This window comes from Dendropsophus ebraccatus, chromosome 9 (assembly GCF_027789765.1).
Source record: "Dendropsophus ebraccatus isolate aDenEbr1 chromosome 9, aDenEbr1.pat, whole genome shotgun sequence".
Classification (NCBI taxonomy): Eukaryota; Metazoa; Chordata; class Amphibia; order Anura; family Hylidae; genus Dendropsophus; species Dendropsophus ebraccatus.
In genome coordinates this window covers 120926658-121435163 of record NC_091462.1, presented here as the reverse complement: position 1 = coordinate 121435163, position 508506 = coordinate 120926658, and the positions used below count along the sequence as shown (strand labels likewise).

General features: G+C 49.8%; 10 protein-coding genes across 21 annotated transcripts in view; 5 read left to right on the top strand and 5 right to left on the bottom strand.

Annotated features, from left to right (window-relative positions):
* The window catches only part of STK36 (serine/threonine kinase 36), a 146743-nt gene extending 145779 nt beyond the window's left edge, over nt 1-964 (top strand). For both annotated transcript variants that reach the window (XM_069984782.1, XM_069984783.1), the window contains exon 27: nt 660-964. In XM_069984782.1, coding sequence (XP_069840883.1) covers nt 660-788 — 129 coding nt within the window. In that variant the 3' untranslated portion in view covers nt 789-964. The remainder of the gene's footprint in view (nt 1-659) is intronic.
* Nucleotides 965-3111: 2147 nt separating this feature from the next.
* LOC138801950 (myb-like protein D) lies at nt 3112-4114 on the bottom strand. Its single transcript, XM_069985046.1, has 3 exons — nt 4050-4114; nt 3410-3921; nt 3112-3119 (listed from the first exon to the last, which is right to left on the bottom strand). Exons 1-3 carry the CDS (start codon nt 4112-4114, stop codon nt 3112-3114), a joined length of 585 nt encoding a protein of 194 aa, XP_069841147.1.
* A 39261-nt stretch (nt 4115-43375) lies between these two features.
* Nucleotides 43376-240123, top strand: SLC5A2 (solute carrier family 5 member 2). The gene is made up of 15 exons (XM_069984784.1): nt 43376-43433; nt 94761-94832; nt 99361-99465; nt 100305-100364; nt 100462-100566; nt 159978-160083; nt 161032-161112; nt 161351-161559; nt 176217-176352; nt 193944-194051; nt 204741-204891; nt 204969-205137; nt 238229-238444; nt 239154-239214; nt 239943-240123. The coding sequence occupies exons 2-15, from the start codon at nt 94764-94766 to the stop codon at nt 240083-240085; spliced, it is 1719 nt and encodes a 572-aa protein (XP_069840885.1). The 5' UTR covers nt 43376-43433; nt 94761-94763; the 3' UTR covers nt 240086-240123.
* RPUSD4 (RNA pseudouridine synthase D4) lies at nt 239880-247048 on the bottom strand. 2 transcript variants are annotated; one of them, XM_069984786.1, is made up of 7 exons: nt 246886-247048; nt 244551-244653; nt 244257-244458; nt 243890-243983; nt 241387-241534; nt 240412-240509; nt 239880-240331 (listed from the first exon to the last, which is right to left on the bottom strand). In XM_069984786.1, the coding sequence occupies exons 1-7, from the start codon at nt 246967-246969 to the stop codon at nt 240113-240115; spliced, it is 948 nt and encodes a 315-aa protein (XP_069840887.1). In that variant the 5' UTR covers nt 246970-247048; the 3' UTR covers nt 239880-240112. The 2 variants fall into 2 exon arrangements, with proteins under 2 accessions (XP_069840887.1, XP_069840888.1); XM_069984787.1 differs by lacking the exon at nt 246886-247048 and adding an exon at nt 246773-246877.
* Nucleotides 247049-249669: 2621 nt separating this feature from the next.
* PUS3 (pseudouridine synthase 3) lies at nt 249670-264667 on the bottom strand. Of its 2 annotated transcripts, none has more exons than XM_069984775.1 (5): nt 264390-264667; nt 263215-263563; nt 259098-259606; nt 254531-254715; nt 249670-250256 (listed from the first exon to the last, which is right to left on the bottom strand). In XM_069984775.1, coding segments are annotated over exons 1-5 (1368 nt in total). In that variant the 5' UTR covers nt 264392-264667; the 3' UTR covers nt 249670-249933. The 2 variants fall into 2 exon arrangements, with proteins under 2 accessions (XP_069840876.1, XP_069840877.1); XM_069984776.1 differs by having other exon boundaries at nt 264413-264667.
* Nucleotides 264529-271860, top strand: HYLS1 (HYLS1 centriolar and ciliogenesis associated). Of its 2 annotated transcripts, none has more exons than XM_069984781.1 (2): nt 264529-264625; nt 270617-271860. In XM_069984781.1, exon 2 carries the CDS (start codon nt 270623-270625, stop codon nt 271511-271513), a length of 891 nt encoding a protein of 296 aa, XP_069840882.1. In that variant the 5' UTR covers nt 264529-264625; nt 270617-270622; the 3' UTR covers nt 271514-271860. The 2 variants fall into 2 exon arrangements, with proteins under 2 accessions (XP_069840882.1, XP_069840881.1); XM_069984780.1 differs by lacking the exon at nt 264529-264625 and adding an exon at nt 264630-264669.
* A 7-nt stretch (nt 271861-271867) lies between these two features.
* Nucleotides 271868-384720, bottom strand: LOC138801701 (phosphatidylserine decarboxylase proenzyme, mitochondrial-like). Of its 2 annotated transcripts, none has more exons than XM_069984779.1 (8): nt 384620-384720; nt 353435-353505; nt 314345-314477; nt 310464-310694; nt 309739-309871; nt 304200-304337; nt 287967-288127; nt 271868-272188 (listed from the first exon to the last, which is right to left on the bottom strand). In XM_069984779.1, exons 2-8 carry the CDS (start codon nt 353485-353487, stop codon nt 271964-271966), a joined length of 1074 nt encoding a protein of 357 aa, XP_069840880.1. In that variant the 5' UTR covers nt 353488-353505; nt 384620-384720; the 3' UTR covers nt 271868-271963. The 2 variants fall into 2 exon arrangements, with proteins under 2 accessions (XP_069840880.1, XP_069840879.1); XM_069984778.1 differs by having other exon boundaries at nt 384523-384699.
* A 4227-nt stretch (nt 384721-388947) lies between these two features.
* On the bottom strand, nt 388948-437090 carry RUSF1 (RUS family member 1). 2 transcript variants are annotated; one of them, XM_069984773.1, is made up of 15 exons: nt 436968-437087; nt 432805-432954; nt 423264-423341; nt 423035-423149; nt 422528-422573; nt 422424-422456; nt 422152-422257; nt 421964-422065; nt 420459-420529; nt 399219-399403; nt 393073-393130; nt 392930-393000; nt 392755-392853; nt 390173-390244; nt 388948-389043 (listed from the first exon to the last, which is right to left on the bottom strand). In XM_069984773.1, the coding sequence occupies exons 1-15, from the start codon at nt 437040-437042 to the stop codon at nt 388955-388957; spliced, it is 1350 nt and encodes a 449-aa protein (XP_069840874.1). In that variant the 5' UTR covers nt 437043-437087; the 3' UTR covers nt 388948-388954. The 2 variants fall into 2 exon arrangements, with proteins under 2 accessions (XP_069840874.1, XP_069840875.1); XM_069984774.1 differs by lacking the exon at nt 422424-422456 and having other exon boundaries at nt 436968-437090.
* PRR14 (proline rich 14) lies at nt 436834-452638 on the top strand. 4 transcript variants are annotated; one of them, XM_069984772.1, is made up of 10 exons: nt 436834-436991; nt 437118-437293; nt 448133-448334; nt 448552-448586; nt 450071-450138; nt 450216-450933; nt 451204-451315; nt 451393-451508; nt 452139-452203; nt 452287-452402. In XM_069984772.1, the coding sequence occupies exons 2-10, from the start codon at nt 437235-437237 to the stop codon at nt 452316-452318; spliced, it is 1407 nt and encodes a 468-aa protein (XP_069840873.1). In that variant the 5' UTR covers nt 436834-436991; nt 437118-437234; the 3' UTR covers nt 452319-452402. The 4 variants fall into 4 exon arrangements, with proteins under 4 accessions (XP_069840873.1, XP_069840872.1, XP_069840870.1 ...); XM_069984771.1 differs by having other exon boundaries at nt 436840-436991; nt 451216-451315; nt 452132-452203; nt 452287-452638; XM_069984769.1 differs by having other exon boundaries at nt 436842-436991; nt 452132-452203; nt 452287-452638.
* Nucleotides 452639-464886: 12248 nt separating this feature from the next.
* On the top strand, nt 464887-492343 carry FBRS (fibrosin). 3 transcript variants are annotated; one of them, XM_069984767.1, is made up of 19 exons: nt 464887-465457; nt 466908-467051; nt 475066-475140; nt 475222-475257; nt 475805-475834; nt 476145-476187; nt 481841-482069; nt 482150-482385; nt 482473-482636; nt 482769-482822; nt 483346-483441; nt 484262-484327; nt 486329-486352; nt 486674-486745; nt 487243-487360; nt 487444-487521; nt 490811-490894; nt 491042-491222; nt 491300-492343. In XM_069984767.1, exons 1-19 carry the CDS (start codon nt 465200-465202, stop codon nt 491943-491945), a joined length of 2634 nt encoding a protein of 877 aa, XP_069840868.1. In that variant the 5' UTR covers nt 464887-465199; the 3' UTR covers nt 491946-492343. The 3 variants fall into 3 exon arrangements, with proteins under 3 accessions (XP_069840868.1, XP_069840867.1, XP_069840869.1); XM_069984766.1 differs by having other exon boundaries at nt 476145-476193; XM_069984768.1 differs by lacking the exon at nt 464887-465457 and adding an exon at nt 465601-465616 and having other exon boundaries at nt 476145-476193.
* The last annotated feature ends 16163 nt before the right edge of the window (nt 492344-508506 follow it).

Below are 508506 nucleotides of genomic sequence, written 5' to 3'. Positions count from 1 at the left end.
TCCTGTATTATATATAGCGTGTACCCTCCTGTCTTATATATATCATGTACCCTCCTGTATTATATATATAGTGTGTACCCTCCTGTATTATATATAGTGTGTACCCTCCTGTATTATATATATATATAGTGTGTACCCTCCTGTATTATATATAGCGTGTACCCTCCTGTATTATATATAGCACGCCAGCTCCTTTCTTGTATATAGCGTGTACCCTCCTGTATTATATATATAGTGTGTACCCTCCTGTATTATATATAGCACGCCAGCTCCTTTCTTGTATATAGCGTGTACCCTCCTGTATTATATATATAGCGTGTACCCTCCTGTATTATATATAGCGTGTACCCTCCTGTCTTATATATATCATGTACCCTCCTGTATTATATATATAGTGTGTACCCTCCTGTATTATATATAGTGTGTACCCTCCTGTATTATATATATATATAGTGTGTACCCTCCTGTATTATATATAGCGTGTACCCTCCTGTATTATATATAGCACGCCAGCTCCTTTCTTGTATATAGCGTGTACCCTCCTGTATTATATATATAGCGTGTACCCTCCTGTATTATATATAGCACGTCAGCTCCTTTCTTGTATATAGCGCGTCCCCTCCTGTCTTATAATGTTTATGCCTCTCTCTCTTCTGCAGCAGCTACGCACCCTCAGTGCCGGTGACAGACTATCAGCATCTCTGACGGACAGCAGGCGGTTGTCACCCCAGACGCCCTCGCTCGCTCACCACTGTCATAGACTGCTGCAGCAGCTGGACGCCATGTGACACACTGTAGCCTCCTACAACTCCACTAATTCACAACACCCACGATTCACTGGGCTACCTGTACCCCAAATGTATTACCCTAACAAGGTGTGCACCCTGGGTTACGTATGCTGATGGAGGCCCCATTATCACAGCAAGTGTATGTATATGGTTGTGCAAGTATACAATAAATAAGTGTAACATTATGGTTGTGAATGCAGTGACAGGCAGCGGCAGGTGTGCTGCAGTCTATCTTACTCTGCCAGATTGTCTATCCTACTTATTTACTGAGTCCAGTTGTTTGAGGACACTTGTGAATCAATTTCAGACAAGGCTTTGGAGAAGGTGCTGATAAAGGGTTGTGGGTAACTAAAACCTTGTGACCCTGTATTGAGCCAGGTAAGAAACTTAAAGAGGACCTGTCACCCCCTGTGCCGGGGTGACAGGCTCCCGACCCCCTGTTAGATCCCCCTATACTTACGTGATCCCGCCGGGTCCCGCTTCCTGAGCCGGTGGGGTCACGGAGATATCAGCGCCCGAAGCCCCGCGCGCGCGCGCTGAGAGATGAGTCCAATGCCCATAGAGAATGACGGAGCATCGGACTCCCCATTCATTCTCTATGGGCGTCTGACTCTGCTGTCAGCGCGCGCGCCGGGCTTCGGGAGCTGATATCTCCGTGACCCGACCGGCTCAGGAAGCGAGACCCGGCGGGATCACGTAAGTATAGGGGGATCTGACAGGGGGTCGGGAGCCTGTCACCCCGGCACGGGGGGGTGACAGGTGTCCTTTAAGCCAATCTGCCCTAAAAATGTCCTTATCACAAGTGGTGATAAATCAACATTTAGCATAAGAATTAGTATATACTGGGGTGGTCAGCTGAAAAGTTCTATTCCACAGGCTCACTGCTCTCTGTTCCAGAGATGGCTGTCATTCAGATTTACAGCTCTTACAGTAAAGAACCAGCCCAAGAGATGGCTACTGTACAGATTTACAGCTCTTACAGAGGAGAACCAGCTCCAGAGATGGCTACTGTACAGATTTACAGCTCTTACAGAGAAGAACCAGCTCCAGAGATTGCTATTGTCCAGATTTACAGCTCTTACAGAGAAGAACCAGCTCCAGAGATGGCTATTGTACAGATTTACAGCTCTTACAGAGGAGAACCATCTCCAGAGATGGCTATTGTACAGATTTACAGCTCTTAAAGAGAAGAACCAGCTCCAGAGATGGCTATTGTACAGATTTGCAGCTCTTACGGAGGAGAACCATCTCCAGAGATGGCTATTGTACAGATTTACAGCTCTTACAGAAAGGAACCTGCCCCAGAGATGGCTATTGTACAGATTTACAGCTCTTACAGAGAAGAACCAGCTCCAGAGATGGCTATTGTACAGATTTACAGCTCTTACAGAGAAGAACCTTCCCCTAGAGATGGCTATTGTACACATTTACAGCTCTTACAGAGAAGAACCATCTCCAGAGATGGCTATTGTACACATTTACAGCTCTTACAGAGAAGAACCAGCTCCAGAGATGGCTACTGTACAGATTTACAGCTCTTACAGAGAAGAACCAGCTCCAGAGATGGCTACTGTACAGATTTACAGCTCTTACAGAGAAGAACCAGCTCCAGAGATGGATATTGTACAAATTTACAGCATTTACAGTAAAGAACCAGCTCCAGAGATGGCTACTGTACAGATTTACAGCTCTTACAGAGAAGAACCAGCTCCAGAGATGGCTATTGTACAGATTTACAGCTCTTACAGAAAGGAACCTGCCCCAGAGATGGCTATTGTACAGATTTACAGCTCTTACAGAGAAGAACCAGCTCCAAAGATGGCTATTGTACAGATTTACAGCTCTTACAGAGAAGAACCTTCCCCTAGAGATGGCTATTGTACACATTTACAGCTCTTACAGAGAAGAACCATCTCCAGAGATGGCTATTGTACACATTTACAGCTCTTACAGAGAAGAACCAGCTCCAGAGATGGCTACTGTACAGATTTACAGCTCTTACAGAGAAGAACCAGCTCCAGAGATGGCTACTGTACAGATTTTCAGCTCTTACAGAGAAGAACCAGCTCCAGAGACGGATATTGTACAAATTTACAGCATTTACAGTAAAGAACCAGCTCCAGAGATGGCTACTGTACAGATTTACAGCTCTTACAGAGAAGAACCAGCTCCAGAGATGGTTATTGTACAGTTTTACAGCTCTTACAGAGAAGAACCAGCTCCAGAGATGGATATTGTACAAATTTACAGCATTTACAGTAAATAACCAGGAGGTGAGAAGGTCACAAAAAAGTGAACCACAAGTGTGTTCTTTGGTAAGTCTTCAGAGTCCTGCCAGAGTTAGACAATTGTTTTGACCACAACATGAAAGAAGCCAGAAAGAAGGGACATGGCCGCCATGCTGATATTGCTGCTGCTGCTGTTGCTGATATTGCTGTTGCTGATATTGCTGCTGCTGTTGCTGATATTGCTGTTGCTGATATTGCTGCTGCTGTTGCTGATATTGCTGCTGTTGCTGATATTGCTGTTGCTTATATTGCTGCTGCTGTTGCTTATATTGCTGCTGATGCTGTTGCTGATATTGCTGCTGCTGTTGCTGATATTGCTGCTGCTGCTGTTGCTTATATTGCTGCTGCTGTTGCTTATATTGCTGCTGATGCTGTTGCTGATATTGCTGCTGCTGTTGCTTATATTGCTGCTGATGCTGTTGCTGATATTGCTGCTGATGCTGTTGCTGATATTGCTGCTGTTGCTGATATTGCTGTTGCTGATATTGCTGCTGCTGTTGCTTATATTGCTGTTGCTGATATTGCTGCTGTTGCTGATATTGCTGTTGCTTATATTTCTGCTGCTGTTGCTTATATTGCTGCTGCTGTTGCTTATATTGCTGCTGCTGTTGCTTATATTGCTGCTGCTGTTGCTGATATTGCTGCTGAGGCTGTTGCTGATATTGCTGCTGCTGTTGCTTATATTGCTGCTGCTGTTGCTTATATTGCTGCTGCTGTTGCTGATATTGCTGCTGCTGTTGCTGATATTGCTGCTGATGCTGTTGCTAAAATTGCTGCTGATGCTGTTGCTGATATTGCTGCTGCTGTTGCTTATATTGCTGCTGCTGTTGCTGATATTGCTGCTGCTGTAGGGAGCAGACAGGGGAGATCTGGGCCTCCCTCTAGTGCAAGCAGGTGGCAGAGTAACTTACTGGGCCTCAATATCAGACAGCAAATGATCAGTCAAGATCTAGTGGAGGCTTTAGCTGCTTACAGGGCACAGAGCGCCTCCAGTTCCATGGCTTTGTCTTCCACCCGCTCCTCTGATGCTGAAACCATCAACCCCCCCCCACACACACACACACACACACACACACACACCTCACCCCCTTGCAGGTCTTCTAAGTGCTATGAGCCCCAGGTGATGGTGTAGTTGGTAAGGCTCTTTGAGGATTCTACTCCCATGGATTTAGTGGTCCGTCCCCCTGACCCAGTGTAACACCTGCAATGCACTGATGCCCAGCCACTGATGATGGAGGATGAGGATGTGGGAAGCGTGGATCAAATGGTCGGGGGACCGGCACCTGACATGTCAGACCATGATCAAACCCAACGGCCAATCAAAGACATGTTCAGTGTGGAGGCAGTCCTAGAGGGCAGCGTTGAGTATTGGGTGGAAGATGATGTGAGGGGTGATAACACTGGAGGAAGAGGTGTTGGTCAGCCAGTCCCAGACAAGATGCAGGTGGTTTGCCAGCAGGCCCTCAGCCGAGGTGTTAATGTCCATAACCTCAGCACCACAAGCATGCGCTGCCGCGGATCAGACACCAGAGACGCCGGCTCCCTCCTCTGCTTCTCCAGTCTCGGCCTCTATGTCAGTGAGTGACAGGCCCACCAATCTGCCCTCAAACAGAAGATGTGGCAGCATCACCAGCACTACGACCAGCATTCCTGGTCATGTCCACAACTTCATGGGGAAGTCAACAGCTTTACATCACACAAACCTTTACAAGAAAGAGAAAATACAGCCCCACGCACCCACCAGCCGATGGCGGCGGCTGTCCCCCAGTATGTCATTCCTGGCCGCCACTACTTCTCTAGAGGGGTCATCCCTCACCTGCACCAAGTTAGAAAGAAGATACAGTATATTGTGCAACACCATCAGTGCCGAGATCCACATTACCACCCATACGTTACCCAGTTACTCTCCCTAACTGCCCACTGGGTGGATGGACTAGCGGCAGAGCTTGACAAGGGAAAGGTCCTGCCACCTCCTCCTCGGCATCTACTATCCACGCTACCTCCTCCTCCTCAGCCTCTACCATTCACCACTCCCTTCACCTACTCCTCCTCCTCAGCCTCTACCATACCACCACTACCTCCACCTACTCCTCCTCCTCAGCCTCTACCATTCCACCACTACCTCCACCTACTCCGTCTCCTCCTCCTCAGCCTCTACCATTCACCACTACCTCCACCTACTCCGTCTCCTCCTCAGCCTCTACCATTCCACCACTACCTCCACCTACTCCGTCTCCTCCTCCTCAGCCTCTAACATTCACCACTACCTCCACCTACTCCGTCTCCTCCTCCTCAGCCTCTACCATTCCACCACTACCTCCACCTACTCCGTCTCCTCCTCCTCAGCCTCTACCATTCCACCACTACCTCCACCTACTCCGTCTCCTCCTCCTCAGCCTCTAACATTCACCACTACCTCCACCTACTCCTCCTCCTCAGCCTCTACCATTCCACCACTACCTCCACCTCCTCCTCCTCAGCCTCTACCATTCCACCACTACCTCCACCTACTCCTCCTCCTCAGCCTCTACCATTCCACCACTACCTCCACCTACTCCTCAGCCTCTACCATTCCACCACTACCTCCACCTACTCCGTCTCCTCCTCCTCAGCCTCTACCATTCCACCACTACCTCCACCTACTCCGTCTCCTCCTCCTCAGCCTCTACCATTCACCACTACCTCCACCTACTCCGTCTCCTCCTCCTCAGCCTCTACCATTCCACCACTACCTCCACCTACTCCGTCTCCTCCTCCTCAGCCTCTACCATTCACCACTACCTCCACCTACTTCTCCTCCTCAGCCTCTACCATTTCACCACTACCTCCACCTCCTCCTCCTCAGCCTCTACCATTCCACCACTACCTCCACCTACTCCTCCTCCTCAGCCTCTACCATTCCACCACTACCTCCACCTACTCCTCCTCAGCCTCTACCATTCCACCATTACCTCCACCTACTCCCTCTCCTCCTCCTCAGCCTCTACCATTCCACCACTACCTCCACCTACTCCCTCTCCTTCTCAGCCTCTACCATTCCACCACTACCTCCACCTACTCCTCCTCCTCAGCCTCTACCATTCCACCACTACCTCCACCTACTCCTCCTCAGCCTCTACCATTCCACCATTACCTCCACCTACTCCCTCTCCTCCTCCTCAGCCTCTACCATTCCACCACTACCTCCACCTACTCCCTCTCCTTCTCAGCCTCTACCATTCCACCACTACCTCCACCTACTCCCTCTCCTCAGCCTCTACCATTCCACCACTACCTCCACCTACTCCTCAGCCTCTACCATTCCACCACTACCTCCACCTACTCCGTCTCCTCCTCCTCAGCCTCTACCATTCCACCATTACCTCCACCTACTCCGTCTCCTCCTCCTCAGCCTCTACCATTCACCACTACCTCCACCTACTCCGTCTCCTCCTCCTCAGCCTCTACCATTCCACCACTACCTCCACCTACTCCGTCTCCTCCTCCTCAGCCTCTAACATTCACCACTACCTCCACCTACTCCTCCTCCTCAGCCTCTACCATTCCACCACTACCTCCACCTACTCCGTCTCCTCCTCCTCAGCCTCTACCATTCACCACTACCTCCACCTACTTCTCCTCCTCAGCCTCTACCATTTCACCACTACCTCCACCTCCTCCTCCTCAGCCTCTACCATTCCACCACTACCTCCACCTACTCCTCCTCCTCAGCCTCTACCATTCCACCACTACCTCCACCTACTCCTCCTCAGCCTCTACCATTCCACCATTACCTCCACCTACTCCCTCTCCTCCTCCTCAGCCTCTACCATTCCACCACTACCTCCACCTACTCCCTCTCCTTCTCAGCCTCTACCATTCCACCACTACCTCCACCTACTCCCTCTCCTCAGCCTCTACCATTCCACCACTACCTCCACCTACTCCTCAGCCTCTACCATTCCACCACTACCTCCACCTACTCCGTCTCCTCCTCCTCAGCCTCTACCATTCCACCATTACCTCCACCTACTCCGTCTCCTCCTCCTCAGCCTCTACCATTCACCACTACCTCCACCTACTCCGTCTCCTCCTCCTCAGCCTCTACCATTCCACCACTACCTCCACCTACTCCGTCTCCTCCTCCTCAGCCTCTAACATTCACCACTACCTCCACCTACTCCTCCTCCTCAGCCTCTACCATTCCACCACTACCTCCACCTCCTCCTCCTCAGCCTCTACCATTCCACCACTACCTCCACCTACTCCTCCTCCTCATCCTCTACCATTCCACCACTACCTACTCCTCCTCCTCAGCCTCTACCATTCCACCATTACCTCCACCTACTCCGTCTCCTCCTCCTCAGCCTCTACCATTCCACCACTACCTCCACCTACTCCTCCTCCTCAGCCTCTACCATTCCACCATTACCTCCACCTACTCCGTCTCCTCCTCCTCAGCCTCTTCCATTCCACCACTACCTCCACCTACTCCCTCTCCTCCTCAGCCTCTACCATTCCACCACTACCTCCACCTACTCCTCCTCCTCCTTCTCAGCCTCTACCATTCCACCATTACCTCCACCTACTCCGTCTCCTCCTCAGCCTCTACCATTCCACCACTACCTCCACCTCCTCCTCAGCCTCTACCATTCCACCACTACCTCCACCTACTCCTCCTCCTCAGCCTCTACCATTCCACCACTACCTCCTTTCCCTTCTTCCTCCTGTAACATATATAAAGGTTTCCATCATGTCCCCCCTTTCCCTTCTTCCTCCTGTAACATATATAAAGGTTTCCATCATGTCCTCCCTTTCCCTTCTTCCCTCCTGTAACATATATAAAGGTTTCCATCATGTCCTCCCTTTCCCTTCTTCCTCCTGTAACATATATAAAGGTTTCCATCATGTCCCCCCTTTCCCTTCTTCCTCCTGTAACATATATAAAGGTTTCCATCATGTCCTCCCTTTCCCTTCTTCCTCCTGTAACATATATAAAGGTTTCCATCATATCCTCCCTTTCCCTTCTTCCTCCTGTAACATATATAAAGGTTTCCATCATGTCCCTCCTTTCCCTTCTTCTTCCTGTAACATATATAAAGGTTTCCATCATGTCCTCCCTTTCCCTTCTTCCCTCCTGTAACATATATAAAGGTTTCCATCATGTCCTCCCTTTCCCTTCTTCCCCCTGTAACATATATAAAGGTTTCCATCATGTCCTCCTTTCCCTTCTTCCTCCTGTAACATATATAAAGGTTTCCATCATGTCCTCCCTTTCCCTTCTTCCTCCTGTAACATATATAAAGGTTTCCATCATGTCCCTCCTTTCCCTTCTTCCTCCTGTAACAAATATAAAGGTTTCCATCATGTCCTCCTTTCCCTTCTTCCTCCTGTAACATATATAAAGGTTTCCATCATGTCCTCCCTTTCCCTTCTTCCCCCTGTAACATATATAAAGGTTTCCATCATGTCCTCCCTTTCCCTTCTTCCTCCTGTAACATATATAAAGGTTTCCATCATGTCCCCTCCTTTCCCCCCTTCCCCCTGTAACATATATAAAGGTTTCCATCATGTCCCTTCTTCCTCCTGTAACATATATAAAGGTTTCCATCATGTCCTCCCTTTCCCTTCTTCCTCCTGTAACATATATAAAGGTTTCCATCATGTCCTCCTTTCCCTTCTTTCCTCCAGACTATGCAGATTCAGATGCTTAGTCTCTCCAGATGCCCCTTGTCTTTCCGGATGGAGGCAGCGCCCCCTTGTCTCTCCGGGCAGAGGCAGCGCCCCCTTATCTCTCCGGGCGGAGGCAGTGCCCCATTGTCTCTCCAGGTGGAGGCAGTGCCCCTTGTCTCTCTGGATGGAGGCAGTGCCCCATTGTCTCTCCAGGTGGAGGCAGTGCCCCTTGTCTTTCCGGATGGAGGCAGCGCCCCCTTGTCTCTCCGGGCAGAGGCAGCGCCCCTTTGTCTCTCCAGGTGGAGGCAGTGCCCCCTTGTCTCTCCGGGCAGAGGCAGCGCCCCTTTGTCTCTCCAGTTGGAGGCAGCGCTCCTTGTCTCTCTGGTTGGAGGCAGCGCTCCTTGTCTCTCTGGGTGGAGGCAGCGCCCCCTTGTCTCTCAGGTGGAGGCAGCGCTCCTTGTCTCTCCGCTTGGAGGCAGTGCCCCTTGTCTCTCCGGGCGGAGTCAGCGCTTCTTTTCTCTCCAGGCGGAGGCAGTGCCCCATTGTCTCTCCAGGTGGAGGCAGTGCCCCTTGTCTCTCTGGATGGAGGCAGTGCCCCATTGTCTCTCCAGGTGGAGGCAGTGCCCCTTGTCTTTCCGGATGGAGGCAGCGCCCCCTTGTCTCTCCGGGCAGAGGCAGCGCCCCTTTGTCTCTCCAGGTGGAGGCAGCGCCCCCTTGTCTCTCCGGGCAGAGGCAGCGCCCCTTTGTCTCTCCAGTTGGAGGCAGCGCTCCTTGTCTCTCTGGTTGGAGGCAGCGCTCCTTGTCTCTCTGGGTGGAGGCAGCGCCCCCTTGTCTCTCAGGTGGAGGCAGCGCTCCTTGTCTCTCCGCTTGGAGGCAGTGCCCCTTGTCTCTCCGGGCGGAGTCAGCGCTTCTTTTCTCTCCAGGCGGAGGCAGTGACCCCTTGTCTCTCCGCTTGGAGGCAGTGCCCCTTGTCTCTCCGGGCGGAGTCAGCGCTTCTTTTCTCTCCAGGCGGAGGCAGCGCCCCCTTGTCTCTCCGGGCGGAGGCAGTGCCCCCTTGTCTCTCCGGGCGGAGGCAGCGCCCCCTTGTCTCTCTGGATGGAAGCAGTGCCCCCTTGTCTTTTCAGGCGGAGGTAGTGCCCCTTGTCTCTCCTGACGGAGGCAGCGCCCCCTTATCCCTCCGGGCGGAGGCAGCCCCCCATTGTCTCTCCAGGCGGAGGCAGTGCCCCTTGTCTCTCTGGATGGAGGCAGTGCCCCCTTGTCTCCAGCGCCCCCTTGTCTCTCCGGGCGGAGGCAGCCCCCATTGTCTCTCCAGGCGGAGGCAGTGCCCCTTGTCTCTCTGGATGGAGGCAGCGTTCCTTGTCTCTCTGGGTGGAGGCGCGGAGGCAGCGCCCCCTTGTCTCTCCGGGCGGAGGCAGCGCCCCCTTGTCTCTCCGGTTGGAGGCAGCGCCCCCTTGTCTCTCCGGTTGGAGGCAGCGCCCCCTTGTCTCTCCGGTTGGAGGCAGCGCTCCTTGTCTCTCTGGATGGAGGCAGCGCCCCCTTGGGACATAGGATGCTGCAGGTTATTACTCCCCCCAGGAGATAGGATGCTGCAGGTTATTACTCCCCCCAGGACATAGGATGCTGCAGGTTATTACTCCCACCAGGACATAGGATGCTGCAGGTTATTACTCCCCCCAGGAGATAGGATGCTGCAGGTTATTACTCCCCCCAGGACATAGGATGCTGCAGGTTATTACTCCCCCTAGGACATAGGATGCTGCAGGCTATTACTCCCCCCAGGACATAGGATGCTGAAGGTTATTACTCCCCCTAAGACATAGGATGCTGCAGGTTATTGAACCTCATTTGCTAAGTGGCCGCCCAAACACTCAGTGTGTCTAAGTCATCCTGTAACATCTGCACATCCTCCATAGACTGTACTACAAAGCCTGTAACATCTGCCCATCCTCCATAGACTGTACTACAAAGCCTGTAACATCTGCACATCCTCCATAGACTGTACTGTACTACAAAGCCTGTAACATCTGCACATCCTCCATAGACTGTACTATACTACAAAGCCTGTAACATCTGCACATCCTCCACAGACTGTACTGTACTACAAAGCCTGTAACATCTGCACATCCTCCATAGACTGTACTATACTACAAAGCCTGTAACATCTGCACATCCTCCATAGACTGTACTGTACTACAAAGCCTGTAACATCTGCACATCCTCCATAGACTGTACTATACTACAAAGCCTGTAACATCTGCACATCCTCCATAGACTGTACTGTACTACAAAGCCTGTAACATCTGCACATCCTCCATAGACTGTAATGTACTACAAAGCCTGTAACATCTGCACATCCTCCATAGACTGTACTGTACTACAAAGCCTGTAACATCTGCACATCCTCCATAGACTGTAATGTACTACAAAGCCTGTAACATCTGCACATCCTCCATAGACTGTACTGTACTACAAAGCCTGTAACATCTGCACATCTTCCATAGACTGTACTATAAAGCCTGTAACATCTGCACATCCTCCATAGACTGTACTATACTACAAAGCCTGTAACATCTGCACATCCTCCATAGACTGTACTGTACTACAAAGCCTGTAACATCTGCACATCCTCCATAGACTGTACTGTAGAGATGAGCAAATACGGTTGCGGTAATCGAAAGATTCGAATTCAATCGAATAGTGTGGCAATGCGGAAAACATTGGAAATCCCTCCCATTGCAGTGGGTGCTTTTTTTAATCCAATCACCATGCAGGGAGGCCTTGAGGGACCCTGGGAGTACGCACGCAGCGCGAGAACGGCGTCTACCCTCATTGGATGGCTGAACCACATGACCTCGAATCTTAAATACTTGGCTCCCTCTTCTCGACCGCAGATGTGCTTTCCACCTAGTCAGGGAGAGATCCTGGAGCAGGGAGAGATGGGTGTTAGTAGGTTTGGTCAGGCAGGATTACTACACAACCCAGAAGTCCTTCTCAGGGCGAAGATCCAGCGAAAAAGTCATCTCTGCATCCAAAGCTTCTCAGTGCTAAGAAATAGATGATATAACAGCAGCATCAGGTGTATTCATCCCAGTACCCTGTGTGTACAGTGACTTATAGTGTCCCTGGTGTAGCCCACTAAGGGCACCTGATATATACTGTTCCAGTAGCCCACTAAGGGCACCTGATATATACTGTTCCAGTAGCCCACTAAGGGCACGTTATACATACTGTTCCAGTAGCCCAGTAAGGACACCTGATATATACTGTTCCAGTAGCCCACTAAGGGCACGTTATACATACTGTTCCAGTAGCCCACTAAGGGCACCTGATATATACTGTTCCAGTAGCCCACTAAGGGCACGTTATACATACTGTTCCAGTAGCCCAGTAAGGACACCTGATATATACTGTTCCAGTAGCCCACTAAGGGCACGTTATACATACTGTTCCAGTAGCCCACTAAGGGCACCTGATATATACTGTTCCAGTAGCCCACTAAGGGCACCTGATATATACTGTTCCAGTAGCCCACTAAGGGCACGTTATACATACTGTTCCAGTAGCCCACTAAGGGCACGTTATACATACTGTTCCAGTAGCCCACTAAGGGGCACCTGATATATACTGCTCCAGTAGCCCAGTAAGGGCACCTGATATATACTGTTCCATTAGCCCAGTAAAGGGCACCTGATATGCACTGTTCCAGTAGCCCACTAAGGGCACCTGATATATACTGTTTCAGTAGCCCACTAAGGGCACCTGATATATACTCCGGGTGCCGCCAGGCGGAGGGATCCAGTCTGTGAAAGCCCAGGCGATGCCTAGACATGTGGCGAGCCCCAAAGGCGTCGGAGGGAGAAGGGGGGCTCGTGAAGGAAAGGGACTCGGGCCTGGATGCGGTATCTCGGGCTCTCCCCGCCATGAATCGGGGGGAGACCCCAGGACTAGATAAATAGGTCCGGCCGGCGAGTTGAATCCATACGCCCATCCGGAGGAGAAAATGAGATCTGGTGCCTTAGTGAAACAACAGAGCCATTACAGAGCAGGGAGGAGGATGCCGGCGTCCCAGGTGCAGGGGATAAGCGGTGCTCCTCGTATGCCAGACACAGGCAGGGAGGGGGTAAGAAATATAGACATTAATATCTGAAAGATTTTTGTGGACTGAGGAGTAAAAAGAGACGGTGGACTCCAGATGTAACTGATAGAATTTGTGTTCTTAACCCTCAGACATACAATACCTCACCTTATAACGTGAACTACCAGTGATTAGCAGTGAAGGGGAGATCTGATATATGGTCTAGACCTGTGATAACAAGCATCATCTGTGTACAGTGGATGTTATTCAGTAGCAGCGGTGGTGTTAGTCATTATGTGGTGGTATTAGTCAGTAGCAGCGGTGGTGTAAGTATGTGGTGGTGTTATTTAGTAGCGGCGGTGGTGTTAGGGTATGTTCACATGATGTTTTTGGCCGCACGTCGGGCTACACGGCCCGAAGTGCGGCCGGCAGCCACATTGACTTAAATGAGCAGGAAGGAGTCATTATGTGACTGTGTTCTGCTCATTTGCGGGACGTACACGGCTTTTGTGCAGGACTCAAAAGCGTAGCCGATGTGCGGCCAAAAACGTCATGGGAACATACCCTTAGTCAGTATGTGATGGTGTTAGTCAGTATGTGGTGGTAATATTTGTTACTTTTATCTGGCATCAGGGCCCAGGAAACATTAGCTACGCCCCTGTCCTCATGAATATCAATACTCCTGTTATAGTGCGACATATATATCCAGGGCCGGACTGGGACTGAAAATCAGCCCTGGCATTTCTGAGCACACAGGCCCACTCGCCGTACGGTGAAAATTATGAAAGCTTGTGTGAGTGCAGCACAGCTACATGTTGTATCATCACGGCCATGACTGGAATTACAGATAATAACACAGTAAATGGGGTCAGAAGCTTTTGTCTCTGTACTATGTCGTGGTGCTGCAGGTACAGATCGTCACCACTACACAGTATACAGAGACAGACTGCTTCCGGCCCCGGTCACCGTGCTGAGATTAACACCACTGCATGCTGACTAATACAACCGCATACTGACAAATACAACCGCATACTGACTAATACCACCACATGCTGACTAATACCACCGCATACTGATTAATATGATTAGCTAGTATGTGGTGACATTAGTCAGTATGCGATGGTATTAGTGTGCAGTGATGTTGGTCAGTGTGTGGTGACATTAGTCAGTGTGTGGTGACGTTAGTCAGTGTGTGGTGGTATTAATGTCACCACATACTGACTTATACCACCAGATACTGTATAATACCACCGCTGCTACTGAATAACATCCACTGTACACAGATCACTATTACCTCATACAGTCATATAGAGGTGGACACAGCTCTACACAGGTTATGTACACCATATACATTACAGTGCAGTTATATCAGCTGACTCACAGGGGACGTCTTCTCTGATCAGAGTTCTTACCTTTTCATTTTCTTCTCCATCTGCCCTGGGCCATTATGAGAACTTCTCCGAGCCACGAATCAACAGAATCTGCGAGAGAAACATATTAGGTTCCTCACTCTGGCACCATCCTCATCTCTCTACACACTGCACATCTGTATTGGCCCTTGTACGCCCTAGGCTGACTCTATGTGATCCCATTTTAGTATATGGCCCTCCTCTCTGTAGCCCCTCCTTATAGATAGCCCCCTTATGTTGCCCCCCTTATAGAAGGCCCCCCATGTTGTCCCCTTATAGATGCCCCCCCTTTCAGATGGCCTCTCCTATGTTGTCCTCTTATAGATGGACCCCTCTCCCCCTATATTGTCCCCTTATAGATGTCCCCCTCTCCCCCAATGTTGTCCCCTTATAACCCCCCTCTCCCCCTATGTTGTCCCCTTATAGATGGCCCCCTCTCCCCCTATGTTGTCCTCCCATATAGATGGCCCTCTCTTCCCCTATGTTGTCCCCCCTTAAAGATGGCCCCCTCTCCCCCCCCTTCCCTTATAGATGCCCCCTCTCCCCACTTTATATTCCCCCCTTTCTTATGGATGGCCTCTTCCCCCCTCCCCCCTATATAGATGCCCCCTTCTCCCCCCCCCCCATATAGATGGCCCCCTCTCCCCTCCTTCCTTATAGATGCCCCCCTCCCCCCTTCCTTATAGTTGGCCTTTTCTCCCCCCCTCCCTCCTCATAGATGCCCCCTTCTCCCCTTCTCCCCCTACCCCCTGTGCAAAGCAGGTTTAAAAAAAAAAAAAACACCTAACAACATGCTCCCCCATCGAGACTTTCTTCTCCAGCAGCCTCCGTCTGATGCACGGCTGCCGAGGGTGTAGCGACCTATCCCCGGCAGCATATCATAGAGCTCTCTGTGTGCCAGTGGCCGCGACTTCCGGCACAGTGAACATCTCTGTGCCGGAAGTAGCGGCCACAGCACACGCCCACAGAGAACTCTATAGTACGTGCGCTGCCGGGGATAGGGCGCTACACCCCTGGCAGCCGCGCATCAGATGGGGGCCGGACGGAGCGCTGTGGGCCGGTCCCGTTCTCCTCCTGGCCCAGTGACTCGTTTTCCCTACGCTTAGGGAAAGGAGTTGCCGGGTCAGGAGGAGCACGGAACCGGCCCTTCTGGCATTTGCCAGAAGTGCCCTATGGCCAGTCCGGCCCTGTATATATCTGCCTCAAGAATAGATTTGATTTTATGTAATAAAGAAGCTTTTGGCAAAATACATAATAATAAATATGAGGTTAAATCTTTGTCTGACCATACACCAATGGTACTAGATTAAGCGGTGGGTAAACCAAGAGTGAATAAACTATATAAAATGAATGCACCCTGGCTAACAATTATAGACCAGGAGGGTACTAAAATAGCAAAGGAAATAGAGCAGTTCTGGACAATTTAATAAGGGCTCCGCCACCGTGCACGTGGTCTGGGACACTTTAAAAGCTTATATCAGAGGGGTGGTTTTTAAAGAGATTTGTATTAGCAAAAAGAAATTTAGAGAAGAAGTGCAATCTTTAACTGAAATAGTAAGAAACAAAGAGGCTGCGTTCCATACCACGCGCACAGAAACATGCCTGAATAAACTAAAAAATGCACAGGAAAAACTTGCTCGGTTTCAGACTGAAAAAGCCCAGCAAAAACTTTTTTCAAGGGCAGAATTTTTTTTGTGAAACCGGGCAGCTAAATAAAATACTGGCAGAGGTAGTAAAGGCACAAGAGGAAAGAAAGGGCATATATGTGATTAAGGACGCGCATGGGAAACTGAAGAGAACAGACAGGGATAGAGCAGGTTTTTGTAACTTATTATGAGAAATTGAAATACTTAAACTAACAGATCTGGGAGCTAATGATATGGAACATAAGATAAAGAGAGAAGAACTTAAGCAAGCCATAATGAGATTTAAAAAAAAAACACAGCCCCAGGTGCAGATGGTATTCCAATGGATTTCTATTGTAAATATTAAGAGGCCCTCCTGCCAATTTTGTTAGACCTCTATGATGAATCCTGTACTCTTGGTTATCTCCCTCAGTCAATGCAAGAAGCTGTTATTGTAGTGTTTCTGAAAAAGGGTAAAGACCCGCTATTACCAGACTCCTACCGACCAATGTCCCTATTAAATTCCGATTATAAAATCTTCGCGAAGATAATGGCAACAAGGCTACGTGATAAGATGGTGGAATTGGTCGGCCAGGACCAAAATGGATTTATCCCGGGACGCTCAACATTCCAAAATATTGACTTTATGCAAATAGAAGGACAGAGTCCTTGCTCCATCCTGTCCATAGATGCTGTAAAGGCGTTCGACAGGGTGGAGTGGTGATTCCTATGGAGGGTACTAGAGCATTGTAATCTGGGTCCCCGGCTTTTTAAGTGGATTAAAATGCTGTATAAATCACCGATGGCCCGCCTGTCCATAAATGGACAGCTGACAAAATCGTTTGCGTTGACGAGGGGTACCCGACAAGGGTGCCCCTTGTCACCACTTTTATTTGAGCTCTATATTGAGCTGTTGGCGGTCGCAATTAACCAAGATTCGGCCCAAGCCCTAAACAGCCACATCTCAAAAATGCTGGCCCTTGAGATGTCGTTTAGGCTTGTAGAGACCCAGTCCTTCCGTGACCTGAAGACTGCTGCCGTGCCACGGTATTCGATCCCCAGCCGCCACTATTTTTCCCAGCGTGCCGTCCCCGACCTGCACCAGCACGTGTCAAGCGGGCCTTCAGATACTCTGTGAGCGCAAAGGTCCACCTCACCACGGACTCGTGGACAAGCGCCTGCGTTCAGGGACGATTCATATCCATCACGGCACATTTGGTCAATGTAGTGGAAGATGGGACCGCGTCTCAAACTGGGAGGGACTACCTCCGACCCCCCAAGGTAATTGCCGGAACAGGTTCTGCCAACCCCAGCACCTCCTCCTCTTTGTCTTTCGCCTTACCATCTTCCTCAGCCACCGGATGGAGGTGCTTCAGCACTTGTGTGGGGATACGGCAGTAGGCCGTGCTTAAGCTCTTCAGCTTGGGCGATAGACAGCACAGTGCCCGAGAGGTGCTGAACGGCCTATTTCAGGAGATGAAAGGTGGCTGTTGCCGCTGCAGCTCGGACCAGGCATGGTCGTGTGTGATAACAGCCGTAATCTGGTAGCGGCTCTGGAGCTTGGAGAACTCCACACGTACCATGCCTGGCCCACGTTTTTAATTTGGTGGTTCAACGTCTCCTGAAAACATACCCCGACCTCCCCGAGCTACTGGTGAAAGTGTGGCGCTTGTGCGCCCACTTTCGTAAGTCCCACATACCCGCTGCTAGTCTGAGGAAGATCCAGCCTCAATTTGCCTTAACACCAGCTAATCTGTGACCTCACCACTCGTTGGAATTCCACCCATTACATGTTGGCCCGGGTGTACCAGCTCAAAATCCCTGCGTGCCTACCACTCAGCTACTGGGCATGGATGGCAGACATATGCGAAGTTTTGCGCATATTCGAGGGCTCCACCAAGAGGGTCAGCAGGATGATGCTATAGTGAGCCTAAGCATCCCTCTCCTATGCGTCATCAAAGAAATGTAATAGGGAAAGGAGGCTTCAGCTCACCCCGTTTGGCAATACGTGGTATATAATATCATGTAGTTCCCCAGGAAGCAGGAGCGCGTGGAAAATAGTGTTGCGGGCCGTCACCCGTATGAATGGCATCAAAAAAACAGGGAATGTTCACAGCTCCTTAAAACGTATATTCGTTTTTATTGGTACAACTTAAAAAAAAGGGCAAAAAACATTAAAATTGCGCCGACGCGTTGCGGAGGAGACCCTCCTTAGCCATGACTAAGGAGGGTCTCCTCCGCAACGCGTCGGCGCAATTTTAATGTTTTTGCCCTTTTTTTTTAAGTTGTACCAATAAAAACGAATATACGTTTTAAGGAGCTGTGAACATTCCCTGTTTTTTTTATGCCAGTCATCAAAGAAACCCTGCTCTCTACAAAGCAGAACAACCTGTGTAGGGAGGAGGCCGGAATGGCAGGAGACATTTTGCAGCGTGACACTGAGAGCACACTGTTGTCAGCTTTTCAGCAGCAAGGCCAGGAGGAAGAACAGGATGACGAGATGGAGGAGGATGTGGAAGAGGAGGGTGCCCATACTTTGGAGGGTAGCACTTACGTTGGGTGTGTACCGTCGGTTAGGCAGGGATAGGGAGAGGAGAAGGAATGGGAGAGTCATCCGTCTGGTGGGGATAGCCTGTTGGTTGTTCAGACTCTGGCACACATGGCAGACTTCATGTTGGACTGCATGGAATGGGACCAACGCGTTGTCCGTTTAATGGACAGTAGCCGATACTGGATCTTTGCACTCCTGGACCCCCGTTATAGAGACCAGGTTTGCTCTCCTATTTCCCTACAGGACAGCATCCTTCGGCTACAGCAATAGAAGTTAGAACTCCTGCAGACGATGATGGAGATCTTCCCACCCACCATCGCTAGCAGAAGAGAGGAGAGTTCATGCGGGAATGTTACAACATCTGCGAGGTCCACAGGCAATAAGCCAATACTGGACAAAATGCGGGACAATTCAATGGCACCCCAGCGCAAAACATCCAGCACTGAGGTGCTTCCTACCAGCAGGAGGGACAAGTATCAGCGGATGTTAAGGAAGTACATGGCAGACTGTGACCCTGTCCTCCCTGATCCCTCGGCGCCATACACCTATTGGGTGAACAAGCTGGACACATGGCTGGAGCTGTCTCTCTATTCTTTGGAGGTGCTGGCCTGCCCTGCCACCAGTGTGCTGTCAGAGAGGGTCTTCAGCGCAGCCGGCGGAATTCTAACTGATAAGCGCAGCCGGTTGTCCACGGACAGTGCTGACTGCCTGACGCTTATGAAGATGAACAATAGAGAGGAGCGAACCAGGTTCGGGTTCGAGTCCATCCGAACCCCGAACGATCGGCATTCGATTAGCTGGGGCTGCTGAACGTGGATAAAGCTCTAAGGTTGTCTGGAAAACATGGATACAGCCAATGACTATATCCATGTTTTCCAAATAGCCTTAGGGCTTTATTCAAGTTCAGCAGCCACCGCAAATCAAATGCTGATCGTTCGGGTTCTGATGGACTCGAACCCGAACCCGGTTCGCTCGTCTCTAATGAACAACAACTGGATAGACCCAGAGTTCCGAACTTGTCCACCACAGCAAAGTAGCCAACAATGAAGTGCCTTGTGCACTTCCCTCTCACATTACCTCCTACTCCTCCTTAACCACCTACTTCCTCCTTAACCACTGACTGCACCTGTATGGCCTACTAGACACAATTTTTCCAGGGGCTCGCTTCAAGGGCCCCCAAGTGATTTTCAAAAGGAAAAACCCTTTGGGCCTACTATGATCAATGTTTTCGGGGGCTCAACTCAAGGGCCCCCCATCTAATTTTTCAAGGGCTCAACTAATGGGAATGAACCTAATTTTTCCAGGGCTTATCTGATAGGCTTCAACATAATTTTTCTAGGGCTCACCTGATGGGCCTCAACCTAATTTTTCCAGGGCTCACCTGATGGGACTGAACCTAATTTTTCAAGGGCTCACCCAATGGGCTTTAACCTAATTTTTCCAGGGCTTGCTTGATGGGCCTCAACCTAATTTTTGGAAGGCTGAGCTGAAGTGCCTGCCTTTGAGCATAGTGTATTCAAAAACCAATGGAAGAAATCAATACATACACTGCATAGAGATCCAAATAACATATTTTACTTATAAAATTAGGAAAACAAATAACGAAAAACATTAAACAACATAATAAAAAAAAAATCAACGCCTTGTCGATCTGGCCCTTCAGATTTCTCAGCCTCAGCTGCACATCCCTTAAGGTGCGCATTGCCCCATATGCCCTCCTAGAGAGGTGGTCTGTCTCCTCCGCCAGCTGGTTAAGGGTCTCTTATTACTGTTGAGGTAGAAAAGAGTTATGTGATGATTTGAAAAACGATCATTTCCATCCTGTAGTTTCTCAAGTTTCTACCCTTACTATATGCTAGAGGAGTTTGGAGGATTAGGGGAGGATTCTTACCACTCGCTGGTAAGGGCCGTGCTTTCTTGGCACTGGGGAAAAACGCCCGGACAGTCCCCGAGGGTCGGAGCTAAAAAATAAAAGCGCAAATTAGCCGATGTTTTTCTAGAAAGAAATTCCAGCTGTATCACATATTATTTTACCGACCATTTGAAGAGGAGCTCGATGCTGGAGGCGTCCTCTGGGGAGATGGGGTCCTTGCTGGCGATGGTGTCAGAGGGGCTGGGCTTCTCAGTGATGGCGGTGTGGGAGGGTCTGTCCTCGGTGGTGTATGAACTATCCAAAATAAATAAAAACACAGATCTGCCACACGCTCCCCCGTATCGGCGGCTCTCCTCTTCTCCCTTCGAGCACATGTGGTGTGTAACGCACTCGGCCTGCACCGCAGGCAGGCTTAGACTGGCCCACAGGGGAGCAGGGGAATCCCCCGGTGGGCCCTACCCATTGGTGGGCTCCTGAGCAGAAGGTCTGTATCCCTGTTTAGCAGCTTTAGGATGACATATAATCCCCCAGTTAGTTTAATTGGACGTCACCTGTCAAGAAACCTAAGTGGACGGCTGTGCTGTGTGCATAGAGCAGGGTTGGGGAACCTTCAACCCTCCAGCTCTTGCAAAACTACAACTCCCATCGGCTGTCCAGGTCCCCATCCCTGGAGTGTCTGACCAGTTAGTAACAGTGAGCAAGAATTGCCGGTTACATACACAGCACTGTGCAAAGTCCCTATAGTAATGTGACAGGTTTGGCGCTGGGTATATCTGGTGTATGTAGGGTGGGCCCCTAGAATAAAATATTTCCTGGTGGGCCCAAGGTTCCCCAGTCCGACACCGGCTGCAAGTCCTGTTACATTGTGTGAACATAGCCTATATATACATGCAAATGTTTACACTTACAAGACGGTCCCAACTCTAACTTTCATCCGCTGTGGGCCGAACAGCTGCCATTCTGCAGTGCCACCATCTTTGTTCTTCCATTAGATCTTTAAAAAAAAAAAAAGGGATAAACGTCATCAGCAGCATCATCCTAAGCAGTTTTGTTCCTAAAAAGCTCAATCCTTCTATTATGAGAGGAGGGCCATATGCTGTGGGCTGCACATGACAGGTGGCGGGAACATATGATATATGTGGGCCTATGTGCTGGCAATAGGGTGGGGGTTCTGCGGGTACAAAGTAAAAGGGTCGTGAAAGTCCACAGTATATTACACACCCCAATAGCAGATCCCAGTATATTGCACATTCCAGTCTCAGGAATCCAGTATATTACACATCCCAGTATCACGACTCCAGTATATTACACATCCCAGTATCACTACTCCAGTATATTACACATCCCAGCATCACAACTCCAGTATATTACACATCCCAGTATCACGACTCCAGTATATTACACATCCCAGTATCACGACTCCAGTATATTACACATCCCAGTATCACGACTCCAGTATATTACACATCCCAGTATCACAACTCCAGTATATTACACATCCCAGTATCACGACTCCAGTATATTACACACCCCAGTATCACAACTCCAGTATATTACACATCCCCCGATCAGACTCACAGCTTATTACTCACCTTGCCGTATCTCTGCAAGTTTCCGGGGACTCTTATATTTCGGGTCCGACCATTTTTTTTGGATTTGGTCGGGGGTCCTCTTGTTGAGATCCTGCTGGAGGGCACGTACCACCTTTCTTATTATCCGCCTTTTATGTGTATTGGGGTTAGTGACAGGGACACGTTCTAGCCCATAATCCATTTCATCCATGATTTTCACCATGAGCTTCAGCTCTTCATCGCCAAAAGGGGACGATCGACTGGACATTTTTCTCTCTCTCCTAATCTCTGCTCTGCTGCGGCCTAGCGTACGTACAGCGCAATGCGTGATACACGAGAATAACATGACGCTCTATGGACACACATTGGAATCATGAAGAGAAAATACACACACAAAATATTATGCTTCAATATTCTTTATCCAACCATACAAACGAGGATACAAATGCACAAAGGTATATTCACCCGAATGAAGTGCTCAAAGTCCAGATGCTGTGAGAGACAAAGTCTTTTCAAAAGCTCAGTTAGAGCGCTGTCATCCTCATGAAGGAGATCGGCCTTGCAGAAGCAGACGCCGGATTCTGCGACGTTTCGTGGAAATGTTCCACTTTGTCAAGCATCACGTGATCAGCCCTGGCTAGAATAAAAGCTAAAAAGCTAGGAAGCATCGGCATTCCCTGGCTACGAATAAAAGGGATGCATTATAACCTTATACAAAAGTATATACAAATCACATATATTATGTTTAAATATGTGCAAATTAGTGCATGAACATCACTATGTAACATTATACATCATAGGCATCTACTTATATTCCCTAACAGTGGCGGATTAAATGTACCCAGGGCCCCGGGCTGTCCACCCAACCTGGGCCCCCCCCCCCCCAGTCAATTCGCCCACATTATAATCTGCTACTGCGTCCCCCCCCCCCCCCCCCACTGTCCCCAAAAAACACTGCCTGCCTCCCCTCCCTGCTGGCTTCAATAAACATAATGTTTGGTCCCTTGCTGCTACCCCCAGTAAGCATTGCCCACCCCACCTCCACTGCCCCCAATAAACATATCGCCACCTCACCTGGTCCCCTGATGTTGCCCCCCCCCCCAAGGTCACAGCAGCACAGAGGATGTCAGGAGAGGAGGGTGCTGATCTTATAGGAGAGGACCGAGCAGCACGGAGGATGTCAGGAGAGGAGGGTGTTGATCTATAGGGGAGGTCCCAGCAGCACAGAGGATGTCAGGAGAGGAGGGTGTTGATCTATAGGGGAGGTCCCAGCAGCACAGAGGATGTCAGGAGAGGAGGGTGCTAATCCTATAGGAGATAGTCCCCCTTTATAGATGGTCTCCCTCTTTCCCCCTCTATAGATGGTCCCCCCTCTTATAGATGGTCCCCCTCTTTCCCCCCTTATAGATGGTCCCCCTCTTTTCCCCCTTATAGATGGTCCCCCTCTTTCCCCCCTTATAGATGGTCCCCCTCTTTCTCCTTTATAGATGGTCCCCCTCTTTCTCCTTTATAGATGGTCCCCCTCTTCCCCCCTTATAGATGGTCCCCCTCTTCCCCCCTTATAGATGGTCCCCCTCTTCCCCCCTCTATAGATGGTCCCCCTCTTTCCCCCCTTATAGATGGTCCCCTTTCCCCCTCTATAGATGGTCCCCCTCTTTCCCCCCTTATAGATGGTCCCCCTCTTTCCCTCTTTATAGCTGGTCCCCCTCTTTCCCCCTCTATAGATGGTCCCCCTCTTTCCCCCTCTATAGATGGTCCCCCTCTTCCCTCTCCCCCCTTATAGCTGGTCCTCCTTTCCCCCCTTATAGATGGTCCCCCTCTTTCCCCCCTTATAGATGGTCCCCCTCTTCCCCCCTTATAGATGGTCCCCCTCTTCCCCCTTATGGATGGTCCCCCTCTCCCCCCTCCCTTATGGATAGTCCCCCTCTCCCCCCTCCCTTTATAGATGGTCCCCCTCTTTCCCCCCTTATAGATGGTCCCCCTCTTCCCTCTCCCCCCCCTTATAGCTGGTCCCCCTCTTCCCTCTCCCCCCCCTTATAGCTGGTCCCCCTCTTCCCTCTCCCCCCTTATAGCTGGTCCTCCTTTCCCCCCTTATAGATGGTCCCCCTCTTTCCCCCCTTATAGATGGTCCCCCTCTTCCCCCCTTATAGATGGTCCCCCTCTTCCCCCTTATGGATAGTCCCCCTCTCCCCCCTCCCTTATGGATAGTCCCCCTCTCCCCCCTCCCTTTATAGATGGTCCCCCTCTTTCCCCCCCTTTATAGCTGCCTCCCCCCCTTTATAGATGCCCCCCAGTGAGTAAATAACACAAAAATAACAAAATATAACTCACCTACCCTGCGTTCCCCCGTCGATCCTCTCTCCGGCTGCCTCCGTCTGATGCGCGGCTGCTGGGGGTGTCCGGTCCTCTCCCCGGCAGCGTGCGCATCACACAGCTCCTAGTGCCGCCTGGGCCCTGACTTCCGGTACGTGCGCTCCCAGTACCGGAAGACAGGGCCCCAGGCGGCACTAGGAGCTGTGTGATACGCGAGCTGCCGGGGAGAGGACCGGACACCCCCGGCAGCCGCGCATCAGACGGAGGCAGCCGGAGACTCGTGTGACCGCAAGCGAAACAATGCTTGCGGTCACAAGAGTGCAGTGGCGAGGGGGCCTCCCGGGCGGCATTATAATGTGGGCGGCAAGGCATGGGCCCCCCCGGAGCCTCGGGCCCCGGGCGGCCGCCCAAACCGCCTACATTATAATCCGCCATTGTTCCCTAAGAATGCTAAGCTACAGAAACGCACTGAAACCGCATACTTCATTCAGACCTCCTGGATTCAGCGTCCCAAGTCGCTGGATCCAGTACGCCTCCTTTTGCAACAACCTAGTCCTAATCTGCATTTTATTATCACCTTCAACCTCTTCTAATACCATCCATCGTAAATCGCTAACCTGATGCCGATGTTCCGCGAAGTGACGCGCAACTCCAGTTTCTCCAAAGTTATTTTCAGGTACAGTACCTTTGTTCAATATACATTTCCTGATCGCAGACTTATGTTCTCCTTGTCTTATCTTAATCATCCTGGATGTTTGGCCCACATAGGCAAATCCACATGGACACTTAAGGAGGTAAATAACCTGTTTGGAACTGCAGGAAAACCAACCTTTAATGTCAATGGCATACCCTTTCTTCGGGTGGTTAACTGTGTTACCCTTAATGATAGAATTACAATGTTGACACTTGTGGCACGTAAAAGTACTCTTCTTTGCGGTTCTCAAAAACCTTTGTCTACCTATCCTCCTCTTTCTAATATCAGCCCTAACTAACTGATTAGCCAGGGTTTTACCTCTTTTGTACACAAACCTTGGGGTATGCTCGAAAAGCCGGCCAAATCTAGGTTCCAGTCTCAGCATGTCCCAGTGTTTGACAGTGCTTTTTGTACCAATTGGGCATGATTGTCATACGTGGATGTAAACAAGAGACGTTCATCTTTTCCCTATCGTCCCATTGGCATCACAACGTATGGGGTATATTCGCCCCTGCGAGCCCCTGGGACGAAGGAATATTTTACTGAATAATAAAGTTTAAGATTTTTATTCCCCTCCCCCAGGAAGTATAAGTAAGTCCCACCTCCCCACACACCTTAGTCTTTTTTTCTTCGTATCTGTAGCCCTGTGGGACTTAGCCCCTCCCCTCTTTTTTCAGGTACCTGTGAGATGCGGCGCAGGAGCCATGCTGGCAGGTATCTCCTTCCTTCGGTGCTGTAATAGCACTATGATATTGCTGTTCAAGTTATCACTCTGTTCGCCGCTTTAATCTCTTAGCTGTATTCTCTGGAGCAGCGGTGGAACGCATTTTGCGTTCCACCACGGTGTTCTACTTCCGGTCTGCCCTCCTGGGCAGATGTGACGCTGTGGAACGCATTTTGCGTTCCACGGCGGATTCGTAATTTCCGGTGAGGCGCTTGGCGTGCGCCGAGCATACAGGTGCGGCCTCAGCATAAAAAGGCTGCAGGTAAGGCACACTTTGCAGATCTTACCTTGGTGGATCTGTTGTGCTGTGGGTATTTGCTTAACTGCTTTGCTAAACAGTGCTAAACTGCTATTTTGGTTCCTATAAGAACTTTTCCTATTGCTGTAAGTACAGGTTCACTGCCATCTAGTGGCAAAAATTGGTACTGCTTCCTATAGACAAGGTCTATTGGATTTAACATGAGGATTTATTTTAGATGTCTGAGATGGATACTAGCCCTGCGGCTAAGAGGACTGCAAAGAGAAAGCATCTGGTCTGCGCAGACTGTGAGACGCCTCTACCAGATGGATATGAATACTGTAGGATCTGCTGAACAGATAAGATTTAAAATGTTCATATTTACACATCTATATATGCATATATATATATATATATATATATATATATATATATATATGTATTACAGTGCGGTGTACAGCATGCCATCCTAAACCTAATGAAGAGCCTGACGTTCAGGACGTTGTAATCTGGGTTAAAGATTATGTACAGAAAACCCTTGCTGAAAAGGATAAGCACCATGCTAGCCCTAAGAAAAAGAGCAAGCGCAGTATATCCCCTTCTACTTCTCAGCCTGTAAGTAGCACTCTATAGCTGAGAAGACACTCTTACTGCAGTTCCTGATATATATATATATATATATATATATATATATATATATATATATATATATATTCATTCTGTCTACCCTAGGGGTCTGAATTGAAGAAAGCTATCCAGAGAAAATAATCTTCCTCTTCTGACTCATCTTCCACTTCGGAAGATGAAAAAGAACAGTTTAAAGGGTATTTTTCGGTGGACAGAATCTATAAGCTTCGCAAGGCTGTTCAAGCGGAAATTCACCCGGAGGATTTAGAAGAAAGCTCCTCCCCTAAAAAGCCTAGGGCTTTTTATGTAGGGGAGACTTCCATGGAAATGTTACAAACTGAGTGGAAGAAGCCTGAAAAGGCTCCTGTATTAAGCAAGAGGTTTAAAACCTTATACGTTCTTAATGAAGAACAGTGTAAGGAGTGGATAGAACCTCCCAAGGTGGATACGGCCATAGCTAAATTGTCCAAACGCACAGTTCTTCCGGTGGAAGATGGGTCAAACCTCAAAGACCCTATGGACAGAAGAGTCGAGGTTGCCCTCAAAAGATCATATACAGAGGGCAGTTTCGATTTCTTCATTTGAGGTCTCTAGGAGCCTCAGAAGGTGGCTGGCCAAAATTCAAGAGAGTCTAGAATCTGGGGTGAGCAGGGACAAGGTCCTTCGCTCCTTCAAAAAGATAAACATGGCGATAGACTTCTCTGTGATGCTGCATCACAGGGGACTAGACTAGCGTCCAAAACGATGGCCCTTTCCACTGCTGGTAGAAGGGTATTGTGGTTAAAACCATGGTTTGGAGATGCAAATTCAAAATTCCAATTATGTAATATGGAATTCCAACCAGGGAGACTGTTTGATGGAGGAGTTGTCTGACAAGAAGGGGAAATCCTTACCTCTCTCCTACAAATCTCCTTTTGGAGAGCAGGATCGCCTCAACGTGGAAGAGGCAGATATCAGTACAGAGGGAGAGGAAGAAATTTCTCCAGAAGAACCTCTGGCAAGCAGCAAAATAAAGATACAAAAAAGCCAGACTTCTGACGCCAGAAGAATCCCAGTGGGAGAGCGATTAGCCCTATTCCTTCCAGCCTGGGAAAGGTTAATAAAAGACAAGTGGATAATAAACATTATAAGCTGTGGTTATGTCCTTCATTTTTCTCTTCTTCCTCCCCCAAGGTTTCTACTATCAAGAAGATTAGCTCTAGAAAAGCAGTTTGTCCTGGAAAAGGAAATCCTTCACCTACTTTCCATAGAGACGTTAGAAGACGTCCCTCTGGCACAGATTGGGCTGGGAGTGTACTCTCCAGTATTTCTCGTGCCAAAGCCATCTGGAAAGTGGAGACTTATTATAGATCTGCGATATCTAAACAAGTTTATGGTAAAAGTGCGATCCGAGTGGAACGGATCCAAGCAGGAGCTCAATTTCTCATTCCTCCACGGCAGGTGTCCATAAGAACGTTGATGAGATTCCTAGGACTTCTTACCTCAGCAGCTAAAGCTGTCCCTTGGGCACTCTGGCACATGAGACTCCTCCAGTCAGAAGTTTTAGCAGTCTGGAATCGAAGACTGGAGGATCTGGATGCCCTACACGTCCTGTCTACACAAACAAGACAGCCCCTAATATGGTGGAGACAGGTAAAACATGGAGCCTTAATTTCAGAGCCAGATTGGATGACCATTACAACGGATGCTTCAGGCACAGGCTGGGGTGCCCACCTTTTGCAGAACACGGTCTCGGGAACTTGGAACCCACAGGAGTCTATCCTTCCCTCCGATGTACGGGAACTCAGAGCAATTTATCTTGCTCTTCTGCACTTCACTTCTGTTATAGTACACAGAGCGGTGAGAATCAGTACAGACAACATAGCCTGTGTAGCCTATCTGAACAAACAGGGAGGTACCAGATCTCTTTTACTTCTCAGGGAAGTAGAAAAGGTATTCAAATGGGCAGAAACCAGGGTGTCTAGGTTATCCGCTATTCATATCAGAGGCATTAACAATACTCTAGCGGATCGATTGAGTCGAGGTCTTACAGTCCCAGGGGAATGGTCACTCTCGAGGAGGGTGTTCATTCAGTTGACGCACCGTTGGGGACTACCTCAAATAGACCTCATGGCGTCAGCAGACAATGCCAAACTGACAGTTTTGCTCCCTGTTCACGTCGGACAACCTGACTGTGGTGGATGCTATGACAATTCCTTGGAATTTTCAACTAGCGTACATATTTCCATCGATTCCCAGGGTTCTGACGAAGATCAGGATGGATCAATCGTTGGTAATTATGATAAGACCCTTCTGGCCGAAGAGGTCATGGTTTGCCCTGCTCATGAACGTGAGCAGGAGGAACTGGTGGAAACTTCCTCTGTATCCAGACCTAATATCTCAGGGGCAACACCTATGCAGGTGCTATGCCCTGGCCCCTAGGGGCCACTCCACACTATAGATGGTGCTAACAGGCAGGAACCGGGGCAGCTGTAGGATAATGTGGTCACGGTGTAGGCACGAGTGTGATACAGCTGGAAACCGGGCTCCTGACCATGCGGGAATACTGGGCATGCGATTCTTCATTGTCCTTAGTCAGGGCACCAATTATCACACCAATGCCAAGGTTCAGAAACAACAGTAGTTGTATATTTATTGTAACGGTGGTAACTAGTAGCAACAGTCTCCGGATGCAACCGGGAATAAGGCAAACTTGGATAAAGCAGAGTAATGGGTGATGCTGCAATAGGCTGTCAGAGTAGCGTGCTGGATGATGGGAGTAGTAGTGATACTGAAGTTGAGATGCTGGGTGGAGTGAGACTTGAATGAGATACTTGCTGTTGATGATTAGAGAAGATAATGATGAGAGGAACTGAAGAATCGACACCCAGATGAGAATCTTGAGACAGGAACACAGCCAGTGGACTGGAGCAGCAGAGCACACGCAGGCCTCTCTCTTAGCAGGGAGAGAGGACAGACACACAACCTATTCCCTATGGGATAGGAGGTAGACTGAGGTAGCACAGGAAGTCACATGGTAACCCCAGCCAAAGCTCGATGACCATTGGAGTTACCATGGAAGCAGGGCACAGTCACGTGACATCCAGCCATTGCATCATCACACCATTAGGCATATACAGAGAAATATACATGAGAAGTACCATACTTGAACACTAGGAGGCAACATAATACCATTAGACACTGATACCCTAATATACATGCAATAAATGAATGGAATAGCAGACCTGAATACTGCAGGGGTGACACAATACACGCAGTTTTCAGTGGACCATAGCTTTCCAGAACAGAACTGGGTATAATAAAAGTATGAGCATAAGAAGGGCTGTTCTGGGACACTGCATACCTCCCTACTAGAAATGAGCCGACCTCGGCGAACCACAAGCTGAGGTAGATGTGGCCGAATGAACATAGAGGACCAGAACAACAAGACAAGAGGAAGGAATGTTAGTGTGAGTGAATATGTAGATGTGTGTTTCCCACGCTCAAGGCACAGGTGACAAGAGATATGAAGAGAAAGAAAACCCTAGTGGCAGGACTTCACCTAGGGGTGCCTAACATACTCTGGTTACAGGTAGTTGCGTGGACCATCTGACATGGAAGTCAGGACAACTTAACTGCTGGCGGGGGACCCTCAATATTCCAGTCAGTTTGACAGTAGGTTTCCAATGGAAATGAGTTACCCTACTGGAAAAAAACTGTGAAGACCTGTGTACTGCCTTGGGTGTCTGTGTGAAGTGTCTTGAACACCTGGAAGAGAAAGAATAAAATAACAAAAGCAAACATACATTTGGGCGCCCCTTACATACCGGTCAATCATACAACACAATTACTCAATAGGCCGAACACACGAAAAGGTATCCAAGGTGCAATATGTATGGACACGTGTGAATGTTAGGTAAGACTATGTGTAGCAACTACTATGTTGGGACAAGACAGAGGTGAACAAACACTGGAGACACAGGGAAGGGAAATACAAAAGACAACAAATACTGCAAGGTCTGGAGGAGGATTGGCTCACATAACTCTGAAGACATCTGAAGAAAACTGGCTCCAATAATCTTTCCAGCTGTAGATACAATAGATACAATAATATTATGCATGGAGAAAATAGAAGATCCTTCTGGAAAATACACTTTTTAGAAAATACTCCTTTAGAAAATAGACTTTCTCTGAGGCTATAGATATAAATATGTAGACTGACTTCTTTACTCAGAGGAGGAGGAAACTGTCTGACTCTGACATGAAAATATACACTGTGAGAAGAAATACTTTTTTTCAAAAGACACACTTTACTCTGAGACTAAATGACTTTTCTGCTTACTCAGAGGTAGGAAAAAAAAAAAAATATATATATATATATATATATATATATATATGACTCTGACAAGAAAATAGACTTTTGACTACTGAAGTGCAATCATGAAATACAATAATAAACCTCTGACAATCACATACTCTGGAAAATGCTTTAGGAAGGAATGGGTTAAGTCTCTCTGTGTGGTAGAGTCTCTTTAGGCAACATAGAACATCGTCCATGTAAAGGCTCTGGGACAGGCACTGAAGAACAGTTTGGTCAATGAGTGTCCATCAGCACATAGCTGGATGATAATAAGGAAACTTGGTCAGGAGGACCAGGCACGAACCTTGAACGTTGCAAAACAGTAAACAAAACTGAAAAGGAAAACAGTTTAAGGACTTTGGTCTCTGTAGCGGATTGGTAGTGTTCCCCGAGTTGAGCGCTCAGACCGTCTCAGCATGAGGTTGGCTTCATGAGTAGCTTGCTCTGGAACAGATTGGGGGTCATTGACAGCAGCTGGTTGAGGAGGAGTAACCGCAGGAGGGGGAGCCGCAGGGGGCAGGACAACTGGGGTGTTCATCGGAATCCCCTGATAGCCAATAGCCATGAGGAATGGTTCAGTTTGGAACATATCTTCAAGAGAGGCCGGTTTAGATGGAGCCTCTGAGGCTGGCGGAAGTGCCTGTACAGGTGCAGGACAGGATGCTGTGAGGCCTTGCAGATCCTCCCTCACACAGCGCTTTATCCTATTCCGGTGTACAGTTTGAGGGGCCAGACCTGGCTTTTTGACCTCATACACGTCAGTCTCTGGATAGGGAATAGCAGAAATGATATAGGGTTCAGGCTCCCATAGACTTTCCAACTTGTGGGTGCGGTGATACTTTTTGGTTATAAGCATCTTCCTGACGCTGGTGGGCCTCTCCCATCTTCTGGTCGACAATCTCTCGGGCGTCTTGAATCCTCCTCTGATGCTCTTGGACCCAGTCGGTATCAGGCAGAGGGTTGACAGTGTCAGTTACTTGAACTCCAAGCGCGCGGTCTTGAGGAAGCTGACCTTGACGCCCGAACATCAGATAGAAAGTAGAGTAGCCTGTAGAGCAATGAGTGGTGTTGTTATAGATTTCCACCAGCTCATCCAACAGGTGAGGCCATTCCACCCGTTTTGCCACCGAAGCTGTTCTTAGCATGTTGATGAAGACCTGGTTTACTTTCTCACAGAGACCATTGCCTTGCGGGTGATAGGCCGTGGTACGAAGCTTTTTGCACTCGTGGTAAGTGCATAGCTCATGGAAGAGTTGAGATTCAAAAGCCGGGCCTCGGTCTGTGAGCATGAACTCAGGACAGCCGTAGTGTTTCACATATTCTTTGTAGAAAGTGATGGCTGTGGTCCTTGCAGTCAAGTCTCGGACGGGTACCACGACTACCCACTTGGAGTAGTGATCGACCATGGTCAGGGCATAGGTGTATCCACATCTCGTCGGGGCCAACTTCACATGGTCCAAGGCAACAAGCTGATTTGGCTGGTGGGACACAATGGAATGCAAGGGAGCTCGGGCCTCTCTTCCTCCTGCCTTGGAGATGTTACAGGCGGGGCATTCAGCACACCAGTTCTCAATGTCAGCCCGCATCCCGATCCAATAGAACCGTTGACGGATGGTCGCCTCAGTCTTATGGACCCCGAAATGGCCGGAACGGTCATGGTAGGCATCTAACACCAATTTGGCGTCTCGCCGGGGAATCAAGATCTGATGGCATCGTTCTCCAGAGACGGGGTCCAACGAATTCCTTAGAAGTAGGCCCCTATGAAGGAAGAGCCGATTCCTCTGTCTCCAGAGACGTCTCAGTTCAACGTCTGGATAGGGCCTCTTGATTCTCATGGGGACTCTCCCAGTAGACAAGTAGTCATAGATTTCCCCCAAGACTCTAGACTCATTCTGGATGGTCTGCCATCTGGACAAATCTTGATAGGGCCCCGGGTCAGGGGACGTCTCGCTCTCTTTGACCGCCGTGGTAGTACTCTGGGTAGCGAATCTCTGATAAAAAGGGGGCATCTCTACATCTTCCCAGCCGTCATCCTCTGGGGCTTCCTCACCTCTAGGCAGTCGAGACAGCAGGTCAGCATTCACATTGGCCTTGCCGCTTCGATACTTGATTTCGAAGTTGAAGTTGGCCAACCTAGAGGCCCAACGCTGTTCCAGAGCGCCCAGTCGCGCGGTATTGAGGTGAGCTAGCGGGTTGTTATCCGTATAGACAGTAAACGGTGTAGCCGCGAGGTAATCTTTGAATTTTTCAGTAACTGCCCACACCAGAGCATGCAACTCCAATTTGAACGAGCTGTAGTTACTATCGTTCTTTTCAGCACCTCTTAAACTTTGGCTGGCATAGGCAATAACCCTTTCCTGATTACCCTGGACTTGAGACAGGACTGCCCCTAGGCCTTGGAAGCTGGCGTCTGTGTAGAGATGGAAAGGCTGACTATAGTCAGGGTAAGCCAGGATGGGAGGCGAGATCAACAGGGCCTTCAGGGTTTGAAACCCCGTCTCCTGACGTTCAGACCACTCTATGGGTAGCCGTCGACTGTAGTTCTCTCGAGGACAGCCACGGAGTAGCTCATTGAGTGGTTCAGCCACCTGGGCGAAGTGGGGTATGAAGCCGCGGTAATAAACCGCAAATCCAAGGAAGCTTCTCACCTCTTTCACCGTCTTGGGAATGCCCCAACTCTCCACAGCCGAGATCTTCTCGGGGTCAGGTTGTATCCCCTCGGCACTCACGACATGCCCCAAATAGTTCACCTGCGGTTTGAGGAGGTGGCACTTCGGTTTGATCTTGAGGCCATGGTCAATAAGGACTTGAAACACTTCGGCTAAGTGATGAATATGGTCCTCATAAGTGCGAGAGTAGACAATGACGTCGTCCAGGTAGAGCAATACACTTTGGAAGTTGACGTGACCGAGGCACCTCTCCATTAACCGCTGAAATGTGGCGGGGGCGTTGCAGAGCCCAAACGGCATACTTGTGAACTCATAGAGTCCCATGGGGGTAGTAAACGCTGTCTTCTCCCGGTCTTCCGGGGCCATGGGCACCTGCCAATACCCACTGGTGAGGTCCAACGTTGAGAAGTAGGCGGCTGAACCCAGAGCAGCGATAGATTCCTCTATACGGGGCAGCGGATAGGCATCCTTGTGAGTAATGGTGTTCAGCTTCCGGTAGTCAACACAGAATCTGATGTTGCCGTCCTTCTTTTTAACGAGGACGATAGGGGCAGCCCACGGACTTTGGCTCTCCTGGATGACGTTGGTGTCCTTCATTTCCTGGAGCAGTTTCTTCACCTGCTGATAGCTGGCAGGCGGAATAGGCCGGTGCTTCTCCTTGATAGGAGGATGATCTTTGGTTTTAATTCGATGTTGGACCAGACCAGTTTTACCAAAGTCAAGTGAATGCTTGCTGAAGGCCTCGTGATGGCGCTTGGCAACTTTGAGTACCCCCTGAATATGCTCGATTGGGGTGTTGGCATCCCCGATGTTGAGGGCATCCCACCAAGGAGCGCGGGACTGTTTGGATTCTCCTGATGATGTCCTAATCGACCTCTGGTGGGCAATAGTCTCTTCACATATGAGATCCTCAGGGTCGAGTTGGTGGAGCATGGCGACCGTAGTAAATTTAGGTAGGTCGACTGGAGATGCACTGAGGTTGACCAGCCGTACTGGAACCTGACCATTGGAGACGGTCACTAGACTTCGGGCAGCCATGACAAGGGGTTGACCCTCAATCTCGATGGAATCTAGTAGAGCCTCGTAGTCGGCGTTGTCTAGGCCCGGTCGAGCCCTGCACCAGATAAGGGTCTCACTGTTAGCTGGGATAGTGATTGGGCGAGCATCTCTAGTACGGACACGACAAATCTCCCCACGGTGATTGACAAACCTCTGCTGAGCGGTGAGTGCTTTGATGGTCTTCTGAACAGCTTGCCTGTAGTGGGGAGAGGCACGAGACAAAGAGGCATGCAGAGCATCTAACAGTTCAGCAAATACATGGCGAATAACATTCATGCCTAGAACAGTAGTACCACTATCCCCCTGAGCTTCAGTAACAATCACACCTTGACGAGGTAACTCCCGGTTACCAATACAAATGGTAGGCTCCCAGTAGCCTAGTTGTGAGATAGGTATGCCATTTAACTTCAAACGGTACTCTTCAACCGGGCCTAACGCCCTCAGGTCCCAATGTTCCTCGAAAATGTACCTGGGTATGGTAGTCACTTGGGAACCTGTGTCTACAAGGGCTTCCAGGGGGACATTGTCTATCCAGAGAGTTACATGCGGGCATTGAGAGAGGAAGCTGGAGAACCACTGTGATTCCTGCCGGCCTGGGGTTTGACCTCCCGGGTGTTGGCCCTCGGACCCAGGGGTAGCCCGTTTGAACTGAAAGCACTGGGACCGGTAGTGTCCATGTCGCCTACAATAGCTGCAGTAAGGCCGTTCAGGGGTCCTGAGTCTTTGGGGCGGAGGCCTATCAGGACTCGGGTACTCAGGGCAAGGGTCCTGGGACAGGGACGTGGAGGAGGCCCCTTGCAGTCCCCTTATAGCTTGGCAGAGGGAGTCAACCACCTGGGTAAGGAGGTCAGGGGTAACCGGAGAGTTAGCAAATGCAGGCTGTTGTGAGGCTTGAATTGCGGAAACAGGTGTAGCCACAGGTGAGACTGGAGGTGCGGGGGTGGCCCCCGCAAGATCTACGGGAGTTGGGCCTGCAATACAGCCAGCACAGGGAGTGTCAATTCCAACCACCCGTAGGGCCAAGGTCTTGAAGTCCAGGAAAGACATGGTAGGATTTTGAGCGGCTAGCATGCGTAGTTGACTCTGGATTAGAGAATACTGGTAGTCGGCACAACGTAGATAAGATCCTGTTCGTGATGCCAAAAATGCTATGCCCTGGCCCCTAGGAGCCACTCCGCACTATAGATGGTGCTAACAGGCAGGAACCGGGGCAGCTGTAGGATAATGTGGTCACGGTGTAGGCACGAGGGTGATACAGCTGGAAACCGGGCTCCTGACCCTGCGGGAATACTGGGCATGCGATTCTTCGTTGTCCTTAGTCAGGGCACCAATTATCACACCAATGCCAAGGTTCAGAAACAACGGTAGTTGTATATTTATTGTAACGGTGGTAACTAGTAGCAACAGTCTCTCCGGATGCAACTGGGTATAAGGCAGACTTGGATAAGGCAGAGTAATGGGTGATGCTGCAATAGGCTGTGAGAGTAGCGTGCTGAATGATGGGAGTAGTAGTGATACTGAGGATGAGATGCTGGGTGGAATGAGACTTGAATGAAATACTTGCTGTTGATGATTAGAGAAGATGATGATGAGAGGAGCTGAAGAATGACTGAAGAATCGACACCCAGATGAGAATCTTGAGACTTGAGACAGGAACACAGCCAGTGGACTGGAGCAGCAGAGCACACGCAGGCCTCTCTCTTAGCAGGGAGAGAGGACAGACACACAACCTATTCCCTATGGGATAGGAGGTAGACTGAGGTAGCACAGGAAGTCACATGGTAACCCCAGCCAAAGCTCGATGACCATTGGAGTTACCATGGAAGCAGGGCACAGTCATGTGACATCCAGCCATTGCATCATCACACCATTAGGCATATACAGAGAAATATACATGAGAAATACCATACTTGAACACTAGGAGGCGACATAATACCATTAGACACTGATACCTGAATATACATGCAATAAATGAATGGAATAGCAGACCTGAATACTGCAGGGGTGACACAATACACGCAGTTTGCAGTGGACCATAGCTTTCCAGAACAGAACTGGTTATAATAAAAGTATGAGCATAAGAAGGGCTGTTCTGGGACACTGCACAGGGACCTAGCCAGTCTAGGCTTGGAGGCTGGAGGGTCCATTCTAGAATCTGGGTTTTCTGAGAGAGTCTTGCAGACTCTCTCTCATGCTCGAAGTGAAGCCACAAATAAGTCCTATCTTAGGATCTGGAAGATTTTCCAGGCTTGGGGTTCTAATAAAGGATTTAATCCATCTAAACCATCTATTCCGCAAATATTAGAATTTTTGCAGGGAGGGTTTGATAGAGGTCTCAAGCCTGGATCTATTAAGGTACAGATAGAAGCGCTTTCAGCCCATTTAAACTCGCGTCTATTTCATAGTATGGAGATTAAGAACTTTGTCAAGGAGGTAACTAGATTAAGACCTAATCTAACAAGGCATGTAGACACTTGGGACCTATCTCTGCTGTTGCGATGGCTATGCCTTCCTCCATTCGAACCCCTGGAGGAAACTGACTATAAATATCTTTCATTTAAAACTTTTTAGTTGTGATCACTTCTGCCAAAAGAGTTGGGGAATTGCAGGCTCTTGGCTCCGCCCCGCCTTATGTCATCTTTTCTCAGGATAAAGTGATTTTACTTTTTCTTCCAGATTTTCTCCCTAAGGTGGCAACTTTTTCTAATATTAACCAGCCCGTTATACTGCCTGTCTTTTCACCTGCTGGATCAGCCCAAGAAGAACTAGATCTCTCTCTACTGGATGTATCAAGATCTGTAAGAATATATCTGGACAGAGTAAATTCATTCCGTAAGGAGGAGAATTTATTTGTGCTTTTTTCAGGACAAAGTAAGGGGAAAAAAGCGTCGAAAGCTACTATTTCCCGTTGGATCTGCGACTCCATAGCCCTTTGCTATTCTAGTGCTGGATTATCTCCACCAGAATTCACTAGAGCGCATTCTACCAGGGCAGTAGCTTCCAGTTGGGCAGAGCGTACCGCTGTGCCTTTAGAGGATATATGCCAAGCGGCGACTTGGACTTCTTTGACAACCTTTGTCAAGCATTACAGGTTGGACTCGATTGGTTCAAGAACAACCTTTGCAAAATCCGTTTTATCAGCGGCAATAATTAGTAACCCACCCGATGAGGAACATTCTTGCTAATTCCCCATACGTTGTGATTCCAATGGGACGATAGGGAAGCGAAAATTATTATGTTAATTTGTTTTCCCTGAGACCCATTGGCATCACAAGACACCCTCCCTTATATTATTCGTTTTAAATTGAGGTGTGTGGGGAGGTGGGACTTACTTATACTTCCTGTGGGAGGGGAATTAACCCCTTAAGGACCGGGCCTGAAATGGCCTTAAGGACCGGAGCAAATTTTATGAATATGACCTGTGTCACTTTATTCATTAATAACTTCGGGATGCTTTTACCTATCTGGCTGATTCTGAGATTGTTTTCTTGTGACATATTGTACTTCACATTTCTTGTACATTGAAGTCGATACTTATAACGAATCTTTATGAAAAACCCCAAAATAACGTGAAAAATTGTGAAAAAATGCATTTTTCCAACTTTAAAACTTTTCTGCTTATACAGAAAATGGTTATACCACATAAATGATATATTAAATAGCATTAGCAACATGTCTACTTTATGTTGGCGGCATTTATTAAACTATATTTCATTTTTTTTAGACAATAGAAAGCGTAAAACATTAGCAGCAAATTTCCAAATTTTCAGTAAAATTTCAAAATCAGATATTTTTAGGGACCTGTTCAGGTTTAAAGTGTATTTGAGGGGCCTGTATGTTAGCCCCACAAAGCATCCCATTTCAGAAACTGCACCCCCCAAGCTCTGCAAAAGCACATCCAGAAAGTTTTTTTTAACCCTTTAGGGGAGTCACAGAAATAAAAGCTAAGTGTGTAAGAAATTTGAAAATTTTAATTTTCTGTGCAGAGATTTTATTGTAATCCAATATCTTTCATAATTGTAAACCTATTACCAGAGAAATGCACCCCAATAATTATTGCCCCGTTTCTGCAGTTTATAGAAATACCCCATATGTGGCCCTAATGCGCTATTTGACGCAACCACAAGCCTCAGATATAAAGGAGCGCCTAGTGAATTTGAACACCTCAGTTATATTTGGTCATTTTTGACTGTACCCCTTCAGGTTGGCAGAGGCTCTGGGGTGCCAAAACCTAAAAAACACCCTTAAATGGACACCATTTAGAAAACTACACCCCTCAAGGAATGTAACAAGGGGTGCGGTGAGCATCTGGACCCCACAGGTGCGCCACAGATTTTCTGAACAATATGGCGTGAAAAAATAAAAATAATTTCTTTATACTGAAATGTTGTTCTAGCCTTCAATTTTTCATTTCCACAAAGGGATAAATGGAAAAAAAACCGCACAAAACATGTAGCGCAGTTTCTCCCGAGTACAGAAATACCCCACATGTGGACATAAAGTGCCAAGCGGGCGCAGGACGAGCCTCCAAAGGGAAGGAGCGCCAATTGGCTTTTGGAAGCTGAATTTCACTGGAATGGATTTCAAGGGCCATGTCGCATTTACAGAGCCCTCGTTCTGCCAAGACACTGGAAACCCCCCACAAGTGACCCCATTCTGGAAACTACACCCCTCAAGGAATCTAACAAGGGGTACAGTGAGCATATGGACCCCACTGGTGACGGGCACAAATGTAGAACAATGTGACGTGAAAGTGAAAAATATCATTTTTTCACTTTCAAGGCACAAATGTGGCCGTCATCAAGGGGTCAATATCCTCACTGCACCCCTTGTTAGATTCCTTGAGGGGTGCAGTTTCCAGAATGGGGTCACTTGTGGGGAATTTCCAGTGTTTTGGCAGCACGAGGGCTCTGTAAATGCGACATGGCGTTCATCATCCATTCTGGCCAAATCCAGCCTCCAAAATCCAAATGGCGCTCCTTCCCTTCGGAGGCTTGCCCTGCGCCCACATGGCGCTTTATGTCCACATGTGGGGTATTTACAGACTCAGGGGAAATTGCTCTACACATTTTATGTGTTTTTTTCTCTTTTAACCCCTTGTGAAAATGAAAAATTCAAGGCTAGACCAACATTACAGTGTAAAAAAAGTAATATTTCATTTTCACGCCACATTGTTCCACATTTGTGCCCATCACCAGTGGGGTCCATATGCTCACTACACCCCTTGTTACATTCATTAAGGGGTGTAGTTTCCATAATGGGGTCACTTGTGGGGGCTTTTACTGCCTTGGCAGCACAGGGAGTTTTTAAATGCAACATGGCCCTCGAAATCCATTCTACCCAAATCCAGCCCCAAAAAGCTAAATGGCGCTCCTTAACTTCAGAGGCCCGTCTTGCAGCTACATAGCGCCTTAAGTCCACATGTGGGGTATTTCTATACTCGGGGGAAATTTCTCTACATGTTTTGTTTTGTTTATTCTCTTTTAACCCCTTGTGCAAATGAGAAACGTCAAAACTAGATCAATGATGTTATGTACAAATTAAATTTTTTACACCTAAACATTGGCCTAGCCGTGAATTTTTCATTTTCACAAGGGTTTAAAAGAGAAAAAAAACACAAAACGTGTAGAGCAGTTTGTCCCGAGTACGGAAATACCCCACATGTGCACATAAAGTGCCATGCGGCCGCAAGACGGGCCTCCGAAGGGAAGGAGCGCCAATTGGCCTTTGGAAGCTGGATGTCACTGGAATGGATTTCAAGGGCAATGTGGCATTTACAAAGACCCTATGCTGCCAAGACAGTGGTAAACCCCCACAAGTGACCCCATTCTGGAAACTGCACCCCTCAAGGAATCTAATAAGGGGTGCAAAGAGCATATGGACCCCACTGGTGATGGGCACAAATGTGGAACAATGTGACGTGAAAGTGAAAAATTTAGTTTTTTCATTTTCACAGCACAAATGTGCCAGTCATTGATGGGTCCATATGCTCACTGCACCCCTTATTAGATTCCTTGAGGGGTGTAGTTTCCAGAATGGGGTCACTTCTGGGAAGTTTTCAATGTCTTGGCAACACAGGGCCTTTGTAAATGCGACATGGCATTCACCATCCATTCTAGCCAAATGGCGCTCCTTCCCTTCGGAGGCTTACCCTGCACCCGCATGGCGCTTTATGTCCACATGTGGGGTATTTCCGTACTCAGGGAAAATTGTTCTACACATTTCATGTTTTTTTTATCTTTTAACCCCTTGTGAACATGAAAAAATAAAGACTAGATCAATGATTTAGTGTAAAAATGTAATTTTTTTTTACACTAAATGTTGGTCTAGCCTTGATTTTTTCATTTCCACAAGGGGTTAAAAGAGAAAATTAACACAAAACGTGTAGGGTAATTTCCCCTGAGTACGAAAATACCCCACATGTGGATATAATGTGCCATATGGGCACAGGGCAAGCCACCAAAGGGACAGAGCGCCATTTAGAGGCTGGAATGGAGGACGAAGGCCATGTCTGGTTCGCAGAGTGCCCGTGCTGCCAAAACATTGGAAACCCCCCACAAGTGACCCCATTATGGAAACTACACCCCTCAAGGAATATAACAAGGGGTATAGTGGGCATATGGACTCCACTGGTGACAGGCACAAATGTGGAACAATGTGCTGTTAAAATGAAAAATTTAATTTTTTACACTAAAACGTTGGTGTAACTTTGAATTTTTAATGTTCACAAGGGGTTAAAAGAAAAAAATAAACGCCTAATCACGTAGCACAATTTCCCCTGATTACAAGAGTACCCCACATGGGGACACAAAGTGCAAAGTCACCGCACGGAAAGCCTCCAAAGGGAAGGAGCGCAATTTGGATTTTGGAAGCTGGATTTGGCCAGAATGGAGGACGAAGGGCTCTCAGAGCCCCTGTGCTGCCAAAACAGAGGAAACTCCCCACAAGTGACCCCAACGAACGCAGGAATCTGTGGTTTGTACGGGGTGGGGTCACTTGTGGGGGCTTGTGGGGCTTCCTGGGGCCTAGTCCTGGGGCAGCGCCTTGGGGGCTTGTCATCACTAAATGGTGACAACGATGAGGAAGAAGAGGAAGGAAGAGGGAACGAGGGATCTTCCTCTTCTCCCTCACTGGTTGTCTCAGTATCGGAGGCAATCCAGGCGAATGCCTCTTCAGCCGAGAACAACCTGTGGGCCATTTTGTTTTTTTTCTTTAGGATGTCTTCACACACACCGGATACGCGGATCCAGCGTCAGTGCATCCCTATGATTGACATCCCTCTGCCTATATGTAAGTTAACGCCCGCTGGCCGGAGCTTACTTTGCCTCCTCCCCGCTCCGGCTTGCTTCGGGGCTCCCGGCATCTGCTCCTCCCGCGCAGCCAATCAGTGAGCTGCCCCGCCGCAGCCACTGATTGGCTGAGCGGGATGTCCTGCTGAGAACCCCCGAAGCAAACCAGAGTGGGGAGGAGGTGATGTATGCTCCGGCCATCGGGGGGTTAACTTACATACACGCAGCGGGATGTCATTCCTGCTGCGTGTATTTATTCTCATAGGGATGCACTGGCGCTGGATCCGCAGCGGATTTCGCTGCGAATCTGCAGCGTGAAATCCCCTGCGGATCCGGTGTGTGTGAAGGCATCCTTAGAGGGGTGTGTAAGTGTTAGTGTTTTATGTACTGTTTTTACATTTTATTCGTGTGTTTTTTAAGAGGGGAGGGTGGCAGCGAAGAGGGTAAGAGGAGAGGGTGGCAGGGGAGGGGAGAGGGGCGGCAGGACGGAGGGGAAAGCAGTGAGGGTAAGAGGAGAGGGTGGCAGCGGAGAGGGTAAGAGGGGCAGCAGGATGGAGGAGAGAGGATAAGAGGAGAGGATGGCAGGATGGAGGGGAGAGGGTAAGAGGAGGGGGTGGCAGGAAAGAGGGGGGGTGGGCTGGCAGGACAGAGGGGGGCTGGCAGGACGGAGGGGGGGCTGACAGTACGGACTGGGCTGGAAGGACTGAGGGGGGCTGGCAGGATGGAGGGGGGGTGGCAGGACGGTAGGGGGTTGACAGTACGGAGGGGGGTGGCAGGACTGAGGGGGGGCTGACAGGACTGAGGGGGGTGTCAGGACGGAGGGGGGCTGGCAGTACGGCGGGGGTGGCAGGACTAAGGGGGTGCTGGCAGGACAGAGTAGGGGGTGCTGGCAGGACAGGGGGGGCTTGCAGGACAGGGGGGGTGCTGGCAAGACAGGGGGGGCTGGCAGGACAGGGGGGGTGCCGGCAGGACAGGGGGGGGGGCTGCCTGGACAGGGAGGGGGGAGCCTGGAGCTGGACAGGGGGGGGGGGAGTCTGGAGCTGGACAGGGGGGAGCTGGCAGAGGACATTGGAGGAGGAGGAGGTATCCGAGGAGGAGGTATCCGGGGGGGGGGGGGGGGGGGGGGGTTGTGGAGGGGGATTGGGGGAGGCATGCAGCACAGGGGAAGGAGGAAGCACCCGATGCGGTCCTGGAGTGTGCCGGGTGCCTCCTCCCCCCGAGCTGCCTCCCCCTCCGGTAACAGGGAGAAACTCCAGGACCGCGCTGGGCGCCGGGCTCAGGACTCGCCATCCCCATCATCACCTTCTCTGCTGCACATTCTTAGCAAGCAGAGAAGGTGATGATGGGGGTAGTAGTGTAGATTGCCCGTAATTGGCCGGCTGCCGGCAGCCGGCCAATCACGGGCGATCGGGGGGCCGGATCTAAGGGCAGGTGATGCCCAGGCACTGCTGTGGTTGGTGCTGTCTCGGACAGCACCAATCACAGCTCTGTGCCGGGGTCCGGTCCCGGAAATACAGCAAATCGCTGTGATTGGCAGATGAAAAGTCATCTGCCAATCACAGCGATCGTCGTCACGGGGGGCAGGGAAATTGCCCCCTATGTGACACATGAAGATGGCTGCTGATACTGTTTAAAGGGCCGGCGTACCGGTACGTCATCGGCGTACGGTTCTCTTTGTCCTCTCATCACTTCTTCTCTAGATAGTTTCCCCACTTCTTCTCCTGTTCTATCTAGTTCTTCTTTCTTGTACACTCTTTCTTCAAATTTATTGATAATTCTCTCTTTATTTTTATGATACTCTTCTGTGCTACAAATTCTTCTAGCTCGTATGAACTGTCCTTTTGGAATCCCTTTAAATGTTTGGGGCGCATGACAACTACTTCTTAATAATGTATTGTTTTTATCAGTTCCAGTCCAGTCTATTCTCAATACAGCGGCCAGGCTCATCTCCATGTCCAGCCGCTACACCCATGCCTCCCCCCTGTGCCAGTCACTATACCGATGCCTCCCCCCTGTGCCAGTCACTATACCGATGCCTCCCCCCTGTGCCAGTCACTATACCGATGCCTCCCCCCCTGTGCCAGTCACTATACCGCTGCCTCCCCCCTGTGCCAGTCACTATACCGATGCCTCCCCCCCTGTGCCAGTCACTATACCGATGCCTCCCCCCTGTGCCAGTCACTATACCGATGCCTCCCCCCCTGTGCCAGTCACTATACTGATGCCTCCCCCCTGTGCCAGTCACTACATTGGCTCCTTACTAAACACAGGATACAATACAAAGTCCTCCTGCTCACCCACAAGGCTCTCCACAGTGCTGCACCTCCCTATATCTCCTCCCTCATCTCTGTCTACCGTCCTACCCGTACCTTACGCTCCTCTAATGACTTACGATTAACATCCACCTTGATCCGCACCTCTCACTCCCGTCTCCAGGACGTCACCCGAGCTGCACCAGTTCTATGGAATCCATTACCCAAGACTGTCAGACTCACCTCCAATACACAAAGCTTTAAACGGGCCCTCAATACTCATCTATTCAAGCAGGCTTACCAGGTTCCCTAATTTTGACTACTACCCTCAACCTCCCCCCCCCCACACACACCTACCTCCACCACGCACACACAGCCACACACACACCTACCTCCACCACACACACACACAAACACACACACCAAGCATTTAAGCACTTAGACCTGTGCATGCAGGCATTGGCTGGTGACAGGTTCACCCCCCTTACCTGCACTGCCTTATTTATAATGATGGCCGGACCATAAGAACAATGAAGCACTTTGCCCCTCTGCCATTTTGTTTTGCACCCCCCCCCCCCTCCCTCCTGATAGTGTATAAGCTCATGCATGCGAGCAGGGACCTCACTCCTCATGTATGGATAATTATATGTATCTCTCTGTAATTTCTATTTTTTGTCTATGTATGTACCCCCAGAATTGTAAAGTGCTGCAGAATCTGTTGGCGCTATATTAACAAAAAAAAAAATATTATTATTATCAGTTGATTTAGAAAACAACGTGGTGGCAATTTTATTCTGCCTCTAGACAGTTCAACGTCCAAATAATGTGCACTATTTTCGTGACAGTCAAGAGAGGGCTGATATTAGAAAGAGGAGGATAGGTAGACAAAGGTTTTTGAGAACCGCAAAGAAGGGTACGTTTCCGTGCCACAAGTGTCAACATTGTAATTCTATCATTAACCCCTTAAGGTCAAAGCCTATTTTCGTTTTTGCGCTTTTGCTTATTCCATTTTAAGTTTAAAAGTCAACAGCGCTTGCATTTTTTCACCTAGAGACATATATGAGCGCTTATTTTTTGCAAAACCAATTGTACTTTGCAATGACCGGCATTATTTTTCCATAACATATGCTGCGAAACCGGAAAAAAATCATTTGCGCTGTCAAATTGAAAAAAAAAAACGAATTTGTTTTGATTTCGGGGAGTTTTGCATTTACGCCGTCCGTCCTATGGTAAAACTGACTTGTTATGCATGTTCCTCAAGTCGTTACGATTAAAACGATATATAACATGTATAACTTATATTGTATCTGATGGCCTGTAAAAAATTCAAACCATTGTTAACAAATATACGTTCCTTAAAACCGCTCCATTCCCCGGCTTATAGCGCTTTTATCCTTTGGTCTATGTGGCTGTGTCAGGTGTCATTTTTTGCGCCATGATGTGATCTTTCTATCGGTACCTTGATTGCGCATATACGACTTTTTGATTGTTTTTTATTACATTTTTGTTCTGGATTTGATGCGACCAAAAATGCGCAATTTTGCACTTTGGAATTTTTTTGCGCTGACGCCGTTTACCGTGTGAGATCAGGAATGTGATTAATTAATAGTTCGGGCGATTACGCACGCGGCGATACTAAATATGTTTATTTATTTTTATTTATTAATTTATATTTATAAAATGGGAAAAGGGGGGTGATTCAGACTTTTATTAGGGGAGGGGATTTTTTATTACTGTAACTAGAAGCCCCCCTGGGGGACTTGTATATACACAGCACTGATCCCCCTGGGGGACTTGTATATACACAGCACTGATCCCCCTGGGGGACTTCTATATACACAGCACTGATCCCCCTGGGGGACTTGTATATACACAGCACTGATCCCCCTGGGGGCTCCTATATACACAGCACTGATCCCCCTGGGGGACTTGTATATACACAGCACTGATCCCCCTGGGGGACTTGTATATACACAGCACTGATCCCCCTGGGGGACTTGTATATACACAGCACTGATCCCCCTGGGGGACTTCTATATACACAGCACTGATCCCCCTGGGGGACTTGTATATACACAGCACTGATCCCCCTGGGGGACTAGTATATAGACAGCACTGATCTCTCATAGAGATCAATGCTGTGTATATACACAGTAGATCGGTCATAGATTACTATGGCCTGCTGCAGGCCATAGCAATCTATTGCCGAGCCGGGATCAGCGTCATTCCGACGCTGAGGCCCGGCACGGGCAAAAGAAGGATCTCCCCCCCGCAATCGCATCACGGGGGGAGATCCGTCCCACTAGACACCAGGGACGTGAGGTCTGAAGCCTCTAAGTGCAGCTGTCAGGTTTGACAGCTGCACTTAGAGGCTTAATTAGCCGGCACGGCAACGGGACCCGCACCGGCTAATAGAGGCACTGCCCCGCGGGACCCCACTCTGAACACCCCGAGCGGCACCATGACGTATCAGATACGTCATGGGTCGCTAAGGGGTTAAGGATAACACAGTTAACCACCCGAAGAGAGGGTATGCCATTGACATTAAAGGTTGGTTTTCCTGCAGTTCCAAACAGGTTATTTACCTCCTTAAGTGTCCATGTGGATTTGCCTATGTGGGCCAAACATCCAGGATGATTAAGATAAGACAAGGAGAACATAAGTCTGCGATCAGGAAATGTATATTGAACAAAGGTACTGTACCTGAAAATAACTTTGGAGAAACTGGAGTTGCGCGTCACTTCGCGGAACATCGGCATCAGGTTAGCGATTTACGATGGATGGTATTAGAAGAGGTAGAAGGTGAGAACGAAATGCAGATTAGGACTAGGTTGTTGCAAAAGGAGGCGTACTGGATCCAGCGACTTGGGACGCTGAATCCAGGAGGTCTGAATGAAGTATGCGGTTTCAGTGCGTTTCTGTAACTTAGCATTCTTAGTGAATACTAGAAAATGTACCCGGCGCTGCCCGGGTATAAAGTGTCAGTGTGTTAATTAGATTTGTTCTAAGGTGCCCAGGAGGCCAAGCTAAAGGTATTGTTTCATCTGAGTTAATCAGTGGAATTAGTGTATACCTGTAGTGCATAGTTGGAGGGGCTCTGTATACCCACAATGTATAGTTTTTAGGGGTCTCGCATATCTGTAGTGCATAGTTGGGGGGCTGTATACCTATAGTGCATAGTTGAGGGAGGTCCTGTATACCTGCAGTGTACAGTTGGTGAAGGTCCTGTATACCTGTACTGTATAGTTTTGGGGTCCTGTATACCTGTAGTATATAGTTGGTGCTGTATACCTGTAATGTATAGTTGGTGGAGGTCTTGTATACCTGTAGTTTATAGTTTGAGGGTCCTGGATACCTGTAGGGTATAATTGGTGGAGGTCTTGTATACCTGTAGCATATAGTTCGGGGGTCCTGTATACCTGTAGTAAATAGTTTGAGGGTCCTGTATAACTATAGTATAGAGTTGGTGGAGGTCCTGTATACCTGTAGTGTATAGTTTGGGGTCCTGTATACCTGTAGTATATAGTTGGTGGAGGTCCTGTATACCTGAAGTATATAGTTGGTGGAGGTCCTGCATACCTGTAGTATATAGTTTTGGGGTCCTGTATACCTGTAGTGTAAAGTTTAGGGTCCTGTATACCTGTAGTATATAGTTTTGTGGAGGTCCCGTGCACTTGTAGTGTATAGTTTTGGGGTCCTGTATACCTGTAGTGTCCTGTATACCTGCAGGGTTGTATTTACCCGTATGGCAGTGTTATTCAGTCACAGTGTGTCGGTATTGGTCATGTCTGGTATGGGGGTGTTATCCAGTCACAGTATGGCGGTATTGGTCAGGTCTGGTGTGGCGGTGTTATCCAGTCACGTTATGGTGGTATTGGTCAGGTCTGGTATAGCAGTGTTATCCAGTCACAGTATGGCAGTATCGGTCAGGTCTGATATGATGGTGTTATCCAGTCACAGTATGGTGGTATTGGTCAGGACTGGTGTGGCGGTGTTACCCATTCACAGTTTGCCGGTATTGGTCAGGTCTGGTATGGCAGTGTTATCCAGTCACAGTATGGCGGTATTGGTCAGGTCTGGTGTGGCAGTGTTATCCAGTCACAGTATGGCGGTATTGGTCAGGTCTTGTGTGGCAGTGTTATCCAGTCACAGTATGGCGGTATTGGTCAGGTCTGGTGTGGCAGTGTTATCCAGTCACAGTATGGCGGTATTGGTCTGGTCTGGTATGACAGTGTTATCCAGCACAGTATGGCGGTATTGGTCAGGTCTGGTGTGGCGGTGTTATCCAGTCACAGTATGGCGGTATTGGTCAGGTCTGGCAGTGTTATCCAGTCACAGTATGGCGGTATTGGTCAGGTCTGGTATGACAGTGTTATCCAGCACAGTATGGCGGTATTGGTCAGGTCTGGTGTAGCAGTGTTACCCAGTCACAGTTTGGTATATCTGTTGTGCCCTGTATATACATGTACTGTATGGATCGAGTAGGGGGTCCTGTATATACATGTACTGTATAGATGGAGTAGGGGGTCCTGTATATACATGTACTGTATAGATGGAGTAGGGGGTCCTGTATATACATGTACTGTATAGATGGAGTAGGAGGCCCTGTATACATATACTGTATAGATGGAGTAGGGGGTCCTGTATATATATATGTCCTGTATAGATGGAGTAGGGGGTCCTGTATATACATGTACTGTATAGATGGAGTAGGGGGTCCTGTATATACATGTACTGTATAGATAGAGTAGGGGGTCCTGTATATACATGTACTGTATAGATGGAGTAGGGGGCCCTGTATATACATGTACTGTATAGATGGAGTAGGGGGTCCTGTATATACATGTACTGTATAGATAGAGTAGGGGGTCCTGTATATGCATGTACTGTATAGATGGAGTAGGGGGCCCTGTGTATACATGTACTGTATAAATGGAGTAGGGGGTCCTGTATACATGTACTGTATAGATGGAGTAGGGGGTCCTGTATATACATGTACTGTATAGATGGAGTAGGGGGTCCTGTATACATGTACTGTATAGTTGGAGTAGGGGGTCCTGTATACATGTACTGTATAGACGGAGTAGGGGGTCCTGTATACATGTACTGTATAGATGGAGTTGGGGGTCCTGTATACATGTACTGTATAGATGGAGTAGGGGGTCCTGTATATACATGTACTGTATAGATGGAGTAGGGGGTCCTGTATATACATGTACTGTATAGATGGAGTAGGGGGTCCTGTATACCTGTACTGTATAGATGGAGTAGGGGGTCCTGTATACATGTACTGTATAGATGGAGTAGGAGTCTACCAGTTATTACTGTGGATGTTGTGAGGCAGCTTCCCTAGCAACCATTGCTCCCTGTGAAAATGAAAGCAGTAATCCTATTGGTTGCTAAGGCTCCAACTGCCGTGTCTGCTGCAGCTAATTATATCACCTGTGTGTGCAGTGAGAAGATTTTCCCATTCATCTCTATGAGGCGCCTCTCTTTCCCCTCCCCTCCTGTACATCTGGCGGGGACAGGACCTTCGCAATAACCTTCCCGGGCACCCAATGTATCTGTGGGCCAAATTTGGGGTCAAACCATTCAGGCGTTTGGAAGTCTATAGAGGACAGACGGACAGACAGACAGACATACAGACAGAAGGAAAGACAGACAGACTTTGATTTTTATGATATAGACTAGAAGATGTACCCGGCGCTGCCCGGGTATAAAGTGTCAGTGTGTTAATTAGATTTGTTCTAAGGTGCCCAGGAGGCCAAGCTAAAGGTATTGTTTCATCTAAGTTAATCAGTGGAATTAGTGTATATCTGTAGTGCATAGTTGGAGGGGTTCTGTATACCCACAATGTATAGTTTTTAGGGGTCTCGCATATCTGTAGTGCATAGTTGGGGGGGCTGTATACCTATAGTGTATAGTTGGGGGTGTCCTGTATACCTGTAGTGTGTAGTTGGGGGGGGGCTGTATACCTGTAGTGTATAGTTGAGGGAGGTCCTTTATACCTGCAGTGTACAGTTGGTGAAGATCCTGTATACCTGTACTGTATAGTTCGGGGGTCCTGTATACCTGTACTATATAGTTGGTGCTGTATACCTGTAATGTATAGTTGGTGGAGGTCTTGTATACCTGTAGTTTATAGTTTGAGGGTCCTGGATACCTGTAGTGTATAATTGGTGGAGGTCTTGTATACCTGTAGTATATAGTTCGGTGGTCCTGTATACCTGTAGTGAATAGTTTGAGGGTCCTGTATAACTATAGTATAGAGTTGGTGGAGGTCCTGTATACCTGTAGTGTATAGTTTGGAGTCCTAAATACCTGTAGTATATAGCTGGTGGAGTTCCTGTATACCTGTAGTATATAGCTTTGGGGTCCTGTATACTTGTAGTATAGAGTTAGTGAAGGTGCTGTATACCTGTATTATAGAGTTTGTGTAGGTCTTGTATACCTGTAGGGTATAGTTTTGAGGTCCTGTATACCTGTAGTTTAAAGTTGGGGTCCTATATACCTGTAGTATATAGTTGGTGGAGTTCCTGTATACCTGTAGTGTATAGTTTTGGGGTCCTGTATACCTGTAGTGTATAGTTTTGGGTCCTGTATACCTGTAGTATATAGTTGGTGGAGGTCCTGTATACCTGAAGTATATAGTTGGTGGAGGTCCTGTATACCTGTAGTGTATAGTGTTGGGGTCCTTTATACCTGTAGTGTAAAGTTTTGGGTCCTGTATACCTGTAGTATATAGTTTTGTGGAGGTCCCGTGCACCTGTAGTGTGTAGTTTTGGGGTCCTGTATACCTGTAGTGTCCTGTATACCTGTAGGGTTATATTTACCCATATGGCAGTGTTATTTAGTCACAGTGTGTCTGTATTGGTCATGTCTGGTATGGCGGTGTTATCCAGTCACAGTATGGCGGTATTGGTCAGGTCTGGTGTGGCGGTTTTATCCAGTCTCGGTAGGGTGGTATTGGTCAGGTCTGGTATAGCGGTGTTATCCAGTCACAGTATGGCAGTACTGGTCAGGTCTGATATGATGGTGTTATCCAGTCACAGTATGGCGATATTGGTCAGGTCTGGTGTGGCGGTGTTACCCAGTCACAGTTTGCCGATATTGGTCAGGTCTGGTATGGCAGTGTTATCCAGTCACAGTTTGGTGGTATTGGTCAGGTCTGGTGTGGCGGTGTTATCCATTCACAGTATGGCGGTATTGGTCAGGTCTGGTATGACAGTGTTATCCAGTCACAGTATGGCGGTATTGGTCAGGTCTGGTATGACAGTGTTATCCAGTCACAGTATGGCGGTATTGGTCTGGTCTGGTACAGCAGTGTTATCCAGTCACAGTATGGCGGTATTGGTCAGGTCTGGTATGGCAGTGTTATCCAGTCACAGTATGGTGGTATTGGTCAGGTCTGGTGTGGCAGTGTTACCCAGTCACAGTTTGGTATACCTGTTGTGCCCTGTATATACATGTACTGTATGGATGGAGTAGGGGGTCCTGTATATACATGTACTGTATAGATGGAGTAGGGGGTCCTGTATATACATGTACTGTATAGATGGAGTAGGGGGTCCTGTATACCTGTACTGTATAGATGGAGTAGGGGGTCCTGTATATACATGTACTGTATAGATGGAGTAGAGGGTCCTGTATACCTGTACTGTATAGATGGAGTAGGGGGTCCCGTATACCTGTACTGTATAGATGGAGTAGGGGGTCCTGTATATACATGTACTGTATAGATGGAGTAGGGGGCCCTGTATATACATGTACTGTATAGATGGAGTAGGGGGCCCTGTATATACATGTACTGTATAGATGGAGTAGGGGGCCCTGTATATACATGTAATGTATAGTTGGAGTAGGGGGTCCTGTATATACATGTACTGTATAGTTGGAGTAGGGGGTCCTGTATATACATGTACTGTATAGATGGAGTAGGGGGTCCTGTATATACATGTACTGTATAGATGGAGTAGGGGGTCCTGTATATATATACTGTATAGATGGAGTAGAGGTCCTGTATACATGTACTGTATAGATGGAGTAGGGGGTCCTGTATACATGTACTGTATAGATGGAGTAGGGGGTCCTGTATATACATGTACTGTATAGATGGAGTAGGGGGCCCTGTATACATGTACTGTATAGATGGAGTAGGGGGTCCTGTATATACATGTACTGTATAGATGGAGTAGGGGGTCCTGTATACATGTACTGTATAGATGGAGTAGGGGGTCCTGTATATACATGTACTGTATAGATGGAGTAGGGGGTCCTGTATACATGTACTGTATAGATGGAGTAGGGGGTCCTGTATACATGTACTGTATAGATGGAGTAGGGGGTCCTGTATACATGTACAGTATAGATGGAGTAGGGGGTCCTGTATACATGTACTGTATAGTTGGAGTAGGGGGTCCTGTATACATGTACTGTATAGTTGGAGTAGGGGGCCCTGTATATACATGTACTGTATAGTTGGAGTAGGGGGTCCTGTATACATGTACAGTATAGATGGAGTAGGGGGTCCTGTATACATGTACTGTATAGTTGGAGTAGGGGGCCCTGTATATACATGTACTGTATAGTTGGAGTAGGGGGTCCTGTATACATGTACTGTATAGATGGAGTAGGGGGTCCTGTATACCTGTACTGTATAGATGGAGTAGGGGGTCTACCAGTTATTACTGTGGATGTTGTGAGGCAGCTTCCCTAGCAACCATTGCTCCCTGTGAAAATGAAAGCAGTAATCCTATTGGTTGCTAAGGCTCCAACTGCCGTGTCTGCTGCAGCTAATTATATCACCTGTGTGCAGTGAGGAGATTTTCCCATTCATCTCTATGGGGCGCCTCTCTTTCCCCTCCCCCTCCCCTCCTGTACATCTGGCAGGGACGGGAATGTTAGTGTAGCGGGGGGGGGGGGGGGGGGGGGGGGGTATGATGTATAGGGAGCCTGTGCTGTATGTTGTACCATGGTATGTGGGAATGTTAGTGTAGCGGGGGGGGGGGGGGGGTATGATGTATAGGAGCCTGTGCTGTATGTTGTACCATGGTATGTGGGAATGTTAGTGTAGCGGGGGGGGGGGGGGGGGTTTGATGTATAGGGAGCCGGTGCTGTATGTTGTACCATGGTATGTGGGAATGTTAGTGTAGCGGGGGGGGGGGGGGGGGGGGGGGTACGATGTATAGGGAGCCTGTGCTGTATGTTGTACCATGGTATGCGAGAATGTTAGTGTAGCGGGGGGGGGGGGGGTGTATGATGTATAGGGAGCCTGTGCTGTATGTTGTACCATGGTATGTGGGAATGTTAGTGTAGCGGGGGGGGGGGGGGGTGGTGGTGGTATGATGTATAGGGAGCCTGTGCTGTATGTTGTACCATGGTATGTGGGAATGTTAGTGTAGCGGGGGGGGGGGGGGGTGGTATGATGTATAGGGAGCCTGTGCTGTATGTTGTACCATGGTATGTGGGAATGTTAGTGTAGCGGGGGGGGGGGGGGGGGGTATGATGTATAGGAGCCTGTGCTGTATGTTGTACCATGGTATGTGGAATGTTAGTGTCGCGGGGGGGGGGGTATGATGTATAGGGAGCCTGTGCTGTATGTTGTATCATGGTATGTGGGAATGTTAGTGTAGCGGGGGGGGGGGGGGTATGATGTATAGGGAGCCTGTGCTGTATGTTGTACCATGGTATGTGGGAATGTTAGTGTAGCGGGGGGGGGGGGGGGGTGGTATGATGTATAGGAGCCTGTGCTGTATGTTGTACCATGGTATGTGGGAATGTTATTGTAGCGGGGGGAGGGGGGGGGGTATGATGTATAGGGAGCCTGTGCTGTATGTTGTACCATGGTATGTGGGAATGTTAGTGTAGGGGGGGGGGGGGGGGGGTATGATGTATAGGGAGCCTGTGCTGTATGTTGTACCATGGTATGTGGGAATGTTAGTGTAGCGGGGGGGGGGGGGGTGGTATGGTGTATAGGAGCCTGTGCTGTATGTTGTACCATGGTATGTGGGAATGTTAGTGTAGCGGGGGGGGGGGGGGGGGTGGTATGGTGTATAGGAGCCTGTGGTGTATGTTGTACCATGGTATGTGGGAATGTTATTGTAGCGGGGGGGGGGGGGGGGGGGGTATGATGTATAGGGAGCCTGTGCTGTATGTTGTACCATGGTATACGGGAATGTTAGTGTAGCGGGGGGGGGGGGGGTACGATGTATAGGGGGCCTGTGCTGTATGTTGTACCATGGTATGTAGGAATGTTAGTGTAGCGGGGGGGGGGGGTATGATGTATAGGGAGCCTGTGCTGTATGTTGTACGATGGTATACGGGAATGTTAGTGTAGCAGGTGGGGGGTGGTATGATGTATAGGGAGCCTGTGCTGTATGTTGTACCATGGTATGTGGGAATGTTAGTGTAGCGGGGGGGGGGGGGGGGGGGGGGTTGTACGATGTATAGGGAGCCTGTGCTGTATGTTGTACCATGGTATGTGGGAATGTTAGTGTAGCGGGGGGGTGGGGGGGGGGTATGATGTATAGGGAGCCTGTGCTGTATGTTGTACCATGGTATGTGGGAATGTTAGTGTAGCGGGGGGGGGGGTATGATGTATAGGGAGCCTGTGCTGTATGTTGTACCATGGTATGTGGGAATGTTAGTGTAGCGGGGGGGGGGTTGTACGATGTATAGGGAGCCTGTGCTGTATGTTGTACCATGGTATGTGGGAATGTTAGTGTAGCGGGGGGGGTGGGGGGGTGGTATGATGTATAGGGGGCCTGTGCTGTATGTTGTACCATGGTATGTGGGAATGTTAGTGTAGCGGGGGGGGGGGGGGGGGTATGATGTATAGGGAGCCTGTGCTGTATGTTGTACCATGGTATACGGGAATGTTAATGTAGCGGGGGGGGGGGGGGGGTATGATGTATAGGGAGCCTGTGCTGTATGTTGTACCATGGTATGTGGGAATGTTAGTGTAGCGGGGGGGGGGGGGGGGGTGTATGATGTATAGGGGGCCTGTGCTGTATGTTGTACCATGGTATGTGGGAATGTTAGTGTAGCGGGGGGGGGGGTATGATGTATAGGGAGCCTGTGCTGTGTGTTGTACCATGGTATACGGGAATGTTAATGTAGCGGGGGGGGGGGGGGGGGTATGATGTATAGGGAGCCTGTGCTGTATGTTGTACCATGGTATGTGGGAATGTTAGTGTAGCGGGGGGGGGGGGGGGGTGGTATGATGTATAGGGGGCCGGTGCTGTATGTTGTACCATGGTATGTGGGAATGTTAGTGTAGCGGGGGGGGGGGGGGGGGGGGTATGATGTATAGGGAGCCTGTGCTGTATGTTGTACCATGGTATGTGGGAATGTTAGTGTAGCGGGGGGGGGGGGGGGGGGATGTACGATGTATAGGGAGCCTGTGCTGTATGTTGTACCATGGTATGTGGGAATGTTAGTGTAGCGGGGGGGGGGGGGGGGGGTATGATGTACAGGGAGCCTGTGCTGTGTGTTGTACCATGGTATACGGGAATGTTAGTGTAGCGGGGGGGGGGGGGGGGTATGATGTATAGGGAGCCTGTGCTGTATGTTGTACCATGGTATGTGGGAATGTTAGTGTAGCGGGGGGGGGGGGGGGGGGTGGTATGATGTATAGGGAGCCTGTGCTGTATGTTGTACCATGGTATGTGGGAATGTTAGTGTAGCGGGGGGGGGGGGGGGTATGATGTATAGGGAGCCTGTGCTGGGTGTTGTACCATGGTATACGGGAATGTTAGTGTAGCGGGGGGGGGGGGGGGGGGGGTATGATGTATAGGGAGCCTGTGCTGTATGTTGTACCATGGTATGTGGGAATGTTAGTGTAGCGGGGGGGGGGGGGGGGGGGTGGTATGATGTATAGGGAGCCTGTGCTGTATGTTGTACCATGGTATGTGGGAATGTTAGTGTAGCGGGGGGGGGGGGTATGATGTATAGGGAGCCTGTGCTGTATGTTGTACCATGGTATGTGGGAATGTTAGTGTAGCGGGGGGGGGGGGGGGGGTTATGATGTACAGGGAGCCTGTGCTGTGTGTTGTACCATGGTATACGGGAATGTTAGTGTAGCGGGGGGGGGGGTGGGGGGGTGGTATGATGTATAGGGGGCCTGTGCTGTATGTTGTACCATGGTATACGGGAATGTTAGTGTAGGGGGGGGGGGGGGTATGATGTACAGGGAGCCTGTGCTGTGTGTTGTACCATGGTATACGGGAATGTTAGTGTAGCGGGGGGGGGGGGGGGTGGTATGATGTATAGGGAGCCTGTGCTGTATGTTGTACCATGGTATATGGGAATGTTAGTGTAGCGGGGGGGGGGGGGGTATGATGTATAGGGAGCCTGTGCTGTATGTTGTACCATGGTATACGGGAATGTTAGTGTAGCGGGGGGGGGGGGGGGGTATGATGTATAGGGAGCCTGTGCTGTATGTTGTACCATGGTATGTGGGAATGTTAGTGTAGCGGGGGGGGGGGGGGGGTACGATGTATAGGGAGCCTGTGCTGTGTGTTGTACCATGGTATGTGGGAATGTTAGTGTAGCGGGGGGGGGGGGGGTATGATGTATAGGGAGCCTGTGCTGTATGTTGTACCATGGTATGTGGGAATGTTAGTGTAGCGGGGGGTGGGGGTATGATGTATAGGGAGCCTGTGCTGTATGTTGTACCATGGTATGTGGGAATGTTAGTGTAGCGGGGGGGGGGGGGGGGGGGGTACGATGTATAGGGGGCCTGTGCTGTGTGTTGTACCATTGCGCTGAGTATGTATTGTCTTATTTATTGGGCTGCGCTGCGTCGCAGTTTATGTATGCCTGACGACGACTGATTGTAATAGATATTTTCAATCAAAAATATGTGACTTAAACATAATATATGTGATTTGTATATACTTTTGTATAAGGTTATAATGCATCCCTTTCATTCGTAGCCAGGGAATACCGATGCTTCCTAGCTTTTTAGCTTTTATTCTAGCCAGGGCTGATCACGTGATGCTTGACAAAGTGGAACATTTCCACGAAACGTCGCAGAATCCGGCGTCTGCTTCTGCAAGGCCGATCTCCTTCATGAGGATGACAGCGCTCTAACTGAGCTTTTGAAAAGACTTTGTCTCTCACAGCATCTGGACTTTGAGCACTTCATTCGGGTGAATATACCTTTGTGCATTTGTATCCTCGTTTGTATGGTTGGATAAAGAATATTGAAGCATAATATTTCGTGTGTGTATTTTCTCTTCATTGGACTGTAATCAGAGGTTGTCAGGCCCTCTGCTATACACATGTGAGAGACTCAGGTGCAGCTCATTTGATTATATTGCACATTGGAATCATGTATGTAACGCTGTGCAAGAAATACGAAGGAAATGTGTGAACATTGCCGTAAAGCGTTCGCAAATATTTTTCCTTCGCAGCTGCGGAGAGTGGAATTATATTGCGATTTTGGGGTGTTGGGTGCCCCCAGGCATGCTCCCCCTGATGTCAGTGTCATTCCGGAGGTGTTCCCATCGTTTAGGGAGGTTTCATGGGGGACTTGGTGACCTCCAAGTGGTCGAATTTGGATTTCCAAGTGCCGCAAATTTTTTCCCCATAGACTATAATGGGATCAAATATTCGTTCGAATAGTCGAATCTCGGTGACTATTCGATTCGAATTCTCAAAAGACGAATATTTCACTACTCGCTCATCTCTAATAGATAGATAGATAGGAGATAGATAGATAGTAGTGATGAGCAAATAGTATTCGATTGTAGACAAATATTGGAGCAAAAAGGCAGTAAAAATTCGGTTCGCCCTCCCACACCCCCTGGTGCTTTATTCAAGCCAATAAACATGCAGGGGGGAGGGACAGATTTTTGTGTTTTTCATTGTTCCCTCCTCCCCTTCTAAGAGCTCTAGCACTTTCAGTTTTCTATCTACAGGGCCATGTGGGGGCTTGTTTTTTACAGGAGTAGTAATGGCTTCTTTCATTTTACCATAACATGTACGATGGGACCCCCCAAAATTTATTTATGCAAATATAAATTGGTGTAATCGTAAAAAAAATGCAATATGGTAACGTTTGGGGGGTTCCTGTGTCTACGTAATGCACTATATGGTAACAGCGACATGACACTATTACTCTATAGGTCCGGACACAACCATATGCAGGTTACACAGATTCTCTAATGTTATATATATAATGGTATGCTGGGCTGTATATATATATATATAATGGTAACGTTTGGGGGGTTCCTGTGTCTACGTAATGCACTATATGGTAACAGCGACATGATACCATTACTCTATAGGTCCGGACACAACCATATGCAGGTTACACAGATTCTCTAATGTTATATATATAATGGTATGCTGGGCTGTATATATATATATATATAATGGTAACGTTTGGGGGGTTCCTGTGTCTACGTAATGCACTATATGGTAACAGCGACATGACACTATTACTCTATAGGTCCGAACACAACCAGATGCAGGTTACACAGATTCTCTAATGTTATATATAATTTTTTAATTAAATCCTTTTTTTTGCAATTAACCCCTTAACGACATAGGGCGTATATTTACGCCCTATTGCCGGTAAGGGAGTTCAGAGCGGGGCCGTGCGGCGACCCCACTCTGAACCGCGGCGGTCCCGGGTGTCGCTTGTAGCCCGGGACCGCAGATATTAGCATTATTATCTTAACAGCATTATGGGCCCCTGGGCAGAGGTGCGAATTGCACCCCCCCCCAACCGCCGCCATCAAATCCCCCACATCTTTGCAATATAGTACCCCCCATAGTAGCCAATCCCCCCCATAGTAGCCAATCCCCCCATATAGTGCCCCCCATAGTAGCCAATCCCCCCATATAGTGCCCCCCATAGTAGCCAATACCCCCATAGCAGCCAGTGCCCCCCATAGTAGCCAGTGCCCCCCATAGTAGCCAGTGCCCCCACATAGTAGCCAGTGCCTCCACATAGTAGCCAGTGCCCCCACATAGTAGCCAGTGCCCCCACATAGTAGCCAGTGCCCCCACATAGTAGCCAGTGCCCCCCATAGTAGCCAGTGCCCCCACATAGTAGCCAGTGCCTCCACATAGTAGCCAGTGCCCCCACATAGTAGCCAGTGCCCCCACATAGTAGCCAGTGCCCCCACATAGTAGCCAGTGCCCCCCATAGTAGCCAGTGCCCCCCATAGTAGCCAGTGCCCCCCCATAGTAGCCAGTGCCCCCACATAGTAGCCAGTGCCCCCACATAGTAGCCAGTGCCCCCACATAGTAGCCAGTGCCCCCACATAGTAGCCAGTGCCCCCCATAGTAGCCAGTGCCCCCCATAGTAGCCAGTGCCCCTCAAAACAACAAACCAGTTACTCACCCATCCGCCGGCCCCAGCAGCTGATGTCTCCCGGCAGCGCGCTCCCATCATCCTCCAGCACAGGCAGCGGGGTACAGAGAGACTGCCTGTGTCCTGGATGTGTCCGACTGCACGACACATCCAGGACACAGGCAGTGTCTCTGTACCCCGCTGCCTGTGCCGGAGGATGTCGGGAGTGCGCGCTGCCGGGAGAGGAGCTGCTGGGGCCGGCGGACGGGTGAGTTCCGGGACCGCCCGCCCCTTCTATCGCCGCTTAGCTGAGTCGATCAGAAGCCCAGGAAAGTGCTGCTCATTGCACTTTCCTGGGCTTCTGATCGGCTGTTAGCTGAGCGGCAATAGAAGGGGCGGGCGGAGGGGGTCGCTCAGGGCCGCTCACTATGCATATGCATAGTGAGTGCCAATAAAGGGGGCGGGCGGGACGGCTTCCTTGCGGTGCTCAGCCCTGCTTGGGAGCCGTCTTCGCTTTATAGGACGCACTTAGTTTTATAAGTGCGTCTTATAAAGCAAAAAATATAGGTCACAGAGGGCAGGGGCCCCCTAGGACGCAAGGGCCCCCGGGCAGCCGCCTACCCTGCCCAATGGGTAAGACGGCCCTGAGTGGCGGAGATCGCTCCCCCGGGACGTTATTCCGGAGGAGCGATCTCTGTTCCTGAAGCCGGCCAGGGACCGCTCCAAGATGGCGCCGTCCCTGGCTCGGCACTCGTTTACTTCCGGCTGCAGCAGCCGGAAGTAAACGAGTGCCGATCTCATGGATCTCTGCAGCATATCTATGCTATATCTATGAGAGATCAGTGCACTTATACTAGAAGTCCCCTAGGGGGAATAACCCTAACCCCAGGGGGGAATAACCCTAACCCCAGGGGAGAAAAGAAAATGAGAAACGGGGGCGCCTCCTGGTGCAATAAATGATGGTAGAAAGTGTCAAACACAAAGGGGGTGTTGCACTCACCTAAAAGAGTTGTGCTGGATTATAGGCACAACTCTATAGCAGACATGGAAGGTAGGACACCGCAGCTCCTGCCGGGGTACGTCCAAGGAAGTCGTACAGTAAAACGTATAGATTGCCAGCTGCTGCGGGCTTTGGGACCATATCAAGTCCCGGCTTGTGTAGGGCGCAGGTGTCCAAGATACCACAGAATGAAGTGGCTATTTCATGGAAAGGATATTTATTTAAAAACGACGCGTTTCGGCCGCCAAATATAAGGTGGCCTTTCTCAAGTTTACACAGAGTGATAGTAAGCATGGGTTTAAATGATGTGTGGTCCGGTCAAATGAATCATCACTTCCGGGTCAATTACATAAATATGGGAAGTGCCCTGAGTATGGACAGATCTATCAATATATCAAGAAAAGTGCAGATCACATTTTAAATAACATATATAAAAAGCAAAGTCCATAACTTACATTTCCCGGAGAGTCCGGAGGACAGCGTCTGCGTCCGGCTAGGTCACGTGAGCGGCCGAGCGTCATGAAAACGCAAAAACGAAAACGCAAAAATCGAAATTGGCTCTGTCCTTAAGGGGTTAATTATTAATAAAATGGGCCTATTGTGACGCTTATAACAGTTTTATTTTTTTACCTACGGGGCTGTATGGGATGAAATTTTTTTGCCATGATCTCTAGTTTTTAATAATACCATATTTATAGATCGGACATTTTGATCACTTTTTATAAATTTTTTATACATATAAAATGTAACAAAAAAAAAAAAATCGGCAATCCGCGCACTTTTCTCCCTCCTTTCGTTTACGATTGTTACAATCGGACAATTATGCACGCTATGGTATATTATATGTTTATTTATTTATTTTTATATGTTTTATTTATATAATGGGAAAGGGGGGTGATTTAAACGTTTATTGGGGGAGGGGCTTTGGGGTGTTTGTAAAAACATTTTTACTTTATTTTTTACACACATTTTAAGTCCCCTTGTTGGACTCTCACATACAATTTTTACATTACGCACACTGATGCTATAGGCTGAGCATTGATCAGTGTGATAGGCGCTCTGCTCATTGAGTCTGCCTGTGGCAGACTTAATCATCAGAGCGCCGAACGGACCGCGCGGAGGAAGGTGAGAGACCTCCGGCAGTCCATTAAAATGATCATGACCACCGCAGTCACACTGCGGGGGTCCCAATCGGTAAGTTACAGGGGACTACCCCTGTCACTAAGGCTGTATTCCCATGGTCCGTGTTCAGTGAGGAATGCCTGTAACGGAGTCTCCTCCACCCGGACAGCATCTGGTAAGATGCTGAGAGCGGGGGAGAACTGTATTGATTACAGTCATTACAGAGCGGCGCATATCAGTACAGTTCTCTCCTGCTCTCAGCATCTTATTAGATGCGGTCCGGGCGGAGGAGACTCCGTTACAGGCATTCCTCGTCCGTGTTCCACGAGGAACACGGAACGCGGGAATACAGCCTTACACTTTAAGGGGTTAATGACACGCTGCAGCCAGCCCCCACCTGCTCCGGAGCACTCTTCATAGCAAAGGAAGTACCGGTACGCCCAGGGTCGTCTGGGACCATACTTCCAGGGCATACCGTTACGTCCTTAGTCGTCTAGGGTTTAAAAAAAACCTCTAACTGTGATTGGCTGGCTAAACCATGTGACTTCCTGAATAGAAGAATAGTCATTTGGGATTCGTGTCACTTGCTGGTTGGAGCTAGAAAGGGACAGGCTGTATACCAGGGAGTGAAAGCTTGTAGGTGAAGTTAGGAAGAAAGGGACCCCCAAAAGCCCTTGTTAGGACTAAAACTATAAAAAACAGATTTAGAAGCTGTTGTGAGACCTGCACTGTGTTCAGACACCCACTGATAGTTTATACGGCTGTATTCTCTGTGTATGTGGGATAATAGCTGTTATCTTGCTACTACTGGTTTGTGCAGACTGCGTCCTGTGAAAGACTTGACCAGCTATTTCATTTTATTATTTTAAAAATTAATACTGTATCCAGTATAGGCTGTATACTCTGTGTGTGGGATAATAGCTATTATACGAACTGGAGAGAATGGAACGGCTGCACATCCCATCTATGGCTGATACTAATGCCGCTTGGCCTATATTAAAAATCAACACCAGAGTGTCTGTATATGAATTGATCAAGCCATATTGCCCCGTGTACCACCGCGCAGGTCCTCTGGTCCACACGGGTCCCTACGCTAACTCCACACCGTGTCGGTCAGCGACCGCCAACCCCGCAAAGCGTGCACGTGCAGGGAAGGGAGGCCATGGAACGGCCCTGCAACCCCAATGTCACAGGACCAGACCCAAAAAGCCCCACCAAAACCCAGCCAGCACCACCGGCGGGGAAGGCTGCCCCCAAATGACACAAGTATGGGTATGGTATTACACTTACCATTGCTGCTCTCACAGAATGGGGAAGACATAGGGTCCAGACATGTGAGCACAGACATATCCTGCTAATTGTGGTCATGTGGGTCTTATAAAGGGGTGCGAGCTGTTCAGAGAGGGAGAACTGTAAAACACGAACTGGAGAGAATGGAACGGCTGCACATCCCATCTATGGCTGATACTAATGCCGCTAGGCCTATATTAAAAATCAACACCAGAGTGTCTGTATATGAATTGATCAAGCCATATTGCCCCGTGTACCACCGCGCAGGTCCTCTGGTCCACACGGGTCCCTACGCTAACTCCACGCCTGCGGGGTTGGTGGCCACTGACTGGCACGGTGTGGACTTAGTGTAGGGACCCATGTGTATCAGATACCGGCACGAGGTACATGGGGCAGTATGGCTTGATCAATTCATACACAAAATTCTGATGTGTTTTTTATTAAGCCTAGCGGCACTAGTATCAGCCATAGGTGTGAGGTGCAGCACTCTGTTTCTTCCCTGAACCGCATAATAGCTCTTATCTTGCTACTACTTATTTGCGCAGTCTGCGTCCTATGAAGGCGTTAACCAGCCCTTTATTTCTATTGTTGTAAAAACAATTCTATATCCTGTATACAGCTGTATACTGTTAGTGTGGAATAAATTAAAAACTATCTGGTACAACTAAATTGTATTGAAAAAAGTTAAACGGCTACTACAATGTGAAGCGCAAAGCGAAGAGGACAGGGAAGCGGAAATGCTGCTGGGGTTTCAAGCCACGGTCAAGTGATTGGGGATACAGCGCATGCTTCAAAGGGACGTCCAGTATCCACCATCTTGCTGTTGTGGACCGGCAACCTGAAGTCGTGAGGACTGACTATGAGGAGACCCAATTGCCGTTAAGCCAAACAGTTGACATGCCCAGTGTGCAGGAGGAGAAGCAGAGTGAGGAGATAGAAGAGGAGTGACTGGACGATTAAGTGAACGACCCGACCTGGCAAGGGGTGATGTCCAGTAGGGAAAGTAGTGGAGGTGTGGACTCCCGTGCCGCACCAAAAAAGGCGCAAAGAGGCATAGGGATGTCCAGAGGTAGAGGACAGATGAGTAATCGAAGGCAGGCAAGAGTCACCAGGGACGAAGCTTTTCCCCGAAGCAGCCAGTCATGCCAAGCTCCCCCCTTGAGGTCACGCAGTTCTTTGGTGAGGAGGATTTTAATGTTTGCGCAGATGACAAGCTGAGCACAGTGTGTACGCTATGTCACTCCAAACTAAGTAGAGGCTCAGAGAAGAGCAACTTGACCACCTCGGCCATGCGGTGTCACCTGGAAGCAAAGCATTGGTCTCAGTGGGAAAGAGCAAACGCAGGACAATTGGGACTCTTCCCCTGTTCTCTCTACTAGCGCTACAGTCCAGACCACCAGCCAGGACATCTCGCCATCTGCCTGTGCTTCGGCCACTTTGGGACCTTCTTCAGCTTCCCCTTTGCCTGCGTCTGCTCGTTCGCCTGCACTGTCATGCGCCTCTTCACAGCAATTGTCCATCACTCAGGCATTTGATTGCAGGCGTAAGTACACCTCTACTCACCCCTCTGCCCAAGCCCCACCCCTCTGCCCTGACAGCCACATCTCCAAATTGCTGTCCATGGAGATGTTGCCGTTAAGGCTTGTGGAGACGTAAGCCTTCTATGACTTGATGGCAGTTACCGCACCTTGGTATTCCGTCCCTAGCCACCACTACTTTTCCAGGTGTGCCGTCCCCGCCTTGCACCAGCACATGTCACGTAACATTGGGCGGTTCCTGAGTTACGCGGTTAGCGCGAAGGTCCACTTGACCACCGACGTGTGGACAAGTGCTTGCGGCCAGGGACGCTATATCTCACTGACTGCACACTGGGTGAATGTTGTGGAGGCGGGTATCGGGTCTTAAGCAGGGACAGCCTCCCTCCTCCCCCTGCCTAAGATTGCAAGCATGGGTTCTGACAACCCCTCCCTCTCCTCCTCCATAAAATCATTCTCAGCAGTTTGCTGAAAACGCTGCAGCACTGGCATGGGGAGATGTCAGCAGGCCGTGCTTAAGCTTATCAGCCTGGGTGATAAGAAGCATAGCGCCCCAGAGGTCAAGGATGCCATCTTGCAGCAGGCAGAAATTTGTCTGTCTCCGCTGCAGCTGGGACCAGGCATGGACGTGTGTGATAATGGCCGTAACTTGGTGGCAGCTCTGGAGCTTGGAGAACTCCAACACGCTCCATGTCTGGCCCACGTTTTTAATTTGGTGGGGCAGCGCTTTTTAAAGACCTACCCTGACCTGCCGTTGCTACTGGTGAAAGTGTGGTATCTGTGTGCCCACTTTTGGAAGTCCACCGTGGCGGCTGCTAGCCTTAAAAAGCTACAAAAACACCTGCATTTGCCCAAACATCGGCTGTTGTGCGATGTCACCACTCGCTGGAATGCTACATATCATATGTTGTCCAGGGTGTGTGAGCAGCAGAGAGCTCTTGTGGAATACCAGCTCCAAAACCCACGGGTGCCTTCAACTCAGCTCCCTTAGTTTGCCAACCATGAGTGGCCATGGATGGCAGACTTATGCAAAGTTTTAAGGATATTCGAGGAGTCCACCAAGAAGGTCATTTCATTCTAGTAGAGGAGAGGACCACCAGATTCCTTGAGTACTGCTGCAGGATATGATGGAGATATTCCCACCTTCCAATGCTGGCGGCAGAGAAGAAAGTTCCTCCCAAAGCCGGACAACATCCATCAGGTCCACAGCCACCAGGGGAACACTCTCCAAAGTATGGGACACGTTCATGGCACCCCCCTCGCCAAAGTTCCATCACTGCAGGGCCTAGTACGAACAGGAGGGACAAGTATCGGCGGATGTTGCGGGAGCACCTTGCCAACCACAACTCTGTCCTCCCCGTTCCCTCGGCGCCCTACATGTATTGAGTCTCCAAGTTAGACACGTGGCTCGAACTCTCATTATATGCCTTGGAGGTGCTGGCCTGCCCTGCCACCAGCGTTCTATCTGAAAAATATTTAGCGCAGCTGGGGGGCATCATCACAGATAAGCGCAGCCGCCTGTCAACTGACAGTGCTGATCGGCTGACGCTCATCAAAATGAACGTCCAGTGAAAGACCCAGACTTTGCTTCTCCACCAGTTGAAAGCCTCGAGGAGTGAAGTCTTATGTTTCAGCTCTAGGTCATTTCCTCCTCCTCCTCGTCCTCCACTACCATAGAAATAGGCCATTAAAAATATATATATATATGTTCACATGTTCTCAATTTTTTAAGGGCTTACCTCATGGGTCTAATTTCATAGGGCTCTATACAATTTTTTTTTCAGGGCTCACCTCATGGGCCTCAAGCTAATTTTTCGAAAGCTCGCCTCATGGGCCTTGTGAGAAGATACTATTTGTCATTTTAGAGGACAGATACGTGTCACCGAGGTGCCTGGCCTTGAAGTGAACGGTAGCTTTAGACAGTAACTGTAGGTTATTGACACTTTTATTAAATGCATCAGCTGTTTCCAAAGCCACGGCTTTACTGGAGCAGTCAAAGTGACGGGTGGGACGACTGCTCCCACATATTCCAGGCTTTTCCATTGCCTCAAAAAATAAAAGGACTGCTGTTGGCTAAACAGCATGGGGAGAGAGACTCTATTGCCGTGTAAAGTAATCCCCACCCCAACTTTGCTTTTTGTGATTTAAATGGCTGCATAATAAATTTTCTTTTGCTCAATATTTCTGTCCACGCTATCGTAGAGGAATTAAGTTGTCTGAGTATTTTTTCCATTATACAAAGTGGTTATATTGTGTTTGAAGTCTATAGTTGAAAAAATGGTGTTTTAGAAGGAAGGCCGTCCTGTCTAATATGTATTCCCTTACTTCACAGCTGTATCTATACAAGTGATGAGCTGTCAGTGCTTGGTCATGGGGGATAGAGGAATCGATTGCTGTAATATCACCACTGAGCAATGGGTTTTCCTCTGACTGCCACTATCTTATACCCAGGCACACCTTGTACTAGTGGCTGTAATAAGCCATTCAAAGAATGAACCTACCCCTGATTTTATGAGGCGAAGGGGTGGGGAAAAAGTCTCCTTGTGCTTCACCCAGATAACCACAACTGGGGCTTGTTGTACCCTGACGGGACGGGTCACTTGACACTGTAGGGCACAAGGTGGTCAGACACAGTCTAAACACAACTACAAGTAAACTTCTCATTATATAGTATAACTCTTCAAGTTCCAGCAGAGCACACAGCTACACTGGGTTGAGACTCCCTCAACAAACTCTTCTCCTCTACTCAACTCTCCAAGCACCGCTACAACTACCTCTCTCCTACTTTTTCAAGCACCTCCTCAAAGACAACGAGTTTAAGCACTACGGGGGACATTTATTAAGTCTGGCGTTTTTCACCCCGCAGCTCCGGAGCTCAGAGGATTTATGTAGTGGTGCACTGCCTCTACATAAATCCCGTGTGCTCAGAGCCCGTCCGTGCGAACGAAGTGAAACCTGCACCAGCTCAGAGCTGGTGTAGATTTCACTATCATTTCTCATGATAAATGCGGCACATGCAGAGGCTGCGCCCCCTGTGCATGCAGCCCCATCCCCGTATGGCCCCCTCTCTGCCCCACTGGCGCATGAGGCGCAGATGGGCCCGATGCGGATAAAATATTTGCAAATAGACTATTTACAAATATTTTTACACCGATCAGGCCCATCTGTGCCTAAAAAGGGCATTTACGGCTTTTAATAAATTTCCCCCTAAGAGTCTGTATCAAAGATTTATCTATTCTGTGAAAGTGTTCTGTATTACTGAAGAGCCTGACAGTAAAGCGGTTCTATTTTTCTATCACTGGGACTCAGTCATCTCTATCCGCACCAGCATACACACTAACTGCACTCCTCGGGCTACTCTCCCCTTTCTGTGGGTGGCGGTACCGATAGTCCGGGTGGATCAATTGCCACTCAGGACTACTATGACAAGAGCCCAAAGGACCCATCACAGCCCGGCAGGTAACCGACCATTGGGGAGTACAGCCAGCCACAAACAAGCACTGGCATCACAACACTATCGTCATTATCACCGGCAGAGCTGACACAGCAAGACCTAGCACGCACCTCCACCACACAGCTACGATGAGGCCCTCCTTGCCCCTGGACATCACACTGGTCGCTTGGCCGCACATTACATTGTCATCTGTTTTCTTAGCCCTCTGCCCAGCAGGGAGGAGGTGGCCGTGTGACTAGTGGGGGGGTCTCTCTGGGTCATCACTTCTGCTGACACTTGTGGTCTCACATCTATTGAGGGGGACATGGTGATGGCCCCTACATCTCCCAGCTCTCCATGGCCGCTTAGATATTAGCACCATGCTCATCACATTCACCTGGACAAGACCCTGCCAGAGAAGTTAATGTTTAGAGGGTTTTTACCAGAAGACTCTTTAAAAGCAGAAGGAGCGAAGGCCGAGTTGTCTGAAGCCATAGGAGACAGAAAAGAGAAGGGCCAGAGAGTCACAATGAGCACCACACCCCCGACCAACAGCTCCACCAGCTATCCCACCATCACTAACCCGGCAGACATCTCCGTCATCATCGCATACTTTGTCACTGTCATCGGTGTCGGCTTGTGGGTAAGTGATCTGCAGCATGGTGGAGGACCCAGCTGGTGGCAGTGAAGGAACGTCTTCTGGGGGTAGTGGACCATGCTGGTGGGGGTTTGAAGACCTGGCTGGTAGAAGTGGAGGACTGACTGGTGGGGGGGTGGAGTACCTGGCTGGTGGGGGTGAGGTGGAGGACCATCTGGTGGGGGGTAAAGGAGTCCTGCACTGTTACGATGTCCACGGCGTGGGTTGAGATGATCCCTGACTTGTCCTCTCTAGTAGTGATCACTGCATAGTGTGTAATAAGGTTGCTTAAGGGAAAACTGTGTATAGGTCTCGTGTATACATGTGTTCTGGCAGGGAGCGGAGCGTCCTACCTTGTGTCCTTCCTCTACAGAACCCAAGACAAGAAGACCTCACACTTTCTCTACCCATGTGACTTCCTTCCTACAGCATGTGTACACTATGCTGAGAGTGGGTGAGATGTAAAGACAAAGGTGATAGGTAAGGTGTACAGACCCATGTGGTACATAAGAAAACAGTAACCCTTTAGTTCCTACTGCTGTGCAATAACTGGACACAAATACTTGTAACAACGACATCTAGTGGTAAAACTTTGGTTCTGCTCCATTACCACTTACTCATAAGTACAGACTTTAGCGAATGTTGTATCCAATAGCAACACCCGTGGGGCAGGTGACGGCCAGAGCATGGTCTCCTCCTTATTGTAGGGACGGTCTGGGGCAGCAGAGGGCACTGGGTTGGCGTGTGGTTGAGCTGGAGGATGCGCTCGGTTGGTTCCCTCACTAATTCTCCACTTTACAAGCTGAAAGAATTTGCTTAATCACCAGGAATTTCGCTGAATGAGAATCTCTGACTCGTATGACTGCACATGGGTGTTACTATATAGAGGTGTATACTGTATACAGAGCCCTCACCTGTGTTACTATATAGAGAAGGTGTATACAGAGCCCTCACCTGTGTTACTATATAGAGAAGGTGTATACAGAGCCCTCACCTGTGTTACTATATAGAGGTGTATACAGAGCCCTCACCTGTGTTACTATATAGAGGTGTATACTGTATACAGAGCCCTCACCTGTGTTACTATATAGAGGTGTATACTGTATACAGAGCCCTCACCTGTGTTACTATATAGAGGTGTATACTGTATACAGAGCCCTCACCTGTGTTACTATATAGAGGTGTATACAGAGCCCTCACCTGTGTTACTATAAAGAGGTGTATACTGTATACAGAGCCCTCACCTGTGTTACTATATAGAGAAGGTGTATCCTGTATACAGAGCCCTCACCTGTGTTACTATATAGAGGTGTATACAGAGCCCTCACCTGTGTTACTATAAAGAGGTGTATACTGTATACAGAGCCCTCACCTGTGTTACTATATAGAGAAGGTGTATACGGTATACAGAGCCCTCACCTGTGTTACTATATAGAGGTGTATACTGTATACAGAGCCCTCACCTGTGTTACTATATAGAGAAGGTGTATACGGTATACAGAGCCCTCACCTGTGTTACTATATAGAGAAGGTGTATCCTGTATACAGAGCCCTCACCTGTGTTACTATATAGAGAAGGTGTATCCTGTATACAGAGCCCTCACCTGTGTTACTATATAGAGAAGGTGTATCCTGTATACAGAGCCCTCACCTGTGTTACTATATAGAGAAGGTGTATCCTGTATACAGAGCCCTCACCTGTGTTATATAGAGAAGGTGTATACTGTATACAGAGCCCTCACCTGTGTTACTATATAGAGAAGGTGTATACGGTATACAGAGCCCTCACCTGTGTTACTATATAGAGAAGGTGTATCCTGTATACAGAGCCCTCACCTGTGTTACTATATAGAGAAGGTGTATCCTGTATACAGAGCTCTCACCTGTGTTATATAGAGAAGGTGTATCCTGTATACAGAGCCCTCACCTGTGTTACTATATAGAGAAGGTGTATACTGTATACAGAGCCCTCACCTGTGTTACTATATAGAGAAGGTGTATCCTGTATACAGAGCCCTCACCTGTGTTACTATATAGAGAAGGTGTATACGGTATACAGAGCCCTCACCTGTGTTATATAGAGAAGGTGTATCCTGTATACAGAGCCCTCACCTGTGTTACTATATAGAGAAGGTGTATACGGTATACAGAGCCCTCACCTGTGTTACTATATAGAGGTGTATACTGTATACAGAGCCCTCACCTGTGTTACTATATAGAGAAGGTGTATACGGTATACAGAGCCCTCACCTGTGTTATATAGAGAAGGTGTATCCTGTATACAGAGCCCTCACCTGTGTTACTATATAGAGGTGTATACTGTATACAGAGCCCTCACCTGTGTTACTATATAGAGAAGGTGTATCCTGTATACAGAGCCCTCACCTGTGTTACTATATAGAGAAGGTGTATCCTGTATACAGAGCCCTCACCTGTGTTATATAGAGAAGGTGTATACTGTATACAGAGCCCTCACCTGTGTTACTATATAGAGAAGGTGTATCCTGTATACAGAGCCCTCACCTGTGTTATATAGAGAAGGTGTATCCTGTATACAGAGCCCTCACCTGTGTTACTATATAGAGAAGGTGTATCCTGTATACAGAGCCCTCACCTGTGTTACTATATAGAGAAGGTGTATCCTGTATACAGAGCCCTCACCTGTGTTACTATATAGAGGTGTATACTGTATACAGAGCCCTCACCTGTGTTATATAGAGAAGGTGTATCCTGTATACAGAGCTCTCACCTGTGTTATATAGAGAAGGTGTATCCTGTATACAGAGCCCTCACCTGTGTTACTATATAGAGGTGTATACTGTATACAGAGCCCTCACCTGTGTTATATAGAGAAGGTGTATCCTGTATACAGAGCCCTCACCTGTGTTACTATATAGAGAAGGTGTATCCTGTATACAGAGCCCTCACCTGTGTTATATAGAGAAGGTGTATCCTGTATACAGAGCCCTCACCTGTGTTACTATATAGAGAAGGTGTATCCTGTATACAGAGCCCTCACCTGTGTTACTATATAGAGGTGTATCCTGTATACAGAGCCCTCACCTGTGTTATATAGAGAAGGTGTATACTGTATACAGAGGCCTCACCTGTGTTACTATATAGAGAAGGTGTATACGGTATACAGAGCCCTCACCTGTGTTACTATATAGAGAAGGTGTATCCTGTATACAGAGCCCTCACTGTGTTTACTATTATAGAGAAGGTGTATCCTGTATACAGAGCCTCACCTGTGTTACTATATAGAGAAGGTGTATACGGTATACAGAGCCCTCACCTGTGTTACTATATAGAGACGGTGTATTCCTGTATACAGAGCCCTCACCGTGTTACTATATAGAGAAGGTGTATCCTGTATACAGAGCCCTCACCTGTGTTACTATATAGGAGAAGGGTGTATCCTGTATACAGAGCCCTCACCTGTGTTATATAGAGAAGGTGTATCCTGTATACAGAGCCCTCACCTGTGTTATATAGAGAAGGGTGTATCCTGTATACAGAGCCCTCACCTGTGTTACTATATAGAGGTGTATACTGTATACAGAGCCCTCACCTGTGTTACTATATAGAGAAGGTGTATCCTGTATACAGAGCCCTCACTGGTTACTATATAGAGAAGGTGTATACGGTATACAGAGCCCTCACCTGTGTTACTATATAGAGAAGGTGTATCCTGTATACAGAGCCCTCACCTGTGTTATATAGAGAAGGTGTATCCTGTATACAGAGCCCTCACCTGTGTTACTATATAGAGAAGGTGTATCCTGTATACAGAGCCCTCACCTGTGTTACTATATAGAGAAGGTGTATCCTGTATACAGAGCCCTCACCTGTGTTATATAGAGAAGGTGTATCCTGTATACAGAGCCCTCACCTGTGTTACTATATAGAGAAGGTGTATCCTGTATACAGAGCCCTCACCTGTGTTATATAGAGAAGGTGTATCCTGTATACAGAGCCCTCACCTGTGTTACTATATAGAGAAGGTGTATCCTGTATACAGAGCCCTCACCTGTGTCTATATAGAGAAGGTGTATCCTGTATACAGAGCCCTCACCTGTGTACATATAGAGAAGGTGTATCCTGTATACAGAGCCCTCACCTGTGTTACTATATAGAGAAGGTGTATCCTGTATACAGAGCCCTCACCTGTGTTACTATATAGAGAAGGTGTATACTGTATACAGAGCCCTCACCTGTGTTACTATATAGAGAAGGTGTATCCTGTATACAGAGCCCTCACCTGTGTTACTATATAGAGGTGTATACTGTATACAGAGCTCTCACCTGTGTTATATAGAGAAGGTGTATCCTGTATACAGAGCCCTCACCTGTGTTACTATATAGAGGTGTATACTGTATACAGAGCCCTCACCTGTGTTATATAGAGAAGGTGTATCCTGTATACAGAGCCCTCACCTGTGTTACTATATAGAGAAGGTGTATCCTGTATACAGAGCCCTCACCTGTGTTACTATATAGAGAAGGTGTATCCTGTATACAGAGCCCTCACCTGTGTTATATAGAGAAGGTGTATCCGGTATACAGAGCCCTCACCTGTGTTACTATATAGAGAAGGTGTATCCTGTATACAGAGCCCTCACCTGTGTTACTATATAGAGAAGGTGTATCCTGTATACAGAGCTCTCACCTGTGTTACTATATAGAGAAGGTGTATCCTGTATACAGAGCCCTCACCTGTGTTACTATATAGAGAAGGTGTATCCTGTATACAGAGCCGTCACCTGTGTTACTATATAGAGAAGGTGTATCCTGTATACAGAGCCCTCACCTGTGTTACTATATAGAGAAGGTGTATCCTGTATACAGAGCCCTCACCTGTGTTATATAGAGAAGGTGTATCCTGTATACAGAGCCCTCACCTGTGTTACTATATAGAGAAGGTGTATCCTGTATACAGAGCCCTCACCTGTGTTATATAGAGAAGGTGTATCCTGTATACAGAGCCCTCACCTGTGTTACTATATAGAGAAGGTGTATCCTGTATACAGAGCCCTCACCTGTGTATATATAGAGAAGGTGTATCCTGTATACAGAGCCCTCCACCTGTGTTACTATATAGAGAAGGTGTATCCTGTATACAGAGCCTCACCTGTGTTAATATATAGAGAAGGTGTATCCTGTATACAGAGCCCTCACCTGTGTTATATAGAGAAGGTGTATCCTGTATACAGAGCCCTCACCTGTGTTACTATATAGAGAAGGTGTATCCTGTATACAGAGCCCCTCACCTGTGTTATATAGAGAAGGTGTATCCTGTATACAGAGCCCTCACCTGTGTTACTATATAGAGAAGGTGTATCCTGTATACAGAGCCCTCACCTGTGTTATATAGAGAAGGTGTATCCTGTATACAGAGCCCTCACCTGTGTTTACTATATAGAGAATGTGTATCCTGTATACAGAGCCCTCACCTGTGTTATATAGAGAAGGTGTATCCTGTATACAGAGCCCTCACCTGTGTACTATATAGAGAAGGTGTATCCTGTATAAGAGCCCTCACTCTGTGTTATATAGAGAAGGTGTATCCTGTATACAGAGCCTCACCTGTTGTATATAGAGAAGGTGTATACTGTATACAGAGCCCTCACCTGTGTTACTATATAGAGAAGGTGTATCCTGTATACAGAGCCCTCACCTGTTTCTATAGAAGAAGGTGTATCCGTTATACCCGAGCCTCATCCCGGTGTATACTATATAGGAGACAGGTGTATCCTGTATACAGCGCCCTCACCTGTTGTTACTATATAGAGAAGTTGTATCCTGTATACCAGAGCCCTCACCGTGTTGTTACTATAGTAGAGCAAGGTGTATACTGTATAACAGAGCCCATCCCACCTGTGTTTACTATATCGAGAAGGGTGTATCCTGTATACAGAGCCCTCAACCTGTTGTTACTATATATAGAGGAAAAGGTGTATCCGGTATATAGAGCCTCACCTGTGTTACACTAGATAGAGAAGGTGTATCCTGTATACAGAGCCCTCACCTGTGTACTATATAGAGCAGGTGTATACGGTCTACAGAGCCCTCTACACTGTGTTACTATAGAGAAGGTGTATACGGTATACAGAGCCCTACTCACCCATGTGTTACTATATGGAGAAGGTGGAGGTATCCTGTACCTACCAGAAGCCCTCACCTGTGTCTACTATATAGAGAACCGGTGTCTACGGTATACAGGAGCCCTCACCCTGTGTTACTCTATGAGAAGGTGTATCCTGTATACAGAGCCCTCACCTGTATTACTATATAGAGAAGGTGTATCCTGTATACAGAGCCCTCACCTGTGTTACTATATAGAGAAGGTGTATCCTGTATACAGAGCCCTCACCTGTGTTACTATATAGAGAAGGTGTATACGGTATACAGAGCCCTCACCTGTGTTACTATATAGAGAAGGTGTATACTGTATACAGAGCCCTCACCTGTGTTACTATATAGAGAAGGTGTATCCTGTATATAGAGCCCTCACCTGTGTTACTATATAGAGAAGGTGTATCCTGTATACAGAGCCCTCACCTGTGTTATATAGAGAAGGTGTATACTGTATACAGAGCCCTCACCTGTGTTACTATATAGAGGTGTATACTGTATACAGAGCCCTCACCTGTGTTACTATATAGAGAAGGTGTATCCTGTATACAGAGCCCTCACCTGTGTTATATAGAGAAGGTGTATACTGTATACAGAGCCCTCACCTGTGTTACTATATAGAGGTGTATACTGTATACAGAGCCCTCACCTGTGTTACTATATAGAGAAGGTGTATCCTGTATATAGAGCCCTCACCTGTGTTACTATATAGAGAAGGTGTATCCTGTATACAGAGCCCTCACCTGTGTTACTATATAGAGAAGGTGTATCCTGTATACAGAGCCCTCACCTGTGTTACTATATAGAGAAGGTGTATCCTGTATACAGAGCTCTCACCTGTGTTACTATATAGAGAAGGTGTATCCTGTATACAGAGCCCTCACCTGTGTTATATAGAGAAGGTGTATCCTGTATACAGAGGCCTCACCTGTGTTACTATATAGAGAAGGTGTATACGGTATACAGAGCCCTCACCTGTGTTACTATATAGAGAAGGTGTATCCTGTATACAGAGCCCTCACCTGTGTTACTATATAGAGAAGGTGTATCCTGTATACAGAGCCCTCACCTGTGTTATATAGAGAAGGTGTATACTGTATACAGAGCCCTCACCTGTGTTACTATATAGAGAAGGTGTATCCTGTATACAGAGCCCTCACCTGTGTTATATAGAGAAGGTGTATCCTGTATACAGAGCCCTCACCTGTGTTACTATATAGAGGTGTATCCTGTATACAGAGCCCTCACCTGTGTTACTATATAGAGAAGGTGTATCCTGTATACAGAGCCCTCACCTGTGTTATATAGAGAAGGTGTATCCTGTATACAGAGCCCTCACCTGTGTTACTATATAGAGAAGGTGTATCCTGTATACAGAGCCCTCACCTGTGTTACTATATAGAGAAGGTGTATCCTGTATACAGAGCCCTCACCTGTGTTATATAGAGAAGGTGTATCCTGTATACAGAGCCCTCACCTGTGTTATATAGAGAAGGTGTATCCTGTATACAGAGCCCTCACCTGTGTTATATAGAGAAGGTGTATCCTGTATACAGAGCCCTCACTTGTGTTATATAGAGAAGGTGTATCCTGTATACAGAGCCCTCACCTGTGTTACTATATAGAGAAGGTGTATCCTGTATACAGCGGCCCTCACCTGTGTTTACTATATAGAGGTGTTTGTTATACTGTATAACAGAGGCCCTCACCTGTGTTCCTATATAGAGAAGGTGTATACGTGTAACAGAGCCCTCACCTGTGTTATATAGAGAAGGTTGTAATCCTGTATACAGCGCCCTCACCTTGTGTTATATAGAGAAGGGCTGTATTCCTGTATACAGAAGCCCTTCACCTGTGTTACTATATAGAGAAGGTGTATCCTGTATACAGAGCCTCACCTGTGTTATATAGAGAAGGTGTATACTGTATACAGAGCCCTCACCCTGTGTTACTATATAGAGAAGGTGTATACGGTATACAGAGCCCTCACCTGTGTTATATAGAGAAGGTGTCATCCTGTATACAGAGCCCTCACCTGGGTCCTATATAGAGAAGGTGTATCCTGTATACAGAGCCCCTCAACCTGTGTTATATAGAGAAGGTGTATCCTGTATACAGAGCCCCTCACCTTGTGTGTATATAGAGAAGGTTGTATCTCATGTATACAGAGCCCTCACCTGTGTTATATAGAGAAGGTGTATACTGTATACAGAGCCCTCACCTGTGTTACTATATAGAGAAGGTGTATCCCTGTATACAGAAGCCCTCACCTGTAGTTACTATATAGAGGTGTATACTGTATACAGAGCCCTCACCTGTGTGTACTATATAGAGAAGGTGTATCCTGTATACAGAGCCCTCACCTGTGTTACTATATAGAGAAGGTGTTATCCTGTTAACAGAGCTCTCACCTGTGTTATATAGAGAAGGTGTAATCCTGTATACAGAGCCCTCACCTGTGTTATATAGAGAAGGTGTATCCTGTATACAGAGCCCTCACCTGTGTTACTATATAGAGAAGGTGTATCCTGTATACAGAGCTCTCACCTGTGTTACTATATAGAGAAGGTGTATCCTGTATACAGAGCCCCTCACCTGTGTTACTTATATAGAGAAGGTGTATCCTGTATACAGAGCCCTCACCTGTGTTATATAGAGAAGGTGTATCCTGTATACAGAGCCCTCACCTGTGTATATAGAGAAGGTGTATACTGTATACAGAGCCCCTCACCTGTGTTACTATATAGAGAAGGTGATCCTGTATACAGCGCCCTCACCTGTTGTTTACTATATAGAGGTGTATACGTATTACAGAGCTCTCACCTGTGTTATATAGAGAAGGTGTATCATGTATACAGAGCCCTCACCTGTGTTACTATATAGAGAAGGTGTATCCTGTATACAGAGCCCTTCACCTGTGTTACTATATAGAGAAGGTGTATCCTGTATACAGAGCCCTCACCTGTGTTACTATATAGAGAAGGTGTATCCTGTATACAGAGCCCTCACCTGTGTTACTATATAGAGAAGGTGTATCCTGTATACAGAGCCCTCACCTGTGTTATATAGAGAAGGTGTATCCTGTATACAGAGCTCTCACCTGTGTTACTATATAGAGGTGTATACTGTATACAGAGCCCTCACCTGTGTTATATAGAGAAGGTGTATACGGTATACAGAGCCCTCACCTGTGTTATATAGAGAAGGTGTATACGGTATACAGAGCCCTCACCTGTGTTATATAGAGAAGGTGTATCCTGTATACAGAGCCCTCACCTGTGTTACTATATAGAGAAGGTGTATCCTGTATACAGAGCCCTCACCTGTGTTACTATATAGAGAAGGTGTATCCTGTATACAGAGCCCTCACCTGTGTTATATAGAGAAGGTGTATCCTGTATACAGAGCCCTCACCTGTGTTATATAGAGAAGGTGTATCCTGTATACAGAGCCCTCACCTGTGTTACTATATAGAGGTGTATCCTGTATACAGAGCCCTCACCTGTGTTACTATATAGAGAAGGTGTATCCTGTATACAGAGCCCTCACCTGTGTTACTATATAGAGAAGGTGTATCCTGTATACAGAGCCCTCACCTGTGTTACTATATAGAGAAGGTGTATCCTGTATACAGAACCCTCACCTGTGTTACTATATAGAGAAGGTGTATCCTGTATACAGAGCCCTCACCTGTGTTACTATATAGAGAAGGTGTATCCTGTATACAGAGCCCTCACCTGTGTTACTATATAGAGGTGTATACTGTATACAGAGCCCTCACCTGTGTTATATAGAGAAGGTGTATCCTGTATACAGAGCCCTCACCTGTGTTACTATATAGAGAAGGTGTATCCTGTATACAGAGCCCTCACCTGTGTTACTATATAGAGGTGTATACTGTATACAGAGCCCTCACCTGTGTTATATAGAGAAGGTGTATCCTGTATACAGAGCCCTCACCTGTGTTACTATATAGAGGTGTATACTGTATACAGAGCCCTCACCTGTGTTATATAGAGAAGGTGTATCCTGTATACAGAGCCCTCACCTGTGTTACTATATAGAGAAGGTGTATCCTGTATACAGAGCCCTCACCTGTGTTACTATATAGAGAAGGTGTATCCTGTATACAGAGCCCTCACCTGTGTTACTATATAGAGAAGGTGTATCCTGTATACAGAGCCCTCACCTGTGTTACTATATAGAGGTGTATACTGTATACAGAGCCCTCACCTGTGTTATATAGAGAAGGTGTATCCTGTATACAGAGCCCTCACCTGTGTTATATAGAGAAGGTGTATCCTGTATACAGAGCCCTCACCTGTGTTATATAGAGAAGGTGTATCCTGTATACAGAGCCCTCACCTGTGTTATATAGAGAAGGTGTATACTGTATACAGAGGCCTCACCTGTGTTACTATATAGAGAAGGTGTATCCTGTATACAGAGCCCTCACCTGTGTTACTATATAGAGAAGGTGTATCCTGTATACAGAGCCCTCACCTGTGTTACTATATAGAGAAGGTGTATCCTGTATACAGAGCCCTCACCTGTGTTACTATATAGAGAAGGTGTATCCTGTATACAGAGCCCTCACCTGTGTTATATAGAGAAGGTGTATCCTGTATACAGAGCCCTCACCTGTGTTACTATATAGAGAAGGTGTATCCTGTATACAGAGCCCTCACCTGTGTTACTATATAGAGAAGGTGTATCCTGTATACAGAGCCCTCACCTGTGTTATATAGAGAAGGTGTATCCTGTATACAGAGCCCTCACCTGTGTTACTATATAGAGAAGGTGTATACTGTATACAGAGCCCTCACCTGTGTTATATAGAGAAGGTGTATCCTGTATACAGAGCCCTCACCTGTGTTACTATATAGAGAAGGTGTATCCTGTATACAGAGCCCTCACCTGTGTTACTATATAGAGAAGGTGTATCCTGTATACAGAGCCCTCACCTCTGTTACTATATAGAGAAGGTGTATCCTGTATACAGAGCCCTCACCTGTGTTATATAGAGAAGGTGTATACTGTATACAGAGCCCTCACCTGTGTTATATAGAGAAGGTGTATCCTGTATACAGTATACACCTGTGTTACTATATAGAGAAGGTGTATACTGTATACAGAGCCCTCACCTGTGTTATATAGAGAAGGTGTATCCTGTATACAGAGCCCTCACCTGTGTTACTATATAGAGAAGGTGTATCCTGTATACAGAGCCCTCACCTGTGTTACTATATAGAGAAGGTGTATCCTGTATACAGAGCCCTCACCTGTGTTATATAGAGAAGGTGTATCCTGTATACAGAGCCCTCACCTGTGTTATATAGAGAAGGTGTATCCTGTATACAGAGCCCTCACCTGTGTTATATAGAGAAGGTGTATCCTGTATACAGAGCCCTCACCTGTGTTACTATATAGAGAAGGTGTATCCTGTATACAGAGCCCTCACCTGTGTTACTATATAGAGAAGGTGTATACGGTATACAGAGCCCTCACCTGTGTTACTATATAGAGGTGTATACTGTATACAGAGCCCTCACCTGTGTTACTATATAGAGAAGGTGTATCCTGTATACAGAGCCCTCACCTGTGTTACTATATAGAGAAGGTGTATCCTGTATACAGAGCCCTCACCTGTGTTACTATATAGAGAAGGTGTATCCTGTATACAGAGCCCTCACCTGTGTTACTATATAGAGAAGGTGTATCCTGTATACAGAGCCCTCACCTGTGTTACTATATAGAGGTGTATACTGTATACAGAGCCCTCACCTGTGTTACTATATAGAGAAGGTGTATACGGTATACAGAGCCCTCACCTGTGTTATATAGAGAAGGTGTATCCTGTATACAGAGCCCTCACCTGTGTTATATAGAGAAGGTGTATCCTGTATACAGAGCCCTCACCTGTGTTACTATATAGAGGTGTATACTGTATACAGAGCCCTCACCTGTGTTACTATATAGAGAAGGTGTATACGGTATACAGAGCCCTCACCTGTGTTATATAGAGAAGGTGTATCCGGTATACAGAGCCCTCACCTGTGTTACTATATAGAGAAGGTGTATCCTGTATACAGAGCCCTCACCTGTGTTACTATATAGAGAAGGTGTATACGGTATACAGAGCCCTCACCTGTGTTACTATATAGAGAAGGTGTATCCTGTATACAGAGCCCTCACCTGTGTTACTATATAGAGAAGGTGTATACGGTATACAGAGCCCTCACCTGTGTTACTATATAGAGAAGGTGTATCCTGTATACAGAGCCCTCACCTGTGTTACCCTATGTTGGTATATTGGCCCAGAATATTATTATAGTGCTTGATAATCCCTATATTGTAATCCGTATTCTTCTTCTTCTTCTGTTTCTTCTTCTTCTTCCAGCTATTTTTATGCGCGTAATACAGCCCGAACCGCGTTTCGAAGCCCTCGGCGGTGTGTGGTGTGCTATGTATTTTTCGTTTCAATCGGATTTTTCGAGACCCAAGTCGCTCTTAAAGGGACGGGACCCAAGTTGCTCTTAAAGGGACGGGACCCAAGTTGCTCTTAAAGGGACGGGACCCAAGTCGCTCTTAAAGAGACCCAAGTTGCTAGAGCGACCTGGGTCCCTTTAAACACGACCCGGGTCCCTTTAAGAGCGACCTGGGTCCTTTTAAGAGCAAAATACGTCCCTTCAAGAGCGAAATATGCCCCTTTAAGAGCAACTGGGTCCCTTTAAGAGCACCTGGGTCCCTTTAAGAGCAAAATGGGTCCCGTTTAGAGCGAAATGGGTCCTTTTAAGAGCGACCTGGGTCCCTTTAAGAGTGAAATATGTCCCTTTAAGAATTAAATTGGTCCCTTTAAGAGCGAAATGGGTCCATATAAGAACGACATGGGTCCCTTTAAGAGCGACCTGGGTCCCTTTAAGAGCAACCTGGGTCTTTTTAAGGGCAAAATATGTCCCTTTAAGAGCAAAATATGTCTCTTTAAGAGCAAAATGGGTCCCTTTAAGAGCGAAATATGTCTCTTTAAGAGCGACCTGGGTCCCTTTAAGAGCGACCTGGGTCCCTTTAAGAGTGAAATATGTCCCTTTCAGAGTGACTCGGGTCCCTTTAAGAGCGAAATGGGTCCCTTAAAGAGCGAAATGGGTCCCTTTAAGAGCGACCTTGGTCCCTTTAAGAGGGAAATGGGTCCCTTTAAGAGCGATCTGGGTCCCTTTATTAGCAACCTGGGTCCCTTTAAGAGCGACCTGGGTCCCTTTATGAGCGAAATGGGTCCGTTAAGAGTGAAGTATGTCCCTTTAAGAGCAAAATTGGTCCTTTTAAGAGCGACCTGGGTCTCTTTAAGAGCTAAATGGGTTGGGTCCCTTTAAGCGTGAAATTGGTCCCTTTAAGCGTGAAATATGTCCCTTTAAGAACGACCTGGGTCCCTTTAAGAGCGAAATATGTCCCTTTAAGAGCGACCTGGGTCCCTTTAAAAGCGAAATATGTCCCTTTAAGAGCGACCTGGGTCCCTTTAAGAGTGAAATATATCCCTTTAAGAGCGACCAGGGTTCCTTTAAGAGTGAAATATGTCCCTTTAAAAGCAAAATGGGTCCCTTTAAGAGCAAAATGGGTCCCTTTAAGAGCGACCTGGGTCCCTTTAAGAGCGATCTGGGTCCCTTTAATAGCAACCTGGGTCCCTTTAAGAGCGATCTGGGTTTATTTAAGAGGAAAATGGGTCCCTTTAAGAGCGACTTGGGTCCCTTTATGAGCAAAATGGGTCTGTTAAGAGCGTAATGGGTCCCTTTAAGAGCGACCTGGGTCCTTTTAAGAGCGACCTGGGTCTCTTTAAGAGCAAAATATGTCCCTTTAAGAGAAAAATGGGTCCTTTTAAGAGCTAAATGGGTTGGGTCCCTTTATGCGTGAAATTAGTCCCTTTAAGAGCGACCTGGGTCCCTTTTAAGAGCGAAATATGTCCCTTTAAGAGCGACCTGGGTCCCTTTAAGAGCGACCTGGGTCCCTTTAAGAGCGACCTGGGTCTCTTTAAGAGTGAAATATGTCCCTTTAAGAGTAAAATGTGTCCCTTTAAGAAGGATATTGGTCCCTTAAAGAGCGACCTTGGTCCCTTTGAGAGCGAAATATGTCCCTTTAAGAGCAAAATCCGTCCCTTTAAGAGCAAAATCGGTCCCTTTAAGAGCAAAATGGGTCCTTTTAAGAGCGACCTGGGTCCCTTTAAGAGCGACCTGGGTCCCTTTAAGAGTGACCTGGGTCCCTTTAAGAGCGACCTGGGTCCCTTTTAAGAGCGACCTGGGTCCCTTTTAAGAGCGACTTGGGTCCCTTTAAGAGCGAAATGGGTCCCTTTAAGAGCAAAATGGGTCCCTAAGAGCGACCTGGGTCCTATTAACCCCTTGCCGCAAAATGACGTTTGGGGAACGTCATGTAAAGCAGGTAGTTAATGCAACATGAGGTTCCCCAAACGTTATGCTTTCCCTGCTTCCCCCCGCTGTCCCTATATGAGATCAGGCAGCGGGAGGAGGCTATGTCACATAGCATCCTCCCTCTGCCTCTGCCCGGAGGGGAGCCGCGCTCCCCCCTGGCAGTTAACCCCATAAACGCTGCGGTCGATGCGACCGCAGCGTCTATGGGGGAGATGTGATGTTTGCCGACGATCGTGCGGCGGGAGGAGGCTGCGACACGTTGCCTCCTCCCGCCACCACCGTTAGAATGTCCCCCGGCCCCCCTGCCCCCGGCTCCCGTACCGGAGATCACCGCTATCAACGTTATAGCAGTCATCTCTGGTCCCGGCCATTACCGGCGCCGCCGATCGCTTTCATCTCCCCCCAATGTGAATCCACGGTGGGGGGAGATGAAAATGTATTCATCAGACCCCAGATCAGCCCCCCTGGTAGGGTGATAACTAACCCGCTCCCCTCCCCGGGCGGTCATCAGATCCAAGATGGCCGCCCCCATCCCTGCGAACAAACGATGTCTGTTCGCAGGGATGGAAATGAATAAATGATCAAAGCCCCATGCTCTCCGCCACCGGAGGTAGCGGAGAGCATGGGGCAGTGATCGGGGACCCCCCTGTGGGGTCCCGGAACAGGCGATCGGCAGTATATACTATATACCGCTGATCGTCTGTTCCCAGTGCAGGGAAACACTTTTTATCCCCTGTCACCATAAATCATTGGTGACAGGGGATAAAAAGTGATAGTAAGTCGCCCCCCCCCCCCCCAGTCACCCCCCGTCCCCCAGTCACCCCCCTTCCCCATATACATTACCTGATCCTGGAGCTCCTTCCTCCTCGGTGTCCAGGCTGATTCTGAAGTGCGCATGCGCTCCAGAATCAGTTATCTCGGAAAATTTAAAGTTACAGAGACCAATTTGGTCTCTTGTCACTGAACTATGATTACTGTGATAGAAAATATCACAGTAATCATAGTAATACAGTGAAAATAAATGTGTAAAAGTACAAAAAGTGACATACAAAAAAATAAAACACACACTTTTTATTATAGTAATAATTGCAGTTTACTCCCAAATTGCACGTACCACCCCCCCATATTACCCGTAACCACCGCAGATTACCCGTAACCGTCCCAGGTTGCCCGTAACCTCCCCAGGTTGCCCGTAATAACACCAGATTACCCGTAACCACCGCACGTTGCCCGTAACCACCGCACGTTGCCCGTAACCACCGCATGTTGCCCGTAACTACCCCAGGTTGCCCAGAATCATGCCAGATTACACGTAACCACAGCATGTTGTCAATGACCACCGCACGTTGCCACTGACCGCCGCACGTTGCCTCTGACCACCACACGCTGCCTTTAACCACCTCGCGTCGCTTCTGACCACCGCACGTCGTCTCTGACACCATACGTCGCCGCTAACCACCTCACGTCGCCTCTGACCACCGCACACTGCCTCTTACCACCCCAAATTGCCAAAGACCCCCTCCAGATTGCCCGTAACCATGCCAGATTGCCGTAACCAACCCAAATTACAAATAAGCACTTCAGTTTATCTGTAACCAACCCAGATTGGCCGTAACCACAGCAGGTTGTCCGCATCCACCCCACGTTGCCCGTATCCACCACACGTTGCCCGGAACCACCCCAGGTTGTCGGTATCCACCCCAGATTGTCTGTAACCACAGCAGGTTGTCCGCATCCACCCCACGTTGCCCGTAACCACCCCACGTTGCCCGTAACCACCCCACGTTGCCCGTAACCACCCCACGTTGACCGTAACCACAGCAGGTTGCCTGTAACCACAGCAGGTTGTCCGAATCCACCCCACGTTGCCCGTAACCACCCCACGTTGCCCGTAACCACCCCAGGTTGTCGGTAACCACCCCAGGTTGTCGGTATCCACCCCAGATTGTCTGTAACCACCCCAGATTGTCCGTAACCACCCCAGGTTGTCGGTATCCACCCCAGGTTGCCCGTAACCACCGCAGGTTGTCAGTATCCACCCCAGATTGTCCGTAATCACCCCAGGTTGTCGGTATCCACCCCAGGTTGCCCATAACCACCCCAGGTTGCCCGTAACCACCCCGCATTACCTGTAATCTAATTTTTTAGTAACTGCGCTATTCTAATAACTATTACTAGCTGCGGTTTTGCTCCAGCAAATTGGCGCTCCTTCCCTTCTGAGCCCTGCTGTGTGCCCATACAGTGGTTTATGCCCACATATGGGGTACCGTTCTACTCAGGAGAACCTGCGTTACAGATTTTGGGGTGAATTTTCTCTCCTGTTCCTTTTTGAAATTTCAAACTAAAAGAACATATTGGAAAAATTCGAGTTTTTCATTTTTAATGGCCAATTTTGAATACTTTCCTCTAATACCTGTGGGGTCAAAATGTTCACCACACCCCAAGATGAATTCTTTGAAGGGTTTAATTTCTAAAATGGGGTGACCCATGGGTTATTTTTTTACTCCGCTTGCATTACAGGGGCTCTGCAAACGCACCTGGCGCTCAGAAACTTCTTCAGCAAAATCTGCACTGAAAATGCTAGTTGGCGCTCCTTCCCTTCGGAGCCCGGCTGTGTGCCCATACAGTGGATTATGCCCTTGTATGGGGTACCGTTCTACTCAGGAGAACCTGCGTTACAGATTTTGGGGTGAATTTTCTCTCCTGTTCCTCGTGAAATTGAGAAATTTCCAACTAAAGGAACATATTATTGGAATAATTTGAGTTTTTCATTTTTACTCTCTACTTTTAAATACTTTGCTCTAATACCTCTGGGGTCAAAATGGTCACCACACCCCGATATGAATTCTTTGAGGGGTGTACTTTCTAAAATGGGGTGACTTATGGGGTTTTTTCTCTCTGCTGGCACTACAGGGGCTCTGCAAACGCACCTGGCGCTCAGAAACGTCTTCAGCAAAATCTGCATTAAAAAAGCTAATTGGCGCTCCTTCCCTTCTGAGACCGGCTGTGTGCCCATGCAGTGGTTTACGCTCCCATATGGGGTACCGTTGTATTCAGGAGAACCTGTGTTAGTAATTTTGGGGTGCTTTTTTCTCATGTTCCTTTTGAAAATAAGAAACTTTAATCTAAACATATATATAATTGGAAAATTTAAATTTTCCATTTTTTTTACGGCCTAATGGTGAACACTTTCCACCAGCCCCCGTAGGGTTAAAATGCTCATTATACCCCTAGATTAATTCTTTAAGGTGTCTAGTTTCCAAAATGGGGTCACTTATGGGGGTTTCCAGTATACAAGCCTCCTAAATCCACTTAAAAAAAAGAACTGGTCCCTAAAAAAAAATCAGTTTTGGAAATTTCCTGAAAATTTGATAATTTGCTGATACATTTCTAAGCCCCGTAACACCCTAAGGGTGCGTTCACACCTACAGGATCTGCAGCAGATTTGATGCTGTGTTCAGTTATTTAAATGAAATCTGCTGCAGAAAATCTGCTGCAGATCCTGTAGGTGTGAACGCACCATAAAAAAGGAAAATATGTTTACCAAATTATGCCAGAATAAAGAGGACATATTGGTAATGTGATTTAGTAAGTAATTTATGTGATACGACTTCCTTTTTTTAGAAGCAGAGAATTTCAAAGTTCATAAAATGCAAATTTTTTAAATTTTTCATGATATTTTGATGTTTTTCACAAAAAACACACAAAGTAGTGACCAAATTTTGCCACTAACATAAAGTACCATATGTGACGAAAAAACAATCTCAGAATCGCTACTATACGTTACAGCATCACTGAGCTATAAGAGCATAAAGTCAGACAGGTCAGATATTAAAAAATTAGCTTGTCATTAACGCCAAAACAGGCTTTAGAGGCAAGGGGTTAAGAGCGACCTGGGTCCCTTTAAGAGTCAAATATGTCCCTTTTAAGAGCGAAATATGTCCCTTTAAGAGCGACCTGGGTCCCTTTAAGAGCGACCTGGGTCCCTTTAAGAGCGACCAGGGTCCCTTTAAGAGCGACCAGGGTCCCTTTAAGAGCGACCAGGGTCCCTTTAAGAGCGACCAGGGTCCCTTTAAGAGGGTAATATGTCCCTTTTAAGAGCAAAATGGGTCCTTTTAAGAGCGACCTGGGTCCATTTAAGAGCGATCTGAGTCCCTTTAAGTCCTTAATGGGTCCCTTTAGACGTGAAATTGGTCCCTTTAAGAGTGACCTGGGTCCCTTTAACCTCTTAATGACGCATGACGGGTATACCCGTCATGCGGCCGTTAAGAGTAAACAGAGAGGGCTCCCGGCGTGAACCCTCTCTGCAGCGCGCGGTCCCCGGTTGCTAAGTGCAGCCAGGGACTGCGTGTATTAGTCGGCGCGGCTGATCGCCGCGGGCGGCTAATTAACTATTCAAATGCCGCTGTCAAAGCTGACAGCTGCATTTGAATAGCAGCTGTGCCCCCTCTCCCTGGTGTCCAGTGGGGGATCTCCCCCCCGCGATGCGATCCGTTCTAATGAGCCGGCCGGGGCTCAGCGTCGGAATGACGCTGATCCCGGCTCAGCAATCTATTCAGATGGTCTGCAGCAGACCATTATAATAGAGCACCGATCTGATGGATCATTGCTCTATTATATACACAGGATTTATCTCAATGGGAGATCAGTTCTGTGTATATAGGAGACCCCCAGGGGGATCAGTGCTGTGTATATAGAAGTCCCCCAGGGGGATCAGTGCTGTGTATATAGGAGTCCCCCAGGGGGATCAGTGCTGTGTATATACAAGTCCCCCAGGGGGATCAGTGCTGTGTATATAGAAGTCCCCCAGGGGGATCAGTGCTGTGTATATAGAAGTCCCCCAGGGGGATCAGTGCTGTGTATATAGAAGTCCCCCAGGGGGATCAGTGCTGTGTATATACAAGTCCCCCAGGGGGATCAGTGCTGTGTATATACAAGTCCCCCAGGGGGATCAGTGCTGTGTATATAGGAGCCCCCAGGGGGATCAGTGCTGTGTATATACAAGTCCCCCAGGGGGATCAGTGCTGTGTATATACAAGTCCCCCAGGGGGATCAGTGCTGTGTATATACAAGTCCCCCAGGGGGATCAGTGCTGTGTATATAGAAGTCCCCCAGGGGGCTTCATATTACTGTAAGGGAAAGTTATAAAAAGTGTTTTTATTAATAAAAAATCCCCTCCACTAATAAAAGTCTGAATCACCCCCCTTTTCCCATTTTACAAATAAAAATAAATAAATAAATAAATAAACATGTTTTTTATCACCGCGTGCGTAATTGCCCGAACTATTAATTAATCACATTCCTGATCTCGCACGGTAAACTGCGTCAGCGCAAAAAAATCCCAAAGTGCAAAATTGCGCATTTTTGGTCGCATCAAATCCAGAAAAAATGGAATAAAAAGCCCCATAGACCAAAGGATAAAAGCGCTATAAGCCGGGAATGGAGCGATTGTAAGGAACGTGTATTCAGGAACAATGGTTTAAATTTCTTACCGGCCATCAGATACAATAAAAGTTATACATGTTATATATCGTTGTAATCGTAACGACTTGAGGAACATATATAACAACTAAGTTTTTCCATAGGACACACGGCGTAAAAATGAAGCCCCCCCAAAGAAAAATAATTGCGTTTTTTTTTTTTCAATTTCACTGCGCATATAATTTTTTTCTGGTTTCGCAGCATATTTTATGGAAAAATTCAGCCTGTCATTGCGAAGTACAATTAGTGACGCAAAAAATAAGGGCTCATGTGGGTCTGTAGGTGTAAAATGCAAGTGCTATGTATGGTCTTATATACACAAGGAGGAAAAAACGAAAACGCAAAAACGAAAGTTAGCACGGTCCTTAAAGGGTTAAAAACAAAATATGTCCCTTTAAGAGCGACCTGGGTCCCTTTAAGAGCGAAATGGGTCCCTTTAAGAGCGAAATATGTCCCTTTAAGAGCGACCTGGGTCCCTTTAACAGCGAAAGCCAAAAAGACAGGAATGGCTGCACATCGCACCCATGGCTGACACGAAAGCCTATTCAGCTACATTTGAAACCAACATCAGAAGTTAGTATATAATTTGGCCAAACCATATTGCCTCATGTACCACGTGCAGGTCTCCTGATACACATGAGTCCCTAACCAAAACACATCACTGGGCCAGTCAGCGACCACAATCCCCGCAAAACGTGCGCAAGCAGAGAAGGGGGGCCACGGAATGGCCCTGCAACCCCATTGTCACAGGACCAGACCCTAAAGGGCCCCCCGAACCCCGCAGGCGCCACCGGCGGAAAAAGTGGACGCCAAGCAACACAAGTGTGAACAACCTCTCTCCATTCCTCTGCAGGTAGAATGGGAGAATACTAGGAGATCCTCCCCTTATGTACACAGGTGCTTCCTGCTAATTTGGATCACATGGGTCTTACAAAGCACGAGTGCTAGCCACAATGAAAAAAGGGACAGAATACATCAAATATGCACAAGCCACAAAGACAGAGATGGCTGCACATCGCACCCATGGCTGACACCAAAGCTTGGGGCGACCTTCTCCGCCGGCGGTGCTGGCCGGGTTCTGGTGTGGTGTCTTTGGGTCTGGTCCTGTGGCATGGGGGTCGCAGGGCCGTCCCATGGCCCCCGTTCCCTGGCTGTGCGCGCCTGCGGGGTTGGTGGCCACTGACTGGCACGGTGTGGACTTAGTGTAGGGACCCATGTGTATCAGATACCGGCACGAGGTACATGGGGCAGTATGGCTTGATCAATTCATACACAAAATTCTGATGTGTTTTTTATTTAGCCAAGCGGCACTAGTATCAGCCATAGGTGTGAGGTGCAGCACTCTGTTTCTTCCCTGAACCTGGTTCCCTTTAAGAGCAAAATATGTCCCTTTAAGAGCAAAATGGGTCCTTTTAAGAGCAACCTGGGTCCCTTTAAGAGCGAAATGGGTCCCTTTAACAGCGAAATATGTCCCTTTAAGAGCGACCTGGTCCCTTTAAGAGCAAAATGGGTCCCTTTAAGAGCGAAATATGTCCCTTTAAGAGTGACCTGGGTCCCTTTAAGAGCGAAATGGGTCCCTTTTAAGAGCGACCTGGGTCCCTTTAAGAGCTTAATGGGTCCCTTTAGGCGTGAAATTGGTCCCTTTAAGAGAGACTTGGGTCCCTTTAAGAGCGACCTGGGTCCCTTTAAGAGCGAAATATGTCCCTTTAAGAGCACCCGGGGTCCCTTTAAGAGCGACCTGGGTCCCTTTAAGAGCGAAATTTGTCCCTTTAAGAGCGACCTGGGTCCCTTTAAGAGCGAAATGGGTCCCTTTAAGCGTGAAATTGGTCCCTTTAAGAGCGACCTGGGTCTCTTTAAGAGCAAAATGGGTCCTTTTAAGAGCAATCTGGGGCCCTTTAAGAGCGACCTGGGTCCCTTTAAGAGCGAAATATGTAACTTTAAGAGCGACCTGGGTCCTTTTAAGAGCGACCTGGGTCCGTTTAAGAGCAAAATGGGTCCCTTTAAGCATGAAATTGGTCCCTTTAAGAGCGACCTGGGTCCCTTTAAGAGCGACCTGGGTCCCTTTAAGAGTGACCTGGGTCCCTTTAAGAGCGAAATATGTCCCTTTAAAAGCAAAATAGATCCCTTTAAGAGCGACCTGGGTCCCTTTAAGAGAGACCTGGGTCCCTTTAAGAGCAAAATGGGTCCCTTTAAGAGCGAAATATGTCCCTTTAAGAGCACCCGGGGTCCCTTTAAGAGCGACCTGGGTCCCTTTAGGCGTGAAATTGGTCCCTTTAAGAGAGACTTGGGTCCCTTTAACCTCTTAAGGACATATGACGTACCGGTACGTCATATGTCCGCACTTGCACTTCAAAGCGGGGCCGCGCGGCGGCCCCGCTTTGAAGTGCCGCGATCCCGGGTGCCGCGAGTAGCCCGGGACCGCTGCTATTAGCGGGCACGGTCTGATCGCCGTGCCCGCTAATTAGCTAATCAGAGGCAGCTGTCAAAATTGACAGCTGCCTCCGATTACCGGAGGCAACGTTTCCCTGGTGTCTAGTGGGGGAGATCACTCCTCCGGGACCTTGTCCCGGAGGAGCGATCTCCGTTACTGATGCCGGCCGGGGACGCGTCCAAGATGGCGCCGTCCTCGGCTCGGCACTCGTTTACTTCCGGCTGCAGCAGCCGAAAGCAAACGAGTGCCGATCTCATGGATCTCTGCAGCATATCTATGCTGCAGAGATCTCAATGAGAGATCACAGTGTATATACTAGAAGTCCCCCAGGGGGAATAACCCTAACCCCAGGGGGGAATAACCCTAACCCCAGGGGGGAATAACCCTAACCCCAGGGGGGAATAACCCTAACCCTAGGGGGGCTTCTAGTATATGTGTAAAAAAAATAAATAAAGTGTTGTTAATAGTAAAAAGCCCCCTCCCCTAATAAAAGTCTGAATCACCCCCCTTTTCCCAGGTTTTAAATAAAAGTAAACAAATAAATAAATAAACATGTTTGCTATCGCCGCGTGCGTAATCGCCCGAACTATTAATTAATCACATTCCTGATCTCGTACGGTAAACGGCGTCAGCGCAAAAAAATCCCAAAGTGCAAAATTGCGCATTTTTGGTCGCATCAAATCCAGAAAAAATGTAATAAAAAGCGATCAAAAAGACGTATATGGGCAATCAAGGTACCGATAGAAAGATCACATCATGGCGCAAAAAATGACACCTCGCACAGCCCCATAGACCAAAGGATAAAAGCGCTATAAGCCGGGAATGGAGCGATTGTAAGGGACGTATATTTGGTAACAACGGTTTGAATTTTTTACAGGCCATCAGATACAATATAAGTTATACATGTTATATATCGTTTTAATCGTAACGACTTGAGGAACATGCATAACAAGTCAGTTTTACCCCAGGGTGAATGGCGTAAAAACACATTTCCCCCAAATAAAAGAAATGCGTTTTTTTTTTCAATTTCACCACACTTCGAATTTTTTTCTGGTTTCGCAGTGACTTTATGCAAAAATTCAGCCTGTCATTGCAAAGTACAATTAGTGACGCAAAAAATAAGGGCTCATGTGGGTTTCTAGGTGGAAAAATGCAAGTGCTATAACCTTTTATGCACAAGGAGGAAAAACCTAAAACGTAAAAACGAAAATGGGCCACGTCCTTAAAGGGTTAAGAGCGACCTGGGTCCCTTTAAGAGCGACCTGGGTCCCTTTAAGAGCGAAATTTGTCCCTTTAAGAGCGACCTGGGTCCCTTTAAGAGCGAAATGGGTCCCTTTAAGCGTGAAATTGGTCCCTTTAAGAGCGACCTGGGTCTCTTTAAGAGCAACCTGGGTCCCTTTAAGAGCGAAATGGGCCCCTTTAAGAGTGACCTGGTTCCCTTTAACAGCGAAATATGTCCCTTTAAGAGCAAAATGAGTCCCTTTAAGAGCAAAATACGTCCCTTTAAGAGCAAAATGGGTCCTTTTAAGAGCAATCTGGGGCCCTTTAAGAGCGACCTGGGTCCCTTTAAGAGCGAAATATGTAACTTTAAGAGCGACCTGGGTCCGTTTAAGAGCAAAATGGGTCCCTTTAAGCATGAAATTGGTCCCTTTAAGAGCGACCTGGGTCCCTTTAAGAGCGACCTGGGTCCCTTTAAGAGTGACCTGGGTCCCTTTAAGAGCGAAATATGTCCCTTTAAAAGCAAAATAGATCCCTTTAAGAGCGACCTGGGTCCCTTTAAGAGCGACCTGGGTCCCTTTAAGAGCAAAATGGGTCCCTTTAAGAGCGAAATATGTCCCTTTAAGAGTGACCTGGGTCCCTTTAAGAGCAAAATACATCCCTTTTAAGAGCAAAATGGGTCCCTTTAAGAGCGAAATAGGTCCCTTTAAAAGCAAAATAGGTCCCTTTAAGAGCAAAATACGTCCCTTTTAAGAGCAAAATGGGTCCCTTTAAAAGCGACCTGGGTCCCTTTAAGAGCGAAGGGACCCAGGTCGCTCTTAAAGGGACCCATTTGGCTCTTAATGGGAGCCAGGTCGCTCTTAAAGGGACATATTTCGCTCTTAAAGGGACCCAGGTTGCTCTTAAAGGGACCCAGGTCGCTCTTAAAGGGACGGGAGCCAAGTTGCTCTTAAAGAGACGGCACCCAGGATTAAAGTTTCTCTTAAAAGGAAGTCACTGGTAAAGGGGCGCTCTGGAGGTCACTGGTAAAGGGGCGCTCTGGAAGTCACTGGTAAAGGGGCGCTCTGGAGGTCACTGGTAAAGGGGCGCTCTGGAAGTCACTGGTAAAGGGGCGCTGTGGGAGGTCACTGGTAAAGGGGCGCTCTGGAGGTCACTGGTAAAGGGGCGCTCTGTAAGTCACTGGTAAAGGGGCGCTCTGGAAGTCACTGGTAAAGGGGCGCTCTGTAAGTCACTGGTAAAGGGGCGCTCTGGAGGTCACTGGTAAAGGGGCGCTCTGGAAGTCACCGGTAAAGGGGCGCTCTGGAGGTCACCGGTAAAGGGGCACTCTGTAGGTCACTGGTAAAGGGGCGCTGTGGAGGTGACTGGTAAAGGGGCGCTCTGGAGGTCACTGGTAAAGGGGCGCTCTGGAAGTCACCGGTAAAGGGGCGCTCTGGAGGTCACCGGTAAAGGGGCACTCTGTAGGTCACTGGTAAAGGGGCGCTGTGGAGGTGACTGGTAAAGGGGCGCTCTGGAGGTCACCGGTAAAGGGGCGCTCTGGAGGTCACTGGTAAAGGGGCGCTCTGGAGGTCACCGGTAAAGGGGCGCTCTGGAGGTGACTGGTAAAGGGGCGCTCTGGAGGTCACTGGTAAAGGGGCGCTCTGGAGGTGACTGGTAAAGGGGCGCTCTGGAAGTCACTGGTAAAGGGGCGCTCTGGAGGTGACTGGTAAAGGGGCGCTCTGGGAGTCACTGGTAAAGGGGCGCTCTGGGAGTCACTGGTAAAGGGGCGCTCTGGAGGTCACTGGTAAAGGGGCGCTCTGGAGGTCACTGGTAAAGGGGCGCTCTGGAGGTCACCGGTAAAGGGGCGCTCTGGAGGTGACTGGTAATGGGGCGCTCTGGAGGTGACTGGTAAAGGGGCGCTCTGGAGGTCACTGGTAATGGGGCGCTCTGGAGGTCACTGGTAAAGGGGAGCTCTGGAGGTCACTGGTAATGGGGCGCTCTGGAGGTCACTGGTAAAGGGGCGCTCTGGAGGTCACTGGTAATGGGGCGCTCTGGAGGTCACTGGTAAAGGGGCGCTCTGGAAGTCACTGGTAAAGCAGCGCTCTGGAGGTCACTGGTAAAGGGGCGCTCTGGAGGTGACTGGTAATGGGGCGCTCTGGAGGTGACTGGTAAAGGGGCGCTCTGGGGGTCACTGGTAAAGGGGCGCTCTGGAGGTCACTGGTAAAGGGGCACTCTGGAAGTCACTGGTAAAGGGGCGCTCTGGAGGTCACTGGTAAAGGAGCGCTCTGGAGGTCACTGGTAAAGGGGCGCTCTGGAGGTCACTGGTAAAGGGGCGCTCTGGAGGTCACCGGTAAAGGGGCGCTCTGGAGGTGACTGGTAATGGGGCGCTCTGGAGGTGACTGGTAAAGGGGCGCTCTGGAGGTCACTGGTAAAGGGGCGCTCTGGAGGTGACTGGTAATGGGGCGCTCTGGAGGTGACTGGTAAAGGGGCGCTCTGGAGGTCACTGGTAAAGGGGCGCTCTGGAGGTCACTGGTAAAGGGGCGCTCTGGAGGTCACTGGTAAAGGGGCGCTCTGGAGGTCACCGGTAATGGGGCGCTCTGGAGGTCACCGGTAAAGGGGCGCTCTGGAGGTCACTGGTAAAGGGGCGCTCTTTTCAAGCACTATGTATTTCCCTGGAAATGCGAATCTAGTTGTAATTGTTATCTCCTATAATGTGACAGAACCTAAAGTTTTGTTATTTCATTTCAGTCTATGCGTCGTGCAAATCGTGATACGGCTGGGGGCTACTTCCTGGCCGGGAGAGACATGTCCTGGTTTCCAGTAAGTTTCATATATGTAACTTCTATATAACAACGTGATTCTGATCCTCATGAGAGAGAGGTGATCCCGATCCTCAGCACAGAGAGGTGATCCCGATCCTCAGGACAGAGAGGTGATCCCAATCCTTATTACAGAGAGGTGATCCCAATCCTCATCACAGAGAGGTGATCCCAATCCTTATTACAGAGAGGTGATCCCGATCCTCATCACAGAGAGGTGATCCCAATCCTCATCACAGAGAGGTGATCCCAATCCTCATCACAGAGAGGTGATCCCGATCCTCAGCACAGAGAGGTGATCCCAATCCTTATTACAGAGAGGTGATCCCAATCCTCATCACAGAGAGGTGATCCCGATCCTCATCACAGAGAGGTGATCCCGATCCTCATCACAGAGAGGTGATCCCAATCCTCAGCACAGAGAGGTGATCCCAATCCTCAGCACAGAGAGGTGATCCCGATCCTCATCACAGAGAGGTGATCCCAATCCTCATCACAGAGAGGTGATCCCAATCCTTATTACAGAGAGGTGATCCCAATCCTCATCACAGAGAGGTGATCCCAATCCTTATTAGAGAGAGGTGATCCCGATCCTCATCACAGAGAGGTGATCCCAATCCTCATCACAGAGAGGTGATCCCAATCCTCATCACAGAGAGGTGATCCCGATCCTCAGCACAGAGAGGTGATCCCGATCCTTATTACAGAGAGGTGATCCCAATCCTCATCACAGAGAGGTGATCCCGATCCTCAGCACAGAGAGGTGATCCCAATCCTTATTACAGAGAGGTGATCCCAATCCTCATCACAGAGAGGTGATCCCAATCCTCATCACAGAGAGGTGATCCCAATCCTCATCACAGAGAGGTGATCCCGATCCTCAGCACAGAGAGGTGATCCCAATCCTCAGCACAGAGAGGTGATCCCAATCCTCAGCACAGAGAGGTGATCCCAATCCTCATCACAGAGAGGTGATCCCAATCCTCAGCACAGAGAGGTGATCCCAATCCTCATCACAGAGAGGTGATCCCAATCCTCAGCACAGAGAGGTGATCCCGATCCTCAGCACAAAGAGGTGATCCCAATCCTCAGCACAGAGAGGTGATCCCAATCCTCATCACAGAGAGGTGATCCCAATCCTCAGCACAGAGAGGTGATCCCGATCCTCAGCACAAAGAGGTGATCCCAATCCTCAGCACAGAGAGGTGATCCCAATCCTCAGCACAGAGAGGTGATCCCAATCCTTATTACAGAGAGGTGATCCCGATCCTTATTACAGAGAGGTGATCCCAATCCTCATCACAGAGAGGTGATCCCAATCTTCAGCACAGAGAGGTGATCCCAATCCTTATTACAGAGAGGTGATCCCAATCCTCAGCACAGAGAGGTGATCCCAATCCTTATTACAGAGAGGTGATCCCAATCCTCAGCACAGATAGGTGATCCCAATCCTCAGCACAGAGAGGTGATCCCAATCCTCAGCACAGAGAGGTGATCCCAATCCTTATTACAGAGAGGTGATCCCAATCCTCATCACAGAGAGGTGATCCCAATCCTCAGCACAGATAGGTGATCCCAATCCTTATTACAGAGAGGTGATCCCGATCCTTATTACAGAGAGGTGATCCCAATCCTTATTACAGAGAGGTGATCCCAATCCTCAGCACAGAGAGGTGATCCCGATCCTTATTACAGAGAGGTGATCCCAATCCTCATCACAGAGAGGTGATCCCAATCCTTATTACAGAGAGGTGATCCCAATCCTCATCACAGAGAGGTGATCCCAATCCTCAGCACAGAGATGTGATCCCGATCCTCAGCACAGTGAGGTGATCCCGATCCTCATCACAGAGAGGTGATCCCAATCCTCATCACAGAGAGGTGATCCCAATCCTTATTACAGAGAGGTGATCCCGATCCTTATTACAGAGAGGTGATCCCGATCCTCATCACAGAGAGGTGATCCCAATCCTCATCACAGAGAGGTGATCCCAATCTTCAGCACAGAGAGGTGATCCCAATCTTCAGCACAGAGAGGTGATCCCAATCCTTATTACAGAGAGGTGATCCCGATCCTTATTACAGAGAGGTGATCCCAATCCTCAGCACAGAGAGGTGATCCCAATCCTTATTACAGAGAGGTGATCCCAATCCTCAGCACAGATAGGTGATCCCAATCCTCAGCACAGATAGGTGATCCCAATCCTCAGCACAGAGAGGTGATCCCAATCCTCATCACAGAGAGGTGATCCCAATCCTTATTACAGAGAGGTGATCCCGATCCTTATTACAGAGAGGTGATCCCAACCCTCGTCACAGAGAGGTGATCCCAATCCTTATTACAGAGAGGTGATCCCAATCCTCATCACAGAGAGGTGATCCCAATCCTTATTACAGAGAGGTGATCCCAATCCTCATCACAGAGAGGTGATCCCAATCTTCAGCACAGAGAGGTGATCCCAATCCTTATTACAGAGAGGTGATCCCAATCCTTATTACAGAGAGGTGATCCCGATCCTTATTACAGAGAGGTGATCCCGATCCTCAGCACAGAGAGGTGATCCCGATCCTCAGCACAGAGAGGTGATCCCAATCCTTATTACAGAGAGGTGATCCCAATCCTCAGCACAGAGAGGTGATCCCAATCCTCATCACAGAGAGGTGATCCCAATCCTTATTACAGAGAGGTGATCCCGATCCTTATTACAGAGAGGTGATCCCAATCCTCAGCACAGAGAGGTGATCCCGATCCTCAGCACAGAGAGGTGATCCCAATCCTCAGCACAGAGAGGTGATCCCAATCCTCAGCACAGAGAGGTGATCCCGAACCTCAGCACAGAGAGGTGATCCCAATCCTCATCACAGAGAGGTGATCCCAATCCTTATTACAGAGAGGTGATCCCGATCCTCAGCACAGAAAGGTGATCCCAATCCTCAGCACAGATAGGTGATCCCAATCCTCAGCACAGAGAGGTGATCCCGAACCTCAGCACAGAGAGGTGATCCCAATCCTTATTACAGAGAGGTGATCCCAACCCTTGTCACAGAGAGGTGATCCCAATCCTTATTACAGAGAGGTGATCCCAATCCTTATTACAGAGAGGTGATCCCAATCCTCAGCACAGAGAGGTGATCCCAATCCTTATTACAGAGAGGTGATCCCAATCCTCAGCACAGAGAGGTGATCCCAATCCTTATTACAGAGAGGTGATCCCAATCCTCATCACAGAGAGGTGATCCCAATCCTTATTACAGAGAGGTGATCCCAATCCTTATTACAGAGAGGTGATCCCAATCCTTATTACAGAGAGGTGATCCCAATCCTCAGCACAGAGAGGTGATCCCGATCCTTATTACAGAGAGGTGATCCCAATCCTTATTACAGAGAGGTGATCCCGATCCTTATTACAGAGACGTGATCCCAATCCTCAGCACAGAGAGGTGATCCCAATCCTTATTACAGAGAGGTGATCCCAATCCTCAGCACAGAGAGGTGATCCCAGTCCTTATTACAGAGAGGTGATCCCAATCCTTATTACAGAGAGGTGATCCCAATCCTCAGCACAGAGAGGTGATCCCAATCCTTATTACAGAGAGGTGATCCCGATCCTCAGCACAGAGAGGTGATCCCGATCCTCAGCACAGAGAGGTGATCCCGATCCTCAGCACAGAGAGGTGATCCCAATCCTCAGCACAGAGAGGTGATCCCGATCCTTATTACAGAGAGGTGATCCCGATCCTTATTACAGAGAGGTGATCCCGATCCTCAGCACAGAGGTGATCCCGATCCTCAGCACAGAGAGGTGATCCCAATCCTCAGCACAGAGAGGTGATCCCGATCCTTATTACAGAGAGGTGATCCCGATCCTCAGCACAGAGAGGTGATCCCGATCCTTATTACAGAGAGGTGATCCCGATCCTCAGCACAGAGAGGTGATCCCGATCCTTATTACAGAGAGGTGATCCCAATCCTCAGCACAGAGAGGTGATCCCAATCCTTATTACAGAGAGGTGATCCCGATCCTCAGCACAGAGAGGTGATCCCAATCCTCAGCACAGAGAGGTGATCCCGATCCTTATTACAGAGAGGTGATCCCAATCCTCAGCACAGAGAGGTGATCCCAATCCTCATCACAGAGAGGTGATCCCAATCCTCAGCACAGAGAGGTGATCCCGATCCTTATTACAGAGAGGTGATCCCGATCCTCAGCACAGAGAGGTGATCCCGATCCTCAGCACAGATAGGTGATCCCAATCCTTATTACAGAGAGGTGATCCCGATCCTCAGCACAGAGAGGTGATCCCAATCCTTATTACAGAGAGGTGATCCCAATCCTCATCACAGAGAGGTGATCCCAATCCTCAGCACAGAGATGTGATCCCGATCCTCAATATGGAGAGTTATGTTCATGGTCAGTGAGTAGGCTACACCTCCCCCACCCTCAGATCCCTGACCTATCAGACATGGAAACATAGCAGGTCTGCTCCACAACATGGCCGCCAATAATGATTCTAAATGTCTTTTGCAGGTTGGAGCCTCTCTGTTTGCCAGTAACATTGGCAGCGGTCACTTTGTCGGACTGGCTGGCACCGGGGCGGCCAGCGGCATCGCTGTTGCTGGATTCGAATGGAACGTAAGCACAGAAAGAGAGCCAGGCTTCACCTAGTAGCAGGCGATAAAATGTAGGGGCACACTTTAGCCTTGAGGGGTCACCAGGGCTCCTTGTCTTCTCTTAATATGGGAGACTCCTAGATAGATGGAGATCCCCTCTATGTTTAACTATCTTTATACTATCCTTCAGAGAGAAACCAAGGATAAAGTCTAGCTGAGGGTCCCTCGATGATATGGTGCTAGGAGAAGCCCCCCTGCCACTGACATAGTCTACATATGGCTCTATATCAATGTTCTGCCTTCTGCCCCATTGCCGGTCCTATCTTACCTCCACAGGGGGCACATATAAGCCTTGGCCCCTGATCCACGCTTCCTCTTTACCCAAGGCCACATTCTTGTCGGCACCCAGAAGAGATGGCTCCATGACATTGGGGGGGCTCACCGGGACTTGGGCTGGGCTCACCGGGACTTGGGCTGGGCTCACCGGGACTTGGGCTGAGCTCACCGGGACTTGGGCTGGGCTCACCGGGACTTGGGCTGGGCTCACCGGGACTTGGGCTGGGCTCACCGGGACTTGGGCTGGGCTCACCGGGACTTGGGCTGGGCTCACCGGGACTTGGGCTGGGCTCACCGGGACTTGGGCTGGGCTCACCGGGACTTGGGCTGGGCTCACCGGGACTTGGGCTGGGCTCACCGGGACTTGGGCTGGGCTCACCGGGACTTGGGCTGGGCTCACCGGGACTTGGGCTGGGCTCACCAGGACTTGGGCTGGGCTCACCGGGACTTGGGCTGGGCTCACCGGGACTTGGGCTGGGCTCACCAGGACTTGGGCTGGGCTCATCACTCTCTTCTTGCTTACAGGCTCTCTTTGTGGTGTTGCTGATGGGATGGATTTTCGTTCCAGTTTATCTGACAGCTGAGGTGAGAAGATCCCATCCATTTGTGGAGTTTCTAAAGGCAACAGGAATCCCCAGGATGGATTAATAACCACAGGATGATGTCTCTGTCTACTCTGCAGGTGATGACCATGCCCGAGTATCTGAAGAAGCGTTTCGGAGGGGAGAGGATCCAGCTCTACCTGTCTGTGCTGTCTCTGGCCATGTACATATTCACTAAAATCTCAGTGAGTCCCCTCAGTGATATTACATAGGTTCCTGCAGTCAGCACCTCCAGAGCTGCACTCTGCTAGGGTACAATAAGCTTATGCTCCTGGGTCTCAGTGATATTACATAGGTTCCTGCAGTCAGCACCTCCAGAGCTGCACTCCGCTAGGGTACAATAAGCTTATGCTCCTGGGTCTCAGTGATATTACATAGGTTCCTGCAGTCAGCACCTCCAGAGCTGCACTCCGCTAGGGTACAATAAGCTTATGCTTCTGGGTCTCAGTGATATTACATAGGTTCCTGCAGTCAGTACCTCCAGAGCTGCACTCTGCTAGGGTACAATAAGCTTATGCTCCTATGGGCAGTGTCCAGGTAGATGAGAGTCCTGTGCAATTAGTACAAAAATAGAAGACTTTACTGAATAACGTTGCAGGTCTTGAAAAACATTAGAGATGAGTGAAATACTCGAATTTTTGAATATCGGGTTGTGTATACAGAAATACTCGACTATTCAATTGAATATTGAATCCCATTAAAGTCTATGGGAGAAAAATGCTTGTTTCTTGGAAACCAAAATCCAACCCCTTGGAGGTCACCAAGTCCACAATGACACTACTGGAAATGATGCCGAGACCTCTGGATGCAACTAGGACAGCAGGGGGCGCATGCCTGGCTGCATCTAACACGCCAAAGTCGCCGCATTACGCCACTATCAAAGCCTCTCAGCTATACACTCCAAACACAATATATCCTCTATGAGACGTGGAAAATACACCAGGAAACCTTCTCTCCTCTACATTATCATTGGACAGAAAGACAGACTGTAAGACAAATCACACTGCCAACCACAGATGGCGGGGGAGGGGAATCACACAGCATCCACGGCTAACTATCAGTGTGTGTGTGTGATGTGGTCGTCGGTGAGCCCTCCAATTTAAATTTATATTTTTTTTCTTATCATGGAGAACACAGCACTTCCTGTTTTCTGACACCTGGATACAGTAAGTATAGCTGTTATATAGCAGGAGACTGGACCTGGATACAGTAAGTATAGCTGTTATATAGCAGGAGACTGGACCTGGATACAGTAAGTATAGCTGGTATATAGCAGGAGACTGGGCCTGGATACAGTAAGTATAGCTGGTATATAGCAGGAGACTGGGCCTGGATACAGTAAGTATAGCTGGTATATAGCAGGAGACTGGGCCTGGATACAGTAAGTATAGCTGGTATATAGCAGGAGACTGGGCCTGGATACAGTAAGTATAGCTGTTATATAGCGGCCTTCAGGAGACTGGACCTGGATACAGTAAGTATAGCTGTTATATAGCGGCCTTCAGGAGACTGGACCTGGATACAGTAAGTATAGCTGTTATATAGCAGTCAGGAGACTGGACCTGGATACAGTAAGTATATAGCTGTTTTATAGCAGCCTTCAGGAGACTGGACCTGGATACAGTAAGTATAGCTGGTATATAGCTGCCTTCAGGAGACTGGACCTGGATACAGTAAGTATAGCTGTTATATAGCTGCCTTCAGGAGACTGGACCTGGATACAGTAAGTATAGCTGTTATATAGCTGCCTTCAGGAGACTGGACCTGGATACAGTAAGTATAGCTGTTATATAGCTGCCTTCAGGAGACTGGACCTGGATACAGTAAGTATAGCCGTTATATAGCAGGAGACTGGACCTGGATACAGTAAGTATAGCTGTTATATAGCAGGAGACTGGACCTGGATACAGTAAGTATAGCCGTTATATAGCAGGAGACTGGACCTGGATACAGTAAGTATAGTTGTTATATAGCGGCCTTCAGGAGACTGGACCTGGAAACAGTAAGTATAGCTGTTATATAGCGGCCTTCAGGAGACTGGACCTGGATACAGTAAGTATAGCTGGTATATAGCTGCCTTAAGGAGACTGGACCTGAATACAGTAAGTAGAGCTGTTATATAGCTGCCTTCAGGAGACTGGACCTGGATACAGTAAGTATAGCTGGTATATAGCAGCCTTCAGGAGACTGGACCTGGATACAGTAAGTATAGCTGTTATATAGCTGCCTTCAGGAGACTGGACCTGGATACAGTAAGTATAGCTGTTATATAGCGGTCTTCAGGAGACTGGACCTGGATACAGTAAGTATAGCTGGTATATAGCAGGAGACTGGACCTGGATACAGTAAGTATAGCTGGTATATAGCAGGAGACTGGACCTGGATACAGTAAGTATAGCTGTTATATAGCTGCCTTCAGGAGACTGGACCTGGATACAGTAAGTATAGCTGTTATATAGCGGCCTTCAGGAGACTGGACCTGGATACAGTAGGTATAGCTGTTATATAGCAGGAGACTGGACCTGGATACAGTAAGTATAGCTGTTATATAGCTGCCTTCAGGAGACTGGACCTGGATACAGTAAGTATAGCTGTTATATAGCTGCCTTCAGGAGACTGGACCTGGATACAGTAAGTATAGCTGTTATATAGCAGCCTTCAGGAGACTGGACCTGGATACAGTAAGTAGAGCTGGTATATAGTAGTCAGGAGACTGGACCTGGATACAGTAAGTATAGCTGTTATATAGCAGCCTTCAGGAGACTGGACCTGGATACAGTAAGTAGAGCTGGTATATAGTAGTCAGGAGACTGGACCTGGATACAGTAAGTATAGCTGTTATATAGCAGGAGACTGGGCCTGGATACAGTAAGTATAGCTGTTATATAGCTGCCTTCAGGAGACTGGACCTGGATACAGTAAGTATAGCTGTTATATAGCAGCCTTCAGGAGACTGGACGTGGATACAGTAAGTATAGCTGTTATATAGCTGCCTTCAGGAGACTGGACCTGGATACAGTAAGTATAGCTGTCATATAGCAGCCTTCAGGAGACTGGACCTGGATACAGTAAGTAGAGCTGTTATATAGCTGCCTTCAGGAGACTGGACCTGGATACAGTAAGTAGAGCTGGTATATAGTAGTCAGGAGACTGGACCTGGATACAGTAAGTATAGCTGTTATATAGCAGGAGACTGGGCCTGGATACAGTAAGTATAGCTGTTATATAGCAGCCTTCAGGAGACTGGACCTGGATACAGTAAGTATAGCTGTTATATAGCTGCCTTCAGGAGACTGGACCTGGATACAGTAAGTATAGCTGTTATATAGCTGCCTTTAAGAGAAACAGATCACTGATCTCAGGGAGACCAGCCAAACGACAACACTGCCGGCTGCTAATGAAAGCGCTCAATGCAGTGAAGTCCTAGGTGCATTGCCCCCTGGGAAACATGATTATGCAAAAGAGGAGCCCGTGGAGCCTCATTGAAGAGTCTCAAACACAGGACTAGCCAGATATCCCTCCGGGAAGGTTTATCCCTTGTCATTACACTGACTTACAGGGCCACTTAATATGGTGGATTTGGTGGTTTCCTAACAGGAGCCGCCCCATGGCGCCCATAAGGGATGAGAAAAAATAAGTGATCCTCGTACTCATGTATAGACTCTAGTCTGACTGCCTTCTGCCCCCTAGTTGCATAGAACCCATACCAGGTGGATAGCACAAGCCCCAGTTGTCTGTTATCTGGGTGTAGTTGTCCTGCGCTGCGCAGTAGGATATGTAGATCTATTCTGGTAGCTTTGTCCTACTGGTGCCGGTTCCTCTTGCTTCAGGAGACTGCCCTGCATGGTTTTAAAAGGTTCCTGGCGTGGGCTAGGGTGATCCTATGTGGCTTCTCTCCCCAAAGTGGAGCTTAGCACTGCATAACTGTGGTAGTGGCTTGCATAAAGAAAATCTCTCTCTACTATCTCTGGTCCCTGTCCCTTCTGCAGGAACTAGTCTCACTCTGAAAACTTGTCTAAGACTGAGTCACTTTCGCCACCAGTGTAACTCCTCCTACAGGGTAAATCTAAACTCTCCTGTGAGTGGTGGGGCTGAGCGTGGGTGAGAGAGAAGAAGGATAGGATAAGCAGAAAGAGCACCTGTGACTAATCAGCATACAACACATCGAATAACACAGTTAACCCTTTTGACTCTACAGCCAGGGCCGGACTGGGACTTAAAATCAGCCCTGGCACTCAAACCTCAGCAGCCCACATATAACTTATCTTCCTTGATATATTACCAGTGGAAGTGTCACCTCCTGCCCCCGCCCCTTCCTGTCTGAATGACATACATGGCTGGTAATGAAAATAATTATTATAAATGTCATAAGTGATAAAGTGCTATTACATCCAGTGACTCACACGAGGTGTCTTCTGTCAGCAGTGGATTCCCAGATCAGAGCCCCCATAACAATGTGACTAATCTGTAGGACCCAGTAATAATGCTCAAGTAATGTCAAATAATAATGCCCCCTTCCTCAATAGCAATGCCCCATGTACTCAGTAATAATGCCCCCTGTAGCCAGATATAGTACCTTCTCTAGTGTTAAACAATGCCCCCTGTAGCCATTAATAATGCTTCTTCTGACCAGATATGCCCCCTGTTGCTAGAGGCAATGCTTCTTGTAGACAAACGTGCCCCATGCAACCAAGTATGCTCCTGTGGTCAGATACAACGGCCCCTGTAGAACGGTATGTCACTTATAGTCAGATATGTCACCTGCAGCCTTGTGTGCCCCTCATAGTGAGGTATATACACTGTAGTCAGATATGTCACCTGCAGCCTTGTGTGCCCCTCATAGTGATATATAACTCCTGGAGCCAAATATGCCCCTTGTAGCCAGGTATGCCCCCCTGCAGACATATGCCACTTGTGATCAGGTATACCGAGATAGATAGATAGATAGATAGATAGGAGATAGATAGATAGATAGGAGATAGATAGATAGATAGATAGATAGATAGATAGATAGATAGATAGGAGATAGATAGATAGATAGATAGGAGATAGATAGGAGATAGATAGGAGATAGATAGGAGATAGATAGATAGGAGATAGATAGATAGATAGATAGATAGATAGATAGATAGGAGATAGATAGGAGATAGATAGATAGGAGATAGATAGATAGGAGATAGATAGATAGGAGATAGATAGATAGATAGGAGATAGATAGATAGGAGATAGATAGGAGATAGATAGATAGATAGGAGATAGATAGGAGATAGATAGATAGATAGATAGATAGATAGATAGGAGATAGATAGATAGATAGATAGATAGGAGATAGATAGATAGATAGATAGATATGAGATAGATAGATAGATAGATAGATAGATAGATAGATAGATAGATAGATAGATAGGAGATAGATAGATAGATAGATAGATAGATAGGAGATAGATAGATAGGAGATAGATAGATAGATAGATAGGAGATAGATAGATAGATAGATAGATAGATAGATAGATAGATAGATAGATAGATAGATAGATAGGAGATGGATAGGAGATAGATAGATAGATAGATAGATAGATAGATAGATAGATAGGAGATAGATAGATAGGAGATAGATAGGAGATAGATAGAAGATAGATAGATAGATAGATAGATAGATAGATAGGAGATAGATAGATAGATAGATAGATAGATAGATAGATAGGAGATAGATAGATAGATAGATAGATAGATAGATAGATAGGAGATAGATAGGAGATATATAGATAGATAGGAGATAGGAGATAGATAGATAAGAGATAGATAGATAGGAGATAGATAGATAGATAGATAGGAGATAGATAGATAGGAGATAGATAGATAGATAGGAGATAGATAGATAGATAGATAGATAGATAGGAGATAGATAGGAGATAGATAGATAGATAGATAGATAGATAGATAGATAGATAGGAGATAGATAGATAGGAGATAGATAGATAGATAGATAGATAGATAGATAGATAGATAGGAGATAGATAGATAGATAGATAGATAGATAGATAGATAGATAGATAGATAGGAGATAGATAGGAGATAGATAGATAGGAGATAGATAGATAGATAGGAGATAGATAGATAGATAGATAGATAGATAGGAGATAGATAGATAGATAGATAGATAGATAGATAGATAGATAGATAGGAGATAGATAGATAGGAGATAGATAGATAGATAGATAGATAGATAGATAGATAGATAGGAGATAGATAGATAGATAGATAGATAGATAGATAGATAGATAGATAGGAGATAGATAGGAGATAGATAGATAGGAGATAGATAGATAGATAGATAGGAGATAGATAGATAGATAGATAGATAGATAGATAGATAGATAGATAGATAGATAGATAGGAGATAGATAGATAGATAGGAGATAGATAGATAGATAGGAGATAGATAGATAGGAGATAGATAGATAGGAGATAGATAGATAGGAGATAGATAGATAGATAGGAGATAGATAGATAGGAGATAGATAGATAGATAGGAGATAGATAGGATAGGAGATAGATAGATAGATAGATAGATAGAAGATAGATAGATAGGAGATAGATAGGAGATAGATAGATAGATAGATAGATAGATAGATAGATAGATAGATAGATAGATAGGAGATAGATAGGAGATAGATAGATAGATAGATAGATAGGAGATAGATAGATAGGAGATAGATAGATAGATAGATAGATAGATAGATAGATAGATAGATAGATAGGAGATAGATAGATAGGAGATAGATAGATAGGAGATAGATAGATAGATAGATAGATAGATAGATAGATAGATAGATAGGAGATAGATAGATAGGAGATAGATAGATAGATAGATAGATAGATAGATAGATAGATAGGAGATAGATAGATAGGAGATAGATAGATAGATAGATAGATAGATAGATAGATAGATAGGAGATAGATAGATAGATAGATAGATAGATAGATAGATAGATAGATAGGAGATAGATAGATAGATAGATAGGAGATAGATAGATAGGAGATAGATAGATAGATAGATAGATAGATAGGAGATAGATAGATAGGAGATAGATAGATAGATAGATAGATAGATAGATAGATAGATAGATAGGAGATAGATAGATAGATAAGAGATAGATAGGAGATAGATAGATAGGAGATAGATAGATAGATAGATAGATAGGAGATAGATAGATAGATAGGAGATAGATAGATAGATAGATAGGAGATAGATAGATAGGAGATAGATAGATAGATAGGAGATAGATAGATAGATAGATAGGAGATAGATAGATAGGAGATAGATAGATAGGAGATAGATAGATAGATAGATAAGAGATAGATAGGAGATAGATAGATAGATAGGAGATAGATAGATAGATAGATAGATAGATAGGAGATAGATAGATAGGAGATAGATAGATAGATAGATAGATAGATAGATAAATAGGAGATAGATAGATAGATAGATAGATAGATAGATAGATAGATAGATAGATAGATAAATAGGAGATAGATAGATAGCAGGGGCTGGCTGGCAAATTTTAGCCTGGGGGGCAAGCACACAGCAGTGGCCCATGAGTAGCCGGCTAGCGGCCCATCATTCAAGGACCACTCTGGCCCTCACTTATTATTACGCTCCCCAAAAGGAAGGTAGATGCCACCCGGACCTGTACTTCCTCCAGCGGCAATGTTCTGACACTTTGGATAACACATTCGGCCCTTCCAGTCATTTGTGACCAGGGATTTCCTCCTGCTCGCTGTGAAGGGGTCGGAAGTCACTTTCCTGTATAAGTCTATGGGACGGCTCAGCACTGACACGGAACCATAGTCCCATAGACTTACATTGACAAGGTGACTTCTGGCCCCTTCACACAGAGCAGTAGGAATTCCCTGTCACAAATGACCAGCAGGGCTGGAGACGTTATCCGAATTGTTGGAACATCGCCGCTGGCAGAAGTACAGGCCGGGGTACCATCTACCCTCCCTGCACTGATGTGAGGAGGGTAGTAAGGGCTGGAGTGCTCCTTAAAGGGAACCAATTGGCACAGTTGTGATGATATGGTTTTCAGCTGCACAGTATAGAGCTACTGTTCAGCTCCCTGAGGCTACCAGTCACTGAGTATAAGATGGTGGGAAAGCTGGGTGACCATATTATACTGAGTACAAGATGCTGGGAAAGCTGGGTGACCTCCATCATTCTGAGTATAAGATGGTGGGAAAGCTGGGTGACCTCCATCATACTGAGTATAAGATGGTGGGAAAGCTGGGTGACCTCCATCATTCTGAGTATAAGATGCTGGGAAAGCTGGGTGACCATATTATACTGAGTATAAGATGCTGGGAAAGCTGGGTGACCATATTATACTGAGTACAAGATCCTGTGAAAGCTGGGTGACCATATTATACTGACTACAAGATGCTGGGAAAGCTGGGTGACCATATTATACTGATTACAAGATCCTGGGAAAGCTGGGTGACCATATTATACTGAGTACAAGATGGTGGGAAAGCTGGGTGACCTCCATTATTCTAAGTATAAGATGGTGGGAAAGCTGGGTGACCTCCATCATACTGAGTATAAGATGGTGGGAAAGCTGGGTGACCTCCATTATTCTGAGTATAAGATGCTGGGAAAGCTGGGTGACCATATTATACTGAGTACAAGATGGTGGGAAAGCTGGGTGACCATATTATACTGAGTACAAGATCCTGGTAAAGCTGGGTGACCTCCATCATTCTGAGTATAAGATGCTGGGAAAGCTGGGTGACCTTCATCATACTAAGTATAAGATAATGGGAAAGCTGGGTGACCATATTATACTGAGTACAAGATCCTGGTAAAGCTGGGTGACCTCCATCATTCTGAGTATAAGATGTTGGGAAAGCTGGGTGACCATATTATACTGAGTACAAGATCCTGGTAAAGCTGGGTGACCTCCATCATTCTGAGTATAAGATGTTGGGAAAGCTGGGTGACCATATTATACTGAGCACAAGATCCTGGTAAAGCTGGGTGACCTCCATCATTCTGAGTATAAGATGCTGGGAAAGCTGGGTGACCATATTATACTGAGTACAAGATCCTGGGAAAGCTGGGTGACCTCCATCTTTCTGAGTATAAGATGGTGGGAAAGCTGGGTGACCATATTATACTGAGTACAAGATGGTGGGAAAGCTGGGTGACCATATTATACTGAGTACAAGATGGTGGGAAAGCTGGGTGACCATATTATACTGGGTACAAGATGGTGGGAAAGCTGGGTGACCTCCATATACTGAGTACAAGATGGTGGGAAAGCTGGGTGACCATATTATACTGAGTAAGAGATGGTGGGAAAGCTGGGTGACCATATTATACTGAGTACAAGATGGTGGGAAAGCTGGGTGACCTCCATTATTCTAAGTATAAGATGGTGGGAAAGCTGGGTGACCATATTATACTGAGTACAAGATGGTGGGAAAGCTGGGTGACCATATTATACTGAGTACAAGATCCTGGTAAAGCTGGGTGACCTCCATCATTCTGAGTATAAGATGTTGGGAAAGCTGGGTGACCATATTATACTGAGCACAAGATCCTGGTAAAGCTGGGTGACCTCCATCATTCTGAGTATAAGATGCTGGGAAAGCTGGGTGACCATATTATACTGAGTACAAGATCCTGGGAAAGCTGGGTGACCTCCATCTTTCTGAGTATAAGATGGTGGGAAAGCTGGGTGACCATATTATACTGAGTACAAGATGGTGGGAAAGCTGGGTGACCATATTATACTGAGTACAAGATGGTGGGAAAGCTGGGTGACCATATTATACTGGGTACAAGATGGTGGGAAAGCTGGGTGACCTCCATATACTGAGTACAAGATGGTGGGAAAGCTGGGTGACCATATTATACTGAGTAAGAGATGGTGGGAAAGCTGGGTGACCATATTATACTGAGTACAAGATGGTGGGAAAGCTGGGTGACCTCCATTATTCTAAGTATAAGATGGTAGGAAAGCTGGGTGACCATATTATACTGAGTACAAGATGGTGGGAAAGCTGGGTGACCATATTATACTGAGTATAAGATCCTGGGAAAGCTGGGTGACCATATTATACTGGGTACAAGATGGTGGGAAAGCTGGGTGACCTCCATATACTGAGTACAAGATGGTGGGAAAGCTGGGTGACCATATTATACTGAGTAAGAGATGGTGGGAAAGCTGGGTGACCATATTATACTGAGTACAAGATGGTGGGAAAGCTGGGTGACCTCCATTATTCTAAGTATAAGATGGTGGGAAAGCTGGGTGACCATATTATACTGAGTACAAGATGGTGGGAAAGCTGGGTGACCATATTATACTGGGTACAAGATGGTGGGAAAGCTGGGTGACCTCCATATACTGAGTACAAGATGGTGGGAAAGCTGGGTGACCATATTATACTGAGTAAGAGATGGTGGGAAAGCTGGGTGACCATATTATACTGAGTACAAGATGGTGGGAAAGCTGGGTGACCTCCATTATTCTAAGTATAAGATGGTGGGAAAGCTGGGTGACCATATTATACTGAGTACAAGATGGTGGGAAAGCTGGGTGACCATATTATACTGAGTACAAGATCCTGGTAAAGCTGGGTGACCTCCATCATTCTGAGTATAAGATGTTGGGAAAGCTGGGTGACCATATTATACTGAGCACAAGATCCTGGGAAAGCTGGGTGACCTCCATCATTCTGAGTATAAGATGCTGGGAAAGCTGGGTGACCATATTATACTGAGTACAAGATCCTGGGAAAGCTGGGTGACCTCCATCTTTCTGAGTATAAGATGGTGGGAAAGCTGGGTGACCATATTATACTGAGTACAAGATGGTGGGAAAGCTGGGTGACCATATTATACTGAGTACAAGATGGTGGGAAAGCTGGGTGACCATATTATACTGGGTACAAGATGGTGGGAAAGCTGGGTGACCTCCATATACTGAGTACAAGATGGTGGGAAAGCTGGGTGACCATATTATACTGAGTAAGAGATGGTGGGAAAGCTGGGTGACCATATTATACTGAGTACAAGATGGTGGGAAAGCTGGGTGACCTCCATTATTCTAAGTATAAGATGGTGGGAAAGCTGGGTGACCATATTATACTGAGTACAAGATGCTGGGAAAGCTGGGTGACCTCCATCATTCTGAGTATAAGATGGTGGGAAAGCTGGGTGACCTCCATCATACTGAGTATAAGATGGTGGGAAAGCTGGGTGACCTCCATCATTCTGAGTATAAGATGCTGGGAAAGCTGGGTGACCATATTATACTGAGTATAAGATGCTGGGAAAGCTGGGTGACCATATTATACTGAGTACAAGATCCTGTGAAAGCTGGGTGACCATATTATACTGACTACAAGATGCTGGGAAAGCTGGGTGACCATATTATACTGATTACAAGATCCTGGGAAAGCTGGGTGACCATATTATACTGAGTACAAGATGGTGGGAAAGCTGGGTGACCTCCATTATTCTAAGTATAAGATGGTGGGAAAGCTGGGTGACCTCCATCATACTGAGTATAAGATGGTGGGAAAGCTGGGTGACCTCCATTATTCTGAGTATAAGATGCTGGGAAAGCTGGGTGACCATATTATACTGAGTACAAGATGGTGGGAAAGCTGGGTGACCATATTATACTGAGTACAAGATCCTGGTAAAGCTGGGTGACCTCCATCATTCTGAGTATAAGATGCTGGGAAAGCTGGGTGACCTTCATCATACTAAGTATAAGATAATGGGAAAGCTGGGTGACCATATTATACTGAGTACAAGATCCTGGTAAAGCTGGGTGACCTCCATCATTCTGAGTATAAGATGTTGGGAAAGCTGGGTGACCATATTATACTGAGTACAAGATCCTGGTAAAGCTGGGTGACCTCCATCATTCTGAGTATAAGATGTTGGGAAAGCTGGGTGACCATATTATACTGAGCACAAGATCCTGGTAAAGCTGGGTGACCTCCATCATTCTGAGTATAAGATGCTGGGAAAGCTGGGTGACCATATTATACTGAGTACAAGATCCTGGGAAAGCTGGGTGACCTCCATCTTTCTGAGTATAAGATGGTGGGAAAGCTGGGTGACCATATTATACTGAGTACAAGATGGTGGGAAAGCTGGGTGACCATATTATACTGAGTACAAGATGGTGGGAAAGCTGGGTGACCATATTATACTGGGTACAAGATGGTGGGAAAGCTGGGTGACCTCCATATACTGAGTACAAGATGGTGGGAAAGCTGGGTGACCATATTATACTGAGTAAGAGATGGTGGGAAAGCTGGGTGACCATATTATACTGAGTACAAGATGGTGGGAAAGCTGGGTGACCTCCATTATTCTAAGTATAAGATGGTGGGAAAGCTGGGTGACCATATTATACTGAGTACAAGATGGTGGGAAAGCTGGGTGACCATATTATACTGAGTACAAGATCCTGGTAAAGCTGGGTGACCTCCATCATTCTGAGTATAAGATGTTGGGAAAGCTGGGTGACCATATTATACTGAGCACAAGATCCTGGTAAAGCTGGGTGACCTCCATCATTCTGAGTATAAGATGCTGGGAAAGCTGGGTGACCATATTATACTGAGTACAAGATCCTGGGAAAGCTGGGTGACCTCCATCTTTCTGAGTATAAGATGGTGGGAAAGCTGGGTGACCATATTATACTGAGTACAAGATGGTGGGAAAGCTGGGTGACCATATTATACTGAGTACAAGATGGTGGGAAAGCTGGGTGACCATATTATACTGGGTACAAGATGGTGGGAAAGCTGGGTGACCTCCATATACTGAGTACAAGATGGTGGGAAAGCTGGGTGACCATATTATACTGAGTAAGAGATGGTGGGAAAGCTGGGTGACCATATTATACTGAGTACAAGATGGTGGGAAAGCTGGGTGACCTCCATTATTCTAAGTATAAGATGGTAGGAAAGCTGGGTGACCATATTATACTGAGTACAAGATGGTGGGAAAGCTGGGTGACCATATTATACTGAGTATAAGATCCTGGGAAAGCTGGGTGACCATATTATACTGGGTACAAGATGGTGGGAAAGCTGGGTGACCTCCATATACTGAGTACAAGATGGTGGGAAAGCTGGGTGACCATATTATACTGAGTAAGAGATGGTGGGAAAGCTGGGTGACCATATTATACTGAGTACAAGATGGTGGGAAAGCTGGGTGACCTCCATTATTCTAAGTATAAGATGGTGGGAAAGCTGGGTGACCATATTATACTGAGTACAAGATGGTGGGAAAGCTGGGTGACCATATTATACTGGGTACAAGATGGTGGGAAAGCTGGGTGACCTCCATATACTGAGTACAAGATGGTGGGAAAGCTGGGTGACCATATTATACTGAGTAAGAGATGGTGGGAAAGCTGGGTGACCATATTATACTGAGTACAAGATGGTGGGAAAGCTGGGTGACCTCCATTATTCTAAGTATAAGATGGTGGGAAAGCTGGGTGACCATATTATACTGAGTACAAGATGGTGGGAAAGCTGGGTGACCATATTATACTGAGTACAAGATCCTGGTAAAGCTGGGTGACCTCCATCATTCTGAGTATAAGATGTTGGGAAAGCTGGGTGACCATATTATACTGAGCACAAGATCCTGGTAAAGCTGGGTGACCTCCATCATTCTGAGTATAAGATGCTGGGAAAGCTGGGTGACCATATTATACTGAGTACAAGATCCTGGGAAAGCTGGGTGACCTCCATCTTTCTGAGTATAAGATGGTGGGAAAGCTGGGTGACCATATTATACTGAGTACAAGATGGTGGGAAAGCTGGGTGACCATATTATACTGAGTACAAGATGGTGGGAAAGCTGGGTGACCATATTATACTGGGTACAAGATGGTGGGAAAGCTGGGTGACCTCCATATACTGAGTACAAGATGGTGGGAAAGCTGGGTGACCATATTATACTGAGTAAGAGATGGTGGGAAAGCTGGGTGACCATATTATACTGAGTACAAGATGGTGGGAAAGCTGGGTGACCTCCATTATTCTAAGTATAAGATGGTAGGAAAGCTGGGTGACCATATTATACTGAGTACAAGATGCTGGGAAAGCTGGGTGACCTCCATCATTCTGAGTATAAGATGGTGGGAAAGCTGGGTGACCTCCATCATACTGAGTATAAGATGGTGGGAAAGCTGGGTGACCTCCATCATTCTGAGTATAAGATGCTGGGAAAGCTGGGTGACCATATTATACTGAGTATAAGATGCTGGGAAAGCTGGGTGACCATATTATACTGAGTACAAGATCCTGTGAAAGCTGGGTGACCATATTATACTGACTACAAGATGCTGGGAAAGCTGGGTGACCATATTATACTGATTACAAGATCCTGGGAAAGCTGGGTGACCATATTATACTGAGTACAAGATGGTGGGAAAGCTGGGTGACCTCCATTATTCTAAGTATAAGATGGTGGGAAAGCTGGGTGACCTCCATCATACTGAGTATAAGATGGTGGGAAAGCTGGGTGACCTCCATTATTCTGAGTATAAGATGCTGGGAAAGCTGGGTGACCATATTATACTGAGTACAAGATGGTGGGAAAGCTGGGTGACCATATTATACTGAGTACAAGATCCTGGTAAAGCTGGGTGACCTCCATCATTCTGAGTATAAGATGCTGGGAAAGCTGGGTGACCTTCATCATACTAAGTATAAGATAATGGGAAAGCTGGGTGACCATATTATACTGAGTACAAGATCCTGGTAAAGCTGGGTGACCTCCATCATTCTGAGTATAAGATGTTGGGAAAGCTGGGTGACCATATTATACTGAGTACAAGATCCTGGTAAAGCTGGGTGACCTCCATCATTCTGAGTATAAGATGTTGGGAAAGCTGGGTGACCATATTATACTGAGCACAAGATCCTGGTAAAGCTGGGTGACCTCCATCATTCTGAGTATAAGATGCTGGGAAAGCTGGGTGACCATATTATACTGAGTACAAGATCCTGGGAAAGCTGGGTGACCTCCATCTTTCTGAGTATAAGATGGTGGGAAAGCTGGGTGACCATATTATACTGAGTACAAGATGGTGGGAAAGCTGGGTGACCATATTATACTGAGTACAAGATGGTGGGAAAGCTGGGTGACCATATTATACTGGGTACAAGATGGTGGGAAAGCTGGGTGACCTCCATATACTGAGTACAAGATGGTGGGAAAGCTGGGTGACCATATTATACTGAGTAAGAGATGGTGGGAAAGCTGGGTGACCATATTATACTGAGTACAAGATGGTGGGAAAGCTGGGTGACCTCCATTATTCTAAGTATAAGATGGTGGGAAAGCTGGGTGACCATATTATACTGAGTACAAGATGGTGGGAAAGCTGGGTGACCATATTATACTGAGTACAAGATCCTGGTAAAGCTGGGTGACCTCCATCATTCTGAGTATAAGATGTTGGGAAAGCTGGGTGACCATATTATACTGAGCACAAGATCCTGGTAAAGCTGGGTGACCTCCATCATTCTGAGTATAAGATGCTGGGAAAGCTGGGTGACCATATTATACTGAGTACAAGATCCTGGGAAAGCTGGGTGACCTCCATCTTTCTGAGTATAAGATGGTGGGAAAGCTGGGTGACCATATTATACTGAGTACAAGATGGTGGGAAAGCTGGGTGACCATATTATACTGAGTACAAGATGGTGGGAAAGCTGGGTGACCATATTATACTGGGTACAAGATGGTGGGAAAGCTGGGTGACCTCCATATACTGAGTACAAGATGGTGGGAAAGCTGGGTGACCATATTATACTGAGTAAGAGATGGTGGGAAAGCTGGGTGACCATATTATACTGAGTACAAGATGGTGGGAAAGCTGGGTGACCTCCATTATTCTAAGTATAAGATGGTAGGAAAGCTGGGTGACCATATTATACTGAGTACAAGATGGTGGGAAAGCTGGGTGACCATATTATACTGAGTATAAGATCCTGGGAAAGCTGGGTGACCATATTATACTGAGTACAAGATGGTCAGAAAGCTGGGTGACCTCCATCATTCTGAGTATAAGATGGTGGGAAAGCTGGGTGACCTTCATCATACTAAATATAAGATAATGGGAAAGCTGGGTGACCATATTATACTGAGTAGAAGATGGTGGGAAAGCTGGGTGACCATATTATACTGAGTAGAAGATGGTGGGAAAGCTGGGTGACCTCCATTATTCTGAGTATAAGATGCTGGGAAAGCTGGGTGACCTCCATCATTCTGAGCACAATATGCTGGGAAAGCTGGGTGACCTTCATCATACTAAATATAAGATAGTGGGGAAAGCTGGGTGACCACATCATACTGACTACAATACAATATGCTGGGAAACTGGGGTTTCTGTATTTTCACTATAGTTTTTATCACTTTTGCTGGAAGTCTAAAATTATATTATCACTGGAGTTTTCCTGTGCAATGTCACCAGAAAAAAATGTTTCATATGTCATAAAAACATATAAAAAAATGTTATTGGTCAGAGTGTGAATGTTCAGACAGCAATTAATCAGAACAAACTGGGAGAGGTCCGTGCTCCGTATGTTCCCTCAGCTCTGTGTCACATGACGGTCACATAATGGAAGTCTTCGGGGACATCTTGCTAAAATGGAGGAGTGGGGAGTGAGGCTCTGGCAGTTCATGTAAAATAGTGCAGCCTGCAGAACCTATTCTTCTGTGTTCTCAGAGTTGTATCTCAGAGCTGGATAAAGGTCAGTGACAGACCGAAACACGTCGCGCTATCAAACAGAACAATTGAGTCCCATCTTTGTGTGATGCTCCTAATGCGATTACACTGGTCTCTTGGACGTCGACCTGTGCTGACCCTCCTACGGGTTTCTCCTTTGGTTCCTGTGATCTTTTCTGAGATACAACTCTGCATGTTTCTACCCACCTTCGGTGGCTGCAACCTGAGGGATAGCGCGGTCCCTGTCTGATTGACATCATATACCTACAGTAGAGTTGTGCCTATCATTTGCACAACTCCACAAGGTGAGTGCCTCCATTTCCCACTGGAATAGACACACTAGCCCACCACATTATTGCACCAGGAGGCCCCCCCCCTCTCCTTTTGTTTCCTATTTGTTCAAATGACACCATGCCAGAACCCAGATGTGCCTTATTAATATCAATGGGGCCCATATAGTTCTGTATGGGTGTATATTGTTCTGTATGGCTCTGTATGGGTGTATATTGTACTGTATAGGTGTATATTGTACTGTATGGCTCTGTATGGGTGTATATTGTGCTGTACGGTTCTGTATGGGTGTATATTGCACTGTATTGTTCTGTATGGGTGTATATTGTACTGTATGGTTCTGTATGGGTGTATATTGTACTGTATGGGTGTATATTGTACTGTACGGTTCTGTATGGGTGTATATTGTACTGTATGGTTCTGTATGGGTGTATATTGTACTGTATGGGTGTATATTGTACTGTATGGTTCTGTAGGGGTGTATATTATACTGTATGGGTGTATATTGTACTGTACGGTTCTGTATGGGTGTATATTGCACTGTATGGTTCTGTATAGGTGTATATTGTACTGTATGGTTCTGTATGGGTGTATATTGTACTGTATGGTACTGTATGGGTGTATATTGCACTGTATGGTTCTGTATGGGTGTATATTGTACTGTATAGGTGTATATTGTACTGTATGGTTCTGTATGGGTGTATATTGTACTGTATGGGTGTATATTGTACTGTATGGGTGTATATTGTACTGTATGGTTCTGTATGGGTGTATATTGTACTGTATGGGTGCATATTGTTCTGTATGGGTGTATATTGTACTGTATCGTTCTGTATGGGTGTATATTGTACTGTATGGTTCTGTATGGGTGTATATTGTACTGTATGGTTCTGTATGGGTGTATATTGTACTGTATGGGTGTATATTGTACTGTATGGGTGTATATTGTACTGTATGGTTCTGTATGGGTGTATATTGTACTGTATGGGTGTATATTGTACTGTATAGTTCTGTATAGGTGTATATTGTACTGTATGGTTCTGTATGGTGTATATTGTACTGTATGGGTGTATATTGCTCTGTATGGGTGTATATTGTACTGTATGGGTGTATATTGTACTGTATGGGTGTATATTGTGCTGTATGGTTCTGTATAGGTGTATATTGTACTGTATGGTTCTGTATGGGTGTATATTGCTCTGTATGGCTCTGTATGGGTGTATATTGTACTGTATGGTTCTGTATAGGTGTATATTGTACTGTATGGGTGTATATTGTACTGTATAGTTCTGTATGGGTGTATATTGTACTGTATGGGTGTATATTGTACTGTATGGTTCTGTATAGGTGTATATTGTACTGTATGGGTGTATATTGTACTGTATGGTTCTGTATAGGTGTATATTGTACTGTATGGTTCTGTATGGGTGTATATTGTACTGTATGGTTCTGTATGGTGTATATTGTACTGTATGGGTGTATATTGTACTGTATGGTTCTGTATGGGTGTATATTGTACTGTAAGGGTGTATATTGTACTGTATGGCTCTGTATAGGTGTATATTGTACTGTATGGGTGTATATTGTACTGTATGTTTCTGTATAGTGTATATTGTACTGTATGGTTCTGTATGGGTGTATATTGTACTGTATGGTTCTGTATGGGTGTATATTGTACTGTATGGCTCAGTATGGGTGTATATTGTACTGTATGGGTGTATATTGTACTGTATAGCTCTGTATGGGTGTATATTGTACTGTATAGCTCTGTATGGGTGTATATTGTACTGTATGGCTCAGTATGGGTGTATATTGTACTGTATGGGTGTATATTGTACTGTATGGTACTGTATGGGTGTATATTGTACTGTATGGGTGTATATTGTACTGTATGGTACTGTATGGGTGTATATTGTACTGTATGGTTCTGTATGGGTGTATATTATACTGTATGGGTGTATATTGTACTGTATGGTTCTGTATGGGTGTATATTGTGCTGTATAGGTGTATATTATACTGTATGGTTCTGTATGGGTGTATATTGTACTGTATGGCTCTGTATAGGTGTATATTGTACTGTATGGTTCTGTATGGGTGTATATTGTACTGTATGGGTGTGTATTGTACTGTATGGGTGTATATTGTACTGTATGGTTCTGTATGGGTGTATATTGCACTGTATGGGTGTATATTGTACTGTATGGGTGTGTATTGTACTGTATGGGTGTATATTGTACTGTATGGTTCTGTATGGGTGTATATTGTACTGTATAGTTCTGTATGGGTATATATTGTACTGTATGGTTCTGTATAGTGTATATTGTACTGTATGGTTCTGTATGGGTGTATATTGTACTGTATGGTTCTGTATGGGTGTATATTGTACTGTATGGGTGTATATTGTACTGTATGGTTCTGTATGGGTGTATATTGTACTGTATGGTTCTGTATGGGTGTATATTGTACTGTATGGGTGTATATTGCACTGTATGGTTCTGTTTGGGTGTATATTGTACTGTATGGTTCTGTATGGGTGTATATTGTACTGTATGGGTGTATATTGTACTGTATGGTTCTGTATAGTGTATATTGTACTGTATGGGTGTATATTGTACTGTATGGGTGTATATTGTACTGTATAGTTCTGTATGGGTGTATATTGTACTGTATGGCTCTGTATAGGTGTATATTGTATTGTATGGTTCTGTATGGGTGTATATTGTACTGTATGGGTGTATATTGTACTGTATGGTTCTGTATGGGTGTATATGGTACTGTATGGCTCTGTATGGGTGTATATTGTACTGTATGGTTCTGTATGGGTGTATATTGTACTGTATAGGTGCATATTGTACTGTATGGTTCTGTATGGGTGCATATTGTTCTGTATGGGTGTATATTGTACTGTATGGTTCTGTATGGGTGTATATTGTACTGTATGGGTGTATATTGTACTGTATGGGTGTGTATTGTACTGTATGGTTCTGTATGGGTGTATATTGTACTGTATGGGTGTATATTGTACTGTATGGGTGTATATTGTACTGTATGGGTGTATATTGTACTGTATGGTTCTGTATGGGTGTATATTGTACTGTATGGGTGTATATTGCTCTGTATGGGTGTATATTGTACTGTATGGGTGTATATTGTACTGTATGGTTCTGTATGGGTGTATATTGTACTGTATGGCTCTGTATGGGTGTATATTGTTCTGTATGGGTGTATATTGTACTGTATGGGTGTATATTGTACTGTATGGGTGTATATTGCTCTGTATGGGTGTATATTGTACTGTATGGGTGTATATTGCACTGTATGGTTCTGTATGGGTGTATATTGTACTGTATGGTTCTGTATGGGTGTATATTGCACTGTATGGTTCTGTATGGGTGTATATTGTACTGTATGGGTGTATGTTGTACTGTATGGTTCTGTATGGGTGTATATTGCACTGTATGGTTCTGTATGGGTGTATATTGCACTGTATGGTTCTGTATGGGTGTATATTGTACTGTATAGGTGTATATTGTACTGTATGGTTCTGTATGGGTGTATATTGTACTGTATGGGTGTATATTGTACTGTATGGGTGTATATTGTACTGTATGGTTCTGTATGGGTGTATATTGTACTGTATGGGTGTATATTGTACTGTATGGTTCTGTATGGGTGTATATTGTACTGTATGGGTGTATATTGTACTGTATAGTTCTGTATAGGTGTATATTGTACTGTATGGTTCTGTATGGTGTATATTGTACTGTATGGGTGTATATTGCTCTGTATGGGTGTATATTGTACTGTATGGGTGTATATTGTACTGTATAGGTGTATATTGTACTGTATGGTTCTGTATGGGTGTATATTGCTCTGTATGGCTCTGTATGGATGTATATTGTACTGTATGGTTCTGTATGGGTGTATATTGTACTGTATGGTTCTGTATGGGTGTATATTGTACTGTATGGCTCTGTATAGGTGTATATTGTACTGTATAGGTGTATATTGTACTGTATGGGTGTATATTGTACTGTATGGGTGTATATTGTACTGTATGTTTCTGTATAGTGTATATTGTACTGTATGGGTGTATATTGTACTGTATGGTACTGTATGGGTGTATATTGTACTGTATGGGTGTATATTGTACTGTATGGTACTGTATGGGTGTATATTGTACTGTATGGTTCTGTATGGGTGTATATTGTACTGTATGGTTCTGTATGGGTGTATATTGTACTGTATGGTTCTGTATGGGTGTATATTATACTGTATGGGTATATATTGTACTGTATAGGTGTATATTATACTGTATGGTTCTGTATGGGTGTATATTGTACTGTATGGCTCTGTATAGGTGTATATTGTACTGTATGGGTGTATATTGTACTGTATGGGTGTATATTGTACTGTATGGTTCTGTATGAGTGTATATTGTACAGTATGGTTCTGTATGGGTGTATATTGTACTGTATGGGTGTATATTGTACTGTATGGTTCTGTATGGGTGTATATTGTACTGTATAGTTCTGTATGGGTATATATTGTACTGTATGGTTCTGTATAGTGTATATTGTACTGTATGGTTCTGTATGGGTGTATATTGTACTGTATGGCTCTGTATGGGTGTATATTGTACTGTATGGTTCTGTATGGGTGTATATTGTACTGTATGGTTCTGTATGGGTGTATATTGTACTGTATGGGTGTATATTGTACTGTATGGTTCTGTATGGGTATATATTGTACTGTATGGGTGTATATTGCACTGTATGGTTCTGTATGGGTGTATATTGTACTGTATGGGTGTATATTGCACTGTATGGTTCTGTATGGGTGTATATTGTACTGTATGGTTCTGTATGGGTGTATATTGTACTGTATGGTTCTGTATGGGTGTATATTGTACTGTATGGGTGTATATTGTACTGTATGGTTCTGTATAGTGTATATTGTACTGTATGGGTGTATATTGTACTGTATGGTTCTGTATGGTGTATATTGTACTGTATGGGTGTATATTGTACTGTATAGTTCTGTATGGGTGTATATTGTACTGTATGGCTCTGTATAGGTGTATATTGTATTGTATGGTTCTGTATGGGTGTATATTGTACTGTATGGTTCTGTATGGGTGTATATGGTACTGTATGGCTCTGTATGGGTGTATATTGTACTGTATGGTTCTGTATGAGTGTATATTGTACTGTATAGGTGCATATTGTACTGTATGGTTCTGTATGGGTGCATATTGTTCTGTATGGGTGTATATTGTACTGTATGGTTCTGTATGGGTGTATATTGTACTGTATGGGTGTATATTGTACTGTATGGGTGTGTATTGTACTGTATGGTTCTGTATAGTGTATATTGTACTGTCTGGTTCGGTATGGGTGTATATTGTACTGTATGGGTGTATATTGTACTGTATGGGTGTATATTGTACTGTATGGTTCTGTATGGGTGTATATTGTACTGTATGGGTGTATATTGCTCTGTATGGGTGTATATTGTACTGTATGGGTGTATATTGTACTGTATGGTTCTGTATGGGTGTATATTGTACTGTATGGTTCTGTATGGGTGTATATTGTACTGTATGGGTGTATATTGTACTGTATGGTTCTGTATGGGTGTATATTGCACTGTATGGTTCTGTATGGGTGTATATTGCACTGTATGGTTCTGTATGGGTGTATATTGTACTGTATAGGTGTATATTGTACTGTATGGTTCTGTATGGGTGTATATTGTACTGTATGGGTGTATATTGTACTGTATGGGTGTATATTGTACTGTATGGTTCTGTATGGGTGTATATTGTACTGTATGGGTGTATATTGTACTGTATGGGTGTATATTGTACTGTATGGTTCTGTATGGGTGTATATTGTACTGTATGGGTGTATATTGTACTGTATAGTTCTGTATAGGTGTATATTGTACTGTATGGTTCTGTATGGTGTATATTGTACTGTATGGGTGTATATTGCTCTGTATGGGTGTATATTGTACTGTATGGGTGTATATTGTACTGTATAGGTGTATATTGTACTGTATGGTTCTGTATGGGTGTATATTGCTCTGTATGGCTCTGTATGGGTGTATATTGTACTGTATGGTTCTGTATGGGTGTATATTGTACTGTATGGTTCTGTATGGGTGTATATTGTACTGTATGGGTGTATATTGTACTGTATGGCTCTGTATGGGTGTATATTGTTCTGTATGGGTGTATATGGTACTGTATGGGTGTATATTGTACTGTATGGTTCTGTATGGGTATATATTGTACTGTATGGTTCTGTATGGGTGTATATTGTACTGTATGGTTCTGTTTAGTGTATATTGTACTGTATGGTTCTGTATGGGTGTATATTGCACTGTATGGTTCTGTATGGGTGTATATTGTACTGTATGGGTGTATATTGTTCTGTATGGGTGTATATTGTACTGTATAGTTCTGTATGGGTGTATATTGTACTGTATGGCTCTGTATAGGTGTATATTGTATTGTATGGTTCTGTATGGGTGTATATTGTACTGTATGGGTGTATATTGTACTGTATGGTTCTGTATGGGTGTATATTGTACTGTATGGTTCTGTATGGGTGTATATGGTACTGTATGGCTCTGTATGGGTGTATATTGTACTGTATGGGTGTATATTGTGCTGTATGGTTCTGTATGGGTGTATATTGTACTGTATGGTTCTGTATGGGTGTATATTGTACTGTATAGGTGCATATTGTACTGTATGGTTCTGTATGGGTGCATATTGTTCTGTATGGGTGTATATTGTACTGTATGGTTCTGTATGGGTGTATATTGTACTGTATGGGTGTATATTGTACTGTATGGGTGTGTATTGTACTGTATGGTTCTGTATAGTGTATATTGTACTGTCTGGTTCTGTATGGGTGTATATTGTACTGTATGGTTCTGTATGGTGTATATTGTACTGTATGGGTGTATATTGCTCTGTATGGGTGTATATTGTACTGTATGGGTGTATATTGTACTGTATAGGTGTATATTGTACTGTATGGTTCTGTATGGGTGTATATTGCTCTGTATGGTTCTGTATGGGTGTATATTGTGCTGTATAGGTGTATATTGTTCTGTATGGGTGCATATTGTACTGTATGGGTGTATATTGTACTGTATGGTTCTGTATGGGTGTATATTGTACTGTATGGGTGTATATTGTACTGTATGGCTCTGTATGGGTGTATATTGTACTGTATGGTTCTGTATGGGTGTATATTGTACTGTATGGTTCTGTATGGGTGTATATTGTACTGTATAGTTCAGTATGGGTGTATATTGTGCTGTATAGGTGTATATTGTACTGTATGGTTCTGTATAGGTGTATATTGTACTGTATGGTTCTGTATGGGTGTATATTGTACTGTATGGTTCTGTATAGGTGTATATTGTACTGTATAGGTGTATATTGTACTGTATGGGTGTATATTGTACTGTATGGGTGTATATTGTACTGTATGTTTCTGTATAGTGTATATTGTACTGTATGGGTGTATATTGTACTGTATGGTACTGTATGGGTGTATATTGTACTGTATGGGTGTATATTGTACTGTATGGTACTGTATGGGTGTATATTGTACTGTATGGTTCTGTATGGGTGTATATTGTACTGTATGGGTGTATATTATACTGTATGGTTCTGTATGGGTGTATATTGTACTGTATGGCTCTGTATAGGTGTATATTGTACTGTATGGGTGTATATTGTACTGTATGGGTGTGTATTGTGCTGTATGGGTGTATATTGCACTGTATGGGTATATATTGTACTGTATGGGTGTGTATTGTACTGTATGGGTGTATATTGTACTGTATGGTTCTGTATGGGTGTATATTGTACTGTATGGTTCTATATGGGTGTATATTGTACTGTATAGTTCTGTATGGGTATATATTGTACTGTATGGTTCTGTATAGTGTATATTGTACTGTATGGTTCTGTATGGGTGTATATTGTACTGTATGGCTCTGTATGGGTGTATATTGTACTGTATGGTTCTGTATGGGTGTATATGGTACTGTATGGGTGTATATTGTACTGTATGGTTCTGTATGGGTGTATATTGTACTGTATGGATGTATATTGTACTGTATGGTTCTGTATGGGTATATATTGTACTGTATGGTTCTGTATGGGTGTATATTGTACTGTATTGGTGTATAATGTACTGTATGGTTCTGTATAGTGTATATTGTACTGTATGGTTCTGTATGGGTGTATATTGTACTGTATGGGTGTATATTGTACTGTATGGGTGTATATTGTTCTGTATGGGTGTATATTGTAATGTATAGTTCTGTATGGGTGTATATTGTACTGTATGGCTCTGTATAGGTGTATATTGTACTGTATGGTTCTGTATGGGTGTATATTGTACTGTATGGTTCTGTATGGGTGTATATGGTACTGTATGGCTCTGTATGGGTGTATATTGTACTGTATGGGTGTATATTGTGCTGTATGGTTCTGTATGGGTGTATATTGTACTGTATGGTTCTGTATGGGTGTATATTGTACTGTATAGGTGCATATTGTACTGTATGGTTCTGTATGGGTGCATATTGTTCTGTATGGGTGTATATTGTACTGTATGGTTCTGTATGGGTGTATATTGTACTGTATGGGTGTATATTGTACTGTATGGGTGTGTATTGTACTGTATGGTTCTGTATAGGTGTATATTGTTCTGTATGGGTGTATATTGTACTGTATGGGTGTATATTGTACTATATGGGTGTATATTGTACTGTATAGTTCTGTATGGGTCTATATTGTACTGTATGGTTCTGTATGGGTGTATATTGTACTGTATGGTTCTGTATGGGTGTATATGGTTCTGTATGGGTGTATATTGTACTGTATGGTACTGTATGGGTGTATATTGTACTGTATGGTTCTGTATGGGTGTATATTGTACTGTATGGGTGTATATTGTACTGTATGGGTGTATATTGTACTGTCTGGTTCTGTATGGGTGTATATTGTACTGTATGGTTCTGTATGGTGTATATTGTACTGTATGGGTGTATATTGCTCTGTATGGGTGTATATTGTACTGTATGGGTGTATATTGTACTGTATAGGTGTATATTGTACTGTATGGTTCTGTATGGGTGTATATTGCTCTGTATGGTTCTGTATGGGTGTATATTGTGCTGTATAGGTGTATATTGTTCTGTATGGGTGCATATTGTACTGTATGGGTGTATATTGTACTGTATGGTTCTGTATGGGTGTATATTGTACTGTATGGGTGTATATTGTACTGTATGGCTCTGTATGGGTGTATATTGTACTGTATGGCTCTGTATGGGTGTATATTGTACTGTATGGTTCTGTATGGGTGTATATTGTACTGTATGGTTCTGTATGGGTGTATATTGTACTGTATAGTTCAGTATGGGTGTATATTGTACTGTATGGCTCTGTATGGGTGTATATTGTACTGTATGGCTCTGTATGGGTGTATATTGTACTGTATGGTTCTGTATGGGTGTATATTGTACTGTATGGTTCTGTATGGGTGTATATTGTACTGTATGGGTGTATATTGTACTGTATAGTTCTGTATGGGTGTATATTGTGCTGTATAGGTGTATATTGTACTGTATGGTTCTGTATAGGTGTATATTGTACTGTATGGTTCTGTATGGGTGTATATTGTACTGTATGGGTGTATATTGTACTTGACATGGGGAAGCTGATCCCTCCATTACCCTTACCCCCTCCCCTCTTCCCACATACCCCCCCCCTTTCCATCCTTCCCACAAAGAAGACAGAGACCTGGTTCTTTGGAAAGTTTTGGCCACAGCAGCCAAATTTTATTAATAAACGTACAAAACATAAAAACATTATGCAACAATGACCTAGAACGGGAAGGAGGTCCTTGAGGCTAAAACTACAACCGGCCACCCATAACTGTGCCACAAAATATCAGGCTATTACCCCTCATATCCGACCCCCAGCCGGTTCCCCCAGGCTCAGGAGCCCTACCACAAGTCCAAAGGCACTGGCCGATTGTCCACAAACCATTACTCCCCGGGACACCCCCCAGTCAGGAGCCCAGCCTCCTCCAAGGCCCCCCCGATAATCCTTAATAAAATGAGGGGGAATGGGGGTGCACCTCACCTCGTGTACCCCCCCTTATACTCCATTTTTCCAACCCCAAGGACCCCCTAACCCGCCAGCCGCTGCTATGACAAAATGACAACCCAACCCCCACCCCGAACTACCCAACGACGACCCGAACAATCCAGCTATCCCCAACTAAGGGAGGGACTCTTCACTGCTGCTCCGCATGTGCTGACCAGATCCAGGAAGAGGCAGTAACCTATATACCCTCCCCTGACTCCCATACCCCTCCCCTTAGCAACTCCCGCTCTTCCCAGCCAGATCACAAGTTAACCCTTCCCGTGCCAGCTCCCCTGTCATGCTGGCCTCCCTTAACTCCGTTGCGTCCGGCCTTTTCTGTATGGTTCTGTATGGATGTATATTGTACTGTATGGTTCTGTATGGGTGTATATTGTACTGTACGGTTCTGTATGGGTGTATATTGTACTGTATGGGTGTATATTGTACTGTATGGTTCTGTATGGGTGTATATTGTACTGTATGGTTCTGTATGGGTGTATATTGTACTGTATGGCTCTGTATGGGTGTATATTGTACTGTATGGCTCTGTATGGGTGTATATTGTACTGTACGGTTCTGTATGGGTGTATATTGTACTGTATGGTTCTGTATGGGTGTATATTGTACTGTATGAGTTTATATTGTAATGTATGGGTGTATATTGTACTGTATGGCTCTGTATGGGTGTATATTGTACTGTATGGCTCTGTATGGGTGTATATTGTACTGTACGGTTCTGTATGGGTGTATATTGTACTGTATGGCTCTGTATGGGTGTATATTGTACTGTATGAGTTTATATTGTAATGTATGGGTGTATATTGTACTGTATGGTTCTGTATGGGTGTATATTGTACTGTATGGTTCTGTATAGGTGTATATTGTACTGTATGGTTCTGTATGAGTGTATATTGTACAGTATGGTTCTGTATGGGTGTATATTGTACTGTATGGGTGTATATTGTACTGTATGTTCTGTATGGGTGTATATTGTACTGTATGGTTCTGTATGAGTGTATATTGTACAGTATGGCTCTGTATGAGTGTATATTGTACTGTATGTTCTGTATGGGTGTATATTGTACTGTATGGGTGTATATTGTACTGTATGGTTCTGTATGGGTGTATATTGTACTGTATGGGTGTATATTGTACTGTATGGTCCTGTATGGGTGTATATTGTACTGTATGGTTCTGTATGGGTGTATATTGTACTGTATGGTTCTGTATGGGTGTATATTGTACTGTATGGGTGTATATTGTACTGTATGGTTCTGTATGGGTGTATATTGTACTGTATGGTTCTGTATGGGTGTATATTGTACTGTATGGGTGTATATTGTACTGTATGGTTCTGTATGGGTGTATATTGTGCTGTATAGGTGTATATTGTACTGTATGGTTCTGTATGGGTGTATATTGTACTGTATGGGTGTATATTGTACTGTATGTGTGTATATTGTACTGTATGGGTGTATATTGCACTGTATGGTTCTGTATGGGTATATATTGTACTGTATGGGTGTATATTGCACTGTATGGTTCTGTATGGGTGTATATTGTACTGTATGGTTCTGTATGGGTGTATATTGTTCTGTATGGCTCTGTATGGGTGTATATTGTACTGTATGGCTCTGTATGGGTGTATATTGTACTGTACGGTTCTGTATGGGTGTATATTGTACTGTATGGCTCTGTATGGGTGTATATTGTACTGTATGGTTCTGTATGGGTGTATATTGTACTGTATGGTTCTGTATGGTGTATATTGTTCTGTATAGGTGTATATTGTACTGTATGGTTCTGTATGGGTGTATATTGTACTGTATGGGAGTATATTGTACTGTATGGTTCTGTATGGGTGTATATTGTACTGTATGGGTGTATATTGTACTGTATGGGTGTATATTGTACTATATGGGTGTATATTGTACTGTATGGTTCTGTATGGGTGTATATTGTACTGTATGGTTCTGTATGAGTGTATATTGTACTGTATGGTTCTGTATGGGTGTATATTGTACTGTATGGCTCTGTATGGGTGTATATTGTACTGTATGGTTCTGTATGAGTGTATATTGTACAGTATGGTTCTGTATGGGTGTATATTGTACTGTATGGGTGTATATTGTACTGTATGTTCTGTATGGGTGTATATTGTACTGTATGGGTGTATATTGTACTGTATGGTTCTGTATGGGTGTATATTGTACTGTATGGCTCTGTATGGGTGTATATTGTACTGTATGGTTCTGTATAGGTGTATATTGCACTGTATGGTTCTGTATAGGTGTATATTGTACTGTATGGTACTGTATGGGTGTATATTGTACAGTATGGTTCTGTATGGGTGTATATTGTACTGTATGGGTGTATATTGTACTGTATGTTCTGTATGGGTGTATATTGTACTGTATGGGTGTATATTGTACTGTATGGTTCTGTATGGGTGTATATTGTACTGTATGGGTGTATATTGTACTGTATGGTCCTGTATGGGTGTATATTGTACTGTATGGTTCTGTATGGGTGTATATGGTACTGTATGGGTGTATATTGTACTGTATGGTTCTGTATGGGTGTATATTGTACTGTATGGGTGTATATTGTACTGTATGGTTCTGTATGGGTGTATATTGTACTGTATGGTTCTGTATGGGTGTATATTGTACTGTATGGGTGTATATTGTACTGTATGGTTCTGTATGGGTGTATATTGTGCTGTATAGGTGTATATTGTACTGTATGGGTGTATATTGTACTGTATGGTTCTGTATGGATGTATATTGTACTGTATGGGTGTATATTGTACTGTATGGTTCTGTATGGGTGTATATTGTACTGTATGGCTCTGTATGGGTGTATATTGTACTGTACGGTTCTGTATGGGTGTATATTGTACTGTATGGCTCTGTATGGGTGTATATTGTACTGTATGGTTCTGTATGGGTGTATATTGTACTGTATGGTTCTGTATGGTGTATATTGTTCTGTATAGGTGTATATTGTACTGTATGGGTGTATATTGTACTGTATGGGTGTATATTGTACTGTATGGGTGTATATTGTACTGTATGGTTCTGTATGGGTGTATATTGTACTGTATGGGTGTATATTGTACTGTATGGTTCTGTATGGGTGTATATTGTACTGTATGGGTGTATATTGTACTGTATGGGTGTATATTGTACTATATGGGTGTATATTGTACTGTATAGTTCTGTATGGGTCTATATTGTACTGTATGGTTCTGTATGGGTGTATATTGTACTGTATGGTTCTGTATGGGTGTATATGGTTCTGTATGGGTGTATATTGTACTGTATGGTACTGTATGGGTGTATATTGTACTGTATGGTTCTGTATGGGTGTATATTGTACTGTATGGGTGTATATTGTACTGTATGGGTGTATATTGTACTGTATGGTTCTGTATGGGTGTATATTGTACTGTATGGTTCTGTATGGTGTATATTGTACTGTATGGGTGTATATTGTACTGTATGGTTCTGTATGGGTGTATATTGTACTGTATGGGTGTATATTGTACTGTATGGGTGTATATTGTACTGTATGGTTCTGTATGGGTGTATATTGTACTGTATAGTTCTGTATGGGTGTTTATTGTACTGTATGGCTCTGTATGGGTATATATTGTACTGTATGGGTGTATATTGTACTGTATGGTTCTGTATGGGTGTATATTGTACTGTATGTGTGTGTGTATATGTTGTGTGTGTGTGTGTGGATATAACTCACATAGGCCAGGTTCACTCTATGTAAAGACAACAGCCATATTTTATAACAATGGTTGTAGTTGTGCAAAAGATGCAGTGTGAACCTGGCCATACATTACAAACACACATACATGTTACAGACACGTATACATACATAGTTCAGTCATACATATAGTCACACCTTTGTGCAGTATAACTGGACGTCTTCTGGTATAATTAGGAATCCGAATGCTAATGCTAACAGCCAGAAGTGTGTGGGGGCCCAGCACCCTGAGGGGGAGAAGACAGCAGTCGGGGGGGGGGGGGGGGATATATATAACAGGTACAGGTGGTGAGAGGCAAAGCAGCCTGGGGGAGAGGGTGCAGCTATAGGGGGAACAGGGCAGCGGCTACAATGCTAGAAGACTGTGGGTGCTCTGCAGACTCCCCCTTCTCTCTGTCCCGACCTCCATCCTATCTACAGCCCAGTACCTGACAGGAAGCAGGAGCCTGTAGCTGGAGGAGGCTGTGTAGCTGGAGGAGGCTGTGTAGCTGGAGGAGGCTGTGTAGCTGGAGGAGGCTGTGTAGCTGGAGGTCCCTGTGTAGCTGGAGGTCCCTGTGTAGCTGGAGGAGGCTGTGTAGCTGGAGGTCCCTGTGTAGCTGGAGGAGGCTGTGTAGCTGGAGGAGGCTGTGTAGCTGGAGGAGGCTGTGTAGCTGGAGGTCCCTGTGTAGCTGGAGGTCCCTGTGTAGCTGGAGGAGGCTGTGTAGCTGGAGGAGGCTGTGTAGCTGGAGGAGGCTGTGTAGCTGGAGGACCCTGTGTAGCTGGAGGAGGCTGTGTAGCTGGAGGAGGCTGTGTAGCTGGAGGAGGCTGTGTAGCTGGAGGAGGCTGTGTAGCTGGAGGTCCCTGTGTAGCTGGAGGAGGCTGTGTAGCTGGAGGAGGCTGTGTAGCTGGAGGAAGCTGTGTAGCTGGAGGAGGCTGTGTAGCTGGAGGTCCCTGTGTAGCTGGAGGAGGCTGTGTAGCTGGAGGAGGCTGTGTAGCTGGAGGAGGCTGTGTAGCTGGAGGTCCCTGTGTAGCTGGAGGTCCCTGTGTAGCTGGAGGAGGCTGTGTAGCTGGAGGTCCCTGTGTAGCTGGAGGAGGCTGTGTAGCTGGAGGAGGCTGTGTAGCTGGAGGAGGCTGTGTAGCTGGAGGAGGCTGTGTAGCTGGAGGAGACTGTGTAGCTGGAGGAGGCTGTGTAGCTGGAGGAGGCTGTGTAGCTGGAGGTCCCTGTGTAGCTGGAGGAGGCTGTGTAGCTGGAGGAGGCTGTGTAGCTGGAGGTCCCTGTGTAGCTGGAGGAGGCTGTGTAGCTGGAGGAGGCTGTGTAGCTGGAGGAGGCTGTGTAGCTGGAGGAGACTGTGTAGCTGGAGGTCCCTGTGTAGCTGGAGGAGGCTGTGTAGCTGGAGGAGGCTGTGTAGCTGGAGGTCCCTGTGTAGCTGGAGGAGGCTGTGTAGCTGGAGGAGGCTGTGTAGCTGGAGGAGGCTGTGTAGCTGGAGGAGGCTGTGTAGCTGGAGGAGGCTGTGTAGCTGGAGGTCCCTGTGTAGCTGGAGGAGGCTGTGTAGCTGGAGGTCCCTGTGTAGCTGGAGGAGGCTGTGTAGCTGGAGGTCCCTGTGTAGCTGGAGGAGGCTGTGTAGCTGGAGGAGGCTGTGTAGCTGGAGGTCCCTGTGTAGCTGGAGGAGGCTGTGTAGCTGGAGGAGGCTGTGTAGCTGGAGGAGGCTGTGTAGCTGGAGGAGGCTGTGTAGCTGGAGGTCCCTGTGTAGCTGGAGGAGGCTGTGTAGCTGGAGGTCCCTGTGTAGCTGGAGGTCCTGTGTAGCTGGAGGAGGCCTGTGTAGCTGGAGGAGCCCTGTAGCTGGAGGAGGCTGTGTAGCTGGAGAGAGGCTGTGTAGCTTGAGGAGGCTGTGTAGGCTGGAGGCCAGCTGTGTAGCTGGAGGAGGCTGTGTAGCTGGAGGGCCTGTGTAGCTGGAGGGCCCTGTGTAGCTGGAGGAGGCTGTGTAGCTGGAGGAGGCTGTGTAGCTGGAGGTCCTGTGTAGCTGGAGGTGCCTGTGTAGCTGGAGGTCCTGTGTAGCTGGAGGAGGCTGTGTAGCTGGAGGAGGCTGTGTAGCTGGAGGAGGCTGTGTAGCTGGAGGTCCCTGTGTAGCTGGAGGAGGCTGTAGTGGAGGCCTGTTGTAGCTGGAGGAGTCCCTGTGTAGCTGGAGGAGGCTGTGTAGCTGGGAGGCGGCTTGTGTAGCTGGAGGTCCCTGTGTAGCTGGAGGAGGCTGTGTAGCTGGAGGAGGCTGTGAAGCTGGAGGTCCTGTGTAGCTGGAGGAGGCTGTGTAGCTTGGAGGAGGCTGTGTAGCTAGAGGGAGCTGTGTAGCTGAAGGAGGCGTGTAGCTGGAGGAGGCTGTGTAGCTTGGAGGTCCCCTGTGTAGATGGAGGAGGCTGTGTAGCTGGAGGCGGCTGTGTAGCTGAGGAGGCTGTGTAGCTGGAGGAGGCTGTGTAGCTGGAGGCCCCTGTGTAGCTGGAGGAGGCTGTGTAGCTGGAGGTGCCTGTGTAGCTGGAGGTCCCTGTGTAGCTGGAGGAGGCTGTGTAGCTGGAGGAGGCTGTGTAGCTGGAGGTGGCTGTGTAGCTGGAGGTCCCTGTGTAGCTGGAGGAGGCTGTGTAGCTGGAGGGAGGCTGTGTAGCTGAGGGAGGCTGTGTAGCTGGAGGTCCTGTGTAGCTGGAGTGAGGCTGTGTAGCTGGAGGAGGCTGTGTAGCATGGAGGTCCCTGTGTACCCTGAGGTCCCTGTATAGCTGGAGGTCCCTGTGTAGCTGGAGGTCCCTGTGTAGCTGGAGGGGGCTGTGTAGCTGGAGGAGGCTGTGTAGCTGGAGGAGGCTGTGTAGCTGGAGGTCCCTGTGTAGCTGGAGGTCCCTGTGTAGCTGGAGGAGGCTGTGTAGCTGGAGGAGGCTGTGTAGCTGGAGGTCCCTGTGTAGCTGGAGGAGGCTGTGTAGCTTGAGGAGGCTGTGTAGCTGGAGGTCCCTGTGTAGCTGGAGGTCCCTGTATAGCTGTAGGAGGCTGTTTAGCTGGAGGAGGCTGTGTAGCTGGAGGAGGCTGTGTAGCTGGAGGAGGCTGTTTAGCTGGAGGAGGCTGTGTAGCTGGAGGAGGCTGTGTAGCTAGAGGTCCCTGTGTAGCTGGAGGAGGCTGTGTAGCTGGAGGTCCCTGTGTAGCTAGAGGTCCCTGTGTAGCTGGAGGCCCCTGTGTAGCTGGAGGAGGCTGTGTAGCTGGAGGAGGCTGTGTAGCTGGAGGAGGCTGTGTAGCTGGAGGTCCCTGTGTAGCTGGAGGTCCCTGTGTAGCTGGAGGAGGCTGTGTAGCTGGAGGAGGCTGTGTAGCTGGAGGTCCCTGTGTAGCTGGAGGAGGCTGTGTAGCTGGAGGAGGCTGTGTAGCTGGAGGTCCCTGTGTAGCTGGAGGAGGCTGTGTAGCTGGAGGTCCCTGTGTAGCTGGAGGAGGCTGTGTAGCTGGAGGAGGCTGTGTAGCTGGAGGAGGCTGTGTAGCTGGAGGAGGCTGTGTAGCTGGAGGTCCCTGTGTAGCTGGAGGAGGCTGTGTAGCTGGAGGAGGCTGTGTAGCTGGAGGTCCCTGTGTAGCTGGAGGAGGCTGTGTAGCTGGAGGTCCCTGTGTAGCTAGAGGTCCCTGTGTAGCTGGAGGAGGCTGTGTAGCTGGAGGAGGCTGTGTAGCTGGAGGAGGCTGTGTAGCTGGAGGAGGCTGTGTAGCTGGAGGCCCCTGTGTAGCTGGAGGAGGCTGTGTAGCTGGAGGCCCCTGTGTAGCTGGAGGAGGCTGTGTAGCTGGAGGAGGCTGTGTAGCTGGAGGTCCCTGTGTAGCTGGAGGAGGCTGTGTAGCTGGAGGAGGCTGTGTAGCTGGAGGAGGCTGTGTAGCTGGAGGTCCCTGTGTAGCTGGAGGTGGCTGTGTAGCTGGAGGAGGCTGTGTAGCTGGAGGTCCCTGTGTAGCTGGAGGTCCCTGTGTAGCTGGAGGAGGCTGTGTAGCTGGAGGTCCCTGTGTAGCTGGAGGAGGCTGTGTAGATGGAGGAGGCTGTGTAGCTGGAGGAGGCTGTGTAGCTGGAGGTCCCTGTGTAGCTGGAGGAGGCTGTGTAGCTGGAGGAGGCTGTGTAGCTGGAGGTCCCTGTGTAGCTGGAGGAGGCTGTGTAGCTGGAGGTCCCTGTGTAGCTGGAGGTCCCTGTGTAGCTGGAGGAAGCTGTGTAGCTGGCGGTCCCTGTGTAGCTGGAGGAGGCTGTGTAGCTGGAGGAGGCTGTGTAGCTGGAGGTCCCTGTGTAGCTGGAGGAGGCTGTGTAGCTGGAGGAGGCTGTGTAGCTGGAGGAGGCTGTGTAGCTGGAGGAGGCTGTGTAGCTGGAGGTCCCTGTGTAGCTGGAGGTCCCTGTGTTGCTGGAGGTCCCTGTGTAGCTGGAGGAGGCTGTGTAGCTGGAGGTCCCTGTGTAGCTGGAGGAGGCTGTGTAGCTGGAGGAGGCTGTGTAGCTGGAGGAGGCTGTGTAGCTGGAGGAGGCTGTGTAGCTGGAGGAGGCTGTGTAGCTGGAGGTCCCTGTGTAGCTGGAGGAGGCTGTGTAGCTGGAGGTCCCTGTGTAGCTGGAGGAGGCTGTGTAGCTGGAGGTCCCTGTGTAGCTGGAGGTCCCTGTGTAGCTGGAGGAGGCTGTGTAGCTGGAGGAGCCTGTGTAGCTGGAGGTCCCTGTGTAGCTGGAGGAGGCTGTGTAGCTGGAGGTCCCTGTGTAGCTGGAGGAGGCTGTGTAGCTGGAGGAGGCTGTGTAGCTGGAGGAGGCTGTGTAGCTGGAGGTCCCTGTGTAGCTGGAGGTCCCTGTGTAGCTGGAGGTCCCTGTGTAGCTGGAGGTCCCTGTGTAGCTGGAGGAAGCTGTGTAGCTGGCGGTCCCTGTGTAGCTGGAGGAGGCTGTGTAGCTGGAGGAGGCTGTGTAGCTGGAGGTCCCTGTGTAGCTGGAGGATGCTGTGTAGCTGGAGGAGCCTGTGTAGCTGGAGGAGCCTGTGTAGCTGGAGGAGGCTGTGTAGCTGGAGGAGGCTGTGTAGCTGGAGGAGGCTGTGTAGCTGGAGGTCCCTGTGTAGCTGGAGGTCCCTGTGTTGCTGGAGGTCCCTGTGTAGCTGGAGGAGGCTGTGTAGCTGGAGGTCCCTGTGTAGCTGGAGGAGGCTGTGTAGCTGGAGGAGGCTGTGTAGCTGGAGGAGGCTGTGTAGCTGGAGGAGGCTGTGTAGCTGGAGGTCCCTGTGTAGCTGGAGGAGGCTGTGTAGCTGGAGGTCCCTGTGTAGCTGGAGGTCCCTGTGTAGCTGGAGGAGGCTGTGTAGCTGGAGGAGGCTGTGTAGCTGGAGGAGGCTGTGTAGCTGGAGGAGGCTGTGTAGCTGGAGGTCCCTGTGTAGCTGGAGGAGGCTGTGTAGCTGGAGGTCCCTGTGTAGCTGGAGGTCCCTGTGTAGCTGGAGGAGGCTGTGTAGCTGGAGGAGGCTGTGTAGCTGGAGGAGCCTGTGTAGCTGGAGGAGCCTGTGTAGCTGGAGGAGGCTGTGTAGCTGGAGGAGGCTGTGTAGCTGGAGGAGGCTGTGTAGCTGGAGGTCCCTGTGTAGCTGGAGGTCCCTGTGTTGCTGGAGGTCCCTGTGTAGCTGGAGGAGGCTGTGTAGCTGGAGGTCCCTGTGTAGCTGGAGGAGGCTGTGTAGCTGGAGGAGGCTGTGTAGCTGGAGGTCCCTGTGTAGCTGGAGGTCCCTGTGTAGCTGGAGGAGGCTGTGTAGCTGGAGGTCCCTGTGTAGCTGGAGGAGGCTGTGTAGCTGGAGGAGGCTGTGTAGCTGGAGGTCCCTGTGTAGCTGGAGGTCCCTGTGTAGCTGGAGGAGGCTGTGTAGCTGGAGGCCCCTGTGTAGCTGGAGGAGGCTGTGTAGCTGGAGGAGGCTGTGTAGCTGGAGGAGGCTGTGTAGCTGGAGAAGGCTGTGTAGCTGGAGGTCCCTGTGTAGCTGGAGGAGGCTGTGTAGCTGGAGGAGGCTGTGTAGCTGGAGGTCCCTGTGTAGCTGGAGGTCCCTGTGTAGCTGGAGGTCCCTGTGTAGCTGGAGGAGGCTGTGTAGCTGGAGGAGGCTGTGTAGCTGGAGGTCCCTGTGTAGCTGGAGGAGGCTGTGTAGCTGGAGGTCCCTGTGTAGCTGGAGGAGGCTGTGTAGCTGGAGGAGGCTGTGTAGCTGGAGGTCCCTGTGTAGCTGGAGGAGGCTGTGTAGCTGGAGGTCCCTGTGTAGCTGGAGGTCCCTGTGTAGCTGGAGGAGGCTGTGTAGCTGGAGGAGGCTGTGTAGCTGGAGGTCCCTGTGTAGCTGGAGGTCCCTGTATAGCTGGAGGAGGCTGTTTAGCTGGAGGAGGCTGTGTAGCTGGAGGAGGCTGTGTAGCTGGAGGTCCCTGTGTAGATGGAGGAGGTTGTGTAGCTGGAGGTCCCTGTGTAGATGGAGGAGGCTGTGTAGCTGGAGGTCCCTGTATAGCTGGAGGAGGCTGTTAAGCTGGAGGAGGCTGTGTAGCTGGAGGAGGCTGTGTAGCTGGAGGTCCCTGTGTAGCTGGAGGAGGCTGTGTAGCTGGAGGAGGCTGTGTAGCTGGAGGTCCCTGTGTAGATGGAGGAGGCTGTGTAGCTGGAGGAGGCTGTTAAGCTGGAGGAGGCTGTGTAGCTGGAGGAGGCTGTGTAGCTGGAGGAGGCTGTGTAGCTGGAGGTCCCTGTGTAGCTGGAGGAGGCTTTGTAGCTGGAGGAGGCTGTGTAGCTGGAGGAGGCTGTGTAGCTGGAGGTCCCTGTGTAGCTGGAGGTCCCTGTGTAGCTGGAGGAGGCTGTGTAGCTGGAGGAGGCTGTGTAGCTGGAGGTCCCTGTGTAGCTAGAGGTCCCTGTGTAGCTGGAGGAGGCTGTGTAGCTGGAGGAGGCTGTGTAGCTGGAGGAGGCTGTGTAGCTGGAGGCCCCTGTGTAGCTGGAGGAGGCTGTGTAGCTGGAGGCCCCTGTGTAGCTGGAGGAGGCTGTGTAGCTGGAGGTCCCTGTGTAGCTGGAGGAGGCTGTGTAGCTGGAGGTCCCTGTGTAGCTGGAGGTCCCTGTGTAGCTGGAGGTCCCTGTGTAGCTGGAGGAGGCTGTGTAGCTGGAGGAGGCTGTGTAGCTGGAGGAGGCTGTGTAGCTGGAGGTCCCTGTGTAGCTGGAGGAGGCTGTGTAGCTGGAGGTCCCTGTGTAGCTGGAGGAGGCTGTGTAGCTGGAGGAGGCTGTGTAGCTGGAGGAGGCTGTGTAGCTGGAGGTCCCTGTGTAGCTGGAGGAGGCTGTGTAGCTGGAGGAGGCTGTGTAGCTGGAGGAGGCTGTGTAGCTGGAGGAGGCTGTGTAGCTGGAGGAGGCTGTGTAGCTGGAGGAGGCTGTGTAGCTGGAGGTCCCTGTGTAGCTGGAGGAGGCTGTGTAGCTGGAGGTCCCTGTGTAGCTGGAGGAGGCTGTGTAGCTGGAGGAGGCTGTGTAGCTGGAGGAGGCTGTGTAGCTGGAGGTCCCTGTGTAGCTGGAGGTCCCTGTGTAGCTGGAGGAGGCTGTGTAGCTGGAGGTCCCTGTGTAGCTGGAGGAGGCTGTGTAGCTGGATGAGGCTGTGTAGCTGGAGGTCCCTGTGTAGCTGGAGGTCCCTGTGTAGCTGGAGGAGGCTGTGTAGCTGGAGGTCCCTGTGTAGCTGGAGGTCCCTGTGTAGCTGGAGGAGGCTGTGTAGCTGGAGGTCCCTGTGTAGCTGGAGGAGGCTGTGTAGCTGGAGGAGGCTGTGTAGCTGGAGGTCCCTGTGTAGCTGGAGGAGGCTGTGTAGCTGGAGGAGGCTGTGTAGCTGGAGGAGGCTGTGTAGCTTGAGGTCCCTGTGTAGCTGGAGGTCCCTGTGTAGCTGGAGGAGGCTGTGTAGCTGGAGGTCCCTGTGTAGCTGGAGGTCCCTGTGTAGCTGGAGGAGGCTGTGTAGCTGGAGGTCCCTGTGTAGCTGGAGGAGGCTGTGTAGCTGGAGGAGGCTGTGTAGCTGGAGGAGGCTGTGTAGCTGGAGGTCCCTGTGTAGCTGGAGGAGGCTGTGTAGCTGGAGGAGGCTGTGTAGCTGGAGGAGGCTGTGTAGCTTGAGGTCCCTGTGTAGCTGGAGGTCCCTGTGTAGCTGGAGGAGGCTGTGTAGCTGGAGGAGGCTGTGTAGCTGGAGGAGGCTGTGTAGCTGGAGGTCCCTGTGTAGCTGGAGGAGGCTGTGTAGCTGGAGGTCCCTGTGTAGCTGGAGGAGGCTGTGTAGCTGGAGGTCCCTGTGTAGCTGGAGGAGGCTGTGTAGCTGGAGGAGGCTGTGTAGCTGGAGGTCCCTGTGTAGCTGGAGGAGGCTGTGTAGCTGGAGGAGGCTGTGTAGCTGGAGGAGGCTGTGTAGCTGGAGGAGGCTGTGTAGCTGGAGGTCCCTGTGTAGCTGGAGGAGGCTGTGTAGCTGGAGGAGGCTGTGTAGCTGGAGGAGGCTGTGTAGCTGGAGGTCCCTGTGTAGCTGGAGGAGGCTGTGTAGCTGGAGTTCCCTGTGTAGCTGGAGGAGGCTGTGTAGCTGGAGGAGGCTGTGTAGCTAGAGGAGGCTGTGTAGCTGGAGGTCCCTGTGTAGCTGGAGGTCCCTGTGTAGCTGGAGGAGGCTGTGTAGCTGGAGGAGGCTGTGTAGCTGGAGGAGGCTGTGTAGCTGGAGGTCCCTGTGTAGCTGGAGGAGGCTGTGTAGCTGGAGGAGGCTGTGTAGCTGGAGGTCCCTGTGTAGCTGGAGGAGGCTGTGTAGCTGGAGGAGGCTGTGTAGCTGGAGGAGGCTGTGTAGCTGGAGGTCCCTGTGTAGCTGGAGGAGGCTGTGTAGCTGGAGGTCCCTGTGTAGCTGGAGGAGGCTGTGTAGCTGGAGGAGGCTGTGTAGCTGGAGGAGGCTGTGTAGCTGGAGGTCCCTGTGTAGCTGGAGGAGGCTGTGTAGCTGGAGGTCCCTGTGTAGCTGGAGGAGGCTGTGTAGCTGGAGGAGGCTGTGTAGCTGGAGGTCCCTGTGTAGCTGGAGGAGGCTGTGTAGCTGGAGGTCCCTGTGTAGCTGGAGGAGGCTGTGTAGCTGGAGGAGGCTGTGTAGCTGGAGGTCCCTGTGTAGCTGGAGGAGGCTGTGTAGCTGGAGGAGGCTGTGTAGCTGGAGGTCCCTGTGTAGCTGGAGGTCCCTGTGTAGCTGGAGGAGGCTGTGTAGCTGGATGAGGCTGTGTAGCTGGAGGTCCCTGTGTAGCTGGAGGAGGCTGTGTAGCTGGAGGAGGCTGTGTAGCTGGAGGTCCCTGTGTAGCTGGAGGTCCCTGTGTAGCTGGAGGAGGCTGTGTAGCTGGAGGTCCCTGTGTAGCTGGAGGAGGCTGTGTAGCTGGAGGAGGCTGTGTAGCTGGAGGAGCCTGTGTAGCTGGAGGAGGCTGTGTAGCTGGAGGAGGCTGTGTAGCTGGAGGAGGCTGTGTAGCTGGAGGAGGCTGTGTAGCTGGAGGTCCCTGTGTAGCTGGAGGAGGCTGTGTAGCTGGAGGTCCCTGTGTAGCTGGAGGTCCCTGTGTAGCTGGAGGAGGCTGTGTAGCTGGAGGAGGCTGTGTAGCTGGAGGTCCCTGTGTAGCTGGAGGAGGCTGTGTAGCTGGAGGTCCCTGTGTAGCTGGAGGAGGCTGTGTAGCTGGAGGTCCCTGTGTAGCTGGAGGTCCCTGTGTAGCTGGAGGAGGCTGTGTAGCTGGAGGTCCCTGTGTAGCTGGAGGAGGCTGTGTAGCTGGAGGAGGCTGTGTAGCTGGAGGAGGCTGTGTAGCTGGAGGTCCCTGTGTAGCTGGAGGAGGCTGTGTAGCTGGAGGTCCCTGTGTAGCTGGAGGTCCCTGTGTAGCTGGAGGAGGCTGTGTAGCTGGAGGAGGCTGTGTAGCTGAAAGTCCCTGTGTAGCTGGAGGAGGCTGTGTAGCTGGAGGAGGCTGTGTAGCTGGAGGAGGCTGTGTAGCTGGAGGAGGCTGTGTAGCTGGAGGTCCCTGTGTAGCTGGAGGTCCCTGTGTAGCTGGAGGAGGCTGTGTAGCTGGAGGAGGCTGTGTAGCTGGAGGAGGCTGTGTAGCTGGAGGTCCCTGTGTAGCTGGAGGTCCCTGTGTAGCTGGAGGAGGCTGTGTAGCTGGGGGTCCCTGTGTAGGTGGAGGAGGCTGTGTAGCTGGAGGAGGCTGTGTAGCTGGAGGAGGCTGTGTAGCTGGAGGTCCCTGTGTAGCTGGAGGAGGCTGTGTAGCTGGAGGTCCCTGTGTAGCTGGAGGAGGCTGTGTAGCTGGAGGAGGCTGTGTAGCTGGAGGTCCCTGTGTAGCTGGAGGAGGCTGTGTAGCTGGAGGAGGCTGTATAGCTGGAGGTCCCTGTGTAGCTGTAGGCCCCTGTGTAGCTGGAGGAGGCTGTGTAGCTGGAGGAGGCTGTGTAGCTGGAGGAGGCTGTGTAGCTGGAGGAGGCTGTGTAGCTGGAGGAGGCTGTGTAGCTGGAGGTCCCTGTGTAGCTGGAGGAGGCTGTGTAGCTGGAGGAGGCTGTGTAGCTGGAGGTCCCTGTGTAGCTGGAGGAGGCTGTGTAGCTAGAGGAGGCTGTGTAGCTGGAGGAGGCTGTGTAGCTGGAGGTGCCTGTGTAGCTGGACGAGGCTGTAGCTGGAGGTCCCTGTGTAGCTGGAGGTCCCTGTGTAGCTGGAGGAGGCTGTAGCTGGAGGTCCCTGTGTAGCTGGAGGAGGCTGTAGCTGGAGGAGGCTGTGTAGCTGGAGGTCCCTGTGTAGCTGGAGGAGGCTGTGTAGCTGCAGGAGGCTGTGTAGCTGGAGGTCCCTGTGTAGCTGGAGGAGGCTGTGTAGCTGGAGGAGGCTGTGTAGCTGGAGGTCCCTGTGTAGCTGGAGGTCCCTGTGTAGCTGGAGGAGGCTGTGTAGCTGGAGGTCCCTGTGTAGCTGGAGGAGGCTGTGTAGCTGGAGGTCCCTGTGTAGCTGGAGGTCCCTGTGTAGCTGGAGGAGGCTGTGTAGCTGGAGGAGGCTTTGTAGCTGGAGGTCCCTGTGTAGCTGGAGGAGGCTGTGTAGCTGGAGGAGGCTGTGTAGCTGGAGGTCCCTGTGTAGCTGGAGGTCCCTCTGTAGCTGGAGGTCCCTGTGTAGCTGGAGGAGGCTGTGTAGCTGGAGGTCCCTGTGTAGCTGGAGGAGGCTGTGTAGCTGGAGGTCCCTGTGTAGCTGGAGGAGGCTGTGTAGCTGGAGGAGGCTGTGTAGCTGGAGGTCCCTGTGTAGCTGGAGGAGGCTGTGTAGCTGGAGGTCCCTGTGTAGCTGGAGGTCCCTGTGTAGCTGGAGGAGGCTGTGTAGCTGGAGGAGGCTGTGTAGCTTGAGGTCCCTGTGTAGCTGGAGGAGGCTGTGTAGCTGGAGGAGGCTGTGTAGCTGGAGGAGGCTGTGTAGCTGGAGGTCCCTGTGTAGCTGGAGGTCCCTGTGTAGCTGGAGGAGGCTGTGTAGCTGGAGGAGGCTGTGTAGCTAGAGGAGGCTGTGTAGCTGGAGGAGGCTGTGTAGCTGGAGGAGGCTGTGTAGCTGGAGGTCCCTGTGTAGCTGGAGGAGGCTGTGTAGCTGGAGGTCCCTGTGTAGCTGGAGGTCCATGTGTAGCTGGAGAAGGCTGTGTAGCTGGAGGAGGCTGTGTAGCTGGAGGTCCCTGTGTAGCTGGAGGAGGCTGTGTAGCTGGAGGTCCCTGTGTAGCTGGAGGTCCCTGTGTAGCTGGAGGAGGCTGTGTAGCTGGAGGAGGCTGTGTAGCTGGCGGTCCCTGTGTAGCTGGAGGAGGCTGTGTAGCTGGAGGAGGCTGTGTAGCTGGAGGTCCCTGTGTAGCTGGAGGAGGCTGTGTAGCTGGAGGAGGCTGTGTAGCTGGAGGAGGCTGTGTAGCTGGAGGTCCTTGTGTAGCTGGAGGAGGCTGTGTAGCTGGAGGAGGCTGTGTAGCTGGAGGTCCCTGTGTAGCTGGAGGAGGCTGTGTAGCTGGAGGAGGCTGTGTAGCTGGAGGAGGCTGTGTAGCTGGAGGAGGCTGTGTAGCTGGAGGTCCCTGTGTAGCTGGAGGAGGCTGTGTAGCTGGAGGAGGCTGTGTAGCTGGAGGTCCCTGTGTAGCTGGAGGTCCCTGTGTAGCTGGAGGTCCCTGTGTAGCTGGAGGAGGCTGTGTAGCTGGAGGAGGCTGTGTAGCTGGAGGTCCCTGTGTAGCTGGAGGTCCCTGTGTAGCTGGAGGAGGCTGTGTAGCTGGAGGTCCCTGTGTAGCTGGAGGAGGCTGTGTAGCTGGAGGAGGCTGTGTAGCTGGAGGAGGCTGTGTAGCTAGAGGAGGCTGTGTAGCTGAAGGAGGCTGTGTAGCTGGAGGAGGCTGTGTAGCTGGAGGAGGCTGTGTAGCTGGAGGTCCCTGTGTAGCTGGAGGAGGCTGTGTAGCTGGAGGAGGCTGTGTAGCTGGAGGTCCCTGTGTAGCTGGAGGAGGCTGTGTAGCTGGAGGAGGCTGTGTAGCTGGAGGTCCCTGTGTAGCTGGAGGAGGCTGTGTAGCTGGAGGAGGCTGTGTAGCTGGAGGAGGCTGTGTAGCTGGAGGAGGCTGTGTAGCTTGAGGTCCCTGTGTAGCTGGAGGTCCCTGTGTAGCTGGAGGTCCCTGTGTAGCTGGAGGAGGCTGTGTAGCTGGAGGAGGCTGTGTAGCTGGAGGAGGCTGTGTAGCTGGAGGAGGCTGTGAAGCTGGAGGTCCCTGTGTAGCTGGAGGTCCCTGTGTAGCTGGAGGAGGCTGTGTAGCTGGAGGTCCCTGTGTAGCTGGAGGAGGCTGTGTAGCTGGAGGAGGCTGTGTAGCTGGAGGAGGCTGTGTAGCTAGAGGAGGCTGTGTAGCTGAAGGAGGCTGTGTAGCTGGAGGAGGCTGTGTAGCTGGAGGAGGCTGTGTAGCTGGAGGTCCCTGTGTAGCTGGAGGAGGCTGTGTAGCTGGAGGAGGCTGTGTAGCTGGAGGAGGCTGTGTAGCTGGAGGTCCCTGTGTAGCTGGAGGAGGCTGTAGCTGGAGGTCCCTGTGTAGCTGGAGGTCCCTGTGTAGCTGGAGGAGGCTGTGTAGCTGGAGGAGGCTGTGTAGCTGGAGGTCCCTGTGTAGCTGGAGGAGGCTGTGTAGCTGGAGGAGGCTGTGTAGCTGGAGGTCCCTGTGTAGCTGGAGGAGGCTGTGTAGCTGGAGGAGGCTTTGTAGCTGGAGGAGGCTGTGTAGCTTGAGGTCCCTGTGTAGCTGGAGATCCCTGTGTAGCTGGAGGTCCCTGTGTAGCTGGAGGTCCCTGTGTAGCTGGAGGAGGCTGTGTAGCTGGAGAAGGCTGTGTAGCTGGAGGAGGCTGTGTAGCTGGAGGTCCCTGTGTAGCTGGAGGAGGCTGTGTAGCTGGAGGAGGCTGTGTAGCTGGAGGAGGCTGTGTAGCTGGAGGTCCCTGTGTAGCTGGAGGAGGCTGTGTAGCTGGAGGTCCCTGTGTAGCTGGAGGAGGCTGTGTAGCTGGAGGTCCCTGTGTAGCTGGAGGTCCCTGTGTAGCTGGAGGTCCCTGTGTAGCTGGAGGAGGCTGTGTAGCTGGAGGTCCCTGTGTAGCTGGAGAAGGCTGTGTAGCTGGATGTCCCTGTGTAGCTGGAGGAGGCTGTGTAGCTGGAGGAGGCTGTGTAGCTGGAGGTCCCTGTGTAGCTGGAGGAGGCTGTGTAGCTGGAGGTCCCTGTGTAGCTGGAGGAGGCTGTAGCTGGAGGTCCCTGTGTAGCTGGAGGTCCCTGTGTAGCTGGAGGTCCCTGTGTAGCTGGAGGAGGCTGTGTAGCTGGAGGTCCCTGTGTAGCTGGAGGAGGCTGTGTAGCTGGAGGAGGCTGTGTAGCTGGAGGAGGCTGTGTAGCTGGAGGTCCCTGTGTAGCTGGAGGAGGCTGTGTAGCTGGAGGTCCCTGTGTAGCTGGAGGAGGCTGTGTAGCTGGAGGTCCCTGTGTAGCTGGAGGAGGCTGTGTAGCTGGAGGAGGCTGTGTAGCTGGAGTTCCCTGTGTAGCTGGAGGATGCTGTGTAGCTGGAGGTCCCTGTGTAGCTGGAGGTCCCTGTGTAGCTGGAGGTCCCTGTGTAGCTGGAGGAGGCTGTGTAGCTGGAGGTCCCTGTGTAGCTGGAGGTCCCTGTGTAGCTGGAGGAGGCTGTGTAGCTGGAGGTCCCTGTGTAGCTGGAGGTCCCTGTGTAGCTGGAGGAGGCTGTGTAGCTGGAGGAGGCTGTGTAGCTGGAGGTCCCTGTGTAGCTGGAGGAGGCTGTGTAGCTGGATGAGGCTGTGTAGCTGGAGGTCCCTGTGTAGCTGGAGGTCCCTGTGTAGCTGGAGGTCCCTGTGTAGCTGGAGGAGGCTGTGTAGCTGGAGGAGGCTGTGTAGCTGGAGGTCCCTGTGTAGCTGGAGGTCCCTGTGTAGCTGGAGGATGCTGTGTAGCTGGAGGTCCCTGTGTAGCTGGAGGAGGCTGTGTAGCTGGAGGAGGCTGTGTAGCTGGAGGTCCCTGTGTAGCTGCAGGAGGCTGTGTAGCTGGAGGAGGCTGTGTAGCTGGAGGAGGCTGTGTAGCTGGAGGAGGCTGTGTAGCTGGAGGTCCCTGTGTAGCTGGAGGAGGCTGTGTAGCTGGAGGAGGCTGTGTAGCTGGAGGTCCCTGTGTAGCTGGAGGAGGCTGTGTAGCTGGAGGTCCCTGTGTAGCTGGAGGAGGCTGTGTAGCTGGAGGTCCCTGTGTAGCTGGAGGAGGCTGTGTAGCTGGAGGAGGCTGTGTAGCTGGAGGTCCCTATGTAGCTGGAGGAGGCTGTGTAGCTGGAGGAGGCTGTGTAGCTGGAGGTCCCTGTGTAGCTGGAGGAGGCTGTGTAGCTGGAGGTCCCTGTGTAGCTGGAGGAGGCTGTGTAGCTGGAGGTCCCTGTGTAGCTGGAGGTCCCTTTGTAGCTGGAGGTCCCTGTGTAGCTGGAGGTCCCTGTGTAGCTGGACGAGGCTGTAGCTGGAGGTCCCTGTGTAGCTGGAGGAGGCTGTGTAGCTGGAGGAGGCTGTGTAGCTGGAGGTCCCTGTGTAGCTGGAGGTCCCTGTGTAGCTGGAGGTCCCTGTGTAGCTGGAGGAGGCTGTAGCTGGAGGTCCCTGTGTAGCTGGAGGTCCCTGTGTAGCTGGAGGAGGCTGTAGCTGGAGGTCCCTGTGTAGCTGGAGGAGGCTGTAGCTGGAGGAGGCTGTGTAGCTGGAGGTCCATGTGTAGCTGGAGGAGGCTGTGTAGCTGGAGGAGGCTGTGTAGCTGGAGGTCCCTGTGTAGCTGGAGGAGGCTGTGTAGCTGGAGGAGGCTGTGTAGCTGGAGGTCCCTGTGTAGCTGGAGGAGGCTGTGTAGCTGGAGGAGGCTGTGTAGCTGGAGGTCCCTGTGTAGCTGGAGGAGGCTGTGTAGCTGGAGGTCCCTGTGTAGCTGGAGGTCCCTGTGTAGCTGGAGGTCCCTGTGTAGCTGGAGGAGGCTGTGTAGCTGGAGGTCCCTGTGTAGCTGGAGGTCCCTGTGTAGCTGGAGGAGGCTGTGTAGCTGGAGGAGGCTGTGTAGCTGGAGGAGGCTGTGTAGCTGGAGGAGGCTGTGTAGCTGGAGGTCCCTGTGTAGCTGGAGGTCCCTGTGTAGCTGGAGGAGGCTGTGTAGCTGGAGGAGGCTGTGTAGCTGGAGGAGGCTGTGTAGCTGGAGGTCCCTGTGTAGCTGGAGGAGGCTGTGTAGCTGGAGGAGGCTGTGTAGCTGGAGGAGGCTGTGTAGCTGGAGGAGGCTGTGTAGCTGGAGGTCCCTGTGTAGCTGGAGGAGGCTGTGTAGCTGGAGGAGGCTGTGTAGCTGGAGGAGGCTGTGTAGCTGGAGGAGGCTGTGTAGCTGGAGGTCCCTGTGTAGCTGGAGGTCCCTGTGTAGCTGGAGGAGGCTGTGTAGCTGGAGGTCCCTGTGTAGCTGGAGGAGGCTGTGTAGCTGGAGGAGGCTGTGTAGCTGGAGGAGGCTGTGTAGCTTGAGGTCCCTGTGTAGCTGGAGGAGGCTGTGTAGCTGGAGGTCCCTGTGTAGCTGGAGGTCCCTGTGTAGCTGGAGGTCCCTGTGTAGCTGGAGGAGGCTGTGTAGCTGGAGGAGGCTGTGTAGCTGGAGGAGGCTGTGTAGCTGGAGGTCCCTGTGTAGCTGGAGGTCCCTGTGTAGCTGGAGGTCCCTGTGTAGCTGGAGGAGGCTGTGTAGCTGGAGGAGGCTGTGTAGCTGGAGGAGGCTGTGTAGCTGGAGGTGCCTGTGTAGCTGGAGGTCCCTGTGTAGCTGGAGGAGGCTGTGTAGCTGGAGGTGGCTGTGTAGCTGGAGGAGGCTGTGTAGCTGGAGGAGGCTGTGTAGCTGGAGGTCCCTGTGTAGCTGGAGGTCCCTGTGTAGCTGGAGGAGGCTGTGTAGCTGGAGGAGGCTGTGTAGCTGGAGGTCCCTGTGTAGCTGGAGGAGGCTGTGTAGCTGGAGGTCCCTGTGTAGCTGGAGGAGGCTGTGTAGCTGGAGGAGGCTGTGTAGCTGGAGGTCCCTGTGTAGCTGGAGGAGGCTGTGTAGCTGGAGGAGGCTGTGTAGCTGGAGGAGGCTGTGTAGCTGGAGGAGGCTGTGTAGCTGGAGGTCCCTGTGTAGCTGGAGGAGGCTGTGTAGCTGGAGGTCCCTGTGTAGCTGGAGGTCCCTGTGTAGCTGGAGGAGGCTGTGTAGCTGGAGGAGGCTGTGTAGCTGGAGGAGGCTGTGTAGCTGGAGGTCCCTGTGTAGCTGGAGGAGGCTGTGTAGCTGGAGGTCCCTGTGTAGCTGGAGGAGGCTGTGTAGCTGGAGGAGGCTGTGTACCTGGAGGAGGCTGTGTAGCTGGAGGTCCCTGTGTAGCTGGAGGAGGCTGTGTAGCTGGAGGAGGCTGTGTAGCTGGAGGAGGCTGTGTAGCTAGAGGAGGCTGTGTAGCTGAAGGAGGCTGTGTAGCTGGAGGAGGCTGTGTAGCTGGAGGAGGCTGTGTAGCTGGAGGTCCCTGTGTAGCTGGAGGAGGCTGTGTAGCTGGAGGTCCCTGTGTAGCTGGAGGTCCCTGTGTAGCTGGAGGAGGCTGTGTAGCTGGAGGAGGCTGTGTAGCTGGAGGTCCCTGTGTAGCTGGAGGTCCCTGTGTAGCTGGAGGAGGCTGTGTAGCTGGAGGAGGCTGTGTAGCTGGAGGTCCCTGTGTAGCTGGAGGAGGCTGTGTAGCTGGAGGAGGCTGTGTAGCTGGAGGAGGCTGTGTAGCTTGAGGTCCCTGTGTAGCTGGAGGTCCCTGTGTAGCTGGAGGTCCCTGTGTAGCTGGAGGAGGCTGTGTAGCTGGAGGAGGCTGTGTAGCTGGAGGAGGCTGTGTAGCTGGAGGAGGCTGTGTAGCTGGAGGTCCCTGTGTAGCTGGAGGAGGCTGTGTAGCTGGAGGTCCCTGTGTAGCTGGAGGAGGCTGTGTAGCTGGAGGTCCCTGTGTAGCTGGAGGTCCCTGTGTAGCTGGAGGAGGCTGTGTAGCTGGAGGTCCCTGTGTAGCTGGAGGAGGCTGTGTAGCTGGAGGAGGCTGTGTAGCTGGAGGTCCCTGTGTAGCTGGAGGTCCCTGTGTAGCTGGAGGAGGCTGTGTAGCTGGAGGAGGCTGTGTAGCTGGAGGTCCCTGTGTAGCTGGAGGTCCCTGTGTAGCTGGAGGAGGCTGTGTAGCTGGAGGAGGCTGTGTAGCTGGAGGTCCCTGTGTAGCTGGAGGTCCCTGTGTAGCTGGAGGTCCCTGTGTAGCTGGAGGAGGCTGTGTAGCTGGAGGAGGCTGTGTAGCTGGAGGAGGCTGTGTAGCTGGAGGAGGCTGTGTAGCTGGAGGTCCCTGTGTAGCTGGAGGAGGCTGTGTAGCTGGAGGTCCCTGTGTAGCTGGAGGAGGCTGTGTAGCTGGAGGTCCCTGTGTAGCTGGAGGTCCCTGTGTAGCTGGAGGAGGCTGTGTAGCTGGAGGAGGCTGTGTAGCTGGAGGAGGCTGTGTAGCTGGAGGAGGCTGTGTAGCTGGAGGTCCCTGTGTAGCTGGAGTTCCCTGTGTAGCTGGAGGATGCTGTGTAGCTGGAGGTCCCTGTGTAGCTGGAGGAGGCTGTGTAGCTGGAGGAGGCTGTGTAGCTGGAGGTCCCTATGTAGCTGGAGGAGGCTGTGTAGCTGGAGGAGGCTGTGTAGCTGGAGGTCCCTGTGTAGCTGGAGGAGGCTGTGTAGCTGAAGGTCCCTGTGTAGCTGGAGGTCCCTGTGTAGCTGGAGGAGGCTGTGTAGCTGGAGGAGGCTGTGTAGCTGGAGGAGGCTGTGTAGCTGGAGGAGGCTGTGTAGCTGGAGGAGGCTGTGTAGCTGGAGGTCCCTGTGAAGCTGGAGGAGGCTGTGTAGCTGGAGGAGGCTGTGTAGCTGGAGGAGGCTGTGTAGCTGGAGGAGGCTGTGTAGCTGGAGGAGGCTGTGTAGCTGGAGGTCCCTGTGTAGCTGGAGGAGGCTGTGTAGCTGGAGGTCCCTGTGTAGCTGGAGGTCCCTGTGTAGCTGGAGGAGGCTGTGTAGCTGGAGGAGGCTGTGTAGCTGGAGGAGGCTGTGTAGCTGGAGGTCCCTGTGTAGCTGGAGGAGGCTGTGTAGCTGGAGGTCCCTGTGTAGCTGGAGGTCCCTGTGTAGCTGGAGGAGGCTGTGTAGCTGGAGGTCCCTGTGTAGCTGGAGGAGGCTGTGTAGCTGGAGGTCCCTGTGTAGCTGGAGGTCCCTGTGTAGCTGGAGGTCCCTGTGTAGCTGGAGGTCCCTGTGTAGCTGGAGGTCCCTGTGTAGCTGGAGGAGCCTGTGTAGCTGGAGGAGGCTGTGTAGCTGGAGGAGGCTGTGTAGCTGGAGGAGGCTGTGTAGCTGGAGGAGGCTGTAGCTGGAGGTCCCTGTGTAGCTGGAGGAGGCTGTGTAGCTGGAGGTCCCTGTGTAGCTGGAGGTCCCTGTGTAGCTGGAGGAGGCTGTGTAGCTGGAGGAGGCTGTGTAGCTGGAGGTCCCTGTGTAGCTGGAGGAGGCTGTGTAGCTGGAGGAGGCTGTGTAGCTGGAGGAGGCTGTGTAGCTGGAGGAGGCTGTAGCTGGAGGTCCCTGTGTAGCTGGAGGAGGCTGTGTAGCTGGAGGAGGCTGTGTAGCTGGAGGTCCCTGTGTAGCTGGAGGTCCCTGTGTAGCTGGAGGAGGCTGTGTAGCTGGAGGTCCCTTTGTAGCTGGAGGAGGCTGTGTAGCTGGAGGAGGCTGTGTAGCTGGAGGAGGCTGTGTAGCTGGAGGTCCCTTTGTAGCTGGAGGAGGCTGTGTAGCTGGAGGAGGCTGTGTAGCTGGAGGTCCCTGTGTAGCTGGAGGAGGCTGTGTAGCTGGAGGAGGCTGTGTAGCTGGAGGTCCCTGTGTAGCTGGAGGAGGCTGTGTAGCTGGAGGTCCCTGTGTAGCTGGAGGAGGCTGTGTAGCTGGAGGAGGCTGTGTAGCTGGAGGTCCCTGTGTAGCTGGAGGAGGCTGTGTAGCTGGAGGAGGCTGTGTAGCTGGAGGAGGCTGTGTAGCTGGAGGTCCCTGTGTAGCTGGAGGTCCCTGTGTAGCTGGAGGAGGCTGTGTAGCTGGAGGAGGCTGTGTAGCTGGAGGAGGCTGTGTAGCTGGAGGTCCCTGTGTAGCTGGAGGAGGCTGTGTAGCTGGAGGTCCCTGTGTAGCTGGAGGTCCCTGTGTAGCTGGAGGTCCCTGTGTAGCTGGAGGAGGCTGTGTAGCTGGAGGAGGCTGTATAGCTGGAGGAGGCTGTGTAGCTGGAGGAGGCTGTGTAGCTGGAGGTCCCTGTGTAGCTGGAGGTCCCTGTGTAGCTGGAGGAGGCTGTGTAGCTGGAGGTCCCTGTGTAGCTGGAGGAGGCTGTGTAGCTGGAGGTCCCTGTGTAGCTGGAGGTCCCTGTGTAGCTGGAGGAGGCTGTGTAGCTGGAGGAGGCTGTGTAGCTGGAGGTCCCTGTGTAGCTGGAGGAGGCTGTGTAGCTGGAGGAGGCTGTGTAGCTGGAGGAGGCTGTGTAGCTGGAGGTCCTTGTGTAGCTGGAGGTCCCTGTGTAGCTGGAGGAGGCTGTGTAGCTGGAGGAGGCTGTGTAGCTGGAGGTCCCTGTGTAGCTGGAGGAGGCTGTGTAGCTGGATGAGGCTGTGTAGCTGGAGGTCCCTGTGTAGCTGGAGGAGGCTGTGTAGCTGGAGGTCCCTGTGTAGCTGGAGGAGGCTGTGTAGCTGGAGGTCCCTGTGTAGCTGGAGGAGGCTGTGTAGCTGGAGGAGGCTGTGTAGCTGGAGGAGGCTGTGTAGCTGGAGGTCCCTGTGTAGCTGGAGGAGGCTGTGTAGCTGGAGGAGGCTGTGTAGCTGGAGGAGGCTGTGTAGCTGGAGGTCCCTGTGTAGCTGGAGGAGGCTGTGTAGCTGGAGGAGGCTGTGTAGCTGGAGGTCCCTGTGTAGCTGGAGGAGGCTGTGTAGCTGGAGGTCCCTGTGTAGCTGGAGGTCCCTGTGTAGCTGGAGGTCCCTGTGTAGCTGGAGGAGGCTGTGTAGCTGGAGGTCCCTGTGTAGCTGGAGGAGGCTGTGTAGCTGGAGGAGGCTGTGTAGCTGGAGGTCCCTGTGTATCTGGAGGAGGCTGTGTAGCTGGATGAGGCTGTGTAGCTGGAGGTCCCTGTGTAGCTGGAGGAGGCTGTGTAGCTGGAGGAGGCTGTGTAGCTGGAGGAGGCTGTGTAGCTGGTGGTCCCTGTGTAGCTGGAGGAGGCTGTGTAGCTGGAGGTCCCTGTGTAGCTGGAGGTCCCTGTGTAGCTGGAGGAGGCTGTGTAGCTGGAGGAGGCTGTGTAGCTGGAGGTCCCTGTGTAGCTGGAGGAGGCTGTGTAGCTGGAGGTCCCTGTGTAGCTGGAGGAGGCTGTGTAGCTGGAGGTCCCTGTGTAGCTGGAGGAGGCTGTGTAGCTGGAGGTCCCTGTGTAGCTGGAGGAGGCTGTGTAGCTGGAGGAGGCTGTGTAGCTGGAGGTCCCTGTGTAGCTGGAGGTCCCTGTGTAGCTAGAGGTCCCTGTGTAGCTGGAGGAGGCTGTGTAGCTGGAGGAGGCTGTGTAGCTGGAGGAGGCTGTGTAGCTGGAGGAGGCTGTGTAGCTGGAGGAGGCTGTGTAGCTGGAGGTCCCTGTGTAGCTGGAGGAGGCTGTGTAGCTGGAGGGCTTGTACGGGAGGCCCTGTGTAGCTGGAGGAGCTGATGTAGCTGGAGTGTCCCTGTGTAAGCTGAGAGGCTGTGTAGCTGGAGGAGGCTGTGTATCTGGAGGTCCCTGTGTAAGCTGGAGGAGCCTGTGTAGCTGGAGGAGGCTGTGTAGCTGGTAGGCTGTTGTAGCTGGAGGTCCCTGTGTAGCTGGAGGTCCCGGTGTAGCGGGAGGAGGGCTGTGTAGCTGGAGGAGGCTGTGTAGCTGGAGGAAGGCTGTGTAGCTGGAGGTCCTCTATGTATCTGGAGGAGGACTGTGTAGCTGGAGGATGGCTTGTGTAGCTGAGGAGGTCCCTGTGTAGCTGGAGGAGGCTGTGTCAGCTGGAAGGTCCCTGTGTAGCTGGAGGTCCCTGTTTAGTCTGTGAGTGAGGCCTGTGTACAGCTGGATGGAGGCGTGGTAGCTTGGAGGAGGCCCTGTGTAGCTGGAGGAGGCTGTGTAGCTGGAGGAGGCCCTGTGTAGCTGGAGGAGTCCTGTGAGCTGGGGAGGCTCGTGTAGCTGGAGGAGCCCGTGGTAGATGGAGGAGGCTGTGTAGCTGGAGGAGGCTGTTGTAGCTGGATGGAGGCTGTGTAGGCTGGAGGAGGCCCTGTGTAGCTGGAGGTCGGCCTGTGTAGCTGGAGGTAGGCCTGTGTCAGATGGATGGTACCTGTGTAGCTGGGAGGAGGCCTGTGTAGTGGAGGAGGCTGTGTGTAGCTGGCAGGATGCTGTGTCAGCTCGGAGGTCCCTGTGTAGCTGGAGGAGGCTGTGTAGCTGGATAGGTCCTTGTGTAGCTGGAGGTCCCTGTGTAGCTGGAGGAGGCTGTGTAGCTGGAGGTCCCTGTGTAGCTGGAGGAGGCTGTGTAGCTGGAGGTCCCTGTGTAGCTGGAGGAGGCTGTGTAGCTGGAGGAGGCTGTGTAGCTGGAGGAGGCTGTGTAGCTGGAGGAGGCTGTGTAGCTGGAGGAGGCTGTGTAGCTGGAGGTCCCTGTGTAGCTGGAGGAGGCTGTGTAGCTGGAGGTCCCTGTGTAGCTGGAGGTCCCTGTGTAGCTGGAGGTCCCTGTGTAGCTGGAGGAGGCTGTGTAGCTGGAGGTCCCTGTGTAGCTGGAGGTCCCTGTGTAGCTGGAGGAGGCTGTGTAGCTGGAGGTCCCTGTGTAGCTGGAGGAGGCTGTGTAGCTGGAGGTCCCTGTGTAGCTGGAGGAGGCTGTGTAGCTGGAGGAGGCTGTGTAGCTGGAGGTCCCTGTGTAGCTGGAGGAGGCTGTGTAGCTGGAGGTCCCTGTGTAGCTGGAGGTCCCTGTGTAGCTGGAGGTCCCTGTGTAGCTGGAGGTCCCTGTGTAGCTGGAGGAGGCTGTGTAGCTGGAGGAGGCTGTGTAGCTGGAGGTCCCTGTGTAGCTGGAGGAGGCTGTGTAGCTGGAGGAGGCTGTGTAGCTGGAGGAGGCTGTGTAGCTTGAGGTCCCTGTGTAGCTGGAGGAGGCTGTATAGCTGGAGGAGGCTGTGTAGCTGGAGAAGGCTGTGTAGCTGGAGGAGGCTGTGTAGCTGGAGGTCCCTGTGTAGCTGGAGGAGGCTGTGTAGCTGGAGGAGGCTGTGTAGCTGGAGGAAGCTGTGTAGCTGGAGGAGGCTGTGTAGCTGGAGGAGGCTGTGTAGCTGGAGGTCCCTGTGTAGCTGGAGGAGGCTGTGTAGCTGGAGGTCCCTGTGTAGCTGGAGGTCCCTGTGTAGCTGGAGGAGGCTGTGTAGCTGGAGGAGGCTGTGTAGCTGGAGGTCCCTGTGTAGCTGGAGGAGGCTGTGTAGCTGGAGGAGGCTGTGTAGCTGGAGGTCCCTGTGTAGCTGGAGGAGGCTGTGTAGCTCGAGGTTCCTGTGTAGCTGGAGGAGGCTGTGTAGCTGGAGGTCCCTGTGTAGCTGGAGGTCCCTGTGTAGCTGGAGGTCCCTGTGTAGCTGGAGGTCCCTGTGTAGCTGGAGGTCCCTGTGTAGCTGGAGGTCCCTGTGTAGCTGGAGGAGGCTGTGTAGCTGGAGGAGGCTGTGTAGCTGGAGGTCCCTGTGTAGCTGGAGGTCCCTGTGTAGCTGGAGGTTAGCAGCCAGCCTCCTCCTCACCACGCTGTATCATACAGGACCTGCTGGGCTAGGGCATCTATGCTCCATTCTGTGAATAATAGGCTGCCCTGCCCTGTCTGCACTACTCCTTCAGAAGAGGCAGGAAGTCCCGGGCCAAGAGGAACATGGTACCAGGGGGCGGGGCTTAATAGGTGGGGGGAGCAGCAGCTTCTTTATGAGGCAGAGAGGAGAGCGCAGATGCCACCCTGCCCCCCGGCCCAGCCCGCCCCTGACCACCAGCATCATACATGGTGGATGGGTATGTGACCCCTGACCTTTATGCCTTAGAGGTGCTGACCTGCCGCAAGGTCGCTGTGTGGAAGGGGACTTAGGGTTACACAGCCATGGGGGTTAATAACATGGAGCCGAATTACGGAGACAATCTACAGATCTAGCACCTTGGCTGCTGCCTCCTCCTTGGCCTCTTGCTCGGCCACCTCCTTCTTCTCCACTTGGCCCTCAGTTTCCTTTCTCAAAATAATTTAATTTATTTCTTAATTTTTTTCATTTCTTTTTTGTTATTACTTGAAATACTTTCCGGCCATTTTTCTTCCCCCCCCCCCCGCCCCCTTTACGCTTTCCATTTTATATCCATTTCTGGGCCCCATTGGCTTCGGGTTTTGATCTGAGTTTTCGAATTTTGTTTTTTTCCTACAGTAAATTCGGCTGAACCTGAGCTGAATTTCAACTTTTGAATTTGCACTCATCACTATTGGTGATATATCAGCCTTGGTGTGAATAGTGACTGGTCGGTGATACATCAGCCTCCGTACAACTAGTGACTGGTCGGTGATACATCAGCCTTGGTGTGAATAGTGACTGGTCGGTGATACATCAGCCTTGGTGTGATTAGTGACTGGTCGGTGATACATCAGCCTTGGTGTGAATAGTGACTGGTCGGTGATACATCAGCCTCCGTACAACTAGTGACTGGTCGGTGATATATCAGCCTTGGTGTGGTTAGTGACTGGTTGGTGATACATCAGCCTTGGTGTGAATAGTGACTGGTCGGTGATACATCAGCCTTGGTGCGGTTAGTGACTGGTTGGTGATACATCAGCCTTGGTGTGATTAGTGACTGGTGATACATCAGCCTTGGTGTGATTAGTGACTGGTGATACATCAGCCTTGGTGTGAATAGTGACTGGTCGGTGATACATCAGCCTTGGTGTGAATAGTGACTGGTCGGTGATACATCAGCCTTGGTGTGATTAGTGACTGGTGATACATCAGCCTTGGTGTGATTAGTGACTGGTTGGTGATACATCAGCCTTGGTGTGAATAGTGACTGGTCGGTGATACATCAGCCTTGGTGCGGTTAGTGACTGGTTGGTGATACATCAGCCTTGGTGTGATTAGTGACTGGTGATACATCAGCCTTGGTGTGAATAGTGACTGGTCGGTGATACATCAGCCTTGGTGCGGTTAGTGACTGGTTGGTGATACATCAGCCTTGGTGTGATTAGTGACTGGTGATACATCAGCCTTGGTGTGATTAGTGACTGGTGATACATCAGCCTTGGTGTGAATAGTGACTGGTCGGTGATACATCAGCCTTGGTGTGAATAGTGACTGGTCGGTGATACATCAGCCTTGGTGTGATTAGTGACTGGTGATACATCAGCCTTGGTGTGATTAGTGACTGGTTGGTGATACATCAGCCTTGGTGTGATTAGTGACTGGTGATACATCAGCCTTGGTGTGAATAGTGACTGGTCGGTGATACATCAGCCTTGGTGTGAATAGTGACTGGTCGGTGATACATCAGCCTTGGTGTGAATAGTGACTGGTCGGTGATACATCAGCCTTGGTGTGATTAGTGACTGGTTGGTGATACATCAGCCTTGGTGTGATTAGTGACTGGTGATACATCAGCCTTGGTGTGAATAGTGACTGGTCGGTGATACATCAGCCTTGGTGTGAATAGTGACTGGTCGGTGATACATCAGCCTTGGTGTGAATAGTGACTGGTCGGTGATACATCAGCCTTGGTGTGATTAGTGACTGGTTGGTGATACATCAGCCTTGGTGTGCAGTGGCGTTCTTTGGCACCAAGCACCCCAAGCGATTGCTTGGGGCCCCCAACATGCAAGGGGGCCCCAATGCCCTGCTCTTGTGCTCTAGACGGCTGGACAGGGCCGCTGCCTCGCTCGCTGCTATCATCTGAACTGTAACTATGAGCACTCGTAATGAGCACTCACAGTTACATGCAGCAGCACTGACAGGGTGGGAGACATTGGCTCCCTTCCTGTCAGTCACTCTTGTGGCTGCAGAAAGTGTTTTCCCTGCGGTCACAAGTGGCAGCTTTGTCCTTGTGGTGCCGGCGCTGTGACATCACTGGAGCATCGGCGCCAGGACAAGGGAAGTGCGGCCTCTTGTGATCGCAGGAAAAACCCTTCCTGCGGCCACAAGAGTGAAGAGAAGAGGAGACGCCCGGACCCGGGTGAGTATAAGTGTTTGTTTTATTGTGTTATATACTATATGGGAGGGGGAGCACACAGGGGTCTGTTTAACTGGGGGAGCGCACATCGGGGGTCTATATAAATGGGGGGAGCACACAGGGGGCTATATAACAGGGGGAGCACACAGGAGGTCTATATCCAAGTGGGGGAGCACACGGGGGGCTATATACTACTAGGGGAGCACACAGGGGGTCTATATACTACTGGGGGAACATACAGGGGGTCTATATACTACTGGGGGAACATACAGGGGGTCTATATATAACCGGGGGAGCACACAGGGGTCTGTATACTACTGGGGCAGCACACAAGGGGTCTATAAAATACTGGTGAGGCACAAAGGGGGTCTATATACTACTGGGGGAACCACATAGAGGGTTTATATACAACTGGAGGAGCACACAGGGGTCTATATCCAAGTGGGGGAGCACACAGGAGGTCTATATCAAAGTGGGGAAGCACACAGGAGGTCTATATCCAAGTGGGGAAGCACACAGGGGGGCTAAATACCCCTGAGGGAGCACACAGGGGGGCTATATACAACTGGGTGCAGCACACAGTGGGTATATATATACGACTGGGGGCAGCACACAGGGGGGCTATATACAACTGGGTGCAGCACACAGTGGGTATATATATACGACTGGGGGAGCACACAGGGGGGCTATATACAACTGGGTGCAGCACACAGTGGGTATATATACGACTGGGGGCAGCACACAGGGGGTCTATATACGACTTGGGGCAGCACACAGGGGGTCTATATACAACTGGGGCAGCACACAGGAGGTCTATATACTTCTAGGGAAGCACACGGGGGGCTATATATAACTGGGGGAACACACAGGGGTCTATATACTACTGGGGGAAGCACACAAGGGGTATATACTATTGGGGGCAGCACATGGGTATATATTACTGGCGGTAGTGCACAAGGGGTATATACTACTGGGGGCAGCACATAGCGGTCTATTGTTGTGGAGCGCGCGTTGAGGGGGGGGGGGCAGACATAACTTCGCTTGGGGCCCCAGAAATGCTAAGACCGCCCCTGTTGGTGTGGTTAGTGGCTGGTTGGTGATTCATCAGCCTTGGTGTGGTTAGTGACTGGTTGGTGATACATCAGCCTTGGTGTGATTAGTGACTGGTTGGTGATACATCAGCCTTGGTGTGATTAGTGACTGGTTGGTGATACATCAGCCTTGGTGTGGTTAGTGACTGGTGATACATCAGCCTTGGTGCGGTTAGTGACTAGTTGGTGATACATCAGCCTTGGTGCGGTTAGTGACTGGTTGGTGATACATCAGCCTTGGTGCGGTTAGTGACTGGTTGGTGATACATCAGCCACCGTACAGTAAGTGACTAGTTGGTGATACATCAGCCTTGGTGTGATTAGTGACTGGTTGGTGATACATCAGCCTTGGTGCGGTTAGTGACTGGTTGGTGATACATCAGCCTTGGTGCGGTTAGTGACTGGTTGGTGATACATCAGCCTCCGTACAGTTAGTGACTGGTTGGTGATACATCAGCCTTGGTGTGAATAGTGACTGGTTGGTGATACATCAGCCTTGGTGTGAATAGTGACTGGTTGGTGATACATCAGCCTTGGTGCGGTTAGTGACTGGTTGGTGATACATCAGCCTCCGTACAGTTAGTGACTGGTTGGTGATACATCAGCCTTGGTGAGGTTAGTGACTGGTTGGTGATACATCAGCCACCGTACAGTTAGTGACTGGTTGGTGATACATCAGCCTTGGTGCGGTTAGTGACTGGTTGGTGATACATCAGCCTTGGTGCGGTTAGTGACTGGTTGGTGATACATCAGCCTTGGTGCGGTTAGTGACTGGTTGGTGATACATCAGCCTTGGTGCGGTTAGTGACTGGTTGGTGATACATCAGCCTCCGTACAGTTAGTGACTGGTTGGTGATACATCAGCCTTGGTGCGGTTAGTGACTGGTTGGTGATACATCAGCCTTGGTGCGGTTAGTGACTGGTTGGTGATACATCAGCCTCCGTACAGTTATTGACTGGTTGGTGATACATCAGCCTTGGTGTGGTTAGTGACTGGTTAGTGATACATCAGCCTTGGTGTGGTTAGTGACTGGTTGGTGATACATCAGCCTTGGTGTGGTTAGTGACTGGTTAGTGATACATCAGCCTTGGTGTGGTTAGTGACTGGTTGGTGATACATCAGCCTTGGTGTGGTTAGTGACTGGTTGGTGATACATCAGCCTTGGTGCGGTTAGTGACTGGTTAATGATACATCAGCCTTGGTGTGATTAGTGACTGGTCGGTGATACATCAGCCTTGGTGTGATTAGTGACTGGTCGGTGATACATCAGCCTTGGTGTGGTTAGTGACTGGTTGGTGATACATCAGCCTCCGTACAGTTAGTGACTGGTTGGTGATACATCAGCCTTGGTGTGATTAGTGACTGGTTGGTGATACATCAGCCTCCGTACAGTTATTGACTGGTTGGTGATACATCAGCCTTGGTGTGGTTAGTGACTGGTTGGTGATACATCAGCCTTGGTGCGGTTAGTGACTGGTTGGTGATACATCAGCCTTGGTGCGGTTAGTGACTGGTTGGTGATACATCAGCCTTGGTGCGGTTAGTGACTGGTTGGTGATACATAAGCCTTGGTGCGGTTAGTGACTGGTTGGTGATACATCAGCCTTGGTGCGGTTAGTGACTGGTTGGTGATACATCAGCCTTGGTGCGGTTAGTGACTGGTTGGTGATACATCAGCCTTGGTGCGGTTAGTGACTGGTTGGTGATACATCAGCCTTGGTGCGGTTAGTGACTGGTTGGTGATACATCAGCCTTGGTGTGATTAGTGACTGGTTGGTGATACATCAGCCTCGGTGTGGTTAGTGACTGGTTGGTGATACATCAGCCTTGGTGCGGTTAGTGACTGGTTGGTGATACATTAGCCTTGGTGTGGTTAGTGACTGGTTGGTGATACATCAGCCTTGGTGGGACATCTGCCTTCAGTGTTCATTGCTCTTCTTTTCTCTCCTCAGGTGGACATGTTCTCTGGAGCAGTGTTTATACAGGTGGCTTTGGGCTGGAACATTTACCTGTCAGTTATAGCCCTCCTGGTCATCACCACCATATACACAGTGACAGGTGAAGTGTTATTTTGTGTAGTGATCACCAACTCTAGTCATTCCAGCAGGTCTTGATGTGCAGAGATCTAGCAGTGCCGATAGACTATAGTGATATGATGACCTGTTGGTGGTCTTTGAGGACTGGAGGTGAGAAGCACTGATGGGAAACTCTGCTCTCTAGTTCTTCCACCTTCATGACATCATGTTTATCTCTGTAGACTGCTCGGTCTCTCTTCTCCTCCTCTATGACATCACATATTTCTATAGACTGCCCAGTCTCTCCTCTTCCTCCTCCTCTATGACATTGCGTATCTCTATAGACTGCCCGGTCCCTCTTCTCCCCCTCTAAGACATCACGTATCTCTATAGGTGGCACTGTCTCTCCTCCTCTATGACACCACGTATCTTTATACACTGCCCGGTCTCTCCTCTATGACATCACGAATCTCTGTAGACTGCCCGGTTTCTCTCCTCTATGACTTTATGTATCTCTGTACATGGCCCGGTCTTTCTCTTCCTCCTCCTCCTATGACATCACGTATCTCTGTAGGTGGCCCGTTCTCTCTCCTCTTTCTCCTCCTCTATGACATAACATATCTCTATAGACGGCCCGGTCTCACTTTTCCTCCTCTATGACACCACGTATCTCTATAGGCTGCGGGTCTCTCTTCTCCTCCTTTATAGACTGCCCGGTCTCTCCTCTTCCTCCTCCTCTATGACACCATGTATCTCTATAGACTCCTGGTCTCTCTTCTGCTCCTCTATGACACCATGTATCTCTATAGACTCCTGGTCTCTCTTCTCCTCCTCTATAGGTGGCCCTGTCTCTCCTCTTCCTCCTCCTTTATGACACCATGTATCTCTATGGACTGCCGGTCTCTCTTCTCCTCTTCTATGACATCACGTATCTCTATATCTGGCCTTGTATGACTTGGCTATAAGATGATCTCTCTCTGCTTCCTTGTAGGAGGTCTTGCCGCACTCATGTACACAGATACAGTTCAGACATTTGTCATCATCGCTGGAGCTTGTGCCTTGACTGGATACGGTGAGTTCTCCGGTGTTTGCAGAGTCTTACTCATAGGTTGCTGTAAGGAATCCATCATCATTCCCACACAATGATCTGAGCTTTTACCATGGCTGGGTCTTCATTATGATCCTGTTCTATTGCTGTTTTGGTGATATTTGGTGAAATGTGTTGGGGTGGTAATGGGGACACAGATAGACCTGGTGCATTGGGACACATTGTATAGTTACCCCTTCTTTCTGCTTTGTTGCCCTTGCAGCCTTTCACGAGGTTGGCGGCTATGATGCCCTCATGGTGAAATATATGGAAGCCAAGCCAAGTATCCTGGGCAATGTGTCTGCTCTGTGCGCAACCCCGCGGCCTGATGCCCTCCACCTGTTACGTCACCCATACTCGGGGGACCTGCCATGGCCAGCTCTCATAGTGGGCTTGACTATTGTCTCCACGTGGTACTGGTGCAGCGACCAGGTGAGTATCAGTCTCCTAGGCCTATAACTATGTTATCCATACTACATGCCGCAGTGTGGGGTGAACCTAGACCTGAGGTGGCGCCTTCCCCTTTCCTATTAGACTCACAATGTGAGAGATTAGGAATGAGCATAAATGGTGCAGGAGCCGCCATACAGCCGCGTTTTCCCCAGACACAGCCATAGTGACACCATCTTACACAAAGAGTCCAAGCCCTCTCTGCGTTACATGACCCTTATATGTATCCACAAATCTTCCTAGCACCAAAAACAGCAGGAACTAGGAGGCACATGGCTTTCCCACAAAATCCTCCAATGAATCTTCGTAAAGAAAAACTATGGGGGACATTTACTAAGGAGTGGAGAACGCAATGAAAATACAGAACATCATCAGGGATGGGGCCTGGAGCAGAGACCAATTGCAGATTCTGCCATGTACAGAGATACGTAAAGTCATAGAGGAGAGAGACAGGATGCAACGTGTGGGCAAACGCTGGGCTCATTGACTCTCTACACTGTGACTGACCCGGCCGGCTTAATGTTCCCTATTATAGCTGCTGCCTAAATACGGACACATTTTGCCTTGGGATCACATACGCTTAGGATCAGTGAGTATGACTGACGCAAGTGGTCTCCGCTTAGGGCACCATCCTTCATGATGTTCTGTATTCTTATTATATACAGTTTATCTTGTCTTTTTATGCCTTGTACCATATAGCTTCCACTTGCTAGCCCCTGATGATATTACCACTACTGGTGACTGAAACACGTAGGGATTGGATGTTGGCACAGTAATAGAGGAATTGATGTGACCATTCGCTAGACTTAATAGCCTTAATTTGGCAGACTTGGTTACACTGACCAGTTACTGATATGATTGACTGTGACTTGACCCCTGACCGTTCAACTGACTGCTTGGCAACAATGGCCTAATAGTTGGTGGTCTCGGGCTGTCTCTTATGTCCAGTGCTTCTTGTTGTATGCTAGAGTGCCATCGCCTGTGACCACTGACCAACCTGATATTGTTTTTTGTTCTTTGCTTGACCGGTGGTGACGCTGACGTTTAGACATCACTGCATTCTTGGTCTATTCCCTAGCACTATCTGGAGACAGGCGGCGTCTCTACTGACAAAAAGAAATAGGCACAAAGCTCTTGATAAATGTCCCATGTTCCCCTAGGACAGCATAAGGCAGCAAAGACCACTATACTCTGTACTTTGTGTCCGGATAGGATGGTGTTGTGTAACACATTGCAGAGACAAGGTGCTCTACCAAGAGTGTGCCACCTGAGGCAAGGTGCTCTACCAAGAGTGTGCCACCTGAGACCAGGTGCTCTAACAAGAGTGTGCCACCTGAGGCAAAGAGCTCTACCAAGAGTGTGCCACCTAATGCAAGGTGCTCTACCAAGAGTGTGCCACCTGAGGCAAGGTGCTCTACCAAGAGTGTGCCACCTGAGGCAAGGTGCTCTACCAAGAGTGTGCCACCTGAGGCAAGGTGCTCTACAACGAGTGTGCCACCTGAGGCAAGGTGCTCTACAACGAGTGTGCCACCTGAGGCAAAGAGCTCTACCAAGAGTGTGCCACCTGAGACCAGGTGCTCTACCAAGAGTGTGCCACCTGAGGCAAGGTGCTCTACAACGAGTGTGCCACCTGAGGCAAGGTGCTCTACCAAGAGTGCGCCACCTGAGGCAAAGAGCTCTACCAAGAGTGTGCCACCTGAGGCAAGGTGCTCTACCAAGAGTGTGCCACCTGAGGCAAAGAGCTCTACCAAGAGTGTGCCACCTGAGGCAAAGAGCTCTACAACGAGTGTGCCACCTGAGGCAAGGTGCTCTACAACGAGTGTGCCACCTGAGGCAAAGAGCTCTACCAAGAGTGTGCCACCTGAGGCAAGGTGCTCTACAACGAGTGTGCCACCTGAGGCAAGGTGCTCTACCAAGAGTGTGCCACCTGAGGCAAGGTGCTCTACAACGAGTGTGCCACCTGAGGCAAGGTGCTCTACCAAGAGTGTGCCACCTGAGGCAAGGTGCTCTACAACGAGTGTGCCACCTGAGGCAAGGTGCTCTACAACGAGTGTGCCACCTGAGGCAAGGTGCTCTACCAAGAGTGTGCCACCTGAGACCAGGTGCTCTACCAAGAGTGTGCCACCTGAGGAAACGTGCTCTACCAAAAGTGTGCCACCTGAGGCAAGCTGCTCTAACAAGAGTGTGCCACCTGAGGCAAGGTGCTCTACAACGAGTGTGCCACCTGAGGCAAGGTGCTCTACAACGAGTGTGCCACCTGAGGCAAGGTGCTCTACAACGAGTGTGCCACCTGAGGCAAGGTGCTCTACCAAGAGTGTGCCACCTGAGGCAAGGTGCTCTACAACGAGTGTGCCACCTGAGGCAAGGTGCTCTACAACGAGTGTGCCACCTGAGGCAAGGTGCTCTACAACGAGTGTGCCACCTGAGGCAATGTGCTCTACCAAGAGTGTGCCACCTGAGGCAAGGTGCTCTACCAAGAGTGTGCCACCTGAGGCAAGGAGCTCTACCAAGAGTGTGCCACCTGAGGCAAGGAGCTCTACCAAGAGTGTGCCACCTGAGGCAAGGTGCTCTACAACGAGTGTGCCACCTGAGGCAAGGTGCTCTACAACGAGTGTGCCACCTGAGGCAAGGTGCTCTACAACGAGTGTGCCACCTGAGGCAAAGAGCTCTACCAAGAGTGTGCCACCTGAGGCAATGAGCTCTACCAAGAGTGTGCCACCTGAGGCAAAGAGCTCTACCAAGAGTGTGCCACCTGAGACAAGCTGCTCTACCAAGAGTGTGCCACCTGAGGCAAAGAGCTCTACCAAGAGTGTGCCACCTGAAGCAAGGTGCTCTACCAAGAGTGTGCCACCTGAGGCAAAGTGCTCTACCAAGAGTGTGCCACCTGAGGCAAGGTGCTCTACCAAGAGTGTGCCACCTGAGACGAGCTGCTCTACCAAGAGTGTGCCACCTGAGGCAAGGTGCTCTACCAAGAGTGTGCCACCTGAGACCAGGTGCTCTACCAAGAGTGTGCCACCTGAGACCAGGTGCTCTACCAAGAGTGTGCCACCTGAGACCAGGTGCTCTACCAAGAGTGTGCCACCTGAGACCAGGTGCTCTAACAAGAGTGTGCCACCTGAGGCAAAGAGCTCTACCAAGAGTGTGCCACCTGAGACAAGCTGCTCTAACAAGAGTGTGCCACCTGAGGCAAGGTGCTCTACCAAGAGTGTGCCACCTGAGGCAAAGAGCTCTACCAAGAGTGTGCCACCTGAGACAAGGTGCTCTAACAAGAGTGTGCCACCTGAGGCAAGGTGCTCTACCAAGAGTGTGCCACCTGAGGCAAAGAGCTCTACCAAGAGTGTGCCACCTGAGACAAGCTGCTCTACCAAGAGTGTGCCACCTGAGACAAGCTGCTCTACCAAGAGTGTGCCACCTGAGGCAAAGAGCTCTACCAAGAGTGTGCCACCTGAGGCAAGGTGCTCTACCAAGAGTGTGCCACCTGAGGCAAAGAGCTCTACCAAGAGTGTGCCACCTGAGACAAGCTGCTCTACCAAGAGTGTGCCACCTGAGGCAAGGTGCTCTACAACGAGTGTGCCACCTGAGGCAAGGTGCTCTACCAAGAGTGTGCCACCTGAGGCAAGGTGCTCTACAGCGAGTGTGCCACCTGAGGCAAGGTGCTCTACAACGAGTGTGCCACCTGAGGAAACGTGCTCTACCAAAAGTGTGCCACCTGAGACAAGCTGCTCTACAACGAGTGTGCCACTTGAGGCAAGGTGCTCTACCAAGAGTGTGCCACCTGAGGCAAGGTGCTCTACCAAGAGTGTGCCACCTGAGGCAAGCTGCTCTAACAAGAGTGTGCCACCTGAGGCAAGGTGCTCTACAACGAGTGTGCCACCTGAGGCAAGGTGCTCTACAACGAGTGTGCCACCTGAGGCAAGGTGCTCTACAACGAGTGTGCCACCTGAGGCAAGGTGCTCTACCACGAGTGTGCCACCTGAGGCAAGGTGCTCTACAACGAGTGTGCCACCTGAGGCAAGGTGCTCTACAACGAGTGTGCCACCTGAGGCAAGGTGCTCTACAACGAGTGTGCCACCTGAGGCAAGGTGCTCTACCAAGAGTGTGCCACCTGAGGCAAAGAGCTCTACCAAGAGTGTGCCACCTGAGGCAAAGAGCTCTACCAAGAGTGTGCCACCTGAGGCAAAGAGCTCTACCAAGAGTGTGCCACCTGAGACAAGCTGCTCTACCAAGAGTGTGCCACCTGAGGCAAAGAGCTCTACCAAGAGTGTGCCACCTGAAGCAAGGTGCTCTACCAAGAGTGTGCCACCTGAGGCAAAGTGCTCTACCAAGAGTGTGCCACCTGAGGCAAGGTGCTCTACCAAGAGTGTGCCACCTGAGACGAGCTGCTCTACCAAGAGTGTGCCACCTGAGGCAAGGTGCTCTACCAAGAGTGTGCCACCTGAGACCAGGTGCTCTACCAAGAGTGTGCCACCTGAGACCAGGTGCTCTACCAAGAGTGTGCCACCTGAGTCCAGGTGCTCTACCAAGAGTGTGCCACCTGAGACCAGGTGCTCTAACAAGAGTGTGCCACCTGAGGCAAAGAGCTCTACCAAGAGTGTGCCACCTGAGGCAAAGAGCTCTACCAAGAGTGTGCCACCTGAGACAAGCTGCTCTAACAAGAGTGTGCCACCTGAGGCAAGGTGCTCTACCAAGAGTGTGCCACCTGAGGCAAAGAGCTCTACCAAGAGTGTGCCACCTGAGACCAGGTGCTCTAACAAGAGTGTGCCACCTGAGGCAAGGTGCTCTACCAAGAGTGTGCCACCTGAGGCAAAGAGCTCTACCAAGAGTGTGCCACCTGAGACAAGCTGCTCTACCAAGAGTGTGCCACCTGAGACAAGCTGCTCTACCAAGAGTGTGCCACCTGAGGCAAAGAGCTCTACCAAGAGTGTGCCACCTGAGGCAAAGAGCTCTACCAAGAGTGTGCCACCTGAGGCAAAGAGCTCTACCAAGAGTGTGCCACCTGAGACAAGCTGCTCTACCAAGAGTGTGCCACCTGAGGCAAGGTGCTCTACAACGAGTGTGCCACCTGAGGCAAGGTGCTCTACCAAGAGTGTGCCACCTGAGGCAAGGTGCTCTACAACGAGTGTGCCACCTGAGGCAAGGTGCTCTACAACGAGTGTGCCACCTGAGGCAAGGTGCTCTACCAAGAGTGTGCCACCTGAGACCAGGTGCTCTACCAAGAGTGTGCCACCTGAGGAAACGTGCTCTACCAAAAGTGTGCCACCTGAGACAAGCTGCTCTACAACGAGTGTGCCACTTGAGGCAAGGTGCTCTACCAAGAGTGTGCCACCTGAGGCAAGGTGCTCTACCAAGAGTGTGCCACCTGAGGCAAGCTGCTCTAACAAGAGTGTGCCACCTGAGGCAAGGTGCTCTACAACGAGTGTGCCACCTGAGGCAAGGTGCTCTACAACGAGTGTGCCACCTGAGGCAAGGTGCTCTACAACGAGTGTGCCACCTGAGGCAAGGTGCTCTACAACGAGTGTGCCACCTGAGGCAAGGTGCTCTACCAAGAGTGTGCCACCTGAGGCAAGGTGCTCTACAACGAGTGTGCCACCTGAGGCAAGGTGCTCTACAACGAGTGTGCCACCTGAGGCAAGGTGCTCTACAACGAGTGTGCCACCTGAGGCAAGGTGCTCTACCAAGAGTGTGCCACCTGAGGCAAGGAGCTCTACCAAGAGTGTGCCACCTGAGGCAAGGAGCTCTACCAAGAGTGTGCCACCTGAGGCAAGGAGCTCTACCAAGAGTGTGCCACCTGAGGCAAGGTGCTCTACAACGAGTGTGCCACCTGAGGCAAGGTGCTCTACAACGAGTGTGCCACCTGAGGCAAGGTGCTCTACAACGAGTGTGCCACCTGAGGCAAAGAGCTCTACCAAGAGTGTGCCACCTGAGGCAAAGAGCTCTACCAAGAGTGTGCCACCTGAGGCAAAGAGCTCTACCAAGAGTGTGCCACCTGAGACAAGCTGCTCTACCAAGAGTGTGCCACCTGAGGCAAAGAGCTCTACCAAGAGTGTGCCACCTGAAGCAAGGTGCTCTACCAAGAGTGTGCCACCTGAGGCAAAGTGCTCTACCAAGAGTGTGCCACCTGAGGCAAGGTGCTCTACCAAGAGTGTGCCACCTGAGACGAGCTGCTCTACCAAGAGTGTGCCACCTGAGGCAAGGTGCTCTACCAAGAGTGTGCCACCTGAGACCAGGTGCTCTACCAAGAGTGTGCCACCTGAGACCAGGTGCTCTACCAAGAGTGTGCCACCTGAGACCAGGTGCTCTACCAAGAGTGTGCCACCTGAGACCAGGTGCTCTAACAAGAGTGTGCCACCTGAGGCAAAGAGCTCTACCAAGAGTGTGCCACCTGAGGCAAAGAGCTCTACCAAGTGTGTGCCACCTGAGACCAGGTGCTCTAACAAGAGTGTGCCACCTGAGGCAAGGTGCTCTACCAAGAGTGTGCCACCTGAGGCAAAGAGCTCTACCAAGAGTGTGCCACCTGAGACAAGCTGCTCTACCAAGAGTGTGCCACCTGAGACAAGCTGCTCTACCAAGAGTGTGCCACCTGAGGCAAAGAGCTCTACCAAGAGTGTGCCACCTGAGGCAAAGAGCTCTACCAAGAGTGTGCCACCTGAGGCAAAGAGCTCTACCAAGAGTGTGCCACCTGAGACAAGCTGCTCTACCAAGAGTGTGCCACCTGAGGCAAAGAGCTCTACCAAGAGTGTGCCACCTGAAGCAAGGTGCTCTACCAAGAGTGTGCCACCTGAGGCAAAGTGCTCTACCAAGAGTGTGCCACCTGAGGCAAGGTGCTCTACCAAGAGTGTGCCACCTGAGACGAGCTGCTCTACCAAGAGTGTGCCACCTGAGGCAAGGTGCTCTACCAAGAGTGTGCCACCTGAGACCAGGTGCTCTACCAAGAGTGTGCCACCTGAGACCAGGTGCTCTACCAAGAGTGTGCCACCTGAGACCAGGTGCTCTACCAAGAGTGTGCCACCTGAGACCAGGTGCTCTAACAAGAGTGTGCCACCTGAGGCAAGGTGCTCTACCAAGAGTGTGCCACCTGAGGCAAAGAGCTCTACCAAGAGTGTGCCACCTGAGACAAGCTGCTCTACCAAGAGTGTGCCACCTGAGACAAGCTGCTCTACCAAGAGTGTGCCACCTGAGGCAAAGAGCTCTACCAAGAGTGTGCCACCTGAGACAAGGTGCTCTACCAAGAGTGTGCCACCTGAGGCAAGGTGCTCTACCAAGAGTGTGCCACCTGAGGCAAGGTGCTCTACCAAGAGTGTGCCACCTGAGGCAAGGAGCTCTATCAAGAGTGTGCCAGCTGAGGAAAGGTGCTCTACCAAGAGTGTGCCACCTGAGGAAAAGAGCTCTACCAAGAGTGTGCCACCTGAGACAAGCTGCGCTACCAAGAGTGTGCCACCTGAGGCAAAGAGCTCTACCAAGAGTGTGCCACCTGAGGCAAGCTGCTCTACCAAGAGTGTGCCACCTGAGGCAAAGTGCTCTACCAAGAGTGTGCCACCTGAGGCAAGGTGCTCTACCAAGAGTGTGCCACCTGAGAACAGGTGCTCTACCAAGAGTGTGCCACCTGAGGCAAGGTGCTCTACCAAGAGTGTGCCACCTGAGGCAAGGTGCTCTACCAAGAGTGTGCCACCTGAGGCAAGGTGCTCTACCAAGAGTGTGCCACCTGAGGCAAGGTGCTCTACCAAGAGTGTGCCACCTGAGGCAAGGTGCTCTACCAAGAGTGTGCCACCTGAGGCAAGGTGCTCTACCAAGAGTGTGCCACCTGAGGCAAGGTGCTCTACCAAGAGTGTGCCACCTGAGACCAGGTGCTCTACCAAGAGTGTGCCACCTGAGGCAAGGTGCTCTACCAAGAGTGTGTCAGCTGAGGCCAGGTGCTCTACCAAGAGTGTGCCACCTGAGGCCAGGTGCTCTAACAAGAGTGTGCCACCTGAGACTAGGTGCTCTACCAAGAGTGTGCGACCTGAGACCAGGTGCTCTACCAAGAGTGTGCCACCTGAGGCCAGGTGCTCTACCAAGAGTGTGCCACCTGAGGCCAGGTGCTCTACCAAGAGTGTGCGACCTGAGACTAGGTGCTCTACCAAGAGTGTGCGACCTGAGACCAGGTGCTCTACCAAGAGTGTGCCACCTGAGACCAGGTGCTCTACCAAGAGTGTGCTACCTGAGGCAAGGTGCTCTACCAAGAGTGTGCCACTAATAGGGTACCATGTGAGACAAGATTCTCAGTGTGCCTCATGGAAGGGGCCCTGGCAGCTTGATGCTGAAGTCAGCTGTAGTCTCCTTAGACTGACATACATCATGGAATATATACTGTGTGTATATATATATATACTACCGTTCAAAAGTGTGGGGTCCCCCAAACAATGTTGTGTTTTCCATGAAAAGTCGCACTTCTTCATCACCGCACGTTGTGAAATGAATAGAAAATAGAGACAAGACATTGACAAGGTTAGAAATACTGATTTGTATGGGAAATAACATTGTTCTTCCATCACACTTTGCTTCCGTCCCAGAATCCTCCTTGTGCAGCAATTCCAGCATTGCGCACCTTTGGCATTCTAGCTATTAATCTGTTGGGGTAAGCTGGAGAAATTGCCCCCCACGCTTCTAGAAGCAGCTCCCACAAGTTGGATTGGTTGGATGGGCACTTCTGGCGTACCATACGGTCCAGCTGCTCCCACAATGGGGTGGTGATCTGGTGACTGCGCTGGCCACTCCATTACCTAGGATAGAATACCAGCTGCTGCTTCTGCTGGAAATAGTTCTTGCACAATTTGGAGGTGTTTAGGGTCATTGTCCTGTTGTAGGATGAAATTGGCTCCAACCAAGCGCTGCCCACTGGGTATGGCATGGCGGTGCAGAGTGATAGCCTTCCTTATTCACAATCCCTTTTACCCTGTACAAATCTCCCACCTTACCAGCACCAACCCCAGACCATCACATGACCTCCACCATGTATAACAGATGGCGTCAGGCATTCTTCCAGCATCTTCTCATTTCTTCTGCGTCTCACAAACCTTCTTCTTTGTCATCCAAACACCTCAAACTTGGATTCATCCATCGTCCACAACACTTTTTTCCAGTCTTCCTCTGTCCAATCTCTGTGTTCTTTTCCCCATCTTAATCTTTTTCTTTTATTGGCCAGTCTCAGATATGGCTTTTTCTTTGCCACTCTGCCCTGAAGCCCAAAATCCGGCAGCCGCCTCTTCCCTGTAGATGGTGACCCTGGTGTTTTGCGGGTACTATGTAATGAAGATGCCAGTTGGGGACCTGTGAGGCGTCTGTTTCTCAAACTAGAGACTCTAATGTGTTTATCTTCTTGCTTAGTTGTGCAACGCGGCCTCCCACTTCTTTTTCTACTCTGGTTAGAGCCTGTTTGTGCTGTCCTCTGAAGGGAGTAGTACACACTGTTGTAGGAAATCTTCAATTTCTTAGCAATTTCTGGCATGGAATAGCCTTCATTTCTAAGAACAAGAGTAGACTGTCGAGTTTCAGATGAAAGTTCTCTTTTTCTGGCTATTTTGAGCGTTTAATTGACCCCACAAATGTGATGCTCCAGGAACACAATCTGCTCAAAGGAAGGTCAGTTTTGTAGCTTCTGTAACCAGCTAGACTGTTTTCAGATGTGTGAACATGATTGCACAAGGGTTTTCTAATCATCTGAGCCAATGAGCAAACACCTTGTCCCATTAGAAGACTGGAGTGATAGTTGCTGGGAATGGGCCTCTATACACCTATGTAGATATTGCACCAAACACCAGACATTTGCAGCTAGAATAGTCACTTACCACATTAGCAATGTATAGAGGGGATTGGTTTAACATTAGGACTAGTTTAACGTTATCTTCATTGAGAAGTACAGCGCTTTTCCTTCAAAAATAAGGACATTTCACTGTGACCCCAAACTTTTGAACGGTAGTGTGTGTGTGTGTGTGTGTGTATGTATATATATATATATATATATATATATATATATATATATATATATATTAGAAAATGTACCCGACGCTGCCCGGGTATAAAGTGTCAGTGTGTTAATTAGATTTATTCTAAGGTGCCCAGGAGGCCAATCTATGCCCTTGTTTTGTTTAAGGGGAAATTGCCAGTAGCCCTATATGCCCCTATATACCTGACAGTTCTGCACTGTTTATGTAAATTGTAGCTTACGCACATTAGAAATAAACTAAAAACTTCAAACATCTGTCCTATATACCTTTAGTGTATATCTGTCTACCTGTAATATATTGTTGTTGGAGGTGCTGTATACCTGTAATGTATAGTCGGTGGAGGTCTTCTATACCTGTAGTTTATATTTGAGGGTCCTTGATACCTGTAGTGTATAGTTGGTGGAGGTCTTGTATACCTGTAGTATATAGTTCGGGCGTCCTGTATACCTGTCGTGTATAGTTTGGGTATCCTGTGTACCTGTAGTTTATAGTTGGTAGAGGTCTTGTATACCTGTAGTGTAAAGTTTGGGGGTCCTATATACCTGTAGTATAAAGTTGGTGGAGGTGCTGTATACCTGTAGTATAGAGTTGGTGGAGGTCCTGTATACCTGTAGTCTTGTATACCTGAAGTATATTGTTCAAGGATCCTGTATACCTGTAGTGTATAGTTTTTGGGGTCCTGTATACCTGTAGTATAGAGTTGGTGGGGGTGCTGTATACCTGTAGTGTATAGATTGGGGTCCTGTATACCTGTATTATATAGTTGATGGAGGTCCTGTATACCTGTAGTGTATACTTTTGGGGTCCTGTATACCTGTAGTGTATAGTTGGTGGAGGTCCTGTATACCTGTAGTGATCTGTAGTATATAGTTCTGGGGTCCTGTATACCTGTACTGTATAGTTTGAGGGACCTGTATACCTGTAGTATAGAGTTGGTGGAGGTGCTGTATACCTGTAATATATAGTTTTGGGTTCTGTATACCTGTAGTATAGAGTTGGTGGGGATGCTGTATACATGTAGTATAGAGTTGGTGGAGGTCCTGTATACTTGTAGTGTATAGTTTTGGATTCCTCTATACCTGTACTGTATAGTTTGAGGGTCCTGTATACCTGTAGTATAGAGTTGTTGGAGGTGCTGTATATCTGTAGTATAGAATTGGTGGAGGTCCTGTATACCTGTAGTGTATAGTTTTGGGGTCCTGTATACCTGTAGTGTATAGTTGGTGGAGTTCCTGTATACCTGTAGTGTATAGTTTTTGGGTCCTGTATACCTGTAGTGTATAGTTTGGGGTCCTGTATACCAGTCGTATATAGTTGGTGGAGGTCCCGTGCACCTGTAGTGTATAGTTTTGGGGTCTTGTATACCTGTAATGTCCTGTATACCTGCAGGGTCGTATTTACCATTAGGCACTCGTGGTCTGCCTAGGGCAGCACCTTGCATGGGCGCAGCACCAGAGAGCAGGGGGAAGGAAACAACTTTTTTTTTTTTTTTCTAGTCTTCCACCTCCTGTTCAGACTTGCCAGAAAATCTAGTGTCTTTTCGAAGGGGGGTATGGTAGTATTGGTCAGGTCTGGTATGGCGGTGTTATCCAGTCACATTATGGCAGTATTGGTCAGGTCTGGTATGGCGGTGTTATCCAGTCACAGTATGTCGGTATTGGTCAGGTGTGGTATGACAGTGTTATCCAGTCACAGTATGGTGGTATTGGTCAGGTCTGGTATGGCGGTGTTATCCAGTCACAGTATGGTGGTATTGGTCAGGTCTGATATGTTGGTGTTAAATGTGACATCTGGAGCTATTACCTACCTATCCTGATGCTAATTGGTGAATGAAGATGGGGTGTCCTCAGGTTTAGTGCTTAGGGCAGCAGCAGCTGGTAATACGGCCCTGTATACATGTACTGTATAGATGGCGTAGGGGGCCCTGTATACATGTACTGTATAGATGGAGTAGGGGGCCCTGTATACATGTACTGTATAGATGGAGTAGGGGGCCCTGTATACATGTACTGTAGAGATGGAGTAGGGGGTCCTGTATACATGTACTGTTTAGATGGAGTAGGGGGTCCTGTATACCTGTACTGTATAGATGGAGTAGGGGGCCCTGTATACATGTACTGTATAGATGGAGTAGGAGGCCCTGTATACATGTACTGTATAAATGGAGTAGGGGATCCTGTATACTTGTACTGTATAGATGGAGTAGAGGGTCCTGCAGTGTCGGACTGGGCCACCGGAGGATCCTCTGGTGGGCCCCTCCCCCACTCCTACTGACTGACAGGCAGCAGCAGTGAGCTGCCTGTCCCCAGTGGGCCCCAGCATCGGACGCTGTCGCTGCGGCCCGCAACTATCAGGCCGGCCCCTGCTGGTGGCGGAGGATCCCTCCCTTGCTTCAGCCCCCACCTCGACTTTGTCCCCGCCGCACACTGGTCGAACTCGGAACTGTATGCGCTCGCACTAATGAGCACATACAGTTCCTATTAGGCCAGGATGTGATTGACACAGCATCAGGAGCCATTGGCTCCTGGCTGTGTCAATCATTCTTGTGGCCGGAGGCAGTATTATGCCTCCAGCCACAAGAGGCAGGGCTACGTCGGCGCACACACGTCACGCATAAGTGACGAGCGGACGTCACTCCAGCGCCGCGCGGGCCTTGCCTAAAAGGAGCGGAAGTGGACTGTCACCGACCACTTAAGGCCTGGACCAGGCACCTCTGCAGCCAGTCAGCATCGTGAGCTGTGAGGAGTGGCATTGTGAGGACTGGCATTTGTTTTTGGAAGGTGAGCTGCTGAGCTGTGTAAACTAACCAACATGGGGGAGTACTAGGGGGTGTATTAAAACCCCCATCACCCCCCTGACAGCTGGTGTGTTTCATGACTATAGCCCCCATCATCCCACTGATAGTTGGTGTGTTACATGACTACAGCCCCCATCATACCCTGGTAGCTGGTGTGTGTTACATGACTACAGCCCCCATCATCCAACTGATAGCTGGTGTGTTACATGACTACAGCCCCCATCATCCCACTGATAGCTGGTGTGTTACATGACTACAGCCCCCATCATCCCACTGATGGCTGATGTGTGTTACATGACTACAGCCCCATCATCCCACTGATAGCTGATGTGTATTACATGACTACAACTCCCATCATCCCACTGATAGCTGATGTGTATTACATGACTACAACCCCATCATCCCCTGATAGCTGGTGTGTTACATGACTACAATCCCATCATCCCCTGATAGCTGGCGTGTTACATGACTACAGCCCCCATGATCCCACTGATAGCTGATGTGTTACATGACTACAACCCCCATCATCCCCCTGAATGGCAAAGGGATTTATATAACACTAAACAGATTTTCTTGTTATGCCATTTCACCCACAGGAACTTCTTTTCTGTCTGGAATTTCTGTTTAAGTTAAAACATGTATTATTTATTTATTTCATTTATTAACGGTTTTGCTCCTAATTTTTGGTGAATAATTGCATGTTTCTCCCATTTTTAGTCTAAGTTCTATTTATTAACCAGTATTCGACAGGTATATATTTTTAGATGCAACTTTTTTTTAATCTCCTGGTTTTTAGTATTCACCCAGAAGTTCACATAATCTGAGATTAGCACCCAATTTATCATTTGCGATTTAAAAAATCGCAAAAACAGGCGCAAGCTTACATCTGGTCAGTACCGGGTGAATAAAACTGCGCAATTTTTTCATATTTGCACCTTTTTCCCCCTTTTATTTAGATGCATTTACTATGGCAGTGCTATATTTTAATTAATCAGCCACAAGATATTAGAACAAAATACACACCAATCCCCATTAGAATAGTTGCACATATTAGACTCCTTAGTAAATCTCCCTCATTGTGTTTTATATTGTGAAGCCATGTAAACACATTCTATTACACAACTGTGGTGGTCATGCATTATTTTAGTATGATGGGCCCCAAGAATTATTTCCTCTGGTGGGCTCCAGGTGCTCCAGTCCGACCCTGGGGCCCTGTATACATGTACTGTATAGATGGAGTAGGGGGCCCTGTATACCTGTACTGTATAGATGGAGTAGCAGGTCCTGTATACATGGACTGTATAGATGGAGTAGGGGGCCCTGTATACATGTACTATATAGATGGAGTAGGGGGCCCTGTATACATGTACTGTATAGATGGAGTAGGGGGTCTACCAGTTATTTCTGTGGATGTTGTGAGGCAGCTTCCCTAGCAACCACAGCTCCCTGTGAAAATTAAAGTAGTCATCCTATTGGTTGCTAAGGCTTCCAACTGCCATTTACTGCTGGGCAGCTGCAGCTAATTATATCATCTGTGTGTGCAGTGTGGAGATTTTCCCATTCATTTCTATGGGGCGCTCTTCCCCCTACCCTTCCTCTCCTGTACATCTGGCGGGGACAGGACCATCGCTCTAACCTTCCCGGGCACCCAATGTATCTGTGGGCCAGATTTGGGGTCAAACAGTTCAGGCGTTTAGAAGTCTATATGGGACAGACAGACGTTTATTTTTATGATATAGATATAAATATATATATTTTACAGTATATCATACTTTTGAGCCCCTATATACGGCAGGATGCAGTGGTCATGCCACGCTCTTGTCGGATGATGATGCTCCAGGTCGCCATTGTTCTTTCAGGTGATTGTTCAGCGCTGTCTGGCTGCTCGTTCTTTGATGCACGTGAAGTTGGGTTGTGTGTTATGTGGGTATCTGAAGATTCTTCCTATGTTCCTCATGGTGATGCCTGGGATGATCAGCAGAGTCTTGTATCCAGGTAAGTAGTGTCACCTTGTGTATAGATTTCCTGAGAGAACAGGTGCTGGAGGGCTTAGGGGCCCCTCAGGTACAGGGGCGGCAATAACTACAACCTTAGCAGGTGCTGCAGGGCTTAGGGCCCCTCAGGTACAAGGGAGGCAATAACTACAACCATAGCGGGTGCTGGAGGGCTTAGGGGCCCCTCAGGTACAGGGGCGGCAATAACTACAACCATAGCGGGTGCTGGAGGGCTTAGGGCCCCTCAGGTACAAGGGCGGCAATAACTACAACCATAGCGGGTGCTGGAGGGCTCAGGGGCCCCTCAGGTACAAGGGCAGCAATAACTACAACCAAAACGGGTGCTGGAGGGCTCAGGGGCCCCTCAGGTACAAGGGCAGCAATAACTACAACCATAGCGGGTGCTGGAGGGCTCAGGGGCCCCTCAGGTACAAGGGCGGCAATAACTACAACCATAGCGGGTGCTGGAGGGCTTAGGGCCCCTCAGGTACAAGGGCGGCAATAACTACAACCATAGCGGGTGCTGGAGGGCTCAGGGGCCCCTCAGGTACAAGGGCAGCAATAACTACAACCAAAACGGGTGCTGGAGGGCTCAGGGGCCCCTCAGGTACAAGGGCAGCAATAACTACAACCATAGCGGGTGCTGGAGGGCTCAGGGGCCCCTCAGGTACAAGGGCAGCAATAACTACAACCATAGCGGGTGCTGGAGGGCTCAGGGGCCCCTCAGGTACAAGGGCGGCAATAACTACAACCATAGCGGGTGCTGGAGGGCTCAGGGGCCCCTCAGGTACAAGGGCGGCAATAACTACAACCATAGCGGGTGCTGGAGGGCTCAGGGGCCCCTCAGGTACAAGGGCGGCAATAACTACAACCATAGCGGGACTGGAGCCGGGAGCCTCACTGCAGCCGCACCGCCGAGCAGGTACTTTATGCTCTAGGCGGCGGGCTACAGGATGCGGCCGGGGATGGGGGCTGCTGGATGAGGTGGGGGATGGGGGGATGCGGCCGAGGATGGGCTAATGTGGCGGCGGGGCTGCGGACAGCGCGGGGTTAAAGCACACACTCACAGCGGGATGTTAATCCCGCTGCCAATATGTGCTATGATAGGGGTGAATGGTACCGGATCCGCAGCGGTTCTCGATTTGAACCCGCATAAGTGAGATCCGCTGTGGATCCAGTAGGTGTGAAGGCTCCCTAAACAAAGAAAAAACAGCAAGAAACAAGACAGAAGAAAACACAGTGTGTCGACCAGCTAGGTCAGGGGAAGCATGAGGGATAAGCTGCCTGCACTAACCCTGACTGTCCTTCCCTCTCAGTCCCTCAGACCTCTCGGACCTCACTGGACCAGGACACTAAGCTGCCCCTCTACTCTCCCTGCCAGATCAGATGACCCCGCCATATAAAAATCTCGGCCGCCAAGGCTCGGCTCACATGTATGCTGGAAGACATCAGGGACAGAGCTGCTGCTGGTCAGGGAGAGCGTTAGGGAGGGAATTAGCGTTCCAGTAGGCAGGGAATATACTAGAGAAAGAACCAAACAGCCCTTGTAATGGCTTCAAATCGTTTTTTATTTGTATTACTTCAGACTGCTGGCTGGGACTTGCAGTGCAGCTACCACGATTTCACTAGCACACTGTGGGTTGGAAGAGGCGTCTGCTGATGACGATGAGACCCGGTTGTCAGACAGTGAGGTTGTTGTCATGGATGTAACTCAAAGTGAGGAGGAGAGTGAGGAGCTGGTGGATGAGGACGAGGTGACTGACCCGAGCTGGGTGGATAAGCCTAGTGAAGACCATGCTTCTGAGGGGAGGCAAGATCACCCGCAGGACCGGTTGGAAGAGGTAGAGGGGTGGGCAGAGGGAGAGGCAGGGGCAGAGCGAGTAGATCAGCAACTGTTTCACGGAGTCAAACTCCCGTGGCCAGGGCTAGATGTTCCCAAGTCTGGAGGTTTTTTTTTAAAGAAAGTGCGGATGACCGACGGACTGTAGTGTGCAATGTGTGCCACGCCAGGATCAGCAGGGGAGCCACCACTACCAGCCCCCGCAGGCATATGAGTGCTAAACACCCCACTTAGTGGAACCAAGGCCGTTCAGTTACTGCAAGTTGCACCCCTGCTCCTTCCCCTGTGTCAGGTGCTGGCTCTGTCAGTCCCCCTATCCAGGCCCCAGGCAGGAGCGCCTCCCACCCTACACACACCCCTTCACCTCCACTATGCTCCACCCCCTCCAGCAAGGTGTCCAAGCGCAGCATTCTACTGTCCCTGCAGCAGACCTTTGAACGGAAGCGCAAATACACGGCCACTCACCCGCATGCACAAGCCCTCAATGTGCACATAGGCAAACTGCTGAGCTTGGAGAAGCTGCCCTATTGGCTGGTTGAGAAAGAGGCTTTTAGGTACCTCATGGCGGTGGCTGTCCCTCGATACTCTGTCCCCAGCCGCCACTACTTTTCACGGTGTGCCGTCCCAGCCCTACACCAGCACGTGTCAGATAACATCATCCGTGCCCTGACCAACGCGGTCAGCGACAAGGTCCACCTAACCACGACACGTGGACAAGTGCTGGTGGGCAGGACACTATATCTCCCTGACTGCACATTGGGTCAACTTGGTGGAGGCTGGGACAGAGTCTGACCCTGGTTCGGCTCATGTCCTGCCCACACTGAGGATTGCGTGACCTACCTCCAGTGCGGTCTCTCATGGGTTGTACACCTCTTTCTCCTCCTCTTCTTCCTCCTCCTCCTCTCTATTTCCCTCCACGAGCATGTCACCTCCATTTCGTAGCATCAGCAGTTTGGTGGGTAAGCGCCAACAGGCGGTGTTGAAACTGCTGAGCTTAGGTGACAAGAGGCACACGGCCCAGGAGCTGTTGCAGGGCATCACTGCGCAAAAAGATCTTTGGCTCGCACTACGGAGCCTCAAACCAGGCATGGTTGTGTGTGACAACGGGTGGAACCTGGTGGCGGCTCTGCAACTCGGCAGCCTCACACATGTACCATGCCTGGCCCATGTGTTCAACCTAGTGGTGCAGCGGTTCCTTAAGACCTACCGCAATTTGGCTGACTTGCTCACCAAGGTGCGGCACATCTTTGCGCATTTCCACAAGTCAACCACGGATGCTGCCACCCTTAGGGCAGTGCAAAGGTCAACTGCCAGCTCACCGACTGCTGTGCGACGTGCCCAGGAGGTGGAATTCCACCTTCCAGATGGTAGCCAGGGTTTAGCAGCAACGCAGAGCCATTGTGGAGTGCCAGATGTCAACCTCTGTAAGAAGCGGTAGTCAGGTCAGTCAGCTACCTTAAATCTACAATGAGGAGTAGACGTGGATGTCTGCTATCTGTCAGGTACTGGGCCCCTTTGAGGAGTCAACATAGATGGTCAGCGGCGATGCCACCATCCTCAGCCTCACCATCCCACCACCTCCCTGCTCAGCCTGAAGTCTGAGACTTTGCCTTCGCCTCAGGAGATGGGGGAAGAACAGCCGCCGCTAGATAGCCCTGACCTGTTCCTGACGTCAGTTTCTCACCGTGGAGTAGATGATGAGGAAAATGAAGAAGAGGAGCAGACTGCTGCCGCCACTGAAGAGGGTACCTATGCTCAATCCTTAGTTGTTGAGCGTGTATGGCCTGAAGAGGAGGAGGCATTGGTGGAGGAGGAGGAGAAAATTGAGCCTATTGAGGAGAGGGAGTCCTTGCGTGTTGGGACCCTGGCGCACATGACTGACTTTATGTCTTCCCCGTGACCCTTGGGTTAAAAAATTTTTTGACAACACAGATTACTGGGTGTTCACCCTCCTGGACCCATGGTACAAACTCGGTAGAACTTTTCCACTCTCATTCCTGCCGAGAAACGCAGTATGAGAGGGAATCAATATGAACAGGCCCTGGTGCAGAAGCTGAAAATGTACTTCCCATCTGACACCAATAGCGCCAGAGGACATACTTCTGTGGGCCAAAGAACGGGGGAGAGGAGCGGTGGAGCAGGCAGCTTGTCATGGGGCAGGGGAACACTCTCCAAGGTCTGTGACAGTTTCATGGCACCCCAGCAAGACTATGTCACCTGTCCCCAGTCTAGCTAGAGTAGGGGGGAAGCCTTCAGGGACATGGTGAATGAGTACCTTGCTGACCATACCAATGTCCTTACTGCAATAAAACACCTCCTCTCCTGGTAGGGGATTTGTAGGGCGCAGGTCCAAGGAAGATCAGTGTCAGGAGATAAAAATGTTTATTAAAATTCCCATAAAAATAGCTAAAAAGCAACACAACGCGTTTCCAAACCGAACTGGTTTCTTTTTCAAGTGTCAATGCCAACGTCCTTACCGATCACTCTGCTTCCTACAACTACTGGGTTTCAAAGCTGGATACGTGGCCCCAACTGGCGCTTTACGCCTTGGAGGTGTTGGCCTGCCACTAGCGTGTTGTCAGAGCGGGTCTTCAGTGCAGCTGGTGCCATCACTGATATGCGCACTCGCTTGTCCACTGACAGCGCTGACGTTTATAAAAATGAACAAAGCCTGGATTTCACCTGAATTCAACTGTCCACCCGGGGAAAGCAGCTCAACATGAAGATTCTTGGTATCTCCTCTCCTCCTCCTCCTCCTCCTTCTCCTCCTCCTTCTTCAATTCTCAGCCAACTGCCAAGTCTTCTTCCGCCATGCAGGGTCTGGCCTAATTATTGGGAGGCTCAATTGTTTCCTCACTCAATTTTAATGGTTCTCTGTGTCCTCACTGCCATACTCTGACGTCACACTCCGTCTGCAGAGGAGCGGGACTGGTTGCCGGGGGCCCGCCGATCACAACCAGCCAGCTGTGTTATATATTTTTTTTGTGTAGCCGCGGCCAGGGCCTCACCACCCCCGGTCGATCGGCATCAGGTGTACCCTTGATGGTGACTGACAGCTGGCCTAGCCAGTTAGCTGTCAGCACCTAGGTTCGTGTCCACTATAAATCCCAGCCCCTGGCCTCACTCCAGTTTTTTGGGATGCTCACTTGCTTCCTCACTCACTTTTAATGGTTCTGTGTCCTCACTGCCATGCCGTGTCTGGCCTAATTTTTGGGAGGCTCACTTGCTTGCCCCTGCTGTTTCCTGTCCATTTCCGTGGTGTTTCCATCATTTTCTGAGGTTGACAGGTTTTCACACGACCTTCCCTCTACCGAACTTGGGTCCCCTGCAAAAATGCTTGAGTTTCCCATTGACTTCAATAGGGTTCGTTACTCGAAACGAGCACTCGAGTATCGGGAGATATTCGTCTCGAGTAATGAGCACCCGAGCATTTTAGTACTCGCTCATCACTAACCAGGACACTAAGCTGCCCTCATACTCTCCCTGCACTAACCCTGCTCTTCCTTCCCTCTCTGTCCCTCATGCTCTCCTAGACCTCACTGGACCAGGACCCTGGTTAAAATGAACCCTTTATTAATGTGAACTAAACTATTGAGAGGTGGCCTTCCCATAGTACACTATAGGGAGAGGCTTCCAGTATAATACAGTCTATGACAGAAGTTCTGTCGCTTCTCAATGTTGTGGAAACCAAAGCTTATAACCTGACTTATAATTCATTCATCGATTTTAGAAATGACTCATATGAAAGCTGAAACCTTCCAAATGAGTTTTTTTTTATGAAAAATAAATTTGCCTCACTGCTGAAATATAGTTGCAGCCTTACCTGTGCTCACTAACTGATCGGAGTACAAGAAGAACTCCAGCCCCCCAGACCTTCACCTCAACTGCAGCCTTACCTCTGACAACAAATTTCCCGTGCCACCAAAGCCTGGATTATCAAGAGGCTGAAGCCTAAATCCCCAGCAAAGGTGGCCGTACCTTTATGTCTCTTAGCATCAACTACAAAGAATTACAAAAAGATTTGAAGAGACTGGAGATGTGTGTGACAATCCCAGGTCTGGCAGACCCCGCAAGACAACTGCTCAGAAGGAACCTTTGTTGGTTCCAAAATCAAAAGCCAACAGGCCTGGTCACCTCAAGTCTCCTGTGTCAGCTAGAAGAGTTTGTAGGATTGTGTCTGGAAATGTCCTCCATGGTGGAATCAGCGCCCAGAAGAACTGAACAAAAGGCAATTATAAACCATGTGGCATCTGCCAAGGCCCACAGCCTGCTAAATGGAAGGATGGTGCTCCATCTCATCTATCCATCTCTACATCAAAGCTCCTCAAGGTAGAGAAGATAAAGGAGCCCCAGGACTGGCCAGCTGCATCACCAGACATGGACATCATTGAGCAGGTGTGGGGTAGGATGCAAGAGGAAGCTTGGAAGACAAAACCAAAAGAGTCTTGATGACCTCTGGGAGGGATGTAAGACGCCATTCTCTGCTATTCCTGATGGGGTCTGGGAGGGATGTAAGACGCCATTCTCTGCTATTCCTGATGACCTCTGGGAGGGATGTAAGACGCCATTCTCTGCTATTCCTGATGGGGTCTGGGAGGGATGTAAGACGCCATTCTCTGCTATTCCTGATGGGGTCTGGGAGGGATGTAAGACGCCATTCTCTGCTATTCCTGATGGGGTCTGGGAGGGATGTAAGACGCCATTCTCTGCTATTCCTGATGGGGTCTGGGAGGGATGTAAGACGCCATTCTCTGCTATTCCTGATGGGGTCTGGGAGGGATGTAAGACGCCATTCTCTGCTATTCCTGATGACCTCTGGGAGGGATGTAAGACGCCATTCTCTGCTATTCCTGATGGGGTCTGGGGGGGATGTAAGACGCCATTCTCTGCTATTCCTGATGGGGTCTGGGAGGGATGTAAGACGCCATTCTCTGCTATTCCTGATGGGGTCTGGGAGGGATGTAAGACGCCATTCTCTGCTATTCCTGATGCCCTCTGGGAGGGATGTAAGACGCCATTCTCTGCTATTCCTGATGACCTCTGGGAGGGATGTAAGACGCCATTCTCTGCTATTCCTGATGGGGTCTGGGAGGGATGTAAGACGCCATTCTCTGCTATTCCTGATGGGGTCTGGGAGGGATGTAAGACGCCATTATCTGCTATTCCTGATGGGGTCTGGGAGGGATGTAAGACGCCATTCTCTGCTATTCCTGATGGGGTCTGGGAGGGATGTAAGACGCCATTCTCTGCTATTCCTGATGGGGTCTGGGAGGGATGTAAGACGCCATTCTCTGCTATTCCTGATGGGGTCTGGGAGGGATGTAAGACGCCATTCTCTGCTATTCCTGATGGGGTCTGGGAGGGATGTAAGACGCCATTCTCTGCTATTCCTGATGACCTCTGGGAGGGATGTAAGACGCCATTCTCTGCTATTCCTGATGGGGTCTGGGAGGGATGTAAGACGCCATTCTCTGCTATTCCTGATGACCTCTGGGAGGGATGTAAGACGCCATTCTCTGCTATTCCTGATGGGGTCTGGGGGGGATGTAAGACGCCATTCTCTGCTATTCCTGATGTGGTCTGGGAGGGATGTAAGACGCCATTCTCTGCTATTCCTGATGGGGTCTGGGAGGGATGTAAGACGCCATTCTCTGCTATTCCTGATGGGGTCTGGGAGGGATGTAAGACGCCATTCTCTGCTATTCCTGATGGGGTCTGGGAGGGATGTAAGACGCCATTCTCTGCTATTCCTGATGACCTCTGGGAGGGATGTAAGACGCCATTCTCTGCTATTCCTGATGGGGTCTGGGAGGGATGTAAGACGCCATTCTCTGCTATTCCTGATGGGGTCTGGGAGGGATGTAAGACGCCATTCTCTGCTATTCCTGATGGGGTCTGGGAGGGATGTAAGACGCCATTCTCTGCTATTCCTGATGACCTCTGGGAGGGATGTAAGACGCCATTCTCTGCTATTCCTGATGGGGTCTGGGGGGGATGTAAGACGCCATTCTCTGCTATTCCGGATGGGGTCTGGGAGGGATGTAAGACGCCATTCTCTGCTATTCCTGATGGGGTCTGGGAGGGATGTAAGACGCCATTCTCTGCTATTCCTGATGGGGTCTGGGAGGGATGTAAGACGCCATTCTCTGCTATTCCTGATGGGGTCTGGGAGGGATGTAAGACGCCATTCTCTGCTATTCCTGATGACCTCTGGGAGGGATGTAAGACGCCATTCTCTGCTATTCCTGATGGGGTCTGGGAGGGATGTAAGACGCCATTCTCTGCTATTCCTGATGGGGTCTGGGAGGGATGTAAGACGCCATTCTCTGCTATTCCTGATGACCTCTGGGAGGGATGTAAGACGCCATTCTCTGCTATTCCTGATGACCTCTGGGAGGGATGTAAGACGCCATTCTCTGCTATTCCTGATGACCTCTGGGAGGGATGTAAGACGCCATTCTCTGCTATTCCTGATGACCTCTGGGAGGGATGTAAGACGCCATTCTCTGCTATTCCTGATGGGGTCTGGGAGGGATGTAAGACGTCATTCTCTGCTATTCCTGATGGGGTCTGGGGGGGATGTAAGACGCCATTCTCTGCTATTCCTGATGACCTCTGGGAGGGATGTAAGACGCCATTCTCTGCTATTCCTGATGGGGTCTGGGAGGGATGTAAGACGCCATTCTCTGCTATTCCTGATGGGGTCTGGGAGGGATGTAAGACGCCATTCTCTGCTATTCCTGATGGGGTCTGGGAGGGATGTAAGACGCCATTCTCTGCTATTCCTGATGGGGTCTGGGAGGGATGTAAGACGCCATTCTCTGCTATTCCTGATGGGTTCTGGGAGGGATGTAAGACGCCATTCTCTGCTATTCCTGATGACCTCTGGGAGGGATGTAAGACGCCATTCTCTGCTATTCCTGATGACCTCTGGGAGGGATCTAAGACGCCATTCTCTCCTATTCCTGATGACTTCTGGGAGGGATGTAAGACGCCATTCTCTGCTATTCCTGATGACCTCTGGGAGGGATGTAAGACGCCATTCTCTGCTATTCCTGATGGGGTCTGGGAGGGATGTAAGACGCCATTCTCTGCTATTCCTGATGACCTCTGGGAGGGATGTAAGACGCCATTCTCTGCTATTCCTGATGACCTCTGGGAGGGATGTAAGACGCCATTCTCTGCTATTCCTGATGGGGTCTGGGAGGGATGTAAGACGCCATTCTCTGCTATTCCTGATGGGGTCTGGGAGGGATGTAAGACGCCATTCTCTGCTATTCCTGATGGGGTCTGGGGGGGATGTAAGATGCCATTCTCTGCTATTCCTGATGGGGTCTGGGAGGGATGTAAGACGCCATTCTCTGCTATTCCTGATGGGGTCTGGGAGGGATGTAAGACGCCATTCTCTGCTATTCCTGATGGGGTCTGGGAGGGATGTAAGACGCCATTCTCTGCTATTCCTGATGGGGTCTGGGAGGGATGTAAGACGCCATTCTCTGCTATTCCTGATGGGGTCTGGGAGGGATGTAAGACGCCATTCTCTGCTATTCCTGATGGGGTCTGGGAGGGATGTAAGACGCCATTCTCTGCTATTCCTGATGGGGTCTGGGGGGGATGTAAGACGCCATTCTCTGCTATTCCTGATGGGGTCTGGGAGGGATGTAAGACGCCATTCTCTGCTATTCCTGATGGGGTCTGGGGGGGATGTAAGACGCCATTCTCTGCTATTCCTGATGACCTCTGGGAGGGATGTAAGACGCCATTCTCTGCTATTCCTGATGGGGTCTGGGAGGGATGTAAGACGCCATTCTCTGCTATTCCTGATGGGGTCTGGGAGGGATGTAAGACGCCATTCTCTGCTATTCCTGATGACCTCTGGGAGGGATGTAAGACGCCATTCTCTGCTATTCCTGATGACCTCTGGGAGGGATGTAAGACGCCATTCTCTGCTATTCCTGATGGGGTCTGGGAGGGATGTAAGACGCCATTCTCTGCTATTCCTGATGGGATCTGGGAGGGATGTAAGACGCCATTCTCTGCTATTCCTGATGGGGTCTGGGAGGGATGTAAGACGCCATTCTCTGCTATTCCTGATGACCTCTGGGAGGGATGTAAGACGCCATTCTCTGCTATTCCTGATGGGGTCTGGGAGGGATGTAAGACGCCATTCTCTGCTATTCCTGATGGGGTCTGGGGGGGATGTAAGACGCCATTCTCTGCTATTCCTGATGACCTCTGGGAGGGATGTAAGACGCCATTCTCTGCTATTCCTGATGGGGTCTGGGCGGGATGTAAGACGCCATTCTCTGCTATTCCTGATGGGGTCTGGGAGGGATGTAAGACGCCATTCTCTGCTATTCCTGATGACCTCTGGGAGGGATGTAAGACGCCATTCTCTGCTATTCCTGATGACCTCTGGGAGGGATGTAAGACGCCATTCTCTGCTATTCCTGATGGGGTCTGGGAGGGATGTAAGACGCCATTCTCTGCTATTCCTGATGGGGTCTGGGAGGGATGTAAGACGCCATTCTCTGCTATTCCTGATGGGGTCTGGGGGGGATGTAAGACGCCATTCTCTGCTATTCCTGATGGGGTCTGGGAGGGATGTAAGACGCCATTCTCTGCTATTCCTGATGGGGTCTGGGAGGGATGTAAGACGCCATTCTCTGCTATTCCTGATGGGGTCTGGGAGGGATGTAAGACGCCATTCTCTGCTATTCCTGATGGGGTCTGGGAGGGATGTAAGACGCCATTCTCTGCTATTCCTGATGGGGTCTGGGAGGGATGTAAGACGCCATTCTCTGCTATTCCTGATGGGGTCTGGGGGGGATGTAAGACGCCATTCTCTGCTATTCCTGATGGGGTCTGGGGGGGATGTAAGACGCCATTCTCTGCTATTCCTGATGGGGTCTGGGGGGGATGTAAGACGCCATTCTCTGCTATTCCTGATGGGGTCTGGGAGGGATGTAAGACGCCATTCTCTGCTATTCCTGATGACCTCTGGGAGGGATGTAAGACGCCATTCTCTGCTATTCCTGATGGGGTCTGGGAGGGATGTAAGACGCCATTCTCTGCTATTCCTGATGGGGTCCTGGGAGGGATGTAAGACGCCATTCTCTGCTATTCCTGATGACCTCTGGGAGGGATGTAAGACGCCATTCTCTGCTATTCCTGATGGGGTCTGGGGGGGATGTAAGACGCCATTCTCTGCTATTCCTGATGGGGTCTGGGAGGGATGTAAGACGCCATTCTCTGCTATTCCTGATGGGGTCTGGGAGGGATGTAAGACGCCATTCTCTGCTATTCCTGATGGGGTCTGGGAGGGATGTAAGACGCCATTCTCTGCTATTCCTGATGACCTCTGGGAGGGATGTAAGACGCCATTCTCTGCTATTCCTGATGGGGTCTGGGGGGGATGTAAGACGCCATTCTCTGCTATTCCTGATGACCTCTGGGAGGGATGTAAGACGCCATTCTCTGCTATTCCTGATGGGGTCTGGGAGGGATGTAAGACGCCATTCTCTGCTATTCCTGATGGGGTCTGGGAGGGATGTAAGACGCCATTCTCTGCTATTCCTGATGACCCCTGGGAGGGATGTAAGACGCCATTCTCTGCTATTCCTGATGGGGTCTGGGGGGGATGTAAGACGCCATTCTCTGCTATTCCTGATGGGGTCTGGGAGGGATGTAAGACGCCATTCTCTGCTATTCCTGATGGGGTCTGGGGGGGATGTAAGACGCCATTCTCTGCTATTCCTGATGACCCCTGGGAGGGATGTAAGACGCCATTCTCTGCTATTCCTGATGACCTCTGGGAGGGATGTAAGACGCCATTCTCTGCTATTCCTGATGGGGTCTGGGAGGGATGTAAGACGCCATTCTCTGCTATTCCTGATGGGGTCTGGGAGGGATGTAAGACGCCATTCTCTGCTATTCCTGATGGGGTCTGGGAGGGATGTAAGACGCCATTCTCTGCTATTCCTGATGGGGTCTGGGAGGGATGTAAGACGCCATTCTCTGCTATTCCTGATGGGGTCTGGGAGGGATGTAAGATGCCATTCTCTGCTATTCCTGATGACCTCTGGGAGGGATGTAAGACGCCATTCTCTGCTATTCCTGATGGGGTCTGGGAGGGATGTAAGACGCCATTCTCTGCTATTCCTGATGGGGTCTGGGAGGGATGTAAGACGCCATTCTCTGCTATTCCTGATGACCTCTGGGAGGGATGTAAGACGCCATTCTCTGCTATTCCTGATGACCTCTGGGAGGGATGTAAGACGCCATTCTCTGCTATTCCTGATGACCTCTGGGAGGGATGTAAGACGCCATTCTCTGCTATTCCTGATGACCTCTGGAGGGATGTAAGACGCCATTCTCTGCTATTCCTGATGGGGTCTGGGAGGGATGTAAGACGCCATTCTCTGCTATTCCTGATGGGGTCTGGGAGGGATGTAAGACGCCATTCTCTGCTATTCCTGATGGGGTCTGGGAGGGATGTAAGACGCCATTCTCTGCTATTCCTGATGGGTCTGGGAGGGATGTAAGACGCCATTCTCTGCTATTCCTGATGGGGTCTGGGAGGGATGTAAGACGCCATTCTCTGCTATTCCTGATGGGGTCTGGGAGGGATGTAAGACGCCATTCTCTGCTATTCCTGATGGGGTCTGGGAGGGATGTAAGACGCCATTCTCTGCTATTCCTGATGGGGTCTGGGAGGGATGTAAGACGCCATTCTCTGCTATTCCTGATGGGGTCTGGAGGGATGTAAGACGCCATTCTCTGCTATTCCTGATGGGGTCTGGGAGGGATGTAAGACGCCATTCTCTGCTATTCCTGATGGGGTCTGGGAGGGATGTAAGACGCCATTCTCTGCTATTCCTGATGGGGTCTGGGGGGGATGTAAGACGCCATTCTCTGCTATTCCTGATGGGGTCTGGGAGGGATGTAAGACGCCATTCTCTGCTATTCCTGATGGGGTCTGGGAGGGATGTAAGACGCCATTCTCTGCTATTCCTGATGACCTCTGGGAGGGATGTAAGACGCCATTCTCTGCTATTCCTGATGGGGTCTGGGAGGGATGTAAGACGCCATTCTCTGCTATTCCTGATGGGGTCTGGGAGGGATGTAAGACGCCATTCTCTGCTATTCCTGATGGGGTCTGGGAGGGATGTAAGACGCCATTCTCTGCTATTCCTGATGACCTCTGGGAGGGATGTAAGACGCCATTCTCTGCTATTCCTGATGACCTCTGGGAGGGATGTAAGACGCCATTCTCTGCTATTCCTGATGGGGTCTGGGAGGGATGTAAGACGCCATTCTCTGCTATTCCTGATGGGGTCTGGGAGGGATGTAAGACGCCATTCTCTGCTATTCCTGATGGGGTCTGGGAGGGATGTAAGACGCCATTCTCTGCTATTCCTGATGGGGTCTGGGAGGGATGTAAGACGCCATTCTCTGCTATTCCTGATGACCTCTGGGAGGGATGTAAGACGCCATTCTCTGCTATTCCTGATGGGGTCTGGGAGGGATGTAAGACGCCATTCTCTGCTATTCCTGATGACCTCTGGGAGGGATGTAAGACGCCATTCTCTGCTATTCCTGATGACCTCTGGGAGGGATGTAAGACGCCATTCTCTGCTATTCCTGATGGGGTCTGGGAGGGATGTAAGACGCCATTCTCTGCTATTCCTGATGACTCTGGGAGGGATGTAAGACGCCATTCTCTGCTATTCCTGATGGGGTCTGGGAGGGATGTAAGACGCCATTCTCTGCTATTCCTGATGGGGTCTGGGAGGGATGTAAGACGCCATTCTCTGCTATTCCTGATGGGGTCTGGGAGGGATGTAAGACGCCATTCTCTGCTATTCCTGATGACCTCTGGGAGGGATGTAAGACGCCATTCTCTGCTATTCCTGATGGGGTCTGGGAGGGATGTAAGACGCCATTCTCTGCTATTCCTGATGGGGTCTGGGGGGGATGTAAGACGCCATTCTCTGCTATTCCTGATGGGGTCTGGGAGGGATGTAAGACGCCATTCTCTGCTATTCCTGATGGGGTCTGGGAGGGATGTAAGACGCCATTCTCTGCTATTCCTGATGGGGTCTGGGGGGGATGTAAGACGCCATTCTCTGCTATTCCTGATGACCTCTGGGAGGGATGTAAGACGCCATTCTCTGCTATTCCTGATGGGGTCCTGGGAGGGATGTAAGACGCCATTCTCTGCTATTCCTGATGGGGTCTGGGAGGGATGTAAGACGCCATTCTCTGCTATTCCTGATGACCTCTGGAGGGATGTAAGACGCCATTCTCTGCTATTCCTGATGGGGTCTGGGAGGGATGTAAGACGCCATTCTCTGCTATTCCTGATGGGGTCTGGGAGGGATGTAAGACGCCATTCTCTGCTATCCTGATGGGGTCTGGGAGGGATGTAAGACGCCATTCTCTGCTATTCCTGATGGGGTCTGGGAGGGATGTAAGACGCCATTCTCTGCTATTCCTGATGGGGTCTGGGAGGGATGTAAGACGCCATTCTCTGCTATTCCTGATGACCTCTGGGAGGGATGTAAGACGCCATTCTCTGCTATTCCTGATGGGGTCTGGGAGGGATGTAAGACGCCATTCTCTGCTATTCCTGATGGGGTCTGGGAGGGATGTAAGACGCCATTCTCTGCTATTCCTGATGGGGTCTGGGAGGGATGTAAGACGCCATTCTCTGCTATTCCTGATGGGGTCTGGGAGGGATGTAAGACGCCATTCTCTGCTATTCCTGATGACCTCTGGGAGGGATGTAAGACGCCATTCTCTGCTATTCCTGATGACCTCTGGGAGGGATGTAAGACGCCATTCTCTGCTATTCCTGATGGGGTCTGGGAGGGATGTAAGACGCCATTCTCTGCTATTCCTGATGGGGTCTGGAGGGATGTAAGACGCCATTCTCTGCTATTCCTGATGGACCTCTGGGAGGGATGTAAGACGCCATTCTCTGCTATTCCTGATGACCTCTGGGAGGGATGTAAGACGCCATTCTCTGCTATTCCTGATGGGGTCTGGGAGGGATGTAAGACGCCATTCTCTGCTATTCCTGATGGGGTCTGGGAGGGATGTAAGACGCCATTCTCTGCTATTCCTGATGGGGTCTGGGAGGGATGTAAGACGCCATTCTCTGCTATTCCTGATGACCTCTGGGAGGGATGTAAGACGCCATTCTCTGCTATTCCTGATGGGGTCTGGGAGGGATGTAAGACGCCATTCTCTGCTATTCCTGATGGGGTCTGGGAGGGATGTAAGACGCCATTCTCTGCTATTCCTGATGGGGTCTGGGAGGGATGTACAATAGTGATGTAACATTGCGGGTATAGAAGAGAAGAGGTATAGTGTTGAATGCTAAATGGTGCTAAATAAATGTTGCCTACAACCGGAGTATAAGTGATACACATAGATAGTGATAGATTGATGGGTTGATGAATTCTGTTACCTGTTAGTAGGCGATGGTTGTTCTTTGTAGTGCTATCCGTAATGCCAATTGTATATGCCGTTATTGCTGCTGGATCCAATCGTTTGAAGACGTTTTTATTCGATATGGATTTCAAAATGAAGATGAAATGTAGATCCCGCTAGAGGCGCCCAGACCGGTGGTGCTACTGCGCAGTGAACGTCGCTAACAGTTCAGTTCAAATTTTCTCGGGAGGTTTAGTGACGTCACTTTTGCTACGGGTGCTTGGTGGAGACAAAATTGATCAACGCGTTTGGCAACAGTTTAGGTTGCCCTCGTCAGGATCCATATCGAAGAAAAACGTCTTCAAAGGATTGGATTCAGCAGCAATAACGGCATATACAATTGGCATTACGGATAGCACTACAAAGAACAACCATGGATCACTTATACTCCGGTTGTAGGCAACATTTATTGAGCACCATTTAACATTCAACACTGTACCTCTTCTCTTCTATACCCGCAATGTTACATCACTATTGTCAGTAGAAATATTGGGGAATCCAATTTTTGCGCTGAACGTCACCCCCTTTTTTGTATCCTCTTGTATTATTACACTGTAGTGACCCTACGGGTGTTTACTTTGGACGTTTAGCAGCATTGCAGTGCAGCGCTAGTGAGGGGTTGGTACAACAGATCACACCCCGTTACATTTTTGGATATCTACAAGCTTTGGTTTCCACAACCTGGAGAAGTGTAAGAACTTGTATTATGGACTATAGATGGCATAGATGGTATAGAGCAGTGCTTCCCAACCTTTTCCACCTCGGGGCACACCTTGGAAAAAAAAATTTCCTCGGTGCACCCCTACTAAATAATGTTCTACAAAATAAGTAAACGGTCATACAGTGACTGACAGGTGACGTCTTATTTGATCTGAGGCGTCACTTTCCCTTTTCCTCTCCATCCGGCCCAGACCGCCATGATGATTTTTTCCAGATACGTTTCATCTTTTCAGAACCTGCGAGACAAACAATTTAGGTTCCGCCCATTTCTAGCAACTTCCTTTTCTTTCTCCCCCCTGTAGGCTCCCATAGTAACTGCGCTATATGGGATGCCCCCTGTATGTAGGATCCCCTGCTGTGCCCCCTGTATGTTGGATCCCCTGCTGTGCCTCCTGTATGTAGGATCCCCCGCTGTGCCCCCTGTATGTAGGATCCCCCGCTGTGCCCCCTGTATGTAGGATCCCCCGCTGTGCCCCCTGTATGTAGGATCCCCCGCTGTGCCCCCTGTATGTAGGATCCCCTGCTGTGCCCCCTGTATGTAGGATCCCCTGCTGTGCCCCCTGTATGTAGGATCCCCTGCTGTGCCCACTGTATGTAGGATCCCCTGCTGTGCCCCCATATAATAATAATGCCCCCAGAGGTGCTACCATATACTAATAATGCCCCCAGAGGTGCCCCCATATACTAATAATGCCCCCAGAGGTGCCCCCCATGAACTAATAATGCCCCCAGAGGTGCCCCCCATGAACTTATAATGCCCCCTGCTCTGCCCCTAAAAAAAACAAACATCCTACTCACCTAATCCGCGCTGTGGCTGCAGGAAGCAGCTCTCCTCCTCCTCTTCTGGCTCAATCTTGCAAGCCACGGGGACGGGGCGTCCCACAGGTGTGATGACGTCACATCATCACGCCTGCTGGAAAGGTCACGTCCCGGCCTCCCATAGGCTGCTGGTATGAAGTGCGGGCAGCCTATGGGAGGGAATGTAGGAGCAGGATGCTGACAGGTCCTGCTCCTACATTATGCTCACTCTAATGTTCCCCCCGATCACAGTGCGGGCAGAACATCAAAGTGATCTGTGCATCCTGAGAATCTCCGCGGGATGCTTAAAGTGATAGCGCACATTTCCCACTGGGATCCCGCGGCACCCCTGGCGGGTTCTCCCGACACGCCAGTGTGCCGCAGCACCCTGGTTGGAAAATGCTGGTATAGAGGCAGCTTATTATATGTTATTAATTATTATTATATATTATTAATCACAATTCTCTGCAGATTGTAAAGTTCACATAAAGGTTTCGTGCTCACGTGGCTCCCCAGAATAGAGCGGCTATTTCCCTCTAGGCCTTCGGGCCTAAGGGTTTGGGTCTTTGTGAAAAAGTGATCAGCAATCTGGAGCCCAGTGCGTGGCATCTTGTGCCTGGCGGATTGTGTCCTGAGCTGGTACAGACGCTGAGCTGCACGTTCTAGTTGTGCCCAGAAATAGATGTCAGAGCTTGGGCCCCTGTCTCCCACATATCACTTACATTTGGTTCTTTCAGATGATGTTGCCTGCGTTGACCCATCCGAGTGCCAGCGGATCTGTGGTGCGGCCATTGGATGCTCAAACATCGCCTATCCGAAGTTGGTGGTGACATTGATGCCAAAAGGTAAGTTAATACTTGGCCAATCTGCATATAATAAAAGAAAAAAATGGCTTAGTTCATGAAAATACAAGCAATTTTTATTATATATAATAGGTACCAATACATAAAAAACTTTTTTCAATACTAAATGAAGTTAAAAAGTATGACCACAGTAAAATCAAATATAAAACGAGTGTCTGCAGTGAAGTGTATTAACCACAACAGTTTATCTATATGGGAATATATAAATCTATAAGGTGCTTTAAATCTCGTAATGCTTTATTACTGCCTCAGTTCCAATAAGCACATAGGCTGCACAGACCAAATGGCCATTATAACATTTTAGAACATATTGCACCTACCCATAATATCAGACACCACACGAGCCGTGGAACTTGTATTTGTACTTGTATTTTCATGAAATAAGCCCATGTTTTTCTTTTATTGTATTCAATCTTAGTTTGGGTAGTTTCAAATGATAGAGTGACATCTGGGGGTGTAGGTTGGTACTACAACCCATATTTTTTAGATCATTTTATTTCACATCTATCACAAACCAATGTGTGTAATTAATTTTCAATCTGCGTATAAGTAGCAACAAAATTATACAGAATCTGCATTCACATCTGTGTAATATGGAGGCATATGCGTGTAGCTCTCTGGAGGAACCGGAGACTCTCCTGATTGTAGCTTGTGGTTTGTCAGGTTCAGGGTCCCCCGGCAGCACTCTCCTGATTGTAGCTTGTCCTTTGTCAGGTTAAAGGTCCCCCGGCAGCACTCTCCTGATTGTAGCTTGTCCTTTGTAAGGTTCAGGGTCCCCCGGCAGCACTCTCCTGATTGTAGCTTGTCCTTTGTCAGGTTCAGGGTCCCCCGGCAGCACTCTCCTGCTTGTAGCTTGTCCTTTGTCAGGTTCAGAGTCCCCTGGCAGCACTCTCCTGCTTGTAGCTTGTGCTTTGGCAGGTTCAGGGTCCCCGGGCAGCACTCTCCTGCTTGTAGCTTGTGCTTTGGCAGGTTCAGGGTCCCCCGGCAGCACTCTCCTGATTGTAGCTTGTCCGTCGGCAGGTTCAGGGTCCCCGGGCAGCACTCTGATTGTAGCTTGTCCTTTCTCAGGTTAAAGGTCCCCCGGCAGCACTCTCGTGGTTGTAGCTTGTCCTTTGGCAGGTTCAGGGTCCCCCGGCAGCACTCTGATTGTAGCTTGTCCTTTGGCAGGTTCAGGGTCCCCTGGCAGCACTCTCCTGCTTGTAGCTTGTCCTTTGTCAGGTTCACGGTCCCCGGGCAGCACTCTCCTGCTTGTAGCTTGTCCGTCGGCAGGTTCAGGGTCCCCGGGCAGCACTCTGATTGTAGCTTGTCCTTTCTCAGGTTAAAGGTCCCCCGGCAGCACTCTCGTGGTTGTAGCTTGTCCTTTGGCAGGTTCAGGGTCCCCCGGCAGCACTCTGATTGTAGCTTGTCCTTTGTCAGGTTCACGGTCCCCGGGCAGCACTCTCCTGCTTGTAGCTTGTGCTTTGGCAGGTTTAGGGTCCCCTGGCAGCACTCTCCTGCTTGTAGCTTGTCCTTTGTCAGGTTCAGGGTCCCCCGGCAGCACTCTCCTGCTTGTAGCTTGTGGTTTGTCAGGTTCAGGGTCCCCGGGCAGCACTCTGATTGTAGCTTGTCCTTTGTCAGGTTCAGGGTCCCCCGGCAGCACTCTCCTGCTTGTAGCTTGTGCATTGGCAGGTTCAGGGTCCCCGGGCAGCACTCTCCTGATTGTAGCTTGTGCTTTGGCAGGTTTAGGGTCCCCTGGCAGCACTCTCCTGATTGTAGCTTGTCCTTTGTAAGGTTCAGGGTCCCCCGGCAGCACTCTCCTGATTGTAGCTTGTCCTTTGTCAGGTTCAGGGTCCCCCGGCAGCACTCTCCTGATTGTAGCTTGTGCTTTGGCAGGTTCAGGGTCCCCGGGCAGCACTCTCCTGCTTGTAGCTTGTGCTTTGGCAGGTTCAGGGTCCCCCGGCAGCACTCTCCTGCTTGTAGATTGTCCTTTGGCAGGTTCAGGGTCCCCCGGCAGCACTCTCCTGCTTGTAGCTTGTCCTTTGGCAGGTTCAGGGCCCCCGGCAGCACTCTGATTGTAGCTTGTCCTTTGTCAGGTTCAGGGTCCCCCGGCAGCACTCTCCTGATTGTAGCTTGTCCTTTGTCAGGTTCAGGGTCCCCCGGCAGCACTCTCCTGATTGTAGCTTGTCCTTTGTCAGGTTCAGGGTCCCCCGGCAGCACTCTCCTGATTGTAGCTTGTCCTTTGTCAGGTTCAGGGTCCCCCGTCAGCACTCTCCTGATTGTAGCTTGTGCTTTGGCAGGTTCAGGGTCCCCGGGCAGCACTCTCCTGATTGTAGCTTGTGCTTTGGCAGGTTCAGGGTCCCCGGGCAGCACTCTCCTGCTTGTAGCTTGTGCATTGGCAGGTTCAGGGTCCCCTGGCAGCGCACTCCTGCTTGTAGCTTGTGCATTGGCAGGTTCAGGGTCCCCGGGCAGCACTCTCCTGCTTGTAGCTTGTCCTTTGTCAGGTTCAGGGTCCCCCGGCAGCACTCTCCTGATTGTAGCTTGTCCTTTGTCAGGTTCAGGGTCCCCCGGCAGCACTCTCCTGCTTGTAGCTTGTGCATTGGCAGGTTCAGGGTCCCCCGGCAGCACTCTCCTGCTTGTAGCTTGTGCATTGGCAGGTTCAGGGTCCCCCGGCAGCACTCTCCTGCTTGTAGCTTGTGCTTTGGCAGGTTTAGGGTCCCCTGGCAGCACTCTCCTGATTGTAGCTTGTCCTTTGTAAGGTTCAGGGTCCCCCGGCAGCACTCTCCTGATTGTAGCTTGTGCTTTGGCAGGTTCAGGGTCCCCGGGCAGCACTCTCCTGCTTGTAGCTTGTCCTTTGGCAGGTTCAGGGTCCCCCGGCAGCACTCTCCTGATTGTAGCTTGTGCTTTGGCAGGTTTAGGGTCCCCTGGCAGCACTCTCCTGATTGTAGCTTGTGCTTTGGCAGGTTCAGGGTCCCCGGGCAGCACTCTCCTGCTTGTAGCTTGTGCTTTGGCAGGTTCAGGGTCCCCGGGCAGCACTCTCCTGCTTGTAGCTTGTGCTTTGGCAGGTTCAGGGTCCCCCGGCAGCACTCTCCTGATTGTAGCTTGTGCTTTGGCAGGTTCAGGGTCCCCCGGCAGCACTCTCCTGATTGTAGCTTGTGCTTTGGCAGGTTTAGGGTCCCCTGGCAGCACTCTCCTGCTTGTAGCTTGTGCTTTGTCAGGTTCAGGGTCCCCCGGCAGCACTCTCCTGATTGCAGCTTGTCCTTTCTCAGGTTAAGGGTCCCCGGCAGCACTCTCGTGGTTGTAGCTTGTCCTTTGTCAGGTTCAGGGTCCCCCGGCAGCGCACTCGTGGTTGTAGCTTGTGGTTTGTCAGGTTCAGGGTCCCCCGGCAGCACTCTCCTGCGTGTAGCTTGTGCTTTGTCAGGTTCAGGGTCCCCCGGCAGCACTCTCCTGCTTGTAGCTTGTGCTTTGTCAGGTTCAGGGTCCCCCGGCAGCACTCTCCTGCTTGTAGCTTGTCCTTTGGCAGGTTCAGAGTCCCCGGGCAGCAATCTCCTGCTTGTAGCTTGTGCTTTGGCAGGTTCAGGGTCCCCGGGCAGCACTCTCCTGATTGTAGCTTGTGCATTGGCAGGTTCAGGGTCCCCGGGCAGAACTCTCGTGGTTGTAGCTTGTCCTTTGGCAGGTTCAGGGTCCCCGGGCAGCACTCTCCTGCTTGTAGCTTGTCCTTTCTCAGGTTTAGGGTCCCCGGGCAGAACTCTCCTGCTTGTAGATTGTCCTTTGGCAGGTTCAGGGTCCCCCGGCAGCACTCTCCTGATTGTAGCTTGTGCATTGGCAGGTTCAGGGGCTCTCTGAGGCAAGGTCTGTTAGTAGCTTCCCCCATAGGTTAGGCTCACACAGAACACAGAGCTATGATTGAGGCAGAAGTTTTCTTCTCCTCTGTTGTCCCCTTCAGGCTGCTGTACTGACACAGTCCACGGGATTCTGAGAACACAGCTGACTAGAGTCAGGGACCAGGCCAACTCCTGCTGACATTTAGGTTTTAGGTCTTTTATTAGTTGGGAGAAACACGTGACCAAGGTTTCTTTCATTCATACATGTTAACCCTTTGCACAGTCAATACAATAAAGTGTTGTTTAGCATGTCTGTGTGATGTATATATGTGTGTATGTGTATGATGTCTGTGTGATGTGTGTGTATATTGTAGGGATCTTCCCGGGGGATGGTGTGTTTTGACACAGTTCACATCAGACTTGTAAAATAACAGCTTGGCGTTTATTTTCAGCATAAACCGTCCAGAAACATAAATACAGCAACACCGCGCTTTTAAGAACAAACAAAACAAAAGGTCCTGCCCGCCTGGGCGCTTACTGACATACAGGTCACCTATCTGACACTTCAAGGCGGTATCGCAGGGTGTGGACAGTCCCCAGCAGCAGTGGTATCCCTCGCTCCCAACAAACACAGCATCCAGGCTGATCACTCCTGTCTGAGAGCCATCACCTGCACACTGAGCCCACCTTTTACCTTCTCAGGCTGATTGGGATCAGAGCTCACCTGATCCCAAAACCCATACTGGATCGAGGGGGAGGGAATGGCAGATCCCACTACCAACCTATCCGCCATTCCATGTAACATCCAGGCCCGGTAATAATAAATAACTCAGCAGCATAGCACTGCCGAGCAACAGATCCCTCCTGGACTTACCATCTGACGTTGTGTAGTAACCTAGGTGAGATGTACCTCCCCTCGAGCACTTTTCCCGTCACATGTCTACATATCCCCCCCCTCTTTTTCAGACCGGAGGGCTGAGCGTTTCGTCCCCACAGACAGTGTAGCCTTGATAGGGCGTCAGCATTCGCCTGTAATTTCCCGGCCTGTGTTCCACAGTGAAATTGAAGTTTTGTAGGGACAGAAACCACCTAGTCACCCTCGCATTTCTCTCCTTGTTAAGCTTCATCCATGTTAGGGGGGCATGGTCGGTCACTAACCTGAATTTCCTGCCTAGTAAGTAATACCTCAGGGATTCGAGGGCCCACTTCACTGCCAGACACTCTTGCTCCACAATGGCGTAGTTTTTCTCGGCCGGGGATAGCTTCCTACTCAAGTACATCACCGGGTGCTCCTCGCCATTCACGACCTGTGAGAGGACGGCACCTAACCCTGTGTTAGAGGCGTCTGTCTGTACCAAAAACTCTCGCCTAAAGTCAGGGGTAACTAGCACAGGTTGTTGGCACAGGGCAGACTTAAGGCTTTGGAAAGCCTTCTCGGCCTCTGGAGTCCATGTCACCATTGCGGACTTCGCACCCTTTGTCAGGTCAGTTAGCGGGGCTGCAACTGAGGCAAAGTTCGGCACAAACCTTCGGTAATAGCCCGTAATACCCAGGAAAGCTCTGACCTGTTTCGTTGTGAGGGGTTGAGGCCAATTCTGTATTGCCTCAATTTTATTTAGTTGTGGTTTCACTAACCCCCTCCCAATAATGTAGCCCAAGTATTTGGCCTCCTCTAAGGCTAGTGCACACTTCTCTGCATTGATGGTTAAACCCGCATCACTTATGGCATCTAACACCGCCTGGACCTTACAGAGGTGACTTTCCCAATCCGGGCTAAAAATGACCACATCATCGAGGTAGGCAGCGGAGTAATCACGATGTGGTCGCAGAATCAAGTCCATCAACCTCTGAAAAGTGGCAGGGGCTCCATGTAACCCGAATGGCATCACTACGTATTGGAAGAGCCCATCAGGGGTGGAGAATGCAGTCTTCTCTCTAGCCTTAGGAGTGAGTGGGATCTGCCAGTAGCCCTTAGTGAGATCGAGAGTGGTTATGTACCTGGCATTACCCATCCTTTCTATCAACTCATCTACCCTGGGCATGGGGTAGGCATCGAACTTGGAGATCTCATTTACCTTTCTAAAGTCATTACAGAACCTCCAAGTTCCATTGGGCTTTGGGATTAACACAATCGGGCTGGACCACTCGCTCTGGGACACCTCAATGACTCCTAGGTCAAGCATACGTTTTACCTCGGATGATACCGCCTCCCTCCGTGCTTCTGGTATCCTATAGGGCTTCAGGTTTACTCTGCTTCTAGGCTCAGTTTCAATGTGATGGTGAATGAGATGCGTACGCCCTGGGAGGTCAGAAAACTTGTCTTTATTTTTCTGCAGGAACTCCTTAGCTTCCTGCTTCTGGGACACTGATAGGGTGTCACCAGTCCTGACCGGAGGGATTGGTGGTGACAGATGACCAACAGGATTTGTCGCCACCAAGGATTCCCTGTCTTTCCAGGGCTTGATCAAGTTTATGTGATAAACTTGGAAAGGCTTCCTTCTACCTGGTTGGTGTACCCTGTAGTTGACCTCACTGACCTTCTCTACAATTTCATAGGGACCCTGCCACTTTGCTAAGAATTTACTTTCTACCGTGGGAACAAGTATGAGGACCCGGTCACCTGGGCTGAATGTCCTGATTCTTGCAGAACGATTGTAAATTCTGCTTTGGCTCTCTTGCGCCCTCTGGAGGTGTTCCCTTACTAGGGGCATTACAGTGGCTATACGGTCCTGCATTTGTGCTACATGCTCTATAACACTCTTGTATGGGGTGGACTCACTTTCCCAGGTCTCTTTCGCTATATCCAACAAACCCCTAGGGTGACGACCATAGACTAATTCGAAGGGAGAGAACCCTGTGGACGCTTGGGGCACTTCCCTAATAGAAAACATCAGGTAAGGTAGTAAGTGATCCCAATCCCGACCATCCTTTTCCACCACTTTCTATAACATATGTTTCAGGGTTTTATTAAACCTCTCCACTAACCCGTCTGTCTGTGGGTGATATACAGAGGTACGGAGGTGGGAGATTCTAAACAGTTTGCACAGATCCTTCATCACCTTTGACACAAACGGGGTACCTTGGTCGGTCAAGATTTCTTTGGGGATCCCCACCCTGGAAAACATATAAAACAACTTGCGCGCAATTGTCTTAGACGCAGTGTTTCTTAGGGGTACAGCCTCAGGATAGCGGGTCGCGTAGTCCAACACAACTAGAATGTACTGGTGTCCCCTAGCCGACTTTACAATGGGACCCACCAAGTCCATTGCGATCCGGTCAAAAGGTTCCTCTATGATGGGGAGCGAAACCAAAGGACTGCGGAAATGCGACACTGGGGCGCTAAGCTGACATATGGGGCACGACTCACAGTATTTTTTTATGTCAGCATAAATCGCAGGCCAATAAAACCTCTGGAGGACTCTCTCCTGTGTTTTATCCGTCCCCAAGTGGCCCCCAAGGACATGATTATGGGCCATGTCCAGTACCTGACGCCGGTACGACTTAGGCACCAGAAGCTGTTCCACAACCTCATCATTAATCTTAGTGACTCTATAGAAGAGATCATTAGTCATAGAAAAATGTGGAAACTTTCTCTCAGCTTCTGGCTCCTGAGGTCCCATTCATAACAGTGACCTGTTCTCTCACATTTTTGAGAGTGGGGTCCTGTAATTGTGCAGTACCAAAATTATCCCTAGACACCTCTAAGTCTGGAACATTCTGCGCAGTGGGAGGAGCCTCTTCCTCACCAGCCAGGACCTGCAAAGGAAAAGCATCATTTTCATCCTGTACATTTTTATCATTTACCGTGGGTAATGCAATAGACTTAGGGGTCTCCTCACTCCTTTCAGGGGATTGTTGTTTTCCCCATAAAGCCCAGAACAATGGAAAATCCCGCCCCAATATCACATGATGCATAAGGTTTTTAACCACACCCACTTCATATTGTACCGTGCCTAGTTCAGTCCCGACATTAGCTAGTACTATAGGGTACACCTTTGTATCGCCATGTATGCACACGACGCTCATATGTTTTCCCATAGTCACCAGGCTGGCATGCACCAAGGTGACAAGGCTTCCCGAGTCCAGCAACGCCTTAATAGGGAAGTCATTGACCGTAATGTTGCAGACTTGTGGTTCAGTCTCTAGTCCAGTGACCGCAACAAAAGACGGCTCCGCAAATAGCGACTGACGCCGGCTAGCGTCACACTCCATGGGCTCAGTGGTAAGAGGGCAATGGGCAGACACATGTCCCGTCTCATGGCATCTCCAGCACTGGATAGGGCCTGGTCTCCTTGGCAGGGAGTCCTTTTTAGGGCCACTTAGCCACCGGGGACCATCACCAGTCTTTTGCCCCTGAGACACCTCCTGAGCGCTCTTCCCTCTATCAGCACCCCTCCACACTCCCCCAATAGATGGAAGTCTCTTACCAGCTGACGGCACAGATCTGGCACTCCGGGGAGGTGACGGTGCTGCAGGAACATCACGGAGGTAGTCCTCGGTCGCCTGGAACCTCTCCACAAGGCTGACAAGTTCATCGGCACTCCTAGGGTCGCCTTGTCCCACCCAGCGTTGCAGATCAGCAGGGAGTGCTCGTAGGTAGCGATCCATCAGTAGTGTCTGGCTCCAACCACTTTCTTGCCAAATGGATCAGGTCGTACATCTGGGACCTCGCTGACTTGTCCAGACTGTAGCTCCAGTTGCGGACCCTCCGGGCACGGACAGCAGCAGTAACTCCTAGTCGGGCGAGTATCTCTGCTCTTAGCCGGGGATAGTCTTTGACCTCTTGCTCACTGAGGTCATAGTAGGCCTTTTGAGGTTCGCCTGTTAAATAGGAAGCAATGACCTCTGCCCACTCAGTGGAGGGTAACTCGCTCAGCCACCCGCTCAAAGACAGTTAAGTAGGCCTCAATATCATCATCAGCCGCCATCTTGTGCAGCGCTCGCTGCACGGCTCTTCTCACAGACAAAGTCTCTGGAGCGGCTGCTGCCACCAGCTGGGGATTAGTACCTGCAGACGCCTCTTGCTTTGCTATCAGGTGCTCAATAAGTCTCTGTTGTTGAGCCATTGCCTGTTCATGGCGCAGGTTAGCGTTTGCCAGAGCCTGTTGTTGCTGCCGATTAGCCTGCTCATGGCGAAGGTTAGCGGCCTCCTGATCCTGTTTAGCATCTGCCTGAGCCTGTTGTTGCAGCCTATTAGCCTGCTGGTGTGCGGCCAATGCCTGTTCATGGCGCAGGTTAGCGTCTGTCAGAGCCTGTTCATGGCGCAGGTTAGCGGCGGTCAGAGCCTGTTGTTGCTGCAAACTCACTTGCATTAGCTGCTTCATCATCTCCTCCATGTTGCTTGTCTGTTTTTGGAGTGAAGCAGCAGCCGTCACCCAGGACATAAGCCGCTGTAGCCAAGTTGATGCACACCGTTGCCCCTAGCAACCGTTTTGCCCGCTCCGCAGCACCAATTGTAGGGATCTTCCCGGGGGATGGTGTGTTTGGACACAGTTCACATCAGACTTGGCTTTGAAAATAATAGCTTGGCGTTTATTTGCAGCATAAACCGTCCTGAAAACATAAATACAGCAACACCGCGCTTATAGGAACCAAACAAACAAAAGGTCCTGCCCGCCTGGGCGCTTACTGACATACAGGTCACCTATCTGACACTTCAAGGCGGTATCGCTGGGTGTGAATAGGCTTCACCAGCGGCTGTATTCCCAGCTCCCAACAAACAGACCACGCAGTCTGATCACCCCTGGCTGAGAGCGAGGACCTGTACACTGAGCTCACCTGATCCCAAAACCCACACTGGATCGGGGGAAGGGAATGGCAGATCCCACTACCAACCTATCCACCATTCCATGTAAGTCCAGGCCCGGTAATAATAAATAAGGACTCAGCAGCATAACACTGCCGAGCAACCGATCCCTCCTGGACTCACCATCTCACACTATGTATCAGCCTAGGTGAGATGTACATCCCCTCGAACACATCTCCAGTGACATGTCTACAATATATATATGTAGTGTATATGTGTATGTTGTCTGTGTGATGTATATATGTGTATATGATGTATATATGTAGTGTATATGTGTATGTTGTCTGTGTGATGTATATATCTTGTCTGTGTGATGTGTGTGTATATATATATATGTAGTGTATATGTGTATGTTGTCTGTGTGATGTATATATGTGTATATGATGTATATATGTAGTGTATGTGTATGATGTCTGTGTGATGTATATATGTGTGTATGATGTATATATGTAGTGTATGTGTATGATGTCTGTGTGATGTATATATGTGTGTATGATGTCTGTGTGATGTGTGTATATATATATATGTAGTGTATATGTGTATGTTGTCTGTGTGATGTATATATCTTGTCTGTGTGATGTGTGTGTATATATATATATGTAGTGTGTATGATGTCTGTGTGATGTGTGTATATATATATGTAGTGTATATGTGTATGTTGTCTGTGTGATGTATATATATGTGTATATGATGTATATATGTAGTGTATATGTGTATGTTGTCTGTGTGATGTATATATGTGTATATGATGTATATATGTAGTGTATGTGTATGATGTCTGTGTGATGTATATATGTGTATATGATGTATATATGTAGTCTATATATGTATGTTGTCTGTGTGATGTATATATCTTGTCTGTGTGATGTATATATGTGTATATGATGTATATATGTAGTGTATATGTGTATGTTGTCTGTGTGATGTATATATCTTGTCTGTGTGATGTGTGTGTATATATATATATGTAGTGTGTATGTTGTCTGTGTGATGTATATATGTAGTCTATATGTTGGAGTCATGTCTGCACATGACTCTCCGATCACCTGTCCCTTGTACCACCAGGTCTAAAAGGTCTGATGCTGGCGGTGATGCTGGCGGCCCTCATGAGCAGTCTTGCCTCCATCTTTAACAGCAGCGGGACCCTGTTTACCATGGATGTGTGGAGGAAGGTGCGGCCGCAGGCGGCTGAGAAGGAGCTGCTCCTGGTGGGACGGTCAGTATCAATTTCTTAGTCCCGGGACATGTGATAAGCGTGGCCCCTGCCTCGTCACGTATCTCCTTCTGTCTCAGGGTGTGGACCGTTTGCCTTGTGGCTTTTAGCATTACATGGATCCCGGTTGTCCAGGCGGCACAAGGAGGCCAGCTGTTTGACTACATTCAGTCCGTGGCAAGTTTCCTGGCTCCACCCATTGCAGCTGTCTTCTTTCTGGCACTTTTCGTGAAAAGGGTCAATGAACCGGTAAGATGGCGATTCCCTATATACCAAAGAGTACCGTACCCCCCAGGCTGTACCCAATTGTCATTGCCATTGGGTAACCCCTACAGCCACCGGATAACCCCTACAGTCATTGGGTAACCCCCGCAGTCGCCTTGTAACCCCTACAACCACCGGATAACCCCTACAGCCACCGGATAACCCCCACAGTCACCGGGTAACCCCTACAGTCATTGGGTAACCCCTACAGTCATTGGGTAACCCCCACAGTCACCTAGTAACCTCTACAGCCACCGGGTAACCCCTACAGCCACCGGATAACCCCCGCAGTCACCTAGTAACCCCTACAGCCACCGGGTAACCCCTACAGTCATTGGGTAACCCCTACAGCCACCGGGTAACCCCTACAGTCATTGGGTAACCCCCGCAGTCACCTAGTAACCCCTACAGCCACCGGGTAACCCCTACAGCCACCGGATAACCCCTACAGTCATTGGGTAACCCCCGCAGTCGCCTAGTAACCTCTACAGCCACCAGGTAACCCCGGCAGTCAGTTTCACAACAGTGGAAACTGCAGCTTAAAGGAGAAGTCCGGCAAAAATCTTTATTAAAGTATTGTATTGCCCCTCCAAAAGTTATACAAATCCCCAATATAGACTTATTACAGGAAATGCTTAGAAAGTGCTTTTTTCCTGCACTTACTACTGCATCAGGGCTTCACTTCCTTTTTTTTTTTAATCAGATATTTTTTATTAAAAGTTTTTTCTGTTATAAACAGTTAACCCCTAGCCGCACCATGCAGTTATAGTACGTCCTGGCAGGAGGTTAGTTTCCGCACCAGGACGTACAATAACTTCCCGGCTCCCGGTGATCACTGTCTATGTAAACACGGATCGGGAGGCGAAACTAAACTGTCAGCTGATAGCAGGGGTCCAGGAAAGGCAATCACTGGCATCAGGGGATCGGTAATGAACCACTGATGCCGGTGCACCCCCGGGTCCCGGTCTCTGCTGAGGTCCGGGACCGGGGGAAGCTGGGGCAGAGATCCCTCTCTCTCCTCCTCCTCTGCCTCTGATGACCCCCCCACGATCGGAGACCGGAGCCCCCTCCCCCCCCACCCGCGGTAGCCACGCCCCCTGGTCCCGGGACTCACCCTGAGCTCAGGGATCCAGGGACGGCCTCCTCCTGGGAAGCATGTGACCAGCGTTTGTCCAATGACGCTGGTCACATTGCTTTTCTGGACTGTGATTGACAGCTCTGTGATCAGAGCTGTCAATCACAGTGTCTGACAGTGAGGACCACAGAAGTTGGATGCAGGGTCTGATCCCCACTAGCTGAATGCTATGTGAGAAGATCAGAGCCTGCATCCACATAGTGTATACACAAAGCACACACACATAATAAATACCCCCTCCCCTGTGAGCTCCCAATGATAAGGGAGATCTTAGTCAGCGTCAGTTAGAAAGCGCCAGTCAGTGTCCGTTAGTAACCGTCATTCAGTGTCCGTTAGTAACCGTCATTCAGTGTCCGTTAGTGTCAGTCAGTGTGCATTAGTAAGCATCAGTCAGTGTCCGTTAGTAATCGTTAGTCAGTGTCCTTTAGTAATCGTCAGTCAGCGTCCTTTAGTAATCGTCAGTCAGCGTCCGTTAGTAAGTGTCAGTCAGTGTCCGTTAGTAAGCGTCAGTCAGTGTCCGTTAGTAAGCATCAGTCAGTGTCCGTTAGTAATCGTTAGTCAGTGTCCTTTAGTAATCGTCAGTCAGCGTCCTTTAGTAATCGTCAGTCAGCGTCCGTTAGTAAGTGTCAGTCAGTGTCCGTTAGTAAGCGTCAGTCAGTGTCCGTTAGTAAGCGTCAGTCAGTGTCCGTTAGTAATCGTTAGTCAGTGTCCATTAGTAATCGTTAGTCAGTGTCCGTTAGTAAGCGTCAGTCAGCGTCCGTTAGTAAGTGTCAGTCAGTGTCCGTTAGTAATCGTTAGTCAGTGTCCGTTAGTAATCGTTAGTCAGTGTCCGTTAGTAATCGTTAGTCAGTGTCCGTTAGTAAGTGTCAGTCAGTGTCCGTTAGTAAGTGTCAGTCAGTGTCCGTTAGTAATCGTTAGTCAGTGTCCGTTAGTAATCGTTAGTCAGTGTTCGTTAGTAAGTGTCAGTCAGTGTCCGTTAGTAAGCGTCAGTCAGTGTCCGTTAGTAAGCGTCAGTCAGTGTCCGTTAGTAAGTGTCAGTCAGTGTCCGTTAGTAATCATTAGTCAGTGTCCGTTAGTAAGTGTCAGTGTCTGTTAGTAAGCATCAACGTCCGTTAGTGTCAGTGTCTGTTAGTGTAATTCAGCGTCCGTTAATAAACATCAGCCCTCGTTAGTGTCAGTAAACGTTGTTGCATTTACTGCTACAGTAGGAGTGCACACACAGACAGAGGTGCTCCTTCTCTTCTGAGCCGTGTTGTGCGCCCGTACAATTTTTTACATTCACAAATTGGGTATTTTCTTACTCAGGAGAAATTGCTTTACAAATATCGGGGGGCTTTTGCTTCTCCAAGCTTTTTGGAATTTGGAAAATTTGGGGTTTCACTAACGTGTAAGTGTGAAAAATGTGATTTTTAATGTTCATGGGCCTCTTTTGCAAAAAACTGTGAAAAACTTGTGGGGTCAAAATGCCCACTGTACCCCTTGTTACGTTCCTTAAGGGGTGTAGTTTTCAAATTGGGGTCACTTGTGGGGGGTTCCCACTGTCTCAGCACTAGGGGGGCTCTGTAACTGTAACATTTATTCCAGCCAAATCCACGCTCCAAAATCCAAAGGGTGCTCCTTCTCTTCTGAGCCGTGTTGTGCGCCCGCACAACACTTAACGTCCACAAATGGGGTATTAATAAAAACTGCAGATTCAGAGGAATAAATGTTTTATTACACTTTACTTTTTATAGCTGTGCGGTATGAAAGAAATAGGATTGAATTGGGATCTCTGCAAAGAAAGTGGAAATTTTTACTTTCCACACTTTCTTTGAAGTTATTCCTGTGAAATGCGTAAAGGGTTAAAAAACTGTATGAATGTCAATTTGAATACTTGAAAGGGTAACGATTTCAAAATGGGGGGAATTATGGGTGTTTTCTAGTATACAGGCCCCTAGAATATGCTTCAAAACTGATCTGGTCCCTAAAAAAATCTGAGTTTAAATTTTCACAAAAATTTTGAAAGTTGCTACTAAACAATTACGGTCTCTAAAATCCCAAAAAAAGTTAAAGCATGTTCACCAGATGCTGCCAATATAAAGTAGACTTGTTATAGATATGAATTAATCAATAATTTATGTGGTAGAACTATCTTCCTTATTGGCAGAAACTTTCAAATTTAGAGAAATGCAATAATTTTTACATTTTTCACAACATTTTGGAGTTTTTCACAAAAAAACGCTAAAGGTATCGATCCAAATTTACCACTAACATAAAGTAGAATAAGTCAGGAAAAAACAATCTTGGAATCACAAGGATTGATAAAAGCATCCAGAGTTACAGAGGCATAAAGTGACACAGGTCATATTAGAAAAATTTGGCTGTGTCCCCTAAAGGGTTAAGCACAAAAAACAAGCAACAAAACACTTAAAAACATTGCCAGGCATTGGAGAAAAAGAAACCAACCAATATTATGTAGGAGGCAACAGTAATAGAAAGAGTTGGTATACATACGACGGTATATATCATAATATGCTGAATCGAAACCGTACGTGTATATATTTTAATCATTAAATTGGAAACAAAAGAGCTCTGCCTCACCATTGTGCGGGGTCTTCGTGGAGAGACTCCATACATATGCATATCACACCTACGACTGTACATACATATTCATTTATGACATTACTGGCAGGAAGTGGGGGCACTCTACAACAGCGCCCTAGACGGGAGGCCCGGGGTGTCCACCCATCTTCCCCATATCTTCTCCCATTTTGGAGAGCACTTCCTTTTGATATACACAGCGCGCTCTAGCCTCAGGGTGTTTATTATTTTCTGTATGTATTCCCGTTTGGTGGGTGGGACACGCTGTATCCAATGGGCCGCTATAACTTTGCTTTATCAAACCCGTATTCTCTGCGCCGCAATACGAGTGTGCTCATCCGCATCTGGGAATTCCAGGATCCCCAGTATACACACCCTGGGATCAAAAGAGAGGCTCCCCGAGTAAGCCCTCCTCCCAATCTCCACAACCCCCTTCCAGAAGGTCTCCAACTGTACACCCCCCCACATCATATGCAATAAGTTTGCCTCCTCAGCACCACAACGGGGGCAATTAGGTTCCGGCCACGAGCCTATCCTATGTAGGAGGATTGGAGTCTTATATACCCTGTGAAGCAGATACAGCTGTGAGAGTCGCTGCGCCTCACTCATGGACACCTTAGTAGTAAGTTCAAGCACATCAGTCCATTGATCATCTGAGATGTCTCCCACATCTGCCTCCCATTTATCTTTAATAGAGAGCGGGGGCTTTTGGAGGTGTTCACATAATAAGTCAGCATATATCGTTGATATAAGACCCTTGGCCGAGTTGTCAGTGGAGACGTAAGCTAGGGTGGTATGTGAGGGGGTGGCCATTGGCCAGTACGTTCTTGGGCTGTGTATGCATGACGTATCTGGAGGTATTGGTAGAACTGTGTGTTAGGGATATTATAATTCTCCTTGGTATAGTCAAAGGATACAAAGTTATCCTCCTGTCTTAGCTGATGCAGATATACTATTCCTCGTCTTTCCCATGGGGAGAATCCCTCCAATTTAAAAAAAAACTCAGGTAAGTGTGGATTCCGCCATATTGGGGTATAAGTTGTGAACCCAGTAATGTTTAGTAATGCCTTGGCCTTGTTCCACACTCTAACCATTAAAGCCAGTGTAGAGGCCTCCCTCCCACCCCATGTAGTGTCTCCCGCCTCCTATGCCATAATAGGCAGACTATGGCCAGCAGCCCAAGTCACCAGCTGCCCTACCTGTCCCACGGATTGGAGCAATCCCCATCTTCTAATCTGCTGTAATTGGGAGGCAAGGAAGTATATGTATGGATTAGGCAAGGCCAATCCTCCCGCCTCTTTACTTCTCTGCAGGGCTCCTAGTTTGTTCGCCACGCTAACTCCCGGAATAGACATTGTATTTTATGAAATATCCTCTGAGGAATCCACACTGGGGAATTATGGATAATATATAATAGTTGCGGCATTAATATCATCTTTAGTAAGTTACCCCGACCAATTACTGAGAGTGGGAGTTTGCACCATGTGTCAATTTTAGTACAGAACTTGAGCAATAATGGGTTCATGTTAACCTTCAGGAAGTCCCTAGCATCTGGCGTTATTATGACTCCAAGGTACCTGAAGGAATTAACTACTTGTAAGCCTGATCGGGCCAAGTGTTCAGTGTCTGGAAGCGGGCGTAGGGGCATGACAACAGACTTAGACCACTTTATTAATAGACCAGATCTACGGCCAAACTGCTCAATAAGCGAGATAATCACTGGTAAGGACCTGTTAACATCATGGGCGTATATCAACAGGCCATCTGCATATAAGGATACGCGCTCCTCCCACGTCCCCCTACGGAAACCCTCAAACTCTGGTGTGGAGCGCAGTAGGCATGCCAAGGGCTCTATCGTGAGTGCGAAGAGGAAGGGCCACAGGGGACAACCCTGCCTGGTGCCTCTCCCCAGCGCAAACCCACCTGATATCCCACCATTTGCCCTCACTCTAGCCCGAGGTTGGGAATAAAGGAGCTGCACCCAACCTATATGTCCTGGACCAAACCCCATTTTCTGCATGACTGCCCACAGGAAGGCCCACTGGACGCTATCGAAAGCTTTGGCAGCTTTGAGTGAGACCACTGCCGGACAGCCACCTTCCCCCGCCCCAAGCTGGATGTTCATATACAGTCTGCGGATGTTATGGGCTGTTGAACGATCCGGCATAAAGCCACATTGGTCTGGGTGGATCAGTGATGTGATGACCTGTGTTAGGCGATTTGCCAATGCCCGTGCGAGGAGCTTAACGTCATTATTTAAAAGGGAGATGGGTCGATAAGACCCAGGGTCTGTTAAATCTTTACCTGGTTTTGGCAAAACCACAACCATAGCCTCCCGCATGGACGGCGGCCAAAGCCCAACCTCCAGTGCCTCTTTATAGACCTTTAGCAGCTGTGGGAGGAGGAGTTCCTGGTGTAGTTTGTAGAACTCGGTGGGAAAGCCATCGCAACCAGGGGCTTTTTCATTGGAAAAAGACTGAAGGGCTTCCTCCAACTCCAACTGCAAAGGTGCCTCAAGTAATTCTATTTGGGCGTCAGACAGACTAGGGAGTAGGATGGAGTGTAGGTATTGCTCCATATTTTCCTCCTATACCTGCAAAGTGGATTTGTAGATCTCAGAATAGTGTTCATATAGGACTCCCAAAATATCCTCATCAGTGTGTACCTTCTGCCCCCCTGAATTAGTTAACTCAACAATATGTGGCGGGCCAGACTGGGATTTTACTATTGTGGCTAGAAGGTGACCTGCGCTTTCCCCCTCCTGGAAGTACCGTTGTTTTTGAAAAAAATCTCTTCTCCTCTGCTATTTTTAGTACATGTTCCCTATAGGCAGTTTGGGCCTCCTCCCAATTGGTCTTATTCCTGGGGGTCGGGTCTGCCACCATTGCACCCTCAGTGTCTCGAACTCTGTTCTGAAGTTTCCTGGACTTAGTTTTATGTGTGCAGATTTTCTGAATATAAACTCCCCTCATGTATGCTTTCATAGTCTCCCAGACACAAAGCGTATATAGAACATTTATACAGAAGAATTCCCGAATAGCTACATCAATAGAGGTATCAATGTCCACGAGTTGCAACCAGAATGGGTGCAGCCTCCAGGGCATGATCTCGTTTCCCCCCCGCACCCCCATATTGAAACACACATACAGTGGGGAATGGTCAGACACGCTCCTTGGTAAATATCCTATCTCAGATACATACGTCAATAGGGCGGGAGAGCCCACCGCCATGTCGATCCAGGACAGGGAGTGATGCGACCCAGAGTAACAAGAGAACTGTTGAAGATCAGGATGGCGAACTCGCCAGAGGTCGCAGAAACCACATTCCCCTAGCAGGCGCGACAGGGCGGTCGGCTGGGATGTACCCTGTGAACTCGTGGACGCCAATCTATCAAGAGAGGTGGACAATACAATATTAAAATCACCAATAAGCAATACAGGCACTGAAGGTAACGATGCAATATAGGTAAGGATATGTTTAAGCACCTCCATTGTGAAAGGTGGCGGTATATAAAGGGCTACCAGAATCATTGGTACATTATACAGGGAACAGTGCAGACACACAAATCTCCCCTCGCTGTCTATCTTAGAAGCATGGCACACAAAAGGGATCTACGGTGTACCAGCACACTGACCCCCCTGGCATGCGTGGAGTAGGTGCGTCTCAGAAAGACAGACTATAGCGGCTGAAGAGGGTGGAGCGAGGAGAAGATTGCACATCTCTTGGTGGAATCCCTTAAACCCCGTATGTTCCAGGCTACGACAGACACTGCAGCTACGGAGGGCGCCATAGTATATGCAGGTAAGTATGTATTAGCATTATGGCTGCAGCCGTAAAGACACTTTCATTGCACATATACCCTTTCAAACCACGTTCAGTCTCTCCACTTGGCACAGACAAAAATTGGATATACAACATTGAAATAAACAATAAAAACATGAACATTATTTTCCCCCCAACGAGAGGAAGAGTGAGACTCCGTGCAGAACTCTTAAGCTTATCAAAATCCCCTCCCCCTACCCTCCCGCACAGGTCAAAATAACATGCTGGTGTATAAGTTCCCGTGACCAAAAATCATAACCAAGACGGTTAGGCACTTATGCTTGAAGAAACGTTGCAACATTCTCAAAACGACTTGCTGAGCTTGCCAAAACCAGGGCAAGGCAAGACAAGACACCAGAACTCCGCACACTCAGTCTTGCTGTCTCAGTGCTCTCTCGTTGTTGTCCAGCCATTGTAGGGCAGCTTTAGGCCATTCAAAAGTGTGGGTGGTACCCAAGGCTACCACACGGAGTTTGGCTGGATATATAGTAGAGTAGGGGACTTGCAGGGACCTCAGGCGTCTGCGAATGTCAGTAAACTGAGCTCTTTTCTTCTGAACTTCGGCAGAAAAGTCTGGATAAATGGAGACTTTGGCGCCATTGATGGATAAGTTGTCATTATCTCTAGCAAGGTGCAATATCGCATCCCTGTCTCTGAAATGCAGAAGACGCATGATCACTGGCCGGGGAGCTCCCCCTGGTGGTGGAGGGCGAGAGGGCACCCTGTGCGCTCTTTCAATTGCAAAGAGATGTGAGAGGTTATTAGTTCCTATTTTCTCCTTCAGCCATCTTTCAAAAAAGACCACTGCATCTTTTCCCTCGGCCCTTTCAGGGATTCCTAAAATCCTCAGATTGTTGCGCCTCAGTCTGTTCTCTAAATCGTCCGATTTGTTGATTAGCAGGGACACATTATGAACTACCCTCTTCAGATCACGTTTCACTGGAGAGAGCTGATCCTCCACCTCACCAATACGTTCATTTACTTTCCTCATGTCTTGTCTGATGAGGTTAATATCTACCTTCAGACCTCCAATATGTGCATGCAAGGAAGCACTGCTCTGCGTTACATCCCTTATAGTGGGATTATCTGTAGGCTGCTCTGTGTCCTGCGATCCCCCTTGTGCACTCACATGTGTCTGGCTGCTGTGTGTCCGCTCCCGGGCTCCGGGTTCTCTCCTCTTAGCCCCCTCCACACTATCAGCCGCCCGCTCCCTCTCCTCGGTACCTGTCTCATATTCTGAGGGATCGTTCTCCTCCTCCACTGAGCTGGTCTCCCAGGCGGTTGAGGAGCGGGCAAGTCGTTGGGGCCGAGGCGCGGTCTCCTTCCCACGCTGCGCTCCCTCGTCGCCATGATGGATCTGCGGGGTGGAGGGGCCGCCGGGCTTCTCCTCTGCGTTTTTCCGCAATGTGCGCACCATCTCCGACCTTTTCACACAGGAGCTGCTCGGGCACACTATATGTCCCCCGGGATGCTGTTTGTGGGGTGTCGGCCACGGGAAGGATGGTGGCAGGAAGGATCACTGTGCGGGGAGCTCGGGCTGCACACGTCCTCCTACATCGGCAGTCAGGCCATGCCCCCCAAGGCTTCACTTCACTGGATAACATGGTGATGTCACGACCTGACTCCCAGAGCTGTGCGGGCTGTGGCTGCTGGAGAGGATGATGGCAGGGGGACACTGAGGGACACAGGGCACTGGGGGGACACAGCATCCCTCTGCCATCATCCTCTCTAGCAGCCCCAACCCGCACAGCTCTGGGAGTCGGGTCGTGACATCCCCATATTATCCAGGAAGGGACATCACCTTGTTATCCAGGAAGTGACGTCCCTGCGTTATCCAGGAAGTGACATCACCATTTTATCCAGGAAGTGAGGCCTTGATGCAGTAGTAAGTGCAGGGAAAAAGCCCTTTATAAGCATTTCCCATAATAAGTCTATATTGGTGATTTGCATAACTTTTACAATACTTTAATAAAATTTTTCACCGGACTTTTCCTTTAATGTTTCCGAATCTAAAATAATTCACTTGGGGAGAAGGGAAAGGGATGACATGATGGACATGATGAGCGAGTACTAAAATGCTCGGGTGCTCGTTACTTGAGACAAGTACTTCCCGATACTGGAGTGCTCGTTTCGAGTAACGAACCCCATTGAAGTCAATGGGAGACTCGAGCATTTTTTGAGGGGACTCAAGTTCGGTAGAGAGAAGGTCATGTGAAAACCTGTCCACCTCAGAAATTGATGGAAACACAACGGAAATGGACAAGAAACAGCAGGGGCAGCATGTATGCATGACTGAGGCTGCCTAATGGCACCATTACGCCAAATTCTGTGCAACAGCCTGGTTAAAACAGAGGTAGGCATATGGACCACCCAAAAACTCAGCCTGACACAGCATGGCGGTGAGAACACCGGGAACCATTAAAACAGAGGTAGCATATCATGAACTACCCAAAAATTCAGCCTGACACAGCATAGCGGTGAGGACAAAGTGAACAAGTTAGAAGCGGTAGCCAGTCAGCCTTCCAAAAATTATACCAGACCTAGCATGGCACTGAGCTCACAGAGAACCATTAAAAGTGAGTGAGGACGAAAGTGAGCCTCCCCAAAATTAAGCCAAACACTGCATGGCATTGAGCACACAGAGAACTGCCGGGATCAGCAGGAGCCAACATGGAGGCCAGGCAGGATCAGCAGTAGCCAACATGGAGGCAAGGGCAGGCACACCAGTAGTTAACATGGATGTCAGTTAAGGCTCAGCAGTAGTCAACATGGATGCCAGTTACGGCCAAACAGTTGCCAAAATGGAGGCAAGGGCAGGTACAGCAGTAGTCAACATGGATGCCAGTTAAGGCCCAGCAGCAGCTAACATGGAGGCAAGGGCAGGCACACCAGTAGTCAGCAGTAGTCAACATGGAGGCAAGGGCAGGCACACCAGTAGTCAGCAGTAGTCAACATGGAGGCAAGGGCAGGCACACCAGTAGTCAACAGTAGTCAACATGGAGGCAAGGGCAGGCACACCAGTAGTCAGCAGTAGTCAACATGGATGCCAGTTAAGGCCCAGCAGTAGCCAACATGGAGGCAAGGGCAGCATGGTAGCTCAGTGGTTAGCACTGTAGCCTTGCAGCGCTGGAGTCCTGGGTTCAAATACGACCAAGGACAACATCTGCAAAAAGTTTGTATGTTCTCTCCATGTTTGCGTGGGTTTCCTCCGGGCATTCTGGTTTGCTCCCACACCCAAAAACATACAGATAGGTGAAGCGTGGAATCTGTGCTATACTGCCAGTAAAGGCCCAGCAGTAGTCAACATGGATGCCAGTTAAGGCCCAGCAAAAAGTAGGCAAGGGCAGTCACACCTAGTGAGGCCAGACACTGCAGGGCCTTGAACACACAGAGAGCCATTACAAGTGAGTGAGGAAGCTAGTGAGGCTCCCCAAAACTAGGTCAGACACTTAATGGCTCTCTGTGTGCTGAATGCCATGCTAAGGGAGTGAGGAATATAGTGAGCCCACCCAAAAATTGGAGTTCAGGGGCTGGGATATGTAGTGGACATGAACCCGGGTGCTGACAGCTAACTGGCTAGGCCTGCTCTCACTCACCACTCACCATCAAGAGTACACTTGATGCCTCTCAATCGGGGGTGGTGAGGCCACGGCTAGACAAAAAAAATAAATAAATAAAACAGCTGGCTGGGCGGGCCCCCGGCAACCAGTCCCGCTCCTCTGCAGACGTAGGGGGACATGTATTAAGGTGTATATCGGCGGAAAGTGCCGATTATTTTATTCGCAAATGGCCGGGTGGCCGGGGTGGGGGTGTGAAGGGGGTGTAAGGGGGGCGGAACAGGGGCGCGGCAAAATATACGCCGAAAACCTACTCCACCTTTCGGGTGGCGTAGGTTTTCTGCACTGCGCACCGACGCGCGCGGGATTTATGTATAGGCAGTCCGCCTCTACGTAGCGCCGGAGATGCGGGGACATTTTTAAGTCTGGCGTAAAAAACTTCGGACTTAATAAATGTTCCCCGTAGTGTGACGGCAGGCAGTAAGGACACATAGAACAATACAGTCTTCTTAAGAGGCCCTGGAATTTGAGAACACGGGGAATAATTAAAATAGAGGTAGCATATCATGAACCACCCAAATATTCAGCCTGACACAGCATGGCGGTGAGAACAGAGCGAACAAAGTAGAAGCGGTAGCCAGTTAGCCTTCCAAAAATTATACCAGACCTAGCATGGCATTGAGCACACAGAGAACCATTACAAGTAAGTAAGGCAGCAAGTGACCCCACCCAAAAATTAGGCCAGACACAGCAGGGCCTTAAACACACAGATAACCATTACAAGTCAGTGAGGAAGCAAGTGAGCCTCCCAAAAATTGGAGTGAGTCCAGGGGCTGGGATATGTAGTGGACATGAACCCGGATGCTGACAGCTAACTGGCTAGGCCAGTTGTCAGTCAGCACTCACCATCAAGGATACACTTGATGCCTCTCGACCGGGGGTGGTGAGGCCCCGGCCACGGCTACACAAAAATAAATAAATAAAACAGCAGGCTGGTTGGCGGGGGTGCGATCAGCGGGCTCCCGGCAACCAGTCCCGCTCCTCTGCAGACGTAGTGTGACATCAGAGCATGGCAGTGAGGACACAGAGAACCATTAGAAGTGAGGAAGCAATTGAGCCTCCCAATAATTAGGTCAGACCCTGCATGCCAAGGCAGTTGGCTGAGAATTGTAGGAAGAGGAGGAGGAGGAAGAGAGGAGATACCAAGAATCTTCATGTTCAGCTGCTTTCCCCGGGTGGACAGTTGAATTCAGGTGAAATCCAGGCTTTATTAATTTTTATAAACGTCAGCCTGTCAGCGGACAGGCGGGTGCGCTTATCAGTGTTGATGGCACCAGCTGCACTGAAGACCCGATCTGACAACACGCTAGCGGCAGGGCAGGCCAGCACCTCCAAGGCATAAAGCGCCAGTTCGGGCCACGTATCCAGCTTTGAAACCCAGTAGTTGTAGGTAGCATAGTGATCGGTAAGGACGTTGGTATGGTCAGCAAGGTATTCCCTCACCATCTTCCTGAAGACTTCCCCACTACTCTGTCTAGACTGGGGACGGTGAACATAGTCTTGCTGGGCTGCCATGAAACTGTCACAGGCCTCGGAGAGTGTTCCCCTGCCCCTTGACAAGCTGCCTGCTCCACCACTCCTCTCCCCCACTCTTTGGCCCACAGAACTACGTCCCCTGGCGCTAGTGGTGTCAGATGGGAAGTACATTTTCAGCTTCTGCACCAGGGCCTGTTGATATTGATTCACTCTCATACTGCGTTCCTCGGCAGGAATGACAGTGGAAAAGTTCGGTTTCTACCAAGGGTCCAGGAGGGTGAACACCCAGCAATCTGTGTTGTCAAAAACCAGTAGTCAACATGGATGCCAGTTAAGGCCCAGCAGTAGTCAACACGGATGTCAGTTAAGGCCCAGCAACAAGGATGCAAGGGCAGGCACACCAGTAGTCAACATGGATGCCAGTTAAGGCCCAGCAGTAGCCAACATGGAGGCATGGGCAAGCACACCAGTAGTCCACATGGGTGCCAGTTAAGGCCCAGCAGTAGCCAACAGGTAGCCTTCTACCCCCAGCACCTTTTCGATTTTCAATTTGACTGCAGCAGTTGGGGTAACATTCCCTGCATAATGTAACTACTTACTTCTACCCCCGCCACCACCCTTTCAATTTTCAATTTGACTGCATTTCCTGCATAATGTGACTCACCACCTCCCCCCACCTTTGTTTTGATTTTGAATTTGACTGATCCTTGAGGATCTGGCAATTGTCTCATGCAAAGGAATCATCCCTTGAGGGGTAGTGTACTACAAATCCCAGCAATACAGTGTAGTACCCACTAGTTTAGGGGGGGCTGTACGGTACAATCTGGCATTGGCAGGAACTATACACACACGCTGTGACACCCCCTTACAATGAGCAGTGAAGTTCTATGCAGGATGTACTACAAATCCCAGCAATACAATGTAGTACACCAGGACCATCAGCCCCAAAATCGAAAAAGAGTAGACTGAGCACTTCTTAGTGGGGTGTATGCAACACCTAATGCCCCCTTTCTGCCAGCAGCCGGTCACCACAGTGTGCTGGTTACATCGCGGTAGCAGCACTGCAAGTCCCAGCCAGCAGTCTGTAGTAATAGTATTAATAAAAGGTCTGTTTGTATTGCTAGTATATACCCTGCCTACTGGAACGCTATATCCTACACTGACACTCTCCCTGACCAGCAGCAGCTCTCTCCCTGATCTCTCACAGCATGCGTCTGAAGCCAGCACTGCCAGCGCCCAGTTTTATATAGCAGGGTCAATAAGTGTAGAGACAGCATCCAAAAATGGTGAATAAAACTATGCTTTTTTTCACTATTTTTGGATGCCGTCTCTACACTTATTGAGGATAACAATATGTATGTTGACTCCACCCTACTCTGGATATTAGGAAACATAAGATATATGCTCCGAGTGCACTACTGTTCCGACACCAAAGAATAATATAGAAAATAAAAATAGTATGTAGGCTCTCTAGGAGTAAATCTTGTATGGCTAGTTTTTTTTATATATAAAACGTTTAAAATTCATACAGTCATAGGAATCATAATCATACACACTAAATCAGTCCAAAATATATAAAAGAAAACTGGAAAAGAACAATATAGTAGAATCCAGTACAAGTTTATAAGAAGTAAATATTCAATACAATAGAAAATAATAAAAAATAAAGAATAATAAAAAATTAGAAGTATTGGAGAGAGTTGATGGACAATGAAGATTAAGGGAACAAAAAGGAAAAAAAGAAGAAAGAAAAAGGAAAAATAAAAATGAATAATAAAAATAAAATAAAAATTTTGAAAAAAGTAAAAATAAAAAATAAAAATAAAAATGAAGAATAAAAAATAAAAATCCAATGTTGTATATTATGATTGAAGGTGTCAGTGCAGGGCCCTTGCGCTGTCTTTTCACAGTTAAAATGGTGATTTACATATAAAATATGTCTCTTAGGGATATTTTATGATCTCTAGCCCCTTATCCTGTACTGATTCCGGACCATGTGACGGTATCGTAATATAGTAATGTTATTCAGATGGTAGCAGTGACGGTATAGCGATATAGATATTATCAGCTGTGCTATAGAGATAAGTTTAGATGGTAGTAATCATTCAATGAATCCCACTTCATGTGTGTCTGTATACAGATAGTATTGGTGGGTAATCCACCTCTCACCCGATATCTAGTAGTCGATAGCCGTATAAGAGATGAGTTGGTCGGGCTTCAAGTTGTATAGTTGTCCGGTCTCTGTTGTTCTCACTTGCCGGCGTGTGTAGAGTCCGTCCAGCAGCAGTCGCTATGTCCGCATGGTGTTTGAATCTCTGATAACGGTCCCGGTGAGTACAGGGTAGAGGCTGCCAGGGTGACTAGAATGTCTTGGTCAATCAGGTTATCCTTATCAGACGCGTTTCTGGAGTATGCTCACTCCTTTCCTCAGTGAAAATGGAGAACTATGTATATGTAATGATCTTACCGTCTTTTATCTCTTTCTTGGTGATTCTTAAGATATGTGCTGGATTTCCTAGGATTCATCTCCATGTTTTCAGATGGACTCAAATGGCTCCTTGTATATACTTCTCCCTCTCTTTATTTTTTTCTTTATCTAAATCATATTATACATATACATTAAGTTCTGTTGTGGGGTTTCATTGTATCTTTACCCACTCACATAGTTGTATTGTGTGCTGATAAAAAATTGAAGTTAGGACAACAAAGTGTGCAGAACAGTTAAGTTCAGAAAATGCGTTTGCATTGGAAACGCATGTGTAGCCTAAAACATAGCCTGTTTATACAATATTACACAAAAAAAAGGGTTAAACAGATCTAGAAAGACCTTTATGGTCAATAGGGGACATATTGCAACATAATTCTTATAAAATGAAAGACGCACCTCTAGTCTGAATTGTGACATAATCCCAATATATTATAAGTAGTATAGAACAGCTGACAAAATGGGTATAATATATAATGTTGAAATAAAATATATAATAATATATAATAATATATATGGGGTCATAGGCGGAACCTAAAAAACAGAACTAGGTATATATATAGTAATAAATTAAAATTTGCAATAAACAGCTGAATTGAGAAAACACGTATGGGTAAAATATAAATATAGTCTGAATTATAACTTGTCTGTACCACGATGTGCAGACTGATATAAATGGGTAATTATGGTTGGTACACATGTTAATAAGGACTTTTTTGTGCCATGGTTCCAAATGATTGGAAAACGCATCCTATGGAATGGAAACTGCACCTCTAGTCTGAATTGTGACATAATTTTAGTGTACTATGATTCGTGTGAACCAACTGAACCAACTTAATCATAGTACACTAAAATTATGTCACAATTCAGACTAGAGGTGCGTCTTTCATTTTATAAGAATTATGTTGCAATATGTCCCCTATTGACCATAAAGGTCTTTCTAGATCTGTTTAACTCTTTTTTGTGTGTAATATTGTATAAACAGGCTATGTTTTAGGCTACACATGCGTTTCCAATGCAAACGCATTTTCTGAACTTAACTGTTCTGCACACTTTGTTGTCCTAACTTCAATCTTTTATCAGCACACAATACAACTATGTGAGTGGGTAAAGATACAATGAAACCCCACAACAGAACTTAATGTATATGTATAATATGATTTAAAAGAAAAAAATAAAGAGAGGGAGGGAGAAGTATATACAAGGAGCCATTTGAGTCCATCTGAAAACATGGAGATGAATCCTAGGAAATCCAGCACATATCTTAAGAATCACCAAGAAAGAGATAAAAGACGGTAAGATCATTACATATACATAGTTCTCCATTTTCACTGAGGAAAGGAGTGAGCATACCCCAGAAACGCGTCTGATAAGGATAACCTGATTGACCAAGACATTTTAGTCACCCTGGCAGCCTCTACCCTGTACTCACCGGGACCGTTATCAGAGATTCAAACACCATGCGGACATAGCGACTGCTGCTGGACGGACTCTACACACGCCGGCAAGTGAGAACAACAGAGACCGGACAACTATACAACTTGAAGCCCGACCAACTCATCTCTTACACGGCCATCGACTACTAGATATCGGGTGAGAGGTGGATTACCCACCAATACTATCTGTATACAGACGCACATGAAGTGGGATTCATTGAATGATTACTACCATCTAAACTTATCTTTATAGCACAGCTGATAATATCTATATCGCTATACCGTCACTGCTACCATCTGAATAACATTACTATATTACGATACCGTCACATGGTCCGGAATCAGTACAGGATAAGGGGCTAGAGATCATAAAATATCCCTAAGAGACATATTTTATATGTAAATCACGATTTTAACTGTTAAAAAGACAGCGCAAGGGCCCTGCACTGACACCTTCAATCATATTATAGAACATTGGATTTTTATTTTTTATTCTTCATTTTTATTTTTATTTTTTATTTTTACTTTTTTCAAAATTTTTATTTTATTTTTATTATTCATTTTTATTTTTCCTTTTTCTTTCTTCTTTTTTTCCTTTTTGTTCCCTTAATCTTCATTGTCCATCAACTCTCTCCAATACTTCAAATTTTTTATTATTCTTTATTTTTTATTATTTTCTATTGTATTGAACCTTTATATATGTTACAGGAGGAAGAAGGGAAAGGGGGGACATGATGGAAACCTTTATATATGTTACAGGAGGAAGAAGGGAAAGGGAGGACATGATGGAAACCTTTATATATGTTACAGGGGGAAGAAGGGAAAGGGAGGACATGATGGAAACCTTTATATATGTTACAGGAGGAAGAAGGGAAAGGGAGGACATGATGGAAACCTTTATATATGTTACAGGAGGAAGAAGGGAAAGGGAGGACATGATGGAAACCTTTATATATGTTACAGGGGGAAGAAGGGAAAGGGAGGACATGATGGAAACCTTTATATATGTTACAGGGGGAAGAAGGGAAAGGGAGGACATGATGGAAACCTTTATATATGTTACAGGGGGAAGAAGGGAAAGGGAGGACATGATGGAAACCTTTATATATGTTACAGGGGGAAGAAGGGAAAGGGAGGACATGATGGAAACCTTTATATATGTTACAGGGGGAAGAAGGGAAAGGAGGACATGATGGAAACCTTTATATATGTTACAGGGGGAAGAAGGGAAAGGGAGGACATGATGGAAACCTTTATATATGTTACAGGAGGAAGAAGGGAAAGGAGGACATGATGGAAACCTATATATATGTTACAGGAGGAAGAAGGGAAAGGAGGACATGATGGAAACCTTTATATATGTTACAGGAGGGAAGAAGGGAAAGGGAGGACATGATGGAAACCTTTATATATGTTACAGGGGGAAGAAGGGAAAGGGGACATGATGGAAACCTTTATATATGTTACAGGAGGAAGAAGGGAAAGGAGGACATGATGGAAACCTTTATATATGTTACAGGAGGAAGAAGGGAAAGAGGGGACATGATGGAAACCTTTATATATGTTACAGGAGGGAAGAAGGGAAAGGGGGGACATGATGGAAACCTTTATATATGTTACCAGAGGAAGAAAGGAAAGGAGGGACATGATGGAAACCTTTATATATGTTACAGGAGGAAGAAGGGAAAGGAGGACATGATGGAAACCTTTATATATGTTACAGGAGGAAGAAGGGAAAGGGGAGGACATGATGGAAGCCTTTATATATGTTACAGGAGGGAAGAAGGGAAAGGAGGGACATGATGGAAACCTTTATATATGTTACAGGAGGAAGAAGGGAAAGGAGGACATGATGGAAACCTTTATATATGTTACAGGAGGAAGAAGGGAAAGGGGGGACATGATGGAAACCTTTATATATGTTACAGGAGGAAGAAGGGAAAGGGGGGACATGATGGAAACCTTTATATATGTTACAGGAGGAAGAAGGGAAAGGGGGGACATGATAGAAACCTTTATATATGTTACAGGAGGAAGAAGGGAAAGGAGGACATGATGGAAACCTATATATATGTTACAGGAGGAAGAAGGGAAAGGGAGGACATGATGGAAACCTTTATATATGTTACAGGAGGGAAGAAGGGAAAGGGAGGACATGATGGAAACCTTTATATATGTTACAGGAGGAAGAAGGGAAAGGGGGGACATGATGGAAACCTTTATATATGTTACAGGAGGAAGAAGGGAAAGGGAGGACATGATGGAAACCTTTATATATGTTACAGGAGGAAGAAGGGAAAGGGAGGACATGATGGAAACCTTTATATATGTTACAGGAGGAAGAAGGGAAAGGGGGGACATGATGGAGACCTTTATATATGTTACAGGAGGAAGAAGGGAAAGGGAGGACATGATGGAAACCTTTATATATGTTACAGGAGGAAGAAGGGAAAGGGGGGACATGATGGAAACCTTTATATATGTTACAGGAGGAAGAAGGGAAAGGGGGGACATGATAGAAACCTTTATATATGTTACAGGAGGAAGAAGGGAAAGGGAGGACATGATGGAAACCTTTATATATGTTACAGGGGGGAAGAAGGGAAAGGGAGGACATGATGGAAACCTTTATATATGTTACAGGGGGAAGAAGGGAAAGGGAGGACATGATGGAAACCTTTATATATGTTACAGGGGGAAGAAGGGAAAGGGAGGACATGATGGAAACCTATATATATGTTACAGGAGGAAGAAGGGAAAGGGAGGACATGATGGAAACCTATATATATGTTACAGGAGGAAGAAGGGAAAGGGAGGACATGATGGAAACCTATATATATGTTACAGGAGGAAGAAGGGAAAGGGAGGACATGATGGAAACCTTTATATATGTTACAGGAGGAAGAAGGGAAAGGGAGGACATGATGGAAACCTATATATATGTTACAGGAGGAAGAAGGGAAAGGGAGGACATGATGGAAACCTATATATATGTTACAGGAGGAAGAAGGGAAAGGGAGGACATGATGGAAACCTTTATATATGTTACAGGAGGAAGAAGGGAAAGGGAGGACATGATGGAAACCTTTATATGTGTTACAGGAGGGAAGAAGGGAAAGGGAGGACATGATGGAAACCTTTATATATGTTACAGGAGGAAGAAGGGAAAGGGGGGACATGATGGAAACCTTTATATATGTTACAGGGGGAAGAAGGGAAAGGGGGGACATGATGGAAACCTTTATATATGTTACAGGAGGAAGAAGGGAAAGGGGGGACATGATGGAAACCTATATATATGTTACAGGAGGAAGAAGGGAAAGGGAGGACATGATGGAAACCTATATATATGTTACAGGAGGAAGAAGGGAAAGGGAGGACATGATGGAAACCTATATATATGTTACAGGAGGAAGAAGGGAAAGGGAGGACATGATGGAAACCTTTATATGTGTTACAGGAGGGAAGAAGGGAAAGGGGACATGATGGAAACCTTTATATATGTTACAGGGGGGAAGAAGGGAAAGGGGACATGATGGAAACCTTTATATATGTTACAGGAGGAAGAAGGGAAAGGAGGACATGATGGAAACCTTTATATATGTTACAGGAGGAAGAAGGGAAAGGGGGGACATGATGGAAACCTATATATATGTTACAGGAGGAAGAAGGGAAAGGGAGGACATGATGGAAACCTATATATATGTTACAGGAGGAAGAAGGGAAAGGAGGACATGATGGAAACCTTTATATATGTTACAGGAGGAAGAAGGGAAAGGGAGGACATGATGGAAACCTTTATATATGTTACAGGAGGGAAGAAGGGAAAGGGAGGACATGATGGAAACCTTTATATATGTTACAGGAGGAAGAAGGGAAAGGGAGGACATGATGGAAACCTTTATATATGTTACAGGAGGAAGAAGGGAAAGGAGGACATGATGGAAACCTTTATATATGTTACAGGAGGGAAGAAGGGAAAGGGGGACATGATGGAAACCTTTATATATGTTACAGGAGGAAGAAGGGAAAGGGGGGACATGATGGAAACCTTTATATATGTTACAGGAGGAAGAAGGGAAAGGGGGGACATGATGGAAACCTTTATATATGTTACAGGAGGAAGAAGGGAAAGGGGGGACATGATGGAAACCTTTATATATGTTACAGGAGGAAGAAGGGAAAGGGGGGACATGATAGAAACCTTTATATATGTTACAGGAGGAAGAAGGGAAAGGAGGACATGATGGAAACCTATATATATGTTACAGGAGGAAGAAGGGAAAGGGAGGACATGATGGAAACCTTTATATATGTTACAGGAGGGAAGAAGGGAAAGGGAGGACATGATGGAAACCTTTATATATGTTACAGGAGGAAGAAGGGAAAGGGGGGACATGATGGAAACCTTTATATATGTTACAGGAGGAAGAAGGGAAAGGGAGGACATGATGGAAACCTTTATATATGTTACAGGAGGAAGAAGGGAAAGGGGGGACATGATGGAAACCTTTATATATGTTACAGGAGGAAGAAGGGAAAGGGGGGACATGATAGAAACCTTTATATATGTTACAGGAGGAAGAAGGGAAAGGGAGGACATGATGGAAACCTTTATATATGTTACAGGGGGGAAGAAGGGAAAGGGAGGACATGATGGAAACCTTTATATATGTTACAGGGGGAAGAAGGGAAAGGGAGGACATGATGGAAACCTTTATATATGTTACAGGGGGAAGAAGGGAAAGGGAGGACATGATGGAAACCTATATATATGTTACAGGAGGAAGAAGGGAAAGGGAGGACATGATGGAAACCTATATATATGTTACAGGAGGAAGAAGGGAAAGGGGGGACATGATGGAAACCTATATATATGTTACAGGAGGAAGAAGGGAAAGGGAGGACATGATGGAAACCTATATATATGTTACAGGAGGAAGAAGGGAAAGGGAGGACATGATGGAAACCTATATATATGTTACAGGAGGAAGAAGGGAAAGGGAGGACATGATGGAAACCTTTATATATGTTACAGGAGGAAGAAGGGAAAGGGGGGACATGATGGAAACCTATATATATGTTACAGGAGGAAGAAGGGAAAGGGAGGACATGATGGAAACCTTTATATGTGTTACAGGAGGGAAGAAGGGAAAGGGAGGACATGATGGAAACCTTTATATATGTTACAGGAGGAAGAAGGGAAAGGGAGGGCATGATGGAAACCTTTATATATGTTACAGGGGGAAGAAGGGAAAGGGGGAACATGATGGAAACCTTTATATATGTTACAGGAGGAAGAAGGGAAAGGAGGACATGATGGAAACCTTTATATATGTTACAGGAGGAAGAAGGGAAAGGGGGGACATGATGGAAACCTATATATATGTTACAGGAGGAAGAAGGGAAAGGGAGGACATGATGGAAACCTATATATATGTTACAGGAGGAAGAAGGGAAAGGAGGACATGATGGAAACCTTTATATATGTTACAGGAGGAAGAAGGGAAAGGGAGGACATGATGGAAACCTTTATATATGTTACAGGAGGGAAGAAGGGAAAGGGAGGACATGATGGAAACCTATATATATGTTACAGGAGGAAGAAGGGAAAGGGAGGACATGATGGAAACCTATATATATGTTACAGGAGGGAAGAAGGGAAAGGGGACATGATGGAAACCTTTATATATGTTACAGGAGGAAGAAGGGAAAGGAGGACATGATGGAAACCTTTATATATGTTACAGGAGGAAGAAGGGAAAGAGGGGGGGGGCATGATGGAAACCTTTATATATGTTACAGGAGGAAGAAGGGAAAGGGAGGACATGATGGAAACCTTTATATATGTTACAGGGGGAAGAAGAGAAAGGGAGGACATGATGGAAACCTTTATATATGTTACAGGAGGAAGAAGGGAAAGGGAGGACATGATGGAAACCTTTATATATGTTACAGGAGGAAGAAGGGAAAGGAGGACATGATGGAAACCTTTATATATGTTACAGGAGGGAAGAAGGGAAAGGGGGACATGATGGAAACCTTTATATATGTTACAGGAGGAAGAAGGGAAAGGGGGGACATGATGGAAACCTTTATATATGTTACAGGAGGAAGAAGGGAAAGGGGGGACATGATGGAAACCTTTATATATGTTACAGGAGGAAGAAGGGAAAGGGGGGACATGATGGAAACCTTTATATATGTTACAGGAGGAAGAAGGGAAAGGGGGGACATGATAGAAACCTTTATATATGTTACAGGAGGAAGAAGGGAAAGGAGGACATGATGGAAACCTATATATATGTTACAGGAGGAAGAAGGGAAAGGGAGGACATGATGGAAACCTTTATATATGTTACAGGAGGGAAGAAGGGAAAGGGAGGACATGATGGAAACCTTTATATATGTTACAGGAGGAAGAAGGGAAAGGGGGGACATGATGGAAACCTTTATATATGTTACAGGAGGAAGAAGGGAAAGGGAGGACATGATGGAAACCTTTATATATGTTACAGGAGGAAGAAGGGAAAGGGGGGACATGATGGAAACCTTTATATATGTTCCAGGAGGAAGAAGGGAAAGGGGGGACATGATAGAAACCTTTATATATGTTACAGGAGGAAGAAGGGAAAGGGAGGACATGATGGAAACCTTTATATATGTTACAGGGGGGAAGAAGGGAAAGGGAGGACATGATGGAAACCTTTATATATGTTACAGGGGGAAGAAGGGAAAGGGAGGACATGATGGAAACCTTTATATATGTTACAGGGGGAAGAAGGGAAAGGGAGGACATGATGGAAACCTATATATATGTTACAGGAGGAAGAAGGGAAAGGGAGGACATGATGGAAACCTATATATATGTTACAGGAGGAAGAAGGGAAAGGGAGGACATGATGGAAACCTATATATATGTTACAGGAGGAAGAAGGGAAAGGGAGGACATGATGGAAACCTATATATATGTTACAGGAGGAAGAAGGGAAAGGGAGGACATGATGGAAACCTATATATATGTTACAGGAGGAAGAAGGGAAAGGGAGGACATGATGGAAACCTTTATATATGTTACAGGAGGAAGAAGGGAAAGGGGGGACATGATGGAAACCTATATATATGTTACAGGAGGAAGAAGGGAAAGGGAGGACATGATGGAAACCTTTATATGTGTTACAGGAGGGAAGAAGGGAAAGGGAGGACATGATGGAAACCTTTATATATGTTACAGGAGGAAGAAGGGAAAGGGAGGGCATGATGGAAACCTTTATATATGTTACAGGGGGAAGAAGGGAAAGGGGGAACATGATGGAAACCTTTATATATGTTACAGGAGGAAGAAGGGAAAGGGAGGGCATGATGGAAACCTTTATATATGTTACAGGGGGAAGAAGGGAAAGGGGGGACATGATGGAAACCTTTATATATGTTACAGGGGGAAGAAGGGAAAGGGAGGACATGATGGAAACCTTTATATATGTTACAGGAGGAAGAAGGGAAAGGAGGACATGATGGAAACCTTTATATATGTTACAGGAGGAAGAAGGGAAAGGGGGGACATGATGGAAACCTTTATATATGTTACAGGAGGAAGAAGGGAAAGGGGGGACATGATGGAAACCTTTATATATGTTACAGGAGGAAGAAGGGAAAGGGGGGACATGATAGAAACCTTTATATATGTTACAGGAGGAAGAAGGGAAAGGGAGGACATGATGGAAACCTTTATATATGTTACAGGGGGGAAGAAGGGAAAGGGAGGACATGATGGAAACCTTTATATATGTTACAGGGGGAAGAAGGGAAAGGGAGGACATGATGGAAACCTTTATATATGTTACAGGGGGAAGAAGGGAAAGGGGGACATGATGGAAACCTTTATATATGTTACAGGAGGAAGAAGGGAAAGGGAGGACATGATGGAAACCTTTATATATGTTACAGGGGGGAAGAAGGGAAAGGGAGGACATGATGGAAACCTTTATATATGTTACAGGGGGAAGAAGGGAAAGGGAGGACATGATGGAAACCTTTATATATGTTACAGGGGGAAGAAGGGAAAGGGGGACATGATGGAAACCTTTATATATGTTACAGGAGGAAGAAGGGAAAGGGAGGACATGATGGAAACCTTTATATATGTTACAGGAGGAAGAAGGGAAAGGGGGGGGACATGATGGAAACCTTTATATATGTTACAGGAGGAAGAAGGGAAAGGGAGGACATGATGGAAACCTTTATATATGTTACAGGAGGAAGAAGGGAAAGGGAGGACATGATGGAAACCTATATATATGTTACAGGAGGAAGAAGGGAAAGGGAGGACATGATGGAAACCTATATATATTTTACAGGAGGAAGAAGGGAAAGGGAGGACATGATGGAAACCTATATATATGTTACAGGAGGAAGAAGGGAAAGGGAGGACATGATGGAAACCTTTATATATGTTACAGGAGGAAGAAGGGAAAGGGAGGACATGATGGAAACCTATATATATGTTACAGGAGGAAGAAGGGAAAGGAGGACATGATGGAAACCTTTATATATGTTACAGGAGGAAGAAGGGAAAGGGGGGACATGATGGAAACCTTTATATATGTTACAGGAGGAAGAAGGGAAAGGAGGACATGATGGAAACCTTTATATATGTTACAGGAGGAAGAAGGGAAAGGAGGACATGATGGAAACCTTTATATATGTTACAGGAGGAAGAAGGGAAAGGGGGGGACATGATGGAAACCTTTATATATGTTACAGGAGGAAGAAGGGAAAGGAGGACATGATGGAAACCTTTATATATGTTACAGGAGGAAGAAGGGAAAGGGGGGACATGATGGAAACCTTTATATATGTTACAGGAGGAAGAAGGGAAAGGAGGACATGATGGAAACCTTTATATATGTTACAGGAGGAAGAAGGGAAAGGGAGGACATGATGGAAACCTTTATATATGTTACAGGAGGAAGAAGGGAAAGGAGGACATGATGGAAACCTTTATATATGTTACAGGAGGAAGAAGGGAAAGGGGGGACATGATGGAAACCTTTATATATGTTACAGGAGGAAGAAGGGAAAGGGGGGACATGATGGAAACCTTTATATATGTTACAGGAGGAAGAAGGGAAAGGAGGACATGATGGAAACCTTTATATATGTTACAGGAGGAAGAAGGGAAAGGGAGGACATGATGGAAACCTTTATATATGTTACAGGAGGAAGAAGGGAAAGGAGGACATGATGGAAACCTTTATATATGTTACAGGAGGAAGAAGGGAAAGGGGGGACATGATGGAAACCTTTATATATGTTACAGGAGGAAGAAGGGAAAGGGGGGACATGATGGAAACCTTTATATATGTTACAGGAGGAAGAAGGGAAAGGAGGACATGATGGAAACCTTTATATATGTTACAGGAGGAAGAAGGGAAAGGGTGGACATGATGGAAACCTTTATATATGTTACAGGAGGAAGAAGGGAAAGGAGGACATGATGGAAACCTTTATATATGTTACAGGAGGAAGAAGGGAAAGGGGGGACATGATGGAAACCTTTATATATGTTACAGGAGGAAGAAGGGAAAGGAGGAACATGGTGGAGTCATGTGACAGCTTGTGGTTGGTCACTGTGAGGTACCGCTCCCCCCTGACACCGCCTACTATTGTCTAGTAGAACCTGATGCAGTCCTCAAACCATATCATAATATTATCAAAAACAGAATTAGTTCTTACCGGTAGTTTGGTTTCTAGGAATCCTCCATGCCCTACACCAGGGGTGGGGAACCTTTTCCCTGCCGAGGGCCGGTCGGGCATTAATAAAATCATTTGAGGGCCGCATACTGTGCAGCACCTGGGGCAAGGCAAAGTATTGCTCCCCTAATTCCCCTGCTATTGTAGTTAACCCCCCCAGTGATGACCTTGTAGTCTACTTATCCCCCCCAGTCATGTCCCCGGTAGCCTAGTCACCCCCCCCCCCAGTCATGTCCCCGGTAGCCTAGTCACCCCCCCCCCCAGTCATGTCCCCGGTAGCCTAGTTAACCCCCCCAGTCATGTCCCCGGTAGCCTAGTTAACCCCCCAGTCATGTCCCCGGTAGCCTAGTTAACCCCCCAGTCATGTCCCCGGTAGCCTAGTTAACCCCCCAGTCATGTCCCCGGTAGCCTAGTTAACCCCCCAGTCATGTCCCTGGTAGCCTAGTTAACCCCCCAGTCATGTCCCCGGTAGCCTAGTCACCCCCCCCCCCCCCAGCCATGTCCCCGGTAGCCTAGTTAACCCCCCAGTCATGTCCCCGGTAGCCTAGTTAACCCCCCAGTCATGTCCCCGGTAGCCTAGTTAACCCCCCAGTCATGTCCCCGGTAGCCTAGTTAACCCCCCCAGTCATGTCCCCGGTAGCCTAGTTAACCCCCCCAGTCATGTCCCCGGTAGCCTAGTTAACCCCCCAGTCATGTCCCCCGTAGCCTAGTTAACCCCCCAGTCATGTCCCCGGTAGCCTAGTTAACCCCCCAGTCATGTCCCTGGTAGCCTAGTTAACCCCCCAGTCATGTCCCCGGTAGCCTAGTTAACCCCCCAGTCATGTCCCCGGTAGCCTAGTTAACCCCCCAGTCATGTCCCCGGTAGCCTAGTTAACCCCCCAGTCATGTCCCCGGTAGCCTAGTTAACCCCCCAGTCATGTCCCCGGTAGCCTAGTTAACCCCCCAGTCATGTCCCCGGTAGCCTAGTTAACCCCCCAGTCATGTCCCCGGTAGCCTAGTTAACCCCCCAGTCATGTCCCTGGTAGCCTAGTTAACCCCCCAGTCATGTCCCCGGTAGCCTAGTTAACCCCCCAGTCATGTCCCCGGTAGCCTAGTCACCCCCCCCCCCCCAGCCATGTCCCCGGTAGCCTAGTTAATCCCCCCAGTCATGTCCCCGGTAGCCTAGTTAACCCCCCAGTCATGTCCCTGGTAGCCTAGTTAACCCCCCAGTCATGTCCCTGGTAGCCTAGTTAACCCCCCAGTCATGTCCCTGGTAGCCTAGTTAACCCCCCAGTCATGTCCCTGGTAGCCTAGTTAACCCCCCCAGTCATGTCCCCGGTAGCCTAGTTAACCCCCCAGTCATGTCCCCGGTAGCCTAGTTAACCCCCCAGTCATGTCCCCGGTAGCCTAGTTAACCCCCAGTCATGTCCCCGGTAGCCTAGTTAATCCCCCCAGTCATGTCCCCGGTAGCCTAGTTAACCCCCCAGTCATGTCCCCGGTAGCCTAGTTAACCCCCCAGTCATGTCCCCGGTAGCCTAGTTAACCCCCCAGTCATGTCCCCGGTAGCCTAGTTAACCCCCCAGTCATGTCCCCGGTAGCCTAGTTAACCCCCCAGTCATGTCCCCGGTAGCCTAGTTAACACCCCAGTCATGTCCCCGGTAGCCTAGTTAACCCCCCAGTCATGTCCCCGGTAGCCTAGTTAATCCCCCCAGTCATGTCCCCGGTAGCCTAGTTAACCCCCCAGTCATGTCCCCGGTAGCCTAGTTAACCCCCCAGTCATGTCCCCGGTAGCCTAGTCACCCCCCCCCAGTCATGTCCCCGGTAGCCTAGTCACCCCCCCCCCAGTCATGTCCCCGGTAGCCTAGTTAACCCCCCAGTCATGTCCCCGGTAGCCTAGTTAACCCCCCAGTCATGTCCCCGGTAGCCTAGTTAACACCCCCATTCACAGAAACAGGAAGATGCTGTGAATGCTGGCTCCTGCCCCACCAGAGGCATCACATCATACGGGAGCCGCGGGCCGCATCGGGAGGTCTCAGGGGCCAGATGCAGCCTGGAGAACCGGACCTTGATGCAGGAGGTCCTGTATTACCATTAGATGAAATGGACCGTCCACCTTGATCTTGTTGATCAGGCCAAACCAACTGCGTTTTGGCCAGTGAGATGCTATCAGAATTAAAGATGACGACCTCTTCTACAGACTCAGAAGGACCTTTGGTAGAAGAGGGATAGGTGACCTACATTACCAATGTCCAAATGCATCAGATAATATATACAACCTACAACGCAAAAGTTGATGCTAGACAATACCTTCAGAAATCAATACTTTATTATTACATACATAGAAGATATATATATTTTTTAAAAAACATTAAAAACAGGGAGATATGAAAAATAGTACAGTAAATGCATCAGATGGCTCACAAGGCAGATGGGATAATGTATGTCTCATATACACACATCAATGGATAAGCAGAGCCATGTACATCGTGTAAAATACTCCAAAATACTATAATCAGTGGGATATAAATATATATATATACATGTGAGTGTGCTGCAAGTGCAGCTACAAAAACAAAAATGTATACAAAAGTATGCAGGGTACAAACTATAATCAGGAAAATAAAGAACTATACTACGAAATATAGCAAGGAGTGTACTTAAGCCTCAGGTTATAGGGAGTTTTTTCTGCCTGGTAAGACCACTCACCCAACGCTGCGTTTCGCTACACAAGCTTTATCAAGGGTAGTTTACCAGCTTCTCTAGCCATAAAAACATTGACCTTGCCACACAGGTAGAAGCCAGACAGGTAGAAACCACACAGGTAGAAGCCAGACAGGTAGAAGCCAGACAGGTAGAAGCCAGACAGGTAGAAGCCAGACAGGTAGAAACCACACAGGTAGAAGCCAGACAGGTAGAAGCCAGACAGGTAGAAGCCAGACAGGTAGAAGCCAGACAGGTAGAAGCCAGACAGGTAGAAACCAGACAGGTAGAAACCACACAGGTAGAAGCCACACAGGTAGAAGCCACACAGGTAGAAGCCACACAGGTAGAAGCCAGACAGGTAGAAGCCAGACAGGTAGAAGCCAGACAGGTAGAAACCACACAGGTAGAAGCCAGACAGGTAGAAGCCAGACAGGTAGAAGCCAGACAGGTAGAAGCCAGACAGGTAGAAACCACACAGGTAGAAGCCAGACAGGTAGAAGCCAGACAGGTAGAAACCAGACAGGTAGAAACCACACAGGTAGAAGCCAGACAGGTAGAAGCCACACAGGTAGAAGCCACACAGGTAGAAGCCACACAGGTAGAAGCCAGACAGGTAGAAACCAGACAGGTAGAAACCAGACAGGTAGAAACCAGACAGGTAGAAACCACACAGGTAGAAGCCAGACAGGTAGAAGCCAGACAGGTAGAAGCCAGACAGGTAGAAGCCACACAGGTAGAAGCCACACAGGTAGAAGCCAGACAGGTAGAAGCCACACAGGTAGAAGCCAGACAGGTAGAAGCCAGACAGGTAGAAGCCAGACAGGTAGAAGCCACACAGGTAAAAGCCACACAGGTAAAAGCCAGACAGGTAGAAACCACACAGGTAGAAACCACACAGGTAGAAACCACACAGGTAGAAGCCAGACAGGTAGAAGCCAGACAGGTAGAAGCCACACAGGTAAAAGCCAGACAGGTAGAAACCACACAGGTAGAAACCACACAGGTAGAAACCACACAGGTAGAAGCCACACAGGTAGAAGCCAGACAGGTAGAAGCCAGACAGGTAGAAGCCAGACAGGTAGAAGCCACACAGGTAAAAGCCAGACAGGTAGAAACCACACAGGTAGAAACCACACAGGTAGAAACCACACAGGTAGAAGCCAGACAGGTAGAAGCCAGACAGGTAGAAGCCAGACAGGTAGAAGCCAGACAGGTAGAAACCACACAGGTAGAAGCCACACAGGTAGAAGCCAGACAGGTAGAAGCCAGACAGGTAGAAGCCAGACAGGTAGAAGCCACACAGGTAGAAGCCAGACAGGTAGAAGCCAGACAGGTAGAAGCCAGACAGGTAGAAGCCAGTCTTATTTTCAGCAGGGCTGATGAAGTCTCCCAGGTTTTACGTAGTAGACTCTCTGCCTTTCGGTCCATTGGATCTTTAAACTGCGACAAATCTTTGAATGGGAGTGACTTCTTTTTTGCTACTCTAGCGCCCTGTACATCAATCTTCAGTATTTCTTCAGAGTTTGACTTTAACTTCTTCAAACGGAAATCTGACCCAAAGTTCTCCTGGCATGGAGAATTTTTTATCTGGATTTTCCCATTCTTCCTTAATTATATTTTTAATGTTTTCATGGACTGGGAAGACCTTCTTCTTTGCACCCAATCCTGCACATATCTAATCTTGGATTGATTTGGACACTTCTTGAATATACATGGTCTATTCCTTACCACTTGTAAATGCTCATCCATAAAAGCTGAAGAAAAACCTCGTCCTCGTCCGTCTCTTCTGGTGTGTATTCAGCCAATAATCGTCCCGTGTAATAGATGAACGATGTCGGCTGATCGTTGCAGTTGTTTGTCTGTGATAGCAGCAATATGCTGCCCTCGCCCCGTGAAATAGGAGGCAGCAGACCACTGCTATCCTCTATGGGCTGCCCGGACGATCTAGTGATCACCCGGGCAGCCCCCCCCCCCACATGTGGCAGCAGCGAGCAGGGAACGAGAAGCAAGTGGGCGCTGACAGTGGTCGTTTGCTCTTCTAGTCGCCGGGTATGATAGGGGCTTTAGAAGGACGGGTCTCTCTTTCTTCCTGTGTATTAGAGAATTACACTTAGGAAGGGCAGAGGTAAAGGAGGAGAAAAACCAGATAGCACTGAGCCAGGGTCAGGGGAGGGCGCCACAGGTTCCGAGCGGGAAGAAGTCTCAGCTCCAGGCATAGCTGCTAGCACTATCAGCACAGCTTAAACAGATGGGTAGGCTGGAGGCTTATTATGAGCGACCAGATCTCCCCCTCCCAGAAAAGACTCCCTCTGATAGGAGGGCCTACCTAATGCACATAACTACTTCATTGGTGAATCCGTGGCTTCCTCAGGCTGCTGTAGAGGCCCCAGCAAATTTTTTTTTTTTCAAATTTGGCTCCACATCCTTGCCGCTGGGCCTCCGCGCATGTGCAGACTAAACTTCTGGCCGAGACCTAACCGTAAGTAAACTGCAGTGACGCACATCCGGCCATCAGAGTGCCTACCATGCCCGGCAGAGAAGCCCGCCCCAAGCCGGACACCCCCTAAGGAGTCGACCATCGCACTCCGGAGCCCTGCGCAGACCAAGAGCCAGGTAGCAGGGCCCGGGTCAGGTAGAATCCCCCCCAGCACTGCCGAAGGGGAGAAAGGCTGATCAGAGAGGGAAGGGGGGGAACCCTGATCAATCCAAGCCAGCCACCGGTTAGACCACATGGAGGCAGCGCCTCTCTGCCCTGTCCTGCAGTATGGGATGGGGAGGGGCCTTTTAACCTCTCTGCTTCTGTTTCCTGTCCCTGTAGGGCATGGGGTCAACCTCCTGTGGTTCTGTCATGGAGGATAACTAGGGAAAGTAGGACTGTGGGAGCCCAGCTCATCAGTTATGGATCTCACCGGGATGTGGTGGTCTCTACTGATCAGTTATGGATCTCACTGGGATGTGGTGGTCCCTACTGATCAGTTATGGATCTCACGGGGATGTGGTGGTCTCTACTGATCAGTTATGGATCTCACCGGGATGTGGTGGTCTCTACTGATCAGTTATGGTTCTCACCGGTTATGTGGTGGTCTCTACTGATCAGTTATGGATCTCACGGGGATGTGGTGGTCTCTACTGATCAGTTATGGTTCTCACCGGTTATGTGGTGGTCTCTACTGATCAGTTATGGATCTCACGGGGATGTGGTGGTCTCTACTGATCAGTTATGGTTCTCACCGGTTATGTGGTGGTCTCTACTAATCAGTTATGGTTCTCACCGGTTATGTGGTGGTCCCTACTGATCAGTTATGGTTCTCACCGGTTATGTGGTGGTCTCTACTGATCAGTTATGGATCTCACCGGGATGTGGTGGTCTCTACTGATCAGTTATGGATCTCACCGGGATGTGATGGTCCCTACTGATCAGTTATGGTTCTCACCGGTTATGTGGTGGTCTCTACTGATCAGTTATGGATCTCACGGGGATGTGGGGGTCTCTACTGATCAGTTATGGTTCTCACCGGGATGTGGTGGTCCCTATTGATCAGTTATGGATCTCACCGGGATGTGGTGATCTCTACTGATCAGTTATGGTTCTCACCGGTTATGTGGTGGTCTCTACTGATCAGTTATGGTTCTCACCGGTTATGTGGTGGTCTCTACTAATCAGTTATGGATCTCACAGGGATGTGGTGGTCTCTACTGATCAGTTATGGTTCTCACCGGTTATGTGGTGGTCTCTACTAATCAGTTATGGATCTCACAGGGATGTGGTGGTCTCTACTGATCAGTTATGGTTCTCACCGGTTATGTGGTGGTCTCTACTAATCAGTTATGGATCTCACAGGGATGTGGTGGTCTCTACTGATCAGTTATGGTTCTCACCGGTTATGTGGTGGTCCCTACTGATCAGTTATGGATCTTACCGGGATGTGGTGGTCTCTACTGATCAGTTATGGTTCTCACCGGTTATGTGGTGGTCCCTACTGATCAGTTATGGATCTTACCGGGATGTGGTGGTCTCTAGGCAGTGATCAGTAAATTCCAGGCATTTTATGGGCCGTCGCTCTCTTCTCACCTTGGTTCTTTCTTCCAGGGGGCGTTCTGGGGTCTGATCGGGGGGCTCGTGTTGGGGCTCTGCCGCATGGTCCCGGAGTTTGTGTTTGGTTCAGGAAGCTGCTCAGCTCCCAGCTCCTGCCCGGCTCTCATCTGCGGGGTGCACTACCTCTACTTCGCCATCATCCTCTTCTGCTGTACAACTCTCATCATCCTGGCCGTGTCCTACTGCACCCCCCCAATTCCAGAGTCACAGGTGAGACCACACGGGGTGATTATACAGCTATAATAGATGGTGACTGCAGTGGTGTATTACACTCCCCTCCCAGCTACAGAATGTGAGGACGGGGAGTGACTCTTCAGACTGCTGTCAGTGAGGGGCGGGGCGGTCGGCGCCGGCAGTGAGGGGCGGGGCGTTTGGTTGGCACCGGCAGTGAGAGGCGGGGCGGTTGGTTGGCACCGGCAGTGAGGGGCGGGGCGGTTGGTTGGCATCGGCAGTGAGGGGCGGGGCGGTTGGTTGGCACCGGCAGTGAGGGGCGGGGCGGTTGGTTGGCACCGGCAGTGAGGGGCGGGGCGGTTGGTTGGCACCGGCAGTGAGGGGCGGGGCGGTTGGTTGGCACCGGCAGTGAGAGGCGGGGCGGTTGGTTCGGCACCGGCAGTGAGGGGCGGGGCGGTTGGTTCGGCACCGTCAGTGAGGGGCGGGGCGGTTGGTTGGCACCGTCAGTGAGGGGCGGGGCGGTTGGCACCGACCGTCAGTGAGAGGCGGGGCGGTTGGTTGGCACTGTCAGTGAGGGGCGGGGCGGTTGGTTTGCACCGTCAGTGAGGGGCGGTTGGTTGGCACTGTCAGTGAGGGGCGGGGCGGTTGGTTGGCACTGTCAGTGAGGGGCGGGGCGGTTGGTTGGCACTGTCAGTGCTGTCACTGAGGGCAGGGCCTTATAGTATAACGTGATTCCGTCTCTCCCCAGCTCCACCGCTTGGTGTTCAGCCTCCGGCACAGTCAGGAGCCGCGGGAGATTGAGAAGTCAGGTAAGATAAGTTGGTGCAGACCCACGGCCGCCATCTTTTGCCTAGAAATATTCACATGTCAAAGCCCCACCCACTCCACCTGCCAGCTGCCACACAGAAGGTTATAGAGGGTTGTCCAACAATGAAAGGAATCATCAGCTGCGAAAGACAGAGGCACTCAGCCCCGCCTTCCATCTTGTCACTTCCTGTGTACACTTTAGCCAGGAACTCAGCCTCCCTCTCACTACCTTTATAGCTATAACCCCGCCCACAGAGGTGGCTGAATTCCTGGCTAGGCACCAGGCTGGGCGGCGGTGACTAGGGATGGTCTGAACCTGCCGAACGCTCGGCATCAGATTCCCGCTCCGTGGAGTGGGGGACACAGCGGGAGGACCGCCTGGAATACTGGGATACAGGCTATGGTCCTCCCACTGTATCCGCCCTCTCCACAGAGTGGGCAGACAGCGGGAATCATTACCGAGGGTTCGGGTTCCTACGAACCCGAACCGAACTCTGTTTGGACCATCCCTAGCGGTGACCCCGTCAGTTACATCAGTGGACGACCCCTCTAATCAATGGCGGAGAGGAGGGGGATATGCTAGGAGCCCTGCCTAACCACATGACTTACTCAGCTCCTTAAATGCTCTGTGCTGCTAGCCTCCTCCCCCACACTCAGGAGATCTCAATCACTTTGACAGATGAAGCTTTATTGGCAGCCCAGTCGGCTGACACTTCTCTTCTCTCCTCAGGACTCAGGAATTCCGGCCCTCAGGACAAGGAGCCCGCTGCCCTCCCCAACATCAAGGAAGAACCCCGGCAGGCCTGGCTGGTGAACATCAACGCCCTGATCATGATGAGCGCCGCCATCTTCCTCTGGGCTTATTATGCTTGAGCTTGTCCTAGAATAAAGCTTTTCCCATCATCCTCTGGTGTCTGTGGCCTGGTCATTGAGGGGGAGCCGCAGCTGCAGCTTACGGAGGGTCCTCATGAAGTGTTTGGGGGGAGGGCAGCGCAGCAATATAGGGTCCCCCCCATGGCAGGACGGCAGGGTGATCTGGGCAGCGTGAAGATGGAGGAGGAGGGAGCGCGTCTGAGGGGCGGTCAGGGCCAGAGCGCGGAGAAGAGCTGGCGGCAGCTTCTGTGGGGGAAGAGGGAGGCGGGGTTACATCACATGACCAGGACACGCCCCCAGGCAGCAGATTGTTACACAGTCATTACCTGCGGAGCCAGCCGGCCCCAGTGCGAGTACTTGTGGTCTCCGAGAACCGGACAGTTCAACGCCAGAGCGAGGTGGGTACGTAACTGGTGCTTCACTCCTAGAGAGACATACAGGGTGGTCAGAGGGGCGGGGCTAGGGGCGGGAGCAAGGCGAGTATGTATGTGACTGGTGCATCACTCCTAGAGAGACATACAGGGTGGTCAGAGGGGTGTGGCTAGGGGCGGGAGCGAGGTGAGTATGTATGTGACTGCTGCATCACTCCTAGAGAGACATACAGGGTGGTCAGAGGGGCGGGGCTAGGGGCGGGAGCGAGGTGAGTATGTATGTGACTGGTGCTTCACTCCTAGAGAGACATACAGGGTGGTCAGAGGGGCGGGGCTAGGGGCGGGAGCGAGGTGAGTATGTATGTGACTGGTGCATCACTCCTAGAGAGACATACAGGGTGGTCAGAGGGGTGGTCAGAGGGGCGGGGCTAGGGGCGGGAGCGAGGTGAGTATGTATGTGACTGGTGCTTCACTCCTAGAGAGACATACAGGGTGGTCAGAGGGGTGGTCAGAGGGGCGGGGCTAGGGGCGGGAGCGAGGAGAGTATGTATGTGACTGGTGCATCACTCCTAGAGAGACAGACAGGGTAGTCAGAGGGGCGGGGCTAGGGGCGGGAGAGAGGTGAGTATGTATGTGACTGGTGCATCACTCCTAGAGAGACATACAGGGTGGTCAGAGGGGCGGGGCTAGGGGCGGGAGCGAGGTGAGTATGTATGTGACTGGTGCATCACTCCTAGAGAGACATACAGGGTGGTCAGAGGGGTGTGGCTAGGGGCGGGGCTAGGGGCGGGAGCGAGGTGAGTATGTATGTGACTGGTGCATCACTCCTAGAGAGACAGACAGGGTGGTCAGAGGGACGGTCATGACAAGCAGCACGACAAACTGAAGGAACCAGGAGCTGCGGCAGCCAGGAGAGGGTGGGGCACCTACCTGTAAGTGGCTGCAGCTCCAGTAAGGATGCGCCGGATGACGTCCCCAGGGTCCTGTACTGTGTGACCGCCTCATGGGCCGAACTGCTCACCCGGGACCGCAGCACCGAGCCATCTGGAGAGACCCGAAACCGCGGGCACAAAGACATCTGAGGAGAGGATGAGACATCAGGAGAGCACCCCACCCATCACGTCACCCAGTAGGAGGAGAAAGGAGAAGGGAGGAGAAAGGAGGAGGAGGAGGAGGAGGAGGAGACGACGTCACCCAGTATGAGGAGAAAGGAGAAAGGAGGAGAAGGAGGAGGAGACGACGTCACCCAGTAGGAGGAGAAAGGAGAAGGGAGGAGAAAGGAGGAGGAGACGACGTCACCCAGTAGGAGGAGAAAGGAGAAGGGAGGAGAAAGGAGGAGGAGACGACGTCACCCAGTAGGAGGAGAAAGGAGAAGGGAGGAGAAGGGAGGAGAAAGGAGGAGGAGAAGGGAGGAGAAAGGAGGAGGAGGAGGAGGAGACGACGTCACCCAGTAGGAGAAGGGAGGAGAAGGGAGGAGAAAGGAGGAGGAGGAGGAGACGACGTCACCCAGTAGGAGGAGAAAGGAGAAGGGAGGAGAAAGGAGGAGGAGGAGGAGGAGGAGACGACGTCACCCAGTAGGAGGAGAAAGGAGAAGGGAGAAGGGAGGAGAAAGGAGGAGGAGGAGGAGGAGACGACGTCACCCAGTAGGAGGAGAAAGGAGAAGGGAGGAGAAAGGAGGAGGAGGAGACGACGTCACCCAGTAGGAGGAGAAAGGAGAAGGGAGGAGAAAGGAGGAGGAGGAGGAGGAGACGACGTCACCCAGTAGGAGGAGAAAGGAGGAGGAGGAGGAGGAGACGACGTCACCCAGTAGGAGGAGAAAGGAGAAGGGAGGAGAAAGGAGGAGGAGGAGGAGGAGACGACGTCACCCAGTAGGAGGAGAAATGAGAAGGGAGGAGAAAGGAGGAGGAGGAGACAACGTCACCCAGTAGGAGGAGAAAGGAGAAGGGAGGAGAAAGGAGGAGGAGGAGACGACGTCACCCAGTAGAAGGAGAAAGGAGAAGGGAGGAGAAAGGAGGAGGAGGAGACGACGTCACCCAGTAGGAGGAGAAAGGAGGAGGAGGAGGAGACGACGTCACCCAGTAGGAGGAGGAGACGACGTCACCCAGTAGGAGGAGGAAGGAGGAGGAGGAGGAGACGACGTCACCCAGTAGGAGGAGAAAGGAGGAGGAGGAGGAGACGACGTCACCCAGTAGGAGGAGAAAGGAGGAGAAAGGAGGAGGAGACGACGTCACCCAGTAGGAGGAGAAAGGAGGAGGAGGAGGAGGAGGAGACGACGTCACCCAGTAGGAGGAGAAAGGAGGAGAAAGGAGGAGGAGACGACGTCACCCAGTAGGAGGAGAAGGGAGGAGGAGGAGGAGGAGGAGGAGGAGGGGGAGACGACGTCACCCAGTAGGAGGAGGAGGAGACGACGTCACCCAGTAGGAGGAGAAGGGAGGAGGAGGAGGAGGAGACGACGTCACCCAGTAGGAGGAGAAGGGAGGAGGAGGAGGAGGAGGAGACGACGTCACCCAGTAGGAGGAGGAGGAGGAGACGACGTCACCCAGTAGGAGGAGAAGGGAGGAGGAGACGACGTCACCCAGTAGGAGGAGGAGACGACGTCACCCAGTAGGAGGAGGAGACGACGTCACCCAGTAGGAGGAGGAGACGACGTCACCCAGTAGGAGGAGAAGGGAGGAGGAGGAGGAGACGACGTCACCCAGTAGGAGGAGAAGGGAGGAGGAGGAGGAGGAGGAGGAGGAGACGACGACGTCACCCAGTAGGAGGAGAAGGGAGGAGGAGGAGGAGGAGGAGACGACGTCACCCAGTAGGAGGAGAAGGGAGGAGGAGGAGGAGGAGGAGACGACGTCACCCAGTAGGAGGAGAAGGGAGGAGGAGGAGGAGGAGGAGACGACGTCACCCAGTAGGAGGAGAAGGGAGGAGGAGGAGGAGGAGGAGACGACGTCACCCAGTAGGAGGAGAAGGGAGGAGGAGGAGGAGGAGGAGGAGGAGGAGGAGACGACGTCACCCAAAAGGAGGAGAAGGGAGGAGGAGGAGGAGGAGGAGGAGGAGACGACGTCACCCAGTAGGAGGAGAAGGGAGGAGGAGTAGGAGGAGGAGACGTCGTCACCCAGTAGGAGGAGAAGGGAGGAGGAGTAGGAGGAGGAGACGTCGTCACCCAGTAGGAGGAGAAGGGAGGAGGAGTAGGAGGAGGAGACGTCGTCACCCAGTAGGAGGAGAAGGGAGGAGGAGGAGACGTCGTCACCCAGTAGGAGGAGAAGGGAGGAGGAGGAGACGTCGTCACCCAGTAGGAGGAGAAGGGAGGAGGAGGAGACGTCGTCACCCAGTAGGAGGAGAAGGGAGGAGGAGGAGACGTCACCCAAGAGGAGGAGAAGGGAGGAGGAGGAGACGTCACCCAAGAGGAGGAGAAGGAGGAGGAGATGTCACCAGGGTGTACCTTATAATGTCTCTGGGGTCCAGAAGTCTCTCTCTCCATGACAGGAATATCCACAATCCCCTCTGGGGGGGCGGGAAACCCCAGACAGACGGCCCTGCAGCACACAGAGGGGAGACCTGTACAGCGGATGTAAGGTGATGTCACCCAGGGGGCGGGGCTGTGATAACCTCAGGAATGTCACCCGGGGGGGGGGGGGGGGGGGGGGGCGGGGCTGTGATAGCCTCAGTGATGTCACCCAGGGGGCGGGGCTGTGATAGCCTCAGTGATGTCACCCAGGGGGCGGGGCTGTGATAGCCTCAGTGATGTCACCCAGGGGGCGGGGCTGTGATAGCCTCAGTGATGTCACCCAGGGGGGTGGGGCTCTTACCAGTACACTCTGTGGATCTTGCGCTCCCTCATTAGTCTCTGGACACGCTCAGCAGCCTCCGGACTCCGCGCCAGCAGTAACGCTCCGCTGGTGTCCTTGTCCAGGCGGTGACACACCCGCAGAGGCTCCGCCTCTTTGCCAAACAGCATTTGTGACAGTGCGGGGAGCAGCGCAGTGACACTATGGCGCACAGAGGGGCCACCTGTGGGCAACACAAGACATAGTAGCACTGGAGGTGGGCGGGTACCGGGCGTCTTGTCTGCTCCGCCCCCTGCCCACCCACTATATACTCACCGTGAGTGGAGAGGCCGGGGGGCTTATTAATCACAACAAGATCCGAATCCGGGCGGAGCACCTTACTGCGCAGATCACGGAGAACAGCATGAAGGGGCGGAGCCTGAGGGGAGCATGGGAAACATCAATATCTGCATAATCCCTCCCCCCATCCCAGGCATGAGATACCGCCATATACCTCCCCCCAGAGATGTGATACCGCCATATACCTCCCCCCATCCCAGGCATGAGATACCGCCATATACCACCCCCAGAGATGTGATACCGCCATATACCTCCCCCCAGAGATTAGATACCTCCATATACCTCCCCCCAGAGATGTGATACCGCCATATACCTCCCCCCAGAGATGTGATACCGCCATATACCACCCCCAGAGATGTGATACCGCCATATACCTCCCCCCAGAGATGTGATACCTCCATATACCACCCCCAGAGATGTGATACCGCCATATACCACCCCCAGAGATGTGATACCGCCATATACCACCCCCAGAGATGTGATACCGCCATATACCACCCCCAGAGATGTGATACCTCCATATACCTCCCCCAGAGATGTGATACCTCCATATACCTCCCCCCAGAGATGTGATACCGCCATATACCACCCCCAGAGATGTGATACCGCCATATACCACCCCCAGAGATGTGATACCGCCATATACCACCCCCAGAGATGTGATACCGCCATATACCTCCCCCCAGAGATTAGATACCTCCATATACCACCCCCAGAGATGTGATACCGCCATATACCTCCCCCCAGAGATTAGATACCTCCATATACCACCCCCAGAGATGTGATACCGCCATATACCTCCCCCCAGAGATGTGATACCTCCATATACCTCCCCCAGAGATTAGATACCTCCATATACCTCCATATACCTCCCCCCAGAGATGTGATACCACCATATACCTCCCCCCAGAGATGTGATACCTCCATGTATCGCCCCCAGAGATGTGATACCTCCATGTATCGCCCCCAGAGATGAGATACCTCCATGTATCGCCCCCAGAGATGTGATACCTCCATGTATCGCCCCCAGAGATGAGATACCTCCATGTATCGCCCCCAGAGATGAGATACCTCCATGTATCGCCCCCAGAGATGAGATACCTCCATGTATCGCCCCCAGAGATGAGATACCTCCATGTATCGCCCCCAGAGATGAGATACCTCCATGTATCGCCCCCAGAGATGAGATACCTCCATGTATCGCCCCCAGAGATGAGATACCTCCATGTATCGCCCCCAGAGATGAGATACCTCCATGTATCGCCCCCAGAGATGAGATACCTCCATGTATCGCCCCCAGAGATGAGATACCTCCATATACCTCCCCCAGAGATGTGATACCTCCATATACCTCCCCCAGAGATGAGATACCTCCATATACCACCCCCAGAGATGAGATACCGCCATATACCTCCCCCCAGAGATGAGATACCTCCATATACCTCCCCCAGAGATGTGATACCTCCATGTATCGCCCCCAGAGATGAGATACCTCCATATACCTCCCCCAGAGATGAGATACCTCCATATACCTCCCCCAGAGATGAGATACCGCCATATACCTCCCCCCAGAGATGTGATACCGCCATATACCTCCCCCCATCCCAGGCATGAGATACCTCCATATACCTCCCCCAGAGATGAGATACCTCCATATACCTCCCCCAGAGATGAGATACCGCCATATACCTCCCCCCAGAGATGTGATACCGCCATATACCTCCCCCCATCCCAGGCATGAGATACCTCCATATACCTCCCCCAGAGATGAGATACCTCCATATACCTCCCCCAGAGATGAGATACCGCCATATACCTCCCCCAGAGATGAGATACCTCCATATACCTCCCCCAGAGATGAGATACCGCCATATACCTCCCCCCAGAGATGTGATACCGCCATATACCTCCCCCCAGAGATGTGATACCTCCATATACCTCCCCCAGAGATGAGATACCTCCATATACCACCCCCAGAGATGTGATACCTCCATATACTGCCCCCAGAGATGAGATACCTCCATATACCGCCCCCAGAGATGAGATACCTCCATGTATCGCCCCCAGAGATGAGATACCTCCATGTATCGCCCCCAGAGATGAGATACCTCCATGTATCGCCCCCAGAGATGAGATACCTCCATGTATCGCCCCCAGAGATGAGATACCTCCATGTATCACCCCCAGAGATGAGATACCTCCATGTATCACGGGCTCTGCCTCTCATCTCCTATAGTTTGTATATTTCGGGCGCCTGACACTCAGTACAGGAGATGCTGGGAGCTGTAGTTCCCCGCTGTGAGGGGCTCACCTCTCGCCTCCCCGCCGCCTGCTGCTCAGCCCGGATCCGTTCGGCCAACCGCCGGGCACCGCGTACAGCCCCGGGCGCCGCCATGTCCGCGATACAGCAGAGGTCATGTGACAGTAGACCCTCCGCGGCCGCCGTAGCAGAGCCAGGACGCCGCCATATTCTTTATTGGCAAAAGCAAACCTTATCTGCACACAAACGCCATCTTTACTGAGGGCAAAACGTACGGCTGAGTCATGGAGGAGCCACAGCTGCCTTCTCATTGGTCAGTCAGGTGATGGCGGTCACCGGGTGCCGGTCCGTGCTGCTGACAGGCAGATAACCACCATTGTACATGGAGCCCCCGCACTGCCCACACCTGACAGGGCGGCCATATTGTGCTATATACTGCATGTGTGTATGGGGCCGTATATATACTGCATGTGTGATGTGTGTGTATGGGGCCGTATATATACTGCATGTGTGATGTGTGTGTATGGGGCCATATTGTGCTATATACTGCATGTGTGATGTGTGTGTGTATGGGGCCGTATATATACTGCATGTGTGTATGGGGCCGTCTATATACTGCATGTGTGTATGGGGCCGTCTATATAATGCATGTGTGTATGGGGCCGTCTATATACTGCATGTGTGTATGGGGCCGTCTATATACTGCATGTGTGTATGGGGCCGTCTATATACTGCATGTGTGTATGGGGCCGTCTATATACTGCATGTGTGTATGGGGCCGTCTATATACTGCATGTGTGTATGGGGCCGTCTATATACTGCATGTGTGACGTGTGTGTATGGGGCCGTCTATATACTGCATGTGTGATATGATGTGATATGATCATCGTCTGACTCCTCCCCCCAGGTGTCTGTGACATCACCGGCTGACTCCTCCCCCCAGGTGTCCATCACCGGCTGACTCCTCCCCCCAGGTGTCCATCACCGGCTGACTCCTCCCCCCAGGCGTCCGTGACATCACCGGCTGACTCCTCCCCCCAGGCGTCCGTGACATCACCGGCTGACTCCTCCCCCCAGGCGTCCGTGACATCACCGGCTGACTCCTCCCCCCCAGGCGTCCGTGACATCACCGGCTGACTCCTCCCCCCCAGGCGTCCGTGACATCACCGGCTGACTCCTCCCCCCCAGGCGTCCGTGACATCACCGGCTGACTCCTCCCCCCCAGGCGTCCGTGACATCACCGGCTGACTCCTCCCCCCCAGGCGTCCGTGACATCACCGGCTGACTCCTCCCCCCAGGCGTCCGTGACATCACCGGCTGACTCCTCCCCCCCAGGCGTCCGTGACATCACCGGCTGACTCCTCCCCCCCAGGCGTCCGTGACATCACCGGCTGACTCCTCCCCCCCAGGCGTCCGTGACATCACCGGCTGACTCCTCCCCCCCAGGGCGTCCGTGACATCACCGGCTGACTCCTCCCCCCCAGGCGTCCGTGACATCACCGGCTGACTCCTCCCCCCCAGGCGTCCGTGACATCACCGGCTGACTCCTCCCCCCCAGGCGTCCGTGACATCACCGGCTGACTCCTCCCCCCCAGGCGTCCGTGACATCACCGGCTGACTCCTCCCCCCCAGGCGTCCGTGACATCACCGGCTGACTCCTCCCCCCCAGGCGTCCGTGACATCACCGGCTGACTCCTCCCCCCCAGGCGTCCGTGACATCACCGGCTGACTCCTCCCCCCCAGGCGTCCGTGACATCACCGGCTGACTCCTCCCCCCCAGGCGTCCGTAGACATCACCGGCTGACTCCTCCCCCCAGGCGTCCGTGACATCACCGGCTGACTCCTCCCCCCCAGGCGTCCGTGACATCACCGGCTTGACTCCTCCCCCCCAGGCGTCCGTGACATCACCGGCTGACTCCTCCCCCCCAGGCGTCCGTGACATCACCGGCTGACTCCTCCCCCCCAGGCGTCCGTGACATCACCGGCTGACTCCTCCCCCCCAGGCGTCCGTGACATCACCGGCTGACTCCTCCCCCCCAGGCGTCCGTGACATCACCAGGCTGACTCCTCCCCCCCAGGCGTCCGTGACATCACCGGCTGACTCCTCCCCCCCAGGCGTCCGTGACATCACCGGCTGACTCCTCCCCCCCAGGCGTCCGTGACATCACCGGCTGACTCCTCCCCCCCAGGCGTCCGTGACATCACCGGCTGACTCCTCCCCCCCAGGCGTCCGTGACATCACCGGCTGACTCCTCCCCCCCAGGCGTCCGTGACATCACCGGCTGACTCCTCCCCCCCAGGCGTCCGTGACATCACCGGCTGACTCCTCCCCCCCAGGCGTCCGTGACATCACCGGCTGACTCCTCCCCCCCAGGCGTCCGTGACATCACCGGCTGACTCCTCCCCCCCAGGCGTCCGTGACATCACCGGCTGACTCCTCCCCCCCAGGCGTCCGTGACATCACCGGCTGACTCCTCCCCCCCAGGCGTCCGTGACATCACCGGCTGACTCCTCCCCCCCAGGCGTCCGTGACATCACCGGCTGACTCCTCCCCCCCAGGCGTCCGTGACATCACCGGCTGACTCCTCCCCCCCAGGCGTCCGTGACATCACCGGCTGACTCCTCCACCCAGGTGTCTGTGACATCACCGGCTGACTCCTCCCCCCCAGGCGTCCGTGACATCACCGGCTGACTCCTCCCCCCCAGGCGTCCGTGACATCACCGGCTGACTCCTCCCCCCCAGGCGTCCGTGACATCACCGGCTGACTCCTCCCCCCAGGCGTCCGTGACATCACCGGCTGACTCCTCCCCCCAGGTGTCTGTGACATCACCGTCTCCTTAAATCTGAATTTATTTTAAAAATAAAACAAACATTTTCCTCTATGAAACAAGTAGAGAAGCAGCCCCCCACCCCACAGGATGTCTGGATGGCTCCTCGGGGGCGGGGCAGCACCTCTAAGTCTTACAGCTGGGCACAGGCTCCTCGGGGGCGGGGCAGCACCTCTAAGTCTTACAGCTGGGCACAGGCTCCTCGGGGGCAGGGCAGCACCTCTAAGTCTTACAGCTGGGCACAGGCTCCTCGGGGGCGGGGCAGCACCTCTAAGTCTTACAGCTGGGCACAGGCTCCTCGGGGGCGGGGCAGCACCTCTTGGCACTGGGCTCTGGAAGCTCCTTACATCCTCCTTGGATCAGGTCTCTGGGATCAGCTTCACTATCATGACCCCTCTCCCTGACATTGTGTCCTTGAGGGGGCGCTGTGATCCTTCCACGCCGCACATAGTGCTGTACTCGCTCCTCCAAGGCCCGACACACTCCTCGCTTCATCAGAGGAGTATATGTGCGGGCGCTGACTCCCTCCACCAGACCGCTGCTATGGGCGACTACCGCCGGCTCACACTGACTCCAGGGGACACGCTCCTGCCCTAAGGGGGAGAAACACACAAGTGTATTAGCGATCCTGTATTATACCCCAGAGCTGCACTCACTATTCTGCTGGTGGGGTCACCGTGTACATACATTACTGATCCTGAGTTACATCCTGTATTATACTCCAGAGCTGCGATCACTATTCTGCTGGTGGGGTCACCGTGTACATACATTACTGATCCTGTATTATACCCCAGAGCTGCAGTCACTATTCGGCTGGTGGGGTCACTGTGTACATACATTACTGATCCTGTATTATACCCCAGAGCTGCAGTCACTATTCGGCTGGTGGGGTCACTGTGTACATACATTACTCATCCTGTATTATACTCCAGAGCTGCACTCACTATTCTGCTGGTGGGGTCACTGTGTACATACATAACTGATCCTGAGTTACATCCTGTATTATACCCCAGAGCTGCACTCACTATTCTGCTGGTGGGGTCACTATGTACATACATTACTGATCATGTATTATACCCCAGAGCTGCACTCACTATTCTGCTGGTGGGGTCACTATGTACATACATTACTGATAATGTATTATACCCCAGAGCTGCAGTCACTATTCGGCTGGTGGGGTCACTGTGTACATACATTACTGATCCTGAGTTCCATCCTGTATTATACCCCAGAGCTGCACTCACTATTCTGCTGGTGGGGTCACTGTGTATATACATTACATTACTGATCCTGAGTTCCATCCTGTATTATCCCCCAGAGCTGCACTCACTATTCTGCTGGTGGGGTCACTGTGTACATACATTACATTACTCATCCTGTATTATACCCCAGAGCTGCACTCACTATTCTGCTGGTGGGGTCACTGTGTACATACATTACTGATCCTGTATTATACCCCAGAGCTGCAGTCACTATTCTGCTGGGGTCACAGTGTACATACATTACTGATCCTGTATTATACCCCAGAGCTGCACTCACTATTCTGCTGGTGGGGTCACCGTGTACATACATTACAGCAGTGATTTTCAACTAGTGTGCCGCGACACATGGTCGGGTGTGCCGCGGGGAAAGTTCCCCAAACTATGGTGCCCCTGCAGATCGCCCCGCTGCTGCTGTCCGCCTCACCTACTGGCCGCCTGTAGCGCCCGGACATGCTCCTCCTATCCAATCAGCGGAGACCGGGAGCATGGTGCGCCTACGGGCATCCAGTAGGTGAGGCGGACAGCAGCGGGGGGGAGAGAAACCTGGGGATGGGGGAGAGAAGCATGGGGGAGAAACAGGGTGGGAGAGACGGGGAGAGAAGCATGGGGGAGAGAAACAGCGGAGAGAAGCAGGGGGGAGAGAAGTTTGGTGGAGAGAAGCATGGGGGAGAGAAGTATGGTGGAGAGAAGCATGGGGGAGACAAGCACAGGAGAGAAGCAGGGGGGGAGAAATATGGTGGAGAGAAGTATGGTGGAGAGAAGTAGGGGGGAGAAGTATGGGGGAGAGAAGCATGGGGGAGAGAAGTAGGGGGGAGAAGTATGGTGGAGAGAAGCACAGGAGAGAAGTAGGGGGGGAGAAATATGGTGGAGAGAAGCATGGTGGAGAGAAGCATGGGGGAGAAGTATGGTGGAGAGAAGCACAGGAGAGAAGCAGGGGGGGAGAAATATGGTGGAGAGAAGTAGGGGAGAGAAGCATGAGGGAGAGAAGTATGGTGGAGAGAAGCACAGGAGAGAAGTAGGGGAGAGAAGTATGGTGGAGAGAAGCATGGGGGGAGAGAAGTTTGGTGGAGAGAAGCATGGGGGAGAGAAGTATGGTGGAGAGAAGCATGGGGGAGAAGTATGGTGGAGAGAAGCATGGGGGAGAGAAGTATGGTGGAGAGAAGCATGGGGGAGACAAGCACAGGAGAGAAGCAGGGGGGGGAGAAATATGGTGGAGAGAAGTATGGTGGAGAGAAGCATGGGGAGAGAAGTAGGGGGGAGAAGTATGGTGGAGAGAAGCATGGGGGAGAGAAGTAGGGGGGAGAAGTATGGTGGAGAGAAGCACAGGAGAGAAGTAGGGGGGGAGAAATATGGTGGAGAGAAGCATGGTGGAGAGAAGCATGGGGGAGAGAAGTAGGGGGGAGAAGTATGGTGGAGAGAAGCACAGGAGAGAAGCAGGGGGGGAGAAATATGGTGGAGAGAAGTAGGGGAGAGAAGCATGAGGGAGAGAAGTATGGTGGAGAGAAGCACAGGAGAGAAGTAGGGGAGAGAAGTATGGTGGAGAGAAGCATGGTGGAGAGAAGCATGGGGGAGAGAAGTTTGGTGGAGAGAAGCATGGGGGAGAGAAGTATGGTGGAGAGAAGCATGGGGGAGAAGTATGGTGGAGAGAAGCATGGGGGAGAGAAGTATGGGGGAGAGAAGCATGGGGGAGACAAGCACAGGAGAGAAGCAGGGGGGGGAGAAATATGGTGGAGAGAAGTATGGTGGAGAGAAGCATGGGGGAGAGAAGTAGGGGGGAGAAGTATGTTGGAGAGAAGCACAGGAGAGAAGTAGGGGGGGAGAAGCATGGGAGAGAGAAGTAGGGGGGAGAAGTATGGTGGAGAGAAGCACAGGAGAGAAGCAGGGGGGGAGAAATATGGTGGAGAGAAGTAGGGGAGAGAAGCATGGGGGAGAGAAGCATGGGGGAGAGAAGTATGGTGGAGAGAAGCACAGGAGAGAAGTAGGGGAGAGAAGTATGGTGGAGAGAAGTATGGTGGAGAGAAGCATGGGGGAGAGAAGCATGGGGGAGAGAAGCATGGGGGAGAGAAGCATGGGGGAGAGAAGCATGGGGGAGAGAAGTATGGTGGAGAGAAGCATGGTGGAGAGAAGCATGGTGGAGAGAAGCATGGGGGAGAGAAGCATGGGGGAGAGAAGCATGGGGGAGAGAAGCATGGTGGAGAGAAGTATGGTGGAGAGAAGCATGGTGGAGAGAAGCATGGGGGAGAGAAGCATGGGGGAGAGAAGCATGGGGGAGAGAAGCATGGGGGAGAGAAGCATGGGGGAGAGAAGCATGGGGGAGAGAAGCATGGTGGAGAGAAGCATGGGGGAGAGAAGCATGGTGGAGAGAAGCATGGGGGAGAGAAGCATGGGGGAGAGAAGCATGGTGGAGAGAAGCATGGGGGAGAGAAGCATGGTGGAGAGAAGCATGGGGGAGAGAAGCATGGTGGAGAGAAGCATGGTGGAGAGAAGCATGGGGGAGAGAAGCATGGTGGAGAGAAGCATGGGGGAGAGAAGCATGGTGGAGAGAAGCATGGGGGAGAGAAGTATGGGGGAGAGAAGTATGGTGGAGAGAAGCATGGGGGAGAGAAGTATGGTGGAGAGAAGCATGGGGGAGAGAAGTATGGTGGAGAGAAGCATGGGGGAGAGAAGCATGGGGGAGAGAAGTATGGTGGAGAGAAGCATGGGGGAGAGAAGTATGGTGGAGAGAAGCATGGGGGAGAGAAGTATGGTGGAGAGAAGTATGGTGGAGAGAAGCACAGGAGAGAAGCATGGGGGGGAGAAGTATGGTGGAGAGAAGCATGGGGGAGAGAAGCATGGGGGAGAGAACTATGGTGGAGAGAAGCATGGGGGGAGAGAAGTATGGTGGAGAGAAGCATGGGGGGGAGAAGTATGGTGGAGAGAAGCATGGGGGGGAGAAGTATGGTGGAGAGAAGCATGGGGGAGAGAAGCATGGGGGAGAGAACTATGGTGGAGAGAAGCATGGTGGAGAGAAGCATGGGGGAGAGAAGTATGGTGGAGAGAAGCATGGGGGAGAAAAACACAGGAGAGAAGCATGGGGGAGAGAAGCATGGGGGAGAGAACTATGGTGGAGAGAAGCATGGGGGAGAGAAGTATGGTGGAGAGAAGCATGGGGGGGAGAAGCGTGGTGGAGAGAAGCACAGGAGAGAAGTAGGGGGGAGAAATATGGTGGAGAGAAGCATGGGGGAGAGAAGTAGGGGGGGGAGAAGTATGGTGGAGAGAAGTATGGTGGAGAGAAGTAGGGGGGAGAAATATGGTGGAGAGAAGCATGGGGGAGAGAAGTATGGTGGAGAGAAGTAGGGGGGAGAAGTATGGTGGAGAGAAGCATGGGGGAGAGAAGCACAGGGGGAGAAGAAAACAGGCCCAGGTGTCACACTGAGTGAGTATAAATACATTTAGAATCTATATTAATAACTATATGTATAACATGTCCTGTTTTAGTGTCATTTTGTGCCATTTTGGTTGGTGGCTCGGTGCCGCGGCTCAAAAAGGTGGAAAATCACTGCATTACAGCACATCCCTCTGTGTGTTACTGGTTAGGTTGGTGTGTGCGGGTCACATGATATTACCGACAGTGATGGGCGTGGCCGCCAGGCTGGACAGCGCCATGCGCAGGATGTGGCTCTTCACGGCCTCCCGGGTCCAGAGACGCTGCAGGTGCGAGACCGTAACCGAGTGCAAATCCCTCTCAGCTCTCCACTCCACCTCATCATACTGACAGTCATAGAGAATAAGGGGGAACTCCACCGCCATACTGCAAGACAGGGACGTTACATGCCTGACAGCCCCCCACCACCAAACAGGGGGAACCCCACCACCACCAAACAGGAGGAACCCCACCACCACCAAACAGGAGAACCCCACCACCACCAAACAGGAGGAACCCCACCACCACCAAACAGGGGGAACCCCACCACCACCAAACAGGAGGAACCCCACCACCACCAAACAGGAGGAACCCCACCACCACCAAACAGGAGGAACCCCACCACCACCAAACAGGAGAACCCCACCACCACCAAACAGGAGGAACCCCACCACCACCAAACAGGGGGAACCCCACCACCACCAAACAGGGGGAACCCCACCACCACCAAACAGGAGGAACCCCACCACCACCAAACAGGGGGAACCCCACCACCACCAAACAGGGGGAACCCCACCAAACAGGGGGAACCCCACCACCACCAAACAGGTGGAACCCCACCACCACCAAACAGGGGGAACCCCACCAAACAGGGGGAACCCCACCACCACCAAACAGGGGGAACCCCACCACCACCAAACAGGGGGAACCCCACCAAACAGGGGGAACCCCACCACCACCAAACAGGGGGAACCCCACCACCACCAAACAGGGGGAACCCCACCACCACCACCAAACAGGGGGAACCCCACCACCACCAAACAGGGGGAACCCCACCACCACCAAACAGGAGGAACCCCACCACCACCAAACAGGGGGAACCCCACCAAACAGGGGGAACCCCACCACCACCAAACAGGGGGAACCCCACCAAACAGGGGGAACCCCACCACCACCAAACAGGGGGAACCCCACCACCACCAAACAGGGGGAACCCCACCACCACCAAACAGGGGGAACCCCACCATCTACTATAGGAAACTCCACCACCACCAAACAGGGGGAACCCCACCACCACCAAACAGGGGGAACCGCACCATCTACTATAGGAAACTCCACCACCACCAAACAGGGGGAACCCCACCATCTACTATAGGAAACTCCACCACCACCAAACAGGGGGAACCCCACCACCACCAAACAGGGGGAACCGCACCATCTACTATAGGGAACTCCATTACCACCAAACAGGGGGAACCCCACCACCACCAAACAGGGGGAACCCCACCACCTAACAGGAGGACCCCCCCACCACACCAGGGACTATACAGGAAGACCCCCACCACACCAGGGACTATACAGGAGGACCCCCCCCCCACCAGGGACTATACAGGAGGACCCCCCCCACACACACCAGGGACTATACAGGAGGACCCCCCCCACACCAGGGACTATACCTAAAAGGAAGAACCCCACCACCACCATACAGGGGGAACCCCACCACCTAACGGGGGAACCCCACCACCACCTAAAAGGAGGAACCCCACCACCACCACCATAAAGGAGAAACCCCACCACCTAACAGGGGGAACCCCACCACCACCTAACAGGAGGAACCCCACCACCACCAAACAGGGGGAACCCCACCATCTACTATAGGGAACTCCATTACCACCAAACAGGGGGAACCCCACCACCACCAAACACGGGGAACCCCACCACCACCAAACAGGGGGAACCCCACCACCACCAAACAGGGGGAACCGCACCATCTACTATAGGGAACTCCATTACCACCAAACAGGGGGAACCCCACCACCACCAAACAGGGGGAACCCCACCACCACCAAACAGGGGGAACCCCATCACCACCAAACAGGGGGAACCCCACCACCACCAAACAGGGGGAACCCCACCATCTACCAGAGGGAACTCCATTACCACCAAACAGGGGGAACCCCACCACCATACAGTGGGAACCCCACCATCTACTAGAGGGAACCCCACCACCACCTAACAGGGGGAACCCCATCATCTACTAGAGTGAACCCCAACACCTAACAGGGGGAACCCCACCACCACCTAAAAGGAGGAACCCCACCACCACCATACAGGGGGAACCCCACCACCTAACGGGGAAACCCACCACCACCTAAAAGGAGGAACCCCACCACCATACAGGGGAAACCCCACCACCTAACAGGAGGAACCCCACCACCACCTAACAGGGGGAACCCCATCATCTACTAGAGGGAACTCCACCACCTAACAGGAGGAACCCCACCACCACCTAACAGGGGGAACCCCATCATCTACTAGAGGGAACTCCACCACCTAACAGGAGGACCCCCCACCCCACCAGGGACTAAACAGGAAGACCCCCACCCCACCAGGGACTATACAGGAGGACCCCCCACCCCACCAGGGACTATACAGGAAGACCCCCACCCCACCAGGGACTATACAGGAGGACCCCCACCAGGGACTATACAGGAGGACCCCCCCCCACCAGGGACTATACAGGAGGACCCCCACCAGGGACTATACAGGAGGACCCCCCCCACACCAGGGACTATACAATAAGACCCCCACCGGGGACTATACAGGAGGACCCCCACCCCACCAGGGACTATACAGTAGGACCCCCACCAGGGACTATACAGGAGGACCCCCACCCCCACCAGGGACTATACAGGAGGACCCCCCCCCCACCAGGGACTATACAGGAGGACCCCCCCCCCCACCAGGGACTATACAGGAGGACCCCCCCCCCACCAGGGACTATACAGGAGGACCCCCCCCCACACACCAGGGACTATACAGGAGGACCCCCCCCCCACACCAGGGACTATACAGGAGCCCCCCCCCCCCCCCACACCAGGGACTATACAGGAGGACCCCCCCCCACCAGGACTATACAGGAGGACCCCCCCACACCAGGGACTATACAGGAGGACCCCCCCCCCCCACCAGGGACTATACAGGAGGAGCCCCCCTACACACACACACCAGGGACTATACAGAGGACCCCCCCCCCCACACCGGGGACTATACAGGAGGACCCCCCCCCCACCGGGGACTATACAGGAGGACCCCCACCCCACCGGGGACTATACAGGAGGACCCCCCCACCCCCACCAGGGACTATACAGGAGGACCCCCCACACACACACACCAGGGACTATACAGGAGGACCCCCCCCCCCACCAGGGACTATACAGGAGGAGCCCCCCTACACACACACACCAGGGACTATACAGGAGGACCCCCCCCCACACCGGGGACTATACAGGAGGACCCCCCCCCACCGGGGACTATACAGGAGGACCCCCACCCCACCGGGGACTATACAGGAGGACCCCCCCACCCCCACCAGGGACTATACAGGAGGACCCCCCCACACACACACACCAGGGACTATACAGGAGGACCCCCCCCCCACCAGGGACTATACAGGAGGACCCCCACCCCACCAGGGACTATACAGTAGGACCCCCACCCACACACCAGGGACTATACAGGAGGACCCCCCCCCACACACCAGGGACTATACAGGAGGACCCCCCCCACCAGGGACTATACAGGAGGACCCCCCCCACACCAGGGACTATACAGGAGCCCCCCCCCCCCCACACCAGGGACCTATACAGGAGGACCCCCCCCCACCAGGGACTATACAGGAGGGACCCCCCCCCCACCAGGGACTATACAGGAGGACCCCCCCCCACCAGGGACTATACAGGAGGACCCCCCCCCCCCACCAGGACTATACAGGAGGACCCCCCCCCCCCCCACCAGGGACTATACAAGAGGACCCCCCCCCACCCACCAGGGACTATACAGGAGGACCCCCCCCCCCACCAGGGACTATACAGGAGGACCCCCCCCCCACCAGGGACTATACAGGAGGACCCCCCCCCCACCAGGGACTATACAGGAGAACCCCCCCCCACCAGGGACTATACAGGAGAACCCCCCCCCACCAGGGACTATACAGGAGGACCCCCCCCCCACCAGGGACTATACAGGAGGACCCCCCCCACACCAGGGACTATACAGGAGAACCCCCCCCCACCAGGGACTATACAGGAGGACCCCCCCCACACACCAGGGACTATACAGGAGGACCCCCCCCCCCCCACCAGGGACTATACAGGAGGACCCCCCCCACCAGGGACTATACAGGAGGACCCCCCCCCCCCCACCAGGGACTATACAGGAGGACCCCCCCCCACCAGGGACTATACAGGAGAACCCCCCCCCACCAGGGACTATACAGGAGGACCCCCCCCCCCACCAGGGACTATACAGGAGGACCCCCCCCACACCAGGGACTATACAGGAGAACCCCCCCCCCACCAGGGACTATACAGGAGGACCCCCCCCCCCACCAGGGACTATACAGGAGAACCCCCCCCCCACCAGGGACTATACAGGAGGACCCCCCCCACACCAGGGACTATACAGGAGAAACCCCCCACCCACACCAGGGACTATACAGGAGGACCCCCCCCCCACACCAGGGACTATACAGGAGGACCCCTGCTCACTTGTACTGCGGTTTCCGCGGGTTCCTCTCCACGTCCAGCAGTTCCCTCATCACCTCCGGCTGCTCCTTGCTCTGACCAATCAGAAAGAGGACTCCCATGATGCACCTGACCTGGTGGTAGAGGAAAGCCAGGCCCCGGATCTGGAGCTGGTAGAGCTGGAAGGGCCCCGGCTCCCCCGGCAGCTCCGGCAGCGGCTCCACCCGGGCGCTGAGGACCGTGCGCACAAACTGCACCACCCCATTGGCCACGTCCATCTTGCAGAGATTGCGGAAGTCGTGGGTCCCCTCCAGCATGCGGGCGGCGCGGTCCATGGCCGCCACATCCAGCTCCGCCCGGGGGAAGAGGTAGCGGTACGTGCGGGAGCGGCAGCTGAACCGGGCGCTGAACGACGGGGGGACGGCCGCCCACCCAAGGACACGGACGTCTGGTGGCAGCACCCGGTTCAGCATCTGGGTGTAATGTAACTCCGGCCTTCCCTCCCCCGCTGAGCGCAAGTCCAGAGAGACCACCTGCAAGAGAGAGGAAGGGAGAGACGGATGAAGAGACACTGCTGATCTCCCCGACCACCCCCCGCTGAGTGCAGGTCCAGAGAGACCACCTGCAAGAGAGAGGAAGGGAGAGACGGATGAAGAGACACTGCTGATCCCCCCGACCACCACCCGCAAGAGAGAGGAAGGGAGAGACGGATGAAGAGACACTGCTGATCCCCCCGACCACCACCCGCAAGAGAGAGGAAGGGAGAGACGGATGAAGAGACACTGCTGATCTCCCCGACCACCACCCGCAAGAGAGGAAGGGAGAGACGGATGAAGAGACACTGCTGATCCCCCCGACCACCACCCGCAAGAGAGAGGAAGGGAGAGACGGATGAAGAGACACTGCTGATCTCCCCGACCACCCCCCGCTGAGTGCAGGTCCAGAGAGACCACCTGGAAAGGAGAGACGGATGAAGAGACACTGCTGATCCCCCCCGACCACCCTCCGCTGAGCGCAGGTCCAGAGAGACCACCTGCAAGAGAGAGGAAGGGAGAGACGGATGAAGAGACACTGCTGATCCCCCCCGCCGAGCACAGGTCCAGAGAGACCACCCGCAAGAAAGAGGAAGGGATAGACGGATGAAGAGAGACTGCTGATCCCCACCGCCCCCCCCCGCAGGTCCAGAGAGACCACCTGCAAGAGAGAGGAAGGGAGAGACGGATGAAGAGACACTGCTCATCCCCCCCGACCACTCCCCCGCTGAGTGCAGGTCCAGAGAGACCACCTGCAAGAGAGAGGAAGGGAGAGACGGATGAAGAGACACTGCTGATCTCCCCGACCACCCCCCGCTGAGTGCAGGTCCAGAGAGACCACCTGCAAGAGAGAGGAAGGGAGAGACGGATGAAGAGACACTGCTGATCCCCCCCGCCGAGCACAGGTCCAGAGAGACCACCCGCAAGAAAGAGGAAGGGATAGACAGATGAAGAGAGACTGCTGATCCCCCCCGACCCCCCCCCCCCCCGCAGGTCCAGAGAGACCACCTGCAAGAGAGAGGAAGGGAGAGACGGATGAAGAGACACTGCTCATCCCCCCCGACCACTCCCCCGCCAAGCTTAGGTCCAGAGAGACCACCTGCAAGAGAGAGGAAGGGAGAGACGGATGAAGAGACACTGCTGATCCCCCCGACCACTCCCCCGCCAAGCTTAGGTCCAGAGAGACCACCTGGAAAGGAGAGACGGATGAAGAGACACTGCTGATCCCCCCGACAACCCTCCACTGAGCGCAGGTCCGGAGAGACCACCTGCAAGAGAGAGGAAGGGAGAGATGGATGAAGAGACACTGCTGATCCCCCCGAGCACCCTCCGCTGAGCGCAGGTCCAGAGAGGCCACCTGCAAGAGAGAGGAAGGGAGAGACGGATGAAGAGACACTGCTGAACCCCCCGCCAAAGGCACAGGTCCAGAGAGACCACCCGCAAGAGAGAGGAAGGGAGAGACGAATGAAGAGAGACTGCTGATACCCCCCGACACGACACCCCCCCCCACCCCCGCCGAGCGCAGGTCCAGAGAGACCACCCGCAAGAGAGAGGAAGGGAGAGAGACTGCTGATCCCCCCGACCACTCCCCCGCCAAGCTTAGGTCCAGAGAGACCACCCGCAAGAGAGAGGAAGGGAGAGACGAATGAAGAGAGACTGCTGATACCCCCCGACACGACACCCCCCCCCCACCCCCGCCGAGCGCAGGTCCAGAGAGACCACCCGCAAGAGAGAGGAAGGGAGAGAGACTGCTGATCCCCCCGACCACTCCCCCGCCAAGCTTAGGTCCAGAGAGACCACCCGCAAGAGAGAGGAAGGGAGAGACGGATGAAGAGACACTGCTGATTCCCCCAACCACCTTCCACCGAGCGAAGGTCCAGAAAGACCACCTGCAAGAGAGAGGAAGGGAGAGACGGATGAAGAGACACTGCTGATCCCCCCGACCACCCTCCGCCGAGCGCAGGTCCAGAGAGACCGCCTGGAAGAGAGAGGAAGGGAGAGAGACGGCTGATCCCCCCCCCGACCACTCCCCAGCCAAGCACAGGTCCAGAGAGGCCACCTGCAAGAGAGAGATGGATGAAGAGACACTGCTGATCCCCCCGACCACCCCCCACGCAAGAGAGAGAAAGAGACACAGAGAGAGACTGCTGCAGCTCCCCTCCCCGGGCCATTTGCCCCTCCCATACCTCTGCAGCTCCCCTCCCCCAGGCCATTTGCCCCTCCCCTACCTCTGCAGCTCCCCTCCCCCAGACCATTTGCCCGTCCCACACCTCTGCAGCTCCCCTCCCCCAGGCCATTTGCCCCTCCCCTACCTCTGCAGCTCCCCTCCCCCAGGCCATTTGCCCCTCCCACACCTCTGCAGCTCCCCTCCCCCAGGCCATTTGCCCCTCCCATACCTCTGCAGCTCCCCTCCCACACCTCTGCAGCTCCCCTCCCCCGGGCCATTTGCCCCTCCCCTACCTCTGCAACTCCCCTCCCCCGGGCCATTTGCCCCTCCCCTACCTCTGCAACTCCCCTCCCCCAGGCCATTTGCCCCTCCCACACCTCTGCAGCTCCCCTCCCCCAGGCCATTTGCCCCTCCCACACCTCTGCAGCTCCCCTCCCCCGGGCCATTTGCCCCTCCCACACCTCTGCAGCTCCCCTCCCACACCTCTGCAGCTCCCCTCCCCCAGGCCATTTGCCCCTCCCACACCTCTGCAGCTCCCCTCCCCCGGGCCATTTGCCCCTCCCACACCTCTGCAGCTCCCCACCCCGGGCCATTTGCCCCTCCCACACCTCTGCAGCTCCCCACCACGGGCCATTTGCCCCTCCCACACCTCTGCAGCTCCCCTCCCCGGGCCATTTGCCCCTCCCTCACCTCTGCAGCTCCCCTCCCCGGGCCATTTGCCCCTCCCACACCTCTGCAGCTCCCCTCCCTCACCTCTGCAGCTCCCCTCCCCCGGGCCATTTGCCCCTCCCTCACCTCTGCAGCTCCCCTCCCTGGGCCATTTGCCCCTCCCACACCTCTGCAGCTCCCCTCCCACACCTCTGCAGCTCCCCTCCCCCGGGCCATTTGCCCCTCCCCTACCTCTGCAACTCCCCTCCCCCAGGCCATTTGCCCCTCCCACACCTCTGCAGCTCCCCTCCCCCGGGCCATTTGCCCCTCCCACACCTCTGCAGCTCCCCTCCCCCGGGCCATTTGCCCCTCCCACACCTCTGCAGCTCCCCACCCCGGGCCATTTGCCCCTCCCACACCTCTGCAGCTCCCCTCCCCGGGCCATTTGCCCCTCCCACACCTCTGCAGCTCCCCTCCCACACCTCTGCAGCTCCCCTCCCCCGGGCCATTTGCCCCTCCCACACCTCTGCAGCTCCCCTCCCACACCTCTGCAGCTCCCCTCCCCGAGCCATTTGCCCCTCCCACACCTCTGCAGCTCCCCTCCCCCGGGCCATTTGCCCCTCCCTCACCTCTGCAGCTCCCCTGCCCCGGGCCATTTGCCCCTCCCTCACCTCTGCAGCTCCCCTCCCCCGGGCCATTTGCCCCTCCCACACCTCTGCAGCTCCCCTCCCCCGGGCCATTTGCCCCTCCCACACCTCTGCAGCTCCCCTCCCTCGGGCCATTTGCCCCTCACCTGGGCCAGGGCGCTGACCCCCCGGTCGGTGCGGCCACATCGGTGGTAGTTGGCCCCCTGCCTGGTCTCCACCAGCCGCGTCTTCATCAGGGCCTCAAACATCACCTCCTCCACCGTGTTGCGGGTGTTCTCCTGGCTGGCGAAACCCTGGTAGTTCCAGCCCAGGTAGGCCAACCGCAGGGCCACATGCTGCCGGGGGTGGGCCGAGAAATCAAAGGGTCTTTGGGGGCGTGGCTGCTTAGGGGGCGCAGAGACCCGGGAGGTGGCAGCCCTCAGCCGCTCCACCTCCTGCTCCAGGTGCTGCACCCGCCGCCGCAACTGCACCAGCTCCGCCTCCTCAGACATCACCCTGTGGGGAAAGAGATGGTGAGAGGCGGCCCGGGGACTGGGGAGGGGCATCAGGGATAAAGGGGCGGGACTAGGGAGGGGCATCAGGAATAAGGGGCGGTGCTAGGGAGGAGCCAGGCGTCATGGGTAAGGGGGCGGGACTGGGAAGGAGCCAGGCGTCAGGGATAAGGGGGCGGGACTGGGGAGGAGCCAGGCGTCAGGGATAAGGGGGCGGGACTGGGGAGGAGCCAGGCGTCAGGGATAAGGGGGCGGGACTGGGGAGGAGCCAGGCGTCAGGGATAAGGGGGCGGGACTGGGGAGGAGCCAGGCGTCAGGGATAAGGGGGCGGGACTGGGGAGGAGCCAGGCGTCAGGGATAAGGGGGCGGGACTGGGGAGGAGCCAGGCGTCAGGGATAAGGGGGCGGGACTGGGGAGGAGCCAGGCGTCAGGGGAGGATGAGATACACCCATACAGGATGAGATACACCCATAAAAGATGAGATACACCCATACAGGATGAGATACACCCATACAGGATGAGATACACCTATAAAAGATGAGATACACACATACAGGATGAGATACACCCATACAGGATGAGATACACACATACAGGATGAGATACACCCATAAAAGATGAGATACACACATACAGGATGAGATACACCCATACAGGATGAGATACACACATACAGGATGAGATACACCCATAAAAGATGAGATACACCCATAAAAGATGAGATACACCCATACAGGATGAGATACACCCATACAGGATGAGATACACCCATACAGGATGAGATACACCCATACAGGATGAGATACACCTATAAAAGATGAGATACACACATATACAGTTACTAGGACGGTACCGGAAAATTCTTCTCCCGGTACAGCGGTGATTACACGGATGTGACGTCACACTGTCGCCCTTCACGTGCTTCTCGCCTCTCTTCCGGCGAGGAATAATTACGTCACTCGTTGCTTGGAAACGCCAGAATTGAAAGGACGCGGTTGTGACGTCACTACCTGAGACTGACCGTTACTGCAGGAGCGCGAGAGCAGCAAGAGGAACGGCGATTACGGTGAGAGCCCGGGGATGTCTCCTTCTCTATGGTCTCCGGTGGAGGTCTCTCCTCCCCCCCTCCTCCTCTATGGTCTCTCCCCCCCCCTCCTCCTCTATGGTCTCTCCCCCCCCCCCTCCTCCTCCTCTATGGTCTCTCCCCCCCCCCCTCCTCCTCTATGGTCTCTCCCCCCCCCCCTCCTCCTCTATGGTCTCTCCTCCCCCCCCTCCTCCTCTATGGTCTCTCCCCCCCCCCCTCCTCCTCTATGGTCTCTCCTCCCCCCCCTCCTCCTCTATGGTCTCTCCTCCCCCCCTCCTCCTCTATGGTCTCTCCCCCCCCCTCCTCCTCTATGGTCTCTCCCCCCCCCCCCCTCCTCCTCTATGGTCTCTCCTCCCCCCCCCTCCTCCTCTATGGTCTCTCCCCCCCCTCCTCTATGGTCTCTCCCCCCCCCTCCTCTATGGTCTCTCCCCCCCCCCTCCTCCTCCTCTATGGTCTCTCCCCCCCCCCCTCCTCCTCCTCTATGGTCTCTCCCCCCCCCCCTCCTCCTCTATGGTCCTCTCCCCCCCCCCCTCCTCCTCTATGGTCTCTCCTCCCCCCCCTCCTCCTCTATGGTCTCTCCCCCCCCCCCCTCCTCCTCTATGGTCTCTCCTCCCCCCCCTCCTCCTCTATGGTCTCTCCTCCCCCCCTCCTCCTCTATGGTCTCTCTCCCCCCCCCTCCTCCTCTATGGTCTCTCCCCCCCCCCCCCTCCTCCTCTATGGTCTCTCCTCCCCCCCCTCCTCCTCTATGGTCTCTCCCCCCCCTCCTCTATGGTCTCTCCCCCCCCCCTCCTCTATGGTCTCTCCCCCCCCCCCGCCTCCTCTATGGTCTCTCCCTCTCCCTCTGTGGTCTCCCCCCCCCCCCCTCCTCCTCTATGGTCTCTCCCCCCCCTCCTCCTCTATGGTCTCTCCCCCCCCCCCCTCCTCCTCTATGGTCTCTCCTCCCCCCCCCCTCCTCCTCTATGGTCTCTCCCCCCCCCCCTCCTCCTCTATGGTCTCTCCCCCCCCCTCCTCCTCTATGGTCTCTCCCCCCCCCCCCTCCTCCTCTATGGTCTCCCCCCCCCCCCCTCCTCCTCTATGGTCTCTCCCCCCCCCCCTCCTCCTCTATGGTCTCTTCCCCCCCCCTCCTCCTCTATGGTCTCTCCCCCCCCCTCCTCTATGGTCTCTCCCCCCCCCCCCTCCTCCTCTATGGTCTCTTCCCCCCCCCCTCCTCCTCTATGGTCTCTCCTCCCCCCCCCTCCTCCTCTATGGTCTCCCCCCCCCCCCCTCCTCCTCTATGGTCTCTCCCCCCCCCCTCCTCCTCTATGGTCTCTCCCCCCCCCCCCTCCTCCTCCTCTATGGTCTCTCCCCCCCCCCCTCCTCCTCTATGGTCTCTCCCCCCCCCCCTCCTCCTCTATGGTCTCCCCCCCCCCCCTCCTCTATGGTCTCCCCCCCCCCCCCCTCCTCCTCTATGGTCTCTCCCCCCCCCCTCCTCCTCTATGGTCTCTCCCCCCCCCCCCCTCCTCCTCTATGGTCTCTCCCCCCCCCCCCTCCTCCTCTATGGTCTCCCCCCCCCCCTCCTCCTCTATGGTCTCCCCCCCCCCTCCTCCTCTATGGTCTCCCCCCCCCCCTCCTCCTCTATGGTCCCCCCCCCCTCCTCCTCTATGGTCTCTCTTCCCTCCCCCCTCCTCTACGGTCTCTTCCCCCCCCCCCCCTCCTCTATGGTCTCTTCCCCCCCCCCCTCCTCTATGGTCTCTCCCTCCCCCTCCTCCTCTATGGTCTCTCCCCCCCCCCCTCCTCCTCTATGGTTCCCCCCCCCTCCTCCTCTATGGTCTCTCCCCCCCCCCCCCTCCTCTATGGTCTCTTCCCCCCCCTCCTCTATGGTCTCTCCCCCCCCCTCCTCTATGGTCTCTTCCTCCCCCTCTCCCTCTATGGTCTCTCCCCCACCCCCCCCCCCCTCCTTTATGTTCTCTTCCTCCCCCTCTCCCTCTCCTCTATGGTCTCACCCTCTCCCTCTGTGGTCTCCCCCCCCCTCCTCCTCTATGGTCTCTCCCCCCCCCCCCCGCCTCCTCTATGGTCTCTCCCTCTCCCTCTGTGGTCTCCCCCCCCCCCCCCGCCTCCTCTATGGTCTCTTCCTCCCCCCCCCCCTATGGTCTCTCCGCCCCCCCCCCTCCTCTATGGTCTCCTCCTCCCTCCCCCTCTCCTCTATGGTCTTTTCCTCTCCCTCTGTGGTCTCTCCCCCCCCCCTTTATGGTCTCTCCGCCCCCCCCCTCCTCTATGGTCTCTTCCTCCCCCTCTCCCTCTGTGGTCTCTTCCTCCCCCTCCTCTATGGTCTCTTCCTCCCCCTCCTCTATGGTCTCTTCCTACCTCTTTCTCCCCCCCTCCTCCTCTATGGTCTCTTCCTACCTCTCTCCCTCTATGGTCTCTTCCCCCCCCCCTCCTCTATGGTCTCTTCCTCCCCCTCTCCCTCTGTGGTCTCCCCTCCCCCCCTCCTCTATGGTCTCTTCCTACCTCCCCCCCCCCTCCTCTATGGTCTCTTCCCTCCCCCCCTCCTCTATGGTCTCTTCCCTCCCCCTCCTCTATGGTCTCTTCCCCCCCCCCCCCCCCCCTCCTCTATGGTCTCTTCCCCCCCCCCCTCCTCTATGGTCTCTTCCCCTCCCCCCCTCCTCTATGGTCTCTTCCCCTCCCCCCCTCCTCTATGGTCTCTTCCCCCCCCCTCCTCTATGGTCTCTTCCCCCCCCCCTCCTCTATGGTCTCTTCCCCCCCCCCCTCCTCTGTGGTCTCTCCCCCCCCCTCCTCTATGTCTCTCCCCCCCCCCCCTCCTCTATGGTCTCTCCCCCCCCCCTCCTCTATGGTCCTCTTCCTCCCCCCTCCTCTATGGTCTCTTCCTCCCCCCCCTCCTCTATGGTCTCTTCCTCCCCCCCCTCCTCTATGGTCTCTTCCTCCCCCCCCCCCTCTATGGTCTCTTCCTCCCCCCCCCCCTCCTCTATGGTCTCTTCCTCCCCCCCCCCCTCCTCTATGGTCTCTTCCTCCCCCTCCCCCTCCCCTCTCCCTCTCCTCTATGGTCTCTTCCTCCCCCTCTCCTCCTCTCCCTCTCCTCTACGGTCTCTTCCTCCCCCTCTCCCTCTCCTCTATGGTCTCTTCCTCCCCCTCTCCCTCTGTGGTCTCTTCCGCCCCCCCCTCCTCCTGTGGTCTCTTCCGCCCCCCCCTCCTCCTGTGGTCTCTTCCGCCCCCCCCCTCCTCCTGTGGTCTCTTCCGCCCCCCACCTCCTCCTGTGGTCTTTTTCCCCCCCCCTCCTCCATGGTCCTCTTCCCCCCCCCCTCCTCCATGGTCTCTTCCCCCCCCCCTCCTCCATGGTCTCTCCCCCCCCCTCCTCTATGGTCTCTTCCCCCCCCCCTCCTCCATGGTCTCTCCCCCCCCCCCCTCCATGGTCTCTTCCCCCCCCCCCCTCCATGGTCTCTTCCTCCCCTCTCCCTCTGTGGTCTCTCCCCCCCCCCCCTCCTCTATGGTCTCTTCCTACCTCTTTCTCCCCCCCTCCTCCTCTATGGTCTCTTCCTACCTCTTTCTCACCCCCTCCTCCTCTATGGTCTCTTCCTCCCCCTGTCCCTCTGTGGTCTCTTCCCCCCCCCCCTCCTCCTCTATGGTCTCTTCCTACCCCCCCCCCCCCTCCTCTATGGTCTCTTCCTACCTCTCCCCCCCCCCCTCCTCCTCTATGGTCTCTTCCCCCCCCCCCCCCTCCTCCTCTCTGGTCTCTTCCTAACTCTCTTGCCCCCCCCCCCTCCTCTATGGTTTCTTCCTACCTCTCTCCCTCTATGGTCTCTTTCCCCCCCCCCCCCCCTCCTCTATGGTCTCTTCCTCCCCCTCTCCCTCTGTGGTCTCTTCCCCCCCCCCTCCTCTATGGTCTCTTCCTACCTCTTTCTCCCCCCCTCCTCCTCTATGGTCTCTTCCTACCTCTCTCCCCTTCTCCTTTGTGGTCTCTCTCTCCCCCCCCCTCCTCTTTGGTTTCTTCCTCCCCCTCTGTGGTCTCTCCCCCTCTCCTCTATGTTCTTTTCCTACCTCTTTCCCTCTGTGGTCTCTTCCTCCCCCTCTCCCTCTGTGGTCTCTTCCTCCCCCTCTCCCTCTCCTCCATGGTCTCTCCCCCCCCCCCCCTCCTCCATGGTCTCTTCCTACCTCTTTCTCCCCCCCTCCTCCTCTATGGTCTCTTCCTCCCCCCCCTCCTCTGTGGTCTCCCCCCCCCCTCCTCTATGGTCTCTTCCTACCTCCCCCCCCCCCTCCTCTATGGTTTCTTCCTACCTCTCCCCCCCCCCCCTCCTCCTCTCTGGTCTGTTCCTCTCCCTCTGTGGTCTCTTCCCCCCCCCCCCCTCCTCTATGGTCTCTATCCTCCCCCTCTCCCTCTGTGGTCTCTCCCCCCCCCCTCCTCTATGGTTTCTTCCTACCTCCCCCCCCCCCTCCTCCTCTATGGTCTCTTCCTACCCCTTTCCCCCTCTACCTCTGTGGTCTCTCTCTCCCTCTCCTCCATGGTCTCTTCCCCCCCCTCCTCTATGGTCTCTTCCTACCTCTCTCCCCCCCCCCCCTCCTCCTCTATGGTCTCTTCCTACCTCTCCCCACCCCTCCCCTCCTCTTCTATGGTCTCTTCCTACCTCTCTCCCTCTGTGGTCTCTCCTCCATGGTCTCTTCCTACCTCTCTCCCTCTGTGGTCTCTCCTCCATGGTCTCTTTCCCCCCCCCCCCTCTATGGTCTCTCCCTCTGTGGTCTCTTTCTCCCCTCCCCCCCCTCCTCTATGGTCTCTTCCTACCTATCTCTTCCCCCCCCCCTCCTCTATGGTCTCTTCCTACCTCCCCCCCCCCCTCTCCTCTATGGTCTCTTCCTACCTCCCCCCCTCCCCCCTCCTCTATGGTCTCTTCCTACCTCTCTCCCTCTGTGGTCTCCTCCCCCCCCCTCCTCTATGGTCTCTTTCCCCCCCCCCCCCTCCTCTATGGTCTCTTCCCTCCCCCCCCTCCTCTATGGTCTCTCCCCCCCCCCTCCTCTATGGTCTCTTCCTACCTCTCCCCCTCTGTGGTCTCTTCCTCCCCCTCTGTGGTCTCCCCTCCCCCCCTCCTCTATGGTTTCTTCCTACCTCCCCCCCTCCCTCCTCTATGGTCTCTTCCTACCTCTCTCTCCCCCCCCCCCCTCCTCTATGGTCTCTCCCCCCCCCCCCCTCCTCTATGGTCTCTTCCTACCTCTCCCCCTCCTCCTCTATGGTCTCTTCCTACCTCTCCCCCTCTGTGGTCTTTTCCTCCCCCTCTGTGGTCTCCCCTCCCCCCCTCCTCTCTGGTCTCTTCCCTCCCCCCCCCCCTCCTCTATGGTCTCTCCCCCCCCCTCCCTCCTCTATGGTCTCTTCCTACCTCTCTCTCTCCCCCCCCCCTCCTCTATGGTCTCTTCCTACCTTTCTCCCCCTCTCCTCTGTGGTCTCTCTCCCCCCCCCTGCTCCTCTATGGTCTCTCTCCTCCCCCCCCCCTCCTCCTCTATGGTTTCTTCCTCTGCCTCTGTGGTCTCTCCCCCTCTCCTTTATGGTCTCTTCCTACCTCTCTCCCTCTGTAGTCTGTCTCCTCCCCCATCCTCCTCTATGTTCTCCTCCCCCCCCTCCTCTATGGTCTCTCCTCCCGCCCCCCCCCCCCTCCTCTATGGTCTCTTCCTACCTCTCTCCCTCTGGTCTCTCTCCCCCCTTTTCCTCCTCTATGGTCTCTTCCTCCCCCTCTCCCTCCTCTGTGGTCTCTTTTTCCCCCTCTTCTGTGGTCTCCCCCCCCCCCCCTCCTCTGTGGTCTCCTCCCCCCCCCCTCCTCTGTGGTCTCCTCCCCCCCCCCCCTCCTCTGTGGTCTCTTCTTCCCCCTCTGTGGTCTCTCTCCCCGAGCCCCCCCCCCTCCTATATGGTCTCTTCCTCCCCCCCCCTCCTCTATGGTCTCTTCCTCCCCTGATCCCTTAGCCCTTTTTCACCTGTGACGCTTCTCTTCTCCCCAGGATAAGATGTCGGTGTCAGACAGTCTGTCCAGCATCAGTGCAGGGAATCTGTCCAGCTTCTCGCTGCGCCCCCAGCGCCGTCCATCACACGATGACTCTGATCATTCCCTCAGGACTGTGCCGCTTACAGTCTCGCTGGAGGAGCTGCGGTCGGAGCTCTCTTTATTGGGGTTCACCTCCGTTCCACAACAAAGGCTTCTACAGTTCAAACAAGACCTTGAGAGTCTGATGCAGAGCCCGGCTGCACTGGAGGTTTCCTCAGGATCCAGCGGAGACAGAACAGACCCCAGAGAGGAGGCCGGAGGAGCAGCTGGAGCTTGGGATCCGCTTCCTGTGTGGCCTTCTCCATCTCCCAGTCAGGAGCCTTCCCTCCAGGACACCGCTCATAGTGACCCTCTGGATTCTTACATTAGGCACACAGTCAAAGTGGGGCCTCAGGGTCTTCAAAAGCCAAGGCCACCAATTGTGACCCGCAAAGTGCTGCGAAGAAAGAGTGATGGACAGCTACAGGTGTGCAATGAGTCCCTACTTTCCACAGAGAGTGAACCAGAAGATTCTAGAGCCTCCCGTGGCGACTCACAAGCAGTGAAATCCTTTATCCGCGTTCCACCATATTCCCTGTTAGAGCAGTACAGGCAGCGCTCTGACCCAGTGGGCCGCTACCAAGAATACAAGCAAAGCTGGGATGTCCTACAGGTGTCTCTGGAGAAAAGTAAGAAGGAATTGCGCTGGGAAGTCCGAGAACGCATGATGTCAGCACCACCCTTGCCAGTCCCACGTGCTCTCCCAACACCCAACTCATATGTTATCCCCACAGAGAAGAAGAGGTATGGCCTACGATGGGCCATCCGACAAGACCTGGTGCACGGAAACATTCCAGGAGGTGCTTCCTCCTAGTCAGCCGTGTGCTCGGTCACGGAGGTTGCCGCGGTCCTCAGCCGTGTGCTCGGTCACGGAGGTTGCCGCGGTCCTCAGCCGTGTGCTCGGTCACGGAGGTTGCCGCGGTCCTCAGCCGTGTGCTCGGTCACGGAGGTTGCCGCGGTCCTCAGCCGTGTGCTCGGTCACGGAGGTTTACGCGGTCCTCAGCCGTGTGCTCGGTCACGGAGGTTGCCGCGGTCCTCAGCCGTGTGCTCGGTCACGGAGGTTGCCGCGGTCCTCAGCCGTGTGCTCGGTTTTGGGGGGTTGCTGTAATTTACAGTCATGCTGTGATGTCAATGACCAGATGTTTTTTTGCGAATAAAAGAAATTCACAAATTTTTTTACAATTAAAATCACTTCTTTTTTTTTTACACTTTATTAGAAAATCTCTTAATTAAAAGCAGTAAATGTTAAAATAAGCAAGAGGAGTCAGAGTGTCCCCAGTGCATCGCCCATAAAGATCCTTGCTCCACCTTTTGTATCAAATTTGAAATCCCGAGGACCCTCAAAGACCAGAACAATGGTAGAGCCAAAGTTAAATTCGCCCAGCGGGTCCCCCTTCGCCAGGACCAGGCCGCTGGGTCCGTGTTGCTCTGTGTAGCTGCAGTCATGATGCTTTCCCTTCTTGTGGTGAAAATGATTTGTCTGTAGTTTCTTGAAAGAGAAAGACATAAGGATAAGAGTAAATCCGAAATGTAATCGCCCAATCACATCCTCCCTTCCTCCGCCGCGCACCCAGCCGCTCCTCCCTTCCTCCGCCGTGCACCCAGCCACTCCTCCCTTCCTCCGCCGCGCACCCAGCCGCTTCTCCCTTCCTCCGCCGCGCACCCAGCCGCTTCTCCCTTCCTCCGCCGCGCACCCAGCCGCTTCTCCCTTCCTCCGCCGCGCACCCAGCCGCTTCTCCCTTCCTCCGCCGCGCACCCAGCCGCTTCTCCCTTCCTCCGCCGCGCACCCAGCCGCTTCTCCCTTCCTCCGCCGCGCACCCAGCCGCTTCTCCCTTCCTCCGCCGCGCACCCAGCCGCTCCTCCCTTCCTCCGCCGCGCACCCAGCCGCTCCTCCCTTCCTCCGCCGCGCACCCAGCCGCTTCTCCCTTCCTCCGCCGCGCACCCAGCCGCTTCTCCCTTCCTCCGCCGCGCACCCAGCCGCTTCTCCCTTCCTCCGCCGCGCACCCAGCCGCTTCTCCCTTCCTCCGCCGCGCACCCAGCCGCTTCTCCCTTCCTCCGCCGCGCACCCAGCCGCTCCTCCCTTCCTCCGCCGCGCACCCAGCCGCTCCTCCCTTCCTCCGCCGCTCCTCCCTTCCGCCGCGCACCCAGTCGCTCCTCCCTTCCTCCGCCGCTCCTCCCTTCCTCCGCCGCTCCTCCCTTCCGCCGCGCACCCAGCCGCTCCTCCCTACCTCCACCACTCCTCCCTGTCGCCGCGCACCCAGTCGCTCCTCCCTTCCGCCGCCCTCTATATGTTTGTTATATGGGATATTTGCTGTGCGCACCTCCGTTCAGTGCTGCACCTCTGCATCTAGTGTGAAGTGCCGGCTGGAAGTCTTGAGCGCTGTTACATTTTTATTTAAGCCACATGGTCTAGGTATTCTCTGATGTGCATTTAAACTGTTCTAGCATTGTTGCTTCTGTTGTGCCTGTGACTGTGTCTATGGGCCATATGGCCGGATGCCCCCTGTAAGCGACTGTAGATCTGCTAGATTACCAAGCCAATTCATTTAGCAAGGGCTGCACACTTATAGTAAGCAATGTCCATGTAGCCCTAGCCCTTAAAGCGTAACTGTCATGTGTTTTTTTATTGCAGAAATCAGTAGTATAAGCGATTTTAAGAAACTCTGTAATAGGTTTCATCAGCCAAAAAGCCTCCTTCTGTCCTCAAGAAGCAATCTCCCAGCCTCCCCCCCTGACTCTTATCTGTGCATTATCAGGCAAACACGTCTTCATTACAGAGAAGCCAGTGAAGACGGGTTCTGCTCTCTCCATTGTAAGCCTATGGAGGGGGGAGGGGCTGAGGGAGATGAGGGAGCAGGAAGAGGTGACATGAAGGTCAGCTGTTTGTAGACTCTCTGGGGACCTAAAACGCAGGATTCAGGTGTCAGAAAGGTCAGTGCTTATCTATGAACTTACTGAGAGAAGATTGCAGGGTGTTGTGCTGTGCAGGACTGCTCCGTGCTCACTCACTCCTAACAGCCCCTCCCCTCTCCATAGACCATAATGGAGACAGAAATCCTGCTTCATCTGATGTGAGGGGGGAGGCTGGGAGATTGCTTTTTCAGTACAGAAGGAAACTCTTTTAGTACATAAATCCTATTACAGAGTTTCTTAAAATCGCTTGTACTGTTGATATTTAATGTTTTCAGAAAAATTACCCTGAAATGACAGTTACGCTTTAAGCTGTATACTTACCTGTCCACGGTCCTGGTGTGAGATACCTAAGGTGCTAACACTGCTGAAGCTGGCAGTCCCCTAGTGGGCATTATGCACAATCTCAGGTCTCCTACTGTAATAAAGTGTCAAAGAGGAGTTGTTTGTGCAGCACTCTGTCCGCCCTTACCGTTCCTTCCTCCTCAACATGAATAATCTCTCCTGCTCGCTCAGCTGTCAGTGTCTCTGCTGCCCGGCCTCCTGCCCGTTTAGCTGTCAGTGTCTCTGCTGCCCGGCCTCCTGCCCGTTTAGCTGTCAGTGTCTCTGCTGCCCGACCTCCTGCCCGTTTAGCTGTCAGTGTCTCTGCTGCCCGGCCTCCTGCTCTCTCAGCTGTCAGTCAGTGTCTCTGCTGCCCGGCCTCCTGCTCGCTCAGCTGTCAGTGTCTCTGCTGCCTGGCCTCCTGCTCGCTCAGCTGTCAGTGTCTCTGCTGCCCGGCCTCCTGCTCGCTCAGCTGTCAGTGTCTCTGCTGCCCGGCCTCCTGCTCGCTCAGCTGTCAGTGTCTCTGCTGCCCGGCCTCCTGCTCTCTCAGCTGTCAGTCAGTGTCTCTGCTGCCCGGCCTCCTGCTCGCTCAGCTGTCAGTGTCTCTGCTGCCCGGCCTCCTGCTCGCTCAGCTGTCAGTCAGTGTCTCTGCTGCCCGGCCTCCTGCTCGCTCAGCTGTCAGTGTCCCTGCTGCCCGGCCTCCTGCTCTCTCAGCTGTCAGTCAGTGTCTCTGCTGCCCGACCTCCTGCCCGTTTAGCTGTCAGTGTCTCTGCTGCCTGGCCTCCTGCTCGCTCAGCTGTCAGTGTCTCTGCTGCCCGGCCTCCTGCTCGCTCAGCTGTCAGTGTCTCTGCTGCCCGGCCTCCTGCTCTCTCAGCTGTCAGTCAGTGTCTCTGCTGCCCGGCCTCCTGCTTGCTCAGCTGTCAGTGTCTCTGCTGCCCGGCCTCCTGCTTGCTCAGCTGTCAGTGTCTCTGCTGCCCGGCCTCCTGCTCTCTCAGCTGTCAGTCAGTGTCTCTGCTGCCCGGCCTCCTGCTCGCTCAGCTGTCAATGTCTCTGCTGCCCGGCCTCCTGCTCGCTCAGCTGTCAGTGTCTCTGCTGCCCGGCCTCCTGCTCGCTCAGCTGTCAGTCAGTGTCTCTGCTGCCCGGCCTCCTGCTCGCTCAGCTGTCAGTCAGTGTCTCTGCTGCCCGGCCTCCTGCTCGCTCAGCTCTCACACAGTGTCTCTGCTGCCCGGCCTCCTGCTCTCTCAGCTGTCAGTCAGTGTCTGCTGCCCGGCCTCCTGCTCTCTTAGCTGTCAGTCAGTGTCTCTGCTGCCCGGCCTCCTGCTCGCTCAGCTGTCAGTCAGTGTCTCTGCTCCCCGGCCTCCTGCTCGCTCAGCTCTCACACAGTGTCTCTGCTGCCCGGCCTCCTGCTCGCTCAGCTGTCAGTCAGTGTCTCTGCTGCCCGGCCTCCTGCTCGCTCAGCTGTCAGTCAGTGTCTCTGCTCCCCGGCCTCCTGCTCGCTCAGCTCTCACACAGTGTCTCTGCTGCCCGGCATCCTGCTCGCTCAGCTGTCAGTCAGTGTCCCTGCTGCCCGGCCTTCTGCTCGCTCAGCTGTCAGTCAGTGTCTCTGCTGCCCGGCCTCATGCTCACTCAGCTGTCAGTCAGTGTCTCTGCTGCCCGGCCTCCTGCTCTCTCAGCTGTCAGTCAGTGTCTCTGCTGCCGGCCTCCTGCTCGCTCAGCTGTCAGTCAGTGTCCCGCTGCCCGGCCTCCTGCTCGCTCAGCTGTCAGTCAGTGTCCCTGCTGCCCGGCCTCCTGCTCGCTCAGCTGTCAGTCAGGGTCTCTGCTGCCCGGCCTCCTGCTCGCTCAGCTGTCAGTCAGTGTCTCTGCTGCTCGGCCTCCTGTTTGCTCTGCTGTCAGTCAGTGTCTCTGCTGCTCGGCCTCCTGTTTGCTCTGCTGTCAGTCAGTGTCTCTGCTGCTCGGCCTCCTGTTTGCTCTGCTGTTAGTCAGTGTCTCTGCTGCTCGGCCTCCTGTTTGCTCTGCTGTCAGTCAGTGTCTCTGCTGCTCGGCCTCCTGTTTGCTCTGCTGTCAGTCAGTGTCTCTGCTGCTCGGCCTCCTGTTTGCTCTGCTGTCAGTCAATGTCTCTGCTGCTCGGCCTCCTGTTTGCTCTGCTGTCAGTCAGTGTCTTTGCTGCCCGGCCTCCTGTTTGCTCTGCTGTCAGTCAGTGTCTCTGCTGCCCGGCCTCCTGTTTGCTCTGCTGTCAGTCAGTGTCTCTGCTGCCCGGCCTCCTGCTCGCTCTGCTGTCAGTCAGTGTCTCTGCTGCCCGGCCTCCTGCTCGCTCAGCTGTCAGTCAGTGTCTCTGCTGCCCGGCCTCCTGTTTGCTCTGCTGTCAGTCAGTGTCTCTGCTGCTCGGCCTCCTGTTTGCTCTGCTGTCAGTCAGTGTCTCTGCTGCCCGGCCTCCTGCTCGCTCAGCTGTCAGTCAGTGTCTCTGCTGCCCGGCCTCCAGTTTGCTCTGCTGTCAGTCAGTGTCTCTGCTGCTCGGCCTCCTGTTTGCTCTGCTGTCAGTCAATGTCTCTGCTGCCCGGCCTCCTGCTCGCTCAGCCAGGGGCGTAACTAGGATTCATGGGGCCCCCCCAACATGTTACCTGTACCGGCCATATGGTGCTGTCCCCCCACCTTCAGCAGCTCTGAGACGCTGTGCCCTGGGGTGAGGGGTAGCAGGCCGCTCGGAGTCCCTGCTGGTTGGGGCGGCTCTGAGACACCTGCAAGGTGCGGGCTGCTTTAAGACGCTGAGGGAAGCTGAGTGACCCCATTATACAGGATGCTGGGAGGCTGAGTGACCCCATTATACAGGATGCCAGGGAGGCTGAGTGACCCCATTATACAGGATGCCAGGGAAGCTGAGTGACCCCATTATACAGGATGCTGGGAAGCTGAGTGACCCCATTATACAGGATGCCAGGGAAGCTGAGTGACCCCATTATACAGGATGTCAGGGAAGCTGAGTGACCCCATTATACAGGATGCCAGGGAAGCTGAGTGACTCCATTATACAGGATGCTGGGAGGCTGAGTGACCCCATTATACAGGATGCCAGGGAAGCTGAGTGACCCCATTATACAGGATGCCAGGGAAGCTGAGTGACCCCATTATACAGGATGCTGGGAAGCTGAGTGACCCCATTATACAGGATACCAGGGAAGCTGAGTGACCCCATTATACAGGATGCCAGGGAAGCTGAGTGACCCCCATTATACAGGATGCCAGGGAAGCTGAGTGACCCCATTATACAGGATGCCAGGGAAGCTGGGTGACCCCATTATACAGGATGCTAGGGAAGCTGAGTGACCCCATTATACAGAATGCTGGGAGGCTGAGTGACCCCATTATACAGGATGCTGGGAAGCTGGTGACCCCATTATACAGGATGCCAGGGAAGCTGAGTGACCCCATTATACAGGATGCCAGGGAGGGTAAGAGACCCCATTATACAGGATGCCAGGGAAGCTTAGTGACCCCATTATACAGGATGCTGGGAGGCTGAGTAACCCCATTATACAGGATGCCAGGGAAGCTGAGTGACCCCATTATACAGGATGCTGGGAAGCTGAGTGACCCCATTATACAGGATGCCAGGGAGGGTAAGAGACCCCATTATACAGGATGCCAGGGAGGGTAAGAGACCCCATTATACAGGATGCCAGGGAAGCTGAGTGACCCCATTATACAGGATGCTAGGGAAGCTGAGTGACCCCATTATACAGGATGCCAGGGAAGCTGAGTGACCCCATTATACAGGATGCTAGGGAAGCTGAGTGACCCCATTATACAGGATGCTAGGGAAGCTGAGTGACCCCATTATACAGGATGCTAGGGATGCTGAGTGACCCCATTATACAGAATGCCAGAGAAGCTGAGTGACCCCATTATACAGGATGCTAGGGAAGCTGAGTGACCCCATTATACAGGATGCTGGGAAGCTTAGTGACCCCATTATACAGAATGCTGGGAGGCTGAGTGACCCCATTATACAGGATGCCAGGGAAGCTGAGTGACCCCATTATACAGGATACCAGGGAAGCTGGTGACCCCATTATACAGGATGCCAGGGAAGCTGAGTGACCCCATTATACAGGATGCCAGGGAAGCTGGTGACCCCATTATACAGGATGCCAGGGAAGCTGGTGACCCCCATTATACAGGATGCCAGGGAGGGTAAGAGACCCCATTATACAGGATGCCAGGGAAGCTGAGTGACCCCATTATACAGGATGCCAGGGAGGGTAAGAGACCCCATTATACAGAATGCTGGGAGGCTGAGTGACCCCATTATACAGGATGCCAGGGAAGCTGAGTGACCCCATTATACAGGATGCCAGGGAGGGTAAGAGACCCCATTATACAGGATGCCAGGGAAGCTGAGTGACCCCATTATACAGGATGCCAGGGAGGGTAAGAGACCCCATTATACAGGATGCCAGGGAAGCTGAGTGACCCCATTATACAGGATGCTGGGAAACCTGAGTGACCCCCATTATACAGAATGCTGGGAGGCTGAGTGACCCCCATTATACAGGATGCCAGGGAGGGTAAGAGACCCCATTATACAGGATGCCAGGGAAGCTGGTGACCCCATTATACAGAATGCTGGGAGGCTGAGTGACCCCATTATACAGGATGCCAGGGAAGCTGGTGACTTCCAGCTGGTAGTGATAGTTACCATCTTCCTGCTGTGTCTCCTCCTCAGGCCATGTGCGATGAGCGAATATCCCACCCGCGGTGGGCGCTGGGGGGCGAGGTTTGCCGCAATGGGGGCAGGGCTTATCGGAACGTCCCAGGACTGTTCCACTTGTAGAGAGGGGGACACTGGTGCAGGATGCTCTGAGCCTGTGTCCGGGGGAGGTGCGGAGGTGTTTAAGAGGGGATTGCAGACGCTCCCTTCTGCGTCTCTGACAGGGTGCTTTACTATCAGTAGTGTAGCTACCTTGAAGACAGGGGAGACGGGCCAGGCCGGTCCCCTGCAGTGCGGCGCCCCGTAGCAACTGCCTTCCCTGCCTTCATGGTAGCTACGCCACTGCGCTCAGCTGTCAGTCAGTGTCTCTGCTGCCCGTCCTCCTGCTCGCTCAGCTGTCAGTCAGTGTCTCTGCTGCCCGGCCTCCTGCTCGCTTAGCTGTCAGTCAGTGTCTCTGCTGCCCGGCCTCCTGCTCGCTCAGCTGTCAGTCAGTGTCTCTGCTGCCCGGCCTCCTGCCCGCTCAGCAGTCAGTTTCTCTGCTGCCCGGCCTCCTGCCCGCTCAGCTGTCAGTGTCTCTGCTGCCCGGCCTCTTGCCCGCTCAGCTGTCAGTGTCTCTGCTGCCCGGCCTCCTGCCCGCTCAGCTGTCAGTGTCTCTGCTGCCCGGCCTCCTGCCCGTTTAGCTGTCAGTGTCTCTGCTGCCCGGCCTCCTGCTCGCTCAGCTGTCAGTGTCTCTGCTGCCCGGCCTCCTGCCCGTTTAGCTGTCAGTGTCTCTGCTGCCCGGCCTCCTGCCCGCTCAGCAGTCAGTTTCTCTGCTGCCCGGCCTCCTGCCCGCTCAGCTGTCAGTGTCTCTGCTGCCCGGCCTCCTGCCCGTTTAGCTGTCAGTGTCTCTGCTGCCCGGCCTCCTGCCCGTTTAGCTGTCAGTGTCTCTGCTGCCCGGCCTCCTGCTCGCTCAGCTGTCAGTCAGTGTCCTGGGTTATTTTAACCCTTTGATGCACGGCTCACATCCTCAGTCCTGTTCATCCATCATTTTAGCAGTATAGTAAGTTGGAGTCTACTTCAGTGATCCACCACTACCACTTTCATTGTACTTTTTGATACAGCGGCAGAACTAGCGGTGAAGGTGGGAGGCGTAAGTGGTTGTGGTGCTAGAAACAGGCCTGGCAATAGGGTAGAGCTGCCTGTAAGGTCCGGGCTGTGTGTTTACTACCCAGCCTGCAGTCCTAGAATGGGTAACACAGCTCCGCACTAGACAGTAGCCAAACTCAAAGCCATCAACTAGACATCACCATTCTGTAGCAAGAGAAGACACTGCCCCTTCTCCTGTTGTCAGTGTGCCCCTGATATTTGGGGAGCCATGCTCCCAAGATCTTTTGGCAAGCCTAGAGCTCCCCTTGCAGTCTCAGCCAAGGTCTAGGTCCATGAAAATGAAAGGAAAATGTTCTGCCTGCCAGCTGAGGTCGGCTAGGACCAGGGTAGGGTAGGAAGGTATCACCAGCCCCTGGAGGTGGCAAAGAAAGATTCATACACTATGATGATGATGATGTCGCAGACCGCATCTAGGTCAAAAGGCAGGATCATCATTATCAGGGGAGGAAGTGGTCGCTGGGCCGTCAACTAATCGTGGTGGCAAAAATGGAAGTTCAACAAGCCAGAAGGGAAAGATACAGCAGCAGTTATTGGTCAGTAATGGCAGTACTCCAGGCATCAGCGGCAACAACCAGCCCCCAGTATGCCCACCAACTGCTACCAGTATGCCCACCAACTGCCACCAGGAGCCAATAATGTCCCACCAGTATGCCCACCAACTGCCACCAGGAGCCAATAATGTCCCACCAGTATGCCCACCAACTGCCACCAGGAGCCAATAATGCCCCCACCAGTATGCCCACCGACCAGCCCGCCGTATGCCCACCAACTGCCACCAGTATGCCCACCAACTGCCACCAGGAGCCAATAATGCCCCCACCAGTATGCCCACCGACCAGCCCGCCGTATGCCCACCAACTGCCACCAGTATGCCCACCAACTGCCACCAGGAGCCAATAATGCCCCCACCAGTATGCCCACCGACCAGCCCGCCGTATGCCCACCAACTGCCACCAGTATGCGCACCAACTGCCACCAGTATGCCCACCAACTGCCACCAGTATGCGCACCAACTGCCACCAGTATGCTCACCAACTGCCACCAGTATGCCCACCAACTGCCACCAGGAGCCAATAATGTCCCACCAGTATGCCCACCAACCAGCCCCCAGTATGCCCACCAACTGCCACCAGTATGCGCACCAACTGCCACCAGTATGCCCACCAACTGCCACCAGTATGTGCACCAACTGCCACCAGTATGCTCACCAACTGCCACCAGTATGCCCACCAACTGCCACCAAGAGCCAATAATGTCCCACCAGTATGCCCACCAACCAGCCCCCAGTATTCCCACCAACTGCCACCAGTATGCTCACCAACTGCCACCAGTATGCCCACCAACTGCCACCAGGAGCCAATAATGTCCCACCAGTATGCCCACCAACTGCCACCAGGAGCCAATAATGTCCCACCAGTATGCCCACCAACTGCCACCAGGAGCCAATAATGCCCCCACCAGTATGCCCACCAACCAGCCCCCAGAATGCCCACCAACTGCCACCAGGAGCCAATAATGTCCCACCAGTATGCCCACCAACCAGCCCCCAGTATGCCCACCAACTGCCACCAGTATGCGCACCAACTGCCACCAGTATGCCCACCAACTGCCACCAGGAGCCAATAATGTCCCACCAGTATGCCCACCAACTGCCACCAGGAGCCAATAATGTCCCACCAGTATGCCCACCAACTGCCACCAGGAGCCAATAATGCCCCCACCAGTATGCCCACCAACCAGCCCCCAGTATGCCCACCAACTGCCACCAGGAGCCAATAATGTCCCACCAGTATGCCCACCAACCAGCCCCCAGTATGCCCACCAACTGCCACCAGTATGCGCACCAACTGCCACCAGTATGCCCACCAACTGCCACCAGTATGTGCACCAACTGCCACCAGTATGCTCACCAACTGCCACCAGTATGCCCACCAACTGCCACCAAGAGCCAATAATGTCCCACCAGTATGCCCACCAACCAGCCCCCAGTATGCCCACCAACTGCCACCAGTATGCTCACCAACTGCCACCAGTATGCCCACCAACTGCCACCAGGAGCCAATAATGCCCCCACCAGTATGCCCACCAACCAGCCCCCAGTATGCCCACCAACTGCCACCAGTATGCGCACCAACTGCCACCAGTATGCCCACCAACTGCCACCAGTATGCGCACCAACTGCCACCAGTATGCTCACCAACTGCCACCAGTATGCCCACCAACTGCCACCAAGAGCCAATAATGTCCCACCAGTATGCCCACCAACCAGCCCCCAGTATGCCCACCAACTGCCACCAGTATGCGCACCAACTGCCACCAGTATGCCCACCAACTGCCACCAGTATGCGCACCCACTGCCACCAGTATGCTCACCAACTGCGACCAGTATGCCCACCAACTGCCACCAGGAGCCAATAATGTCCCACCAGTATGCCCACCAACCAGCCCCCAGTATGCCCACCAACTGCCACCAGTATGCCCACCAACTGCCACCAGTATGCCCACCAACTGCCACCAGGAGCCAATAATGTCCCACCAGTATGCCCACCAACTGCCACCAGGAGCCAATAATGTCCCACCAGTATGCCCACCAACTGCCACCAGGAGCCAATAATGCCCCCACCAGTATGCCCACCAACCAGCCCCCAGAATGCCCACCAACTGCCACCAGGAGCCAATAATGTCCCACCAGTATGCCCACCAACCAGCCCCCAGTATGCCCACCAACTGCCACCAGTATGCGCACCAACTGCCACCAGTATGCCCACCAACTGCCACCAGTATGTGCACCAACTGCCACCAGTATGCTCACCAACTGCCACCAGTATGCCCACCAACTGCCACCAAGAGCCAATAATGTCCCACCAGTATGCCCACCAACCAGCCCCCAGTATGCCCACCAACTGCCACCAGTATGCTCACCAACTGCCACCAGTATGCCCACCAACTGCCACCAGGAGCCAATAATGCCCCCACCAGTATGCCCACCAACCAGCCCCCAGTATGCCCACCAACTGCCACCAGTATGCTCACCAACTGCCACCAGTATGCCCACCAACTGCCACCAGTATGCGCACCAACTGCCACCAGTATGCTCACCAACTGCCACCAGTATGCCCACCAACTGCCACCAGGAGCCAATAATGTCCCACCAGTATGCCCACCAACCAGCCCCCAGTATGCCCACCAACTGCCACCAGTATGCGCACCAACTGCCACCAGTATGCCCACCAACTGCCACCAGTATGCGCACCCACTGCCACCAGTATGCTCACCAACTGCCACCAGTATGCCCACCAACTGCCACCAGGAGCCAATAATGTCCCACCAGTATGCCCACCAACGGCCACCAGGAGCCAATAATGTCCCACCAGTATGCCCACCAACTGCCACCAGTATGCCCACCAACGGCCACCAGGAGCCAATAATGTCCTACCAGTGTGCGGCAGCCATAACAATGCAGCTGGTCTAGGAGACAGCTTCTGCCTCCACCTCACAGCCTGGCTTGTCCTGCTATTGTTATGGGACTCTTAAAAAAAGAAACCGGATCGGTTTTTAAAAGCGTTGGGTCTAATTTTCGTTTTTTATCGGACAACCTTTTCCATTATCCAGCTCTTGCCGTCCTGCGCCCAATATACCCAGAGGAGGGGGCTGTGATTATTATCCCTGGTGGATATCGGGAGTGGCTGCTGTGCCACCCTCTGCGGTGAAGATGCGACCACTGCGCCAAAGATTGCGCTTTTGGCATTAAGTCCGTGCCTGGTTTTGTTATGTCCTCTGCTTGTCTTTTGTGATCCGGTCCATGTTTTCTCAGTTTTCCCTGCACTTTCCTTGTTGTGGTCTGTTCACTAATTGTGTCTGCTGTGGTGTGATTGACAGGTCTCTTCACCTCTGGATTTCTTGTGTGTTTCTCCTGCTCCACCTATCCGCTTGGAGTCCGGGACTTCTGATCCCTTATAAGCTTCTCCCTCCCTTCACTCTGAGCTCTTGATAGTTTTGCAGCTTGTCTGTCTGCTAGATCCGGCCTTTGTGATTTTGTCTGTATTCCTAGTTCCTGATCTCTTTGCTTTGCTTCAGTGTTCTCCTTAGTCCTCAGTTTTCCTTGCGTAGTGCTCAGTTCTTCTTGCTTTATCTCTGGCTTTGGCTTCACTGTTCTGGCTTTGGCTTCACCGTTACCTGGTTGCATCTCTGGCTTTCGTCCTCCGTTCGTTTGGTCCTCTGTTCCTTGCTTCTTTCTTGGTCCTGTCCTTCTGTGTGTCTTTGTGACTTTGCTTTGTCTGCTGTCATTGTACCTTGTTCGTCTGTACTGTGTCTTGTCTGTGTTCACACTTATTTGAGTGCAGGGATCGTCGCCCAGTTGCGGACTGGTTGTTTAGGACCTGCACTGCAAGTAGGTAGGGAGAGTGTGGGGGGTCTTAGCTATAGGGCCCACTGTGTGTCCTGTGTGTCTTTGTTCCCGGGGGCCCTGACCGCTGCGCTCTGTTACGCTAATACCAGAGTTGCGTCCTCGCTATGGAGCGCTGCCTATTTCTCTCTGTAGTGTAAGGGTGAGTTTTGCTGGAAAAGTGAAAACACAGAACGCCTCCACCTTATCACTCAGCAGAACCAGTATGTAAATACCACTTTGTGGCTACGTGTACCAGCAGGAAGCACACCCTGGGCGGCTGTCAGGATTCACCAGCAGTTGTCAGTCCCATCCACCTCTAGCATCGGTCAAACACCACCAGCCCTAAGACAGCAATCCCTGCCGCTGTACTGTGCCTGCGCGGTGTAGTAGAGCAGCCTCTTCTCCTGCTGTACTGTGCCTGTGCGGTGTAGTAGAACAGCCTCTTCTCCTGCTGTACTGTGCCTGTGCGGTGTAGTACAGCAGCCTCTTCTCCCTCTGTACTGTGCGGTGTAGTAGAACAGCCTCTTCTCCCGCTGTACTGTGCCTGTGCGGTGTAGTAGAGCAGCCTCTTCTCCTGCTGTACTGTGCCTGTGCGGTGTAGTAGAGCAGCCTCTTCTCCTGCTGTACTGTGCCTGTGCGGTGTAGTAGAACAGCCTCTTCTCCTGCTGTACTGTGCCTGTGCGGTGTAGTACAGCAGCCTCTTCTCCCTCTGTACTGTGCGGTGTAGTAGAACAGCCTCTTCTCCTGCTGTACTGTGCCTGTGCGGTGTAGTACAGCAGCCTCTTCTCCCTCTGTACTGTGCCTGTGTGGTGTAGTAGAACAGCCTCTTCTCCCGCTGTACTGTGCCTGTGCGGTGTAGTACAGCAGCCTCTTCTCCCTCTGTACTGTGCCTGTGTGGTGTAGTAGAACAGCCTCTTCTCCCGCTGTACTGTGCCTGTGTGGTGTAGTAGAACAGCCTCTTTTCCCTCTGTACTGTGCCTGTGCGGTGTAGTAGAGCAGCCTCTTCTCCCGCTGTACTGTGCCTGTGCGGTGTAGTAGAGCAGCCTCTTTTCCCTCTGTACTGTGCCTGTGCGGTGTAGTAGAGCAGCCTCTTTTCCCTCTGTACTGTGCCTGTGCGGTGTAGTAGAGCAGCCTCTTTTCCCTCTGTACTGTGCCTGTGCGGTGTAGTAGAACAGCCTCTTCTCCCGCTGTACTGTGCCTGTGCGGTGTAGTAGAGCAGCCTCTTCTCCCGCTGTACTGTGCCTGTGCGGTGTAGTAGAGCAGCCTCTTCTCCCGCTGTACTGTGCCTGTGCGGTGTAGTAGAGCAGCCTCTTCTCCCGCTGTACTGTGCCTATGCGGTGTAGTAGAGCAGCCTCTTCTCCCGCTGTACTGTGCCTGTGCGGTGTAGTAGAGCAGCCTCTTCTCCCGCTGTACTGTGCCTATGCGGTGTAGTAGAGCAGCCTCTTCTCCCGCTGTACTGTGCCTGTGCGGTGTAGTAGAGCAGCCTCTTCTCCCTCTGTACTGTGCCTGTGCGGTGTAGTACAGCAGCCTCTTCTCCCTCTGTACTGTGCGGTGTAGTACAGCAGCCTCTTCTCCCTCTGTACTGTGCGGTGTAGTAGAGCAGCCTCTTTTCCCTCTGTACTGTGCCTGTGCAGTGTAGTAGAGCAGCCTCTTCTCCCGCTGTACTGTGCCTGTGCGGTGTAGTAGAGCAGCCTCTTCTCCCGCTGTACTGTGCCTGTGCGCTGTCAATCACACCTAGAGGGACGTGAATACAGCGCTGGAACCCGCTCAGGACCGTGACTACATACGTCCAGATGACCACTTGGCTGCAATTAGCAGACAGCACAGGACTTAATAAAAGTAAGATTGCAGCTTAATCAGGCAGTCCAAGAAGGTGCTACTACTACTCCAACCATCCACTGGCTGTTCTAGGATCTACAGGATTTGGGTAAGTAACTGGTTGTGTGATAGAAAACAGAGGGTGGTCATTGATGGAACATATTCAGAGTGGGTTTTAGTTACTAGTGGGGTACCACAGGGGTCAGTGTAGGGTCACAGTTACTAGTGGGGTACCACAGGGGTCAGTGTTGGGTCCACTTCTTTTTAATATTTTTATTAATGATCTTGTAGAGGGGCTACAGAGTAGAATCTCCATTTTTGCAGATGATACTAAACTGGGTAAAGTAATCAGTACAGAGGAGGATAATATCATATTACAGAGGGATTTGGAGAAGCTAGAGGCTTGGGCGGAGAAATGGCAGATGAAGTTTAATGTGGATAAATGTAAGGTTATGCATTTGGGCCATAGAAATAATAAGTACAGTTATGTGCTAAATAATAAAACACTGGGTAACACTGCTGCCGAAAAGGACCTGGGGGTATTGGTGGACAGTAACCTCATCTATAGTGATCAGTGCCAGGCAGCAGCTGCCAAGGCTAATAAAATAATGGGAGGCATCAAAAGAGGTCGAGATGCTAAAGATGAGAACATAGTTTTGCCTCTTTATAAATCACTGGTCAGACCACACATGGTATATACTGTGTACAGCATCGGGCACTGGTATATAAGGAGGACACAGCTGAGCTGGAGCAGGTGCAGAGGAGGGCAACAAAGGTCACTAAGGGAATGGGTGGGTTACAGGACCAGGACAGGTTATCACGCTTGGGGTTATTTACGCTAGAAAAAAGACGTCTTAGGGGCGATCTGATCACAATGTACAAATATATGAATGGACAGTACAGAGATCTTTGTAGGGGTCTCCTTACTCCTAGGTCTGTAACCATGACAAGGGGGCGTCCTCTACGTCTAGAGGAAAGAAGATTTTATCATCAGCATCAACGCGGGTTCTTTACTGTACGAGCGGTAAGACTGTGGAACTCTCTGCCACATGATGTTGTCATGGCCGATTCATTATATAAGTACAGGGGAGGCCTGGATGATTTTCTTGAACAATATAATATTACAAGTTATGGGCATTAGATTTCTGGTGATACGTTGATCCGGGGATTATTCTGGTTGCCATTGCAGTCGGGGGGGGGGGGGGGAGTTTCTCCCTGTGGTGGGGCGTTTGTCTTCTGCCCCATAGGGGTTTTTCGCCTTCCTGGATCAACACAGTAGGATTTTCCTAGGTTGAACCTGATGGACTCTTGTCTTCTTTCGACCTTATTTACTATGTTACTATGTTACAGGGTCCAAGAAGGTGCTGCTGCTGCTACTACTACTCCCACCATCCACTGGCTGTTCTAGGATTTACAGAGTCCAAGAAAGTGCTACTACTACTCCCACCATCCAGTGAGTGGGTGAGTACTGCTTCAGTGTTCTGTCCTCGGCCCTCTATGGTCACGGCCATCTTCCAGCTGTGGGGTCATGGCTCTTCCTGCCCCTCTCGCCCTCCAGCAGTAATACTCTGTAAGGCCTTGTGCACACTATTATTAGTACAGGCTTTTCGCTGCGCTTTATTATGGGGTTTTGCCACTAAATCCCTTTTTAATGTCTGGAACAAACAGAACTGCTCCTATTCCCTTGAAGTGCAGCTGGTTGTGTGAGCGGCAATGAGGCGGCAGTCGGTTGTGTGAGCGGCAATGAGGGGGCAGTCGGTTGTGTGAGCGGCAATGAGGGGGCAGTCGGTTGTGTGAGCGGCAATGAGGGGGCAGTCGGTTGTGTGAGCGGCAATGAGGCGGCAGTCGGTTACCTGCTGTAATGCACTTCGTTTTACATAAAGGTTCAGTTTGGATCAATTTGAATTTCATGACACAAATAAGCAAATTGGCTGAAGCAAATATCATCAAACTTCCCTCATGTCTCCTTCAGATACTTACTGAGTCGCCATAGATGCGGATGGAGCCGACATTGGTGGCACCTACAGCAGTGAGGGAGAAGAAGCCAAAGAGCCACTGTCCGCTGAGGACCACCCGCTCATTCTGACAGAAGAGTCCGGGGACCCACCGAGCAACATGGGGGCTGACCGAGAGCAAGGAGCCTAGAGAGAGCATAAAGGGTTAACCCCATCATATATCATATACCTGTAGGGATCAGGATACAGGGGTAACCCCAGCATATATAATATAGTATATACCTGTAGGGATCAGGATACAGGGGGATTCCCATCATATATAATATAGTATATACCTGTAGAGATCAGGATACAGGGGTAACCCCATCATATATAATATAGTATATACCTGTAGGGATCAGGATACAGGGGTAACCCCATCATATAAAATATAGTATATACCTGTAGGGATCAGGATACAGGGGTAACCCCAGCATATATAATATAGTATATACCTGTAGGGATCAGGATACAGGGGGATTCCCATCATATATAATATAGTATATACCTGTAGAGATCAGGATACAGGGGTAACCCCATCATATATAATATAGTATATACCTGTAGGGATCAGGATACAGGGGTAACCCCATCATATAAAATATAGTATATACCTGTAGGGATCAGGATACAGGGGTAACCGCATCATATATAATATAGTATATACCTGTAGGGATCAGGATACAGGGGGATCCCCATCATATATAATATAGTATATACCTGTAGGGGTCAGGATAGAGGGACCGTAACCCCATCATATATAATATAGTATATACCTGTAGGGATCAGGATACAGGGGGATTCCCATCATATATAATATAGTATATACCTGTAGGGATCAGGATACAGGGGGATTCCCATCATATATAATATAGTATATACCTGTAGGGATCAGGATACAGGGGTAACCCCATCATATATAATATAGTATATACCTGTAGGGATCAGGATAGAGGGGGATCCCCATTATATATAATATAGTATATACCTGTAGGGATCAGGATACAGGGGTAACCCCATCATATATAATATAGTATATACCTGTAGGGATCAGGATACAGGGGGATTCCCATCATATATAATATAGTATATACCTGTAGGGATCAGGATACAGGTGTAACCCCATCATATATAATATAGTATATACCTGTAGGGATCAGGATACAGGGGTAACCCCATCATATATAATATAGTATATACCTGTAGGGATCAGGATACAGGGGTTACCCCATCATATATAATATAGTATATACCTGTAGGGATCAGGATACAGGGGTAACCCCATCATATATAATATAGTATATACCTGTAGGGATCAGTATACAGGGGGATTCCCATCATATATAATATAGTATATACCTGTAGGGATCAGGACACAGGGGATCCCCATCATATATAATATAGTATATACCTGTAGGGATCAGGACAGAGGACAGGACTGTATCTCTGCGGAGCGTTATTGCTGTGCGGCTGATTTCCTGTGTGTTGTTTTGCTGTGTGTGAACACTGGTTTATCTCACCCTGGTTTGGAGATGCACCCGATGTCCTCTGCTGAGTTCTGTCCGGCAATGTCAGGGTTAATCTGTGTTTTGGTTCTGCTGTGACTGACAGGTCTCCCTACCCCAGTCTGTGCTCGGAGATCAGGGGGGGGGGGGGGGGTCATTACATCCTGGACCCCCGGCCTCCTATATAACTACCCCAGTCTGTGCTCGGAGATCAGGGGGGGGGGGGGGGGGGCCCATTACATCCTGGACCCCCGGCCTCCTATATAACTACCCCAGTCTGTGCTCGGAGATCGGGGGGGGGGGGGTCCCATTACATCCTGGACCCCCGGCCTCCTATATAACTACCCCAGTCTGTGCTCGGAGATCAGGGGGGGGGGGGGGGGGTCCCATTACATCCTGGACCCCCGGCCTCCTATATAACTACCCCAGTCTGTGCTCGGAGATCAGGGGGGGGAGGGGTCATTACATCCTGGACCCCCGGCCTCCTATATAACTACCCCAGTCTGTGCTCGGAGATCAGGGGGGGGGGGGGGGGTCATTACATCCTGGACCCCCGGCCTCCTATATAACTACCCCAGTCTGTGCTCGGAGATCAGGGGGGGGGGGTCCCATTACATCCTGGACCCCCGGCCTCCTATATAACTACCCCAGTCTGTGCTCGGAGATCAGGGGGGGGGGGGTCCCATTACATCCTGGACCCCCGGCCTCCTATATAACTACCCCAGTCTGTGCTCGGAGATCAGGGGGGGGGGGGGGTCATTATGTCCTGGACCCCCGGCCTCCTATATAACTACCCCAGTCTGTGCTCGGAGATCAGGGGGGGGGGGGGGTCCCATTACATCCTGGACCCCGGCCTCCTATATAACTACCCCAGTCTGTGCTCGGAGATCAGGGGGGGAGGGGTCATTACATCCTGGACCCCCGGCCTCCTATATAACTACCCCAGTCTGTGCTCGGAGATCAGGGGGGGGGGTCCCATTACATCCTGGACCCCCGGCCTCCTATATAACTACCCCAGTCTGTGCTCGGAGATCAGGGGTGGGGGGGGGGGGGGGGGGGGTCATTACATCCTGGACCCCCGGCCTCCTATATAACTACCCCAGTCTGTGCTCAGAGATCAGGGGGGGGGGGTCATTATGTCCTGGACCCCCGGCCTCCTATATAACTACCCCAGTCTGTGCTCAGAGATCAGGGGGGGGGGGGGGGTCCCATTACATCCTGGACCCCCGGCCTCCTATCTAACTACCCCAGTCTGTGCTCGGAGATCAGGGGGGGGAGGGTCATTACATCCTGGACCCCCGGCCTCCTATATAACTACCCCAGTCTGTGCTCGGAGATCAGGGGGGGGGGGTCATTACATCCTGGACCCCCGGCCTCCTATATAACTACCCCAGTCTGTGCTCGGAGATCAGGGGGGGGGGGGGGGTCCCATTATATCCTGGACCCCCGGCCTCCTATATAACAACCCCAGTCTGTGCTCGGAGATCAGGGGGGGGGGGGGGGGGTCATTAACATCCTGGACCCCGGCCTTCTATATAACTACCCCAGTCTGTGCTCGGAGATCAGGGGGGGGGGGGGGGTCATTACATCCTGGACCCCCGGCCTCCTATATAACTACCCCAGTCTGTGCTCGGAGATCAGGGGGGGGGGGGGTCATTACATCCTGGACCCCCGGCCTCCTATATAACTACCCCAGTCTGTGCTCGGAGATCAGGGGGGGGGGGTCATTACATCCTGGACCCCCGGCCTTCTATATAACTACCCCAGTCTGTGCTCGGAGATCAGGGGGGGGGGGGTCATTACATCCTGGACCCCCGGCCATCCTATATAACTACCCCAGTCTGTGCTCGGAGATCAGGGGGGGGGGGGGGTCATTACAATCCTGGGACCCCCGGCCTCCTATATAACTACCCCAGTCTGTGCTCAGAGATCAGGGGGGGGGGTACCATTATATCCTGGACCCCCGGCCTCCTATATAACTACCCCAGTCTGTGCTCGGAGAGCAGGGGGGGGGGGGGGGGTCATTACATCCTGGACCCCCGGCCTCCTATATAACTACCCCAGTCTGTGCTCGGAGAATCAGGGGGGGGGGGGGGGTCATTACATTCCTGTACCCCCGGCCTCCTATATAACTACCCCAGTTCTGTGCTCGGAGATCAGGGGGGGGGGGGGTCATTACATCCTGGACCCCGGCCTCCTATATAACTACCCCAGTCTGTGCTCGGAGATCAGGGGGGGGGGGGTCCCATTACATCCTGGACCACCCCCCTGGCCTCCTATATAACTACCCCAGTCTGTGCTCGGGAGATCAGGGGGGGGGGGGGTCATTACATCCTGGACCCCCGGCCTTCCTATATAACTACCCCCAGTCTGTGCTCGGAGATCAGGGGGGGGGGTCCCATTATATCCTGGACCCCCGCCTCCTATAATAAACTACCCCAGTCTGTGCTCGGAGATCAGGGGGGGGGGGGGGTCATTACATCCTGGACCCCGGCCTCCTATATAACTACCCCAGTCTGTGCTCGGAGATGGGGGGGGGGGGGGAGGGGTCATTACCTTCCTGGACCCCACGGCCTCCTATATAACTACCCAGTCTGTGCTCGGAGATCAGGGGGGGGGGGTCATTACATCCTGGGACCCCCGGCCTCCTATATTAACTACCCCAGCTGTGCTCGGAGATCAGGGGGGGGGGGGGTCCCATTACTCCTGGACCCCCGGCCTCCTATATAACTACCCCAGTCTGTGCTCGGAGATCAGGGGGGGGGGGGGTCATTACATCCTGGACCCCCGGCCTCCTATATAACTACCCCAGTCTGTGCTCGGAGATCAGTGGGGGGGTCATTACATCCTGGACCCCCGGCCTCCTATATAACTACCCCAGTCTGTGCTCGGAGATCGGGGGGGGGGGTCCCATTACATCCTGGACCCCCGGCCTCCTATATAACTACCCCAGTCTGTGCTCGGAGATGGGGGGGGGGGGGGGGGGGGGGGGGGTCATTATATCCTGGACCCCGGCCTCCTATATAACTACCCCCAGTCTGTGCTCGGAGATCAGGGGGGGGGGGGGGGTCCCATTACATCCTGGACCCCCGGCCTCCTATATAACTACCCCAGTCTGTGCTCGGAGATCAGGGGGGGGGGGGGTCATTACATCCTGGACCCCGGCCTCCTATATAACTACCCCAGTCTGTGCTCGGAGATCAGGGGGGGGGGGGTCCCATTACATCCTGGACCCCCGGCCTCCTATATAACTACCCCAGTCTGTGCTCGGAGATCAGGGGGGAAGGGGGGGGGTCATTACATCCTGGACCCCCGGCCTCCTATATAACTACCCCAGTCTGTGCTCGGAGATCGGGGGAGGGGGGGGGGGTCCCATTACATCCTGGACCCCCGGCCTTCTATATAACTACCCCAGTCTGTGCTCGGAGATCAGGGGGGGGGGGTCATTACATCCTGGACCCCCGGCCTCCTATATAACTACCCCAGTCTGTGCTCGGAGATCAGGGGGGGGGGGGGGTCCCATACATCCTGGACCCCCGGCCTCCTATATAACTACCCCAGTCTGTGCTCGAGATTCAGGGGGGGGGGGGGGTCATTACATCCTGGACCCCCGGCTCCTATATAACTACCCCAGTCTTGTGCTCGGAGATCAGGGGGGGGGGGGGGTCATTACTCCTGGACCCCCGGCCTCCTATATAACTACCCCAGTCTGTGCTCGGAGATCGGGGGGGGGGGGGTCATTACATCCTGGACCCCCCGCCTCCTATATAACTACCCCGTCTGTGCTCGGAGATCGGTGGGGGGGGGGGTCATACATCCTGGACCCCCGGCCTCCTATATAACTACCCCAGTCTGTGCTCGGAGATCAGGGGGGGGGGGGGTCATTACATCTGGACCCCCGACCTCCTATATAACTACCCAGTCTGTGCTCGGAGATCAGGGGGGGGCGGGGTCATTACATCCTGGACCCCCGGCCTCCATATAACTACCCCAGTCTGTGCTCGGAGATCGGGGGAGGGGGGGGGGGGTCCATTACATATCCGGGACCCCCGGCCTCCTATATAACTACCCCAGTCTGTGCTCGGAGATCAGGGGGGGGGGGGGGGGTCATTACATCCTGGACCCCCGGCCTCCTATATAACTACCCCAGTCTGTGCTCGGAGATCGGGGGGGGGGGGTCCATTACATCCTGGACCCCCCGGCCTCCTATATAACTACCCCAGTCTGTGCTCGGAGCGATCAGGGGGGGGGGTCCCAATTACATCCTGGACCCCCGGCCCTCCTATATAACTACCCCAGCTGTGCTCGGAGATCAGGGGGGGGGGGGGGGGGGGTCATTATGTCCGGACCCCCGGCCTCCTATATAACTACCCAGTCTGTGCTCAGAGATCAGGGGGGGGGGGGTCCCATTATATCCTGGACCCCCCGGCCTCATATATAACTACCCAGTCTGTGCTCGGAGATCAGGGGGGGGGGGTCATTACATCCTGGACCCCCGGCCCTCCTATATAACTACCCCAGTCTGTGCTCGGAGATCAGGGGGGGGGGGGGTCATTATATCCTGGACCCCCGGCCCTCCTATATAACTACCCCAGTCTGTGCTCGGAGATCGGGGGGGGGGGGGGGGGGTCATTACATCCTGGACCCCCCGGCCTCCTATATAACTACCCCAGTCTGTGCTCAGAGATCAGGGGGGGGGGGTCCCATTATATCCTGGACCCCCGGCCTCCTATATAACTACCCCAGTCTGTGCTCGGAGATCAGGGGGGGGGGAGGGGTCATTACATCCTGGACCCCCGGCCTCCTATATAACTACCCCAGTCTGTGCTCAGGAGATCAGGGGGGGGGGGGGTCCCATTATATCCTGGACCCCCGGCCTCCTATATAACTACCCCAGTCCTGTGCTCGGAGATCAGGGGGGGGGGGGGTCATTACATCCTGGACCCCCGGCCTCCTATATAACTACCCCAGTCTGTGCTCGGAGATCAGGGGGGGGGGGGAGGGGGTCCAATTACAATCCTGGACCCCCGGCCTCCTATATAACTACCCCAGTCTGTGCTCGGAGATCAGGGGGGGGGGGGTCCCAATTACATCCTGGACCCCCGGCCTCCTATATAACTACCCCAGTCTGGGCTCGGAGATCAGGGGGGGGGGGGGGGTCCCATTATATCCTGGACCCCCGGCCTCCTATATAACTACCCCAGTCTGTGCTCGGAGATTCAGGGGGGGGGGGGGTCATTATGTCCTGGACCCCCGGCCGCCTATATAACTACCCCAGTCTGTGCTCGGAGATCAGGGGGGGGGGGGGGTCATTACATCCTGGACCCCGGCCTCCTATATAACTACCCCAGTCCTGTGCTCGAGATCGGGGGGGGGGGGGTCATTATATCCTGGACCCCCCGGCCCTCCTATATAACTACCCCAGTCTGTGCTCGGAGATCGGGGGGGGGGGGGGGGGGGGGGTCATTACAGTCCTGGACCCCCGGCCTCCTATATAACTACCCCAGTCTGTGCTCGGAGATCAGGGGGGGAGGGGTCATACATCCTGGACCCCCGGCCTCCTATATAACGACCCCCAGTCTGTGCTCGGAGATCAGGGGGGGGGGGGGGGGTTCATTATGTCCTGGACCCCCGGCCTCCTATATAACTACCCCAGTCTGTGCTCAGAGATCAGGGGGGGGGGGTCCCATTATATCCTGGACCCCCGGCCTCCTATATAACTACCCCAGTCTGTGCTCGGAGATCAGGGGGGGGGGGTCATTACATCCTGGACCCCCGGCCTCCTATATAACTACCCCAGTCTGTGCTCGGAGATCAGGGGGGGGGGGGGGGGTCATTATAGTCCTGGACCCCCGGCCTCCTATATAACTACCCCAGTCTGTGGCTCGGAGATCAGGGGGGGGGGGGGGGTCCTTATGTCCTGGACCCCCGGCCTCCTATATAACTACCCCAGTCTGTGCTCGGAGATCGGGGGGGGGGGGAGGGGTCATTACATCCTGGCCCCCGGCCTCCTATATAACTACCCCAGTCTGTGCTCGGAGATCAGGGGGGGGGGGGTCCCATTACATCCTGGACCCCCGGCCTCCTATATAACTACCCCAGTCCTGTGCTCAGAGATCAGGGGGGGGGGGTCCCATTATATCCTGGACCCCCGGCCTCCTATATAACTACCCAGTCTGTGCTCGGAGATCAGGGGGGGGGGAGGTGGTCATTAACATCCTGGGACCCCCGGCCCCTCCTATATAACTACCCCAGTCCTGTGCTCAGAGATCAGGGGGGGTGGGTTCCCATTATATCCTGGACCCCCGGCCCTCCTATATACACTACCACCAGTCTGTGCTCGGAGATCAGAGGGGGGGGGGGGGTCCTTACATCCTGGACCCCCGGCCTCCTATATAACTACCCCAGTCTGTGCTCGGTAGATCAGGGGGGGGGGAGGGGGTCCAATTACATCCTGGACCCCCGCCTCCTATATAACTACCCCAGTCTGTGCTCGGAGATCGGGGGGGGGGGGTCCCTTACAATCCTGGACCCCCGCCTCCTATATAACTACCCAGTCTGTGCTCGGAGATCAGGGGGGGGGGGGGGGGGGTCATTATGTCCTGGACCCCCCGGCCTCCTATATAACTACCCCAGTCTGTGCTCGTAGATCAGTGGGGGGGTGGGGGGTGGGGGGGGGGGTCATTAGTCCTGGACCCCGGCCTCCTATATAACTACCCCAGTCTGTGCTCGGAGATCAGGGGGGAGGGGGGGGTCATTACATCCTGGACCCCCGGCCTCCTATATAACTACCCCAGTCTGTGCTCGGAGATCGGGGGGGGGGGGTGGGTCCATTATATCCTGGACCCCCGGCCTCCTATATAACTACCCCAGTCTGTGCTCGGAGATCGGGGGGGGGGGGGGGTCATTACATCCTGGACCCCGGCCCTCTATATAACTACCCCAGTCTGTGCTCGGAGATCAGGGGGGGGATGGGGTCATTACATCCTGGACCCCGGCCTCCTATATAACTACCCCAGTCTGTGCTCAGAGATCAGGGGGGGGGGGGGGTCATTACATCCTGGACCCCCGGCCTCCTATATAACTACCCCAGTCTGTGCTCGGAAGATCAGGGGGGGAGGGGTCATTACATCCTGGACCCCCGGCCTCCATATATAACTACCCCAGTCTGGTGCTCGGAGATCAGGGAGGGGGGGGGGGGTCCATTACATCCTGGACCCCCGGCCTCCTATATAACTACCCCAGTCTGTGCTCGGAGATCGGGGGGGGGGGGGTCATTACATCCTGGACCCCCGGCCTCCTATATAACTACCCAGTCTGTGCTCTGGAGATCAGGGGGTGGGGGGTCATTACATCCTGGACCCCCGGCCTCCTATATAACTACCCCCAGTCTGTGCTCGGAGATCAGGGGGGGGGGGGGGTCATTACATCCTGGACCCCCGGCCTCCTATATAACTACCCCCAGTCTGTGCTCGGAGATCAGGGGGGGGGGGGGGGTCCATTACATCCTGGACCCCCGGCCTCCTATATAACTACCCCAGTCTGTTGCTCGGAGATCAGGGGGGGGGGGGGGTCATTACATGTCCTGGACCCCCGGCCTCCTATATAACTACCCCAGTCTGTGCTCGGAGATCAGGGGGGGGGGGGGTCATTATATCCTGGACCCCCGGCCTCCTATATAACTACCCCAGTCTGTGCTCGGAGATCGGGGGGGGGGGGGGGGGGGGGGGGGGGTCATTACATCCTGGACCCCCGGCCTCCTATATAACTACCCCAGTCTGTGCTCGGAGATCAGGGGGGGGGGGGGGGTCCCATTACATCCTGGACCCCCGGCCTCCTATATAACTACCCCAGTCTGTGCTCGGAGATCAGGGGGGGGGGGTCCCATAATATCCTGGACCCCCGGCCTCCTATATAACTACCCCAGTCTGTGCTCGGAGATCAGGGGGGGGGGGGTCCCATTATATCCTGGACCCCCGGCCTCCTATATAACTACCCCAGTCTGTGCTCGGAGATCGGGGGGGGGGGGGGGGGGTCATTATGTCCTGGACCCCCGGCCTCCTATATAACTACCCCAGTCTGTGCTCGGAGATCAGGGGGGGGGGGGGTCCCATTACATCCTGGACCCCCGGCCTCCTATATAACTACCCCAGTCTGTGCTCGGAGATCAGGGGGGGGGGGGGGGGGTCATTATGTCCTGGACCCCCGGCCTCCTATATAACTACCCCAGTCTGTGCTCGGAGATCGGGGGGGGGGGGGGGTCATTATGTCCTGGACCCCCGGCCTCCTATATAACTACCCCAGTCTGTGCTCGGAGATCAGGGGGGGGGGGGAGGGGTCATTACATCCTGGACCCCCGGCCTCCTATATAACTACCCCAGTCTGTGCTCTGAGATCAGGGGGGGGGGGGGGGGGTCCCATTATATCCTGGACCCCCGGCCTCCTATATAACTACCCCAGTCTGTGCTCAGAGATCAGGGGGGGGGGGGTCATTACATCCTGGACCCCCGGCCTCCTATATAACTACCCCAGTCTGTGCTCGGAGATCAGGGGGGGGGGGTCCCATTACATCCTGGACCCCCGGCCTCCTATATAACTACCCCAGTCTGTGCTCGGAGATCAGGGGGGGGGGGGTCCCATTACATCCTGGACCCCCGGCCTCCTATATAACTACCCCAGTCTGTGCTCGGAGATCAGGGGGGGGGGGGGGGGTCATTATGTCCTGGACCCCCGGCCTCCTATATAACTACCCCAGTCTGTGCTCGGAGATCGGGGGGGGGGGGGGGTCATTATGTCCTGGACCCCCGGCCTCCTATATAACTACCCCAGTCTGTGCTCGGAGATCAGGGGGGGGGGGTTCATTACATCCTGGACCCCCGGCCTCCTATATAACTACCCCAGTCTGTGCTCGGAGATCAGGGGGGGAGGGGTCATTACATCCTGGACCCCCGGCCTCCTATATAACTACCCCAGTCTGTGCTCGGAGATCAGGGGGGGGGGGGGGGGGGTCATTACATCCTGGACCCCTGGCCTCCTATATAACTACCCCAGTCTGTGCTCGGAGATCAGGGGGGGAGGGGTCATTACATCCTGGACCCCCGGCCTCCTATATAACTACCCCAGTCTGTGCTCGGAGATCAGGGGGGGGGGGGGGGGGGTCATTACATCCTGGACCCCCGGCCTCCTATATAACTACCCCAGTCTGTGCTCTGAGATCAGGGGGGGGGGGGGGGGGTCCCATTATATCCTGGACCCCCGGCCTCCTATATAACTACCCCAGTCTGTGCTCAGAGATCAGGGGGGGGGGGGTCATTACATCCTGGACCCCCGGCCTCCTATATAACTACCCCAGTCTGTGCTCGGAGATCAGGGGGGGAGGGGTCATTACATCCTGGACCCCCGGCCTCCTATATAACTACCCCAGTCTGTGCTCGGAGATCAGGGGGGGGGGGGGGGGGGGTCATTACATCCTGGACCCCCGGCCTCCTATATAACTACCCCAGTCTGTGCTCGGAGATCAGGGGGGGAGGGGTCATTACATCCTGGACCCCCGGCCTCCTATATAACTACCCCAGTCTGTGCTCGGAGATCAGGGGGGGGGGGGGGGGGGGTCATTACATCCTGGACCCCCGGCCTCCTATATAACTACCCCAGTCTGTGCTCTGAGATCAGGGGGGGGGGGGGGGGGTCCCATTATATCCTGGACCCCCGGCCTCCTATATAACTACCCCAGTCTGTGCTCGGAGATCAGGGGGGGGGGGTCATTACATCCTGGACCCCCGGCCTCCTATATAACTACCCCAGTCTGTGCTCAGAGATCAGGGGGGGGGGGTCATTACATCCTGGACCCCCGGCCTCCTATATAACTACCCCAGTCTGTGCTCGGAGATCAGGGGGGGGGGGGGTCATTACATCCTGGACCCCCGGCCTCCTATATAACTACCCCAGTCTGTGCTCAGAGATCAGGGGGGGGGGGGGTCATTACATCCTGGACCCCCGGCCTCCTATATAACTACCCCAGTCTGTGCTCGGAGATCAGGGGGGGGGGGGGGGTCATTACATCCTGGACCCCCGGCCTCCTATATAACTACCCCAGTCTACCCCAGTTACACAGAAAGATTATCTGCCAAAGATTTGAAGCCAAAGCCAGGAACAGACTATAAACAGAGATCAGGTCATAAAGGAAAGCCTGAGATTTCTCCTCTTCCCAAATCCATTCCTGGCTTTGGCTTCAAATCTTTGGCAGATAATCTTTCTGTGTAAATGGACCCTATGTGAGCGCGTCTTTGCTTGTGGTTTTGCCATTATCTGTCTCTCATCCTGTTACCTCGCTCTCTGACCATCCTCGCTCTCTGACCATCCTCGCTCTCTGACCATCCTCGCTCTCTGACCATCCTCGCTCTCTGACTATCCTCGCTCTCTGACCATCCTCGCTCTCTGACCATCCTCGCTCTCTGACCATCCTCGCTCTCTGACCATCCTCGCTCTCTGACCATCCTCGCTCTCTGACCATCCTCGCTCTCTGATTATCCTCGCTCTCTGATTATCCTCGCTCTCTGATTATCCTCGCTCTCTGACCATCCTCGCTCTCTGACCATCCTCGCTCTCTGACCATCCTCGCTCTCTGACCATCCTCGCTCTCTGACCATCCTCGCTCTCTGACCATCCTCGCTCTCTGACCATCCTCGCTCTCTGACCATCCTCGCTCTCTGACCATCCTCGCTCTCTGACCATCCTCGCTCTCTGACCATCCTCGCTCTCTGATTATCCTCGCTCTCTGACCATCCTCGCTCTCTGATTATCCTCGCTCTCTGATTATCCTCGCTCTCTGATTATCCTCGCTCTCTGACCATCCTCGCTCTCTGACCATCCTCGCTCTCTGACTAACCTTGCTAGCCGCTGCCCCTGACCGTATTGCCTGGCCACTGACTACGACTATTGTATTGTGATTTTGTACTGCGCTGCCTGATTGTTGTGACCCGGACTGTGAACTCTTCTTTATTGTGTTTGTCTGTCTTGTCTTTGTGTCCCACCTAGCCAGTGCAGGGACCGCCGCCCAGTTGCTCGCCGCCATCGTAGGGCAGATTGTGGCAAGTAGGTAGGGACAGTGGGCGGGGCTGTGCTTAGGGCTCACTGTCTTGTCTTGCTGTCCGGTTCCTGACAGTAATGCAGCAAGTCTATAATATTTGCAGTGTTGCGGCTTCTTCTTCAGGACTCTGCAATTCTCCCCGGCTGCTCTCACACAACTTCTGGACCAAATCCTGACTGATAGCCGTCCATTCTTGTACAATCAATGCTTCCATTTTGTCAGAATTTGTTGGTTTTTGTTTGTCCACCCGTCTCTTGATGATTGACCACAAGTTCTCAATGGGATGAAGATCTGGGGAGTTTCCAGGCCATGGACCCAAAATCTCTTTCTTTTGTTCCCTGAGCCATTTAGTTATCACCTTTGCTTTATGGCAGATGCTCCATCATGCTGGAAAAGGCATTGTTGGTGGCCAAACTGCTCTTGGCCGGTTGGGAGAAGTTCCCATTCTTTATTCATGGCCGTGTTTTTAGGCTGTGAGACTGTGAGAGAGAAGATCCCCTTGGCCGAGAAGCAACCCCACACATGAATGGTTTCAGGATGCCGGTTACAGTCGGCATGAGACAAGACTGGTGGTAGCGCTCACCTCATCTTCTCCCAATAAGCTGTTTCCCAGATGTCCCAAACAATCGGAAAGGGGATTCATCAGAGACCATGACTTTCCCCCAGTCCTCAGCAGTCCGCTCCCTGCACCTTTCCCCCAGTCCTCAGCAGTCCACTCCCTGCACCTTTCCCCCAGTCCTCAGCAGTCCGCTCCCTGCACCTTTCCCCCAGTCCTCAGCAGTCCGCTCCCTGCACCTTTCCCCCAGTCCTCAGCAGTCCGCTCCCTGCACCTTTCCCCCAGTCCTCAGCAGTCCGCTCCCTGCACCTTTCCCCCAGTCCTCAGCAGTCCGCTCCCTGCACCTTTCCCCCAGTCCTCAGCAGTCCGCTCCCTGCACCTTTCCCCCAGTCCTCAGCAGTCCGCTCCCTGCACCTTTCCCCCAGTCCTCAGCAGTCCGCTCCCTGCACCTTTCCCCCAGTCCTCAGCAGTCCGCTCCCTGCACCTTTCCCCCAGTCCTCAGCAGTCCGCTCCCTGCACCTTTCCCCCAGTCCTCAGCAGTCCGCTCCCTGCACCTTTCCCCCAGTCCTCAGCAGTCCGCTCCCTGCACCTTTCCCCCAGTCCTCAGCAGTCCGCTCCCTGCACCTTTCCCCCAGTCCTCAGCAGTCCGCTCCCTGCACCTTTCCCCCAGTCCTCAGCAGTCCGCTCCCTGCACCTTTCCCCCAGTCCTCAGCAGTCCTCTCCCTGCACCTTTCCCCCAGTCCTCAGCACTCCGCTCCCTGCACCTTTCCCCCAGTCCTCAGCACTCCGCTCCCTGCACCTTTCCCCCAGTCCTCAGCACTCCGCTCCCTGCACCTTTCCCCCAGTCCTCAGCACTCCGCTCCCTGCACCTTTCCCCCAGTCCTCAGCACTCCGCTCCCTGCACCTTTCCCCCAGTCCTCAGCACTCCGCTCCCTGCACCTTTCCCCCAGTCCTCAGCACTCCGCTCCCTGGACCTTTCCCCCAGTCCTCAGCAGTCGGCTCCCTGCACCTTTCCCCCAGTCCTCAGCAGTCGGCTCCCTGCACCTTTCCCCCAGTCCTCAGCAGTCGGCTCCCTGCACCTTTCCCCCAGTCCTCAGCAGTCCTCTCCCTGGACCTTTCCCCCAGTCCTCAGCAGTCCACTCCCTGGACCTTTTCCCCAGTCCTCAGCAGTCCTCTCCCTGGACCTTTCCCCCAGTCCTCAGCAGTCCACTCCCTGGACCTTTTCCCCAGTCCTCAGCAGTCCTCTCCCTGGACCTTTCCGCCAGTCCTCAGCAGTCCTCTCCCTGGACCTTTCCCCCAGTTCTCAGCAGTCCACTCCCTGGACCTTTTGCAGAATATCAGTCTGTCCCTGATGTTTTTCTGGAGAGAAGTGGCTTCTTTGCTGCCCTCCATGAGACCAGGCCTTGCTCCAAGAGTCTCCCCCTCACAGTGCACAGTGCAGATGCCCTCACACCTGCCTGCTGCCATTCCTGACCAAGCTCTGCACTGCTGGTAGCCCCATCCCGCAGCTGACCACACTTCTAAGAGACGGTCCTGGCGCTTGCTGGTCTTTCTTGGGCGCCCTGGAGCCTTTTTGGCAACAATGGAACCTCTCTTCTTGAAGTTCCTGATGATGCGATAGATTGGTGACTGAGGTGCAATCTTTCTAGCTGCGATACTCTTCCCTGTTCGGCCATTTTTGTGCAGTGCAATGATGACTGCACGTGTTTCTTTAGAGATAACCATGGTAACAGAAGAGAAACAATGATGCCAAGCACCAGCCTCCTTTTAAAGTGTCCAGTGGTGTCATTCTTACTTAATCATGACAGATTGATCTCCAGCCCTGTCCTCATCAACACCCACAGCTGTGTTACTGGAGCGATCACTGAAACAATGTTAGCTGCTCCTTGTAAGGCCGGGCTGCAATGATGGTGAAATGTGTTTTGGGGGATAAAGTTCATTTTCTAGGCAAATATTGACTGTGCAAGTAATTGCTGATAAGCTGATCCCCCTGTATAACATTCTGGAGTATATGCAAATTGTCATTTTAAAAACTGAAGCAGTAGACTTTGTAAGAATTTATATTTGTGTCATTCTCAACTTTTGGCCATGACTGTATGTACTATATGTACTATGTGTATGTATATATGTACTAGGTGTATACTATGTGTGTGTGTGTATATATATATATATATATATATATATATATATATATATATATATATATATATATATATATATAGTGTGTGTATACTATGTGTATGTATATATGTACTATGTGTATGTATGTACGTGTATACTATGTGTATGTATATATGTACTATGTGTATGTATGTATATATGTACTATGTGTATACTATGTGTATGTATATATGTACTATGTGTATACTATGTGTATGTATATATGTACTATGTGTATACTATGTGTATGTAGATATGTACCATGTGTATACACTCCGGCCAGGATTCCCTCAGCCTTCAGCACAATGTAAGTTCCGTACCAATTACGGCTGTTGCAACAATGGCCGTGATTACTGTTGGACTTACGTTGTGTGAACATGGCCTTAGGCTGTATATACTATACATTAGTGGATTATAATAGGTCCTTTTCGGGCAGTAGCCCGGGGCCCAGAGCTCCTAGGGGCCCATGGCCACCCAAAAAGACTTATACTTTCAGTGGTGTATTGTACCTGGCTACAGTTCTGCCATGTTTTACAAAAATTGCTGCTTTTTATCACAGTTCTGCACAGATCAGGGCATCATGATATTATCCATCCTGTACTATGAACACCGCGCTGGTGCCGCCATACACACAGTGGGGTTGGGGCCCCAAGCTTGGTCGTCAGCCTGGGGCCCACAGGGAAGTCAATCCGCCCCTGTATATACAGTGTGTGTGTGTGTGTGTGTGTGTGTGTGTGTGTGTATATATATATATATATATATATATATATATGTATGTATATATATATATATATATATATATATATATATATATATATATATATATATATATGTATGTATATATATATATAATATATGCCCCTGTATACAAGGTTGTATAGAAGAGGAAGAGGTGTGCACCAACTTTACCTGGAAAATGTCTTCTGTGCTGAACGCTCCAGTCAGCTGGGGAATGGAATCGGTGGTAATCACCGGGGGCCAAATACACAACATGGTGGTAGAGGCGGTTACAGGGCCGGATACCCAGCTGCTGCACGAATGGAAGAGCTACAACAATACAAGGACAGAATGGGGGTATATGGTATATATACTATACAGGATATATAACAGTACAGGATGAGGACTGTGCAATCAGGTCTGGGGATGTGCTCGGGGCCGGCTCTGCGGTGGTGGGCTGTGCTCGGGGCCGGCTCCCTGATGGTGAGATGTGCTCGGGTCTGGCTCCCTGATGGTGAGATGTGCTCGGGGCTGGCTCCCTGCTGGTGGGATGTGCTCGGGGCTGGCTCCCTGCTGGTGGGATGTGCTCGGGGCCGGCTCCCTGCAGGTGGGATGTGCTCGGGGCCGGCTCCCTGATGGTGAGATGTGCTCGGGTCTGGCTCCCTGCTGGAGGGATGTGCTGGGGGCTGGCTCTCTGCTGGTGGGATGTGCTCGGGGCTGGCTCCCTGCTGGTGGGATGTGCTCGGGGCTGGCTCTCTGCTGGTGGGATGTGATCGGGGCTGGCTCCCTGCTGGTGGGATGTGATCGGGGCTGGCTCCCTGCTGGTGGGATGTGCTCGGGGCCGGCTCCCTGCTGGTGGGATGTGCTCGGGGCCGGCTCCCTGCAGGTGGGATGTGCTCGGGGCCGGCTCCCTGATGGTGAGATGTGCTCGGGTCTGGCTCCCTGCTGGAGGGATGTGCTCGGGGCTGGCTCCCTGCTGGTGGGATGTGCTCGGGGCTGGCTCTCTGCTGGTGGGATGTGCTCGGGGCTGGCTCCCTGCTGGTGGGATGTGCTCGGGGCTGGCTCCCTGCTGGTGGGATGTGATCGGGGCTGGCTCCCTGCTGGTGGGATGTGATCGGGGCTGGCTCCCTGCTGGTGGGATGTGCTCGGGGCTGGCTTCCTGCTGGTGGGATGTGCTCGGGTCTGGTGGGATGTGCTCGGCGCTGGCTCTGCGGTGGTGGGATGTGCTCGAGGCTGGTAGGATGTACTCGGGGCTGGCTCTGCGGTGTTGGGATGTGCTCGGGGCTGGCTCCCTGCTGGTGGGATGTGCTCGGGGCTGGCTCCCTACTGGTGGGATGTGCTCGGGGCTGGCTCCCTGCTGGTGAAATGTGCTCAGGGCTGGCTCCCTGCTGGTGGGCTGTGCTCGGGGCTGGCTCCCTGCTGGTGGGATGTGCTCGGGGCTGGTGGGATGTGCTCGGCGCTGGCTCCCTGCTGGTGGGATGTGATCGGGGCTGGCTCCCTGCTGGTGGGATGTGCTCGGGGCCGGCTCCCTGCTGGTGGGATGTGCTCGGGGCCGGCTCCCTGCAGGTGGGATGTGCTCGGGGCCGGCTCCCTGATGGTGAGATGTGCTCGGGTCTGGCTCCCTGCTGGAGGGATGTGCTGGGGGCTGGCTCTCTGCTGGTGGGATGTGCTCGGGGCTGGCTCCCTGCTGGTGGGATGTGCTCGGGGCTGGCTCCCTGCTGGTGGGATGTGATCGGGGCTGGCTCCCTGCTGGTGGGATGTGATCGGGGCTGGCTCCCTGCTGGTGGGATGTGCTCGGGTCTGGTGGGATGTGCTCGGCGCTGGCTCTGCGGTGGTGGGATGTGCTCGAGGCTGGTAGGATGTACTCGGGGCTGGCTCTGCGGTGTTGGGATGTGCTCGGGGCTGGCTCCCTGCTGGTGGGATGTGCTCGGGGCTGGCTCCCTGCTGGTGGGATGTGCTCGGGGCTGGCTCCCTGCTGGTGGGATGTGCTCGGGGCTGGCTCCCTGCTGGTGGGATCTGCTCGGGGCTGGCTCCCTGCTGGTGGGATCTGCTCGGGGCTGGTGGGCTGTGCTCGTAGCTGGCTCCCTGCTGGTGGGATGTGCACGGGGCTGGCTCCTTGCTGGTGGGATCTGCTCGGGGCTGGTGGGCTGTGCTCGGAGCTGGCTCCCTGCTGGTGGGATGTGCACGGGGCTGGCTCCCTGCTGGTGGGATGTGCACGGGGCTGGCTCCCTGCTGGTGGGATGTGCTCGGGGCTGGCTCCCTGCTGGTAGGATGTGATCGGGGCTGGCTTCCTGCTGGTGGGATGTGCTCGGGGCTGGTGGGATGTGCTCGGCGCTTGCTCTGCGGTGGTGGGATGTGCTCTGGGCTGGTGGGATGTACTCGGGGCTGGCTCTGCGGTGGTGGGATGTGCTCGGGGCTGGCTCCCTGCTGGTGGGATGTGCTCGGGGCTGGTTCCCTGCAGGTGGGATGTGCTCGGGGCTGGTTCCCTGCAGGTGGGATGTGCTCGGGGCTGGCTCCCTGCTGGTGGGATGTGCTCGGGGCTGGCTCCCTACTGGTGGGATGTGCTCGGGGCTGGCTCCCTGCTGGTGGAATCTGCTCGGGGCTGGCTTCCTGCTGGTGGGATCTGCTCGGGGCTGGTGGGTTGTGCTCGGAGCTGGCTCCCTGCTGGTGGGATGTGCTCGGGGCTGGTTCCCTGCTGGTGGGATGTGCTCGGGGCTGGCTCTTCGTGGTGGGATGTGCTCGGGGCTGGCTCTGCGGTGGTGGGATGTGCTCAGGGCTGGCTACTTGCTGGTGGGCTGTGCTCGGGGCTGTCTCCCTGCTGGTGGGCTGTGCTTGGGGCTGGCTCCCTGTTGGTGGGATGTGCTCGGGGCTGGCTCCCTGCTGGTCGGATGTGCTCGGGGCTGGCTCCCTGCTGGTGGGATGTGCTCGGCGCTGGCTCTGCGGTGGTAGGATGTGCTTGGACTGGATATGCGGTGGTGGGATGTGCTCGGGGCTGGCTCCCTGCTGGTGGGCTGTGCTCGGGGCTGGCTCCCTGCTGGTGGGATGTGCTCGGGGCTGGCTCCCTGCTGGTGGGCTGTGCTCGGAGCTGGCTCCCTGCTGGTGGGATGTGCTCGTGGATGGCTCCCTGCTGGTGGGATGTGCTTGGGGATGGTGGGATGTGCTCGGGGCTGGCTCCCTGCTGGTGGGCTGTGCTCGGGGCTGGCTCTCTGCTGGTGGGATGTGCTCGGGGCTGGCTCCCTGCTGGTGGGCTGTGCTCGGAGCTGGCTCCCTGCTGGTGGGATGTGCTCGGGGCTGGCTCCCTGCTAGTGGGATGTGCTCGGGGCTGGCTCCCTGCTGGTGGGATGTGCTCGGGGCTGGGTCCCTGCTGGTGGGATGTGCTCGGGGCTGGCTCCCTGCTGGTGGGCTGTGCTCGGAGCTGGCTCCCTGCTGGTGGGATGTGCTCGGGGCTGGCTCTACGTGGTGGGATGTGCTCGGGGCTGGCTCTGCGGTGGTGGGATGTGCTCGGGGCTGGCTCCCTGCTGGTGGGCTGTGCTCGGGGCTGGCTCTCTGCTGGTGGGCTGTGCTCGGGGCTGTCTCCCTGCTGATGGGATGTGCTCGGGGCTGGCTCCCTGCTGGTGGGATGTGCTCGGGGCTGGCTCCCTGCTGGTGGGATGTGCTCGGCGCTGGCTCTGCGGTTGTGGGATGTGCTCGCGGCTGGCTCTGCGGTGGTGGGATGTGCTCGGGCTAGCTCTGCGGTGGTGGGATGTGCTCGGGGATGGCTCCCTGCTGGTGGGCTGTGCTCGGGGCCGGCTCCCTGCTGGTGGGCTGTGCTCGGGGCCGGCTCCCTGCTGGTGGGCTGTGCTCGGGGCCGGCTCCCTGCTGGTGGGCTGTGCTCGGGGCCGGCTCCCTGCTGGTGGGCTGTGCTCGGGGCCGGCTCCCTGCTGGTGGGCTGTGCTCGGGGATGGTGGGATGTGCTCGGGGCTAATGGAATGTGCTCGGGGCTGGCTCCCTGCTGGTGGGCTGTGCTCGGGGTTGGCTCCCGGCTGGTGGGCTGTGCTCGCGGCTGGCTCCCTGCTGGTGGGCTGTGCTGGGGGCTGGCTCCCTGCTGGTGGGCTGTGCTCTGGGCTGGCTCCCTGCTGGTGGGATGTGCTCGGGGATGGCTCCCTGCTGGTGGGATGTGCTCGGGGATGGTGGGCTGTGCTCGGGGCTGGCTCTCTGCTGGTGGGATGTGCTCGGGGCTGGCTCCCTGCTGGTGGGATGTGCTCGGGGCTGGCTCCCTGCTGGTGGGCTGTGCTCGGGGCCGGCTCCCTGCTGGTGGGATGTGCTCGGGGCCGGCTCCCTGCTGGTGGGATGTGCTCGGGGCCGGCTCCCTGCTGGTGGGATGTGCTCGGGGCCGGCTCCCTGCTGGTGGGATGTGCTCGGGGCCGGCTCCCTGCTGGTGGGATGTGCTCGGGGCCGGCTCCCTGCTGGTGGGATGTGCTCGGGGCTGGCTCCCTGCTGGTGGGATGTGCTTGGGGTCAACTCCGCTGTGGTGGGATGTTCTCGGGGTCAGCTCTGCTGTGATGGGATGTGCTCGGGGCTGGCTCCGTGCTGGTGGGATGTGCTCGGGGCTGGCTCCCTGCTGGTGGGATGTGCTCGGGGCTGGCTCCCTGCTGATGGGATGTGCCCGGGTTCGGCTCTGCTGTGATCGGATGTGCTCGAGGCTGGCTTTGCAGTGGTGGGATGTGCTCGGGGCTTGCTTCGTTATGGTGGGATGTTCTCGGGGTCGGCTCCGCTGTGGTGGGATGTTCTCACGGTCGGCTCTGCTGTGATGGGATAAGCTCGGGGTCGGCTCTGCGGTGGTGGCAATCGATCGCGGCGGGCTCTGTGGTGCTGGAATGTGCTCGGGGCTGGCTCCGTTGTGGTGGGATACTCTCAGGGGTTGGCTTCGCTGTGTTGGAATGTTCTCGGGGTCGGCTCTGCTGTGATGGGAATCAATCAGGGTCGGCTCTGCGGTGGTGGGATGTGTTTGGGGTCGGCTCTGCTGTGATGGGAATTGATCGGGGCTTGCTCTGTGGTGGTGGGACGCGCTTAGGGGTTGGCTCCGCTGTGGTGGGATGGTCTCGGGGTCGGCTCTGCTGTAATGGGATGTGATCGGGGCTGGCTCCGCGGTGGTAAGACACGCTCGGGGCTGGCTTCGCTGTGGTGGGATGTGTTCGGGGTCGGCTCTGCGGCGGTGGGAAGCAATCGGGGCTGACTCTGCTGTGGTGGGATGTTCTCGGGGTGGGCTCTGCGGTGGTGAGAAGTGATCGGGGCTGGCTCCTTGGTGGTGAGATGCGTTCGGGGCTAGCTCCGTTATGGTGGGATGTTCTCGGGGTCGGCTCCGCGGTGGTGGGAAGCAATCGGGGCTGACTCTGCTGTGGTGGGATGTTCTCGGGGTGGGCTCAGCGGTGGTGAGAAGTGATCGGGGCTGGCTCCTTGGTGGTGAGACAGGCTCGGGGCTGGCTCCGCTGTGGTGGGATGTGTTCCGTGTCTGCTCTGTGGTGTGGGAAGCGATCAGAGTCGGCTCTGAGGTGGTGGGACGCACTCGGGGCTGGCTCCGCTGTGGTGAGATGTGTTCGGGGTCGGCTCCGCTGTGATGGGATGTGATCGGGGTCGGCTCAGCAGTGTGGGAAGCGATTGGGGTTGGCTCTGCGGTGGTGGGAAGTGATCAGGACTGGCTCCCACATGGCAATGGGGGAGTCATTAACTATTCTGGTATTGTGGTGTGTACCTGAATTTTCGGATTCCCGCCAGTCTTGAGGTCCCAGGAAGTTTTCCAGTGAATATGTGATGCCTTTTACTTGTTCAATCTGTGAACCACGAGTTCGGCCACAATGGAGGACCCGACCATCACAGGGACTGACCTATAAGACACCGACATAGAGTGTAATGGTGATATGATCTAAGCAACGTACAAGCTGAAAACAGTCTCATCTATAGCCTCAGATGGCTACCATGGACCAGGACATAGACAAGTAAGGCTGGGCCTCCCATTGCTTCATCTATAGCCTCAGATGGCTACCATGGACCAGGACATAGACAAGTAAGGCTGGGCCTCCCATTGCTTCATCTATAGCCTCAGATGGCTACCATGGACCAGGATGTAGACAAGTAAGGCCGGGCCTCCCATTGCCTCATCTATAGCCTCAGATGGAGACCATGGACCAGGACATAGACAAGTAAGGCCGGGCCTCCCATTGGTTTCCTGGCTGATGGAGGATTATATAAACCATACACTATATACACGTCTTCAGCTTGGATGAAGTCATGGATTGACATTGTGTACGTCTGGTCTGAATCTAAGTGTGAGTAGCCATGACACTTACTGAGCAGATAGGAAGAGAACAAGTAAAGTAGATGAGAAGCTTAATCCCTACGAGAGAACAATAACAAGGAGTGTTAAGAAGAGAGCGGCCAGAAGAGCTGACAATCCGGCAGATCCGGCACCATACTCACTAAACACTCTGCAGAAATGGAGCGAGCACTCGGCTTTAGTGGACGTCTGAACAGCTCTCCCAGGTTCCTGTATCCATTCAGATCCTCCACTTCAGCTTCTTCCATATTCACAGAAAAAGCCCAGACGTACATGGAAAGAAGGGGGCGCCGCAGCCAGTGGGGCAGGCTCACCTCATTCAGCAGCCCCCAAAGACGAGACAGGAGGCGCGTGGGAGCTCTAGTGTATACGGCCTGTGAGGGACAAGATGGCCGCAGTTATTACAAGGGGAGGTTTACTGCTGAGAATTGCCCTTGGCCAGAACTGAGACACCCCTCGATCCTTGGCTGATCACAATGTAGGTGCAGACATTTAAAGGGAAACTCTGGCCAAATCTAAGAATCTGATGCAGGAAAGAGGGAGGGAACATGATAAAGAAGTTATACCTACTCATCCCCGTGTCCCCGCAGCATCACCAGCTCACTGACCCGCCACAGTCACTGACTGCACAGGTGTCCCTCCCCTCTCACTGACTGCACAGGTGTCCCTCCCCTCTCACTGACTGCACAGGTGTCCCACCCCTCTCACTGACTGCACAGGTGTCCCTCCCCTCTCACTGACTGCACAGGTGTCCCTCCTCTCTCACTGACTGCACAGGTGTCCTCCCCCTCTCTCACTGACTGCACAGGTGTCCCTCCCCTCTCACTGACTGCACAGGTGTCCCGTCCCTCTCACTGACTGCACAGGTGTCCCTCCTCTCTCACTGACTGCACATGTGTCCCGTCCCTCTCACTGACTGCACAGGTGTCCTCCCCCTCTCTCACTGACTGCACAGGTGTCCCTCCCCTCTCACTGACTGCACAGGTGTCCTCCCCCTCTCTCACTGACTGCACAGGTGTCCCTCCTCTCTCACTGACTGCACAGGTGTCCCTCCCCTCTCACTGACTGCACATGTGTCCCACCCCTCTCACTGACTGCACATGTGTCCCTCCCCTCTCACTGACTGCACAGGTGTCCCGTCCCTCTCACTGACTGCACAGGTGTCCTCCCCCTCTCTCACTGACTGCACAGGTGTCCCTCCCCTCTCACTGACTGCACATGTGTCCCTCCCCTCTCACTGACTGCACAGGTGTCCCTCCCCTCTCACTGACTGCACAGGTGTCCCACCCCTCTCACTGACTGCACAGGTGTCCCGCCCCTCTCTCACTGACTGCACAGGTGTCCCGCCCCTCTCACTGACTGCACAGGTGTCCCTCCCCTCTCACTGACTGCACAGGTGTCCCTCCCCTCTCACTGACTGCACAGGTGTCCCGTCCCTCTCACTGACTGCACAGGTGTCCCGCCCCTCTCACTGACTGCACAGGTGTCCCTCCTCTCTCACTGACTGCACAGGTGTCCCGTCCCTCTCACTGACTGCACAGGTGTCCTGCCCCTCTCTCACTGACTGCACATGTGTCCCTCCCCTCTCACTGACTGCACAGGTGTCCCGCCCCTCTCACTGACTGCACAGGTGTCCCGCCCCTCTCACTGACTGCACAGGTGTCCCGCCCCTCTCACTGACTGCACAGGTGTCCCTCCCCTCTCACTGACTGCACAGGTGTCCCGCCCCTCTCTCACTGACTGGCTGAGTGGGCATTCCTCAGCATGGACGTAACACCTGTCAGAACCCAACCTGACACTTAAAGCGTAACTCTCATTTCAGGGCCATTTTTCTGAAAACATTAAATATCAACAGTACAAGCGATTTTAAGAAACTCTGTAATCGGTTTTATGTACTAAAAGAGTTTCCTTCTGTACTGAAAAAGCAATCTCCCAGCCTCCCCCTCACATCAGATGAAGCAGGATTTCTGTCTCCATTATGGTCTATGGAGAGGGGAGGGGCTGTTAGGAGTGAGTGAGCACGGAGCAGTCCTGCACAGCACAACACCCTGCAATCTTCTCTCAGTAAGTTCATAGATAAGCACTGACCTTTCTGACCCCAGAATCCTGCGGTTTAGGTGCCCAGAGAGTCTACAAACAGCTGACCTTCATGTCACCTCTTCCTGCTCCCTCATCTCCCTCAGCCCCTCCCCCCTCCATAGGCTTACAATGGAGAGAGCAGAACCCGTCTTCACTGGCTTCTCTGTAATGAAGACGTGTTTGCCTGATAATGCACAGATAAGAAGTCAGGGGGGAGGCAGGGAGATTGCTTCTTGAGGACAGAAGGAGGCTTTTTTGGCTGATGAAACCTATTACAGAGTTTCTTAAAATCACTTATACTACTGATTTCTGCAATAAAAAAAAACACGACAGTTACTCTTTAATAGATGCGGAGTTCATTTGGACTGCATTGTGCTCCGTGCTGATGAGGACAAATGGCGGTTGGAGAGAGCTTGAGTGTGCTGGCTACGGACGCCCGTCAGTCACTGACAGGAGACCGATCAGCTCACAGAGGACGGCCACACGCACAAGGGCCATATAGTAGACATATTCTGTTACATTTCTTTGTTCACACACAAAAAAAGTGACAGGAAAAATTTGGATATCGGCCGAAAAGGACGGGCGTTTGCACAGATAAGATAGCAAGAAATTTTACTGCCCACACAAAAGAGTCGATCAGTCAGCTGATCCCTGACACTGTTACACAGGTCTTTTGTCAGCCGGACGCTCTTTGCTGATAATCGGCCCATGTAATGGCCAATCCAACTATACGTGATGGATCCTGCCTCCTAAAGGTTCTGCAACCGAACTTAAACCTTTACCAACCAGACCCTAATCTTCCTTACACTCCATCATCTTGTGGCCAACATCTGTAGATACCATCCCAAGACAGGGCCATGTACTGTACTTACCCGGCTGAGCCAACTCGGGGCCATGTACTGTACTTACCCAACTGAGCCAACTCGGGGCCCTGTCCTGTACTCACCCGGCTGAGCTGTCTCGGGGGCCCTGTCCTGTACTCACCCAGCTGAGCTGTCTCGGGGCCCTGTCCTGTACTCACCCTGCTGAGCTGTCTCGGGGCCCTGTCCTGTACTCACCCGGCTGAGCCAACTTAGGGCCGTGTACTGTACTCACCCAGCTGAGCTGTCTCGGGGCCCTGTCCTGTACCCACCCGGCTGAGCTGTCTCGGGGCCCTGTCCTGTACTCACCCGGCTGAGCTGTCTCGGGGCCCTGTCCTGTACTCACCCGGCTGAGCTGTCTCGGGGCCCTGTCCTGTACTCACCCGGCTGAGCTGTCTCGGGGCCCTGTCCTGTACTCACCCGGCTGAGCTGTCTCGGGGCCCTGTCCTGTACTCACCCGGCTGAGCTGTCTCGGGGCCCTGTCCTGTACTCACCCGGCTGAGCTGTCTCGGGGCCCTGTCCTGTACTCACCCGGCTGAGCTGTCTCGGGGCCCTGTCCTGTACTCACCCGGCTGAGCTGTCTCGGGGCCCTGTCCTGTACTCACCCGGCTGAGCTGTCTCGGGGCCCTGTCCTGTACTCACCCGGCTGAGCTGTCTCGGGGCCCTGTCCTGTACTCACCCGGCTGAGCTGTCTCGGGGCCCTGTCCTGTACTCACCCGGCTGAGCTGTCTCGGGGCCCTGTCCTGTACTCACCCGGCTGAGCTGTCTCGGGGCCCTGTCCTGTACTCACCCGGCTGAGCTGTCTCGGGGCCCTGTCCTGTACTCACCCGGCTGAGCTGTCTCGGGGCCCTGTCCTGTACCCACCCGGCGGAGCTGTCTCGGGGCCCTGTCCTGTACTCACCCGGCTGAGCTGTCTCGGGGCCCTGTCCTGTACTCACCCGGCTGAGCTGTCTCGGGCCCTGTCCTGTACTCACCCGGCTGAGCTGTCTCGGGACCCTGTCCTGTACTCACCCGGCTGAGCTGTCTCGGGGCCCTGTCCTGTACTCACCCGGCTGAGCTGTCTCGGGGCCCTGTCCTGTACTCACCCGGGTGACTCGTGTAGATGGGTGGAGTCCAGCTTTTGCCAGATGTTTTAGAATCTGCCAGGAGCGGAAGCGCAGAAATGGCGGCCGCAGCTGTCCAATCCGGCGCTTAATGGAAAGACGAGGGACAGATAACCTGTGCAGGGGGCAGAGTTACAGAAAGTGACATCATTCAGGGGTTTAAGGAGGTGACATCATTCCAGCAGCACAATGTAACAAATAGATCAAGATAAGGAGCGACAAAGGTGATGGATGATGGGGCACAGAGGACGGAGGCACAGGAGGTGGTAGATGGGGCACATAGGACGGAGGCACAGGAGGTGGTAGATGGGGCACAGAGGACGGAGGCACAAGAGGTGGTAGATGGGGCATAGTGGCAGAGGACGGAGGCATGCGAGGTGGTAGATGGGGCACAGAGGATGGAGGCACAGGAGGTGGTAGATGGGGAATAGATTGGCAGAGGATGGAGGCATGGCAGATGGGGCACAGGAGATGGTAGATGGGGAATAGTGGCAGAGGACGGAGGCACAGGAGGTGATAGATGGGGCACAGAGGACGGAGGCACAAGAGGTGGTAGATGGGGCATAGAGTGGCAGAGGATGGAGGCACAGAAGGTGGTAGATGGGGCATAGAGTGGCAGAGGATGGAGGCATGCGAGGTGGTAGATGGGGTATAGAGTGGCAGAGGATGGAGGCACAGGAGGTGGTAGATGGGGCACAGAGGACGGAGGCACAGGAGGTGTCAGATGGGGCATAGATTGGCAGAGGATGGAGGAATGAGACATGGCAGATGGGGCACAGATTGGCAGAGGATGGAGGCACAGGAGGTGGCAGATGGGGGATAGATTGGCAGAGGATGGAGGCATGAGACATGGCAGATGGGGCACAGATTGGCAGAGGATGGAGGCATGAGACATGGCAGATGGGGCACAGATTGGCAGAGGATGGAGGCACAGGAGGTGGCAGATGGGGGATAGATTGGCAGAGGATGGAGGCATGAGACATGGCAGATGGGGCACAGATTGGCAGAGGATGGAGGAATGAGACATGGCAGATGGGGCACAGATTGGCAGAGGATGGAGGCACAGGAAGTGGTAGATGGGGGATAGATTGGCAGAGGATGGAGGCATAAGACATGAAAGATGGGGCACAGATTGGCAGAGGACGGAGGCATGCGAGATGGTAGATGGGGCAAAGAGGACGGAGGCACAGGAGGTGGTAGATGGGGGATAGATTGGCAGAGGACGGAGGCATGTGAGGTGGTAGATGGGGCATGGCAGATAGGGCACAGGAGGTTGTAGATGGGGGATAGATTGGCAGAGGACGGAGGCACAGGAGGTGGTAGATGGGGCATAGATTGGCAGAGGATGGAGGCATGTGAGGTGGTAGATGGGGCATAGAGGACGGAGGCACAGGAGGTGGTAGATGGGGGATAGATTGGCAGAGGACAGAGGCATGAGGCATGGCAGATGGGGCATAGAGTGGCAGAGGACAGAGGCATGGCAGATGGGACACAGGAGGTTGTAGATGGGGCATAGATTGGCAGAGGATGGAGGCATGAGACATGGCAGATGGGGCACAGATTGGCAGAGGATGGAGGCACAGGAGGTGGTAGATGGGGGATAGATTGGCAGAGGACAGAGGCATGAGGCATGGCAGATGGGGCATAGAGTGGCAGAGGACAGAGGCATGGCAGATGGGGCACAGGAGGTTGTAGATGGGGCATAGATTGGCAGAGGATGGAGGCATGAGACATGGCAGATGGGGCACAGATTGGCAGAGGATGGAGGCACAGGAGGTGGTAGATGGGGGATAGATTGGCAGAGGATGGAGGCATGAGGCATGGCAGATGGGGCACAGGAGGTGGCAGATAGGGCATAGATTGGCAGAGGATGAGACATGGCAGATGGGGCCCTTCCTACTGGAAACTCTTTGGTGTTTCAGGTTTGTGTGTTGGCCCCAGGCCGTGTTTTGGTGTTTTTACTCCACTAACACATCACTAATAGTCCCATCTATAATAGAATTATCTGGATAGTAAGAACTCTACCTAGTAGTACAGTTGGTATTGTGGGTAAATTGCGAGTGCACTACTTGGTTGGCACCGGAAAATCAATAAATATATGTATTATTAGTAGGCTCTCTAGGTGTGGCCAGGTAATCACCCTTTGTTGGGCGCCTCTCCCAGTGTGGCCGAGTAATCACCCTTTGTTGGGCGCCTCTCCCAGTGTGGCCGGGTAATCACCCTTTGTTGGGCGCCTCTCCCAGTGTGGCCAGGTAATCACCCTTTGTTGGGCGCCTCTCCCAGTGTGGCCAGGTAATCACCCTTTGTTGGGCGCCTCTCCCAGTATGGCCGGGTGATCACCCTCTCCCTCTCCCAGTGTGGCCGGGTAATCACCCTTTGTTGGGCGCCTCTCCCAGTGTGGCCGGGTAATCACCCTTTGTTGGGCGCCTTTCCCAGTGTAGCCAGGTAATCACCCTTTGTTGGGCGCCTCTCCCAGTGTGGCCGGGTAATCACCCTTTGTTGGGCGCCTCTCCCAGTGTAGCCAGGTAATCGCCCTTTGTTGGGCGCCTCTCCCAGTGTGGCCGGGTAATCACCCTTTGTTGGGCGCCTCTCCCAGTGTGGCCGGGTAATCACCCTTTGTTGGGCGCCTCTCCCAGTGTGGCCGGGTAATCACCCTTTGTTGGGCGCCTCTCCCAGTGTGGCCGGGTAATCACCCTTTGTTGGGCGCCTCTCCCAGTGTGGCCAGGTAATCACCCTTTGTTGGGCGCCTCTCCCAGTATGGCCGGGTGATCACCCTTTGTTGGGCGCCTCTCCCAGTGTGGCCGGGTAATCACCCTTTGTTGGGCGCCTCTCCCAGTATGGCCGGGTAATCACCCTTTGTTGGGCGCCTCTCCCAGTGTGGCCGGGTAATCACCCTTTGTTGGGCGCCTCTCCCAGTGTGGCCAGGTAATCACCCTTTGTTGGGCGCCTCTCCCAGTATGGCCGGGTGATCACCCTCTCCCAGTGTAGCCAGGTAATCGCCCTTTGTTGGGCGCCTCTCCCAGTGTGGCCGGGTAATCACCCTTTGTTGGGCGCCTCTCCCAGTGTGGCCGGGTAATCACCCTTTGTTGGGCGCCTCTCCCAGTGTGGCCGGGTAATCACCCTTTGTTGGGCGCCTCTCCCAGTGTGGCCGGGTAATCACCCTTTGTTGGGCGCCTCTCCCAGTGTGGCCGGGTAATCACCCTTTGTTGGGCGCCTCTCCCAGTGTGGCCGGGTAATCACCCTTTGTTGGGCGCCTCTCCCAGTGTGGCCGGGTAATCACCCTCTCCCTCTCCCAGTGTGGCCGGGTAATCACCCTTTGTTGGGCGCCTCTCCCAGTGTGGCCGGGTAATCACCCTTTGTTGGGCGCCTCTCCCAGTGTGGCCGGGTAATCACCCTTTGTTGGGCGCCTCTCCCAGTGTGGCCGGGTAATCACCCTCTCCCTCTCCCAGTGTGGCCGGGTAATCACCCTTTGTTGGGCGCCTCTCCCAGTGTGGCCGGGTAATCACCCTTTGTTGGGCGTTTCTCCTGTAGTTGCTGCCGAGATGGAGGTATTCTCAATGCATCCAATATGGACAAAACAGGTGAGAAATGAGGACTGATGGTAGTATATGAAACACAGTGCGTCTCTATATTGTATTCAGCAAGTTATTGCAACTCCTAGACATGTTTCAGAACATCTGTCCTCAGTAATGACCACACTGGGAGAGGCAGCCAGCTTCCCAATACACTGCCTTGAATCTAACAGCTCCCAACATAAGAACTCTGACGTACACCGCTGGGTTCACACTGCGTTTTTAACATACGTTTAACAGATCAGTTTTTTCAAAAAACGGATTGCAAAAACACAGTGTGAACCCAGCCTAAAAGAGAGCTCCTACCGAGACATCTCCCATCTATTCATCTATATGCTCCCCACAGTCTATGGCCATAGACAGCGCAGACCTAGAGCCACGGGACTGGTGAGAGGTGGACATCCACCAATTCTTTATATGATATACATCTTATTTATATATACAATATATACCAGAATATCCAATAGGGGACTGACAACTAACCCAATACACACACAATGGTCATCGGCGACCTGCAAGGACCCTGCAAAGCCACCAGTAGATAAAACTATGTATTTCTCTATGGACATCCCAAGAATCATGCTATAAATATTTATATTTTACAGATACGTACACTTTTAACCCTATATGTTTAATTATTTTTTTGCTCTATGTGATAATTTTTGCATGTACTGTATATGTGTATATATATATATATATATATATATTTATATATATAGACCAACAAAACACAACAATCACTGAACTCAGGGAGAATAGTGAAAAATTCTAAAGGAGTACTCATTTACAAGTCTCCATTGATTGTCCCATACAAAATTTTAATATACAAAGAAGGGTCCGTGGAGCCTCAGTTACGAGTCTCAAAACACAGGAATAGCCAGATATCCCTCTCTCAAGCGAGAGAGAGAGAGAGAGAGAGAGAGATATCTGGCTATTCCCGTGTTTTGAGGCTCCACGGACCCCTTCTTTGTATATGTATGGGAAGTCTCCAGAATGTCCCTTTGGACATATTCATCAGGAGAGAACAACAATTACCACAATGACCTCTTGGGCCAATCTGTGGCTATCAGGATTAATGAGACGGATCCTGTATTGTCTTCTTACCAGACTTCTACTGATTGTTGTCCACAGTAGTTTTTAGGGAGTTAAAACCACGCATCCTGGTCTTACCCGAAATGGCCATGGGACCAATGGGTCGCTGTAATATCTGGTGATTCACTAGAACATCTCCTGGTCCTGAGACCATTCTTCTGTCAGGGTAATATCATGGCTTTAGCCTTTTACATTAAGGTATTGTGACTTCCCTGGTTGCTGGATAGATCTCTTGGTCCATGCAAAAAACTGCTTCTGCTTTTAACAGTAATGCTACTGATCGCATGCAGCTCTGAAGACCGATATGCACCACTGTAGATGTGTTACTTACTCCGATAGCTTCCCCATAGATGGATATGCACCACTGTAGATGTGTTCTGGATCTTACTCCGATAGCTTCCCCATAGATGGATATGCACCACTGTAGATGTGTTACTTACTCCGATAGCTTCCCCATAGATGGATATGCACCACTGTAGATGTGTTACTTAGTCCGATAGCTTCCCCATAGATGGATATACACCACTGTAGATGGGTTACTTACTCCGATAGCTTCCCCATAGATAGATATGCACCACTGTAGATGTGTTACTTACTCCGATAGCTTCCCCATAGATGGATATGCACCACTGTAGATGTGTTACTTACTCCGATAGCTTCCCCATAGATGGATATGCACCACTGTAGATGTGTTACTTACTCCGATAGCTTCCCAATAGATGGATATGCACCACTGTAGATGGGTTCTGGATCTTACTCCGATAGCTTCCCCATAGATGGATATGCACCACTGTAGATGGGTTCTGGATCTTACTCCGATAGCTTCCCCATAGATGGATATGCACCACTGTAGATGTGTTACTTACTCCGATAGCTTCCCCATAGATGGATATGCACCACTGTAGATGGGTTCTGGATCTTACTCCGATAGCTTCCCCATAGATGGATATGCACCACTGTCGATGGGTTCTGGATCTTACTCCGATAGCTTCCCTATAGATGGATATACACCACTGTAGATGTGTTCTGGATCTTACTCCGATAGCTTCCCCATAGATGGATATGCTCCACTGTAGATGTGTTACTTACCCCGATAGCTTCCCCATAGATGGATATGCACCACTGTAGATGTGTTCTGGCTCTTACTCCGATAGCTTCCCCATAGATGGATATGCACCACTGTAGATGTGTTACTTGCTCCGATAGCTTCCCCATAGATGGATATGCACCACTGTAGATGGGTTACTTACTCCGATAGCTTCCCCATAGATGGATATGCACCACTGTAGATGGGTTCTGGATCTTACTCCGATAGCTTCCCCATAGATGGATATGCACCACTGTAGATGTGTTACTTACTCCGATAGCTTCCCCATAGATGGATATACACCACTGTAGATGTGTTACTTACTCCGATAGCTTCCCCATAGATGGATATGCACCACTGTAGATGTGTTACTTACTCCGATAGCTTCCCCATAGATGGATATGCACCACTGTAGATGTGTTACTTACTCCGATAGCTTCCCCATAGATGGATATGCATCACTGTAGATGCGTTACTTACTCCGATAGCTTCCCCATAGATGGATATGCACCACTGTAGATGGGTTCTGGATCTTACTCCGATAGCTTCCCCATGGATGGATATGCACCACTGTAGATGTGTTACTTACTCCGATAGCTTCCCCATAGATGGATATACACCACTGTAGATGTGTTACTTACTCCTGTAGCTTCCCTATAGATGGATATGCACCACTGTAGATGGGTTCTGGATCTTACTCCGATAGCTTCCCCATAGATGGATATGCACCACTGTAGATGTGTTACTTACTCCGATAGCTTGCCCATAGATGGATATGCACCACTGTAGATGTATTCTGGATCTTACTCCGATAGCTTCCCCATAGATGGATATGCACCACTGTAGATGTGTTCTGGATCTTACTCCGATAGCTTCCCCATAGATGGATATGCACCACTGTAGATGTGTTACTTATTCCGATAGCTTCCCCATAGATGGATATGCACCACTGTAGATGTGTTACTTACTCCGATAGCTTCCCCATAGATGGATATGCACCACTGTAGATGTGTTACTTACTCCGATAGCTTCCCCATGGATGGATATGCACCACTGTAGATGTGTTCTGGATCTTACTCCGATAGCTTCCCCATAGATGGATATGCACCACTGTAGATGTGTTACTTACTCCTGTAGCTTCCCCATAGATGGATATGCACCACTGTAGATGTGTTCTGGATCTTACTCCGATAGCTTCCCCATAGATGGATATGCTCCACTGTAGATGTGTTACTTACTCCGATAGCTTCAATATAGATGGATATGCACCACTGTAGATGTGTTACTTACTCCGATAGCTTCCCTATAGATGGATATGCAACACTGTAGATGTGTTACTTACTCCGATAGCTTCCCCATAGATGGATATGCACCACTGTAGATGGGTTCTGGATCTTACTCCGATAGCTTCCCCATAGATGGATATGCACCACTGTAGATGTGTTACTTACTCCGATAGCTTCCCCATAGATGGATATGCACCAATGTAGATGTGTTACTTACTCCGATAGCTTCCCCATAGATGGATATGCACCACTGTAGATGTGTTACTTACTCCGATAGCTTCCCTATAGATGGATATGCACCACTGTAGATGTGTTACTTACTCCGATAGCTTCCCCATAGATGGATATGCACCACTGTAGATGTGTTACTTACTCCGATAGCTTCCCTATAGATACATACGCCAAACTGCCTATTCAATTTGTTGCTTGCAGACGTCATGAGACCTGACAATCATCATTGGGTGAAGGGACACCAATTGGGGAGTTCTAGGAATCCTGACCCTGTATCCTAGGAATGGTTACGGGTAGGTGAAGATATAGTACTGTAAGTTTTTGACAATTAACAATCACTCGTGCAGGAAGGAGACAATGGTGATCTTGGATTCTCTCCAGATGGTGACTACAGCCGACATAACACAGAAGAGTGTCCCATCTACTTCCCTTCTTATCTTAGGATAGATATATGTATATACCAGGCCCGGCAGGTAACTTTAGTGAATGTAAAGGGAGCGGAGGTGATTTCAGAAAGATGCAAAGGAATATGCCAGGTACATGCAGGTGTATGCAGTCTTCTCTGTAGCAAGGTACATGCAGGTGTATACAGTCTTCTCTGTAGCCAGGTACATGCAGGTGTATACAGTCTTCTCTGTAGCCAGGTACATGCAGGTGTATGCAGTCTTCTCTGTAGCCAGGTAAATGCAGGTGTATGCAGTCTTCTCTGTAGCCAGGTACATGCAGGTGTATGCAGTCTTCTCTGTAGCCAGGTACATGCAGGTGTATGCAGTCTTCTCTGTAGCCAGGTACATGCAGGTGTATGCAGTCTTCTCTGTAGCCAGGTACATGTAGATATGTCTCTCTCACATCTAGCATGGTCAAATAGTCTTCTTCCTCTAGGAGGGGGAGCACAGAGCGTATGTTCTCCATATAGAACCTTCTTTGCTTAGAACTGTAGATCTATGGACGTTCACCAACAACTTACCTTCTTTGGATCGGAAACTGTCGAGAATATGGCATCATAAGGTAAACCCACAGGTGCTGCCAGAGAAGCTTTAGTCACAAGCTTCTTTGTCCCCATCCACAAGACCTCTGAGATGGACGATCCCTTTTAGGGTACAAACACACACGGCATATACGCTGCGTATTTACTGCTGCGATACGCAGCAGATTAGATCTAAATACCTGAACACAACATCAAATCTGCTGCGTATTTGCTGCGTGTGTTTGTACCCTAAGTGACGGATCCATCATTTCTTCCAGTACCTTCCATGCTGGAAACTTCTATAGAATGGGGAACAAGGGAGGATTTCCTTCTCCTTTTCAGACTGGGGCAGAGATTGTACCTTTCTGTAAGGAAGAGTCCTTCCTCAGAGTGTCCCCAATCCATTCAGGTGGATTCTCATGGTACATAGAGTTTTATTAAAAAGAATGTTCCTCTCCAACTGTGGAGGGGCCACGGACCAGGCAGCCAACTGTGGAGGGGCCACGGACCGGGCAGCCAACTGTGGAGGGGCCACGGACCAGGCAGCCAACTGTGGAGGGGCCATGGTCCAGGCAGCCAACTGTGGAGGGGCCACGGACCAGGCAGCCAACTGTGGAGGGGCCACGGGCCAGGCAGCCAACTGTGGAGGGGCCACGGACCAGGCAGCCAACTGTGGAGGGGCCACGGACCAGGCAGCCAACTGTGGAGGGGCCACGGACCAGGCAGCCAACTGTGGAGGGGCCACGGTCCAGGCAGCCAACTGTGGAGGGGCCACGGACCAGGCAGCCAACTGTGGAGGGGCCACGGACCAGGCAGCCAACTGTGGAGGGGCCACGGACCGGGAAGCCAAATGTGGAGGGGCCACGGACCGGGCAGCCAACTGTGGAGGGGCCACGGACCAGGCAGCCAACTGTGGAGGGGCCACGGACCAGGCAGCCAACTGTGGAGGGGCCACGGACCAGGCAGCCAACTGTGGAGTGACACGCATACTCAGAAGTAAGCACTATAGTATCTTCTGTAATGGTTTACAATGAAGATACAATCTACAAACAGAACTGAATCCCACTGCCATCTGGATGTGGACTCTTGCAGGATACACACATAAGTGACTGAGCTTTCCCATAGGTTTCCTCACCCTGAGACTTTGGACATTAGATTCCTGCATTAAGTGAGATAAAATGATAATAAACCTGCGCCAGGTAAAGAGGCAACAGACTGCTGTGTAGTGCAAGAAAACCAGATACCTCAGAGAAGCTGATACACAACTAGCAATTCTAAGGCTGTGTTCACACCATGCAGCCTCATTGTTTCAATAGCAGAACTAATGTAAGACAGACACCAGGTGTACTCAGTATATAATAGTACTAATGTAATACAGACACCAGGTGTACTCAGTATATAATATTACTAATGTAATACAGACACCAGGTGTACTCAGTATATAATAGTACTAATGTAATACAGACACCAGGTGTACTCAGTATATAATATTACTAATGTAATACAGACACCAGGTGTACTCAGTATATAATAGCAGTACTAATGTAATACAGACACCAGGTGTACTCAGTATATAATATTACTAATGTAATACAGACACCAGGTGTACTCAGTATATAATATTACTAATGTAATACAGACACCAGGTGTACTCAGTATATAATATTACTAATGTAATACAGACACCAGGTGTACTCAGTATATAATAGTACTAATGTAATACAGACACCAGGTGTACTCAGTATATAATATTACTAATGTAATACAGACACCAGGTGTACTCAGTATATAATATTACTAATGTAATACAGACACCAGGTGTACTCAGTATATAATAGTACTAATGTAATACAGACACCAGGTGTACTCAGTATATAATAGTACTAATGTAATACAGACACCAGGTGTACTCAGTATATAATAGTAGTACTAATGTAAGACAGACACCAGGTGTACTCAGTATATAATAGTACTAATGTAATACAGACACCAGGTGTACTCAGTATATAATATTACTAATGTAATACAGACACCAGGTGTACTCAGTATATAATAGTACTAATGTAATACAGACACCAGGTGTACTCAGTATATAATATTACTAATGTAATACAGACACCAGGTGTACTCAGTATATAATAGCAGTACTAATGTAATACAGACACCAGGTGTACTCAGTATATAATATTACTAATGTAATACAGACACCAGGTGTACTCAGTATATAATATTACTAATGTAATACAGACACCAGGTGTACTCAGTATATAATATTACTAATGTAATACAGACACCAGGTGTACTCAGTATATAATATTACTAATGTAATACAGACACCAGGTGTACTCAGTATATAATATTACTAATGTAATACAGACACCAGGTGTACTCAGTATATAATATTACTAATGTAATACAGACACCAGGTGTACTCAGTATATAATAGTACTAATGTAATACAGACACCAGGTGTACTCAGTATATAATAGTACTAATGTAATACAGACACCAGGTGTACTCAGTATATAATATTACTAATGTAATACAGACACCAGGTATACTCGGTATATAATATTACTAATGTAATACAGACACCAGGTGTACTCAGTATATAATAGCAGTACTAATGTAATACAGACACCAGGTGTACTCAGTATATAATAGTACTAATGTAATACAGACACCAGGTGTACTCAGTATATAATAGTACTAATGTAATACAGACACCAGGTGTACTCAGTATATAATATTACTAATGTAATACAGCCACCAGGTGTACTCAGTATATAATATTACTAATGTAATACAGACACCAGGTGTACTCAGTATATAATATTACTAATGTAATACAGACACCAGGTGTACTCAGTATATAATATTACTAATGTAATACAGACACCAGGTGTACTCAGTATATAATATTACTAATGTAATACAGACACCAGGTGTACTCAGTATATAATATTACTAATGTAATACAGACACCAGGTGTACTCAGTATATAATAGTACTAATGTAATACAGACACCAGGTGTACTCAGTATATAATAGTACTAATGTAATACAGACACCAGGTATACTCAGTATATAATAGTACTAATGTAATACAGACACCAGGTGTACTCAGTATATAATATTACTAATGTAATACAGACACCAGGTGTACTCAGTATATAATAGTACTAATGTAATACAGACACCAGGTGTACTCAGTATATAATAGTATACTAATGTAATACAGACACCAGGTGTACTCAGTATATAATATTACTAATGTAATACAGACACCAGGTGTACTCAGTATATAATAGTACTAATGTAATACAGACACCAGGTGTACTCAGTATATAATAGTACTAATGTAATACAGACACCAGGTGTACTCAGTATATAATAGTACTAATGTAATACAGACACCAGGTGTACTCAGTATATAATATTACTAATGTAATACAGACACCAGGTGTACTCAGTATATAATATTACTAATGTAATACAGACACCAGGTGTACTCAGTATATAATATTACTAATGTAATACAGACACCAGGTGTACTCAGTATATAATATTACTAATGTAATACAGACACCAGGTGTACTCGGTATATAATATTACTAATGTAATACAGACACCAGGTGTACTCAGTATATAATATTACTAATGTAATACAGACACCAGGTGTACTCAGTATATAATATTACTAATGTAATACAGACACCAGGTGTACTCAGTATATAATAGCAGTACTAATGTAATACAGACACCAGGTGTACTCAGTATATAATAGTACTAATGTAATACAGACACCAGGTGTACTCAGTATATAATAGCAGTACTAATGTAATACAGACACCAGGTGTACTCAGTATATAATAGTACTAATGTAATACAGACACCAGGTGTACTCGGTATATAATATTACTAATGTAATACAGACACCAGGTATACTCGGTATATAATATTACTAATGTAATACAGACACCAGGTGTACTCAGTATATAATATTACTAATGTAATACAGACACCAGGTGTACTCAGTATATAATAGCACTAATGTAATACAGACACCAGGTGTACTCAGTATATAATAGCAGTACTAATGTAATACAGACACCAGGTGTACTCAGTATATAATATTACTAATGTACTACAGACACCAGGTGTACTCAGTATATAATAGTACTAATGTAATACAGACACCAGGTGTACTCAGTATATAATATTACTAATGTAATACAGACACCAGGTGTACTCAGTATATAATAGTACTAATGTAATACAGACACCAGGTGTACTCAGTATATAATATTACTAATGTAATACAGACACCAGGTGTACTCAGTATATAATATTACTAATGTAATACAGAAACCAGGTGTACTCAGTATATAATATTACTAATGTAATACAGACACCAGGTGTACTCAGTATATAATTAGTACTAATGTAATACAGACACCAGGTGTACTCAGTATATAATATACTAATGTAATACAGGACACCAGGTGTACTCAGTATATAATAAGTACTAATGTAATACAGACACCAGGTGTACTCAGTATATAATAGTACTAATGTAATACAGACACCAGGTGTACTCGGTATATAATATTACTAATGTAATACAGACACCAGGTGTACTCAGTATATAATATTACTAATGTAATACAGACACCAGGTGTACTCAGTATATAATATTACTAATGTAATACAGACACCAGGTGTACTCAGTATATAATAGTAGTACTAATGTAATACAGACACCAGGTGTACTCAGTATATAATATTACTAATGTAATACAGACACCAGGTGTACTCAGTATATAATAACAGTACTAATGTAATACAGACACCAGGTGTACTCAGTATATAATATTACTAATGTAATACAGACACCAGGTGTACTCAGTATATAATATTACTAATGTAATACAGACACCAGGTGTACTCAGTATATAATATTACTAATGTAATACAGACACCAGGTGTACTCAGTATATAATAGCAGTACTAATGTAATACAGACACCAGGTGTACTCAGTATATAATATTACTAATGTAATACAGACACCAGGTGTACTCGGTATATAATATTACTAATGTAATACAGACACCAGGTGTACTCAGTATATAATATTACTAATGTAATACAGACACCAGGTGTACTCAGGATATAATAGTACTAATGTAATACAGACACCAGGTGTACTCAGTATATAATAGTACTAATGTAATACAGACACCAGGTGTACTCAGTATATAATAGTACTAATGTAATACAGACACCAGGTGTACTCAGTATATAATATTACTAATGTAATACAGACACCAGGTGTACTCAGTATATAATATTACTAATGTAATACAGACACCAGGTGTACTCAGTATATAATATTACTAATGTAATACAGACACCAGGTGTACTCAGTATATAATATTACTAATGTAATACAGACACCAGGTGTACTCAGTATATAATATTACTAATGTAATACAGACACCAGGTGTACTCAGTATATAATAGTAGTACTAATGTAATACAGACACCAGGTGTACTCAGTATATAATAGTACTAATGTAATACAGACACCAGGTGTACTCAGTATATAATAGTAGTACTAATGTAATACAGACACCAGGTGTACTCAGTATATAATATTACTAATGTAATACAGACACCAGGTGTACTCAGTATATAATAGTACTAATGTAATACAGACACCAGGTGTACTCAGTATATAATAGTACTAATGTAATACAGACACCAGGTGTACTCAGTATATAATATTACTAATGTAATACAGACACCAGGTGTACTCAGTATATAATATTACTAATGTAATACAGACACCAGGTGTACTCAGTATATAATATTACTAATGTAATACAGACACCAGGTGTACTCAGTATATAATATTACTAATGTAATACAGACACCAGGTGTACTCAGTATATAGCAGTACTAATGTAATACAGACACCAGGTGTACTCAGTATATAATAGCAGTACTAATGTAATACAGACACCAGGTGTACTCAGTATATAATAGTACTAATGTAATACAGACACCAGGTGTACTCAGTATATAATAGTACTAATGTAATACAGACACCAGGTGTACTCAGTATATAATATTACTAATGTAATACAGACACCAGGTGTACTCAGTATATAATATTACTAATGTAATACAGACACCAGGTGTACTCAGTATATAATATTACTAATGTAATACAGACACCAGGTGTACTCAGTATATAATATTACTAATGTAATACAGACACCAGGTGTACTCAGTATATAATATTACTAATGTAATACAGACACCAGGTGTACTCAGTATATAATATTACTAATGTAATACAGACACCAGGTGTACTCAGTATATAATATTACTAATGTAATACAGACACCAGGTGTACTCAGTATATAATAGTACTAATGTAATACAGACACCAGGTGTACTCAGTATATAATAGTACTAATGTAATACAGACACCAGGTGTACTCAGTATATAATATTACTAATGTAATACAGACACCAGGTGTACTCAGTATATAATAGTACTAATGTAATACAGACACCAGGTGTACTCAGTATATAATAGTACTAATGTAATACAGACACCAGGTGTACTCAGTATATAATAGCAGTACTAATGTAATACAGACACCAGGTGTACTCAGTATATAATATTACTAATGTAATACAGACACCAGGTGTACTCAGTATATAATATTACTAATGTAATACAGACACCAGGTATACTCAGTATATAATAACAGTACTAATGTAATACAGACACCAGGTGTACTCAGTATATAATATTACTAATGTAATACAGACACCAGGTGTACTCAGTATATAATATTACTAATGTAAGAGGACACCCAGGTGTACTCAGTATATAATATTACTAATGTAATACAGACACCAGGTGTACTTCAGTATATAATAGCAGTACTAATGTAATACAGACACCAGGTGTACTCAGTATATAATAGTACTAATGTAATACAGACACCAGGTGTACTCAGTATATAATATTACTAATGTAATACAGACACCAGCTGTACTCAGTATATAATATTACTAATGTAATACAGACACCAGGTGTACTCAGTATATAATATTACTAATGTAAGAGCCACCAGGTGTACTCAGTATATAATATTACTAATGTAATACAGACACCAGGTGTACTCAGTATATAATATTACTAATGTAATACAGACACCAGGTGTACTCAGTATATATCAGTACTAATGTAATACAGACACCAGGTGTACTCAGTATATAATAGCAGTACTAATGTAATACAGACACCAGGTGTACTCAGTATATAATAGTACTAATGTAATACAGACACCAGGTGTACTCAGTATATAATAGTACTAATGTAATACAGACACCAGGTGTACTCAGTATATAATATTACTAATGTAATACAGACACCAGGTGTACTCAGTATATAATAGTACTAATGTAATACAGACACCAGGTGTACTCAGTATATATCAGTACTAATGTAATACAGACACCAGGTGTACTCAGTATATAATATTACTAATGTAATACAGACACCAGGTGTACTCAGTATATAATATTACTAATGTAATACAGACACCAGGTGTACTCAGTATATAATATTACTAATGTAATACAGACACCAGGTGTACTCAGTATATAATATTACTAATGTAATACAGACACCAGGTGTACTCAGTATATAATAGCAGTACTAATGTAATACAGACACCAGGTGTACTCAGTATATAATATTACTAATGTAATACAGACACCAGGTGTACTCAGTATATAATATTACTAATGTAATACAGACACCAGGTGTACTCAGTATATAATATTACTAATGTAATACAGACACCAGGTGTACTCAGTATATAATAGCAGTACTAATGTAATACAGACACCAGGTGTACTCAGTATATAATAGTACTAATGTAATACAGACACCAGGTGTACTCAGTATATAATATTACTAATGTAATACAGACACCAGGTGTACTCAGTATATAATAGCAGTACTAATGTAATACAGACACCTGGTGTACTCAGTATATAATAGTACTAATGTAATACAGACACCAGGTGTACTCAGTATATAATAGTACTAATGTAATACAGACACCAGGTGTACTCAGTATATAATAGTACTAATGTAATACAGACACCAGGTGTACTCAGTATATAATAGTACTAATGTAATACAGACACCAGGTGTACTCAGTATATAATAGTACTAATGTAATACAGACACCAGGTGTACTCAGTATATAATATTACTAATGTAATACAGACACCAGGTGTACTCAGTATATAATATTACTAATGTAATACAGACACCAGGTGTACTCAGTATATAATATTACTAATGTAATACAGACACCAGGTGTACTCAGTATATAATAGCAGTACTAATGTAAGAGACACCAGGTGTACTCAGTATATAATATTACTAATGTAATACAGACACCAGGTATACTCAGTATATAATAACAGTACTAATGTAATACAGACACCAGGTGTACTCAGTATATAATATTACTAATGTAATACAGACACCAGGTGTACTCAGTATATAATATTACTAATGTAAGAGACACCAGGTGTACTCAGTATATAATATTACTAATGTAATACAGACACCAGGTGTACTCAGTATATAATATTACTAATGTAATACAGACACCAGGTGTACTCAGTATATAATATTACTAATGTAAGAGACACCAGGTGTACTCAGTATATAATAGTACTAATGTAATACAGACACCAGGTGTACTCAGTATATAATATTACTAATGTAATACAGCCACCAGGTGTACTCAGTATATAATATTACTAATGTAATACAGACACCAGGTGTACTCAGTATATAATATTACTAATGTAATACAGACACCAGGTGTACTCAGTATATAATATTACTAATGTAATACAGACACCAGGTATACTCAGTATATAATAGTACTAATGTAATACAGACACCAGGTGTACTCAGTATATAATATTACTAATGTAAGAGACACCAGGTGTACTCAGTATATAATAGTACTAATGTAATACAGACACCAGGTGTACTCAGTATATAATATTACTAATGTAATACAGACACCAGGTGTACTCAGTATATAATAGTACTAATGTAATACAGACACCAGGTGTACTCAGTATATAATATTACTAATGTAATACAGACACCAGGTGTACTCAGTATATAATATTACTAATGTAATACAGACACCAGGTGTACTCAGTATATAATAGTACTAATGTAATACAGACACCAGGTGTACTCAGTATATAATATTACTAATGTAATACAGACACCAGGTGTACTCAGTATATAATAGTACTAATGTAATACAGACACCAGGTGTACTCAGTATATAATAGTACTAATGTAATACAGACACCAGGTGTACTCAGTATATAATAGCAGTACTAATGTAATACAGACACCAGGTGTGCTCAGTATATAATATTACTAATGTAATACAGACACCAGGTGTACTCAGTATATAATAGTACTAATGTAATACAGACACCAGGTGTACTCAGTATATAATATTACTAATGTAATACAGACACCAGGTGTACTCAGTATATAATATTACTAATGTAATACAGACACCAGGTGTACTCAGTATATAATATTACTAATGTAATACAGACACCAGGTGTACTCAGTATATAATAGCAGTACTAATGTAATACAGACACCAGGTGTACTCAGTATATAATAGTACTAATGTAATACAGACACCAGGTGTACTCAGTATATAATAGCAGTACTAATGTAATACAGACACCAGGTGTACTCAGTATATAATATTACTAATGTAATACAGACACCAGGTATACTCAGTATATAATAGCAGTACTAATGTAATACAGACACCAGGTGTACTCAGTATATAATATTACTAATGTAATACAGACACCAGGTGTACTCAGTATATAATATTACTAATGTAATACAGACACCAGGTGTACTCAGTATATAATATTACTAATGTAATACAGACACCAGGTGTACTCAGTATATAATATTACTAATGTAATACAGACACCAGGTGTACTCAGTATATAATATTACTAATGTAATACAGACACCAGGTGTACTCAGTATATAATATTACTAATGTAATACAGACACCAGGTGTACTCAGTATATAATATTACTAATGTAATACAGACACCAGGTGTACTCAGTATATAATAGTACTAATGTAATACAGACACCAGGTGTACTCAGTATATAATAGCAGTACTAATGTAATACAGACACCAGGTGTACTCAGTATATAATATTACTAATGTAATACAGACACCAGGTGTACTCAGTATATAATATTACTAATGTAATACAGACACCAGGTGTACTCAGTATATAATATTACTAATGTAAGAGACACCAGGTGTACTCAGTATATAATAGCAGTACTAATGTAATACAGACACCAGGTGTACTCAGTATATAATATTACTAATGTAATACAGACACCAGGTGTACTCAGTATATAATATTACTAATGTAATACAGACACCAGGTGTACTCAGTATATAATAGTACTAATGTAATACAGACACCAGGTGTACTCAGTATATAATAGCAGTACTAATGTAATACAGACACCAGGTGTACTCAGTATATAATATTACTAATGTAATACAGACACCAGGTGTACTCAGTATATAATAGCAGTACTAATGTAATACAGACACCAGGTGTACTCAGTATATAATAGTACTAATGTAATACAGACACCAGGTGTACTCAGTATATAATATTACTAATGTAATACAGACACCAGGTGTACTCAGTATATAATATTACTAATGTAATACAGACACCAGGTGTACTCAGTATATAATAGCAGTACTAATGTAATACAGACACCAGGTGTACTCAGTATATAATATTACTAATGTAATACAGACACCAGGTGTACTCAGTATATACTATTACTAATGTAATACAGACACCAGGTGTACTCAGTATATAATATTACTAATGTAATACAGACACCAGGTGTACTCAGTATATAATAGTACTAATGTAATACAGACACCAGGTGTACTCAGTATATAATAGTACTAATGTAATACAGACACCAGGTGTACTCAGTATATAATATTACTAATGTAATACAGACACCAGGTGTACTCAGTATATAGCAGTACTAATGTAATACAGACACCAGGTATACTCGGTACACAACTAGGAACTAAAGTTGTGATCATACCCTGCAATATCTTCGTTTTACTATTTTACAAATAGCAGTACTATACAACTCTAGGCGTGTGTACACACAATGCTGTTTCATAGCTTCAATGCAACATTAAATATCAGTAACCGTGCTAGAAAAGACCCCAGATGCTCAATACACAACCAGGAACTTTAGGGTTGTGTTCATACAATGCAGTCTCATAACTTCACTGCATCATACAAAAGCAGAGCTATAGATGACATGTAAGGCGCAATCTATACACCACTAGCAATCCTAGGGTTGTGTTCACACAACGAAGTTTCATAACTTTACTGCCTCATTCAATAGCAGTACTGAGAGAAACATCAGGTGTAATATAAAATAGCAACTTTAGGCTTGTGTTCACACAATGCATCTTTCCACAGCAGAGCTAGAGCAAGGAATCAGACATCAGGTGCAATAACAGCAACTCTAGGCTTGTGTTCACACAATGCATCTTTCCACAGCAGAGCTAGAGCAAGGAATCAATATTCACCTAGCAACTCTAGGCTTGTGTTCACACACTGCAGTCTCACAGCCTCACTGCATCCTTCAATCGCAGAACTAGAGCCAGGAATCACACTCAGGTGTAATGAATCACGCATCAGGTGTCACCAATACACACTTAGCCAATCTAGGTTCCCTTGCGTCCCATTGGCATCACAACAATAGGGATATTATCGCCCCTGCGAGCTCCTGGGACAAAGGAATATTTAATGAAAACATAATAAACTTTAATGATTTTTCAATAAACCCCTCCCACAGGAAGTATAAATAGATCCTCCTCCCTACAATCATCAGTCAATAAACTCCTCCCACAGGAAGTATAAATAGATCCTCCTCCCTACAATCATCAGTCAATAAACCCCTCCCACAGGAAGTATAAACAGATCCTCCTCCCTACAATCATCAGTCAATAAACCCCTCCCACAGGAAGTATAAACAGATCCTCCTCCCTACAATCATCAGTCAATAAACCCCTCCCACAGGAAGTATAAACAGATCCTCCTCCCTACAATCATCAGTCAATAAGCCCCTCCCACAGGAAGTATAAATAGATCCTCCTCCCTACAATCATCAGTCAATAAACCCCTCCCACAGGAAGTATAAACAGATCCTCCTCCCTACAATCATCAGTCAATAAACCCCTCCCACAGGAAGTATAAACAGATCCTCCTCCCTACAATCATCAGTCAATAAGCCCCTCCCACAGGAAGTATAAATAGATCCTCCTCCCTACAATCATCAGTCTCTTTTTCTTCGTCTCCCCTTAGCCCCCAGGGACCTTGCTCCCTCCCCTCCTTGTGCTTTACTTATGGTTGTGTGGGGTAAGTCCCCGCTCATGGCTGCCTGTAGCCGTCTTTTACTATTACCTTTCCTCTCTCTTTGCTCTGAGTCGCGCGTGCGTTCGTTCCGGGCGCCATCTTGGTGACGCGATGCGCATCATCAATGGGGACGGCATCATCTGATGACGCAATTTGCATCATCACGTAGAGAGCCAGCCCCGGATTGCTATCGGTCGGCGGCATCACGTGACGCGACGTGATGACATCACACCCGGAAGTACGTTCGGGTGCCGGCAGGATCTTCATGTAAAGGACCTCAAGTTAGGTAAGACCAGGTGTGACTTCTGTGAGGTCCTGACACCTGACTATACTGTGCGTACAATCTGCTGCTGGATTGCTGTGCTGATATACCAGGCTGTATATTGTGATCTGCTATTCCTCCTGCAAAGTAAGTGGTCCTGCTGCCATCTAGTGGTTTACATGATAATTACAGTCTCTCATTCAGGCTAGGCCTGTTATATTCAGACAATTCATTGGTATATATGTATATATATTTAACAGATGTCTGCTATGGAAACCAGCCCTTCGGGGAAAAGAGGATCTAAGCGTAAACACTTGTGCAGAATGTGAAACTCCCGGATGGCTATGAATATCGTACAATGTTTCTTCTAGCAAACATTAAGGTTCCATTTATGTGTATGATGAATCTTATAATGTGATATATATTACAGTACGTTGTGCCTCTTGCCGTCCTAAGAACACTGGGGAACCAGGTACCCAGGATGTCGTGATTTGGGTAAAAGATTTTGTAGAGAAATCACTTGCTACCAGAGAGTGTCAACATTCCTGTCATAAAAAGAAAACTAAGCGTAGTATTTCTCCTTCTGTTTCCCATCGTGTGAGTATCTGTAGCCTAGGGCCTACAGGTTCTATATTCACTATGCTAAGTCTAGTTCTTTTCTACCCTAGGGGTCTGAATACAAGGTGATTGATGAGGTTGGATCTTCTTCTGATTCTGACTCATCTTCTACTTCTGAAGATGATAATGAAGTATTTAAAGGTTATTTTCCTGTGGATAGTATCAATAAATTACGCAAAGCTGTCCAGGCTGAAATTCATGCTGAAGAAGTAGAAGATGGTCCCTCTGCTAAAAAGCCTAGGGGGTAGGGGAAACATCTATGTCTATGCTTCAGATAGAATGGAAGAAAGCGGAAAAAGCTCCGGTATTAAGTAAAAGATTCAAAACCTTGTATGTCCTCAAGGAGGAACAATCCAAGGATTGGGCTGAGCCTCCAAAAGTAGATACGGCCATAGGGAAAATATCCAAGAACACTGTTCTTCCTGCAGAGGATGGGTCTAATTTAAAAGACCCTATGGATAGGAGAATAGAAGTTGCGTTTAAAAGATCCTATACGGCCGCAGCAGCCCAAGGGGCAGTTACCATATCTTCATTTGAAGTAGCAAGGAGTCTTAGAAGATGGCTGGCAAAAGCTCAAGAGAATCTTGAATCAGGAGTGAACAGGGACAAGGTCCTACGTTCATTCAAGAAAATCAATATGGGAATTGATTTTCTTTGCGATGCAGCATCCCAAGAGACTAGGCTGGCATCCAAGTCTATGGCCTTGTCAACAGCAGGTCGTCGTGCACTTTGGCTGAAACCTTGGGCTGGGGATGCCAACTCTAAATTCCAACTATGTAACATGGAATTTCAGCCAGGAAGATTATTCGGGTCTGAATTGGATAAATTAATGGAGGAAGTTTCAGACAAAAAAGGGAATTCGTTACCCCTAACATCTGCTAGTGGGTCTTATACAAGAAACCGTGGGTCCTTTCGTAGAGGCAGATCTCCTCAACGTGGTAAAGCCAGGTACCAGCTTAAAGGGAGAGGTAAATACTATAATAAAAGAGGGTCTGGAAAGCAACAAAATAAAGATACAAATAAAAAGCCAGACTTCTGACGCCAGAGGTACTCCAGTAGGAGGGCGTCTTACCGTATTTCTCCCTGCCTGGATAAAATTAATAAAGGACCCTTGGGTCATCATCATTATTCAGTATGGTTACGTGCTTCCTTTATCGACATTTCCTCCTCCAAGATTTCTTCTCTCCCGTCTTCTAGGGTCAGCAAGACAGCCAATTTTAGAAGAAGTCCTTCACCTCCTGGACATCAAGGCTCTGGAAGAGGTTCCTCCCGAAGAAATCAGACTAGGGATCTACTCTCCGATATTTCTCGTACCCAAGCCATCAGGAAAGTGGAGGACTATTATAGATCTGCGATACTTAAACAAGTTCATGGAAAATATAAGGTCTGTAAAGAACATCCTCCAGGAGGAAGACTTTATGGCTTCAATAGATCTGCAGGACGCCTACATTCCCATTCTGCCTGCACACAGAAAGTATTTGAGGATTGCGGTCCATCTACAGGGAAGGGTAAGTCCCCTTCAATTCAGAGTTCTTCCATTCGGCATAACTTCAGCCCCCTTTGTGTTCACAAAGGTTGTCTCGTCTATGATGGTCCTGTTCAGACTTCAGGGAATAAAGATCATTCCCTATCTAGACGACTGGTTGATTATGGCCCAGACTCAGACTCTTCTGAGTTCTCAACTGAACTATGTCTTGGACATTCTTCAGCAATTGGGTTGGATAATCAATCTAGAAAAGTCGGATCTGACGCCATCCAAGAGCAAGATTTTTTTGGCTTCATAATAGACTTATCACTGATGAAGTTATTCCTCTCACCGCCCAGAGTAATACGCATACAGAGAGGCGCTCAATTTCTGATTCCTCCACGTCAAGTCTCGATTCGGACCTTGATGAAATATCTAGGCCTTCTCTCATCAGCTGCAGACGCAGTTCCGTGGGCATTGTGGCACATGCGATATCTTCAGAGGGAAGTTCTGACATTCTGGAATCGACAGATAGAACATCTAGATACACTTCATGTACTGTCTACAAGAAGCCGCCAATCTCTAACATGGTAGAGACAGGTCAAGCATGGGGCCGACATACTAGAACCACAATGGATAACGATCACCACGGATGCATCAGGCTCGGGTTGGGGAGCGCATCTAGAAGAGATGACTGTATCAGGCACTTGGAACAACCAAGAAGCGGCTCTCCCATCCAACGTACGGGAGCTAAGGGCTATATATCTAGCCCTTCTTCATTTTTCTCAGAAGTTAATACAGATGGCTGTCAGAATCCTGTGTTGCCTGTGTTGCATATATAAACCAGCAGGGAGGCACCAGATCTTCCCTACTTCTCAGGGAAGTAGAACACATATTCAATTGGGCGGAACCCAGAATAACGAAACTGACCGCACTACATATAAGAGGCATCCACAACACATTGGCAGACCGTCTGAGCCGAGGAATGACGATACCAGGGGAATGGTCGCTTTCAAGGAAAGTGTTTATCCAGTTAACCCAAAAATGGGGACACCCTCAGATAGATCTTATGGCAACGAAAAACAATGCCAAACTGAGGAATTTTTGTACCCTCTACTCGGCGGACAATCCGACGGTGGTGGATGCGATGTCTATCCAGTGGAAATTCCAACTGGCATTCATCTTGCCGCCGATCTCAATGATTCCCAGAGTTCTGATGAAGATCAGGCAGGATCAAGCGTCAGTCATCATGATCACGCCCTTTTGGCCCAAAAGATCGTGGTTTGCCCTGCTCATGATGATGAGCAGAGGAGAATTTTGGAAGCTTCCAATACTACCGGATTTAATATCCCAGGGTCATCATCTTTGCCAGGACTTTCCCAGCCTCAGCCTAACTGCCTGGAGGCTGAAGGGTCTTTATTAAGACCAGAAGAATTTTCGGATCGGGTCCTACAAACTTTATCTCATGCTCGTAGCCATGCAACTAATCTATCCTATGCCAGTATATGGAGAATTTTCCAATCCTGGTGTAATTCTAAAGGTTTGAATTCAGATAAACCTTCTACTCCTCAACTCCTGGAATTTTTCCAGGAAGGTTTTGATAAGGGACTAACTCCAAGTTCTATCAAAGTTCAAATCGCGGCCTTATCAGCCCATCTAAAGTGCAGGCTGTTCTAGATGTCTGAGGTGAAAAGCTTTGTTAAAGCCATTCCGAGATTAAGGCCAAGATTAAACAGGCATATTGACTCCTGGGATCTGTCATTGGTTCTACAGCAGTTATGTCTTCCTCCATTTGAACCACTAGAGATAGTGGACTTGAAATTTCTCACTTTGAAGTGCGCTCTTCTTTTGGCAGTGACTTCGGCTAAACGTGTAGGAGAGCTTCAGGCTCTCGGATCTACATCTCCATACATTATATTCACGGAAGACAAAGTCACACTTAGATTTTTGCCGGGGTTTATCCCAAAAGTGGCTTCATTCATTAACATCAATGAACCTATCGTCCTTCCTGTATACTCACCATCAGATCCATCTCAAGAGATAGATCTTTCTCTATTAGATGTGCCTAGAACCCTAAAGATTTATTTGGACAGGATGGATCCTTTGAGAAAGAAAACCTGCTGATTCTGTTTACGGGGAAAAACAAAGGGAAGAGGCCTCCAAACCGTCCATTTCCAGGTGGATCTGTGAAGCTATTGAATTATGCTACTCTGCAGCTGGTAAATCTCCACCATCTTTTACCAGAGCCCACTCCACTAGGGCTGTAGCCTCTACTTGGGCAGAAAGATCGTTGGTCTCCTTGGAAGACATCTGTCAGGCTGCTTCATGGTCATCTACTTCTACGTTTGTTAGGCATTACAGGCTGGATGCTAAACTTTCTACCAGAACAGCGTTTGCTAGATCAGTGCTTGATGCCGCTGTTCCGGATGTCCCGCCCTTAGGGGATGAGACTTGCTAATTCCCCTATCGTTGTGATGCCAATGGGACGCAAGGGAAGCAAAAATTATAATGTTAATTTGTTTTCCCTCAGACCCATTGGCATCACAAGACTCCCTACCCTTGATTTTTTTCTTGTTTATTGACTGATGATTGTAGAGAGGAGGATCTATTTATACTTCCTGTGGGAGGGGTTTATTGACTGATGATTGTAGGGAGGAGGATCTATTTATACTTCCTGTGGGAGGGGTTTATTGACTGATGATTGTAGGGAGGAGGATCTATTTATACTTCCTGTGGGAGGGGTTTATTGACTGATGATTGTAGGGAGGAGGATCTATTTATACTTCCTGTGGGAGGGGTTTATTGACTGATGATTGTAGGGAGGAGGATCTATTTATACTTCCTGTGGGAGGGGTTTATTGACTGATGATTGTAGGGAGGAGGATCTATTTATACTTCCTGTGGGAGGGGTTTATTGAAAAATCATTAAAGTTTATTATGTTTTCATTAAATATTCCTTCGTCCCAGGAGCTCGCAGGGGCGATAATATCCCAATTGTTGTGATGCCAATGGGGCTTAGGGAAAACAAATTAACATTATAATTTTTGCTTTGTGTACACACAATGCAGTTTCATAGCTTCAATGCAACAAGAAAAAGCAGTGTCAGTGTAAGAAAGACACCAGGTGCAATCAATACACAACCAGCAACTAGTGCAAGAGATCAGCAACCAGGTGCACAAACAGCTCAGTGACCGCACAACTAGCAGCTCTTATCTAAGGCTTGTGACAGGACCAGGGGGCAAAGTAGTGGATGGAATGTATGTTTCATATGTGTGTTAAATAAGCCGCCAGGGAGTTAGGATAGCAAGGAGAATATGTTTCTTGGCTATAAGTTCTGGCAAAGACTAGAAAATAGGGCCTGGCTGCTTTGGAGTAGGGGAGAGATGGGTGGGCTCCTACTCCACTTGGCCACTCCAGGTATTGGGAGTGACTCTGGTTACTCAGGTGCAAGCCCAGGTGTGCTATAACAGGGCAGACAGCTCACAGGATGATGGCTCTCACTGCTCCTGGGTAAAGTCTCATTGTGAGTACACTGTGCTGCATGTTTTGTTTGAGAGCTGTGCAGTAGGCTCCGCTCTGGTCAGTTAGTTGTGCAGTAGGCTCCGCTCTGGTCAGTTAGTTGTGCAGTAGGCTCAGCTCTGGTCAGTTGTGCAGTAGGCTCAGCTCTGGTCAGTTAGTTGTGCAGTAGGCTCCGCTCTGGTCAGTTAGTTGTGCAGTAGGCTCCGCTCTGGTCAGTTAGTTGTGCAGTAGGCTCCGCTCTGGTCAGTTGTGCAGTAGGCTCAGCTCTGGTCAGTTAGTTGTGCAGTAGGCTCCGCTCTGGTCAGTTGTGCAGTAGGCTCTGCTCTGGTGAGTGAGTTGTGCAGTAGGCTCAGCTCTGGTAAGTTGTGCAGTAGGCTCAGCTCTGGTCAGTTAGTTGTGCAGTAGGCTCAGCTCTGGTCAGTTAGTTGTGCAGTAGGCTCAGCTCTGGTCAGTTAGTTGTGCAGTAGGCTCAGCTCTGGTCAGTTAGTTGTGCAGTAGGCTCCGCTCTGGTCAGTTGTGCAGTAGGCTCAGCTCTGGTCAGTTAGTTGTGCAGTAGGCTCCGCTCTGGTCAGTTAGTTGTGCAGTAGGCTCAGCTCTGGTCAGTTAGTTGTGCAGTAGGCTCAGCTCTGGTCAGTTAGTTGTGCAGTAGGCTCAGCTCTGGTCAGTTAGTTGTGCAGTAGGCTCAGCTCTGGTCAGTTAGTTGTGCAGTAGGCTCAGCTCTGGTCAGTTAGTTGTGCAGTAGGCTCTGCTCTGGTCAGTTAGTTGTGCAGTAGGCTCAGCTCTGGTCAGTTAGTTGTGCAGTAGGCTCCGCTCTGGTCAGTTAGTTGTGCAGTAGGCTCCGCTCTGGTGAGTGAGTTGTGCAGTAGGCTCAGCTCTGGTCAGTTAGTTGTGCAGTAGGCTCCGCTCTGGTCAGTTAGTTGTGCAGTAGGCTCCGCTCTGGTCAGTTAGTTGTGCAGTAGGCTCAGCTCTGGTCAGTCAGTTGTGCAGTAGGCTCAGCTCTGGTCAGTTAGTTGTGCAGTAGGCTCCGCTCTGGTAGGTTAGTTGTGCAGTAGGCTCAGCTCTGGTCAGTTAGTTGTGCAGTAGGCTCAGCTCTGGTCAGTTAGTTGTGCAGTAGGCTCAGCTCTGGTCAGTTAGTTGTGCAGTAGGCTCAGCTCTGGTCAGTTAGTTGTGCAGTAGGCTCAGCTCTGGTCAGTTAGTTGTGCAGTAGGCTCAGCTCTGGTCAGTTAGTTGTGCAGTAGGCTCCGCTCTGGTCAGTTAGTTGTGCAGTAGGCTCAGCTCTGGTCAGTTAGTTGTGCAGTAGGCTCCGCTCTCGTCAGTTAGTTGTGCAGTAGGCTCCGCTCTGGTGAGTGAGTTGTGCAGTAGGCTCAGCTCTGGTCAGTTAGTTGTGCAGTAGGCTCCGCTCTGGTCAGTTAGTTGTGCAGTAGGCTCCGCTCTGGTCAGTTAGTTGTGCAGTAGGCTCAGCTCTGGTCAGTCAGTTGTGCAGTAGGCTCAGCTCTGGTCAGTTAGTTGTGCAGTAGGCTCAGCTCTGGTCAGTTAGTTGTGCAGTAGGCTCCGCTCTGGTAGGTTAGTTGTGCAGTAGGCTCAGCTCTGGTCAGTTAGTTGTGCAGTAGGCTCAGCTCTGGTCAGTTAGTTGTGCAGTAGGCTCAGCTCTGGTCAGTTAGTTGTGCAGTAGGCTACGCTCTGGTAGGTTAGTTGTGCAGTAGGCTCAGCTCTGGTCAGTTAGTTGTGCAGTAGGCTCCGCTCTGGTCAGTTAGTTGTGCAGTAGGCTCAGCTCTGGTCAGTTAGTTGTGCAGTAGGCTCCGCTCTGGTCAGTTAGTTGTGCAGTAGGCTCAGCTCTGGTCAGTTAGTTGTGCAGTAGGCTCCGCTCTGGTCAGTTAGTTGTGCAGTAGGCTCTGCTCTGGTCAGTTAGTTGTGCAGTAGGCTCAGCTATGGTCAGTTGTGCAGTAGGCTCAGCTCTGGTTAGTGAGTTGTGCAGTAGGCTCAGCTCTGGTCAGTTAGTTGTACAGTAGGCTCCGCTCTGGTAGGTTAGTTGTGCAGTAGGCTCAGCTCTGGTCAGTTAGTTGTGCAGTAGGCTCAGCTCTGGTCAGTTAGTTGTGCAGTAGGCTCAGCTCTGGTAAGTTGTGCAGTAGGCTCAGCTCTGGTCAGTTAGTTGTGCAGTAGGCTCAGCTCTGGTCAGTGAGTTGTGCAGTAGGCTCCGCTTTGGTTAGTGAGTTGTGCAGTAGGCTCAGCTCTGGTTAGTGAGTTGTGCAGTAGGCTCAGCTCTGGTCACTTAGTTGTGCAGTAGGCTCAGCTCTGGTCAGTTAGTTGTGCAGTAGGCTCAGCTCTGGTCAGTTAGTTGTGCAGTAGGCTCAGCTCTGGTCAGTTAGTTGTGCAGTAGGCTCAGCTCTGGTCAGTTAGTTGTGCAGTAGGCTCAGCTCTGGTCAGTTAGTTGTGCAGTAGGCTCAGCTCTGGTCAGTTAGTTGTGCAGTAGGCTCAGCTCTGGTCAGATAGTTGTGCAGTAGGCATAGCCCTGCCTTGTACTGCTAGTAGTGTCCATATGAGAGAGGATAGCCCTGCCCTGTACTTCTAGTAGTGTCCATATGAGAGAGGATAGCCTGCCCTGTACTTCTACTAGTGTGCATATGAGAGAGGATAGCCCTGCCCTGTACTTCTAGTAGTGTCCATATGAGAGAGGATAGCCCTGCCGTGTACTTCTAGTAGTGTCCATATGAGAGAGGATAGCCCTGCCCTGTACTTCTAGTAGTGTCCATATGAGAGAGGATAGCCCTGCCCTGTACTTCTAGTAGTGTCCATATGAGAGAGGATAGCCCTGCCCTGTACTTCTAGTAGTGTCCATATGAGAGAGGATAGCCCTGCCCTGTACTTCTAGTAGTGTCCATATGAGAGAGGATAGCCCTGCCCTGTACTTCTAGTAGTGTCCATATGAGAGAGGATAGCCCTGCCCTGTACTTCTAGTAGTGCCCATATGAGAGAGGATAGCCCTGCCCTGTACTTCTAGTAGTGTCCATATGAGAGAGGATAGCCCTGCCCTGTACTTCTAGTAGTGTCCATATGAGAGAGAGAGGATAGTCCTGCCCTGTACTTCTAGTAGTGTCCATATGAGAGAGGATAGCCCTGCCCTGTACTTCTAGTAGTGCCCATATGAGAGAGAGAGGATAGCCCTGCCCTGTACTTCTAGTAGTGTCCATATGAGAGAGAGATGATAGCCCTGCCCTGTACACCTAGTAGTGCCCATATGAGAGAGAGAGGATAGCCCTGCCCTGTAATAGGTGAAGCCAGAAAGGGATGTTGGGGGAGCATTAGTGGGGTCTATTTACATTGTAACAAGTGCATAGGCGCTGCCCCTATAGGGCAAACCAGGAACTGCAGACATGGAGGAAACAGCAGGAGAGAGAGCAGAGAAGGAAAGGAGAGGTCAGGGTGAGAGAACAGCAGGACACCTATCAGGCTGAAGGTCAATGACTGGGGATCTGTCAGGTGAGGGAGCAGGAGCAGGCGCTGTCTTTTCCAACACTCAATAAATTCACACAATTATTTTACTTTTTACCAAATATGTTATTTGACCCCATAGAGATTGTGCAAGAAAGACAAATCCAGCACCCTAAAAAACATCAAAAATACTGCACCCTAAAAACTGCAAAAATACTGCACTCTAAAAATGGCAAAACTACTGCACCCTAAAAAACTGCAAATGTACAGCACCCTAAAAACTGCAAAAATACTGCACCCTAAAAATCGCAAAACTACTGCACCCTAAAAAACTGCAAATGTACAGCACCCTAAAAAACTGCAAAAATACTGCACCCTAAAAATGGCAAAACTACTGCACCCTAAAAAACTGCAAATGTACAGCACCCTAAAAAACGGCAAAAATACTGCACCCTAAAAATGGCAAAAATACTGCACCCTAAAAAACTGCAAAAATACTGCACCCTAAAAAACTGAAAAAAAAACAAGCAACGAGACAACAACTATTGCAAACTAATGTGAAGAAAAAACAGACAGACAATCAGGTTCGCTATATCTCTAATTATAATGAAAAATGGGAGGTCATGCGCAAAGTCATGACAAAACACTGGGCTGTCTTAAAGACCGATCCCATCCTGGCTAGGAAGGTATCTGAGACACCTCTGATGACGGCTCGTAGGGGGAAGAACCTAAAAGATCTTCTGGTAAGAAGTCATTATAGCCCCAGAATTACAAATCCATTCACGGGAGGGGGGACCGCACGGACAGGATGCTACCCATGTGGAGAATGTAGAGCATGTCCAAACATTATGAGAATAGATAATTTTAGATCAGCGGATGGGCAAAAACAGTATAAAATCAGGGATTACATCTCATGCTCCACCCGTTTAGTGATCTATTATGCCACCTGTGAATGTGACATGATCTATGTGGGGCTGACCTCGAGGGAATTGAGGGTTCGTGTCAGAGAACATGTTAGGGGTATCTTGGCAGCAAAAGAATGCTCTGACATAAGTCAACTTACAACAATCCCACGACACTTCAAGCTGCATCATAATAGCGATCCCAGGTCCTTTCGAGTTAGAGGAATCGAGAAGGTGACAGGTGGCATTAGAGGTGGGAATGTAAAAAAGATTTTAGCCCAGAAAGAATGCCGATGGATACATGTGCTGGGTAGTCTGACCCCTCACGGTCTAAATGAACAGCGGAGCTTTGTTCCATTTCAGGGAGGGCGTAAGCGGGCGCAGTATAGCTGCAGCCCGGACATGAAGGGGTGGGCAATAGGGGGTTAACAGGGCTTAGGTTAGGAGAGCATGAGGGGAACGCATGGTCAGGCTGTGAGAAAAAGGGGATGGAGCAGGGGGAGTGGGGATGCGGGCAGAGGCCAATAGGGGGGCAGGGGATAGCGTCAGGGGAGGGGAGCAAGTTGGAAGTATAAAGGCAGGGGGAGGGGTTTTCCTGCTTACCAGCTCCTCTGTCCCGGACCTGAAGCGACGTGCTGCTCCTGCTGTAATGGACCGAGAGGCTTTCTCTGCCTCCCTGTGGGAGGCCGCGGCGCGCCATGGGGCTGAATGGCTGCAGGAGCAGTTCCTGCAGGTACTAGGGGGAACGGGGGGGGCGGCAAGCTCCCAGGGTGCGCGCCCCCCCGTACGCCGCCGGCGCCCGCCGGAGCGGCTGAGCCCCGACTTGCCCCGCCGCTCCCGCCGCGTAGGGAGCCCTGTCCAGGACCCTCCAGCCCCTGCTGTCCGGTCCCCTCCTCTCCGGTCCGGCAGGGCTGCTGGGAGGAATCCCGGAGCGCGGAGGGGTTCCGGTGCGGGGAGAGAGGCACGTGCAGCAGCCTCTGCCTCCTCGGTGCCGGCTGCTGACTCGGGACCTGTTGCGGCTGGCCCCTCCCACCGGCCTGTGCAGGGGGCAGTCAGAGGAAGGAACGAGTCCTCCTACAGGCCCCATAGGAAGTCTGGGGCGAAGGTGAGCACCCGGGCCCGGCGCCGGCCTGAGGGGGTTTCCCAGGGGGGGGCACCCCTGCCAGCGATTGCAGCGGAAGTGCGGGGGGAGGTCAGGCGGTCCAGGCGGCAAGGGGCCTACCGCAGTGCTTCGCCAGCGACCGTCCCCCTGTTCAGCGGCAGCCCTAATTCGTTGCAGGCGCAGGGGCAGGGTCGGAGCCCGGCCCCTGGCGCCGGGGACATAAGTGAGGACCAGAGGGCTTCATCACCGGACGATGACATCGAGGCCGTGGAAGACGGCGAAGTTGTCAGCGATTCGCCGAGGCGCGTAGCATCCTCTGTCGCGGCTGTTCCGGCGTCCGTCCAGAGTCAGCCTGGTGAGTCACGGTCCATGTCTGTTTTGCCTGTGGCGTGTGGTGTGAGTGGTGGGGGTGCGAGTGGAGCCGGGTTTCAGGGGTCGGTCGGTGGTGGGGGTCCGTGTGCTGGTATGGGGGAGGTGGTTGCGCAGTTTTTGGCTGGTATGCGTGAGATGTGGTCGCAGGGAGCGGGGGCCCGGGGGGGTGTAGGGTCTCCGGTTACTGCCTGGTTGGGGGGTAGCGCTGCGCCTGCGTTATCATCGGCGGTCGGGGCGGCGGGTGGTGCGCTGGTGCCAGTGGCGGCGGGGACCTCCGGGGAGCGCAAGCAGGCGGAGCAACAACAGCGGGGGTGGGCGCAGCTTCAGAGGTTTCGGTGCGGTTGGATGACGCGGCGCGTGGGGAGGTGTACGTTTGCTTTGAGGGGCCCCTGGGGGCCCACCTCAAGCAGGAGGTACGGGAGAAGATTTGGCGGGGTGAGTACGTGGAAATATTTTCCCTGCTCCCCCTCGACAAATTTAATTTAGATAAGGGAAAGCCTGATGACAGCAAGAAGGAGGAGGAGGAGAAGCGGCGGTATCGGTTGATACCGCGCACTTTTTCTAACTGGCTTCAGGCTTTCGCCATTTTGGCTAGCGTGGTGGGGGAAAAGGCTCCTCAATGCTGCTCGGCCCTGTTTTGCTACCTTGACTCGATAGGCGAAGCTTATCGGGTTTACGGTGGCACGGCATGGCTGCGGTATGACGAGCAGTTCCGGCAGCGCAAGGCGGTTCGCCCATCCCTGAGGTGGGACCATAAGGATATAGCCTTGTGGATGCGGCTAATGACAGCAGCGCGCGCTCCGTCGCAGCCGTTTCGGTCTGGGGCCGGGGGTTCGGCATCATCGACCGGAACCTCGGCCGGCCAGAGGCCAGGGTGTTGCTGGCAATATAACGACGGGCACTGTCGTTTTGGTTCCTCGTGCAAGTTCAAGCATGAGTGCGGAACTTGCGGGGGGAACCACCCCCAGTCGCGATGCTTCAAGAAGCAGAAAGGACGTAGCGGAGAGACTGGCGGTAAAGGGTCGGACGCCAGTGAGCCTAGAGGCGATGCGGCCGTATCTAAATGAGTACCCTGATCGGGCGGCGGCGGAATTATTAGTGTCCGGCTTTCAGTGGGGATTTCGGATCCCCTTTTCGAGGGAGGCTCCGATTTTTCGCCCACCAAATCTGAAGTCCGCACGGTTGCGTCCGGACGTGGTGGGCGACAAATTGGGCAAGGAGGTGGCCCTGGGGCGGATGGCGGGTCCGTTTACGGACCCGCCGTGGCCCCACCTGCGGGTTTCTCCTTTAGGGCTGGTGCCCAAGAAGGAACCTAATAAATTCCGGCTAATTCACCATTTGTCTTATCCGGCGGGGTTGTCCGTTAACGATGGGATTGAGCAAGAAGTTTGCTCGGTTTCATACGTGTCGTTTGACAAGGCGGTGGAATGGGTGCGGCGGTGCGGGCCGGGGGCACTAATGGCGAAAACTGACATTGAAGCGGCATTTCGGCTCTTGCCGGTGCATCCTGAATGTTTCCATTTGCTGGGGTGTGTTTGGGAGGGGGCGTACTATGTGGACTGCTGCCTTCCTATGGGGTGCTCAATCTCTTGTTCACATTTCGAGACATTTAGCACCTTTGTGGAATGGGTGGTGCGCAGGGAGTCGGGTTTGCAGTCGGTGTTGCATTACCTGGACGACTTCCTGTGCATTGGTCCGGCACGGTCCACTTGTTGCTCCCTCCTGTTGCATACGGTTGAGCAGGTGGCCCGCAGGTTCGGCATTCCATTGGCACCGGAAAAGACGGAGGGCCCGGCTACGGTCATCCGTTTTTTGGGTATCGAGATAGACTCGGTGGCAATGGAGTGCCGACTGCCTGGTGACAAACTGGTGGAGCTGCGGGAGTTGGTGGGTTGTTTCTTGGAACTGCGCAAGGTTCGCTTGCGGCAGTTGCAATCGCTGCTGGGCAAGCTGAACTTTGCTTGCCGCATTATGCCAATGGGGCGCATTTTTTGCCGGCGGCTAGCGCAGGCCACGGCGGGGGTGCGTTCGCCGATGCATAGGATACGGCTGACGGCGGATCACAGGGCAGATTTGCAGGTGTGGGCGCAGTTCCTGGTGTGTTTCAATGGACGGTCGGTGTGGAGGGAGGAGTGGATTCGGACTGTGGATATGGAACTGTTCACTGATGCGTCTGGGTCGGTTGGGTTTGGAGCATACTTGAGTGGTGAATGGTTTGCTGGGGAGTGGCCGGATTGTTGGCGGGAGAATGGATGGGTACGTAACCTGGCCCTGTTAGAACTGTTCCCGATTGTGGCTGCGCTTGAAGTGTGGGGTGACAGGTTCCGGAACAAGCGGGTTCGTTTTTGTTGCGACAACTTGGCGGTGGTGCAGGCTGTCAACAGTCTCACGGCATCTTCCCCGCCAGTGGTGCGGTTGCTGCGGCGCCTGGTTTTGCGTGGGCTGGAACTGAATGCGTGGGTGATGGCGTGTCATCTGCCAGGGACTGCTAACTCTATAGCCGATGCACTTTCTCGTTTGCAGTTCGATCGGTTCCGTTTGTTGGCCCCGGAGGCGGAGCAACAGGGAAGCCCGTTCCGAGCTGTTTGTGGGAAGTGGCATCCGGACAGCGTTTGGTTTGATGCAGCAAGCCGTATCGGGGAGTACGTGGAGGAGTCATTCGGTGGCGTGGCAGGAGTGGCTGAGTTTCTGTGGGCAGTGGGGGGTGGATGGTGTGCGTGGTGAGCTCGTTCCCTTGTTGTTGTGTTTTATTGGTGATTTGTTTGGGGCCGGGGTGTCGGGTGCGGGGATGGTTCGGAAATTGTCAGGGTTGGCATATTGTTTTAAGTTGCTTGGGGTGCGTGATTGGACGAAGGAGTTTGTAGTCCGGCAGGCGGTGAGGGGGTATCGACGGTCGCGGGTGTCTAGGGACGGGAGACGGCCGGTGTCCTTTGAGGTTTTGGGACGATTGGTGGGGGATCTGGATGGTGTTTGTTTTGATGTTTACGAACGCCTTTTATTTAGGGTGGCCTTTTCGCTTGCCTTCTTTGGGGCGTTCAGGATAGGGGAGTTGGTCAGCTCGTCTTGTGCGGCCCTGGGTGGGATGCAGCTGGCGGATGTGGTGCTGGGGCAGGGATTTGTGTCTTGCTGGTTGCGGCGCTCCAAGACGGACCAGGCGGGTAGGGGGAAGAGGGTGCTGTTGTACGCGGTTCCCGGTTCGGTGGTGTGCCCGGTGGAGAGCGTTCGGTTGTTCAGTGCGGTTCGACCTAGGGGTGCGGGGGGTTCCTTCTTAATTCATAGAGATGGGAGAGCGCTCTCGCGCTTTCAGTTTGTGTCGGTGTTCCGGAAGTGCTTGGCGAGACTGGGCCTTCCGGCACGGGAGTTCGCTTCCCACTCCTTTAGGATTGGGGCGGCGACGGAGGCGGTTCGCTGGGGGTTGGGAGAATCTGCTGTGCGCCAGATTGGTCGGTGGGAGTCTGCTAGGTTTCGGTCCTATGTTAGGTTAGATTTGCTTTGAACGTGTTGTTTGCCCGGGATGTTGCTTTCATGTTGTTGTTGTTTTGTGTTTTGTTTTAGGCCCGGCATGCTTGGTGTGGATTCTCGGCCATTCGTATGTTCGGAGGGGGGCGTGCCGTGCTGACATCCGGGCGGAGGGAAGGCAACTGGGTTTCCCGCGGGCAGAGGTTCAGGTTCACTGGATGGGAATAGGAGGCATGCTGTGGAGTGGAGTTCTGCCGGAGGTCCACTACTATTCCAGGTTGGATAGGCCCCCTGATATTCTGGCCCTTCACGTCGGGGGCAACGACCTCGGCGTCAGAGCGTCTAGGGATCTGATTAGAGATATTAAGTGCGATCTGTTGCGTCTTTGGTCGTTGTTCCCCGGCGTGATTGTAGTGTGGTCCGAGATAGTGGCAAGGTTCGTGTGGAAACAAGCGCGCTCTATTGACAAGCTGAATCGGGCACGGGGGCGGGTTAATCGCGAGGTGTCTCGCTTTGTGGCTCGCAATGGGGGCATTGTGGTCCGTCACCGGGAGTTGGAAATCCCTACTACGGGTTTTATGGACAGTGATGGGGTGCACCTTAATGGGGTGGGGATGGATCTGTGGTCTTGTGACATTCAGGACGGGTTGGAAAAGGCCGTTGAGGTGTGGCGGGACTCGCGAGTTCAAGGGGTCGAGCTCGCTCGTGGTGGCGGAGGGGTGGTTGTGGATGGCACTGTGTGAGGAGGTGTTGGAGGTGAGATCTTGAAGGTGGCAAGCCCCTCTCCTTTAGGTTGCAGGGAGATGGGGCATGGTTGGTGGTGCTTACCGCTTAGGCGGAGGAATATTTGTTATATGGGAAGCAGTATTGGGGCATATTTGCCAGCCCTGAGTCGGCGCGGTGCGACAGGGGGACCAATATTTTCATACTGCTGCTGGGCCATCCATGACCTCCCTGATGGGTATGTTATTAGGTTGGGTGGGAGTTATCGGGGTTGAAATAGTTGGTATCATGTTTGACATGTTATTTATTTTTCAATAAAAGGCTGCTGTGGCCATTATTCCAACGTTAGCAGGTGTCATGTCTTCTTTCAAGGTAAAGGGGAGGGTATGGGGATGGGTAAGTTAAGATAATGGTGGGGATGTGTATTAAGGTTATCATTTTAGGTAACCCCCGTAATTTGCCCTGCCCCTAGTCATGTAGTCTCCTCATGTGCATTGACTTTTAATTGCACTTTATTCTTTTTTAACTCTTGTCTTTTTGTATATTTATTCTTTTAGCAATTTTGGTGATGGGTTGAATTAAATGTGATGTGGATTCCTACGGGTTATGGGAAGAATAAGAACAGAATTTTAAAAAATCATGGATGGACACCATTGGAAAAGGAGGACATACAAACTGGAATATAATGGTCTTTAAATGTATCACTTGGCATGCACTTTATATTTATTATCACTGGTATCTGATTGTAATTAGCTGTCATTTACAGCTATGGTTATTTGGGACTGTTCATAATTATTGCTAGATTTGAGATATATGTTTATAATTATGCCCACACTTTACATATACACTTTGCACTTTAATATTGAACATTTTTATATTTATTATTGTTTTGTATTTTTATGGTTGTATTGACACAGTGAGATCTTTTGCACGATTGCACTTTTTTGATGTGATTTCACATGCATACGGTATGAATATACTGATGTACATTTATGCACTTTATTCTTATATGTTTTTCACTTAATTTGATATATTTCCTATGACCAGATGTATGTACATAGCCTCCCGATAGGGAACAATGATTACCATCCGTGTACGCGAGTCCGGGGAGAATTTGGCGCAGGCGCTCTTCCAACTTGGTCTCTTGAGTCGCTGTGCGCATGTCCGCCTGCGTTCCACCGGCGGACGTGCGTTCCAGTGACGTAGGCCAGGAGGAAGCTGCGTGATCCCTGGCCACTCCTTTGACCCGCGTCGTCCCCCGGAAGGAATCCTCAACATTAGTATATATAGTGCGCTAGACATGAGTTGTATATGCCCCTTGATAAAGCGATCTGTACGCGAAACGTGCGTCGGGGTTGCGGATACCAGACACCACGATGGGTAAGCGTCTTTTTACATTATCATTTACATTGTGGATATAGGCTGACATTGTTTTCAGCGATCCGAGGCTGTGTAGATACACTGCAGGGCTAGATGTATATTGATTGTGACGGTTACATGGTATAGTGGTATATGTAAAAAAAGTTGTTATTAGAATTACGGTGGTCTGGTTATCAATTACTGCTGGATTCCCTTTTGCACTAGTTAAGAAAAAAGAGATAATTTTTTTTTTTTTTATTGATTTTTAAATCATGTTTAATAAAAATTAATATATTTTAATTAGCTTGGTGTGGTGTAATTGTTATTCTTTAAAAGCTAATCAATTATGTTGGACTAGTTATGGTATGGTCAATTATCTCCGTGGTGGTGAGACCAATATTGTTTGAGTGTCCATTGGAGCTATTGTATATAAACCCTAAAAAACTGCAAACATACTGCACCCTAAAAAACTGCAAATGTACAGCACCCTAAAAAACTGCAAAAATACTGCACCCTAAAAAACTGCAAATGTACAGCACCCTAAAAAACTGCAAAAATACTGCACCCTAAAAAACTGCAAATGTACAGCACCCTAAAAATGGCAAAAATACTGCACCCTAAAAAACTGCAAATGTACAGCACCCTTAAAAACGGCAAGATACGGCCCACTTAAAAAACACAAAAATACGGCACCCAAAAACAAAAGAAAAATACAGCACCCTAAAAGAAAAATATGGCCCCTTAAAAAACAGGAAAAAACCGGGCCAAATAGCGGTAGATGGCGAGTATATAGTGGTAGATGACGAGTATATAGTGGAAGATGACGAGTATATAGCGGTAGATGACGAGTATATAGCGGTAAATGACGAGTATATAGCGGTAAATGACGAGTATATAGCGGTAGATGACGAGTATATAGCGATAGATGACAAGTATATAGCGATAGATGACAAGTATACAGAGGTTGGAGGGGTAGGTTCCGGGCAGATACTGAACAGTGCCAGGGTATTACCGGGTATACACACCATTTCCTTGACCTTTGAACTCCACCTCCAGGACGACCGGAAGCTTTACACATGGTGGATCCAGAAGAAGTCTGGAAATATAAAGTGAGCAGAGGTGTAAGTGCTCTCCATGGTAAATGTGTACTACACCAATAGTGTGTAAGCCCCCGCCAGTATATATATATATATATATATATATATATATGTGTGTGTGTATGTGTATATATATATATGCAGTAGGGAGTGGACACAGCACTCCAGGGGCCTTGTGCGGTTGGTGCCGGCAGCGTATACCCTTGAGGACCGCGGGTATATATATATATATAGTAACACAAAGTCACTGCGGCACTCCAAAGTCCTCGTGTTCAATCGGTGCGGTTTATTTCTCCCACAAAGGGCATTAGCGACGTTTCAGCTCAATCCATATGAGTCTTTCTCAAGCTGTGCAGCCTCCATGTGTATCATCATTACTAAGTGATTACTCCCACACGTCACATGATCAACCAATAAGCAGTGAATAGTGAAAATACCTGGATCGCAGCTTGTAATTACATATATATATATAATATCATAGATGCGGAATGAGACGGAATTATCCTGTGATAAATAATATGTGAGACACAATATCCTTAGAATGTACAATGGAAGACAGGTGGGATGATCGCTCACCGGATGACGTCAGACGGCCGCAATGTGGTATAAACCTATACACCAGGCATCTGTGGGTCTTGGCTTGTGATGAAGATAACCGCGCATGCGCCAGTTGGGACCGACCAGGTAGAATGATGTGGCTGGGTCAGATAGGCGCAGGAACATCATGTGCAGCGTGACGTAGCCCATATGTAAAGCAGCAGGGCGGCTACGCGGGTAACCTTGGAAACCAGACGCTCAAGCCGGACTTCCCAGGGCATTAACCCCTTGTAGGTAAACGCATTCCTTCAATCACCCAATGGGAATCATAGTGGTTAAGGAGACACGGTCCAAAGTGCGGGCGGGTTCCCGCATAGGGCTGCGCCCTCGGACCACTGTCACCCCCGGACAGCCCAGGGGTATCTCCATTCCTGTCCAGGCCTCATCCCAGGGACTGTGGTGTAGCCAGAAAACTTACGCCGGCACGTCCGGTTTATGAACCAAGAAACCGCATCATTGCCGCAGTCACAAAGGCAGAGTGTAAATAAGAGTGTAAGAATAAAAGATGAGGATAGGTCAATTCCGGCCAAGACGTCAACCAGGCGAGTGTCCCACTCTGCTAGACTGAGAACCAGCTTGTTACTATAAGGACAAAGAGACGGTATTAATGAATACAAAATCTCATGTTATCAATGAATTATAGTAGATAAGACGTGTATGTAACCGAGCAGTAATACATGAGGTGGGGAGGGGACTGCAGGCCGACTCACCAGGGGATCCAATATACAAAAGACTTATCAATATTTATCTGCAGTAACTGGCTACAACTTTAAAATCTACATTTACCCATTTGGCCTCAATGTGTTCAAGGTGTCAATCCAGAATAATTCCCTTCTTTTTAATGATACCTGTCTGTTAGCGCCACGGGGCGGCACTGGTACCTGTCCAAACACAATGGCCGTCAGATCCCTCTCGTTATGTCCCTTTTCCACAAAATCTTTAGAGCCAGGCAGGTCAGTTCTCTGTCTGCCGATACTATAACGCTGTTGATTCAGGCGACTTTTGAAGTCAAGGGTCGTTTCTCCTATATATAATAATTTGCAGGGACATGTCGAAATATAAACCACCCAATCACTTTGGCAAGTTAGATGTTGTTTGATCTGATAGACCTGTGGGAATTTCTCCCACTTAGTAATGTGTCTACAATTCACCCATTTACGGCAGGGATAACTACCATTTTTTAGGGGGCCCAAGAGGAGGTGTGTGGTGCGTTTTTTCCTGATGGCTAGCTGCCTTGACCAGAAAATCTTTGATGTTTTTTGGTCTTTTGTACGACATCAGTGGACGATTTTGAAATTCCGGAATATCAGGGAAACTATCCCCCAAGATTCTCCAATGTTTACATAAGATTTTTTCTATGTGTTGGCTCATACCGCTGTATTGACCCACAAAGGGTATACGGGCTGATCGCACTTTTCTGACTTTTTTCATTAGGAGTTCTTCCCTGTTCATCTCCAGAGTCTCCCTCTTGTATCTAGCGGTAAGTATACGTGGATAGCCTCTGTGATGAAAATCGTCTGCTTATTCATCTATGGTGTTCTCCAATAGTGTCTGGTCCCCTACGATTCGTTTTACCCGCATGACTTGACTTTCGGGTAAGGATCTGATGGCACTTTAGGGTGATTAGAATTGTAATGCACTAAAGTGTTTTTGTCTGTGTCCTTTTTGTATAGCCGTGTGCTGAAGTGTGACCCATCTCTATACACCATCGTGTCCAAAAATTGCACTTGTGTTGTTGAATGATTTAACGTAAATTTAATATTCGGGTCAACGGAGTTGAGATATTGAAAAAAGTCAAGAAGCTCATCCTCCGTGCCTCTCCATGCCAGAAAAATATGGTCGATGTATCTCCACCAGCCCACAATGTGGTGGGTATGGTGGGATACATCGACGTGCGTACCCTCAAGATGAGAAACATAGAGGTTGGCGAAAGCAGGCGCCACATTGGACCCCATAGCAGTACCCTTGCATTGTAAAAAAATCTTTTGTCAAACATGAAAAATTCCCAGTGAGAATTAACTCCAATAAAGAAAGTAAAACTTGCTGACAGCTATCTGAGTATGTTGTCTTCTGTAGTGCTATGGCTACTGCTTGAATGCCCTTACTGTGTGAAATAGAAGTATACAAACTCCTTATGTCCATTGATGCTATGAATGTAACTTCTTCGGATCGTAGATCGCGCACCTTTGTGGGGAAATGTGTCGTGTCTTGTAAGTATGAAGGAACTTGTGTTACCAAAGGTTGTAATACCCGATCCAAGAATTCTGAAGCTTTATTCAATACTGAGCCCATCGCCGACACTATGGGGCGCCCAGGTGGATTGTGCAGACACTTGTGTATCTTAGCTAGTAGATAGAAGAGGGGCATTATGGGATGTTCCACCCAAATCAATTCCCTACATTTCTTATCTATATTCCCATTAGATACCGCTCCTTCCAACAGTTCCCTCAGTTTGGCTTTGACCATGGGTGTAGGGTCTATGTATGTATTCCTATCCGATAGTTGTTTGTACGCTTCTGCCATGTACTGTGTGGTACCCAGAACCACGACACCACCACCCTTGTCCGCTGACTTGATGGTGATGTCGTGGGCCAGGTCACCAAGTGCCCGCATTTCGTCTGCAGTCATGTTGGGGTCTGCAATGAAATCCGTGGGTGGGTGCAACCTAAGATTTTTAATGTCTTTCTTCACAACCTCTATGTAGGTTTCAATAGGACGCACAGTTTGTACAGGTACAAAGTCACTTTTGACAAATAAATCAAGATCTTTTAACAAAATGTCCACATTATGGCTGACAGTATTGTGACTAGGTGCAGACTGCTCTATGGTGTCACCCCATACACGCAATTTAATGCGGCGGAAGAACTGCCATAGATCCGTCTGTACACTGAACCAGTCCGTGGTATTACCAGGACAGAAAGTCCTTTCTCCAAGACACGCATATGTATATCCGATAATACAGAGGAAATATTTACCGCTGTCTTGTTTCCTTCTGTGAGTTCTCCCTCTGTTGGGGTGTGGGTACTCGCTGTACTGGGGGTTTGAAGCTTTTGCCCATTCTTCTTGTACCGCTGTCTCTTGCGGCCCCTCGTCTTGTTGGTTTCTTGGATGTGGTATAGTAGGGGGGATGGTCTGCTGATTGCCCCCTAAAAAACCTCAGCCGGAGAGTCTGTCTGTGAGTTGTTGCTCTGTGCACGGTTCCTCTTGTTTTTGCGTCCCGTATTAGCTTCACCCTCCAGATTCCAATTCTAGATATTGCCGTGGTCATAGTCTCATGTCTCTGCGCCATTTCCGTTTCTTAACCTCCTGCATCTCGTTTTCATGTTTGGATAGAAATTCATAGAATTTTTGCATATGTGTATTCACGTCTTGTTCCAATAATAGGGGACTTAAAGATGTCTCCAATTTCTCACTACGGATGCGTATTTCACATAGTTCTTTTTCAAGGTGATCCATATTGAGCAGAATAATGTCCGATGCATAACCGTTGGATATATCCTCAAACCGCTTTTTGAATATAGCATTCGCAGTGAAAAGAGTTGGCTTCAAGCGAGATCTCATGCCACGTGGAATACGGCCACTCTTATAATACCGGCAGTGTGGTCAGATGGTATTTCAAACCAACTTCTTTTTTGCATTCAAATTCTAGGTCACGTTTAACCCCTTAACGACAAAGGGCGTATATTTACGCCCTATTGCCGGTAAGGGAGTTAAGAGCGGGGCCGCGCGGTGACCCCGCTCTGAACCGCAGCGGCCCCGGGTGCCGCTTGTAGCCCGGGACCGCAGGTATTAGCGGGCACGGTCCGATCGCCATGCCCGCTAATACAGTAATCAGATGCAGCTGTCAAACATGACCGATTACCGGATTCAGCTTATCCCTGGTGTCTAGTGGAGGAGACACGGGACGTTATCCCGGAGGAGCGATCTCCATTTCTGAAGCCGGCCGGGGACCGCTCCAAGATGGCGCCCTCCCCGGCTTGGCACTCGTTTACTTCCGGCTGCAGCAGCATCTCATGGATCTCTGCAGCATATCTATGAGAGATCAGTGCACTTATACTAGAAGTCCCCTAGGGGGAATAACCCTAACCCCAGGGGGGAATAACCCTAACCCCAGGGGGGAATAACCCTAACCCCAGGGGGGGGAATAACCCTAACCCCAGGGGGGGGAATAACCCTAACCCCAGGGGGGGAACAACCCTAACCCCAGGGGGGGAATAACCCTAACCCCAGGGGGGGAATAACCCTAACCCCAGGGGGGAATAACCCTAACCCCAGGGGGGGAATAACCCTAACCCCAGGGGGGGAATAACCCTAACCCCAGGGGGGGAATAACCCTAACCCCAGGGGGGGAATAACCCTAACCCCAGGGGAGGAATAACCCTAACCCTAGGGGAGGAATAACCCTAACCCCAGGGGGTGAATAACCCTAACCCCAGGGGGTGAATAACCCTAACCCCAGGGGGGAACAACCCTAACCCCAGGGGGGTAATAACCCTAACCCCAGGGGGGAATAACCCTAACCCCAGGGGGGGGAATAACTCTAACCCCAGGGGAATAACCCTAACCCCAGGGGGTGAATAACCCTAACCCCAGGGGGAATAACCCTAACCCCAGGGGAGGAATAACTCTAACCCTAGGGGGAATAACCCTAACCCCAGGGGGGCTTCTAGTATAAGTGTAAAAGTTAAAAAAAAAGTGTTGTTATTAATAAAAAGCCCCCTCCCCTAATAAAAGTCTGAATCACCCCCCGTTTCCCAGGTTATAAATAAAAGTAAATAAATAAACATGTTTGCTATCGCCGCGTGCGTAATCGCCCGAACTATTAATTAATCACATTCCTGATCTCGCACGGTAAACGGCGTCAGCGCAAAAAATCCTAAAGTGCAAAATTGCGCATTTTTGGTCGCATCAAATCCAGAAAAATTGTAATAAAAAGTGATCAAAAAGTCGTATATGCGCAATCAAGGTACCGATAGAAAGAACACATCATGGCGCAAAAAATGACACCTGACACAGCGCGATAGACCAAAGGATAAAAGCGCTATAAGCCGGGAATGGAGCGACTTTAAGTGACATATATTTGTTGACAATGGTTTGAATTTTTTACAGGCCATCCGATACAATATAAGTTATACATGTTATATATCGTTGTAATCGTAACGACTTGAGGAACATATATAACAAGTCAGTTTTACCCCAGAGCGAATGACGTAAAAACACATTTCCCCCAAATAAACAAAATGCGTTTGTTTTTTTTTTAATTTCACCACACATTGATTTTTTTCTGGTTTCGCAGTGTACTTTATGCAAAAATTCAGCCGTCATTGCAAAGTACAATTAGTGACGCAAAAAATAAGGGTTCATGTGGGTTTCTAGGTGGAAAAATGCAAGTGCTATGTATGGTCTTATATACACAAGGAGGAAAAAACGAAAACGCAAAAATCGAAATTGGCTCTGTCATTAAGGGGTTAATATCATTAGCTGAAGGTACTTTTAAGAAAGAAGGATCACCTCGTGATGCCAAGACAATCCTGCTCCTCTCCTCCTCCGAAAAACTGGATCCCAGTGGGAGACGTGCTTCTATGCTTGCCAAAGTGGTCATGGTTGTGGTATTGGTGCCAGCGTCCTGGTCCATCATATAAGCAGTAGAGAGTGGACACAGCACTCAGGGGCCTTGTGCGGTTGGTGCCAGCAGCGTATACCCTTGAGGACCGTGGGTATGGATGTATATAAAATACGCATCCGTAGTGAGAAATTGGAGACATCTTTAAGTCCCCTATTATTGGAACAAGACGTGATTACACATATGCAAAAATTCAATGAATTTCTATCCAAACATGAAAACGAGATGCAGGAGGTTAAGAAACGGAAATGGCGCAGAGACATGAGACTATGACCACGGCAATATCTAGAATTGGAATCTGGAGGGTGAAGCTAATACTGGACGCAAAAACAAGAGGAACCGTGCACAGAGCAACAACTCACAGACAGACTCTCCGGCTGAGGCTTTTTTAGGGGGCAATCAGCAGACCATCCCCCCTACTATACCACATCCAAGAAACCAACAAGACGAGGGGCCACAAGAGACAGCGGTACAAGAAGAATGGGCAAAAGCTTCAAACCCCCAGTACAGCGAGTACCCACACCCCAACAGAGGGAGAACTCACAGAAGGAAACAAGACAGCGGTAAATATTTCCTCTGTATTATCGGATATACATATGCGTGTCTTGGAGAAAGGACTTTCAGTCCTGGTAATACCACGGACTGGTTCAGTGTACAGACGGATCTATGGCAGTTCTTCCGCCGCATTAAATTGCGTGTATGGGGTGACACCATAGAGCAGTCTGCACCTAGTCACAATACTGTCAGCCATAATGTGGACATTTTGTTAAAAGATCTTGATTTATTTGTCAAAAGTGACTTTGTACCTGTACAAACTGTGCGTCCTATTGAAACCTACATAGAGGTTGTGAAGAAAGACATTAAAAATCTTAGGTTGCACCCACCCACGGATTTCATTGCAGACCCCAACATGACTGCAGACGAAATGCGGGCACTTGGTGACCTGGCCCACGACATCACCATCAAGTCAGCGGACAAGGGTGGTGGTGTCGTGGTTCTGGGTACCACACAGTACATGGCAGAAGCGTACAAACAACTATCGGATAGGAATACATACATAGACCCTACACCCATGGTCAAAGCCAAACTGAGGGAACTGTTGGAAGGAGCGGTATCTAATGGGAATATAGATAAGAAATGTAGGGAATTGATTTGGGTGGAACATCCCATAATGCCCCTCTTCTATCTACTAGCTAAGATACACAAGTGTCTGCACAATCCACCTGGGCGCCCCATAGTGTCGGGGATGGGCTCAGTATTGAATAAAGCTTCAGAATTCTTGGATCGGGTATTACAACCTTTGGTAACACAAGTTCCTTCATACTTACAAGACACGACACATTTCCCCACAAAGGTGCGCGATCTACGATCCGAAGAAGTTACATTCATAGCATCAATGGACATAAGGAGTTTGTATACTTCTATTTCACACAGTAAGGGCATTCAAGCAGTAGCCATAGCACTACAGAAGACAACATACTCAGATAGCTGTCAGCAAGTTTTACTTTCTTTATTGGAGTTAATTCTCACTGGGAATTTTTTCATGTTTGACAAAAAGATTTTTTTACAATGCAAGGGTACTGCTATGGGGTCCAATGTGGCGCCTGCTTTCGCCAACCTCTATGTTTCTCATCTTGAGGGTACACACGTCGATGTATCCCACCATACCCACCACATTGTGGGCTGGTGGAGATACATCGACCATATTTTTCTGGCATGGAGAGGCACGGAGGATGAGCTTCTTGACTTTTTTCAATATCTCAACTCCGTTGACCCGAATATTAAATTTACGTTAAATCATTCAACAACACAAGTGCAATTTTTGGACACGATGGTGTATAGAGATGGGTCACACTTCAGCACACGGCTATACAAAAAGGACACAGACAAAAACACTTTAGTGCATTACAATTCTAATCACCCTAAAGTGCCATCAGATCCTTACCCGAAAGTCAAGTCATGCGGGTAAAACGAATCGTAGGGGACCAGACACTATTGGAGAACACCATAGATGAATAAGCAGACGATTTTCATCACAGAGGCTATCCACGTATACTTACCGCTAGATACAAGAGGGAGACTCTGGAGATGAACAGGGAAGAACTCCTAATGAAAAAAGTCAGAAAAGTGCGATCAGCTCGTATACCCTTTGTGGGTCAATACAGCGGTATGAGCCAACACATAGAAAAAATCTTATGTAAACATTGGAGAATCTTGGGGGATAGTTTCCCTGATATTCCGGAATTTCAAAATCGTCCACTGATGTCGTACAAAAGACCAAAAAACATCAAAGATTTTCTGGTCAAGGCAGCTAGCCATCAGGAAAAACGCACCACACACCTCCTCTTGGGCCCCCTAAAAAATGGTAGTTATCCCTGCCTGTAAATGGGTGAATTGTAGACACATTACTAAATGGGAGAAATTCCCACAGGTCTATCAGATCAAACAACATCTAACTTGCCAAAGTGATTGGGTGGTTTATATTTCGACATGTCCCTGCAAATTATTATATATAGGAGAAACGACCCTTGACTTCAAAAGTCGCCTGAATCAACAGCGTTATAGTATCGGCAGACAGAGAACTGACCTGCCTGGCTCTAAAGATTTTGTGGAAAAGGGACATAACGAGAGGGATCTGACGGCCATTGTGTTTGGACAGGTACCAGTGCCGCCCCGTGGCGCTAACAGACAGGTATCATTAAAAAGAAGGGAATTATTCTGGATTGACACCTTGAACACATTGAGGCCAAATGGGTAAATGTAGATTTTAAAGTTGTAGCCAGTTACTGCAGATAAATATTGATAAGTCTTTTGTATATTGGATCCCCTGGTGAGTCGGCCTGCAGTCCCCTCCCCACCTCATGTATTACTGCTCGGTTACATACACGTCTTATCTACTATAATTCATTGATAACATGAGATTTTGTATTCATTAATACCGTCTCTTTGTCCTTATAGTAACAAGCTGGTTCTCAGTCTAGCAGAGTGGGACACTCGCCTGGTTGACGTCTTGGCCGGAATTGACCTATCCTCATCTTTTATTCTTACACTCTTATTTACACTCTGCCTTTGTGACTGCGGCAATGATGCGGTTTCTTGGTTCATAAACCGGACGTGCCGGCGTAAGTTTTCTGGCTACACCACAGTCCCTGGGATGAGGCCTGGACAGGAATGGAGATACCCCTGGGCTGTCCGGGGGTGACAGTGGTCCGAGGGCGCAGCCCTATGCGGGAACCCGCCCGCACTTTGGACCGTGTCTCCTTAACCACTATGATTCCCATTGGGTGATTGAAAGAATGCCGTTTACCTACAAGGGGTTAATGCCCTGGGAAGTCCGGCTTGAGCGTCTGGTTTCCAAGGTTACCCGCGTAGCCGCGCTGCTGCTTTACATATGGGCTACGTCACGCTGCACATGATGTTCCTGCGCCTATCCGACCCAGCCACGTCATTCTACCTGGTCGGTCCCAACTGGCGCATGCGCGGTTATCTTCATCACAAGCCAAGACCCACAGATGCCTGGTGTATAGGTTTATACCACATTGCGGCCGTCTGACGTCATCCGGTGAGCGATCATCCCACCTGTCTTCCATTGTACATTCTAAGGATATTGTGTCTCACATATTATTTATCACAGGATAATTCCGTCTCATTCCGCATCTATGATATTATATATATATATGTAATTACAAGCTGCGATCCAGGTATTTTCACTATTCACTGCTTATTGGTTGATCATGTGACGTGTGGGAGTCATCACTTAGTAATGATGATACACATGGAGGCTGCACAGCTTGAGAAAGACTCATATGGATTGAGCTGAAACGTCGCTAATGCCCTTTGTGGGAGAAATAAACCGCACCGATTGAACACGAGCGACTTTGGAGTGCCGCAGTGACTTTGTGTTACTATATTATATATATATATATATATATATATATATATACTAGAAAATGTACCCGGCGCTGCCCGGGTATAAAGTGTCAGTGTGTTGATTAGATTTATTCTAAGGTGCCCAGGAGGCCAATTTATGCTCTTGTTTTTTTTGTTTAAGGGAAAATCGCCAGGAGCCCTATATGCCCCTATATACCTGACAGTTCTGCACTGTTTATGTAAATTGTAGCTTATGCACATTAGAAATAAACTAAAAACTTCAAACATCCGTCCTGTATACCTGTAGTGTATAGTTGGGGGGGGGCTGTAAACCTGTAGTGTACAGCTTAGGGGGGGCTGTATACCTGTAGTGTATAGTTAAGGGGGTCCTGTATACCTGTAGTGTGTTGTTGGGGGGATGTATACCTGTAGTATATAGTTGAGGAAGGCCCTGTATACCAGTAGTGTATAAATGGGGGGGGGGGGGGGCTGTATACCTGTACTGTATAGTTTGGGAAATACTGTATACCTACAGTGTATAGCTGGTAGAGGTCCTGTATATCTGTACTGTATAGTTGGGGGTCCTGTATACCTGTAATATATAGTTGGTGAAGGTGCTGTATACCTGTAATGTATAGTTGGTGGAGGTCTTCTATACCTGTAGTTTATAGTTTGAGGGTCCTAAATACCTGTAGTGTATAGTTGGTGGAGGTCTTGTATGCCTGTAGTATATAGTTCGGGGGTCCTGTATACCTGTAGTATATAGTTGATGGAGTTCCTGTATACCTGTAGTGTATATTTTGGGGGTCCTGTATACCTGTAGTGAATAGTTGGTGGAGGTCCTGTATACCTGTAGTGTATAGTTTTGGGGTCCTGTATACCTGTAGTGTATAGTTTAGGGTCCTGTATAACTGTAGTATAGAGTTGGTGGAGGTGCTGTATCCCTGTAGTATAGAGTTGGTGAAGTTCCTGTATACCTGTAGTGTATAGTTTTGGGTCCTGTATAACTGTAGTATAGAGTTGGTGAAGTTCCTGTATACCTGTAGTGTATAGTTTTGGGGTCCTGTATACCTGTAGTACATAGTTGGTGTAGTTCCTGTATACCTGTAGTGTATAGTTTTTGGTTCCTGTATACCTGTAGTGTTTAGTTTGGGGTCCTGTATACCTGTAGTATATAGTTGGTGGAGGTCCCATGCACCTGTAGTGTATAGTTTTGGGGTCCTATATACCTGTAGTGTCCAGTCACAGTGTGGCGGTATTGGTCAGGTCTGGTATGGCGGTGTTATCCATTCACAGTATGGCGGTATTGGTCAGGTTTGGGATGGCGGTGTTATCCAGTCACAGTGTGGCGGTATTGGTCAGGTCTGGTATGGCGGTTTTATCCATTCACAGTGTGGCGGTATTGGTCAGGTCAGGTCTGGCAGTGTTATTCAGTCACAGTGTGGCGGTATTGGTCAGGTCTGGTATGGCGGTGTTATACAGTCACAGGATGGTGGTATTGGTCAGGTCTGGTATGGCGGTGTTATCCAGTCACAGTATGGCGGTATTGGTCAGGTCTGGTATGGTGGTGTTATCCAGTCACAGTATGGCAGTATTGGTCAGGTCTGATGTGGCGGTGTTATCCAGTCACAGTATGGCGGTTTTGGTCAGGTCTGGTATGGCGGTGTTATCCAGTCACAGTATGGCGGTATTGGTCAGGTCTGGTGTGGCGGTGTTATCCAGTCACAGTATGGCGGTATTGGTCAGGTCTGGTGTGGCGGGGTTATCCAGTCACACTGTGGCGGTATTGGTCAGGTCTGGTATGGCGGTGTTATCTAGTCACAGTGTGGCGGTATTGGTCAGGTCTGGTATGGCGGTGTTATCCAGTCACAGTGTGGCGGTATTGGTCAGGTCTGGTATGGCGGTGTTATCCAGTCACAGTAGGGTGGTATTGGTCAGGTCTGGTATAGCGGTGTTATCCAGTCATAGTATGGCGGTATTGGTCAGGTGTGGTATGGCAGTGTTATCCAGTCACAGTATGGCGGTATTGGTCAGGTGTGGTATGGCAGTGTTATCCAGTCACAGTATGGCGGTATTGGTCAGGTCTGGCGGTGTTATCCAGTCACAGTATGGCGGTATTGGTCAGGTCTTGTGTGGCAGTGTTAAATGTGACGTCTGGAGCTATTATCTACCTATCCTGATGCTAATTGGTGAGTGAGGATGGGGCGTCTTCAGGTTTAGTGCTTAGGGCAGAAGCAGCTGGTAATACGGCCCTGTATACATGTATAGATGGAGTAGGAGGCCCTGTATACCTGTATAGATGGAGTAGGAGGCCCTGTATACCTGTATAGATGGAGTAGGGGGCCCTGTATACCTGTATAGATGGAGTAGGGGGCCCTGTATATACATGTACTGTATAGATGGAGTAGGGGGTCCTGTATACACGTACTGTTTAGATGGAGTAGGGGGACCTGTATATACATGTAGTGTATAGATGGAGTAGGGGGTCCTGTATACACGTCCTGTATAGATGGAGTAGGGGGTCCTGTATACATGTAGTGTATAGATGGAGTAGGGGGTCCTGTATACATGTACTGTATAGATGGAGTAGGGTGTCCTGCATACCTGTACTGTATAGATGGAGTAGGGGGCCCTGTATATACATGTACTGTATAGATGGAGTAGAGGGTCCTGTATACACGTACTGTATAGATGGAGTAGGGGGCCCTGTATATACATGTACTGTATAGATGGAGTAGGGGGCCCTGTATATACATGTACTGTATAGATGGAGTAGGGGGTCCTGTAGACATGTACTGTATAGATGGAGTAGGGGGCCCTGTATACATGTACTGTATAGATGGAGTAGGGTGTCCTGTATACATGTACTGTATAGATGGAGTAGGGGGCCCTGTATATACATGTACTGTATAGATGGAGTAGAGGGTCCTGTATACACGTACTGTATAGATGGAGTAGGGGGACCTGTATATACATGTACTGTTTAGATGGAGTAGGGGGCCCTGTATATACATGTACTGTATAGATGGAGTAGGGGATCCTGTAGACATGTACTGTATAGATGGAGTAGGGGGTCCTGTATACATGTACTGTATAGATGGAGTAGGGGGTCCTGTATACATGTACCGTATAGATGGAGTAGGGGGTCCTGTATACCTGTCCTGTATAGATGGAGTAGGGGGACCTGTATATACATGTACTGCATAGATGGCGTAGGGGGCCCTGTATATACATGTACTGTATAGATGGAGTAGGGGGTCCTGTATACATGTCCTGTTTAGATGGAGTAGGGGGTCCTGTATACCTGTACTGTATAGATGGAGTAGGGGGCCCTGTATATACATGTACTGTATAGATGGAGTAGGGGGCCCTGTATATATGTACTGTATAGATGGAGTAGGGGGTCCTGTATACATGTACTGTTTATATGGAGTAGGGGGTCCTGTATACATGTACTGTATAGATGGAGTAGAAGGTCCTGTATACATGTACTGTAAAAATGGAGTAGGGGGTCCTGTATACATGTCCTGTATAGATGGAGTAGGGGGTCCTGTATACATGTACTGTATAGATGGAGTAGGGGGTCCTGTATATACATGTACTGTATAGATGGAGTAGGGGGCCCTGTATATATGTACTGTATAGATGGAGTAGGGGGTCCTGTATACATGTACTGTTTATATGGAGTAGGGGGTCCTGTATACATGTACTGTATAGATGGAGTAGAAGGTCCTGTATACATGTACTGTAAAAATGGAGTAGGGGGTCCTGTATACATGTCCTGTATAGATGGAGTAGGGGGTCCTGTATACATGTACTGTATAGATGGAGTAGGGGGTCCTGTATACATGTACTGTATAGATGGAGTAAGGGGTCCTGTATACATGTACTGTATAGATGGAGTAGGGGGTCTACCAGTTATTACTGTGGATGTTGTGAGGCAGCTTCCCTAGCAACCACAGCTCCCTGTGAAAATGAAAGTAGTAATCCTATTGGTTGCTAAGGCTTCCAACTGCCATTTACTGCTGGGCAGCTGCAGCTAATTATCACCTGTGTGCAGTGAGGAGATTTTCCCATTCATCTCTATGGGGCGCCGCTCTTTCCCCTCCCCCTCCCCTCCTGTACATCTGGCGGGGACGGGACCTTCGCTAAAACCTTCCGGGGCACCCAATGTATCTGTGGGCCAAATTTGGGGGTCAAATGGTTCAGGCGTTTGGAAGTCTATACGGGACAGACGGACAGACAGAAGGACAGACAGACAGACTTTCATTTTTATGATATAGATATATATTATATACATACAGCTCTCAGTATATATTACATACAGTATACAGCTCTCAGGATATATAAATATATTACATACAGTATACAGCCCTCACTATATATATTACATACAGTATACAGCTCTCAGGATATATATTACATACGGTGTATACGGCTCTCAGTATATATATATTACATACAGTATACGGCTCTCAGTATATATTACATACAGTATATGGCTCTCAGTATATATATATATATATATATATTACATACAGTATACAGCTCTCAGGATATATATATATTACATACAGTATACAGCTCTCACTATATATATTACATACGGTGTATACGGCTCTCAGTATATATATTTCCCTGGACGTCCTTCGGCAGCACAGTATGGGTTAAAGTCTATCCCCTACAAGGAGGCAGAAGAGACATAATCAGTAGTAATGAATCAATTAAGTGTAGGACCTCCTCTATAAAACCCCCACAGAGACACAGAGACACAGAGAGACTGAAACACAGAGACACAGAGAGACTGAAACACTGAGACACAGAGAGACTGAAACACAGAGACACAGAGAGACTGAAACACAGAGACACAGAGACACAAAGACACAGAGAGACTGAAACACAGAGACACAAAGACACAGAGAGACTGAAACACTGAGACACAGAGAGACTGAAACACAGAGACACAGAGAGACTGAAACACTGAGACACAGAGAGACTGAAACACTGAGACACAGAGAGACTGAAACACAGAGACACAGAGACACAGAGAGACTGAAACACAGAGACACAGAGAGACTGAAACACAGAGACACAGAGACACAGAGAGACTGAAACACTGAGACACAGAGAGACTGAAACACTGAGACACAGAGAGACTGAAACACAGAGACACAGAGACACAGAGAGACTGAAACACAGAGACACAGAGAGACTGAAACACAGAGACACAGAGACACAGAGAGACTGAAACACTGAGACACAGAGAGACTGAAACACTGAGACACAGAGAGACTGAAACACAGAGACACAGAGAGACTGAAACACTGAGACACAGAGAGACTGAAACACAGAGACACAGAGACACAGAGAGACTGAAACACAGAGACACAGAGAGACTGAAACACAGAGACACAGAGACACAGAGAGACTGAAACACTGAGACACAGAGAGACTGAAACACTGAGACACAGAGACACAGAGAGACTGAAACACAGAGACACAGAGACACAGAGAGACTGAAACACAGACACAGAGAGACTGAAACACAGAGACACAGAGAGACTGAGTTTTTTTCTTCTGCACTTGATGAAGAGACAGTTACTTTGTTTCTCCTCTTTTTTATTTATATATATATATTTTCTATGCAGTGTTGCTGGTAAATAACTCTGTGGGTATGTGTGTTTCCCATTAGCCTAGCAGTGTTGTAGGGAGGGAGGCCTCCTGTGACCCTGTGACCCTGGGTTAGATTACCTTCCCTCGGTCTCGGGTATCCCTTACCCCGCACGCGCCAGACCGGAAGTGTCCTGACAGCCGTACCACCTGACCGGATGTGATGTTGTCGCTGACCTGGCTGACCGGATGTGACGTTGCGCTGATTCGGTTGGCCAGATGTGGCGTTGCGCAGGCCACGACCGCCCTGAGGGGACAGCGCGCAGGCTTTGCCCTTACCGGAGAGAAGAACGGGCACCAGTAGGGGCGAGGAGTCCACAGCACTCAGACCGGTAAGATGGGGGTGAAGCAAGATGGCGCCGAATCTGGAAGTGATGCCGGATGTGGCGTCAGACGCCATGATAGCCGCGGCTGCGCCTCTGTCACTCTGCAAGCACTCTGCTGTTGGTTACAGTGAGTATCTCTACAGCCGGCGGCTGTTTGATGTTTAATCTAATGTAGTGACTATAGTCTCCTCTTTATTATTCCATAGATGTCTGAGTCTTCAGCATCAGGAGGAAAGAGGAGACATAAACATGGACTCTGCACTGCCGGCTCTCCGCCATTAGCAGATGATGTGGAAGGAGAGCAATGCACCGGTTGTACGGAACAGTCAGCTGATCCATTTATAGCACAGTCTTTCTTCTCTTGCTTCCAGGGTCACCTGTCTTCAATGATGTCTAATGCTAATGTTCAGCCTCCTAAGAGGAAAGGTAACGCCAGCGAGAACTCTCCGGCTAGATCTTCTACCTCTGCGGGGCAAGCCTCCTCAAGTTCATCTCATTCTGACTCCAGAAGATTCTGATACTCCAGAAAGATATATTCCTGTTCCATAAAGCGGACGTGTCAAGCCTACTTAAAGCGGTGAAGCGCACTATGGAGTCAGATAAGAGTATTAAAGGTAGAACACCTAAAGATGCATTATACTACTTCCCAGCATGAGAGAAAAAGCTCTTCCCAGATCACCCTACACCGATGGCTCCAGAAGGACTGGGAAAAACCAGATAAGCGATTTGATACAGGAGCTCGCTTCAGATCTGTCTACAAATTAGAAGATAAAGCGACCAGCCAGTGGGAGTTCCCACCAAAAGTAGATCTGACACTGGTCAAATTGGCCAAAAGGCGTTATTCCCGTCTCGTGATTCTACACTACTGGCTGATCCATTGGACAAAAAAGCAGATTCTCTGGCAAACAAAGTCTTCTACAGCCGCAGCGGCCATTTCCAAAGTTGCTCTTTCATCAGTTCCTGTAGCCAGATCCCTGAGGGTTTGGCTGAGCCAACTAACCAGAGATTTACAGGACGGTACTCCAAGAGAAGAAATCTTAAAGAAGTTGCCGATGATGAAAGCAGCCGCAGACTTTTTATGTGATGCCCCTTTGGATACTTTGCGATCGGCCTCCAAGACCCTAGCCCTCACGAACTCTATTAGAAGATCACTATGGATCAAACATTGGTCTGATGGAGACTTGTCCTCTAAACAGAACTTTTGCAGTCTTCCCTTTCAACCTGATAGTTTGTTTGGGTCGCAGCTTAAGGAAATTTTGAAGGAGCTCAATGAAGATAAAGGCTCAGTCTTCCCAGGCAAGAAAGAACCAGCAAAGTCCTTTCGACAAACGCCGGTCATCACCAAAATAAAAAAAAACTATAAATTCAGCAGATTTCGAAGCTACAAGCCCGGCCAAAAACAAAACTACAGCTCCTCCAAAAACAAGTCCAACAATAAAAAATCTGAAGCATGACGCCAGGCCTCTCCCAGGTGTTGGAGCAAGATTACAAAGATTTTTTCCTGCATGATCAAGTTCGGTGAACGACGCATGGGTCCTTTCTCCAATCCAGCACGGTTACGCTATAGAAATAGACACCCTCCCAGAAGACAAGTTTTTCATCAATACAACAGAGGATCCTCACCTACTTCACCCGGTAAACGATTTCATTCAAAAAGGGGCATTGGAATGGGTCACTCATCTTCACCCCCCTGGCGGGTGAAGAATATTTTCAGTACCGAAGCCAAACAGCAAGAGAAGGTTGGTGATCGACCTTACGTATCTGAACAGACACCTAGTAAACAAAAAATTCAAGATGAAAATCATCAAGTCTGTAATCCCCATCTTGTCCCAGTTCGATTATATGGCGACTCTAGACTTAGCAGATGCCTATCTCCACGTCCCCATTCTTCCTGCCCACAGAAAATACATGTACCTGAGGTTGGCTTTACAGGTCGGATGCGAGACCTGGTTCACTTGTCTACCTTTCGGCCTCAGTTCTGCTCCGAGAGTTTTTACGAAGATAGCCATTGTCCTCACAGCTGTGCTGCGCATGCAGGGCATATACTTAATACCATACCTCGACGACTGGCTCCTGAAAGCCTCCTCCAGGGAAGAGCTGTTACTGCACCTCCAGATCACAACCCATCTCCTGCAATCTCAGTTTTCTCACAGTGATCAATTCCTCATCTATGACGATCACTCTGTCTCAAGAGAGGATAAAGAAGATCTGTCCAAGCTGATTGCCAATCCTCAACTCTCTATTCGTTTGGCCATGAAAATACTGGGGTCCCTAACTTCAACTATAGATGCAGTCCCATGGGCAAGAGCTCACTTCAGGTCTCTTCAACAAGAGATTCTGCACGTATGGAACAGGAACCCATCTGCACTGGACAGTCCTCTTACGATTTCTCCCCAAACCTGTCTAGGACTCCAGTGGTGGCTGAAACCGGTTCATCTGACCAAGGGAGTATCACTGCTTCAGACACCGAAAGTTGTACTCACTACGGATGCATCTTCCTTCGGTTGGGGTGCCCATGCCGGGAAAAAGTGGGTGCAAAAGAAGTGGTCACCCTCAGAGAAGTGGATGCCATCCAACTTCAGAGAGCTCAGAGCAGTCAAACTGGCCATGTTCCACTTCAAAGATCTTCTCTACAAGAAAGACATCCTGATCCAGTCAGACAATATGCCGACTGTTTACTATCTCAACAAACAGGGGGGCACAAGATCTCCCTCCCTCATCAAGGAATGCAAGGAGATATGCCAATGGGCAGAAGCCAATGTAAGATCCCTGACAGCTGTGCACATCAAAGGGTCTCTGAACCACAAAGCGGACATTTTGTGCAGGCAGACCCTTCTACCGGGAGAATGGTGTCTGGACATGGACATCTTCAATCAGGTCACTATGAAGTTTGGACTTCCCGAGTTGGATGTCTTCGCCACGAAGGAGAATACGACTGAGGAACTTCTGTTCATTCTATCCCAATCACCACCCATGGGCAGTGGACGGTCTGTCGATCCCCTGGGGGAACAGATTCATCTACGCCTTTCCTCCTCCAGCCTTGATTCAGAAGACCTTGGGGAAAATCAAGAGGGAGAAAGTGACGGCCATCGTAATTCTGCCATTCTGGCCACACAGGTCCTGGTTCACACTAGCGATGTCAATGTCCAACAACCAGCTGTGGGAACTTCCAAAGATTCCCCATCTACCTTCTCAGAAGGGTGTACATCATCCAGACCTCAAGAGACTCAACTTGTTTGCCTGGAAAATGAATTGAGACAAGAAGGCTTCTCAGAAGATGTAATTAGTACCCTAAGGCAAATAAAGCATCTACAAATAGATCATACAACAGGATTCGGAAGATCTTTAAGTCCTTCGCCTCTTCCTCAGAGGTAGACCTGCCACTAATTCTACAGTTCCTACAAAACGGCCTGGAAAAAGGACTGAAACTGAATACCTTAAAGGTCCATTTTACGGCAATCAATCACTTCCTTCAAGGGAGATTCACCAAACATCCACTAGTGAAAAAGTTCTTTAGAGCAATAAATAATCTACATCCATCTGTAAATCAACCATTACCGTCCTGGGACTTGCAGATCGTGTGGTAACATCTAACCTTTCCACCGTTCTTGCTTCTGCATCACTGAAACATCTATCGTGGAAAACCTGCTTTTTAGTCGCAATAACATCTGCGGGAAGAGTGAGTGAATTGCAAGCACTGTCTTCTAGAGATCCATATCTCCGGGATCTGGGAGACTCATTGGCTCTAAGAACTCTGCCAGGCTTCGTCCCCAAGGTGGCGTCTTCATACAACATGCACCAGGAAATAATTCCTCCGTCCCTATCATCAGATGAAGATCCATCCATCCATCTACTAGAAGTCAGAAGGGCCGTGCTGTCTTACCTGGATCAAGTCAGATCCTTTAGGATCTCTGAAAACCTCTTTATACAATTTTTTGGTAAAAATAAGGGCGAAAAGGCGGCAAAACCTACAATCTCCAGATGGTTGGAAGATGTCATTTCGTTTTGCTACCAGCAGGAAGGTTTGGCGCCTCCTTTACAAGTTAGAGCACATTCGATCCATGTCGACTTCATGGGCAGAGTTCTCCAGAATACCACTGGAAGAAATATGTCGGGCTGCAACCTGGTCTTCGCCCTCGACATTCATTAAGCATTACCGACTCAGTCTTAGTGCCGCGGTTGCTAAATAATCCCCCCTATATGTTTGCACTGCTGTGTAGATCCCATTCTGTGCTGCCGAAGGACGTCCAGGGAAGATAAAAATTTGTCTCACTTGTAATTTTCATTTCCTGGAGTCCGTAGGCAGCACAGGGATCCCACCCTAATAAATGTTTTGTATTGCTGCATACTGTCTCTCTGTGTCTCTGTATCTCTGTGGGGGTTTTATAGAGGAGGTCCTACACTTAATTGATTCATTACTACTGATTATGTCTCTTCTCTTTGTAGGGGATGGACTTTAACCCCATTCTGTGCTGCCTACGGCCTCCAGGAAATGAAAATTACAGGTGGGACAAATTTTTATCATATTACATACAGTATACGGCTCTCACTATATATATATATATATATATATATATATATATATATATTACATACAGTGTATACGGCTCTCAGTATATATATATATATTACATACAGTGTATACGGCTCTCAGTATATATATATATATATATATTACATACAGTGTATACGGCTCTGACTATATATATTACATACAGTATACAGCTCTCACTATATATATATATATATATATATATATATATATATATATACAGTGGTACCTTGGTTTAAGAGTAACTTGGTTTAAGAGCGTTTTGGTTTAAGAGATCACATTTTTTAAAAATTATGACTTTGTTTAAGAGCTCCCTGTACTGGGTGGGAGGGGGAGTGGGGGAGGGGCATGGTCTGCATAGCGGGGTCTACAGCCCTGTACTCTGACCCAGGGAGTCTCCCTCACCTTCCACATCATAGCTGATCCACTTCAGGCTGGGGCTCACATCAGGGGACAGGACTGTGGAGGTCATCTCTCCATAGCTGTAACCCCTCTCTCCCTGGACAGAGATGCTGCATGTATGTGCCCACATCTGCCCTGCTCATTCCTTCCTGCTCCCTGCAGTCTCCGTCAGCCCTTGTTTTTCCCATCCTTTCCATTCCTGCTATAATGTGCCTGCACTCACACTCAGCTATACACACTGCTATAATGTGCCTGCACTTACACTCAGCTATACACACTGCTATAATGTGCCTGCACTCACACTCAGCTATACACACTGCTATAATGTGCCTGCACTCACACTCAGCTATACACACTGCTATAATGTGCCTGCACTTACACTCAGCTATACACACTGCTGCTGTGTTATCAGTGTTATACAGTTACTTTACATTATATACCACATGCTGCTATACTGTACAGTAACTTATATATCACATATCCAGCTGCTGTGTTATCAGGGTTATACAGTTACTATACATTATACACCACATGCTGCTATACTGTACAGTAACTTATATATCACATATCCAGCTGCTGTGTTATCAGGGTTATACAGTTACTATACATTATACACCACATGCTGCTATACTGTACAGTAACTTATATATCACATATCCAGCTGTTGTGTTATCAGGGTTATACAGTTACTATACATTATATACTACATGCTGCTATACTGTACAGTAACTTATATATCACATATCCAGCTGCTGTGTTATCAGGGTTATACAGTTACCATACATTATACACCACATGCTGATTGCTATACTGTACAGTAACTTATATATCACATATCCAGCTGCTGTGTTATCAGGGTTATATAGTTACTATACATTATACACCACATGCTGCTATACTGTACAGTAACTTATATATCACATATCCAGCTGCTGCTGTGTTATCAGGGTTATACAGTTACTATACATTATATACCACATGCTGCTATACTGTACAGTAACTTATATATCACATTTCCAGCTGCAGTGTTATCAGGGTTATACTGTTACTATACATTATATACCACATGCTGATTGCTATTCTGTACAGTAACTTATATATCACATATCCAGCTGCTGTGTTATCAGGGTTATACAGTTACTATACATTATATACCACATGCTGCTATACTGTACAGTAACTTATATATCACATATCCAGCTGCTGCTGTGTTATCAGGGTTATACAGTTACTATACATTATACACCACATGCTGCTATACTGTACAGTAACTTATATATCACATATCCAGCTGCTGTGTTATCAGGGTTATACAGTTAATATACATTATACACCACATGCTGCTATACTGTACAGTAACTTATATATCACATATCCAGCTGCTGTGTTATCAGGGTTATACAGTTACTATACATTATATACCACATGCTGCTATACTGTACAGTAACTTATACACCAAATATCCAGCTGCTGTGTTATCAGGGTTATACAGTTACTATACATTATATACCATATGTTGCTATAGTGTACAGTAACTTATATATCACATATCCAGCTGCTGTGTTATCAGGGTTATACAGTTACTATACATTATATACCATATGTTGCTATAGTGTACAGTAACTTATATATCACATATCCAGCTGCTGTGTTATCAGGGTTATGCAGTTACTATACATTATATACCACATGCTGCTATTCTGTACAGTAACTTATATATCACATATCCAGCTGCTGTGTTATCAGGGTTATATAGTTACTATACATTATACACCACATGCTGCTATACTGTACAGTAACTTATATATCACATATCCAGCTGCTGCTGTGTTATCAGGGTTATACAGTTACTATACATTATACACCACATGCTGCTATACTGTACAGTAACTTATATATCACATATCCAGCTGCTGTGTTATCAGGGTTATACAGTTACTATACATTATACACCACATGCTGCTATACTGTACAGTAACTTATATATCACATATCCAGCTGCTGCTGTGTTATCAGGGTTATACATTTACTATACATTATATACCACATGCTGCTATACTGTACAGTAACTTATATATCACATATCCAGCTGCTGTGTTATCAGGGTTATACAGTTACTATACATTATATACCACATGCTGATTGCTATACTGAACAGTAACTTATATATCACATATCCAGCTGCTGTGTTATCAGGGTTATACAGATACTATACATTATACTCCACATGCTGATTGCTATACTGTACAGTAACTTATATATCACATATCCAGCTGCTGCTGTATTATCAGGGTTATACAGTTACTATACATTATACACCACATGCTGATACTATACTGTACAGTAACTTATATATCACATATCCAGCTGCTGCTGTGTTATCAGGGTTATACGGTTACTATACATTATACACCACCTGCTGCTATACTGTACAGTAACTTATATATCACATATCCAGCTGCTGTGTTATCAGGGTTATACAGTTACTATACATTATATACCACATGCTGCTATACTGTACAGTAACTTATATATCACATATCCAGCCGCTGTGTTATCAGGGTTATACAGTTACTATACATTATATACCACATGCTGCTATACTGTACAGTAACTTATATATCACATATCCAGCTGCTGTGTTATCAGGGTTATACAGTTACTATACATTATACACCACATGCTGATTGCTATACTGTACAGTAACTTATATATCACATATCCAGCTGCTGCTGTGTTATCAGGGTTATACAGTTACTATACATTATATACCACATGCTGCTATACTGTACAGTAACTTATATATCACATATCCAGCTGCTGCTGTGTTATCAGGGTTATACAGTTACTATACATTATATACCACATGCTGCTATACTGTACAGTAACTTATATATCCCATATCCCGCTGCTGTGTTATCAGGGTTATATAGTTACTATACATTATATACCACATGCTGCTATACTGTACAGTAACATATATCACATATCCAGCTGCTGTGTTATCAGGGTTATACAGTTACTATACATTATATACCACATGCTGCTATACTGTACAGTAACATATATATCACATATCCAGCTGCTGTGTTATCAGGGTTATACAGTTACTATACATTATATACAACATGCTGATTGCTATACTGTACAGTAACTTATATATCACATATCCAGCTGCTGTGTTATCAGGGTTATACAGTTACTATACATTATATACCACATGCTGCTATACTGTACAGTAACTTATATATCACATATCCAGCTGCTGTGTTATCAGGGTTATACAGTTACTATACATTATACACCACACACTGCTATACTGTACAGTAACTTATATATCACATATCCAGCTGCTGTGTTATCAGGGTTATACAGTTACTATACATTATATACCACATGCTGCTATACTGTACAGTAACTTATATATCACATATCCAGCTGCTGTGTTATCAGGGTTATACAGTTACTATACATTATACACCACATGCTGCTATACTGTACAGTAACTTATATATCACATATCCAGCTGTTTCTGAATGTTTGTTTCATCAGTTTTACATGTTATTCAGAATAATAAATCATTATATTTGGTGTGTGGAACCAATTGTCTGCATATCAATGATTTCTTATGGGAAACTTTGCTTTGGTTTAAGAGTGGATTTGGTTTACAAGCGCGGTCCTGGAACGAATTATGCTCGTAATCCAAAGCACCACTGTATATATATATATTACATACAGTATACAGCTCTCAGTATATATATATATATATTACATACACTATACAGCTCTCAGTATATATATTACATGCAGTATACGGCTCTGACTATATATATTACATACAGTATACGGCTCTCAGTATATATATTACATACAGTATACAGCTCTGTGTATATATATATATATATATATATACAGTGGCGTAGCCACCATGGTCGCGGGGGTCGCCGCCGCGATCGGGCCCGCCACAAGGGGGGCCCGCGGGGCCCCCCGATCAATCACTCTTGTGACCGCAAGCATTGTTTTGCTTGCGGTCACAAGAGTCTGGCTCCGTCTTTCCCACGGCTGCTGCGCGGCTGCCGGGGGTGTCGCGTCTTACCCCCGGCAGCGCGCGCATCCCAGAACTCCCTGCGCGCCTTGGGCCCTGACTTCCGGTTTCCGGCGCGCAGGGAGTTCTGGGATGCGCGCGCTGCCGGGGATAAGACGCGACACCCCCGGCAGCCGCACAGCAGCCGGGGACAGACCGAAGGCGAAGGAGTGAGGATCAACGTGGGAGCGCGATGTCAGGTGAGTTAAGTTTTGTTTTTTTATCAGCCTGTACGGGTGGGGGGAAAGGAGGGGGGCATCTATGAGGGTGGGGGGAAAGGAGGGGGGCATCTATGAGGGTGGGGGGAAAGGAGGGGGGCATCTATGAGGGTGGGGGGAAAGGAGGGGGGCATCTATGAGGGTGGGGGGAAAGGAGGGGGCCATCTATAAGGGTGGGGGGAAAGGAGGGGGGCATCTATGAGGGTGTGGGGAAAGAGGGGGCCATCTATGAGGGTGGGGGGGAAAGAGGGGGCCATCTATGAGGGTGGGGGGGAAAGAGGGGGGCCATCTATGAGGGTGGGGGGGAAGGAGGGGGGCATCTATGAGGGTGGGGGGAAAGGAGGGGGGCATCTATGAGGGTGGGGGGAAAGGAGGGGGGCATCTATGAGGGTGGGGGGAAAGGAGGGGGGCATCTATGAGGGTGGGGGGAAAGGAGGGGGGCATCTATGAGGGTGGGGGGAAAGGAGGGGGGCATCTATGAGGGTGGGGGGGAAGGAGGGGGGCATCTATGAGGGTGGGGGGGAAGGAGGGGGGCATCTATGAGGGTGGGGGGGAAGGAGGGGGGCATCTATGAGGGTGGGGGGGAAGGAGGGGGGCATCTATGAGGGTGGGGGGAAGAGGGGGCCATCTATGAGGGTGGGGGGAAAGAGGGGGGCCATCTATGAGGGTGGGGGGAAGGAGGGGGCCATCTATGAGGGTGGGGGGAAAGGAGGGGGCCATCTATGAGGGTGGGGGGAAAGGAGGGGGCCATCTATGAGGGTGGGGGGAAAAAGAGGGGGCCATCTATGAGGGTGGGGGGAAAGAGGGGGCCATCTATGAGGGTGGGGGGGAAGGAGGGGGCATCTATGAGGGTGGGGGGGGAAGGAGGGGGCCATCTATGAGGGTGGGGGGGAAAGGAGGGGGGCATCTATGAGGGTGGGGGGAAAGGAGGGGGCCATCTATGAGGGTGGGGGGGAAGGAGGGGGGCATCTATGAGGGTGGGGGGGAAGGAGGGGGGCATCTATGAGGGTGGGGGGGGAAGGAGGGGGGCATTTATGAGGGCGGGGGGAAAGAGGGGGGCCATCTATGAGGGTGGGGGGAAGGAGGGGGCCATCTATGAGGGTGGGGGGAAGGAGGGGGCCATCTATGAGGGTGGGGGGAAGGAGGGGGCCATCTATGAGGGTGGGGGGAAAGAGGAGCCATCTATGAGGGTGGGGGGAAAGAGGGGCCATCTATGAGGGTGGGGGGAAAGAGGGGGGCCATCTATGAGGGTGGGGGGGGGAAGGGGACCATCTATAAAGGGGGGGAAAGGGGACCATCTATAAGGGAGGGGGGGGGGGAAGGGGACCATCTATAAGGGAGGGGGGGGAAGGGGACTATCTATAAGGGAGAGGGGGGGAAGGGGACCATCTATAAGGGAGGGGGGGGGGGGGAGGGGACCATCTATAAGGGAGGGGGGGGGAAGGGGACCATCTATAAGGGAGGGGGGGGAAAAGGACCATCTATAAGGGAGGGGGGGGGGAGGGGACCATCTATAAGGGAGGGGGGGGGAGGGGACCATCTATAAGGGGAGGGGGGGGGAAGGGGACCATCTATAAGGGAGGGGGGGGGAAGGGGACCATCTATAAGGGAGGGGGGGGGGAAGGGGACCATCTATAAGGGAGGGGGGGGGAAGGGGGACCATCTATAAGGGAGGGTGGGGGGGAGAGGGGGCCATCCATAAGGGAGGGTGAGGAGAGAGGGGGGCCATCCATAAGGGAGGGTGAGGAGAGAGAGGGGGCCATCTATAAGGGAGGGGGGTATAGGGGGCCATCTATAAGGGAGGGGGGTAGAGGGGGCCATCTATAAGGGAGGGGGCCATCTATTTGGGGGGGCAACATAGGGGGAGAGGGATACACAGAGGGGGGCATATATTATTAGGGGGTCACACAGAGTCAGGGCTACCCACTAAATGAGGGTGTAAAGGGGACAGTACAGATGTGCAGTGTGTAGAGAGATGGAGATGGTGTCAGAGTGTGGAGCCTAATATGTCTGTCTGGCAGATTCTGTGGATTCGTGGCTCGGAGAAGTTCTCATAACGGCCCAGGACGGATGGAGAAGAAGATGAAAATGGAAGAACTCCGATCAGAGAAGACGTCCCCTGTGAGTCACCTGATATATCTGCACTGTAATGTATATGGTGTATATAGTCTGTGTAGAGCTGGGGCCACCTCTATATGACTGGATGAGGTGATTTAGTATACTGGATTTGGTCAGTAACAATATGGTGGTGATGGTAGTGGTTGTGGTGTGGCGGTAATGTTTCCTCCCTATATACTGGTATTACTGGTAATATTGGTCTCAGTATACAGGATTTGGTCGGTAACAGTATGGCAGTAATAGGTAATATCTGTCTTGGTGTGTGTATATATATATATATATATATATATATATACATACAGTGGTACCTTGGTTTAAGAGTAACTTCGTTTAAGAGCGTTTTGGTTGAAGAGCTCACAGTTTTTCAAAATTGTGACTTGGTTTAAGAACATTGCTTTGGTTTAAGAACTTCCTGTATTGGGTGGGAGCGCGAGTGGAGAAGGGGCATGGCCTGCATAGCGGGGTCTACAGCACTGTACTCTAAACACCTTCCAAATCATAGCAGATCCCCTTCAGGCTGGGGCTTACATCAGGGGACAGGACTGTGGGGGGGGGGGGGGTAATCTCTCCATAGCTGTAACCCCTCTCTCCCCGGACAGAGAGTGCTGCATGTATGTGCCCACATCTGTACTGCTCATTCCTTCATGCTCCCTGCAGTCTCTGTCAGCCCTTGTGTTTCCCATCCTCCCCATTACGGTACAGTACAGAATAATAAATATATTTGGGGTGCGGAACCAATTGTCTGCATTTACATGATTTCTTATAGGAAAATTTGCTTTGGTTTAAGAGTGGATTTGGATTACAAGCACGGTCCTGGAACGAATTATGCTCATAATCCAAGGCACCACTGTGTGTGTGTGTATGTATATATATATATATATATATATATATATATATATATATATATACACACACACACACACACACACACAACAATAGCATCACTTGGTCGTGAAAGGAGGGGGGGGGGGCCCAAGTTGGCCTCTCGCACCAGGGCCCAGGAGACATTAGCTACGCCCCTGTATATATATATATATTACATACAGTATACAGCTCTCAGTATATATATGACATACAGTATACGGCTCTGACTATATATATTACATATAGTATACGGCTCTCAGTATATATATTACATACAGTATACGGCTCTGACTATATATATTACATACACTATACAGCTCTCAGTATATATATTACATACAGTATACGGCTCTGACTATATATATTACATATAGTATACAGCTCTCAGTATATATATTACATACAGTATACGGCTCTGACTATATATATTACATATAGTATACGGCTCTCAGTATATATATGACATACACTATACAGCTCTCAGTATATATATTACATACAGTATACGGCTCTGACTATATATATTACATACAGTATACGGCTCTCAGTATATATATTACATATAGTATACGGCTCTCAGTATATATATTACATATAGTATACGGCTCTCAGTATATATATTACATACACTATACAGCTCTCAGTATATATATTACATACACTATACAGCTCTCAGTATATATATTACATACACTATACAGCTCTCAGTATATATATGACATACAGTATACGGCTCTGACTATATATATTACATACACTATACAGCTCTCAGTATATATATTACATGCAGTATACGGCTCTGACTATATATATTACATACACTATACAGCTCTCAGTATATATATTACATACACTATACAGCTCTCAGTATATATATTACATACAGTATACAGCTCTCAGTATATATATTACATACAGTATACGGCTCTGACTATATATATTACATACACTATACAGCTCTCAGTATATATATTACATACAGTATACAGCTCTCAGTATATATATTACATACAGTATACAGCTCTCAGTATATATATTACATACAGTATACAGCTCTCAGTATATATATTACATATAGTATACAGCTCTCAGTATATATATTACATACAGTATACGGCTCTGACTATATATATTACATACAGTATACAGCTCTGTGTATATATATATATATATATATATTACATACAGTATACAGCTCTCAGTATATATATGACAAAGTATACGGCTCTGACTATATATATTACATACAGTATACGGCTCTCAGTATATATATTACATACAGTATACGGCTCTCAGTATATATATTACATACAGTATACGGCTCTGACTATATATATTACATACAGTATACGGCTCTCAGTATATATATTACATACAGTATACAGCTCTCAGTATATATATTACATACACTATACAGCTCTCAGTATATATATTACATACACTATACAGCTCTCAGTATATATATTACATACACTATACAGCTCTCAGTATATATATTACATATAGTATACGGCTCTCAGTATATATATTACATACACTATACAGCTCTCAGTATATATATTACATACACTATACAGCTCTCAGTATATATATCATACAGTATACGGCTCTGACTATATATATTACATACACTATACAGCTCTCAGTATATATATTACATACACTATACAGCTCTCAGTATATATATTACATGCAGTATACGGCTCTGACTATATATATTACATATAGTATACAGCTCTCAGTATATAAATTACATACAGTATACGGCTCTCAGTATATATATATATATATTACATACACTATACAGCTCTCAGTATATATATTACATACAGTATACAGCTCTGACTATATATATTACATATAGTATACAGCTCTCAGTATATATATTACATACACTATACAGCTCTCAGTATATATATTACATACAGTATACGGCTCTGACTATATATATTACATACAGTATACGGCTCTCAGTATATATATTACATACACTATACAGCTCTCAGTATATATATTACATACACTATACAGCTCTCAGTATATATATTACATACAGTATACAGCTCTGACTATATATATTACATATAGTATACAGCTCTCAGTATATATATGACATACAGTATACAGCTCTCAGTATATATATTACATACAGTATACAGCTCTCAGTATATATATTACATACAGTATACGGCTCTGACTATATATATTACATACAGTATACGGCTCTCAGTATATATATTACATACAGTATACAGCTCTCAGTATATATATGACATACAGTATACAGCTCTCAGTATATATATTACATACACTATACAGCTCTCAGTATATATATTACATACAGTATACGGCTCTCAGTATATATATGACATACAGTATACGGCTCTCAGTATATATATTACATACAGTATACGGCTCTGACTATATATATTACATACAGTATACGGCTCTGACTATATATATTACATATAGTATACGGCTCTCAGTATATATATTACATACAGTATACGGCTCTGACTATATATATTACATACAGTATACAGCTCTGTGTATATATATATATATATATATATATATATATATATATATTACATACACTATACAGCTCTCAGTATATATATTACATACAGTATACGGCTCTGACTATATATATTACATATAGTATACGGCTCTCAGTATATATATTACGTACGGTGTATACAGGCGGAGTCCCTCTTCCTGGTCTGGTATACGGCTCTCAGTATATATATGACATCCAGTATACAGCTCTCAGTATATATATTACGTACGGTGTATACAGGCGGAGTCCCTCTTCCTGGTATACGGCACCGGCTGATGTTCCTCTCACTATGAGCTGAGACTCCTCATCCAATCAGCTGCTCAGCACAAGTGATGACAGAGCGAACCCTGACCGCTGCCTCATGTCCTGGAGGTTTCTTAAAGGGACAGGACGACTCCTGCCAGCACTGGCATCCTCTAGTGACAGACAGTGACAGCTGCATCACATGTTCCAGAGCTCTGCTGATGTCACATGACTGCCCGGGAGGTGTACACCCCCCCACCCCCCGACCACTCACACTGCCATCCATGTATCCTCCATACCAGACCACCACCCCCCGACCACTCACACTGCCATCCATGTATCCTCCATACCACACCACACATCCCCGACCACTCGCACTGCCATCCATGTATCCTCCATACCACACCACATCCCCGACCACACACAGTGCTATCCATGTATCCTCCATACCACACCACACATCCCCGACCACTCACACTGCCATCCATGTATCCTCCATACCACACCACACATCCCCGACCACACACAGTGCTATCCATGTATCCTCCATACCACACTACACCCCCTCCGACCACTCACACTGCCATCCATGTATCCTCCATACCACACCACACATCCCCGACCACTCACAGTGCCATCCATGTATCCTCCATACCACACCACACATCCCCGACCACTCACACTGCCATCCATGTATCCTCCATACCAGACCACACATCCCCGACCACTCAGTGCCATCCATGTATCCTCCATACCAGACCACACATCCCCGACCACTCACAGTGCCATCCATGTATCCTCCATACCACACCACACATCCCCGACCACTCACACTGCCATCCATGTATCCTCCATACCACACTACACCCCCTCCGACCACTCACACTGCCATCCATGTATCCTCCATACCAGACCACACACACTGCCATCCATGTATCCTCCATACCACACTACACCCCCTCCGACCACTCACACTGCCATCCATGTATCCTCCATACCACACCACACACCCCCGACCACTCACAGTGATTACACTATATATATATATATATAGTATAGTGGTGGATGTGTGAGTACAGTAATCTGTAGGAAAAGCAAAGTCCGTGACTGTTTTTTGGTCTTCATCACTCAACTGTCATCCTCATCCTCCACCATCCTCATCCTCATCCACCACCATCCTCATCCTCATCCACCACCATCCTCATCATCATCCACCACCATCCTCATCATCATCCATCCACCATCCTCATCATCGATCCACCATCCACCACCATCCTCATCCTCATCCACCACCATCCTCATCATCATCCATCCACCATCCTCATCATCATCCATCCACCATCCTCATCATCATCGATCCACCATCCACCACCATCCTCATCCTCATCCACCACCATCCTCATCATCATCCATCCACCATCCTCATCATCATCCATCCACCATCCTCATCATCATCGATCCACCATCCACCACCATCCTCATCCTCATCCACCACCATCCTCATCATCATCCATCCACCATCCTCATCATCATCGATCCACCATCCACCACCATCCTCATCATCCATCCACCACCATCCTCATCATCATCCATCCACCATCCTCATCATCATCCATCCACCATCCTCATCATCATCATCCATCTACCACCATCATCATCATGGTTCTGCATCTAGTGGTGGATTGTTATTCCCAGTATGCTTTTTTTTTTTTATACATCTCAGTTTTCTTATACACCTGCAGTAAGTCCTGGTGGTATCGGAGTCCTGGCAGCCATAGTTAGGACTCAGCTATGGGTGACGTCCTGGTGTTACACCCCTGTGTCCTGGGGGTCTCATGCCCTCACCTCTGAGGACTCCGAATATGATGCTGAATGTTTACCGGCATCACTGATCCCCCCTCCCCTCCACCATCCTGAGCGCTGATCCCCCCTCCCCTCCACCATCCTGAGCGCTGATCCCCCCTCCCCTCCCCCATCCTGATCCCCCTCCCCTCCCCCACCCTGATCCCCCCTCCTCTCCCCCACCCTGATCCCCCCTCCTCTCCCCCATTCTGATCCCCCCTCCTCTCCCCCATTCTGATCCCCCCTCCTCTCCCCCACCCTGATCCCCCCTCCTCTCCCCCACCCTGATCCCCCCTCCCCTCCCCCCACCCTGATCCCCCCTCCTCTCCGCCATCCTGATCCCCCTCCCCTCCACCATCCTGAGCGCTGATCCCCCCTCCCCTCCCCCACCCTGATCCCCCTCCCCTCCCCCACCCTGATCCCCCCTCCTCTCCCCCACCCTGATCCCCCCTCCTCTCCCCCACCCTGATCCCCCCTCCCCTCCCCCCACCCTGATCCCCCCTCCCCTCCCCCCACCCTGATCCCCCCTCCTCTCCGCCATCCTGATCCCCCTCCCCTCCACCATCCTGAGCGCTGATCCCCCTCCCCTCCACCATCCTGATCCCCCTCCCCTCCCCCACCCTGATCCCCCCTCCTCTCCCCCACCCTGATCCCCCCTCCCCTCCCCTCCCCCACCCTGATCCCCCCTCCTCTTCCCCACCCTGATCCCCCTCCTCTCCCCCACCCTGATCCCCCCTCCCCTCCCCTCCCCCACCCTGATCTCCCCTCCTCTCCCCCACCCTGATCCCCCCTCCCCTCCCCCATCCTGATCCCCCCTCCCCTCCCCCATCCTGATCCCCCCTCCCCTCCCCCATCCTGATCCCCCCTCCCCCATCCTGATCCCCCCTCCCCTCCCCCATCCTGATCCCCCCTCTCCTCCCCCATCCTGATCCCCCCTCCTCTCCCCCATCCTGACCCCCTCCCCTCCACCGTCCTGATCCCCCTCCCCTCCACCATCCTGAGCGCTGATTCCCCCTCCCCTCCACCATCCTGAGCGCTGATCCCCCCCTCCACCATCCTGAGCGCTGATCCCCCTCCCCTCCACCATCCTGAGCGCTGATCCCCCCTCCCCTCCACCATCCTGAGCGCTGATCCCCCCTCCACCATCCTGAGCGCTGATCCCCCTCCCCTCCACCATCCTGAGCGCTGATCCCCCCTCCACCATCCTGAGTGCTGATCCCCCCTCCCCTCCACCATCCTGATCCCCCCCTCCCCTCCACCATCCTGAGCGCTGATCCCCCTCCCCTCCACCATCCTGATCCCCCTCCCCTCCACCATCCTGAGTGCTGATCCCCCTCCCCTCCACCATCCTGAGCGCTGATCCCCCTCCCCTCCACCATCCTGATCCCCCTCCCCTCCACCATCCTGAGCGCTGATCCCCCTCCCCTCCACCATCCTGATCCCCCTCCCCTCTACCATCCTGAGCGCTGATCCCCCTCCCCTCCACCATCCTGATCCCCCTCCCCTCTACCATCCTGAGCGCTGATCCCCCTCCCCTCCACCATCCTGAGCGCTGATCCCCCCTCCCCTCCGTCATCCTGATCCCTGATCCCCCCCTCCCCTCCACCATCCTGAGCGCTGATCCCCCTCCCCTCCACCATCCTGATCCCCCCTCCCCTCCACCATCCTGATCCCCCTCCCCTCCACCATCCTGAGTGCTGATCCCCCTCCCCTCCACCATCCTGAGCGCTGATCCCCCTCCCCTCCACCATCCTGATCCCCCTCCCCTCCACCATCCTGATCCCCCTCCCCTCCACCATCCTGAGCGCTGATCCCCCCTCCCCTCCGCCATCCTGAGCGCTGATCCCCCTCCCCTCCGCCATCCTGAGCGCTGATCCCCCTCCCCTCCACCATCCTGAGCGCTGATCCCCCCTCCCCTCCACCATCCTGAGCGCTGATCTCCCTCCCCTCCGCCATCCTGATCCCTCTCCCCTCCACCATCCTGAGCGCTGATCCCCCTCCCCTCCACCATCCTGAGCGCTGATCCCCCCTCCCCTCCACCATCCTGAGCGCTGATCTCCCTCCCCTCCGCCATCCTGATCCCCCTCCCCTCCACCATCCTGAGTGCTGATCCCCCATGCCCTCCTCCACCATCCTGATCCCCCCTCCCCTCCGCCATCCTGAGTGCTGATCCCCCATGCCCTCCTCCACCATCCTGATCCCCCCTCCCCTCCACCATCCTGAGCGCTGATCCCCCCTCCCCTCCGCCATCCTGAGCGCTGATCCCCCCTCCCCTCCGCCATCCTGAGTGCTGATCCCCCCTCCCCTCCGCCATCCTGAGTGCTATCCTACACCCACTTTACCGTCCTGGTTGTAGACCCTTAGACCAACATGAAGCCCCGCCCACCGGCCTGAGCCATTGTCCCTATCGGGCTGTCTGCTTGTCCCCATGCCGGTCCTTTACGTGATAACACAGAACACTCGCACACAATAGGCAGAATCACAGTCCTTTATTTATGTCCCAATTCGCTCTCCAGTCATCGGAGTCCAGAAGGTTTCGATCAGTCACCCAGCCTGATGTACGAAGACCTGAAAAAGAGACAGCCGTGACTACCCGGGAGTGACAACCGGAATGTCCACCAGAACACAGAAACATCCAGCCCGAGACCCTCAACCCCCCCTACACAGGAAGTATATGGCATACCACGGGACAGCCGGTAACATCCAGCCCGAGACCCTCAACCCCCCCCCTACACAGGAAGTATATGGCATACCACGGGAGAGCACAGTAACATCCAGCCCGAGACCCCCAACATCCCCCCCCCTACACAGGAAGTATATGGCATACCACGGGACAGCCGGTAACATCCAGCCTGAGACCCCCAACACCCCCCCCCCCCCTACACAGGAAGTATATGGCATACCACGGGACAGCCGGTAACATCCAGCCCGAGACCCTCAACCCCCCCCCCCTACACAGGAAGGATATGGCATACCACGGGAGAGCACAGTAACATCCAGCCCGAGACCCCCAACGCGCCCCCCCCACACACACAGGAAGGATATGGCATACCACGTGAGAGCACAGTAACATCCAGCCCGAGACCCCCAACACCCCCCCCCCCTACACAGGAAGTATATGGCATACCACGGGACAGCCGGTAACATCCAGCCCGAGACCCCCAACATCCCCCCCCCCCCCCCTACACAGGAAGCATATGGCATACCACGGGAGAGCACAGTAACATCCAGCCCAAGACCCTCAACCCCCCCCCTACACAGGAAGGATATGGCATACCACGGGACAGCCGGTAACATCCAGCCCGAGACCCCCAAAACCCCCCCCCCTACACAGGAAGGATATGGCATACCACGGGAGAGCCGGTAACATCCAGCCCGAGACCCCCAACACCCCCCCCCCCTACACAGGAAGGATATGGCATACCACGGGAGAGCGCAGTAACATCCAGCCCGAGACCCCCAACATCCCCCCCCCTACACAGGAAGGATATGGCATACCACGGGAGAGCCGGTAACATCCAGCCCGAGACCCCCAACACCTACACAGGAAGGATATGGCATACCACGGGAGAGCCAGTAACATCCAGCCCGAGACCCCCACACAGGAAGGATATGGCATACCACGGGAGAGCGCAGTAACATCCAGCCCGAGACCCCCAACACCCCCCCCCACCTACACAGGAAGGATATGGCATACCGCTGCAGAAGTCGGGAAACATGCGGCTGACTTTTCCGTGTGTCTCTGCCAGGATATAGAAGCGGAACGGATCTGAGGAACACGAGAGATGGCGTCACCACCATTATTCCATTCACAGGACACCAACCAAGGGAGCACTCTGGGAGTACACGCTCCACACCACTGCTGCACTCACCTGAGTATGAGGTCACAGGTAACTCCTACTCCTGTCAGTACACACTCCACACCTCTGCTGCACTCACCTGAGTATGAGGTCACAGGTAACCCTTACTTCTGTCAGTACACGCTCCACACCTCTGCTGTACTCACCTGAGTATGAGGTCACAGGTAACCCTTACTCCTGTCAGTACACGCTCCACACCTCTGCTGCACTCACCTGAGTATGAGGTCACAGGTAACTCCTACTCCTGTCAGTACACACTCCACACCTCTGCTGCACTCACCTGAGTATGAGGTCACAGGTAACCCTTACTTCTGTCAGTACACGCTCCACACCTCTGCTGTACTCACCTGAGTATGAGGTCACAGGTAACCCTTACTCCTGTCAGTACACGCTCCACACCTCTGCTGCACTCACCTGAGTATGAGGTCACAGGTAACTCCTACTCCTGTCAGTACACGCTCCACACCACTGCTGCACTCACCTGAGTATGAGGTCACAGGTAACCCTTACTCCTGTCAGTACACGCTCCACACCTCTGCTGCACTCACCTGAGTATGAGGTCACAGGTAACTCCTACTCCTGTCAGTACACGCTCCACACCACTGCTGCACTCACCTGAGTATGAGGTCACAGGTAACTCCTACTCCTGTTAGTACACGCTCCACACCTCTGCTGCACTCACCTGAGTATGAGGTCACAGGTAACCCCTACTCCTGTCAGTACATGCTCCACACCACTGCTGTACTCACCTGAGTATGAGGTCACAGGTAACTCTTAATCCTGTCAGTACATGCTCCACACCACTGCTGCACTCACCTGAGTATGAGGTCACAGGTAACTCTTAATCCTGTCAGTACATGCTCCACACCACTGCTGCACTCACCTGAGTATGAGGTCACAGGTAACTCCTACTCCTGTCAGTACACGCTCCACACCACTGCTGTACTCACCTTAGTATGAGGTCACAGGTAACTCTTACTCCTGTCAGTACACACTCCACACCACTGCTGCACTCACCTTAGTATAAGGTCACAGGTAACTCCTACTCCTGCCAGTACACGCTCCACACCACTGCTGCACTCACCTGAGTATGAGGTCAGAGGTAACCCTTACTCCTGTCAGTACACGCTCCACACCACTGCTGCACTCACCTGAGTATGAAGTCACAGGTAACCCTTACTCCTGTCAGTACACGCTCCATACCTCTGCTGCACTCACCTGAGTATGAGGTCACAGGTAACCCCTACTCCTGTCAGTACACCCTCCACACCTCTGCTGCACTCACCTGAGTATGAGGTCACAGGTAACCCTTACTCCTGTCGTACACGCTCCACACCACTGCTGCACTCACCTGAGTATGAGGTCACAGGTAACCCCTACTCCTGTCAGTACACCCTCCACACCACTGCTGCACTCACCTGAGTATGAGGTCACAGGTAACCCTTACTCCTGTCGTACACGCTCCACACCACTGCTGCACTCACCTGAGTATGAGGTCATAGGTAACCCCTACTCCTGTCAGTACACGCTCCACACCACTGCTGCACTCACCTGAGTATGAAGTCACAGGTAACCCCTACTCCTGTCAGTACACCCTCCACACCACTGCTGCACTCACCTGAGTATGAGGTCACAGGTAACCCTTACTCCTGTCGTACACGCTCCACACCACTGCTGCACTCACCTGAGTATGAGGTCATAGGTAACCCCTACTCCTGTCAGTACACGCTCCACACCACTGCTGCACTCACCTGAGTATGAAGTCACAGGTAACCCTTACTCCTGTCGTACACGCTCCACACCACTGCTGCACTCACCTGAGTATGAGGTCATAGGTAACCCTTACTCCTGTCAGTACACGCTCCACACCACTGCTGTACTCACCTGAGTATGAGGTCACAGGTAACTCCTACTCCTGTCAGTACACGCTCCACACCACTGCTGTACTCACCTGAGTATGAGGTCACAGGTAACTCCTACTCCTGTCAGTACACCCTCCACACCACTGCTGTACTCACCTGAGTATGAGGTCACAGGTAACCCCTACTCCTGTCAGTACACGCTCCAAACCACTGCTGTACTCACCTGAGTATGAGGTCACAGGTAACCCTTACTCCTGTCAGTACACGCTCCACACCACTGCTGCACTCACCTGAGTATGAGGTCACAGGTAACTCTTACTCCTGTCAGTACACGCTCCACACCTCTGCTGCACTCACCTGAGTATGAGGTCACAGGTAACCCTTACTCCTGTCGTACACGCTCCACACCACTGCTGTACTCACCTGAGTATGAGGTCACAGGTAACCCCTACTCCTGTCAGTACACGCTCCACACCACTGCTGCACTCACCTGAGTATGAGGTCACAGGTAACTCTTACTCCTGTCAGTACACGCTCCACACCACTGCTGCACTCACCTGAGTATGAGGTTTTCCTGTGTAGAATCTCGGCATGCACCACGGATCTGATGACATCGGTGCTGGCAGCCCTCTCATGTAAGACCACTGCGAGGCGGCCTATAGAGAGACAACATGATGCTTAGCAGATGCTGCAGTAACCTGAGGCCCTGGCTGAGCGCCCCCTACAGCTCACCAGTGTCTCTCCTCCAACCCAGCAGGTACAGAGACTCATTCCCTTTCTTTAGGAGTTCCAGCTCGGAAACACTGTAAGACAATAAGAGACAGCCCGTAAGCCCATGCCGAGAGACATGCCACCGCTAACAGCTGTAACTCTACCTGGAGACGACGGCACTCAGGGGGACGCCAACATCCACCGAGACTTGTGATCCCAGACCTGCAGAAAAAGCAGATGTATCAGGTCAGACCAGAGAGCACGCCAACCCGTAACTGGCATCACTGATCAAGACCATGCCAACCTGTAACTGGCCCCACTGATCGAGACCATGCCAACCCATAACCGGCATCACCGATCCAGAGAGCATGCCAACCCGTAACCGGTATCACTGATCGAGACCACGCCAACCTGTAACCGGCATCACTGATCAAGACCATGCCAACCTGTAACTGGCCCCACTGATCGAGACCATGCCAACCCATAACCGGCATCACCGATCCAGAGAGCATGCCAACCCGTAACCGGTATCACTGATCGAGACCACGCCAACCCGTAACCGGCATCACTGATCAAGACCATGCCAACCTGTAACTGGCCCCACTGATCGAGACCATGCCAACCCATAACCGGCATCACCGATCCAGAGAGCATGCCAACCCGTAACCGGTATCACTGATCGAGACCACGTCAACCCGTAACCGGCATCACTGATCAAGACCATGCCAACCCATAACCGGCATCACCGATCCAGAGAGCATGCCAACCCGTAACCGGTATCACTGATCGAGACCACGCCAACCCGTAACCGGCATCACCGATCCAGAGACCATGCCAACCCATAACCGGTATCACCGATCCAGAGACCACTCTAACCAGTAACTGGCATCACCGATCCAGAGACCACTCCAACCAGTAACTGGCATCACCGATCCAGAGACCAAGCCAACCCGTAACCGGCATCACCGATCCAGAGACCACGTCAACCCATAACCGGCATCGCCGATCCAGATACGGCGCCAACCCATAACCAGCATCGCTGATCCAGAGACCACGCCAACCCGTAATCAACATCACCAATCCAGAGACCACGCCAACCCTTAACGGCTTTACTGATCCAGAGACCACGCCAACCCATAACCGTCATCACTGATCCAGAGACCACGCCAACTCATAACAGGCATCACTGATCGAGACTACGCCAACCCATAATCGGCATCACCGATCCAGAGACCATGCCAACCCATAATGGGCATCACTTATCGAGACTACGCCAACCCATAACCAGCATTACCAATCCAGAGATAACGTCAACCCGTAACCGGCATCACCGATCCTGAGACCACACCAACCTGTAACCGGCATCATCAATCCAGAGACCATGCCAACCCATAATGGGCATCACTTATCGAGACTACGCCAACCCATAACCAGCATCACCAATCCAGAGATAACGTCAACCCGTAACCGGCATCACCGATCCTGAGACCACACCAACCTGTAACCGGCATCATCAATCCAGAGACCATGCCAACCCATAATGGGCATCACTTATCGAGACTAGGCCAACCCATAACCAGCATCACCAATCCAGAGATAACGTCAACCCGTAACCGGCATCACCGATCCTGAGACCACACCAACCTGTAACCGGCATCATCAATCCAGAGACCATGCCAACCTGTAACCAGCATCCCTGATCCAGAGACCATGCCAACCCATAATGGGCATCACTGATCGAGACTACGCCAACCCATAATAGGCATCACCGATCCAGAGACCATGCCAACCCATAACCAGCATCACCAATCCAGAGATAACGTCAACCTGTAACCGGCATCACCGATCCTGAGACCACAACAACCTGTAACCGGCATCATCAATCCAGAGACCATGCCAACCCGTAACCAGCATCCCTGATCCAGAGACCATGCCAACCCATAATGGGCATCACTGATCCAGAGACCACACCAACCTGTAACTGGCATCACTGATCCAGAGACCACGCCAACCCGTAACTGGCATCACTGATCCAGAGACCACGCCAACCCGTAACTGGCACCACTGATCCAGTGACCACGCCAACCCGTAACTGGCATCACTGATCCAGAGACCACGCCAACCCGTAACTGGCATCACTGATCCAGAGACCACGCCAACCCGTAACTGGCATCACTGATCCAGAGACCACGCCAACCTGTAACTGGCATCACTGATCGAGACCACGCCAACCCGTAACTGGCATCACTGATCAAGACCACACTGTTACAGGAGCTGTGACCACATATACTATGTACCTGTGCCAGGTATATAGTATATACTGATAGCAGGCAGTCACTGAGCTCTCACTGTGTCTAAAGACCATTTGGACATTAGCATTTCAAAGGCCCCGAGTCCAGGAAGAAGCTAATTTCTCCAGGTCTCTCGCTCTCTTTCCTGCGGCCCTGGACGAACAAGCACTTAGGAACAGGTATAATATATGTGGCCTTCTGTGTGTGTATATAGCAATATACGTATAATAGAATCACAGTAGACTGTATACGAGTACATATAGATATTCTAGGTATAAGTCTGTGTTGCTATAGATATATATGCTGTTTATGCATGAGTCTCTATATGTACATGTACTAGTGGTCGGCTGCTGGATGTGGCTGTGATAGTAACTATAGATCCAGGATACGGTGTGGGATCTGGATATATGTTATACTGTATATACATACACATGGTCACATGGTGCTTGGTATCCAGGGGGGTAGGAAAGGAGGCAGCTGTGTGTGGTTGTGTTCTCTATGTATTGTATTTGTATGTAATGTATAATGTCCTTGTCATCTTTATGTTATTAGTAAAGTAGTTTTATATATATCTGCGAGGGTTGTATGTTACTCCAGTAGTGGGAGAAGGACCGGTGGGTGTGTATACTATATATATAATACAGAATAAGCGGTGTGTATACTATATATAATACAGAGTAAGCGGTGTGTATACTATATATATATAATACAGAGTAAGCGGTGTGTATACTATATATATATATAATACAGAGTAAGTGGTGTGTATACTATATATATATATAATACAGAGTAAGTGGTGTGTATACTATATATATATATATAATACAGAGTAAGTGGTGTGTATACTATATATATATATAATACAGAGTAAGTGGTGTGTATACTATATATATATATAATACAGAGTAAGTGGTGTGTATACTATATATATATAATACAGAGTAAGCGGTGTGTATACTATATATATATGTATAATACAGAGTAAGTGGTGTGTATACTATATATATATATAATACAGAGTAAGTGGTGTGTATACTATATATATATATAATACAGAGTAAGCGGTGTGTATACTATATATATATATAATACAGAGTAAGTGGTGTGTATACTATATATATATAATACAGAGTAAGTGGTGTGTATACTATATATAATACAGAGTAAGCGGTGTGTATACTATATATATATAATACAGAGTAAGCGGTGTGTATACTATATATATATAATACAGAGTAAGCGGTGTGTATACTATATATAATACAGAGTAAGCGGTGTGTATACTATATATATATAATACAGAGTAAGCGGTGTGTATACTATATATATATATATATAATACAGAGTAAGTGGTGTGTATACTATATATATATAATACAGAGTAAGCGGTGTGTATACTATATATAATACAGAGTAAGCGGTGTGTATACTATATATATATAATACAGAGTAAGCGGTGTGTATACTATATATATATAATACAGAGTAAGCGGTGTGTATACTATATATATATAATACAGAGTAAGCGGTGTGTATACTATATATATATAATACAGAGTAAGCGGTGTGTATACTATATATAATACAGAGTAAGCGGTGTGTATACTATATATATATAATACAGAGTAAGCGGTGTGTATACTATATATAATACAGAGTAAGCGGTGTGTATACTATATATATATAATACAGAGTAAGCGGTGTGTATACTATATATATATAATACAGAGTAAGCGGTGTGTATACTATATATAATACAGAGTAAGCGGTGTGTATACTATATATATATAATACAGAGTAAGCGGTGTGTATACTATATATAATACAGAGTAAGCGGTGTGTATACTATATATATATAATACAGAGTAAGCGGTGTGTATACTATATATATATATATAATACAGAGTAAGCGGTGTGTATACTATATATATATAATACAGAGTAAGTGGTGTGTATACTATATATATATAATACAGAGTAAGCGGTGTGTATACTATATATAATACAGAGTAAGCGGTGTGTATACTATATATATATATAATACAGAGTAAGCGGTGTGTATACTATATATATATAATACAGAGTAAGCGGTGTGTATACTATATATATATATATAATACAGAGTAAGCGGTGTGTATACTATATATATATAATACAGAGTAAGTGGTGTGTATACTATATATATATAATACAGAGTAAGCGGTGTGTATACTATATATATATAATACAGAGTAAGTGGTGTGTATACTATATATATATAATACAGAGTAAGTGGTGTGAATACTATATATATATATATATAATACAGAGTAAGTGGTGTGTATACTATATATATATAATACAGAGTAAGTGGTGTGTATACTATATATATATAATACAGAGTAAGCGGTGTGTATACTATATATATATATAATACAGAGTAAGTGGCGTGTATACTATATATATATATAATACAGAGTAAGTGGTGTGTATACTATATATATATATAATACAGAGTAAGTGGTGTGTATACTATATATATATATATAATACAGAGTAAGTGGTGTGTATACTATATATATATATATATAATACAGAGTAAGTGGTGTGTATACTATATATATATATATAATACAGAGTAAGTGGTGTGTATACTATATATATATATATATATAATACAGAGTAAGTGGTGTGTATACTATATATATATAATACAGAGTAAGTGGTGTGTATACTATATATATATAATACAGAGTAAGTGGTGTGTATACTATATATATATATATATAATACAGAGTAAGTGGTGTGTATACTATATATATATAATACAGAGTAAGCGGTGTGTATACTATATATATATATATAATACAGAGTAAGTGGTGTGTATACTATATATATATAATACAGAGTAAGTGGCCTATAAAGGAAACAAAGGTACCAGACTAGGAGCGGACCAAAGGGACTAAGATCCCAAACCAGAATTAACCCTTTATCACACACCAACCCATAACCGGCATCACTGATCCAGAGACCACGCCAACCCTTAATCGGCATCACCAATCCAGTCCAATCTGTCTGACCACCCACCTGGTAGAATCACTGATCCTAGTGCCGTGTCTAACCACCCACCTAGTAAGATTCCTTATCCGACGATCTCTGACCACCCACCTGGTAAGATCACTGATCCCGCCATCGTGTGTGACCACCCACCTGGTAAGAACATCTGGCTGTGTCTGACCACCCACCTAGTAGAATCACTGATTCCACTGCCGTGTCAGACCACCCACCTGGTAAGATCACAGATCTGGCCATTTCTGACCACCCACCTGGTAAGATAACTGATCAGGCCACCACGTCTGATCACCCACCTGGTAAGATAACTGATCAGGCCACCAAGTCTGACCACCCACCAGGTGAGATAACTGATCAGGCCACCAAGTCTGATCACCCACCTGGTAAGATAACTGATCAGGCCACCAAGTCTGACCACCCACCAGGTAAGATAACTGATCAGGCCACCACGTCTGATCACCCACCTGGTAAGATAACTGATCAGGCCACCAAGTCTGATCACCCACCTGGTAAGATAACTGATCAGGCCACCACGTCTGACCACCCACCTGGTAAGATAACTGATCAGGCCACCAAGTCTGACCACCCACCAGGTAAGATAACTGATCAGGCCACCAAGTCTGACCACCCACCTGGTAACATAACTGATCAGGCCACCACGTCTGATCACCCACCTGGTAAGATAACTGATCAGGCCACCAAGTCTGACCACCCACCTGGTAAGATAACTGATCAGGCCACCAAGTCTGACCACCCACCTGGTAAGATAACTGATCAGGCCACCAAGTCTGATCACCCACCTGGTAAGATAACTGATCAGGCCACCAAGTCTGATCACCCACCAGGTAAGATAACTGATCAGGCCACCAAGTCTGACCACCCACCTGGTAAGATAACTGATCAGGCCACCAAGTCTGACCACCCACCAGGTAAGATCACTCATCTGGCCAACACGTCTGACCACCCACCTGGTAAGAGCGGTTCCTTGGGGTTAGCCTTCGCTGGGCTCAGGATCCCTCCCTCTAGCAGGAAATGCTCCAGGACTATGGCGAGCCGAGACTGATTGAGTGTTTCCATGACAACAGAGTGGACAGCGCGGTAATTTGCATAAAGGTGAAGAATTGTGAAGACGAGGAAGAGGAGGTATGTGGCCCTAGAAGGATGGAGAGGAGACGCAGCATCACCCACATGACTCCATACGACTCAACAGAAAGCTAGAAGACTGTCGGCAGGTAGAGCTTCCCGGTCTGTCTAGTCTGCTTTTCTATTATTTCCTTCCGTATTATCTTCAGATAGATATATGTATATACCAGGCAGGTTACATTCACCTACCACATCTGCTGGAGGCTTCTTTCAAGCATCTACTACTCTTTCAGTAAAGTAACATTTTCTTACGTTGCTTCTGACAGCTGCACTTGGTTTGGGAGGGTCAGGTTCGGTGGTTACCTTAGGGCTAGGCTCACACACTGCTACAATAAGCTGGATATGGATGTTATTTGTAATCAATTAGAGGATTAAAAAATATCTAATAGTCTGGAGACTCAAATACATGAATAATAGAAATAAAGATATAAAAGAGAAGTGGAGAGTTACAATATGAGAGTAAGAAGTATATGGTATCCTAACCAGTGGGCCCAGATGGTGGATCCAATTCCCAGTGGTCATCTCACAAGTCAATGACATCCCACTCCATCCACCAGTCATCTCTTCTGAGTTACTAGGTAGCACTTGGCTGCTTCATATTCCCACAAGTCCAGAGAAATTGTACTCATACGAGTCAGTTCGAAGTAGAAGCCCAAGCACTGGCAGAGAAAAACTATCCAGCACAACTACTCACCAAATCTCTGGACATCATAAGACAACTTCATAGGGAACCTCAATAAAAGAGGTCAAAACTGACAATCCATCTAAGATCATTGTCCCATTTAATAAAGATCAGAAGAAAATTCTAAATAATTTTTGCAAAAACTGTGACCTCATTCAAGAAGACAAAACAATAGGACATCTAATACCCACAAACCCCCATTAGTGTATACAAGTGTGCCCAATTTGGGAATCCAGATAGCCCCAACCATTCAAAATCCCCAACGTAATAAACCAACAAATGGTTGGCTAACTCCAAAGGGCTTCCACAAATGTGGCCTGGATTGTAGGACCACTATCTCACCTCAGTGTCGGTCCCACAGGGAATGAATACAGAAGGGAGATAACAGAGCTCCTTCCATGGGCCACAAAGGGAGTTACTAACCTTATAGAAAGCAATATATTGGTAGGACGAAACGCCAAATGAGAGTCAGAATGGCAGAAGATCTGTATAATATCCGCAAACGGAATATCAACCATCCCCTATCTGCCCACCATTCAGAGCATCATGCTGGGGATCCAACACAATCGCCCTGCACTGCCCTGTTGAGTTTCAAGCCAGGTTGGAGAGGGGGAGGGGGGAGGATGATTACCCAAATGTCCTGGGCTGAGTCAAAGAAGATTTATGAGTCACTTCAACTGAAAGGAGGGGGGGGGGGGCACCTCCAATGGAACGTAGTCAGCAGGCTCTTACTTACCAGCGTGACCATGAACCCTGCGACCTCTGCCCTCCTTTTAAAAAATTTATTCAAATATTTACAAATTCATTGATAATTTTTTCATTTTTCTATTTTTGTATGTGACACACATCATAATTGATGATCTTCTACGAGGATTATTATTATTCTCAGCATTTTTTATATTCTTCATCTTCCTCATGTACCATATTTTCCAGCGTATAAGGCGACTGGGTGTATAAGACAACCCCTGACTTTTTATCAGATTGTCAGGGATTTGCCTTATACGCCGGAAAATGTTAACCCCTGCCTGACTGCAGCCCGGCTGAGGTCAGGCAGGGGTTAACTGCAGCTAAACTAATGAAAAACACAAACAGTTAACTCACCCGGGCCGTTTCCGGCTTCCGCGCGTCTTCTCCTGACGTACACTGACTGCGTCAGGGATGCCCGAAGCTCTCCCCAGCAGCCGAGCATCTAATCGGAGACGCTGGGCTGCTCGGGAGAGCTTCGGAAGAATGACAGAGGCTTCGGGTAATTCCAGAGCCTACCAAAGCTCTGTCATTCCTCCTAAGCTCTATCCGATGAGAGGCTCGGCTGCTGGGGAGAGCTTCGGGCAACCCCAACGCAGTCAGTGTACGTCACACTGGCTGCACCAACAACGGGAGCGGAGGAGAAGACGCGAGGAGGCCGGGAACGGGCCCGGGTGAGTTAACTCTTTTCTTTTTTTAAATGGGCGCCCCAAACAGTGAGGATGCGGCCATTTTTGAGCCCCCCCCCCACCATATGGGGCAACCATACCTGGCGTATAAGACGACCCCTGACTTCTGACAAGATTTTTAAAAAGTCGTCTAATACACCGGAAAATACAGTAATGATCTTTATTACCTAATGTGCCTGTTATCTATTATCTGTCTCAGGGATTATTGGCTGCTTCAATCCCATTTCATCACTATTCATCTTAGAATAAGGTTACATTTCAGACCGATGTATAAGGACTTGTTCAGACCACATAAAGAGACTACGTTTTTTCCCCCTTTTTCTTTTTTTTGGTATTATCGTTGGTAGTATTATTGTGCTCTTTAACCTTTTAAGGACCGGGCCTGAAATGGCCTTAAGAACCGAGGCAAATCTTATGAAAATAACCAGTGTCACTTTAGTCATTAATAACTTCGGGATGCTTTTACCTATCCGGCTGATTCTGAGACTGTTTTCTCATGACATATGGTACTTCACATTTCTGGTAAATTGGAGATGATACGTATAACGAATCTTTATGAAAAAAAAACAAAATAGCGTGAAGAAATGCATTTTTTGAACTTTGAAACTTTTCTGCTTATACAGAAAGTGGTTATACCACATAAATTATATATTAAATAGCATTAGCAACATGTCTACTCTATGTTGGCGACATTTATTAAACTATCTTTCATTTTTTTTTAGACAATAGGAAGCTTAAAACATTAGCAGCAATTTTCCAGATTTTCACAAAAATTTCAAAATCTGATATTTTTAGGGACCTGTTCAGGTTTAGGCTATGTTCCCACTAGGTAAGAGACTGGCCGTTCCGTGGCCCTGCCGGATCATCTCGGCCGGTACTTAAGTACCGAGATGATCCGGCCATCTTTCCAGCCTCAGAGCTCTGATGCGTGATCAGCGTGCGCCCGCATCAGAGCTTCCCATAGCACACAGTGTAGCGAGCCGCCGGAGCCGCTTGCTTCACTGTGTGAACTGACAGGTCTTTCTGTGGCCGAAATTCACTGAATTCCGGACGCAGAAAACTGACCTGTCCATTTTTTCCAGCGCCGCATGGGATCCCAGCCGGAGCGTGTACTATGTGTGTACACTCCAAGCGGGATCCCATTGAAAATAAGGCTATGTTCCACCCCGCAAAACTACGGCCGTAGTTTTACGTAGTGTGAACATAGCCTTATGGTGCGTTCACACCTACAGGATCTGCAGCTGATTTTCTGCAGCAGATTTCATTTAAATAACTGAACACAGCATCAAATCTGCTGCAGATCCTGTAGGTGTGAACGCACCCTTGGGCTGGGTTCACACTACGTATATTTCAGTCAGTATTGTGGTCCACATATTGCAACCAAAACCAGGAGTGGATTAAAAACACAGAAAGGATCTGATCACACAATGTTGAAATTGAGTGGATGGCTGCCATTTAATGGCAAATATTTGCTGTTATTTTAAAACAACGGCCGTTATATTGAAATAATAGCAGTTATTTACTGTTATATGGCGGCCATCCACTCAATTTCAACATTGTGTGAACAGATCCTTTCTGTGTTTTTAATCCACTCCTGGTTTTGGTTGCAATATGAGGACCACAATACTGACTGAAATATACGTAGTGTGAACCCAGCCTTAAAGTGTATTTGAGGGGCCTGTATGTTAGAAAGCCCCACAAAGCACCCCATTTCAGAAACTGCACCCCCCACACTCTGCAAAAGCACATCCAGAAAGTGTTTTAACCCTTTAGGGGAGTCACAGAAATAAAAGCTAAGGCTATGTTCACACTACGTAAAACTACAGCCGTAGTTCCCGCCGCAGAACTACGGCCGTAGTTTTGAGGGGTGGAACATAGCCTTATTTTCAATGGGATCCCAGCCGAAGCGTACACACATGGTATATGCTCCGGCTGGGATCCCATGCGGCACCGGGAAAAACTGACATGTCAGTTTTCTGCGGCCAGAATTCTGTGAACTCCGGCCGCAGAAAGCCCTGTCAGTTCACACAGTTTAGTGAGCGGCTCCGGCCGCTCGCTACACTATGTGCTATGGGAAGCTCTGATGCGGGCACGCGCTGATGCTCCGGGCTGAGACCGTCCGTTCAGTGACCTGGCCGGGGTCACAGAATGGGCGGATGTTCACAGCGTGTGAACATAGCCTAAGTGTGTAAAAATTTTAATTTTTCATTTTCTGTGCAGAGATTTTATTGTAATCCAATATCTTTCATAATGATAAACCTATTACTGGGGAAATGCACCCCAATATTGATTGCCCCGTTTCGGCAGTTTATAGAAATACCCCATATGTGGCCCTATTGCGCTATTTGACACAACCACAAGCCTCAGATACAAAGGAGCGCCTAGTGAATTTCAACGCCTACGTTATATTTGGTCATTTCTGACTGTACCACTTCAGGTTGGCAGAGGCTCTGGGGTGCCAAAACCTAAAAAACACCCCTAAAGGGACACCATTTAGAAAACTGCACCCCTCAAGGAATCTAACAAGGGGTGCGGTGAGCATCTGGACCCCACAGGTGCGCCACAGATTTTCAGAACAATGAGGCGTGAAAAAGGAAAATTTTTTATTTTGCACTTAGACGTTGTTCTAGCCTACAATTTTTTATTTTTACAAAGGGATAAAAGGAAAAAAAAACACAAAACAAAACTGTGTAGCGCAGTTTCTCCCGAGTACGGAAATACCCCACATGTGGACATAAAGTGCCAAGCGGGCGCAGGACGAGCCTCCAAAGGGAAGGAGCGCCAATTGGCCTTTGGAAGCTGGATGTCACTGGAATGGATTTCAAGGGCCATGTCGGATTTACAGAGCCCTCGTGCTGCCAAGACACTGGAAACCCCCCACAAGTGACCCCATTCTGGAAACTAAACCCCTTAAGGAATATAACATTAAATTAAAAGAGAAAATGAACGCAAAATGTGTAGGGTAATTTCCCCTGAGTACGAAAATACCCCACATGTGGGCATAATGTGCCATATGGGCAGAGGGCAAGCCACCAAAGGGACAGAGCGCCATTTAGAGGCTGGAATGGGGGATGGAGGCCATGTCGCAATTACAAAGCTCCTGTGCTGCCAGGACAGTAGAAACCCCCCACAAGTGACCCCATTCTGGAAACTACACCCCATAAGGAATCTAACAAGGGGTGCAGTGACCGATGCTGATCAGCACTTAGCGGCGATGAGGTGCCTAAAAATATTTAAAAAAAAAATAAAAATACAGATTTCATCTAAATAACTGAACACAGCATCAAATCTGCGCTATCAAATCTGCTGCGGATCCTGTACGTGTGAACGCACACTTATACACAACCAACTTATACAAACATTTAAAAACACTAAAAACCACATATAAATCAAGCACAGAGCCAGGAATGGCTTAATTTGCAACCGTGCACCCCCCCCCCCCCCCCCAAAAAAAAAAAAAAGATGGAGTGACCAGGAGCTGTCTATACAGAAACAGTTACCCCACATACCATGATACGTGTCAAAATTAAGACAAATGCCATAAAGCAAATAATGAGCTAATACAAATGAAAATATGCTGAGCAATACGCAAACAATGTATAATAACCACTACAAAAAAAAGGGGGTAAAAAAAAAAAATTAATTATGAATTAGTCACATAACAGAAAACAGCTCAGGAGGGGGCGCAGGGAACAAGATCCCCACGCGTTCCGTCCTCAAGACTTTATCAGGGGTTAATGGCTGCACTTTATAAGCCATACACAGGTTGTGTAATCAGTGTCCGTTCCTTAAGGAGTAAGGGAGCACGGGTTGTATCTCCTGCAATCTCACCTCACTCTCCACTCCATTTCATGGACGCCGAAGCCGATCCACTGCACGTCATACCGGAACTGACGTGTAAGTCACCTGGTTATTTTGGAATTGGCGTGTGGATCACATGGTTAGGTGTCAAGTATTCAGCCCCTCCGTACCAGTGACGTGTGGGTCACATGATCAGATATCAAGCACCCGACCGAAGGAGAACGAATACAATATTGTGCGCCGTGATATAGATCACATGATCTGCGGCCAATCACATGACCGCACCATAGGCATGCGCTCCTTGTTGTAAAACAGGACTAATACACTGAATATCTCGCCAGAACTTATCTAAAAAACCTAAAATACTATAAGCTAAAATTATGTTAATTTGTTTTCCCTGAGACCCATTGGCATCACAACATATGGGGGTAAATTCTCCCCTGCGAGCCCCTGGGACAAAAGAATATTTAATGAAAAAATAACAATTAAATTTTAATCCCCTCCTCCATGAGGTATAAATAGGCTCCACCTCCCCCTAGACCTCAGTCTAATTATAAAGAAACATAAAACACAGGGAGGGAGTCTTGTGATGCCAATGGGTCTCAGGGAAAAAAAATTAACATAATAATTTTAGCTTCCCTTACATCCCATTGGCATCACAACGTATGGGGAATTAGCAAGCATTATCCCCAATGGGCGGGTTATTTATTACGTCCGCATTAAGAACAGATCTTGCAAAGGTTGTTCTTGACAAGAAAGAAGTATCCAGCCTGAAATATCTCACAAAGGTAGTCAAAGACGACCAGGTAGCTGCCTGGCATATGTCCTCAAGTGGCACAGGGGCACGCTCTGCCCAAGTGGAGGCCACAGCTCTAGTAGAGTGAGCCCTGGTAAATTCTGGTGGATCCAGATCTGCAGAGGAGTAACATAAGGCAATGGAGTCACAGATCCATCTGGATATTGAAGGTTTTGAAGCCTTCCTCCCCTTGTTCTTTCCTGCGAAAGGGATGAAGAAATTCTCGTCTTTACGAAAATCACCTACTCTATGTAGATAGATCTTGATAGCTCTGGATACGTCCAATAAAGAAAGATCCAAGTCTTCTTCAGATGATCCAGTAGGAGAAAATACAGGCAATACTATAGGCTGGTTGATGTTGGCAAATGAAGCCACCATAGGCAGGAATCCTGGAAGGAACCTAAGGATAACCTTGTCTTGGGAAAAAAAATCACGTATGGAGGTGCGGAGCCAAGGGCTTGAAGTTCTCCAACTCTCTTAGCAGCGGTAATGGCTGGTAAAAGAGAAACTTTCAATGTTAACTTGAAGTCTACTTCCTCCTACGGCTCAAAAGGAGGAAGACACAGGCGTCTCAACACAAAGGATAAGTCCCATGGGTCTACCTGCTTTACCAGGTTAGGCCTAGTCTAGCCTTAAAATTCTTTACCTCCAAGATCTGAAAGAAACGTGAGTTCAGGTGTGCAGAGAGGGCTGCTATCTGCACCTTGATGGAACTAGGTTTTAATCCTTTATAGAAGCCTTCCTGTAAAAACTCCAATCACTGTGGAGTAGAAGGTTTAAGTCCATCAATACTCCTGCTCGCACACCAATCTTGAAAAATCTTCCAAATACGTGCATAAGATTTATTTGTAGTGCTACTACGTGAGAAAGAGTATACTATACCTTCTCAGAAAAACTAGAGTCTAATACGGTCCTCTCAGTCTCCAAGCTGTCAAGCTGAGGCTGGAAAGATTCCTGCACAGGTGCTGACCCTGGAATATTAGATCCGGATGCAGAGGTAACCATATTCATGGGCAGGGTGAACCATGACCTCTTCGGCCAGAAGGGAGTTATTATTATCACTGACGACTGATCTTCATCAAACTCTGGGAATCACTGCTATGGGAGGAAAGATATACGCCAGCTGGTATGTCCATGGTGTTGTCATTGAGTCCACTACCGTGGGATTGTCTGCCCTGTAAAGGGAACAGAAATTCCTCAGTTTGGCATTGCTTGCTGATGCCATGAGGTCTCTCTGAGGAAGCCCCCACCTCTGGGTTAGCTGAATGAACACTCTCCTTGAGAGAGACCATTCCCCCGGGAATGTCAGGCCTCGACTCAGGCCCCTGCAGCCTATCACAGCGATCGTGGGGGTGGCACCAGTGCCATCTTTTTGGGGGACACTAATGGCAATTGGTGCTGTCTTGGACAGCACCAATTGCCACACAGCGATCGGGGAAACCGCAGACGTAAATGTACGGCCGCGGTCGTTAAGGGGTTAATGACATTTCATCATTCTATCACTCCTTATTTTTCCCATTTTCCTGTATTATTTTGTCTTGGATATTCGATATATTTCACATCCTTTTGTAATATGTAGAAATACCTTTATTATAAGAATGAATTATTTGATATTTTATGAGTTATGGAAGTTCACATAGTAAAGATCCCGTCCATGTCAGGTATCCCAGTTTGGAAACAACTTGAAGTCCAAGCCCCTCTCTCTCCCCCTCACAGTACAGACAGAGATGTTCCACCAGACGTCGCTGACGTTCCTGGGAAGAAATCTTGGAATACCCCAGCTGCATGGGTTCCTCAGCAGAGGGAGCCACTGGTGTCATTCAAGGTGGTGGGTCTGTCACGACCTGCCAGCTTATCCTTTATCCTGTCAGCTAGTCCCTCCCAGAAGACAGCTGCACTTCCTCTTTCCACGAGAGCTCGGCCGCCAGGGGACGGAACTGGATGGCATATGTCCCTGGCGCAACTGAAGCAAAGCTGAGGCTGCAGATGTTGTTCGACCAGGCTACTCAAATACGGACCGGAACTGGGCCAGGAAAAGCTGGATACTAGACGTCTCCAGACCTCCATGTTCCCAAACGGGATTCGCCCACGCCAGGGCCTTACCGGAGAGCAGGGAGATAATGAAGGCCACCCTGGAGCGCTCAGTGGGAAAGCGGTGTCTGTAGAGCTTGAAGTGTATGGAACGCTGATTCAGAAAACCTTGGCAGAGGATTGGATCACCGTCATAACGGGATGGCAAAAAGAGCTGGGCAGCTGGCGCTCCTTGGTCCGAAAGCTCATGTACTGAAGGCGGATTCTGCACTGTCTGAACAGGAGCAGACAAGGTGTCCAGACGAGATGAGATGGTATTGAGGCGCTGCATGAGAATGTCTTGTCTGTTTCTCTGGCGCTTCAGCTCCCTCCTCACTTCCTCCGTAGCAGGGTCAGGCTGACCAGCAGAGCTCATGGCCTGAGCGGACTGTCAGAGCCAGCGGACATGAGCCCACTGTGTCACCTGCCCGTCTATCCCTAAGGGTGTTGTCTAAGCCTATCCTCTGTTCTTCACAAGATACTCCTGAGGGTGGAGCTAGACTTTCCCAGAAGATACGCCAGGTCGCTGAGATAGACAAAGCACATAACAGCTGATCCGGGCAGATCAGATGGCAAGAGTGGCACAACCCGTGCTGCCAACTGACAGTACAGACAATAATGCACACAGGACACACCGGATGAAAGTAATGGATACAGGTGCAGGTCACACAAAGTAGGTAACCAGATGCAGGAACATAGCAGGAGCAAACACAGCTTGGGTCAGGTTCACACACAGGATGCAGGTATACTGGAAGCAACTGGGAGTGCAGGATCAACAAACAGGAACTCCAGGGAACAAGGACACCACAGCGGGAACACAGGAACCAGGACAGGGGACACAGGAACCAGGACAGGGGACACAGGAACCAGGACACAGGGGCACAGGACACAGGACACAGGAACCAGGACAGGGGATACAGGAACCAGGGCACAGGGGCACAGGAGCCAGGACACAGGAACCAGGGAAGGGGACACATGGACCAGTGAAGGGGACACAGGAACCAGGGCAGGGGATACAGGAACCAGGGCACAGGAACCAGGGAAGGGGACACAGGGACCAGGGAAGGGGACACAGGAACCAGGACAGAGGATACAGGAACCAGGACAGGGGACACAGGAACCAGGACACAGGGGCACAGGACACAGGAACCAGTGAAGGGGACACAGGAACCAGGGCAGGGGATACAGGAACCAGGGCACAGGAACCAGGGAAGGGGACACAGGGACCAGGGAAGGGGACACAGGAACCAGGACAGAGGATACAGGAACCAGGACAGGGGACACAGGAACCAGGACAGGGGACACAGGAACCAGGACACAGGGGCACAGGACACAGGAACCAGTGAAGGGGACACAGGAACCAGGGCAGGGGATACAGGAACCAGGGCACAGGAACCAGGGAAGGGGACACAGGGACCAGGGAAGGGGACACAGGAACCAGGACAGAGGATACAGGAACCAGGACAGGGGACACAGGAACCAGGACAGAGGACACAGAAACCAGGACACAGGGACACAGGAACCAGGACAGGGGACACAGGAACCAGGACACAGGAACCAGGGAAGGGGACACAGGGACCAGGGAAGGGGACACAGGAACCAGGGAAGGGGACACAGGAACCAGGACAGGGGACACAGGAACCAGGACAGGGGACACAGGAACCAGGGAAGGGGACACAGGAACCAGGGAAGGGGACACAGGAACCAGGACACAGGGACACAGGAACCAGGACAGGGGACACAGGAACCAGGACACAGGGGCACAGGAGCCAGGACACAGGAACCAGGACAGAGGATACAGGAACCAGGACAGGGGACACAGGAACCAGGACACAGAGGACACAGGAACCAGGGCAGGGGACACAGGAACCAGGACACAGGAACCAGGACAGAGGACACAGGAACCAGGACAGAGGACACAGGAACCAGGACACAGGGACACAGGAACCAGGACAGGGGACACAGGAACCAGGACAGGGGACACAGGAACCAGGACAGGGGACACAGGAACCAGGGAAGGGGACACAGGAACCAGGGAAGGGGACACAGGAACCAGGACACAGGGACACAGGAACCAGGACACAGGGGCACAGGAGCCAGGACACAGGAACCAGGGAAGGGGACACATGGACCAGTGAAGGGGACACAGGAACCAGGGAAGGGGACACAGGAACCAGGACAGGGGACACAGGAACCAGGACAGGGGACACAGGAACCAGGGAAGGGGACACAGGAACCAGGACACAGGGACACAGGAACCAGGACAGAGGACACAGGAACCAGGACAGGGGATACAGGAACCAGGACAGGGGATACAGGAACCAGGACACAGGAACCAGGACAGGGGACACAGGAACCAGGGAAGGGGACACAGGAACCAGGATACAGGAACCAGGACAGGGGACACAGGAACCAGGATACAGGAACCAGGACAGAGGACACAGGAACCAGGACAGGGGACACAGGAACCAGGACAGGGGACACAGGAACCAGGACAGGGGACACAGGAACCAGGGCAGGGGACACAGGAACCAGGGCAGGGGACACAGGAACCAGGACAGGGGACACAGGAACCAGGACACAGGAACCAGGGAAGGGGACACAGGAACCAGGACACAGGGACACAGGAACCAGGACAGGGGACACAGGAACCAGGACAGGGGACACAGAAACCAGGACACAGGGGCACAGGAGCCAGGACACAGGAACCAGGACACAGGAACCAGGGAAGGGGACACAGAAACCAGGACAGGGGACACAGGAACCAGGATACAGGAACCAGGACAGAGGACACAGGAACCAGGGAAGGGGACACAGAAACCAGGACACAGGAACCAGGACAGGGGACACAGAAACCAGGACACAGGAACCAGGACAGGGGACACAGGAACCAGGATACAGGAACCAGGACAGAGGACACAGGAACCAGGGAAGGGGACACAGAAACCAGGACACAGGAACCAGGACAGGGGACACAGGAACCAGGATACAGGAACCAGGACAGAGGACACAGGAACCAGGGCAGGGGACACAGGAACCAGGACAGGGGACACAGGAACCAGGACACAGGAACCAGGACACAGGGACACAGGAACCAGGACACAGGGACACAGGACACAGGGGACACAGGAACCAGGACACAGGGACACAGGAACCAGGACACAGGGACACAGGAGCCAGGATACAGGAACCAGGACAGGGGACACAGGAACCAGGACACAGGAACCAGGGAAGGGGACACAGGAACCAGGACACAGGGACACAGGAACCAGGACACAGGGACACAGGAACCAGGACAGGGGACACAGGAACCAGGGCAGGGGACACAGGAACCAGGGCAGGGGACACAGGAACCAGGGCAGGGGACACAGGAACCAGGGCAGGGGACACAGGAACCAGGACACAGGGACACAGGAACCAGGACACAGGGACACAGGAACCAGGACAGGGGACACAGAAACCAGGACACAGGGGCACAGGAGCCAGGACAGGGGACACAGAAACCAGGACACAGGGGCACAGGAGCCAGGACACAGGAACCAGGACACAGGAACCAGGGAAGGGGACACAGAAACCAGGACAGGGGACACAGGAACCAGGACAGGGGACACAGGAACCAGGACACAGGAACCAGGACACAGGGACACAGGAACCAGGACAGGGGACACAGGACACAGGGGACACAGGAACCAGGACAGGGGACACAGGAACCAGGACAGGGGACACAGGAACCAGGACACAGAGGACACAGGAACCAAGACAGAGAACACAGGAACCAGGACAGGGGACACAGGAACCAGGACAGGGGACACAGGAACCAGGACAGGGGACACAGGAACCAGGACAGGGGACACAGGAACCAGGACACAGGGACACAGGAACCAGGACAGGGGACACAGGAACCAGGACAGGGGACACAGGAACCAGGACAGGGGACACAGAAACCAGGACAGGGGACACAGGAACCAGGACAGGGGACACAGGAACCAGGACAGGGGACACAGGAACCAGGACAGGGGACACAGGAACCAGGACAGGGGACACAGGAACCAGGACAGGGGACAGAGGAACCAGGGCACAGGAACCAGGGAAGGGGACACAGGGACCAGGGAAGGGGACACAGGAACCAGGACAGGGGACACAGGAACCAGGACAGAGGATACAGGAACCAGGACAGGGGACACAGGAACCAGGACAGAGGATACAGGAACCAGGACAGGGGACACAGGAACCAGGACACAGGGACACAGGAACCAGGGCAGGGAACACAGGAACCAGGACAGAGGATACAGGAACCAGGACACAGGGACACAGGAACCAGGACAGGGGACACAGGAACCAGGACAGAGGATACAGGAACCAGGACACAGGGACACAGGAACCAGGGAAGGGGACACAGGAACCAGGACAGGGGACACAGGAACCAGGGAAGGGGACACAGGAACCAGGACAGGGGACACAGGAACCAGGGAAGGGGACACAGGAACCAGGATACAGGAACCAGGACACAGGAACCAGGACAGAGGGCACAGGAACCAGGACAGAGGACACAGGAACCAGGACACAGGGACACAGGAACCAGGACAGAGGACACAGGAACCAGGACAGAGGACACAGGAACCAGGACAGGGGATACAGGAACCAGGACAGGGGACACAGGAACCAGGGAAGGGGACACAGGAACCAGGACAGAGGACACAGGAACCAGGATACAGGAACCAGGACAGAGGACACAGGAACCAGGGAAGGGGACACAGGAACCAGGACACAGGGACACAGGAACCAGGACAGAGGACACAGGAACCAGGACAGGGGACACAGGAACCAGGACAGGGGACACAGGAACCAGGACAGGGGACACAGGAACCAGGGCAGGGGACACAGGAACCAGGACAGGGGACACAGGAACCAGGATACAGGAACCAGGACAGAGGACACAGGAACCAGGGAAGGGGACACAGGAACCAGGACACAGGGACACAGGAACCAGGACAGAGGACACAGGAACCAGGACAGGGGACACAGGAACCAGGACAGGGGACACAGAAACCAGGACAGGGGACACAGAAACCAGGACACAGGAGCCAGGACACAGGAACCAGGACACAGGAACCAGGGAAGGGGACACAGAAACCAGGACAGGGGACACAGGAACCAGGACAGGGGACACAGGAACCAGGATACAGGAACCAGGACAGGGGACACAGGAACCAGGATACAGGAACCAGGACAGGGGACACAGGAACCAGGATACAGGAACCAGGACAGGGGACACAGGAACCAGGACAGGGGACACAGGAACCAGGACACAGGGACACAGGAACCAGGACACAGGGACACAGGAACCAGGACAGGGGACACAGGAACCAGGACACAGGGACACAGGAACCAGGACAGGGGACACAGGAACCAGGATACAGGAACCAGGACAGGGGACACAGGAACCAGGACAGGGGACACAGGAACCAGGGCAGGGGACACAGGAACCAGGACACAGGGACACAGGAACCAGGACAGGGGACACAGGAACCAGGACAGGGGACACAGAAACCAGGACACAGGAACCAGGACAGGGGACACAGGAACCAGGACAGGGGACACAGGAGCCAGGACACAGGAACCAGGACACAGGAACCAGGGAAGGGGACACAGGAACCAGGACACAGGAACCAGGGAAGGGGACACAGAAACCAGGACAGGGGACACAGGAACCAGGACAGGGGACACAGGAACCAGGACACAGGAACCAGGACACAGGAACACAGGAACCAGGACAGGGGACACAGGACACAGGGGACACAGGAACCAGGACAGGGGACACAGGAACCAGGACACAGGGACACAGGAACCAGGACAGGGGACACAGGAACCAGGACAGGGGACACAGAAACCAGGACAGGGGACACAGGAACCAGGACAGGGGACACAGGAACCAGGACAGGGGACACAGGAACCAGGACACAGGAACCAGGACAGGGGACACAGAAACCAGGACAGGGGACACAGGAACCAGGACAGGGGACACAGGAACCAGGACAGGGGACACAGGAACCAGGACAGAGAACACAGGAACCAGGACACAGGAACCAGGACACAGGGACACGGGAAACAGGACAGGAGACACGGGAACCAGGACAGGGGACACAGGAACCAGGACAGGGGACACAGAAACCAGGACAGGGGACACAGGAAACAGGACAGGAGACACGGGAACCAGGACAGGGGACACAGGAACCAGGGCAGGGGACACAGGAACCAGGACAGGGGACACAGGAACCAGGGCAGGGGACACAGGAACCAGGACACAGGAACCAGGACAGGGGACACAGGAACCAGGGCAGGGGACACAGGAACCAGGACACAGGAACCAGGACAGGGGACACAGGAACCAGGGCAGGGGACACAGGAACCAGGATACAGGAACCAGGACAGGGGACACAGGAACCAGGACAGGGGACACAGAAACCAGGACAGGGGACACAGGAACCAGGGCAGGGGACACAGGAACCAGGACAGGGGACACAGAAACCAGGACACAGGGGCACAGGACAGGGGACACAGGAACCAGGACAGGAGACACGGGAACCAGGACAGGGAACACAGGAACCAGGGCAGGGGACACAGGAACCAGGACACAGGAACCAGGACAGGGGACACAGGAACCAGGGCAGGGGACACAGGAACCAGGATACAGGAACCAGGACAGGGGACACAGGAACCAGGACACAGGGACACAGGAACCAGGACACAGGGGACACAGGAACCAGGACAGAGGACACGGGAACCAGGACAGGGAACACAGGAACCAGGACAGGGGACACAGAAACCAGGACAGGGGATACAGGAACCAGGACAGGAGACACAGGAACCAGGACAGAGGATACAGGAACCAGGACAGGGGACACAGGAACCAGGACAGGAGACACGGGAACCAGGGCAGGGAACACGGGAACCAGGATACAGGAACCAGGACAGGGGACACAGGAACCAGGACAGGAGACACGGGAACCAGGGCAGGGAACACAGGAACCAGGACACAGGGACACAGGAACACTTATGCAGAACAAATGCGCAAACACGTTTGCAGGACCAAAGGACCTTGCCGCTCAGAAAGAGCACATGGAGCAGTGATTTCCTATGGACGTTTTAATAACGTAGTAATAACGTAAGTCTTCTATGTACGTTGCATGTACAGAGCTTATACACCAACATTCCTCAAAATGAAGGTATGGCTTGTGTTAGAGAGCAGCTCTGCAAGAACGCAATGTTGGACAATAAGATGATTGGTTTCTTGATGGGACTCCTGGACCTCGTTCTATCCAAAAATTATTTCAGGTTCGATGACGAATATTTCTTACAGCGGTATGGAGTTTCCATGGGCTCATCGGTGGCTCCTAGCCTTGCTAATATTTTTATGCATAATTTTGAAGAATTATTCGTAGTGAATAACTTGCGAGAATCATCCACGTGGATGCGCTATGTGGACGATGTCTGCTTGTTATGGACAGAAAGTGAACAGAGGCTGATAGTTTGTCAACGGTATTAATTCATGTCATCCATCTATTAAGTTTTCGTTGGAGTATGATAAGGATGTCATTCACTTTCTAGACGTCGAGGTTAGACGGAAAAACAATGAATTTGAGACTACACTCTACTCTAAACCTACTGATAAAAATAACATGCTACATAGAACTAGTCAACACGCTCCGTATGTGTTCCAAAGTTTGCCCAAATCCCAATATGTTAGAGCTAAGAGGATTTCTAGCTCCTTAGGGGAATATAACAAAAATGCAAGAAAATTAACTAAAAAATTAATAGAGAGGGGCTATAAGAAGTATGATCTTGAGAAGACTTGCAGGGAGGTAGGTCAGATGAGTAGGAGTGAAGTACGAAAACGTAAGAAAAAGAAAGAAAAAAAAGGAAACTAAAATGATGTACAGTATGACCTATGATAGACATTGCAGACTTATTAGACAATCGGTGTAAAACATTGGGACTTACTGAGTAGTGATCCCAAGTATGGGTCCCTATTCTGAGAGAAACCCATTTTTGGCAATAGGAAAAATAAATCCTTGGTGAATAAACTAGTCAGAAGTGACATCAGGAAACGTAAAAAGAGCAGACAGACATTCATGGCGGCTACTAGGAAGGGTACCATTGCATGTATGAAGTGCCAACATTGTAATAGCATAATTTAAGGTGGTGAGTTATCCCACCCCACAAAAGGCAAAAAATACTGTATTAAGGGTTTTCATACATGCAATGATACTAATGTGATCTATTTACTCAAGTGCCCTTGCGGCATGGGGTATATCGGTCAAAATAGCAGACAGATCAAGGTTCGTTTAAACGAACAAAAATCGGCCATCAGAAGGTTTAGTACAGTGAAGGACAAGAAGGAGGAAGGAAAGGGTGAGTTTGGCGAGACTACAGTCGCACGCCATTTTTTTGAATACAGACACAATATTTGTGACTTAAGGTGGCAAGTTATAGAACAGCTTGAGGTTAGTAACAGTAGCGAGGAGAACCGAAGACGGTTACTCCAACGTGAAGCATATTGCATCACAGAGCTTGAGACATTAAGTCCGAAAGGACTTAATGAAACTTGTAGTTTTCGAGTATTTCTATAAATGTATTATATAATGGTTCTCCTTCAGAAAGGATCATGCGAGCGATATATGAATTGCTAAAATGAATTGCTATATAATAATGGTATGTGTTATAAAGAGTTAATGCTTTTTCTCATATATTGAACTCCCACCCGCTACGTCCTTGCACATGAGGAAGGAGGAGCTTATCCTCCGAAACGTCCGCAGGACAACAGGTGGAGGCTGGGTGAATGTAACAGCCTTGTGAGCATTGTTTGTACCAGCACCCTGAATAAAAAAAGATGTGGATCTATGACCAGACCTCGGGGATTCCTTTTCTTAAAGAGTCCAGAGATACAAAGGACGGCTGTCCGGACAGGCTAAGGTACAGGTGTATACACACCAAGTTTTTTTCTCACTACTATTTCTGAGCTATGGATGTCGGACTCATCTTTTCTCATTTAGATATCGTGCGCAGACTGTCGGGTGTCGATTTCTCCGTGGAGGGGCCGGCTTCTGGGGGAGACCTGCAAAATGAGGTAACCGCGGCTCCAACGGGGATCGGGCGGGCTCTTCCCTCTTTTCTCAGGTGACAGGTTCCCTTTAAATGGCTAAGCCACAGGTTCAGAGTTCTCAGGAACGCACCCACTCTAGTGGCTAGATGTATACTACATGCAGAGGAACAGGCAGCTTGACCCAAAGACCTGAAGGAGTAATGGCGGTGATGGAACGCACGGCGACTGGAACACCCGACCGTTACTCACACTGCTGTATAGAGAAGTTTCTGTCACTGTCCTCCTGCACGGCTCTGTGATTCCCGCTTCTCATTGGTCCATGCTGAACACACACCCCCTTCCCCATTGCTCTCATGTGACCACACAGACCTCTGACAGCAGCCCTGCTTCTCTATTCTAGCCTGTTGTACAGTAACATATATCACATATCCAGCTGCTGCTGCAGTGTTATCAGGGTTATACAGTTACTATACATTATATACCACATGCTGCTATACTGTACAGTAACTTATATATCACATATCCAGCTGCTGCTGTGTTATCAGGGTTATACAGTTACTATACATTATATACCACATGCTGATTGCTATACTGTACAGTAACTTATATATCACATATCCAGCTGCTGTGTTATCAGGGTTATACAGTTACTATACATTATATACCACATGCTGCTATACTGTACAGTAACTTATATATCACATATCCAGCTGCTGCTGTGTTATCAGGGTTATACAGTTACTATACATTATATACCACATGCTGCTATACTGTACAGTAACTTATATATCACATATCCAGCTGCTGTGTTATCAGGGTTATACAGTTACTATACATTATATACCACATGCTGCTATACTGTACAGTAACTTATATATCACATATCCAGCTGCTGCTGTGTTATCAGGGTTATACAGTTACTATACATTATACACCACATGCTGATACTATACTGTACAGTAACTTATATATCACATATCCAGCTGCTGTGTTATCAGGGTTATACAGTTACTATACATTATATACCACATGCTGATTGCTATACTGTACAGTAACTTATATATCACATATCCAGCTGCTGTGTTATCAGGGTTATACAGTTACTATACATTATATACCACATGCTGATTGCTATACTGTACAGTAACTTATATATCACATATCCAGCTGCTGTGTTATCAGGGTTATACAGTTACTATACATTATACACCACATGCTGCTATACTGTACAGTAACTTATATATCACATATCCAGCTGCTGTGTTATCAGGGTTATACAGTTACTATACATCATACACCACATGCTGATTGCTATACTGTACAGTAACTTATATATCACATATCCAGCTGCTGTGTTATCAGGGTTATACAGTTACTATACATTATATACCACATGCTGATTGCTATACTGTACAGTAACTTATATATCACATATCCAGCTGCTGTGTTATCAGGGTTATACAGTTACTATACATTATACACCACATGCTGATTGCTATACTGTACAGTAACATATATCACATATCCAGCTGCTGTGTTATCAGGGTTATACAGTTACTATACATTATACACCACATGCTGCTATACTGTACAGTAACTTATATATCACATATCCAGCTGCTGTGTTATCAGGGTTATACAGTTACTATACATTATATACCACATGCTGCTATACTGTACAGTAACTTATATATCACATATCCAGCTGCAGTGTTATCAGGGTTATACAGTTACTATACATTATATACCACATGCTGCTATACTGTACAGTAACTTATATATCACATATCCAGCTGCTGTGTTATCAGGGTTATACAGTGACTATACATTATACACCACATGCTGCTATACTGTACAGGAACTTATATATCACATATCCAGCTGTTGTGTTATCAGGGTTATACAGTTACTATACATTATATACCACATGCTGCTATACTGTACAGTAACTTATATATCACATATCCAGCTGCTGTGTTATCCGGGTTACACAGTTACTATACATTATACACCACATGCTGATTGCTATACTGTACAGTAACTTATATATCACATATCCAGCTGCTGTGTTATCAGGGTTATACAGTTACTATACATTATATAGTACATGCTGCTATACTGTACAGTAACTTACATATCACATATCCAGCTGCTGTGTTATCCAGGTTATACAGTTACTATACATTATATACCACATGCTGCTATACTGTACAGTAACTTATATATCACATATCCAGCCGCTGTGTTATCAGGGTTATACAGTTACTATACATTATACACCACATGCTGCTATACTGTACAGTAACTTATATATCACATATCCAGCTGCTGTGTTATCCGGGTTATACAGTTACTATACATTATATACCACATGCTGCTATACTGTACAGTAACTTATATATCACATATCCAGCTGCTGTGTTATCAGGGTTATACAGTTACTATACATTATTCACCACATGCTGATTGCTATACTGTACAGTAACTTATATATCACATATCCAGCTGCAGTGTTATCAGTGTTATACAGTTACTATACATTATATACCACATGCTGCTATACTGTACAGTAACTTATATATCACATATCCAGCTGCTGCTGTGTTATCAGGGTTATACAGTTACTATACATTATACACCACATGCTGCTATACTGTACAGTAACTTATATATCACATATCCAGCTGCTGCAGTGTTATCAGGGTTATACAGTTACTATACATTATACACCACATGCTGCTATACAGTACAGTAATATATATATATCACATATCCAGCTGCAGTGTTATCAGTGTTATACAGTTACTGTACATTTGGATTACAAGCATGATGGGGTGGTGGTACATTTATGGGTAAAGGGCTACAGCTCTTGTCTCTGCTCCTGTGAGGAGGACATATAATCTGCCCCCCAGTCGGCCCAGTAGTGGGGGGGGGTGTTAGGTGGAGGGCGCAGTCCACAGCTGGATTATGTAAAATAAGGCATGTCGGAAGTCTCCCTCACAGTTACAAGTGCATTCAAAGGGGGGTTTGGGTGAGCACAGCCCTTAAAGTGGGAAATAGGAATCGTTGCAGCATTGGCAGAGCCCCCTACAATCAGCACGAGCACTCTAATTACACGAGACATCAGCACAGGCAAGATCCAGATACAGGCAGGCTCATCTCCATTTACTGATCACTCACCAGACACTGTCAGACACCATCGGAACGAGAACAAGACTGACGAGAAGTCCGGCCAGATTTACCAGCGTCTCCTGTAGAGATACCAGAAGCAGACGTTACATCCGGTATAGTGGAACGGGGAAGGGTCATGTAAGAGGAGGCGGAGCGTCATGTAAGAGAAGGCGGAGCGGGGAGGGTCATGTAAGAGGAGGCGGAGCGTCATGTAAGAGAAGGCGGAGTGGGGGAGGGTCATGTAAGAGGAGGCGGAGCGGGTGACGGACATGTAAGAGGAGGCGGAGTGGGGAAGGTCATGTAAGAGGAGGCGGAGCAGGGGAGGGACATGTACGAGAACACGGAGTGGGGGAGTGATATGTAAGAGAAGACGGAGCAAGGGGAAGGGTCATGTCAGGGGAGGTGGAGTGGGGGAGGGAAATGTACGAGAACACGGAGCGGGGGAGGATCATGTAAGAGGAGGCGGAGCGGGGGAGGGAAATGTACGAGAACACGGAGTGGGGGAGTGATATGTAAGAGAAGACGGAGCAAGGGGAAGGGTCATGTCAGAGGAGGTGGAGTGGGGGAGGGAAATGTACGAGAACACGGAACGGGGGAGGATCATGTAAGAGGAGGCGGAGCGGGGGAGGGAAATGTACGAGAACACGGAGTGGGGGAGTGATATGTAAGAGAAGACGGAGCAAGGGGAAGGGTCATGTCAGGGGAGGTGGAGTGGGGGAGGGAAATGTACGAGAACACGGAGCGGGGGAGGATCATGTAAGAGGAGGCGGAGCGGGGGAGGGAAATGTACGAGAACACGGAGTGGGGGAGTGATATGTAAGAGAAGACGGAGCAAGGGGAAGGGTCATGTCAGGGGAGGTGGAGTGGGGGAGGGAAATGTACGAGAACACGGAGCAGGGGAGGATCATGTAAGAGGAGGCGGAGTGGGGGAGGGAAATGTACGAGAACACGGAGTGGGGGAGGGTCATGTAAGCGGAGGCAGAGAAGGTGAGGGTCATGTGAGAGGAGCAGTAGAAAGAGGGTCATGTAATAGGAGGCAGGGGGTGTCATGTAACAGGAGGGCGGAGTTCCTGTAATAGGAGGCGGGGAGGTTTCATGTAATTGGAGGCCGAAGGGGATTCATGTAATTGGAAGCCGAGGGGGGTCATGTAATAGGAGGCCGGAGGGGGGGTTCCTGTAATAGGAGGCGGGGGGGGGGGGGGGGTTCATGTAATAGGAGGCCGAGGGGGGAGAGGGTCACTTAATAGGAGACCGAGGAGGGGGGGGGGGGTCATGTAATTGGAGTTAGAGGGGGGGGGTTCATGTAATAGGAGGCTGGGGGGGGGGGGGGGGGTTCCTGTAATAGGAGGCGGGGGGGGGGTCATGTAATAGGAGGCCGAGGGGGAGAGGGTCACTTAATAGGAGACCGAGGAGGGGGGGGGGGGGTCATGTAATTGGAGTTAGAGGGGGGGGGGGGGTTTCATGTAATAGGAGGCTGGGGGGGGGATTCATGTAATAGGAGTCTGAGCACTGACCTGGCTCCCATCCTTCGCACACACATCAGCCATGTTGTCTCTTCTGGCTTGGTGTACAGTGAGTGCCGCACGTGTTGCCCCCCCTGCTACTCCCACAATGCACTGTAGGGAATACATATTACAATGCAATGTATAAATCCAGGCAGGAGAAGGCAGTAGGCATGATACATAATAGGGGGGAGGGTCACCTTAAATATTCCAGCGGTGCACACCGTAGCAGTGAAGCAAGATGGGAAAACTGGAGCCAAGATCTCCATGAATATCGCCACATCATTTAACACATCAGCAAAGAGTCTGCAACCAAAGAGAAGTAAAGGCAATAGTGTTCACCCACAATGCACCTGGAGCACCATCTCTACTGAACACCAGGGGACGCCATCCTACAGAGCACCATCAATCACAGCAGCCGAGGGCCTCCGGACCCCAGCTGTACCACACCATCCTGAAATTTGCCAGTTACCTCCATCGCTTGGCATCGCAGTCCAGACGGCTCCTGAAACAAGACATTACTCACAGTCACCTCATAGGTACAACAGCAACTGCTCAGTCTGAACAGTGTCCTACCCCTTCATCCAGGCGAAGAGAATGCGTCCAACCATCCCAGTGCCATCTATACAGGTGGAAGAGGACTGGTTAGTGGAGAACAACTGAGAGGAGTAAGAGACAGAGAAGAGGAGGAGGAAGAGGAGGAGGAAAAGAAGGAGAAGTGGGGGAGGAGGAGAGAAGGAGACAAGGAGAGAGGAGGAGAAGAGAAGGAAAAGTGGAGAAGGAGGAGAAAAGGAGGAGGGGGAAAGAAGAGAAGGAAGTGTAAAGAAGGAGGAGAAGAGTGGAGGAAGGAGGAGGAGGGGAGAAGGGAGGAGGAGAAAAGGTGGCCGGAGGAGGGGAGAGCAGGGCAGAAGAGAAGAAGGATAGAAGGAGGAGAGAAGAGAAGGAGGAAGAAAAGGATGAAGAGGAGGATGAGGAGGGAAGGAGAGAGGAGGAAAGGAGGCCGGAAGAGGAGAGGAGGAGGAGGAGGAGGAGGAAGAGAACTAAAAGCAGCAGAGAGGAGGAGAGGACAAGGAACAGACAAACCTCGAAGGATCCAGGTAACTGTGGCGGCTGTAACCGAGGCAGAACTATCACCTACGCCCGATCCACGGAGAAGAGCATGAGTGGCAAGAGAGCCTGTCACACTGCTCGAGAAGGCCTGTGGGTCAACAAGGTCAGAGGTCATCAGGTCATACTGCATCCAGATGACACATATATCATCTGTAACTCCACAACAGTCACATGCACATATGACAATTACATCACCACTCACCTGCAAGGTGTCCCAAAGCTGGTACTCAAGGTAATCTTCGCTGACACTGTCCGGAAAACCATGAGGGAGGAACAGACTCTGGAGAGAAGAGAACATTGGTGCAGCTCACGTGACCCAGCTTCCCCATATACGTTTTTAGTTTTATTTCTTTGTTATTTCTCTTCAGCTCTGTGTAAGCATGTGGACCACCATCATGTGTGTATATGAGGAGCGGCACTGTCCTGTGTATGTATATAAGGAGCAGCACCATCATGTGTGTGTATATGAGGAGTGGCACCGTCCTGTGTATGTATATGAGGAGCAGCACTGTCCTGTGTATGTATATGAGGAGCAGCACTGTCCTGTGTATGTATATGAGGAGCACCGTCCTGTGTATGTATATGAGGAGCGGCACCGTCCTGTGTATGTATATAAGGAGCAGCACCATCATGTGTGTGTATATGAGGAGCAGCACCGTCCTGTGTATGTATATGAGGAGCAGCACCGTCCTGTGTATGTATATGAGGAGCAGCACTGTCCTGTGTATGTATATGAGGAGCAGCACTGTTCTGTGTATGTATATGAGGAGCAGCACCGTCCTGTGTATGTATATGAGGAGCAGCACTGTCCTGTGTATGTATATGAGGAGCAGCACTGTTCTGTGTATGTATATGAGGAGCAGCACCGTCCTGTGTATGTATATGAGGAGCAGCACTGTCCTGTGTATGTATATGAGGAGCAGCACTGTCCTGTGTATGTATATGAGGAGCACCGTCCTGTGTATGTATATAAGGAGCAGCACTGTCCTGTGTATGTATATAAGGAGCAGCACTGTCCTGTGTATGTATATAAGGAGCAGCACTGTCCTGTGTATGTATATGAGGAGCACTGTACTGTGTATGTATATGAGGAGCAGCACTGTCCTGTGTATGTATATAGGGAGCAGCACTGTCCTGTGTATGTATATGAGGAGCAGCACTGTCCTGTGTATGTATATGAGGAGCACCGTCCTGTGTATGTATATAAGGAGCAGCACTGTCCTGTGTATGTATATGAGGAGCAGCACCGTCCTGTGTATGTATATAAGGAGCAGCACTGTCCTGTGTATGTATATGAGGAGCACTGTACTGTGTATGTCTATGAGGAGCAGCACTGTCCTGTGTATGTATATAGGGAGCAGCACTGTCCTGTGTATGTATATGAGGAGTGGCACCGTCCTGTGTATGTATATGAGGAGCGGCACTGTCCTGTGTATGTATATGAGGAGCGGCACTGTCCTGTGTATGTATATGAGGAGCGGCACTGTCCTGTGTATGTATATAAGGAGCAGCACCATCATGTGTGTGTATATGAGAAGTGGCACCGTCCTGTGTATGTATATGAGGAGCAGCACTGTCCTGTGTATGTATATGAGGAGCGGCACCGTCCTGTGTATGTATATGAGGAGTGGCACCGTCCTGTGTATGTATATGAGGAGCGGCACCGTCCTGTGTATGTATATGAGGAGCAGCACCGTCCTGTGTATGTATATGAGGAGCGGCACTGTCCTGTGTATGTATATAAGGAGCAGCACCATCATGTGTGTGTATATGAGGAGTGGCACCGTCCTGTGTATGTATATGAGGAGCAGCACTGTCCTGTGTATGTATATGAGGAGCGGCACCGTCCTGTGTATGTATATGAGGAGCAGCACTGTCCTGTGTATGTAAATAAGGAGCAGCACTGTCCTGTGTATGTATATAAGGAGCAGCACTGTCCTGTGTGCGTATATGAGGAGCAGTACGTCCTGTGTATGTATATGAGGAGCAGCACCGTCCTGTGTATGTATATGAGGAGTGGCACCGTCCTGTGTATGTATATGAGGAGCAGCACTGTCCTGTGTATGTATATGAGGAGCAGCACTGTCCTGTGTGCGTATTTGAGGAGCGGCACTGTCCTGTGTATGTATATAAGGAGCAGCACTGTCCTGTGTATGTATATGAGGAGCAGCACTGTCCTGTGTATGTATATGAGGAGCAGCACTGTCCTGTGTATGTATATAAGGAGCAGCACTGTCCTGTGTATGTATATGAGGAGTGGCACCGTCCTGTGTATGTATATGAGGAGCAGCACTGTCCTGTGTATGTATATGAGGAGCAGCACTGTCCTGTGTATGTATATAAGGAGCAGCACTGTCCTGTGTATGTATATGAGGAGTGGCACCGTCCTGTGTATGTATATGAGGAGCAGCACTGTCCTGTGTATATATATGAGGAGCAGCACTGTCCTGTGTATATATATGAGGAGCGGCACTGTCCTGTGTATGTATATAAGGAGCAGCACTGTCCTGTGTATGTATATGAGGAGCAGCACTGTCCTGTGTATGTATATAAGGAGCAGCACTGTCCTGTGTATGTATATGAGGAGTGGCACCGTCCTGTGTATGTATATGAGGAGCAGCACTGTCCTGAAATATACTCGGAGCAAATTGGTGAAGAGTATATATGTGGGTGCATTGGCACTCTATAAATAGTTAATATTCTAAAGTGGTATGGTCCAGATCCTTTTCACACTCCCTACGCATCATAATGGTTACAACCTAGACAGGTATTTCTTACAGGTAAGAAATTTGTTGGCAGTATCTGGGTAAAAAACGGTAAGTATCATCATGATTGGCCAGATACCTTGGATGACGTCAGCAAACCGGTTTATAAAAATTTGATGCGAACAACCGTTATTGACAGTTTCTTCAAGATACAGAAGAAATCACCTGCGCTTCTCTGCTCTCTATTTGTTCCTGCGTCATGGAGGACCTTTATTATAAGGTTTTGACCAAGGCCTCGGGCATCGGAGGGGAGAATTGGCTTCGTACCTGTCTACAGCTTTCTGAAGATGTAGAAGATGGGATCGAGGCTGGAGTCGGTGCTGGCTTCACTTCGATGGTCGGTTCCGGTGGTGTTTCTTCAGCCATGACTGTGCCGGGCAATGACGCGGTTTCCCGGGGACCTGTTGCAGATGTCACTACCGGTGCGACGGGATCTGATGTCGCGATGTCCGGAGGCGGAGGTAGCTTCGTCATCCGACACAGATCTGGAGGCAGGCTCAGGAGTACAAGGAAGTTGTCGTCGCCGGCTGCTGCTTCATCGATTGGGAGCCGTACCGGACGGGCAAAAAAGAGGCCGAGGAGGGCGGTGAAGAATGCTGATCCTGTCGCTACTGCGGACAAGCAGGGAGCCTCTGGGGCAGTTGCTTCGGGTGAGTCGGGTGCTGTTTGCGCCCCCCCGGTGGTGCCAGTATTGTCTGTAAATGCTGGGCAGGGTGTTGGTATTGACCCGGATCTGTTGTCCGGTGTGGCTACCCTGTTGAAATTGCTTGGAAGGCGTGATGATGTTAGCCATACCGTGTCTAATCCTTCCCCTACAGTTGTTTCTCCCTCATTTGGTGATGCTTGGGTTCCTGATGCTGTGGATGAAGGGATGCCTGTTTTGGATCACTGTGGTTCGTTTGCTGATCGTACGAACGCGTCAGTTTTACCGTCTGTTAAGCCTGGTGTGCCTGATGTGTGCATGAAGGAAGTATTGCCCTGTACTGTGTCTCCATTAGGTTTTCATTTGCCACAATCTATTACAGAAAAGATATGGAAGCTCGACTATATTGATGTTTTCTCTTTACTGCCTCTGAATAAGGAACGTAAAGAGACTGATAAAGACGATGATAAGAGGAAGCCCCCTGTTTATAAGTCCTTTTATAACTGGTTGCAGGCGTTTTGTGTGTATGCTACAGTGTTAAGTGAAAGGCAGCCTCTTATTGCTGCATCCTTGTTTCACCATGTTGATATTATTTTGGAGGCTTATCGTAGCTTCGGTGGTAATGCTTGGCTTTTGTACGATGAAATGTTTAGACAAAAGCTATCTGTTTATCCGAATTTAAAATGGGGCCAGAAAGATGTCGGTCTTTGGATTCAACTTATGATGCCTCAAAAGGTCTCGTGCGTTGCCTCCTTCGAATGTTCCTATGCAGTCCTTTCGGAAAGGACTTTGCTTTGCTTTTAATGAATCCTTTTGCAAATGGGGTCATTCCTGCAAATACAAGCACGAATGTGCGCATTGTTCCGGACCTCACCCAGTGTCCCGTTGCTTTAAGAAAGTGGGTCATGGCGGACAATCCTCCACGTTTAATAGAGACCCGCTTTCAAAAGGCCCAGACTCCAGTGATGCTGGAAAAAATGCTTCCTTGGTTAGATCGTTGCACAAACAGGTGGATGGCTGATTTATTGTGTTTTGGTTTTTCTTATGGTTTCCCAGTCCCCGGTTATGACGGTACCGGTTGTTCGGTGAGTAACAATCATACTTCTGTTATGTCCAATTCTGCCGAAGTTGATAGTAAATTGTCTGTGGAATTGGTCGCCGGTCGGATTGACGGACCCTTTGTTCGTCCACCTTTTGCTGATTTTCGCATTTCCCCATTGGGCCTTGTGCCCAAGAAGGAACCTTTTCGTTTTCGTCTGATTCATAATTTGTCGTATCCTATTGGTTCTTCGCTTAATGACTCGGTTGATCCATCGTTAGTATCAGTTAAATATAGTTCCTTCGAATCGGCTCTTGATTTAATTCGTTCTTGTGGTCCTCATGCTCTGTTGGCAAAAGCTGATGTTGAGTCGGCTTTCCGACTCCTTCCGATTTCTCCTTCTGGATTTAACTCTTTGGGTTTTATATGGAGGGGAAGTTATTATTTTGATAAAGCTTTACCTATGGGTTTTTGTATGTCTTGCTGTTATTTTGAAACCTTTTCCAGTTTCTTAGAATGGGTCTTGATGTCTTCAACTGGTCTGTCTTCCTGCTGTCATTATCTGGATGACTTCTTATTTGTAGGTCGTGCTCATTCTGGCGAATGCGGTTACCTTCTAGATGCGTTTTTTCGTATTTGTGCTGAATTTGGTGTCCCGTTGGCATTGAATAAAACGGTGTTGCCTTGTACTTGCTTGGAATATTTGGGCGTCCTTGTGGATACTGATAAAATGGAGTTTTCTTTGCCTCATGATAAGATTGTTAGAATTTTGGATTTGCTATCCTCCTTTTTGGGGAGGAAGAAAGTTCGCTTGAGAGAACTTCAGAGTTTATTGGGTTCTTTGGTTTTTGCTATCCGTGTGATTCCCATGGGTAAAGTGTTTTGCAGACGTCTATATTCTGCTACCAGAGGTTTGAATTCTCCTAGGGCTCATATTCGTTTGACTGCCGATCTTAAAGCTGATTTGCGTCTGTGGGAAAATTTCTTGTCTGACTTTAGCGGCAGGTCTGTTTGGCAGAAAGATTTCATTGAAATAGGTGCCTTGGACTTACATACCGACGCAGCTGGGAGTCGTGGTTTTGGTGCCTATTGGAATGGTCATTGGTGTGCTGGGAGTTGGTCTGAATCTTGGACTCAATCTGGCGTATTATCTAATATTGTCCTTTTAGAATTGTTCCCTGTAGTGGTGGCTTTGACTTTATGGGGTCCTGCGTTTAAGGATAGGAGGTTGTTAGTTCACACTGACAATAAAGGTGTGTTATATGCTATTAACTGTTTATCGTCGAAATCTGATTTGGTTGTGAATCTTGAGACACTTAGTTTTGTTGTGTTTTCGTCTTAATGTTTGGTTGAAAGCGAAATATGTTCCGGGCGTTCAGAATGTCATTGCCGATTCTTTGTCTCGTTTTCAGATGGCGCGTTTTCGTGCTCTGGCTCCAGCGGCAGATCTCGTGGGGTCCCCTTGTCCACCCGAATTATGGAACGTGATTTGGGCTTGATTAGCGAGATGATTAGAAGATCGTTGTCTACACTTACCTGGAGATCCTACGCTGCTGCATGGTTTCACTGGTGTTCCTTTTGTCATGCTTCTAATATTTCGGTTCTTTATTCTTCCCCTTTTGTTTATTTATTATTTTTATCAGATTTGTTGTCTTCTGGTCTGTCCATGTCTGTCCTATCGAAGGTTGTTTCTGGTATCTCATATTTTCAGAGGTGGTTGTCAATTCCTCCTATGTCTTTGTGCTTCGCTGTTAAACAATGGCTTAAAGGTTTGAAATTGTCTCGTAGGGCGGCTCCTGATAGTAGGCGTCCGGTGACTTACCCCCTTTTGGTTAGCTTGGGTCAGGTTTGTTTGTCAGTTTGTGTTTCTCCTTTCGAAGTGACTTTATTTAAGGTTGCCTTTTCTTTGGCCTTTTTCGGTGCTTTCCGCATTGGTGAATTAGTGGCTGATAGGGTTGGTTCTGTTTCTGCGTTGGGTTTACAGGACATTTTTGTTTCTAAGACTTGCGTTCGTTTATTTCTCCGTCGTTCTAAGACGGATAGGTTTGCCCGCGGTGTTACTATTTTGCTCAGGGTGATTCCTGGTAGTCCTGTTCTTTCAGTTTTGGATTATTTGTTGGTCCGTCCGGGAGTCGGCGGCTCCTTTTTGGTTCATGAGGATGGTTCTTCTTTGTCTAGATTTCAATTTGTCTCTGTCTTCCGTAAATGTTTGATTACATTGGGTATAGACTTGTCTGTTTTTTCCGCGCATTCATTTAGAATTGGGGCCGCGACTGAAGCTTTTAGATTAGGGCTCCCCCCGTCTAGGATTAAGCAATTGGGTAGGTGGAAATCTGATAGGTATCGTTTGTATGTTAGGCCTCATTTGTGTCTTTGATTTTGTTTCAGGTCGCGGTCCCGTCATTGTCTGGATTCTCGGACATTCCTTCACCTACTGGGCCCATAGGAGGGTACGTTACAGAATTTATACCACAAATTTGGGACTTAGTGATGTAATAATTTATTGGGCGGGTGTTCGGGGTTTAAGATGGGGTCAGTTAATGGACTTGTTCGATGGGGTCTGTAGGGTTTGGCCTTCGCCTGATATCATTGTCATCCATGCTGGTGGTAATGATATTGGTCGTATGCGATCTGATTTTTTGTTCAGTGAGTTTAAGATGACGTTTAGGGTGTTGGCCGTTTTATATCCTGCCTCTGTTCTCTGTTTTTCAGAGATAGTGCCCAGATTAGTATGGTCCTTTTCGGATTATGTCTATCTCAACACTTTTAGGCGTCGCCTGAATAGAGGCATGGCCAACTTTATGAGATCCTTCGGCGGTATTTCGTACCGCCATATTGATCTAGAGGGTTTTTTACCGGGCCTATATCGTGATGATGGCGTTCATTTATCGGATATAGGTCTGGATCTTTTTAATGTGGGCCTTCAAAATATTGTGGAGCTGGCCGCGGCTCGTCTGGGCTCATGCCTGGCTGCGACGGCATTTGTGGGTGGGTCGTCCCGACATGTTTGATAGGGGCGGACAGTCATATTGTGATATTATATGGATAAGTTATAGGTTAATGGATCTATTTATTTTAGGTGTTCATGGATATTATATAAGGATTTCTATGGTTTCTGTTTTATTTATTTACTGGTTAAGTAATAGAGAAAATGCCATTTGCACCCACATAAAATATACTCGGAGCAAATTGGTGAAGAGTATATATGTGGGTGCATTGGCACTCTATAAATAGTTAATATTCTAAAGTGGTATGGTCCAGATCCTTTTCACACTCCCTACGCATCATAATGGTTACTACCTAGACAGGTATTTCTTACAGGTAAGAAATTCGTTGGCAGTATCTGGGTAAAAAACGGTAAGTATCATCATGATTGGCCAGAAACCTTGGATGACGTCGGCAAACCGGTTTATAAAAATTTGATGCGAACAACCGTTATTGACAGTTTCTTCAAGATACAGAAGAAATCCCCTCCCCCCTTTCCCTCTTTTGCTTGTCACGGGCCCTTGTTCGTCAGTCTTGTCACTTTGTGGACATTTGTTTGTATGGGTGGGTCGTCCCGACATGTTTGATAGGGGCGGACAGTCATATTGTGATATTATATGGATAAGTTATAGGTTAATGGATCTATTTATTTTAGGTGTTCATGGATATTATATAAGGATTTCTATGGTTATTTAATGATTAAATTATTTAGTTACATTTATTTATGTGTATGAATAGGTAAACTGAGAATAAAGACCCGTGGCCGTAAGACTCCACAAATTTAAAATAATTTTTGTCTCTGTTTTATTTATTTACTGGTTAAGTAATAGAGAAAATGCCATTTGCACCCACATGTGTATGTATATAAGGAGCAGCACTGTCCTGTGTGCGTATATGAGGAGCAGTACGTCCTGTGTATGTATATGAGGAGCAGCACCGTCCTGTGTATGTATATGAGGAGTGTCACCGTCCTGTGTATGTATATGAGGAGCGGCACTGTCCTGTGTATGTATATGAGGAGCGGCACTGTCCTGTGTATGTATATGAGGAGCGGCACTGTCCTGTGTATAAGTATGAGGAGCAGCACTGTCCTGTGTATGTATATGAGGAGCACCGTCCTGTGTAAGTATATGAGGAGCTGCACTGTCCTGTGTATGTATATGAGGAGCAGCACCATCCTGTGTATGTATATGAGGAGCAGCACCATCCTGTGTATGTATATGAGGAGCACCGTCCTGTGCATGTATATGAGGAGCTGCACTGTCCTGTATATGTATATGAGGAGCGGCACTGTCCTGTGTATGTATATGAGGAGCGGCACTGCCCTGTGTATAAGTATGAGGAGCAGCACTGTCCTGTGTATGTATATGAGGAGCACCGTCCTGTGTGTATATAAGGAGCAGCACTGTCCTGTGTATGTATATGAGTAGCACCGTCCTGTGTATGTATATGAGGAGCTGCACTGTCCTGTGTATGTATATGAGGAGCACCGTCCTGTGTATGTATATGAGGAGCTGCACTGTCCTGTGTATGTATATGAGGAGCACTGTCCTGTGGATGTATATGAGGAGCACTGTCCTGTGGATGTATATGAGGAGCAGCACTGTCCTGTGTATGTATATGAGGAGCTGCACTGTCCTGTGTATGTATATGAGGAGCACTGTCCTGTGGATGTATATGAGGAGCACCGTCCTGTGTGTATATAAGGAGCAGCACTGTCCTGTGTATGTATATGAGGAGCACTGTCCTGTGGATGTATATGAGGAGCGGCACCGTCCTGTGGATGTATATGAGGAGCACAGTCCTGTGTATGTATATGAGGAGCTGCACTGTCCTGTGTATGTATATGAGGAGCGGCACTGTCCTGTGTATGTATATGAGGAGCGGCACTGTCCTGTGTGTGTATATGAGGAGCGGCACTGTCCTGTGTGTGTATATGAGGAGCACCGTCCTGTGTATATATATAAGGAGCTGCACTGTCCTGTGTATGTATATAAGGAGCGGCACAGTCCTGTGTATGTATATAAGGAGCGGCACAGTCCTGTGTATGTATATAAGTAGCAGCACTGCCCTGTGTGAATACATGAGGATCATCGCCTGTGGAGGACTGCACTGCTTCACTACTATATCCATATTCCAGATCCTGCATGGGCCCTGTGTCCTCTCATCCTGTAGAAGGAGCAGTCAGGGCAGGAGGGGTCCCAGCGGCTGTGCAGTACACATGAAGCTGAAGGGAGCAGCAGAGGAAGAACAGTTGTGAATGTACCCCCCCACACACACCCATAAGGTAATGCTGCAACATGTGACTGACCATAAAGCAATCCCTCAGATGGCGGTACGAGCTGGAGGGGTGGGGCCTATCATAGCGCACCGTTCCATCATCACACTTCCTGTACTTGAGAACGCTGCCTGATCCATAACGCTCCGTGCACACAAGAGACACATCTGAGGACATCACAGCCTGCAAAAACAGAAACGGAAAAGTTTGTGACCCCACCACTACGACAGGGACTAGGGTGACCACTCCCAGATGTACAATAATCATCACTGGGCCGGGATAAAGCAGCATAAGGATGTCGGAGGGGGGGGGGGGGGAGACACGTGAGTGCATGAGGTGTTGGGGGGGGAGACGTGAGGGGGATCAGGTGTGAGGGGGAGACGTGAGTGGGTCAGGTGTGAAAGGGAGACGTGAGGGGGTCAGGTGTGAGGGGGAGACGTGAGGAGATCAGGTGTCAGGCAATAGACGTGAGGGGATCAGGTGTGAGGGGGAGACGTGAGGGGATCAGGTGTGAGGGGGAGACGTGAGGGGATCAGGTGTGAGGAGGAGACGTGAGGGGATCAGGTGTGAGGGGGAGACGTGAGGGGATCAGGTGTGAGGGGGGAGACGTGAGGGGATCAGGTGTGAGGGGGAGACGTGAGGGGATCAGGTGTGAGGGAGGAGACGTGAGGGGATCAGGTGTGAGGGGGGAGACGTGAGGGGATCAGGTGTGAGGGGGAGACGTGAGGAGGTCAGGTGTGAGGGGGAGACGTGAGGGGATCAGGTGTGAGGGGGAGACGTGAGGGGATCAGGTGTGAGGGGGAGACGTGAGGGGATCAGGTGTGAGGTGGAGACGTGAGGGGATCAGGTGTGAGGGGGAGACGTGAGGAGGTCAGGTGTGAGGGGGAGACGTGAGGAGGTCAGGTGTGAGGGGGAGAGGTGAGGAGGTCAGGTGTGAGGTGGAGACGTGAGGGGGTCAGGTGTCAGGGAGGAGACGTGAGGGGATCAGGTGTGAGGGGGAGACGTGAGGAGGTCAGGTGTGAGGGGGAGACGTGAGGGGATCAGGTGTGAGGGGGAGACGTGAGGTGGTCAGGTGTGAGGGGGAGACGTGAGGAGATCAGGTGTGAGGGGGAGACGTGAGAAGGTCAGGTGTGAGGGGGAGACGTGAGGAGGTCAGGTGTGAGGGGGAGACGTGAGGAGGTCAGGTGTGAGGGAGGAGACGTGAGGAGGTCAGGTGTGAGGGGGAGACGTGAGGAGGTCAGGTGTGAGGGAGGAGACGTGAGGAGGTCAGGTGTGAGGGGGAGACGTGAGGAGGTCAGGTGTGAGGGGGAGACGTGAGGGGATCAGGTGTGAGGGGGAGACGTGAGGGGGTCAGGTGTGAGGGGGAGACGTGAGAAGGTCAGGTGTGAGGGAGGAGACGTGAGGAGATCAGGTGTGAGGGGGAGACGTGAGGAGGTCAGGTGTGAGGGGGAGACGTGAGGGGATCAGGTGTGAAGGGGAGACGTGAGGGGATCAGGTGTGAGGGGGAGACGTGAGGGGATCAGGTGTGAGGGGGAGACGTGAGGGGATCAGGTGTGAGGGGGAGACGTGAGGAGGTCAGGTGTCACGGAGGAGACGTGAGGAGATCAGGTGTGAGGGGGAGACGTGAGGAGATCAGGTGTCAGGGAGGAGACGTGAGGAGGTCAGGTGTGAGGGGGAGACGTGAGGGGGTCAGGTGTGAGGGAGGAGACGTGAGGGGATCAGGTGTGAGGGAGGAGACGTGAGGGGATCAGGTGTGAGGGGGAGACGTGAGGGGATCAGGTGTGAGGGGGAGACGTGAGGGGATCAGGTGTGAGGGGGAGACGTGAGGAGATCAGGTGTCAGGGAGGAGACGTGAGGAGGTCAGGTGTGAGGGGGAGACGTGAGGGGATCAGGTGTGAGGGGGAGACGTGAGGAGGTCAGGTGTCAGGGAGGAGACGTGAGGAGGTCAGGTGTCAGGGAGGAGACGTGAGGAGATCAGGTGTGAGGGGGAGACGTGAGGGGATCAGGTGTGAGGAGGAGACGTGAGGGGATCAGGTGTGAGGGGGAGACGTGAGGGGATCAGGTGTCACGGAGGAGACGTGAGGAGGTCAGGTGTGAGGGGGAGACGTGAGGAGATCAGGTGTGAGGGGGAGACGTGAGGAGATCAGGTGTCAGGGAGGAGACGTGAGGAGGTCAGGTGTCAGGGAGGAGACGTGAGGAGGTCAGGTGTGAGGGGGAGACGTGAGGAGGTCAGGTGTGAGGGAGGAGACGTGAGGAGGTCAGGTGTGAGGGGGAGACGTGAGGAGGTCAGGTGTGAGGGGGAGACGTGAGGAGGTCAGGTGTGAGGGAGGAGACGTGAGGAGATCAGGTGTGAGGGGGAGACGTGAGGAGGTCAGGTGTGAGGGGGAGACGTGAGGGGATCAGGTGTGAAGGGGAGACGTGAGGGGATCAGGTGTGAGGGGGAGACGTGAGGGGATCAGGTGTGAGGGGGAGACGTGAGGGGATCAGGTGTGAGGGGGAGACGTGAGGAGGTCAGGTGTCACGGAGGAGACGTGAGGAGATCAGGTGTGAGGGGGAGACGTGAGGAGATCAGGTGTCAGGGAGGAGATGTGAGGAGGTCAGGTGTGAGGGGGAGACGTGAGGGGGTCAGGTGTGAGGGAGGAGACGTGAGGGGATCAGGTGTGAGGGAGCAGACGTGAGGGGATCAGGTGTGAGGGGGAGACGTGAGGGGATCAGGTGTGAGGGGGAGACGTGAGGGGATCAGGTGTGAGGGGGAGACGTGAGGAGATCAGGTGTCAGGGAGGAGACGTGAGGAGGTCAGGTGTGAGGGGGAGACGTGAGGAGGTCAGGTGTCAGGGAGGAGACGTGAGGAGGTCAGGTGTCAGGGAGGAGACGTGAGGAGATCAGGTGTGAGGGGGAGACGTGAGGGGATCAGGTGTGAGGGGGAGACGTGAGGGGATCAGGTGTGAGGGGGAGACGTGAGGGGATCAGGTGTGAGGGGGAGACGTGAGGAGGTCAGGTGTGAGGGGGAGACGTGAGGAGATCAGGTGTCAGGGAGGAGACGTGAGGAGGTCAGGTGTGAGGGGGAGACGTGAGGAGGTCAGGTGTCAGGGAGGAGGTCAGGTGTCAGGGAGGAGACGTGAGGAGATCAGGTGTGAGGGGGAGACGTGAGGGGATCAGGTGTGAGGGGGAGACGTGAGGGGATCAGGTGTGAGGGGGAGACGTGAGGGGATCAGGTGTGAGGGGGAGACGTGAGGAGGTCAGGTGTGAGGGGGAGACGTGAGGAGGTCAGGTGTGAGGGAGGAGACGTGAGGGGATCAGGTGTGAGGGGGAGACGTGAGGGGATCAGGTGTGAGGGAGGAGACGTGAGGGGATCAGGTGTGAGGGAGGAGACGTGAGGGGATCAGGTGTGAGGGGGAGACGTGAGGGGATCAGGTGTGAGGAGGAGACGTGAGGGGATCAGGTGTGAGGGGGAGACGTGAGGGGATCAGGTGTGAGGGAGGAGACGTGAGGAGATCAGGTGTGAGGGGGAGACGTGAGGAGGTCAGGTGTGAGGGAGGAGACGTGAGGAGATCAGGTGTGAGGGAGGAGACGTGAGGAGATCAGGTGTGAGGGGGAGACGTGAGGAGGTCAGGTGTGAGGGAGGAGACGTGAGGAGGTCAGGTGTCAGGGAGGAGACGTGAGGAGATCAGGTGTGAGGGGGAGACGTGAGGGGATCAGGTGTGAGGGGGAGACGTGAGGGGATCAGGTGTGAGGAGGAGACGTGAGGGGATCAGGTGTGAGGGGGAGACGTGAGGAGATCAGGTGTGAGGGGGAGACGTGAGGGGGTCAGGTGTGAGGGGGAGACGTGAGGAGATCAGGTGTCAGGGAGGAGACGTGAGGGGATCAGGTGTGAGGGGGAGACGTGAGGAGGTCAGGTGTCAGGGAGGAGACGTGAGGGGATCAGGTGTGAGGGGGAGACGTGAGGAGGTCAGGTGTGAGGGGGAGACGTGAGGAGGTCAGGTGTCAGGGAGGAGACGTGAGGGGATCAGGTGTGAGGGGGAGACGTGAGGAGGTCAGGTGTCAGGGAGGAGACGTGAGGGGATCAGGTGTGAGGGAGGAGACGTGAGGAGATCAGGTGTGAGGGAGGAGACGTGAGGGGATCAGGTGTTGGGCGGGAAAAGCTGATGCAAACTCCAGGGTTCAGTCATGTGATATTCTGGTCACTCGTTTCTCACCTCGTCTCTGTAACGACTTGTGGGGTACGTAGGGCAGTGATTGGCCTCTGGAATCACATGACCACACGGTTGCATCTCATTGGTCGACAAGGGTTAAAGCGCAGAAAGCAACGTGTTGAAAATATCGCAGCTTCTGATTTGTTGTTTCAGTCACGTGGTTTAGAAGGATAAGGTGGCTGGCTGCACTCACCGGAACAGGCGGAGTCATTACCGGAAGTGCCTTATGTGGATGCTGCGGTCCCGGATACCGGTAGCGCGGCATATACGATGACGTCACAAGAAAAGAATCCACGTTATCACCGTAGAAAGCGGCACCACGTATACCGGTGAGTGTGTGCGGCGGCTGGTCTGCACTGCTGATAAACTAAGCTGTCAGTCACAGCGACTCCGCCCATACCGGCTGCAACCGGCAGTGACCGAGAGTCCGAGAGCTCCGCCCGGTAATGTGTGGCCGGTCCCCGGTGTCCTCACGAGTGGCAGCCGCTGCTATCACGTGGTATTCCTATAGTACAGCTATCTCTGTAGTATTAGTGTATGGGGGGGAGGGTATTCCTATAGTACAGCTATCTCTGTAGTATTAGTGTATGGGGGAGGGGTATTCCTATAGTACAGCTATCTCTGTAGTATTAGTGTATGGGGGGGGGGGAGGGTATTCCTATAGTACAGCTATCTCTGTAGTATTAGTGTATGGGGGGAGGGTATTCCTATAGTACAGCTATCTCTGTAGTATTAGTGTATGGGGGGGAGGGTATTCCTATAGTACAGCTATCTCTGTAGTATTAGTGTATGGGAGGGTATTCCTATAGTACAGCTATCTCTGTAGTATTAGTGTATGGGGGGTATTCCTATAGTACAGCTATCTCTGTAGTATTAGTGTATTGGGGAGGGTATTCCTATAGTACAGCTATCTCTGTAGTATTAGTGTATGGGGGGGTATTCCTATAGTACAGCTATCTCTGTAGTATTAGTGTATGGGGGGGTATTCCTATAGTACAGCTATCTCTGTAGTATTAGTGTATGGGGGGGGGGAGGGTATTCCTATAGTACAGCTATCTCTGTAGTATTAGTGTATGGGGGGGAGGGTATTCCTATAGTACAGCTATCTCTGTAGTATTAGTGTATGGGGGAGGGTATTCCTATAGTACAGCTATCTCTGTAGTATTAGTGTATGGGGGGGGGGTATTCCTATAGTACAGCTATCTCTGTAGTATTAGTGTATGGGGGAGGGGTATTCCTATAGTACAGCTATCTCTGTAGTATTAGTGTATGGGGGGGTATTCCTATAGTACAGCTATCTCTGTAGTATTAGTGTATGGGGGGGTATTCCTATAGTACAGCTATCTCTGTAGTATTAGTGTATGGGGGGGGGGGGGGAGGGTATTCCTATAGTACAGCTATCTCTGTAGTATTAGTGTATGGGGGGTATTCCTATAGTACAGCTATCTCTGTAGTATTAGTGTATGGGGGGGAGGGTATTCCTATAGTACAGCTATCTCTGTAGTATTAGTGTATGGAGGGTATTCCTATAGTACAGCTATCTCTGTAGTATTAGTGTATGGGAGGAGGGTATTCCTATAGTACAGCTATCTCTGTAGTATTAGTGTATGGGGGGGTATTCCTATAGTACAGCTATCTCTGTAGTATTAGTGTATGGGGGAGGGTATTCCTATAGTACAGCTATCTCTGTAGTATTAGTGTATGGGGGGGGGGTATTCCTATAGTACAGCTATCTCTGTAGTATTAGGTGTATGGGGGATGGGGGTGTATTCCTATAGTACAGCTATCTACTGTAGTATAGTGGTATGGGGGGGAGGGTTATTTCCTATAGTACAGCTATCTCTGTAGTATTAGTGTATGGGGGGGGAGGGATTCCTATAGTACAGCTATCCTTCTGTAGATTAGTGTATGGGGAGGGGGGTATTCCTATATACAGCTATCGTCTGGTAGTATTTAGTGGGTATGTGGGGGGAGGGTCTTCCTATAGTACAGCTATCTCTGTAGTATTAGGTATATGGGGGGGGGGGGAAGGGTATTCCTATAGGTAGCAGCTACTTCTGTAGTATTAGTGATATGGTGGGAGGGGTATTCCTATAGTACAGCTATCTCTGTAGTATTAGTGTATGGGGGGCGGTAGTCCCTATAGTACAGCTATCTCTCTCCTGTAGTATTAGTAGTATGGGGGGGTGAGGGTATTCCTATAGTACAGGCATCTCTGTAGTATTAGTGTATGGGGGGGGAGGGTATTCCTATAGTCAAGCTATCTCTGTAGTATTAGTGTATGGGGAGGGTATTCCTATAGTACAGCTATCTCTGTAGTATTAGTGTATGGGGGGGGAGGGTATTCCTATAGTACAGCTATCTCTGTAGTATTAGTGTATGGGGGGAGGGTATTCCTATAGTACAGCTATCTCTGTAGTATTAGTGTATGGGAGGTATTCCTATAGTACAGCTATCTCTGTAGTATTAGTGTATGGGGGGGAGGGTATTCCTATAGTACAGCTATCTCTGTAGTATTAGTGTATGGGGGGGTATTCCTATAGTACAGCTATCTCTGTAGTATTAGTGTATGGGGGAGGGTATTCCTATAGTACAGCTATCTCTGTAGTATTAGTGTATGGGGGAGGGTATTCCTATAGTACAGCTATCTCTGTAGTATTAGTGTATGGGGGGGGGTATTCCTATAGTACAGCTATCTCTGTAGTATTAGTGTATGGGGGGAGGGTATTCCTATAGTACAGCTATCTCTGTAGTATTAGTGTATGGGGGAGGGTATTCCTATAGTACAGCTATCTCTGTAGTATTAGTGTATGGGGGAGGGTATTCCCTATAGTACAGCTATCTCTGTAGTATTAGTGTATGGGGGGGGTAGTCCTATAGTACAGCTATCTCTGTAGTATTAGTGTATGGGGGGGGGGTATTCCTATAGTACAGCTATCTCTGTAGTAATTAGTGTATGGGGGGGGAGGGTATTCCTATAGTACAGCTATCTCTGTAGTATTAGTGTATGGGGGGGAGGGTATTCCTATAGTACAGCTATCTCTGTAGTATTAGTGTATGGGGGGGAGGGTATTCCTATAGTACAGCTATCTCTGTAGTATTAGTGTAGGGGGGGGGAGTGTATTCCTATAGTACAGCTATCTCTGTAGTATTAGTGTATGGGGAGGGTATTCCTATAGTACAGCTATCTCTGTAGTATTAGTGTATGGGGAGGTATTTCCTATAGTACAGCTATCTCTGTAGTATTAGTGTATGGGGGGGGGGTATTTCCTATAGTACAGCTATCTCTGTAGTATTAGTGTATGGGGGGGGTATTCCTATAGTACAGCTATCTCTGTAGTATTAGTGTATGGGGGGAGGGTATTTTCCTATAGTACAGCTATCTCTGTAGTATTAGTGTATGGAGTGTTATCCTATAGTACAGCTATCTCTGTAGTATTAGTGTATGGGGGGGTATTCCTATAGTACAGCTATCTCTGTAGTATTAGTGTATGGGGGGAGGGTATTCCTATAGTACAGCTATCTCTGTAGTATTAGTGTATGGGGGGAGGGTATTCCTATAGTACAGCTATCTCTGTAGTATTAGTGTATGGGGGGGTATTCCTATAGTACAGCTATCTCTGTAGTATTAGTGTATGGGAGGGGGGTATTCCTATAGTACAGCTATCTCTGTAGTATTAGTGTATGGGGGGGAGGGTATTCCTATAGTACAGCTATCTCTGTAGTATTAGTGTATGGGGGGGTATTCCTATAGTACAGCTATCTCTGTAGTATTAGTGTATGGGGGGGGGAGGGGAGGGTATTCCTATAGTACAGCTATCTCTGTAGTATTAGTGTATGGGGGAGGGGTATTCCTATAGTACAGCTATCTCTGTAGTATTAGTGTATGGGGGGAGGGTATTCCTATAGTACAGCTATCTCTGTAGTATTAGTGTATGGGGGAGGGTATTCCTATAGTACAGCTATCTCTGTAGTATTAGTGTATGGGGGAGGGTATTCCTATAGTACAGCTATCTCTGTAGTATTAGTGTATGGGGAGGGTATTCCTATAGTACAGCTATCTCTGTAGTATTAGTGTATGGGGGGAGGGTATTCCTATAGTACAGCTATCTCTGTAGTATTAGTGTATGGGGGGGGGGAGGGTATTCCTATAGTACAGCTATCTCTGTAGTATTAGTGTATGGGGGGAGGTATTCCTATAGTACAGCTATCTCTGTAGTATTAGTGTATGGGGGGAGGTATTCCTATAGTACAGCTATCTCTGTAGTATTAGTGTATGGGGGGGGGGGGTATTCCTATAGTACAGCTATCTCTGTAGTATTAGTGTATGGGGGGAGGGTATTCCTATAGTACAGCTATCTCTGTAGTATTAGTGTATGGGGGGGTATTCCTATAGTACAGCTATCTCTGTAGTATTAGTGTATGGGGGGGTATTCCTATAGTACAGCTATCTCTGTAGTATTAGTGTATGGGGGGAGGGTATTCCTATAGTACAGCTATCTCTGTAGTATTAGTGTATGGGGGAGGGTATTCCTATAGTACAGCTATCTCTGTAGTATTAGTGTATGGGGGGGAGGGTATTCCTATAGTACAGCTATCTCTGTAGTATTAGTGTATGGGGGGGAGGGTATTCCTATAGTACAGCTATCTCTGTAGTATTAGTGTATGGGGAGGGTATTCCTATAGTACAGCTATCTCTGTAGTATTAGTGTATGGGGGGGGGGTATTCCTATTGTACAGCTATCTCTGTAGTATTAGTGTATGGGGGGAGGGTATTCCTATAGTACAGCTATCTCTGTAGTATTAGTGTATGGGGGGGGTATTCCTATAGTACAGCTATCTCTGTAGTATTAGTGTATGGGGGGGGAGGGTATTCCTATAGTACAGCTATCTCTGTAGTATTAGTGTATGGGAGGGTATTCCTATAGTACAGCTATCTCTGTAGTATTAGTGTATGGGGGGGGAGGGTATTCCTATAGTACAGCTATCTCTGTAGTATTAGTGTATGGGGGGGAGGGGGGGTATTCCTATAGTACAGCTATCTCTGTAGTATTAGTGTATGGGGGGGTATTCCTATAGTACAGCTATCTCTGTAGTATTAGTGTATGGGGGGGTATTCCTATAGTACAGCTATCTCTGTAGTATTAGTGTATGGGGGGAGGGTATTCCTATAGTACAGCTATCTCTGTAGTATTAGTGTATGGGGGGGGGGTGTATTCCTATAGTACAGCTATCTCTGTAGTATTAGTGTATGGGGAGGGTATTCCTATAGTACAGCTATCTCTGTAGTATTAGTGTATGGGGGGGGTGTATTCCTATAGTACAGCTATCTCTGTAGTATTAGTGTATGGGGGGGGGAGGGTATTCCTATAGTACAGCTATCTCTGTAGTATTAGTGTATGGGGGGAGGGTATTCCTATAGTACAGCTATCTCTGTAGTATTAGTGTATGGGGGGGAGGGTATTCCTATAGTACAGCTATCTCTGTAGTATTAGTGTATGGCGGGGAGGGGTATTCCTATTGTACAGCTATCTCTGTAGTATTAGTGTATGGGAGGTATTCCTATAGTACAGCTATCTCTGTAGTATTAGTGTATGGGGGGTATTCCTATAGTACAGCTATCTCTGTAGTATTAGTGTATGGGGGGAGGGTATTCCTATAGTACAGCTATCTCTGTAGTATTAGTGTATGGGGGGGAGGGGAGGTATTCCTATAGTACAGCTATCTCTGTAGTATTAGTGTATGGGGGAGGGTATTCCTATAGTACAGCTATCTCTGTAGTATTAGTGTATGGGGGAGGGTATTCCTATAGTACAGCTATCTCTGTAGTATTAGTGTATGGGGGAGGGTATTCCTATAGTACAGCTATCTCTGTAGTATTAGTGTATGGGGGAGGGTATTCCTATAGTACAGCTATCTCTGTAGTATTAGTGTATGGGGGAGGGTATTCCTATAGTACAGCTATCTCTGTAGTATTAGTGTATGGGGGGGAGGGTATTCCTATAGTACAGCTATCTCTGTAGTATTAGTGTATGGGGGGGGAGGGTATTCCTATAGTACAGCTATCTCTGTAGTATTAGTGTATGGGGGGGGGGGGTATTCCTATAGTACAGCTATCTCTGTAGTATTAGTGTATGGGGGGAGGGTATTCCTATAGTACAGCTATCTCTGTAGTATTAGTGTATGGGGGGGGTATTCCTATAGTACAGCTATCTCTGTAGTATTAGTGTATGGGGGAGGGTATTCCTATAGTACAGCTATCTCTGTAGTATTAGTGTATGGGCTCCTATAGTACAGCTATCTCTGTAGTATTAGTGTATGGGGGGGGGGGGAGGGTATTCCTATAGTACAGCTATCTCTGTAGTATTAGTGTATGGGGGGGGAGGGGAGGGTATTCCTATAGTACAGCTATCTCTGTAGTATTAGTGTATGGGGGGTATTCCTATAGTACAGCTATCTCTGTAGTATTAGTGTATGGGAGGGTATTCCTATAGTACAGCTATCTCTGTAGTATTAGTGTATGGGGGGAGGGTATTCCTATAGTACAGCTATCTCTGTAGTATTAGTGTATGGGGGGGGGGTATTCCTATAGTACAGCTATCTCTGTAGTATTAGTGTATGGGGAGGGTATTCCTATAGTACAGCTATCTCTGTAGTATTAGTGTATGGGGGGTATTCCTATAGTACAGCTATCTCTGTAGTATTAGTGTATGGGGGGGGGGGGAGGGTATTCCTATAGTACAGCTATCTCTGTAGTATTAGTGTATGGGGGGGAGGGGAGGGTATTCCTATAGTACAGCTATCTCTGTAGTATTAGTGTATGGGGGGTATTCCTATAGTACAGCTATCTCTGTAGTATTAGTGTATGGGGGGAGGGTATTCCTATAGTACAGCTATCTCTGTAGTATTAGTGTATGGGGGGGTATTCCTATAGTACAGCTATCTCTGTAGTATTAGTGTATGGGAGGGTATTCCTATAGTACAGCTATCTCTGTAGTATTAGTGTATGGGGGGTATTCCTATAGTACAGTTATCTCTGTAGTATTAGTGTATGGGGGGAGGGTATTCCTATAGTACAGCTATCTCTGTAGTATTAGTGTATGGGGGGGTATTCCTATAGTAAGCTATCTCTGTTAGTATTAGTGTATGGGGGGAGGGTATTCCTATAGTACAAGCTATCTCTGTAGTATTAGTGTATGGGGGAGGGTATTCCTATAGTACAGCTATCTCTGTAGTATAGTGTATGGGGTAGGTATTCCTATAGTACAGCTTATCTCTGTAGTATTAGTGTATGGGGGGGGTATTCCTATAGTACAGCTATCTCTGTAGTTTAGTGTATGGGGGGGAGGGGTATTCCTATAGTACAGCTATCTCTGTAGTTATTAGTGTATGGGAGGGTATTCCTATAGTACAGCTATCTCTGTAGTATTAGTGTATGGGGGGGGGGATTCCTATAGTACAGCTATCTCTTAGTATAGTTATTTCGTCAGTATCGGGTGAGAGGGTATTCCTACTAGTACAGCTATCTCTGTAGTATTAGTGTATGGGGGAGACGGTATTCCTATAGTACAGCTATCTCATGTAGTATTAGTGTATGGGGGGAGGGTCTTCCTATAGTACAGCTATCTCTGTAGTATTAGTGTATGGGGAGGGGTATTCCTATCGTACATACAGCTATCTCTGTAGTATTAGTGGTATGGGGGGGAGGGTATTCCTATAGTAACGCTTATCTCGAGTATTAGTGTATGGGGAGGGGTATTCCTATAGTAAGCTATCTCTGTAGTATTAGTGTATGGGGGAGGGGTATTCCTATTAGTACAAGCTTCTCTGTAGTATTAGGTATGGGGGGAGGGTGTATCTACCTATAGTACACGGCTATCTCTGTAGTATTAGTGTATGGGGAGGGGGAAGGGTATTCCTATATAGTACAGCTATCTCTGTAGTACTAGTATGTTATGGTAGAGGTATTCCTATAGTACAGCTATCTCTGTAGTATTAGTGTATGGGGGGAGGGTATTCCTATAGTACAGCTATCTCTGTAGTATTAGTGTATGGGGGGGAGGGGAGGTATTTCCTATAGTACAGCTATCTCTGTAGTATTAGTGTATGGGGGGAGGTATTCCTTAGTACAGCTATCTCTGTAGTATTAGTGTATGGGGGGGAGGGTATTCCTATAGTACAGCTATCTCTGTAGTATTAGTGTATGGGGGGGGTATTTCCTATAGTACAGCTATCTCTGTAGTATTAGTGTATGGGGGGAGGGTATTCCTATAGTACAGCTATCTCTGTAGTATTAGTGTATGGGGGAGGGTATTCCTATAGTACAGCTATCTCTGTTAGTATTAGTGTATGGGGGGAGGGGAGGGTATTCCTATAGTACAGCTATCTCTGTAGTATTAGTGTATGGGGGGGGGGAGGGTTATTCCTATAGTACAGCTATCTCTGTAGTATTAGTGTATGGGGGGGGTATTCCTATAGTACAGCTATCTCTGTAGTATTAGTGTATGGGGGGGGGAGGGGATTCCTATAGTACAGCTATCTCTGTAGTATTAGTGTATGGGGGAGGGGTATCCTATAGTACAGCTACTCGGTAGTATTAGTGATGTATGGGGGGGAGGGTATTCCTATAGTACAGCTATCTCTGTAGTATTAGTGTATGGGGGAGGGTATTCCTATAGTACAGCTATCTCTGTAGTATTAGTGTATGGGGGAGGGTATTCCTATAGTACAGCTATCTCTGTAGTATTAGTGTATGGGGGGAGGGTATTCCTATAGTACAGCTATCTCTGTAGTATTAGTGTATGGGGGAGGGTATTCCTATAGTAAAGCTATCTCTGTAGTATTAGTGGTATGGGGGAAGGGTATTCCTATAGTACAGCTATCTCTGTAGTATTAGTGTATGGGGGAGGGTATTCTATAGTACAGCTATCTCTGTAGTATTAGTGTATGGGGGGGGTATGTCCTATAGTACAGCTATCTCTGTAGTATTAGTGTTATGGGGGGGGGGGGTATTCCTATAGTACAGCTATCTCTGTAGTATTAGTGTATGGGGGGGGGGGTATTCCTATAGTACAGCTATCTCTGTAGTATTAGTGTATGGGGGGGGGATTCCTATAGTACAGCTATCTCTGTAGTATTAGTGTATGGGGGAGGGTATTCTATAGTACAGCTATCTCTGTAGTATAGTGTATGGGGGGGAGGGTATTCCTATAGTACAGCTATCTCTGTAGTATTAGTGTATGGGGGAGGGTTATTCCTATAGTACAGCTATCTCTGTAGTATTAGTGTATGGGGGAGGGTATTCCTATAGTACAGCTATCTCTGTAGTATTAGTGTATGGGGGGAGGGTATTCCTATAGTACAGCTATCTCTGTAGTATTAGTGTATGGGGGAGGGTATTCCTATAGTACAGCTATCTCTGTAGTATTAGTGTATGGGGGAGGGTATTCCTATAGTACAGCTATCTCTGTAGTATTAGTGTATGGGGGAGGGTATTCCTATAGTACAGCTATCTCTGTAGTATTAGTGTATGGGGGGGGTATTCCTATAGTACAGCTATCTCTGGTAGTATTAGTGTATGGGGGGGGGGTATTCCTATAGTACAGCTATCTCTGTAGTATTAGTGTATGGGGGGGGGGGGTATTCCTATAGTACAGCTATCTCTGTAGTATTAGTGTATGGGAGGGAGGGGTATTCCTATAGTACAGCTATCTCTGTAGTATTAGTGTATGGGGGGGAGGGCTATTCCTATAGTACAGCTATCTCTGTAGTATTAGTGTATGGGGTGGGTATTCCTATAGTACAGCTATCTCTGTAGTATTAGTGTATGGGGGGGGGGGTATTCCTAAGTACAGCTATCTCTGTAGTATTAGTGTATGGGGGGATGGTCTTCCTATAGTACAGCTATCTCTGTAGTATTAGTGTATGGGGGGGAGGGTATCCTATAGTACAGCTATCTCTGTAGTATTAGTGTATGGGGGGGGGTATTCCTATAGTACAGCTATCTCTGAGTATTAGGTATGGGGGGGAGGGTATTCCTATAGTACAGCTATCTCTTGTAGTATTAGTGTATGGGGGGGGGGAGGGTATTCCTATAGTACAGCTATCTCTGTAGTATTAGTGTATGGGGGAGGGTATTCCTATAGTACAGCTATCTCTGTAGTAGTAGTGTATGGGGGGGGAGGGTATTCCTATAGTACAGCCATCTCTGTAGTATTAGTGTCTGGGGGGAGGGTATTCCTATAGTACAGCTATCTCTGTAGTATTAGTGTATGGGGGGGGGGTATTCCTAATAGTACAGCTATCTCTGTAGTATTAGTGTATGGGGGGGGTATTCCTATAGTACAGCTATCTCTGTAGTATTAGTGTATGGGGGAGGTATTTCCTATAGTACAGCTATCTCTGTAGTATTAGTGTATGGGGGAGGGTATTCCTATAGTACAGCTATCTCTGTAGTATTAGTGTATGGGGGGGAGGGGGAGGGTATTCCTATAGTACAGCTATCTCTGTAGTATTAGTGTATGGGGGGGGGGGGGGAGGGTATTCCTATAGTACAGCTATCTCTGTAGTATTAGTGTATATGGAGGGTATTCCTATAGTACAGCTATCTCTGTAGTATTAGTGTATGGGGGAGGGTATTCCTATAGTACAGCTATCTCTGTAGTAGTAGTGTATGGGGGGGGAGGGTATTCCTATAGTACAGCTATCTCTGTAGTATTAGTGTATGGGGGGAGGGTATTCCTATAGTACAGCTATCTCTGTAGTATTAGTGTATGGGGGGAGGGTATTCCTATAGTACAGCTATCTCTGTAGTATTAGTGTCCTGGGGGGGGGGTATTCCTATAGTACAGCTATCTCTGTAGTATTAGTGTATGGGGGGGGTATTCCTATAGTACAGCTATCTCTGTAGTATTAGTGTATGGGGGAGGGTATTCCTATAGTACAGCTATCTCTGTAGTATTAGTGTATGGGGGAGGGTATTCCTATAGTACAGCTATCTCTGTAGTATTAGTGTATGGGGGGGTATTCCTATAGTACAGCTATCTCTGTAGTATTAGTGTATGGGGGGAGGGTATTCCTATACCCTATCTCTGTAGTATTAGTGTATGGGAGGGGGGTATTCCTATAGCCACTATATCACCTATAACTTTTTATTTTTTTTATTACAGTCCATCACTGAACGATTCCCTGAGGACCCCTCCTCCGCCTCTCAAAGCAGCCTGGCATGATCACAGCTCAGCCACAGGCCTCCTCACCACCCTGCACCAGGAATCTCCCAGAGGCCTCCTCACCACCTTGCATCGGGCCTCACCTATGGAGAGGGAGAGCAGGCGGATCCTCTCTGTGGAGCTGCGGGACATTGCCAATGAGGTGTGTTCCGGGACCCTGCCCATTTATATTCTGGGATAGTGGGAGGTGAGAGTTGTAGTTGGGATGGGGCAGGGACAGGATCTCCTCTCCTGGACTCGGGTGATTGGACAGAATTGTGGATCCCCCTTGGTTTCTGCATTGGTGCAGCTTGGAGGGCTGAGCCTCGTTAAGGATAATTTCGGGAGCCGCTTGTGCCTGATCCTTTTCCGTTTTGCAGGTGGAGCTTCAGGTGCAGACGCCCCCATGTGAGCGGTATGGACACTTTTTCTTTCTTTCATGTTGGAGAGAGGGAGACTTATTGTATTTAACAGCTGTTTGGTTTTGTGTGCTGTTTGTGTATGGCTGAGGCGTCTGTCATGTGACTCGAGGAATAAACCCTTTCATGTCCGTGAATGAGATGCTGGTAGGTTCCTGTCCTAGCAGGTGTAGTTGTCGGTGTTAAGCAAACCCCAACGCTCGGCATATTACTCCTGGCGGCTGGAGAAGGTGGATGCTGCCTTAGGGAGTCCTGGAAAACATGGGCACAACAATAGGATGTCCATACGTGAAGAGATTTGATTGTATTTAACAGCTAGAACAGCACAGGTTGTGTAAAGGTTGGGAGCGTCCTGGGAGGGTTTGTAGGAGTGTGGGGTGTGATGCATGCACCATGTATAATAGTCTCCTAGAGGCTCCGGCCCGATGGTATCTTTTGAGGTGTGGCAGGTGATGCGTGGATGGTATCTCTTGGGGTGTGGCAGGTGATGCGTGGATGGTATCTCTTGGGGTGTGGCAGGTGATGCGTGGATGGTATCTCTGGGGGTGTGGCAGGTGATGCGTGGATGGTATCTCTGGGGGTGGTGGCAGGTGATGCGTGGATGGTATCTCTTGGGGTGTGGCAGGTGATGCGTGGATGGTATCTCTTGGGGTGTGGCAGGTGATGCGTGGATGGTATCTCTGGGGGTGTGGCAGGTGATGCGTGGATGGTATCTCTTGGGGTGTGGCAGGTGATGCGTGGATGGTATCTCTTGGGGTGTGGCAGGTGATGCGTGGATGGTATCTCTGGGGGTGTGGCAGGTGATGCGTGGATGGTATCTCTTGGGGTGTGGCAGGTGATGCGTGGATGGTATCTCTTGAGGTGTGGCAGGTGATGCGTGGATGGTATCTCTGGGGGTGTGGCAGGTGATGCGTGGATGGTATCTCTTGGGGTGTGGCAGGTGATGCGTGGATGGTATCTCTGGGGGTGTGGCAGGTGATGCGTGGATGGGATCTCTGGGGGTGTGGCAGGTGATGCGTGGATGGTATCTCTGGGGGTACGGTATGTGATGCGTGGATGGTATCTCTGGGGGTGCGGCAGGTGATGCGTGGATGGTATCTCTTGGGGTGCGGCAGGTGATGCGTGGATGGTATCTCTTGGCGTGTGGCAGGTGATGCGTGGATGGTATCTCTGGGGGTGTGGCAGGTGATGCGTGGATGGTATCTCTGGGGGTGCGGCAGGTGATGCGTGGATGGTATCTCTGGGGGTGCGGCAGGTGATGCGTGGATGGTATCTCTGGGGGTGCGGCAGGTGATGCGTGGATGGTATCTCTGGGGGTGCGGCAGGTGATGCGTGGATGGTATCTCTGGGGGTGCGGCAGGTGATGCGTGGATGGTATCTCTTGGGGTGTGGCAGGTGATGCGTGGTTGTTGTCTCGGGGTGCAGCTCTCTCCCACATCTCTTTGGGAACATGTGTATGACTCGCTCCTTTCTATTACAGGACGTCCAGGAGCAGGAAGAGGTCTCAGTACAACAAGCCAAGTTCTATGAACGTGTCTCTAGATCTGGGTAAGGAGAGCCTCCTCTGAGCCGTCCGTGCTGGTTCTGTCACCAACTCATTATTGGCTGGTTCTTCCCTGCTCTAGGTGTCATCCAGTCGCCAGCTGTCCTACCTCTCCCCGCCAAGGACCTTTCCCAGACATTTCCTGCCTGTTCTGCTCAGAAGCCATCGCCCTTATCCGCTCCTAAGGAGGAGCCTGGATGGGGTTTGGTTCCGCTATTTAACAGCGTGCGTTCCAAGTTGGAGAGCTTTGCTGAAATCTTTCTCACTCCAGTTAAGAGTCACAGGGAGTCCCAAACCTTTGAGAACGGGGCCTGTCCTAGTGAGCCAGATCAGCAGGAGGGTTCTGTGCTGGGAGATGTTTCCAGGAGGCTGTCCCAGGAGCAGCCAGGACGAGGTTCTGAAGACTCTGGCCCTGGTGATATCTCTTCCACATTGCTGCATTGGGATGGCAGTGCTGAGGACAATCCTTCACCCTCCCAGCTGCCACCAACACCTCCTAACAATAAGCTGCAGACTTGCCTATCTCCATCTGTATTGTGCCGTCCACCCCTCCAGCGACAACTGTCTTGTCCCATACTGCCCCACTCGCAGCATAAGTGGAGGCACAGCCTTGATTCAACAGAGTATAGCACTGAGCCGTGTACTTGCAGGAGGCGGCGACACAGCCTGGGGTCGGTGGAAGAGTGTCGGAGCCTGCCATTGATGCCTTTTACCTTGTCTTGCCTTCGAAAGGAGATTCATCCGTCAGTCCTAAAGCAATTGCCATACCAGCCGGACGATGTGCAGAGGTCTCCAAATGGGTAAGACATGGGTTGGTTAGGTGGGCCGTGGATAGGTGGGCCGTGTCCTAATGCACTGGTATCCCAGAGGGGGATTCCATTACTCTGGATCTAGCACAGCAGGAATAGCAGTGGTCCGCCAGTGCTGGGCTCCTCTTACTGTCTACATTCTTTCCTTGTCTGTTTTCCCCTTAACCATGACATGCTCCCCATCCGGGGTCATTGGTTCCCCCCTTAGACCTGTTGGTGTCTGTTCAATCCCCTTTGTTGTGTTTTGTTCAATCCATTCAGTTTCATCCTCAGTGAGGGGTCCCCTACCAGCCTGGACAAGGATAGAGAGCAGGGCCTCAGTGCATCTGAGGACCAGGTAACAAAGGAATCTCTTCCAGATTCTGACTTCAAGGTGAGAAATTGGACATTTGATGGAGGAGATCAGGCGACCTCTGACCTGTACAAACAGCCCTATCTCAACCTTTTCAGACTCCAGAAAATCTCTCCCGCTGCAAACAGAATAAAGTGTCCAACATACAGATAAGAAAGAGGTCGTTGCGGCAGCAAGGGAATCTGACGCCCCTGGGCCTCCCCAAACGTGTCAGGTAAAGTGTCATCAGAGTGTGCCTAATCTCTCTATGTGGGGGTGTTACGTAGGAAGAGACTGGGCGCCTTCTGCTCTAAGTTGGGCAATAAAACAATAGAGATTGAGTGGTTTCACTCACCCAGAGGAGCTGTGCAGATATATATTTTATAGCTCCTCCACCGCAGCTGGCTCCAGGGTACTCTGCTCCGAGCAGGAGCGAACAATATGGATAGATCTGGCATGGAGGCCGTTCTTTATGGACTTAGCGCAGGTATTGGCTGTCACTCTGGGCACTTACACATCGGGTTGGTGACCATGTAAAGGCCAGCTACAACCGCAGCCAAAAGAATTAAATAAATTAAAAGTCTGGAAAGCTTACCCTCATATGGTGAGCAACCCGATGTGTAACTGCCCCAAGGGACACCCCAATACCTGCGCTAAGGCCATAGAGAAGTGCCTCCATCCCAGATGGTTCTGGTTGGGATCATCTATCCTGCATTGAAGAAAGGGCTAGGCTCTCCTAGCCAGTGATGAAGCCAGACAGAAGACTGCAGTAGTCTTCTGAGAGTAGTCATGTAGCTGATTTTTCCCCCCCCCCTCCTTCATAAAAGCTTCTGTATAACTGGATTTATTTTTTATAAGGTTACAGAAAGAAGACTTTAGTTTGGAGGAGATCTACACCAATAAAAACTACCATACTCCTACAGAGAAGAGGTGAGGCTTTGGATTATTGGAGGGAGGGGGGTGGGGGGGATGGCGGATATGGACACATGACCATTCCTTTCTCATATATGCAGAAAATTTGAGACCATATTTGAAGAGCCAATAATGAAGGGCGGCACACTTATCCTTACCAGCCAGCGGTCGCTGCGGCGCATTATGGTCTTTAAGGATGGAGGCTCTGCCCAACGTAAGCGCAAGAGGAAGGGGAAAGCGGCAGGCCGCACCCGGAGATATACAGGAACCAGCGCAGAAGAAAATGTCAACTACGAACTGTTACTGCAGCGCAAGCTAAAGCAACTGGAAGCTGCTCTGCAAGAAGACGCACCTGATCCATGAGCCACGGCCACCGCTGCCCTCACACCTGATCCATGAGCCATGGCCACCGCTGCCCTCACACCTAACCTACAATAAATACGCTCCTCACAACTCCTCTCCTTGCATTTTTAGAAAGGTTTTATTTTTCACACTTTGTTTTGAGCGACAATAAACAAACTCCAACATTAAAACATCAAGGACACAACCATTCCCGGATCCCTGAGAACCACTAAGTAAGGCAGCCATATTTCCTGTAGGAGATAGAAGGAAAGGTGTTATACTGCCCCCTGTAGGAGATAGAAGGAATTTAAGAGATTTAGTGGGTCCCAGTTGCTAGTGGGGGGGGCAGTGTTGGGGCACAGTTACTAGTGGGGTGCAGCAGGGGGCAGTGTCGGGTCACAGTTACTAATGGGCTACCACAGGTGTCGGTGTTCTACTTCTTTTTAATACTTTTTTTTTTATTAATGACCTTGTAGAGGGGCTACAGAGTAGAATCTCCATATTTGCAGATGATACTAAGCTGGGTAGAGTAATCACCACAGAGGAGGGTAATATTATATTACAGAGGTATTTGGAGAAGCCGGAGGCTTGGGCAGTGAAATGTCAGAAGATGTATAATGTGGATAAATTTAAGGTTCTGCATTTGGATCGTAGTAATAATAATACAGTTAACATTCTGTATGTTAATGTGTTTTCCCCAAGTCCCATCAGTGGCACAATAATGGGTTTTATTGCCCCTGTGTACTGGGCAGGACAAAAGGAATATTTACAACCAATAAAAAGAGACTCCTCCTCTCCTGGGGTATAAAGGTAGCCTTCACCCAAAAAACAATGAGTTTATTATAAAGACCGAACAATAACCATAAAATACATAGGAAGGGAAGCTTGTGCTGCTGATGGGACTTAGGGAAAATACATTAACATACAGAATGTTAACTTCCCTGGCGTCCCACAGCGGCACATTGATGGGGATTTAGCACGTACTAACCCCCATAGGGAGGGCCACCTGCACAGCAGATTGTATCACAGAGGAAGAAAACACTGGGAAAGATAAGGAGCTGATCCTGTAATATATGAAAAAAAGTTTTACGAAAAGACCAAGATGCCGACAGGCAGATCTGAGCCAGAGGAATTAATGCTTTTTCAGCCCCAGAGCTAGTGGCATGCGGCTTGGTGAATTCGGGAGGATCCATATTACTGAGTGAGTAACACAAGTTGATATAGTCCGTAATCAATCTAGAAATTTTAGGCTTAGAAACCTTCCCCTTATTTCTTCCCATAAAAGAAATGAATAAATTCTCAGATCTTCTGAATTCTTCAGTGCGTTTTAACTAGATTTAGATGTAGTAACTAGATTTAGATGTAGTAGAACATCTTACTATGTCCAGCTTTTCCAAGGTCTGGTCTTCTGCAATGGCCTCTAGAGATAGGATAGGTATGGAGATCAGCTGATTTAGGTTAGAAAAAGTTGGCACTTTTGGAGCAAAGGTAGGTAAGGTATCATAGGAGTACTCTATCCAATAGAAAAGTAGTGTAAGGTTCAGCAGAAGACAGAGCCTGAAGTTCTATTCTTTTAGCTGATGTTATACCTAAAAGAAATACTGAACGTAGGTGAAGAAAAAAAGTGGTGGATTCCGGCACTCCAGACGTGAGATTAAAACTTAGCTTTTAATAAATATACATTAAAATAGGATGTCACTGGACGGACCAACGCGTTTCACGCAACTGCGCTTAAAAGAAATACTGTCTTCAAAGTTAGAAGTTTGAGGGAAATTTCAGAAAAGGGGTTCGAAAGGCTGGTCAGCCAGAACTTTCAGAACCAAAGATAGATCCCAATGACATACTGGTCTAGAGATTCTTGGACATTGGCGAGAAATGGCCTTTATAAAGTTATTTACCTCAGGTATCTGAAGAAGTCCTCTCTGTAGGAATACTGACATGGCGGCTAACTGAACTTTGAGGGTACTTGGTGAGAGGTCCTTATCGAATCTCTCTTGCAGAAATTCCAGTATGTCAGGAATAAAGGGATCAGTATGGTCTTTCTGTCTGGAAGACCACCAAGTCTGGAATACTCTTCTGACTCTAGAGTAAGACCTGTTTTCATGTGAAAAAGTGTATTCAACACTGTATTGGAAAACCTTTATTTGTTCAGATATCTCAAGTCTATTATTAGCCCTCACTTCCCTGAGGGTTTGGGGACTAGAAACACTGGGGAATAGACTCCTGTACGTCTTTCCGTGAGGAGGGATGACTCCAAGGCCTTGATCTTGATTAAGTCAAGGATGGATTCTTCTAAGATGGTCTGTTTTCTGGGAGGAAGATGGGAAGACACAAGAAAATGTTCTGGAGGCAGGGGGTGAAGAGGTAAATGTAACCAGATGGGTTTATTTCAGAAGATTAAAGTGTCTTATTGATGAGATAGGAAGAAATGTATTGTTTTTATGTCTTATATACACTCACCGGCCACTTTATTAGGTACACCATGCTAGTAACGGGCCTTTTGCCTTCAGAACTGCCTCAATTCTTCGTGGCATAGATACAACAAGGTGCTGGAAGCTTCCTCAGAGATTTTGGTCCATATTGACATGATGGCATCACACAGTTGCCGCAGATTTGTCGGCTGCACATCCATGATGCTAATCTTCCGTTCCACCACATCCCAAAGATGCTCTATTGGATTGAGATCTGGTGACTGTGGAGGCCATTGGAGTACAGTGACCTCATTGTCATGTTCAAGAAACCAGTCTGAGATGATTCTAGCTTTATGACATGGCGCATTATCCTGCTGAAAGTAGCCATTAGATGTTGGGTTCATTGTGGTCATAAAGGGATGGACATGGTCAGCAACAATACTCAGGTAGGCTGTGGCGTTGCAACGATGCTCAATTGGTACCAAGGGGCCCAAAGAGTGGCAAGAAAATATTCCCAACACTATGACACCACCACCAGCAGCCTGAACCGTTGATACAAGGCAGGATGGATCCATGCTTTCATGTTGTTGACGCCAAATTCTGACCCTACCATCTGAATGTCGCAGCAGAAATCGAGACTCATCGGACCAGGCAACGTTTTTCCAATCTTCTACTGTCCAATTTCGATGAGCTTGTGCAAATTGTAGCCTCAGTTTCCTGTTCTTAGCTGAGCGGAGTGGCACCCGGTGTGGTCTGCTGCTGCTGTAGCCCATCTGCCTCAGAGTTGGCCGTACTGTGCGCTCAGAGATGCTCTTCTGCCTACCTTGGTTGTAACGGTTGGCTATTTGAGTCACTGTTGCCTTTCTATCAGCTGGAACCAGTCTGCCCATTCTCCTCTGACCTCTGGCATCAACAAGGCATTTCCGCCCACAGAACTGCCGCTCACTGGATGTTTTTTCTTTTTCGGACCATTCTCTGTAAACCCTAGAGATGGTTGTGTGTGAAAATCCCAGTAGATCAGCAGTTTCTGAAATACTCAGACCAGCCCTTCTGGCACCAACAACCATGCCACGTTCAAAGGCACTCAAATCACATTTCTTCCCCATACTGATGCTCGGTTTGAACTGCAGGAGATTGTCTTGACCATGTCTACATGCCTAAATGCATTGAGTTGCCGCCATGTGATTGGCTGATTAGAAATTAAGTGGTAACGTGCAGTTGGTCAGGTGTACCTAATAAAGTGGCCGGTGAGGGTACATTGTAAAGGATTGATACAGCTCAGGTCCTTATCACTCATAGGATTTAGCTGCATCACGTACAGTTGGCTATTCTCCATGTCTGATAAGGACCTTTTCCATCTCCTATACACTGTAAGGGTTCATACTGCTCAGGTCCTTATCGCTCATAGGATTTAGCTGCCTCACATACAGTTGGCTATTCTCCATGTCTGATAAGGACCTTTTCCATCTCTTATGGACTGAGAGGGTTCATACTGCTCAGGTCCTTATCGCTCATAGGATTTAGCTGCCTCACATGCAGTTGGCTATTCTCCATGCCTGATAAGGACCTTTTCCATCTCCTATACACTGAGAGGGTGTCGTACTGCTCAGGTCCTTATCACTCTTGGGATTTAGTTGGAAAGTGGATCAATACACCTGGCACTTTTGCCCTCTTGAAAATAGCTTATTCAAGTTGAGTAGATATACCAGGTACATAGATCCACTTGGAAATAACTTAGTGTGAGGATGTTAAATCCAAGTGAATCTATATACTCAGTACATCTGCTCTTTTATAATGTGGATCTATGTACCTGGTACACCTGCTCACATTGAATGAGCCATTTCCAAATGAGCAGAAGTACCAGGTACATAGATCCACTTGGAAATAGCTTATTCACTCTAAGGCCATGTTCACATGGCGTAAGAGACTGGCCATTCCAGGACCTGGCCAGGTCACGGAGCGGACGGTCACTCAACAGATCATCCCGGCCGATACTTCAGTACCGGCCAGACGATCTTTCACGCCGCAGAGTTCTGATGCGGGCACACAGCATAAAATCCACTGTGATACGGTACGTGCAAAACTGGCCTAAGTAAGCTATTGTGGGCTAATGGACTCCAAAATAAGTAGATATACCTAGTACATTAGCCCAAATAATACTAAATCCAAGTGGGCTAATGGACCTTGCAGTGTGTGTAATGACTGGGCCTGTACGGCACCTTATGTAGATGAGGGGTGGTGTAGTAGTAGTAGTAGTACAGGTACAGATGAGGGGCATAGTAGTGGTAGTACAGGTACAGATGAGGGGTGTAGTAGTGGTAGTACAGGTATAGATGAGGGGTGTAGTAGTAGTACATGTATAGATGAGGGGTGTAGTAGTGGTAGTACAGGTACAGATGAGGGGTGTAGTAATAATAAAGGTACAGATGAGGGGTGTAGTAGTAGCACAGGTAAAGATGAGGGGTGTAGTAGTAGCACAGGTAAAGATGAGGGGTGTAGTAGCAGCACAGGTACAGATGAGGGGTGTAGTAGCAGCACAGGTACAGATGAGGGGTGTAGTAGCAGCACAGGTACAGATGAGGGGTGTAGTAGTAGTACAGGTACAGATGAGGGGTGTGGTAGTAGTAGTACAGGTACAGATGAGGGGTGTGGTAGTAGTAGTACAGGTACAGATGAGGGGTATAGTAATAATACAGGTATAGATGAGGGGTATAATAGTACAGGTACAGATGAGGGGTGTAGTAGTAGCACAGGTATAGATGAGGGGTGTAGTAATAGTAATACAGGTACAGATGAGGGGTGTAGTAGTAGCACAGGTATAGATGAGGGGTGTAGTAATAGTAATACAGGTACAGATGAGGGGTGTAGTAGTAGCACAGGTATAGATGAGGGGTGTGGTAGTAGTACAGGTATAGATGAGGGGTGTAGTAATAGTAATACAGGTACAGATGAGGGGTGTAGTGGTAATACACGTATAGATGAGGGGCAGGGGTGCAGTTAGGTGTCATGGGGTCCCATAGCAAAAACAACTGCATGGAGCCTCATAAAACCTTGGTGACTGGAAATGGGGCAGGAGGGCATATACCTCCTAGCCAGACACGCCCCCGGTCGCTGGAGGAGGCTGCCGTAGGGACTGCAGGATAGAGTGACTAGGACAGAGATGGTAGCATCGCCGCGGTTACTACAAGTGTACAGCGGGATGGGTGGGGCACAGTGCATACCCCCCAATCCCGCTGTATAGCTTTATTAACCACAGTGATGCTACCATCTCTGCCCCAGTCACCCTATCCTGCAGTCCCTGCAGCCTCCTCCTCCAGAGACCAGGGGCGTGTGCGGCTAGGAGGGGAATGCGTGTACTCGTGCAGCTATGGGGCGGGTCAGCAGCAGGACAGAGAACACTGCTGGGCGCTCTCCCTCCCCAAACTCTTTTTCAGCAGCTGAGCCCGCCAACAACACACCTGCCTGCTGCCCACATCCAATGAGCGATTAAGGGCCCTATTCCACAGTAACGATAACCCATTTGGCCCGATTCGGCCGATTATCGTTCGGTGAAATAGAGAGAACGATCAGCCGATGATCGGGTCATCGGCTGATTGTTCATTTAGGGCCAGACCTAAAATCATCTTTCCCCCACCGCGCATCGCTGCATCTTTCCCCCACCGCACATCGCTACGGTTGAATAGCGGTGCGCAGCGGGCGACCGACGATTTGACAAGCAGCAGCAGCAGCATACATTACCTGTCCAGGCTTCTCTGCGCTGTCTTCATCCCCGAGTCCCGCGCGCTATCTTCTGAATGGCCGGTCAGCTGACGGAGCGCTCAACCAATCACAGGCCGGGACCACCGCGGCCTGTGATTGGCTGAATGTGGCCTGTCAGCTAACCGGCCATTCTGAAGATAGCGCGCAGGACTCGGGGATGAAGACAGCGCGAGAAGCCTGGACAGGTAATGTATGCTGCTGCTGCAAGGACATTGGTAACGATGTCCCTGCAGCACTCGCTCAACGATCATCGGGCCGTGGAATAGGCCCAGTAAACGAGCAGCGATCAAGCAGATCGCCGTTCATTTACATCGTTGATCGGGCCCTCCTCGGCCCGCGGAATAGGACCCTAAGAAAATCAATTAAAAGAAAAAAAAAAATTCAAATTCTGGGCAGATTAATCAAATTAATTCTTTTAATTGCCCTGCCATACTGTAAAGAAAAAAAGACAAAACAGCAAAATATTTTTTTATTCAAATAAAAAACACCCCCACACTTCTCATTGACCGTTGTATTAAACTAAAACATCGATCTAGTCCGCAGAATATGGAAGCTCTGGATATAGAGGAAAAACAAAGGAGAGAGACAAAAAAAAAAATTATAAAAACTGGAGGCGCCAAAGAGGAGCCAATAAAATATATCTGGCACAGAGGGGGGCATGAATCTGATTGGGGGCACAGAGGGGGTGAGCCTATAACTCATTGGGGGCACAGAGGGGGTGGGGCTAAAACTGAAGTCAGATATACCCCCTCCCCCATAGCCAAATAAATGTGCCTACATGTCCCCCTGGAGCCATATAGCCCTATGCCCCCTCTGTACCCCAGTTAGTTTTACACCAAATCTGTTCCCCACACTTAGTTTTATGCCCCCCCTGTGCCCCCAATCAGTTTTAACCCCGCCCCCCCTCTGTGACCCCAATCAGTTTTAACCCCAACTCCCCCCCCTCTGTGACCCCAATCAGTTTTAACCCCAACTCCCCCCCCCTCTGTGACCCCAATCAGTTTTAACCCCAACACCCCCCCCCCTCTGTGCCCCCAATGAGTTTTATGCCTCCTCCATAGAAAACAAAAAACAAACTTCAACTCACCTGTCACCTGCTCCCTGGCAGCGTTCTCCCGCCACCTTGTCCTCTGTGCGCTCTCCTCGCCCCGCACCTCGCCCTCTGCGCGCTCTCCTCGCCCCGCACCTCGCCCTCTGCGCGCTCTCCTCGCCCCGCACCTCGCCCTCTGCGCGCTCTCCTCGCCCCGCACCTCGCCCTCTGCGCGCTCTCCTCGCCCCGCACCTCGCCCTCTGCGCGCTCTCCTCGCCCCGCACCTCGCCCTCTGCGCGCTCTCCTCGCCCCGCACCTCGCCCTCTGCGCGCTCTCCTCGCCCCGCACCTCGCCCTCTGCGCGCTCTCCTCGCCCCGCACCTCGCCCTCTGCGCGCTCTCCTCGCCCCGCACCTCGCCCTCTGCGCGCTCTCCTCGCCCCGCACCTCGCCCTCTGCGCGCTCTCCTCGCCCCGCACCTCGCCCTCTGCGCGCTCTCCTCGCCCCGCACCTCGCCCTCTGCGCGCTCTCCTCGCCCCGCACCTCGCCCTCTGCGCGCTCTCCTCGGCCGGCACCTCGCCCTCTGCGCGCTCTCCTCGCCCCGCACCTCGCCCTCCTCGGCCGGCACCTCGCCCTCTGCGCGCCCTCCTCGGCCGGCACCTCGCCCTCTGCGCGCTCTCCTCGCCCGGCACCTCGCCCTCTGCGCGCTCTCCTCGCCCGGCACCTCGCCCTCTGCGCGCTCTCCTCGCCCGGCACCTCGCCCTCTGCGCGCTCTCCTCGCCCGGCACCTCGCCCTCTGCGCGCTCTCCTCGCCCGGCACCTCGCCCTCTGCGCGCTCTCCTCGCCCGGCACCTCGCCCTCTGCGCGCTCTCCTCGCCCGGCACCTCGCCCTCTGCGCGCTCTCCTCGCCCGGCACCTCGCCCTCTGCGCGCTCTCCTCGCCCGGCACCTCGCCCTCTGCGCGCTCTCCTCGCCCGGCACCTCGCCCTCTGCGCGCTCTCCTCGCCCGGCACCTCGCCCTCTGCGCGCTCTCCTCGCCCGGCACCTCGCCCTCTGCGCGCTCTCCTCGCCCGGCACCTCGCCCTCTGCGCGCTCTCCTCGCCCGGCACCTCGCCCTCTGCGCGCTCTCCTCGCCCGGCACCTCGCCCTCTGCGCGCTCTCCTCGCCCGGCACCTCGCCCTCTGCGCGCTCTCCTCGCCCGGCACCTCGCCCTCTGCGCGCTCTCCTCGCCCGGCACCTCGCCCTCTGCGCGCTCTCCTCGCCCGGCACCTCGCCCTCTGCGCGCTCTCCTCGCCCGGCACCTCGCCCTCTGCGCGCTCTCCTCGCCCGGCACCTCGCCCTCTGCGCGCTCTCCTCGCCCGGCACCTCGCCCTCTGCGCGCTCTCCTCGCCCGGCACCTCGCCCTCTGCGCGCTCACCTCGCCCTCTGCGCGCTCTCCTCGCCCGGCACCTCGCCCTCTGCGCGCTCTCCTCACCCGGCACCTCGCCCTCTGCGCGCTCTCCTCGCCCGGCACCTCGCCCTCTGCGCGCTCTCCTCGCCCGGCACCTCGCCCTCTGCGTGCTCACCTCATTCTCCTTCCATCTTTCGGTGCGGTCAGCGTTGGATAAAGACTCTGCCTGCGCCGAAAGGAGAATGAGGAGAACGCAGGGAGGATGGGGGAGCTGCTGAACAGGTGACAAGTGACGCCCCCGCTGGCGGACCACTGTGGAGGGAGGACGTTCTCAGCCCGTCAGCGGCCCTCAGCTGCTGATTAAGCAGCGCACAGACCCCTGACCCCGCAGACCATCGCACAACACCATTACTACAGACCCCGCAGACCATCGCACAACACCATTACTACAGACCCCGCAGACCATCGCACAACACCATTACTACAGACCCCGCAGACCATCGCACAACACCATTACTACAGACCCCGCAGACCATCGCACAACACCATTACTACAGACCCCGCAGACCATCGCACAACACCATTACTACAGACCCCGCAGACCATCGCACAACACCATTACTACAGACCCCGCAGACCATCGCACAACACCATTACTACAGACCCCGCAGACCATCGCACAACACCATTACTACAGACCCCGCAGACCATCGCACAACACCATTACTACAGACCCCGCAGACCATCGCACAACACCATTACTACAGACCCCGCAGACCATCGCACAACACCATTACTACAGACCCCGCAGACCATCGCACAACACCATTACTACAGACCCCGCAGACCATCGCACAACACCATTACTACAGACCCCGCAGACCATCGCACAACACCATTACTACAGACCCCGCAGACCATCGCACAACACCATTACTACAGACCCCGCAGACCATCGCACAACACCATTACTACAGACCCCGCAGACCATCGCACAACACCATTACTACAGACCCCGCAGACCATCGCACAACACCATTACTACAGACCCCGCAGACCATCGCACAACACCATTACTACAGACCCCGCAGACCATCGCACAACACCATTACTACAGACCCCGCAGACCATCGCACAACACCATTACTACAGACCCCGCAGACCATCGCACAACACCATTACTACAGACCCCGCAGACCATCGCACAACACCATTACTACAGACCCCGCAGACCATCGCACAACACCATTACTACAGACCCCGCAGACCATCGCACAACACCATTACTACAGACCCCGCAGACCATCGCACAACACCATTACTACAGACCCCGCAGACCATCGCACAACACCATTACTACAGACCCCGCAGACCATCGCACAACACCATTACTACAGACCATCGCACAACACCATTACTACAGACCATCGCACAACACCATTACTACAGACCATCGCACAACACCATTACTACAGACCATCGCACAACACCATTACTACAGACCATCGCACAACACCATTACTACAGACCATCGCACAACACCATTACTACAGACCATCGCACAACACCATTACTACAGACCCCGCAGACCATCGCACAACACCATTACTACAGACCCCGCAGACCATCGCACAACACCATTACTACAGACCCCGCAGACCATCGCACAACACCATTACTACAGACCCCGCAGACCATCGCACAACACCATTACTACAGACCATCGCAGACCATCGCACAACACCATTACTACAGACCCCGCAGACCATCGCACAACACCATTACTACAGACCCCGCAGACCATCGCACAACACCATTACTACAGACCCCGCAGACCATCGCACAACACCATTACTACAGACCCCGCAGACCATCGCACAACACCATTACTACAGACCCCGCAGACCATCGCACAACACCATTACTACAGACCCCGCAGACCATCGCACAACACCATTACTACAGACCCCGCAGACCATCGCACAACACCATTACTACAGACCCCGCAGACCATCGCACAACACCATTACTACAGACCATCGCACAACACCATTACTACTATTACTATAGACCACTGACCCTGCAGACCATCACATATCATTACTATAGCCCCCAGACCCTGCAGACCATCGCACAACACATTACTACAGACCCCGCAAAACTTTATTAAAAAAAAGTCCCCCAGAGAGCAGCTTACCAATTCCAATGCCCATAAACTCCTCACACGGCCATTACTGTAGTCTCCTACCTCACAGAAAGCCGGGGACACAGACGGACGCTGCAGCACCTCAGTCCTGACTGACCCCGACCGCCTGCCTCCTCACTACTGCTCAGAAAGGCCGGGAAACCATAAGCTCCTCCCACACAAGTCACATGACCTTGTGACATCACAAGGTCCTTATGGCTCATGGACTTTAGCCGCTACCCATTAGTAACTGTGAATCCCCGCCCCTTCCCCAAGAGGCTCCACCCCCACTGTGACATCATCATTCCAGCCTCTACCTCTACGTCATCGCGTTCTCGGCACGTTGGACGGTCAGTGCGTGAGGCGGAGCCTGAAGAGAAAGGGAAAAGACCGGAGACCGGGGAAGCCGGAGGAAGAGCTGCCGATCCCCAGGACTACCGAAGGCTTCATCCGAGCTGGGGGTCCCCTCCCGCCATTTACAGGGTTACTGCCCCCCTATCCGTCCACACGGGGTAACCTGCCCCCATCTGCAGGGTTACTGCCCCCTCCCCCCATCTCCAGGGTTACTGCCCCCTCCCCCCATCTCCAGGGTTACTGCCCCCTCCCCCCATCTGCAGGGTTACTGCCCCCTCCCCCCATCTGCAGGGTTACTGCCCCCTCCCCCCATCTCCAGGGTTACTGCCCCCCTCCCCCCATCTGCAGGGTTACTGCCCCCTCCCCCCATCTCCAGGGTTACTGCCCCCCTCCCCCCATCTCCAGGGTTACTGCCCCCTCCCCCCATCTCCAGGGTTACTGCCCCCTCCCCCCATCTCCAGGGTTACTGCCCCCCTCCCCCCATCTCCAGGGTTACTGCCCCCTCCCCCCATCTCCAGGGTTACTGCCCCCTCCCCCCATCTCCAGGGTTACTGCCCCCCTCCCCCCATCTGCAGGGTTACTGCCCCCTCCCCCCATCTCCAGGGTTACTGCCCCCTCTCTCCATCTGCAGGGTTACTGCCCCCTCCCCCCATCTGCAGGGTTACTGCCCCCTCCCCCCATCTGCAGGGTTACTGCCCCCCCCATCTGCAGGGTTACTGCCCCCCCTCCCCCCATCTGCAGGGTTACTGCCCCCCTCCCCCCATCTGCAGGGTTACTGCCCCCCCTCCCCCCCATCTCCAGGGTTACTGCCCCCTCCCCCCATCTGCAGGGTTACTGCCCCCTCCCCCCATCTGCAGGGTTACTGCCCCCTCCCCCCATCTGCAGGGTTACTGCCCCCTCCCCCCATCTGCAGGGTTACTGCCCCCCCCATCTGCAGGGTTACTGCCCCCCCCCATCTGCAGGGTTACTGCCCCCTCCCCCCATCTGCAGGGTTACTGCCCCCTCCCCCCATCTGCAGGGTTACTGCCCCCCTCCCCCCATCTGCAGGGTTACTGCCCCCCTCCCCCCATCTGCAGGGTTACTGCCCCCTCCCCCCATCTCCAGGGTTACTGCCCCCCTCCCCCCATCTCCAGGGTTACTGCCCCCCTCCCCCCATCTCCAGGGTTACTGCCCCCCTCCCCTATCATTGCCTTCTCTATTCCTAAGCTTAGGACCCCCCTTACCCCTAGAGTCCCAGGCCCCCCCATCTCCAGGGTTACAGAGGGATTCCCCCCCCCCCCCCCATATCTCGGTGTTCCCCATCTCTGCGGTGAGTTCTCCTTCCATGTGGCCCCCAGCTGTCTTTGTCCTTTGGCCCCGGAGCCCCTCAGATTCGGTGGGCTTTGGTAGTTCTGCGCTCCGGTGCTGACGGTCATGTGTGATTGGTGACTGGATCCCCCGACCAGAGACGCAACACGACGACTCCAGCAATTCCATCGCTACCTGTGAATCGGAGAACAGGCTGTAGTGCAGAGATATGCGCCAACCCGGAGGGTAAAGTCCCTGACATGGAGGCCCCGCCCCATATACCCCGGAGCCGCCCCGGGCCCCGCCTCCCACACAGACGCTCAAAGGCTCAAAGAGATCGCCAGAGGGGCCCATCACCCGCAAACTCCCTATCCTCAAGTCCAGAGCCAGCAGTCTGGCCACGCCCACAGCGCAAGAGGAAAAGGCGGAAGAGGGGCGACGAAAGTGTCATCCTGCGGGAAGAAGATCTCATAGATGGCTTCTGTATCAGCAGCTATGGTAGCCTGGAGGCCATGCAGGTGAGGGGGGTTATGGGGGCTACGAGGCCGGTGGTAGCCTGGAGGCCATGCAGGTGAGGGGGGTTATGGGGGCTACGAGGCCGGTGGTAGCCTGGAGGCCATGCAGGTGAGGGGGGTTATGGGGGCTACGAGGCCGGTGGTAGCCTGGAGGCCATGCAGGTGAGGGGGGTTATGGGGGCTACGAGGCCGGTGGTAGCCTGGAGGCCAGGGAGAGGAGGGTTATGGGGTCTATGAGTTCGGTGGTAGATGGGAGGTCAGGGAGAGGAGGGTTATGAGGTCTATGAGGCCGGTGGTAGAGGTGAGGTCAGGGAGAGGAGGGTTATGGGGTCTATGAGGCCGGTGGTAGAGGTGAGGTCAGGGAGAGGAGGGTTATGGGGGCTACGAGGCCGGTGGTAGAGGTGAGGTCAGGGAGAGGAGGGTTATGGGGTCTATGAGGCCGGTGGTAGAGGTGAGGTCAGGGAGAGGAGGGTTATGGGGTCTATGAGGCCGGTGGTAGAGGTGAGGTCAGGGAGAGGAGGGTTATGGGGGCTACGAGGCCGGTGGTAGAGGTGAGGTCAGGGAGAGGAGGGTTATGGGGTCTATGAGGCCGGTGGTAGATGGGAGGTCAGGGAGAGGAGGGTTATGGGGTCTATGAGGCCGGTGGTAGAGGTGAGGTCAGGGAGAGGAGGGTTATGGGGTCTATGAGGCCGGTGGTAGATGGGAGGTCAGGGAGAGGAGGGTTATGGGGTCTATGAGGCCGGTGGTAGATGTGAGGTCAGGGAGAGGAGGGTTATGGGGTCTATGAGGCCGGTGGTAGATGGGAGGTCAGGGAGAGGAGGGTTATGGGGTCTATGAGGCCGGTGGTAGAGGTGAGGTCAGGGAGAGGAGGGTTATGGGGTCTATGAGGCCGATGGTAGATGTGAGGTCAGGGAGAGGAGGGTTATGGGGTCTATGAGGCCGGTGGTAGATGGGAGGTCAGGGAGAGGAGGGTTATGGGGTCTATGAGGCCGGTGGTAGAGGTGAGGTCAGGGAGAGGAGGGTTATGGGGTCGGTGGTAGATGGGAGGTTAGGGAGAGGAGGGTTATGGTATCTATGAGGCCGGTGGTAGATGGGAGGTCAGGGAGAGGAGGGTTATGGGGTCGGTGGTAGATGGGAGGTCAGGGAGAGGAGGGTTATGGGGTCTATGAGGCCGGTGGTAGATGGGAGGTCAGGGAGAGGAGGGTTATGGGGTCTATGAGGCCGGTGGTAGAGGTGAGGTCAGGGAGAGGAGGGTTATGGGGTCGGTGGTAGATGGGAGGTCAGGGAGAGGAGGGCTATGACTCTGCCGTCCTCGTGGTAAGGAATGGGTGGTTGATTCTGGCTCTGTGTTCCGGGGGGTAAGATAGGGGTGGTATGTTGATGGGTTTGGGGGGACATGAGGCCCGGATCACTCCGCTCGGCCTCCTCATTTGCACTGTGGTCTCGCCTGTAGAGAGATGTCTCCATGGAGTCTGTCCCATTAGAAGAACCCTACAGAAAACGTCCCTCAGGAAAGAGAAAGAGAAGTGACGGTGGCAGCTCGGAGGACCCCGGAGCCAGTGAGAATCAGCCTGATGAGCGGGCACACAAGAGCAAGGTATATCAATGTGTCCTGGGATGGGGGCAGATGCCCACGGCAGCCAATCCGGTGACTGCATTCATTTCTTGGGGGGATGCAGAATAATATAGTGATCCCAGGTGGCATCTCTGTAGAGAACCAGTAATACCAGTGTGTCCCGGGTGGCATCTCTGTAGAGAACCAGTAATACCAGTGTGTCCTGGGTGGCATCTCTGTAGAGAACCAGTAATACCAGTGTGTCCCGGGTGGCATCTCTGTAGAGAACCAGTAATACCAGTGTGTCCCGGGTGGCATCTCTGTAGAGAACCAGTAATACCAGTGTGTCCCGGGTGGCATCTCTGTAGAGAACCAGTAATACCAGTGTGTCCTGGGTGGCATCTCTGTAGAGAACCAGTAATACCAGTGTGTCCTGGGTGGCTCCTCCGTAGAGAACCAGTAATACCAGTGTGTCCCGGGTGGCATCTCTGTAGAGAACCAGTAATACCAGTGTGTCCAGGGTGGCATCTCCGTAGAGAACCAGTAATACCAGTGTGTCCCGGGTGGCATCTCCATAGAGAACCAGTAATACCAGTGTGTCCTGGGTGGCATCTCCGTAGAGAACCAGTAATACCAGTGTGTCCCGGGTGGCATCTCTGTAGAGAACCAGTAATACCAGTGTGTCCTGGGTGGCATCTCTGTAGAGAACCAGTAATACCAGTGTGTCCCGGGTGGCATCTCTGTAGAGAACCAGTAATACCAGTGTGTCCTGGGTGGCATCTCTGTAGAGAACCAGTAATACCAGTGTGTCCCGGGTGGCATCTCCGTAGAGAACCAGTAATACCAGTGTGTCCTGGGTGGCATCTCTGTAGAGAACCACTAATACCAGTGTGTCCTGGGTGGCATCTCTGTAGAGAACCAGTAATACCAGTCTGTCCTGGGTGGCATCTCCGTAGAGAACCAGTAATACCAGTGTGTCCTGGGTGGCATCTCCGTAGAGAACCAGTAATACCAGTGTGTCCTGGGTGGCATCTCCGTAGAGAACCAGTAATACCAGTGTGTCCTGGGTGGCATCTCTGTAGAGAACCAGTAATACCAGTGTGTCCCGGGTGGCATCTCTGTAGAGAACCAGTAATACCAGTCTGTCCTGGGTGGCATCTCTGTAGAGAACCAGTAATACCAGTGTGTCCTGGGTGGCATCTCTGTAGAGAACCAGTAATACCAGTGTGTCCCGGGTGGCATCTCTGTAGAGAACCAGTAATACCAGTGTGTCCCGGGTGGCATCTCTGTAGAGAACCAGTAATACCAGTGTGTCCCGGGTGGCATCTCTGTAGAGAACCAGTAATACCAGTGTGTCCCGGGTGGCATCTCTGTAGAGAACCAGTAATACCAGTGTGTCCTGGGTGGCATCTCTGTAGAGAACCAGTAATACCAGTGTGTCCTGGGTGGCATCTCTGTAGAGAACCAGTAATACCAGTGTGTCCTGGGTGGCTCCTCCGTAGAGAACCAGTAATACCAGTGTGTCCCGGGTGGCATCTCTGTAGAGAACCAGTAATACCAGTGTGTCCAGGGTGGCATCTCCGTAGAGAACCAGTAATACCAGTGTGTCCCGGGTGGCATCTCCGTAGAGAACCAGTAATACCAGTGTGTCCTGGGTGGCATCTCCGTAGAGAACCAGTAATACCAGTGTGTCCCGGGTGGCATCTCTGTAGAGAACCAGTAATACCAGTGTGTCCTGGGTGGCATCTCTGTAGAGAACCAGTAATACCAGTGTGTCCCGGGTGGCATCTCTGTAGAGAACCAGTAATACCAGTGTGTCCTGGGTGGCATCTCTGTAGAGAACCAGTAATACCAGTGTGTCCCGGGTGGCATCTCCGTAGAGAACCAGTAATACCAGTGTGTCCTGGGTGGCATCTCTGTAGAGAACCACTAATACCAGTGTGTCCTGGGTGGCATCTCTGTAGAGAACCAGTAATACCAGTCTGTCCTGGGTGGCATCTCCGTAGAGAACCAGTAATACCAGTCTGTCCTGGGTGGCATCTCCGTAGAGAACCAGTAATACCAGTGTGTCCTGGGTGGCATCTCTGTAGAGAACCAGTAATACCAGTGTGTCCCGGGTGGCATCTCTGTAGAGAACCAGTAATACCAGTGTGTCCCGGGTGGCATCTCCGTAGAGAACCAGTAATACCAGTGTGTCCTGGGTGGCATCTCTGTAGAGAACCAGTAATACCAGTCTGTCCTGGGTGGCATCTCCGTAGAGAACCAGTAATACCAGTGTGTCCTGGGTGGCATCTCTGTAGAGAACCAGTAATACCAGTGTGTCCTGGGTGCATCTCTGTAGAGAACCAGTAATACCAGTGTGTCCCGGGTGGCATCTCCGTAGAGAACCAGTAATACCAGTGTGTCCTGGGTGGCATCTCTGTAGAGAACCAGTAATACCAGTGTGTCCTGGGTGGCATCTCTGTAGAGAACCAGTAATACCAGTGTGTCCTGGGTGGCATCTCTGTAGAGAACCAGTAATACCAGTGTGTCCCGGGTGGCATCTCTGTAGAGAACCAGTAATACCAGTGTGTCCTGGGTGGCATCTCTGTAGAGAACCAGTAATACCAGTGTGTCCCGGGTGGCATCTCCGTAGAGAACCAGTAATACCAGTGTGTCCTGGGTGGCATCTCTGTAGAGAACCAGTAATACCAGTGTGTCCTGGGTGGCTCCTCCAGAGAGTACCAGTAATACCAGTGTGTCCCGGGTGGCATCTCTGTAGAGAACCAGTAATACCAGTGTGTCCTGGGTGGCATCTCTGTAGAGAACCAGTAATACCAGTGTGTCCTGGGTGGCTCCTCCGTAGAGAACCAGTAATACCAGTGTGTCCTGGGTGGCATCTCTGTAGAGAACCAGTAATACCAGTGTGTCCCGGGTGGCATCTCTGTAGAGAACCAGTAATACCAGTGTGTCCTGGGTGGCATCTCTGTAGAGAACCAGTAATACCAGTGTGTCCTGGGTGGCATCTCTGTAGAGAACCAGTAATACCAGTGTGTCCTGGGTGGCATCTCTGTAGAGAACCAGTAATACCAGTGTGTCCTGGGTGGCTCCTCCGTAGAGAACCAGTAATACCAGTGTGTCCCGGGTGGCATCTCCGTAGAGAACCAGTAATACCAGTGTGTCCCGGGTGGCATCTCTGTAGAGAACCAGTAATACCAGTGTGTCCCGGGTGGCATCTCTGTAGAGAACCAGTAATACCAGTGTGTCCTGGGTGGCATCTCCGTAGAGAACCAGTAATACCAGTGTGTCCCGGGTGGCATCTCCGTAGAGAACCAGTAATACCAGTGTGTCCCGGGTGGCATCTCCGTAGAGAACCAGTAATACCAGTGTGTCCTGGGTGGCATCTCCGTAGAGAACCAGTAATACCAGTGTGTCCTGGGTGGCTCCTCCGTAGAGAACCAGTAATACCAGTGTGTTCCGGGTGGCATCTCTGTAGAGAACCAGTAATACCAGTGTGTCCTGGGTGGCATCTCTGTAGAGAACCAGTAATACCAGTGTGTCCCGGGTGGCATCTCCGTAGAGAACCAGTAATACCAGTGTGTCCCGGGTGGCATCTCCGTAGAGAACCAGTAATACCAGTGTGTCCCGGGTGGCATCTCCGTAGAGAACCAGTAATACCAGTGTGTCCTGGGTGGCATCTCTGTAGAGAACCAGTAATACCAGTGTGTCCTGGGTGGCATCTCTGTAGAGAACCAGTAATACCAGTGTGTCCTGGGTGGCATCTCTGTAGAGAACCAGTAATACCAGTGTGTCTTGGGTGGCATCTCTGTAGAGAACCAGTAATACCAGTGTGTCCTGGGTGGCATCTCCGTAGAGAACCAGTAATACCAGTGTGTCCTGGGTGGCATCTCCGTAGAGAACCACTAATACCAGTGTGTCCTGGGTGGCATCTCTGTAGAGAACCACTAATACCAGTGTGTCCTGGGTGGCATCTCTGTAGAGAACCACTAATACCAGTCTGTCCTGGGTGGCATCTCTGTAGAGAACCACTAATACCAGTCTGTCCTGGGTGGCATCTCTGTAGAGAACCAGTAATACCAGTCTGTCCTGGGTGGCATCTCTGTAGAGAACCAGTAATACCAGTGTGTCCCGGGTGGCATCTCTGTAGAGAACCAGTAATACCAGTGTGTCCTGGGTGGCATCTCTGCAGAGAACCAGTAATACCAGTGTGTCCTGGGTGGCATCTCCGTAGAGAACCAGTAATACCAGTAACTCCTGGGTGGCATCTCTGTAGAGAACCAGTAATACCAGTGTGTCCTGGGTGGCATCTCTGTAGAGAACCAGTAATACCAGTGTGTCCTGGGTGGCATCTCTGTAGAGAACCAGTAATACCAGTGTGTCCTGGGTGGCATCTCTGTAGAGAACCAGTGTGTCCTGGGTGGCATCTCCGTAGAGAACCAGTAATACCAGTGTGTCCTGGGTGGCATCTCTGTAGAGAACCAGTAATACCAGTGTGTCCTGGGTGGCATCTCCGTAGAGAACCAGTAATACCAGTGTGTCCTGGGTGGCATCTCCGTAGAGAACCAGTAATACCAGTCTGTCCTGGGTGGCATCTCCGTAGAGAACCAGTAATACCAGTGTGTCCCGGGTGGCATCTCTGTAGAGAACCAGTAATACCAGTGTGTCCCGGGTGGCATCTCTGTAGAGAACCAGTAATACCAGTGTGTCCTGGGTGGCATCTCTGTAGAGAACCAGTAATACCAGTGTGTCTTGGGTGGCATCTCTGTAGAGAACCAGTAATACCAGTGTGTCCTGGGTGGCATCTCCGTAGAGAACCAGTAATACCAGTGTGTCCTGGGTGGCATCTCTGTAGAGAACCAGTAATACCAGTGTGTCCTGGGTGGCATCTCCGTAGAGAACCAGTAATACCAGTGTGTCCTGGGTGGCATCTCCGTAGAGAACCAGTAATACCAGTGTGTCCCGGGTGGCATCTCTGTAGAGAACCAGTAATACCAGTGTGTCCTGGGTGGCATCTCTGTAGAGAACCAGTAATACCAGTGTGTCCTGGGTGGCATCTCCGTAGAGAACCAGTAATACCAGTGTGTCCTGGGTGGCATCTCCGTAGAGAACCAGTAATACCAGTGTGTCCTGGGTGGCATCTCTGTAGAGAACCAGTAATACCAGTGTGTCCTGGGTGGCATCTCCGTAGAGAACCAGTAATACCAGTGTGTCCTGGGTGGCATCTCCGTAGAGAACCAGTAATACCAGTGTGTCCTGGGTGGCATCTCTGTAGAGAACCAGTAATACCAGTGTGTCCTGGGTGGCATCTCTGTAGAGAACCAGTAATACCAGTGTGTCCTGGGTGGCATCTCTGTAGAGAACCAGTAATACCAGTGTGTCCCGGGTGGCATCTCTGTAGAGAACCAGTAATACCAGTGTGTCCTGGGTGGCATCTCTGTAGAGAACCAGTAATACCAGTGTGTCCTGGGTGGCATCTCCGTAGAGAACCAGTAATACCAGTGTGTCCTGGGTGGCATCTCTGTAGAGAACCAGTAATACCAGTCTGTCCTGGGTGGCATCTCTGTAGAGAACCAGTAATACCAGTGTGTCCCGGGTGGCATCTCTGTAGAGAACCAGTAATACCAGTGTGTCCTGGGTGGCATCTCTGTAGAGAACCAGTAATACCAGTGTGTCCTGGGTGGCATCTCCGTAGAGAACCAGTAATACCAGTGTGTCCTGGGTGGCATCTCTGTAGAGAACCAGTAATACCAGTGTGTCCTGGGTGGCATCTCCGTAGAGAACCAGTAATACCAGTGTGTCCTGGGTGGCATCTCTGTAGAGAACCAGTAATACCAGTGTGTCCTGGGTGGCATCTCCGTAGAGAACCAGTAATACCAGTGTGTCCTGGGTGGCATCTCCGTAGAGAACCAGTAATACCAGTGTGTCCTGGGTGGCATCTCTGTAGAGAACCAGTAATACCAGTGTGTCCTGGGTGGCATCTCTGTAGAGAACCAGTAATACCAGTGTGTCCTGGGTGGCATCTCTGTAGAGAACCAGTAATACCAGTGTGTCCCGGGTGGCATCTCTGTAGAGAACCAGTAATACCAGTGTGTCCTGGGTGGCATCTCTGTAGAGAACCAGTAATACCAGTGTGTCCTGGGTGGCATCTCTGTAGAGAACCAGTAATACCAGTGTGTCCTGGGTGGCATCTCTGTAGAGAACCAGTAATACCAGTGTGTCCTGGGTGGCATCTCTGTAGAGAACCAGTAATACCAGTCTGTCCTGGGTGGCATCTCCGTAGAGAACCAGTAATACCAGTGTGTCCTGGGTGGCATCTCTGTAGAGAACCAGTAATACCAGTGTGTCCCGGGTGGCATCTCTGTAGAGAACCAGTAATACCAGTGTGTCCTGGGTGGCATCTCTGTAGAGAACCAGTAATACCAGTGTGTCCTGGGTGGCATCTCTGTAGAGAACCTCTAATAAAACTGCAAAGTGGGAAAGAGGAAAACTGTAATGAATGTCCCTCATGCCTGTCGGGCCCCTGGGGGTGCCGGGCTCTTGTCATGCCTGTCGGGCCCCTGGGGGTGCCGGGCTCTTGTCATGCCTGTCGGGCCCCTGGGGGTGCCGGGCTCTTGTCATGCCTGTCGGGCCCCTGGGGGTGCCGGGCTCTTGTCATGCCTGTCGGGCCCCTGGGGGTGCCGGGCTCTTGTCATGCCTGTCGGGCCCCTGGGGGTGCCGGGCTCTTGTCATGCCTGTCGGGCCCCTGGGGGTGCCGGGCTCTTGTCATGCCTGTCGGGCCCCTGGGGGTGCCGGGCTCTTGTCATGCCTGTCGGGCCCCTGGGGGTGCCGGGCTCTTGTCATGCCTGTCGGGCCCCTGGGGGTGCCGGGCTCTTGTCATGCCTGTCGGGCCCCTGGGGGTGCCGGGCTCTTGTCATGCCTGTCGGGCCCCTGGGGGTGCCGGGCTCTTGTCATGCCTGTCGGGCCCCTGGGGGTGCCGGGCTCTTGTCATGCCTGTCGGGCCCCTGGGGGTGCCGGGCTCTTGTCATGCCTGTCGGGCCCCTGGGGGTGCCGGGCTCTTGTCATGCCTGTCGGGCCCCTGGGGGTGCCGGGCTCTTGTCATGCCTGTCGGGCCCCTGGGGGTGCCGGGCTCTTGTCATGCCTGTCGGGCCCCTGGGGGTGCCGGGCTCTTGTCATGCCTGTCGGGCCCCTGGGGGTGCCGGGCTCTTGTCATGCCTGTCGGGCCCCTGGGGGTGCCGGGCTCTTGTCATGCCTGTCGGGCCCCTGGGGGTGCCGGGCTCTTGTCATGCCTGTCGGGCCCCTGGGGGTGCCGGGCTCTTGTCATGCCTGTCGGGCCCCTGGGGGTGCCGGGCTCTTGTCATGCCTGTCGGGCCCCTGGGGGTGCCGGGCTCTTGTCATGCCTGTCGGGCCCCTGGGGGTGCCGGGCTCTTGTCATGCCTGTCGGGCCCCCTGGGGGTGCCGGGCTCTTGTCATGCCTGTCGGGCCCCTGGGGGTGCCGGGCTCTTGTCATGCCTGTCGGGCCCCTGGGGGTGCCGGGCTCTTGTCATGCCTGTCGGGCCCCTGGGGGTGCCGGGCTCTTGTCATGCCTGTCGGGCCCCTGGGGGTGCCGGGCTCTTGTCATGCCTGTCGGGCCCCTGGGGGTGCCGGGCTCTTGTCATGCCTGTCGGGCCCCTGGGGGTGCCGGGCTCTTGTCATGCCTGTCGGGCCCCTGGGGGTGCCGGGCTCTTGTCATGCCTGTCGGGCCCCTGGGGGTGCCGGGCTCTTGTCATGCCTGTCGGGCCCCTGGGGGTGCCGGGCTCTTGTCATGCCTGTCGGGCCCCTGGGGGTGCCGGGCTCTTGTCATGCCTGTCGGGCCCCTGGGGGTGCCGGGCTCTTGTCATGCCTGTCGGGCCCCTGGGGGTGCCGGGCTCTTGTCATGCCTGTCGGGCCCCTGGGGGTGCCGGGCTCTTGTCATGCCTGTCGGGCCCCTGGGGGTGCCGGGCTCTTGTCATGCCTGTCGGGCCCCTGGGGGTGCCGGGCTCTTGTTTGCGGTGGAAGTTAACCTCTTCCTCTCTTGCAGAAGCGGCACTGTTTCGCGGTTGGCTCCATCACCTCGTGTACACGGCCTTCTGGTCCGGAGCGTGAGACCCATCAGGTGAGTGGAGCGCCCCCTGGCGGTCTCCTTGTGTCTCTGCACTCTCTCTTCTTGATGATCACTGAGTGTTGTCTCTTTCAGGATTGTCTGCGCTGCTGTCTGGACGCGGGATACATTGTAAGTATGTGGGGGGCGATCGACTCTGGTGTCTGGGGGGGGATCTCTCTCCTGGGTGGGGGGCTCTCCTTTAGGGTGTCTGGGGGGGGATCTCCTTTAGGGTGTCTGGGGGGGGATCTCTCTCCTGGGTGGGGGGCTCTCCTTTAGGGTGTCTGGGGGGGGGGATCTCTCTCCTGGGTGGGGGGCTCTCCTTTAGGGTGTCTGGGGGGGGGATCTCTCTCCTGGGTGGGGGGTTCTCCTTTAGGGTGTCTGGGGGGGATCTCTCTCCTGGGTGGGGGGGTTCTCCTTTAGGGTGTCTGGGGGGATCTCTCTCCTGGGTGGGGGGCTCTCCTTTAGGGTGTCTGGGGGGGGGATCTCCTTTAGGGTGTCTGGGGGGGGGGGGATCTCTCTCCTGGGTGGGGGTCTCTCTTTTAGGGTGTCTGGGGGGGGATCTCTCTCCTGGGTGGGGGGCTCTCCTTTAGGGTGTCTGGGGGGGGGATCTCCTCCTTGAGGTCACTGTATGATATTGGTCAAATTTAGACTCTTCATTCTTCTCTCTTTTTTTCAGTGCGATGCTGAGAGCAGCTCCGAGGAGCAGGTAGGGCTGTAGCCTTGTCTCTTATCTGGGCCCCTGGTTAGGTGTAGGGCTGTAGCCTTGTCTCTTATCTGGGCCCCTGGTTAGGTGTAGGGCTGTAGCCTTGTCTCTTCTCTGGACCCCTGGTTAGGTGTAGGGCTGTGTAGTGTCCATCATCCTGTCAGCTATGTCATGCCCCTGGTGCCCCGCGGGTTGTGTGGTGTCTCTCTTGATCTCACCTGTGGTCATGTGGGTTGCTGAGCTGCCCTCCTGTGTTATGCCGCCCTCCTGCACTGGTATCCCCCTCACTACAGTGTGGTCTTCTCCTCCGCAGGTGCCCGGTGATGATCTGGCCGTCTCGTTCACCATCTCTACAGGTACAGGTGAGACCTCACTGGTTACTCTTGTGGCTTCTCAAGACTCTCTCCAAAAAGCAACATTAGCAGTAGAGAAGCTCACATGGCCCTTACGGTTTGAACCCCTTAGTTCTCACACACAGGACCTGTCACATATCTGTCTGTGCTTCCAGACTGCTGACCCTGTTATATAGAGGTCAGGAGACACATGATACCTGTCATATATCTGTCTGTGCTTCCAGACTGCTGACCCTGTTATATAGAGGTCAGGAGACACATGGGACCCGTCATATATCTGTCTGTGCTTCCAGACTTCTGACACTGTTATATAGAGGTCAGGAGACACATGATACCTGTCATATATCTGTCTGTGCTTCCAGACTGCTGACACTGTTATATAGAGGTCAGGAGACACATGGGACCCGTCATATATCTGTCTGTGCTTCCAGACTGCTGACCCTGTTATATAGAGGTCAGGAGACACATGGGACCTGTCATATATCTGTCTGTGCTTCCAGACTGCTGACACTGTTATATAGAGGTCAGGAGACACATGGGACCTGTCATATATCTGTCTGTGCTTCCAGACTGCTGACCCTGTTATATAGAGGTCAGGAGACACATGGGACCTGTCATATATCTGTCTGTGCTTCCAGACTGCTGACCCTGTTATATAGAGGTCAGGAGACACATGGAACCCCTCATATATCTGTCTGTGCTTCCAGACTGCTGACCCTGTTATATAGAGGTCAGGAGACACATGATACCTGTCATATATCTGTCTGTGCTTCCAGACTGCTGACCCTGTTATGTAGAGGTCAGGAGATACATGATACCTGTCATATATCTGTCTGTGCTTCCAGACTGCTGACCCTGTTATATAGAGGTCAGGAGACACATGGGACCTGTCATATATCTGTCTGTGCTTCCAGACTGCTGACCCTGTTATATAGAGGTCAGGAGACACATGGGACCTGTCATATATCTGTCTGTGCTTCCAGACTGCTGACCCTGTTATATAGAGGTCAGGAGACACATGATACCTGTCATATATCTGTCTGTGCTTCCAGACTGCTGACCCTGTTATATAGAGGTCAGGAGACACATGGGACCTGTCATATATCTGTCTGTTCTTCCAGACTGCTGACCCTGTTATATAGAGGTCAGGAGACACATGGGACCTGTCATATATCTGTCTGTGCTTCCAGACTGCTGATACTGTTATATAGAGGTCAGGAGACACATGATACCTGTCATATATCTGTACCAGTAAAAGAAAGCATTTTCTTTGTTCTGGAAGCACAAAGTGTCACTGTTCCCAAGTCCATTATCTGCTAATGGTTGTACCGCCTACTTGTGTCCCCCCCCCATCTCTGACCTTGCTTGACAGTCATACTGCAATGGGCAGCAGGGTGTGGCAGGCGCCGTATCTCCCCACATACAGAATGAAGCGTTTATGGCTGACGGGCACACCATTAATCAGGGCTGTGGGGTCGGTAAGCTGCAGCTCCAACTCTGACTCCTGAATTTTATCAGGTCCGACTCGGCCTCCTGCTCCTTGATAAATGGCCGGTCATATACCAGGGGAGATATCTATCACACCGGCTCAGCAGCTTCTCCCTAATGTCCTACATGGTCCTGGGGCGACTTTGAGGGAATATATACTGTATATACAGCAGCTTCTCCTGTGGGTGCAGCCAGTCTCCAGCCTCCATGTCCTGAACTACTCACAACTAGACTAGATGGAGCAGGGGGGCTTTTCCTGCTGACATCTTCTATGCTTCTAACTAATATTCATCACAGAAACACTGCCCGATCCCTGTAATAGAGAGGGATCACACATAGTGATATAGAGAGGTCACACATAGTGATATAGAGAGGGGTCACACATAGTGATATAGAGAGGGTCACACATAGTGATATAGAGAGGGTCACACATAGTGATATAGAGAGGGGTCACACATAGTGATATAGAGGGGGATCACACATAGTGATATAGAGAGAGGTCACACATAGTGATATAGAGAGGGTCACACATAGTGATATAGAGAGGGGTCATACATAGTGATATAGAGAGGGATCACACATAGTGATATATAGAGGGGTCACACATAGTGATATATAGAGAGGTCACACATAGTGATATAGAGAGGTCACACATAGTGATATATAGAGGGATCACACATAGTGATATATAGAGAGGTCACACATAGTGATATATAGAGGGGTCACACATAGTGATATATAGAGGGGTCACACATAGTGATATAGAGAGGTCACACATAGTGATATAGAGGGGTCACACATAGTGATATAGAGAGGTCACACATAGTGATATAGAGGGGTCACACAGTGATATAGAGAGGTCACACATAGTGATATAGAGAGGTCACACATAGTGATATATAGAGGGGTCACACATAGTGATATAGAGAGGTCACACATAGTGATATAGAGAGGTCACACATAGTGATATAGAGAGGGGTCACATATAGTGATATAGAGAGAGGTCACACATAGTGATATAGAGAGGGGTCACATATAGTGATATAGAGAGAGGTCACACATAGTGATATAGAGAGGGGTCACATATAGTGATATAGAGAGGGGTCACACATAGTGATATAGAGAGGGGTCATACATAGTGATATAGAGAGGGGTCACACATAGTGATATAGAGGGGTCACACATAGTGATATAGAGGGGTCACACATAGTGATATAGAGGGGTCACACATAGTGATATAGAGGGGTCACACATAGTGATATAGAGAGAGGTCACACATAGTGATATAGAGAGAGGTCACACATAGTGATATAGAGAGGTCACACATAGTGATATAGAGGGGTCACACATAGTGATATAGAGAGGGGTCACACATAGTGATATAGAGAGGTCACACATAGTGATATAGAGAGGTCACACATAGTGATATAGAGAGGTCACACATAGTGATATAGAGAGAGGTCACACATAGTGATATAGAGAGGGGTCACACATAGTGATATAGAGGTCACACATAGTGATATAGAGGTCACACATAGTGATATAGAGAGAGGGGTCACACATAGTGATATAGAGGGGTCACACATAGTGATATAGAGGGGTCACACATAGTGATATAGAGAGGGGTCACACATAGTGATATAGAGAGGGGTCACACATAGTGATATAGAGAGGGGTCACACATAGTGATATAGAGAGGGGTCACACATAGTGATATAGAGAGGGGTCACACATAGTGATATAGAGAGGGGTCACACATAGTGATATAGAGGGGTCACACATAGTGATATAGAGGGGTCACACATAGTGATATAGAGAGGGGTCACACATAGTGATATAGAGAGGGGTCACACATAGTGATATAGAGAGGTCACACATAGTGATATAGAGAGGGGTCACACATAGTGATATAGAGAGGGGTCACACATAGTGATATAGAGAGAGGTCACACATAGTGATATAGAGGGGTCACACATAGTGATATAGAGGGGTCACACATAGTGATATAGAGAGGTCACACATAGTGATATAGAGAGGGGTCACACATAGTGATATAGAGAGGGGTCACACATAGTGATATAGAGAGGTCACACATAGTGATATAGAGGGGTCACACATAGTGATATAGAGAGGTCACACATAGTGATATAGAGAGGGGTCACACATAGTGATATAGAGAGAGGTCACACATAGTGATATAGAGGGGTCACACATAGTGATATAGAGAGGTCACACATAGTGATATAGAGAGGGGTCACACATAGTGATATAGAGAGGGGTCACACATAGTGATATAGAGAGGGGTCACACATAGTGATATAGAGAGGTCACACATAGTGATATAGAGAGGGGTCACACATAGTGATATAGAGAGGGGTCACACATAGTGATATAGAGAGGGGTCACACATAGTGATATAGAGGGGTCACACAGTGATATAGAGGGGTCACACATAGGGATATAGAGAGGGGTCACACAGTGATATAGAGAGGGGTCACACATAGTGATATAGAGAGAGGTCACACATAGTGATATAGAGAGAGGTCACACATAGTGATATAGAGGGGTCACACATAGGGATATAGAGAGGGGTCACACATAGTGATATAGAGAGGGGTCACACATAGTGATATAGAGAGAGGGGTCACACATAGTGATATAGAGGGGGTCACACATAGTGATATAGAGAGGTCACACATAGTGATATAGAGAGGTCACACATAGTGATATAGAGAGAGGTCACACATAGTGATATAGAGAGAGGGGTCACACATAGTGATATAGAGAGAGGGGTCACACATAGTGATATAGAGGGGGTCACACATAGTGATATAGAGAGGTCACACATAGTGATATAGAGGGGGTCACACATAGTGATATAGAGAGGTCACACATAGTGATATAGAGAGGTCACACATAGTGATATAGAGGGGGTCACACATAGTGATATAGAGAGGTCACACATAGTGATATAGAGAGAGGGGTCACACATAGTGATATAGAGGGGTCACACATAGTGATATAGAGAGGTCACACATAGTGATATAGAGAGGTCACACATAGTGATATAGAGAGGTCACACATAGTGATATAGAGAGGGGTCACACATAGTGATATAGAGGGGTCACACATAGTGATATAGAGAGAGGTCACACATAGTGATATAGAGGGGGTCACACATAGTGATATAGAGAGGGGTCACACATAGTGATATAGAGAGGTCACACATAGTGATATAGAGAGGGGTCACACATAGTGATATAGAGGGAGGTCACACATAGTGATATAGAGGGGGTCACACATAGTGATATAGAGAGGTCACACATAGTGATATAGAGAGGTCACACATAGTGATATAGAGAGGGGTCACACATAGTGATATAGAGGGGTCACACATAGTGATATAGAGAGGTCACACATAGTGATATAGAGAGGGGTCACACATAGTGATATAGAGAGGGGTCACACATAGTGATATAGAGAGAGGTCACACATAGTGATATAGAGGGGGTCACACATAGTGATATAGAGAGGGGTCACACATAGTGATATAGAGAGGGGTCACACATAGTGATATAGAGAGGTCACACATAGTGATATAGAGAGAGGTCACACATAGTGATATATAGTAGAAGGTCACTGTGGGGCACGCAAGAACACACACAGCTGCAGCCATAGAAGACTGAAGAAAAACCCGGCCCTGAGGACAGAGGTTACAGCTACACTCCTTATGTCTCCTCCTCCTCCTCTATATTACACAGGATATCTCCATATTACACTGCTGCTCATATACAGTCATCCAGGAAGAGACCAGCACAGATCTCCCCCCACACAATGGACTCTTCCAGCTCAGAAACAAACTGCCAAATAGTGACCGACAACCTCTCCCCGACCACCCAGTGTCCTATTACTGATATATTCCCCGACCACCCTTATGTAATAGGGCCAGTGTCTTATTAGAATGTTGCTCATAATATATATTCATGAGCAAAACTTGTAAAAAAAAAACTTTTAAAGCTGGATTCTGAGTCCGACTCCACAGCCCTGCCATTTATGTGTTCTCACCATTGTGTCTTGTCTCCTGCAGCCTCACCTCCCCTCTCCGGGGGTCGGATAAAGCTGTTGGTCCTCTCCCATATCTCTCACCATTGTGTCTTGTCTCCTGCAGCCTCACCTCCCCTCTCCGGGGGTCGGATAAAGCTGACGGTCTTCTCCCATATCTCTGGTTTGGGGAGGAGTTGTGAGAAGAGCCAGGAGCCTGAGATGGAGTATATTCCAGCCACACAGCCTCTATCGGTGGCCTCATCACAGGAGCCCGCCATTGCCTCCCCCAAAGTGGAGCCTGTGCCTGTGCAGCCGCCGCCGCCACCTCCCAGTGTGGAGCCTGGTGTCAGCAGGTAAGGACGGCCAGGGCTGTCGGGGGGCTTCTTCCTTCTGTATGTGTGAGCCATGGTCTTATATGATGTTGTATTCTTAGTTCCAGCCGGAGTTCTGCCCCCAAGCCTCTGCCTGCAGCACCACCTGCTCCAGCCTTGTCTCAGCGGCCGACACCGCCATCTATATCCCTGCCTGTCCACACGGCGCCCTCCGCCCTCCCCTCTGTTCTGCGTCCTCCTTCCCATCATCACATGAATCTGTTTGCCACTCAAGCCCTTCCTCCACCACCCCCGCTTCTGCAGGTCCCAGGTCATCCACCCTCGGCCGTGTTGTCTGGTGAGTATAACGTCCCTAGTGAAGGTGTAGTGGGGTCACTGGGGGGCGCCGTTGTGTTGGGTGTAATCCACTTGTTTTCTGTTCCAGAACATAATATTATCGGACAAGAGATGGGATCTCGTTTCCTGGCGGCTCCGGGGAGCGCGGCTGAGATTGGTGCAGCAGTCAGACCCATGTACCAGTTCCACCAGCACAACCATCAGCATACTCACCAGCACACACACCAGCACTTCACCCCCTACCCCCACAATGTGAGTCGCCAGCCTCCATCCTGTGCTCCTGTGTAACCTCCTCACGTCCTGCTTCTCCGTCTCGTCCTACGTGTTACCTGTGCGCCGTGGCCGCCGTCCCCCATAACATCCTCTATTTCACTTTCTTTACAGTTTGAAAAATATCCGGGTAAAATAGAAAACCTGTACAGACAGAATCCGAGCTCTGTAAGCATCTCTACTTATACCGCTGCTCCTCTCCATATCTAGTGTGACCCCTGACCCTTCTCTGCTGCTTGTGACCTCTGACCTCTTCTTGTGACACCTGACCCCCCTTTGTGCCGCTTGTGATATTTGACCCTTTTCTGTGCCGCTCGTGAGCTATCACTCTTCTCTGTGCCGCCTGTGACCCCTGACCCTTCTCTGCTGCTTGTGACCTCGGACCCCTCCCTGTGATCTGACCCTTCTGTGCCGCTTGTGACCCCTGACCCTTCTCTGCTGCTTTTGACCTCTCACCCCTCCCTGTGATCTGACCCTTCTTTGTGCCGCTTGTGATATCTAACCCTTTTCTGTGCCGCTTGTGAGCTATGACCCTTCTCTGCTGCTTGTGACCTCTGACCCCTCCCTGTGATCTTATCCTTCTCTGCTGCCTGTGATCTCTGACCCTTCTATGTGGCACTTGTGACCTCTGACCCCTTCCCCTCTTATGGCGTTTCTTCCCTGCAGCTCACAGCTTATTTTTGTTCTCCAGTTTTTCCCTCCCTTTTCTCCAGTTATTACTGCACTACCCCCGGTTCTACCTCCTAGCGTCTCCTTTGGATCTCTACAGGGGGCTTTTCAACCCAAGGTGAGCTTAATGTTTTATTAATGTTTTGGGAGGGGGGGGGGTCGTTCTTTTATTTTTGGAGATATGTGGGGGGAAGGGGCTTGGTTTTTTTGGCAATTGGGGGGGGGGGCTTGGCTTTGCTTTATGGGGCACTTACTGTTTTGTAGGTGTGGGAAGAGGGTCTTCTTTGGGTGATAAATAGGGGGGCTTTCTGTGTTGGTGGGGAAACCTCCTGTGTTGGTAGGGTGGTGGTGGGTGGAACCTTCTGGGTGGGTGGGGGAACCTTCTGTGTGGGTAGGGTGTTGGTGGGGGAACCTTCTGTGTGGGGGAACCTTCTGGGTGGGTGGGTGGGAGCTGGGGGGAACCTTCAGTGTGGGTGGGTGTTTGGGGGAACCTTCCGTGTGGGTGGGGGGGTGGGGTGGGGGAACCTTCTGGGTGGGTGGGTGGGTGTTTGGGGGAACCTTCAGTGTGGGTGGGTGGGTGTTTGGGGGAACCTTCCGTGTGGGTGGGTGGGTGAGGTGGTGGAACCTTCAGTGTGGGTGGGTGTTTGGGGGAACCTTCAGTGTGGGTGGGTGGGTGTTTGGGGGAACCTTCAGTGTGGGTGGGTGGGTGTTTGGGGGAACCTTCAGTGTGGGTGGGTGGGTGTTTGGGGGAACCTTCTGTGTGGGTGGGTGGGTGTTTGGGGGAACCTTCTGTGTGGGTGGGTGGGTGTTTGGGGGAACCTTCTGTGTGGGTGGGGGGGGGGGGACCTTCTGTGTGGGTGGGGGGGGGGGGACCTTCTGTGTGGGTGGGGTGTACAGTTCCTCTCTGGAGTTCTTATGTTTCTGCCTTTTTGTTACAGAGCACAAGTTCTGAGCTGGCCTCACGATGCTCTGTGCCTCCACCGATGCCCCACAAGGCTCCTCGGGTAAGTGATCAGAATTGCTGAGAGAATAAGGGATTTGCAGATCTGAAGGCAGGAGGGTGGTGTTGGTGTAGGAAAAATCATTAAATGGGCGGATGCCGAGCGTAGGGCGGAGGGGCGGAGGCCGAGCGTAGGGCGGAGGGGCGGAGGCCGAGCGTAGGGCGGAGGGGCGGAGGCCGAGCGTAGGGCGGAGGGGCGGAGGCCGAGCGTAGGGCGGAGGGGCGGAGGCCGAGCGTAGGGCGGAGGGGCGGAGGCCGAGCGTAGGGCGGAGGGGCGGAGGCCGAGCGTAGGGCGGAGGGGCGGAGGCCGAGCGTAGGGCGGAGGGGCGGAGGCCGAGCGTAGGGCGGAGGGGCGGAGGCCGAGCGTAGGGCGGAGGGGCGGAGGCCGAGCGTAGGGCGGAGGGGCGGAGGCCGAGCGTAGGGCGGAGGGGCGGAGGCCGAGCGTAGGGCGGAGGGGCGGAGGCCGAGCGTAGGGCGGAGGGGCGGAGGCCGAGCGTAGGGCGGAGGGGCGGAGGCCGAGCGTAGGGCGGAGGGGCGGAGGCCGAGCGTAGGGCGGAGGGGCGGAGGCCGAGCGTAGGGCGGAGGGGCGGAGGCCGAGCGTAGGGCGGAGGGGCGGAGGCCGAGCGGTAGGGCGGAGGGGCGGAGGCCGAGCGTAGGGCGGAGGGGCGGAGGCCGAGCGTAGGGCGGAGGGGCGGAGGCCGAGCGTAGGGCGGAGGGGCGGAGGCCGAGCGTAGGGCGGAGGGGCGGAGGCGCGGAGGCCGAGCGTAGGGCGGAGGGGCGGAGGCCGAGCGTAGGGCGGAGGGGCGGAGGCCGAGCGTAGGGCGGAGGGGCGGAGGCCGAGCGTAGGGCGGAGGCCGGGCGGAGGGGCGGAGGCCGGGCGGAGGGGCGGAGGCCGGGCGGAGGGGCGGAGGCCGGGCGGAGGCCGGGCGGAGGCCGGGCGGAGGGGCGGAGGCCGGGCGTAGGGCGGAGGGGCGGAGGCCGGGCGTAGGGCGGAGGCCGGGCGTAGGGCGGAGGGGCGGAGGCCGGGCGGAGGGGCGGAGGCCGGGCGTAGGGCGGAGGGGCGGAGGCCGGGCGGAGGCCGGGCGTAGGGAGGAGGGGCGGAGGCCGAGCGTAGGGCGGAGGGGCGGAGGCCGAGCGTAGGGCGGAGGGGCGGAGGCCGAGCGTAGGGCGGAGGGGCGGAGGCCGGGCGGAGGGGCGGAGGCCGGGCGTAGGGAGGAGGGGCGGAGGGGCGGAGGCCGAGCGTAGGGCGGAGGGGCGGAGGCCGAGCGTAGGGCGGAGGGGCGGAGGCCGAGCGGAGGGCGGAGGGGCGGAGGCCGAGCGTAGGGGCGGAGGCCGAGCGTAGGGGCGGAGGCCGAGCGTAGGGGCGGAGGCCGAGCGGAGGGGCGGAGGCCGAGCGTAGGGGCGGAGGCCGAGCGGAGGGCGGAGGGGCGGAGGCCGAGCGTGTGCCATTGGAGATGACCTTCCGGCACCTGCAGGCTATTGTCGAGGTACATACGAATGCTGTCGGCTCTTAGTCCGAGCGGAGGGGCGGAGGGCGGAGGGGCGGAGGCCGAGCGTAGGGCGGAGGCCGAGCGTAGGGCGGAGGGGCGGAGGCCGAGCGTAGGGGCGGAGGCCGAGCGTAGGGGCGGAGGCCGAGCGTAGGGGCGGAGGCCGAGCGTAGGGGCGGAGGCCGAGCGTAGGGGCGGAGGCCGAGCGTAGGGGCGGAGGCCGAGCGTAGGGGCGGAGGCCGAGCGTAGGGGCGGAGGCCGAGCGGAGGGGCGGAGGCCGGGCGGAGGGGCGGAGGCCGAGCGGAGGGCGGAGGGGCGGAGGCCGAGCGTAGGGCGGAGGGGCGGAGGCCGAGCGTAGGGCGGAGGGGCGGAGGGCGGAGGGGCGGAGGCCGAGCGTAGGGCGGAGGGGCGGAGGCCGAGCGTGTGCCATTGGAGATGACCTTCCGGCACCTGCAGGCTTATGTCGAGGTACATACGAATGCTGTCGGCTCTTAGTCCTTTTTTTGTTTTGTCTCCAGATAACGGAACAATTCAAGCCGAGGGTAAGTGTCTGTGTCCTCCGTGTATGTGGGAGGTTTCCATGGCCTGAAGCAAGTGGCAGCCAATAGATCAGTATATGCCGTGTCCCTCCCCACTATACATTGTATTTTTTTCAGCCACTTTATCTTTAATGCTGCAACCTCACGTTCCACATGGTGGCGTCACAGTCCCCGCTGATGTCTATTCTGTGACACGTCCATCCAGTGCTGCAGGGTGCGCGTGGTACCGTATGTGTGAATGAGTAGAAGCGGCATACCCTGAAGGGGAAATGAAGGTCTCTTTGGTTGTTGGGTTTTAATTCTCCTCGTGTGTTTCTGTGGCAGAGGTCCGGACGCTGGTGTGCCATGCACGTCCGTGTGGCGTATATGATCCTGCGACATCAGGAGAGAATGAAGGTATGGGCTCATTCTAGCTTGTGCTGCCTGAACTCTGTGTGACCGGGGCTGGTCATAAGCCCTTCTATATGGGAATAGCCTTGCAGGTTATGGTGGGGCTGGGTAACTTCTTGTAGACGGCTCCCTGTGTCTGATCGATCCCCGAGCTAGACAACCTAATGGACCCCAAGATGGGAGCACACATTATCGGAGTGTGACCTATACAGGCTAGAGCCAGAAAAGCGTGATGTCACCTTGTATCCGGGGCATCCCTGCTCTGCCCTTCTGTGTCAGCCACCCTATAGCCGTTATATCATTGCTGTAAATACTGTAGGTCCTTGCATTATAGTGGAGAAGCATGTCTGTGGCTGCCTGGACAAAGATGATGTGCAGCGCTGCCATATGTTGTTCGCCTCCATTCTTATCATGGGGGTCTTGGGTAATGTTTTGTACTTTTGATGTTACTCAGCTGTGGTTCCTGCCGCCCTGCTCAGGATTTTTCTTTGTCTCCATCACAGCTCGCCCATGGGAATCCTCACAAGCCTGAGTTCCGTAGTGACCTCCTGTGTCTGAATGCAGGCCTGAGTCCTCTGCCCACCACACATGAGCTGGCTCAGCCCGCTTCCCTCCTGACAGGTAAGTGGACCTGGCGGTTGTCTGCTGTTGAGCAGGGCAGTGTATTTGCTGTCCCGCCGGATCACGTTTCTCTCTCTCTTTAGGTGCTGTATCTCACGCCCCTGCACAGTTCCAGGTTGCTCCTTCAGCCGCCACATTTCTTTCCCAGGCTGGACCCTCTGGTGAGTGTGTGATAGGAGGGTGGCCGTACTGCCCCCACATGTAGGGTAATGCAGCTGCCATGCTGTAATACCTTGAGCAGCAGCATGGTCTCAGAAGATGCCCCTGACCATAGCTGAGACTACCCGGGGTGCTGGAGTCCACAGTAACAACCTCCAGACCTCATCCGTTACAGCCCCACCTTCCAGTGGTTGTTGCTATCCTCAGCAGTAAGGACGGCCTGTAGGGTGAAAACCTAGGCCGACAGGGAGCAAGTGTAATCATGGGAACCCCGTCCCAGGGATGACAGGGGCGCAGGAGCTGTGCCCGTGTCATCCCCGGCTTGGACCCGCCGCAACTGCTGAGATCCAGGCAGAGTCTTGGATCTCAGCAGTTAACCCTATAGGTGCTGCAATCTGTGCGATCACAGCACCTATAGTACTGCAGGAAGGGAGAATCCTCCCTCCTCCATCAGGGCTGTGCGGTGAGATCCCACAGCCCAATGGTTGCTATGACATCAGGAGGCTTCCCAGAAGCCTCCTGGTGTCACAGCTACGGTGGCTGATCAGGCTCAGCCTAGAGTCTGGTCAGCTTTGCCTATTGCAGGCCTAGTGTATTGCAGTGCTGATGAGCCCTGCTATGCTCTATGCCTGTAATCAGGCAATTTTACAGTAAAGTCCCCATGGTGGGACAAAAACATAAAGTGTAAAAAAAAAAACACACACAAAATACATTTATAATAAAATAAAATTTATATATAAGCCCCATAGCCCCCAATACAATAATAAATGTAAAAAAAAAAGTACATATTTAGTATGGCCGTGTGCGTAATGGCGCTGGCAATATAAATATCACATGAACCCCTTAGTGACCGCCACTACGTATTTTTACAGCGGTCACTAATGGGCTTTATTCTGATACGTACACCTTTTAGCTGTGTACATATCCAAATGCTCTGCCGCCCCCTTGCGGCGGGGGATCAGCTGTCAGTGTCACAGCTGATCTCGTCCTGAAACTTAACCCATTAAATGCCCAGCATGTAATGGGTTGCGGTGGCTGCCGCGGGTATACTCACGTGATCGGCGGTCCTGCGGCGCCATCCGGTCCCTTGATGGTCTCTATGGTAATACCAGGGGCCTAATGACTGCCCCCAGGATTACCATAGAGATGCCATCATGCTGATAGGCCTGGCTATGCAGATTGTCAGCATGATGCATAATACAATACACTGCACCACAGTAGTAGTACAATGTATTGTATCACAGATCACTTTACAGTATTACACTAGTGTACAGTAATGTGCGCTAGTGTAAAAGTAAAAAAAAGTGCACCAAAACACAACCCCCCCAATAATATAAATGCATTATATTCCCTATACACTATTAACTGTTACATAAAACAGATCTAAAACACATCTAAAACACAAAACCTATCGCCACGTCCGTAACAGCAATCTATAAAACGAAATCATTAAATATATCGCACGACACACGCTGTAATTTAAAAAAAAAAAAAAAAAAAAAAAATTGCTGTGTTTTATCAATCCGCTTTAGAAAATATGTCCTAAAAGAGATTAAAAAGTCCTATATATGTAAGACTTGGTATCAATAGAAACGACACATCTTCCCGCAAAAAATGAGCCCAAAACCAGCTCTGTCGCGCAAAAGATAAGAGCGCTATGGATCTTGCAATGTGGCGACAGTTTTTGTGGGTTTTTGTTAGGAAGATAGTCGCCATTACTGTGAACAGACTCTGATTGATTCCTAAACATGATCAAAGCCCCATTCTCTCCACCACCGGAGATGGTGCATGGGGCAATGATCAGGGACCACCGGAGATGGTGCATGGGGCAATGATCAGGGACCACCGGAGATGGTGCATGGGGCAATGATCAGGGACCACCGGAGATGGTGCATGGGGCAATGATCAGGGACCACCGGAGATGGTGCATGGGGCAATGATCAGGGACCACCGGAGATGGTGCATGGGGCAATGATCAGGGACCACCGGAGGTGGTGGAGAGCATGGGGCAATGATCAGGGACCACCGGAGGTGGTGGAGAGCATGGGGCAATGATCAGGGACCACCGGAGGTGGTGGAGAGCATGGGGCAATGATCAGGGACCACCGGAGATGGTGCATGGGGCAATGTTGGGACCAATGGTGTGGTCCTGGTACAAGCAATATATACTAGAATATACTACAAGCAGTATATACTATATGCCGCTGATGGCTTGCTCCAAATACTGCCGGCACTTTTTATCCTCTGTCACCATAAATAATTGGTAACAGGATAAAAAGTCAGATGCCCCGGATTACTTGTAACCATCTCAGATTACCCGTAACCACGCTGGGTTGCCCGTCACCACCACCACCACCACCACCCCAGATTACCTGTAATCTTATATTTTTTTTAAGCAACGTTGCTATTCTTATAACCATTACTAGCTGCGGTTTTGCTCCAGCAAAATGACACTCCTTCCCTTCTGAGCCCTGCTGTGTGCCCATACAGTGGTTTATACCCACATATGGGGTACCGTTCTACTCAGGAGAACCTGCGTTACAGATTTTGGGGTGTGTTTTCTCTCATTTTGCTTTTGAGAATGAGATTTAATGTAAACATATTTTTGGAAAAATTCTATTTTCCATTTTTTTTCCGGCCTAATTGTGAATACTTTCCTCCAGCCCCTGTAGGGTTAAAATGCTCATTATACCCCTAGATTAATTCTTTAAGGTGTCTAGTTTCCAAAATGGGGTCACTTATGGGGGTTTCCAGTATACAAACCTCCTAAATCCACTTAAAAAAAAGAACTGGTCCCTAAAAAAATTAGTTTTGGAAATTTCATGAAAATTTGATAATTTGCTGATACATTTCTAAGCCCCGTAACGCCTGAAAAATGTGAAATATGTTTCCCAAATTATGCCAGAATAAAGAGGACATATTGGTAATGTGACTTACTAACTAATTTATGTGATACGACTTTGTTTTTAGAAGCAGAGATTTTCGAAGTTTGTAAAGTGCAAATTTTTCAAAATTGTCATGATATTTTTAGGTTTTTCACAAAAAACACACAAGATAGTGACCAAATCTCAGAATGGCTAGCATACGTTACAGCATCACTGAGCTATAAGCGCATAAAGTGAGAAAAATGAGCCTGGTCCTTAAGGCCCAAATAGGCTTGGTCTTGAAGGGGTTGAGGACCTCACCCATCTCTCTTGGACAGCCCCATTAAAGAACAACCTGATGCCCAGGTTATAGCCTAGGATTGGCTGGTCTAGCCCGGACCCTTGACCTCTTGTTTCTTGCTTTCAGATCCTTTCTTAAGGGCACCTGGATTGTCTGCTCTCGCATCCTTGACAAATGGTGCTTTTGGTGGACTGGGAAACCCCTCTTACAGTGAGTCATTATATGTGTAGTTAGAGGCCTCCTTTTTGGTTGTTCATTGATCGTGTCTTATGTTGTGTTTTCAGCTTGGGTTATTGGGTGTGGGGCTTGTCACTTACTAGACACCTGTAAATGCATTTCTTCTGCTTTATCTTCTAGATTCCTCCCCCATGTTTAATCACAAGGAAGCCCCTATAGCCCACAGTTTCCCCAACCCCCATGATCATTGGAATCGGCTACACCGCACTCCACCCACCTTCCCTGCACCACCTCCTCAGATCTGTGGTAAAGTTGGGGACATGGATCTACATGGCACACACATAAAGGATGAGAAGGAGCGGTAAGCATGCTCAGAGCCATTACATTGTCACGTGTATGACCACACATATACTTTATAAGTATGCTTTCCCCACACAGGGATCTTCTGTATTCCCGCTTGGCACCACGGGTTTCACCTCTTACAACCACACAACGTCTGCCTGGAAGTGAGGAACGTAGCTCTTCTCGCACTCTTTCCCCTTATATTACCATCAGACCAGGCAGCAGCTCTGACATGAAGCCTCGCCTGACACCGGACCATCCTTCCAAAGTAAAGGTGAAGGAGGAGCCGGAGCTGCTGAGCTTTGAGGTGGGGCGCTCTACGTTGCCTGGTCTCCATCTGTCTCACCCATCACCGCCCTTTGAACGTCTGCGCGGGGCTTTTCTGGGAGAGCAGTACCCCAATGCACTGGAAGCCTGGAGAGATGTGTACCGTAGAGCGGATCCTCCACCTCTTCGCCTTCCCCCTGCACCTTCCCAACGCCTTTATGAGCAACGAGAAGAGCGGGCTCATATTCTGCGTGAAGACTTTGAACGGGCACGAATCTATGGCTTACCATCTCATGTTACCATGCAGCCTGCTGCTCCATCCATGTTGGGTGCACTGTACCCGCACCCAGCGACTGGACTTCTCTGTAAGACCCCTCCAATCAACCTCTTGAGTGCCCCCCCACCCCTTATCTCTACATCCCGGCCCGGATCCCCTCCTCGTAGGGACCTTTTCAAAGACAGAGACTGCAGATAGAGCTGCTGTGGTCTACTCTTGTACATATTTCTATCCTCCACCCTGAGGCCCTGGGCTTTTGTACATTTTTATGGTATAACGTGATAATTTTAAGCACTGTGTTCCCCGTGACGTTTCCTGTTTCAGGTTTCTCTGGATGAGAGATGTGCTGGGCAGAGGGCCAGGATAGATGGTCCTGTAACTAGAAGATCAATAAACCTTTTCCCAGTCAACAGCCTATGATCATAATCATCATCATCTTGGAGGAGAATGAAGAAGGTGGCAACAAACTGACCTTCTCCTCAAGTAATGGTGTCATCAGTACATGAACTTTTATCTCCTGCTCTGCCTGTTGTAAGGTTAATCCCAACTTTCTGCTATCTGAATCTTAATAAAACTTCCTTGTATAGGTTGTAATATTCCTGTGAGAATAGTTTTAATTTATATACCACAAATGTCAGTCCAAACGCAAGAAGCCACCGATCAGGAAGTAGCCAAAGCACACATTCTGGATGGAGACCAGCTGTGGTACATAGTCTTACACCATGAAAGTAAATGGCTGCAAGTGTTGGCACTGGAGATGAGCGAGCATGCTGGTCCGAGCTTGGTACTGGATGGAGTATTAGGGTACTGGATGGAGTATTAGGGTACTGGATGGAGTATTAGGGTACTGGATGGAGTATTAGGGTACTGGATGGAGTATTAGGGTACTCCATGGTACTTGTTACTCGGACGAGCATCTCGCGATACTCGAGGAAATCTCATCACCCGTTTCCTGTAAGTTTGGGCGCTATTTCTCAGCCAATAAACATGCAGGAGACTCTTTGGTACATCCTGGGATGACGTGGGACCCATACATGTCGATAGCAGCGATTGGTTGGCCAGATCAGATGACCCTGCCATATAAAACTGGGCGGGGGCAGTGCTGGCTTCAGACGCATGCTGTGAGAGATCAGGGAGAGAGCTGCTGCTGGTCAGGGAGAGTGTCAGTGTAGGATATAGCCTTCCAGTAGGCCGGGTATATACCAGCAATACAAACAGACCTTTTATTAATACTATTACTACAGACTGCTGGCTGGGACTTGCAGTGCTGATACTGCGATTTCACCAGCACACTGTGGTGACCGGCTGCTGGCAGAAAGGGGGCATTAGGTGTTGTATACAGACCTCTAAGAAGGGCTCAGTGTTTTTTTTGTTTTTTTTTAATTTTGTTGCTGGTGGTGCTGCTGCGGTACTACATTGGATTGCTGGGATTTGTAGTACATCCTGCATAGAAATTCACTGCTCATTGGATGGGGGTGTCTGAGAGTGTGTCTAGGTCCAGCCACTACCAGATTATACCGTACAACCCCCCCTAAACTAGTGGGTACTACACTGTATTGCTGAGATTTGTAGCAGGGCTGTGGGATCGGTAAGCTGCAGCTCCAACTCTGACTCCTGAATTTTATCAGGTCCGACTCGGCCTCCTGCTCCTTGATAAATGGCCGGTCATATACCAGGGGAGATATCTATCACACCGGCTCAGCAGCTTCTCCCTAATGTCCTACATGATCCTGGGGCGACTTCTGAGGGAATATATACTGTATATACAGCAGCTTCTCCTGTGTGTGCAGCCAGTCTCCAGCCTCCATGTCCTGAACTACTCACAACTAGACTAGATGGAGCAGGGGGGCTTTTCCTGTTGACATCTTCTATGCTTCTAACTAATATTCATCACAGAAACACTGCCCGATCCCTGTAATAGAGAGGGATCACACATAGTGATATAGAGAGGTCACACATAGTGATATATAGAGAGGTCACACATAGTGATATAGGGAGGGGTCACACAGTGATATAGAGAGGGGTCACACATAGTGATATAGAGGGGGATCACACATAGTGATATAGAGAGGGGTCACACATAGTGATATAGAGGGGTCACACATAGTGATATAGAGAGGGGTCACCCATAGTGATATAGAGAGAGGTCACACATAGTGATATAGAGAGGGGTCACACATAGTGATATAGAGAGGGGTCACACATAGTGATATAGAGAGGGGTCACACATAGTGATATAGAGAGGGGTCACACATAGTGATATAGAGAGAGGTCACACACAGTGATATAGAGAGGTCACACAGTGATATAGAGAGAGGTCACATATAGTGATATAGAGAGGGGTCACACATAGTGATATATAGAGAGGTCACACATAGTGATATAGAGGGGTCACACATAGTGATATAGAAAGAGGTCACACAGTGATATAGAGAGGGGTCACACATAGTGATATAGAGAGAGGTCACACATAGTGATATAGAGAGGGGTCACACATAGTGATATAGAGGGGTCACACATAGTGATATAGAGAGGGGTCACACATAGTGATATAGAGAGGGGTCACACATAGTGATATAGAGGGGTCACACATAGTGATATAGAGAGAGGTCACACATAGTGATATAGAGAGGGGTCACACATAGTGATATAGAGAGGGGTCACACATAGTGATATAGAGGGGTCACACATAGTGATATAGAGAGGGGTCACACAGTGATATAGAGAGAGGTCACACATAGTGATATAGAGGGGTCACACATAGTGATATAGAGAGGTCACACATAGTGATATATAGAGGGGTCACACATAGTGATATAGAGAGGTCACACATAGTGATATAGAGAGGGGTCACACATAGTGATATAGAGAGAGGGGTCACACATAGTGATATAGAGGGGTCACACAGTGATATATAGAGGGGTCACACATAGTGATATAGAGGGGTCACACATAGTGATATAGAGAGAGGTCACACATAGTGATATAGAGGGGGTCACACATAGTGATATAGAGGGGTCACACATAGTGATATAGAGAGAGGTCACACATAGTGATATAGAGGGGGGTCACACATAGTGATATAGAGAGGGGTCACACATAGTGATATAGAGAGGTCACACATAGTGATATAGAGGGGTCACACATAGTGATATAGAGAGGGGTCACACATAGTGATATAGAGGGGTCACACATAGTGATATAGAGAGGTCACACATAGTGATATAGAGGGGTCACACATAGTGATATAGAGAGGGGTCACACATAGTGATATAGAGAGAGGTCACACATAGTGAGGTCACTATGAGGTATATACATATAGAGGTGAGGTCACTATGAGGTATATACATATAGAGGTGAGGTCACTATGAGGTATATACATATAGAGGTGAGGTCAGTATGAGGTATATATATATATATATATAGAGGTGAGGTCACTATGAGGTATATACATATAGAGGTGAGGTCACTATGAGGTATATACATATAGAGGTGAGGTCACTATGAGGTATATATATATATATATATATATATATATATACAGAGGTGAGGTCACTATGAGGTATATACATATAGAGGTGAGGTCACTATGAGGTATATACATATAGGGGTGAGGTCACTATGAGGTATATACATATAGGGGTGAGGTCAGTATGAGGTATATATATATAGAGGTGAGGTCAGTATGAGGTATATATATATATATATATATAGGGGTGAGGTCACTATGAGGTATATACATACAGAGGTGAGGTCACTATGAGGTATATATATATATATAGAGGTGAGGTCACTATGAGGTATATACATATAGGGGTGAGGTCACTATGAGGTATATATATATATATAGAGGTGAGGTCAGTATGAGGTATATACATATAGAGGTGAGGTCACTATGAGGTATATATACATATAGAGGTGAGGTCACTATGAGGTATATACATATAGAGGTGAGGTCACTATGAGGTATATATATATAGGGGTGAGGTCAGTATGAGGTATATACATATAGAGGTGAGGTCACTATGAGGTATATATATATATATATATATATATTGGGGTAAGGTCACTATGAGGTATATATATAGAAGTGAGGTCACTATGAGGTATATACATATAGAGGTGAGGTCACTATGAGGTATATACATATAGAGGTGAGGTCAGTATGAGGTATATATATATATATACATATAGAGGTGAGGTCACTATGAGGTATATATATATAGAGGTGAGGTCACTATGAGGTATATACATATAGAGGTGAGGTCAGTATGAGGTATATATATATATACATATAGAGGTGAGGTCACTATGAGGTATATATATATAGAGGTGAGGTCACTATGAGGTATATACATATAGAGGTGAGGTCAGTATGAGGTATATATATATATACATATAGAGGTGAGGTCACTATGAGGTATATATATATAGAGGTGAGGTCACTATGAGGTATATACATATAGAGGTGAGGTCACTATGAGGTATATATATATAGGGGTGAGGTCACTATGAGGTATATACATATAGAGGTGAGGTCACTATGAGGTATATACATATAGGGGTGAGGTCAGTATGAGGTATATACATATAGAGGTGAGGTCAGTATGAGGTATATACATATAGAGGTGAGGTCACTATGAGGTATATACATACAGAGGTGAGGTCACTATGAGGTATATATATATATATATAGGGGTAAGGTCACTATGAGGTATATATATATAGAGGTGAGGTCACTATGAGGTATATATATAGAGGTGAGGTCAGTATGAGGTATATATACATATAGAGGTGAGGTCAGTATGAGGTATATATATATAGAGGTGAGGTCACTATGAGGTATATACATATAGGGGTGAGGTCAGTATGAGGTATATATATATAGGGGTGAGGTCAGTATGAGGTATATACATATAGAGGTGAGGTCAGTATGAGGTATATACATATAGAGGTGAGGTCACTATGAGGTATATATATATAGGGGTGAGGTCACTATGAGGTATATATATATAGAGGTGAGGTCACTATGAGGTATATATATATAGAGGTGAGGTCAGTATGAGGTATATACATATAGAGGTGAGGTCACTATGAGGTATATATATATAGAGGTGAGGTCAGTATGAGGTATATATATATAGAGGTGAGATCACTATGAGGTATATATATATAGAGGTGAGGTCACTATGAGGTATATATATATAGAGGTGAGGTCACTATGAGGTATATACATATAGAGGTGAGGTCACTATGAGGTATATACATATAGGGGTGAGGTCACTATGAGGTATATACATATAGAGGTGAGGTCAGTATGAGGTATATATATATAGAGGTGAGGTCACTATGAGGTATATACATATAGAGGTGAGGTCACTATGAGGTATATACATATACAGGTGAGGTCACTATGAGGTATATACATATAGGAGTGAGGTCAGTATGAGGTATATACATATAGAGGTGAGGTCACTATGAGGTATATACATATAGAGGTGAGGTCACTATGAGGTATATACATATAGAGGTGAGGTCACTATGAGGTATATATACATATAGAGGTGAGGTCAGTATGAGGTATATATATATAGAGGTGAGATCACTATGAGGTATATACATATAGAGGTGAGGTCAGTATGAGGTATATACATATAGGGGTGAGGTCAGTATGAGGTATGTACATATAGGGGTGAGGTCACTATGAGGTATATATATATAGAGGTGAGGTCAGTATGAGGTATGTACATATAGGGGTGAGGTCACTATGAGGTATATACATATAGAGGTGAGGTCACTATGAGGTATATACATATAGAGGTGAGGTCAGTATGAGGTATATACATATAGGAGTGAGGTCAGTATGAGGTATATACATATAGAGGTGAGGTCACTATGAGGTATATACATATAGAGGTGAGGTCACTATGAGGTATATACATATAGAGGTGAGGTCACTATGAGGTATATATACATATAGAGGTGAGGTCAGTATGAGGTATATATATATAGAGGTGAGATCACTATGAGGTATATACATATAGAGGTGAGGTCAGTATGAGGTATATATATATATAGGGGTGAGGTCACTATGAGGTATATACATATAGGGGTGAGGTCACTATGAGGTATATATACATATAGAGGTGAGGTCACTATGAGGTATATACATATAGAGGTGAGGTCACTATGAGGTATATATACATATAGGGGTGAGGTCAGTATGAGGTATATACATATAGAGGTGAGGTCAGTATGAGGTATATACATATAGAGGTGAGGTCACTATGAGGTATATACATATAGGGGTGAGGTCAGTATGAGGTATATATACATATAGAGGTGAGGTCACTATGAGGTATATATATATATATAGGGGTGAGGTCACTATGAGGTATATACATATAGGGGTGAGGTCACTATGAGGTATATATACATATAGAGGTGAGGTCACTATGAGGTATATATATATATATATATAGGGGTGAGGTCACTATGAGGTATATACATATAGAGGTGAGGTCAGTATGAGGTATATACATATAGAGGTGAAGTCACTATGAGGTATATACATATAGAGGTGAGGTCACTATGAGGTATATATACATATAGAGGTGAGGTCACTATGAGGTATATATACATATAGAGGTGAGGTCACTATGAGGTATATACATATAGGGGTGAGGTCAGTATGAGGTATATATACATATAGAGGTGAGGTCACTATGAGGTATATATATATATATAGGGGTGAGGTCACTATGAGGTATATACATATAGAGGTGAGGTCACTATGAGGTATATATATATATATATATAGGGGTGAGGTCACTATGAGGTATATACATATAGAGGTGAGGTCACTATGAGGTATATACATATAGAGGTGAAGTCACTATGAGGTATATACATATAGAGGTGAGGTCACTATGAGGTATATACATATAGAGGTGAGGTCACTATGAGGTATATATATATATAGAGGTGAGGTCAGTATGAGGTATATATACATATAGGGGTGAGGTCAGTATGAGGTATATACATATAGGGGTGAGGTCAGTATGAGGTATATACATATAGGGGTGAGGTCACTATGAGGTATATACATATAGAGGTGAGGTCACTATGAGGTATATACATATAGAGGTGAGGTCAGTATGAGGTATATATACATATAGAGGTGAGGTCACTATGAGGTATATACATATAGGGGTGAGGTCACTATGAGGTATATACATATAGGGGTGAGGTCACTATGTGGTATATATATATATATAGAGGTGAGGTCACTATGAGGTATATATATATAGGGGTGAGGTCACTATGAGGTATATACATATAGGGGTGAGGTCACTATGTGGTATATATATATAGAGGTGAGGTCACTATGAGGTATATATATATAGAGGTGAGGTCACTATGAGGTATATACATATAGGGGTGAGGTCAGTATGAGGTATATATACATATAGAGGTGAGGTCACTATGAGGTATATATACATATAGGGGTGAGGTCAGTATGAGGTATATATACATATAGAGGTGAGGTCACTATGAGGTATATACATATAGGGGTGAGGTCACTATGAGGTATATATACATATAGAGGTGAGGTCAGTATGAGGTATATACATATAGAGGTGAGGTCACTATGAGGTATATATATATAGAGGTGAGGTCACTATGAGGTATATACATATAGAGGTGAGGTCAGTATGAGGTATATACATATAGAGGTGAGGTCAGTATGAGGTATATATATATAGAGGTGAGGTCAGTATGAGGTATATATATATAGAGGTGAGGTCACTATGAGGTATATATATATAGAGGTGAGGTCACTATGAGGTATATACATATAGAGGTGAGGTCAGTATGAGGTATATACATATAGAGGTGAGGTCACTATGAGGTATATATATATAGAGGTGAGGTCACTATGAGGTATATACATATAGAGGTGAGGTCACTATGAGGTATATATATATAGAGGTGAGGTCAGTATGAGGTATATACATATAGAGGTGAGGTCACTATGAGGTATATACATATAGGGGTGAGATCACTATGAGGTATATACATATAGGGGTGAGGTCACTATGAGGTATATATATATAGAGGTGAGGTCACTATGAGGTATATACATATAGAGGTGAGGTCACTATGAGGTATATACATATAGAAGTGAGGTCACTATGAGGTATATACATATAGAAGTGAGGTCACTATGAGGTATATACATATAGAGGTGAGGTCACTATGAGGTATATATATATAGAGGTGAGGTCACTATGAGGTATATACATATAGAAGTGAGGTCACTATGAGGTATATACATATAGGGGTGAGGTCACTATGAGGTATATATATATAGAGGTGAGGTCACTATGAGGTATATACATATAGAGGTGAGGTCACTATGAGGTATATACATATAGGGGTGAGGTCAGTATGAGGTATATACATATAGAAGTGAGGTCACTATGAGGTATATATATATAGAAGTGAGGTCACTATGAGGTATATACATATAGAAGTGAGGTCACTATGAGGTATATACATATAGAAGTGAGGTCACTATGAGGTATATACATATAGAGGTGAGGTCACTATGAGGTATATATACATATAGAGGTGAGGTCACTATGAGGTATATACATATAGAGGTGAGGTCACTATGAGGTATATACATATAGAGGTGAGGTCAGTATGAGGTATATATACATATAGAGGTGAGGTCACTATGAGGTATATATATATAGAGGTGAGGTCAGTATGAGGTATATACATATAGGGGTGAGGTCACTATGAGGTATATATATATAGAGGTGAGGTCACTATGAGGTATATACATATAGGGGTGAGGTCACTATGAGGTATATATATATAGAGGTGAGGTCACTATGAGGTATATACATATAGAGGTGAGGTCACTATGAGGTATATACATATAGAAGTGAGGTCACTATGAGGTATATATATATAGGGGTGAGGTCAGTATGAGGTATATACATATAGGGGTGAGGTCACTATGAGGTATATACATATAGAGGTGAGGTCAGTATGAGGTATATACATATAGAGGTGAGGTCACTATGAGGTATATACATAAAGAGGTGAGGTCACTATGAGGTATATATACATATAGAGGTGAGGTCACTATGAGGTATATATATATAGAGGTGAGGTCACTATGAGGTATATACATATAGGGGTGAGGTCACTATGAGGTATATACATATAGAGGTGAGGTCACTATGAGGTATATATACATATAGAGGTGAGGTCACTATGAGGTATATACATATAGAGGTGAGGTCAGTATGAGGTATATATACATATAGAGGTGAGGTCAGTATGAGGTATATATATATAGAGGTGAGGTCACTATGAGGTATATACATATAGAGGTGAGGTCAGTATGAGGTATATATACATATAGAGGTGAGGTCACTATGAGGTATATATATATATAGGGGTGAGGTCACTATGAGGTATATACATATAGAGGTGAGGTCACTATGAGGTATACATATAGAGGTGAGGTCACTATGAGGTATATACATATAGGAGTGAGGTCACTATGAGGTATATATACATATAGAGGTGAGGTCACTATGAGGTATATATATATATAGAGGTGAGGTCACTATGAGGTATATATATATATAGGGGTGAGGTCACTATGAGGTATATACATATACAGGTGAGGTCAGTATGAGGTATATATACATATAGAGGTGAGGTCACTATGAGGTATATATATATAGAGGTGAGGTCACTATGAGGTATATACATATAGGGGTGAGGTCACTATGAGGTATATACATATAGAGGTGAGGTCAGTATGAGGTATATATACATATAGAGGTGAGGTCACTATGAGGTATATACATATAGAGGTGAGGTCAGTATGAGGTATATATACATATAGAGGTGAGGTCAGTATGAGGTATATATATATAGAGGTGAGGTCACTATGAGGTATATACATATAGAGGTGAGGTCAGTATGAGGTATATATACATATAGAGGTGAGGTCACTATGAGGTATATATATATATAGGGGTGAGGTCACTATGAGGTATATACATATAGAGGTGAGGTCACTATGAGGTATACATATAGAGGTGAGGTCACTATGAGGTATATACATATAGGAGTGAGGTCACTATGAGGTATATATACATATAGAGGTGAGGTCACTATGAGGTATATATATATATAGAGGTGAGGTCACTATGAGGTATATATATATATAGGGGTGAGGTCACTATGAGGTATATACATATACAGGTGAGGTCAGTATGAGGTATATATACATATAGAGGTGAGGTCACTATGAGGTATATACATATAGAGGTGAGGTCAGTATGAGGTATATATATATAGAGGTGAGGTCAGTATGAGGTATATACATATAGAGGTGAGGTCAGTATGAGGTATATACATATAGGGGTGAGGTCAGTATGAGGTATATACATATAGAGGTGAGGTCAGTATGAGGTATATATATATATATAGGGGTGAGGTCACTATGAGGTATATATACATATAGAGGTGAGGTCACTATGAGGTATATACATATAGAAGTGAGGTCACTATGAGGTATATACATATAGGGGTGAGGTCACTATGAGGTATATATACATATAGGGGTGAGGTCACTATGAGGTATATATACATATAGAGGTGAGGTCACTATGAGGTATATACATATAGAAGTGAGGTCACTATGAGGTATATACATATAGGGGTGAGGTCACTATGAGGTATATACATATAGAGGTGAGGTCACTATGAGGTATATACATATAGAGGTGAGGTCACTATGAGGTATATATACATATAGGGGTGAGATCACTATGAGGTATATATATATAGAGGTGAGGTCACTATGAGGTATATACATATAGGGGTGAGGTCACTATGAGGTATATACATATAGAGGTGAGGTCACTATGAGGTATATACATATAGAGGTGAGGTCACTATGAGGTATATATACATATAGAGGTGAGGTCACTATGAGGTATATATATATATAGAGGTGAGGTCAGTATGAGGTATATATATATAGAGGTGAGGTCAGTATGAGGTATATACATATAGGGGTGAGGTCACTATGAGGTATATATATATAGAGGTGAGATCACTATGAGGTATATATATATAGAGGTGAGGTCAGTATGAGGTATATACATATAGGGGTGAGGTCACTATGAGGTATATATATATAGGGGTGAGGTCACTATGAGGTATATACATATAGAGGTGAGGTCACTATGAGGTATATACATATAGAAGTGAGGTCACTATGAGGTATATACATATAGAGGTGAGGTCACTATGAGGTATATATACATATAGAGGTGAGGTCAGTATGAGGTATATACATATAGAAGTGAGGTCACTATGAGGTATATACATATAGAGGTGAGGTCACTATGAGGTATATACATATAGAGGTGAGGTCACTATGAGGTATATACATATAGAAGTGAGGTCACTATGAGGTATATACATATAGAGGTGAGGTCACTATGAGGTATATATACATATAGAGGTGAGGTCAGTATGAGGTATATACATATAGAAGTGAGGTCACTATGAGGTATATACATATAGAGGTGAGGTCACTATGAGGTATATATATATATAGAGGTGAGGTCACTATGAGGTATATACATATAGGGGTGAGGTCAGTATGAGGTATATACATATAGAGGTGAGGTCACTATGAGGTATATACATATAGGGGTGAGGTCACTATGAGGTATATATATATAGAGGTGAGATCACTATGAGGTATATACATATAGAGGTGAGGTCACTATGAGGTATATATATATATAGAGGTGAGGTCAGTATGAGGTATATACATATAGGGGTAAGGTCACTATGAGGTATATACATATAAAGGTGAGATCACTATGAGGTATATATATATATAGAGGTGAGGTCACTATGAGGTATATATATATATATATATATATAGAGGTGAGGTCACTATGAGGTATATATATATAGGGGTGAGGTCAGTATGAGGTATATACATATAGGAGTGAGGTCACTATGAGGTATATATATATAGGGGTGAGGTCAGTATGAGGTATATACATATAGAGGTGAGGTCACTATGAGGTATATATATATATATATATAGAGGTGAGGTCACTATGAGGTATATACATATAGAGGTGAGGTCACTATGAGGTATATATATATAGGGGTGAGGTCAGTATGAGGTATATACATATAGACAGGGCCGGCTCCAGGTTTTTGTGGGCCCTTGGTCGAGAGAGCCTCGGCGGGCCCCTTTGAATAGCAAATTATATGGCATCATTGTTAGAGGGTCTCTAGCTCTTGATTCTGTGTAGTGGATCAGCTGTGTTATATACTTATTACCCCCCCTCCTGTTTGAGTGTGTATATATCTATCTCTCGAGCACATATATACACACACTCATACAGTAGGAGGATAATAAGTATATAATACACTGCTGTATACCTACACAGAATGGAGAGATATATACACACTCATATATAATACACTGCTGTATACCTACACAGAATGGAGAGATATATACACACTCATACAGAAGGATAAAAAGTATATACTACACTGCTGATTACCTTTTTCACCTCGGGGCACACCTACCAAATAAAGTTTGACAAAATAACAAAAAAAACAACAAACATAATTCGGTAACTCACAGGTGACGTCTTCTTTGATCTGATGCGATCGCTCTCTGTTTCCTCGCCATCCGGCCCAGACCACCATGATGATTTCTTCCAGCTACAATTCTTCTCTTCAGAACCTGTGAGACAAACATCTTAGGCTCCGCACATTTCCAGCAACTTCCTTCCCTTTTCCCCACCCATAGGCTCCTATACATTAGTAACTCCGCTGCTTGGTGTCATGTGCAGTAAAGTAAGAAGGTTTGTGTCCCCATGCTGTGCCCCCATATAGTAATAATGCCCTCTGTCCCCATAGTAATGCCCCCTGCTCTGCCCCATAGTAGATGACCCCTGCCCTGTCCCATAGTAGATGACTCCTACCCTGTCCCATAGTAGATTTCCCCTGCCCTGTCCCATAGTAAATGACCCCTGCCCTGTCCCATAGTAGATGACCCCTGCCCTGTCCCATAGTAGATGACCCCTACCCTGTCCCATAGTAGATGACCCCTGCCCTGTCCCATAGTAAATGACCCCTGCCCTGTCCCATAGTAGATGACCCCTACCCTGTCCCATAGTAGATTTCCCCTGCCCTGTCCCATAGTAAATGACCCCTGCCCTGTCCCATAGTAGATGACCCCTGCCCTGTCCCATAGTAGATGACCCCTACCCTGTCCCATAGTAGATGACCCCTACCCTGTCCCATAGTAGATGACCCCTACCCTGTCCCATAGTAGATGGCCCCTGCCCCATAGTAGATGCCCCCTGCTCTGCCTTAACACAAAACAAAAAATCATACTCACCTAATCCAAGGGACGGTCCTCTTCTTCCTGGCTTCTCCCTTCTGCTAGCAGGGACGGATCCGCTAGCAGGCGCGATGACGTCATCGCTCTGCGCCTGCTGAGGGGATCACGTCCTGAAGCGCTGCGGAGGAAGGCCCAGCCCAGGACGTCATTGAGGACGTCGCATCCGCCCAGCAACGCCACACCCCCCCGGATATAGCCAGCAACGCGGCCCGCCGCATCCCCCGTACTCACTGTCGGCACGACAGTGAGTACGGGGGATGCGGCGGGCCCCATTGCTGGCTATATCCAGTGGCTCATTGCTCGGGCAAGTGCCGGGGGGCCCCTTGAGAGGCTGTGGGCCCCGGCACTTGCCCGAGTACGCCACGTGCTGACGCCGGCCCTGCATATAGAGGTGAGGTCAGTATGAGGTATATACATATAGAGGTGAGGTCACTATGAGGTATATATACATATAGAGGTGAGGTCACTATGAGGTATATACATATAGGGGTGAGGTCACTATGAGGTATATACATATAGAGGTGAGGTCACTATGAGGTATATATACATATAGAGGTGAGGTCACTATGAGGTATATATATATAGAGGTGAGGTCAGTATGAGGTATATATACATATAGAGGTGAGGTCACTATGAGGTATATACATATAGAGGTGAGGTCACTATGAGGTATATATACATATAGAGGTGAGGTCACTATGAGGTATATACATATAGGGGTGAGGTCACTATGAGGTATATACATATAGGGGTGAGGTCACTATGAGGTATATATATATAGAGGTGAGGTCACTATGAGGTATATATATATAGAGGTGAGGTCACTATGAGGTATATATATATAGAGGTGAGGTCACTATGAGGTATATATATATAGAGGTGAGGTCAGTATGAGGTATATACATATAGGGGTGAGGTCAGTATGAGGTATATATACATATAGAGGTGAGGTCACTATGAGGTATATACATATAGGGGTGAGGTCACTATGAGGTATATACATATAGGGGTGAGGTCACTATGAGGTATATACATATAGAGGTGAGGTCACTATAAGGTATATATATATAGAGGTGAGGTCACTATGAGGTATATATATATAGGGGTGAGGTCACTATGAGGTATATACATATAGAGGTGAGGTCAGTATGAGGTATATACATATAGAGGTGAGGTCACTATAAGGTATATATATATAGAGGTGAGGTCACTATGAGGTATATACATATAGGGGTGAGGTCACTATGAGGTATATACATATAGAGGTGAGGTCACTATGAGGTATATATATATAGAGGTGAGGTCACTATGAGGTATATACATATAGAGGTGAGGTCACTATGAGGTAGATATACATATAGAGGTGAGGTCAGTATGAGGTATATATATATATAGAGGTGAGGTCACTATGAGGTATATACATATAGAGGTGAGGTCACTATGAGGTATATACATATAGAGGTGAGGTCACTATGAGGTATATACATATAGAGGTGAGGTCACTATGAGGTATATACATATAGGGGTGAGGTCACTATGAGGTATATACATATAGAGGTGAGGTCACTATGAGGTATATATATATAGAGGTGAGGTCACTATGAGGTATATACATATAGAGGTGAGGTCACTATGAGGTATATACATATAGAAGTGAGGTCACTATGAGGTTTATACATATAGGGGTGAGGTCACTATGAGGTATATATACATATAGGGGTGAGGTCACTATGAGGTATATATATATAGGGGTGAGGTCACTATGAGGTATATACATATACAGGTGAGGTCACTATGAGGTATATACATATAGGGGTGAGGTCACTATGAGGTATATACATATAGAGGTGAGGTCACTATGAGGTATATATATATAGGGGTGAGGTCACTATGAGGTATATACATATACAGGTGAGGTCACTATGAGGTATATATATACATATAGAGGTGAGGTCACTATGAGGTATATACATATAGAGGTGAGGTCAGTATGAGGTATATATATATACATATAGAGGTGAGGTCACTATGAGGTATATATATATAGAGGTGAGGTCACTATGAGGTATATACATATAGAGGTGAGGTCACTATGAGGTATATACATATAGAGGTGAGGTCACTATGAGGTATATACATATAGAGGTGAGGTCACTATGAGGTATATACATATAGAGGTGAGGTCACTATGAGGTATATACATATAGAGGTGAGGTCACTATGAGGTATATACATATAGAGGTGAGGTCACTATGAGGTATATACATATAGAGGTGAGGTCACTATGAGGTATATACATATAGAGGTGAGGTCACTATGAGGTATATACATATAGAAGTGAGGTCAGTATGAGGTATATACATATAGGGGGAGGTCACTATGAGGTATATATACATATAGAAGTGAGGTCACTATGAGGTATATACATATAGAGGTGAGGTCACTATGAGGTATATATATATAGGGGTGAGGTCACTATGAGGTATATACATATACAGGTGAGGTCACTATGAGGTATATATATACATATAGAGGTGAGGTCACTATGAGGTATATACATATAGAGGTGAGGTCAGTATGAGGTATATATATATACATATAGAGGTGAGGTCACTATGAGGTATATATATATAGAGGTGAGGTCACTATGAGGTATATACATATAGAGGTGAGGTCACTATGAGGTATATACATATAGAGGTGAGGTCACTATGAGGTATATATATATAGAGGTGAGGTCACTATGAGGTATATACATATAGAGGTGAGGTCACTATGAGGTATATACATATAGAGGTGAGGTCACTATGAGGTATATATACATATAGAGGTGAGGTCACTATGAGGTATATATATATAGAGGTGAGGTCACTATGAGGTATATACATATAGAGGTGAGGTCACTATGAGGTATATACATATAGAGGTGAGGTCACTATGAGGTATATACATATAGAGGTGAGGTCACTATGAGGTATATACATATAGAGGTGAGGTCACTATGAGGTATATACATATAGAGGTGAGGTCACTATGAGGTATATACATATAGAGGTGAGGTCACTATGAGGTATATACATATAGAAGTGAGGTCAGTATGAGGTATATACATATAGGGGTGAGGTCACTATGAGGTATATATACATATAGAAGTGAGGTCACTATGAGGTATATACATATAGAGGTGAGGTCACTATGAGGTATATATATATAGGGGTGAGGTCACTATGAGGTATATACATATACAGGTGAGGTCACTATGAGGTATATATATAT

Bases quoted from the DNA above. Each gene is read 5' to 3' on its own strand.
- LOC138801950 (XM_069985046.1), bottom strand. From the start codon at position 4,114: ATGGTTTCAGCATCAGAGGAGCGGGTGGAAGACAAAGCCATGGAACTG. The intron at 3,922-4,049 runs GTAAGCAGCTAA...TGCTCCCTACAG, and splicing joins CTGGAGGCGCTCTGTGCCCT to CAGCAGCAATATCAGCAACA.
- SLC5A2 (XM_069984784.1), top strand. From the start codon at position 94,764: ATGCGTCGTGCAAATCGTGATACGGCTGGGGGCTACTTCCTGGCCGGG. The intron at 100,365-100,461 runs GTGAGAAGATCC...TCTACTCTGCAG, and splicing joins CAGTTTATCTGACAGCTGAG to GTGATGACCATGCCCGAGTA. The intron at 238,445-239,153 runs GTGAGACCACAC...GTCTCTCCCCAG, and splicing joins CCCCAATTCCAGAGTCACAG to CTCCACCGCTTGGTGTTCAG.
- RPUSD4 (XM_069984786.1), bottom strand. From the start codon at position 246,969: ATGGCGGCGCCCGGGGCTGTACGCGGTGCCCGGCGGTTGGCCGAACGG. The intron at 240,510-241,386 runs GTAGGTGCCCCA...ATGTCTCTCTAG, and splicing joins GGAGCTGCAGCCACTTACAG to GAGTGAAGCACCAGTTACGT. The intron at 240,332-240,411 runs GTAATGACTGTG...CTTCCCCCACAG, and splicing joins GGGGCCGGCTGGCTCCGCAG to AAGCTGCCGCCAGCTCTTCT.
- PUS3 (XM_069984775.1), bottom strand. The intron at 254,716-259,097 runs GTGAGCAGGGGT...CCTGTCTTGCAG, and splicing joins CCGCGGAAACCGCAGTACAA to TATGGCGGTGGAGTTCCCCC. The intron at 250,257-254,530 runs GTAATATCATGT...TCTCCCCCTTAG, and splicing joins GGCCACGCCCATCACTGTCG to GGCAGGAGCGTGTCCCCTGG.
- HYLS1 (XM_069984780.1), top strand. From the start codon at position 264,640: ATGTCTCCTTCTCTATGGTCTCCGGTGGAG. The intron at 264,670-270,616 runs GTCTCTCCTCCC...TCTTCTCCCCAG, and splicing joins CTCTATGGTCTCCGGTGGAG to GATAAGATGTCGGTGTCAGA.
- LOC138801701 (XM_069984779.1), bottom strand. From the start codon at position 353,487: ATGTGTAAAGCTTCCGGTCGTCCTGGAGGTGGAGTTCAAAGGTCAAGG. The intron at 310,695-314,344 runs GTGAGTACAGGA...TGTCCCTCACAG, and splicing joins CATCTACACGAGTCACCCGG to GCCGTATACACTAGAGCTCC. The intron at 309,872-310,463 runs GTGAGTATGGTG...GGTGTCTTATAG, and splicing joins CCATTTCTGCAGAGTGTTTA to GTCAGTCCCTGTGATGGTCG.
- RUSF1 (XM_069984773.1), bottom strand. From the start codon at position 437,042: ATGCAACCGTGTGGTCATGTGATTCCAGAGGCCAATCACTGCCCTACG. The intron at 422,457-422,527 runs GTAGGACACTGT...GTCTTGTTTCAG, and splicing joins CTCTTCGCCTGGATGAAGGG to GAGCCGTCTGGACTGCGATG. The intron at 393,131-399,218 runs GTGGGTGGTCAG...CTTTTTCTGCAG, and splicing joins CAAGGAACCGCTCTTACCAG to GTCTGGGATCACAAGTCTCG.
- PRR14 (XM_069984769.1), top strand. From the start codon at position 437,235: ATGACGTCACAAGAAAAGAATCCACGTTATCACCGTAGAAAGCGGCAC. The intron at 448,335-448,551 runs GTGTGTTCCGGG...TCCGTTTTGCAG, and splicing joins TGCGGGACATTGCCAATGAG to GTGGAGCTTCAGGTGCAGAC. The intron at 450,139-450,215 runs GTAAGGAGAGCC...TCCCTGCTCTAG, and splicing joins GAACGTGTCTCTAGATCTGG to GTGTCATCCAGTCGCCAGCT.
- FBRS (XM_069984766.1), top strand. From the start codon at position 465,200: ATGGAGGCCCCGCCCCATATACCCCGGAGCCGCCCCGGGCCCCGCCTC. The intron at 475,258-475,804 runs GTAAGTATGTGG...TCTTTTTTTCAG, and splicing joins GTCTGGACGCGGGATACATT to TGCGATGCTGAGAGCAGCTC. The intron at 491,223-491,299 runs GTAAGCATGCTC...TTCCCCACACAG, and splicing joins ATAAAGGATGAGAAGGAGCG to GGATCTTCTGTATTCCCGCT.